The sequence below is a fragment of the Taudactylus pleione genome, unplaced genomic scaffold, assembly GCF_031769625.1.
Source record: "Taudactylus pleione unplaced genomic scaffold, aTauple2 ptg000122l, whole genome shotgun sequence".
NCBI classification, from domain to species: domain Eukaryota; kingdom Metazoa; phylum Chordata; class Amphibia; order Anura; family Myobatrachidae; genus Taudactylus; species Taudactylus pleione.
Window position 1 is genome coordinate 2,661,128 of NW_028284524.1, and position 458,811 is coordinate 3,119,938.

The 458,811-nt window shown below is 44.7% G+C and overlaps 1 protein-coding gene across 3 annotated transcripts; it reads left to right on the forward strand.

Annotated features, from left to right (window-relative positions):
• Window positions 1–38,189: 38,189 nt before the first annotated feature.
• On the forward strand, window positions 38,190–452,166 carry ZRANB3 (zinc finger RANBP2-type containing 3). 3 transcript variants are annotated; one of them, XM_088472267.1, is made up of 22 exons: window positions 38,190–38,442; window positions 79,508–79,532; window positions 116,885–117,032; window positions 192,153–192,171; window positions 293,726–293,904; window positions 299,538–299,769; window positions 299,920–300,005; window positions 300,748–300,919; window positions 309,959–310,093; window positions 325,398–325,517; window positions 326,729–326,848; window positions 327,533–327,712; window positions 335,717–335,869; window positions 378,650–379,136; window positions 407,037–407,252; window positions 409,759–409,850; window positions 415,769–415,870; window positions 438,419–438,561; window positions 441,472–441,615; window positions 446,973–447,360; window positions 448,752–448,883; window positions 451,644–452,166. In XM_088472267.1, the coding sequence occupies exons 3-22, from the start codon at window positions 116,896–116,898 to the stop codon at window positions 451,740–451,742; spliced, it is 3,336 nt and encodes a 1,111-aa protein (XP_088328393.1). In that variant the 5' UTR covers window positions 38,190–38,442; window positions 79,508–79,532; window positions 116,885–116,895; the 3' UTR covers window positions 451,743–452,166. The 3 variants fall into 3 exon arrangements, with proteins under 3 accessions (XP_088328393.1, XP_088328394.1, XP_088328395.1); XM_088472268.1 differs by lacking the exon at window positions 116,885–117,032 and having other exon boundaries at window positions 38,191–38,442; XM_088472269.1 differs by lacking the exons at window positions 116,885–117,032; window positions 192,153–192,171 and having other exon boundaries at window positions 38,191–38,442.
• The last annotated feature ends 6,645 nt before the right edge of the window (window positions 452,167–458,811 follow it).

Consider the following 458,811-nt stretch of genomic DNA (forward strand, 5'->3'; position numbering starts at 1 on the left):
GTGTTCCTGCAAGGATTTCAAGTTTTGGGCAATAAGAGTGTGTTTTGTATTTTTTTGTCAAACAGCCACAAGAAACACCTAACAGTACAAATCTAATTTCCCTTTTTTGGTGTAGTCACAATTAGATATTTTGACATTTTACAGGTTCCTAGTTGATGTGCAAGCAGCTTAGGGCAATATTACGAAGCAAAAGGATTGTACAGGCTTCCTTTTGGTGTTGGTTTGGACCCTGAAGAAAGAAAACATTTTTGCTCAAATGGCGTCAGTACTGGATTACCCCTTAGTCAAATGTAACGTGTGTGAACCTGGTTACACTTGGTGGTAACGTTCCAAAAAAGGGACAACATTTCACTCTCAAAACATTTATTAGCAACATAACTGAAAATTCTAAGTGGTCACTCACAAACAAAACACACAGTGATAATCTCAAATACAACACATACCAAAAAACCAACATCACAAAAAAAAAATCAAGAACTGGTTGACGAAGGACCATGCCAACATGATTCCACATATATGGCGTGGCAATAAGTGTTCCAGAATATAGCCACAAAATATCCACATACAGGTTTTGTAAGGGTAGCAGGAAGTAGTCATCGTTGGAGTGCCCAAGATTATGTAAAAAAACAGAAGAGGGAGAGAAAAATTAGCCAAAAATTAGATGTTCTCAAACAAACCCAACCACATTAGGTATCAACACTGTTTTATGGCAAATAATTACCTAAAAATCTGGCCACCACATCATCACATATGGCCCCCCACATACTGACCTCCGACCAACCTCGGGGGGGCCATCCTCAGGTAAGGCATCCTCTGGCTGCATTGGGACACCACTCCTTATGGCGATGTTGTGAAATATCCCACACAGGACCACAATTTTCGAAACCATATCCGGCAAATACATGAGTTCGCCACCAGAGCGGTGGAGGCATCTGAATCGGCCTTTTAAAAGGCCGATACAGCGCTCCACCACTTGCCTGGTGGCTGTAAGTGCGGAATTATACTCACTTTGTGGCCCTGGTGTGGGAGCCAAATAAGGAGTGAGCAGCCAGGGCGTGCAAGGGTACCCACTGTCTCCTGTGAAAATGAAAAGACAACATCAGGCTCACTCTGTATGTAGCTTAACATTGTTATGTACTAAAGGTCTCCACTTACCCAGAAGCCACGCATCACCAGCTTGTAGGTTGGTTAATTTGTGCCATATCCCTGATTGCCGGATGACGAAGGAATCATGTGCACTTCCTGGTAATTTTGCATTCAGGGACAGGATCTGGAGGGAGGCATCACATACCACCATTACATTGAGGGAGTGATAGTGTTTCCGGTTTCTAAATATTGCCTCCAGCCGTGCTGGAGGCTGAAGTGGTATGTGAGTACCATCCACAACCCCTATGATGTGTGGGAAGCCAGCTATTTGGTAAAAATTGGCCTTGGCCACACTAAGGGCACCCATATCCAAAGGCATTTGAATAAAATGATGGAGGTGCTTGAAAAGTGCCTCCATCACTGCCCTCAGGATCCGGGAAAAGGAGGATTGTGAGATGCCCGCCACTATTCCCACCGTTGTTTGGAACGATCCTGAGGCACAGAAATGTAACACCACCATTAATTGCGTAAGTGGTGGAATTGCTGTAGGACTGTCAATTTGCCGCTCAAGATCACTCTCTATTAATGAGAGAGTGTCTATGATGATTTTTGGAGGAAGACGGTATCGTCTTAAAACCTTATCATCTGGTATTCCAAAAAGGGTGACACGTGTTCGAAATATCTGGGGCCTTGCACGCCTACGATGCCTACGCCTGGGACGAGATTGAGGTTGGTCGGCTTCCGGGAGCAGGGCCAGAACAATCCGACCCATATCAACCTGAAATGACAACATTGGAATGTCAGCCTTTTTACCCCACCCAATAAAAATACATGTAACTTTGCTTGAAAATACCATCCATTGATGCTTACATGCCGAGGTATTGTCATGATTTGTTGTAACTGCAAATAATAACAACAAAAATATACATCATTTTATGCTGGCCATGTCATTATCACAAATTTAAGCAAGACAAAACATAAAAGGGGACACACACACATTTGGGCAAAGAGCAAAACGACGTTACGCACACTACGTCAAATAGAGGCCAAATGTAAGCAACCAATGCTCCAGGCAAAAAAAAACATTTTTAAGGGATGAAGACACATTTCACAAAGCGCTAATTATTTCGCAAATACATGGCACAATAGGAAGTAGTAAAAATGCGCTAATTAGTTCGCAAATACATGGCACAATAGGAAGTAGTAAAAATGCGCTAATTAGTTCGCAAATACATGGCACAATAGGAAGTAGTAAAAATGCGCTAATTAGTTCGCAAATACATGGCACAATAGGAAGTAGTAAAAATGCGCTAATTAGTTTGCAAATACATGGCACAATAGGAAGTAGTAAAAATGCGCTAATTAGTTCGCAAATACATGGCACAATAGGAAGTAGTAAAAATGCGCTAATTAGTTCGCAAATACATGGCACAATAGGAAGTAGTAAAAATGCGCTAATTAGTTCGCAAAAACAAGGCACAATAATGCCGCATAAATAATGTTCAAAAAACACAGAGTTCGATTTTGCCAAAAAACAACGTTACATGTGGAAGGCCAACCAAAGTTGCGTACAGACAAACAAGAACATTTCCTAAACAGTTTAACACATGAACTTACCAAGAGCTAATATATAAGAAACCGGACCAAAATGTCTTTGGGGCAGAGCCAAAAAAAAACCTAAGAGAGATGAAATGACGGGAAAAACTTATTAGAAAAATCAACACCAGAATGAGAGACAAATTGACCCAAAGTTATACTTCCCCAAACTTACCAAAACTGGAAACGATCAAAAAATTCACAATGGAAAAAAAAGGAAAGGAAAACAAAGAAAAAAATAAAAAATAAAATAAAACACCAAAAACGCAATATCCGAAACCAGCCAACAATCAACTCCAACCAACGTAACCTCCAACATTCAATAAACGCCACCTCGTGTCGAGACGGCCCAAGCCATAGATAGTGTTTCGTTTCCCGCACAAATTAAGGAAGGATCAGAGGAACGCACAATCAATGATGCGGCCGCAAAATAAGGACGCATGTATAAATACGTCATGAGACAAAAACACAATTCTGGTGTATTTCTAGTTTGAACATCACACATGGATACAGACCAGGGAAACAATGGACAACAGTCAGGCGGTAAGTATTTCATGCATTTTGACTCAATGATTAATTATAAACATAATATTGTGCAAGTTGTGAAGTTGAGAATTCTGCAAATTTACCCAAATAGGTGAGGAGGATGACATGGAAGAGGCTGCTGGGCCCAGTATTCCGGGCAAAGCTGCCAAAAAGAAAAGGCAGCCACAATTCACAAGAAAGGAGATGGAGGTTTTGATTCAGAAGTGTGTGGACATCCTGCCACAGGCAGACAGGAATATGACTGCAAGCCAGAAGTGGAGAATGTGGGAAGAGGTAGCCGTGGATGTCAATAGGGTGGGTGATTATGTCCGTCTAGCCCGGGATGTCAAACGGCGGTAAGTAAACACTTGACCACCCTAAAACCAAAAACCAAATCAAATAAAAAGTAATGGTTCCAATTTAACCCACAGATGGCAAGACTTCAAATATCGCCTGAAACAAAAAATGGCACACAGGGCTAGGCATGCAAGGGGGACAGGTGGAGGTCCCACCCCTGTGTCATTGGAGTTTACGGATTTAGAAGAGCTGGCACAGGGGTGTGTGCAGCCTGTGGAGGTGTTTGGCGTGTCCAACATGGATACGGACATGCCAGACTTTGCGGCTCCTCATGTTGTCCCAGGTAAATGTTGTGATGTCACCAATTGTGAAATGTTATTGTGCCAATATGTCGATTCTAATGTGAGTCTTTTCTCATTTTTCCAACAGAGACACAGGCGGATGAGTCTGCTCCAGAGGGGAGCCTTGGCCGCAGAATTTCTGCTGGCTCTGCAGGGGAGGAACCAGTACATCCGGCTGAGGACCCTGCAGAAGCCAGTCCAGGGCAATCCCCCTCGCAGGCAGTGTCCCTCCTCACAGAACTCAATTTAAAATTGGATTTCCATATGGAGATTCTGCAGAGGATGGACGCCAGTCTGGTACGGGTGGCTGAGGCCCTGGAGCAAAATGCTGCGGCCAACGTGACCATTGGTCAGGCCCTGGCGGAAAATACCAGGGCCAACATCCGCATCGCCACTGCCCTGGAGCAGCTCGTTCACCAGCACATGGTGGAGCCGACCTCCCTTCCTGCCGGAACGTCAGGATCCTCCACCTCTGGCACAACATCAGCCAATCCTCCAAATGTGCCGAGCCCTGTGCCTAGTCCAGAGGCCACAACATCTGCCTCTGGACAGGCCAGCCCGATGACATCCCGGACCCGGTCTGGCGCCCTCCCTCCCCCAGCCAAACGGACGAAAAAACGGTGACACCATTGGCTACTTTTCCCACACTCCTTCTGTGCTTGCCTCATATTCCTTTCTGGCCAAAACTTCCCTCTCCTTTCTTGTGAATTGTTTTTAATTTTTGCTTTTACGTTTACCCAAAAATTATTGTTTGCACAATTAATAAATATTGTGGAACACTGCCCCAAATGTTGGAGTTCAATATGTGTTTTTTTTTTTGGGTGGATACCAATAAATTTTCCAGAAATGTACGACTTTGTATTCTGACATTATTGAAAAAATGGATTACTTTTAATCCGGGCCCACAAGCCAACAACGTTAAAAAAAAAATTACACATTGTAACAGAAGTGCTCGTTAAGGAACGTTTAAAACATTACCTAAGGAGGAAAAAACACCTTGCAAACACAAAATGAGGGACCAAACCTAAACATGATGACATTATTGTTACAATAGTCCAAAAACGAACACATTGCGTCCAAAATACACCCCCACAAATGTACGCTAATTGATTGTGTAATCCTGACATTAGCAGCTATGATTTCCACCTGCGTTCGGTTTTGTGCTAACCAAAAAAACTGCTTTCCAAACACATACCAAGCCGGTTTGCAATCCAACACTAATTGAGTTTCTGACAAGCCGTGATTAATCGATGCAACATCGTGGAGTGCCGGGACGGAGGAGAAGGCCATCGCCACTGTGGTCGAGTTATCCAGCCCCTAAGCTGTGCGAGCATTTTGAAGGGAAAGAGGATCATCCAGTGACGTATGAGTTGGTACGAACACATTTGACGTTCGCATTTGTTAATGTATGTACGCCCCAAAAACGCCTCGCCACGCCTGCGTTTTTCCATCTCCACCCCCGTCAACGCCCAAAAACGGCCTGTTCTGTCAATCACATTTGACATGTCACTTCCTGTACGCTATTTGACGAACGACACAAAAAAACTCGCAATCTGCCGTACGCACATGCGCAGTGTAACACCGACGCATGCGCGGTTACTCAACATCGGAACGCAACGAGCGTACTGCCTCTAACGAACGGCTCTGAATCAGGGCCTCTATTTCTACGAAGTCCATAGGGTTCCACAGGATACCTTGGGGTATAGGCGATAGCGGCAGACATCGGGCACCTCAGAGTCTTTCAGCCTCCCAGGATGCACTGGGGTCCCTCACCTATACCCTGCCCCCGAGTCAAGGCAAATCAGTTAAGAAACAAGCCATAGGCCGGAGGAGGAGAAGAAAGAGAGAAGAAAGATCTGGAACACACAAGAATCACATTCTCACCAGAAGGAGACGAAAAAATCGGTGACCAGAGCAAAGCCCATCTGCAGTACTGGTGCGACAGGGCGGGAGTCCTGTGGAACCCTATGGACTTCACAGAAATAGAGATAACAAGAGTAAGTTCTTACCATATCTCATATCTTCTACTTCAGGGTCCATAGGGTATCCACAGGATACCTTGGGGATGTCCCAAAGCAGTATCCTTTAAGGGTGGGGACGCTCCTGTGCTGAAAGGAGAATCCGCCGCCTGAAGGAAGCATTCTGAGAGGCAAAGGTGTCAAATGCATAATACCTCACAAAGGTATGGACAGAAGACCAGGTGGCTGCCGTGCAAAGCTGAACAGCAGAGGCACCACATCGAGCTGCACATGAAGGACCCACAGTGGAATGAGCTTTAACAGAGGATGGAACAGGAAGGGCTTCATGAATGTAAGCCTCAGAAATTGAATCAGGGCCACAGTCTTAGATGTAAGCCATTTTAAATCAACTGAGCCAAGTGGTTCAAATGGTGGTCCTTGGAGAGCCCTCAGGACCACAGCCAAATCCCAAGGAGCCACTGGTGGAACAAAGGGAGGCTGAATACGAAGTACCCCTTTGCATAAAGGTGCGGACATCAGGAAGATTAGCAATCCTATGCTGAAACCGCACTGACAGTGCAGAAACTTGCAAGGTCAAGACCATGATCTAAGCCCGCCAGTAGGAAAGCCAACACCCTGGATATCCTGAACACCTGAGGATCACAGCCTCTAGGGCGACACCATTCAAAGAAAGTATGCCATACTCAGTGGTAAATTCTTGCAGACACAGGCTTCCGAGCTCTGAGCATGGTGTTAACTTCAAAGCTGGAAAAACCCCTGGACCTTAAGAGGGTTGTCTCAACAGCCATGCCGTCAAAGACAGACGACTCAGGTCCCGGTAATGGCAAGGACCCTGAGACAACAGGTACGGACGTTGAGGCAACAGCATCGGAGTATCTACGGAGAGACTCCGAAGATCTGAGTACCAGTGACGTCTGAGCCATGCTGGAGCTATCAACAGGAGCGTGCTGCTTTCTTGCTTGAATTTTCGAACCACTCGAGGAAGAAGGGAGAATGGAGGGAAGAGGTAAGAAAACTTGAAGGTCCACCGGACCGACAGAGCGTCCACCAGAAGAGCCTCTGTGTCACTTGTTCTTAACCCGTACACAGGCAGCTTGTTGTTGTGTCGGGAGGACATGAGGTCTATCTCTGGAAGGCCCCACTTGTCCTCCAGGAGTTGAAACACCTCCTGGTGAAGAGACCGTTCTCCTGGATGCACGTCTTGATGGCTGAGAAAGTCTGCTTCCCAGTTGAGGACTCCTGGTATGAACACCGCTGAGATGGCTGGGAGATTGCCCTCTGACCAAGTCAGGATGTGGGACACCTCTGTCAGTGCCGCCTGACTTTGGGTTCCTCCTTGGCGGTTTATGGAAGCCACAGTGGTGGCAATGTCTGATTATACCTGGATAGTTTTTCCGTGGAGAACATGTTTTGCTTGCTGGAGAGCTTTGAATACCGCCCGAAGTTCCAAGATGTTTATTGGAAGCGCAGATTCTGCTGGAGACCGCCTGCCCTGGAACAAGTGTGGACCTGTCACTGCTCCCCAGCCTCGGAGACTGGCATCCGTTGTCAGAAGGACCCAGTTTGCCACCCAAAAGGGGCGTCCCTTGTTCAGATGAGTCGTCTGCAGCCACCAGGCCAGAGACAGACATACCTCCAGAGAAAGCACCATGGTCTGTGTCTTTATCCAATGGGGCAACCCATTCCATCTGGAGAGGTTCAATTTCTGCAGAGGTCTGGAGTGAAACTGGGCATATTCCACCATGTTGAACATTGACACCATGGAGCCCAGTAACCTCATCACTGAGTGAACAGACACTTGGTGGCTCTGAAGGCAACTGCGTACCTTTGCCTGTAATGCAGAGATCTTTTCCTCCATCACAAAGATCCTCTGTTGTTGAGTGTCCAACAGGGCCCCGAGATGGAGCATCCTCTGCGAGGGAACAGGGTAGATTTCTTCCAGTTTATCAACCAGCCGTGACTCTGCAACACAGATATTGTCAGTTACAGATGGCGCTGGAGGATCTCTGGAGACCCTGCTAACAACAGAAGGTCATCCAGATAAGGCAACAAGTGGACTCCCTGCATCCGCAGGTGGGCTGCCATGACTTTACTTTGGTAAAGACTCGGGGCGCTGTGGCCAGACCAAAGTGCAGTGCCTGGAACTTGAAATGTTGGTCGAGCACTGCAAACCTGAGGAATTGCTGGTGTGCTAAGATAATAGGGACATGCAGGTAGGCATCCTGAATGTCCAATGACACCATGAAATCCCCAGGCTCCATTGCCAGAATAATGGAACGCAGGGTCTCCATCCTGAACCGAGGAACCCTCAAGGACTTGTTGAGGAATTTGAGATTGAGGATGAGTCGGTAAGACCCATTGGGTTTCTGCACCAGAAAGAGATTGGAATAGAAACCCGTGCCCCTCTGGGATAACGGAACAGGCACTATAACTCCAGCCTGGAGCATAGAGGGCAACACCTTTTGGAGTTCCAGGGCCTTGTCCTAAGCTGACAGAAGGCCTGTGGTGAAAACCGGCTGGGAGGCCTTCGCCGGAAGGAGAGGGCATACCCCTGAGAGACCACCTCGTGTACCCAAGTGTCCTTGGTAGTCAGGTACCAGCACTGGGCGAACTGAAGCAGACGGCCTCCCACTCTGGGGTCTCCCAAGGGGAGGCTCGTCCCATCAGGCTGAAGGCTTATCATCCGACTTGGGAGTAGGACGTCTTGTACTCCAAGCCTGCTTCTTTGGCTTGGCAAATTTCCTGTTACCCGACTGTCTGGGAAAGGACTGGATCTTGGACTTACCCTGGGCCCTATAAGGCTGAAAGGATGAAGTACAGACCCTGATGAGACTGTAGCCGATGGCATACATGCAGATTTAGCTGCTGCCAGCATGGCCACAATTTTGTCCAGGTCAGGACCAAACAGGACATGTCCATTAAAGGGCAAGCATTCCAATCCTTTCTTGGAATCTGCGTCCGCTTTCCAAGAGCGCAATCACAGGGAGCGGCGAGCTGCTACTGCTGCCGAGGAGATTCTGGAAGTGAGGAGACCTATATCTAAGGCTGCCTCATTGATGTACATGGCTGAGTCTCTGAGATTGCCCACTAACTCCACCTGTTCAGGGGAAGACTCAGTGTCCAGAGACGCTTCCAATGTATCCGCCCACCGCTCCATGGCTCTGGCCACCCAGCACACCGCCATAGCTGGTCTGGAAGCCGCTCCAGCAAGGGAATAAATGGATTTTAGGCATATTTCCACCTTGCGATCCATAACATCCTTTAAGGAGGACATGGAGGGCATGGGCAATGTAGCACTCCTCACTAGGCTTGTGACATGAGAATCCACCTGTGGAGGTGTTTCCCATTTTGAAAAATAATTATCCGCAAATGGGTATGCAAAGGCCAAGCATTTCTGAGGCTGGAACCGCTTACCCGGATTTTTCCACGCCTCCTCTAAATGATCCACTAACTGACCAGATAGAGGAAATACAGTGGCATCTCCCTTAACATCCTTAAAGGTCTATTTAGATTTGGCCACAGGGGGATCCTCATCCTCAATCACCAAGGCCGCATGGACTGCCCGTATAAGGCCGGGTATATAGACTTTAGATTTAGACTCCGCCTCCTTTGCACGAAGGGGCTCTTCAATAATTTCCCCGTCATCAGACGTCAAGTCATAATCAACATACTGAGCCATCTGAGACAATAAAGGCCGCTTAGAAGGCTGCAATGGTGACTCCCCCTGTAAAACGTCTGTCAGGTGCTGTACCACAGTGGACAATGAATTCCCACAAAAGCTCCTGCGAGACCTGGGGGGGCGAAACCAGGAGACCTGAGGTATCATCATCTGCCTGGGGAACCCCTGCATGGGTGATGAGACTACCGTCTGCTGTGATAACCCTATCTGGCGAAATTTACGCAGGGGGCATTTCCAACTGGCCCACAAGGGTTGTAAGTACCTTAGCAAAACAAGCCCAGGGCAGTTCCTGCACAGGCGCAGTGACAGTAATCGGGCGTGATATAAGATAACATGCCCTGCATAAACCCTCAGCATTCACATCTCCCTCCGCTAACAGTACATTACATGTGGTACATTTTAGCTGAAGAAGATATTCACGTTCACTCCCAGACATGATGAGTGTAAACGGAGCGTATGTGACTCTCCACACAAACACTTTGTTTACTGTGAGACAATGAACACCCTGCAACACCGCACCGCAAGGGCTTTAGCAGAGGAAGAACAGGGATAGTAAAATGGCTGACAGGCAATGCAGAAATAATGAAATAACCTGCACTACAAGCCAGGGCCGTAGCTAGGGTAGTGCGGCCGGTGCCATTGCACAGGGCACCACAGGTCATGGGGCGCTGTTTGGGCCTGACAAATTTCTGTTAATTATCATTCTTGCTTGTAACTTCCTTTTATTTCATCCCCACCATCTCCTGGCCTCTCCTATCTCTTCTCTGGCCCTTCCCCATGAAGCCATGACCCTTTTTTGGGTGCATTATGTCCCTTTGAAAAATGAGGTGGCGCCAATGCTCTTTCTGGCACAGGGCACCAAAAAGTCTAGTTACGGCTCTGCTACAAGCACAGTGATCAACCACACAGACCAGAGTCTGGTAGGAAACAGCACTGCACACTCTGACCTTATCAGAGGAGAGGTATGCGGGGGGACCTGGATCGCGATGCCACCTGTATCAAACTCCAACAGCATTTGCATACTTCCTAGAAAATGGCCACCGAGGAGCTGAGAGGATGCGTGCCCCGGGGGAGGAGCGCTGACACAGCTCACCAGACCTCTGTGGAAAGGCACTGTGCAGCGTGGGAGGCGCCAGCTGTGAGACAGGGTAGGCACGTTCCCCTGGCATGCTATTAACCCATGGGACATTGGAGCATATCCACACTGCTGCAGCCCGCTGTCTCTGGTGGTCTAGTGGAAAGCGCAGGTTCAGTACCTGGCTCCACGCGCAGCCTGTCCCCAGGGAGCCCCCTGACTGAGGACCAAATGACTGTGAATCAGCGAGTACCCTCCGCGGGACCCCACCGCTTACCTGACCCCCTTGAATCCAGTCACAGCCAGGAATATTCCGGGGTCAACACTAGCTGTGACCCCAGACACCCACTAGCATCCCCGGATCAGTACTGGTGTTCTGGTCCGGCGGGGTGAAGGAGCGACAGCATAGACAGCTGGTGGACTGTCCATGCTGTACAGCTCATCATGTGCAGCATAGCTGCTTGAAAATAAACTTCAGGGGCTGTAACAGCCCCCCTCTGAATATGGTGATCCGACTCCGAGCCAGGCACCTATGAAACTGATTTGCCTTGGCTCGGGGGCGGGGAATAGGAGAGGGACCCCAGTGCATCCTGGGAGGCTGAAAACTTTAACTCTGAGGTGCCCGATGTCTGCCGCCATCGCCTCTACCCCAAGGTATCCTGTGGATACCTTGTGGACCCTGAAGTAGAAACACAATGAAATTCCTCTAGGACCAAATAAGTAACAGTATAGTTGTCATCCCACTTCTAGGACTCTGCACTTTCTGATTAAACCTCCTTAAGCTCCAATAGCTTCTGTGCTCAATAATAACCACAGCCACACACCACTGTCACACTCAATATTTCAGCATAGAAATAAACGTACGATTTTCCGGGTAACCCCCCGCACCCCTGGAAGACTAGGCACTCCTTCCTTATCCCGACCACTTCCTAGAGAAGTGGCCAGAATTGGGAGAAACTTACCTGGAATCGGCGGGGCCTATCGCCTCATTTTGATAATCATGTAATTTGGCCTGCCCTAATTAAAAATGCATGAATCACAGCATTTTGTCTGAGGGACGGGGCCTAATGATGTGAAAAGCCCGCCCCCACCACCTCCCATCTACTTCTTTTCTCCAGGCTTCTCATGGAGAGGAAATCATCAAGTATAAATAAACAGTACAATTTAATATACTGAAATTAGAGTGGAGTGACATGATCTTTGTCCTCAGGAAAGGAATACTGGACAAAGATCATATCACTACAGGAAAAAGTCAAATACCTCCAAATTTGACAGGACCGAAATCCCTTATTGGCCCGGGATAAGACTTGGATTTGACAAAAACAAGTGACTTCATATCTGTTTGGAACGTTCTCCTGTCTCATATATATATATATAGATATATATATATATGTATATATATATATATATATATATATATATATATTAGGGATGTGCAGGCTCGGATAGGTTCGAGTTTGCACGTGGAGTTCGGATATTTCCCTCCAAAAAAACGGAACTCAGAAAGAGACAAAACGTCATCTTGCACGGACGAACATCATCATTCCTGGACTTTTGTCCAAAACCCGGCACTCCAAAGGTGGATCCAAATATTATCTTGCTATGGTGCCTTCCCAGAGTGTGGACCCTCACCATATATAAACAGAAGGGCGGCCCTCAATAGACTTGTGTATAAGGATTAAACCGGTCCTTTATTGCATGTTCAACATTTCGGGGTTTCCCCCGTCATCATAGGACAATCAGCATATGAAAAATAATACACATAACTGGCATATAAAACCACAATAATCAAAAGTAAATACACTCACCTGTCAGACACCGGTCTGTAACGGAGATGCGCATCCAACAAAGACGTTGCGAAACCCCGAAACCTTGAATATGCATTAAAGGAATGTTTTAATCCTTATAGTCTATTGATTGCCACCCTTCTGCATATATGTATATACACTGCTCAAAAAAATAAAGGGAAGACTAAAATAACATATTCTAGATCTGAATGAATGAAATATTCTTATTAAATACTTTGTTCTTTACATAGTTGAATGTGCTGACACCAAAATCACACAAAAATTATGATTGGAAATCAAATTTATTAACCCATGGAGGTCCGGTTTTGGAGCCACACTCAAAATTAAAGTGGAAAAACACACTACAGGCTGCTCCAACTTTGATGTAATGTCCTTAAAACAAGTCAAACTGAGGCTCAGTAGTGTGTGTGGCCTCCATGTGCCTGTATGACCTCCCTACAATGCCTGGGCATGAGGTGGCGGATGGACTCCTGAGGGATCTCCTCCCAGACCTGGACTAAAGCATCTGCCAACTCCTGGACAGTCTGTGGTGCAATGTGGCGTTGGTGGATGGAGCGAGACATGTCCCAGATGTGCTCAGTTGGATTCAGGTCTGGGGAACGGGCGGGCCAGTCCATAGCATCAATGCCTTCGTCTTGCAGGAACTGCTCACACACTCGAGCCACATGAGGTCTAGCATTGTCTTGCATTAGGAGGGACCCAGGGCCAACCGCACCAGCATATGGTCTCACAAGGGGTCTGAGGATCTCATCTCGGTACCTAATGGCAGTCAGGCTACCTCTCGCGAGCACATGGAGGGCTGTGCGGCCCCCCAAAGAAATGCCACCCCACACCATTACTGACCCACTGCCAAACCGGTCATGCTGGAGGATGTTGCAGGCAGCAGAATGTTCTCCTTGACGTCTCCAGACTCTGTCACGTCTGTCACATGTGCTCAGTGTGAACCTTCTTTCATCTGTGAAGAGCACAGGGCGCCAGTGGCGAATTTGCCAATCTTGGTGTTCTCTGTCAAATGCCAAACGTCCTGCACGGTGTTGGGCTGTAAGCACAACCCCCTCCTGTGAACGTTGGGCCCTCATACCACCCTCATGGAGTCTGTTCCTGACTGTTTGAGCAGACACATGCACATTTGTGGCCTGCTGGAGGTCATTTTGCAGGGCTCTGGCAGTGCTCCTTCTGTTCCTCCTTGCACAAAGGCGGAGGTAGCGGTCCTGCTGCTGGGTTGTTGCCCTCCTACGGCCTCCTCCACATCTCCTGATGTACTGGCCTGTCTCTTGGTAGCGCCTCCATGCTCTGGACACTATGCTGACAGACACAGCAAACCTTCTTGCCACAGCTCCCATTGATGTGCCATCCTGGATGGGTTGCACCACCTGAGCCACTTGTGTGGGTTGTAGACTCCGTCTCATGCTACCACTAGAGTGAAAGCACGGCCAGCATTCAAAAGTGACCAAAACATCAGCCAATAAGCATAGGAACTGAGAAGTGGTTTGTGGTCACCACCTGCAGAACCACTCCTTTATTGGGGGTGTCTTGCTAATTGCCTATAATTTCCACCTGTTGTCTATTCCATTTGCACAACAGCATGTGAAATTGATTGTCAATCGATGTTGCTTCCTAAGTGGACAGTTTGATTTCACAGAAGTGTGAATGACTTGGAGTTACATTGTGTTGTTTAAGTGTTCCCTGTATTTTTTTGAGCAGTGTATATATATATATATATATATATATATATATATGAGAGAGAGAGAGACAAAGAGATATATGCAGCACTTCAGGCTTAAATAAACTCACGGTATCATGACAGATTTGCGGTCAACGTTTCAGTGCTTTTAATGTTTAACACAGCACTTTCATCATCCTGAAAGCAGTGAAACGTTGCACTGAAAAAGCACTTTATTGCACAGGCACTTGATGCACTTTACATACTTGGCTTGCTTCTCACTAGCAGGCATTTATATCTTCATCAGCATTTTCAGATTGTAGACACCTTTCTAGCACTGACACTTTAAATATCTTGCAAATGATACCTTATTGAACATAAGGTTATTCTTATATTGATTTTAAGCACTGTTTGGCGCTAGTTATCGAAATCACTGATCACTATTCTTATGCAAATTGCAGATCACCACTGCTTTAAGGGCCTGATTCAGAGCCGGACGCAATTAGCGCTCGCTCGTCCAGAAAATAGGGGTGGCTATTCAAATGAACCGTTCGCTATTTGCGGTCTGTTCACGCCTCTAGGTCTGAACGAGCGAACCAAACTTGCGGTCGTTTTTTGGGAAACTATGCCCCCTGGCCGCTCGCATCCTACGTCATGTCCGCTATTTATTAGATTAATCGAGAACATCGACCAGGGTATGAACTGCTCGCTATTCTTGTGGTTGGTTTTTGCTACCACAATTTTGCGAGTTCAGGCTATAAAATAACCCAGTGACGTGGTCAATGACGCTGCTGTTTTAATGATGCACACCCATAAAACGCCCGTTTTGACCTTTAAGCACGCCTGCGATCGGATCTCCACTCCCCGTTTTCAAGTACCTTCCCCTGTTACCACCCTCATACGCCTCATTCTGTCACTCAATTTATCAGGCATTCGCTATTTTGCGAGCACATGAATTTCGGCTGCACTGACTGGTTCGCGCATGTGTATAACGATCCGTACGCATGCGCAGTTGGGCAAACATCGCTCGGAGCGAACGAGCGGCTGCTTACGAGTGGCTCTGAATCAGGCCCTAAATCTCTTGATTCAGTTGACAACCATAACCCTGGGGTACTGCACTTTTAAATGTTTTAGCTACTACGTTATTATTGTAAAACAGAGGTATAACTAGACTCAGGTGACGCTCCTAATCCTCTACTTACCACTAATTAATGAACATTTAGAAATAATAATTTCTGTTTTTATACATGTGGATACTTTTTGCACGTTTGCTAAATTATGTAACAGATTTTATGAGCTCCTTTAACGTCTTTTGTTTTCAGAAGTTTTTGTTATGCATGAGCTGCAGAAACCAGAGAGAATGAAAATTAGTAAAGCTGGGTACACACTGTACAATTGTCTGTCAGATCATAAAGTTTTTAGATGATCTGACAGACAATTGTACAGTGTGTACCCATCCTTACTCATTTCCATTCTCTCTGGTTTCTGCAGCTCATGCATAACAAAAACTTGGAGGATTGTATAATGTTCATGCACTGTGGCAAAGAGGGTACTTTGCAAAGTTCTGACTCGCTCCCTAGGACAAGGGGCAAACAGGGTTAAGGATCCTGCGTTCTCCTACAAGATAGGTTTTACACACAGCTGCATTACATGGGTGTGACTGCTCTGGCGTGTGTGATGGATAAAAGGATTGTGGGATCTGGTGGGCGGGCTTCTGATGCGGTCTAGCAGCCAGACGATAGCTAGGGCTGCTGGGGCATAGCAAGTGTCAGGAAATCATCTTATGTATAAAAGTGTGCTGTAACAACATTTGTGATGAGCAAAGAATCCATCTGACATAACCGACTAGTGTGAAGAGTAATTTGTTTTTATGCCAGTTTCTACAGCACGTACAATCTCCATTTTTCTCAGATACATCGATCAATCGTATCTAATAAGATTCAATAAATCTGGTCATAGCATAGTTAACAAAGCAAAATTATTGTGTCATCCAGTGGCGCTGGATATAAAATGTTGCAAAACACAAAGTATTGGGATAGTACTTAATCCTTATCAGAAATTTGAAATCCTGCTGGTCATCCTTTTGTATCTGGAGTTCTCAAAATCTTCATACTTTGTCCATATGATACATATAACAAAAATAGTAAAGGAATGTCTTAATAGTCTGATGTAATTTTCCTATTAATGTTCATATGCAGAATGACGTTGTTCTTATCAAATGGGCACGTATGGTTGATGCGTACCCCACTCACATTAGAAAGTGTGGTTTAACTCCTAAAAAGGTTTCTTTACTCTTTCTTCCTAATTGTTATTCCAAACAAGTCTTTTTATATCGTGACACACAAATGTTTATGAGGGGTGAAGTGATGCGTACCCTACTCACATGGTGTAAATGCTGTAACCTGCATATAATGGTTTCTTTTCGGATATCCTGCTGGAGTATCCTCGGGGTTAATTCCCATATGATGTTTCCTCATAAAGAAGGAAATGGTATATGTTTGCTAAAAGCTTTTAATAACATATAAAATAAACTCAAACATACATAAAAGTGAAAAATAAAAAATAAGTATATGTTGACCTGATAGTAGCAAAATAATCCTCCGTCTCGTCAGAGAGGAAACAGCCAAAGTTGTCCAATAGTTAAAAAATCCCTGTAGCCAATAACGTCAACGTCATTCTGCATATGAACATTAATTAGGAAAATTACATCAGACTATTAAGACATTCCTTTACTATTTTTTAATAGATAGCATAGTTAACAGTTTGCAGTGTGTACGTCCTGAAGACCGATATCTGTGCAGCTTGTACACGGACATGATTTTTCCATACAAGCATTTGTACAGATAAGTAGCAGGATTGGAAGAAACAACTGTATAGTGTGTATGCGTGAATATCGGAAGTTTTCCTTTGAAGGACAAATCGTGAGTTCATTGCATCATAAGTAAAAATTGTACAGTCATTCCAACTAGCAGGAGAAATCAAACATGTTTGAATCTTGTCAACTAGTTGGGTGATAATCGTTTCAGTATAGGACTGAACGATTTAGCAGAAGTAGAGAGACACTTTTCACGCCTACTTCTGCTCCCAGGGCTGGAAGTCAGCTGTGCACTTACCTGCTCTGTGCATCCACAGTCACAGCTGCTTCTCCTTACATCTCGGTCAGCTGCAAGCCTCTTTTTGAATTCAAGATGGCCAATGTAAAAATGCTCTATTTGCATAGAGCAGTTTCACACTGGCCATCTTGGATTCAAAACAAGCCCCATTCTCAGTGTTTGTTGCCCCAGAATCTCACATCAGTTTTTCCTAATTTTGCAGTAAGCAGCACTGGGCCATGCTGGGACTTGTAACTCACCGTAAAAACTGGAAATACCCCCATCCACCTGTTTTATTGAAGAAAGATTAAGTAATAAATACACGATGATAGATGTGGTTTTTTTTGTAATCCCAAATATTATTTTTAAACATGCAGAAGTAGGCACTGTCCACATACTTCTGTGACATTACAAGTTGGACAGAAGTTGGCTGGTTTGATAAAAAGTTGGTTAGGTGTTTGAAGTACCGTTTTAGTTGGATAGACAAGTTGGACAGCCAATGAAAGTTGGTTTAGTCAAGCAGGGGAATCCAGCTGTTGTGGAACTGCACTTCCCAGCATGACTTTCCACAGTTTTGCTATTTGGGCATGTTAACACTGTGGCAGGGCATGCTGGGATTGGTAGTTCCACAGCAGCTGAAGGGCCGCATGTTGAATGCCTCTAGTGTATGGCCAGCTTTACTCTTAAAATTTTGTTTAAAAGAATTTCCAGTGACAAGCTGCATGTTTATACACCACTGTATTGAGGTTTTAAATAAAGGACAGTAAAATCCACATTTTATAAATCAACGGTATATAATTTAAAAACATTCAGACAAAATACACCCATGCAGAATTTGTATATCAAAAGATAATCTTTTTTAAATGTCTGAACTAACAAAATTATGAGGCTCTCTCTAAACCAGTAACATTTCATCAGGGACACAATAGGTAGCAATCAAATTAAAACTTTTTTTTAGAATATAAAGTGAATGTCAGGAAGCTTTGTTCCTTGTGCACAAGTGATGTAAATGCTACATGACACTTTTATAAATGCTGCGCAATAAAGGCCTGATTTAAGATGAAACAAAAGTCCAACAATAAAAGTACTTTGTTTTACTTTTTTTTTTATATAACAATTTTTATTAAGGCATCATAGAACAAATGTTGACAAGTATCACATTATAACAAAATATGTATAGCAAATACAATATTCAATATAGCCTTAATAAATGTAGTCACATTGCAAATCATACATATACAAAAATTGGCAATATTGGTAGTGTGAGAACAACTTATGTGATGTGATATACACATTTCAACATACAGACTGTCAACATATGAATAAAATAAAAGATGAAAAGAAAAGAGCAAAATCAATCAATGATTATTAATAATTGTAGCTGCGATTCCAAAACACTGTAATAGGAGCCTTGGAAAGGAACCTAGTGAATTCCTTGTCAATCAATTTTACTTTTTTATTTTAAGCAAAGCTTCATCCCTTCCTTTTAAACTCACTTAACTAAGTTGATAAGTATATACATGTACAAGGTTAATCCAGTAAGTAAAAATACCTTTGACTATTTTTTTCTCATAATCACCTCCTTCATTTAAGCATTTATCATATCTATCCATCAGCTTTGGAATCCCCTTATTGTACTCTGCTGTCTCCAATCCACTGAAACAGTTGTTGACAGCCAGCTTCAAGTTATCATCACTTCCAAAACGTCTTCCGCAAAGGAACACTTTGAGCTTAGTGAAAAGGTGAAACTTGCTTGGCGTAAGGTCTGGACTATAAGGTGAAGGATCGAAAACCTATTACCCAAAACTGTGACAAGTGATGGGCGACCCAGTCAATCTTCATTATAAACATTTGTTCATCCATTATTTAACATTGTACATCACTTTTTCACATCACCATACACCTGTTTTAATCATTGATACATTTAGGCAGGTCTCGCTTTCTGCGCATTAAAGAATCGAATAACACTTCACAGACAGAGGGATTTTGTATTGTGTGTATTGCATTATAACACACAATATCGCTAAAAAACAACCATTACAGCAGGCCACTCACATAGCACTTAAAAAACAGATTAGGGAGACCGCCCAACCATGAATTGGGGACGGTGAATAACCTGTACGGCGGGAATGCGCAAACGGTCTTTACTTTCTGAATTACTCTTGTAATTATACTTACATATGTAATTATGTATATGAATGCAGGTCACCGTGTAATTTTGCTGCTTTGTTCACCCTATTTTGTATCAATGCTCTGTATGACGCTGCATAAATGTTAATAATAATAACTTGCAGTTTCTTATGGAGTGAATATTGTTAGAGAGCAGTGTGTCCTGGCACTGTCTCCTTCCACTGCTATACATTCCGAGTACAGGGACCCGCTGATTCACTTCCCGGGCCTTCGATCTGAAGAGCCATGTCACGAACTCCCCCCCCCCTCCGGGGTACGCCCGAAGCACCGCCCCATGTAAACCGAAGCTCTGCTTCCGGGTTGCGATAATCTCCGCCCCGTTTCATCCGCATGGCTGGTGACAAGGTACTGTTAGCTTACTGTCAGAGGGGAGCAGAACATCGGGACAGGTAAGAGATGGGGGAAGTATGACACTCTCTTTTACAAGTGATTCTCTATCGGGGTTACGTCCAGGATCCCGACAGTCGGTATTCTGGTGTTCACAATTCCGGCATAAGTACTTGGGTTAGGGGGAGGGTTAGGCACTAGGGGGAGGGTTAGAGTTAGGCACTAAGGGGGGAGTGTTACGTTTATGCAGCGGGGACGGGGAGATTAGGGTTAGGCACTAGGGGGAAGATGTTAGAGTTAGGCGCTGGGGATGTAGGATTAGGTCACCATACTAACCTCTACTCATCAGGATTCTAACCTGGTCGGAATGACGGCTTCAGGATTCTGACCGCTGGCATCCCATACCCAACCCCTCTATCGTTCAACACTTTTAGAGTGCATTGGAGTGTGCTCCTATTATAGGCACATCTAGGAAAAAGTTGTGTGTAGCTCATACACATTTCTTGGTATCTCATAAATTACCATAACACAGATAATATAGAGCGGGCTCTATGTGTCAGAGGTAACACTGATTTGCCTGCATGAGAAAGGCACCCACATTTGTAACAATGAAACAGAGATCAAAATAAACACCAAAAAAGACTTTGGGACTGATTCAGAGATGGACGAAGTTCACATCGCTGCAGCGTCTTTGGACTCGACAGCAATGTGATAATATGCTAATGCTGTAGGAAGCATCTGAGGTAAAAAGGTGTGTCCTGTCAGCATCACAGATCCAAGTTCTTCGTCCTAAATCTGGGTACACATTAGATGACATGTGTACCTAGCGATGCGACTGCCGACCCCCTCGCCGACAGGCCGACATATCGGGTGGCCATTACACATTAGGTGATCCGGTACCCGACCGCCCGATATGTTGGCCCTTGCCATATCCCGCAGCATGGGGTGATCAGCCGCATCGTCAGGTTGAGCTGCATTTAGGGACGACCTGACGATGCGGCTGACAACCAAATGGGAGCGCGCATTGGCCAACATAGTGGGTACACACTAGAGATGAGCGGGTTCGGATTTACTCGGTTTTACTCGGATCTTAAAACAGCATTTTATTGCTATCGGCTATCACGTGTTTTGGACAGCCAATAAAATAAATCCGAACTAATCCGAACTTGCGGTAAAATGGCGATAAGAACCGAGTAAATCCAAACCCGCACATCTCTAGTACACTAGACGATTTTGACGATATGTCGGTCTGATCCAACGGAATCGGGCATATCGTCGGAGAATCGTCTAATGTGTACCTAGCTTAAGATGCAATAGAGGATCATCAGCGAGACCATCGGCAACCTAAGTAACCCTGAGGTTACTCAGTTTGACCCTGGCAGCACTGTAGCTGGGGTTAGAAAGTCTGCGTCAGGACACAGACCCTGGCCATGGCACTCCCGAAAAACTCCCAACAGAGGGCACTGCGTGCAACGACGGGTCCTGCGCACCTGCACCACCATCGGAGATGTACGCAAACATCCAGGCTTGCGTACATCTCTGAATCAGGCCCTTTAATATGTGTGTGCAGCTCCCTCCAGAGCCAGGATGAAAGTACATTGATAAAGCGTTCTGAAACGTTGACAACTACTAGGGGCTTTCTGCATATGTGTACTGGACATCCAGAGTGCCGGCATCAGCTCATAGATAGGATAGACTGGTACAAATCTCCCTGTAATTAATGGCCCAGGTGCACAGCAAAAACACAACAAAGGATGTGTTTACAGAGACAAAAAAAAGATGCAGACACTCAAATGGCACTTAATGAAAACTTATCTTAAATATTCTGAAGGCTCGGCAGTGACGTTTCAGAGATTCCAACTCCTTTCTCAAGCTTGTTGATCCTTCACTATATTTAAGATTAATTTCATCAAGTCCCATTTGCAAATACAGTTTTCACTCTTTAACAAAAAAAACTTTTTCTTGTTATAGCTCCACTGTAAAGTGGTTGAAGGCAGGCGCTAGCTACGCCCTACATGGAGATAGACACACCCACAACCACTTGCCCCCCATCCCCCACATCACCGCTGCAGCCCTTGTCATACCCCCCTGCAGTGGCACACAATGGGACCTTCACAAATTTCAGCTCCAGGCCCATGTGGAGATTAATCTGGCACTGGTGGACAACTGCACCCACCCCCCACTTTGAGAGCCAAAATGTTGCTACTATTGCATATTGTAAACTAAAATGTTCCCAAAGTTAATGTGACATGTATGCCAATATTCATGTAAAATTTTATCACAATTGGAGATAGTCAGCTGAGGACTGTTGGTCTGCCTGACATGGCATGACATGACATGACACTGCAGGAAGGACAGAAAGCATGCGGTCCCCCTGCAAATAAGACACACAATAACAGTTTCAATTTAAAAATAGAGCAGTGTGAGGTCACAACATGTTTTCCAGCTCCAGCCTGGTCAGCATAGGGCAGAATTTCCTCCAGGAATAGGGCCTGCAAAAAAATAGAGAGCTCAGCCCCTCAAGAAAAAAACAGTCATCACCATCAAATTGATTGCAACACTATAATATATACAGTAGATTACAGACAACTGTGCATCTAGCTCAGAAACAAAGCTTAGTAACCTCTAAATCTTAGTACTCTCAGGCATTTCAATGGAGGTCTAAAAAAAACTGTGTCCAAATTGTCTTAGTTAAATGGAGACTCAATGGATGTACATCTTAAATAAGGAATGCTCAATACTTAAAAGCTACACATTAAAGTGGGCTGTATTAAATAGCTGAACAGTTTGGAAATTTGGAGGTAACATTGTTCACAAACCATTGTGTCCTGGCTGAAATGTGGACAGTATGTAATGATACTGTTACGATCTCCAGTGACCACTCCTAGTAGGTCCTCTTGAACTCAGGCTACGAGGTCTTCCGCCACTAACAACCATCCGTTGTTCCCTTAGAGATGTATTGCTTATCGGTATTAAAGCGGCCGCCTGGACTTGCTGTTCGGAGTAATAGCAGCTTAGAGGAGTGTTGTCTGGAATCCTGAGATGAAAGGAAAGAGTTTTGCACAGGAAGAGCAGATGATATAGTTGAAGTGTGTCAAAGGTGTGGCTACTGAGCCGATGGTGAGGCAAATGTGCCGATGATGCGGCAAAGGTGCCAATGATGTGGCAAAGGTGCTGATGGTGCGATAATAGCCGGTGAAAGACAGTTAATAGTAATTTTGCGGCTTTGGGGGCTGATGGTGTGGCAAATGTGCCGATGGTGCGGCTTGTGTGCTGACGGTGCGGCAATAGCCGGTGGTAGACAATCAACATTAATGCTGTGGCTTTGGGAGCCGATGGTGTGGCAAATGTGCCGATGAGTCACTGCCCCCCATCCTCTCAGACTGGCGTCTGTGGTGAGGAGAATCCATTCCCACAATGCAGACCTTTTGCCTGCCAATAGGTGAGAGGAATTCAGCCACCAAAGGAGAGATAAAGAACAAATAGCCTGAGCGTCAGTGATAGTGTATTGTTCTCACTCCCCCGCTCTTGTGTACTGCTGCATACCTCTAATAATGAGGAGAGAAAATGGGGTGTGGGTGGCCCTAAAAAACACAGCAAGGGGTGATTCTAATGTCACTTTAATAAAAATAAAAATTTGGACATGAATAATACAATGTAAACATATATAAAAAAAGTTCCCGGGAGTGGGGATGCAACAATTAGAAGACAATAAAACACAGAGTATTTATGTATCCACCAATATGAGCAAGCCTAAGCGGATTGCTGCCAACTATAATAGTTCCATGCATATGTATCAAACAGGGGCTTGAGGGTAAAATCCTGTATAAGTATAACGATAGTCCTTAAAATGTGTGTAAGCCACTGAGATGCAACAAATGTAGCACTGAGTGAAGGTGGTAGCATATTCACAAATAAACGCTGGGTAATCCCAAAGTACCAACTGCTTTTGGATATAGTTCAAGGCACTGGATAGTGTCAATAATGGGAAAAAAGTCAGATCAATGTTCCAAAGTGCTCATTGGCCTAAAGGTGCGACACCGCTCCAGCAAGTCTCACGCTATGATGATAGCAATGATGTGAAGATTCCTCCCGGCACAGAGTCCAGATGTCGCTCTCCACGAGTCTCCCCGGCCACAACTCCCTTGGTCTCTCACTCCCAAGGGCTGTGCGGGTCACGTGGATGGTCGGCTGCTGTTAATGGGTTTCACAGTGAGGATAAATATCAGAGGTAAGCTGGTGTTTGAGCGGTAGTCACAAGGTTGGTAGCTCTGTTTTCTCAATGCGTTTAATCGCACACCGGCGGCTTTTTCAAGAGGCGGGTATGCTAGTCAATGGACAATGTCCTGACTAAATAGGTGCAGTGATTAACAAAATCAATTAGTTTTAGATAATGGTATTCCCAACAGCTGTTTAGCACACCTGATGCACTCACACAGGTCAATCCAGAATGGTTATGCAAAGCTCTCAGAAAAATAAAAACAAATTTTTTTTCAAAACAGAAATCAAGTTACATACTTTAAATATAGGAAATTTATAAGGGATTTAAAAGATATTTATGAAAAACTTTTTACTTGACGTGCTATACCTACATTAATTATAGTTAAACCAGGGATTGTAAATCTTCCCTAACACACCAAAAAAAAAAAATGTATGGTCAGACATAATGAACGACACACACAGATTGATTATGTATCCCACAAATGTGGGAGGGTCATATTATATGTTTTGCAAAGAAGTATATATAGCCGATATGGCTATATAAAAGAGAGCAATGATCACAGTCAGATATCCATGATTCGTAATGTGTATCACACAAAGATTAATTATATGTCAAAATTAAGGGAGGATCTCATCATACTGTATGTCTTGCAATAAGGTATAAATAGCCCATATGGCCACAAAGAGGAGAGGGACAACCACAAACAAATACCCGTGGTTCATCTCCATGTATACCAGATGGAGAACTCTCATAGGGAGTACAGGAGAATCACGTCATATATCCTCTAAAGATAATAGATAAATATAATCTTCAAAGCTATACAATCAAACCAATTGACTACACTGGGTTAAATAAATTCAAGATCAATTGTTTCATTGAGCCCATGAGGCTTTAAAGATTGCATCTTCAGGATCCAAGCTGCTTCCTGGCGACATAATGTTCTAAACTGTCACCCCCCCTAGCTGTAACAGGGATATGTTCTAATTCTATAAACCGCAGACATGAAGGATCCCCCTCATGACATTCTAAAAAGTGTCTGGGGACACTATGATTGGTACATTTATTTTGAACATTTCTCCTATGCTCCATAAATCTGCATTTCAATTTTCTCATGGTGCGGCCCGCATAGTATATATTACACGGACAGTACAACAGATACAAAACAAAGTTCGTATTACAATTAATAAATGAGTCTATTTGAAATTCTTTCTTGGACCCACTTGAGAACACAGACTTAGTTTTGTTAGCTACATTAAAGCCAAAGGAGAGATGTCCGAGTCCTGGGTGACAGTTGAACTCGCTGGTGAAGGAAGAGGTGGGACCCCGACAACTGAGAGAGGAGGTCCAGTTGGAATGGATGGGCATGGAACCTCCCGTATTGGATGGACTTGAAGGACGCAACCATCTTTCCCAGAAGGCGAATACACAGGTGCACTGACACCCTGCAATGACGCAGTATCAGTCGCACCATGTGTTGGATGGAGGTGACTTTTTCCTGCGGAAGAAATACCTTTGCTCTACTGTGTCCAAAATCATCCCTAGGAAAGGCAGATGCTGAGTAGGCAGTAGATGAGATTTTTGGTAATTCAGGATCCATCCGTGTTGCAACAGCAGCCTCTGTGTTACCCGAATGTCCTGTGTAATTGAGAGACTGACGGAGCCTTGAGGAGTAGGTTGTCCAAGTAAGGGACGATAGTAACCCCTTGTATCCGAAGAAGGCTGAAGACCCCAGCGCGTGCTGCAAGCAGCGGCGGTGAGGTCTCTCTGCAGCTCCAATGAAGCAGACAGGCAGGGGCAGTGAGCTGCCTGTCTGATCCTCATGCTGATCGAGGATCCATTGATTTTTTAGCAGAGAGCTCTTGTATGTGACCAGCTCCCGTGGCACAAAATTAAGACTGACCTGTAGGGGGGTATAGAGGGGGAGGAGCTAGCTACTACTCAAATTTATTAAAGTGCCAGCTCCCGGTTATCCCACATCTATACCCTACTGTACTGAGACTCCAGTGTCCCCTAGTGGATGAAGGAGAAAAAACCCTGAAAACCAGGAGCTCTGGGCTAGTCAGCCATGATTACAAGAATGCAGTCTCCACTCATCACACAAGTTACCACCCAGTTTTCATTAATTCATAATTGCGAGCCAAAAAAAGTGTCCACTTTCAAATATACTTTTACACTTGCAGAAATAAACCGGGATAGTGCACGTAAACATGCAGCAACCCGGGTTACTGTGCAGTGTGAAAGGGCCAGGTTGAAATAAACTGGGTCAAGCATCTCAACCCTGGTCACGAGAAGGATTGAATGTGTGTTCGACCCTGCTCGTGATGCAGTGTGAAAGGTATGCGACCCGGGTCCCGTTCACAACATATGAAGAGCCGGCGCTTGGAGATAATCTCGTGATACCAATGGCATCATCGACCCGGCATTAGTGCCGGGTCAGGCCTTCTGTCTGTAAGGGGTCCCAGACGGGTCACATCCGGGATGGGATCGTGAACAAAATTCTGGTTAGGGTTGCCATCAGAAATTGTGGGGCCCGGGACTGACAAAATAGACAGGGCCCCCCTAGTCCCCCCCCTCGATGTCTTGCTGTGTCGGCTGACAAGAAAAACTTTATTGCAGCGTATGTAGGAGATTTAGCAGAAGGGCGGCCCAGTCACTTGACTCACTCTATTGTGCTGCAGGGGAGGGGGGGGGGGGGGGTTATAGTCAGGGGCTAGCTGGCAAATTTCAGACTGTGGCAAGCAAGTAGCCCTGGCACTTTTACATTTACTTGCCACAAAACAATAAGGCAACTATACCTAAAGATCCACAACCCCTCTTCCTAATTGAAAATCAGGTCCAGGAAGTAAGAACTCTACTGCTCTTTAAAAGACCTAATTGTGCTCATGGGCCTAGTGTCCATATTGCCCATTGGCTTAAGGTGCATACACACTAGACGATATGCTCCCTGAGCGATATCGTCTAGTGTGTCCCCGGCAGGCTGTGCTCAATGTCGTTCATGACATTGAGCACAGCCGCTGAACGATATCATTAGCGATATCGTTCAGCGCCGGGCTCTCTCACCCATTCCCTGACATGCAGCAACCTGACGAGGTCGTCAGGTTGGCCTGCATGTCAGCGCGATGAACGATGATGACGAACGACCCGCGGGAACGCGCGTCGTCGTCATCGTTCATCTTTTTTGTGTTAAAAATGGACGATAAAGTGGACGACTGAACGATAACGATATCGTTATCGTTCAGTCGTCCACTTTAATCGCCCAGTGTGTACGCACCATTAGTGTCTACCTAACCATAGGCCTGACACTCACTTACCATGCCCGTGAGTCTGTAAGGCCCGATTTACGGTTCTCATGAAGGGTTGTCCCACTGGGACCTTACCTGCTCTGCCGACCTTGGTGGGCACAGAGGGATACCCTCTGCACCAGCCCTTCTCTTCAGGGGACAGCGCCAGTCCATAGCTTGCCAAACGCTGGATCCTCACTTGTTTCTGGATGGTAGTTTGATATCGCTGGCTACTTGACTCCCGACGAACTTAACTTGAAAAGCAAAGAAGCCATTATAAGCTCTTTATATGTTCTGTATTGTGCCTACCTTCTCTGTATCCCACTGTGCATTGTGCTTCCCTTTCCCTATTCTGCACTGTGCTTCCTGTCTCACACTGTGTTTCCCTTTCCCTTATCCCATCCACACTGCACTCCCCCTTCCCTCATGTCACCCACACTGCACTCCCCCTTCCCTCATGTCACCCACACTGGACTCCCCCTTCCCTCATCTCACCCACACTGGACTCCCCCTTCCCTCATCTCACCCACACTGGACTCCCCCTTCCCTCATCTCACCCACACTGCACTCACCCTTCCCTCATCTCACCCACACTGCACTTCCCCTTCCCTCATCTCACCCACACTGCGCTCCCCCTTCCCTCATCTCACCCACACTGCACTCCCCCTTCCCTCATCTCACCCACACTGCACTCCCCCTTCCCTCATCTCACCCACACTGCGCTCCCCTTTCCCTCATCTCACCCACACTGCGCTCCCCTTTCCCTCATCTCGCCCACACTGCGCTCCCCCTTCCCTCATCTCACCCACACTGCGTCCCCCTTCCCTCATCTCACCCACACTGCGCTCCCCCTTCCCTCATCTCACCTACACTGCGCTCCCCCTTCCCTCATCTCACCCACACTGCACTCCTCCTTCCCTCATCTCACCCACACTGTGCCCCCCCTTCCCTCATCTCATCCACACTGTGCTCCTCCCTCCCTCATCTCACCCACACTGTGCCCCCCCTTCCCTCATCTCACCCACACTGTGCTCCACCTTCCCTCATCTCACCCACACTGTGCTCCCCTTCCCTTATCTCACACACACTGTGCACCTCCCCCAATACTTACCTATAACTTCTCTGAAAGGGAAATTCATCCAGGACCATCTTCATTCTTCGGTTTCTTCTCCCTGGCAGGTGGCTCCTCTGAGTCTACTGCTGTCATGCCTGATGCTGGCTGCCAGGGTCCCTGCCACTCCCTGGAGAAGCTGAACATCGCACTGACTGGGGTGGGGTTGGTGCTTCCAAATTACTCATCGGTTCTAGCCAGTGATCAGAGGAGACTGAAGCAGACAGCTCAGCTTACAGACTCCTCAGATCATTGGCTTAAATATCCGAGGAGGCAGCCAGGCCCCGCCTCCACCCCAGTGCTGTGCTGCACTGCTCAGCTTTTCCAGGCCACGTCGTGACGTAGACAGAAGATGCTGATGCTGGCCAGTCCTGGATGTGTATGCGGTGTTCGGCTGCAGAGTGCTGGCGGCTCCCCCCTCTCCCATAGCCCGGGGGGCAGATGGGGTAGGGCACGCTCTACTCCCAGCCAGGCAGCCTCTGGGGGTAGTGGTGGGCGACCGCAACGTTCTGATAGGAGCGGGCCCCGGCCGGGTCTATAAATCACTTTTTGTAACGGGATAGTAGTTGGGAGGCCCCTCGAGGGTCCAGCGGCAGCATACTGTAGGTAGGCTGTGTAAGTCAATAACTCACTTTTACTATGCGGTGGCAGGGGGGTAGGAGGGGGCGGGCCCCCCGAGTGCCCGGGCCCGGGACTCAAGTCCTGGCAGTCCCCCCCTGATGGCAGCCCTGCCCAGCACACAGATGTAAAGGCAGTAGAACTCACACTGAATGCAAGAGGATGTAGTCAGCATCCTGGGGTGCGGGATGGCGACGGTTTAAATACCGGCGCCGGAATCCCGACAGTGCCTAGGATCACAGCTCCAGGATACCGACCAATGGCATCCTGAAGAAAAGTATCGGGGGTTAGGCACTAGGGGGAGGGTTAGGTACTAAGGGGGGAGGGTTAGGTTTAGGGTGCGGGGAGGTTAGGTTTAGGTGCTAGAAGGGGAGGTTAGGTTTAGGCACCGGGGAGGGTGGTTTAGGGTGCGGGGAGGGGGAGGTTAGGTTTAGGCACTAGGGGGAGGTTAGGTTTAGGCACTGGGGAGGGAGGATTAGAATTAATGGTACTATACTTACCTATGGCTGTATCCTGACCAGCGGCATCCCGACCGCCAGGAACCCATACCCAACCTGAAAGCAACGACTGACACTGGTTCAGTGTGAACAGGGTCGACCAAGGTGTAGTTGTTAAAGGGGGTCCCTAGCTGAGACACTGTTTGGAGCAGTGTTCAAAAACCTGGGTTGAAGGCCTTGCTAATAACTAAAAAGGGTACATTGTCTCTGTAAACAGCCTTTTTCTATTTAAAATATTATGCCCTGACTTAAATTGTTCAACAACACAAGTACACGCATAATACATTATTATTAAAGTTATTTATATAGAGCCTACATATTACGCACTACAAAGCATTCTACATAGATTTTCATTCACAACTGATATTATAGATGATTCAGCCTTTAATAATTACATTTTTCTAGACCAAAATGTGTGAGAAATATAATGTATTCACAGAGGTTACCACCTACATAGTTACCATCATTATCAAATAATTTCCAGGGACATCGACACTGAGCTGGTGCAGACAAATATATGGTACTATCTATGTGGCAAGACAAAGCAACCCCCAGCATGATGTTTTCTAAGCATTGCTATATTACAATTTTATGTCATTTAGAATATTCTTCACATAATGATAACTTGCAAAACAAGACTACAGCATAAAAATAGCTACTGGGGTACGAGGCTGAAGTTAGCTTCTTATTCGGCCAGCCTCTTATTCGCTTCTTATTCATGCTCCAGCTTCTTATTCAGAACATGTTATATTGAAACAATTAAATCAAATTAGATCACTAAGTTAACATTGTATAAACAATAAATTGCATCTCTTACACAAATTTAAATCGTATTTTACCTGGCACAAAAAGGATTTGGGCATGAGATAGGGTGGTAAAACAGTCACAGACACCAGATTTTGTCATTTTGAATAAGTAGCTGTAGTTGTGCAAGGGTTAAATAGCCTTGGTCAAGAAATTTCCCACTTGGAACCCACAGAGTGTGTTTACATATGACCCACTTGCCATTTGCCTTGACCAACAAGGTTATGGGCATAAATAGGATGGTAAAGCTGGCACCAGATTTTGTTATTTTTAATAAGTAGCTGTAGTTGTGCAAGGGTTAAATAGCCTTGGTCAACGAATTTGACACTTGCCCCCCCAATCAGCAACCATCCTCAGACCTCTGAGCCTGGTCTAGTATTGGAAATTAGGGGGAAAATGGCATGGGGTACCCCCTATTTAACAATAACTACTACCAGTTTGAACCAGGTGGATGGGGGCAGGGGTAATTATTATCCTTTATTATATGGCGCCACATGTGTACAAAATACATAAAGAAATAAGTGAACAAAAAAACAGTTTCTTACAGTACAATTGTTATGCCACATACGTGACGCTTTAGGGCAGTGGTTCCCAAACTGCGCGCCGCGGCACCCTGGGGTGCCTCGGGACACTTGCAGGTGCCTCAAGTTGGTGGTCCAGCACCAAATCAAATTATTTATGGCCAATGTAATATAAATATGTGGACAAACAGAAGCGCAAACCTGTCACCCACCACATAACTGAGCCTAAGGATGACAGGTCAGCACAATTTACTTCACTGTACTACTTCACTACAATTTTTTTTCTGAATTTCTCATTAACAAACTTTTGGCTTAGGGGTGCCGTGAAAACAATGCTGACTAGATGCGGCCGTGAAGCAGCCTTGAGGGCTGGTATATTTTGGCTAGCTGTGGCCGGTGGGCCGTAGAATATGAAGTGGCCTTTGGGCCGTGCAGGAGCCTCGAGGGCTGGTATATCTTGGGCAGATGTGGCCGGTGGGCCGTAGAATATGAAGCGGCCTTAGGGCCGTGCAGAAGACTTGAGGGCTGGTATATCTTGGCTAGCTGTGGCCGGTGGGCCGTAGGATATGGTTCGGCCTTTGGGCCGTGCAGCAGCCTTGAGGGCTGAGTAAGCTTGGCAAGATGTGGCAGATGAAGATATGTACAATAATAAAGTCACTGACGTTGGTACACCGGATGGCGCACTGAACACACTGGAGTGTGGCCTGTGCCGCAGGGTTGACACAAGTAGCTGACGCTGTAGTGCGGCCTGGGCCGCCGGGTTGACACAAGTAGCTGATGCTATAGTGCGGCCTGTGCAGCCGGGTTGACACAGGCAGTTGATACTGTAATGCGGCCTGTACCGTCGGTTTGACACAAGCAGCGCACACTGGGCTGAGTACTCTGGACACAGAGTACTGTCCGTGCCGCCTGAATGACACGAACGGCAGAGGACAGGTATGCGAACCGTGCCGCCAAGATGACACTAACGGCAGGTAGATTATAAGCGGACTGTGCCGCCTGGATGACACAATCAGTAGAATAACACAATACAATAGACAGGAGAACTGGAGCTCGACTGGGTGACAGGAGACTAAGGCCCTGATTCAGAGCCGGACGCTCTGACCAGAGCGCTCGCTCTGAATCAGGGCCCACCTCCATAACTATGGAGCATCCTCCTAGACGCTCATATAGCTGTGGGTCACCACCCACAGCCTATACGAGCGTGCAGGATGATGGTCGCGATGGTCTTGACCATCGCCAGTGCGAGCAGAAGCCTGCGGTTGAGTTTCTCAACCGCAAGGCCAGGAGTGATTTTGGCTCTATCAGAGCCAAAATCACTCCCACTGACATCACTAGTGATGTCAGTGGGGCCGGCTTCTGACGGTAGGCGTTCCCTTGGGAACGCCTCCGTCTGGCAGGCACGCCCCCGGCATGCCCACCAAAGGGGGCGTGCTGTCAATCAACATCGACAGCACGCCCCCTTTGATCAGACACAACGAGCGAAGGAAAGTCCTTCGCTCGTCGCGTCTCGCACATGCGCACGACGGAGCTCCCTCTGTCGTGCGCATGCGCAGTGCACACCATCGACCCACTTGCGAGCGGACAGCAGCTCGCGAGTGGGTCTGAATCAGGCCCTAAGCTAGCACCGTAAGCATGAATACTCTATCAACAGCATGGAGTGAAGGGCTAGCTGTAATTTAAAAGATACAGGTCCAATCAGAGCAAGCTCTGCAAGCCTCCCTAATGACAGACTAGTGTGCACCAGGCCAGCACACAGACAGGACAATTAACTAGTGCGCAGCTGATACTGCACACAGACAGACAGTAATTAATGAACACATGAGATCAGCACACAGACAGACAGGAAAAAATGCAGTGTCCCAGTAGCACTAAGTCTAGCAACTGCAATCAAGATGATCGGCTAACTGCAGATCCTAACAACAATACAATGCAGGACCAGGACATAGTTTATACACATTGCTACATTAGCAGTCATAACTCTGAAATAAGCAGCGCAACAGCAACCAAGTGTTAGGAGCCCTTGTTGGGGACTAAGGATTAGATGAAAGTATAAGTAAGGACAAGCACAAGAGGGTGGTGGGCCATGCTCATGAAAGCTTACATTCTATAGGAGAGGGGCAGACAAACAGGAAACTGAAGGGGTAGACAGGAAGGAAGGATGATGTAGCAGCGGGTTAAGATGAGAGCTGAAAGGCTTTGATGAAGAAGCGGGTCTTGGGAGCCCTTTTGAATATTTACAGAGAGGTGGAAAGTATGAAGGGGTGAGGGAGAGTTCCAGACGTAGGCTTCACTATACTGACTTATTTCTTTAGCGTGTGCCACCCACAACCAGGGCTGCCACCAAAAATTGTGGGGCCCGGTACAAAGAAAATAGGCAGGCCCCCCTCATAACATTACTGTCATCACTCCCCCCTCTACATCCTAAGTGTGATGCCCCCTACTCTCCCCTTCAGTGTGACCCCTGTCTCACCCCCTCATTATGTGTGTGCTCCCCACCTCAGTGTTACCCCCCCCCAGTGTGGCCCACTCCTCACCATCTGGCCCGTCATATAGGGGCTGTTGAGCTTGAGCTGGAATTCCCTGAGCACCTGGCTGTCTCTGCTTCTGCAGATATGCACCGGCAACCGAGGGGAAACAAACAGCGCTATCGGCACTTCAGGTATATGATGCTGGCCACGAGCCAATCCCAGCTCACGGACCGGCAGCCAGTCAGAAGCGGCCGTTCCTAATTGGCTGCTGGTCCGCAAGTAGTGACTGCTTGCGGACAGCCCTGCGCCATGTATCTGAAGTGCCGGCGGCAGTGCTGTTTGTTTCTCCCTGGTTGCCGATGTATATTGGCAACCAGGGCTCTCCGGGCTCGGCACTCCCCCCATAATGACGGCCCAGCCCACAATATCCTGACTACTCATACAGGTACATACATCAGCACCCTGCCTCTAGATGATCCAGTGAACAGCAATATAGGCTGGATGTAGTGCACTCCATATCAACATGCTACGCCTATGCTCCCCAACAATGCATCTACATCAACAATGCAATAAAAGTTACAGGACAAGGTAATAATGCAGTTACAAATCATTACAATAATCACAAGCAGGTACCTTACTACAACCTACCTTTTTAATGGACACCGGAGCTCTTCTCTTTTGAGCCTGGTGTATTCTGGACTCTTCCACGGCCGCTGGGGCTCTTTGCCCGCTTCCGCCAAACTGATTCTTTCACCCACTGGTGTCTGACGTTAACCGCCACGGATATAGCCAGCCATGACGCAGCTTGCAGCTATTGGCTCACCATGGCCACTGTTTATTAGCTACCGGTCCGCGCCATAATTGGCTCAAATTGTCACCGCTGTGATTGTCTCAAATTTAAATTGTCACCGCTCTTCAATGGCCAGCGATCTGCATCCAGCTTGCAGCCGGTGCTATCACCTGACACTGATGTGTCCTGCTGGGGACACATCTCACCGAACTGCAGGACTCCAGCACTGGGATCAAACAATTGATCCCAGCGTTGGACATTGCCAAGGCCGGGGGCTACCCCCTCTGCCGGGCTTGTCAGATGGAGCCCGGGGCAAGGTGGCTCACTCACACGCCCCTCATTACGCCACTGCAGGGCTAACAACTTTATGATGGATTCCAGAACTGTGCTGAATAGTTTGGGGCTGGTTAATGTGATGGCAGAGAGACACTACTCTAAGTGTGTCTCCCTGCTATACCCATTCCAGGGCTGCCCATCAGGCAAATGTTAGAAGGGCCAATGGCCAGTCCGGCGTCAAACCCTGGCCGAGCAGCTCTGCCTCCTGGTGCTCTGCTCGGCCGGGGATACTGAAAGACAGGGGCGGGCCGCGAGGCCAGGCCCCCAAGACTTGTGGCACGTCCCTTAAGGCAAGGCCACACCCCTTTTGATGTAAGGCCTATTTAGCGTGCACCACCCACAACAACATGACTACTCATACATACATCAGCACGGTTGCTCGGTTCTTGAGGTGCTTTTGTGCGGATCTCGCCATCAATGTCAGCAGGTCATCAGGTTACCATCCACAGTCTAATGGGCAGAAGGAGCAGGCCAATCAGTCTCTGGAACAGTACCTCCGCTATTTCATTTCAAAGTGCCAAGACATGGGGCTTCACTGTTGCCCTTTGCAGAATTTTCCAATAACAACTCCTGCCATTCTGCTTCCTCTGTCTCTCCCTTCTACTGCAACTCTGAGACCCATCCTAGGAGCAATTCTTTTGAGCCTTTAATAACCAGAACGCCTTCTTCTTCATCCGTTTCTAGGCTGCGGTCAGTTTGGAGGAAGGTGCATCAGTCTATCCTTCAGGAATCAGGTCAGTCCAAAGCGTGGGCTGATAAGCATCGAAGGCCCTGTAATTTCAAAATAGGAGACTTAGGGCCTGATTCAGAGCCGGACGCTATTTGCGCTCGCTCAGAAAAAGGGGCCAGCTATTTAAATTGAACGCTCGCTCTTTGCGGTCTGTTGACGCCTCTATGTCTGAGCGAGCGAGCGAAATATGCGCTCGCTATTTTGTAAAGACGCCTCCTGGCCTCTTGCATCCTACGTCATCGCCGCTATTTATTTGATTAATTCAGTACATCGAAAGGCGTCTGAACTGCTCGCAGTGCTTGTGGTTGGATTTTCCTACCGCAATCATGCGAACAGTTCAGGCTAAGAAACAACCAAGTGACGTGGCCGATGACGCTGCTTTGTTAATTATGCACACCCTTAAAACGCCCGTTTTGACCGTTTGGCACGCCTGCGTTCGGATCTCCACTCCCCCATTTTCAAGCACCTTCCCCTGTTACCACCCACAAATGCCTCATTCTGTCACTCAAATTAGCAGGCATTCGCTATTTTGCGAGCACACAATTTCCGACCGCAATGACTGGTTTGCGCATGCGTATTACAACCCATACGCATGCGCAGATGTGCGAACATCGCTCGGAGCGAACGAGTGGCCGCTTACGAGCGGCTCTGAATCAGGCCCTTAGACTGGCTGTCAAGTACAAATATTAATCTACGTCAGAGGTCACAAAAATTGGGGCCCAAGTTCATTGTCCCATTTTGTACTATTGCTCAAGTGAATCGTGTGGCCTTTCAACTGAGATTACCGAGGACTATTAGGATTAATAATACCTTTCATTGCTCCCTCCTGAAACCAGTGTTTCTTTCCTCCACGTTTTCTCCTAGATGTCCGATCAGACCTCCACCTGTGCTCATCCAGGGGCGCCAGGAATTTGTCATGGAGAAGATCCTAGACTCAGTAGACTAAACTTCAGTTTCTGGTCCACTGGAAGGGGTATGGACCAGAGGAGCGTTCCTGGAACCCCGGAAAATTCTTTGCATGCTCCTGCCCTGAAGAGAAGATTCTTCCTGGACTTTCCAGACAAACCAGGGTTTAGGGGTTCCGTAACCCCTCGTCAAGGGGGGGGTACTGTCACAAGCCGCCGCAATGCTAATCCTGTGCGAGGTGAATGCCGGCCAACACTCGCTGAAGCTCCACCTACCTCCTGTCCATCATTCTGGGATCAGCCCGGATTGGCTCCTGCGTCCATGACCTTCTCCTGTGAACGCTGCTCCGATGCTGGTGATAGCGTTTCACGTGTTTCCGGTTCTAGCGTGGTCTCCTGTATTCAGTCGAGTTACCTGTATCCAGTCAGCTTCATTTTTCCTGTAATATGTAATCTAGGCGGCACAGTCCGCATTTGTACTACCTGCTGCTTGCGTCATCTTGGCAGCACGGTCTGCATTCCTGCCGTTTGTGTCATCCAGGCGGCATAAGCCGCACTCAAGTGTCCAGAGTGCACAACCCAGCGTCCTGTGGCTTGTCAACCTGGCGGCACAGGTTGCACGTCAGACTATGCGATCTTGTGTACTGACGCTAGTGTCATCCCGGCAGCACTAAGCGCACCTCAGCGTCCAGTGTACGCAACCTTGTTTACTACCGTTGGTGTCTACCCAGAGGCACTAAGCGAACCGCAGCGTCCCATGTACACAATCTTGTGTACTACCGCTAGTGTCATCCCGGGGGGCACAGAGCGCACCTCAGCATCTTCTTGCCAAGTCTTTCAGCCCTCAAGGCTGCTTCACAGCCCAAAGGCTGCTACTCCACTCAGTGACTGATATTTCGGCCCAGAGGCTGCATCAAGCCAAGGTTTTCCAGACCTTAAGGTTGCTACCAGCTCAAAGGTTGCATCTCAACTTATTGGCCCTCAGGCCACAACCAACCAGAGGTTGCATCTGAACTTATTGGCCCTCAGGCCACGACCAGCCAGGGCTGCTACCGGCCCAAAGGCCGCATCTCATCTTACTGGTCCACAGGACACAGCCAACCAAGTCACTTCCAGCCCTCAATGCTGCTACTGGCCCAAAGGCCGCATCTCGCCTTACTGGCCCACTGGCTACAGTCAGCAGTCACTTCCAGCCCTCAAGGCTGCTACACGGCCGCATTCAGCCAAGGTATACCAGCCCTCAAGGTTGTTGCGGGACTAATACCCAATTGTCTTACATGAGCCTTAACATCGTATCCGCTTTAACGTCCTATTCATGCCCAAATCCTTGTTGGTCAAGGAAAATGGCAAGTGGGTCATATGTAAGTGACCTCCCTCTGTAGGTTCCAAGTGTGAAATTTGCTGACCAAGGCTATGTAACCCTTGGACAACTACAGCTACTTATTCAAAATAACAAAATCTGGTACCTGTGCCAGCATTACTACCCTATTTATGTCCAAAACCTTGTTGGTTAAGGCAAATTGCAAGTGGGTCATATGTAAGTGACCTCCCTCTGTGGGTTCCAAGTGTGAAATTTGTTGACCAAGGCTATTTAACCCTTGCACAACTACTTATTTAAAATGACAAAATTTGGTGCCTGTGCCCGCTTTACTGCCCTATTTATGCCCAAAACCTTGTTGCCAGGTTTGTAAGAGACAGTATTGTTTTTACAATGTAAATTTAGGGTTGAGATTATTTCCCCTTCGCACTAGGGACCTGGAAGTGACGTGTAGTGAGGGTGGAAGTGCGGTTCCATGCCAATAAAGTCCACTTAAAAAAGAAACATGTCCATTCGCCATGCATTGGGCTCGGTTGGCTCGCCACAAGATTATATTGCCCCTCTGTATCCAGAGGAGGGCGGGACAATAGTGACGTCAGGGTCCTCTTCACGGAGGGAATCTAGGCATTACCGTAAACTTAGTGATCTAACTTGATTTAATTGTTTCAATATGACATGTTCTACATAAGAAGCTGGAGCACGAATAAGAATTAAATAAGTTGGCCGAATAAGAAGCTAACTTTAGCCTCGTTACTAAGGCTTGCATTTATTTTACAGAATAAGAGAAATTGTAGCAATCTGTCCCTTGTAATGAATGAGTGAGTGTAGCAGCTATATGACCTGTTGGTTTTACAGCGGCTGCAGCTCGAATATTTCTGTGGCGGAAAGTGCTGGACAGGAACCAGTGACTATTATCCCGGACCCGGGACGGGCGGGTATATGTGCGTGTCTGTACTGTAATGTGCATGTGCGTGTCTGTTTAGGAATATATACAGGAGCTTCGGATCCCAGCGCTGGTGCCAGAGACTGGGCGTGCAGATCAGACTGCAGCAGACCTAGTGACCCTTGTACGTCACTTCCCCCAACCCGAGCGCGAAGTTTGAATGACGTCACGTTGCTAGCTTTCTGACGTAGATCGGAGGGGCTGCTGTCGGCATTCTGAGAATAACGTAGAAACTGCGTGAGTGACATCATCATGTTATACAAATGCTGGGATTGCTGGGCTGGAGCGACGGGACCGCACGGCAGGGAGCGGGGATCGATAGGAAATTGTGGGAGCACGCCCAAGGAGTGAGGGGGTCTGGGGAAACTGGACACGGGAAAGGGATGCCTCTGGGGACACAAGGAAAGAGGATGCCTGGGGACTGGAAACGGGAACGGGATGCCTGGACACAGCGTAAAGGGATGTCTGTGGACTTGGCACAGGGGAAAGGGATCATCTTGGGACACAGGGAAAGGAGATGCCTGGGGACTGGACACAGGGGGATGTCTGGGGACTGGACACGGGGGAAGGGGATGTCTGGGGACTGGGCACAGGGGGAAGGGGGATGTCTGGGAACTGGGCACAGGGGGAAGGGTGATGTCTGGGGACTGGGCACATGGGGGAAGGGGATGTCTGGGGACTGGGCACATGGGGGAAGGGGATGTCTGGGGACTGGGCACATGGGGGAAGGGGATGTCTGGGGACTGGATACAGGGGGAAGGGGGATGTCTGGGGACTGGGCACAGGGGGAAGGGGGATGACTGGGGGAAGGGGGATGTCTGGGGACTAGACACAGGGGGAAGGGGATGTCTGGGGACTGGGCACAGGGGGAAGGTGGATGTCTGGGGACTGGGCACAGGGGGAAGGTTTATGTCTGGGGACTGGGCACAGGGGGAAGGTTGATGTCTGGGGACTGGGCACAGGGGGAAGGGGGATGACTGGGCACAGGGGGAAGGTTGATGTCTGGGGACTGGGCACAGGGGGAAGGGGGATGTCTGGGGAAGGGGGATGTCTGGGGACTGGGCACAGGGGGAAGGGGGATGTCTGGGGAAGGGGGATGTCTGGGGACTGGGCACAGGGGGAAGGGGGATGTCTGGGGACTGGGCACAGGGGGAAGGGGGATGTCTGGGGACTGGGCACAGGGGGAAGGGGGATGTCTGGGGACTGGGCACAGGGGGAAGGGGGATGTCTGGGGACTGGGCACAGGGGGAAGGGGGATGACTGGGCACAGGGGGAAGGGGGATGTCTGGGGACTGGGCACAGGGGGAAGGGGGATGTCTGGGGACTGGACACAGGGGGAAGGGGATGTCTGGGGACAGGACACAGGGGGAAGGGGATGTCTGGGGACAGGACACAGGGGGAAGGGGATGTCTGGGGACAGGACACAGGGGGAAGGGGATGTCTGGGGACAGGACACAGGGGGAAGGGGATGTCTGGGGACAGGACACAAGGGAAGGGGATGTCTGGGGACTGGACACAGGGGGAAGGGGATGTCTGGGGACTGGACACAGGGGGAAGGGGATGTCTGGGGACTGGACACAGGGGGAAGGGGATGTCTGGGGACTGGACACAGGGGGAAGGGGATGTCTGGGGACAGGACACAAGGGAAGGGGATGTCTGGGGACTGGACACAGGAGAAATGGGGTGTCTGGTGATTGTACTGCACACAAGGAAAAGTTGCATCTGGGGACTGGTCTGACCATAAGAGAAGTGGGGATGCATGGAACTAGACACATGGAAAAGGGGGTGTTTGGGGGTTGCATACAAGGGAAGGTGGGGTGTCTAGGGGCTTTATACAATGGAAATTAGGTATTGGGTCTGGAAACGTGAAGGAGGTATGTGTTTTGGTGACTGCACACAATGGAAGGGGGGTGTTTGGGAAAAGGACACTGGGGAAGGGTGGTGTAGTGGGTACTGCTCACAATGGAAGGTGGGTGTCTGGGAATAGGATGCTGGGGAAGGGGTCTGTCTGGGGACAGTACGCTGGGGAAGGGGTCTGTCTGGGGACAGTACGCTGGGGAAGGGGTCTGTCTGGGGACAGGAGGCTAGGGAAGGGGGCTGTCTGGGTACAGGAGGCTAGGGAAGGGGGCTGTCTGGGGACAGGAGGCTGGGGAAGGGGGCTGTCTGGGGACAGGAGGCTGGGGAAGGGGGTTGTCTGGGGACAGGAGGCTGGGGAAGGGGGTTGTCTGGGGACAGGAGGCTGGGGAAGGGGGTTGTCTGGGGACAGGATGCTGAGGATGGAGCCTCTCTGGGGACATGATTCTGGGGATGGGGAGTGTCTTGGGACAGGACACAGAGGAAGGGGGGTGCATTGGGAATGGACACAGTGTAAGAAGGTTATCTTGGGACTGGATACAGGGTAAAGAGGGTGACCAGCCATCAACTGGGACAGTACTTGGACAGCGCTGCGATTTGTGTCCTGATAGCAAGTGGGGAAGTCTCTGGGCTGGCTATCAGTCCAGATAACAAGTGGTGCAGTATCTGGGCATCGCTGCCATCTGTGTCTAGCCAGCGTGCTATTTGTTACTGGGCTTACTGTGTAGCCAGCAAGTGGGCCAGTATCTGGTCAGCACTGCTATCTGTCCAGATATTAAGTGGGTTAGTATCTGGTCAGCTATTAAAAAATGTATTTGTGTCCAAAAGCAAGTGTGCAGTTCTGTATCTGGTCAGCTCTAAGTTTTTTCTGCTCTAAAACAAATTAGAACCTGTTTAAGGAATGGCATGAAGCAGCTCACTAAATAATCTGAAACTGATTTCATTAGAGGTACTAGATCCTACAGATTATTGAAAAGCTGCAGATAACTGGTCCTCTAGAAAGGAGAAGAATGAATATATAAAATGTTAATATTGTGTTTAAATCAATATAAGGGAAGGATTTTATTATTGCACTCAACTACTTCTTGATGCCGCCTGGCTGGCAACATTTTCTGGGGAGAAGACTGCTTAGTATTGATCTGGCTTTTTCAGTAGACTTAAGCTGGGTACACACCATACGATGGTGCAACCCAGCGACGATGCAGTATAACCTTTTCATCGTGTGTCCTGTACACACTGCACGATCTGGTGTACGGCGGTGTTATGTATGGTTACATGCTGCATATAACTGAACGAATATAACTGCACTGCGTCGTTCATTGCATTGTCTCATCTGCAGTGCACAACAGCAGATGGGATGATGCAATGAACAACGCATCGGCCGTACACACTATTTGATGTGTGCGATATTTAATTTTGATCCGTGTCTGAATGTTATATCGTACAATACATTGTATAAGATGTACCCAGCTTCACTATGGACCAGCTTTTACCCACAACATTACAGGCTTTGCTGTTCACAGGGAAATCTGCAGCTTGGGCTTCCCCTGTCATAATGTCAGCCTGTTGAGCATGTTGCAGAATTGCCAGCGGTAAAAGAGAAAAAATGCAAGTGCAAACTCTAACCATGCTAAACCTAATAATAATACTGCTTACATCAAAGGGGTTCTTAGCATAATAATGGCCATAATTATGGGCCTGCCCACCGCATTCAGGTGACCTCTATTGCCAGTGGTATCAAGCCCGTAAAAGAAAAAAAATTGCATTATATCCTCAATGAAAGTAAAAAACAGCCTCATGTTGAAAGCATTGAGGCTCATTTCAGCATTGCTGCTTGTGGGTTAATAAAGTATTGTAAAGTATTTTTTGGATGCAACTCAACTGACTCCAGCAAGCCGTGGTAGCCCTAAACTGATTGTACATGTTGGTGCTAGTAGAGCTGATGTTTGTAGTACCACATAAAAATATACTGGAGAAAAAAAAAACACACAGACCACGATAAAATACATTAAAGACCTTCCCAACACTCTTTCGCCAATTTATTAATCACCTAAATCATGGGGAGTCTCTTTCTGATTTTTATGCATATATTTGAAGTGACATTAGAGGTTTATTCAACCCTGCTTTAATTGTCTGTTTTCGACGAGTGCCGCTGCTCCCTTTTGTGACTGCATAAAAAATAGTAGAAAGTTCACATGGACAATGAATGGGAGGAGGCCTGTAATTAACCCAGAACAGAGCAGCTTCACTCTGATTGGTCACATAGGGGGCGATTCAATTCAACACAAATTGAATAGCGCCGGGAGTGAGCTCCCAGAGCTATTCAATTTAGTGCGCTGTTTGGTCGGAGAATGCCGATTATCGAGCCTTAACAAGGGTGTTAAGGTGCCTTAAGCGGCATTCTCTGACCAAAGTGCCGGGCGCGTGGCTGTTAGTGCCGCGCTAAGCAGAAAATCAGCTGCGTGCCTGGCACTTTGGTCGGATTTCTTCTTGCATCCCCAGGGGGTGTAAGAAAAAAATCCTTAGCCCTTCCAAACAGCGCACTGATTTGAATAGGTCCGGGAGCTCGCTCTCAGCGCTATTCGATTCCCGTGGAATTGAGTCGCCCCTATAGTGAAAAAGCCACTCTGGTTACTAAGTTACAACTGGATTTCACATAGTTTCTAACCACAATTTATACATTTTTTCAAGCACCTGCATCAGATACATGGCTGTGTTATACATTATACATCCTATTATACTGCAATTACATGAAGATGTCTTTACTGAGCTTATCTGTTCGTGCCTGTCCCTTTCCTCCCATCTTGTCTCTAAGTAGAATTAGTTACGTGCAAGAGGTATCTGATTCTGTATATGAAAGTATGTGCATACAATTTTTTTGTGCAGTATAGAATATAGTTTTATTTTTTTTTTAATACAAGAATTTGGAACTGCCAAATCTGCATCAAACCCTTAGGGCAGAGCTTCCCAAAGTCCACCATTACAGTCCACGTTTTAAGGATATGCATACTTGAGCACATGTAACTTAATTAGTACCTCAGTCAATTTGATTTAAACCATCTGAACTCAAGCATGAATATTCTTAAAACCTGGACTGTAATGGTGGAGTTTCGGAACCTCTGCCTTAGAGCCCAATTCTGAGTTGCATGCAATGCTGATGTTCATGGGAGTTGTACCTAAGTCACACCGCGCATGCGTCCTGATTGTATGTACAGAGTCACACTTGGGATTTCAGACTCGTGCATGGAAATGTAGCTTGAAAATGTATAGGGCGTTCCTAGGCGGTGACTGGGAGGTGCCTATTCAGACGCACTGAAATAGTCCATCTTATTGGTGTATAATGGGAGTGTTGCTGAAGTGTTTTCGTACAGCGATGCAGATTCGTTCACATAGGAGGCCATACTCAGATGGATAATCTGCACCAGCCATAAGGCTGGTGCAAGTTTCAATGGTGCGACCGATGGTGGCGTCTAAAGATGCACCAAGTGGCATTCCACCATCTGCGGACTCTAAAAGTGAGTGTCTTAGTCCATGCACCCTTGGACCCATTATGTACACCAGGGAAGGGCTTTGCTCGTGGCATTTGCAGAAAGTCGCAGACATTAGATTGGCGAAACACCCAGACATGGACATGACTGCGTCCAACTCAGAATCGGGCCCTTAGGCTTTCTACAGGGCTAAATAGTAAAAAGTGTGTACATGTTCTTGTTTATATATCTGAATATATATCTCACAGAATGATTATCCTTTTGTTTGTTTTTTCGCACACTTACCATCCCAACTGTTGGATTTTATAATCCTGTCTCTTTCCATTTGATTTGTTGTCTTTTGTTTACAGAAGATACTTCATAAAATATATTTCATGTAACCTTGGCATGCTGGGTAAGTGACAGGTCTTCAGTTGGATGGGGAGTCGAGGAACACTGTCATTTAAATACATGTCATTCCAGTATACAATAGCAGTACATATTATTTCCCAAATGTCTCTTAGTTACATATGTGTTCAACTTTTCCATCAGGTACCAGCTTGCAGAATTTTTTTTTTTTTTCAATACCGATATGATTGACAAGCTCTATAGCTGAATGTGGTCTACAAAAATGGTCATCCTATGAGGATGAGCAATATAAAGTACAGTTTGGCAATAAGATACTAAGGCTGGTATCCAATTTGCCGCGATCAACGTAAAACAGGGATCTTTCGCCGATAATCCTCGTTTTTCAACAATTTTTCCCCTATATTCTATTTTTTCGGACAAAAAAAAAGGATATTTTGGCTAAAAGCACAAAGGATCGGTGATAAGTTCATGGACCTATTTGTCCACTTCCATGCCCCTCTCCTCTCCCCTGGCATTTCACCTAATCTCCTGGTTGTCGACTGGCTGAACACACCCATTAAACATAAAAAGGTCACATAACCCCTTCGAAACTGCGTCCTGATGTGTTTATTCAGGGACGCATTGGGAGGTTACAGACTATTCCGCTCTCAGAGACTTGTTTGTTGCTGAATGCACATCTGCCACGTACAAGGATAAATCCCATGGGGTAGCCATCTTACTACACTGCTCCATCTCTTACACTATTTTTGATACATTGCTTGACCACTTAGGTAGATATATTTTGTTGGATATTTAAATTTTGGATGCCTGTTATATTTTTTTTATCATATGTTCCCCTATTATTCTCCCTCACAATTTCTTGCAAACTCTTTCTCAACTGCTCTCTACGCATAACACTCCAAATTTAATTGTGGGGGCAATTTTAATGTGGTGGACGATCCAGAACTGGACCAATCTCCTTCCCCACGCCTTTTTATCTCCATTTACTAATTTTAGATTATTCATGGACTGACTGAACTGGAGGTCGCTGCTTTCCTCGGATCGTTCATAAACCTTTCTTTCTGGGGTTCATGGCTCCCTCTCTAGAGTTTATTTTTTTCTTCTACATGATAACCTTATTTTGAAGGTGCTAGAGGCAGATGTTGGAGAGATACTTATTATTAATGCTCATGCTCTGATTTCAATGTTTTTACATCTATCTTTTGTTTGTTGACGGAATTTGGGGACTCCCAGCTTATTTGTATGCTTCTGAATGCTTTCAGTTTTTCCACCATGCGTGGACAGACTTTATGGATAAAAACATTGAACACTGGAAGGATCGCATCCTGCTCTGGAAATCTTGAAGTCTGTCTTGTGCGGAAATATAATTTCTTGCCTAGCCTAGCTCCCGAGACGCCCCCTACTGCTCCTTCTTTCTCTACATGTGGCCTATTATGCCTATCCCTCGGATCATACTGAGACTTCCCTATCTACTTACAAACAAGCCAAATCTACTTTAGTGTTCTATAACAATGACAGACTAAATTGGACTATACACAAAATACATTTTATGACTGGGGTAACAAACGAATTATTGGCTTCCATGTCTAGAGCTACTACTCGTAGAAACCACATTGTTGCAATTAAACCAACTCCTCCTTTTCCCCCTCTCACTTCCACCCCCGCTATAGCTGACACTTTCAGTATTACATGAATCTTTATATGGCAACGACCCCTTGCTCTTGCCTCGTGACTAGACTGAATGATGAAGCACACCTGCCCACTCAGACGCTTTCCTAACGTGAACTACTTGACGCTGATGTCACTCTTGACAAAATATCATCTGTCATCTCCAACTAACAGTTACATAAATCTCACTGCCCAGACTGCTTCACCAGGGAATATTTTAAGCTTCTACAAACTGATATTCTCCTCATTCTTATTGACCTTTATAGGACCATTTATTGATGACACCCTTCCTACCTGACTTTTAATCAAGCCCATACCTCTCTTTTTCATGCCTAATAAAGACCTTTGCCCTCACTCCTACTTTCGCACTGTTCAATGTGGATTTCGAAATTTTTGCGAATATTATGGCCAATAGGTTGCAAAGTATCCTGCCCTTGCTACTCACTGATCATCAGTTTGGTTTTGTACATGCTCGTCATTCGATCAGAGGCATTCAGACGGCGATTGCTGTGGTTGCCGCTTCCTCTCCTACTTTCATTAATGTTCTTCTCAGCCTAGATGCCCAAAAAGCATTTGATATAATTTCCTGGCCCTTTCTACAAAAGTACTGAGCACCAGAGACTTTGCCCTCAACTTTATGACTCTTAATAATTATTTCTAAACTATTGCCCACACTGCTTTCCTTATTAATGGGTCCAGAGGTTTCCCAATTGTAATGTCTCTGGGTTCTAGACCAGATTGTCCCCTTTTACCCCTGTTGTTTAACCTTCTTCTAGATTCCATGCTACATATCTTACAAAATGGGACTTCCTTTCAGGGAATTTGCGTAGGGGATCAAAACTTTAAAGGTTTTTGCCATTGTGGATGATATTCTGCTGTGTGTGTCTAATCCTGCCTCATCTTTGTGTCCTTTCATGAAATTTCAGAATTCCAATTCGTTTCAGCCTTCCAGGTCAGTTTTGATAACTCGCCCATCTTGGGCAGCACACATTCCCTTAACCAGGGTAACTAGCTCTATTACTTATTTAGGCACACAAATCCCTTCTGAAGCAGATTGCTTACATTGTTTCTGGTCTTGCCGGGTTATCAACAGGTTTTGGGTCTGGGTTTGGAGGTTTGCTTCGGATGCTTTAATTATGTTCCTCTAACTCTGGAATAGGCTGTTTAAGGGATCCTTCCTTTGGGCACTAGAGTTTCCAAGGAGGGAAAGAAACTACTCATGGCCATATCGGCAGCAGCCAGAAAGAGTAGCCTCAAGGTGTGGATCCAAACTGTTCCTCCGTCTGAACATTTTTAAATAATATCTGTTTTTCTTCATGTATGGACTGGTTAGAAGCCTCTCTTCAGATAGAGAAATATACTCAACAGTTTTTTGAAGTCTGGAAAAGCTTTATTGACATTCAGCCAATATCTCTTATTCAACGCTGCTTTCAATTTAATCCCTCCAGGGCTTTATTTACAAAGCAGCGGCTTTGCAGGTAAAACTTAAAAACTGCATCCGCAGTCAGTGTAAAGCACGCGGGTGCCGTTTTAAATGTCGGGTCGGCCCTGCTGCACAGCCAATGCTGATATATCTGGCTGTGTGTATGGGTGATCCGCCAACACTGATAACTTGACTGGACGGGCAAATTTTAAGGCCCGCCCAGTTGTGATGTCAGCCCAGACACACAGAGCGTCTGATTGGTAAGTGTGTATAGCTTACCGATCGTCGGCTCTGATGAATTAGTCTGCTGACTGATCCGCTGTCAAAGTGTATACCCAGCATAATATTTGTGTCAACTTTTTGAGCAATTGATTGATTTTTTTTTTTTAAATGTTGTTTTATTGTAGCTTGTTAATAAAATAAACTGACAATGAATTAGTAACAACTAATCGGAGCAATGGTCAATCAAAATAACAAATCTAGTATTTGTGTGTTATGATTACTAATGCTGCAATGTATGTATATAAACCTTGTCCTGCATTGTATTGTACTGTAAGTCACTGGTTTCCTGACTTATTTTTGTTTTTGTAAGGTGCTGCAGAACACTTGTGGCGCTATATGATTAAAGGATATTAATAATAATAAAAACAGGTACTTGTGTACTTTACGGACTCATTGCAGAGTGAACCCAATGAAGTTTTAAATGGTACTTGTGTACTTTACGTACACAAGTACCTAAAGAAGAAAGTTGTCCCCTCGCGGGCTCGCTGCGCTCACCACGCTTCGGGCTCATTGGCTCGCTTCAAGGTTATATTCCTCCCTCTATGCCCACTTGGATGGTAGGGAATGATGCTGGACACTGGCTGATGACGTCAGGGTCCTCTCCCTGAAGGGGATTTAGACATTACCATGATTGCTAATAATAATGAGTGTAGGACACTTGGGTTCTCTCTGCAATGAGTCTGTAAAGTACACAAGTACCTAAAAACAAATATAGTATGTAAATATGAAAGGCATGTCACAAAATGTAAATGGATTTGAGAAAAAAAAAAACAATCAAAATAACAAATATAAGATGTAAATATGAAAGGTAAGACATAGTGTGAATAACCTTCAAAATGTATAAAGAACATACCAGTTTTACAGAAGGGATCTAAAAGGCAGGGCCAAGGAAAACCCTTAAAAAATAAATAAAGTGGTGGGTCCAGAGACCAATAGAGCAAGTAATAGTGTTTCTTCTAGGAGGGGACAGGAAGGCTATTAATGTAGGGCACTGCTGTGTGTGCGCCCAAAACAAGCATGTTTGCTAGAAAAGAGGAGTGTTCTTGAGTCATCCCCTTTTCATCACTGTAGGAGGCGTGCTTAGAACTCTCGGAGATGCTGGGCTGTCCCAAAGCTCTCCCCACAATGTGAATAGATGCGCACGGCATCTATTCACTTGCTCTTGTTGCCAGTGATTTATTCACCTGGACTTTTCTCCGCCGCTGGACAATGTGTTCCGCAGGTGGGGACTGCTGTTTCAGCAGGGCGCCGTCTATAGGGCAGGGTGCTTTTCAGCTACTTCAAATCGGGCAGGGAACAGCATAGTCAAGTTGACAGTACAAATGGGGGATTATTGAATCACATATGTTATTCATGCCAAGAAGTAGCGTGGAAGCAACTTCTAATGCGATGCTGGATTGGGTCTGAGAAAATGGCTATGTAAGTCTCCCACATCTCAATTAGTTTTTGATTGTGACTTTCTTTCTAGAGGAAGGCCTCCACACAATCCATGCAGTGGATGTAACTTAGCTGAAATATTGCCATGGACAGTGGGTTTGTTGAATCCACATCCGTAGTATAGTTTTCCTAGCAGACTCTGAGACCACTAAAAGCAATCTATGACTACCTAGAGAAAACATAGTACCTTTTGTAATATGCTAAAGATAACCCACTCCGCTGTTAGAGGAAAGATATTAATCAAGAACAGATTAGCAAAACAAAAAATGGGCATCCAAAATATTTAATACTGCAAGTGGACAATCCCATAAACAATTAAACCGATCCACCCTATGGAAACCACATTTGAGACCATTATAAGAGGATAAGAGGCCAATTTCAAATTGTTTAGACAGTCATAAATAAGCATTTCAACATAAGTTGAGATTGGTAGTAATTCAGGAGTGATGGTGAGGGCTTTGAGTAACGAATCTATGTACATGTGTGGGAAGTGGTCTCGCCATTTGCTTAGCTCAATGTTGAGACTACTATAGTCAAGTGGGGCCCGCAAAAATGCATAATGAGATATGACCTTATGAGTGAGTGGGCGGAAGAGGAGGTTGTAAAGGGTTGACCAGTCAGTATAACTAAAAGTATCAGTTACCATACTGGCATAGTGTTGGGCCTGAAGGAATGGCAGGGTAGACACAAATCTGACTATCGGTCATTGGCTTTTTAGCTGGTTTGTGCAAGAGCTGGCCAACAGTTTGAAGTCTATTGGGCTTATGTAATAGGGTGCGAGCTTGTGCCACTGCGTGAATTTATGCGAGTGTTCGTGTTTTTTTTTTTTTTTTTTAAAAGCGGCATTCATTTTAAAAGCAAAATCAGCTTGGTTTTGCCTTTAAAATGATTGCTGGTTTAAAAAAATGAGATATGGTAAGAACTTACCTTTGTTATCTCTGTTTCTACGAAGTCCATAGGGTTCCACAGGATACCTTGGGGGTATAGGTGATGACGTCAGGCATCGGGCACCATAGAGTTAAGTTTTCAGCCTCCCAGGAAGCACTAGGGTCCCCCTCCTATACCCCGCCCCCGAGCCAAGGCATCTCAGTTACTTTCCAAGCCATAGGCCGGAGGAGGAGATGGAAGAGAGAGAAAAAAGATCTGGACACACACAAGAATCACATTCTCCCCAGAGGGAGACGGAAAAAAACGGTGACCAGAGTAAAGCCCATCTGCAGCACAAGTGCGACAGGGCGGGAGTCCTGTGGAACCCTATGGACTTCGTAGAAATAGAGATAAGTTCTTACCATATCTCATATTTTCTACTTCAGGGTCCATAGGGTATCCACAGGATACCTTGGGGATGTCCCAAAGCAGTATCCTTCAAGGGTGGGGACGCTCCTGTGCTGAAAGGAGAATCCGCCGCCCGAAGGAAGCATCCTGATAGGCAAAGGTGTCAAACGCGTAATACCTCACAAAGGTATGGACAGAGGACCACGTGGCAGCCTTGCAGATCTGGACTGCAGAGGCACCACGTCGAGCTGCCTACGAAGGACCCACAGACCTAGTGGAATGAGCCCTCACAGAGGATGGAACCGGAAGGCCTTCATGAAGATAAGCTTCAGAAATTGCCATACGAATCCAACCTGCCAAAGTTTGCTTTGAAGCAGGCCAACCCTTTTTACGGAAGCCATAGAGGCCAAACAAGGCGTCCGACTTCCTAAACGAAGAAGTGCGATCAACATAAATCCTTAAGGCCCTCACAACGTCCAAAGTGGCCTCACCCACTGAAAGGTCAGGTGAGTTAAAAGCCGGCACAACGATTTCCTCGTTGATATGGAAACTTGAAACAACTTTGGGAAGAAATTCAGGACGAGTGCGCAGCACTGCCCTGTTCCCATGAAAAATCAGGAAAGGGGGTCTACAGGAGAGAGCCCCTAAGTCAGAAACACGTCTGGCCGAAGCAATGGCCAGAAGGAAAATTGTTTTAGCTGTCAGCCGTTTAAGGTCCACTGAGCCCAGTGGTTCAAACGGCGGTCCCTGGAGAGCCCTCAGGACCACAGCTAAATCCCAAGGCACCACCGGTGGAACAAAAGGCGGCTGAATTCGAAGAACACCTTGCATAAAGGTGCGTACATCAGGGATTGCAGCAATCCTACTATGGAACCAGACAGACAGGGCAGACACCTGCACCTTCAGAGAAGCAAGGCGAAGCCCATGGTCTAGTCCCGCCTGTAGGAAAGCTAACATTCTAGACAGACGGAACTCCCGAGGGGCATAACCTCTCGGTCGACACCATTGGAAGAACGTATGCCACACACGATGGTATATCCTTGCAGAAGATGGTTTCCGAGCTCTTAGCATAGTTTGTACCACAGAGCTGGAAAACCCCCTGGACCTTAACATGGCCGTCTCAACAGCCACGCCGTCAAAGACAGCCGAGTCAGGTCCGGGTGAAGACAAGGACCCTGTGACAGCAGGTGCGGTCGTAGCGGCAACCTCAGAGGAATGTCCACGGACAGACTCTGAAGGTCTGAGAACCAGTGCCGCCTGGGCCACGCGGGAGCTATCAACAGGAGCGTTCCTCCTTCCTGTTTGAATTTCCGGTTTACCCGTGGAAGAAGGGAAAACGGAGGAAAGAGATAAGCAAACCGGAACGTCCACTGGACGGACAGAGCATCCACCAGAGACGCCTTTTCGTCTCTTGTTCGAGACCCTTACACCGGCAACTTGTTTTTGTGCCGTGACGCCATGAGGTCTATCTCTGGAAGACCCCACCTGTCCACCAGAAGTTGAAAGACGTCCTGGTGCAGAGACCATTCCCCCGGTTGAACATCCTGGCGACTAAGAAAGTCCGCCTCCCAGTTTAGGACTACGGGATGAAGACTGGTGATATGGCCGGGAGATTGCGCTCTGCCCAGACCAGGATGCGGGACACCTCTACGAGTGCCGCCCGACTTCGGGCTCCTCCTTGCCGATTTATATAGGCCACGGTGGTGGCGTTGTCCGACTGGACCTGCACTGGGTGACCTTGGAGAACCCGATGTGCCTGCTGGAGAGCATTGAAAACCGTGCGGAGTTCCAAGATGTTTATTGGAAGCTCCTTTTCCGCCTGAGTCCACCTGCCTTGGAACAAGTGTGGACCCGTGACAGCTCCTCAGCCCCGAAGACTGGCGTCCGTTGTTAACAGGACCCAGTTCGCCACCCAAAATGGACGACCCTTGTTGAGGTGGGTCGTCTGCAACTACCAGGCTAGAGACAGGCGAACCTCCGGAGTGCGCACCATCGTCTGGGACTTTAGACTCTGAGGCAGTCCATTCCATTTGGACAGGATCAATTGCTGCAGAGTTCTGGAGTGAAACTGGGCATATTCCACCATGTCGAATACTGACACCATGGAGCCCAGTAACCTCATCACCGAGTGCAGAGACACTCGGCGACTCTGCAGACAACTGCGCACCCTCAACTGTAAGGCAGAGATCTTTTCCCCCGTCACCAGGAGCCTCTGCTGTCTGGAGTCCAATAAGGCTCCGAGGTGCATAATCCTCTGAGGCGGGATCAGGGTGGACTTTTGCCAGTTTACTAACCAGCCGTGACGTTGCAGTACTGGTGTAGAAGGAGCTGTGGAGATCCTGCCACCAACAGAAGGTCATCTAGGTACGGCAACATGCGGACTCCCTGCAGCCGCAGGTAAGCCGCCATGACCTTGGTGAACACTCGTGGTGCTGTCGCCAGGCCAAAAGGTAACGCCCGGAACTGGAAGTGATCGTTGCGGATTGCAAACCTGAGGAACTGTTGATGGCGTAAAAGAATAGGGACATGCAGGTAAGCGTCCTGTATGACCAATGACACCATGTAATCCCCAGGTTCCAGCGCCAGAATGATGGACTGTAGGGTCTCCATCCGAAACCGCGGCACCCGCAAGGACTTGTTGAGGGCCTTGAGGTTGAGAATTGGACGGTACGACCCATTGGGTTTCTGCACCAAAAATAGATTGGGATAGAAACGCTGGCCCCTCTGGGAGAATGGAACAAGCACTATAACTCCAGCCTGGAGCATAGTGCGCAAGACCTTCCGCAGTTCCAAGGCTTTGTTCCGGTCTAATGGAAGGCCCGTGGTGAAGAACCCGGGATGGGGGCCTGTGCCGAAAGGAGAGGGCATACCCGTGAGGAACCACTTTGTGAACCCAATTGTCGTGGTTATCGACCAACACTGGGCGAACAGCAGCAGGCGGCCTCCCACTTTGGGATCCCCCAAAGGAAGGCCTGGACCAGCAGGCCGAAGGTTTGTCATCTGACATAGGGGCCGGACGTCTGGTACTCCAGGCCTGTTTCCTGGGCTTGGCCGATTTTTTTGGGCCCAGCCTGTCGGGGAAAAGACTGTGCTTTAGGCCTACCCTGGGCCCTGTAAGGCCGAAAGGACAACGTATCTGAACTGGAAGGGACCGCAGCAGACGGGAGACATGCAGATTTGGCTGCCGCCAGCATGGCTATAATTTTGTCCAGATCCTGACCAAATAGGACTTCTCCATTAAAAGGTATGCTTCTAAGCCCTTTTTGGAATCAGCGTCCGCCTTCCAAGATCGCAACCATAAGGTGCGACGAGCAGCAACAGCTGCCGAAGAAATCCGAGATGTGAGGATACTGATATCCAAGGCCGCTTCATTGATGTAAGTGGCCGAATCCCATAGATTGCCTACCACCTTGGCCTGTTCAGCCAAACAGTCGGAAGCCAAGGACGCCTCCAAAATATCAGCCCAGCGCTCCATAGCTCTGGCTACCCAACATACGGCCATAGCCGGTCTGGATGCCCCCCCGCTAGGGAATAAATGGACTTTAGGCAGATCTCTACCTTGCGGTCAGTAGCATCCTTCAAGGAGGGCATGGGCAATGTGGCACTTCGGATAAGGATACTTTCTTTGAACCTCTATATACCCCTGCCTATACCTTCTAATAAACCTCTAAGGATGACGCTAATTTGCGTACGCAGTCATACAGTAAATAAAGACTCCAGACCTAGAATCTGTGGTTCCAAAGCACAAAGTATTATTCAAGTAAAAGTACAGCAGTTACACGCTATGATCCTCATATAATCTTAGCGCAAAGAGATTATACAGACCCACGTACAATTATACATACGCAGCGCTCTGTGGTCCAGATGTTAGGCATCAGCAAGAAACCCCTCGTCAATCATCATTCAGCACAAAGACTAGGAACCCAGGGTCAGAGCACACATATTTATACCCCCCAGAAATAAACAACACAATAGAGAAGTTTGTTGCTTATACCATTGGTCCTAAAGGAGAGGGCATATGTTACAAGGCATTTAACAGGTTGATTCAAATAGACACAACCCAACCTCTAACAACTGGGGGTCTCTGGTTTCCTGCCTCATGCAACATCCTAACAGTTGTTCATATAATGTACATTTTGTTGCTTGAAGTCTCTGCGGTCCATAAGTTGAGAATGCATGATGCTATCTCCACACCGATGGTACCGGAATACTGTTGAAAGAGTACTCATCAGTACAATACCAATCACGGCTTACTTATCAGGTATAAAACCTTAGTTAACAAATAATCTTTATTTCACAGCATTTATGCTAAATGAACAAACTTAAATCTTATACTTTAAAGCTTATTAAACCTTTTATGTGAATATGTAATGTGTGAGTATGCGGGGTGTGATGTAAAGACGCTAGTTAACTTGGGGCAGATGCGTGCGCATGAAGCTAATAAACAGCGTTTTCATACAGGATCTTATGCATTCGCTAATATGCGACTAGTTAACAGCGCAATTGTGCGTATTAATGTGTGTATGAGAAATGGTGCACTTAAATCTCACTTAAACTAAGTGAACACCTAGCAGTGTGGAATGCTGAGCCTTATAGTTCCATGACCCGCTCATGCCCCAGCAGCCCCCACCCTTTTCAGGCTCCAAGATACTGGTCTTTGTTCTCCCAGGGCCTGTGTGGATGCAAATTAGCACAGCTACAAGACCCAAACCTCAGATAACACTCTTGGCTTTGAAGGTATTTTATTGTAGGAAGCCTGCTAATGTAAGGTGCTACAAACGACCCTCTTGCTGTATTCGAGCAGGGCCACCTGGAGTGAGAGCAGACGTTATGTCTATGAAGCTTGTCTACACAGGCTAGTTGTCACATGGCCATTTGCTCTGTTTAGCTAATGCAATCCAATTTCGATATACTGTACAGCCATTTCTGAAATATATCCTTTAGGGGAATTATAATAATATAAACACTTTATCCAGAGCACCCAAACTACGTAAAGTCATGAAATTAGCTTTTGATGAATCGCCGTAACTTATGGCGATGGTCACAGATGCAATCGCATGATGCTAATAGTAATATTGCCACATGTACTAAAGTGTGAGTTTATCTAAAATGGTGCTTAGGCGGCCATTCGCAACATTCCAGCTTCGACACGGACTAGGCGTGTCACATGAGAATCCACTTGTGGAGGGGATTCCCACTTAGAAAAATAATTGTCCGCAAACGGATAAGCCACAGCTAAGCACCTCTGAGGCTGATACCTCTTCTAAATGGTCTACTAACTGACCCGAAAGAGGAAACACTGTGGCGTCACCCTTATTATCCTTAAAAAAGGCATATTTGGACTTGGACACCGGAGGAATCCTCAATAACTAAAGCTGTGCGGACTGCCCGAATAAGGCCAGGAGTATAAACCTTGGACCGACTCTTTAGTATGGAGAGGTTCTTGGTCAGATAGATCCAGAATCTCACCATCATCGGACGTCACGTCGTCATCCTCATAAGGAGCAGACAGACGCCACGGGCCGCTTATGTGGCCGCAACACAGACTCCCCTTGTAACACGTCCGACAAATGCTGTACCGAATTTGTCAGTGAATTAACCCACGCAGGTTCCTGTGAAACCTGGGGAGGGGAAATAGGGAGACTGTGGGGTACCATCAGTTGTCTCGGGAACCCCTGCATGGGTGACGACACCACTGACTGCTGGGACAATCCCATCTGGGAAAACGCAGGTGGCGGAGCTTTGGCCCACTAGGGTTGTAAGCGCTTCAGCGAAACAAGCCCAGGGAGGTTAAAGGTACCGGAGGCGTAGCAGTAATTGGCCGCGCCAATAAATAACACTGCCGACATAGCCCTTTCGCGTTACCCTCCCCCTCAGCTATTGGTACATTGCACTTAGTACACATAAGCTGGAGAGGAAATTCACTCTCAGACATGATGGTAAGTATGTGACCCCTCTCACTGATACTCGTTAGTATAGTGGGAGAACCACCCTGCAATCACCTCACCGCAAGGGCTTTAGCAGAAGAAGAGCAGGGACAGTAAAATGGCTGACAGTAGAAAGTGAAAGTACAGGCAGCAGACGCTAGCAAAAGTCACATACAATGCAGAAGAAATTAATCCCTGCACTGTCAGCGCTGTTCCTCAACTACGCAGACACAGAGCCTGGTAGGACACAGCGCTGCATACACAGACCTGTTTCAACGGAGGAGAGGTATGCCGGGGGAACCAGACCGCGATGCCACCGTCCGCAGCTCCAGCAGCGTTCACCATACAAAGATGGCCACCGAGGAGCAGAGAGGGCTGTGTGCAGCAGGGGAGGAGCCGGCTGTGTACAGGGAAGGCTCGCTCACCTGGCATGCAATCAACCCCTGGGATGCCGCAGCGCTACTGCTCAGCTGCGGTCCGCTGTCCCAGGGGGGTAGTGGAAGCGCAGGTTAGTTACCTGGCTCCATGCTGCAGCCAGTCCCCAGGCAGGGGGCTCGCTGCTTACCTGCTGCCCCTTGAATCCGGACATGGTCCCAAACATCTGGGGTCACCGCTAGCCGTGACCCCAGATGCTTACCAGCATCCCCGGATCAGTACTGGCGTTCTGGTACCGGCGGGGTGTAGGGGAAACAGCATGGACGTCAGTAGTGACTGTCCATGCTGTACTTCAAGGCAGCTGTGGCTGCACATCTGGAAGAAAACTTCAGGGGCTATCCTTAGCCCCCCTCTAAACAGGTGCTCCGACTCCGAGCCGGGCACCAACAAAACTGAGATGCCTTGGCTCGGGGGTGGGGTATAGGAGGGGGACCCTAGTGCATCCTGGGAGGCTGAAAACTTAACTCTATGGGGTCCCGATGCCTGACGTCATCACCTATACCCCATGGACCGAGATGTAGAAATCAGGAACAATTGCATGAATTTTAGCAGCGGCACAAGCCCCCACCCGATTACATAAGCCCCCAATAGTTTTCTAATAATCACAGGGGAATGCAGCTTTGTCTTTTGGAATTTTGAGGATTATTAAGGAAGTTCAGGTGTAGTGATAAGTATTGATTGAGCTTATATTTGTGACGTAATATGAGCCATACTTTTCTTGTGCTCATTAAAAGAGAGCTAGAGGCAACAGAGAGCAGGACTTCACATTCTTTAGAGTGTAGGAATTCAGGGAGACCCGTCCCAGACAAATAGGAGCGTTCACCCCTGTCGAGAAACCCTGGTCATGGTTACCAGACTGCTAATTAATAGGCAGATGGTCAGGAACATGTAAAGGAAACATATAGAATCTATAAATTCCGCTACCAAAACCTCTCAGTCTGAGAACCTCATATAAGCTGCAGTGTCCCATGGGTGGTATAAGTTTTGATGAAACAGTCACTGTCGGGTGAATAGACGCGCGCACGCCATCTTTTCACTCTGAAGGGGGAGCTTTGGGATTGCCCAGCATCTCCGTGAGTAACGAAAAAATGGGCACATGTTAAGAACACATACCCTTTTCGAGTGACCGTGCCCCTTTTTCGGACGTTTTTCGCACAATAGTTCCCGTTTTCACGCCAGGCGTCCTGCCCTTCACCGGATTTAGTGTGAACACTGGGTTAGCATTACTAAACTGCTTCAGAATATCAGTAAACTTGTCCAGAGTATTAAGTAAACTAATTTAACACTTAAATTGCTGCTTATTACTGATGGTTAATCTTTAGTAAACTGTTACTTACTAGTGGAACACTTTTCTGTATCTTCTCATTCCATCCTAATTAAACACTTTTCAGTTTCTGGAGGATAGAGTGTACTTCCATGATGCCTTCTCATTTGTTCACTGACTGCCTGACTCTGACTGACCTGAGAGACTGCCCCCAAGTGTTTTCCCGCCTTTTTTACACAGCTGTTGCTGTGCCAATGTGACAGCTGCTGAGCCGAATGGAACCTCCCACATAGTCCCCACCACCGCAGCTGGAAAAGAGACTTGTCTGCAGAGAACCTGCATAGTAAACATGCTCCCATGGTAATGTTATCATCTGGCGGCACCGCTGCCTCCCAGACACCCTGCTCCTGCTGATTAAAGATCAGACAATCACTCCTCCAGGGAGGTGAGACTGTGTGGAACGCAGTGGCACTGCCAACTGTTAGCATTACCATGGGAGCGTGTCTGCATTCCGGGGCCTCTGTAGACATATCTCCTCTACAGGGGCAGCGTGGTGTACTGTGTGGGAGGCTCTATTCGGCTCAGCAGCTGTCGCATTAGCGCAGCAGTAGCTGTGTAAAAACGGCAGGAAAAACACTTTGGGGCAGTCTCTCAGGTCAGTCAGAGTCAGCCAGTCAGGGAAGAAATGAGCAGGCATCATGGAAGTACACTCTATCCTCCAGACACTGAGGACATTGAAAAGTGTTAAATTAGGAAGAAATGAGAATATACAGAAAAGTGTTCTATTAGTAGCAGTTTTCTCAAGCATTATATTTCAAATAAGTAGCAGTTTAATTGTTAAATTAGTATACTTAATTTATTTAACAAATTTACTGATGTTCTGAAGCAGTTCAGTTATGCTAACCCAGGGGGCCCCACGTTCTGAATTTGAACCGGCCTGAAATAGTGTTTTTCGTCTGGTAAGAAAAATGAATGAGCATTAAAGACCCCTACACACTATAGACGACCTGCAAATGATGCAATGTCGTTAACCATTATTACCTTGAACTCCATGGAGCTCCTGGACAAACGGTATTGTGCATACACACTCTGCAATCTAACAAACGACATATCGTGCATAGTTTGGTGGTTATGATCGTTAACTATATAATGCAACCATATGGCCTGATCGTTCGGTAGTGTGTACACACTGAATGATCTGCGGCGAATCATTAACAAGATTGCCAGATCTTCCTGCATGCAGGGAAGATCTGAGGATGCGACCAATGACAACTGGGAATGCGCATCGTGCGTACACACTGCATTATTTGTCGTTCTTATGCATCGAAATCGACCAAATGATGCAAATAAATCAGACAGTTCATCATATTGCATCATATTTTTTGTATAGTTAGAAACGTAGGACTTAACATGGCCATGGAGGACCACCTTAGATGTCTCCCATAATAAAAATGGAATGTCCCTGTGCTCCAGATTATTGTCCTGATATTCAACCCACTTATGTTTGCGGAATTGATGAAAATCTTCAGAATGATATAGGTGAGCAGGAAATAATTATTTTCTTTTATTTAGATGACTCTATAAAACTGACAACATAACTACAGACTTAAGTTGGCAATAAATCTAGCATCCATCGGGGCAATTCCCAGTTCTGACGATGCCTGTGTCTGGTGGTTGGTAAAATCCGACATGTTAGACAATCTTGATTTACTGATTCCAACCTAAAAATTACCGGCGAGTCGGGGACTATTAACAAGTTGGATTTTGCAGATCATTGGCGGATCGTAATCAGAGATTGGCCCATTAGATGTATGGCCCGCATTATACAGACGGTATATAAATTCACATAGCTATATACTGTAATTACAGTGAGAAGTTAGCATAACTGTAAAAAAGGGGATAGTGCCCTGCTCATGTGATCTTATAATCTATAGGGAAAATGGATGGACACAATGGGAGAAGAGGGCAAACACAGAGTAAAGCTGGCCACACACTAGACCAACTTACATCCAACCAGCCAACTTGTTAATTGGTTGGAATGAAAATCTGGTAACGGATGGGAGTAACTGTTGATCAGCAGTTTGCTCCTAAATGCCATAAAACAGATGAAAATGGTCGTCAGACAAGTTTGTTAAATGTTTGATCTAAACAATTTGTTCAAACACCAGTTTTTGTCCATTTTCTGGTGTTTGGGAGCAAATTGCTGATTGTCATTTGCTTTCATCCTTACCACATTTTCCTTCCAAACCAATCAACAAGGTGGCTGGTTGAACAGATAATCTTTAGATGTGTGGCCAGCTTTAGGTGGACGGTTGATAAGCTGGAATGAAAATGGGGCAGGGGAGGGAATTCCAGAGGTTAGGAGAATTCTGGGAGAAATCCTGAATACTAGAATGAGAAGTGGTGACCAAGGAGGAGGTGATGTGGCAATCATAAGCAGAGAAAGAGAGTGGGAGGTAGTGTGTGACGAAATGAGATTAGAGATGTATGGTGGAGCAGTGAGATGAGAGCTTTGTCGGTGGGAGAGAGGAGTTTGAATTTAGGGCCTGATTCAGAGCTGTACGCAATCAGCAGTTCGCTCGTACGCATTCGATTGTTTTAAACCACGCATGCGTCCGGTTCTCATTGCGCATGTGCAGCCGGATCATTGCGGTCATTTTTCGTTCGCTCGTATACACAGCGAACAGGAAGTGACCTATGTAATTTGATTGACAGACTGTTCCGTTTATGGGTGGTAACGGGGGTGGAGATGAGAAAACGCAGGCGTGGCAAGCCGTTTTTTGGGCGTACATGTATTATCTTGCGCGAATCTCCAATATGGACGGTATTTTGGATACATCACTGTGTGATCCAGTTTCCATTATGACTGCTCGTTCAGCTTGTGGTAGGGTATCGGATCTCGCAAAGACGATGGTCTCTTCGTAGCTCCCTTAGCGAATCGATGTTTTGCTATTCTCCTTTACAAGGCACAAAACCAATCACCTAATAATTGGATCACTTGCGAGAAGGTGATTTTCAATGGCCATGATTTATTAGCTAAATTTGGAACGCATGTTGTGTTCCTATTTGATTGTGTTTTGTAATCACAGCAATCACAAAATAAATGTTTAAATAAAGTTTAAAATGCTTGATTTTTTTGCTACATTCCGTTCGCATGTCGTTGTCAGATTTATTTTGTTTTTAAAAAGCCCAACACATTTTTTTTTTTTTATGTATAATTTTTTTTTGCATTTTGGTTACAATACAGAAAGACAATCAGCTACTAATTGCTTTGCTTGTGTTATTGTTTACCTACCTGTTACCTTATGTTTTTTGGATTTAAACATTTTTTAAAGTATGACCTTTGTTATGTATTTAAGTATGTTTGGTCCAGTCCCTTTTAGCCATTTGCTAATGAATTTGACACATTTGTTTTTTTAGGGTTTTTTTTTTTCCAAAATTAAATGTTCACATTTTGATAGAAATGTTGCTTTTTTTTCCAGCCAAATGTTTTTTTTTTTACATCCCAAAAATAAAGTAAAATCAATTCACAAGAAAGGAGAGGGAGGTTTGGTGTAGCAAAAATATGGGGCAAACACAGAGATGGAATTTGGGGAAATTAGCCAGTGCTGTCAACGCCTTCTCCCCCGCTTGGCTTGATGTTGGAGGGAGCATGACTTTGTCTGGTTGTACGGCGTGCCTGGGCAGAGGTAGCTGGTGTTTCCTCTGGGCTAGGCATAGGGCTAGGCACATTTGGAGGGATGGCCGATGTTGCGCCAGAGGTGGATGGCCCTGATGTTCCAGCAGGAAGGGAGGCCGGCTCCAACATGCGCAGGCGGACAAGCTGCTCAAGGGCATTAGCTATTCTGACATTGGCCGCAGTGTTTGCCTCCAGGGCGTCTGCCACCCGTAGCAGATTGGCGTCCATCCTCATCAGAATCTCTGTGTTTTAATCAGTTTTATCATTGAGATCTGTGAGAAGGGCCACTGCCTGCGAGGGGGAAGGCCCTGGACTGTCCGCCACAGGGTCCCCAGCCGGAAATACTGCTTCCTCCCCTGCGGAGCCAGCAGATCTACTGCTGCCAAACCTCAGTTCTGGAGCAGACTCGTCCTCTTCTGTGCCTGTGTGAAAAAGAGAGATTATAAAAATATTAGTACATTTTGTATTTAAACAAGTTTTTCAATCATTTATAACTAAATTACCTGCAGCAACATGTGGAGCCGCAAAGTCTGGCATGTCTGTGTCCATGTTGGACATTCCAAACACCTCCTCTTCCTGCCCACACCCCTGTGCCAGCTCCTCCAAATCTGTTAACTCCAATGACACAGGGGTTGGCCCACCACCTGTCCCCCCTGCACGCCCAGCCCTATCAGCCATTTTTTGTTTTAGCCGATATTTGAAGTCGCTCCAACTGTTGTTTAAAAATGTATGGTTAGTTTTTTTACTAAGTTGTTTGAAATTTGGATATAGGTTACAGCATTTACGTACCGGCGTTTGACCTCTTTGGTTGAACGGACAAAATCACCAACCCCATTGACAGCACTGGCTATTTCCTCCAACAGTTTCCATCTCTGGGTTGCACCCATATTTCGGGGTGCCTGTGCCAGGTTATCAACGCACTTTTGCACCAAAGCCTCCATCTCCTTTCTTGTGAATTGTGGCTGCCTTTTTCGTTTGGCCCTGGCCTGGGTACTATAATAATTTTTTTTTTTTTTTTGTATTTGTGTGGTAACTTTAGTTTTGGAGCTTCTTACTGTGAGGTTCTGGATTTTGGCTTGCTGCTGTTCAGTGGACATGATTAAACCCTTGAATTCAGCAGACCCATTGTGAGCTCTTGTGACGTTTTTATAGATGCGTGTGCATTATACGGGCGCATCTATTGTGCGTCATTGATTTGAGCGGGAAAGTTCGGTCTATTTAAGGCTTTTTTGTGGCCTTGTTTCGGGGTGGGTTGATTGAAGTGGTTGGAGTTGGTGATTGTTGCGGAGTAGTGGTTGTTTAAGGAGTTGGTTGTATTTGGTGCGAGTTTTCGATTTTTATTTTTTTTTCTTTCGCATTTTTGTTTTTTTCCTAAGACACTTTTTTTTGTGTTGAGGTAAGTTTTGTGGGTCGCTTTTTGGGTCGATTTTAAACTTGCAATTTTTTTACATTTTTTTAATGTTAATACGTGTTTTCTTTTTTTTTTTTATTTATTTATTTTTCCTTCTGTCGTGTTGTGGATTGCGTTTTTTTTGTGATCGTCTTTGTGCGATAAGTGTTTCTTGACATACATTAGACCCTGTTAAATTAATAAAAATATCATGTTTTTTTAAGGGGTCACACTATGCAGATAGGTGTTTGGGTTTTTTTTTGCCATCAAAAATGCAAAATGTATTGCGTATATTTTGCTCATCTCTTTTCTGTGGCGTTAGCGTACCATTTAACGTTATTTTGTTACCTATATTGCGTATATTTTGCTCATCTCCTGTCTGTGGCGTTAGCGTACCATTTAGCGTTATTTTGTTACCTATATTGCGTATATTTTGCTCATCTCCTGTCTGTGGCGTTAGCGTTCATTTTAATTTTCTTTGAAAATCCTAGAATAACAACATCATCTGTGTAGTGCATGCATTCTTTATATTTTAGCCTTAGCCTGTCTTTATTTTGTGTTAATTTTTACATTATTTTTATGGTAAATCTAATTCGTAGGTATACTTCAAGATGTCACTGCCTAACCCTGTAAGATTCTTCTTAATGTGTAAAAAAGATAAGTATATTGTCTAACATTTCAGATTGATGTTGGGCGAATTATAGTGGCGATGGTCCACGACCCCGACCAACCTGAACATCCTCCTAGGTGTGCAAGGCCCCAGATATTTAGAACATGTATCACCCTTTTTGGAATGCCTGATGATGCGGTTTTACGGCGGTATCGCCTACCACCCCAAATCATCCTAGACACTCTTTCATTAATAGAGAGTGGTCTTGAAAGGCATATTAACAATCCAACAGCAATACCACCACTTACGCAGTTAATGTCGGTGTTACATTTTTGCGCCTCAGGATCCTTCCAGACCACAGTTGGGATCGTTTCTGGCATTTCCCAATCCTCCTTTTCAAGGATCCTGAGGGCAGTAATGGATGCACTCTTTCAGCACCTCCATCATTTTATTAATATGCCATTGGATATGGGGTCCCTTAATGTGGTGAAGCAGAAATTTTTCGAAATTGCTGGCTTCCCACACATCATAGGGGTTGTGGACGGCACTAACATACCACTTCAGCGTCCAGCAGCGCTGGAGGCAATATTTAGGAACCGCAAACATTTCCATTCAATGAATGTAATGGTGGTATGTGATACCTCCCTCCAGATCCTGTCCCTGAATGCCAAATTTCCAGGAAGTGCACATGATTCATTTGTCATCCGGCAATCAGGGCTTTGGCACAAATTAAGCAACCTCCAAGCTGGTGATGCGTGGCTTCTGTGTAAGTCAGGGGTTCCCAACCACGGTCCTCAAGGCACACTAACAGTCCAGGTTTTAGGGATAGCCATACTTGAGCACAAGTGACTTAATTAGTACCTCAGTTATTTTGATTTAACCATCTGTGCACAATCATGGATATAACTAAAACCAGGACTGTTAGTGTGCCTTGAGGACCGAGGTTGGGAATCACTGGTGTAAGTGGTACCCCTAATTTTTAAATCTAACACTGTTGACTTAGAAATGGTACTGAATGTTTTTGTATTTTCACAGGAGACAGTGGTTACCCTTGCACTCCTTATTTGGTTCCTACACCAGGACCACAAAGTCAATATAATTCCGCAATTCTGACACCAGGCAGGTGGTGGAGCATTGTATTGGCCTTTTAAAAGGCCGATTTCGATGCCTCCACCGCTCTGGTGGCGACCTCATGTATTTGCCGGCTATGGTTTCCAAAATTGTGGTCCTGTGTGGGATATTTCACAACATCACCATAAGGAGTGGTGTCCCAATGCAGCTAGAGGATGCCTTGCCTGAGGATGGCCCCCCCGAGGTTGGTTGGAGGAGAGTGTCAGGGGGGGGGGCCATACGTGATGCGGTAGTTACACGCTTTTTCAGGTATTTGATTTTCCTTTTTTTTTTCATTTGGCATTGGGAATAATGAAAATTATGTGTGTTTACTATCCTATGTTTTGAATTTTAACCTTTTTTTTACATTTTTTTTTTGCAATATCCAAACAACAACCTGCTTACTTCCTGAAATTGATCGCCTGTGACAATAATGACTCACAAATGACCTTTACACCTGGACAAATGTGTTTCTTACCTGATTTGGGACAACATGTTGGCATGCACCATCTTCAACCAGTTCTTGATATTTTTTTTCTACTATTTGTGTGTATTTTTTTTATATTGTGAGATAATGTGTAATAAACAAATTTTATATTTATTCGTTTTTTTTTTAACATGAAAAACCAGCAAATGGACAGTACCTTTTAAATTAATTTCCAAGCGTTTTTTTTTTTGTTTTTTTTTTTAAAACAAAATAACAATTAACAACATGTTTGCATAGTTTGCCCAAACTTTTTTCCTCTTTATTTTCCTATTTTGGGAGTTGCATTGATAATTTTTAATACATTAAATAACTACATAAGGGTATTTTAGCGAAACATTATGGAGTTAATGTCAATTGTCCCAATTAGTTGAATGACAAAATATGTATTTAAATTCTTGGAAACCACTCTTTGTTTTTTTTAATTAAAATTTTTAAAGAATAATTAATCAAAAAATTTAGTCTGGCACATTGTTTGCATTTTCATATGCAAATTCAAAAAACCCAAATGTTAAAAAAACAAACAAACACATTGACCTTGTGAGCTAATGTTTGAGTCAATAAATGAGATTTGTTTAAATTAGGGATGTGCAGGCTCGGTTCTACTCGGTTCCGTTCGGTTCTTTTTACCGAATCTTATTGGCTATCCAAAACTCGTGACAGCTGAAACCCAATAAGATCCGGTAAAAAGAACCGAACGGAACCGAGTAGAACCGAGCCTGCACATCCCTAGTTTAAATGAACACCTTTTATTAACAAAATTTGAAAAAAAAACATATGGCGCAAAAATACTATTAAATGGTCCATTGAGACCAGCAGCTGGACCAAATGCCCCCTCATCGCCATAATATGGGCCAAAAGCTGCTGTTCCCGCCTCTTTGGGTCTGTTGAAAGACAAATATGTGTTTTAATTAAATGTGAATTTTTTAAAGAAAGCAAAAGAAAAACAGTATGATTTACAATTAAAACTAGTTAACATACCATGCTCATTTTTGTGCAAAAATATAGTGGTAACATGAATTTGCCTAAACTACCAATTGCCACAAAAAACAACTTAACAAAACATGAACATGAGAATAGTGGGTTGAACAATCACTTTGACATCTGAAATAATCCTTACACAATTTGTATATTGATTTTAGACAACAAATTTTAAAAAGCACAATGAAACTTGCATTTGGCTCTGGCATATGTGGTTATTGTAAAGTTTATTTTGTTATGAAACATGAATAAATTTGGCCAAAATTTAGGTAAACAAACTTAAAAAAACAACAAAAAAAACATTTTAAACATTAAATTTGGGATGAAATTTTACATAAATTAGCACACACACACAAAAAAAAAAAGATGCCTTAACCCCCCCAAAAATAAAAAAAATTGGACTGCCCTTAGATTGTATGCAGGGATACCACAGTGTATGCATATAGGGCACATTTTAACAAAATAATTGCAAACATGAAACACAAAATACCTGCAGCTTCAGATCCTCTTCCTCGTAAGAAGTGGGCCAGTGGATGGCCGAACAAGGTGGGGAAATGTCCGGTGGGGATAAAGGAGAGGGAGTGGAATCAGGAGTGTGTGCATCAGGGGAGGGTGTTGGAATGTGGATGGGTAGGACAGGGGAGGGAGGGGTTATTTGGATTTGGGGAGCAGAAGAGGGAGGGGAAATAAGGATGTCCAGGTCAGGGGAGGGTGGAGAAATTTGGGAGGAGTGGGCAGGGGAGGAGATGGTGGGAGTTGGGGAGAGGGGTCGGGCAGGCCTCCGACTCCATCTATGGATCCGCTCCTGACCTAAATAATGTATAGTTTGTAATATTAGCAAATATGTATATAAAAAAACATTTAAAATGTAAAACATTAACCCAAAAGAAAATAATTTTTAAAAATCAACAACATTAACAAGGTCTCATTTAGCCCGAAAAAAATGCATACTGCACACATGCACACGCATTAATGCAAATTTACATTAGCAAAGACAAAAAGTAACAGATTGTCATAGATATATAAACATTCAAATATCCACTTACGCCGACGGATCCTCATCCGACGATGCGCAAGCAGGTGTGGGGACCGGCGGCGTAAATCCGACCACCGGCGCTCTAATTGGCCGATGGTCCGCCGAAAGCCCAATGCCCGCAGCCTGCACCGCACCTCCGCATACGCCCGTCGCTTGCGTTGGTTGGTGACGGGGTGGCATGTCTGTTATATGCCGATCCAGGACTTCAGTGAGCACCAGCAGCTCACGCCGTATAAAAGCACTGGCTCTCATGATGGCAATGGTTTTTTTTTTTTTTACTCAAATCAGTTTTATTACAGGGACCCTTAAATTTTGATTGGCTAATGTACTTTCATAAATAACATTAAGAATTCTATTGGTTAATGTGTGAGTCATGTGAACAACCCCTAAAAATATATTGTGACTTAGGATTGGCTTGCTGCATTTGGATGCGTTAGCAACAAGCCGGAAATAAAACAATTTCTAAATTATAAACCAAAATAAAAGCTATTAAAAAACCAAACAAACAGCCTTTGGATTGAAAAAAAAAACAAGTTTGCCTTTAAAAGCGGACAGATTCTACGTACCAAAATGAACACAAAACAAACAATAAAGTTTATTGACATTCAAAAAAGAAACAAGATTGAAAACATTCGACCAACAATTAAGTAAATTAAGGTAATGATTGGCACCAATCGATTCACGGATGTTTGACGAACAAAAAACAAGGCAATGGACAAATGACAGGCCTACTTCCGGTCGTACTTGTGCGAGTGAACACTTCATCAAAAACGAGTAGTGCGCTCGCTATTTCGGACGCTCGTTAGCTAGAGGAGTGGTTGTGGAAATATGGGGCGGAAGATTCGCTACGAGCGACCACACGTGCGAGCGCTTGGTTTGACATTTGGACGGTCGTACCTCCTGTGGGCGAATGGCCTGATTGCTTCCGGCTCTGAATCAGGCCCTTAATTCTGAATGGTATAGAGAGCCAGTGAAGTGACTGACAGGGAGGGTCAGCATTAGTAGAGCGATAAGAGAGGAAGATGAGGCAGGCAGAAGAGTTGAGGATAGATTGGGGAGATGCAAGTTACAGTAACAAAGGTGGGAAATGATGAGGGCACAAATGAGCGTTTTATTACCTTCCAGAATGAAGAAGGCCCTGTTTCGAAAAATATTGCAGAGCTGAAAATTACAGGATTGCGAAAGGTACTGGATGTGAGGAAAGAAGGAAATGGCAGAGTAATGAGTGTCCCCAAGACATTGAACTTAGGGAATGGAGGAGCTTGAGACATTGTCATCAGATTTCTCATATAACCGATGTCCATGACTCACTTAACTGGTTGTTTTAATTGTTGCTTGTAAGCATCTAATTTTCATGCTCCAGCCATAGACAAACAGAGGTGGAGGACTGGCATACACATGTACAACTATTTTCTTAGGCTGCGATTCAATTGGTTTAGACGCCCCCTGCTTGGTGCCTTTACGAATAGGTGCCAGATGGAGCAATTCAATTATTTCTCCGTTCCAGCCCATCAGTAGTAATTTATGGAGCTAAAAGCGGCGTATTTAGCTGCGAGAAGAAATGTCCCCCTGCAGCTTTAGGTGTCCGAAAGGAGTAACAATTGAATTGCTCTGTTAGAACCCTATTCGTGTAGACGCCCAGCGGGGGCATCTAAAACAATTGAATGGTCCCCTTAATGTTCTTTCCTTTGTAATGCATTTAAATTTAAACACATTCTATTGCAGTCTCACATATTCTGTCTACAGTACTGGCATAATGTTTTGATCCTATTCATTTAATTGGTGAAGGCCTGAAAATCCATTCAGATTGGCTGCCAACATCAGGAGTGCTGCATGATATTCATCGGCCCTAACAAGCTAATGTCCTGTAGCAAATGCACTGTGTAAAGACATTGCGCCTGATTCAGAGGCGCACACGATTTGTGTGCACTTGCTCTGAATCAGGGCGTCCCTATTTTTTTAAAATCCGGCCTCCTGGCCGCTCGCACATTATCGATTATCGCGACCATCGGCATTGCGAGGAGACCCTTGTGGTACGGTCTAAAGCACTCGCAATGTCAAGTGGACTTCCAGCTCTAATAGAGCCGAGAAGTCCACTACTGACATCACGAGTGATGTCAGTAGGGCTGCCCACAAACGGCAGGCATTCCTTCTGGAACGCCTCCGTTTCTTCAGCCACCCCGCCTACAAAACGGGGCGAGCTGTCGATCAACATCGACAGCCGCCCCGTTTTGCTGCGAGCTCCGGAGCGTGTGAAGGTCTCACTCGCTCCGGGGCTGGCGCAAGCGCGTTGCGCACGCCACATGTGCGCATTGGGCCACCATCGACCCGCTTGCGATCGCTATGCGCTCGTGAGCGGGTCCGAATCAGGCCCATTGTCTGACAAACTGTAAAAACATCGCAACAACGATCTTTAGGGAAATTTACCGTTCATATAGAAACAATAAATGTGTATTGTTTATACAGGAAATTCTATGTTCTCTTGATTGTTTCAGCTGTCAGCAAAAAGAATGGTGGATTGTCCCTCTTATCTTTCAGGTGTGTACCTAGCTTTAGATTTCAACTTCCTGCCTATTGTCTTTAGGGTTTTTGTATCCTATAGATACATTTTGTGCAAGTTGTCAAACACAAAAGCTGTAATGGTGTGTATATTATGATGATGTATCTCTGTGCTGCTGTTCATGATCTGATCACTAGTTTGTCACATTTCATCCACACTTGTGTTATCTGCCTACTCATTGATGGAAATAGGTGGCAGTGGCAGTTTTCTACTTTAAATTTATTGGCACCCCTGTATGCCTTGGATCATGTGATTTAGATTTGCCATTAAAAATCAGAACCTATTGTCATTTTAGTTGTTGAGGAATTGTTTAACATCCTCACCTGCAAATCAACTATTTTATCCTCTTGCAGGTGAGTCTTTTTGAGATATATATATATATATATATATATATATATATATATATATATAGCGCTAATGTTGCTCCTCACCTCTATGGGGGGAATTGAAGTGTGTTGCTCGCCGGCGGTCACTAGATGGCACCCAATTCAATTGTTGCTCTGTTAGGGTGCTGACAGATAATGCCGCTGACATCATAGCCTGCAACTGTAACGTTTTAGCCGGTACAGTACCGTTTTTTTTTGCGGCCTGCACCAGCAAACAGCACTGTAGCGGTTTGTACCAGATTCTGGATTTCTTAGCAGAGCTGCGGGGACACGGACTCCCACAGTGCTGCTCAGTGACACTGGCAGACGGCTCTTCCCCTCGTCCTCCTGTGGCTGTCTGTAGGCTATTTACTGTTAGTGTGCACTTTGGAGCTCATCTCTATATATCACTGGGGGCAGGGTGCCAGACGGTGCTGGCTGATTACTGTTGCTATGTAACTCTACAGTAACCATCCAGCGGCATGCTGGCCCCCAGTGATCTATAGAGATGAATATCAAAGTGCACACTAACAGTGTAACCTCCCCCTTTATCTGTGGCCACACCTCATGTACTGTTTTTTTTACTGTGAAATGTTGGAGAGTATGTAGACATTTCTACTCGCAGTCCAGCCGCTGACATGCTGATCGCAGCCCCCCTAGCTAGCGAGCAGAAATGACCGAAAAGTGACCAGTTTCAGCGCTCAAATGGGACTTTCTTCTTCATGGTCCATAGGCTCCACAGGGAGACCTTGGGGTGTAGGTGATGGGAACCAATCCAGGCACCACGCAGTTAAAGCTTTACAGCTCCCAGGATGCATGATTGGGTCCACTATCCCTATACCCCGCCCTTGAGCCAGAGGCACCTCAGTTTCATTGGTGCCCAGCCGGAGTCGGGTCACCATTTTGCAGGGGGGCTGTTCATCAGCCCCTAAAGCTTATTTCTTTATTTTAGTTAATTTACTTCTACAAGCGACTAGAGCGTACAGCAGCAGACTGTTCGTGGGACGTCTGCATTGCTGCTCCGTCACCCCTCCGGTGCCGCGATGCCAGTACTTATCTAGGGATCTCAGTGGGCGTTCCGGGGGTCAGCGTTAGCCAGGGCCCCTGGAGAAGGGCCCGGACATCAGGGGACAGGTAAGGCGGGTCGCCACCCGCGGTGACCAGCACGTAATGGCAGTCAATACCTCCGGTCTCGGGACAGGCCGGAGGTGCTGGGTGTGGACGCAGGCTCCGGCCATCGCGCTTCAACTTGACCACTAGGGACATATTTGTGCTGGAAACCAGTGTCCCAGGGGTTAATAACCGGCCAGAAGAGACAGCTTCCCTGTTTAAACGGCTCCTCCTCTCAGCTTGCCTTTCCACTGCGGTATGGCTTCCCTGAGCTGTTCTCCTTCTCCAGACACACCCCCTCTGAGTTCTCCGGTGGCCATTTTCTAAGGTGCAGTCGCAGTTCTCCCAGGACAGCGCATGGTCCCGTCCCCCTGCATACCTCTCCCCAAGGTCAGCGCACTCTCACCAGGGTCAGCGTATGTAGCTTTTTCTCAGATACTGTCCTCCATTGTAGACCACCTGGCGGTCCCAGCTGTTGTTCCTCCTATGGGTGTACCACAGCAGCCCGTCCCTCACTCACAGGGACTACCACTGAATATGCAGACCCCTCCTGTACCTCATCAGGCACTCATGCCCACAGTGGAATTACTACAGGGTCCTCCACCATTGGTGGATGATTTCTGTAACTCTGTAACATGGTCTGAAGAGCAGAAGAGGTTGCTGCCAGACTCTGTACTGAGTGAGAAGCATGTTAGACCAGCTAAGCGTCCTATGTTGTCATCCCAATCCACACAGCTATCAGTCTGAGATGTCTTCTGATGATGGAGAGGTGGCTGATGCCTCTAACCTTGACTCCCCTCGGCAAGAGACTGAGCCTATGTCCATGATTAATATTCCTGCCTTGGTTAGTGCGGTCAGATCCGCATTGGTTATTGACGATGATGAGCCAGCCCCTAAATACAAACACCCCCTGTTTAAACAGGTGAAGGTGACTTCGGCGGTATTCCCTCTGTCAGATCAGCTGGTGGATCACATGGCTGATGCCTGGCAATCGCCTGGTAAGAGGTATCAACCTCAGAAACGTTTGACCTCCTGTTACCTGTTTCCAGAGGCTCATTGTAAACAGTGGGAATCTTCCCCTGCAGTGGATTCACACGTTACATGACTAATAAGTGCAACGTTACCTATGCCTTCCATTTCTTCCTTAAAGGATCCTATGGATAGGAAGGTGGAAACTTGTCTGAAGTTTATATACTCTTTGTTAACTCTCTTTCTTCAAAGTCCATAGGGTCCACAGGACACACGCCCTGACGCACCTGGCTTCATATAGGCTATCTTACTGGTCACCGGTTTCCTCATTCCTTCTCTGTGAGAGTGAGTCTTGAGTGTTCCAGTCTTCCTTCTCTCTTATCCTCCTCTGGCCTTTGGCTTATTATACTTCTTTTCCACCAAAAACCTGGGTCCGACCTTGGCTTTCAGACATGGTTCAGACCCAGGTCAGACTCCGTTTACACAGCACCATCGATCTGAGTTATTCTCAGGTCAGCCTCTTTCACACTGAACCTGGGTCTGTCCTGCTAAACTTGTGAGGTCATAAAAAGTGGTTGGTGAATGCTCCACAACCACCAGTCAGCTAATTTTAGGCATGACCCAGGTCGGATAACCCGGGTTGCACTGTTTACACTGCACCATTACCCAGGTCCATCCTGCGTCCAACCCTGGTAGCTGCGTGGTGTCCGGATTGGTTCCCATCACCTACACCCCAAGGTCTCCCTGTGGACCCTATGGACTTAGACGAAAAAGAGTTATCAAAGGTAAGTTCTCACAGGCGCGACAATGTCTCGTCATGTGACATGCTGCTAACTAGTGTATTAAAAAGACGTGTCATAACTCAAATGTTAACCTAGTTCAGGTCCGTAATAGGTTAAAGAGGGCACAAGATGGTGAATATAACTGCACTGGATGTGCTTTTTTTAGTGACTGTACACTATCATTTCTTGTACTACTGTTGCTTGTACCATTTTAATACCATAGTGGGTGGTTGCGGAATAGGAAAGGTTAATGCAATCACTAACTTAAGTCATTTTATAGTTGCCATCATCTTTCAATATGATGTAAAAGGAATATATTCACTCAGGTTCAATGGTGAGGTTTAATGAAGTATTTTTAGCACTCAATGCAATAGGACAGGTCCCCATTAAATCCCACCGGGGGTTGTGAGCTATTAAATGTGTCTTCTGCCTATGATAATGAGGAGCAGTTGATTATAATGTCCATTATAGAATTCATCTTCCAATTCCTCCTTGAATTTCGTTTGGGGAGAGAAGAGTAGAAAGATAGATTCATCTTTCAGAAAACAATCCCTCAAGAGGCCAATTTATTTTCCTCAAGCGGAAATGTATTCACTTGTAATGTTGTGAATAAAAAGTGGTATGAACGCTGCGTTTTGGCAGAGCTTTTTTGAATGGATTTACAAAGAAGAGAAAGCCAATTGAACTTGTTAATGTGTGTCGGCCCCTGTCTTTACTGATTGTTCCGTTGTTGCTGCTCATGTAGTTGTCAGTCTGTCTGTAGAGGATCTGACCTATTCAATATTACCTCCAGTATAGATCACAAATCAGCTTAATGCGTCAGCGCCAATTATTTTCCTGTAATAAATTTGTTTTCGCCACATATGACTTTAGGAATTTATGTTAAGTAGTCAGTATCCAGAATGCACTTCACAAGACTATCATTCAGAGTGAAATTGTTGTGCAGTGACAGATTGTAACATCTGTTGAATAGACTGGCTGAAGTAGCAGTGACTTATTGGAGAGCATATCTTCAGGCCAAATATGGCGTGCTGAGAGATTACACAGATCATTCAGAGGATTCACTCTTTTCATGGCCCGCTTACAATTTTGGCTGATTTCTCTTTCTCATAATTATCCAGCTTCTGTCAGTGGCTAATAAATCCCAGTATTTCACATGATATCCTTGTTTTGAAGACATTTTTGTTAGTCAGAACCATTGCTTTTCCAATAAAAGGCCTATTATTTGTAAGCATGTTTAGATGTAATCATTTCTAGACATTGTTTTGCCATCAGTGAAATTTGTTTTGTCACAGAGCACTGTCAAAATGAGTCAAGTGACACAAATGGTGCTAAGGCTTATTTCCTGATTACATGTAAATAATGTACATTCACACATTGTAAACGCTGTTCTTAACCTTTAATAAAACCCAGCAATAAATCAAAAACAGAACAGTTTTTTCATTGTTGTGTTTCTGGACTAACTGTATGTGCAGCACTAGTGACAGGCAACCTGATAAACCTCGGGGGCTTTATTGGGGGGCCCTCTTGCAGTCAAAGGGGCTGCACATTACTTTTATTCTCAATAGTAGATTAAATAAATATATTTATTCAATGAAATAGACACCTACCTGTAAATAACATTTCAGCAGGCACTTTAAACAAGCATTCTAAGCTATAAACACAAAATATGACATCAAAGCAGATAGAAATTGGGGCTGCAAGTGAAGGCTAGGAGGAACACCTGTTGCCCATTACTGATCTCTACTCCCTTTGGAGCTAATAGATATAATATTGACAACAGTATTGTTATAGGTGGTTAAATTATGTAACATGACGAAGATCACTTTGTTCTCACTTTAATATACTGTATAATACTCCATGCTACTCTGTCAAATAAACTTCTTTTATTTCCAGTTGGTGAAACACATACAGACCTTGGTGTTTATGTATGTGCTGGCTGAATGACCAGATTGCACTCTGAATCTATGAGCATGTTCTTAACACTACGGCCCGTATTCAATTTGGAGCGAAAAGCCATTTTCGCGTGTTTTTGGCGAAAACTTTTCGCCTGTATTGTTTTTTCACCGTATTCGATTTGAAAGACTTTCCGCCTAGGTGGAAAGTCAATGCAATGTAATAGGCGAAAAAGTTTCGTCTATGAATAGCAGGCGGAAAAAAGTTCAGAATTGGGGTTTGGGGTGCAACGTTGCGGGAACCCCCATGCAGCCTTCAGACAGTCCCCCAAAGGTAAACTGTGTCAAATTTTTTTTTAAAAACACTTAGGGACACCTCAAAAAATCACTTTCAAGTTGGGGGCGAAAAAAAAATAATTTGGGACAAAGATAAATACTAGCAAACTTGACTCTGGGGGCGTCCCCAAGTATGCCCCAGGTGTTTTTATCATTGCAGGTGCTTGCGGCAGGTGGATTTATCACAATTTTTTCAACTTAACTTGAGCAACTTTAAAATATGCTGGCCCCCATTTTCAAGTACCCCAACTTTGCTGGGAAAAGTTATTTTCTGAAAAAAAATAACAAACTCCAGAATACAATTCTTCACCACTTATACAAAAACGCTATTTAGCAGCTATTGAGCCCATTTAAAAACACCAAATACCTTCAGCAAGCCAAATCGGGGGTAACCATAGCTAACCCCCATGTCAGTGCATCTTTTGGGGGGGTGTCAGGCTGATTTCCCCAAATCTGACAGTACTTTCCGCTTGTTTAAGTTTCGCCGGGTCCCTTTTTCGCCTACTTACAAATTGAATACGGAGATACGCGGGCACGTGCGCGATACTTTTCCGCCTGCAAAACAGGCAAAGTAGGCGAAAAGTCCGGGAGGCGAAAAAGTATCTCGGCTCAAATTGAATTCAGGCCTACATCTCAAATGAAGGTAATCCTCAATCTTGTGGTTTTCTTCCTACCGGAGGAAATATTATCTGGTTTAATAATTTTGGCAGTGCCATGCACAGGGAAGTGACCAATTTGGAGAAATCTTTTCAAAATTGTTCAACCAGATCTTCACTTGTATAGTCAGCAAAAAAAAATATGCTTTCAAAACACTGAGAGCAAACCCGTCAGATTGGCTGCTGGTGAAGAGGCAGCAAGCCACCAAACCATATGTAGTGTGATGCAGGCACAAAGAATTAATTGTGAATACACCTTGCATTTCATGGCGCCTACATTTCTTTATAGCACATCACATGTAAGTTTAACAATTTGGGGATAACAAGCTGTCCCTGTGTTGTGTTTTTGTTCCATTGCTTTTCAAACACCTAGAACTTTCTCCTACTAATTTTATGCAAAAAGACTAGGCTTCTGAAACTCCAATTATCGTCTCCACTGCTTAACATTTCATAAAGTGGCATATATTACTATACAAAAAAAAATATATATAAATTCCCAGCGCATGCCCCGTTGGGTGCTCACAGATGTATCATTAAACAGTTAATAAAATGCAAATAAATTGGTATTCCAAAAATTACGTATTTATTCATAAAAAGATAATAAAATAAATTTACACAATTCTCAAGCTGCATACACACACAACAATTTAGTTAATGAACGATTTTAGTAAACGATTTAATTTTTTCAAGGGAAAAATAAACTAAAATCGTTTACTAAAATCGTTCATTTACTAAATGTAATGAACAATTTTTTTGAACTACAAACGATTTTTGCATATTCCCTTACTGAAAATCGTTGAGTTGGTCAGTCTGACTGAACTACAAACTGGAACGCGCATGAACGACAATCGTTCATCGTTTTAACTCAGAAAGTGAACGATTTTTTCAACGATTGAACGATAAACGATATCGTCAACAATAATTGTTCAAAGAATCGTTGTCTGTGTGTGTATGCACCTTAAGAAATTCCTATAAACATTATGATTAAAATTGTAATACCGGTTTACAGGGACAAAGACAGACATACAGTATTCAAGTACCGTATATGAATAAAAGGATGTCCTTTTAATCATTGTATTATTTGTCCAGCTAATAGGTAGTTATTACCCCAGTGTGCATCAGATGTGTTGTGGTTGCTGAAGCTCAGCTTATACAAGGGGATACGCCTAAGTCTATTACTCCACTATGGGTGGCAGCCAGCTGGTTTTAAATAAGTAGTTTAAACAAAGATAGCAGAACACTGTGCATGGCCCATTTGTAGTATGACTTAGTCCTGTCTTGGTGTCTGTATCCCCAGTATGAGCAGCTGTCATTCCAATAGTGACAAGTATATATATTCCCAAACAGTATCAGTAGCGCACTGACTAATGCCATCTATGTACTGTATATACCATTCAATACCTCGTGAACAGGATGGCCACACTTGTCCCGGTGGGTCCATGCCAATCAAGGTGGTGTGGAACTACCAACTTGAGGTCATGGGTTCCATTCCCACCACGGCCCTACCTGTGCGGAGTTTGTATATTCTCCCTGTGCTTGCGTGGCTTTCCTCCGGGTGGTCCGGTTTTCTCCTGCACTCCAAAAATATACTGGTAGGTTAATTGGCTCCCAACACAAATTAACCCTAGTGTGTATGTGTGTGCGCATGTGATAGAGAATATAGAATGTAAGCTCCACTGGGGCAGGGACTGATATGAATGGCCAAATATTCTCTGTAAAGCGCAGCGGAGTGTGTGTGCGCTATATAAATAACTGGTAATAAATAAATAATAAACTTGTGAAGTTTTATATGTACTGTACTATCTACAATAAAGTTTTTCCAAGTATCCTTCCCTGCATATTTGAGAAACAAAGAAACATTATTTTGTATCAAATATAATCGTATAATAGGGGACTAGTAAGGTCGGCACAAGACTTTGTATTGTGGCAAGTGGACATCTCTTAATCAAGCTTTTATGATTTGCACATGCTTTTATCATTTGGCCTTGTCTTGCATAGGACTAGTGGAGATTAGGCTGTTATATTGGTAAACTTTCAATGTGTAATGGGCATGAGACTGTAATACTGGCCATTGGTCAGTGTTTGGTAAGCATGAGGCTGCTATACTGGCTGTTGTTCACTATATAGTGGTTATAGGGTTGATGACCATGATACTATCGTACTGGCTATAGGTCAATATACTACTAATGATCATGATACTGTTGCATTGGCCACTGGTCAGTTTATGGTGTGCATGAAGCTGCTAACACTAGCCACAGTTCTGTTTATGGTGAGGATGCCGCAGTTACACTGGTCATCGGTCAGCGTTGAACATGAGGCTACTTTACCAGTACAGGGGCATGCATAAATTAGCCACTGCGATGGCATACGCAGCTTGGGCTTTCACTGCGTGCGATGAGGTTAGCAAATTCTGAGTAAGGTCAGACCTGTTGTAATTGTGCGTGAGGCTCTGATGGTACTCGATGTTACCGATGGTTTCTCAGACTTGCAAGGTATTATGTATATGAGTAAGGGAAAGTGCGCGTTCTTATGTTGTGCTGCGATGTAATAGCGATTGCAACCATTAGCATATTTTCGCAGAGGGTCTGCGTGCATAATCGCAGCTGCGATCTCAATAGCGATCCGTAATGAATTCGGCCCAGTGTTTACAAGAAAAATAAGTAATTCTTATTGTATTGTCCCTTTTTACTCAGTGTCTGATTGTGACCTTTACTTCATATTCTCAGAAATGGAAATTGTAAGAAATTTCCACTTAAATTACATATGCACTGTTGAAATAAGAGTTTTATTGAAAGTTTAATTAGTAGCAATTATGAGCAGTGCAGATTGCATTTGAAAGAAAATAAGAATGACCCTTCTGAGAACACAGAAAGTTTCAGCCAATGAAATAAATTACTTTTGTTCTTAAATTTGTGCTGATACTGTACTTGCTGCTTTTCTCAGTTCATATTATTCTGATTGTGAAATACATAAATTGCAAACCAGTACATGATTCCAGAAGAATTCTTAATATTCTGAAAGATGGTCTGCATCTCCCAGACAATTCAGTATTTGTATATGAGTAGCATATCAAGAGTTCCATTCCAGCCTGGAGTTTGTATGTTCTCCTGTGTTTGCGTGGCTTTCCGCACAATGTTCCAGTTTCCTCCCACATACCAAAAACATACTGGTAATTGTGTGTGTTCCAGTGCATATGTTTGTGTGGTAGAGGGTTAGAATGTAACCTCCACTGGGGCAGAGTGATACATTCTCTGTAAGCTCTGAATTATGTGTTGGCACTATATAGATGACGAAAATAACAAGCTACAATGAGTGGTTTCTTTGATTAAAGGTGCATATTCACTTGCCGATAGAGTAACGACAGTATGATTACAACATTGTTATCGTACAGTCGTTCCTCATCCTGTATAGCGCCTACACTGAACGATATGTTTTTCAGTGCAGGCATCCTCCCTCATCCCCGAACATGCACAATCTGTCGTTATCGGCAGATTGACCGGCATGTTCAGGCAATGATTGATGTCGAAAACGACCAGCGGGAGCGCGCATCGCTGCTCGTTTTCGACATTAAACTGCACGATTACTGAACGATTAATGAGCGATTGAACAATTACAATGTCGTAATCGTTCAGTTGCTCACTTTAATCGTCAAGTGGATACGCACCTTAATCCTTCCAAAAATTCTTGCTGTGTTTCAAAATACCAAGTAAAATAGTTTGATCCCCCCCCCCCCCATTTATTTTAAATGAAGTGTAACATTACAAATAAATTGGACTCTGTACTTTATCATTATATAAATTTATTATTGGTAGCTTTTCCAGAAAATTTACTATTTGGGTTTCCTTAAGTTTTTATTTTCTGATTTAAAGTTTCAAGTTTTTCAATGTTACTCGTACAATGGTACTCTGGCCTCTTACCCATTATCTTATCTTTTACAGGCCCCATTAAACCTCAGGAATCTTGGTAAGTACAGCTGCTTATTCTCTGTACTGTCCTTGTCCTCTTCAGCCCTCCCTTGTTACAGTAGCTCTTGTTTTCTGATCCCCTATCTGTCACATTATTCGCCTTTATGTGGCGTCACTGCTTTTATACATCTAATGTCTTCCCCAGTAAATGGCACCAGCTGCCATTTTCATCACCATAGCAACTATCTGTGTCCCACACAGGCTAAACCTTGTTACTATATATTGTCTTCATGGATTATGGATAATACTTACCAGTGCTGTAGTTATTATAACCACCTTTATGCTCCCGTTTATATTTACAATTATTGTAGGTATTTATTATTTTTGTACAATGTATTTAAATAGTAATGTAATTGGACAATCATATATAAATAAACTCCAGTTTCTTATCCATTAATCTATTTTTTACAAACCGTAAACGGGATCTGTTAAATATTCCATCCTTACTCCAGGTGTTAAACACAGCATTATCCTTTCTCACCTTTCCATGCATGGTAATTAGTTATTCATTTTATTCATGGCTCACTGGATATACTGTATACATTTTTTTTACATACCACACATGCTATCTCATGTTATCTAGCCCTCCACCATGTAAGGCCAAAACATGTGGATGCCTCTTGTCTCAGTTAAAAACTTCACAAAAATAGAAAAAGTGTTTGTCAGTAGTGTCATAAAATATATCCTACTTTCAGGCTGCATAAATGATGGTGTCTGTGGTTCAACAAGATGGTAACATGACACACATCGTGCTAACATAACGGGAGGAGTACTATTTGTATTACTACATAACACAGGAACTATAGAGTACAAAACAAATAGCATGCTCTAAAATCTACTTTCCATATATCCTGCAAAGGAACTTGCATTAGAGATTCATTGTACATGTTTGTATTACTGTGCAAGCTGGTTAAGCGTGGGCACAACCAAGTCTCTAAACAGCCATGTGTTTCTTGGCAACTCCTGATCTATTAATAGCAATAAAATGAAAGTGGAGTATTCATTTGTATCTACACTGATACCGAATAGATGAGATATTGTGTTCTGTGCATGAAAAAATGGCATATTAGAGAACATGTATTTCTCTCATACATGGGGCAATGCAGGTGGCAATGGGCCAGAAGACCTTTGCCCAGGGCACCAGTACACTAGGCTGGCTGGGCTACCTCTCCCTGTATAAATAGATCTGATGTGTGCACAAACTTGGCATTTTTTTTTTATTAAAACAATCTAATCTAGCAATACTGAAACTATATTTCATGTAGGCAACACACTGCCTGGTGATTCCTTATGCAGTTTTACTAGAACTTTAGCTATTACTGTATAAATTCAAATGTGTGGAAATGAAACCTGTCATGTTCCAAAAAATGCTGCAGAAATGCACCTGAAGTCAGAGCAGAAATGGATGTGAACACACTCAGAACAATGTTTGGTATTGTCCCATCAGTTTCCATACATTTATTTAGTGTTAAAACGCATGTTAAGCACAAATACAGTATACTATGCTGGATTAAGATTGTAAACACTCTTCTGTGTCGAAATGGGATTGCTCAGGGCTTGGTGTAGTTCTATTCATAATTCCAGTCAACATATGTTAAAAGATCAACCGCAGACAACAAATTAATTTTTAATCACTTTTTTTTTTTTTTTTACTTATGCCATCCTTGTGAGTACATCTGTAGTCATCTCATGAAGTGGCTTCTCTGTAAATGAGAGTAGGGGCTTTTATTAGCCGATATCCATTTATTATGGATGTAAATCATTTAAAAATAATTTGGTTTGTTAATAAAAGAAAGTGAATTTTGCAGTCAGAAAAGATCCGTTTATTACTTTATTCAGACAAATGGGACGCTCCTCCTCAGTAGCCACTTTTTTGGCAGAACTGTCACAGTTCCTGCCCTTCAATGTGTTGTGACCTATCAGAGAGTGTGTTTGACTTGGCTTTATGTAGTTTGGGCACATCAGTGACGTGTTCTGCCACTTGTGCATATTAAAATGTTTGGATTATACTGTCATATTTCTGTGTATGTCTGTCACACAGCTCTGGACATTTATAGCAGCTACAAATATATTACAACTGCAGACTTAATCTTTAACCCCTCGTAGTAATGTATACCACTACACGGCAGACTTGTCTTTAACCCCCAGCAACAACGCATACCAGTGCTCAACAGACTTATATTTAACCCCAGCAGCAATATATTGTATCCCACTACCCTACAGACTTGTATTTAACCCCACCCAGCACTGTATACCTCTATACGGCAAATTATTCTCTAACCCCTGCAGCAATATATTGTATCCCACTACCCTACAGACTTGTATTTAACCACAACCAGTACTGTATACCTCTATACTGCAAATTATTCTCTAACCCCTGCAGCAATGTATCCCACTACCCTACAGACTTGTATTTAACCCCATTCAGCACCGTATACCTCTATACGGCAAATTATTCTCTAACCCCTGGTAGTAACGTATCCCACTACCCTACAGACTTGTATTTAACCACAACCAGTAATGTATAATTCTATTTTGCAGATAATTCTCTAAGCCCCAGCAGCAATGTATTCCACTACACTGCAGATCTATTTTTAACCACCACCCCAACTTCCCAGCGTCAACGTATACCACTGCACTGCAGACTTTATCTTTAACCCTAGTAGCATCGTATACCACTGCACTGCAATCTTGTCCTTAATATCCAGTAACATATTCCACTGCACTGCAATCTTGTCCTTAATATCCAGTAACAGCATATTCCACTGCACTGCAATCTTGTCCTTCGCATCCAGTAACAACGTATACCACTATGTGCAGACTTGTCCTTAACCCCAAGCAGAACACAACGTATACCACTATGCTGTGACTTGTCACAGCAGCAACATTTAGCACTGTGATCTTGTCTTTAACCACTAGCAACGTAAGTCACTGCACTAGACTAGTTTTTAACCCCACGGCAGCAACATGTGCCACTGCACTGTAGACTCACCTTTAACCCCCTGTAGTAAGTAACATACACACTATGCTGCAGGCTTATCCTTAGCATTAAGCACATTTGCCCCTTCAGCAGCAACATACCACTGCATTGCAATTTTATATTTGACCCCTTCTGTTAAACCTGCTGGCATCAACCACAATAGGCATTGTGTGGACAAATCTGTATGTGGTTTGTGTAGATTAGGGGACTTGTCCTATTATGTCCACTTTTTCCAATTGGTAACGTAGATATCTCACAGGGTACCAGTCAATTGGTCGACAGTAAAAAGGTTGACATTCAGAAGGTTGACATTCTGAATGTCAACAGTAAAAAGGTTGGCATGGTCATTTGGTTGACCATCATTTTGTGTACATGTATTTTGGTTGACAGGGTTAAATAATTAACACAGTCAAAAGGTCAACATGTAGCACGTCAACACGTGCTTTTCATGATTTTTAGGGTTAGGCTAAAATACAAAAATGTCTATTTTTTTTTTGACAGTGACAACCATTTAACCCTGTCGACCTATATAAATATTTACAAAATGATGGTCGACCTAATGACCATGTTGACCTTTTTTACTGTCATTCAGAACCGGTCGACCTTGGTGCCGTTGACCATTTATACCACGCCCATCTCACACAGGTATAAAATAATAAAATAAATGTTTAAAACATGCATCATATTCCTCACCTCTTCTGATCATTTACTTTTCATTATTTATCATTGTTGATATTTTGATTCACTTTATGCTATGCCCAGACACAATCTCATGGCTTAATCCATTGATCAGCTGTTAAATTATGATTGACTAATTTCAGATTTTTAACTATAATATGCTGAGCCCTAATGCCCTGTAAGACTCCTCTCAGATTAAAGAGAAAAATGTGATAATTATTTCTTATAGTGTATAATATTCCTCCGCTTTTCCACCTACAGTAAGCAGTCAGGTCAAATGAAAAGGCCATATGGAGAAAAATAAACTAGAATTTTATAGAATATTATATAGTTTATATAAGGAAATGATAAACAATTATGGTTACTTTGGGTTTATATTGCTATAGAGGAGCGCTCTACACAGCTTCTGCTCCTGGACCCAGAGTTGGTGGCACTAGGTCCCAGCGTTGCTCTCCGTGGAGGTTAGACTGCTTATGCACGGCAATGCCACGATTCTTTCTCCTGTGGCATCCTGCATGGATGGACATGCCTCCAAGTACTCCATGCTGTCTGAAGCCACGAGTCATCCAAACTCCACTGTCACCACTGCTTAGCATAGCAAGCACCCTGCTGGCACAACTGTATGCTACATGCGCTCCCAGTGCATCCTGCATCTGGCGCAGTACAACACCCAGCAAAACCCATACGCTCCAAGTCGCAACTGGCAATATCGCTGTAGTCTGAACCTGCTACTTAACCCTGTGTCATACCTTACCTGTTGCTACATGGTTAATAAACCGACTCCCTGGTTAAGCCAATCTGCACTGGGAGCTCCCCTCAATATGCACACCTGCTGCACACTTACCACACTCAAGGTCTGATTCAGAAATGTACGCAATGCAGATCGTGCAATTGTTTGCAATTGCGCATGCATGTAAGACGCACTCGCAGCTATTGTTTTGCGCCTGTGCTTGCACAGAGGATTCAATCGCAAAGTGACTGACGGGTAGTCAATGTTTGGGCTGGTAACGGGGGGGTGGTTAGGCAAACGCAGGCGTGTCTGACCGTTTAAATGCCATTTCATGGGCGTGCATAAATTAGCCCATTGCTATTTTCGCAGTATGAGAGCTTTCTGTGTGTCAGGAGGGATACAGCGTTTGAGACAGGTCAGACTTGGCTAAGCCAATCTGCATCAATATTACCGATGTTTATGCCGGTGCGTGACGTCGGAAGGATATGAGAAGGCAGCAGTAGGCGTTCCTATGCTCGGGTAAGCTTTGGAAACATTAGCATATTTTTGCTATTGTGAACCTTAGGAAATAGCAGCTGCAATTGCATTAGCGTACATCTCTGAATCGGGCTCTCATCACGTCAGTTAAACTCTGTCAATCTAAATATCTTAAAACAAACAAAAAGTCAAGTATTTTTCAAGTACTTTTTCAATAGCTTATGGAACTTTTACAAACGTTAATTATTGGATTTATTGTTGTGTATTCAGCTCCCCCTTCCCCCAAATTCCTTTAAACCTGTTCGTAGAATGGGAATTGTGTATTACACCTTCATTTTCACATTGTGTCCCCCAAATAGAGAGATGAGGAAATTTGAAAACAAAAATGTTTTAAATTTTGCAAGATGTAGTTTTTATCCTTCTTTTAATACTTGGTTAAACCATCTCTAGCAGTTATTAGAGCCAGTGGTATTTTGGAGAAGTCCATATTAAGTTTGCACACATAAATCAGCATTTGCCTATTTCTCCTAGTATAGATTGTTAAGCTGGACAAGGTCAGATGGGGAGTGATTAAGGGTAACATATTTTAGGTCTTGCGACAGATTTTCAATAGGATTAAGGTCTCTTGGCGACTCTTGGACATCTCTCTTTTAAGACATTCTAGTACTGGCCTTGCAGTGCTATGTGTCATTGTCTTGTTAAAAGACAAATCCCCCCCAAGCTTGAGCATTTTTGGCAGGCAGTATAAGGCTTTTGTCCAGGATTGTCTGTAATCTTCCCATTAATCCTGGCAAAACTTCACGGTAAGGATGCTGCTACCTAGCTGGTGTGCATAATTTGATTTGTGCATTACATACCACTTAGCTTCGACAATGGGGAAAAGGGGGAAGGGGAAATCACCGCACTGATCAAATATAAGATAGGCAAGTAGAAACAAAATTAGATGTCAAAATTGCAAATTGTAAGTACATTAATTATATGCCTGAACATCAAATTTGGTGGTGCTACCTAGAGTAAAATATGATTTAGAAAAAGAAGTGTCTGGTTTTAAGGCAACCAAACGAAAGTACTCTATAATGGTGCACTCCTATTTGTAATCTGAAGAAGACAGTTAAAACCTAACTTTCTACTTCAGGGTCCATAGGGGGTCCACAGGGTTGACCTTGGGGTATAGGTTGGGAACCAAATCCGGGCACCACGCAGTTAAAGCTTTTAGCTCCCAGGATGCACTTGGGTCCACTCTCCCTATAACCCCACCCCCCAAGCCAGAGGCACCTCAGTTTAAGTTGGTGCCCGGCTGGAGTCGGGTCACCGTTTAGTGTAGTGGGGAGCTGATTAACAGCCCCTAAACTTTATATTTTTTTATAAGAACAGAGTTTTTTATTTTTACTTTGGAATTTTAGAGCGGCAGCGTCGGACTGTCCATAGGACGTCTAAGCTGCCGCTCCGTCACCACTTGCGGTGATCTGTGTATTTAATATGCAGTCCTGTGCCTCCGGTCTCTGGGGACAGACCGGAGGCGCCGGCAGTGGCGGCGGGCCCCCCATACCCCGTGTGTCCACTAGACCACCAGGGACTTACTGATCGGTGCTCGGAGCCGGCGTCCCGGGAGGTTAATAGCCGCCCAGGGGAGGAAGCTTTCCCTGTTACAGCGGCTCCTCCCCTCAGCTCAGCGCACCTTTCAGTATGTATAGTCTGGCGTCGCTGAGCTGCTTCCTCCGTGGGCCACGCTTCTTCTGAGGTCTCCACCGGCCATTTTCATGTGGTGCAGCAGAAATCTCCGGAGATGGCAGTTGGTCCAGTCCCCCTGCGTACCTCACCATTAAGTCAGTGTACACAGCGCTGTAGCCTTCCCAGACACTGAATCTGGGTAAGTTGAATGCAGTGACATAATGCAGTATATTGTATGTCATGCTTATGTGTGTATATATCTATATATATATCTGCATTGTATGTGACTTATGCTAGTGCTGACTGTCTGTACTTAATTCTCTCACCTGTCAGTATGTATCTATCCCTTTTCTTTATCTGCCCTAATACAGCTGTACTTAGGGTGGTTCTGAGACCTCACATTTATATACTCGTTAATATTTGTGAGGTTTGTCACATACTGTTGCGTGCTGAACGTTGCCACATTTTAGATGTGTGTTGCATACGCTGAAAATGGGTCCCTGCGGCTAATTTTGGCACAGTCAGGACCAGTATAGCGCTGCTTGATATTTCCGCAAGATTGGTCAGATATGTCTGACCAGGAGATAGAGCGTTATACTACACCCATTTCTACTTCAGGGTCCATAGGGTATCCACAGGATACCTTGGGGTATAGGTGTGACTTCAGTCATCGGGCACCATAGAGTTAAGCTTTCAGCCTCCCAGGATGCACTAGGGTCCCCTCCTATACCCCGCCCCCGAGCCAAGGCACCTCAGTTTCGTTTGGTGCCCGGCCGGAGTCGGGTGCACCTGTTGGAGTGGGGGCTAGAAGAGCCCCTGAAGCTTTTCTTCATGCAGCTGTGGCTGCACATCTGGATGTACAGCATGGACAGTCAGTCCTGATGTCCATGCTGTCTTCCCTACACCCCCGCCGGTACCAGAACGCCGATACCGATCCGGGGATGCTGGTGAGCATCTGCTGTCACAGCTAGCGGTGACCCCAGATGTTCCGGACCATGGCCGGATTCAAGGGGGACAGCAAGGTAAGCAGCGGGGTCCCGCGGTGGGTCCCCGCTGTTACATGGTCTAGAGTCCCCAGGTAGGGGGCTCCCTGGGGACTGGCTGCAGCGTGGAGCCAGGTAAGAACCTGCGCTTCCACTACCCCCCTGGGACAGCGGACCACAGCAGAGCGGTAGCGCTGCGGCGTCCCGGGGGTTAAATGCATGCCAGGGGAGCGCGCCTTCCCTGTCTCACAGCCGGCGCCTCTCCCGCTGCACACAGCCCTCTCTGCACACTGCCGACTGGTCCTGTAGCAGCGCTCCTCCCCCAGGCCAGCCTCCTCTCTGCTCCTCAGCGGCCATCTTTCCAGAACGCATGGTGAACGCTGCTGGAAGCACTGGACGGAAGCATCGTGGTCTGGGTCCCCCCGCATACCTCTCCTCCGCTGTGGCAGGTCTGTGTATGCAGCGCTGTGTCCTACCAGGCCCTGTGTCTGCGTAGTTGAGTGATCAGCGCTGTTAGTGCAGGAATTGATTTTTCTTTGCATTGTATGTGACTGTGCTAGCGCTGCTGCCTGTAACTTTTCTTCTGTCAGCTTTATTACTGTCCCTGTCCTTTCTGCTAAGCCCTTGCGGTGCGGTGCTGCAGGGTGGTCTCTCGCCTATTTAATATATAATTGGTGAGAGGGGTCACATACTTGGTGCCATCATGTGTGAAAGTGATTTTCCTCTCCGGCTACAGTGTACTACGTGTAAAGTACCGTTAGCGGAGGGGGAGGGTAGCGCGGAGGCCTCTGCCGGCAGTGTTTGTCAATGGCGCGGCCTATTACGGTTACAGCATCGGTACAGGAGCCGCCCTGGGCTTGTTTCGCTCAGGCGCTTACGACCTTAGTGGGCCAGTTAGCTCCGCAGCCCGCGTTTACACAGATGGGTTTGTCCCAGCAGTCAGTGGTGTCGTCACCCATGCAGGGTTTCCCACGACAATTGGTGGTACCCCACAGTCTCCCTATTTCCCCGCTCCCGGTTTCTCAGGAGCCGGCGTGGGTTAACTCCCTGACGCGTTCTGTACAGCACTTGTCGGATGTGTTGCAGGGGGAGTCTGTGATGCGGCCACATAAACGGCCGGTGGCGTCTCTGTCGGCTCCTTATGAGGATGACGAAGGGACGTCTGATGATGGGGAGATTCTGGATCCTTACGATCAGGAACCTCTCCATACTAAGGACGCTGACGCTAAGTCCAAAGTATATATTCCTGGACTTATTCGGGCAGTCCGCACAGCCTTGGTGATTGAGGACGAAGTTCCCCCAGCGGCTAAATCCAAGTATGCCTTTTTTAAAGATGTGAAGGGTGATGCCACAGTCTTTCCTCTTTTGGGTCAGTTAGTGGACCATTTAGAGGAGGCGTGGAAACAGCCTGGCAAACGTTACCAGCCGCAAAGGCGCCTGGCGGTGGCTTATCTGTTCGCGGATAATTATTTTGCAAAGTGGGAATCCCCTCCACAGGTGGATTCTCACGTGACCCGTCTTGTCCGTAGTGCCACATTGCCGATGCCATCCATGTCCTCCCTAAAGGATGCTACGGACCGCAAGGTGGAGATCTGCCTGAAGTCCGCTTATTCCCTTGCGGGGGGGCAGCACGGCAATCTATGGCCATTTGCTGGGTTGCCAGAGCGATGGAGCGCTGGGCGGATTCATTAGAGGCGTCTTTTGATTCCGACTGTCCGGCAGATCAGGCGGAGTTGATTGGTAATCTCCGTGAGTCGGCCACTTATATCAACGAGGCGGCTTTAGACATTAGTACCCTGGTGTCTCGGATTTCTTCAGCAGCGGTGGCTGCTCGTCGCACCTTGTGGTTGCGATCCTGGAAGGCGGATGCTGATTCCAAAAAGGGTTTGGAGGCGTTGCCATTTACCGGAGAAGTTCTCTTCGGTCCGGATCTGGACAAGATTGTGGCCACGCTGGCGGCAGCCAAATCGGCATGTCTCCCGTCGGCCGCTGCTCCTTCTGGTTCGGGACCATCGTCCTTTCGGTCTTATAGGGCCCAGGGCAGGCCCAAACCACAGTCTTTTCCTCGACAGGCTGGTCCTAAGAAATCGGCCAAGCCCCGGAAGCAGGCATGGAGTACCAGACGTCCGGCCCCTAAGCCAGATGACAAGCCTGCGGCCTGATGGTCCGGGCCTCCATTTGGGGGATCCCAAAGTGGGAGGCCGTCTGCTGCAGTTCGCCCGGTGTTGGTCGGTTACCACGACAGACACTTGGGTTCTCGAGGTGGTCTCTCAAGGGTACGCCCTCTCTTTCCGGCACAGACCCCCGGCTCGATTCTTCACCACGGGTCTACCATCAGACCGGAATAAGGCCATGGAGCTGCGGAAGGTCTTGCACACTATGCTCCAGGCTGGAGTTATAGTGCCTGTTCCATTCTCCCAGAGGGGCCAGGGTTTCTATTCCAATCTTTTTTTGGTGCAGAAACCCAATGGGTCGTATCGTCTGATTCTAAACCTCAAAGCTCTCAACAAGTCTTTGCGGGTGCCGAAGTTTCGGATGGAGACCCTACGGTCCATCATTCTGGCGCTGGAACCTGGGGACTACATGGTGTCATTGGACATACAGGACGCTTACCTGCATGTCCCTATTCTTTCACGCCATCAACAGTTCCTCAGGTTTGCAATCCGCAGCGACCACTTTCAGTTTCGGGCGTTACCTTTTGGCCTGGCGACAGCACCACGTGTGTTCACCAAGGTGATGGCGGTCATGGCGGCTTCTCTGCGGCTGCAGGGAGTCCGTATGTTGCCGTACCTGGACGACCTTTTATTAGTGGCAGGATCTCCCGAGCTCCTTCTACGCCACTTGGACCTGACCATTGCACTACTGCAACGGCACGGCTGGTTAATCAACTGGCAGAAGTCCACTCTAATCCAGTCACGGCGGATTCTACACCTCGCAGCCTTATTGGACTCAGGACAGCAAAGGATCTTTGTGACGGGGGAAAAGAGCTCTGCTTTACAGTCGAGGGTGCGCAGTTGTCTCCACAGCCGCCGGGTGTCTCTACACTCAGCGATGAGGTTACTGGGCTCCATGGTGTCGGTGTTCGACATGGTGGAATATGCCCAGTTTCACTCCAGACCTCTGCAGCACCTGATCCTGTCCAAGTGGAACGGGCTGCCTCAGTCTCTGAAGTCCCAAAAGATTGTGCTCACCCCGGAGGTTCGCCTGTCCCTTGCCTGGTGGTTACAGACGACCCATCTCAGCAAGGGACGTCCGTTCTGGGTTCCAAATTGGGTCCTGTTGACAACGGACGCCAGTCTTCGGGGCTGGGGAGCAGTTTCGGGTCCACACTTGTTCCAGGGCAGGTGGACGCCGACAGAAGCGGAGCTTCCAATCAATATCTTGGAACTCCGTGCGGTCTTCAATGCTCTCCTGCAGGCACATTGGGTTCTCCAGGGTCGTCCGGTACAGGTCCAGTCGGACAATGCTACCACCGTGGCCTACATAAACAGGCAAGGAGGAACCCGAAGTCGTGTGGCTCTCGTGGAGGTCTCTCGGATCCTGGTATGGGCGGAGCGCAATCTTCCGGCCATATCAGCGGTCTTCATCCCGGGAGTGCTAAATTGGGAGGCGGACTTTCTAAGTCGCCAGGACGTTCATCCGGGGGAATGGTCCCTGCACCCGGACGTTTTTCAACTGCTGGTGGACAGATGGGGTCTTCCAGAGATCGACCTCATGGCTTCCCGGCACAACAACAAGTTGCTGGTGTACGGGTCTCGCACAAGAGACGAAGGGGCGTCTCTGGTGGATGCTCTGTCCGTCCGGTGGACGTTCCGGTTCGCATACCTGTTTCCTTCGATTTCCCTTCTTCCACGGGTAATCCGGAAATTCAAACAGGAAGGAGGGACGCTCCTGTTGATTGCTCCCGCGTGGCCCAGATGGCACTGGTTCTCAGACCTTCAAGGTCTGTCCGTGGACAGTCCTCTGCGGTTGCCGCTACGACCGGACCTTCTGTCGCAGGGTCCCTGTCTTCACCCGGACCTGACTCAACTGTCTATGACGGCGTGGCTGTTGAGACAGCCATGCTGAGGTCCAGGGGGTTTTCCAGCTCTGTGGTGCGTACCATGTTACGAGCTCGGAAGCCGTCTTCCGTGAGGATATACCATCGCGTGTGGCATACGTTCTTCCAGTGGTGTCGACCGAGAGGTTATGCACCGCGGGAATTTCGTCTGTCTCGGATACTCGCCTTCCTACAAGTGGGACTAGATCATGGGCTTTGCCTTGCTTCTTTGAAGGTACAGGTTTCGGCCCTGTCTGTCTGGTTTCACCGTAGGATTGCTACAATTCCGGATGTGCGCACCTTTATGCAAGGTGTTCTCTGCATTCAGCCGCCCTTTGTTCCACCTGTGGCACCTTGGGATTTGGCTGTGGTCCTGAGGGCTCTCCAGGGACCGCCGTTTGAACCACTGGGCTCAGTGGATCTTAAAAGGCTAACAGCTAAGACTGTTTTCCTTCTGGCCATAGCTTCGGCCAGACGTGTTTCTGATTTAGGGGCTCTCTCTTGTAGACCCCCTTTCTTGATTTTTCATGGGAACAGGGCAGTGCTCCGCACTCGGCCTGAATTTCTTCCCAAAGTTGTTTCCCAGTTTCATGTTAACGAGGAAATTGTTGTTCCGGCCTTTAACTCACCTGGTCTTTCAGTGGGTGAGGCCACTTTGGATGTTGTGCGGGCCTTAAGGACTTATGTTGACCGCACTTCTTCGTTTAGGAAGTCGGACGACTTGTTTGTCCTCTATGGCTTCCGTAAAAAGGGTTGGCCTGCTTCAAAGCAAACTTTGGCAGCCTGGACCTGTATGGCTATTTCTGAAGCTTATCTTCATCAAAGTCTGCCGGTTCCTCCTTCTTTGAAGGCTCATTCCACTAGGTCTGTGGGTCCTTCGTGGGCAGCTCGACGTGGTGCCTCTGCAGTCCAGATCTGCAAGGCTGCTACGTGGTCCTCTGTCCATACCTTCGTGAGGTATTACAGCTTTGACACCTTCGCCTCTCAGGATGCTTCCTTCGGGCGGCGGATTCTCCTTTCAGCACAGGAGCGTCCCCACCCTTAAAGGATACTGCTTTGGGACATCCCCAAGGTATCCTGTGGATACCCTATGGACCCTGAAGTAGAAAATATGAGATATGGTAAGAACTTACCTTTGTTATCTCTATTTCTACGAAGTCCATAGGGTTCCACAGGACTCCCGCCCTGTCGCACCTGTGCTGCAGATGGGCTTTGGTCTGGTCACCGGTTTTCCCGTCTCCCTCTGGTGAGAGTGTGATTCTTGTGTGTATACAGATCTTCTTTCTCTCTCTCTTCCTTCTCCTCCGGCCTATGGCTTGGTAACTAACTGAGGTGCCTTGGCTCGGGGGCGCGGTATAGGAGGGGACCCTAGTGCATCCTGGGAGGCTGAAAGCTTAACTCTATGGTGCCCGATGACTGACGTCACACCTATACCCCAAGGTATCCTGCGGAACCCTATGGACTTCGTAGAAATAGAGATAACAAAGGTAAGTTCTTACCATATCTCATATTTTTTTTACTATCCTGCAAGTCATGTGCTGCAGGTGTTAGTGCGGAGGATTTGTTTCATAAAGGGTTCTGTGTGTGGCGTCATCTGGTGCCGGCCCCTTTCACGACCCCCTTGGGCAGTTTGTGTCCTCGGGATCCTCTCAATTGCGGATTGCCCGGCGGGCCCCATTGTTGTACCTCAGTTGGGGTTACTTCACCATTTCATCTCAGGGTATCTTGCAGTTTCTTGCACTCTTCCCCTGTGACACAGACTACCGCTCCCGGCAGGGTTTTTTCGCAGTATATGAATTCCCCCTGGTGCCACCATAGTCTGTCATTCCCCTTACAGGGATTACCTCAGCCACCCTGGGTGGATGTCGTTTTCTACGACACGCAAAGTGGCGTGGTTGACGCCCTGTGGTTACTTCCCAGTTGGCTCTGCCGTGAACTGGATACTGTTTTGGGCTCTTTCCCTCTTACACGGGGGAAGCCTATTTCAGGTAGTATTATCCCTGCTTTGGGGCTGGTAGCAGGTCCATTCTGGTTAGAGTGAATGTTGACCTGCACCTGTATCATACACCCTCAGTCTTACGTGCCTTCGGGTTCTCTGTTGCTGACTAGCGGGTGGATCGCATGGCGGGACTCTGGCTGTTGCCAGATACGAGGTATTGCAAAGTGTTTGGCCTCCTGTCCCAATTTCCCTGAGGGTCATCACGAGTCCCTCCTGAGGTGGATGGGCGTGTTACTCGTCTGATTACAGACGTTGACACCTCCCATTCCTGCGTGGTCGGATTCTTCGGATCCGTAGGGGGTAACTCTGCCTGAAATCAGTATACTTGCTTTCAGGGCTTGTTACCCATCCTACCATGGTTATAGCATGGTTGGTTAATACTATTGCATACTGAGCTGATGCATTTGTAATGTTTTTCCCCTCCAACACGTCTGGGGTTCAAATGTATTTGGTCGCTCACGTAATATATGCAGTTGTCATAGGTGGAAATGCCTATATTGGATATCAGTCTCCTAACTTTCAGAGTTCCGGCTGCGACTGTATCCTCCGTAATACCCTATGGCTGCGCTCTGGGAATGCAGAGGTGCAGATACCATCTATAGGGTAGATCTTGTTCGGTCCTGACCTTGACAAGATTGTAGTAACATTGGCAGTACAAGTTTACCGCCTTCAGCCATGCCCATTACAAGGCCTCAGACCAAGTCTGTTAAGTCTTTTTGTCCTCTGGGTCAGCCTAGAGGTCTGTTTCTTCATAGACTGTCGGCCTCTACGAGGGCCGACATATCAGTACCAAGCAGGACTGGACTGCCAGCTGATCCTGCTTCTGAGCCTACGGATATATCTTCAGCCTGACGAGACAGGCCTACCACTGGGAGATGGCGATTTTCTCAGTTCGCCCGGTACTAGTGTCAAGTTGCCGCGGCTATGTGGGTTGGAGGGTACGCCCTCTCTTTGCTCAGGCGGCCTCTTTCCAGGTGATGGTACGCAGGCCCTTATTCAGACCCGAACAGGGCCAAACAAATCCAGAAAGCTATACAGTTGTTGCGGTAAGCGAAGCTCATTAGGCCATCCCCACTTTCTCAGCGAGGGACTGGTTGTTCTGCTTTCTTTCTGGTGCGGTGGCTGAATGGTCCTCTTTGGCCTATTCTCTGTCTCAATTCCCTGAACCAGTTCCTAAAGTTACCTGGGCTCAGGAGGCAATCCCTATGCTCCATCATACTATGTTTGAAACCTGGGGACTTGATGGTATCACTGGATATACAGGACGCGTGCCTACGGGTACTTACAGAGACCTTGCCTCAGCATGGACTGAGGTTTGCTGTATCACAGCACTTACAATTTTTCGGGCTCTGCCTGTTGGGACTGTCCTCAGCCCCGCAGGGGTTTACCAGCATTTTGGATTTTCTGACAGTTCTCCTGTTCAGTATATCCCAATGCTCCTGTACCTGGACGGCCTCCTGCTCTTAGCAGGATCGCCGGGGTACTTTACAGCCAGGTCAGGATGACCGTGGCTTCTTCAGGGTGCAGACGTTTAATCAACGGGGAAAAAGTCCTCCCTGCATCCCTCTCTGGGTATTCTTCACCTAGGAGACCTGCTGGATTCTCAGAATCTGAGTATTCTTCTGGCGTAAGACGGCATCTCCACTCTTCCATTAGGAGTACATGGATGTCTACGCAGTCGACATATGTCTTTACACTCTGGGATGCATGGTCCACTATTCAGTGTCTGCCTTTGGAAGGGAGGAATGGGCTCAGTACCATTCCAGGCCAGTCCATAATTGGCTTATCTCCAGATGGAACAAGTTTTTTCTGTCGGATCACTGTTCAAACGATGAAAGTCGGTCCCTTTCCGGGTGGCTATGGTCATCTCGTCCAGGGTATTCTTTGCTATGGACAGTGTCGGGTTCGCATCCATTTAAGTGCAGTTGGACGTCTGTCAATTCCACCCTGTCAATTAACTTGTTGGAACTTTAGCCTGTCTTGGGCCTTCACTCTGGCATAACTCTTGTTTCCCGGTGAACCTGAAAAAGTTCAGTCCAACAGGGTCAGGGCAGTGGCTTCCTTTTTGGCAACACTGTTCGTTGGGTGGCAATGACAGGTATGTCACACATTCGGACATATTCCGAGGGTCTCCTCCCGACCATCTCGGCAGCGTTCATTTCAAGTCCTCAGCCGTCACGACGTGCATCCCGGGGACTAGTCTCTTCCCCAAGAGAGGTTTCATCTCCTTGTGAGCAGGGAGGACCCCCTAAGGTGACCCTCCTGGCCTTCTGACTTTATCACACTATGGTGTTACAGTCCAACTCTGGGGATTCTGAAGCAACCTTCAGTGACTCTTTGTTGGTGAAGTGGTTCTTCCAATTTGAGTACCTGTGTTCTCCAGTCTCCATTCTTCCTCGAGGGAAGTGTTTAAATCGTGACGGAGATGCTTTCCTGCTGATGGCTCCTGATTGCCCCAGATGTCAGGGGTACTTGGATTTTCGGAATCTCTCCATCGATACTCCATTCCTGATGCTTCACTGCCCAGACCTGTTATCTCAGGGTCCTTGGTTTTGCCTTGGACCTGGGTCGTTTGTCTTTGACTGCATCCCTATAGTGGTCTTACGGCTTCACTGGCTTTGTCATCGTTGGAATGATTAGAGCACATGGATCAGCTTTTGCTGGGACCTACCACCAACTGTGGCAGCCATAATTTTTATGGTATTGTACCTGTCGATACAATCCTCCGGTGTCCAGGATTTCCTGATATTCTGGCATTCCTTCCGGCTGGCTTGGGTTGCACCCTCGGCCTGGCCTTCCTGTCAGTGCGGATCTCTAAACTGTCAGTATGATTAAGATATGGAATTGCTCCGCTCTGGTATCCAGTTCATCCTATGGAGTGTTTTCTGGATTATGCCTCCATTTGTCCTCCCTAGGGACTCCTTGGGAGTTAGTAGTGGTTCTTCGTTCCCTCCGGGGACAGTCCATGGAACCGCTGGTTGTGATAGCCATTACATGGTCTATTGCTTTGGCTCTCTTTCTTTCTCTCAGAGTGTCGGAATTGGGAGCGTTCTCATGTGGCTCCCTCTTCTGGAGGGCATCATGTCAGGGTGTGAGTTGCTCTCACCCTGTGTTTTTTCTTAGTGATTTTTAGGTTCCATGTTATTCTGAAACTTTTATGGTACGGCCATTCAGTCCCCAGTCCTCTCGACTGGTGTGGCCTCATTGATTATAGTCCGGCCTCTGTGGATTTATGTGATCCGCTCAGGTTCCTTACGGAAATCGGACTCCTTATTGGTGGTCTGAGATTTCTGGTTTTAACAGGAACGGATGGCCGGCCTATAGCCAGATTTTGGCTGGATGGCCTCGTATGTCTTCTTCAGGGGCCTACCCAGGGGTAGGCCTTTCTGTTGTTGATGCTTGTTTTTTCTCGGGCCATGTAACCCTCGTGGCCGGCTCGCTGTGGCGCCTTGGCTGTGTTGCCTTACTAGGCGGCCACGTGGTCTTCTGTCCACACCTTTTTAAGGTTCTAGGAATTGGTTTCCTTTGCCTCTCAGGATGCTTCCTTTTTGGCTACGGATTCTCCTCTCAGCACAGGAGCGTCCCCACCCTTGGTTGAACTGCTTTGGGACATCCCCAAGGTCAACCCTGTGGACCCCCTATGGACCCTGAAGTAGAAAACAAGAGATATGGTAAGAACTTACCTTTGTTATCTCTGTTTCTACGAAGTTCATAGGGTCCACAGGGCGCCTGCCCTGACGCACCTTGCTTCATATGGGCTGTGTGGCTGGTCACCGGTTTTCCGTCTCCCATTTCTGTGAGTATGGTTATTGAGTGTTCCAGTTTTCTCTCTCTTTTTCTCTCCTCCTCCGGCCTTTGGCTACTTACAAACTGAGGTGCCTCTGGCTTGGGGGGTGGGGTTATAGGGAGAGTGGACCCAAGTGCATCCTGGGAGCTAAAAGCTTTAACTGCGTGGTGCCCGGATTTGGTTCCCAACCTATACCCCAAGGTCAACCCTGTGGACCCTATGGACTTCGTAGAAACAGAGATAACAAAGGTAAGTTCTTACCATATCTCTTGTTTTTAATGAGTCAAATAATAAAATAAATTGTATATCAGACATTAATATAAAGTGGACACAAGAAACACGGCTTTGGGTATCAAGCCGTATGAGATGAATACACTAGTATTCAAAATTCGGGTTATATCCACCGTGGATTAAATCAGACGAAAATATTTACATACACAATAACAACATAGAACATGTAAAATATTAAAAGACACCAGGATAATATAGGCACTTATAGTACACTTAATGCAAACGTCCCTACCCAAGAGAAATGGGTGCAAAGAAAATGTCGGGAGTGATATTAAGTTGCTGACAGACTCTGCTTCTTATTCTCTTACGAATAGTATAGGAGAGAAAGTGAGAGATCTGACATGGCATTCATCCCTAGAAACAACAGTCAACTGAGGTTCCCTTCATAATCCCTAATCTCTGCTGTTATTTGTCTTGCCCTGTAGTTTGGGACAAAGTAATGAGAGGATTAATAGGCTGGTATGAAAACCTCAGGGAAAGTATAAAACAGATAAGGAAAGAAACAGGGTAATCTAAATGCACTAGAACTTGAGTATCACTCAGAAAAATGTGGATGTAAAGTGAAAGTTGGGAGTGGTAATAGTTGCTGTCAGACTCTGCTTCTTATTCTCTTACTAATAGTAGAGGAGAAAAAGTGAGATCTGGCGAGGCACTCATCCCTTGAAACAACAGTCAAATGGGGTTTCCTTCATAAGCCTTAATCTCTACTAATCTCTACTATCATTTGTCTTGCCTGATAGCATAGGACAAAAAAAATGAGAAAATTAATAGGCTGGTATGAAAACCACATGGAGAGTATAGATCAAGTGAAATAAACGGGAATAAACTGGGTGTATTGCTCAATACATCAGAAAACAACCTAATAGGTTCAGTATTTACTCAGACACATTGCATCCTCGGTATATAAATATTTAGTGTTCATACCTGAAGGCAAAATTATTATTGAAATAGTCAAAGTATTGTGGATATATAGCAACTGTGAAAGTAACAAAATAGGCAAAGAACAAAGTAGCAGAAAGATAAAAATAAAAAAATATCTCTAAGGTCAGAGCCAGATGTAGAAGCTATTAAGTGTACCCAATAAAATGTATAGGACTATCATATCCAGTATATAAAGCACCTTATTTCACATGCTGTATTCACATGCTGTATCAATAGACATTACAATCGTAAACCAGTGCCAAATGTCAGGATCTAATGCGTCTGCGCCCTAATGCAGAGCGGCTGACTGGTGCACCGTATGCGCGAAATGCACGTCGGATTCCCCGGGTGCCCCGTAATTGCGCATAGCGGGTCACCCCGACACCAGGTTTTTCAGACTGTTTGTACCTACTAGTGTCGTCTGTACGGAGGCGCATGCCTAGGATGTCAGCCGCTCTGCATTAGGGCGCGGACGCATTAGATCCTGACATTTGGCACTGGTTTACGATTGTAATGTCTATTGATACAGCATGTGAATAAGGTGCTTTATATACTGGATATGATAGTCCTATACATTTTATTGGGTACACTTAATAGCTTCTACATCTGGCTCTGACCTTAGAGATATTTTTTTATTTTTTTGTTATATATCTTTCTGCTACTTTGTTCTTTGCCTATTTTGTTACTTTCACAGTTGCTATATATCCACAATACTTTGACTATTTCAATAATAATTTTGCCTTCAGTTATTATTTTATGTCATGGTATGAACACTAAATATTTATATACCGAGGATGCAATGTGTCTGAGTAAATACTTAACCTATTAGGTTGTTTTCTGATGTATTGAGCAATACACCCAGTTTATTCCCGTTTATTTCACTTGATCTATACTCTCATGTGGTTTTCATACCAGCCTATTAATTTTCTAATTTTTTTGTCCTATGCTATCAGGCAAGACAAATGATAGTAGAGATTAAGGCTTATGAAGGAAACCCCATTTGACTGTTGTTTCAAGGGATGAGTGCCTCGCCAGATCTCACTTTTTCTCCTCTACTATTAGTAAGAGAATAAGAAGCAGAGTCTGACAGCAACTATTACCACTCCCGACTTTCACTTTACATCCACATTTTTCTGAGTGATACTCAAGTTCTAGTGCACTTAGATTACCCTGTTTCTTTCCTTATCTGTTCTATACTTTCCCTGAGGTTTTCATACCAGCCTATTAATCCTCTCATTACTTTGTCCCATACTACAGGGCAAGACAAATAACAGCAGAGATTAGGGCTTATGATGGGAACCTCAGTTGACTGTTGTTTCTAGGGATGAATGCCATGTCAGATCTCTCACTTTCTCTCCTATACTATTCGTAAGAGAATAAGAAGCAGAGTCTGTCAGCAACTTAATATCACTCCCGACATTTTCTTTGCACCCATTTCTCTTGGGTAGGGACGTTTGCATTAAGTGTACTATAAGTGCCTATATTATCCTGGTGTCTTTTAATATTTTACATGTTCTATGTTGTTATTGTGTATGTAAATATTTTCGTCTGATTTAATCCACGGTGGATATAACCCGAATTTTGAATACTAGTGTATTCATCTCATACGGCTTGATACCCAAAGCCGTGTTTCTTGTGTCCACTTTATATTAATATCTGATATACAATTTATTTTATTATTTGACTCATTAAAAGTTAAGGCCCCCATACATCAGAGATTGATTGCAGCAATCATGCAATTTGCAATCGATTGTGTATAAAAATCTTTCCCTTTTTCAATCGATTGTGGCAATTCTGCAATCTGCAATCGATTGAAAAAGGGAAAGATTTTTATACACAATCGATTGCAAATTGCACGATTGCTGCAATCAATCTCTGATGTATGGGGGCCTTTAGGTTTTAACTGTCTTCTTCAGATTACAAATAGGAGTGCACCATTATAGAGTACTTTCGTTTGGTTGCCTTACAACCAGACACTTCTTTTTCTATACCACTTACCTTGTCAGATAACAAGACTTTTTCTGCTACATCCGTTCAGTATTTTCTAAGCGCCCTTCTTTTCTGGAAAGTAAGCTTTTGTCTGTGTCCTTACTGGTGGCACTGTGGCTGTAGTTACACACTGTAATATTACTGTGTGCACTAAGGACCCTTTTCCCTCATGCTAACCAACAAAGACTGCCTGTAGTTAACCAATAATGGCTCTTGTGAGCTCCCAGTGCTGCCACGATGCTGGACCATTTCAACCCTTATTCACTTGTTTCTGCGGTGTTGCTTTTTTTTTATGCCTGGCTTGCTTCTTGCAGTGGTGTTGCTTGCGTGCTGAGTGGTTATTGGATTATAGTTTTTAACCCAATTGATAGCTCCTTCTAGGGTTGACAGATCATCCCTTCAATTAGGGACACATGAATTACACAGGTTCTGTGGTTGATAAAAACCAGGTGAAATTGAGTCAGCCAGCCACAGAATCTGTGTAATTTATGGGTGTCTCTTATTAAAGGGATGATGTGGCAACCCTAGCTCCTTCCTAGCTGAAATTAAGAGGTATCCTATCCATCATATCCCCACGATCCTCTGCTGTGACTAACTCTGAATAGTATCAAGTTAGGAGATCAGTTCAATTAGATGCAAGTTTGGAAAAAGCAAACTCGCATCACGAAAATCGCATACATTATGGCAATGTGTGTGCCCACAAAATGCAGGAGTCCATTAGACAGGGTAATTTGTGGTGTTTGTGGCAAGGTCGCACTAGTTTTCTACAAAAAAAAAAGTGACCTGGCAGAAGTGCATGGTAGTGCGGAAATCATCCTGGACCCCAAAATAGTGGCTACTGAGATAGCAAGGCCCATCTCTAGAAGCATGTTAGTGACCATAATGAAAGTACTGGAGGTTCTTAAAATGTGCAAAATGTCTAATTTAGCATTTTTTATGTATTAATGATGGAAAAAATAATAAGCAACACGTGTTTTTCAGCAAATTTAAGTCTTTACAATATTTTGGGGTACAAAAAAATCTGCTTAATGGGATTTGTCAGTGGTTTTAAAAAGTAGGGAAAAAAACACTTTTAGCTCCCATCTACAAGTTCTAAAAAGCCCTCTCCAATCAATACAACACCTCTATATATTTGTCCCACATAATAACACCCATTATTGAGCTTTTTAGATAAATTCTCCTGAAAAGTCACCTGTCTTTTTTTGGCCAAATTATACTATTTAAACCCCTCCAAGTGCCTGATTGTTTATACCCCTTTTCCACTGCCCAAATATCCCGGGTTATTGCCGGGTCTGCCCGGGTAGGGTCGCCGTGGAAACTGCTCCCAAAAAAAATTACCCGGGCCTCGATCAGGGTTGAACCCGGGTACCGCGGCAGTGGAAACGGACCCTACCCAGGTTAGGCGATCTGGGTAATGCTTCTACACGGTGATTGGATCTTCTGGGCCACTGGAAGATGATTTCATCTGTCAGTGCTCGTCAGAGCGGTATGAGAGAGGCTCACGGCAGATCAGAACAGAGCTGGTAAACACACACACACAGCCTGAACCACCAGCAGCTGATATTCCCACACCCTGTTCATCACCTGCAGTGCAGCTCAGGCAGAAAGGCAGCCACAGCCACAGGCTGACCCGCATTCCTACACTACAGCCTGACCCGCACCCTATACCATACTGCAGCCTGTCCTACCTGACCCGCAGGCTCTACTGCAGCCTGACCACAGCATCATGTCTTCCACCATCTGGACAGGGCAGAAATGAAAGAACTCCTACATATCAGGGGTGAGGAAGAAATAAAATGCCAAATGACAGGCACTGTAAAAGATGCTGTTGTGTATGCTGTTGTCCCGTGGGATAAACCGCTCACATCAGCAGGTGGTGAACAAGTTAAAGGCCTTGCATAAACAGTTCTCCAAAGTACATAACCGAAATTGTAAGAAACGTGGGGCAGCGCGGCAGGAATGGGTCTTTTACGATGTATGCTACATCGTTTTTGGTAATACAGCACTCACGAACCCCATAGACTGTCCTCCTCAATGTCATCATCCTGCTCAACCCAGATTGAGACAGTCAGGAGACACCAGCTACACCACCGAACTGTCAATGACCTACTCTGCTGCCATTTTGTGAAGCCGCCACCGATACCAGCATGATGGAGTTCGGCATATGTGACGATGGCGTGAATGCAACTATAGAGGGAGTCGTAGAGGCAAACTCCGAGACGGCGCAAAAACAGAACCCGGCACTGCGCTCTAATAGTAAGTAAGTAAAAAAACACATCACACTATATTCACTAAGATCAAAACAGTACTTGTTGCAGAGTGTTGCCAGCATGCAGGTATGGGAAGACCACAAACACATGTCCGCACACACAACTGCTATTTTTATATACGCTTACTGCTTAATGTCATTTTTTTTTCTTTTTCCGATTTCTCCTGGCAGTCTACATTGTACCACCAAGGCAGAAAAAAAATCACAAACATCAGAGCAAGCTGCAAGAGGCATGACAACTGTAATTGCCGAGCATCTCCGTCAACTGGACTCTGTCATGCAGGTGCAGGAGGATGCTTGAATGGAGAGATTTCTGGAATCTGAAAGGCAAATGTATCAGTCCTTTATGTCTCCGTTTATGGAAATGCAGGACAGACAAATCTTTTTCTTTGAACGCATGTTTGGTTGTGGTTTAGGGAACCAGACACTGCATATACCTCAGGCACAACATACACCTCAGGCCCCAGCCTACCCAGAACAACCATATGGCCAATATAGAGGGCCCAAGGGATGTAGTTATGAGACCGGCTGCCACAATGCCGCCCGTCTAAATCTTGACAGGGGAAGCCCGACAAGTGATTTAAGATAGGCGTCAAAATACCGACGCCTCTCTTAAGCCCGATGCCGGAATACAGAAGGACGCCAGCCTGAACAAGGTAAATTCAGGACGCCCTTACTGTTAGCCGTGTGGGGTTAGGGTTAGGTTTAGGCAGTGTAGCAGGGTTAGGGAAGGTGAGGCACCCCTAGGGGGAAGGGTTAGGGTTAGGCACCACTGGGGGGGGGTTAGGCACGAAGGGTGTAGACTTAGGTGTAGGCACTAATGGGGAGGGTTAGGGTGCGTGGTGGGGATGGTTAGCTACAAAAAGGGAGGGTTAGGGAGAGAAGGTAGGAGGGTAGTATACTTACCCGACCCCTGCCAGTATACCAACCATCGGGATGCCGCTGTCTGTATTGTGACAGGAGGCATCCCGATAGCCGGCATTACATACCGATTTCAGGGCCCAATTACTACAGCCCTAGCACTAGTAGTACCTCACCAACAAATCCAAACCAAGAAACACCCGATTATCCAGTGTATAGGCAATTGCCGTAAAAATGCCTAACCGAAATGTTCCACACTACTCTGGCAACTGGCAGTTTTAACCTGTATTTTGTATTTTTACACGTTTACAATTTTAAAATAGTGTTTGCATTAAGATGTGTGGTACTGGTTCCCAAACTGCGTCCCCAAGGCAGCCTAACAGACCAGGTTTATGGGTGTGAGGTGTTATGTAACCATGTCTGTTAGACCGCCTTTTGGGCCCAGTTTGGTTAACCCTTGGAATACACCTTTACTGTTACATGTGTTTTTTAAATGTTTACAAGCAGCAATTTCACTACAGAGGATGCACAAAGGATGCTACTTTGTTAATATGTGTACAAGTACTTTTATAATGTTTTTATTCTGTACAAACTATTGTATATTGTTATATAATGTTGTGTGATATGATTTTATAGTGCGTAATCTTGCTGCTTGTATTTGCCTACTGTGCATGTTAGTGATCCCTCTAGGTGCAGGATGCTGATTACTGAGGAGGGCATATTTTAATTTTGTTGGGCCTAATTATAGATGGTATGTGACACTACAGGTACCGTAGCTGTAAAATTTGGGGCTTAGAAATTAAATGATGTCCTCCTCACAATCAGCAACCTGCACTTACAGTGGACGCAACATGTTATCAGGCTATTATGTAAATATCTACTGTTAACTATTCTTAAAATAGACAACAATATTAGATTTGGGTAAACAAACATGTATATTAACCAAAAAGAAAATATATACATGTTTAAAGTTTAAAAAAAAAAATGTCAGCAAAATAAACTAAAACACATTTTTTTAAGGATAACTTTTGTACTGTCTTTTAAATCATTGAGAGAAGGTTGGCTGCTCCGCACTGGCTTCATGCTTCCCCTCGTAGCAGCAAGCTGCATCAATTGAAGTGCCCCCACCTCACTGTCCTGCATATTCCACTCCGGAAGGAAGTGGTCCTTTTGTATTTCACAAATATTGTGCAGAATGCAGTAGGCTGCAACTACATTGGGCATGATTTTTAAATCCACATTATTTCGTTTCATTAAACAGTGCCAGCGTCCTTTTAACCGTCTAAAAGCATTTTCTACAGCCATCCGGGCAGAACTTTGGGTGTGGGTGTAGGTGACCCTTTCCAGGGACAATTGAAGATGCTGGGTGTAACCTTTCATAAGCCAAGTCCGCAAAGGGTATGCCTCATCCCCTATTATGTGGACCGAGATCTCCATCCCATCTACGGTGACCGATTTCTGTCAAGGCCACCCTAGGAAGACATCTGTGAAACTAAAAAACAAATAAAAATTTGATTTTTATAGCACATGGGGAAATTTAATAAGCAATCAAAAGAGTGGAGAAGTGACCCATGGCAACCAATCATCTTTGAAGTAACATTTATCAAGTGCATTCTATAAAATTATACGTAGCAGCAGATTGGCTGCCATGGGCAACTTCTCCTCTGGCTCACATCCCCACTGTTTTCATTGCTTCATACATCTGCCCCTTGAAACAAACAAAAAAAAATAAATAAAAGTGGATATGAAACACTCAATAGTAAAAATATACTCGCCAGTATTTGTGGTCCACAACGGCCTGTAGCACAATCTAATGCTATCCTTGTGATTGTAGTAGTCTGCGGGGTTGTCACAGGGGGCGATGATGGGGATGTGGGTCCCATCTATGGCACTAGCACACTGCAGATACCCACGCTTCAGGAAGCCTTGGATGGTGTCATCTAGGTGCTGTCCTTCCGGCAAGGCTAGGAATCTCTGATACAGGTGATCCACAAAAGCCTGCGTGACCTGGTAGACGATCTTGCAAACTGTGCCAATCCCAACTCCAAACAAACAGGAGAGTGTGCGGTACTCTTTGGGGGTAGCATACCACCAGAGGGCAATCGCTAAAGTCTATTTTTTTTTACATTCATAGGCTTTTACGGGGCTTACCCGAGTTCAGTGTAAACGGGCCGACCCGGGAATATTATGGATCAAGGTGCAGTGGAAACTGGGTCTGATGCCGGGGCCGACCCAATTTTCTACCCCTGTACAAAATACCGGGTCTGATCCAGGATTTTGGTGGAAAAGGGGTATTAGAGGGGTGTGGCAGAGGTTCTGCCATATATCTGACATTTTTTCCTTAAAGATATTTACATTTTCACCTGCTCAGGGGAGTGCGTACAAAAAAACATTTGCTGGGAAATGTAATGCGAGTTTGGAGTTGAATTGTAAATGCAATTTGCATTGAGTCTAAGAGTCTAAGACAAAGAGCACCAATATAAACACAAAACGGCATAATCATCTGGATTTTATGGTTCACTACAGTTTTACCATTAGTAGTGTTTTTGGGCAAATGCATTCTCTGACTCAACAGATGGGTGTTAGTCGACAGCTAAAGCACATGGAGGAGATTTATCAAATCTTGGAAATAGATGAAGCGGAGAGAGATAAAGTACCAACCAATCAGCTGTCATTTTACAGGCTGTGCTAGAAAAATGATAGGTAGAAGCTGATTAGTTGCTATGATCAACTTTTACCTGTCTCCAAGATTTGAGAAATTATCCCCATATTCCTACTGCAGAGAGTTTTGGCTCTAATAGTTTGTGGAAGGATTTGAAGGCTTCATACTAGTCTAAAGTTGGGTACACCAGCCTAGGACGACAGATGGGCCGGACGGCCGATCCGCCATCCTATCTAATTGTCCGCCCGATTTATCGTACCTGATGCCACAACTGGGTGGGCATTTACATGTGCCTGCCCAGTTGTGATGTCTGTCACTGGCGGTCGGCTGACCGCCCCTATACACAGCACGATGTGCCGATATATCTGCTGATATATCGGCTGGGTTGCACAGCCGATGCGATATGTCTGTGAACGACGTTGTTCACAAACATGTCGCTGGTACACACCCTCCGAGGCACCCACAATATTTCGGCCAGTGTGCACCTGCTTTAAGGGTGGTGACCTGTCTGGGTAACTTTCAATCAAGTATTTTATTGAAAGTTTTCCAATAACAGAAACAATAAACAATATCAAACAAAAGAAAGATACACAAAGCATTGTAGATGAGATTATTGGCACCATAAGGGAAGAATACGAGCATAATAGTACAAATTAAAATAAGTAATACAGGGAGGAACATACAGGTATCTGTGCATACAGAAACAAGCAGAGTTATTCCAAAGCAGGAGGAATAAGAAAATCAATATTGAACATATCACAAACAATGTTATAGCAGTATAGAATTCCAGCATAGGAGTGTATGAAAGCAATTTCAATAAAGAGTAAGGAATTAGACTAGCAGGGGCACCCAATAGTTATAACCCAAGGGGACTATGGTTGGTCAGAAGAAGAATACTCAATAGCATACCTATATGATTGCCAGAGGGCTCAAACTCTGGCAAATTTAAGTTGACATATCCGCTTCTGATACATAATGATACATAAAACGGTCATGTGAAGTAGTGGCATTGATCAAGGCCACCCAAGAAGAAAAAGGGGAATGATCAGAAGCCATTCAGGTTCGTGCAATACATAAACTGAGTAAAACGAAAACATTATTAACATATGGTGGGGAATTCAATTAGCCGCGATAATGCGATAATTTATCGTGCGCTAAGTTTTCGCACCCTTCACGTGTGAATTTTGCTTGTTGCGTCTGCACACTACCGTCTTTTGTGTAGTCCTATTCCAAAAGTCATGATGTAGCATTCGCACAAAACTTCTTCCTGCTTTTACCTGCAATAAGTATAGGTGCAAATGGGGAAATCTGTCTGTACCCCCAAAAAAGGCAAACTGATCTAGGATCGCATTATAGAAGTGTATAACTGGCCCTAATAAAAGTATTTGGGGTTCTTAAATTATGTCAAATGGCTGTTTTCATGCATATTTCTAAAACAGGCAAATAATGATAGCAAATGTTTTTTTGGGGGAAATGTTCATTTTGAAATGGGGGATGCATACAAATGCATATAAGTATATATTTGTCTCATTTAAAGACCCTTTTAAAAACCATCCAACATGCCTCTAACACCCACCTGCAATTTTAAAAACACCTGTCCCATTCATATTGCACCCCATATACCTGTCCCACATCAATTAACCCATTTTCCTGCACTTTTTCAAACAAAAATTACATGTCATTATTGGCCAAAGTAAGATAATTAAAAACATATTTTTGCCTAATTAGTCATTAAGGTGGGTGTCCTAGATGGTTCTGAACCAATTACTGACAGTTTTACCTTGAAATATGGATTTTCCCCAACTTTTCACCTCCTCAGAAGGTGGTGAAAACTTTTGCATGACTTTATGCTATGGAGAATTCACACCCTCAAAACTGTGGCTAGTAGGATTGTGTGATAATTTAACATTTGTACGCTAAGCCGTTTTTTTGCAAAAAATTGTCTTATCGATGCTAGTTGAATTCCCCCCATAGTTGGAGGGATGAGTTCAGAGAATCTGTCAGGCCGAGATTAAGACAAATACAGGCATCAAGCAGGGGATCTGTATGGCACAACGCAAAACCAGAACGAGGCAACCTGAGAACAAGACTAGAGCAATTACCAGAAATCAGCAGGAGGCACATTTGAGACACGCATCTGAGGACAACCCTCCAAAATTGTGAACTTGAACAATAGTCCAATAGATCCTCTGTAAAATATAAAGTTGAATTTGTGGATATTATTATTATTATTATTATTATTATTATTATTATTATCATCCTTTATATGGCACCACAAGTGTTCCGCAGCGCCTTACATAGTACATAGAACTAATAAGTGAACAAGAAACAAGTAACTTACAGTACATTACAGTGCAGGACAAGGACACGATTTATATACATTGCTGCAATAGCGATTAAAGCACTCACAATAAGCAGCCGGGAGTTGGCAGTCACGTGTTAGGTGCCCTAATTGGGAGTAAAGAGTAGAAGAAAATGTAAAGAGAGGCACATGAGGGAAGAGGTCCCTGTTCGTGAGAGCTGACATTCTAAAGGATATCTGGCATATGATGTGGCAGCCCAATTGGGACTCAACAGGAAACCCCCAATGTTCGTCTGTCAAAATACCAAGATCCCAGGGGAAGAACTACTGTCTGTGCAGCCGGTGCGGTGCATCTGGGGCCTCATGTACCACCTTCCGAAATGTAATGGGGTGCTGGACGCTGCTGCGATCGTGAAGTCGCGATCAGTGCTCATGGCATCTTGACATCACAATGTTGCCAGGGGAACTTTTTAGTGGTACAAATATATTGTTGAAAATATACAACCAAGGCTACATAGTCCCACTTGGTAACATATCAGGACTCATACCATTGAGATGGTGTGCCAGACTAATACCCCTTTTCCACTGCTGCAATAACCCGAGTTATTGCCAGGTCTCAGCGGTAAAGGGTCCCTGAAAAATTATCCAGGTCAAGTGACCCGGGAATCCAACCCAGGTAGCTACCAGGGTCGGACCCAGGATGGACCCGGGTAATGGTGCCGTGTAAACGTCACGACCTGGGTTATCCGACCTGGGTCATGCCTAAAATTAGCTGTTTGGTGGTTGTAGAGCAGTCACCTCCCACTTTTTATGACCTCACAAGTTTGGCAGGGCAGACCTGGGTTCAATGTGAACAGAGCTGGCCTGGGAATAACCCAGATCGAAGGTGCAGTGTAAACTGGATCTGACCTGGGTTGGAACCATGTCCAAAAACCTTGGTCGGACCTGGGTTTTAAGGGATATTACTTAGCTTTTACTTTAAACTTTATTACATTAGCACTCAGTAGGACTGACCACCATGTGGATTTGCCTGTGTAGTTGTCTTGTATCCTTCCTCGGGTTTTTGCCTTTTATACTCCCTTGTATTTATGTTTTGGAACATCTCTACAATGCTTTAATACCCCAGGAATGTTTAATATAACATGTGATGTACTAATTTCTTATACAAGTGAAATCAATTAACATCTTATTTGACTTTCTTTAGTAATGCACTACACCTGAGCTTGCAAAAACAAAGGTTAATAATTATTTTTTTTCATTATTTGTTGGAAGGTTTTGAAATATGTATTTTAATTTGATGTGGTAATAATTTCTTACGATCTTTGGCACAAAATGCTACTTCAGTAAATTTCATATTCAGAATATATGCAGCAACAAAGTGTCTTCGGGGCTGAATTCTTTTTTCAAGTCTGTATATCCACAGTCTGTCAATTTTTCCAGCCAGCAATTTTGAGTTAACACTGTGAAGCCGCTGGATGTTTTAATTGAGGAGATATTTCCCTGTCACCGATGGATTCTATGGGGTTGATTCAATTTGAGGCCACTTACTTGGGTCCGTTGGTAAGTGCCCGTAGGTCTGTGTACAAAATCTATGAGGAATCGGTATGAAATATCGATGGACGGGGTACCTGCTGTCAGTATACGGACAGCAGCATCCCGATGGTTCAAATCCTGACAGGGGAACGATGAGTAATGTTCCCCTGTCCTATTTACCCCCAACCCTCATACTAACCTACCCCACACCCTAACCCTCCCGATAAGTGTCTAAACCTAACCTCCCTCCTCTCAAAGCCTAACGCTAAGTCCCCCGGGGCGCCTAAATCTATTGCTCTTCCCCACGGCTAATACTTACCTTTCCCTTGTGTCCTTACAATTGGGATACCGTCTGCCGGGATTCCGACATCTGTATCCCCAGTCAGATCGGGATTCCATTGCCGGTGTTCTCTCGGCAATCGGGATATCAGTTCCAGCAGATGGCATCCAGGTTGTCGGGATCTTAACCGCATCCCATTCACAAATACAGGACAAAATCAGGATCTGAGGGGTGCGAGGTCTGGAGCCGTTGCAGTTACAACAGCAACTCTCCCCCCTCGCGTCTAATTGAATCAACCCGTTTGTCACCAGGTCTCTCACCCCACCCTCCTGCCTCAGCCATCTCTACCTCGCCTACTTCTTGCCCTCAAGTCCCTATCCACATGCTCATGCCTCATGTTATCTGTCTGTCTCCCCTCTCCCCTAGATTGTAAGCTCCTAGAAGCAGGGTCCTCCTCCCTACTGTTCTCACAACCCTCTTCTCTAGCATTTCAATGACAGCCTTCACCTTCCCAGCTGTATTGTGTACTGAGAATTGTGGTGGTAATTGTTACTTGTGCTCTGTTTGTGTTGGTTACTGTATTGTAATGTTCTGTGTACCCTGTAATGTCCTACTGTTGACTTATGTATGGTGCTGCGGACCACTTGTGGTGCGTTATAAATGAAATGTCATAATAATAATAATTACTTGCAAGTAATACTATGGCCCTCATTCAGACCCACTCGCGAGCGGCTGTCCGCTCGCAAGTGGGTCGATGGTCCGCACTGCGCATGCGCACGACGGAGGGAGCTCCGTCGTGCGCATGCGCGAGACACGACGAGCGAAGGACTTTCCTTCGCTCGGAGTGTCTCATCAAAGGGGGCGTGCTGTCGATGTTGACTGACAGCACGCCCCCTTTGGTGGGCGTGTCGGGGCGTGCCTGCCAGACGGAGGCGTTCCCAAGGTAACGCCTACCGTCTCAAGCCGGCCCCACTGACATGACTAGTGATGTCAGTGGGAGTGATTTTGGCTCTGATAGAGCCAAAATCACTCCTGGCCTTGCGGTTGAAAAACTCAACCGCAGGCTTTTGCTCGCAGTTTCGATGGTCGCGATGGTCAAGACCATCGCGACCATCATCCTGCACGCTCGTATATGCTGTGGGTGGTGAGGAGGACGCTCCATATTAATGGAGGTGGGCCCTGATTCAGAGCGAGCGCTCTGGTCAGAGCGTCCGGCTCTGAATCAGGGCCTATATTTTTAAATAATTTTTTCTTAAGAGACGATCTAGATATATGTTTGGGTGGGGATACAATTAAGATCCCAGCTGTCGGTTTGCTGGTGCTCAGAATGCCGGTGCCAGAATTCCGACACCGGTCAGAATCCCGGCGCCGGCATCCCGACGGTAAGTATTGGGCTTAGGATTAGGGTTAGGTACTAGGGGCAGGGTTAGGTTTAGGCTGCGGGCAAGGTTAGGTATAGGGTTGGGATACTTTACCGACATTTGCTGATAACAGGGAAGAAGAGCCTGTATTCTTATTTCATATACAACTTCTTAGGACTCCTAATGAAGACTATTTCATGAAGATCTTCTAGTGTTGCATTTGGAATGAACATTCAAGTGTAGATGATCATCTTAATTGACTTTACTACAAAAGCGCGTGGTGGGAATACAACTCTCAGTGTTGGTGAAGTGATGTTGGAACGCCAGTACCTCGAGGCCAAACCTATAGAGGTGCAAAGGAAATATAGCAATCTTCACCTACCGTAAATTTTGGAAATGTGCGATTCCTGAGCAAAGGACAATATTTATGTGTGTGCACACAGCAGCCTTAATTAAAAAGATACCAGATGTGTTCCAGAACATTAAAGAGTATCTGCTCATGAAGACACTATTACAGTATCCCCCAGAAAGTTTTAAAGTGTGGCAAGCCACACCTTGTAATGGTTTGTCAAAGACTTCATCTATAGCTATATATGTTTGTATGATGTATACACTACCGTTCAAAAGTTTGGGGTCACCCAGACAATTTCGTGTTTTAGATAAAAACTGACTTTTATTTATCAAATTAGTTGTAAAATGAATAGAACATATAGTCAAGACATTGGCAAGGTTAGAAATAATGATTTTTATTTGAAATAATAATTTTGTCCTTCAAACTTTGCTTTTGTCAAAGAATGCTCCTTTTGCAGCAATTACAGCATTGAAGACATTTGGCATTCTAGCTATTAATTTGTTGAGGTAATCTGAAGAAATTTCATCCCACGCTTCCTGAAGCACCTCCTACAACTTGGATTGGCTTGATGGGCACTTCTTGCATACCATACGGTCAAGCTGCTCCCACAACAGCTCAATGCGGTTGAGATCTGGTGACTGCGCTGGCCACTCCATTACAGACAGAATACCAGCTGCCTGCTTCTTATCTAAATAGTTCTTGCATAATTTGGAGGTGTGCTTTGGGTAATTTTCCTGTTGGAGGTGGACATTGGCTCCAATCAAGCGTTGTCCACAGTGTATGGCATGGCGTTGCAAAATGGAGTGATAGCCTTCCTTATTCAAAATCCCTTTTACCTTGTACAAATCTCCCACTTTACTAGCACCAAAGCAGCCCCACACCATCACATTACCTCCACCATGCTTGACAGATGGCATCAGGCACTTTTCCAGCATCGTTTCACTTGTTCTGCAACTCACAAATGTTCTTCTGTGTGATCCAAACACCTCAAACTTCGATTCGTCTGTGCATACAGATCTCCTAAAGGAAGGCCAACAGTGGCCGAAATGCGTTGGAGCTTACCACCCACGATAACACTCATTACATACCTGAACAACTGCCTGAACAACCGTTGTATCCAGTCCACAACTGAGTTGTGTTCCCAGCAGCGGTCACGTGACCTGGAAGTATCACAGGGAGAGGAGAGGCCGTCTGCATCCACGAGCAGAGCTGACATACACAGATGGCAGAAGAGGGAGACGGCAGCAGCGCAGCAAGTGTCAGGTGAGATCCCGTTACAGAGAGGGGGTGTCAGGCAGAGATCGCAAGGTCAAAACTGGTATCATCCCCTCCCTAGGCAGAGCCAGACTATGACAAATTCGGGAACCAGAGCCGTGTTGCACCAAGCACGGCGATGGCACCACACACCGATAGTCACTAAGCCAGGGACCCCTACCACACTGCCGCGTGCTCCCACCCTGAAGATAACCCGGGCACCGATCTACCATCCATACACCCTGCTACACGGACTACCTTAGGGCACATAACGGGATGCCGTTATCAGCCCTCACCCCTAATACACTTGTTCACAGTACATTGGTACTTGCCCACACCAGAGTGTTACAGTACAGCAGTGCACATACTGCACGATTTGTTCACCAGTATTGTGCCCAAACATTTTCCCCTTCATCATCAGTGTGCCCCATTCCCCCCCCCTTTTTTTTTCATTGTCAGCTTGCTCAATCCCTCTGAGGACCATTGCATTTTCATTTATTTATTTCATTTTATTATATTTATATTATTTGACTTTAGTCCACTTACCAATGTATTAAGATTAACCTCATTAAATTGATGTTTTGAACATACATTAGTGCAATATTCTTTTTCCATCAAGCACCAATTGACTAATACTTAACTTACACACTGCCAAGGGTTGTGCGCTGTTACCCTTTAATGCATTATTGTATCTATAGAGAGTTAGACAATCTCTCATACAAGCGGCACACCCATTGCAGACACCTCCCCACCTTCGGTGCGCAATCTACAGAATACCTGTATTAATTACTAGCTGTTAATTTGTTGAGGTAATCTGAAGAAATTCACCCCACGCTTCCTGAAGCACCTCCCACAAGTTGGATTGGCTTGATGGGCACTTCTTGCGTACAGTACGGTCAAGCTGCTCCCACAACAGCTCAATGGGGTTGAGATCTGGTGACTACTCTGGCCACTCCATTACAGACAGAATACCAGCTGCCTGCTTCTTCCCTAAATAGTTCTTGCATAATTTGGAGGTGTGCTTTGGGTCATTTTCCTGTTGGAGGTGAAAATTGGCTCCAATCAAGCACTGTCCAAAGAGTATGGCATGGCGTTGCAAAATGGAGTGATAGCCTTCCTTATTCAAAATCCCTTTTACCTTGTACAAATCTCCCAATTTTCTAGCACCAAAGCAACCCCAGACCATCACATTACCACCACCATGCTTGACAACTGGCGTCAGGCACTCTTCCAGCATCTTTTCACTTGTTCTGCGTCTCACGAATGTTCTTCTGTGTGATCCAAACACCTCAAACTTTGATTTGTCTGTCCATAACACTTTTTGCCAATCTTCCTCTGTCCAATGTCGTTGTTCTTTTGCCCATATTAATCTTTTCCTTTTATTGGCCAGCTTCAGATACGGCTTTTTCTTTGCCACTCTGCCTAGAAGGCCAGCATCCCAGAGTCACGTCTTCACTGTAGACTTTGACACTGGCGTTTTGCGGGTACCATTTAATGAAGCTGCCAGTTGAGGACTTGTGAGGCGTCTATTTCTCAAACTAGAGACTATAATGTACTTGTCTTCTTGCACAGTTGTGTACTGGGGCCTCCCACTTCTCTTTCTACTTTGGTTAGAGCCTGTTTGTGTTGTTCTCTGAAGGGAGTAGTACACACCGTTGTAGGAAATGTTCAGTTTCTTGCCAACTTCTTGCATGGAATAGCCTTCATTTCTAAGAACAAGAATAGACTGTTGAGTTTCACATGAAAGTTCTCTTTTTCTGGCCATTTGGAGAGTATAATCGAACCCACAAATGTGATGCTCCAGATACTCAACTAGCTCAAAGGAAGGCCAGTTTTATCGCTTCTCTAAAGAGCAAACCCGTTTTCAGCTGTGCTAACATACAGTCAGGTCCATAAATATTGGGACATTGACAGAATTTTCATATTTTGGCCTCTATTCACCACCACAATGGCTTTGAAATGAAACAAACAAGATGTGATTTAACTGCAGACTTTAAGATTTATTTTGAGGGTAATTATATCCAAATCAGGTGAACGGTGTAGGAATTACAACAGTTTCTATATGTGCCTCCCACTTTTTAAGGGGCCAAAAGTAATGGGACAAACTAAACAATCCTAAATCTAACTTTCACTTTTTAATACTTTGTTGCAAATCCTTTGCAGGCAATTACAGCCTGAATTCTGGAACGCGTAGACATCACCAGACGTTGGGTTTCATCCCTTGTGATGCTCTGCCAGGCCTCTACTGCAAATGTCTTCAGTTCCTGCTTGTTCTTGGGGCATTTTCCCTTCAGTTTTGTCTTCATCAAGTGAAATGCATGCTCAGTTGGATTCAGGTCAGGGGATTGACTTGGCCATTGCATAACATTCCACTTTTTAGCCTTAAAAAACCCTTTGGTTGCTATTGCAGTATGCTTCGGGTCATTGTCCATCTGCACTGTGAAGCGCCGTCCAATGAGTTCTGAAGTATTTGACTGAATATGAGCATATAATATTGCCTGAAACACTTCAGAATTCATTCTGCTGCTTTTGTCAGCAGTCACATCAATCAATAAATACAAGGGAACCAGTTCCATTGGCAGCCATACATGCCCACGCCATGACACTACCACCACCATGCTTCACTGATGAGGTGGTATGTTTTGGATCATGAGCAGTTCCTTTCCTTCTCTTCTCTTCCCATCACTCTGGTACAAGTTGATCTTTGTCTCATCTGTCCATAGGATGTTGTTCCAGAACTGTAATGGCTTTTTTAGATGTTGTTTGGCAAACTCTAATCTGGTCTTCCTGTTTTTGTGGCTTACCAATGGTTTGCATCTTGTGGTGAACCCTCTATATTCACTCTTGTGAAGTCTTCTCTTGATTGTTGACTTTGACACATATACATCTACCTCCTGGAGAGTGTTCTTGATTTGGCCAACTGTTGTGAAGGGGTTTTTCTTCACCAGGGAAATAATTATTTTGTCATCCACCACAGTTGTTTTCCATTGTCTTCCGGGTCTTTTGGTGATGCTCAGCTCTCCAGTGCGTTCTTTCTTTTTAAGAATGTTCCAAACAGTTGATTTGGCCACACCTAATGTTTTTGCTATCTCTCTGATGGGTTTGTTTTGATTTTTCAGCCTAATGATGGCTTGCTTCACTGATAGTGACAGCTCTTTGGATCTCATATTGAGAGCTGATAGCAACTGATTCCAAATGCAAATGTCACATCTAGAATCAACTCCAGACCTTTTACCTGCTTAATTGATAATGAAATAATGAGGGAATAGCTCACACCTGTCCATGAAATAGCTTTTGAGTTGATAGTCCCATTACTTTTGGCCCCTTAAAAAGTGGAAGGCACATATTGAAACTGTTGTAATTCCTACACCGTTCACCTGATTTGGATGTAATTACCCTCAAATTAAATCTGAAAGTCTGCAGTTAAAGCACATCTTGTTTGTTTCATTTCAAAACCATTGTGGTGGTGAATAGAGGCCAAAATTTGAAAAATCTGTCAATGTCCCAATATTTATGGACCTGACTGTAATTGCACAAGGGTTTTCTAATCATCCGTTAGTCTTCTAACGCGCTTAGCAAACACAATGTACCATTAGAACACTGGAGTGATGGTTGCTGGAAATGGGCCTCTATACACCTATGTAGATATTCCTTTAAAAACCAGACATTTGCAGCTAGTATAGTCATTTACCACATTAACAATGTATAGAGTGTATTTCTGATTAGTTTAATGTTATGTTCATTGAAAAAAACAATGCTTTTCTTTCAAAAATAAGGACATTTCTAAGTGACCCCAAACTTTTGAATGGTAGTGTATATACACACACACAAATGTTTTCAAGTGTTTTCAATAAATGTTTTTTATTTTGTGAACATTTATTTTACATTTTGTGACTACTTAAGTGTAAAATATTTTTTTTTCCTCTTTTAGGAGCACAAAACATGGCTAATCCAAACTTAATAGAGGACTCGTCGCGAGATGTGCCTGATGAACTATCGTACCTTCCTGAAAAACTGAGACAGAGACTGTTGCCCTTTCAGAGGGACGGAATCATTTTTGCACTGCAGAGAGAAGGAAGGTAAGAAGACTTGTCTCTCCTTTGGTCCTCAAAGTAGGTCAATGTCGTGCAAATGATCTTATACTTGTGGTGCTGAGGGGCACAGGATAAAGTATGCTATTAGGATAGCAGCTTTTTCTGGCGTTGTAAAGGTTAAGCTTTCTGACAATCATAGCATTTTGTTTGAACGTGTGGTTTTATTTCACATAAAATAGATTTTCTGTTCTGTTCGCCTCAGTTCCTCCCTGATTGTTATGTAGGAGTGAAAGTTTCTCAGCATCTCTTAAAACCAGGATTCCAAGCTGACACCCGCCCCTCTGTAATGGGTCTGAAGAAAGTCTGGTTCCTCTCCACTGCCCATTTGTTTCATTTTTATTCATTCATTCACCAACACTCTAAGTACATCCCTTTGTTTGTCTTTTTCCATTCTTTCTTATCATGCTAAATACATGCATATCTCTGCTCCTGTAACCAAAACTGTTATCTCTTTACAAGACAATTTTCTTAAGTTAAATTCACACATTTCTTGTTTTTATTTGTAGAAATTGACATTCTTTCTGACTAGATACATATTTAAGACCATTCCTTCTGTGTTCTTAGCTTTATTGTGCTAATGTTATTGTCTATTTGCAGATCATTCATGATTTAGCTTATTAATTGTAGATATGCCTTCTTGTAAAATATCCTCCATTATAATTAATAATATCTAGTGGAAGAACATAAAGTCATTGTTTTTATTTTTACTTCTGTCCTTAGGGTTTTTTTGTGGTGTAATGTTCGTCTCTGACAGAATGAAAGGTTTTCTACACATTAGTACTAAAAACCGTGTGTCGGCGTGGATCAGAAGTCGTCTTGCGCTTAATTTATTTCATTATGATAAAGTAAACTGATAACTGCTGGAATCCACAGGCCAGTAATTTAGTATCAGTGTTGAGGCAAGAATTCAAATATATATATATATATATATATATATATATATATATATATATATATATACATACATACATACATACATATACACATACACACACACACACACACACACATATCTGCTCCAACCGGACCGGCACTCAGCACCTTAGTCTTAGTGGCTCCGGTGCCCTCTGGAACATATATATACAATATCAGATGGTGCGGCACTCAGAGCGTTTCCAATGCACAAGGGTGTAGTATTCAACGTTTCATTATATTGTGATATTGTGGTGAGGGGTTGTCTCTCATCTGAATTTGCCCGCATTCCTGATCAGCTCCCTCCAAGGAAGGCTAGAGTGAAACCTGTGCATTCTGAAGTAGCAGCGGAGGTGTGTGGCAGCGGAGGTGTGGAACTCTGGGTTTTCTGGCTTACACTGATCACCCATAACATTAATAGCATCTGCCTATATTATGTAGGTCCTCATTGTGCAGCCAAAAAAGCTCTGACTCCTTGAGTTAGGGATAGGCTGCGGGGGGGGGATTAGGTTTAGGCTTTGGGAAAGGTGGGTTAGTGGGACGGGTAGGGGTCAGGGATAGACAATCAGAGATACCACCAGCAATACTTCAGGCTTCTCTGGGCAAACACGTCATAGGATCGTCACTGCAACGTCACAACGTCAAGTCACGCTTGGAGCAGTGATAGATATGAGATGGATAGATAGGGGCCTATTCATCAACACTAAAATAACGTTTTTAAGGCCATTTTGCTTAATTAACGTTATTTTAGTATTCATGAAGATACTTAGCACAGGCTAAGTCCCCCAGCTTTAATTTCCACACTCCCCATACATTAGTATGGGGATATGGAAATTATGGTATTCATCAAATTCCGAAAATTATGTATTTTCGGAATGTGATTGAGTTACTATTCGCCACTGTGAGGTGGCGAATAGCAGGTGACACTTACCGGCTTTCAGCTGGTGAGGTCCTCCGGCGCTCTGGTTCGTCCTCTGGCTCCAGAGGCTGGTCTGACAAGTGTTTTCCCAGCAGAACACAATAAAGTTTAGAAAAAAAACAAACTTTTTTTTTTCTCTTTTCCTAAACTTCTGTGGTCAGCTGGGAGAACACGTGTCAGACCAGCCATCGTAGTCGGAGGCGCTGCAGCGAGCAGGTAAGTGCGGGGATGGGGAGGAGGTGAGCGGGGGAGGCACACAAAATGACCGCAGCTGTAGACAGTGCTGCACATGCGCTGGCTTTTATGAATGTAACAGCGCATGCGCAGCACGGATTCCAGCTGCGGTAAGTTAGTGTAGATAGAGATAACTATCTATTTCCTGAAAAGCGGTCATCGCAATAATGACAGCTTTTCGAAATAGATAGTTATTGGGAGGAGGAATGATGAATTCCTCCGGTAATTAGGTAGAACTCCATGCGAGTTCTAAACCTAGTTACCTCCAGAGAAAGTTTAGGTATGATGAATAGGCCCCATAGATAGATAGATATGAGATAGTCAGATAGATACACACACATTTTCTATAAATAGTATAATCACCACTAAATAACTAATTACTACATGTGCAACCTACATAAATGTCAGTGTGCATGAGATTGAAGTAACAAAGCACATACGACCCTTAAATATATTAATATATATATCTATACACACACAGGTTATTTATTTATATCTATATATATCTATCCATCTATATATAATATATAAAATATTTTTTTTATTTATTTTTTTTTTCTCACATGCCATCCCACAAGTTGTGATAGTTGTTTAGGTGATGCCTGAGATGTGATGTGATCATAATATTATAATCACATCACACCCTAGGCATCACCTAACTAACTATCACGACAAAACTTGCACAACTTAGGATGGGACTATATATATTGCTCTGCAATGCCCCATGGGAGGAGCTGCTGCAGCTCGGTATGCACAGCAGCCCTCCCTCTGCCATTTCACTTGTGAATGAGCTTCTGTGTTGGGCACTACAGAAACATTTTTAATAAATAGAATAAACTTAAGGAACTGCGGAGAGGTCTGATGCCATGTAAGATGATCACTTACATATTTTAGGAGCACATTGAGAGGTCTGAGGTGCATTTAAGGGGAGGTCAAAATGTTTGGTTGTACTAGGGTATTTTATTTATTTCTCTCAAACTGTTTCAGCTGTTTCACCAAGCCTTACATTATAATGGGACCCAGAAATAATGGTAGGACCCCAACTTTATTTAATTATGGATCCCTGGTACCCACATTTCTGCCTCACATTACTGATACAGAGCAACAAATCACATTAAAGGACCTTAATGGGGCTCCAAATTGACACCAATAACTATTGTGCAACACTTACATCAAATGAATATCAACCTACATGTATACATACTGCACTGACCCTGGTAGAATTGCCCCACATCTATACATACTGCATTGACTTATTATTTTTAATGCATGAATACTGTACGATATATGTGTATCTTCTCTTTATTTATACACTGCTGTTGTGTATGTTTAAAAAAATGGGGTACACTCAATAAAAAAAACATTATATATATATATATATATATATATATATATATATATAAAAATATTGCACTGACCCTGGTAGAAATGCCCGACATCTATACATAATGTCATACAAAGGGAAAGGGAAAAATGGGAAAGAACGTCGCACTGGCTGTTAAGATAAGGTATAAATATAATGCCACTATTCCCAGGTTCAACTATGTCAAATTCAATATATATGAGACGGGTAGTGGTGGTGCTCACTAGAGTTAAGGTACATCAACGGTTTGGAAAGGAGAAAGGAAAGAAAAACTCTGTTTGGTGAGCACTCTAAACGATCATAAATCTTATGTATAATAAAACATAACTTTTATTGTTTAATCATTAATATAAACTCACTGTTGTACACAACTTATGAAAAATATCAAGAGAATCAATGTTTGATCCAATACATATTGGTTTCTAAATGCCCTATACAATTAGTAAACATATACATACACGAACATACAGTATTAATAACATATATTGACATAAACATACAATAATAGTGAAATACAAACACCCTCCAATATATAAAAAAATTACGAAATATACAGATAATAAAATTCAATTAGAATCTGGCTTGATTCGCATGATTATATAAACATCGGTTTAACCCCTAATGCATACCATATATATGTCCTTTGTTATAAAATTAGAAAAGTCCGGGCATAGAAGCTGCCAAACCTCATTCTACTGCTTCTCACTTGGACCGAGGTCTATCTATGAGGAGTGAGAGATTACCGGAAAGGCAGGTTGCCCGTGGAAACAACAGTATAACCGCAGTGTTACTCAAGTTTTCATTTCTGCTGTTACGGGTCTTACTGTATAGAATTGGACCCCTAATGAGAGAACTACTGAGCTTGAGATAACCGTCGATTAATAGAGGGATAGAGAAATGACACTCAGAGTTAATTATAATGATATATGATAGCAAATGAATAGCTGATCATGCTCTTTGAAATGATTTCTCATAACAAGTCAATGGTTTGAGTAACAACCAATATAATTCACTGTCTAATCAATGATATTCGGTCGCTATATCTATCCTGATTATTGTTATCTTCTTTTTTTGACAGGACAGTCTTCAACGCAGTCTATTATATGAGGTTTACATTTTTACATGGATAACTTCTGATTTGTAAATTTATCACACTGTGACAGTTTGCATGCGTTGGAGTAAATTGACACAGTATTGGTATAAAATAGATAAATGTACTAATTGTGCTAAATTAGCCTTTTGTATATCCTTTGAAACGCTGTGGATCACAGTGCCAATTACACCAATAGATAGAACGTGTGTTATATTAAGACCAACCTGAAATACAGACAGGTAAAAAAAAACATAAAGGTCACTGGCGACTAGACTCTGACATAACTCAATTTGTATTATGCTGTACACTATATAATCATTTATTTGAACATTATTGCAGCTGTTCCCCTCTATTATGGCAGCATAGATATATTCAAGTATAAGCAGTCACTCCGCTTCTTGATAGATGGCTCTGTAACCAAATGTTACATCAGATGTAATTGTCTGTACGGAAATCATCTGGTTTACTACGCGGCAAACAGAGACTACTCAGATGCATCTAACTATTAACATACTATGCTATAAGAAAGTGACACAATCTATGCTTACTGCTTGTAGTTGATACTGAAAGTGTTACAATTGTATTTTACTGGGACAGAATTCATATGCTATTTTGTTACAAGTTGATTCAAAACATCTTTTTCTATACCGTGTACTTTATATTCATTCAGTGTTATACATTTTACTAGTCATAAAATAATCTAGTTTTTTGTATTTTTCTGCTATAAACAGCATTTAATGTGTATACCTGTCATAATATGGCTATCTGCTCAAGATGCTAACTAGACAATAGAAAATCGAATTACTTTTTCTGTTTGATAAATATCATTTTTTTGATAACAATAATCAGGATAGATATAGCGACCGAATATCATTGATTAGACAGTGACTTATATTGGTTGTTACTCAAACCATTGACTTGTTATGAGAAATCATTTCAAAGAGCATGATCAGCTATTCATTTGCTATCATATATCATTATAATTAACTCTGAGTGTCATTTCTCTATCCCTCTATTAACCGACGGTTATCTCAAGCTCAGTAGTTCTCTCATTAGGGGTCCAATTCTATACAGTAAGACCCGTAACAGCAGAAATGAAAACTTGAGTAACACTGCGGTTATACTGTTGTTTCCACGGGCAACCTGCCTTTCCGGTAATCTCTCACTCCTCATAGATAGACCTCGGTCCAAGTGAGGAGCAGTAGAATGAGGTTTGGCAGCTTCTATGCCCGGACTTTTCTAATTTTATAACAAAGGACATATATATGGTATGCATTAGGGGTTAAACCGATGTTTATATAATCATGCGAATCAAGCCAGATTCTAATTGAATTTTATTATCTGTATATTTCGTAATTTTTTTATATATTGGAGGGTGTTTGTATTTCACTATTATTGTATGTTTATGTCAATATATGTTATTAATACTGTATGTTCGTGTATGTATATGTTTACTAATTGTATAGGGCATTTAGAAACCAATATGTATTGGATCAAACATTGATTCTCTTGATATTTTTCATAAGTTGTGTACAACAGTGAGTTTATATTAATGATTAAACAATAAAAGTTATGTTTTATTATACATAAGATTTATGATCGTTTAGAGTGCTCACCAAACAGAGTTTTTCTTTCCTTTCTCCTTTCCAAACTATCTATACATAATGCCCTGACCCTGGTAGAAATGACCCACATTTATAAATACTGCACTGACTCTGTATAAATTACCCCTCCATAACACTTTGTCCTATGCAAATTACATACCCCACAAGTAGACCTCTGTATAGCGTGCAGAGCAGCTCCACATCTTTTCTAGTGATACTTATCATGCATCCCTATTTTGTAGCTTATTTCTTTTACGAAGTAATTTTATAAAGGCTCCTGTCCAATCAGAGAACTAATATTTTTATGTATATAATTTAATGATGAGCAGGCCTTTCACCGGTTGGCTGGCCTGTGATGTATTACATATATACAGATTAGATTATACATTGACAGTCGCCACCTAGTGCATCGCTGTCTAATGTGTAGGTTTGGGAGGATCAGTGTGTGTCTCATGTTGCTGCTGTCCCCTGTACAACGATACTTTCACTCTATTCTTTAGTAAGTAATGTGATTGGCTGACTGCTGTTATAATTGGTAAGTGGAGGAATCCGATGATATCAAAGGGACATGTACGAGCCAATCCAATTACATCACATGGTATTAAAGGGGAAAGTGGGCATGTGTAGAGGTAAATTATGATGGGACTCCAAAAAAGTGAGTTAGGACCCCAAATTGTTTTAACGATGGAACCCTTATGAATATGAACTGGGCGTGATCACTCCATATTTATTTTCATTGGTTTGGGATAAACTGTGCACTTTATCACATATGGCAGTGCACAATAAGCAACTCATTGTTTTCTGAATAAGGCAATTTAGGAGAGTGTGCGTTTTACCAATTTTTAAACCATGTTAAACTTTTTTCTTTCTTTTTAAAGGTTTTGTTCTGCTTTAAAAAGTAATTTGCCAGTGAGGGATATATACGTTTTTTAATTTATTTAAGTTTTTTGTGTAATGTGCCATCATGATTCTAGACCTCATTCTGTGATTCTAGGACAAATGACTTTCTTAGGGTCAGCAGAAGGCTGTGTTCCCCCAGTGACATTTGTAGTGAAGGCCCCAACATTACTCTGCCATGTAACGGGACGTGTCACTGCGAGAGCAGGTGACTCACTGAGCGACAACTCATTCGTTCTTACTGCCCCAGATGTGCTAAAACAGGGGACATTATTCAATCCAAGCTCATTAAGGCTCCCCCAGGATGAGTACTGAAAACCGTTGCAAAATGTCACTTCTACTGCATTACCTCCTACTAATTAATTGATTTACATATAAAACTGACAAATTTGTAGAGTTTCCTTGATATTTTTTCTGTGTTGCATTATATGAAGTCAGCACTGTAAGCCAGAACTGTCATGTTCTTAATCTTGTGGCCACTCATTAATAAGCCATGGTCTGGAGCCAAAACCTTGCTCAGCTTCTACATTCATAAGGATTCCGAAAGAGGAAAGCACGATTCAAATCTTTTCAAACAGCAAGAAATTCTTTTCTCTGCTTCTTTCTCTTGCTGGCGATTGGCACCACATTCTCTCTCTCCTGCTGCAGAGATGTTGAAATGCAAACATTGCAGAGTTTAGTAATGGGCTGTGACAGCGCTAATTTCCTCTGCTCCCCATATCACATTTGTTTGAGCTGTCTGTAGACTTGAAACTGAAATAAATATTGTCCACTGCACAATTGCTTTACAAAGACCGAGCAATTCTACAACAAAAGCTTAGTGCAGTCTGCAAATCAGCTGGTGCCAGTATATAAAAAGATGATTAATGTACGAAAAGATTTGCTGTAATGAAGCCAAGTCTTTCTGGAGTTTGTAGCCAAAATGGCTACATCCCATTTGAATAATTACCAGTTGAAGTGACACAGAGTACATTAATCATTGGCTGTCACATGGGAGTATTGCCCTATTTTCCAAAAATAATTTATGAAACCTGAACCCGTTTGGTTGGACCCCCTGAAATATGTGGAAATCACACAAAACACTTGTAATTGCAGTAGTCTGGAAAGCGGTTTGTATTTGTATCAGATTTGTTTTCAAAGTCTTCAATCCATACTAATTTTATAAGAACGCCAAGGTGGTGCAAGAAACAACTGAACCTATTTTCAAGAAAACTGCATCATTTCATAGTGGAAACGCCTAGAAATAACCTGCACTTTGTTTCATCTCCAACCGTCAAGGTAACACTGAGCAATAACAAAAACAAAATTTATTGACATCATCAATGCAAGACATAGATGTGGCACCATGTGTGCGGCCGGTAAGGTGTGGGGGAAGAGCTGCTTTGGGCCCACATTCACTTTAATAGGATAGGCTACATAGCATTCTGTGCACAGGGCACACGGTGACATTGGCGTGAGTCCTGGGTAAAGGTGCTGCTGCCACCAGTCTGTATAGCACTGCTGGTCACATGGGTCAGTCCCACGACAGGACCCCTGTGCAAAGCATTACAACTAGAACACCTCAAATAAAAAATGTTTGCAGAAGCGATTTCATTCTGGGTGAAGCCGCAGGCAACAGCTAGATTATTATATGTCTATGAGTATATATTTTATAAATAAAAAAACTGCTCCATCAAATTATAGTATTAACAGGTGTTCAGAAGGGAGGTTTACATACAAAAACTGTTTTTTGGCTTATATTACTCAGCGGTATGCAGTGATGACAGTGATCTTTAAAACCCCTATAACTAGTTCTGGAAACAAGAAAAAAATCTGTTATAATTTCAGAAAGTAATAAAAGCATCTGAACATTTATTATGGGTATTGCACCTTCTATAAATGTTATCTCTACTCGTAACTTTAGGTGAGTATCGGTATGATGTTTCATAGAAAAAAACAAAACACTGATAACAAGATCCACCAACATTTAATTTCTACCCAGCTATAAAGACTAAGGCCATCAGAACAACGTGTTCCCGGCTGATCCGCCAGCCGACGGGCCAACATTTTGCACCGTGCATAGCATACACCCTGCACAATGCAGTGGTACAATGGCGCGATTTACAATGACATGCTGCAGTTAGCAGCATGGCATTGTACACGATATCTTCTGATTGTGCAGCATGGCCAACCAGAAGATATCGTAAACAACCCGCTGGAGCGTGCAATTGCCGGTATACACTTAACGATCTTCTCGATTTGTCGTTCCGACTTGCCTGGAAACGACAAATCGGGAAGATATCGTTCTAGTGTTTACCCGGCCTAAGACTTGCTTAAAGAAGTAAGAAAGTACATATATCAGTTGCATGATCTACATTTGCAGTTAGAAGCCATCCAGCATTTCAAGGTGCTTTTGCTAAAAGGATTGTCCTTACTGTAGACAGGATGATTACAACATTTATGGGTGGGCTGCTGCTACTGTTCAATGTTTTTGTCCTTCCAGTGGGTTCTATAATTTTTTTTAGGTACTTATGGATAAGTTTAGAAATACATGAATGTTTTTGACCTAATATGGGTGCTCTTGCTATTTAGAGTTTTTGGAACTTGGACACTTTAAATTTGGCTCCAAAGTTAAAAGCATCAATAGCATCCCCTCCGTGGCTGCTGTGAGAAGCCTGTAGCAGACTGAGGAGGGTACAGTGAACATTAACCTTCCCCTGCCGTCTGCCACTGGGGACAGTGGCTTGGATCTCCATACTTCCAGCACTATTGGCCACAGGGACAGGCACCTTTCCACACACTGGAGGTGTGACCTACAGAAAAATGGCTCTGCTCTCCAGGAGGAGGTGATCTTCTGTCATGGTAAGCCTGCATTGGAGGAATGGGGCCTGCATGGCAGAAGTGGATAGAGGATCTCCAATGCCAGGAAGGTTGTGGTGGTAGCTTTGCACTAGGTACCTTGAAGTAGAGGGGGTCATCCTTCTGGACCACAGCCATCCCTTTGGTCCTGGGCTCTGTTCGGAACTGCTGTCCCTATCCTGCACCTCTTTTTTGGCAAATTTGCACCTCACAGTGGCAAGCTTGCCAAAAGGGACAGCAATAGCTTCCTCTACCCTCTCTGTCTGAAGTAGCATGTGAGAGGCTCTTCTACCCTATCTGTCTGGATTTTTCCTCTTTCCTAGCCTACAATATGTACGTCTTTGCAGTTCCTCCTCCACGTAGGGCATAGGTTCCCATACGCGGTCCTCAAGGCTCCCCAACAGTTCAGGTTTTAGAGATATCCATGGTTAAGCACAGGTGTTAAATCAAATTGACTGAGGTACTAATTATGTCACCTGTGCTCAACCATGGATATCTCCAAAACCTGAACTGTTGAGGAACCTTGAGGACCGCGTTTGGGAACCTCTGACTTAGGGCTTGTGCACTGCAGCTGTTCTCTTTTTCTGCTTATCTTTCTGTTATGTCTGGTAACTGGTGTATGTCCAGGGTGTATGTCCAGGGCAATAGGAGGGATAGTGGAAATCATTTTCCTGCTCTAAATACCATGACAGATTGCTTTGTGCTGTGTTTTGTGGCCTATGCATGGTATGTGTGGCAGAGGGGATGCAGTTATGAAACCTACAGACAGCATCCCAGCTGACGAAATCCCAGCAGTGGAATGCCACTACCCGGCTAGAAGACCGGTGCCGGAATATCGACAATAGTGGATATGCCTTTTAGCCGGGACACCTATCGTAAGTATAGCGGGGCTAGTTAGGACTTAGCCTTTGAGGCTTAGGTTTAGACGTCACGGGGGGCGGTTGGGGTTAGGGTTAGGCTAGGGAGGGAGGTTATCGGTATATTGACAGCAGGCATCCCGACTGCCGGGATTTCATACCGATTCCATGGCAGAGGACCACCATGAGCGCTTATCTGTGGGGAATCCCACAGAGATGTTCTATGGGATATGAGGCGCTCTAGGGTACTGATATATACATTTCCTAGTTTAATGCCCTATAGTGGGTCTTTGTATATAATTTCAACATATGAATTTGGTTTACCCAAACAAATATCAGTATTTTGTTAAGTGTCCAATATGTGGGTTGAATCTGACTTTGAAATCTGTTGGTAGGGTGTTCTTACATGTCTCAGATTCCACACATATCAAATGTCAATAATTTGCATGATGCAATCCAATATGTAGGTTAGATCAGACTTTAAAATCAAATTCGGACTCAATCCACATATTGGAGACTTTACAGAATACTGATATTAATCTGGGTGAATCAGATTCATATGTGGAAATCGTACACATAGACTCACTATAGGAAATGGAACTAGGAAATTTATGTCAGTACCCTAGAGTGCACCAAATCCCATAGAATAAATTCAAGTAGAGGTTGGGACACCTCTTAGTTGGAGCTGCTAAGGGATACATCTTTGATAATCTCCAGAGTGCTGTACACAGAGTATGGTATCCGTTTCATATAGATGGCAAGATCCTCGGCTCAGGCTATTGCATAGCTTAAGTAGCTTGTTGTGTTTCAGGGGGAACTGAATAGGTTTCTCCCTTCTTCCGTCCCTCCAACATATGAGCCATGGGGAGTGGCACTTCCTTCCCTTGGACTCTTGACCAGGAGACTTTGAAACCCTCCTCTGCAGCACCTGAAAAGTGGGCTTGGGCATAATGCTTAGTGAAGTTGGTGCATAGTTTACTTAAGCTTTCATCTACCTTGTAAGTCATCACAGAATCTGTTTTCCAGTCATGGGAGGGCTTAGACTGAATTTTCTCTGACCTTGGTGCCTCCTCATACCTTAATGAGGATTCAAATAGGAATCAGGGAGTAGGTGATTCAATGTGAGATATCTGGCAGGCACTAAATGTTCAGAATAGTGATGATCCAGGTATCCGGCAAATCACTCTTTAGGGTCAGTTCGATTGGGAGCAAGTTTTGCTAAGGTGAGTTTGTTTCATGAAACTTGCATACATGCAAGTTTGACTTTGTTTGAGTCTCCCATATCCAAAATACTTGGGACCACAAGTATTTTGGATATCTGATATTTTTGAATATTTGCATATCATAATGAGAAATCTTGGACATGAGACTCAAGTCTAAACAAAGAATGCATTTATGTTTCATATACACCTTATACACACAGCTTGAAGGTAATTTTATACAATATTTTTAATTTGTGCATCAAACAAAGTTTGTGTACATACACAAAAAACATTTATCTTTTATATACACCTTATACACATCGCCTGAAGATACTTTTATACAATATTTTTAATTTGTGCATCAAACCAAGTTTGTGTACATACACAGAATACATTTATCTTTTGTAAACACCTTATACACACAGCCTGAAGATACTTTTATACAATATCTATAAATTTGTGCATTAAACAAAGTTTGTGTACATCAAAGCATCAGAAAGCAAAGGTGTCACCATATCTGTCGCGCTTAAAAAAAAGTCTGTAATTCTGTAAATTTTTGATATGGGAGACTCCAATTGTGTGTGTGTGTATGTATGTGTGTATATATATATATATATATATATATATATATATATATATATATATATGTGTGTGTTTGTATGATGTGTGTGTATGTATGTGTGTGTATATATATATATATAATATATACAGTACAGTATACAGTACCGGTCAAATGTTTGGACACACCTTCTCATTCAATGGTTTTTGTTTATTTAAATTATTTTCAACATAGTAGATTAATACTGAAGACATCAAAACTGTGAAAGAACACATATGGAATTATGTTGTAAACAAAACAGTGTTAAACAAATCAAAATGTTTTATATTTTAGATTCATCAAAGTAGCCCCCTTTTGCATTGATGACAGCACACTCTTGGCATTCTCTCAATCAGCTTCATGAGGTTCTCTCCTGGAATGGTTTTCCAACAGTCTTGTTGGCTGCTTTTCCTTCACTCTGCGGTCCAACTCATCCCAAACTAACTCAATTGGGTTTAGGTCGGGTGATTGTGGAGGCTAGGTCATCTGACGCAGCACTCCATCCCTTTTCTTCTTGGTCCAGTAGCCCTGGAGGTGTGTTTGAGGTAATTGTCTTGTTGAAAAACAAATAATGGTCCCAGTAAGCGCTAACCAGATGGGATGGCATGGTGCTGCAGAATGCTGTGGTAGCCATGCTGGTTAAGTTTGCCTTGAATTTTGAATAAATCACCAACAGTATCACCAGCAAAGAACCCACACACCATCACACCTCCTCCTCCATGCTTCACAGTGGGAACCACACATGCAGAAATCATCCGCTCACCTTCTTTGTGTCTCACAAAGACACGGCGGTTGGAACCAAAAATCTCAAATTTGGACTCATCAGACCAAAGTACAGATTTCCACTGGTTTAATGTACATTCCTTGTGTTTCTTGGCCCAAACAATTCTCTTCTTCTTCTTGTTCATCCTCAGTACTGAGTTCTTCGCAGCAATACGACCATGAAGGCCTGATTCACGCAGTCTCCTCTGAACAGTTGATGTTGAGATTTGTCTTCTACCTGAACTCTGTGAAGACTTTATGTGGTCTCTAATCTGAGGTGCTGTTAAGTAGCGATTTCTGAGGCTGGTAACTCTAATGACCTTGTCCTTTGCAGCAGAGGTGACTCTTGGTCGTCCTTTCCTGGGGCGGTCCTCATGAGATCCAGTTTGTTTTTGCAACTGCACTTGAGGATACATTCAAAGTTCTTGAAATTTTCTGTATCGACTGACCTTCATGTCTTAAAGTAATGATAGACTGTCGTTTCTTTTTACTGAGTTGAGTGGTTGGTGCCATAATATGTATAACAACAATAGTCAAATAGTGGTGTCCACTGTGGACTAACCCTACCTCTGCACAACACAACTGATGGTCTCAAACACATTAAGAAGGCTAGTAATTCCACAGATAGACTCTTCACAAGGCAAACCTGTTAATTCAAAACCATTCCAGGAGACTACCTCATGAAGCTGATTGAGAGAATGCCAAGAGTGTGCAAAGCTGTCATCAAAGCAAAAGGGGGCTACTTTGAGGAATCTAAAATATAAAACATTTTGATTTGTTTAACACTTTTTTGTTTACAGCATAATTCCATATGTGTTCTTTCATAGTTTTGATGTCTTCAGTATTAATCTACTATGTTGAAAATAATTAAATAAACAAAACCATTGAATGAGAATGTGTGTCCAAACTTTTGACTGGTATTGTATACAGTATATATAATACACACACAGTACTATATATATAATACACACATGCTTGTGTCCTCATACACTTTTGCTGCAGTCGTGCCAAACAGCCCTTCTCTATGCGCCTGTGACTCTTTCAGGGGCATTCAATATGGGTGCGATAACATCGTTTTTGCGTTAATATCGGAGGTATGACGTCATTATCGCAGGTTTGACTTTTACACCGTATTCAATTTCAAAGACTTATCACAGTTTTGAAAAGTCTTTGATAAAAAACGGGGATAACTTTTAACCATTTGAATAGGTGTCGAAAAAAAGTGCAGAATTGGGGTTTAGGGGTGCAGGTTTAAAAAAAATAGCCTGCACCCCTGGGACTGACATTTAAAAAAGAACTGTGTCAAAAAAACTTTAAAAAAAAAATAGGGACACCCCAAAAAATTAATTTAAAAATTGGGGTGAAAAAAAAAATGGGAAAACATTGTTTAAAAATAGGGAAATAGGTTCAGGGCTATTTTTCTAGAATAGAATTATAGCGGCAGGTGCACAAATGCAGAATTTTTAAAAACTTACTTTAGGGACATAAAAATATGCTAGTACCCATTTTCATGTACCCCAAATTTGATGGGACCACTTAAAAAAACGAAAAAATAACCTAAGTGCTCTTCTGCATCACTTCTTCAATGTCGGAAAAAAAACACCTGCTGCGGCTTTTTAAATCCCCGACTTTCAATTAAAGGCTAAAACGGGGGTACCCATAGTGATCCCCCATGTTTTTACTACTTTAGGGGGGTCTTACAATTTTTTTAAGGAAAAATTCGTAACTTTACGCAAATCCAACTTCGGAGTTTCCCGTTTTTGTTCATTTTATATTGAATACGGGTATAAGCGGGAGCGCGCCCGATACTTTAACGCAGGTAAAAACTCCGATATGAAACGTTAACTTCGACAGTGAAGTTAATGTTTCATATTGAATACCCCTCCAAGTCTCCTGAAAATGCCTCTTAGTCACAATGCGATGCGACAAAGCTGCTTTACAAGACTGCACTAATTTGATATGCAACACTAGCATATCTGTGTGCGACTGAGTCTGAATTTGTATATGAAGTGTTTACGATACAGGGGCCGTGGCTTTTTTCCACTCCAAGTTCTGTTGTGCTTTGTATTCAGACTCCGTCGCACACAGTTATACAAATGTTGCATATCAAATTAATTAGTGCAGTCTCGTGAAGTGGTTTGTAGCATTCGATTGCGGCTAAGATGTATTTTTGGATGAAAAAGTTTCTACATTGCTTAGCATGGTTCACTTGCCCCAGATATTTCGCACCGCATGATGTATTGAGACTAGGTATATGAGGGCACATTTGTGTGTTTGTATATATAGATAGATAGATTAACAAAAGCACAGGGTATTCTTATCAAAGTGAGATATGTCTGCCTCAGGTTCCTAGCTTCTGTCTGGAAGACAGAAGCTAATTTAACAACCTTGATTGCCAGGCTGGCCTGGGAGAGGCTGATAAAAGGTGTCAGTTTCTCTAGTCAGTCTATCACTGCCTGGGGAGCAGGTTGAGCCTGCAGAGAGAGACTATTGCTTGTGATTGTAAGTGCTGTGCTAAATGCTGTTTTGTGAGTTGTACACTAAGGGTCTGATTCAGGCCCGGTCGCTAAGCTGCACTCGCTCGCTCTGAGCAATGGTCGCACAACTGCGCATGCGTACAAGTCGCAAGTGCGTGTGCGCAAACAAGCGTCTGCGATGTGAAATCGTCCGCTCGTAGTACACAGCCTGGCCGCTACTTTGAGTGACAGATAGTGCCGTTTGTGGGTGGTAACAGGGGAAGGTGCTTGTGAACGGGGGAGTGGATGTGCGAACGCAGGCGTGCCCGACCGTCAGGACAGAGTTTAATGGGTGTGCATAATTAGCAAAGTAGCATAATTGAACATGTGATTTGGATGATTTTTCCATGAACTGCTCGCACTGCTTGCGGGAGTCTAGGTCTACCTTAAGTGCTGCGAGCAGCTCCCAATGGTCCCGATTAATCCTACATTTCCCGGAGATGACGTTTGTTGCGAGTGGCAAGGGGGCATCTTTAAACACTTGCGAGCGCAATAAGCCCTGCGTCCTTACACCGCAAAGAGCGAGCGCATGTTTTGCATAGACTGCCCCTTTTTGAGAGCGAGCGGCTGCAAATAGCGTCCGGGTCTGAATCAGGCCCTAAGTTTTATCACATTAAGAGAGGGACTGGTGTGCTACTAATTGGCTGCTATGTAAAAAGGTGCTGCCATTTACCCTAGGAGATGGCAACTGTGTGTGTACTGTATATAGATAAATGGGTGTGTGTGTTTATTATTAAATGACAATCAATGGTATTTAGCAGTCATTATCCAGTAGCCTAAAACAGGACGCAGGTTTACTGTATTCAGTCAAAAATACACTGCGCTGTCATCTATTAAAATAGCAGTGAGGATGCACTGTCTTACCTTTCTCATTCTGCTTGGCTGTGTATAATTAATTCCATAAGGAATTGGCCTTCAGCGATCTGTCATGGAGTCATCACAGAGCGGAGTCTATAACTGCTTCTGCTAGAGTGCTGGAAACTCTCAGCAAATTGAAATTAAAATAAAGCGTTTCTGCAAATTGAAGTCTCTCTACATTGTTTTAAAGGGGCTCTCCAGTTAATAGGTAGAGTCAGGGGTAACAAGAGAGGCTGAAGCGCTGTCTTAGCGCGCCCCCCTGCTGAGGATAGTAGACAGTTCAGATGTACAGTGAAACATTCAGGCTTGTCTAATACTTAAAGAAAGAACAGAACTGTGCAAGTTCTTCTTGACTACATGTTATCATTTATTTTAGCATGGTGCATTTGTAGTGTAGTGCATTTGTCACTATCTGGATGCAGTTTCCAGGGACTCTCTCCTTTTGAATAGATGGATCTGTCTGACTTGACCACCAGACATGGACATAGTAAATGTCTTTACAGAATAGCTCGGCTATTGCTATGCAGTAAAGTGTGTTTATGTATAAGTGTGGTACCTCATGTGTGGATGTGGGCACTGATAAATTAGGTATGGATGGTACCGTCAGCTGAGATGGCAGCTCCAGGGGATCTTTCTTCTTCTCTGGCAACCACTCCATGAGCTTTATCCACCTCAGAGAGCTAGCCCCATACACACAATAAAATGACATAACATGACAGCCTTGTGAAATAGAATAATCAAGTAGATTTAGTAAATGGGGTAGGAGAACATAGGTCCAGGGATGGTCTCTGTGTGGGTAAAAGGTGAACCACCATACAGATGACAGGAGATTGCATCACCAAAGGAATTTAGCAATTTCAACACAGTATTTGCAATACAATAGTGAATACACAATGGGCAGTACCTCTTTTGGATAGTGAAATTGGTGTCTTTAATGTAACTGCTGCAGCATCTCTTTGGTTTTGTCTACAGAAAATGCAGTTTCTTGATTTGCAAAGATTATTGTGTTTTTATAGTATAGTAGCTTGAGCCAAACACAGATATACAATTATAGCAACACTCATTATTTCTCAGCAGAATGACTCTAAAGCAGACACGCAGTTCTGTCATAGGAGTACTCTGTTGCTGTATGATCACTGACCTATGACATGCATGTGTTTGTAATCGACAATAAGCAATAGTTATAGGCTAAAGGTGGATACACACTATACAGATATATCTGCAGATCGAATGATCTGCAGATATATCTGCAGATGATGGTCGTTCATACACACTGAATAGCCATCATCTGTGTCTGGCTGCAGGTCCCGGCGACCAGGGGGCGTGTCGGGGGTGTGTCTCAGCAGGCGGGGGCATGGCCCGCCCCCCTCCCCACGGCTGCCGCTGTGTGTGTGTGTACGGGCAGTCTGCAGACCGCCCATACACACATGCCAATGGACAGATATGTCTGCAGACATATCTCTTGCATCGGCTGTGCAGCACAGCCAATGCGATATGTCAGTGAACGACGACGTTCATCGACATATTGCGGGTACACACTGGCCGACGGGCAGCAGATATAGTGGCCGATCAATTGATCGGCCAATATATCTTTCAGTGTGTACCCAGCAATTAGCATCTAATGCTGTTTCTTCCTGATCCCAGGGAACAATAGCTTTGAATTTCCAATGATAAGGCACAATAAATACAGTTCCACTTCAATATGGCAATTATCTTCAGCACTTCTCAATAGCAATAACTCTGTCCCAAAGTGCTCTTCAATCATCTTATAATTCAAACAAAATGTCTGCACTCTTTTACACTGGTAAACTCAGACTGTGTTGGAGCTACAAGGTGTATATCACAATGTCTGCACAAACTCAGTCGCTTGCACAATCATAGTGCTGTACATATGCTTCTTAATAAACTTTCAGTATCTCTCAGCAGATCTCCTTATCTCAGAGAATTCTCAGTATATGTCAGTAGTTCTTAGTATCATATACTCTCTCATAGGCTCTCTAACAGTTCTCAGTAGCACTGTAGCTCAGTGGGGATGCCTCACTTCTACAGCTATTTTACTCACTCAAAGCCTCCATGGATCTTAGCCGCGGCTCCTAGTGCTGATACAATATCTCCGGCTATCAGTCTCACTTTTTTCTGGCGTTTCTGCAGCGGCCACTGAGCACACCATCAGCAGGTACTTAGTGGCTTCTGTCACCCAATCACTTCAGCAATAACGCTTCGCCCAGTCTCTTGTCTCTCTCAGCAGACCTGCGACACCTCATCCCGCTCTGCGTGTCTCAATTGCACATTTGCAACTACTGGTCTTGTTGCTGGTTTGTCTGTTTGGCAGCCAACCAACAACTGACGGGGAACTATGTTGTACTCGCATAGGGCATATTCAATTAACTGCAAAGTCCCGCTTGCACAGACATCCAAGTATTGCGGTGCAGAAAACATTACTTATTGCAAGCAAAAATAAATAATGTTGAATGAATGTGTAAAGAAAGAACCTCTATTTTACATAGATTGATTTTATGCCATGGCAGATGGCCACGTAATGAAGAGATGAGTGGCTTTAATTGTCCCACCGAGCTCGGATCTGAGAACAAAGACATGCAATCTTTCAGAGGCCTTTGTGTCATCTTTCCTAAATCGACTGTTTTCGAATGTGAGTAAATTATATGCAATCCAAAATACGCGAGAACCAAGGTTGTGTATATGAGGTCCGCTGCTTTCCTGGTATTATCGAATGTCTGTCTGTCAGGAATGAAGCCTGGCTGGTCATAGTGAAAAAGGTGGAATAAATCTGTGGCCTGATGTTCCTTTAAGATTTTTGCATAAATATTGACAAAGATAATTAATTTCTCCTTGAAACAAATCAAGCTAAATTAGGCTTAACTCAACTACATACTGTAGATGGGTCATCCATTTCATATCCGGATTGTAAAGCACAATGGAATATATATAAGTAAATAAATACATATCTAGCGTTCCCGCTAGGCTGTTTTAGCGGGGTGTCGGCGCCCTGCCCTCCTTCCGGAGGGCAAAAAGCACCCTGACCTCCAGAATGAGGACAGAAAGCGCCCTGCCCTCACAGCCTGCGGGTGCAGTCTTCACCAGCGCATCGCAGTGTCCCGTGGGGGGAGAAATGTGCGGTGACCCGGTCACCGCCGGAGAATAGACGCCGGGCGCATGCGCCCGGCACCTATTCTCCCTGTCTGCAGCGCTTGGGGGCTGCCCGGCGTGTCCGTAAGTGCCGGGCACGCCCCCAAGTATGACGAAAAGGGGACACGTCTTATAGACATACCCCCTTTTCAATGGCTACGCCCCCTTTTTGGGAGTGCGCACACAAGGGTGCCCTCTCTAGCTCCGGCACCCTGCCTGCCGCCAGAGCTTGAGTGAACACTACATATCCATAGAATTACATGTGTTCTGGCCAGCCAAAGACCTAACTAAGTAATACTATATACATTTGTTGATTTTTGCTGCCAGATATGTGATCGATAAAGGCCCCCATACATCTGTAACGGATTGCCACAATGTCCCATTCTGCCGACTTGGGGGCTGGGAGATCAGGAATATTCAACATGTAGAAAGATCTTGATTCCCCGATCCTAAAAATGTTTGGAATTGTCTCGTTGGGGATTTTTAACATGTTGAATGTTTCAGATCCTTCGATGGATCGCCAATCATCGGTTTTGTCCGCCATTCTGCGGATCGTGATGGTGTCGGCAGAACGGTATATGGGGCCCTTTAATTCTAAAGTCCCATTTCCCCCTTTCTTCTTATCTTAGTTTGGAACAAATTGCTATCCAGTTCCTGGTTTCGCATTGATATGCTAGAAGTATTTCAATGGTGGTGGAGATTTTGAAGGATGGAAATTGTGCTTCTTCGGAACTGCTACAACAAATGTTTGAGCACCATCTGGCAAGACTCTTGCTAGAGACTTGATAATTGAACGTAATGTGTTCGTATTAAGCTGGGTACACAATAGGTCAACGGGTCGGCCTCCCCGTTCAAATATCTGACGATTGGTAAGTGCATACACACTTTCCAATCTTCTGCCCGATGTGCTGGGCATAATGCCACAACTGGGAGGGCACTTCAAGCCGCCCCCCCAGAACGACTAATCAAGCAATGGAAAGTTTCCAATTAGCTTAATCAGTCCTTAATTACTCACCTTCCGAAGCAGCGTTTCTACATCCAGCGTCATGACCCAGTCTCCTGCAGTGGGGTGACTATGTCAGTGTGTATGAGTGTGTGTATGTCCCCTCCCTGTAACAGGTGCTGGGAGAACTACAGCAGCCCCCGGAGCCTCCCAGCAGCCCCCGGGACTCTCACCTGCCCCCTCCCAGTGACAAGGTGGAAGGGAGGCCATGTAAGGGTATTTATTCTTACGCGGTGCAGGGTTTTCAGCTCTGAAAACACAGCAATCACTTTTTTTTATATTGGATACCACGGGTATCGGGAGTGCGCAATACCCATGGTAATCCAAAATTGGGCGCAAGGTTTTTTTTTCTTCTTTATTAAAAGCCTATGCAGCATGCCTATGTTCTCTGCATGCAAAACGCTATGTTACAGTGTTACAGCCGCTGACACTGTAATGTAGCATTTCACATGCAGATACACCTACAGACGCACAGATAACAAATGCAGCATGCCTATCATTTTAATCAGCAGAAGCTGCTTGTGCTAGCTATTCGCATCACTGTGTTAATAAGACGCACGAAAGACGCTCAGCGCTACCGAGGCACATGGAGCTCCCGCGTTGTGTGGCGCGACATGTAGCGCATGGAGGATAGATGTATGTGGAAACATCTGTAGTATGTGAGTGACCCCCGTGTGCCCCCCCTCCCTGTAACTGGCGCTGGGAGAACCACATCTCCCAGCAGCCCCCTCCCAGTGACAAGATGGAGGGGAGGCCACCGGGAGCCGCAGTAACCCCCAAGCACATAGGCATCTTTATAATGGCTGCAAGGTGTGCGGTGCACACGGGCCCCTGGGACCAGGGAGGCCCACACCGCACACTCTGCATCCATAGTTAATTATACTTACCTCTCCGCCGATTCCTGAAGTGCCGCTCCACAGCACCGGATCAGCGCTGCTGAGCAGGAAACACTCACCGTCGTCATTTTCCCAGTGATCTGCGCATGCACAGAGAAGATGTCCCTGGGAAAGTAGGCGCGGACGCCATTTTCCCGTAGACCTGCACATGTGCAGTAGATTCTGGCATGAAGCCAGAATCTACAGCGCTTAGTGCCGCTGAGCCGCCGACAGAGAGGAGGGGGCCCAGATGGAGGCTGCACACTAGCCCCCTCCTCTCTTAAAACGCCCCTGTCCGAGCATCTAAGTATAATTTTTTTTTTCACGTGCCGCAGGTTTTTCAGCTCTGAAAACCCTGCAACCATCTTTTTTAAATTGGATACCGCGGGTACTGGCAGCGCGCATACCCGCGGTAATCCAAATTTGGGCGCAAGGTTTTTTACCTCGCTAAGTCTCCCGCCCAATTGAATATGCCTCTATGGGAGAGGTTCTGAAAGTCCGCCACTTCAACACTTTTCACGGAAAATCCTTATAAAATGTATTATAGGGTGTATATAATGGCGACTGGGCTGCATAGGATGTTTGGTAGAGCTTCCCGCTCGGTGTTAGAGAGGATATGGGGAGCTAGTTTCTTTCACCACAACTGATGGACCTGCCCCAAAGTTCTCACATTTTTGGATAATATACCTGCTCCCATTACGAATATCACAATATCACCCATCCCTAAAGGTCCTTGGTCTATTACTTTGGGCCTCCCAATTGAAAACCTTGATGAATTCTCAAATTAACTTGCTACCCAAATCTTAAACTGCCTTAGATGACTGGTTGCTAATCATTTGAAAAAACTGGACTCTCCCTCAATACAGCAGATGCATAATAAAGCATGGCGATTATAGGAAAAATTATCTGCTTAAGTAAATAATAAAACCCATGTCTAGTTTTGTGGCCTATGGTAAGACTATAACAAATCGACCCATCACCATCCCTATACTATGGACGTTCAGACCTACTTTGGTGATGATCATTTATGTTTACGTGTGCACTAGAATGCAACTGTTCATCAGTGTCCTCAAGTACTTTTTACTCTTGCTTCTGGCTGGCTGCTTATACTGACCTATTATTGCTTACATGCAAATATCTTTACCAGTTATACAACCAAATGATTCAAGTTTTCTTGCAATTATACTGCGCTGGTAGTTTTATCCGTATCTGCTATTTGGTGTTTGAATGTTGCCTCTTTTTACTGAATTCTTGACTATTATTTTATGTATGGTGGTAATTAAAAACTAAAGTAAATGCAATAAATAAAGAGCAATGTTGTGTTCCAACAATATCCAATGGAGACTCATTGCATAATGCTTTTGGTACTACATTGCTGTCCACGTAACCAGACAAGTGAGCAAACCCCTCGTAAAATAAATATTTACTGTACTTTGATCACTGCATTATGTCTCCTTCCCTGATTATCATATTGCTTTTATGTTTATATTTCTACTTCAGGGTCCATAGGGTATCCACAGGATACCTTGGGGTATAGGTGTGACGTCAGTCGCAGGGCACCAAAGAGTTAAGCTTTCAGCCTCCCAGGATGCACTAGGTCCCCCTCCTATACCCCGCCCCCGGGCCAAGGCACCTCAGTTTAGTTTGGTGCCCGGCCGGAGTCGGGTGCACCTGTTGGAGTGGGGGCTAGAAGAGCCCCTGAAGCTTATTCTTCATGCAGCTGTGGCTGCACATCTGGATGAACAGCATGGACAGTCAGTCCTGACGTCCATGCTGTCTTCCCTACACCCCGCCGGTACCAGAACGCCGGTACTGATCCGGGGATGCTGGTGGGCGTCTGGGGTCACAGCTAGCGGTGACCCCAGATGCTCCGGACCATGGCCGGATTCAAGGGGGACAGAGGTAAGCAGCGGGGTCCCGCGGTGGGTCCCCGCTGATCACATGGTCCTAAGTCCCCAGGCAGGGGGCTCCCTGGGGACTGGCTGCAGCGTGGAGCCAGGCGACCAACCTGCGCTTCCACTACCCCCTGGGACAGCGGACCGCAGCAGAGCGGTAGCGCTGCGGCGTCCCAGGGGTTAAATGCATGCCAGGGGAGCGCGCCTTCCCTGTCTCACAGCCGGCGCCTCCCCCGCTGCACACAGCCCTCTCTGCATGCTGCCGACTGGTCCTGTGGCAGCGCTCCTCCCCCAGGCCAGCCTCCTCTCTGCTCCTCGGCGGCCATCTTCTCCAGAACGCATGGTGAACGCTGCTGGAAGCGCTGGACGGAAGCATCGTGGTCTGGGTCCCCCCGCATACCTCTCCTCCGCTGTGGTCAGGTCTGTGTATGCAGCGCTGTGTCCTACCAGGCCCTGTGTCTGTGTAGTTGAGTGATCAGCGCTGTTAGTGCAGGAATTGTTATTTTTCTGCATTGTATGTGACTGTGCTAGCGCTGCTGCCTGTAATCTTTCCTTCTCTAAACTGTCAGCTTTATTACTGTCCCTGTTCTTTCTGCTAAAGCCCTTGCGGTGCGGTGCTGCAGGGTGGTCTCTCGCCTATTTAATACTTAATTGGTGAGAGAGGTCACATACGTGGTGCCATCATGTCTGAAAGTGATTTTCCCCTCCGGCTACAGTGTACCACGTGCAAAGTACCGTTAGCGGAGGGGGAGGGTAGCGCGGAGGGCCTTTGCCGGCAGTGTTTGTCCATGGCGCGGCCTATTACGGTTACAGCACCGGTACAGGAGCCGCCCTGGGCTTGTTTCGCTCAGGCGTTAACAGCTTTAGTGGGCCAGTTAGCTCCGCAGCCCGCGTTTACTCCGATGGGTTTGTCCCAGCAGTCTGTGGTGTCGTCACCCATGCAGGGGTTCCCACGACAATTGGTGGTACCCCACAGTCTCCCTATTTCCCCGCTCCCGGGTTCTCAGGAGCCAGCGTGGGTTAACTCCCTGACGAGTTCTGTACAGCACTTGTCGGATGTGTTGCAAGGGGAGTCTGTGATGCGGTCTCATAAAAGGCCGGTGGCGTCTCTGTCCGCTCCTTATGAGGATGACGAAGGGACGTCTGATGATGGGGAGATTCTAGATCCTTACGATCAGGAACCTCTCCATACTAAGGACGCTGATGCTAAGTCCAAAGTATATATTCCTGGACTTATTCGGGCGGTCCGCACAGCCTTGGTGATTGAGGACGAAGTTCCCCCAGCGGCTAAATCTAAGTATGCCTTTTTCAAAGATGTGAAGGGCGATGCCACAGTCTTTCCTCTTTCGGGTCAGTTGGTGGACCATTTAGAGGAGGCGTGGAAACAACCGGGCAAAAGATACCAGCCGCAGAGACGCCTGGCGGTGGCTTATCCGTTCGCGGATAATTATTTTGCGAAGTGGGAATCCCCTCCACAGGTGGATTCTCACGTGACCCGTCTTGTCCGTAGTGCCACATTGCCGATGCCATCCATGTCCTCCCTTAAGGATGCTACGGACCGCAAGGTAGAAATCTGCCTGAAGTCCGCTTATTCCCTTGCTGGGGGGGCAGCACGGCCGGCTATGGCCATTTGCTGGGTTGCCAGAGCGATGGAGCGCTGGGCGGATTCATTAGAGGCTTCTTTTGAATCCGACTGTCCGGCCGATCAGGCGGAGTTGATTGGCAATCTCCGTGATTCGGCCACCTACATCAACGAGGCGGCTCTAGACATTAGTACTCTGGTGTCTAGAATTTCTTCAGCAGCGGTAGCTGCTCGTCGCACCTTGTGGCTGCGATCCTGGAAGGCGGACGCAGATTCCAAGAAAGGTCTGGAAGCGTTGCCGTTTACCGGAGAAGTTCTCTTCGGTCCGGATCTGGATAAGATTGTGGCCACGCTGGCGGCAGCCAAATCTGCCTGTCTCCCGTCGGCCGCTGCTCCTTCTGGTTCGGGACCATCGTCCTTTCGGTCATCTAGGGCCCAGGGCAGGCCCAAACCACAGTCGTTTCCTCGACAGGCTGGCCCTAAGAAATCGGTCAAGCCCCGGAAGCAGGCATGGAGTACCAGACGTCCGGCCCCCAAGCCAGATGGCAAGCCTGCGGCCTGACGGTCCGGGCCTCCCTTTGGGGGATCCCAGGGTGGGAGGCCGCCTGCTACAGTTCGCCCAGTGTTGGTCGACCACTACGACAGACACTTGGGTTCTGGAGGTGGTTTCCCACGGATACGCCCTCTCCTTCCGGCACAGACCCCCGGCTCGCTTCTTCACCACGGGTCTCCCATCAGACCGGAACAAGGCTACGGAGCTGCGGAAGGTATTGCACACTATGCTCCAGGCTGGAGTTATAGTGGCGGTTCCATTCTCCCAGAGGGGCCAGGGTTTCTATTCAAATCTATTTTTGGTACAGAAACCCAATGGGTCATATCGTCCGATTCTCAACCTCAAAGCACTCAACAAGTCTTTGCGGGTCCCGAAGTTTCGGATGGAGACCCTACGGTCCATCATTCTGGCGCTGGAACCTGGGGACTACTTGGTGTCATTGGACATACAGGACGCTTACCTGCATGTCCCTATTCTTTGGCGCCATCAACAGTTCCTCAGGTTTGCAATCAGCAGCGACCACTTCCAGTTTCGGGCGTTACCTTTTGGCCTGGCAACAGCACCACGTGTTTTCACCAAGGTGATGGCGGTCATGGCGGCTTCTCTGCGGCTGCAGGGAGTCCGCATGTTGCCGTATTTGGACGACCTGTTATTGGTGGCAGGATCTCCAGAGCTCCTGTTACGCCACTTGGACCTGACCATTGCACTGCTGCAACGGCACGGCTGCCTAATCAACTGGCAGAAGTCCACTCTAATCCCGTCTCGGAGGATTCTGCATCTTGGAGCCTTATTGGACTCGGGACAGCAAAGGATCTTCGTGACGGAGGACAAGATCTCTGCTTTACAGTCAAGGGTGCGCAGTTGTCTGCACAGCCGCCGGGTGTCCTTACACTCGGCGATGAGGTTACTGGGCTCCATGGTGTCGGTGTTCGACATGGTGGAATACGCCCAGTTTCACTCCAGACCTCTGCAGCACCTGATCCTGTCCAAGTGGAACGGGCTGACTCAGTCTCTGAAGTCCCAGACGATTGTGCTCACCCAGGAGGTTCGCCTGTCCCTTACGTGGTGGTTACAGACGACCCACCTCAACAAGGGACGTCCGTTCTGGGTTCCAAATTGGGTCCTGTTGACAACGGACGCCAGTCTTCGGGGCTGGGGAGCAGTTTCGGGTCCACACTTGTTCCAGGGCAGGTGGACGCCGACAGAAGCGGAGCTTCCAATAAATATCTTGGAACTCCGTGCGGTCTTCAATGCTCTCCAGCAGGCACAGCGGTTTCTCCAGGGTCGCCCGGTGCAGGTCCAGTCGGACAACGCTACCACCGTGGCCTACATAAACAGGCAAGGAGGAACTCGCAGTCGGGCGGCTCTCGTAGAGGTCTCTCGGATCCTGGTTTGGGCGGAGCGCAATCTTCCGGCCATATCAGCGGTCTTCATCCCGGGAGTGCTCAATTGGGAGGCGGACTTTCTAAGTCGCCAGGACGTTCATCCGGGGGAATGGTCCCTGCACCCGGACGTTTTTCAACTACTGGTGGACAGGTGGGGTCTTCCAGAAATCGACCTCATGGCGTCCCGGCACAACAACAAGTTGCCGGTGTACGGGTCTCGCACAAGAGACGAAGGGGCGTCTCTGGTGGATGCTCTGTCCGTCCGGTGGACGTTCCGGTTCGCATACCTGTTCCCTCCGGTCTCCCTTCTTCCACGGGTAATCCGGAAATTCAAACAGGAAGGAGGGACGCTCCTGTTGATAGCTCCCGCGTGGCCCAGACGGCACTGGTTCTCAGACCTTCAGGGTCTGTCCGTGGACATTCCTCTGCGGTTGCCGCTACGACTGGACCTTCTGTCTCAGGGTCCTTGCCTTCACCCGGACCTGACTCGGCTGTCTTTGACGGCGTGGCTGTTGAGACGGCCATGCTGAGGTCCCGGGGGTTTTCCAGCTCTGTGGTGCGTACCATGTTACGAGCTCGGAAACCGTCTTCCGCGAGGATATACCATCGCGTGTGGCATACGTTCTTCCAGTGGTGTCGACCGAGAGGTTATGCACCGCGGGAGTTTCGTCTGTCTCGGATTCTCGCTTTCCTGCAAGCGGGACTAGATCATGGGCTTCGCCTTGCTTCTTTGAAGGTACAGGTTTCGGCCCTATCTGTCTGGTTTCACCGTAGGATTGCTACAATCCCGGATGTGCGCACCTTTATGCAGGGTGTTCTCCGCATTCAGCCGCCCTTTGTTCCACCTGTGGCGCCTTGGGATTTGGCTGTGGTCCTGAGGGCTCTCCAAGGACCGCCGTTTGAACCACTGGGCTCAGTGGATCTTAAATGGCTAACAGCTAAGACTGTTTTCCTTCTGGCCATTGCTTCGGCCAGACGTGTTTCTGAGTTAGGGGCTCTTTCTTGTAGACCCCCTTTCTTGGTTTTTTATGGGAACAGGGCAGTGCTCCGCACTCGGCCCGAGTTTCTTCCCAAAGTTATTTCCCAGTTTCATATTAACGAGGAAATAGTTGTTCCGGCCTTTAACTCACCGGGTCTTTCCGTGGGTGAGGCCTCTTTGGATGTTGTGCGGGCCTTAAGGACTTATGTTGACCGCACTTCTTCGTTTAGGAAGTCGGACGCTTTGTTTGTCCTCTTTGGCTTCCGTAAAAAGGGTTGGCCTGCTTCAAAGCAAACTTTGGCAGCCTGGATCCGTATGGCTATTTCTGAAGCTTATCTTCATGAAGGCCTACCGGTCCCTCCTTCTCTGAAGGCTCATTCCACTAGGTCTGTGGGTCCTTCGTGGGCAGCTCGACGTGGTGCCTCGGCAGTTCAGATCTGCAAGGCTGCTACGTGGTCTTCTGTCCATACCTTCGTGAGGTATTACAGGTTTGACACCTTCGCCTCTCAGGATGCTTCCTTCGGGCGGCGGATTCTCCTTTCTGCACAGGAGCGTCCCCACCCTTAAAGGATACTGCTTTGGGACATCCCCAAGGTATCCTGTGGATACCCTATGGACCCTGAAGTAGAAAATATGAGATATGGTAAGAACTTACCCTTGTTATCTCTATTTCTACGAAGTCCATAGGGTTCCACAGGACTCCCGCCCTGTCGCACCTGTGCTGCAGATGGGCTTTGCTCTGGTCACCGGTTTTCCGTCTCCCTCTGGTGAGAATGTGATTCTTGTATGTGTCCAGATCTTTGTTCTCTCTCTTCCTTCTCCTCCTCCGGCCTATGGCTTGGTAACTAACTGAGGTGCCTTGGCCCGGGGGCGGGGTATAGGAGGGGGACCTAGTGCATCCTGGGAGGCTGAAAGCTTAACTCTTTGGTGCCCTGCGACTGACGTCACACCTATACCCCAAGGTATCCTGTGGAACCCTATGGACTTCGTAGAAATAGAGATAACAAGGGTAAGTTCTTACCATATCTCATATTATTTTAGTGGTATATTATGTACAGATTTCATCCTAACAGCCCATTTCATTACCTAAAATCAAGAACCCTTTTCACCTGGCATCGTGAGGGGCATCAAGCATTGGGCATCGTGCCTCTAGTGACTGCTATTGTGTCATCTTGTACAGAGCACTGTCTTCAATTGGAGTTATTTCTTATTCTTCTGCTGGGTACAAATTAAACAATCTATCATATAATATATTGTTCCGACACTGATAATGCAGTGTGTACGTCAGACTGCGTGTACTCGATGGTCGTCCATCGCATCGTCCCATCTGCTCTGCTGCACTATAGATGGGACGATGCGCGGAACAATCAGGTGCTATTACATGCAGCATGTAAGGTCACATCATACATTGTATCATGCAGTGTACAGCGCGCATGATGCATCGTTACATCGCATTGCAAAGTCGGCTGGGTCACACATCATACAGTGTGTGTGTCCGGCTTTACTGTGCTAGCAAAAGGAAATTTTAGACTTCGTATAGTATTTAGCAAGATGGCATTTAGCCATAACAGTGGGTCATCAAGGCGGCAGTTGCTTGCAACACATTAAAAGTGCGTACACACTGGGCGATTAAAGTGGACGACTGAACGATAACGACGAACGATCAGGTCGTTCGTCATCGTTCATCTGGCAAACATGCAGGCCAACCTGACGATATTGTCAGGTTGCTGCATGTTGGGAAATGGGGGAGAGAGCCTGGCGCTGAACGATATAGTTAATGATATCGTTCAGCGGGTGTGCTCAATGTCATGAACGACATTGAGCACACCCTGCCAGGGACATACTAGACAATATCGCTCAGGGACATATCGTCTAGTGTGTATGCACCTTAACTGTGGTATCTTATTGAGAATTAACTCTTAATTTATATATAGTTATTTTGGTATTCAGTTTTTTTTAGCCCATTACCATTTTAATTTATAAAAGCATGCTCATTCAAAGTGTAATTATAGTTTATTTGCATAATTTCATAACTGCACTTAGTATAATACAAGTTGACCCAGACATCTGTAAGATTGCTCTCCCTATAGTATTCTTTTTATCTTACACCTGTCCTTTTTGTGAGCTGCTAGAACATTGTAGCGTGTTGTATTATTACATGTATAAAAGAAAAGACAAGCTGCTTATTTTGTTCATCTTTGGAAAGTGAGAAATTTTCCATTTTTCCACATTGACTGCGTTAAGTGCCTGACAGAGGGGTGAGATATAATAGTAAATGAAATATATTCTCAGAATGTGTGACAGTCTCTTGAAGATCTTTTGAATGGTGCTTGTTTCTGTGAATATTAGGTTTCCCGTCAGTATGCAGCAGAGGGAGATTTAACTCTTAGGTCCTAGCATTGCGCTTTGGGGATGGTCTTCCGATGGAACCTGTCTTCCGATGGAAGATTGGAAGCTTAGCAATATGGGTATGGGTAATCTTATTTCTTCACATTTTCTTCAATCAGGAGTTTTGGTTCTGAATCGTGAATTTAGCTTTCAGTAATAACTAGGCTACTAGTTTCAGCAGCAGCAGTTGGAGAGAGCAGATTGCCTGCCTACATCCTACTTTCCTCACTCTGGGGGAGATGCACTAAGCTCTGGAAAGTGATAAACGACCAGCCACTCTGATCCTAACTGTCATGTTACAGGCTGTGCTTGAAAAATGACAGATAAGCTGGGTACACAATAAATGACCGTGTGTACCCAGCGTTGCAACCCCCCCGCCAACGGGCCGACATCGGGCGTCCAGTACACACTGGACAATCCGGTGCTCGACTGCCCGATATGTCTGTCCCTGTCACATCTTGCTGCATGGGCTCGTCAGCCACATCGTCTGATTGGACTGCATATAGGGAATAAGGATACTGACGATATACCTTCCTACCTAAACCTTCTAAACCTGCCTATAACCTCTAAGATTTACGCTATTTGCGTACGCAGTCATACAGTAAAATAAAGACTTTAGACCTTCAACATGTGTTTCCAATGCACAAGGTATTATTCAACCAAAGTACAGATAATACACGCTGTGATCTAAGTACAATTTAGCGCAAAGAAATTATGCAGACCCAAGATACAGTTACACCTACGCAAGCGCTCTGGGACCAGATTCTGGCATCAGCAAAAGACCTCCGTCAATCAGCAATCAGCAGAATAGACTAAAAACCCAGGGTCAGAGCACACATATTTATATTCCCCCCCCCCCCCAGTAATAAGCTGGTCAAAAGAGAGGTCTTGTTGCGATTCCATTGGCACTCCTTCATGGTGCGTTTGTTACAAGGCACTTAACAGGTTGATTCAAATGGCCACAGTCCAGCCTCTAACAGCTGGTTGCCTTCGTTTTTCCGCCTCATGCAAATCTAGACTGTTGGTGTTACAAAGTACATTTTTGGTTCTTTATGTCTTTACGGTCCATAAGCTGCGAACGCCTGTTCCGATCTTCACACCGATGATACCGGAAAGCTGTGGATAAAGTGCGGATCAGTATAATCTCAAACACTGCTTACTTATCACGTATTAAACCTTGGATACCAAATAGTCTTTATTTCACAGCATTTGTAATAAATGAATAAAACTTGGATCTTTTACTTTATAGCTATGGAACCTTTTGTGTAAGTGTGCATTATGTAAGAATTAGGGATATGAGAAAATACGCTAGTTCGCTATGTGATTGCGCACGCATGCAGCTACTAAACAGTGTTCGCATGTAGGCTATTATGTATTCACTAATGTGCGACATATTAACAGCGCAACTGTGTGTATTAATGTGCGTATGAGGTATGGTAAAATATGCGATCGCATGATGCTAATTGTAGCATCGCCGTATGTACTTAAGTGTGAGTTTAGCTAAAATGGTGCTGGGCGGTCATTCACAAAATGGCGTCTTGCAGATTCTTGTTTCTAAAATGGAGTCTAGCTGCCATTCGCAAGATGGCGTCACGCACGCTAATTATTATGCTTTTCCGTCTCAGCCACTAATTCAGTTTCGACAGTCCACCCTTTGATAGCGAACAACATGCTATCACATCCTGATGTTTAAATAATATATGTATGCCTAAAATTTATTTTATGTTATTATGGCATGACATAAGGTGGTTCTTAATCCATCAATAATGTGTCTCTGGGAGGGGACATAAAACTACCATTATACGCACACCACGGATCTTGGAAGATCATGGGAATGATGTGGGGATGCATCAATCCTATAAAGGCAGTCTTGAGGGGGAATAGGGACTTACATTATTTGAGATGTTTGAAAATAACATTTTAAAAATTATACATTTCATGCATGTCTAAACATAATACATTATATGATGGTATTCCCAAGTTCAGGGTTGTAATGCAGTTCTATATTTACCTCAGTATTCATATTGTCATTACTGACCACCATCATGATTTTGTTCCTTCGTTTTACCTTATTCTTACATTTTCCACACTTCAACACAATAGGAGCACATCGGACACATATGCTAATTACTATGATGATGACCAGTATAAGGATCAGGAAGTTGCCTACGCTTGCAATCATTTCCTGGGACCATTTCCCTAGGCCTGAGAACCATTTTACGGGGTTCAACCATGACACCTATTCCTCTACTTTTTCCTCTACTTCAGCCACTGAAGCATTGTGGTTCTTCCGAAATTCCCATTTCAGCTGCAGAATTTCATCCATCTTTTGATCTATTACCTCTTTGGGATCGCTGGTATCATTGGTGACATAGGTGCAACACTTCACTCCAAATTGGGTGGCCATGGTTACGCAATATCCTCCAGTGACAGCTGTTAAATAATTTAACACTAATCTGTGTTGCACCAGTTCTTTCTTGTATGCTTGCAATTCTCTACCTGTATACCTGAAAGTGTCATCATACATGTCGGTGATATTATCTATCAATTTAGCAAGATCCTGTATCTAAAATTTTGTGTACCCCGAGCGATCCTGGTGGGATCCAATGCTACCAAAGCTTGAAAGCCAGTTGTCTCACTAATTAACTGAGTGGCTTTATGCAAGTCACCAGGTATTATATTTATTTTGCCTCTGTGTTCATACTGTGTGTGAAGATAAGGTTATGGTGTGTTTTTATAAATACCGAGCATTTCAACATGTGTGAGGGTCATAACCTCTGGGACTACTCTTCCCAAGTAAAACAAACCTTCGGAACTCGGGGAGAGCCATTTATACGCTTTTCTTCCACTTATAAAATATACATTATCGGGGAGAACATAAGGGATAGGATGCATCATTATCATTAAACACATTTCCCTTGCAAACAGTCCTAATTCAGGCTCTTCCATCTGGTACATGCAAGTTTCTGGTTGTATTATCTTAGCACAATATCCATCTGGTACCTTACCAATAATTTCTTTGGTGGAACTCAATGTATAACGATACCTAAAGCTTCTCCCATTAGATTTAATTGAGCGTAATAGATCATGATTCGTAGATTAATTATCAGCTCTCAGTGAGAAGGTCATCGTCTGATTATTTCCCGTCACTTCCCAATTCCCGGGTTTATTGGGGTTGGTTATGTTTAAACACAAAAGTGATTTATCTGCTTGGAATTGATATAGTTTGAAATGAGGTGGTTTGGATGAGTGTAATTTTCCATCCAAGGTTTTCCCTTTTTGCAATCCTAAAGTTTCCGTGATATTCAGCGGAAATGGCACCAACCCTACATTATGTTGACCCTGCGGCACATGTGAGCGCACCCAACAATCAGTGTGCCTACCATGCTATGATCCTTTAAAGGATACCCACCCCAGTACGTGTTATATTTAGGTTGGCACCTTTGGATACAGTTCTCATCAACTAGGGACCCACAAAACTCACAAATACAGGAATCTTCAGACGATAAACCTCCACACCGTTCCAGAGTATCCGAAATAACAGCTCTTTTAACAATTACAGTACTAAGATTGGTCAAACACTCCCCTGATTGGCATAGCACTGCTCCTGACTCCACTCCATCAGCGCTGCCATCAGCTCCCATCTCCTCTATCGGTCCCCCGACACAGAAAACGGACATTCCCGCACCAACCAGGATGGTGAACACTCTAGAAGAGAATATGAACACAGCAGGCCAGTCCATTGTCACAACAAAGACCTGCAAATTTCTTTTAGTTCAGGTATCTCACTACGACCTTTTCAATCCTCCCGGAACAAGCTTGCGATCGACAGGTCCATGTTATCAGCCTTGTCTCCGCCTTGTTTCTCCATCGGTTGGTTGACCTTTTTGCAGTGAGTGGAATGGACCCAGATATCTCTCTCAGCCACCTTTAAAAGATGTAGTAATTGTTAGCAGCACCTGGTACGGGCCTTCCCACCGATCAGTCAAACAACCTGAACGCAAGAATTTTCTGATCATAACATATTCTCCTGGTGCAACATCATGACAGTTAGTTTCAGGCATATCATGGGACAACAATTTCAGTTTCTGCTGTTGCTGTTTTAACTGTTTACTCATTGATATAAGATACTTTACAGTTACCTCGTTGTTACCCTTCAAGTCTTCCTGTGGACTTATAATCAAATGAGGTTGTCTACCAAACAGTGTTTCAAAGGGGGACAGATTTAGAGGATGTCTAGGAGTGGTCCTTATACTATGCAGGACCAACGGTAATGCTTTGGGCCATCCTAGTCCAGTCTCTGCCATGATTTTACTTAACTTATTTTTAATAGTCCCGTTCATCCTCTCTACCTTGGCGCTGGCCTGCGGTCGGTAGGGGGTGTGAAGGCGACTATTAATACCCATCAGTTTACACATATTTTGAAAAACATCACTTGTGAAATGGGTACCCCTGTCACTCTCAATAATTTTAGGGATACCGTATCTGCATACAAATTCCTGTACTTTTTTCCTGGCATTAAACGCAGCAGTATTAGTGGCCGCTGGGTAGGCCTCGACCCAGTTGGAAAATACGTCAGTACACACTAATACATACTTGAGATTCCTGCAGGGATGTAATTGGATGAAATCAATTTGCATTACCTGGAAAGGTCCATCAGTCGGTGGAATGTAGGATGGTTCGGTATGGATCGCTTTCCCTATGTTCTTCCTCAAGCAGGTCAGACAGGACATTGCTCTCTTTTCTGCTTGTGAAGAAAAACCCGGTGCGCACCAGTATGCTCTCACCAATTTGCACATACCTTGCTTTCCCAGATGAGTCAGACCGTGTGCTGCCTCAGCCAGGCTGGGGTAATAAGCTTTGGGGGCTACTGGCTTACCTTGTCCGTCCCTCCAGAGCCCGGAGGACTCTTGCCCACATCCCTTGGGCTTCCAGATGGACTTTTCCTGGATTGAACACAAATTTTGCATCTCAATTAGTTTCAGCATATCAATTGTTTGGAAAGACATAATTTGTTCTGTTGGTAAAACCATTTTTAACCCTGCTGCCCATTTTGCAGCTTCATCGGCTCTGTTGTTGCCTAGTGACACCGTGTCACTCTCACATGTATGGGCTTTGCACTTAATTACTGCCACCGTTTTGGGCAGTTGGATTGCTTTTAAAAAAGATGTTTTATGTGTCCGGAATGTGCCACTGGTGTTACCTGTTGCTGTCATAAAATTTCTCAGACGCCATAGAGCTCCAAAATCGCGCACGGCTCAGAACGCGTACCTCTAGTCAGTGTAAATCTTAGCAGATTTGCCTGCTGCCAATTCACACGCTCTTCTTAGTGCTACTAACTCTGCCACCTGGGCTGAGTGAGGAGGACCAAGAGGTTCAGCTTCTATGATGTCTGTGTCATGTACAACAGCATAACCTGTACATAAATTACCTGTGTCTGTTTGTCTATGACAACTCCCGTCAATGCAAAATGTCACATCCACATTCTTTAAAGGTGTGTCACGTATGTCAGGTATAGCAGTAAAGGTCTGATTCAGATATTCCATACAATCGTGTGTATCATTATGTCCGCTGAACTCACTTCCCGCCAGCAACCTGTCTCCTTCCACCCTTTGTACATCATGTTGTACATATGGTAAATACGTTGCTGGATTCAGCGTACTGCATCATTTAACAGTGATGTTTGCAGGTGCAATTAGAGCTAGTTCCCATTTGGTAAACCTAGCTGAAGAGACATGTCTGGTTTGGGCAGAGTTCAGCAGAGCAGATACAGCGTGGGGAGTGTAGACAAATCATATCATGGCCCTATACTACGTCCTCACTTTTACTCACCAATAGAGCTGTCGCTGCTACACTTCTTAAACACGTTGGGAGTGATCTTGCTACAGTGTCCTATTGGGCACTGTAGTATGCTACCGGCCTACTGGCATCACCATGTTTTTGTGTGAGGACACCTGCAGCACAACCATCGGCTTCCGTACAATATAAATCAAATGGTTTTTCATAATCAGGTATTCCCAATGCAGGTGCTTTTGTCAGACTATCCTTAAGATTAAGGAAAGCCTGCTCTGATTCCTCTGTGTGTATGACATGGTCGGGCTTTGAGGAAGAGAATAAGGGCCTGATTCAGAGTCGCTTGCGAGCGCTGAGCGCTCGCAAGCGGGTCGATGTTGCCCAAGTGCGCATGCGCACGAGGGACGGCTCCGTCGTGCGAATGCGCGAGACCCGAATAACGGCGGCTAAGCCGTCATTATGGGTCTCGCACCATAGGGGGCGTGCTGTCGATGGTGATTGACAGCGTGCCCCCTTTGGTGGGCGTACCGGGGGCGTGGCTGCCCAGACGGTGGCGTTCCCATGGGAACGCCTACCGTCTGGGGCCGGCCCCACTGACATCACTAGTGATGTCAGTGGGAGTGCTTTTGGCTCTACCGCAAGAGTCTCGTCGCAAGCCCGATGGTCGCGATGGTCTTGACCATCGCGACCATCATTTTGGCCGCTCGCTATAGCTGTGGGTGGTCACCCACAGCTATGCGAGCGGCCAGGAGGCCTCTCCAAAAGGTAGGAGGGACGGCCCTGATTCAGAGCGAGCGCTCTGTCAGAGCGTCCGGCTCTGAATCAGGGCCTAAGTCCTGTAAAGGCAAGACTAGAATAGAAAAACCTGGGATCCACATTCTACAATATCCACACATTCCCAAGAAGGTATGAATTTGCTGTTGGTTCTGTGGCAGTGTCATGTTCTGTATGGCCTGGATTCTGTCATTTGTGAGATGTCGTAACCCCTGGGTTAGGCAGTGTCCCAAATACTTTACTCTGGATTGGCACGGCTGTAGTTTGTCCTTAGCAACCTTATGTCCTGTGTGCGAGAGGTGAAGCAACTAAAGTTTAGTATCATTTAAACATGACATAAACGAATCAGAACATAGCAATAAATCCTCCACATATTGGATTAGAACAGACCCATTGGCAGGTTGAAAAGATTGTAAACAGTTGTGCAAGGCCTGGGAGAAGATACTGGGGCTGTCTATGAAACCCTGGGGCAATCGTGTCCATGTGTATTGTACACCCCTATATGTGAAAGCGAAAAGGTACTGACAGTCAGGATGAAGGGGTACAGAGTAGAAAGCAGAACAGAGGTCAATGACAGTGAAATGGGTTGCATTCGGTGGGATCTACATAAGAATGACAGCTGGATTTGGCACTACGGGATATTGGCTTTCTACTACCTTGTTAACACCTCTAAGGTCTTGTACCAGCCTGTAACCCCTCCAACCACTTTTTTTCACCGGGAAGATGGGACTGTTGGCTACACTAGCTGTACGAACTAAAATTCCCTGTTGTAATAATCGTTCAATTATTGGATAAACTCCTAGTTCTACCTCCTGTTTTAGTGGGTGCTGAGGAATTTTTGGAGCCTGCCTACCGCTTTTTAAGTTTACCATTACGGGGCTTATGTTTGCAAATAATCCAGTGTCCTGTCTGTCCTTGGTCCAAAGTGAATCTGGAATTTGGGACAACATTTGATCTACCTGAGATGGATTTCCATTTACACTGGTAGAGTGATACATTATCCTTTGGGGAGTGTCCAACATATCCCTCACCTCGTGCGCAACTCTCTCTGGGATATCTAGAAATACACCATCAGGGGTGCAATATATGACACATCCCATCTTACATAACAAATCTCTTCCCAGGAGGTTAGTAGGAGCCGCAGCAGCTAGAAGGAAAGAATGCCTGGTATGCAATGGCCCGATAGTAACCTCTGTGGATTTTGTTAAAGGATAATATTGCACTTTACCCTTTTACGCTCATTGCTGGTACTGTCTCATTGGTTACCTGTAAATTAACGGGAGATTTTATCACTGACCTGGTCGCCCCTGTGTCTACAAGAAAAGGATATTTAGTACCAGCTACATCAACCATCATAACTGGCTCTTCCCTTGTACCTCCCGTTAACCTGACTATCTGTAGGCTACAGGTATGACCTGACCCCTATCTGTGCATATCCCTTATGGGGATATCCAGGTTTTCCCTGACTTGGGGGTCCTACCCTTCTTGCCGTACAGTTTCTACTTACATGTCCTGGCTGGTTACAATTATAACATGTTCGTGGATTGGATGAAGAAAGGGGTTGTTGTGCGAGTTGTAAGGATATTGAGGGAAAGGATATGGTGGGGGATATGTAGTTTGTGGAAAGTATGGGACTTGAGGTTGTGCAGTGTAAGTGGGATATGGTTGTGTTTGCAGTGGTGTGGGACTAGTGAGGGCATATAACTGTTCAGGTGCAGGTATGTGTGTGGGTGCAGGTGTGTCTGCTGGCTGTGATGTTACCGTCATTCCTTCCAGAGCTTGGATACTGACAGCCATTAGTTTTTCGCTCTCTGGGTCTCTGTTCTTTGAGATGTTTTTATCATTTTCTATGGCGGATTCTATGAGGGTATCTATTGTGACTCCCCTCCAGCCACACTGTGAGGTCTGAACCCGGGTTTTTAGGTTCTCTTTAAGGCCATCCATGAGTATGGTGACAATCATTCCCCTGTGGTGAATGCTATCTTTAATATCCTCTAACCCAGTGTACTGGGTGATAGCCTGCAGAGCCCGGTCGCAATAATCTTCTGCAGATTCACTCACCTTTTGCTTTATGGTGAAAAATTTTGTTACAGTTAGCTACTACTGGAAAATATACACCCAATTGAGTTATAATACAGGTAATGTTACCTTGGTTTACTTGGTCTGTTAAGGGAACGTCACCATCCAATACACAATCCGTGATAAATTTTGTTACGTCGCTATTGCATGGTAGACAGGCCCTTAACACCACCCGCCAATCTTTATTGGTGGGCTCATGAGAACTACCCAAATTTCTCAAAAATCTTTGACATTTGGCTAATTCCTTTTTTTGATCGGGGAAATCATTTATAATGGAATTTAGTTCTGCTCTTGTCCAAGGACAATGCATTACCACATCCCTTGTAGGTACAACTCCGTTCGCGTACGCATTCCCATTCGGAACAGTGATTGTTCGAATGGGATGCAGACCGGCCCCAGTGCTACCTTTGACCTTATTACCTGGCTGGGGGTTTAGCCTGTTGCTGCAACGTATAGTATTAACAACTTCCTCCACGGGCGCAGAGAAGTTTAACACTTCCCGTGCTGTTACAGATGGAGATGGTGACACCACTTGAGCTTGTCGCGGTGTCGCATCTAACATGTGCACAGCACAGACATAACAATAGGCTCATCATCCACATCATAAACATTTATTTATGGTTACTTGAGAGGGTACAGGTTGCTTGTTTCATTTTTATGAGTTTTTTTCAATAACTGTATCTGCACCTCCATCCACATAAGGTGGCGGTGGCGCACGTGAACTAATGGTAATACCTTCCGCAACGCTACTTTGCCGCACGTGCGTGCCATTTTGCGGCTCGCACGCATTGCAATCCAGCGCTGCGGGTGTATTTACTGGCCATGCGCTAGCAATGCTAGTTTTGCGTAGCTTGCACATTTTTAAGCCACGCATCCCCTTCATGCTGCCACAATTTTAAACATTCATAGTATTTTACCTTTTTCTCTCGAGAGCGCATCAGACTGATGTGATCCCGGCCATTATCCAATACATCTTTATCAAAACTACCAATTCTGGGAAACGGTCTAACTCTTCATCATTATTTTAAACCATACGTCACAATACCTTATTGCATAAGTACCGTACTTAGTATGCATAATACGACGGGCCGACCCAAGCGGCGCTTCCATTAGCAGCACATGATTATCTAACATTTCTACTGTTTGCGTGGCTCCCATCTTGGGACAACTCCTACATTTTTCAATAAAAATTTAAACTAGTGAAAGACAATTAAGATACTTTCACTTTCCTGCGGACGCCTTGGAAAAAGGGTGTATCCGCAAACCCTTTGGAGGACTTCTAGACGCTTCCACTCAACTACGGAAGTAAAGGCTGCTTCCGCTCAGCAATCCCTTTTTGACTACCTTTCAACTGCTAGGGGGCAGCAGAGTACCCTTTGTGTTGCAGTTGATTTCGTCCACCCTCCCCTCACAATCATAATCTAACCAAAATTATGCGGTTCAATTATAGTGTTCAAATAAGCCTAACAGATCACACACATTGATTACTGAATGCTATAATCACGCTGGGGGCCGAACCCTAACAAAAATAACAACCCATACACCTGCTTTGTGTAAAGTAAACGGTAAGCTGCTACCGAGTCACTAGGCCAACTTCTGCGCCTAGCACTTAAGGGTCCTACGATACCCTTAACTTTTAGGTCCCGTGTTACACCCTAAACAAATACTCACTGATGCACACTTTTTTCCTGCGTAGAAAAATACACGTTAACCCAGATATTTGCAACAATTATAATGTAAACTCAATGGCTTTGTTTAAACATGTGACAGCACAAACGGAAATGCGTATACGCTATTGTGCGACTAGTCGCATACACAATGATGCTACCACCACACAACCGTATGACGTACCCTTAGCTGCGTACGCAAAAGTGTGTCCCTATTGCGCGCAAAAATGCGACTTAGCCGCGTGCACAATACTGCGACACCCCTTTTAAACGCAAAATACTATCAACAAAGGAAAACAAACTTTTTCCTCTCTTGTCCCTGGATTCTAGTCAGCGTCTCTTGGTCACACGATAATGGGTAGCGATTTCTCAGCATCGAATGGGTGGAGGTAAGACTGCTTGTGGCCACTATCCACCCTTTGCTGAGATATAGATATCCGTGTATATATCGTGTGATTAGGTACGTGACTACACTACGAGCCCCCAACTAAGGATACTGACGATATACCTTCCTACCTATACCTTCTAAACCTACCTATAACCTCTAAGATTTGCGCTATTTGCTTACGCAGTCATACAGTAAAATAAAGTCTTTAGACCTTGAACATGTGTTTCCAAAGCACAAAGTATTATTCAACCAAAGTACAGATAATACACACTGTGATCTAAGTACAATTTAGTGCAAAGAAATTATACAGACCCAAGATACAGTTACACCTACGCAAGCACTCTGGGGCCAGATTTCGGCATCAGCAAGAGACCTCTGTCAGTCAGCAATCAGCAGAATAGGCTAAAAACCCAGGGTCAGAGCACACATATTTATACCCCCCAGTAATAAGCTGGACAAAAGAGAGGTCTTGTTCCGATTCCATTGGCACTCCTTAACGGTGCGTTTGTTACAAGGCACTTAACAGGTTGATTCAAATGGCCACAGTCCAGCCTCTAACAGCTGGTTGCCTTCATTTTCCCGCCTCATGCAAATCTAGACTGTTGGTGTTACAAAGTACATTTTTGGTTCTTTATGTCTTTACGGTCCATACGTTGCGAACGCATGTTCCGATCTTCACACCGATGATACCGGAAAGCTGTGGATAAAGTGCGGATCAGTATAATATCAAACACTGCTTACTTATCACGTATTAAACCTTAGATACCAAAATAGTCTTTATTTCACAGCATTTGTAATAAATGAATAAAACTTGGATCTTTTACTTTATAGCTATGGAACCTTTTGTGTAAGTGTGCATTATGTAAGAATTAGGGATATGAGATAAGACGCTAGTTCGCTATGTGATTGCGCACGCATGCAGCTACTAAACAGTGTTCGCATGTAGGCTATTATGTATTCACTAATGTGCGACATATTAACAGCCCAACTGTGTGTATTAATGTGCGCCATATATACTTAAGTGTGAGTTTAGCTAAAATGGTGCTGGGCGGTCATTCGCAAAATGGCGTCTTGCAGATTCTTTTTTCTAAAATGGAGTCTAGGTGCCATTCGCAAGATGGCGTCACGCACGCTAATTTTTACGCTGATTCCATCTCAGCCACTAATCCAGCTTCGACAGGAAGATCAGACAATGTGACTGACGACCCCACGGGAGCGCACACTGCACGATATAGTACGTACACAATGGACGGTTTTAACGATTACTCGTTCCGATGTCGGAATCGGGCATATTGGTAAAAAAATATCATCTAGTGTGTAGAGGCCTTTAGGAACTGAGTGGCTGGTAGTTTATCACTCTCCAATTTATCACTTTCCAGGGCTTAGTACATCTGCCCCTCTCTCACTATACAAATAGCATTGACCTAGAAACTACCAAGCCATGTAATGTGTTCACTGGAAACTATTGTTTCTCATTATTGGTCTAACTAGAGCTGCAGTTCAATGAATACACTGGTGCTACATATTGTGCACTGAATAATAATAAAGCACAAACGTCACCTATACACAATAGAGACAGACATTTTTATTTGGCTGAATCTATATTCATAAGAATAATACAACCTATCCATTCTCAAAAAAACAAAACCAAAACCTATTTTCCTACAAATTGTTAGGCTGTATTCTCGCCAATATTGGTTCTGCCTCTACAAAGTGCCTCACTAATGTCCCTAGTTCTCATTACATGGATGGGCACATTAAAGCTGTTGGGGGACAGTGCGCCAAGTTTTCACCTACCTACTTTTTCTTGCAAATAATTCTGCACTTTTGTGTCTTAGAATACAGCGCAGTTCCACTTTGGATACAAAGACCAGCTATAGGTCCAGAGCCAGATTATTCATTAGGCCACCCAAGCCCCTGCCTTCGGCCCAATAGCGACTTAATGAAGCTTTGTTTATGTCATATCTCAGTGCAATAAAATTGAACGGCTCTCTGCAATATGATAATACTATCTGGCTAAAAGACATAAAGTGAAGCTAAACAAAGATAGAGCAGTGTATTTGTAACTAATTGGGATACCCGGCGTTGCCCGGGTTGAAGACTGGATCCTGAAGTACAGCTGCAGCCTTTATTTGTATACTTTGTCCTCTCCTATAACCTCACTCTATTGATCCTTAAAAGGACTCCTCTAGTTTGCGACCGGTGCCAGATATTGCTGTCTGTCCATGTCTGCTGGTGCGCCAGCTGTAATTAGCTGCTCGCCCAGCCCCAAATCCACACCTGCTGGCTGCTGATAGCACACAGGGGGAGGCAATCGGCTGCTGGAGGAACATGGGGAGGTCAGTTGCTGGGGGGGCATAATGTGTAAGGGGCACTACTATTGTGTGGAATAATGTAGGCACCACTGTGTGGCAAAATATATAAAGGGGCCTTAATACTGTGTAGCATCATTTGTAGAAGGGTAATACTGTGTGACATAATATGAATGGGCTCTGTGTGGGGGCATACAGATCTGCCCAGCTATTTTGTTGCTCATGGCGTGGCGTGAGTCGCGCCATGGACTTGTGGCGTGGCGTGCAGGCCTCTGAGTCGCGCTATGGACTTGTGGAATACCGTGGTATTCTTCAACGAAGGATATGCTACGGCATGTAATTCAGTGCTTAACCGCTGGGTGGCGAGTGCTCCACTGTTGTAATTTTGTACTGAATGCCTTGTACTGAATGCCATAAACTTACAGTAAATTGGATAGATATCACATTCACAGCATTTGCATGTACGCACAACCCATACTATATTTTTTATGTCACATAATATAAATATACAGTATATAGTACTGTTCCGTACAGTGAGATCTTATAACAGGATGCAAATCACTGCACATACTGTATTGTACATACGGTACGGTGCAGTAACTGAATAGTAGAGAAGTTGCCCGAGTTGTTGTCACGGTATAACCGATACTGTAGATTAATGAGATGCACGCACAGCTTTCACTGAGATGGGATGAATTACAGTATGACAATTTTTTTTATTTTTTTTATTAAAAACAGCAGCGGGAGGAGTGTACAAGGATGAGGCCGCTCTGTACTTCACTGTAGCTGTCGTGTGGGCTAGTGGTTAGGTGATCACTTTGGTAGAATTATGGTCCCGGGTTCGATCCCTGGAAAAGAATATACTGTACCGTATATTTTTTTTTTATTGTCACTGTCTGCTCTGGACACTATAGTGAAACTACTTTAGTAGTGTTGTACTGTACTGTAATACTGTAGTGTTGTTGTTTAAAAGGCTGCTTAAAAGTAAGACATTACAAACTGATTGTGTGTTTAAATAGTGCAAAACTTTCATCAATGTCTGCGCTGTGGTGGCTGTCTGCTTCGAGGGGTTGCAATGGGATTTCATGCGCATGCCCAGTGGAGGGTTTACAATGGGATCTGTAGTGCCAAGAGAGGGCTCTGTATCACAAACTGTGCGCGCAAAACACAAACGTGCGACAACGTAGATGCGGTCTCAGCCTTACGCACTATGGCTAAGTCCCTTGGACTGAGAGTGGTTTCCGACTGTGAGAGAGCGCTCTGTGTTCAAAGCTGACTGTGCGTTTGAAGCGCAAAATAGCGTTGCATCGCAAACTTATGACATTGGTGATGCTGCTCCAACCTTGCACACTAAGTACGGTAGTAGTGGGATCTGTATGAGAGAGAGCTCTCTATATTACACGGTTGGCGCTATGGTGGCTGTCAGCCATATGCGATGGATTAGAAATGGAGGGGGGTACAATGGGATCTGTGGCGCCAAGCCATACGCCATGTAGCGCTATGCCATCACTGAGCATGCGCATTTGGCTGTATTACTGCAGTCGGTACAGTACTGTATGCTGTTGAATTTCCATCTCTGGTGGGCGCATGCCCAGTAGGAGGGTTGCGATGGAATTTCTGGCGCATGCCCAGTGGGGCCAAGAGTCATACACAGTGCGCATCAGGTCCCTTCCCCCAAAGCAAGCAAGAGCCTCACCTTACCATAATAAAGGAAGCTTTGTTAATCCATTTACTGTAAGCAGTCAGCTCTGCCCTAGTGTACTGGAAAATGCTACGAATTGTGACCATTGCTAAGGACACCATCCCCCGTCTGCTAGGACAACTAGTGTGCCGCTATGAATGTGCCTGTATTGAATATAAAAAACTGACGGTGCCGTTGAATTTAGCACCACAGAATAGTGATTTTATAACTGCAGAAACTGCTAGTGAAGCTACTGTCTAGAATGAGAGACAGGGCTCTGTATCACAAACTGTGCGCCCAAACCGCAAACATGCGACAACGTAGATGCGTCTCAGCCTTACGCACTATGGCTACGTCCCTTGGACTGTGTCTGAGAGTGGTTTCCGACTGTGAGAGAGCGCTCTGTGTTCAAAGCTGACTGTGCGTTTGAAGCGCAAAATAGCGTAGCGCGCAACTAGCAATGCGGTATACTGTATGGCGTACCGTATGGAGCAACAAACTACAGTACTGTAGCTGGGCACATCTACAGTACAATATATTGATTTTTGTAAGGGTTGGATAACAAGACTAAACTACAGTACTATAGTGAACATTAAAAAAATAAATTAAATTATCAAGGTCTCGAACATAAGGAGAGAAGTGTAAGAAAGACGGATCACCAAAGCCTTTGCTCTCAAGTCTCTCCTAGTCCTCTACAGTACTTTCTGTGACATCTACAGTACCATACGATGAAGTACTCAGGCGTCTGTAGCGTAAAGGTAAGAAATCGAACTTCTACATTGCAGACGTCTGTACAACCCGGTTCCGGGTTCGAAACCTGGAAGCTTAAACTTTTTTTCATTATTATTAGACAGTCAAGGTTACACTTTTTTTATTTTTAATATTATTACACAGTCAGTGTAATAATAATATTAACACACTTTCACTGTGTGTGAATCATGACCCGCTACTGTACAGTATGATCTTCCATACTGTACGCCATGGCGTACATAGCCATAGCGCTACAAGGGTATGGCTATGGTGCAGCACCACTGGCAATGCATTGCAACCCCGCCACCTGGCACGCGCCAGAGATCCTATTTGTACCGTAACCCATCAGAACTGGCTATAAGTCACCACAACGCAAACTGTGCTGACATTGACGCAATTTTGCGGTTTAAACGCGGAGTCAGTTTGTACCATAGGGACTCCTCTCTTATACAGAGTCAACTATCAGTTACTGAACATATTAAATTACTAAAGTTTCCAAGTCTAGGACAGCATTGTCATTGACGCAAGTTTGCACTCTGCATCACAGTCAGTATGTAATAAACAGCCTTCCCTACAAACTACTGTTAGTCCACTACTGTAGCACTTTATGAAGTCATGAATTTACTATTGTGTATACTGTGTGGTAAGTCTCGGACAGTGCAGAATGGCACAAGTGTGAAAATTCAACAGTACTGTTAGCAATACAGACAACTGGGCATGCGCCATGGCATAGCGCTACTTAATGTATGGCTTGGCTCCACTGGACATGCGGCACACATTCCATTGTGATTGAAATCCGACCACTGGGCATGCGCAGACATTGACGCAATTTTGCGGTTTAAACGCGCAGTCAGTTTGTTATACAGAAACCAGTCTCTTTAACAGGGCCCATTGCCACTTGATGGTCATAATAAATCACTATAATGTCCACGTTTATGTCAGCGCCGGCATTGACGCAAGTTTGCGTTCTAAAGTACAGTACTGTATGTACAATAATAAAAATCTTATTTTCGCTGTTTGACTCCCGAAGCACTGGGCAGGCATGCGCTCCACATGTACTGTATTGAATACTGAATATTTTAAGTGAAGATTTTAAAAATAAATTAAAAAATCATACTGTATTTTCAAGGTCTCGAACCCACGGAACAAGAAGAGGGGAGAAGCAGTGAGACTAAGCATTAGACCGCTAGGCCACACGCTTCACCCATTACTAGAGTTCTGTAGTTTGTTAATTCTAATGTCTAAGTCTGGGACAGTGCCGACAGTATTTACATTTGCGCAAACACAGTATGATTTCAACCGCACAGTCAGTGGGTAATACAGAGCTTAATGATTTCAAACTGGATTAGACATTCTTCTACCGCTTTATTATACCGTACATTCCTGATTCCATGTGGAAAACGCTGTAATACTGTATAGTGTACCAAATCACCGCTTCTGTCAAACAATCATCGGGCGGTGATACAGAACATACCGTACGGTACATTGGAAATCACACGCATGCGCTATGTAGTTTAGGAAAAGTGACACCTGGTGGGCAAAATGTTGTATTACACGTAATGAAATCACACGCATGCGCTATGTAGTTTAGGAAAAGTGACACCTGGTGGGCAAAATGTTGTATTACACGTAATGAAATCAGACGCATGCGCTATGTAGTTTAGGAAAAGTGACATCTGGTGGGCACAGTGTTGTATTATACGTAATTACTTTTTTCATTACTAAACTTTCTTTGTGGCGCGACTCATGGCGTGCCATGTGTGGCGTGAGAGATAACGCTGTGATGCCACATTATACCTGGGCACATCAGTATGTATGTTGTTTTTTTTTACCTCGCGGGGGTTGGGGTGGCGGCTTTTAACATCTTGCTGTGCGGCCTACAAAGTTCGAGTTATGCTCAAGAGTGCTGAGAAGGGAGGGGGAGTGGGTACTAAATACCTAGGCCTGTTGGAGGGCCCCCTTCTTTTACCTGGGCTGCAATGAGAGACTGCTTACTGCAGTCGCCTCTTCCTGTGGGGGGGAGTGACACTGATCGTGCCCCCTCTGGGTTTTCGCCGGGCTTATGGAGCATACACACGGTCAGATTTTTCTTCAGATCTGAGCGATAACGATTTAAGACATCGTTCAATCGTTCATATCTGAAGGAAAATCTGACAGATTTGTCAGATGAACGATTTGAACTTTGCGCGTTCCCGATGGTCAGATAACGATATCTGACGTGATGTGTTTGCAGTTAGAATTGGACGATTCCATTCATTTTAATGCAGTCAAAAATCGTTCAAATCATTCAAATCTTTGGTAAAATCATTCAAATCGTTCATCTGACAGAGCTGATAAATCTTACCGTGTGTATTCTCCTTTAGGAGTTCACAGCGCCTCCCCAGTGCGCAGCACCGCTTCGCAGCTCTGCAAAAAAGCTTAGTGACCACACCTCCAGCAATTAGGTCACGCCTCCTTTCCCGGGATCAGGGTGGCTCTCTACGCCCCCCTGTTATGCCCTTACATTCAAACACAGAGGCTCTGGATTTACTTGCATGAGTCCTCAAGTATGCTCACAGGTGAAAAAGATACTTTTGTTGCAATCTTACTACAGGTTTTTGTCAGACTGCCAATCTACACTGGAGCCAGCCCTGGAACCTGTGTAATTCAAGTGTCCCTATTTTTAGTAATTGTGTGTTGCCCTAAGAAAGTTTAACTCTAAGAAAAAACCTACTCCTGGTCAAACTACACCACCATGACAAATTTGGTGGAGCTAGGTCCAAAACTCTGGCCTAGCATAAAGGACAAAAAGCCAGCCAGCCAGACAGACACTTTCTTGCTTATTATATAGATGCATTTGGTTCATTTCATAAAGGAAAACCTATTTTAAGACACTTATTAAAACTGTTTCAAAGCCCAGTAAGACCCAATGAGATACTAAAAAATGTGTTTTTTTTTCTTGGTGGTTTGTTTCTTCCAGTTTTATGTAGAAAAATAACTGACATAAGGCAAATCGAACATTGTCACCAGAAGGGGCCAAACTGCAAATGTGCATGAGCAGGAGACACCGTCTGGCAACTGTCAGGACAATATGAATGAAATCAGATGAATAAGATTTAGTATCCTCATATCAATAATTGTTCTAACAACAGTATTATAAGCACAGGATTGCAGATGATTAAAGTTCTGCAGAAATTAGACATTTATAGACTCTCCCTAAACAAGCACTTGAGACTCACCCTTGTAATTCCGAATTTACAGAAGTGGCAAATTACTGTTAACCAAAAAGCCAGTGCATTATTGCTTAATAATATAATGATCTATCCAAGAATGAAAACTGATCACTGAGGTAGGTTTTAGGTGGGCATAAAAGTAGAAACACAATTTAATAACCAAAGATTAAGAAAAGGATTTTGCCTGAATATAGGCAAACAGTCCAACCTGGAATATAGTTTAACCTTTCAGAAAGTAAAACATCTGCTCTCATAGACATCCATTGGTTCTCCTGTGATTAGGCTGCTGTCATAGGCAGTAAAATATAGGGGACCGCATAATACTGCAAATCAGTATATAGAATATAGATGTCCTTGCTACCATAAATTAGTGATGCCCACCTGCGTGATTGATAATGACATAAGTGGCAATATCTGTCATATGGAATACACAGAACACTAAAATAAATCTTCATTATAGTTTATGTAACAGAATGAACTATTCCAGATGCTGCCGCAGGCAACAGAGTTACTGTAGCCCTCCAGTGTTCCACAAACTATAGCCTTTATGTAATGTGCCTGGGGAAACATATGGATGCACCAACGAGAACATTTAGTTTGATATTTGGCAAGCAAGCTTGAAAATTTTTATGTCCTTACACCCAATTCAAAAAATGTCACAAATCATATTATTTCACTCATGCTCTGGTAGCTGCAGACTTTAATGCTGGGTACACACTGGACGATGTGTGTACCCAGCAATGTCGGATGCGGTGGACCCCTACACACTTGCCGATGCCGGCAACGACAAATGGCGGGGGGGAAGGCATACTGCATTCGGCAGCATGGCATCGTTAACAATATCCCCAGATTGGACTGCATGTTCAGACGACTGGGGATATAGTTAATGACCTGCGGGAGAGCGCATCGTTCATCGGTAGGTGCATACACACTGGACGATTTGAACGATATATTGTTATCTTTCATAAATATCGTCCAGTGGGCCTGATTCATTACGGATCGCTAATGATTGCAATCTCATTGTTGTCGCAGCCAAATATAAGGATGCCCACTTTACCTTACACACATCCGTAATACTTTGCAAGTCTGCAAAACCATCGGTAACACAGAGTACAATTGGAGCCTCACGCGCACTTGCACAAGGTCAGACCTTACTCAGGAATTGCTAACCTCATTGCACGCAGTGAAAGTCCAAGTTGCATATGGCATCGCAATGGCTAATTTATGCACACCCCTGTAACAGCATTCAAACGTGCTGGCACACCTACGTTACGCCGACCACTCCCCCATTACCACCCCGAAACGGTCACTTCATGTCACTCACTCTGCGATGGGTCTGCGTAGTCTTCGCGCATGGCGATGCATGCATAGAATGCAACAATCAGCCGATTGCGTGTGTAATCGCAGTTGCGATTGATAATGAATAAGGCCCTTAGTCTGATGGAGCGAAAGTGGATGCAGGGCCTATAAGTAATGAGGACGGTCTTGCTACAAAATGTGGGTTAATAATCTAATGCAGAGTTTCCCAAACGATGTCCTCAAGGCACCACAACAGTTCAGGTTTTAGAGATATCCATGGTTGAGCACAGGTGGTTAAATCAAATTGACTGATGTACTTATTATGTCACCTCTGTTCAAGCATGGACTTAAGTCACCTTAAAACCTGGACTGTTAGGGTGCCTTGAGGATTGAGTTTGGGTACCTCTGACCTAATAATATGTTTTTGTAGTTGATGGATTGTCGTCATTCTTCATATATTCTCAATATGTACTCAGTCTCCCCTTTATTTGGTACACCTCCTTAGCACTGGGTATCACAGGGGCCAACTAGCTCAATCACCCAATCAAACTACCTTCTCCCAAAATCACAGACATGGATAGTAGCAGCACTATATTGGGTGTGCTCAAGCACCCACAGAGCTGACTTTTATGCTGGGTTGGACCCTTCTTTGCCCTCAGAACAGCCTAAAGACCCGTACGCACTAAACAATATCCTCACTGAGCGATATCGTTTAGTGTTTTCCCGGCATTGGTGTACTCAATGTCGTTAACGACATTGAGCACACAAACTGAACGATATCGTTCAGTGCCGGCACCCTCCCTGCACACTAGCCGATGTTATGAGCGATTGAACTATATCGTTATCGTTCACAATATAGGCCAGTGTGTATGCAGTCAACGACCAGCGATGTGTGCACCCGCTGGTCGTTGACGACATTGTTCATCGCCCGAACCTGCAGCCCAACCTGACAATATTGTCAGGTTGTCCAGGTTCAGAGTGTACGCGGCTTAATCCTTTGTGCCATGGATGCTGAAAACATTTGGTATAGATTCTGGCTCCACACAATTGCATCAGATTTGTCAGCTGCATATTCATGTTCCACCACTTCCAAAATATGCTCTTTTGGATTGAGATTTGGTGACTGTAGAGACCATTGGAATGCACTGTAATTATTGTGGTAAAAAAAACCTCCTGCACTTGAATAACTATCAGAATTTATGTTGGCGAGGCCTTCGTCTGTAGCAACCCCCGTTCCTATTAAATGCTTTGTATTCATTGGTACTTGGTTGTCCACAGGACTTAGGGCCTGAATCAGTTTGGATCGTGGCTGCACTACACACGCAGTCTCACTGCGATGATTTGCTAATCCACTGCGATCGCTATGCCGTCGCAGCACAACATAAGGACGCCCACCTTACCTTACACACATCTGTAATACTTTGTAAGACTGCGAAACCGTCGGTAACATCGAGTACAATCGCAGCCTCATACACATTTGTACAATGTTAGACCTTACTCAGGAATTGCTAACCTCATTGCACGCATTGAAAGCCCAATCTGCGTATAACACCGCAGTGGATAATTTATGCATGCCCCTGCAACGGCGTTTAAAGACACTGGCACGCCTGCGTTTCCTCGACCCCCACCAAATCACCTCCCACAAATGGTACTCCTTGGCAATCACGCGATGAGTCTGCGTGGTCTCTGCGATCACAGTCCTGAATACAGTGGCTGGATCGCGCATTGCGATGCATGCGCAGAATGCAACAATCGTCCGATTGTGTGTGTGAATAATTGCAGCTGTGATCCTTGCTGATTCAGGTCCTAGACTCAAAGTAATGATAACTTGTGTGTATTTTCACTTTAGGCAAGAGACTATGTATTATTGGTGACTAGCCTCTGGTACTACACCATGTCACTAGATGATGATAGCAGGATATAGTATCAAAGATAGCAAGTGGGAATTGTTCAGCAGATGATAATTGCATTGACAGAGTAATCTATCAAGTCGACATTCAAATATCAGAGTCCGGGTCTACAAACCACAGTTCTTTCACGTGTCAAGCAAGTAGACCTGTGTGCTAAATGACAGTGCACATTATTTCTCTGGAAGTATCTAGAGATGGGTAGACTGTAGTCATAAAAGCCTGCACATGGTCAGCAACAATACTCAGGATGGGCCATTAAAACAATGCTCAGTTGATATTAAGGGGACTAATGGGCGCCAAAAAACCCAGTCCTCACACCAATACACAACCATCAGCCTCAACCATAACACAATTAAGTACAGATCAGGGATTCACACTTACGCCAAATTCTGACCTTACCATCTGCATGTGGCAGCAGAAATAGATTCATTAGACCAGGTGACATTTTTCCAGTCTTCAACTATACAGTTGTTGGTGAGCTTGTGCCCCACTGTCAGATTCCTGTTCTTAGTTGACAGGTGTGCTGCTTTTCTGCTGTAGACCACCCACGTCAAGGTTAGATGTATAGTGCATTCAGAAGTGCTTCTGCTTACCACTGTTATATGGGTATCCCGGCAGTCTGGATACCGACGCTTACCTTAACGACGCCAGAATACCGGCTCTGGCATCCCGACCGCCGGGATGCTGAAGGTAAGTAGCGGGGTGGGGGGGAGGTTTAAGTTTAGGAGTTAGGGTTAGGCACTAAGGGGGGAGGAGGAGGTTAGGTTTAGGCACTAGGGAGGGAGGGTTAGCATACTGACCACCAAGTGTCGGTATGTTAACCCTGTTGGGATTCTGACCGCCTGGATCCCGTCTATCGGTATTACATACATTTCCGTTATAAGGCATGATTATTTCAGTTACTGACATTTTCCTGTCAGCTGGAACCAGTCTGGTCATTCTCCTATGACTTTTCATTAACAAAATGTAGTTCGCCACAAAACTGACACTCATTTGATGTTTTTTGTTTTGCGCCCCATTTTTTGTAAACTCTACAGACTTTAGTGCGTGAAAATCCCAGGAGATCCGCAGTTTTTGAGATACTGAAACCACCCCCATCTGGCACCGACTATAATTTCATGGTCCTAAGTCACTTAGGGCATGATTCAGAGATGGTCTGAATTGCAAAGCAACACACAAGCGGCTGTGCAATTCAGTCCATTTAAAATGCAAATGCAGAAGGAGGTGTCACACACCACCTTACTGCATTTGCGTGATCCCAGCGCTGTGTGCGAGCTCACAGCCTGGGATCACCATCGGACAACATCGAGATGGTTGCGATTGCTATTGATGTTCCATTAGCCAGGCTGCCGGAGCTAAAGCTTCCCGCAGCCTGGCTGTGACCTGGCAGCTTGTGAGGCCTGGAAGTCTGCACGCACCCAAGCAGACCCTGGCCTCGTCCCTCCTGGAAAACAGGGGGGTGACACGTCCCGTTTCCGGCAACGCTGCCGGGGAACACCCCTGCTCCGCCTCCCAAATGCCGCCGCCTGTAAATCAGGCTGCGGCTGGGACACACTGTGTGCGGGCACGCAGTCGGAGGCCTGCACATGCGCAGTACACCTGCTGAACATGCTCAGTCATCCAAACATCGGAGATGTACGCGAACCAACGGGTTTGCGTACATCTCTGAATCAGGCCCTTAGATCACATTGTTTTTCCCCATTCTAATGTTTGGTCAGAACACCAACTGAACTTCTTCACCATGTCCTGCATACTTTTAGGCATTTATTTGCTGATTAGCATCTGTAACTAATAAAGTGGCAACAGCGGGCTTGATTTAAGCTCCGTACACACGGAGTGATCCGATATCGTTGTCTGATCGTCCTTCATGTGCTGGATGTTCAATATCGACCATCCAGCACATGCACCAACCCCAAAACAATTATAACGACGATCGCGGGAGTGATAAACGACCAACCAATCAGCTCCCAACTGTCATTCTTCATACCCAGCCTGTAACATGACCGTTAAGAGCTGGTTGGTTGTTTATCATTCTCCACTTTATCACTTTCCAGAGCTTCATACATCTGCCCCATTGTTCATTAGCAATGCACAATAAGTTGGACGAATATTTTTAATCTTTTTTTTCTTTTCTTTTTCTTTTCCCATTTTCTTACGTTAAATCTTTACCACTTGTCTTTATGTAATTAAAGGACAACGCCACTCAAAATGTAACATTTGATTTTAGGTAGAGTTGACCTAGTTCTGATGAAATATAGGGAACTACTTGTGGTGCTAATTTCTGGCCTAATGGCTGGGCCCCATCCATCCATCATACTCTGTGCTGCTATTATTTGTTTGTTTAAAACAGTGTTGATGATGCCAATCTTCCCTTAGTTTACCATTAATGCTAATGGTAAGTTCACTTAGGACAAACATCGTCAACAAAATAAGTTGTGTGACAAAAGCATATTATTGATATTTAATTGGTGTACATGGAAGGAATAAATGTTTATAGCTACAAATAATGTACTGCATATGTAGAATAGATTGAGATGATCAGACATAACTCATTGTAGCAGTACGTAGTGTCTACTCTACACGTTCCTTTCATACGGATTTAGACGCTGTTTATTCCGTAAGCCATATGACAGCCAAAAATCTCTGGCATGATACTTGTAGACTGGTGTCGTGTATCACACACAGCACTGGAATGGACTGCAGAATGCAGCTAAGGACATTGTTCTGTCTCGGGTGTCTGTCCCATAGTGACCGTGCGTACACTCTGTATTCCAGGATTTCTCATTTACTGCTATTAATGCTAATGGCTGTCACTGCCTCTGGCAGCTGAGGGGGCGGTGTTCTGCTTCCCGTATGTTTTATTTATGGTAAAGGGTCATTTTTGTGTATCCTCTGGTGCCTTTTCTAATGTAGATATGACATTTACAGGCCTTATACCTCTAAATTCATTATTTATAGACCAGCTTTAACCATATTATTAAAGTGTTTTTCTATTTTATTATTCCATGGTAAAGGACTTAAATAATTATAATGTACCATTGTCAAGATTTTTGTACAAACCAATGAAATATTTGCATAGCAACTTATATTATGCTGTTAGCGCTAAAGGGGTAATGGGAAGCATTATTTTAATTCTCTGTATGCTGGAAGAATTGATAGCAAAGTCTGTTTTTAAGGTGCATTTATTTTTAATGCAGTCAGAGGACCTTTTTCGTTATCAATTTAATCTCCTGAATTTCCACAGCAACACAGAGTGTTTAAGGCTATGTTTTGGTGATCTTGTGGGACGTAGCTGTGTCCAGTCCAGTCCATTAATTACTGTGAAGGGCAGTGTCGCAATGTGAGGAGGAGAATGAAAGCAAGGAGATTAAGGGGTCTATTTACTAAGCTCTGTAAGGAGATAAAGTGAACGGAGGTAAGGTACCAGCCATTCAGCTCCTAACTGCCTTGTCACAGGCTGTGTTTGAAAAATGGCAGTTAGGAGCTGATTGGCTGGTACCTTATCACCGTTTACTTTATCTCCTAACACAGCTTAGCAAATAGACCCCTAAGAGTTCTATATTAGAAGGGACAGGTTTTCAGTATTGCAGAGTAGTGATGGGGATGCTTGTTCTGTGAAATGCACCACTATATGAAGCAGTGTTTTATACAACAATACTTTTTCTTTCTTTTTTACTTGTCCCCTTAACAGTTAATTCCTTGAGAGCATTGAAAGAAATGTGTAACCTAAATCAAGCTTAGACTCCCAGAATAACTAGGGATGCACAACTGCCTGTCACCACACTTTCCTACACTCCCATCAATGTATCTCCAAAAGGGTGAGATCAGATTGCAGACTGGAAGGGAGTAGTTAGTTTGGAATCACAACCTTTCACCAACCTGTTGCACACTCTGGGGATTTCGTTGTTGGGTAATAGTTACAGAGGTATTGGCTGCACACGACCGCAAAGAGTCATACACCTGCGTTTAGTAGTCTGATTTCACAGTTAGCCCTACACATTTCTTTACATACACTGAGGGTAGAACATGTCGTTGTTATGGCAGAAGAGGGTCATAGTGTAGGCCTCATGTTGCCTCCTGCTTATAGGTCTCCTTATAAATCCTAAGAAGAGATAGGAGTGTTAGCCTCTTTCTAATTTTTCAAATTATTGGTTTTCTAGCATGAAAAGCCCAATAAGTGTACACTGAAAATATACTTTATGGGGGTTTTTTGTCACTGAATGTAGAATGTTTGCACCATTAGCTGGGTACGTTGAGCAGTTTTTCCACTTAAAGGTTAGTTATTCTTTTCCCATTTACAGGGACAGTGTTCCCACTTTGTATTTTTTTCTTCCCCTGAGTACAGAGAATTCTATTCTTTAAATCCCTGGAAATCTGTCCTACATTACTTTAAGTGCAAATTTTGACAAGGAAATTTGAAAATGGAGTTGTAGAGACAAGCGGTCTTACTGCAGCCAGGGCCAGCTTAACAATTGGGCAGGTGGAGCTGCAGATCCAGGCCCCCATTGACAATATGACCACAGGATACCGTGCAGTGTTGACAGGAAAAAAATGTTTTCCTGTCACCACAAACAACCCTTCCTATGTCAGTCCCCATTAACCTCCTGTAGGATCACCCATTCTCACACACTGCCTGGCCGGCCGGCCGGCCGGCCGAAGCCCCACCTGCCGTCTGAAAAGCTGCCTCCCCATGTTTCTAAGAGCTCCATCCCTCGGCCACCGAAGCTTTGCCCCCATGCATCTGCATTACAGCAAGATTTTGCACTAGTTCTACAATCACAGTAGATTGCTATTTAGGATCCCACATTGTTCTCATAGCCACTAGTGGCACTGTTATCATTGTGATCCCTATCAGTAATTGTACCCCAACAGGAACTGTAGCCTGGAGTTTCATAGATTCATATTTATCTGTACTGTGAAGTATCTCTAGTTTCCCACCATTCATCATTGAGAACCCTACCCATCTTAGAGCCTGTTTTGACTACAGTATTCCTGCTTTACTATCCACAGAATTACATTTTGTATCAGCATTGGCAAGTACAGTGACTGTCATATCTACCACTTTTGAGATCCCATTATGTGGAGCAACAACTATTCCCCTTTTATACAGTTTTTTAGATCATTCAGTTGTCAGTTATTTTTACATCTAGTTAATTATTTAATTCCAGTTGACTATTTTTTCTTTAAGCGCCACCTTATTTGTTTAATTCTGTTTGCTGATAGAGAAGTGGCATTCCTGTCAGGTTGGCAGCTGAGATCCTATAGAGCTTTTAGCGTCTTTGGGCTCATTATCTGTGTGGCGCCAGGAGATAATTTTTTTTATTCGCCACTATGCAGTCTGAAGCTCTACTCCCAAGTTATGATAAACGTCACCCCTGGGCCACCCGAAGCTCTACGATGGCGTCATATGAAACACAAATTGGATCCCACTGCAAGTTCAGCCCTGGAAAGAGTTTCCAGCTAGTTCCCAGCTAGTTCTCTTATGCTGGGTACACACTATGCAATATGTTGTTCAATCAGCCGACTAACAACATATTGCCTAGTGCACCGTTTGGTGTGTATAGACAATATGTCTGTGAACGACTTAATTCACAAACATATCTCATGGGCCCCGCAACACAGCCAATGCTGATATATTTGCAGATCTATCAGTACATATAGCTGTTTGTACGGCCGACCCGCCAACCAACCATATGCTGGCCCAAAAGCCTCCGACAGTGACGTCACTACTGGTTCCTGTGGTCAGACAGGTCAGGCGGCGAATCGGTAGGTGTTTTGCATTCCACTCACCAAATCATTGGATTGGTCAGCCCATCGGTCGACTGGCCGATCCATCTCTCAGGTGTGTGCCCAGCATAAGACAAAGGAAGCAGCAAGGGGCTTGCTGATAGGTTAGACTGTTACTCATGCCAGTTCCCTGATAACAAAAGGAAGCGTTTGTGGGGTTGGGGGAGCGCGAGTTTGTGTGTTTGCATTAGAAAAGATGTTGGTTGGGTCAGATGGGGTGTCTGGGAGAATCCTGAATTACGGGCAGTTCTCCTAAACTCCCTGGACAATAAGCCGTTCATAATGCAATTCGCATGCCCCTTGGACTTGCTCTTCAGTATCTCCAGTGATGTATTGCATTGTGGAATGACAGTGTAAGCAATTAGTTTTTTTGTGACACAGTTTTGTAAAGTTTAGTATTATTACTCACTCCCCTCCCACCAGTTCACTCTGCTACCACTAGTTTACACATTTATAGAAGCACCACCGTTGATGCAAATTGCGGTCTTCCATAAAGACCATTTCCTTGATCATTTTGCTAATTTCATGACATCACTGTGGAAATCTTTCTCACATTTTCAAACTGATTTGATCACTAACTGCATGTTTAGTTAGGTTGAAATTCTATGTTTTAACAATGTAAATAATTATCATTATTACAGTTTATAATGCTACCGTGTAATATTTATTTGCACAGGATAACATACTGTATGCTCAAGTACTGTAATCTATTTAGGGGGGAATTCACTTAGAGTTGTTAACTTCTCACAGGTGAAAAAGGGAGGTAGCCTCGGGCTTTATCACCTGAGGCTGTTCAATTAGTCTCCCTTATACACCCGAGCCCATTTTAATGGGTTAAAAAGGGGAGTTAAATGCAGTTAACGAGTGGGACTTATAGAGTCCGTGAAAAGTTCACGGACCTATGCGTTAACTGGGTGTTTTCAACCGTTAACTGCACAATTATTGTGAATTTCTCAGAAATCCCTGTTAACTCTGGATTGAATAGGTGCCGGCGATCAATTAGCACCCGCGAATTTAACAGCGCTAATTGAATCCTGCCCTAAGGGATTTATCCAATCTTCACCTCAAATGCGGTTGGGATGTGCTAAATTCGTCAGGATTCGCAATTCAACTTTGAAAAAAAAAAAAAGAGAGATTTGCCCCCCAGCACACTGCAGCAAAAACAATACTTAAATCCTACATGATAATAGCGATTTAGAGGTATTAGTTACATACATTTGCAAATATATGAATAAGCGCCAGGCCAATCGTCAAGGCTCCTCTATACTGGCGTCCCTAACATTAAGGGGTTCACGTCCAAGAAGCAAGGCACCCCAAAAAAATTCCATCCAAGGGCCATCCCCAGGGCATCACACGAAAAAGGGAAAAAGGTGATAGTGAAGTGTAAAGAAAAGATGTGTATGGATAAATCAATAAGTGTTAATGAAATGAGCGAGAATTAAAATGACACAAATAATATACAAACAAATAGAGACGTGATAAAAGTATTCTATGTGAATTAAGTGGTGATGCCATGAGAAAGGCCCAGTCAGAACACCCCCGGGGGCCCCACTCCCAAACGCTCACCCCAAAGTAATTATTGCTACATAATGGTAGCACCCACTCTGGGTCATATAATTACAATTGCTGTACTGCATGATAACAGTACATATATAAGCTGAGAGCTAACTTACCTTGGAGGTACCCCAAAAACCTCCACATGGCACTATAAGGATCAGCACATCCTCCTAATGCTGACTCCCTTCATGCCTCTCCAAACTGCAAAACAATATGGTAGTTGCTCAAATCAGCTAATTGCTATTTGTTTGTATATTATTTATGTCATTTTAATTATTTCTCATTTCATTAACACTTATTGATTTATCCTTACACATCTTTTCTTTACACTTCACTATCACCTTTTTCGTGTGATGCCCTGGGGATGGCCCTTGGATGGAATTTTTTTGGGGTGCCTTGCTTCTCGGACGTGAACCCCTTAATGTTTTTTTTTTTAAATCCAATAAATTTTTATTGTAATTTGTTCTTCTTGTACATGAAAAGTTACAACATTGAAGCAATTGTAAACATTACAAAATTGCTATTAAACAATTATAATACTTAACATACATGTGTGGTTTCTCTTCTGTCTGTATCAGTAGCATTACATACAACACATTCCTCCGCATATGAACAATAGAAGACACAAATTTAACTGACTCTAACACATATAATAATGTCAACACATACGTCACTGCATTTGAAGTAGTGACCGACTAATATAATTCTTGGAGCTAACCAAATCATGGGCAAAGAAAACTCACACCCGACCGACCAAAAGGAGAGTCCAACCATCTATCCCATACTTTATAATATTTCAGTATTATACCCCTAGCAGTGTAAACATATTTTTCATGTGCGGCAACAGCTCCAACCAAAGATATCCAGGATTCAAGGCTAGGCCCAGAGGATGCCATCCATGCTCTTGCTATACACACTTTAGCAAGCGTGCAAAGGTTATTAGTGTATCTCACAACAGGCTTGTCAATAATGTCTACATCTAAAGCAGCCAGAACGCATGCCGCAGGGGTAAAAATGTCCTGAGGCACACCTGTAGAGACAATAATTCTGATCACACTCTGCCAAAACTAATTCACTATAGGACAGAGCCATAACATATGCCAGAAGGTACCCTCTGAGGAATTGCATTTGGGACACTATGAGTCCGTTCTACCCCCAATTCTCAATAACCGGACAGGTGTCATATATACCCTATGTAATATAAAATATTGTATCTGCTGTTACCTCACAGACATAGTGGCAAGGCGAGGACTGGCAAGGGCTATGCTCCAATTATCTTCCGACAATACCCCAATGTCATTTTCCCATTGTTGTTTTATGGATACCAAATCAGACTTGTGATGCTTGCTCAATAAGTTATTATAAATCACAGATATCAAGCGACCAGAACTGACCGATAATAATAGAGTTTTAATAGGAGATTCCTGTATGGATAAAGGAACCTCAGAGAATTGGGCATTAATTGCATGCCGGAGCTGTAGATAACGAAAGAAAAAATGGTTAGGGACCCCGAACTCTAGCTGCAATTGGTAAAAAGATTTTAAGACACCCGCCTGAAATAGTTGTCCCAGAGATACTACCTTCCACTGACCCCAAGCCTCTCCAACCTGGATAGCATGAAGTTCCTTGAGGCACTTAGCATGAGCCAGCGGGGTATCTGGATCTATGCCTTCTGCTTGCATTATACGTGAAACAAGTCTCCAAATAGTGATGGTCTGCCTAACTATATGTATATTATCACTCAGTAGTAGGCTTAATGGCGTTAAACCTGTTTTGGACTGTGCCATTACAAGGGCAGGCAGGGATTCAGAACTTTTATCATTTAACCATTCCCATATATGAGATAGTTGTGCAGCGTAGTAGTATAATTTAAAAAGGGGTAATGCCAGGCCACCACTGTCACGGGATCTGGTCAGAGTGTCTAATTTAATCCTAACTCTCTTACTGACCCAAAGTAGTGAGAACAATAGACCATCAATCTGTTTGAAAAATTTCTGGGGAATATATACTGGAGAGTGATTCAAAATATACAGAATTTTAGGTTGGAGGACCATTTTGACTATGTTTACTCTACCCGTTAGAGTTAATGGCAATTTACCCCATACCGGGACGCGGGACCTAAGGTATTCAATCTGCGGTTGTACATTCAAAGATAAATATTTTTGCAGTGTATTGGAAATCCAAATACTCAAGTATTTAAACGAGTCCACCCACTTCAGGGGAAGATCTATAGTAGGGTTTTTGGGGCAGGTTCCCCTTAATGGAAGGATACAAGATTTGTCCCAATTAATTAGTAAACCTGAGTATTTCCCATATAAGTCGATAATTTCAAGGATCGTGGGCATAGAGATCTCATAGCGTGAAATAAATAGTAATATGTCATCAGCATACAATGCAATTTTATCTACCCTAGGACCCAGCTGAAACCCGGAAATGTTTGAGTGACCTCTAATCATACATGCCAAAGGCTCCATAGCCATAGCAAACAAGATGGGTGACAGAGGGCAACCCTGTCTTGTTCCCCTATACAATGGAAATGCCGTAGACGTGAAGCCGTTTACCGACACCCTTGCTACAGGGTTCATATATAAAAGTTTTACCCACTTAATATAGCCCGGGACAATACAAAAGCGTTCCATAGTTTCCCACAAAAACAACCACTCGACCGAATCGAACGCCTTAGCAGCATCCAATGAGACAATAACAGATGATTGTACGTCTGCCCTTTGTAATTGTAAATGTGTAAATAAACGACGTAAATTGACTGCCGTAGACTTACCAGGCATGAAGCCTGTCTGATCAGGATGAATCAGTTGAGTTATAACTTGATTAATCCTGGAGGCCAGTACTTTTGCTAAGATTTTTACATCTGTTGGAAGGAGTGATATAGGTCTGTAGGAATCGGGCTTGGTAGGATCCTTGTCTGGTTTGGGTAGGACAATTATTAAAGCCTCGGACATTGATTTAGGTAGTGTATTGTTTATATACATTTGATTAAAGATATCAAATAAATGGGGTACAAGTATTTTATTATGTTTTTTGTACACTTCGAGGGGGATCCCATCTAGACCTGGGGCTTTACCACTGGGAAATGAGTTTAATGCCACCTCAATTTCCTCCAGTGTCAAGGGAGCATCCAAAAAAACCCTCGCCTCTGGAGACAATGTCGGCAGTGGAATGTCAGATAGGAAACCATGCACTTCTGGTTGAGTATATGCTAACCTAGATTTGTTTAGTTGTTGATAGAACCTAACAAATTCCTCCGCAATTTCTGGGGTGCGCACAAAAGTAGCGTTATCTAAACCAACTAGTTCAGCCACAGCATTAGATGACTTCTGTTCTATTCGAGCCAAACTAGCCAAGTACGAACCAGGTCTATCTCCTGTTGCATATTGTACATGCGAGTTAAATAGAATTTTATATTGGGCCTTATCCAATAAGCAATCCTTCCATAGTTTTTGGGCCTCACACCATGCTTTTTTATTTGTGTCTGATTCATCAGATATATAGGCTAATTCTAATGATTTGCAGGAAGCTTCCAGATCCAATTCTGTTTTTTTATAAAAAGACTTTAAATTAGCAACTCTCTGAATTAAAGAACCCCTTAAAAATGACTTAAATGTATCCCAAAGGACATCAGCGGATACAGTGCCTCTATTTAATAGAAAAGATTCTGTCCAAGCGGCCTTCAACTCTGCTCCAGTGCCCATTCGTGACAGCCAGAACTGGTTAAATTGTTGACCCCGTAGACCCTCCATATCCAAACTGATTGTCAATGGGGAATGATCAGATATACCCCTAGTTTCATATAACCTTATGAACCCGTGGCAGCAAACCTATTGTAACCAAAGCCATATCTATCCTGGAGAACGAGGAGTGCGTACATGAGAAGCATGAGTACTGTTTCCCTTTAGGATATCTCTTCCTAAAGGCATCTACCAAGCCCATTCCCCGGACCATATTTGAAAACCCAGCGCACCTCCCCCGTATATCTGGAGCAGACCTGCTATGCCTATCTAACAATGGGTCAAGTATATTATTAAAATCTCCCAGGCACAGAGCAGGTGTGTCCGGGAATAAGGCCATAAATTCAGCCACCTTTTTTAGAACTTCATGCGAGTATGGTGGAGGGATATATATTGCCAACAGCAGTATAGACATAGAGTTAATTTTACATTTTAGGAACACATATCTACCCCAGGCATCACACTGCACCTGTTCCATGGAGAACTGGACAGTTTTACGCACTAACACGCCCCTTGATGCAGAAGTGTGTGTAGAATGATATGTCCAGCCTATCCACGGTTTTTTCAAAGACAACAATTTCCCCCCTACTAAGTGAGTTTCCAACAAACAAATTATATCTGAAGCATACTGTTTCAATTGTCGAAACACCAATTATCTCTTGACTTTGTCGTTTAAACCCCTCACGTTCCAAGTGAGAATATTAACCTTTTGCGAGTCCGTCATTTGACATGATCTTTAAAAGATTCAAACAGCCATGGCAACAGATGGAGAAGGTTTCTATGGTACCACACATAACAGAAGAAAACCATTACACACAAAAACATAGTAGAAATTCCCATACCAACTAATATGGGCCTAACCCCCAAACCGCCCCCCACCCTGTACACCAGACCCAACTTAGGCATACCTTATACCAGAACGCCCTATTCCACGCTATCAAATTAAACTAGGCAATACAATTTATATAAATAAATATATCACCGTACTAAAAAAAAAATATAAGAAACAAGAAGCAAAATATATAATGGCAATAGAGCAAGGCACATGGAGGCCTCCTTATACGGAGTCCTCCCCCGGGAACAAACACACATCTGAAAAATTACAGTATATAAATAGTCGACACCTAACTAGCTGAGCGACACATATTACTCCACCACTAAAAGATTGTATAAATTAGGCACACAAAAGACGGTCGAAATAGCTACCCCACCCGGACATTATATCTCACTGAATGTCGGATATAGGACCATAAGTATACAATACTGTTACCAGAATACCCGTCTATATACTTATTGTGTCTATACATATAAAACGGAACATTTTTTGACAAACCGTACAAAACACAACAAATATGCAATGGCCGTGCACAAACTAACACAGATTCATTCATTAGCCAATGCTTCTCTGGCGGTTCTGCGGCGATCCAGCCACAGCGCCGCCTCCTTCGGTGTCATAAAGAATTTGGTTTCCCCATCTGCCACCACACGGAGTTTAGAAGGGTATATCATGGCATAGGAAATGTTAAGGTCACGAAGACGTCTTTTAATTGGGATAAATTGGGCCCTATCCTTTTGTATTTCCATAGCAAAATCCGGGAACACAGAGACACGAGTCCCGTTCCATTGTAAGGGACCATTAGTGCGGGCCAGTCTAAGAACAGAGTCACGGTCACGATAATGCAGGAACTTTGCAATTAGAGTGCGCGGCGGCGCCCCAGGCGGCATGGGTCTAAAGGGTACCCTGTGAGCTCTCTCAACTGTGAAATATGATGAGAAGGAAGTAGGACCAAACGTGTCTGACAGCCATTTTTCCAAGAATTTTTCCGGATTGGGACCCTCCTACTTCTCTGGTAGCCCCACGAAGCGAATATTGTTTTGCCTTAGGCGTCCCTCCATGTCAGACATTTTCCTCTGCATAGAAAGGAGCTGTGAATCCATAGAATTGACTCGAACACTTAAAGGTGATATCTTATCTTCCAGGGTAGAAGTGCGAGTTTCCACCTCGCCAACTCTCTCACTCACGCACTGCAGGTCATGGTGAATAATTGAGAGGTCCGACTGCACTTTTCCAATTTTTTCTGACAGCCTAGTCTCGTAGGCAGTCACTGCCTCGAGAACATGTTGCAGCGCAGCGTCAGATGGCTCAGCCGACACTGTCGACTCTGCTGGAGATGTAGGTGGAGAGTTGTCACCCCGTGCAGTAGAAGTGGATTGAGCAGGGGGTACCCTGGAGAATTTTTCCAGCTTCGCCGCAGCCGCGGAATTCTTCCCCATCATGGGAATGTATACCAGGAGAGGGTCTGGGTGTATATTACTGTATAGCACAGATACTAGTGCTGTGAAAAAGAGTGTACAGACTGCTGTTCCTTAATAGTATGGGACACAGAGGAAAGTTGTGGCAGTAGCAGCAGTTGCCAGGTGGTATAGTGAAGGGTAGGCAACCATAGCCTGTGAAGCGCTGCGTGGGAGATAACAGCGCTGCACACTGACAGGGATCACAAATCCAATATGCAGGGTATGAAGGAAGCCACACACACACGCAGCCACAGCAGGAATACCTTCCTTTAATACGACTGCCCCGCTTGTTGCCGCCGATGAGAAGCGCCTCCGGGTCTCCAAGTCAGACAGTCGCCGGGACACCGCGCTCTGGGGGAAGATGGCGCCAGCGGGACACGTGACCAGGCCCCTCCGCACTCGGATTCGGATTGCCGGGTACAACAGCCGCCGGAGCCGCAGACAGGCAGTGAACCACACTCACTGCACCTTCAGCTAGCCAGGTAGGCAGTCGAAAATCCCGGGGGAGCTGGCAGGATAAGCGGACCGGATAGTTGATAGAGGAGAGCGCACCAAGCTGCGTGCACTCACATATTCCTCGTAGCCACGCCCCCCAACCCCTTAATGTTAGGGACGCCAGTAAAGAGGAGCCTTGACGATTGGCCTGGCGCTTATTCATATATTTGCAAATGTAACTAATACCTCTAAATCGCTATTATCATGTAGGGTTTAAGTATTGTTTTTGCTGCAGTGTGCTGGGGGGCAAATCTCTTTTTTTCTGTGTTCAGTGTAAACCCCGCCCTTTACAAGCACCTGTGTTATGCAATTAGCTGATTTGAGCAACTACCATATTTTTTTCAATTTTGAATACATCGCAAGGATGTATAAAACTTTGCATGCAGTGTCAGAGCTTTTGACAAAGCTCTTTCCCTGCGAATCTTCTTTGCACACTTTTCAAGGTATTATTTGAATAACATACCCTGACAGTGTTACTGTGCATGCGCTGCGACCCCCGGCTGATGCACTGCTAAACTTACACTTTTATTTTAAACTTCTAACTTTTATTTTTGACTAGTCAGCGCTGTGGTCTATCAGACACACAGGATGGTCACAGGCACCTACTGGGGCTCTGCTTTCCCTGCCAGCAGGCAGGAAAGACTTAGTATAGGTGGGTACACACTGCAAAGATATATCTGCAGATTGAGTGATCTGCAGATATTTCTGTGATGATGGTCGTTCATGTACACTGAACGACCATCATCTTCCAGACAGCCAAGGGTCGCGCCGCGACCCCCTCCTCGCGGCTGCTTCTGCATGTGTACGGGCGATCGACTGGTCCCCCATACACACTTGCTGATGGACAGATATATCTGTCCATCGACTGTGCAGCTCAGCCGACGCGATATGTCTGTGAACGACGTCGTTCACAGACATATCGCTGGTACACACTGGGCGACAAGCACCGGATATATTGGCCGATCAATAGATCGGCCGATATATCTGACAGTTTGTACCCAGCTTTAGAGTAGGGGAAATGGGGGGGAACCCTGCTTAACGCCATCTTCAGGTGGTGTTATTCCTCCCCATTATTGTTTCACAATTTACTTTGGTATTTTGGAAGCAGATTGCATTTCCCATTACAGGTATGTAGTGGCAGTATAAGTAAAGATTGTGCTGATGAGCAGGTGATCGATCCAGTGTGGGGCTGGAGGAATCTGCCCACACAATGAACAAAAGGGGTGTATGACCACACCTAGAGGCTGCTTTGTGGAGAAGGCAGACCAAATTAGGAATCAAAGAGAAAAGGACTTTATTTGGGGGGGGAGGCACTTAAACCTACTAAATTATAAAACTTAACATGTATTGTTAGTAATTAATATTCACAAAATTAAAATGCAGATTGAGTCTCCCATATCCAAATATTCCGAAATACTGAATTTTTTTATTTTAGCATGACTGAGATAGTGAAACCTTTGCTTCTTGATGGTTCAATGTGCACAAACTTTGTTTAAGGCACAAAATTATTAAAAATATTGTATAAAATTATCTTCAGGCTATGTGTATAATGTGTAATATGAAACATAAATGCATTCTGTGTTTAGATTATGTCCCAATCCCAAGATATTTAATTATGGTATGCACATAATCCAAAATACGGAATTTTTCCGATATCCTAAATAACCCTGGTCCCAAGCATTTTGGATATGGGATACCCAACCTGTACTGTGTGTGCTCAAAAGAGACCTAACACAGTAAAGGGGCCTATCCATTAGGCAACCTGAAAAACTGAACGACTAGCGTTCAGTCCTTCAGGTCGCCTAGGTGCGGTGCCCACACTGTACGGCGTTCACTGAACGTCATTCAGTGCAGGAGACCCACCGTCTTATCTGAGGACATGCCGAACCTGACGATCTTTGTCAGGTTGACGGGCATGTTCCACAGATAGTCGGCATCGGCAAGGATCTAGCGTGCACGCGCATCACGCTATCCATTAAACAACTTTCTGAACGATGTGACCAAAATCTCCTGAGTTTGGTCGCATCGTTCAGAAAGTCGTCTAATGGTTAGGCCCCTTAAATCACACAAAACCTTTGCAACCTGACACCAGTACCAGCACCAGTGCTTAGGACCTCCCCTTCCCTCACCGCAGCGTATTTATCGAGAAGGCAGACCAGTCAGGCTGCCCTGTGGATTCAGTCCAGGGAGGACTGGGCAGTCAGACCGTCCAGGTAAAGACTGCAGTGAGAGGCCAGTGTGTCTGAAGACTAGGAAGGCAGTGTTCAGACCTACAGGAGGTAGAGAGAACCCGAATACTCTAAAGACTGTACGTGTGATGTTGAAGCAGCTAAGCTGCAGGCTAAGGCAGCCGGACTGTTCACACCAGCAGGAGGAAGGGTGGACCCCAAACCTGTGAGGCTGTGCAAGATACTTTGTGAAAAGTATGCAGACTAGCTGCCCATTATAAAGAGGGGCCAAAAAGTGAGATAGTTGCCCTGAATGGGGGCTAGACTGTTTGTTAATTTCTATTTTCTACTTCAGGGTCCATAGGGTATCCACAGGATACCTTGGGGTATAGGTGTGACGTCAGTCGCAGGGCACCAAAGAGTTAAGCTTTCAGCCTCCCAGGATGCACTAGGTCCCCCTCCTATACCCCGCCCCCGGGCCAAGGCACCTCAGTTTAGTTTGGTGCCCGGCCGGAGTCGGGTGCACCTGTTGGAGTGGGGGCTAGAAGAGCCCCTGAAGCTTATTCTTCATGCAGCTGTGGCTGCACATCTGGATGAACAGCATGGACAGTCAGTCCTGACGTCCATGCTGTCTTCCCTACACCCCGCCGGTACCAGAACGCCGGTACTGATCCGGGGATGCTGGTGGGCGTCTGGGGTCACAGCTAGCGGTGACCCCAGATGCTCCGGACCATGGCCGGATTCAAGGGGGACAGAGGTAAGCAGCGGGGTCCCGCGGTGGGTCCCCGCTGATCACATGGTCCTAAGTCCCCAGGCAGGGGGCTCCCTGGGGACTGGCTGCAGCGTGGAGCCAGGCGACCAACCTGCGCTTCCACTACCCCCTGGGACAGCGGACCGCAGCAGAGCGGTAGCGCTGCGGCGTCCCAGGGGTTAAATGCATGCCAGGGGAGCGCGCCTTCCCTGTCTCACAGCCGGCGCCTCCCCCGCTGCACACAGCCCTCTCTGCATGCTGCCGACTGGTCCTGTGGCAGCGCTCCTCCCCCAGGCCAGCCTCCTCTCTGCTCCTCGGCGGCCATCTTCTCCAGAACGCATGGTGAACGCTGCTGGAAGCGCTGGACGGAAGCATCGTGGTCTGGGTCCCCCCGCATACCTCTCCTCCGCTGTGGTCAGGTCTGTGTATGCAGCGCTGTGTCCTACCAGGCCCTGTGTCTGTGTAGTTGAGTGATCAGCGCTGTTAGTGCAGGAATTGTTATTTCTCTGCATTGTATGTGACTGTGCTAGCGCTGCTGCCTGTAACTTTTCTTCTCTAAACTGTCAGCTTTATTACTGTCCCTGTTCTTTCTGCTAAAGCCCTTGCGGTGCGGTGCTGCAGGGTGGTCTCTCGCCTATTTAATACTTAATTGGTGAGAGAGGTCACATACGTGGTGCCATCATGTCTGAAAGTGATTTTCCCCTCCGGCTACAGTGTACCACGTGCAAAGTACCGTTAGCGGAGGGGGAGGGTAGCGCGGAGGGCCTTTGCCGGCAGTGTTTGTCCATGGCGCGGCCTATTACGGTTACAGCACCGGTACAGAAGCCGCCCTGGGCTTGTTTCGCTCAGGCGTTAACAGCTTTAGTGGGCCAGTTAGCTCCGCAGCCCGCGTTTACTCCGATGGGTTTGTCCCAGCAGTCTGTGGTGTCGTCACCCATGCAGGGGTTCCCACGACAATTGGTGGTACCCCATAGTCTCCCTATTTCCCCGCTCCCGGGTTCTCAGGAGCCAGCGTGGGTTAACTCCCTGACGAGTTCTGTACAGCACTTGTCGGATGTGTTGCAAGGGGAGTCTGTGATGCGGTCTCATAAAAGGCCGGTGGCGTCTCTGTCCGCTCCTTATGAGGATGACGAAGGGACGTCTGATGATGGGGAGATTCTAGATCCTTACGATCAGGAACCTCTCCATACTAAGGACGCTGATGCTAAGTCCAAAGTATATATTCCTGGACTTATTCGGGCGGTCCGCACAGCCTTGGTGATTGAGGACGAAGTTCCCCCAGCGGCTAAATCTAAGTATGCCTTTTTCAAAGATGTGAAGGGCGATGCCACAGTCTTTCCTCTTTCGGGTCAGTTGGTGGACCATTTAGAGGAGGCGTGGAAACAACCTGGCAAAAGATACCAGCCGCAGAGACGCCTGACGGTGGCTTATCCGTTCGCGGATAATTATTTTGCTAAGTGGGAATCCCCTCCACAGGTGGATTCTCACGTGACCCGTCTTGTCCGTAGTGCCACATTGCCGATGCCATCCATGTCCTCCCTTAAGGATGCTACGGACCGCAAGGTAGAAATCTGCCTGAAGTCCGCTTATTCCCTTGCAGGGGGGGCAGCACGGCCGGCTATGGCCATTTGCTGGGTTGCCAGAGCGATGGAGCGCTGGGCGGATTCATTAGAGGCTTCTTTTGAATCCGACTGTCCGGCCGATCAGGCGGAGTTGATTGGCAATCTCCGTGATTCGGCCACCTACATCAACGAGGCGGCTCTAGACATTAGTACTCTGGTGTCTAGAATTTCTTCAGCAGCGGTAGCTGCTCGTCGCACCTTGTGGCTGCGATCCTGGAAGGCGGACGCAGATTCCAAGAAAGGTCTGGAAGCGTTGCCGTTTACCGGAGAAGTTCTCTTCGGTCCGGATCTGGATAAGATTGTGGCCACGCTGGCGGCAGCCAAATCTGCCTGTCTCCCGTCGGCCGCTGCTCCTTCTGGTTCTGGACCATCGTCCTTTCGGTCATCTAGGGCCCAGGGCAGGCCCAAACCACAGTCGTTTCCTCGACAGGCTGGCCCTAAGAAATCGGTCAAGCCCCGGAAGCAGGCATGGAGTACCAGACGTCCGGCCCCCAAGCCAGATGACAAGCCTGCGGCCTGACGGTCCGGGCCTCCCTTTGGGGGATCCCAGGGTGGGAGGCCGCCTGCTACAGTTCGCCCAGTGTTGGTCGACCACTACGACAGACACTTGGGTTCTGGAGGTGGTTTCCCACGGATACGCCCTCTCCTTCCGGCACAGACCCCCGGCTCGCTTCTTCACCACGGGTCTCCCATCAGACCGGAACAAGGCTACGGAGCTGCGGAAGGTATTGCACACTATGCTCCAGGCTGGAGTTATAGTGGCGGTTCCATTCTCCCAGAGGGGCCAGGGTTTCTATTCAAATCTATTTTTGGTACAGAAACCCAATGGGTCATATCGTCCGATTCTCAACCTCAAAGCACTCAACAAGTCTTTGCGGGTCCCGAAGTTTCGGATGGAGACCCTACGGTCCATCATTCTGGCGCTGGAACCTGGGGACTACTTGGTGTCATTGGACATACAGGACGCTTACCTGCATGTCCCTATTCTTTGGCGCCATCAACAGTTCCTCAGGTTTGCAATCAGCAGCGACCACTTCCAGTTTCGGGCGTTACCTTTTGGCCTGGCAACAGCACCACGTGTTTTCACCAAGGTGATGGCGGTCATGGCGGCTTCTCTGCGGCTGCAGGGAGTCCGCATGTTGCCGTATTTGGACGACCTGTTATTGGTGGCAGGATCTCCAGAGCTCCTGTTACGCCACTTGGACCTGACCATTGCACTGCTGCAACGGCACGGCTGGCTAATCAACTGGCAGAAGTCCACTCTAATCCCGTCTCGGAGGATTCTGCATCTTGGAGCCTTATTGGACTCGGGACAGCAAAGGATCTTCGTGACGGAGGACAAGATCTCTGCTTTACAGTCAAGGGTGCGCAGTTGTCTGCACAGCCGCCGGGTGTCCTTACACTCGGCGATGAGGTTACTGGGCTCCATGGTGTCGGTGTTCGACATGGTGGAATACGCCCAGTTTCACTCCAGACCTCTGCAGCACCTGATCCTGTCCAAGTGGAACGGGCTGACTCAGTCTCTGAAGTCCCAGACGATTGTGCTCACCCAGGAGGTTCGCCTGTCCCTTACGTGGTGGTTACAGACGACCCACCTCAACAAGGGACGTCCGTTCTGGGTTCCAAATTGGGTCCTGTTGACAACGGACGCCAGTCTTCGGGGCTGGGGAGCAGTTTCGGGTCCACACTTGTTCCAGGGCAGGTGGACGCCGACAGAAGCGGAGCTTCCAATAAATATCTTGGAACTCCGTGCGGTCTTCAATGCTCTCCAGCAGGCACAGCGGTTTCTCCAGGGTCGCCCGGTGCAGGTCCAGTCGGACAACGCTACCACCGTGGCCTACATAAACAGGCAAGGAGGAACTCGCAGTCGGGCGGCTCTCGTAGAGGTCTCTCGGATCCTGGTTTGGGCGGAGCGCAATCTTCCGGCCATATCAGCGGTCTTCATCCCGGGAGTGCTCAATTGGGAGGCGGACTTTCTAAGTCGCCAGGACGTTCATCCGGGGGAATGGTCCCTGCACCCGGACGTTTTTCAACTACTGGTGGACAGGTGGGGTCTTCCAGAAATCGACCTCATGGCGTCCCGGCACAACAACAAGTTGCCGGTGTACGGGTCTCGCACAAGAGACGAAGGGGCGTCTCTGGTGGATGCTCTGTCCGTCCGGTGGACGTTCCGGTTCGCATACCTGTTCCCTCCGGTCTCCCTTCTTCCACGGGTAATCCGGAAATTCAAACAGGAAGGAGGGACGCTCCTGTTGATAGCTCCCGCGTGGCCCAGACGGCACTGGTTCTCAGACCTTCAGGGTCTGTCCGTGGACATTCCTCTGCGGTTGCCGCTACGACCGGACCTTCTGTCTCAGGGTCCTTGCCTTCACCCGGACCTGACTCGGCTGTCTTTGACGGCGTGGCTGTTGAGACGGCCATGCTGAGGTCCCGGGGGTTTTCCAGCTCTGTGGTGCGTACCATGTTACGAGCTCGGAAACCGTCTTCCGCGAGGATATACCATCGCGTGTGGCATACGTTCTTCCAGTGGTGTCGACCAAGAGGTTATGCACCGCGGGAGTTTCGTCTGTCTCGGATTCTCGCCTTCCTGCAAGCGGGACTAGATCATGGGCTTCGCCTTGCTTCTTTGAAGGTACAGGTTTCGGCCCTATCTGTCTGGTTTCACCGTAGGATTGCTACAATCCCGGATGTGCGCACCTTTATGCAGGGTGTTCTCCGCATTCAGCCGCCCTTTGTTCCACTTGTGGCGCCTTGGGATTTGGCTGTGGTCCTGAGGGCTCTCCAAGGACCGCCGTTTGAACCACTGGGCTCAGTGGATCTTAAATGGCTAACAGCTAAGACTGTTTTCCTTCTGGCCATTGCTTCGGCCAGAAGTGTTTCTGAGTTAGGGGCTCTTTCTTGTAGACCCCCTTTCTTGGTTTTTTATGGGAACAGGGCAGTGCTCCGCACTCGGCCCGAGTTTCTTCCCAAAGTTGTTTCCCAGTTTCATATTAACGAGGAAATAGTTGTTCCGGCCTTTAATTCACCGGGTCTTTCCGTGGGTGAGGCCTCTTTGGATGTTGTGCGGGCCTTAAGGACTTATGTTGACCGCACTTCTTCGTTTAGGAAGTCGGACGCTTTGTTTGTCCTCTTTGGCTTCCGTAAAAAGGGTTGGCCTGCTTCAAAGCAAACTTTGGCAGCCTGGATCCGTATGGCTATTTCTGAAGCTTATCTTCATGAAGGCCTACCGGTCCCTCCTTCTCTGAAGGCTCATTCCACTAGGTCTGTGGGTCCTTCGTGGGCAGCTCGACGTGGTGCCTCTGCAGTTCAGATCTGCAAGGCTGCTACGTGGTCTTCTGTCCATACCTTCGTGAGGTATTACAGGTTTGACACCTTCGCCTCTCAGGATGCTTCCTTCGGGCGGCGGATTCTCCTTTCTGCACAGGAGCGTCCCCACCCTTATAGGATACTGCTTTGGGACATCCCCAAGGTATCCTGTGGATACCCTATGGACCCTGAAGTAGAAAATATGAGATATGGTAAGAACTTACCCTTGTTATCTCTATTTCTACGAAGTCCATAGGGTTCCACAGGACTCCCGCCCTGTCGCACCTGTGCTGCAGATGGGCTTTGCTCTGGTCACCGGTTATCCGTCTCCCTCTGGTGAGAATGTGATTCTTGTATGTGTCCAGATCTTTGTTCTCTCTCTTCCTTCTCCTCCTCCGGCCTATGGCTTGGTAACTAACTGAGGTGCCTTGGCCCGGGGGCGGGGTATAGGAGGGGGACCTAGTGCATCCTGGGAGGCTGAAAGCTTAACTCTTTGGTGCCCTGCGACTGACGTCACACCTATACCCCAAGGTATCCTGTGGAACCCTATGGACTTCGTAGAAATAGAGATAACAAGGGTAAGTTCTTACCATATCTCATATTTTTTATTTATGCAGCCTGTAAAGTCACCATTTCATTTATTTAAACCTGAAAGCTGTGTTTCTAATTAGCACAGACATTGCACCAATACACCCATCTACTGAGCTAAATATATATATATGTGTGTGTGCGTGTGTGTGTGTGTGTGTGTATACATACATATATATATATATATATATATGATGAATCTTGCAATTATTTTTTCAAATGATTGTGTCTTAGTTTTCTTTAAATCTTTTCCATTATCAAAATCAAATACAGTAATTGCACAAATTAAATTCATTGGTTTGCACGCAAGACCTCAATTACTTCATTTATTTATAGATTATATTTTCTTCAGCGACTGTGTAACATGTGTTAGAGCAGATCTGCTAATTAACATATTGTTTTTCATGTGAGAATAGAAGATGCACGATTGATATTAACATATCATTTTTGTCTCTCCCTCTGTAGGTGTATGATTGCTGATGAGGCAAGTAATTCACCCTTTATTTATTCCTCTAAATGCTATATATTACTTTTTGTGCATATTAATGAGCACTTACTCTTTTTTTTTTAATTTTATTTCATTTGTTCATTAAACTTATAAGTGAAATTCTTGTTAAAGTTAATTGTTTATAACTTTCCTGTTTATATTTTTGACTGTGATGGGCTCTATATAATGCATTTGCTTTTGAATCAATGGTTTACTCTGTTATCAACCTGCCTCTTACTCTTACAGTCACTACTTTACCTGGGGCCAGAGTGCCAATTTTTTGAGCCCTCAGGGGCTGGAGTCAGCAGGTAGTTGGCGATAAAAGCAGCCAATTGCACAGGTGCCACAGCGGCCTCTCAGTATCACTCCCCTTTGACAACTAATGGACTTTACACTGATCTTCTCCTGTCTATGACTAGCAAACTCAGATCTGGTTGATAACAGAATGTGAAAATCATCATAAATTATTTTTCATTAGACTCATACTAGTCAAATTCTTTCTGGCTTTTCTTCTTGAAATGGCCATGAGAGCCCCAATTTTTATTCTTTTTTTGTAGACTTGGAGGCAGCATTTTGACAAATATTCAGTATAATTCAGCCTATCAACTCACTTGAAACCACTGCTTCATTAACACTGACTATGCTGCACGATTTTTTTATCATGATGTCACTGGTTCGTTCAGCCTCCATCATGTGTACTCATACGTTCATACTGTAACCAGTATGTTCAGACATAGTGCGTATTACATTGTGCTTGCTCAGAAAATTACTTTGTACTTGCCCAGAAAAGCAGCTGCGCATGTAGGTGAATATGCAGAATTGTGTGATTCTGGTACTTAAATCCACTTTCATATGGACATGTGGAAGGGACTGGGCAGGCTAACGTAGGCCAAGTACAGCGTGCTTACCAAATTACGAACGCATGCAGAGCGGCAAGCAGACGCATTTATGCATGTGAAAGCCTTAGCTTTTTCGGGTGGTCGAAGGCAGGTGCAATACACAAATGATGAGGACGAATGTCCGGTCGTCAGCATTAGGGAAACGCTGCTTATTGGCTGCTTGCAGATGTAAACCTATTAAATAAATGTAGAGAATAGCTTATTATTGAATGCTTGCGGATGCACTACTGATGCTGTTTGCTGCTTTATTCATTGCTGGGACCTGTACTGACCTGCACATGACGTGCAATAATGCCAGTTTTGCATATTCACACAGTTATTTTCATTAATGCATTTCACAAGTGCAATTTGAGGTTCAGTTGCGTCCAGCTCCGCATTAGGTCCAGTTTGTCCAATGAGCTTCATGTGCCAAGTCTGGCCAAGCTTGTAGGCTGGCAAAGATGCAGTCTACATTCAATGAGTAATTGCTGAGGTACATGTTAGAGTATGTCTGTTATAGACTATAGTGCAGGAGTGATCTGATTATGAATATAGAGTCTGCAAGTGCTGCATTTCAGTACTAAGTTGACAGAAAATCAATAATGATGATTTGCAGATCGTTGTATTATCAATGGGGAAAAATTAAATGAGAAAAAACTGTTTTGAGATCTCATTTATGGAACATAATGTATTTATGTAAACATATTAAATTAATTAAAAGTTCATTTTAAATAAAACCATTTTAGCTGATGTGTGAGTTTAGCGATACTGCTACCTAAACATTTTCATTCTTTCTAGCTGAGGCAGCTTTCTGGGGAACACAGGTGCTTATTAGTGATAATCATTGAAATGTGTCCGCCATTAATGCAAACATGCTAAGCGTGGCCTAGCTTACTTCTGAGCTCTCGTTGAAGGTTACTATTAGTTATAGGGACATCTTTGCTCCCTACGCTGCATCACACCCAGGTGTCTTAACAGCAGAAAGGTACCGTCTGGTTATATTCACTTAGTGATAGGATGCTTGGGCCATTTGGAACATAAATGATAACCTCCGAAAATTAGCTATTTTTAATAAATATTAGCTGGACTGTGTGTTACTGGAAAGACATTTTTAACATAAAAACACAGTTTAATGAAACACTCAAGTAATATTACTAGTAAGTATATTTTCCTGTGCACCATTCAAAAACAAATATTATATTTTAAACAGACATGACAGGTTCATTATTTCACTGATTCAATTATTGCAACGTATTCATTCTTGCTTGTGTCGTATCAACATTATCCAGCTTCATGCAGCAATTATCCAGTATTCAGTCAGCATATATCCACCCTTAGGATGAACAGCAGTCAGCAGGCGCAGTGTGTGTAAGCCTGAATATGATGCTTGGCACACTCGGGTATCTATGATACGATGGCAGGAATCCATTTCTTTTTGTTAATTGAAGATGATAATTGCCATGCAATTTAAAATGTTTTTTTGTTACGAGGAATTTGTAGTAATTGCTGCTATAATTGTGCGATTCGTACAGTGCAAAACTATATTACAAAGATAATATCAGACTGGCTTTTTTTTTTTGTAATACATTAAAACTCTCTTACAAGCAGGAGAGTTACATGGTAGTTCAGTATGTTACTCGTAATAACAGAACTTATTTTTTTTTTTTTAACATTTTCATTACCAAGTAAACCACATATCTTATTCATGAGATCAACATTTTAAAGACCATCAAAGCTCTGAGCTCTTACAAACTGATATTAGAAGATAGTCTGCAAAAAGTCAGTTGGAGAAAAGCAGAGTACAATAGAAAAAAAAAAATCTTTTGTCTCCCTATTTTTTTTTTTTTAAAATGACAAACCTTTTAAAGAAGATTATATTTTTGATCTTTGCACGGACGGTATAGCATGGTGCCTTGGATATGCTAATCTGAGTCCTGGCGTCAAACTTTACATTATGAGCTGAAATAAGAAATGAAGCTGTGCAAGAATACAGTTAGATTGCCGGTCGACTTAAATTTTTTCTGTCAGAGTTTATAGCATTTGTATAGTGAATATTTGTTTAGTGGATTCCAATTGCAGGTTTTTTTTTCTAAATGTAAATTTTTATTGAGATTTTTGTAACCGAAATAAGGAAAATATTATTAAACAATGCTAAAAGTGCTGACATAGTACAAATATTAAGATGTCAAAGAATAATGAACTTAAGCGCCGGTCCAAGTCACAATAACATAAAAGAAAAAGTCCTGATGTGTGGAGGCATCAAAACAAAATCAGGAGAGGGGAAGAAGTAAAACATGGGTTATTTATAAGGACGTTTCATAAGGGTGTCTCCGGATACCCTTGGGAGACTGAGACCACCTATCCCATAGCTAGTGAAAATTGGGAATAGCTTTGCGACTAGTGTAGACATAGCGATCATGGTCTATGGTGTCGTTAACAAGTGCCCACCATTTATAATTATCTGACGGACACCATGAGTGGGCAATAATATGCTTGGCAAGAGTGGAGAGTCACAAAATATATTAGTAAGTAGCAACATGAAAAAATTCTTCAACATCTAATACAAATAACCATAATTTGGCTACCGCAGGTGGCTGTCTTGTCATAGTGGATCGAATGTCATACCAAATCAATATCCCCACAAAATGCCCAAAAATGACAGTCAAGGGCTCAACATTTAGGACAATTAGAGGAGCCTTAGTATGCGGCAAGGAAGGCAACATCCACCTACTCCTCCGTATAGGGGTCATCTAGGAATTCCACAGCCTCAACTTTCAGACGGGCTAAACAAAGTGAATCTTAATAATCACAAAGTTAGGAAGGAGAATAAAACGCCTTAGTGGCATACAGGGAGGAGTAGTTATGCAGAAATACAGTGGCAGTATTCCCCACGGAGGAGTGCAAGACCTGAGAGCAGTCCAGGATAGCCAAGACCACTCTAGAAACACCATCCTCTTTTAACCAGAAACGCCAATAACTCCTCCCAACATCAGCCTAAGAATATTACAAGTGGTGGGAAAATAAGTCTACGTTTAGATTTATCAAACAGGTGAGCCCCAGCATTCTTTTCAGAACATTCCAGGGCAACCTTCTTTTTCCTGTTATACACTTTATTAGTAACAAGTTTATTAAATGTGCCTTGAAGAAAAGCCTTAAATGAGTCCCATAAAAAGGAAGCATTGTGACAAGAGATATTATCTGCGAAGTTCGAAACCCAAGCAGCCTTCAGTTCAGAACTTACAAGATTCGGTGAGTACACAGAACTTACGCTGCACATTGCATTATAGTGTCCTAAGGGCCTGATTCAGAGCTGAACGGTCTTTAAGAGCGCTCGCTCTGAATCAGGGTGTTTTTTTTTATTGCGGCCTCCCGGCCGCTCGCTAAGCTGTGGGTGACAACCTACAGCTTTTGCGAGCGGCCAGGTGATGGTCATGACCTTCGCGACAATTGGGGCTTGCGACGAGACCCTTGGGTAGGGTCTCGTCCGTCGCAAGCTCTCCACTGACATCACTGGTGATGTCAGTGGTGCTTCCCACAAACGGCAGGTGTTCCTTCGGCAATGCTTCCCTTTGTATAGCCTCCCCGCCTACAAAACGGGGCGAGCTGTCGATCAACATTGACAGCCGCCCCTTTTGTAGTGAGCCCCTGAGCGAGAGAAATTCTCTCTCGCTCCGGGGCTTGGGCATGCACGCCGCGCGCAGTACCCACCATCGACCCGCTTGCGAGCGCTATGCGCTCACGAGCGGGTCTGAGTCAGGCCCTAAGTTCCCTGATGCTGTGCTATCTGTAATTTTGAGGTGGAGAGAAGAAGCAGACGTGTACAGCATCATCCAACTGCAGGAAACAAGAGATTATATATATATATATATATATATATATATATATAAAATATATGTGGAACATCATTTGGACATTCCTGGGACATACTTAGAAGACTATCCATATTTCCATATTAGGATGAACACCCAGCCTACAGATATTGTACCCAGTGTTAGTGTATATATCTAAGAACACCCTTCCTACTGATTATTTTTTGGGACTGAACTTTCTGTTAGGTTATGCAACATTAATTGGGCAGAAATATTTAAACAACTGCACGTTTGAATATACAGAAACATAAATACTAACTCTTATTAGTACAATTCTCAATACTCTGGAGCGCTTGGACACATATTTTATTTAGTTCAGAACTGGAACCCATGAGGCCCAACCAGAAGCGATTGAGCTTCCAAAATTGTGCACCTTTGTAAAGGGAAGTGCCAATAGTTATTTACAATGGGAAGTGGTCAGATACACCCCTAGACAATAATCAATGGCAAAAACAAAGGTGTGGGGGAGGGAGATGAAAAAGTAATGGTCTCCCTCCAATGTGCCATCGTGCCATCCATTACATTATTAAAGTCACCCAAGCATATGACTGGGGTAGACGGAGAACATTTTATAAAGGAGGCTGGTTTCTTTAAAACCTCATTAGAATGCGGAGGGGGGAATATAAACCACAAAGTACAATGTACAAGTAAATAAATAATAAATGCTCGAAGAAATTGTCCGGAGGGGTCAATTTGAACAAAGTGTAGTCTAAAATGTAGGCTTTTATGAACCAGGATAGAAACACCTCTAGAATTCGGGGAGAAAGAGGAATAATACATCCAACCCAACCATGGTTTTTATAAAGCCATAATATGGCAACTAGAGAGATGGTTACCTGGAGACAAACTATATTCATAACACGAGTGCTCTTTTAACTTCATTATTGAGGCCATGTACTGTACATGCTTGTACATTTCAAAATCCCTACCACCTAGAAACCTAATGAATAATCTTAAATGGGGACCAAGGAGACAACAGGGGTAAAACAAGAAAAGTAAACTAAAATTTCACCCAGAAAAAGGAGTACACCACCACTTGCCAAGAGAAAAGAAAGAAATTCTACATAGGCCGACGCACACAGCAAGATACAATACCTAGCAAATAACAGCAACATGAAAAAAATGGGCAAACAAAAGACAATGTAAGAAAAATAACAAACCAATCCAAACCCACAACCCACCCTGCATATATACATCTTAAACACCAAGTTATACCTAATCCCAAAGATACCAACCAAACTAAAACCCAAACGTGCATTTGACCGCCAAAATAGTGCAGCATCAGCAGGAACAGCTGCAAAGCTACCACACCATCAAGAGACTGTCAGCAGCAAATGCAAACCATTTTACAAATTACAGGGGAACTACAGAACATGTGAAGGTGAAGATCCCAAAGACACAAGAATTATTAATGTAACATTTCAGTTAAAAAGAAAAACAAGGAACTGTGGGCCTGATTCAGAGCCGGACGCTATTTGCGTTCGCTCGTTCAGAAAAAGGGGCCGGCTATTTAAATTGAGCGCTCGCTCTTTGCAGTCTGTTGACGCCTCTATGTCTGAGCGAGCGAACAAAACATGCGCTCGCTATTTTGTAAAGACGCCCCCTGGCCACTCGCATCATACGTCATCTCCGCTATTTATTTGATTAATCGAGTACATCGAAAGGCGTCTGAACTGCTCGCAGTGCTTGTGGTTGGATTTTCCTACCGCAATCATGCGAACACTTCAGGCTAAGAAACAACCAAGTGACGTGGTCGATGACGCTGCTTTGTTAATTATGCACACCCTTAAAACGCCCGTTTTGACCGTTTGGCACGCCTGCGTTCGGATCTCCACTCCCCGTTTTCAAGCACCTTCCCCTGTTACCACCCACAAACTCCTCATCCTGTCACTCAAATTAGCAGGCACTCGCTATTTTGCGAGCGCTCTATTTCCGACCGCAATGACTGGTTGGCGCATGCGCATTACGACCCATACGCATGCGCAGATGTGCGAACATCGCTCGGAGCGAACGAGCGGCCGCTTATGAGCGGCTCTGAATCAGGCCCTGTATTCAAAGGAACATGACATTTGGAAGAAATAAATAATAACAAAGGAGGTCAGTATGAGACCTACAGGTCCCACATCCCCGGCTCAAAAGAAAAGAAAACGAGCAGCACCTCACATGTCAGCGATGATGCCTTTGGTGTCGTTTCAGCCATGCCTCTTGCGGAGAATTGAAGAAGTGAGTAGTGCCATCCACCACCATTTGAAGATGAGCTGGGAAAAGCATGGAATATTGGATTTGCTGATCAGAGTTTCCTTTCATCCTGAAGTAACAGAGTCTGAAGACAATGAGCTCATTCCACCGAGACGTGTGCAGAAAGGGCATAGCTGTCAAACAACTTCAATAACCAGTCCTCAATAAATTTTTCCAGATCAGATCCCTCATCCGACAAGGCCGACGATTCATAAATTATTTCTCTGGAGTCTGCCCTCCAGGTCAGACATTTTGGACTTGTAGGCAGCCATCTGAGAAGATAAATCTGCAATTTAACTACATAAGGGAAGTGAGATCCTCTAGAATGAATATACGATGTTCGGCCTCCCCAACTCTCTTCCTTATTTTTTTCATGCAGGAGCAAAATATATGCACTTGTATCTCATTGATCTTGTCCATGACCCTCCTGTCTGACGTAGTAATGGCTTGACGAATTTGGGTCCAAAAAGGCGGAGGGTCATCCTTCTAGGTAGGGAGGAGAGGCTGAGGGAGGTAATGCTGGGAGAGAAGTGGGTATAGCCAAATTTTTATAATCTTGAGGTAGCCTCTGAGGCATGGCTTGATTTCCCCAGTATTAATAAGACAGTCACCAGCACAACTCACTGTGGTTGGCATAACACAGGCAGGCACCCAGAAAACATCAGGAGGTAAAAGGAAATATGAAAAGCACTCCAGCAGGACAGTGGAAGACAGGCACCAACCTAAGGCAACAGTAACAGGGTGACCTTTTAGGTTAACCACTGGCCAGCACACGTCTACAATAATAGGCGCCCCTCCAGGTGGGGGGGACCAGTAACCCAGGCGTAAGCTACAGGTTACAGGAGTGGCAAGGACCAGTAGGATCCAGCAAAATACAACCCTGAAGGACCTGCACAAATCCAAAATTGTGCAGTGTTTCAGGACTATGAGAGGAGAGGACCAGGAGCCCCAGCCACAACTGGGAGTAAAGCAGTATAGTGGAAGTCCAGCAGGAGATACAAGTTGGCATACAGTGTTTATAGAAGTCATCGGAGCTGCCACACGAAAGAGCCAACAGGAGAAACAGCCGCAAAGGAGATAAAATATGGCGGCCAACACCATACTTTCCGGCCAGGAATACACAGCGGCACCCTGGGGAGGAGGATGAGCAGCCCGTCAGTGTGAGAGTACAGTCCTTTGCGGTGTGCAGTGGTCTGGGAGCACACTGACGGAGATACTGGGACCTGTCGATGACCGCATGAACCAGGAGAAGGTTAAGTACAGCCGGGGAGGGCACCAAGCAGGCCCAGGGGGAAGCAGGAGAGGGGGGTCAGCTTCACTTGACCACCGGCTACCGGAAGGGGATCTCAGCAGAGGATTTTTGTCAGGCTTTCTGTAGGAGAGCAGGAAAGATGCGACTTTATCCATGCTGTTCCAAGCCACACCATCCTGGCAGGAACAGTCTTTAGTGATAAAGTGTACTGTGTTTTTAAGTACAGAAGTGGAGTCTGGGGATGGGGGATAGTAAAGTCCAGAGCTAAAGGAGAGAAGGTAGTCAACCTGGAGCCAGTGGATCAAAGATGGAAAAGGCAGTTTTACAAAAGCCAGGGTTCAGGAACCAGATAGGTAGTCATCTGAAAGCCAGGGGTCAGGAGTCAGAGAAGGTAGTTGTCTGAAAACTGAGTGTATGGAGTCAAAAGTACACTAGTTGTGGGAAAACCAGCTGTCTGAGCCAGATTGGTAGTCCTTAGGAAGCTAGGGAGGTAGTGGTCAGAAAGCCAGGGGCCATAGCACGCAACAACAAGCCTGGCAGGGATCTCATACTTGTACAGTGCATTATTAGGCTTGTCTCAGAATATTATAAATGTAAGATTATCCCAGTGATTACCTCAAGTAAGGTAGGAGAACACATCCTATTAAAGAATCAAACATTAAAATTCACATAAACACATGTGAAAACCTGGATTTGTATGTCAAAAGTTTATCATGTAAAGCACATTAATTCCTTGGTCACACCTATCCAATATTAATGTGATTTTCAGGTGCTTACTGACTCCTGAAAACCACTTTAACAGGGGTATTCAATATAGGTGCGATAACATCGTTTTTGCGTTAATATCGGAGGTATGACGTCATTATCGCAGGTTTTACTTTTACATCGTATTCAATTTCAAAGACTTATCGCAGTTTTGACAAGTCTTTGATAAAAAAAACGGGGATAACTTTTCACCATTGAATAGGTGTCGAAAAAAAGTGCAGAATTGGGGTTTAGGGGTGCAGGCTTTAAAAAAAATAGCCTGAACCCCTGGGAATGACATTTAAAAAAGAACTGTGTCAAAAAAAGTTTTAAAAAAAAATAGGGACACCCCAAAAAATGTATTTAAAAATTGGGGTGAAAAAAAAAATGGGAAAAAATTGTTTAACAATAGGGAAATAGGTTCAGGGCTATTCTGCAAGTATGCGGCAGGTGTTTTCTAGAATAGGCTATTAGCGGCAGGTGCAAAAATGCAGAATTTTTAAAAACTTACTTTAGGGACATCAAACTATGCTAGTACCCATTTTCATGTACCCCAAATTTGATGGGACCACTTAAAAAAACGAAAAAAATAACCTAAGTGCTCTTCTGTATCACTTCTTCAATGTCGGGAAAAAAACACCTGCTGCGGCTATTTAAATCCCCGGCTTTCAATTAAAGGCTAAAACAGGGGTACCCATAGTGTTCCCCCATGTTTTTACAACTTTAGGGGGGTCTTATAATTATTGTAAGGAAAAATTCGTAACTTTACGCAAATCCAACTTCGGAGTTTCCCGTTTTCGTTAATTTTATATTGAATATGGAGATAAGCGGGAGCGCGCACCATACCTTAACGCAGAAAAAAACTCCGATATGAAACGTTAACTTCGACAGTGAAGTTAACGTTTCATATTGAATACCCCTCTTAGAGAAGGATGAATGGTAGTTCCCACCATTCCATCTTAAATTTTTTATGCCATATTTAAACTTTTCACATACTGCACTAATTGTTCCTCACTTGTTACTTAATACTATCAATATATTAGATTATATTGAATATCCTATTGGGCCTGCATTGAAAACCTGATAATATGCATAAAACCTGATAATACGCACCACTAAAAGGTGCCTAATGCGTTTTACCCAGTTTTTTTGGCCCATATATGTGAATGAGCAGTAAAATTGCTAAGGAACATGGTAACAATGAAAGATACTGTAACTGCTATATTTGATTAAGTACTAGAAATACAGTACGTTTTAAGGAAAAGTGAATAAGTGTCTGTGGTGTCTTTAATAGCCCAGAAATGTTGCTCAAATTTATATTTGACTATTTTGTGCTGGAACACTATTATGATTATCGATTTACTGCTTTGGCTTTTTTACATGATGTTTGTTGAGGAAAAATTATATTTCTATTTTCCTTTTGGCTATATAGTGCTTTATGGATCTTTTAGATGAATTTCAAGTATGAAGCAAAGCAATCTGATTGATTTACAAAAATCTGCTTTATATACACTGATAAGCCATAACATTAAAACCACCTACCCAATATATCAGGGTACCTCTCGTGTCATCAAAACAGCTCTGACCTGTCCGAGGCATGAACTCCCACAAGACCTCTGAAGTTGTCCTGTGGTATCTGGCACCAAGACGTTAGCTGCAGATCCTTTTAGTGCTGTAAGTTGCGAGGTGGGGCCTCCATGGCTCAGACTTGTTAGGAACTGCGGTTAGCAGATCATCTTGGTTGCAGTTCTAAGTCTTAGTTGCTACTGAGACACTGCATTTTAACCTGTCTTGTCTGTGATTAGCCTAGCCTTTCATTCCTGTCTGCCTGTGTGCAGGTCTCCTGTGTTCTAATTACTGTCTGTGTGCAGTATCAGCTGCACACGAGTTAATTGTCTTCACTGTGTGCACTAGTCTGTCATTAGGGAGGCTTGCAGTGCTTGGTCTGATTGGACCCTGTATCTCTTAAATTGCAACCAGCCCTTCATTCCTTGCCGGTGATAGCGTATTCACGTGTTTCCGGTTCTGACCAGTCTCCTGTTTGTTTCAGTCGAGTTCCAGTTCCCCTGTTTGCTTTATTTCTTCAGAGTAATAAATAATGTAGTGCGCCACTTATGGTTGAGGCTGCTCCGAAGAGAAATTGCCAATTCTCTTTTTTAGCTGAAACAGCTACAAACACAACATCTAATTTAATTGCAGCGCCAATACTAAAAAGCTAAATACAACTCATGGTTTTTATATAAATACATTTAATATCCATTAATAATTATATACAGTAACATGTAGAATATAAGTTAAAAAAGCCTTCAATCAAAAGGACCTAAATATGGACATGGTATTTTTCAGCAATAACTCTGCAAAATCAACTCACACGGATGAATATCCAATTCAATATGGTTAAGCTGACTTGATGTAAATGTATCACTAGAAAAAATATTCCAGCAAACCTACAAAAGTCACTGGTAGGTATGTACTTGCGTTGGCCCAGAACGTATAAATGGGAGCTTGGGAAGATGTATAGTGAGTTGCTGCTGTGCTCCTGGTCGTGTAGGACAGAAGAAATGACCTGATTGCAGCTCCACTTCCAGCTATTCTCCCCGTCCGTACTGTCCTTAGCTCACTGCAAACTTACATTCCCCGCACTCGTCAGTGCTAAAGGGTACTCACATAAGTCCAGAGACGTGCCACTTGGGGTTGGCCGCCGTAAGATCCAATTAGGGCGGCTGCTTCGTCACTGCTGTGTCTTGGTTGTGAGCAAAATAAGATGCAGTAGCCAGCAAAGTTCTCTTTCACCTGCTCCAAAGCAGATGCACAATGTGGCCACCTCAGCCTTTATGTGGAGTGCAAAGGTTGGCAAAATAATAAATCAGCTGCTCCAAATGCAAATGCACAGTATAGCCACCTCAGCCTTAACTAGTTTCTCTTTACAGCAAAGTTTCTTAATTTGGATTTTCATCCGTGTGAGTTGATTTTGCACAGTTATTGCTGAAAAATATAATGTCCATATTTATGTCCTTTTGATTGAAGGCTTTTTTAACTTTATATTCTACATGTTATGTAATTATTAATGGATATTCAATTTATTTGTATAAAAACCGTGAGTTGTATTTAGCTTTATAGTATTGGCTCTCCAATTAAATTAGATGTTGCTTTATTTCTTGTCTGCCGTTTGTACCATTCATGCGGCACGGTCCGCATAACATCTGCTGTTTGCTGCTTGTGTCATCTAGGCAGCACGGTGTGCATTCTACTCCCAGCCACTTGTGTCATCTTGGCGGCACAGAGTGCACTCGCAGTCCTGAGCGCGCAATCCAGTGTCTAGCGGCTTGTGCCAACTTGGCGGCACTGGCACACCTCAGCGTCCTAAGTGCGAAATCCAGTGCACCGACGCCTGTGTCAACCCGGCGACATAGGCTGCACCTCAGCGTCGTAAGTGCACAATCCAGTGCACCATCGCCTGTGTCAACCCGGCGACATAGGCCGCACCTCGGCGTCTTAAGTGCGCAATCTAGCGCGCCGATGCCAGCGTCTACTAGCCAAGGCCTACCAGCCCTCAAGGCTGCCACATAGCACCAAAGGCTGCATCTTGCCCACAGGCCGCTACCAGTCAAGACATACCAGCCCTCAAGGCTGCGACACAGCCCAAAGGCTGCATTTTGCTGAAGGCCCATTGGCCGCCACTAGCCAAGAATGACCAGCCCACAAGACTGCTACACGGCCCAAAGGCCACAACTTATTCCACGGCCCACAGGCCACTACCTGCCAAGAATAATCATCCCTCAATGCTGCTACACGGCCGCAGCAAGCCAAGTTATCCAACCCTAAAGGATGTTGCTGGTCTGAGTTAATGAGGTACCTCTATCCTTAACAGGAGGACAATAGAGAATACTGGGGTGTAGGTGGAGCTGGAGAAGTTTGGTCATTAAATAGTTAAAGCTTGAGAGCACTGGCTCCTCCTCCCCATACTCCAGCCCTGAACTGCAAGTTCTTTTTAGTAAAGAAAAAATGGATATAGCACCCTTTAAAGAACCTAACAATTATCCAATAAAATTTAATTTATCAAGTAACAATAGGTAAAAACCATTAGATGGAATGTATAAAATATTAATAATAATTCATGAAAAAGAAAAAAAAAAACATAATTTCAACGCATAAATATTACAGTTGTGGCACATGAAATTACACATGCAGAAATGGCAGTCTTGGTGCACAACCTAACATGTTCTAGCAGCTCAAGTCTTGCAGACTGCAGTGTGGAAGCCCAATCCTTAAGGCGCTTCCTTTTAAGCCACAAATCCAGGCAAATAGCAGTTTTAAAATGGCACCGGTCAGGTTCCCCTGTAGCAGGGCCCCTACCTGGGCCAACATAGGCTTCCACCCTGTCCCAAGCCATGCTTGAGCTGGAAAAACGGTTAGCCTGCTCCAGGACGTCACCCTCTTCTTTACCCGATGCTCACCAGTAGACTCTGGTTGAACCCCCCCAGGGTTCAGGACTTATTTCAATTAGTGCAGGGTCTGGTGCAGGTATCTAAATTATCTGCAACTGATGTTGGACCTGGCATTCCTCTAGCGTCTATCCATATGACTAGCTCCCTGCTGTCAGGTTATGAGTATGACTCAGTGGTCTCCTCTCAGGCTGAAGATGACTTTCCCCAGGTTTCGGACTTAGGGCCTGATTCAGTAAGAATCGCTATTGTGTACACAGCTGCAAGTTCGCACGGAACACGGCTGCTAAAGTATGCTAATGCCTGCCACAACTCAGCAGGCATAGAGATGCCCACTGCTGCTTTCGCACATCCGTACTACCTCGCACTCATGCGTATACATCGGTACAATCGACACACATCGGCCTGTCACGCAACATTTACACCAGGTCTGAGCAGCCACAGAAACTGCAAGTCTCGTCGCTTGCAGTGAGTACTCAAGCTGTGTATGCACTCGCAGTGGCTAATTTATGCACGCCCAGGAAATGGCATACAAACGGACAGACACGCCTGTGTTTCTGCAACCACTACCCAGTCACAACCCCCAAACGCTCACAGCCTGTCACTCTGCGATGGATTCATCGGGATGTCCGTAATCACAGTGTGATCGCAGCAAACGCGCAGTGCGGTGTATACGCATGCGTAGTAGTTAAGTCACCCGATCTGCATACGTAATTGCAATTGCGTACGCTGCTGAATCAGGCCCTTTGAGCTGTCCTGTTACAGGGAGAGGATCAACCTAGTCTGGTGAATATTGAGGCATTAATTACAAAGATTAAATCCATGCTGCTTATTAAGATGCTTCTTCTCAGAAGACTGCCTTATTCAAATGCAAAACAAAAGGAGACTGTAACCTTTCCTTCCTCCACTCATCTGGAGAACCTCTTTGCAGAAACCTATGGGAGACTCTCCTTGCAGTGGACATTTTTATCACTCAGCTAGCTAGGGCCACTTCGCTTTCTAATGTGGCCTCTCTTAAGGATGCCACGGACAACAAAATAATTTCTCTACAGCAGGAGCAGCGCTGCGTCCGGTTCTTGCTTCCGCTTGTGACCGTTGAGCAGTGGGCGGATTCCTTATATGAAGGACTTAGAACTGAGGTGCATCACTCAGAATAGTTTTCAGTGGTTGACAATATCAGGGATGCAGCCTCTTATTTAGGGAGGCTGCTATTGACTTGCACATCCTGACTGCTTAATGGTCACCTCTGTTGCTAGCAGGAGAACACACCAAAGAGGTCCTGGAATCTTGTCCCTTTATTGGTGAGTTACCTGGTGCCTGCCCGATATCTTGTTGCCGCTTATTGCGAGTATACACTAAGGGCTTCAAGAGTTTAAGAGCCAGTCACCCCAGTCTGCCGCAGAGAGACCGAGATACCGAGCTGACCAAAGGCTCCAGTCTGCCTTTATACATCGTTTTACTGCACGGCCTCAGGAGCCCCAAATTTGGCGGTCAGGCTACTACACACCGCACATTAAGAACATTGACCCTGGAGGATATATCAATTTATAACCGGGACTCTGCTATATGTGCTGGACTTTTGGCCGCCTGAGAGGTGAGATTACACTTTCTTTCTGGGATTACTTAGCACCTTGGACTGGTTTTCTGGGAGACTTTGCATCCTTAAACTGTGCAAAGAAGCATAAATAAACCATATATATCGCAATAAGTCAGGCTGGCAATTTTAACTTTATGTACTGTATTGCAACATTGTAATGTTTTTAGGTTTTGTGTGTATAATAAATTGCTACATTTAGTAATTGTTATTTCAGCGCTATCTATTCCTTCTCTGATTAGCATGTCAAAATAGACTCCCACCAGAGGGTTCCTACAGTGGGTGGCTATCTTCTCCTTTCTCCGAGGCATGGGTGCAGGGAATGTCCGACTCTTTTGTGCGAAGTATTGTAACTCAAGGTTATGCTTTAGACTTCAAGGAGGTCCCTCTAAGCCTGTTCCTCATGACAGGTTTTTCTCTCTACTGAGTCAAGGCCCAGGGCTTTGAAGGAGTCTGTCATGGCTCTTCTGGCCTCCTAAGTCATCGTCCTATTTACGCCTCCACAAAGAGGGACTGGTTTCTACACCCATCTTTTCCTAGTGCAGAAGCCAGGCGGCTCTTTCACCCCATCCTGATCATGAAGTTTTTCAATGTCTATGTCAGAGTTCCGACGTTCAGGATGGAATTTTTCTGGTCAATCATGCATGCCTTGGAACTAGGGGATTTCATGGAGTTTCTTTGTCATGGAGGCTTTTTTTTACATATATTTATCTGGGAGGACCATCAGCGCTTTCTGCACTTTGCAGTTATCTCAGATCAATACTAGTTTCGAGCCATGCCTTTTGGATCGTCAACTGTGCCTCTGTTGTTCATGAAGGTATTGTTCATAAAAGCAGTAGCCCTGCAGCTTCGGTGAGTCAGGATCATTCCTTACCTGAACAGCTCAGTACCCTCCTGACTGTTCAAGTTCTTCAGTCACACGGATGGGTTATAAATTGGCTCAAGTCGAGCCTGACCATGTCTCAATAAATGCTTTTCTTGGGAGCACTGTTGTTGGACTCCCAGTTCCAGTGAATTTTCCTCTACAGTTACAAGATCCTACCATTGCTGACAATATTAAGGTCTCTCTTACAGATGTGCTAGGTGTCGGTCCATGTCTGCATGAGAGTTCTAGGCAAATTAGTCTCCACGTTTGACATGGTTGAATTTGCTCAGTTTTGCTCCAGACCTCTCCAGATGGAGAACCTTTCCAAGTAAAACCGTTTTCACTTTCAGTTTTGGTCCGAACACCTCTCCATGTCACAGCAAGTGTGTCAGTCCTTGCTGTGGTGGCTTCTGACCTCCCACTTAGACAAGGGGCGTCCCTTTCTTATCCAGGACTTCCTCTTGACCGACATGAGCATGAGGGGATGAGGGATCTTAAGTCTTAATCTCATATTCCAGGGTCAAAGGAATCACTTCTTTTTGATCAACATCCTGGAACTCAGGGCAATCTACAAAGGTCTCTGCCAGATGATGCCTCTTCTTTAGGGCAAGGTTGTAAATGTCCAGTCGGACAACGCAACCACTTTCGCGTATATTAAGCATCAGGGCTGGCAAAGCGGATTTCAGATGGATGTCTGTGGTTTCCCTTTTGGTGTTTTCTTCTCAAACAAAAACCTTCTCTCTAAGGGTTGATTACTGTACCTGGATCTCCCTCGACTGGCTTTGACAGGGTGGCAGTTGAGACAGTCCTCTTGAAGGCCAGAGGTTTTTCCGACTCTGTTGTGCGTACTATGCTTTGCGCAAAGGCCTGTCACCTTGTGAGGCAAAAATATTGTGCCTGGTGTTTCCTCAGAAAGCTCTCCAGACTCCTGTCCTTTCTACAGGAAAGGTCGGATTTAGGTCTTCATCGCTTTTCCCACAAGGTTCAGGTTACGTCCCTCTTTGTCTATTTCCAGCATAAGATGGCTCGAATTCCTGTGGTGCAGACTTTCCTTCAGGGTGATTCACATCCAAACTCCTTTTAATCCCCCGATTGCCCCTCGGGATCTGGTCCTGCGGTGGACCTCTGCTGGCTTACATGGTTTACGTGTTCCTTCTCGCTACCTCCTCTGCCCGTAGAGCTTTTGACTTGCGTGCCTTGTCTCATAAATCTCTGCTTCTGATCTTTCACCCTGACTGAGAGATCCTACGCACCAGGATGGACTTTCTCCCGAAGGTGGTTCCACATCAACCAAAAAATTGTGGTACATTCTCTTCCAGTGGACGATCAGCAGGATCCGCTCTTGTCTTACCTCATGTGGGCCCTCCATGTGGACAGGACCAAAGCCTTTCGATGCTCTGATTCTCTGTTTGTACTCTATGATGCCAACAAGCGGGGTAGGCCTGCTTCCAAGTAGACTATTGCTCGGTGCATTAAAATAGTCATTCATCGGGCCTACTCCTTGACAAATAAGCTGGTTCCAGCCTTGTTGATGGCCCACCCAACCTGGTCCGTTGGCTCTTCTTAGGTGGCTCGGCATGATGCTTCAGTGGTGCAGCAATGCAGGACAGCTACGTGGTCCTCTGCATACACTTTCTACAGATTTGACACCTTCGTCTTTGGGGTCGCTAGCTTTAGGTGAATGGTCTTATACACAGGAGCGTTCCCTTCCTAAGGGACAGCGTTCTCTAGTGTCCCCCATTGATGAAAGCGAAAATCCTTTTCTCTGAATTCCATGGGGAATGCTGGACGCACGCCCTTTCACCCCTGGCCTTTTCTTGGGGTGGTCCTTGGGTTTTGAAAATCCAGGTCCGTTGCTTTGTTCTGTGTGCATGTTCTCCTCCTACTGAGGTTAGGGGTTTCAAGATGGTCAACACTTGAGAAACTAGAGGAATAAGGGTTCATCACTAGAGGGACTAGAGGATTGAAGTGCATTTTTCACAATCCTTTAGTCAAGATGCCAGAATTCAGAACTTAAAGCCATGGGCTACCGACTGATTAGTTTCCTGTAATAAGTTTTCGGAACAATTTTGCTCAGAACTTCACCTATAGTAGTCACTTTTCTCATAGAACTGAAGAGATACCCAGATGCCCCCAGAACAACTTTGAATAGTAAAGACTTACTAGGAGATGAGATTGGAGACTACAGAATCACTATAATATTTGTACTGGAAGTAAATAACGGAACTGAACTGTCCACACATTATAATGGATAGTGTGATAATGCAGAAGCAGTGTGGAGTGAAGTAACAAAGGAAATTTGGGTAATGGACTGAAGGTGTGTGGTGATGAAGTGGGTACAGAGGCCAGCATTCTTTGTACAATATAAAGTAAGATATTTATGTGCTGATCGAGGCACTGCACAAGTCACGAATACAGGCAGAGGGTATAATATCAGTTGAGAGTATATCAGTTCACAAAGTAAATGTGCAGAAGCCTCGTCTTTACAAGTATATCAGTATGAGAATGGTGAGAGCAGGCCAGGGTCAAAGCCAGTTTATTAGTCCAATAATGTTGAGAGCAAGTGAGGGTAAAAGCCAGCAAGCCGGAGTCAGAACCGATACACACACAGGAGTAGAAGCTGCACAGGTGCAAACTGTGCCGAACACACAGCAACCAGAAAGCAGGAGCAATGGTATCGCCCTCACCTGTACCTAAATATCTAAAGGCTACATAAATGACCAGTGTGTTTTATCAAACAAGTGCAATCCCAGACATGTGATCAGAGTTGAAGGACTCAGAGCAGCAACCTCATGCGAGTGGTCAGGTTGTCTCCGGCTGATGTGTGTGTTCTTTAACCACTTAACTGGCTAATATTTTCTCCAAAAATCGTTCAGAAATTTTAATTTTTTTTAATGGTTGAATTAGGTCAAGAACATCGTTTTAAAACTTATCTAACCCAATTTTATAAAACAAATAATCTATATATATTTAAACACAATATACCATAAAAATAGCAACTTTAATGGTATACTGTAGTGATGACCATAGCTGTACCATCGATGGCTAATGGATTCAACAACCGTTACAAAACATCAATTGTCCAAGGCTGCAGCCACCGATGTTTCCTTAACATCAGTTGAGGGGTGCTACCATCGATGGTGCAGCATCGGTATCTGTCAGTGATGGTAAAACCACTTGTTATTGGTCATAGATCATCGATGGATGGTGTCCTTCCCTAGTATACTTTATAGTAAACCATACCTAATCAGAGGCCCCGCACTGAGGGGCTGATTCAGAGCTACTCGCGTGCGCGAGCCCCGACGAGCGACTGAGCTTCAGTCGCTGCGGGGCTCGCTACATGACGGGGCGGCTGTCGATGGTGAGTGACAGCTCGCCCTGTTTTGTAGGCGGGGAGAGGGGGTGGTTGGCCAAACGCAGGCGTTCCCAAAGGAATGCCATGCATTTGTGGGCGGTCCTACTGACATCACTTGTGATGTCAGTAGTGGACTTTCTGCTCTATTAGAGCAGGTACTCCACTCTGGCTTGCGGGAGCCAGAACCCTACCACAGGGTCACGTCGCAAGCCCGATGGTCGCGATAATCGCGACGGACTCCAGGCCGCACGCACAAGATGTGGGTGGTCACCCACAGCTTTGCGAGCGGGCTGGAGAGAAAAAAAAAACACGCCCTGATTCAGGGCGCTCGCCAGCAGCTCGCCTGAGTGTTGATCAATATAGGATTACACTTCCCATATTTACATAGGAGAACAGCACACTGTCCAATTTACATGCATACATGGGTGGGTGGTGGAGCAGCGCGATGCTTGCTTCCATTTCTGCGGCGGCTGCTCAGTCCTCTCTGCAGCAACCGGTGCCCGGCTGCCTCCAGCAGCAGGGAGGGGGGGGGAAGTAGGGCAGCGCTGCTTGTTTCTATTTGCCTTGCGGCCTCTCCGTCCTCTCTGCAGCCACTGGCCTCTAGCAGTAGGGCCACAAGTGTTCTGCAGCGCCTCATAAAGTACATAAACAAATAGGTGACCAGCAACTTACAATACAATACAATACAATGCAGAACAAGGACATGTAGCAGTAATTTAGGATACAAGCTGGAAGGCTTTGATGAAATAGTAGGTCTTGAGAGCCCATTTGAAGGATTGTTGAGAGGTGGAGAGTCTGATGGGGAGAGGGAGAGCATACCAAAGGTGGGCAGCAGCACAGGCAAACTCTTGGAGGTAGGAGTGGGAGGAAGTAATCAATTGGCATAAGAGGCAGCGTGTATTTGTTGAACGAAGAGGGCAGACAGGAGAGTGAAGGGTGATGAGGGAATGCAAAGAATACAAGGACGCAGAGGGACCGGGAGGACTCTCTGAGATTGGCAGCTGCTGGAAGATTTTTGACTGGTTGCATCAAATGCGACCACGTCAGGGAAAGCCCAGCCTGGTGTGGTCGCATCTGATGAGACCACGACAGGCAACTGATTAAAGCACCAGTACCACATAGGTTTCCAGAAATTGCTCTTACTATATTGCATGTTTTACATGCTATAGCCAGTTAGGGATCGCAGCCAATGGCATTTACATGTCTCCACATCCAGTCGCAGTCACAGCAGTTGCTAGCTTGTCAAATCAGGAATTCAGTATACTGTATGGAGGAGAAGACAGGCTTTGATTGTGGTTCATATTGGCACTGAGCACATTGCGCTTGCTAGTGTGACATTGCGCTTGCTAGTGTGACATTGCGCTTGCTAGTGTGAAGAAGGCAAGTTGGCCCAGATCTTCCCTTATCATGAGAAGCTGGCTTGAGCAGGTCAGGATGATTTTTATACTGTGCAAGTTACATGTACTTTTGTGAGTTCAGCCCAATATCTGCATGATTAACTCTAAATTGGACCCTGACCCTGATGTTAGATGCTAGTGCCAAGCCGCAGATATGGCCTGTGTGTGACTAGTGGCTCTTCTTTTATGTTTTTTCTGACTATCAGTGGTTCAAACTGTGGAATCTTGACAGAGGGAAGTAATCAGCCGGTGGGTTTGGCCTGTGTGGTGTGTTGTTGTCAGAGCGTGAGGCTGTTCTGTGTTTTTTTTTTATGCTTAAGGGGTATATTGTATTTTGACAATTTAATGATGTCGGTGTCCAATAAACCCTATGAAAGATATAAACCTGAATTTGCTGGAATATGTCATACGTAGTGGTCACCTGAGGGAGAGTCCAAGACTCCATTCCTAGTCAGACATAGGACCCAGATCAACTTCCCACTTGGCCCGTAACGCCTGCAACTCCCCGGAATCAATAGCTGACCAAAGGGGAGAATATAGGCTAAAAATAAATTTCTTAAAGGTTAGAGTACAAATGAGAGCTCATACAGTAACTGCTAAGATGTGTATCTACTCCTCCCATACTGCACCGAGTGAATGTCGAAGCTGCAAGAACCTATAAACCATAGTCTTGGTGAGATCAAACTCAGAACTATGTTGTCCAAAGGAGTTCAAAACTCCTGCCCTAAATGCCATAAATATGTACTAAGGTGGACACATCGGGTTCTTTGCCCCAGTTACCTGATCTGGTGGTGTCACCTCACTGCCCTCCATGGTCACTACTGGTATTTCAATGACCTGTGCTGGCGCTACTACTGTGTACCTGTTTACCCTCCTGCCATTTCCCACAGAGCATAGATGTGGCCATCTTGCATTTGTCCACATGGCCACAATCTGGCAACTGGCTTCCAGCAGCTGCGCTCACATGACCTGCTTGGCCAATATGCGCTTGGAACACCCTATTTAAACCATCTCCTGTGTCCAGCTCATTGCCAGAACAACTCTCTTCTCCCTGTGAACAGTCTCCTGGCTGCAGTGTCAACCAGCTCTGTTCCAGAATCTGCATTTGACTCAGCTTCCAGTGTCCTGCGCTTACAAGGTGTATTTGCATATGATTAAGCCTACAGTATCATTCCCTTACAAATTGCATCTGCATCTGTCGCTTCCAGTGCCCGGCGCTTACAAAGTGCATCTGACTCAGCTTCCAGTGTCCTGCGTATAAGTGCTTCCAGCATCCATTCAGTCTGTATTCATCCCAAAACATCTGCCATCTATTCTGTACATCACACCCATTCCAGCAGGTATTCCACTACACGCTGGTGCTTCCATCTATAAGTACTTGCAGATATCATCATCGCCTGCAGGCTGACACTGATATTACAGGCACTTTGCTGTGGTCATCTTCTACCTGTCTCTGCTTACTACAGCTGTGAGTGCAGTATCATCAAGAGACTATATAGTACCTGTCGTGCTTCTGGCGCTCTATCCAGTATTTTCCTAAAGACTGTATTATATCTGCTTGTTCAGGCACCCATTCATTTTCTTCTAGTAGGGGGAGTAGGAGTACTTTCAAGACCTCAAGCTTCCACTACTCTCTCAAATACAAATCTAACTCCAATGGTCCTGATACGCATTTACAAATTCCAGTGTCGTGACAGATACACCATAAGACAACCACAGAGAACTACCATCTAATGCATTCAATTCCAAAAAAGTGACATTACTCCAAACTGGAGAACAGGGATCCATTCCATCAGCTCCCAAAAGCCTATGAGCTGCGCCAAACCTTGCGTGTCTGTACCAGAATGGGGGGACAAAGCACAAGAGAGGACTCTGCAAATAAAAACTGCAGAGTGTTAAAAGTCAGACCAGAGTGCTATAGTAGTGCCCATTGAGCATCCCCACACTCTGGGACAGCCACCCAGTCATGAATTTGCATCACTTGTGCAGCCAAATAACAGCATATCTCTAGCAATGCTAAACCACTATCACCTTGGGGTCTAGAGAGTTAGAATAGCAATATCGGAAAGCTTAGATCCCCAAACAAAAGAGTATTTATATCTAACTATAGTGGAAAAGAAAGTCATGTTGTTTTAGCGTGGCGCCGCCAAAAGAGCAAGGTACATTCTACCCTTTTAAAATCAGGCACAGTGTGGCACCCTGCTAAAACAGCCTAGTGGGAATGCTACCAAAATACTCAAATTTAAAGCATAAGCGTAAGGGGAGACTATAATCAGCTGGCTGGGTCGAAGAATGAAGTATAGGAAAAAGTACAGATTTGTTTCGATTGATACCAATACCCGAGTAAGTACCAACACATCCTCTATTGCCAGGAGAAGTGAAGTGAAGTGCTAACCTGGGACAAAAACAATAACATGTCGTCCACGTACAGGACAATTTTCTCTTCAGAATCTGGAACCATAAAGCCAGGGATAGGTGGGGAGGCATGAATCGCAGAAGCCATTGGCTCCATGGTAACAGCGAACAAGGATGGGGACAGCAGACAGCCCTGTCGGGTACCTTGGCGTAATGCAAAGGAGTCAGTAACGAACCTGTTAAAACGGACTTGTGCCCTGGGGAGGTATACAGAAGTTTAAGCCAACCAATAAAGTCATGATCTACCCAAAATCGTGAGAGCACAACCCATAAGAAAGATCATACAAAAGTATCAAACATCTTTGGGACATCCAGAGACACCACCAAGGCATCTTCGCTGTTCATATGCTATAGCTGAAAATAGGAGTAGAGACGACTGACATTAATAATAGTGGAATTACCCAGGCATAAATCCAGTTTGGCCAGGATGAACAATCACCAATATATCCTTATCAAAACAAATAGCCAGAATGTTAACCAGTATTTTGACTTCAGTGGACAGCGAGGAAATAAAGTCCAGATAAGCCAGATACCTACCAAGCTTTGGAAGGACCACTATCAAAGCCTTTGATATAGAAGGAGGCAGCTAGTCCACAGCAGATTAGATTATTAAACATCTCAAGCAACCTAGGAACAAAAAACCTAAGTGTCTTTTAAAGCTCAATGGGGAGGCCACCAACTCCAGGAGCCTTACCACCAGGGAAAGAATTAATGGTGTTCTCAATCTCTTCTGAGGAGACGGGGGAGTCCAAACATTCTCGACTGGCAGGTTACAATGATGGGAGGAATATCTGATCCAAATAGGAGGTAAATTCATCTTGAGAGTATTGAACCCGAGAAGCATAGACATCAACAAAACAATCATAAAACACTCCAGCTGTAGTTTGAGTAGTAGTATAAGTAAAAGCATCCGCACCATCAATTTGTGCACAGTAGTGCTAGTAGTCCCATCTCAAGCCATATAGGCCAAAAACATACTAGTCCTATCAGCCTGTGTTTAATGATTATGGCCTTAAAAGAGAAGTAAAAAATGATTCCATTCTCTATGAACTATAAGCCATTCAGTTCTATCAGCAGTGTATCGGCTCAAGATATTTGTGCTCCAAGTCCCAGCTTCACTGCTTCCAACTTCAGCTCCCACTTCTTATGAAAGATCTCAATCTGTGCTACCCAAGAAATTAAAGTGCCCTGGAGAAAGGCCTTACACCCTTAGGCCCTCATTCAGAGCCGTACGCTCTGAGCAGAGCGCACGCTCTGAATGAGGGCCACCCTCCTTAAAAATGGAGCGTCCTCCTGGACGCTCGTATAGCTGTGGGTCACCACCCACAGCCTATACGAGCGTGCAGTTTGATGGCCGCGATGGTCTTGACCATCGCAACCATCGAAACTGCGAGCCGGAGCCTGCGGTTGAGGTTTTCAACCGCAAGCTCCGGAGTGATTTTGGCTCTATCAGAGCCAAAATCACTCCCACTGACATCACTGATGTCAGTGGGCCGGCTTCTGACGGGACGCGTTCCCGTGGGAACGCCCCCGTCAGGGAGACACGCCCCCGGCACGCCCACCAAAGGGGGCGTGCTGTCAATCAACATCGACAGCACGCCCCCTTTGATCAGACACAACGAGCGAAGGACTTTCCTTCGCTCGTCGCGTCTGGCACATGCGCACGACGGAGCTCCATCGTGCGCATGCTCAGTGCAGAACATCGACCCACTTGCGAGCGGACAGCCGCTCGCGAGTGGGTCTGAATCAGGGCCTTAATCCGAGCTGTGACGTTTATGCACAGCCGGTTGCAACGAAAAACCATTTTCCAAATCAATTTTCTTTAATGGTACATTAGCAGAGAATGCTAGATCTCCAAAGCACCTAAGGGCTAACTACAACAGAATTATTAAAAAAAAAAACCCTCTTAAGCAACTAGTAATTCAGAAGCTGCTCCAATCTGCGTCCGCCAAAATGGAGTAAACCTACCAGAGGAAACTCAAATCAAGGACTAGCAACAGTAAGGAATGGTCCGAAACAACGAGAGACAAACAAAAAGACAACAGAAACAGCTGGGAGTAAAGAATAGGAGATCAAACCCATTTCAATATGAAAAAAGGTATGGTGAGATGGAGAGAAGCAGGAATAACAATGCAGCCTAAGAGTTTGAGTATCACGCATGCAGCAATCCCATCTTAGTTACAAGACAGCAGAAGGTGGAGGAACCAGCATGTAGGGAGGGATGTGGGATCTCCTGCCACCTATCCAAATCATCATCCAATACAGTATTGAAGTCTCCAACGCATGACACCGAGACTAAGAGAAGATCAGGCAAAATTTTTCTAGGCTTTAGCAAGAACTCTAGAACTATAAGGTGGAGGAATATACACCGCTAGCAGGATAAAAAAAAGGGGACATGAATAGAGCCATGAAGGAAAATAAATCGCCCCAAGGGGTCTACCTGAACCTTATGACGGACAAAACTCCTTGATTAGTGGATATGAAAAGTGTAGTAGAAAGACCAACCCACCCAAGGTCATTTAAGGGACAGAATAAGACTACCCATTAAATGTGTTTCTAAGAGACACACTATACCATGATTTTGGGCATTGACAGAGCGCAGAACCAAAGACCTCTTAATCTTTTCATTAAACCGATGTACATTGCACGATAAGACTCTTAAAATAGATGACACAACAAAATATATAATAAAGCAGTAGAACAAGTGTCCACCCAGTGTCGGCACAACAATCAGAGGAAACCCCTAATTTCCACCTCACAACAGACAAAGAACGTGTGCTGAAATCATAAGTAGAAAACAAAAGTAAGAATAAAGAATAACAATAACATGATAAACAAAAAACAACTATTTCCCAAAGCTCCCACACCCTGCATACCCACCCAAATAGGTACACCTAAACTAAAAAAAAAACAACAACTTCTCAACTCACTAACTATAGGTTAAGTCTCCTATATCCAAAATGCTTGGGACCAAAAGTATTTTGGATATCGGATTATTCCATATTTTGGAATAATTGCATACCATGATGAAATGTCTTGGGAATGGGACCCAAATATAAACACATAATGTATTTATGTTTTATATACACCTTATACACACAGCCTGCAGGTCATTTTGTACAATATTTTCAATAATTATGTGGCTCAAACAAAGTTTGTGTACATACATGAAATTCATTTATGTTTCATATACACCTTTTACACAGAGCCTGAAGGTAATTTTATATAATATGTTTAATAATTTTGTGCCTTAAACGAAGTTTGTGTACATTGAACCATCAAAAAGCAAAGATTTCACTATCTCCGTCATGCTATAAAAATAAATAAATCAGTATTTCGGAATGTTCTGTATTTCGGAATATTTGGATATGGGAGACTCAACCAGTAATTGTAAATAACTGATGAGAGGAGGAGCAACTGATTCAGTATGCCCTAAAGACATGGTGAGATAGCACAGGAGTACCAGAGCAGCCGCAGTGACCTAGCTTGAACAGGATAAAAAACAAAATGAGACATTGGATAAACAGAGGATATAACCAGTAATGGGCCACCACAATGAAAAATATTAAAATACAGAAGGTGAAGTCCAGGACAACAACTGAAACAAAAGGCGGTACATGAAAGGTCACTCCATGAGGATATCAACAAATGCTATCAGAGTCTGGAAGAACAAATAATGGAGCTGCAATGGAGGATTAAGAATGTGTGTGGGATGGACCAAGATCCTGTGAGGATGCAGATCTAGCAAACTTTTCCAATTTAACAGCAGCTGAAGCTTGGAAATATCTACTTATTATAGCAGAGGAATGAAGAGACGGCCAGCCCAGAAAGCATATAAACAATGAAATCACCAGCACCCAAAGCAAAACTAGCAGGCTGTGTAGTATAAAATGGTGGCCAATGAAAGCTCACTTTTGGTTGAATAGAAGACACTGCACCGCTGCAGAGAACCCCAAATATCCTTAACAGCATTAGAAGAGTCAAAGTGAAATATACTAGCTGGCGAATCAGGTAAATATGAGGGTGGTTCAATAAATAAGGTAACAAGACTTCTCATTGCGTAAATGTAATCAACTCGTACATATACGTATAATCAATAGTATGACCTTGGTACAGATTATTTTTTCAAGGTATCTATCCCGGCATAGAATAAATCCGTGTCAAGCGCTTGAAGACAGACTTGGCGGCATGCTGAACTTCACCATCGGTTGCGAACCGCCTTTCACCCAAGTGGTTCTTCAATGGTCCTAAGAGATGGAAGTCACTCAGTGTCAGATCAGGGCTTTAGGGAGGATGCTCCAGTACCTCCTAATGGTAGCACCGTAACAACTCACGTGTGTGATTGACTGAGTGTGGCTTGACGTTATCATGCAGTATTATGATAACTGTTCGCAGCAACCCAGGTCATTTTCGATGAATTGCCCTCCAAAACCTGCTCAATGTGTCACAGTAGTGGACAGCATTCACAGTATATCCCTTGGTCCCAAAACACGGTCGCCATGACCTTCTTTGCTGGTGGAGTTGTTTTGAAGGTGGGGACGATGCGTGTTTCCATGTCATGGATTCTTGGATCGTCTCCGGTGTCACATGATGCACCCAAGTTTAATTGCCTGTAGCAATACACTGCAGGAGCTGCACTCCCTCCTCATGGTACCATGTCAAGTGCACGAGAGACAATCCCATCCTATTGGATTTGTGAACTTCTGTGAATTACTTCGGTACCCAGCGTGAACACATTTTCCTGTACCCAAGTTGCTCATGAACAATGTTGTGCACGATACCCACTGAGTTATTCAGTTTGTCAGCAATATCACTAACTTAAATGCGTCTGTACTACTGAATGAAACCTTTAAATGTAGCACAAATTGTCATCTGTGGTGGACATGCTTGGCCAGCCAGATCGCTGCTCATCTCAAACATCTGTCCTGCCATTCTCAAAGGCAGTGCACCAAACACAAACCTGTTTCCGTGAAATGATGTTATCACTGTACAGCCATGGCCAAAAGTATTGAGAAATACACAAGTATTGGTTTTCACAAAGTTTGCTGCTTCAGTGTTTTTAGACCTTTTTGTCAGATGTTACTATGGTATACTGAAGTAAATTACAAGCATTTGATAGGTGTCAAAGGCTTTTATTGATAATTACATTAAGTTTATGCAAAGAGTCAATATTTGCAGTGTTACCCTTCTTTTTCAAGACCTCTGCAATTTGCCCTGGCCTGCTGTCAATCAACTTCTGGGACACATACTGACTGGCCGCCCATTCTTGCCTAATCAATGCTTGGAGTTTGTCAGAATTTGTGGGTTTTTGTTTGTCCGCCCACCTCTTGAGGATTGACAACAAGTTCTCAATGGGATTAAGGTCTGGGTAGTTTCCTGGCCACGAACCCAAAATTTCAATGTTTTGTTCCCCCGAGCCACTTAGTTATAATTTTTGCCTTATGGCAAGGTGCTTCATCATGCTGGAAAAGGCATTGTTTGTCACTTAACTGTTTTTAGATGGTTGGGAGAAGTTGCTCTTGGAGATGTTTTGGTATCATTCTTTATTCATGGCTGTGTTCTTAGGCAAAACTGTGAGTGAGCCCACTCCCTTGGCTGAGAAGCAACCCCACACATGAATGGTCTGGTCTCAGGATGCTTTACCGTTGGCATGACACAGGACTGATGGTAGCACTCGCCTTTCCTTCTCCGGACAAGCATTTTTCCAGATGCCCCAAACAATCTGAAAGGGGATTCATCAGAGAAAATAACTTTACCCCAGTCCTCAGCAGTCCAATCCCTGTATCTTTTGCAGAATATCAGTCTGTCCCTGATGTTTATCCTGGAGGGAAGTGGCTTCTTTGCTGCCCTTCTTGACACCAGGCCATCCTCCAAAAGCATCCTTAGACCATTCATAAGGCAAAAGTGATAACTAAGTGGCTCGGGGAACAAAACATCGAAATTTTGAGTCCATGGGCAGGAAACTACACAGACCTTAATCCCATTGAGAACTTGTGGTCAATCCTCAAGAGGCGAGTGGACAAACAAAAACCCACAAATTCTGACAAACTCCAAGCATTGATCAGTCAGTTTGTGGCCCAGAATTTGATTGACAGCATGCCAGGCCGAATTGCAGAGGTCTTGAAAAAGGAGGATCAAAACTGCAAATATTGACTCTTTGCATAAACTTAATGTAATTGTTAATAAAAGCCTTTGACTCTTATGAAATGTTTGTAATTTTACTTAAGTATATCATAGTAACATCTGACAAAAAGGTCTAAAAACACTGAAGTAGCAAACGTTGTGAAAACCAATTCTTGTGTCATTCTCAAAAGTTTTGGCCATGGCTGTTCATCTCCACAACTTGGCAATGACTTCCAGCTGCTGATGTGCCCCTTAGACTCAGAAATCTGATCACACTACACATCTCAATGTTTGACTATGTTTCCACCAGCTCCACAATCTTACAACTGATTTTGGGGCAATATAACTGTTATAAGGTGCAGTCTAATGGCCGTGAGAGGAAGCAGTGGTCTACCTGCTCAGACCTGGTAGAAAGGTAAAATGAAATAGAGAACATTTCACATGTGAGATGTCTTGTTACCTTACTTAAAGTGCAAATAATTTATTGAACCACGCTCAGGCACCACCTGATATGAAGCCCAGGGCAACAAACACCCGGACACAGCTGGAGGAGAGCACAGGCCCACATTGGTGAGCATTGGGGACCCCGCGGTGCTGACACTGCAGCGGAGGAGACCAGTGGGATACGGGAGGCACCACTAGGCACAGGAGACCCCCAGCAAGTCTGATCAGCTGTGCAGGGAGAGAGGAGGGCACTGGAAAAGGTACAGGAAAGAGTGGTTACAACACGCATCCTACTTCAAGCTGGTCAAGGCCACGCCCCCCACGTTAAGCATGCATCTGACACAGCATGTCATTTGATGGCAAAGGAGGGAGATGGAGGGTGAGCATTTTACAGTGCAGAGTGCGTTCAAGGCGTTTCAAAGCCTCTCTGCTTACTACACCATGGGCCATATTCAATTAGAGACGAAAAGCTTTTTTCGCCTGTGTTTTTGTGAAAATTTTGCTTAAAATTTTTTCGGCAAATTCAACTCTAGGACAATTTCACCTAAGCGGAAACTCGATGCATTGAATTCCCCAAAAAAGATTCTCCAATCAATAGCGAGTGAAAAGCAGTGCAAAATCTTTATTTTGGGGTGCAAACGTGGGGAAACGACTCAGAACCGTTGGGACGGCCCCCCAAATGACAAGTCTGCAAAAAAACAAACAAAACCTAAGTACATCCAAAAAAAAAAGACATGTCATTTTTAGGGTAAAAATGTAAAAAGTGGGGGGATAGGCATAAAAACTAGCAAAATAGGCTTCTTTGGGGGCTGCAAGGATGGGTCAGGGGTTTTTGGGATTGCAGGTGCATGCAGTAGGTGGATTTTTCAAATTTTTTAGAATTTCACTTTAGATCGATAATAATATGCTAGCACCCATTTTCAAGTACCCCAAATTTGACTGGAGTACTTGTTTTCACCAAAAAATACTGCTTAATGCCATTCGTCAACACTTTTACAAAGACGCTAATAGCAAGCAATTTATACAACTTAAGTACGCAAAATTGTTTTATTAGGGCTATTAGTACACATCTATATTGATTTCCTATGTTAGTGCATCATGTTTTCCCCAATTCTTTCAGTACTTATCGCCTGTTCTGCATTCGCCTAATTCCGTTTTCGCCTGTTTTGCAATTGAATTAGGCGAAAAGCGGGGGACGCACATGGAATGATTTCGCCTCTGAATTAGGCGAAAAGTCGGACAGGCGAAAATTTTCCGACTTTTCTTATCTAATTGAATACCCTTCCATGTGCCATGTGACTTTGGTTGCGAGACACTGAAAATTTGCAGAATTATAAATTATTAATAGCATGCTGAAGACACAAACCATGGAAAAATGGTAATTAATGAGCTGATTCTTATAGCTTGCCACAGTGATTTATGTTTAATAAAATAACACATCTCATTTTTTATAGGATTGCTGCTAGAACTACATTGATTAGGCTACATTTAGACTACATTCTCAGTATATTAAACAGTGCAGATATTTTAGCTACTTCAGATTTCCCAGTTCCCTGCTTTGAATGAAATATTTTCAGTGAAAATAATTTAAGTTGAAATCAATGCGTGTATCAAAGATCCTGGCCATGCCTAATAAACATAAATACTGCTTTTCTGAGCTATTTATTGACTGACGTTTTACAATTTAGAAATCCCTGCCTACATTTCTTATCTTTCAAATGCTGTCCTTGTCTAATAGTCAGGTTACTGTCAGCGAATAAAATAAATTGCATTTGGTTTGATTAGAACAGAATGTGAAATAAATGTTATAGTACTTTTTATTTCAGAAATAAAACTAATAAAGGAAAATATACTGGTTTTATAATTAAAGGCATAAGTAAGCTACATGTTGACATGCGCTATACCCACAGTTTTATACAGGGAGATCGGAAAGTCCTTTCACAGTGACTGTGTGCTAAGTGTGTGACAGTCCAAAATTCAAATAGGGGAGCCACACCAACTGCCAGTGAGTCCCGTGTGGCAATGTTTGGCAGAGTTTGGGGTGGCAGTTGGTGTGGCTCCTCTATTTGGACTGCGCTGCAGCACCACCACTGGAGCTGCCACTGTCTGTCACAGACTTCGGACACAGCCACCGCGGAAGGCCTTTCACCGAACTTCCTGTATTTATATGGATCATCAGGTAGATCAGTACAAACAATCCAACATATCATTTAGAAGTTAGTACAATGCTCTATCCAGTTCTTCCAAACTTTTAGATGTTTGCTGGGCCATGGTCAAGACATGTCTTTATAACTTCAGACCATTAAAAAATGTATAGCTAAAAACATTAATTGAAGACAATAAATGATAATTAGACAGCACTGCAAGGAGCTGATGCAGAGAGCACACAGGTCCATTTTGCAGACTGTGTTAGTGACTTTTTGCACTGTGCATGCTCTGTAGCCACAGGTACGGCTCTATTGGTGATTAAGTCATACGCATCTTAAGCTGGGTACACACTAAATGATTTGTGTACCCAGCGATGTGACTGATGACCCCCCCCGCCGACGGGTCGACATATCGGGCAAGCGTTACACATTAGACAATCCGGTGCTCGCCCGACACGTATGTCGGCCCCTAACGCATCCTGCTGCATGGTGTCGTTAATTGCAATGTCAGGTTTAGCTGCATGTAGAGCCGGCCGAACGATGCGACTGACAACCCCACGGGAGCGTGCAACAGTCGACATAGTGGGTACACACTGGACAATTTTGCCTATATGTCGGCCCATCTGTTATATCGGGCAAAAATCTTCTGTGTACCCATCTTAAGTCACAACTTGACTTGTCCTCAACCAGCGTAACTGGTTGATAAAAGGGCTTTTGCTCATAGGTTAAGTTGAGTGAGGGCATGAAGGTGGAATTGCAGGCTATTCAGAGTTGTGTGTATGCAGAAATCTATTATACTAGGTACAGGACTGGTGCAAATGTGTTCTGATAGTGATGATGGATATTTCAGCAAGCATGTGGATCAGGGTGGTGCGGCCGCATCGATGCATAGCTCATAAGGAGTGAATATCTGCATTTAGTTCCATGCACGAAGTGCAAGTACAAATGCAGCCAACTTGTGTGTGTATGCCTGAATATCCCCCGAGGGTTTAGTAGAAGAGTGCCCTTTTAGACTAGGGTCACAATTCGGCAATTCCAGAAGTACTGTACAGTGAGGCGCTAAATAGCACTTATATAAGCCAAGCCCCAACATTTGATTTCAGCTGTTGTATGGTTAAGTGGGAACTTAATTTTGCATGACTATAGTCATGGGTGATGGTGCTAGTCATTTTAAGTCTCACTCTCACCAGATGCGCATGGCAAATCATTTTGAGTTTTTCACCAGTATGTCTACAGTATATGATCAGACATGCAAATTTTAAGGTGCAAATCTAATTTGGAGCTGCGTTTATAGTCCACAAACTAGAGGTGAGCATATAAATATGTCCTCATACACTATTGCTGCAGGGGTGCCAAACAGCCTATCTTGGCAGTCTAACTTCTGCGCGACTTGATTTGCGCCAAGCACCTTTTTGCTGTAATATGTGTCTTAGGGGCCTATTCATCAACACTAAAATAACGTTTTTAAGGACATTTTCCTTAAATAATGTTATTTTGGTATTCATGAACAGACTTAACACAGGAGATATCACAGATATCTCCTTGCTAAGTTCCCCTGCGTTAATTTCCACACTCCCCATACATTAGTATGGGGATGTGGAAATTATGGTATTCATCAAATTCCGAAAATTATCAATTTTCGGAATTTGATGCAGTTACTATTCACCACTGTGAGGTGGCGAATAGCAGAATCCACTTACCTGTATCAGCGTGTCCCTCCGGCGCTCTGCTCCTTCCTCAGGCTCCGGAGGCTGGTCTGTCATGTGTGCTCCCCAGCAGAGCACAAGAAAGTTTAGAAAAAGAAAAAGAAAATATATATATTTTCTAATCTGTCATGTGGTCTGCTGGGAAACCACATGACAGACCAGCAGGACGGAGCCGGAGGCTGCTGCGCGGACAGGTAAGTCGGGGGGGGGGTGGGGGAGGGGGGGGGGGGGGGTACGAAACTTACCGCATCTGTAGGCAGTGCTGCGCATGCGCTGGTTTTGCAGATGTAACAGCGCATGCGCAGCACTGTTTCCAGACGCGATAAGTTAGTGTAGGCAGGGAAAAGTATCTATTTCCCGAAAAGCTGTCATTGCAAAAATGACAGCTTTTCGGAATAGATACTTATGGAGAGGTGGAATGATGAATTCCACCTATAATTAGCTAGAACTCCATGAGAGTTCTAAAGCTAATTATCTCCATTGAATTTTTACGTATAATGAATAGGCCCCTTAGTCTTAAAGCTCAATTCTAGAGACTGCACTGATTAATTCGATATGTGACACTTGTAAATCTGTGTGCGACTGAGTCTGAATCTGTATGCGGAATGCTACAGAGTGCTACCATGCCAATTTCCTTTGTACAGATTCAGGCTCAGTCACAGACCAATATACAGGTATTGTATATGAAATTGATGAGTGCAATCTCATGAAACAGTTTTGTCACATCACATTACTACTTAAATGCACATTCTAGTGAAAAAGAAGTAAAATAGCCGCTACACCACTTGGTGCAGCTCACTCGGGCCAAGTGTCTGTCACCGCATGAAGCATTAAGGCTAGGAGCTTTAATTACGAAGCAGCGGCTTCCGTCGGGTTGCAGGTGAAAAACCTGGCGTGCTTTACACTGACTGATGGTGCCGTTTTACATTTTTACCTGCAACTTGCTCGGAAGGAGCTGATTTGCAAAAGCCTCTGCTTTGTAAATAAAGCCCTAGGTATATGAGAACACATCTGTAGGTACACGTGGAGGAAGGAAACTCTGAAAAAGCGCACAGTGCAAAAGTGTACATAAATCAATGTTAATCATCACTTTAGAACCATCCATGTCATTAAATTAAACTTTAAAGGTTTTCCCCTTCAAAACTGCTTGGCTTAGCCTAACTTATGGCTCACGTTCATCTTTAGAGTAAGGGGATATCATCACTGTTTTTGCAGCAGCTTTAATTGAGGATTTTTTTAATTGAGCAAATTGACTTTGCCGCTGCGGTGCCAGTGAAATGCTTATTTCATACATAGTAACACCCTTGCTCCTCTCAGTTCTTTCCATGGACCTATGCAGACTTCTGAGTCTCCTCTTCAATCACAGGAAAATGAATTGTTACATTACGAAATAGATTTTATGCCCATTTTCTGGTGCATAAGTCTTACTTTTTCATTTTACACGCAGATAATTTGCGACTCTGCTTGCGCTGAGAGTCTGTTTTTGCGTCTTTTTTGGTCGAAAATGCATCTTATTAGCAATATGATGTGACTAAGATGCACCAGGAGCCTGGACGTGCTGGACTTTTCGCTCCACATCGGAGGTTTGACGGGATAAAATATCGGGCGCGTGCCCACTTTATCCCCGTATTCAATTAGAAATCAGCGAAAACAGGAGCTGGCGAAAAGGTAAGTATCGCAAAAAATCGGGAATTGTTCCTGGGACCCCCTAAAGATGTCTAGACATGGGGGGATCACTATGGGTACCCCCTATTTGGCCTGCTGAAGGAAGTCGGAGTTTGTAATAGCCGCGGCAGGTGCATAAATGCGGCTTAAGAAGAAGGGATGTAGAATAGCACTTAGTTTAAAAAAAATAAATAAATAATCTATTTACATCAAATTTGGGATACATGAAAATGGTTACAAGCATATTTTTAAGTCCCTAAAGTTATTTTTAAAAATTCTTCAAAAATGCACCTGCCGCTACTACCCTCAATGAAGAAAACACCTGCCGCATACATGGGGACCCCTGTGGAATCTATTTTGCTACTTTAGGATTTTGTCCCCATATTTATTTATTTTTACCCCAAAATTCAAATAAATTTTTTGGGGTGTCCCGATTTATTTTACTTTGTTTTTACTTTTTTTTGACACCCATTTATTGTAGGGGCCATTCCCAGGGGTGCAGGCTATTTTTTTTTTATGCCTGCACCCCTAAACCCCAATTCTGCACTTTTTTTTGCCATGTAAAACCTGGTGAAAAGTTATACCCGTTTTTTTAACAAAGACTTTTCGCACCGGCGAAAAGTCTTTGAAATTGTTTATGGGGATAATTAAAATAGTCGAAAATGACATCATCGGCGATAAATTAGATAACGGCTTTTCACAGCCAAATTGAATACTGCCTGGAGTCTGTAAATGAAGCACAACCGAACTTGGCGTAAAAAAGAGCCGTGGCTGCTGCATCATAACACTTTGTATACAGACTCAGTCTAACACGGATAAGTGTCACATATCAATTTAATCAGTGCAGTATCCTGGGGCATCCTAGTCGCGTGGCAACGAAGACACATTTTTGGCCAAAAAAGACACAAAGAAGATACCTGGCGCAAGCAGAGTCGCACGGGACCTGGCGCTCCAAGAGGGGCTTTTTGCCGCGACTTAAGCAATATTGTATGAGGATATCTGTATATTTTAGACCTGTTAAAAAGGCTATTCATTGAGGAAAACAACATAATGACTTAATTGGGCTTTCGCTAATCATGGTGATTGATTGAACAGTATGACAGAATCCTAGCTTTCGCCCAATTCTCACCATCTCCTCTCTTTTGCTGAGTTATATAGGCTTTCCACACCTGCTAACTGTGTATATGCGGATAGATTAGCAGAGCACAGTAGGTGTCTTATAAATTACACATAAATGGTAAAATGTCTCTGTGACAGCTGAAGACCTTTCTTCAGATTGATGAAAGCAAGAGATGGTTGTCTTGTTTCTGCAGAGAGTTAAATATCAAAGCACTGAGGTAATAATTTTGTTTCTTCGGAGTTCTCATTGATTTCATTTATTAAAAATGTGGTGTAATTTAGTGGCATTAAAGAAGATGGTTGTTTCTCTGTTTTAAAGCCAAATTTACACAGACTTTGATCTAAGTCGTCTTTTCTTGGTTCTGTCACTATGAGCACTGCACACTTGGTATTGATCGCCAATGTATGAACCTGCTGTTTGTTAGATTATTTGTTTTTTGTTCAACAAATTAAAACGTTAAAACACACAGATTGGAAGAATGGCTGGCAGAACCGTGTGTCTGCTGCCTGAGCTGTCAACTGAAATGGGGCCTTACCATTCCTTAATGAACTGCCATAAACAATTGTATATGAGTTTTGTGTAGAAATTAATGATACTGGATCAGAACCTCTATATACCCCTGCCTATACCTTCTAATATCCTACCTATAAACCTCTAAGGATGACGCTAATTTGTGTGTACGCAGTCATTCAGTAAATAAAGACTTAAGACCTGGAATCTGTGGTTCCAAAGCACAAGTATTATTCAGGTAAAAGTACAGTCAGTTACACGCTATTGATCCAGACACAATTTGGCGCAAAGGAATTATACAGACCCAAGTACAGTATACATACGCTGCGCTTCCGGACCAGATGGTAGGCATCAGCAAGAAACCCCTCGTCTATCAACATTCAGCACGAAGACTAAAGACCCAGTGTTGGAGCACACATATTTATACCCCCCAGGAATAGACAAAACAATAGAGACGTTTGTTGCTGATGCTATTGGTTCCCAAGGGGGATCCATCTGTTACAGAGCATTTAACAGGCTGATTCAAATAGACACAACCCAGCCTCTGACAACTGAGGGTCCCTAGATTCCCGCCACATGCAACATCCTAACAGTTATTCATATCATATACATTTTGTTGCTTGAAGTCTCTACGGTCCATAAGTCGAGAATGCATGATGCGATCTCCCCACCGATAATACCGGAATACTGTGGAAAGAGTACGCATCAGTACAAAACCAAACACGGCTTACTTATCATGTATAAAACCTTAGTTACCAAACAATCTTTATTTCATAGCATCTATACTAAATGAACAAACTTAAATCTTATACCTTAAAGCTTATGAAACCTTGTATGTGAATATGTAATATGTGAGTATGCGGGGTTTGATATAAAGACACTACTTAACTTGGTGCAGGTGCGTGCGCATTTAGCTACTAAACAGTGTTTTCATATTTTATGCATTAGCTAATATGCGACTAGTCAACAGCGCAATTGTGCGTATTAAGGTGTATATGAGAAACGGTGAAAGATGTAATCACATGATGCTATTAGTAATATCGCCATATGTACTTAAATGTGAGTTTATCTAAAATGGAGCTTGAGCGGCCATTCGCAAAATGGCGTCTTGTGATCTCATTTCCAAGATGGTGTCTTGCGGCCAGTTGCAAGATGGCGTCGCCGCGATTCAATTTTAAACTGTCTCAGCCAATTATCCAGCTTTGACAGTCCACCCTTTGATAGCAAACAACATGCTATCACAATCTACTCTTTGAATTTAATTTAGGCTTACATTTACATATTATTTAGTATTATTGTGGGATGGCACAAGGTGGTTCTTAATCCATCAATAATGTGTATCTGGGTGGGGACATAAAACTACTATTATACGCACACCGCAGATCTTGGAAGATCATGTGAAAGGTGTGGGAATGCACCAGTCTTATAAAAGCAGTCTTGAAGGGGAATTGAAACTTGATATTATCTGAGGTGTTCTAAAAATAACATTTAAATAATACATTCTATGCACGTCTAAATAATACATCACATGATGGTATTTCCTAGTTCAGGGTTGTAATGCAGTTCTATATTTACCTCAGTATTCATATTGTCATTACTGACCACCATCATAGTTTCGTTCTTGCGTTTTACTCTATTTTTACATTTTCCACACTTCAATACAATAGGAACACACCGGACGCATATGCCAATTATTATGATGATAATTAGTATAAGGATCAAGAATTTGCCTATGCTAGCAATCACTTCCTGGACCCATTCCCCTGGACCTGAGAACCATTTTACTGGGTTCAGCCATGAAACCCATCCTTCTATCTCTTCCCCTACTTCAGCCACTGAAGCGTTATGGTTCTTACGAAACTCCCATTTTAGCTGCAGAATTTCATCCATCTTTCGGTCTATCACCTCCTTGGGGTCGCTGGTATCATTGGTGACATAGGTGCAACATTTTACTCCGAACTGGGTGGCTAACGTTACGCAATACCCTCCAGTAACAGCAGTTAAATAATTCAACATTAGCCTGTGTTGCACCAGTTCTTTCTTGTACGCTTGCAATTCTCTCCCTGTATACCTGAATGTGTCATCGTACATCTCGGTGATATTATCTATCAATTTAGCAAGTTCCTGAATATACCTAAAATTTTATTTACCCCGAGCAATCCTGGTGGGATCCAGTGCAACTAAAACTTGAAAGCCAGTTGTCTCACTGATTAACTGAGTGGCTTTATGCACGTCGCCAGGTATCATATTTCTTTTGGCTCTGTGTTCATATTGTGTGTGAAGATATGGTGACGGTGTGTTTTTATGTATACAAAGCATTTCAACATGTGTGAGGGTCATAACTTCTGGGACTACTCTTCCCAGGTAACACAAACCTTCGGAACTCGGTGAGACCCATTTATACGCTTTTCTTCCACATATGAAATATACATTATCAGGGAGAACATAAGGAATGGTATGCATCATTATCATTAAGCACATTTCCCTTGCAAACAATCCTATTTCTGGGTCTTCCATCTGGTACATGCAAGTTTCTGGCTGTATTATTTTAGCACAATAACCATTTGGCACCTTACCAATAATTTCTTTGGTGGAACTCAATTTATACCAGTACTTAAAATGTTTCCCACCAGATTTAATTGAGCGTAACAGATCATGGTTTATGGACTCATTATCGGCTCTTTGTGAGAAAGTCATCGTCTGATTATTCCCCGTCACTTCCCAACTCCCGGGTTTATTGGGGTTGGTTATGTTTAAACACAAAAGTGATCTATCTACTTGGAATTGATAGAGCTTGAAATGAGGTGGTTTGGATGACAGGAATTTTCCATCCAATGTTTTCCCTTTCTGTAATTCTAAAATTTCTGTGATATTCAGTGGAAATGGCACCAACCCTACATTATGCTGTCCCTGTGGCACATGTGAACACACCCAGCAATCAGTTTGATTTAACACTTTGCCTACCATGCTATGATAATCCTCTAAAGGATACCCACCCCAGTACGGGTTATATTTAGGTTGGCACCGTTGGATACAGTTCTCATCAACTAGGGACCCACATAGCTCACAAATACAGGAATCTTCAGATAAACCTCCACACCGTCCCCGAGTATCCGGAATGACAGCCCTTTTAACAATAACAGTACTAAGATTGGTCAGACACTCCCCTGATTGGCCTTGCACTCCTCCTGACTCTACTCCATAAGCACTGCCATTAGCTCCCATTTCCTCGATCGGTCTCCCATCACAGAATCTGGATATCCCCGAACCGACCGAGATGGTGAACATTCTAAAAGAAAATATGAAAATGAACACAGCAGGCCCGTCCATTGTCACAACAAAACCTGCAAGTTTCTTTTAGTTCAGGTATCTCACTACAACCTTTTCAATCCTCCTGGAACAAGCTTGCGAGCGACAGGTCCACACTATCAGTCTTGTCTCCGACTTGTTTCTCCACCGGTTGATTGACCTTTTTGCAGTGAGTGGAATGGACCCAGGTATCTCTCTCGGCCACCTTCAAAGATGTAGTACTTGTCAGCAGCACCTGGTACGGACCTTCCCACCGATCAGTCAAACAACCTGAACGCAAGAAATTTCTGATCATTACATATTCTCCTGGTTCAACATCATGACAGTTAGTTTCAGGCATATCATGGGACAGCAATTTCAGTTTCTGCTGTTGCTGTTTTAACTGCTTACTCATTGATATAAGATACTTTACAGTTACCTCGTTGTTACCCTTCAAGTCTTCCTGGGGACTTATAATCAAATGAGGTTGTCTACCGAACAATATTTCAAATGGAGACAGATTCAGAGGATGTCTAGGAGTGGTCCTTATGCTATGTAGGACCAAAGGTAACGCTTCTGGCCATCCTAGTCCAGTCTCTGCCATTATTTTACTTAACTTATTTTTAATAGTCCCTTTCATCCTCTCTACCTTGGCACTGGCTTGCGGTCGGTAGGGGGTATGAAGTCGGCTATTAATACCCATCAGCTTACACATATTTTCAAAAACATCTGTGAAATGAGTACCTGTATCACTCTCGATGATTTTAGGGATACCGTACCTGCATACAAATTCCTGTACTGTTTTCTTCGCAGTAAACGCAGCAGTATTTGTGGGTAGGCCTCAACCCAGTTAGAAAATACGTCTGTGCACACTAATACATACTTAAGGTTCCTGCAGGGTGGTATTTGGATGAAATCAATTTGTATCACCTGGAGAGGTCCATGAGTCGGTGGAATGTGGGACGGTTCGGTAGGGATCGCTTTCCCTATGTTCTTTCTCAAGCAGGTCAGACAGGACATTGCTATTTTCTGCTTGTGAAGAAAAACCTGGTGCACACCAATATGCCCTCACTAACTTGCACATACCTTGTTTACCCAGATGAGTCAGACCGCGTGCTGTCTCAGCCAGGCTGGGGTAATATGCCTTGGGGGCTACTGGCTCACCTTGTCATTGTGTAAGGACACCTGCAGCACAACCATCGGCTTCCGTACAATACAAATCAAAAGGTTTTCCATAATCAGGTATACCCAATGCAGGAGCTTTTGTCAGACTATCCTTAAGATTAAGGAAAGCCTGCTCTGATTCCTCTGTGTATATGACACGATCGGGCTTTGAGGAGGAGACTAATTCCTGTAAAGGTAAGGCCAAAATAGAAAAACCTGGGATCCACATTCTACAGTATCCACACATTCCCAAGAAGGTACGAATTTGCTGTTGATTCTGCGGCAGTGTCATGTTTTGTATGGCCTGGATTCTATCCGTTGTAAGATGTCGTAAACCCTGGGTTAGGCAGTGTCCCAATATTTTACTCTGGATTGGCACGGCTGTAGTTTGTCCATAGCCACCTTGCGTCCTGTATGTGAGAGATGAAGTAACAAAAGTTTAGTATCATTTAAACATGACATAAACGAGTCAGAACATAGCAATAAATCGTCCACATATTGAATTAGAACAGATCCATTGGCAGGTTGGTAAGATTGTAAACAGTTGTGCAAGGCCTGGGAGAAGATACTGGGGCTGTTTATGAAACCTTGGGGTAACCGTGTTCATGTGTATTGTAAACCTCTGTATGTAAATGCGAATAGATAATGACAGTCAGGGTGGAGAGGCACAGAGAAGAAAGCAGAACAGAGGTCAATGACAGTGAAATGGGTTGCGTTTGGTGGGATCTGCATCAGAATGACAGCTGGATTTGGCACTACAGGGAATTGGCTCTCTACCACCTTATTAACACCTCTAAGGTCTTGTACCAGCCTATAACCCCTCCCACCACTCTTTTTCACTGGAAAAATGGGACTGTTGGCTATACTAGCTGTACGAACTAAAATTCCCTGTTGCAATAATCGCTCAATTATTGGAAAAACCCCTAATTCTACCTCCTGTTTTAGTGGGTACTGGGGAATTTTTGGAGCTTGTCTACCGCCTTTTAAATTTACCATTACAGGGCTACGTTTGCCATTAATCCAGTGTCCTGTCCATCCTTAGTCCAAAGGGAATCTGGAATTTGGGACAACATTTCATCTACCTTGGATGGATTTTCATTTAAACTTGTAGAGTGATACATTATCCTTTGGGGAGTGTTCAATATATCCCGCACCTCTTGTTCAACTCTCTCTGGAATATCTAAAAATACACCATCAGGGGTGCAATATATAACACATCCCATCTTACATAACAAGTTTCTACTCAGCAGGTTAATAGGAGCCGCAGCAGCCAGGAGGAAAGAATGCCTGGTATGCAACGGCCCAATAGTAACCTCTGTGGACTTTGTTAAAGGATAATGTTCCTCTTTACCTGTTACACCCATTGTTGGTACTGTCTCGTTGGTCACCTGTAAATTAACGGGAGATTTTATCACTGACCTGGTCGCCCCTGTGTCTACAAGTTAAGGATATTCAGTACCAGCTACATCAACGATCATGACCGGTTCTTTCCTAGTACTTCACGTTAACCTTACTATCTGTAGACCACATGTATGACCTGACCCCTAGCGTTGGCTACCATTCTCCAATAAAGCATTTACGGCCACAATTGAAGCTGGTGCCTGTTGGACATTTGCTGGTCTCTGTGCATATCCCTTATGAGGATATCCAGGTCTTCCCTGACTTGGGGTTCCTACTCTTTTAACTGTACAGTTTCTACTTAAGTGTCCTGTTTGTTTACTTTTAAAACATGTTCGTGGATCGGGTGAAGATGTGTTGTTGTGAGGTATGAGCACTGGGTAAAGGTGGTGGATATGGGTAAGGATAGGGAGGGTAAGGGTATTGTGAGGGATAAGAAGTTTGTGAGTAGTATAAGACCTGTGTTTGTGTGGGATAGAGTTGTGTTTGTTGTTGCGTGGGGTTAGTGAGGGCACATACTTCTTCAGATGTTAGTGTGTGTGCAAGTGCAAGTGTGTCTGTTGGCTGTGATGTTACCGTCATTCCCTCCAGAGCTTGGATACTGACAGCCATTAGTTTTTCGCTCTGGGCTTCTCTCTTCTTTGAGATGTTTTTATAATGTTCGATGGCGGTTTCTATGAGGGTATCTATTGTGAGTCCCCGCCAGCCTGGCTGTGAGGTCTGAACCCGGGTTTTTAAACTCTTTCAGTCCGTCCACGAGTACCGTCACTATCATTCCCCTATGGTGAGTGCTATCTTTAATATCCTCTATCCCAGTGTACTGGGTGATAGCCTGCAGTGCTCGGTTGCAATAATCTTCTGCAGATTCACTCTCCTTTTGCTTAATGGTGAAAATTTTGTTCCAGTTAACTACTACTGGAAAATATATACCCAATTGAGTTACAATGCGGGAAATGTTACCTTGGTTTACTTGGTCGGTTAAGGGAACGTCACCATCCAATACACAATCCGTGATAAATTTTGTCATGTCGGTATTGCGTGGTAGGAGGCACTTAACACCACACGCCAATCTTTATTAGTGGGCTCATGTGAACTACCCAAATTTCTAAAAAATCTTTGACATTTGGCTAGTTCCTTTTTGGGATCGGGGAAATCATTTATGATGGAATTTAGTTTTGCTCTTGTCCAAGGACAATGCATTACCACTTCCCTCGTGGGCACTATACCGTTCGCATCTGCATTTCCATTTGGAACGGTTATTGTCCGAATGGGATTCAGACCGGTAGCGCTGCTACCTTTGACCTGGTTACCTGGCTGGGGGTTTAGTCTGCTGCTGCTACGTATGGTATGAACAACTTCCTCTACGGGTGCAGAGGGTGTTAACACTTCCCTTGCTGTTACCGATGGAGATGGTGGCACCACTCGTGATTGTGGTGATGCAGCATCAATCATCTGCACAGCATGGGAAATGGCAGACATTACAATAGGCTCATCATCCACATCATAAACATTTTCTTTATGGTTGCTTAAGAGAGGGTACAAATTGCTTGATATATTTTTATGAGTATTTTTGGTAACTGTACTTGCACCTCCATCCACATAAGGCGGGGGAGATGAGCGTCAACTGCTGGCAATACTCTCCACAACGCTACCTTGCCGCACGTGCGCGCCATTTTGCGGCTCGCTTGTTTTGCAATTTAGCGTCACGGATGTATTCTCTGGCAATGTGCTTGCTATACTAGTTTGCGTCGTTTGCACATTTTTAAGCCACGCATCCCCTTCATGCTGCCACAGTTTTAAACATTCATAATATTTAACCTTTTTCTCTCGGGAGCGCATCAGACTGATGTGATCCCGGACATTATCTAATACATTTTTATCAAAACTACCAATTCTGGGAAACGGTTTAACTCTCTTCATCGTCATTTTAAACCATACATCACAATACCTTATCGCATAAGTACCGTACTTAGTATGCATAATACGACGAGCCGATCCGATCGGCGTCTCCATTAGCAGCACATCATTGTCTAACATCTCTACTGTTTGCGCGGCTCCCATTCTGAGACAAAATCCTACGCTTTTCAATGAAGATTTAAACTGGTGAAAGACAATCAAGATACTTTCACTTACCTGTGGATGATTTAAGTCGGCGGCGCCCACACACCTGGATAAGATTTGAAAAAGGCAACTTCCACACCCGGATTAGATTTAGTAAGGCAACTTCCACACCTATGGAAGTTTGTATGTCGGCCACTTCCACACACCTCTCTACAACAAAGACAACATGTACACCTGCTACTGTGTATAGAACGGTAAAGCTGCTTACCGAGCGACTAGCACTTAGCCCATAAAGGTCATATGGTACCTTTAACTGTAGGGAACAACTTACCCCTACCAACGAACACTCACTGTTATGCACTTTTTTCCTGCGCAGAAATATACACGTTAACCCAGATATTGATAATAATTGAAAAATGTAAACCTCATCGGCTTTATTTAAACACGTGGCAGCACAACCGGAAGTACATATACGCTATTGTGCGACCAGTCGCATACACAATAATGCGACTACCACACAACCGTATGACAACCTTTAGCTGCGTAGACAAAAGTGCGTCTTTGCTGTGCGCAAACTTGCGGCTAGACCGCGTACTCAGTACTGCGGCACCCCTTTAAACGTAATGTTCTATCAACAGAGGAAAACAAACTTTTTCCTCTCTTGTCCCTGGATTCTAGTCAGCTTCCTTGATTCACACGGAGATGGATAGTGATCTTTCAGTACAAAGCGGTTGCAGGAAAACCCTACATGTGGCCACTCCACACTTTGCTGAAATATCGATAGACGTATGTACCGTGTGAGCAGGTAAGTGACTTGACTACGAGCCCCCAACTAAAGATACTGGATCAGAACCTCTATATACCCCTACCTATACCTTCTAATATCCTACCTATAAACCTCTAAGGATAATGCTAATTTGCGTACGCAGTCATTCAGTAAATAAAGACTATTAAACTGACTTTGGCAAAGCCTGGGATAAATAGGCAACAAGGATTATGTTACCTGACCAAATATACTAGTGTTATACCTTTAGCAGCTGCAATTTCCCATTCAAAGATTTTAGCAGATTTTTAAATGATCATTCTTCATAATTTTCCTTTATATGAAAAGTAGTAATGACACGACATGCTTTGCTTCAATTAGTTAATCAAGTTACAATGTCCTGAGTGTTTCCATAAAACAGAATTGATATCGTGTGTACTTAACATTTAAATCAAATTTTTTTCTTAAATACTGTATTTTGTGTGCTTATGGGTTGAGGTAATAAAAAAAAAAAACATCCTTGCTGCTTTTAGCTATTATTTTATTTGTAATTACCAAAATAAAAAAAACACTGTTCACTTCTCCCTGTGACATTTGTGTTTGCATGTTTACACAGTGACGCCAGCAGTCTATGGATTCCCAACTGCCGCCATTCCCATCCTCACACCTAGACACTACTCTAGTCACATGCAGCCTTGTCCCTCGCTAGCACATCACTTATGTTACGATAAACTGTGTGCCACTGGTGGGTCTCTGCTCCTTCCAATATATTATTTACAGTCTGTGGATTCTTGCTGTCTACACCACCCTCCTCACATCAATAAACTTTGTCACATGCAGCATGGTCCTCTCTAATGGTGCATACACACGGTCAGATATGTCAGATGAACGATTTACCAATGATTTGAACAATTTTTGCCTGTATTAAAATGAATGGAATCGTCCAAATCTGACTGCAAACACATCAGATGTCAGATATCGTTATCTGACAAACGGGAACACGCATTGTTCATCTGACAAACATGTCAGATATGTCAGATTTTCCTTCTGATGTGAACGATTAAACGATTTTTGAAATCGTTATTGTACAGATCTGAAGGAAAGTGTGACCGTGTGTTTGCACCAAAAAGGGGCCTATCCATTAGCAGATGTATTTCTACTTCAGGGTCCATAGGGTATCCACAGGATACCTTGGGGTATAGGTGTGACTTCAGTCATCGGGCACCATAGAGTTAAGCTTTCAGCCTCCCAGGATGCACTAGGGTCCCCCTCCTATACTCCGCCCCCGAGCCAAGGCACCTCAGTTTAGTTTGGTGCCCGGCCGGAGTCGGGTGCACCTGTTGGAGTGGGGGCTGGAAGAGCCCCTGAAGCTTTTTCTTCATGCAGCTGTGGCTGCACATCTGGATGAACAGCATGGACAGTCAGTGCTGACGTCCATGCTGTCTTCCCTACACCCCCGCCGGTACCAGAACGCCGGTACCGATCCGGGGATGCTGGTGAGCATCTGGGGTCACAGCTAGCGGTGACCCCAGATGTTCCGGACCATGGCCGGATTCAAGGGGGACAGCAGGTAAGCAGCGGGGTCCCGCGGTGGGTCCCCGCTGTCACATGGTCCAGAGTCCCCAGGCAGGGGGCTCCCTGGGGACTGGCTGCAGCGTGGAGCCAGGTATTGAACCTGCGCTTCCACTATCCCCTGGGACAGCGGACCGCAGCAGAGCGGTAGCGCTGCGGCGTCCCGGGGGTTAAATGCATGCCAGGGGAGCGCGCCTTCCCTGTCTCACAGCCGGCGCCTCCCCCGCTGCACACAGCCCTCTCTGCACACTGCCGACTGGTCCTGTAGCAGCGCTCCTCCCTCAGGCCAGCCTCCTCTCTGCTCCTCGGCGGCCATCTTTCCAACGCATGGTGAACGCTGCTGGAAGCGCTGGACGGAAGCATCGTGGTCTGGGTCCCCCCGCATACCTCTCCTCCGATTTGTGTCAGGTCTGTGTATGCTGCGCTGTGTCCTACCAGGCCCTGTGTCTGCGTAGTTGAGTGATCAGCGCTGTTAGTGCAGGAATTGATTTTTCTTTGCATTGTATGTGACTGCTAGCGCTGCTGCCTGTAACTTTTCTTCTACCTGTCAGCTTTATTACTGTCCCTGTCCTTTCTGCTAAGCCCTTGCGGTGCGGTGCTGCAGGGTGGTCTCTCGCATATTTAATATATAATTGGTGAGAGGGGTCACATACTTGGTGCCATTTATGTCTGAAAGTGATTTTCCTTTCCGACTACAGTGTGCTACGTGTAAAGTACCGTTAGCGGAGGGGGAGGGTAGCGCGGAGGGCCTCTGCCGGCAATGTTTGTCTATGGCGCGGCCTATTACGGTTACAGCACCGGTACAGGAGCCGCCCTAGGCTTGTTTTGCTCAGGCGCTTACAACCTTAGTGGGCCAGTTAGCTCCGCAGCCCGCGTTTCCGCCGATGGGTTTGTCCCAGCAGTCAGTGGTGTCGTCACCCATGCAGGGTTTCCCACGACAATTGGTGGTACCCCACAGTCTCCCTATTTCCCCGCTCCCGGTTTCTCAGGAGCCAGCGTGGGTTAACTCCCTGACGAGTTCTGTACAGCACTTGTCGGATGTGTTGCTAGGGGAGTCTGTGATGCGGCCACATAAACGGCCGGTGGCGTCTCTGTTGGCTCCTTATGAGGATGACGAGGGGACGTCTGATGATGGGGAGATTCTGGATCCTTACCATCAGGAACCTCTCCATACTAAGGATGCTGACGCTAAGTCCAAGGTATATATTCCTGGACTTATTCGGGCAGTCCGCACAGCCTTGGTGATTGAGGACGAAGTTCCCCCAGCGGCTAAATCCAAGTATGCCTTTTTTAAAGATGTGAAGGGCGATGCCACAGTCTTTCCTCTTTCGGGTCAGTTAGTGGACCATTTAGAGGAGGCGTGGAAGCAGCCTGGCAAAAGATACCAGCCGCAGAGGCGCCTGCCAGTGGCTTATCCATTCGCGGATAATTATTTTGCAAAGTGGGAATCCCCTCCACAGGTGGATTCTCACGTGACCCGTCTTGTCCGTAGTGTCACATTGCCGATGCCATCCATGTCCTCCCTTAAGGATGCTACGGACCGCAAGGTGGAGATCTGCCTGAAGTCCGCTTATTCCCTTGCGGGGGGTCAGCACGGCCGGCTATGGCCATTTGCTGGGTTGCCAGAGCGATGGAGCGCTGGGCGGATTCATTAGAGGCGTCTTTTGATTCCGACTGTCCGGCCGAACAGGCGGAGTTGATTGGTAATCTCCGTGATTCGGCCACTTATATCAACGAGGCGGCCTTAGACATTAGTACTCTGGTGTCTAGAATTTCTTCAGCAACGGTGGCTGCTCGTCGCACCTTGTGGCTGCGATCCTGGAAAGCGGACGCAGATTCCAAAAAGGGTTTGGAGGCGTTGCCATTTACCGGAGAAGTTCTCTTCGGTCCGGATCTGGACAAGATTGTGGCCACGCTAGCGGCAGCCAATTGGGCTTGTCTCCCGTCGGCCGCTGCTCCTTCTGGTTCTGGACCATCGTCCTTTCGGTCTCATAGGGCCTAGGGCAGGCCCAAACCACAGTCTTTTCCTCGACAGGCTGGCCCTAAGAAATCGGCCAAGCCCCGGAAGCAGGCATGGAGTACCAGACGTCCGGCCCCTAAGCCAGATGACAAGCCGGCGGCCTGACGGTCCGGGCCTCCCTTTGGGGGATCCCAAAGTGGGAGGCCGCCTGCTGCAGTTCGCTCAGTGTTGGTCGGTCACTACGACAGACACTTGGGTTCTCGAGGTGGTCTCCCACGGGTATGCCCTCTCTTTCCGGCACAGACCCCCGGCTCGATTCTTCACCACGGGTCTACCATCAGACCGGAACAAGGCTACGAAGCTGCGGAAGGTATTGCACACTATGCTCCAGGCTGGAGTTATAGTGCCTGTTCCATTCTCCCAGAGGGGCCAGGGTTTCTATTCAAATCTTTTTTTGGTACAGAAACCCAATGGGTCGTATCGTCCGATTCTCAACCTCAAAGCTCTCAACAGGTGTTTGCGGGTACCGAAGTTTCGGATGGAGACCCTACGGTCCATCATTCTGGCGCTGGAACCTGGGGACTACATGGTGTCATTGGACATACAGGACGCTTACCTGCATGTCCCTATTCTTTTGCGCCATCAACAGTTCCTCAGGTTTGCAATCCGCAGCGACCACTTCCAGTTTCGGGCGTTACCTTTTGGCCTGGCGACAGCACCACGTGTGTTCACCAAGGTGATGGCGGTCATAGCAGCTTCTCTGCGGCTGCAGGGAGTCCGCATGTTGCCATACTTGGACGACCTTTTATTGGTGGCAGGATCTCCAGAGCTCCTTCTACGCCACTTGGACCTGACCATTCCGCTACTGCAACGGCACGGCTGGCTAATCAACTGGCAGAAGTCCACTCTCATCCCGTCTCGGCGGATTCTGCACCTCGGAGCCTTATTGGACTCGGAACAGCAAAGGATCTTCGTGACGGGGGAAAAGATCTCTGCTTTACAGTCGAGGGTGCGCAGTTGTCTGCACAGCCGCCGGGCGTCTCTACACTCGGCGATGAGGTTACTGGGCTCCATGGTGTCGGTGTTCGACATGGTGGAATATGCCCAGTTTCACTCCAGACCTCTGCAGCACCTGATCCTGTCCAAGTGGAACGGGCTGCCGCAGTCTCTGAAGTCCCAGATGATTGTGCTCACCGCGGAGGTTCGCCTGTCCCTTGCCTGGTGGTTACAGATGACCCATCTCAGCAAGGGACGTCCGTTCTGGGTTCCAAATTGGGTCCTGTTGACAACGGACGCCAGTCTTCGGGGCTGGGGAGCAATTTCGGGTCCACACTTGTTCCAGGGCAGGTGGACGCCGACAGAAGCGGAGCTTCCAATCAATATCTTGGAACTCCGTGCGGTCTTCAATGCTCTCCAGCAGGCACATCGGGTTCTCCAGGGTCGTCCGGTACAGGTCCAGTCGGACAACGCTACCACCGTGGCCTACATAAACAGGCAAGGAGGAACCCGAAGTCGTGTGGCTCTCGTGGAGGTCTCTCGGATCCTGGTATGGGCGGAGCGCAATCTTCCGGCCATATCAGCGGTCTTCATCCCTGGAGTGCTAAATTGGGAGGCGGACTTTCAAAGTCGCCAGGACGTTCATCCGGGGGAATGGTCCCTGCACCCGGACGTTTTTCAACTGCTGGTGGACAGATGGGGTCTTCCAGAGATCGACCTCATGGCGTCCCAGCACAACAACAAGTTGCCGGTGTACGGGTCTCACACAAGAGACGAAGGGGCATCTCTGGTGGATGCTCTGTCCGTCCGGTGGACGTTCCGGTTCGCATACCTGTTCCCTCCGGTCTCCCTTTTTCCACGGGTAATCCGGAAATTCAAACAGGAAGGAGGGACGCTCCTGTTGATAGCTCCCGCGTGGCCCAGACGGCACTGGTTCTCAGACCTTCAGGGTCTGTCCGTGGACAGTCCTCTGCGGTCGCCGCTACGACCGGACCTTCTGTCACAGGGTCCTTGTCTTCTCCCGGACCTGACTCGGCTGTCTTTGACGGCGTGGCTGTTGAGACGGCCATGCTGAGGTCCCGCGGGTTTTCCAGCTCTGTGGTGCGTACCATGTTACGAGCTCGGAAGCCGTCTTCCGCGAGGATATACCATCGCGTGTGGCATACGTTCTACCAGTGGTGTCGACCGAGAGGTTATGCACCGCGGGAATTTCGTCTGTCTCGGATACTCGCCTTCCTACAAGCGGGACTAGATCATGGGCTTCGCCTTGCTTCTTTGACAGGTTTCGGCCCTGTCTGTCTGGTTTCACCGTAGGATTGCTACAATCCCGGATGTGCGCACCTTTATGCAAGGTGTTCTCCGCATTCAGCCGCCCTTTGTTCCACCTGTGGCGCCTTGGGATTTGGCTGTGGTCCTGAGGGCTCTCCAGGGACCGCCGTTTGAACCACTTGGCTCAGTGGATCTTAAATGGCTAAAGGCTAAGACTATTTTCCTTCTGGCTATTGCTTCGGCCAGACGTGTTTCTGATTTAGGGGCTCTTTCTTGTAAACCCCCTTTCTTGGTTTTTCATGGGAACAGGGCAGTGCTCCGCACTCGGCCCGAGTTTCTTCCCAAAGTCGTTTCCCAGTTTCATGTTAACGAGGAAATCGTTGTTCTGGTCTTTAACTCACCTGGTCTTTCAGTGGGTGAGGCCTCTTTGGATGTTGTGCGGGCCTTAAGGACTTATGTTGACCGCACTTCTTCGTTTAGGAAGTCGGACGCCTTGTTTGTCCTCTATGGCTTCCGTAAAAATGGTAGGCCTGCTTCAAAGCAAACTTTGGCGGCCTGGATCCGTATGGCTATTTCTGAAGCTTATCTTCATGAAGGCCTGCCGGTTCCTCCTTCTGTGAAGGCTCATTCCACTAGGTCTGTGGGTCCTTCGTGGGCAGCTCGACGTGGTGCCTCTGCAGTCCAGATCTGCAAGGCTGCTACGTGGTCCTCTGTCCATACCTTCGTGAGGTATTACAGGTTTGACACCTTCGCCTCTCAGGATGCTTCCTTCGGGCGGCGGATTCTCCTTTCTGCACAGGAGCGTCCCCACCCTTAAAGGATACTGCTTTGGGACATCCCCAAGGTATCCTGTGGATACCCTATGGACCCTGAAGTAGAAAATATGAGATATGGTAAGAACTTACCCTTGTTATCTCTATTTCTACGAAGTCCATAGGGTTCCACAGGACTCCCGCCCTGTCGCACCTGTGCTGCAGATGGGCTTTGCTCTGGTCACCGGTTTTTCCGTCTCCCTCTAGTGAGAATGTGATTCTTGTGTGTGTCCAGATCTTTTTTCTCTCTCTTCCTTCTCCTCCTCCGGCCTATGGCTTGGTAACTAACTGAGGTGCCTTGGCTCGGGGGCGGGGTATAGGAGGGGGACCCTAGTGCATCCTGGGAGGCTGAAAGCTTAACTCTATGGTGCCCGATGACTGACGTCACACCTATACCCAAGGTATCCTGTGGAACCCTATGGACTTAGTAGAAATAGAGATAACAAGGGTAAGTTCTTACCATGGCCCTCATTCAGAGCCGCACGTTAACAACAGTACGCTCGTTGCGTTCCGATGTTGACTAACCGCGCATGCGTCGGTGTTACACTGCGCATGTGCGTACAGCAGATTGCGATTTTTTTTTCTCTCGTTCCTAAAATAGCGTACAGGAAGTGACATGTCAAATGTGATTGACAGAACAGGGCGTTTTTGGGTGTTGACGGGGGTGGAGATGAAAAAACGCAGGCGTGGCGAGGCGTTTTTGGGGCGTACATACATTAGCAGATGCGAACGTCAAATGTGTTCGGACCGTCTCATACGTCACTGGAACATCCGCTTTCCCTTCAAAATGCTCGCACAGCTTAGGGTCAGGATTACTCGACCACATTGGCGATGGCCTTCTCCTCCGTCCCGGGACTCAAGGATGGTGCTGCGATTAATCGCGGCTGGTCAGTAAAGTAATTAGTGTTGGATTGAAAACCGGCTTGGTATGTGTTTGGAAAGCAGTTTATTGGGATAGCACAAAAGCGTACGCAGGTGGAAATCAGAGCTGCTAATGTCATGATTACACAATCAATTAGCGTACATTTTTGGTGTTTTATTTTGGCCACAATTTGTTGGTTATGGCCTATTGTAACAATGATGTCATCATGTTTTAATTAGCTCCCCTTTTTTTTGGTTTACTGTGGAATTTGCATCGCTATGTGATTTTTTAAACGTTCCTTAAAGAGGCCTTTTTTTTTTTTTTTTAAGAGGGTCAGTTTTTGCCTTTAGGGCCAGGATTAAATGTAACCCATTTGTACAATAATGTCACAATACAATGTCAGTTTTTTGTTTTAAATTTATTGTTTAAACACAAACAAATTGGCCTAATATTTTGTTGCCTTTTTTTTGTGGCAAAGATATTTGTTAAAAAAAAAAAAAAAAGCCATAACTGGTAACATAAACGTAAATACCAAATTTTAAAAAATTTCACAAGAAAGGAGAGGGAAGTTTTGACCAGAAAGGAATATGAGCCAAGCACAGAAGGAGTGTGGGAAAAGTCGCCATTGCTGTCACCGTTTTCTCGCCCGTTTGGCTGGGTGAGGGTGGGCGCCAGACCGGGTCCGGGATGCCATCGGGCTGGCCTGTCCAGAGGCAGATGTTGTGGCCTCTGGACTAGGCACAGGGCTAGGCACATTTGGAGGATTGGCTGATGTTGTGCCAGAGGTGGAGGATCCGGATGTTCCGGCAGGAAGGGAGGTCGGCTCCACCATGTGCTGGCGAACGAGCTGCTCCAGGGCATCGGCGATGCGAATGTTGGCCCTGGTATTTTCCGCCAGGGCCTGAGCAATGGTCACGTTGGCCGCAGCATTTTGCTCCAGGGCCTCAGCCACCCGTATCAGACTGGCGTCCATCCTCTGCAGAATCTCCGTATGGAAATCCGATTTAAAATTGAGTTCTGTGAGGAGGCCCACTGCCTGCGAGGGGGCACGCCCTGGACTGGCTTCTGCAGGGTCCTCAGCCGGATGTACTGGTTCCTCCCCTGCAGAGCCAGCAGAAATTCTGCGGCCAAGGCTCCCCTCTGGAGCAGACTCATCCGCCTCTGTCTCTGTTAGGAAAAATGCAAAAAGACTCACATTAGAATCTACATATTGGCACAATAGCATTTCAGAGTTGGTGACATCATAAGACTTACCTTGGCCAACATGAGGAGCCGCAAAGTCTGGCATGTCCGTATCCATGTTGGACACGCCAAACACCTCCACAGCCTGCACACACCCCTGTGCCAGCTCTTCTAAGTCTGTCAACTCCAATGACACAGGGGTGGGACCCCCACCTGTCCCCCTTGCATGCCTAGCCCTGTCGGCAAGTTTTTGCTTGAGACGATATTTGAAGTCTGCCCATCTGTGGAATGAAATTGGAACCATTATCCTTTTTTTTACAATGGGGTTTGTTTATAGGATGGGAAAGTGTTTACTTACCGCCGTTTGACATCCCGGGCTAGACGGACATAATCACCCACCCTATTGACAGCAACGGCGACCTCCTCCCACATTCTCCACTTCTGGCTTTGGCTCATATTCCTGGCTGCCTGGGGCAGGATATCAACGCACTTCTGGATCAAAACCTCCATCTCCTTGCTTGTGAAATGTGGCTGCCTTTTCTTTTTGGCAGCTTTGGCGGGTTGACTGGGGCCAGCAGTCTCTTCCATGTCATCCTCCTCACCTATTTGGGTAAATATGCAGATTTAGCCACTTCACAACTTGCACAATATTATGTTTTAAAAGAATCATTGAGACAAAATGCATGAAGGCCTTACCGCCGGATTTTTGGCCGTTGTTTCCCTGGTCTGAAGCCATGTCTCTGCTTCCAGAATGAAATCAACCAGAAATTAAATGTGATTTCGTGACGTATTTATACATGCGTCCTTAGTTTGCGGCCGCATCATTGATTGTGCGTCCCTATGTTTCATCCTTAATTTGTGCGGGAAAATAAACACTATTTATGGCTTGGTGTGTGTGGAGTCGAGGTTGCGTTGTTGGATTGTTGGCGGTTAAGTTGGTTGGATTTGGTTGTTTGCGGTTGGAGGATTTGGCGGTGTTTGTATTTTTTTTGTTTTGCTACAGTTGTTTTGGTTTCCGTTCGCATTTTTTTGGTTTATTTTTTGCCATCGTTTCCTGATTTGGTAAGTTTTGTGCAGTCTAATTTGTGGCCAATTGGTGTCTACTTCTGGTTTTTTGTTTTATATATTTTTTTTTACACTAATTTCATCTATTTTAGTTTGTTTTGGCTTTCGGACCCAAAGACCTTTTTGTTGGAAATCTTATATATTCGATTTTGGTAAGTCCATTATTTTTCTTGCATTTGCGAACTAATTAACGCATTTTTGACTGTTGGTGTAGTGACTTGCATTTGCGAACTAATTAACGCATTTTTGACTGTTGGTGTAGTGACTTGCATTTGCGAACTAATTAACGCATTTTTGACTGTTGGTGTAGTGACTTGCATTTGCGAACTAATTAACGCATTTTTGACTGTTGGTGTAGTGACTTGCATTTGCGAACTAATTAACGCATTTTTGACTGTTGGTGTAGTGACTTGCATTTGCGAACTAATTAACGCATTTTTGACTGTTGGTGTAGTGACTTGCATTTGCGAACTAATTAACGCATTTTTGACTGTTGGTGTAGTGACTTGCATTTGCGAACTAATTAACGCATTTTTCGAGGCTTATTCATCATGTAAACCAGTTTTGCTTTTCCCTTTTCCATTTTTGGGGTCCATTTGACCCCTATTTGACGTACGGTGTGCAATGTCGTTTTCATCGATGGCCAAATGTGTGTTACGCCTATTTTATGTGTTGGCTTGCACCAATTTGACAAACATAAAATCACCCTCTAAATTTTTGATGTCTCATTTTTGGCTTTTTTACAGTTTATACGTATCATGACAATACCCCGGCATGTAAGCAGCTATGGATGGTATCATAAAGCTAAGTTGTTTTATGTTACTTTTGGGGTGGCTCAAAAGCCTTACATTGTAAACTTTGAATTTCAGGTAGATCTGGGGCGAATTGTTCTGGCCCTGCTCCCGGAAGACGACCAACCTCAAACTCGTCCCAGGCGTAGGCATCGTAGGCATGCAAGGCCCCAGATATTTCGAACACGTGTCACCCTTTTTGGAATGCCCGATGATGAGGTTTTAAGACGCTACCGTCTACCTCCCAAAATCATCATAGACACTCTCTCATTAATAGAAAGTGATCTTGAGCGGCAAATTGACAGTCCAACAGCAATACCACCACTGACGCAATTTATGGCGGTGTTACATTTCTGTGCCTCAGGATCGTTTCAAACAACGGTGGGAATAGTGGCGGGCATCTCCCAATCCTCCTTTTCCCGGATCCTGAGGGCAGTGTTGGAGGCACTTTTCAAGCACCTCCATCATTTTATTAAAATGCCTTTGGATATGGGTGCCCTTAATGTGGCCAAGGCCAATTTTTACCAAATAGCTGGCTTCCCACACATCATAGGGGTTGTGGATGGTACTCACATACCACTTCAGCCTCCAGCACGGCTGGAGGCAATATTTAGAAACAGGGAACACTATCACTCCCTGAATGTAATGGTGGTATGTGATGCCTCCCTCCAGATCCTGTCCCTGAATGCTAAATTACCAGGAAGTGCTCATGACTCCTTCGTCATCCGGCAATCAGGGATATGGCAGAAATTAACCAACCTACAAGCTGGTGATGCGTGGCTTCTGGGTAAGTGGAGACCTTTAGTACATAACAATGTTAAGCTTGATACACAGTGTTCCTGATGTTGTCTATTTTTTTTCACAGGAGACAGTGGATACCCTTGCATGTCCTGGCTGCTCACTCCTTATTTGGCTCCCACACCAGGGCCACAAAGTGCGTATAATTCCGCACTTACAGCCACCAGGCAAGTGGTGGAGCGCTGTATCGGCCTTTTAAAAGGCCGATTCAGATGCCTCCACCGCTCTGGTGGCGAGCTCATGTATGTGCCGGATATGGTGTCTAAAATTGTGGTCCTGTGTGGGATATTTCACAACATTGCCATAAGGAGTGGTGTCCCAATGCAGCCAGAGGATGCCTTACCTGAGGATGGCACCCCCGAGGTTGGTCGGAGGTCAGTATGTGGGGGGGCCATACGCGATGATGTGGTGGCCAGATTTTTTAGGTAAGTTGTAACAAAACTACAGTGTTTATACCTAATGTGTTTGTGTTTGTTTGCGAACATCTAATTTTGTGTTTTTTTTCTCACCATCTTCTGTTTGTTCACATAATCTTTGGCACTCCAACGCTCACTACTTCCTGCTACCCTTACCAAACCTGGATCTGGTCCTTTTGGGCATATATTCTGGAACCCATATTGCAACGCCATGTTTGTGGAATCATGTTGGCATGGTCCTTCGTCAACCAGTTCTTGATTTTTTGTTTTTATTTAATTATTTCTTGGTATGTGTTGTATTTGAATTTATCACTGTGTTCTTTTTTTGGGAGTGACCACTTTGTTTTCTCTGTTATGTTGTGAATAAATGTTTGGAGAGTGAAATGGTCTTCCTTTTTTGGGACGTTAACAGCAAGTGTAACCAGGTTAACACAAGTTACATTTGACTAAGGGGTAATCCAGTACTGACGCCAGTTGAGCTAAACTGAAATATGTTTTCAGCTTCCCAACCCACACCAAAAGGAAGCCTGGCCCAACCTTGGGATTTGTAAGATTGGCCTAAGCAGCTTGCGCACCAACTAGGAACCTGTAAAATGTAGAAATATGTAATTGACACTACACCCAAAAAGGGAAATGACATTGTTACTGTTATGTGTTTCTTGTGTCTGTTTGACATACAAAGACAAAACACAATCTAACTTTTAAAAAAGGGAAATCCTTGCAGGAACAGTCTACTTATGTCATGCTAAACTATCTTGGTTTTGGATTTAAAAAATGAGCCAGAACGTATATTTGTCTGAATAAATTTATTTTGAAACGTTAACAAAAATAAAAAAACTACTGGCGAAGGAGGCCAGACAGCCGGTCGAGGGCCACCAGAATGCCAATTACATGTTGCCGCATCTGGCCAACACAATCCGCCACCTCTTGCCGACGCCTCTGTTCCTCTGTGGGTGAGAAAAGTGTGTGGGTTAATACAACAATAGGGAATCCACATTAAAAAAACAAAAACACAACGAAATCACTCCTAAACCTAAAAAAAAAAAAAAAAGGGGGTGCTGCCAAAAATACAAGGCCTATGTACAAATTCCCACAGGTGTGATATGTGTATGTTGAAATCACCAGGAAGAGGTAAAGGCAAACTGCAAAATCACCAAAAGTCAAGCCACAAAAACACGAAGAAAGGCACGACACATGATTACATACAAACAGTTTGTGCTTTAAAAAAAAACAAAATAAAAACATACTGGGAGCCAAAACGGGAGCTCCGGAAATGCCTCCATGATCCTCCTCGGAGGATCCGTCATTCCCCAAAGAATGGGGAGGAGTTATGATGGACTCCGGGGAGGGGGTAATTGGAAGAGGGGTGGGTGGAGGAGAGGGGGAAGTGGGACGGAGGGGAAGGAGGCCCGACATTTCCGGGAGAGGGTCTGGGAAGGATGGGGAGGAGTGGGGAATAGGGGAAAGATTTGGGGTGGAGTGTTGGCTGGGGGTTGGGGATAGTGGCCGGGAACGCCGTCTGGACGGACGGTGACGGCGGAGTCTTGGCTGTCCCCCTAAAATATGTCAAAGAAATTGCGGTTAGTTTATGGACAAATCCGGGGACCAAAACTAAAAAAAAAAAACAACCCAAAAAATAAGCCAAATAGGAGTAGAATGAATAAATCAGAAATCTGCACACGCAGATATGAGTACAAATAAGAAATAGGACAGACAGGAAAACATGCACACGCAGATATGAGTACAAATAAGAAATAGGACAGACAGGAAAACATGCACACGCAGATATGAGTACAAATAAGAAATAGGACAGACAGGAAAACATGCACACGCAGATATGAGTACAAATAAGAAATAGGACAGACAGGAAAACATGCACACGCAGATATGAGTACAAATAAGAAATAGGACAGACAGGAAAACATGCACACGCAGATATGAGTACAAATAAGAAATAGGACAGACAGGAAAACATGCACACGCAGATATGAGTACAAATAAGAAATAGGACAGACAGGAAAACATGCACACGCAGATATGAGTACAAATAAGAAATAGGACAGCCAGGAAAACATGCACACGCAGATATGAGTACAAATAAGAAATAGGACAGACAGGAAAACATGCACACGCAGTTTGCCCCACAAACACAAACATTAAAACCACAATACATAACACTTACTTTCCAGGATCTGCATGCGAAAGCATGCCAGCAAGCGGGGCGTTCGCCGTTGCAGGTCGGACCACCTGCGCTCCAGCTGGCCGATGTTGCGGCGTGAGCCGAAGGACCGCAGGCGGGACCGTGCCTCCGCATACGCGGAGCGCTTCTGCCGGTTGGTCATGGGTTGAGGTTGGCAGGTGATCCGGCGATCCATGACCTCCGTAAGCACCAGCAGCTCGCGCCTGGTGAATGCGGAGGCTCTCATGATGGCAATGGTGTTTTTCTTAAAAATCATTTTTGATAAAGTGTGTAAAAATTTTCTGATTGGCTAATGTATTTTGGAAATTAACAGGAGCAATTTTATTGGTTAGTGTATGAGTCATGTGTTCGACAGGGCCAGAAATCTCTGGAGAGTTATGATAGGCTTGATGCAGTGACATGCGTAAGCAAATTTAAATAAAGAAATGAACCCAGGGAAATATGCGGGGATCCACAGCAATAGAACAATTGTTTAATTGTGGTTCACATGTTTTTTGAACTATAAAAGCGAATGTTTCATCCGTACGTATTCTGCGGGTAAACACAAACACGGACAAGAGTAAAGTTTCTTGCATTGTGTTGAAAAAAAACAAACAATTAAGCTAATTGATACATTGATTGGCATGATACGATTGATGGAGGTAGGCAGAATAAAGGAGCAGGTAATCGACATCTGACAAGGCCACTTCCTGTTTATACTTGTGCGTGCGTTCCTTTCAAGCCATTTCGGGGATGTACGCTCGCTATTTCGTACGCTCGTTAGTTAGAGGAGGGGTCGTCAGAGTTTAGGGAGGAATTTTAGATGCGAACGAAAATACGAGCAAGCCATTGAATTTAAATATTTTTGTACGTACGCCTAACGTACGTGCGCCCGCTTGCGAGTGGGTCTGAATGAGGGCCCATATCTCTTATTTTCTGAGCAATGAAAGACAAAAGATATCCTTTGAAAAATCCGGTGGCTGTGATGAACGATATCTGTCATGTACATGACAGATTTTGGCAAACGATGAACGATATCGCATGACATCATTCAGGGAGTGGATTTTTTTCTCTGCAGCGCTCTGTAGCTGCTGCTAATATATTTAGTTGTTCGCCGTTTACCGCATATAAACTGCACGATATTGCTAATATCGTACAGCTATATGCGATAATTGACCAACATGTTGGAGAGATGGTAAATGCGATATATCGGCCGCGGGGGTGATCATCTGTCATCGTTCAGGGCCTATCCATTAGCATATATAATGAACTATTGAACGATATATCGGTCAATCGTTCATTTTATCTGCTAATAGATAGGCCCCTTAACACATCACTTGTCTCCTGATGTACCATGCTTCTTCCACTATATAACTGTCAATGGCTTCTAGCTGCCTCCATTTCCTTCCCCAAATCATGGCAGTGCCCTGTCCTCACTAACTTAATCATATGATTGAAGAAGTCCCTGCCTCCCAAAATATCAAATCATCCCCTTCTTATTGGCTACAAATTGTTCTATCTCTGTCCACTTACAAAATGAGGGCACACAGATACAAAAACAATACAATATTATTCAAACAGTCCTTTTTATACTTTTTATAAAAATAAATAAATGAAAAAAGACTAGCATGAAATACGAGCTACATTTTGCTGAATAGTTTCTCTTAATATTTTCAAACATTTATATAATTAGTAAAGGGACCGCGCATATGCTGGGTCACCTCAGTCTGCTGCTCATTCCAACCACTCTCTAGCCCTTGCTCCGCCCCCCCCCCCCCCCCGACTGCTGCTTAGTTTTGCTCTGCCTCATTTCTGTTGCTCTTTCCTGCCCCTCATCCCCCTCTCCGTCCAATCCCCTTCCCATTCCCAAACTAAAGCTGGGTGCACACTTATCGATGTGTGTACCCAGCGGTGCGATGGCCAACATATTGGGCGGCCAGGACACATTACATGATCCGCCCGATATGTCCGGCACCGGCTCCATTCACCTACCTGTCTTCGTTCATCACATTGAGAGAGTGAGCAGCATGTACTGCAAATCTGTCGATGTGATGAATGTCCCTGTGGGAGCACGCAAGGGCCGACATAGGCCCTGATTCAGAGCCGGACGCTCTGACCAGAGCGCTCGCTCTGAATCAGGGCCCACCTCCATTAATATGGAGCGTCCTCCTGGTCGCTCGTATAGCTGTGGGTCACCACCCACAACACATACGAGCGCACAGGATGATGGTCGCGATGGTCTTGATCATCGCCACTGCGAGCAGAAGCCTGCGGTTGAGTTTCTCAACCGCAAGGCCCGGAGTGATTTTGGCTCTATCAGAGCCAAAATCACTCCCACTGACATCACTAGTGATGTCAGTGGGGCCGGCTTCTGACGGTAGGCGTTCCCTTGGGAACGCCTCCGTCTGGGAGGCACGCCCCCGGCACGCCCACCAAAGGGGGCGTGCTGTCAATCAACATCGACAGCACGCCCCCTTTGATCAGACACTACGAGCGAAGGAAAGTCCTTCGCTCGTCGCGTCTGGCGCATGCGCACGACGGAGCTCCCTCCGTCGTGCGCATGCGCAGTGCAGACCATCGACCCACTTGCAAGCGGACAGCCGCTCGCGAGTGGGTCTGAATCAGGCCCATAGTGGGTACACACTTACTGATGTAGACGATATGTCTGCCCAATCTGCCGGATCGGGCTACATATTGTCTAATGTGTAGCCACCTTTACCCTGTACAGGGTAGCCGGCCAGGTCGTCTACTAGGCTAGGTCTGTCCCGTCTATCTAGCAGTAGGAGCTGTAGGCATGCGCACCCTGGCTCTTACTGCACATGCATGTTGGAGACCCGACAGAGCTCAGAGAATTCTTATATAGATTCTGACCAGATCTAATGATGTTTGTATTTATGGGCCCCATTTATAAACTAAGCATAACCCCTTAAATTCTCGCTAAAGGGGTTATGACATCCTTTCTGTATTTAGCAAACAGCAATAATCTAAGATTATGCTGTTTGTCACAGCATAATTTCTTCTTCGGGTTCCATAGGGTCCACAGGAATTACCTTGGGATATATAGTTGGATGGCGTCCATTGCACCAAACCGCAAAGCTTTGGAGCTCCCAGCATGCACTGGTACTCCTCCCTATATCCCCTAGCCACAGGCATTCAGTTCTTTTGTTTGGTGCTCGGCAAGACGCACCTGTTATATAGTGGGGCTGCTAGGCAGTCCTTGGCTTTTTTATTTTTTCTTACCTTAAAAGTTATGAAACTACATGAGTTTAGCGGTACCGGCGCCAGGATGGATGCTCTACTGCGACTCCATCTTACTCCACCGACGGCCGTTACACCAAATCGCTGTGTGCCCTGAGTGTTTTCGGCCAGCCTCAGCATCTGGTGGCCGGAAGACGCTGAGGTCCGGGACTGTGGTCGGGGAAACTAAGATGTCATGTAAGGATTCCCTACGGGGAATCATGCACGAGCAGTCCCCAGCCTCTGGTGTGAAAGACGTTCTAAAAAAACGATTCCTCACTATGGCTGTTGGGGCCTTATTGTCTGTTGCCGGGGATGGGTGGCAAGATGCACTGGTAGGCGTCTTGCCACTTTGTAGTGCAGCGTACCCGGCCATCAATAGACACAGCTTAGGGGAGATTGCCGCTCCCCCGGCCATTCCTTCCCTCAGATGATAATGCCCTAATAGGATTCCAGCGTCTGGTATAAAGGACCTCCTCGTCCATGAGAAGCGCGCAGTTTAGCGTTTGCCCGGCGGCTGCAGCAGAGTTCTCAGAGGTTTGGGTCTGTCTCTCTGTATACCTCTCACTTGGATTTGGTATATAGCATACTCTATATCCTACTGTCCTCCTTCGTGGGTTGGTTTAGTTGATTGAGTACACATTGCGGACGCAGTTGCGCGTCTTTATACATTGATTGTGACTGTGTGCCAACTGCTGTATGTACAAACTGTCAGGTATTACTATTCCTGTGTTTCCCCTTGTCCTTTTGAAGGTAGGGTGTGTCACTGAAGTAAAAAGTCACATTACTTTGTATTGCAATTATGTCAGTTGATAAAGAACTAAGGACCTCATTCAGAGGCGGTCGTTAGTTGCAAGCGGTCGCACTGAATCAGGGCAGCCGCTTGCATCCTGAACGACCGCCTCCTTGTTGATCGCTAAGCTGTGGGTTAACACCCACAGCTCTTGCGACTGACATGGGTGATGGTCGCGATGGTTCAGACCATCGCGACCATCAGGGCTTATGACCAGACCCTAAAGTTGGGTCTGGGCACTCGTAAGCCCCAGGGAGCTTCTTGCTCTGATCAAGCAGGAAGCTCCCCACTGACATCAGCAATGATGTCAGTGGGGCCGCCCCCAAATGGCAAGCATTCCGGCGGGAATGCCTCCGTTTGGGCAGGCACGCCCCCTGCCCGCCTCCCAAACGGGGCGAGCTGTCACTCACCATCGACAGCTCATCCTATCTGCTGCGTGACCCCTAGCGAGGAGCATCCATCGCTAGCCGGGTCTCGCACATGCGCACGATGGAGCCGGCTCCGTCGTGCGCATGCCCAGTGGGGCAACATCGAGTCGGTTGCGAGCGCTCAGCGCTTGTGACCGACTCTGAATGACCCCCTAAGTTCTTCAGTACTGGTGTTTTGTAAGTCCTGTGCTACAGGCTTTCTCAGAACAGGATGTGAATCTGGAAGGGTTCTGTAAAAGTTGCAGTAAACAGGTGCCTGGTGGGTCTGTTAATACTGCGAATCCTGTATCAGCTACGGAACCTTCTTGGGTGGCTGTCACTCCAGAGGTACTGTCTTTCCTAATAAAGAAGGCTCCTGTTAGGATCTGCAGTTAAGCAGATCATATTGCTTGGAGTTCCAGCCTTTGTTGCTACTGAGGCACTGCACTATTTACTGCCTGTCTGTGTGCAGTGTCAGGTGCACTAATTGATTCTCCTGTCTGGACACAGCCCAGGTGCACAGTAGTCTGTCCCTGAATCAGGGCCCTCCTACCTAAAAATGGAGCGGCCTCCTGGCCGCTCGCATAGCTGTGGGTGACCACCCACAGCTTATGCGAGTGGCCAAAAAGATGGTCGCGATGGTCAAGACCATCGTGACCATCGGGCTTCTGATGAGACCCTGCGGTAGGGTCTCGCTGCCGCAAGCCCAGGAGTGCTTTTGGCTCTATCAGAGCCAAAAGCACTCCCACTGACATCACTAGTGATGTCAGTGGGGCCGGACCCAGACGGTAGGCGTTCCCATGGGAACGCCTCCGTCTGGGCGGCAACGTCCCCGGCACGCCCTCCAAAGGGGGCATGCTGTCAGTCACCATCGACAGCACGCCCCCTTTGGTGCGAGACCCATAGCGACAGCTTGGCTGTCGCTATGCGGGTCTCGCGCATGCGCACGACGGAGCTCCCTCTGTTGTGCGCATGCACATTAGGGCACCATCGACCCGCTTGCGAGCGCTCAGCGCTCGCGAGCTGGTCTGAATTAGGCCCTCTGTCTTTGTTAAATTCCAGCCAGCCCAGCACTCCATGCCGGTGATAGAAGTTTTTTCGTACTTCCGGTTCCTGTCATCTGCATGTCAGTCGAGTTCCTGAATCAGTCTAGCTGTGTTTCGTGTGTGCCATTTATTCCATACAGATGGCTCCGCCTGCATCTCGTCCACACGTGCTGCTTGTACCATCTGGGCAGCACGGTGCGCTTTCTATGGAGTTACCTCAGGCTATGGCATTCCCACAACAGGCTCTCCCTTTGGGGGTACCCCTATGAATGTTGGTTGTCCTGGGATGGGCGGCCCCAGTCAAGGGGTTTGGTCCTCTCCTCAGGGGGTAGCAATAGAAGGCATAAGAGTCGTCATATGTCTTTTCCAGAGTCAGACCCGGTTGATTCATCAGAAGAGGGGTCTCAGGTTTATGAGTCAGGCTCGTTGAATGGTAATTACCAATCCCTGGTGGATGTTCCTGCCTTGGTGAGGGCAGTGAGGTCTGTCCTCAATATACAGGAGGAGGAGGTCCTACTGACCTCTAAAGAAGTGGTCTTTAGACGTCAGGCTGTGGCGAAAGATTATTTTCCACACTCGGGGCAATTAACAAATCTTTTTTCTGAGGCATGGGAGACCCCTTGCAAGTCTTTTTCCTCTACTAAAAAGTTTGCAGCTAGGTACCCGTTTGTGCTGGGAGCGTGTAGCAAATGGAAGGTTTCCCCCACAATAGACGCTCATATTACTAGAGTGGTTAGGTGCGCTACATTGCCTATCCCAACGGCATCTTCCTTAAAGTACGGTGTGGATAGAAGGCTGGACAGTTATCTGAAGACATTTTTTTCCTAATCAGAGGTGATTACCATACCAGTCACGGCAATAGCCTGGGTGGCTAAGGCAACGGAAGATTGGACCAAATCTTTGGCTGAAACGATTGTAGACCCAACAAGAGAAGTTTTTGCTGGGTCAGATACAGGTGGCTTCTGTATACTCGGGTGAAGCAGGCATCGATGCAGGTATAATTGCATCAAGAGTGTCTGCTAATTTAGTGGCTGCCCGTAGGGCTATATTATTGAAACCCTGGAGAGCGGATAAAACTCTAGAATCCTTGCTATTCACAGGTAAGGTGCTCTTTGGTCCAGGATTAGATGAGATTATGACATAACTGGCTACACCAAGTTCGGCAGAATTACCGACTACCTCTACGTCCAGAAGACTGTGGCCGTCCTGGTCCTTTCGGTTGCAAGAGACAAATAAACAGTCCTCAGCTAAGAGACAGCAGTCTCAGAGAAAGGGACCGCCCAGAAAGTCCTGGGCAAGCAAGCGTCCAACGTCTAAATCAGACGGTAAGCCTGCCTGGGTTGGAGGCCGACTGCTACAGTTCTCCCAGGCACGGCATCAGACGACTACGGATGTCTGGGTACGGGAGTTGGTAGTTCGTGGCTATGCCATATCATTCAAAAGCCGCCCCCCTCGGAAGTTCATGGTTACAGATTTATCGGGGGACCCAGTCAGAGTTCGGGCCTACCAGGATTTGGTGGAGGCCCTTCTGAAGGCAGGGGTTGTTGTTCCAGTCCCTGTGACGGAACTGGGAATGGGTTACTATTCAACCTTATTTTTGATCCAAAAGCCCAATGGGTCGTACAGACCTATTCTAAATCTGAAAACGTTCAACAAGTTTGTCAGGTCACCAAAATTTTGCATGGAGATCTTACAGTCAATCATGCTGGCAATGGAACTAGGGGACTTCATGGTTTCACTGGATATTCAGGATGCATACCTGCATGTACCAATCACAAAACCCCACCAGAAGTTTCTCAGGTTTGCAGTAAATAAACAGCATTTGCAGTTCCAGGTTCTACCTTTCGGCTGGCCACAGCTCCAAGGGTGTTTACAAAAGTAATGGCGGTCATGATGGCCTGTCATAGGCATCAGGGAATCAGAATCCTGCCATACCTGGACAACCTTCTGATACTTGCTCAGTCGCAGGAGACATTACTGTGTCATCTACGAATGACGGTAGCTTGCCTACAGGAGCACGGGTGGGTGATCAACTGGAAGAAATCTTCTCTATCACCAATCCAGCGGATGATGCACCTGAGGGCGATACTAGACTCTCGGCAACAAAGGGTCTTTCTGCCGGAAGACAAATTTGTGATGCTGCAGGTAGGAGTCTACTGAGCAACGAGGTAGTATCTGTCCACCTGGCCATGCAGTTACTGGGCTCCATAGTAACCACGTTCGATCTGGTGGCTTATGCACAGTTCCACTCCAACGGTGGATCTTGGTGCAGTGGGATGGTCAGCATCATCAGCTAAAACGACAGATCATTCTGATCTTGCCAGTGGTTCGTCTTTCCTTAGCCTGGTGGCTGGAGGTGACTAATTTAAACATGGGTCGTCCGTTGTGGATCCCGGAATGTACTCCTCCCCACAGACGCAAGTCTCTGAGGGTGGGGAGCAGTCATAGGTCAGCACACTTTCCAGGGAAGGTGGACAGACCTAGAAAGCCATCTGCCAATAAATGTATTAGAGCTCCGGGCGGTGCACAGGGCACTGCTTCAGGCGCAGGACCTTCTTCAGGGCAGACATGTCCAGATTCAGTCCGACAATGTAACGACAGTGGCCTATATAAACCATCAGGGATGCACAAGAAGTCCAGTGGCTATGAGAGAGGTGGCAGGGATTCTGCTGTGGGCAGAGAGCCATCTTCCAGCGATAACAGCTGTATTCATCCCAGGCGTGCTCAACTGGGAAGCAGACTTCCTAAATCGCCAGGATATACACGCCGGAGAATGGGCTCTTAATCCGGAGGTGTTTCAAACCCTGGTGGACATATGGTATCTACCAGAGGTGACATGACACCATCAGGTCTACAATTACAAGGACCCCAGGTATGGGTCCAGGACAAGAGACCCCTCAGCAGCCTTTGTGGATGCTCTATCAGTAAGATGGAACTTCAAACTGGCATACTTGTTTCCTCCAATCTCCCTCCTCGCAAGGGTGGTCAGGAAGTTCAAGAAGGAAGGTGGCAGGGTGGTGTTAATAGCTCCTGCCTTGCCCAGGAGGCATTGGTTTGCGGACCTGAAGGGTCTATCAGTAGACAGTCCATTTCCACTGCCTCTGCGACAAGACCTGCTAATGCAGGGTCCATGTCGTTACCAGGATTTACCCCGACTGGCTTTGACAGCTTGGCTCTTGAGTCTTCCGTGTTAAAAGCCAGGGGGTTTTCTTCGTCTGTAGTACAGACAATGCTTAGGGCACGGAAGCCGGCCTCTGCGCACATATATCACAGGGTTTAGCGGTAATTTTTTCTGTGGTGTCATAACAGGAAATAAAGGTTAAAATATTTAAGGTGGCAGAGTGCTGGCTTCTCCAGGCCAGATTGAACTTAGGTCTCCGCCTGGCCACCTTGAGAGCTCCAGTGTCAGCTTTGACAGTGTGGTTTCAGTGTAAAATTGCTTCTCTGCCGGATGTCAGAACATTCAAGCAGGAAGTACTGCGACTGCAACCTCCATTTCTCCCCCAACGGTAGTACCGTGGGATTTGTCTCTGGTTCTCAAGGCACTTCAAACACATCGCTTTGAACCTTTGGACAAAGTAGATTTGAGATGGCTGAGGGCGAAAACACTGTTTCTCCTCGCCATCTCGTCTGGTCTGGCAGCTTTGTCACGTCGCCCCCCGAACTTGGTATTTCAACCGAATAGAGCTGTCCTCCGTACCAAGGCTGGCTATCTCCCAAAGGTAGTTTCCCGTTCCCATATTAATGAGGAAATTGTGGTTCTGGCCTTCCAGATTTCAGGCCTGTCTACAGGTGAAGCTTTACTTGATGTGGTCCGAGCTCTGAGGATCTTTGTGGACAGAACGAAGGCCGTCAGGAGAAGAGACTCATTGTTTGTATTATATGGATTCCACAAGAGAGGCTGGCCAGCCAACAAGCAGACGTTTCGCTGGCTTCGTATGACCATCTTGCAGGTCTATGCGCAGATTGGTTTGCCTGTACCTAACAGGGTGACAGCCCATTCTACTCGGTCTGTAGGACCGTCATGGGTGGTAAGACAGGGTGCCTCTGCTGAACAACTGTGCAAGGCGGCCACCTGGTCTGCTGTGAGTACGTTTGTTCTACTCTTTTGATATGTATGCCTCCCAGGATGCTTCCTTTGGGCAGCGGATTCTCCTATCTTCTCAGTAGCATCCACACCCCTAAGGACTGCTTTAGGAGGTCTCAAGGTAATTCCTGTGGACCCTATGGAACCCGAAGAAGAAATACAGAATTATGGTATGAACATACCTGTTGATAATTATTTTTCTTTGAGGTCCACAGGGCACCCACCCTGACGCACCTGGCCTCAGAGGGACCCTATTCTTAAAACTATATATCATAAGATTCCCTCTTCGTATGTAGAGTGTTTCTGGTGAAATGCTTCTTCCTTCTCAATTCTCTGTCTCCTTGCAGCGAGGCTTAGTCACAAACTAAATGGCTGGGGGCGGGGGTTATAGGGAGGAGGACCAGTGCATGCTGGGAGCTCTAAAGCTTTGCTGTTTGGTCCAGTGGACGCCGTCCAACTATATATCCCAAGTTAATTCCTGTGGACCCTATGGACCTCGAAGAAAAATAATTATCAACAGGTATGTTCATACCATAATTCTGTATTTTCGCCAGCTTTAGATGGCGAGAGTGATGGGGACCCGGCGCTGCCTTTCCTGCTTCAGCAAAGCCCTCCCGGCACTGCTGGGTGTCCATGTCATGCACATGCGCAGAAGGACCGTCGCACATGTGCATTACACAGGAGACCGTCGCTGCCAGCGTTAGGCTGCCAGCAGCCGAGTGGAGGACCTCGCAGATGAGGAGGACTTCCCTGGACCTCACCGGAGGAGTAATTTATTAATAAATAATAGTAGCATTTTAATTTGTATCACAGTGATACTAAATGAAAAATGTCGCTGGTATTTACATTCATTTATAAATGGGGCCCTACATTTGCTGTTTAGTGAAAGATTTTCTTTGCCATTCTGACTGATAGATTGTATGTGTACATTAAAACAAAGGAAGTTTAGGATGCATAAGAGAAGAATTTTCTCACTAATTACAACTTTATATCAGAATTTCACATACATGTGTGAGATGTCTTATCCTGAGGCCGATTATACAGTAAGTTCTAAAAATCAGAAGGGAAACAAAAAGTATATATTCAATTTTGACGTAAAATGCTTGCTAAACTTGCCACTATTTGTTTAAACCACCCCAGTAGGTTTTGTCCAGGACCAATAAGCCACTTGGGTTCTATGATAAAATGGAGTTAGTATCAGAAAATCAAAAATAATACATTCTACAGTACCTTCCCATGATTCCGAAAAAGCCTTTGACAAGCTACATTGGCAATATATGCATCAAGTATTACTTAAATGGGGTCTTCAGGGTAAGAAACCAAAACTATGTATGTCCAGCTGGCTCTCTAAAGGTATTAACTCCGTACTAAATATGTATTGCCTAATTCTTTTTTTTTTCTAATTTAAACAGCTCCAAGAGCAAATTTGTTAGCTCCCTCTGATACTTGTAGATATTTCAAAATCCAGCAATCAATATGTGATGTAAGCAGGATTAATAATCTCCTCCACCTTCCCTTAGCTTTACAAAGGGCACGTCTAAAGTTCCATACTTTCAGGTATAGGTTACTGCACTCTTCGAAGCATCTAACTAAATGTCTACTTACTGAATGCTTGAACCATACCGAAATGCATACAAAGTTAATTCAGTGACTTTATCTCACCCCTACTAAGCCTCATAAAATGTATTCTGTGCGTTTGAATTATTTCTGGCGTAATCGTGATCAGGAAGGAAATATTATACATGTGTTCTGGGAATGCTCCATTACTTAGTTACTGTGGCAAGATGTCTTTAATCTTACCTCTAAAGTTATTAACCTTTTATACCCCTCTCATGTTCACAAAGATCACTTTTATGTGTTGGGTCACATCTTGATAGCTGCTATGGTAAATTACATACACCACCTTATACTTAAAGTTATAGATAAACTACAATATAACTTTGAGATGGAATATTAGGCATGCCCTACCCCATGGCTGTCTCCTCTCCTTATTCCAAATCGTTTGCATGGCGCAAATATGCCACAAATTGGATAGGTCATCATGTATGGTTGTGTTTAATAAGCTACCATTGATTGAGTGAATTTTTAATTGGGCATTAATGTAATTTTTATGTCAGCTATATTGAATAGTATGATATGTACACGTATATATATGATATATAAATATATTAGTAAATAATCATATATGCAGTGTATCCCTCCCTTCTATCTATTCTGCAAGTGAAACTGGTGTTGGATAGAATATAGCAGAGAAAAAATGCTGAAATTGGGAATAATGTTTAGTTGGCATATTTTAGTCAAAATGCAGATATATACACTGAAGTGCCAAAAGTCATGAGGTAGATGCCTAGAATCGTGTAAGACCCCCTCTAGCCCGGTGAAGTACAGCAACTCGACGAGCCATCAATTCCACAAGTGGACAGAAGACCTCTGGAGTGATGTTGACTGATGCCATCTGGATATCTTTCCACAACTCCCTGATATTTGTAGGTGCAAGATCTTGGGTGCGAATGGACCTCTCCACTACGTCCCAAAAATGCTTGATTGGATTCATGTGGGGTGAACATGGTGGCCACACACCATTCATCAGAACTCTCCAGAATGCTCCTCAAACCAATTTTGGACAACTTGGGACCGATGACAGGGTGCATGTTCCTGCTGGAATATTCCATCATTGTGGGGGTACATGAAGTCCATAAAGGGCTGCAAATGGTCATCAAGCAATACAATGTAGCGGTTCCTGATCAATGACATGTTTAGGCGGACCCAAACCCACACCATTATGGAACCATTACTAGCCTGCATGGTGCCTTGTTGACAACTGGGGTCTGCACCACACCTGTACCAACAGCCTGAAACAACTGGAACTATAACTCATTGGACCATGCCACTTGTTGCCAATTCTCCAGGGACCAATTAAAGACGTCACAAACCCAGGTGAGGAGCTGTGTTGTAGTGTTAACAAGGGAAATCAGGTGGGTCTTCTACTCCCACATCCCATGGAAGCTAAATAATGCTGCTCTGTCCTGCTGGATATGCGCCTGGTACTTACTGCATTGAATGTCAATGTGATTTGATCCAGTGTTGCTTGTATGTTACCACTGATAATTCTGGCCAGACACAGCTGGTCACAATCATTAAGCACCCGTGGTTGGCCACTGCGCCTTCCGTGAGGGATTCCTAATACACACGTGACACCGTAGATCAAGATATGTTGAATGTCCGCACAACTTCGAAGTCCGATAATTCACGACGGCTTCCCATGAGCAGCCTAGCCGGTGTTCGAACTGACTCACGAGATGTCAGATTACAACTGATGCAGATCTGAGTTTCTCCAAGACGTCACAGTACGGTGATGCCACCTACCATTACTTTTTACATAATGCTATCCCATTACTTTTGGCACTTTAGTGTCAATGTAATAGATATACCACTATTGGGTGTACGGTCGTGCTCTGATACAGCAGATCTGTGCATTGCCATCCTCTCCTTATACTAGCGTTCAGTCTTCCCTATTTAGTACTTGCCAGAAGGGTACCAGGCCATAGATGAGAAATTTACTTGTACAACTAAAGTGATGTTGAATCTTAAACTTGTGCAGCACCATGGCAACAAAATACTACTCTCAGACCGTAAGGTATGATGTCAAAGACCTAACTGCTGTTTAGGTGGTATCCTGGGAACATTTTTCGTCGTACTGCATATACAATAAATATAGGGGTAGAATTCAGTTAGACGCGGGATATGTCCTGCAGCTAATCGATCACGCCATGCGGGGAAATGCTATTCAATGAAATAGCATTTTCTAACACGGTAACCAGGGGTTAACATGCGCTAACCAATTCTGCGTAAAGTGCAGAATGAATGGGTTAATCCTGTGCATTAAACCCTAGATGGTGCATTTTCTCGACGCTCCAGAAGCTGAAAATAAAAGTGCACCTCTGTGGTTTAACATGATGGGCGGGTCCCACTAATTGAATTGGCCGTCAAAACCGCGCTAATTGGATTGACCTGTGTGCTTAATTAGCCACGGGGTAAACCCTGCAGCTTATTGAATTCCCCCCTTAGGCTTTATCTCTTTTCATCTTCCCATGTCTGTGTACCCATCCCGTCTGTCTCTCTACAGCAGGGATGGGGAACCTCCGGCCCGGTGGCCGTATCCCAGAATCATTTTGTCTGGCCCTCTGAGCTTTTTTCTGCTAGCCTTATCTGGCTTACAGGGTGCCTAGAATGTCACCCTGCAGCCAGAATCTATGCAACAGTGCCGCCTGGAGCGTCCTTAGGACGCTTTAGATGGTCACACTGCTGCCCTTACAGCTCCCCAGAGCATCCTCAGGATGCTCCGGACATTGCTGTAATCACTGGTGAGTATGACCCCGCCCCCCGTGTGACAAAACATTGAGGGGGCGCCGCCTGCACTGGGCCCGCGAATAATGTTCTATATATCAAAATGGCCCTCGAAAGAAAAAAGGTTCCCACCCCTGCTTTACAGTATCTCCCTCATCTCTGCCTGTCCTGTCGCATTCCCCAAACTCTCTCTCATCTGTCCCCACCTATTGGTTTCTCTCTCATCTCTGTCTCTCTCAAGTTCGGAGAGGAGCTTCAAGTGGGTGGAAGCCATTACTAGTGAGGGGAATGCAGTTGGGGATGTTTGGGGGATACAGGGCTTGCTCGGGGGAAGCCTCTGGATACCGGCGTCAGATAGGGCGGAGGGAGGCGGCTCAGAGAGTTGACAGGAAGGAGGGTCTTCCTTTTTCCTTCGTCAATTTCTCATCTCTACCCCCCTTTCTCTCACCTCTGCCCCCCCCCCTTGCATGTCTCTCTCTCTCATCTCTATCCCTTCTGTCTTTCTCTTCTCTGTTTCCTCTCTGCCATTAGGGGGATTGCAGGTGGCAGCTGCTGGTGCGAGGGAGCAGCAGGGGCGAAGTGGGATCGGGCGTGCTCAGGGAGGGAGGGTGCTGGCTCTGGGTGCAGACAGGCGGGTACAGTCTCTCTAACAGCTGTACAGCCTGTGAAGAAGAGGGTCTGTGTCTGAACAAAACAGTTGGGGAAAATCCCTATTTTAAGGTAAAATGTTGAGACTTGGTTCATTATTGCAGCTAACTGATTCCCCTCTTCTTAGGTGACTGGTGTGCTGGTATCCACAACAAAATTGGGCAGTAAGCTCCATTTGACCATGCACATACAGCTATTCACTGTGACATATACTGCACATCTGAACATTTGGATGCATAACGAGGACATGACTCAGTGACTAGTCGAGCTGGCCACCCTAGGTCAGTAGTGGTCAACACTCTGTTTTAGCTGGGTAATCTGGAATCAGGGGCCGTCCTTGCTCCTTTTTGGAGTGGCCTCCTGGCCGCTCGCATAGCTGTGGGTGACCACCCACAGCTATAGCGAGTGGCCAAAATGATGGTCGCGATGGTCCAGACCATCGCGACCATCGGGCTTGCGACGAGACCCTGCGGTAGGGTCTCGCTGCCGAAAGCCCAGGAGTGATTTTGGCTCTTTCAGAGCCAAAAGCACTCACACTGACATCACTAGTGATGTCAGTGGGGCCGGACCCAGACGGTAGGCGTTCCCATGGGAACGCCTCCGTCTGGGCAGCCACGCCCCCAGCACGCCCACCAAAGGGGGCATACTGTCAATCACCATCGACAGCACGCCCCCTTTGCTGTGAGACCCTTAACGACTGCTTGGCCATCGTTATTCGGGTCTCGCGCATGCGCACGACGGAGCCGCATCCGTCGTGCGCATGCGCACTTGGGCACCATCGACCCGCTTGCGAGCGCTCGCGAGCGGGTCTGAATCAGGCCCTCAGTGTGATATTTTTCTGTCACTCAAAACGATGTGAATCCCATAGAGTGTATTGTATACCTCCCATATAACTCATGGACTTCTAAGTGATTCCTCACTTGTGTAATGTGAATATACCAGAAGAGGTTAATAAACCTGTTAATCTATCAGCTTCTGATTGTGATTGGCCAAAGATTTTGTGTATGGAGCAGAGTGCCCTGGGTTTTGTTAGAAAAGGAGAGCAGCACTACACTTTTCCCCAGGTATTTAGATAATATGCCCATTTGGAAATTCTTTGCTTTTATTCAGATTTGCTACTCAGTGTGAGAATTGTCTTTTGGTTGATTTGTTGTCAGTTAGATGCACATAAAACAGAACTGCACCTTTTGTGGTGTGAGAAAACTGCCCGTTTTAGTGGCAGACACAGGTGCATCCTCTTTCAGCTCTCCGTAAACCCCTCCTGAATGCCATGATATGTGTTCTGATTTTTGTTTTTTAATTAGCATTATGGAAAAAAAAGCTTTAAATGTCACAATGATTCAATGACTGTAACATTCAAGTATCTAGTTCTGTAGGTTTTAATTAAAATTCCAGTTATATTAGGTATCATTGTAGACCGGTATGCCAAATTGCAGGGAAAAAAACAAAATATTATGTAGGTTACCCATATTGTAATCCAAGGTTCTTGCTCTCTTTAAGGGAAATCAATGAGGTGGCATATTGCGAGAGGTGAAGTGCCGCTGTGTTACTCGCCGCCTTTTCTTTTATCACTCCCTCCCTGCGTCGCATCCCTCTCATGCTGATTTTAAATGTGTTTCTATCCCAGACTAGCGTACCGCGCTTCTGCAGTGACCCATTTAACCCCCCTTGGGGTCTCTTTCAAGTCATAACACAAGCAAAAGATGGCACCTCTGTAGTCTCTCCTTACACTGCAGACAATCACTGAAACACAAGCTCTTGGTGTGCATCCAAAATGAAGGTCAAGGCCGGATAAGAAGTAATAAAGGAAGACTTAAATAAATCATAGCTCTTCCACGACTATCATATCCTGGGTGATAAAATGCTTTACCAAAAAACGTGACAAAAGGATTCTCTGACTGAGCATTTATTAAAGTCAGAGAAAAAATGGCTGACTACTGGCACCCAGGCTTGCAGCCACCACAATATACAGTGCATTCCTGAGGTGTGCAGATGTTTATCGTCCTCTGTACAGATGCATGGTATTCAGCACACAGCTGTCCCTGTCTCCCCCTGATCTGACACTGTACTTCTGTTACGCAGGGCTTTGTGGGTCCCTCGTGGGCAGCTTGCCATGGCGCCTCAGCTAAACAGCTTTGTAAGGAGGCCACGTAGTCTTCTGTTCACACCTTTGGATACATTTGCCTGTCAGGATGCTTCATTTGGATTCCGGATTCTCCTCTCAGCTCAGGAGCGTCCCCCCCCTTGAATAACTGTTTTGGGACATCCCCAAGGTCTCCCTGTGAAGCACTATGGACCCTGAAGATTATGAGAGTTATGGTAAAACTTACCTTTGCTAACGCTCTCTCTTTCATCGAAGACAACAGGGTCCACAGGGCACCGCACCCTGACACACCTGGCTTCATTGTTTCTTGGTCACCTGTTTCCCTTCTCCTTCTGTGTGAGAATGTGATTCTTGTGTGTAGCAGTTTTCCTTCTCTCCTCCTCCGGCCTTAGGCTTGTCACAAACTGAAGTTCCTCTGGCTCAGGGGCGGTGGTATAGGGGGAAGGACCGAGAGCAAAGCTTTAACTGTTCGGTACCGGGTCCTCAACTACCACCTACACCCCAAGGTCACCCTGTGGACCCTATGGACTTCGAAGAAAGAGAGTTAACCGAAGGTGAGTTTTACCATAACTCTCATTATATCTATTAACAAAGGCCCTCATTCAGAGCCGTACGCTCTGAGCAGAGCGCACGCTCTGAATGAGGGCCGCCCTCCATACAAATGGAGCGTCCTCCTGGACGCTCGTATAGCTGTGGGTCACCACCCACAGCCTATACGAGCGTACAGTTTGATGGCCGCGATGGTCTTGACCATCGCGACCATCGAAACTGCGAGCCGGAGCCTGCGGTTGAGGTTTTCAACCGCAAGGCCCGGAGTGATTTTGGCTCTATCAGAACCAAAATCACTCCCACTGACATCACTAGTGATGTCAGTGGGCCGGCTTCTGACGGGAGGCGTTCCCTTAGGAACGCCCCCGTCAGGGAGGCACGCCCCCGGCACGCCCACCAAAGGGGGCGTGCTGTCAATCAACATCGACAGCACGCCCCCTTAGATCAGACACAGCGAGCGAAGGAAAGTCCTTCGCTCGTCGCGTCTGGCGCATGCGCACGACGGAGCTCCCTCCGCCGTGCGCATGCTCAGTGCAGAACATCGACCCACTTGCGAGCGGACAGCCGCTCGCGAATGGGTCTGAATCAGGGCCAAAGTCCGATGTACTCAACGATATATACTCTAGAAAAAAGTATTTGGCCACACCTGTTTTTTTTTTTTTTTTTTAATTAAGGTGTTTCAGACCCTTTGCCACAGGTATATATAATCAAGCACCTACTCATGCAGTCTCCACTTGCAAACATTTGTGATTCAAAATGGGTCGTTTTGAAGAGCTCGGGGACTTCAAGCGTGGTACTGTGATAGGATGCCACCTTCGCAATAAGACAGTTCGTGAAATTTCATCCCTGCTGTATATTCCACGGTCAACTGTGATATTATAAGTGATATGTTTAGAAAGTGGAAGCATTTAGGAAAAATAGCAACTCAACCTCGAAGCGGAAGACCTCATAAAATCACAGAGCAACGTCAACGACTGCTAAGGCGCATGGTGCGTAAAAGTCACCAACGCTCTGTTGATTCCATGGGTGAAATTCAATTGTGTCAAGCCCCTTCACGCCCGATGGAGCTATTCAATTGTTGCTTCTATCGGGCGTGATTAGCTTCCGGCGTTGGCATTTCATCTCGCATCCCCCGGGGTAGTGCGAGCTCAAATGTGCGAAAAGTGACTCTTTTGGGCACGCAAACGGCAGTTTTCGCAATCGCGCCGGCATTTTGGTTGTAGCCATTTTACGCGGCTAAACCCGACCTCTTTGGGAGCATTCGACGCGAATATCGGCATCAATTGAATAGCGCCCCGCAATCTCGCGTCACTTTAGACGCAAGATCGGGCGCGTTAAAATAAATGATTACCGCCCCTTAGCTAAAGAGTTCCAAACTTCCACTGGCATTATATGTAAGCACAAAAATTGTGCGATGGGTGCTTAATGGAATGGGTTTCCATGGCTGAGCAGCTGCATGCAAGCCTTACATCACCAAGTTCAATGCCAAGCGTCGGATGGAGTGGTGTAAAGCACACTGACACAGGACTGTGGAACAGTGGAAACGTGTTCTGTGGAGTGACGAATCACGCTTCTCTGTTTAGCAGTCAGATGGGCGAGTCTGGGTTTGGCGGATGCCGGGAGAACGTTACCTGCCTGACTGCAATGTGCCAACTGTGAAGTTTGGTGGAGGAGGGATATTGGTATGGGGCTGGTTTTCAGGGTTTGGGCTAGGTCCCTTATCTCCAGTGAAAGGCAATCTTAATGCTTCAGCATAGCAAGACATTTGGACAATGCTATGCATCCAACTTTGTGGCAACAGTTTGGGGAAGGCCCTTCTCTATTCCAACATGACTGTGCCCCAGTGCACAAAGCAAGGACTATAAAGACATGGTTTGATGAGTTTGGTGTGGAAGAACTTGACTGGCCTGCACAGAGGCCCTGATTCAGAGCCGGATGCTCTGAAAGAGCGCTCGCTCTGAATCAGGGCATTTTTTTTTTTTTGGAGCGGCCTCCTGGCCGGCTGCATAGCTGTGGGTGACCACTCACAGCTATAGCGAGCGGCCATGATGAAGGTCGCGATGGTCAAGACCATCGCGACCATCGGGCTTGCGACGAGACCCTTGTGGTAGGGTCTTGTGGCCGCAAGCCCCAGAGAGATTTCGGCTCTAATAGAGCCGGAATCTCTCCACTGACATCACTCGTTATGTCAATGGGGCCGCTCCCAGATGGTAGGCGTTCTCATGGGAACGCCTCCGTCTGGGCAGCCACCCCCCCCCGGCCCGCCCACCAAAGGAGGCGTGCTGTCACTCAACATCGACAGCACGCCCCCTTTGGTGCGAGACCCGGAGCGACGGATTACCCGTTGCTTTCCAGGTGTCGCGCATGCGCACGACGGAGCCGGCTCCGTCGTGCGCATGCGCTCTGGGCCACCATCGACCGGGTCTGAATCCGGGTCTGAATCAGGCCCAGAGCCCTGACCTCAACCCCATCGAACACCTTTGGGATGAACTGGAACAGAGATTGCGAGCCAGGGCTTATCGTCCAACATCAGTGCCTGACCTCATACATGCTCTACAGAATGAATGGGCACAAAGTCCCACAGAAACACTCAAAAATCTTGTGGAAAGCCTTCCAAGATGAGTGGAAGCTGTTATAGCTGCAAAAGGGGGACCAACTCCATATTAAAGCATATGCATTTGAATACAATGTCATTACAGTTGGTGTAATGGTCAGTCATGTGAATACTTTTGTCCATATAGTGTATCATTCAATGTGTACCCAGCATAAGAGTAACTGATCTAAGACTCAGGGCCTGATTCAGCTTGGATCACTATTGTGATTGCGCATTCATTTCAACTGCGATAGTATACTAATTCATTGTGATCGCTATTCCATCGCCGCACTACACAGGGATGCCCACTTTGGGCAGCTACAATTACGCACACATTTCAACTGCGATAGTATGCTAATTCATTGCGATCGCTATGCCATCACCGCATTACACAGGGATGCCCACTTTGGGCAGCTACAATTACGCACACATTTCAACTGTGATAGTATGCTAATTCATTGCGATCGCTATGCCGTCGCAGCACTAAACAGGGATGCCCACTTTGGGCAGCTGCGATTACGCACACGCATTTCAACTGCGATAGTATACTAATTGGTCTATTTAATTGCAATGTTATACATTTCTTTTAAAAAGAAGCGAAATATAAATTTTTAATATTCACAAAATTTTTAACTTTTAACATAATAGCTTCTTTACCTGTTTGATTCAGCTCTAAGGGTTGCAGGAAGTTTTTAGATTGGGTTAACAAAGAGGATACATTAAGATTATGGTGTCTATTTACTAAGCCTTGGATAGAGATAAAATATAAACCAACCAGTTCCTAACTGTCATTTTTCAAACACAGCCTGTGATATGGCATTTAGGAGCTGATTGGCTGGTACTTTATCTCCGTTCATTTTATCTCCATCTAAGTCTTAGTAAATAGACCCCTATGACTGTTGTTACTTTAAGAACATTTGTGAGAGAAACTGCTGCTGTGTTGCTTCCCCGAGGGTTCCCTCGCTATTTGAAATGCACACAGTGGGCCTGATTCAGACCCGCTCGCGAGCGCTGTGCGCTCGCAAGCGGGGTGATGGTGCCCAAGTGTGCATGCACACGACGGAGACACCTCCCTCGTGCTCTTCCGCGAGACCCGAATAACAACGGCCACGCCGTCGTTAAGGGTCTCGCACCAAAGGGGGCGTGCTGTCGATGGTGATTGACAGCACACCCCGTCTGGTGGGCGTGCCGGGGGCGTGGCTGCCCAGACGGAGGCGTTCCCATGGGAACGCCTACCGTCTGGGTCCTGCCCCACTGACATCACTAGTGATGTCAGTGGGAGTGCTTTTGGCTCTGATAGAGCCAAAAGCTCTCCTGGGCTTGCGGCAGCGAGACCCTACCGCAGGGTCTCGTCGCAAGCCCGATGGCTGCGATGGTCTTGACCATCATTTTGGCCGCTCGCTATAGCTGTGGGTAGTCACCCACAGCTATGCGAGCGGCCAGGAGGCCGCTCCAAAAAGGAGCAGGGACGGCCCTGATTCAGAGGGAGAGCTCGTCAGAGCGTCCGGCTCTGAATCAGGGCCAGTGTTCGGTCCCACTACCCTGGAATAGAATGTTATTACTACAAACAATTTGATTGAGAAATAGGAAATAAAGACATGTTCCAGTGAATTGTTTTAACTTTTTCCTATCACTCATTTTTGCACCTGCATTAAATAGATCAAGAAATGCTACATGCATTACATATTCTTCTAGCCCGTTTTCGTTTGCACTTAACCTCTGTTCTGCTACATACAGTAGCTATATGATTCTGGGGCAGACTGTGATGATTTAGTTGCTGTGGAACTACAAAGCCCAGCATATCTTGCCCATCTGTGGCCGGCAACAGCAACCTGGGATTTGCAGAACCACTTGTTGCCTACCTCTGATCTAGAATATCCCCCTGGTGTACCAAGTGATAGCTGGGTGAATTGTATAATGTGATATGCTATGCATCCAATTTTTTCTCCATTATATAGCTAAATATAGCACTGAGGTCATGTGAATACACAAGAGAAATAATTGATCCAGCAGGGAAGACTGTTCATGCTTGTATTCAATCTGAGCCCGTTAAAGGGTTAAATAACTAATTGGATCCTCATTTTGCACAAGATACCGGGTTGTAAGTTATGTGTTAGTTGAGGTCTCCTGCACATTTGGTGCCCTTTTTCCAGAGTTGTTGTAAGGTCAGAAAATAACAGCTGGGTCTGTAGCACAGTACCTGGGAAAATAGATTTATACTTGGAAAATGACATAAAGCATAGCGCTAATTGCCCCATTAAGCGGTGACTTTACCAAAGACAGCCCACATTTATGCTTTGCTAGAAATAAAAAGGGAACGCAAATGCCAAATGCAAACGTAAATTGACATTTTATTTTTTTTTGTCAGAGCTGCTGCAGAAAGCTAATACATCATTTTGTATAGCTTATTGGTGAGAACTGAACTAGATTTCACAATCTTGCAATCTTGTGTGAATAAAATATTCTTTTACTTCTCCACTATAAATGCCATCATGCTGAATTGACATATTCCTATGAAATCTCATTTGTAACATTAAAATATTTTGACATGTATTTCGCAAAGTGTTATTGTCACAGAATCAGCAAAGTTATCTATTTTGTGGACTTATTTAATATCCATGCAAATTCTAACTAGTGATATCACTGAAAATGCAACCTATCAATTCATTAGGAACCAATGACATCACAGAGAAAGCATTGTGTCATTTCATTAGGAACCAGCGACATCACTGTGAATGTTGCCTATCAGTTCACTAGAAATCAGTGACATCACTGAAAAATGCAGCCTATTTATGTACTAGGAACCAATGAACTCACTGAAAATGTAGCCTATCCATTAACTAGGAGCAGTGACATTATTGAGAATGCAGCTTTATCCATTTACTAGAAACCAGTGACATCACTGAGAATGCAGCTTTATCTGTGATATCACTGAGATTGCAGCCTATTTATTCACAAGGAAACAGTGACATCACTGAGAATGCAGCATGTTCATTCACAACTAACCAGTGACATCACTGAGTATGCCTACTGTTAATTCAGAAAGATCCATTGACATCACTGAGAATGCAGGCTATTCATTTATTAGGAATCAGTGACGTCACTTAGAAAGCATATTATCCACTCACTAGGAACCTATGACATCACTAAGAATGCAGTCTATCCAATCAATAGTAACCATGGACATCATTTATAAAGCAGTCCAGCCATTCACTGGAGACTAGTGACATTACTAGGAAGTTATTTTAACCATTCACTATGAACCACTGACATCACTGAGAATGCAGCCTATTCATTTACTAGAAGCCAGTGACATTACTTAGAATGAAGCCTATCCATTTACTAGGAACCAGGTACCTCACTGAGGGGTATATTTGCTAAAGTGCAGGTTTTTAGAAGTGTAAACGTTGCCCATAGCAACCAATCAGATTCTACTTAACATTTATCTAGCACCATAGAAGATGATAGCTAGAACCTGATTGGTTGCTATGGGCAACATCTACACTTCTAAAATCCAGCTTTTTAGTAAATATACGGAAAGATATTAGGTGCGCTGTTAATTAGCAGCCAGTCGGAGGTAGTCAGCCTCCAAATATGTACACAAATATGGATAAAGTAACTGGCACTTTGAAAACCGTTAAAAGCAATATAATGAAATGTATGAATATACTGTAAGTATAAGAGAAGCGGATGTCTAAAATGTCACAAAACACATTTATTACTAATATAATGGTACATTGAATAAAAGACTCTAATTGGGAGCAAAAATAAGAGTCATATAATTCATTCAGCTGTTATGGGAATCCTTAGTGGAAAGATGGTGGAATAGTTATTGTATCCTGGTAGGAGATACAACACAGCAGATATTTACAAAGTGGAAATCCGTTAGGATGGCAGTCCAATTAGCAGATCACTGCAACAGCAACAGCACTGCTACAGCAACTAAAGATGATATGGTCCACTTGTAGCTGTGTTTCCGATCAAATGGAAATTAAATGAAATCCAATGATGTGGGTGTATAGTTCAAAGTCCTCCGGATCCACAAATAAAGGAAATCCCAAAGTCCATACAGCAACAAAGAATGAGTGGTTTCTTAACGCGTTTCGCTGGATATTTGAGCTCCAGTTTATGATGAAGCTGGAGCTCTAATATCCATCGAAACACGATAACCACCACTCATTCTTTGTTGCTGTATGGACTTGATCCCACAAATGAAGATGAAGTACACTCTACTCATCTGTCTACTCTACTACAGTACCTTTTCCTCTTGATCCTATGCCCTCACAAATCAGCAGAGCTCTGTCTCCTCTGCTCATTCCAACCTAAACTAAAATATGTAATCTCTTTCTCTCTATACTGGTATCATTATTCAAGCATGCAGTGATTGCTCCAATTGTAAAAAAAAACAAAAAACAGAATTGTGACCCTATCTCTCTTGCCTACACCCGCCTAGCACACTTTCTTCACTCGCACAACTTATTCTACCCTCTTCAGTCAAGTTTTCATTCAGCAACACTTCACAGAGACAGCAATGACTAAGGTGAATGATCTGATCATTGCTAAATCTAAAGACCATTGCTCGCTTCTTATCCTTCTGGATCTTCAGGACACCGTCCTATCCTGGTTCTCATCCTACTTATCAAATCTCTCTTTTACTATTCGTTTCTCTGTGCTACTCTATCAGTTGGCTTACCACAAGGCCCGGGCTTAGGTCCCCTGCTTTTCTCAATCTATACCATGTCTATTGGCAAAATTTTCAGCTCTTTCAGATTTCAGATTCATCTGTATGCGGATAATACTCATATCTACCTGTCCTCCCCAGATTTGTCACCCTCAAGACCCACTACTTCATCAAGGCCTTGCAACTCTCATCCTAACCCACTTCATGCTCTTTCCTCCCTATCTACCCCTTCTGTGTCACGCCTGTCTGTCTGCCTTTCCCCTTTAAAATGTAAGCTCTCACAAGCAGGGACCTCTTCCCTTGTATGCTTCTCTTTACACTTTCTTCTACACGTTACTCCCCACAAAGACACCTAACACTTGACTGCCAACTCCCTGAGTCTTTTAATCGCTATTGCAGCAATGTATATAAACCATGTTCTTGTCCTGAACTATAATGTACTGTAAGTTACTCATTTCTTGTTCACTTATTAGTTTATGTACTGTGTAAGGTGCTGCGGAACACTTGTGGCGCCATATAAATAAAGGTTAATAATAATAATCTGTATTGGTCTGCGTTACTGAATATCATTTTGGATGTCATCTCGACACCTCAAACTTATTCTTTCCAAAACAGAAATAATAATATTACCTTCGGACAATAGTAGTTACCAACCTGATATCTTTATCACTGTTGATAACTCGACAAACATCAATATATCACAAGCTCACTGCCTAGGTGTCATGCTTGACTCTGAACTGTCCTTTGTTCCCCATGTTCAATCTGTTTTCAAATCATGTTACATACATCTAAAAACTATATCCAGAATATGCCCATATCTTATACAACACACTGCAAAAACTCTAATTCATGCACTCGTTATCTCCCGCATTGATTACTGCAATAGTCTCCTTACTGGTCTTCCCCAAAACAAACTCTCACCACTACAATCCATTTTGGTTAACACAGCATCACTGATCTTCCTTACTAAATGTTCATCATCTGCTGCTCTGCTCGGTCAGTCCCTCCATTGGTTACCTGTAGTTTACCGAGTTCAATATAAAATAATTTTACATAAGGCAATTGACCAAACTACACCAACATACATCTCTTAACTCATGTCAAAATGTCTCCAACTTGATCTCTCTGCTCTTTGCAAGATCTGTGTTTCTCATAGTTCCTGCTCCCATTCCTGGTTACAGGACTCTGTGGAATGCCCTCCCATGCACAATAAGACTTTCCTTTAATCTCATCTCTTCAGGCAAGCTCATCAAATCCCAGAACCACCCACATAACCTCCATGAGCAGCCCTGCCCAATTACATCCCCTCTATACAGTCCAAACATGACTTAACATATTTTCTCTTTCCTCACTTTCTCATCCCCCTGACCCTAGGCCAACATTCCTGTGTGTTTTGGTCATACAGTCCACCAAGAACCCCTATAAACTGCCTGGATAAAATATTCAATATCTAGCACTTATCCTTGTGTATCAATGCCTTTTTCCCTGTAGGTTGTAAGCTTGCGCGCAGGGCCCTCTTACCTCTTTGTCTATTATTATACAGTCTTTGTCACCATCTCTCGGGCGGATTGTGGACGCAACCCGTTTTCAGGGAATTGGTTAGACCTATTCCTGAGGCGTGGAGTCTAATGTTCCGGTGGTATTTTCCAGGGAACCTCGAAAGAAGATATGGACTTGGCTGTGTCCAACACACAGGTTGCGTCCCTCTAGGTTAGGTTTCCCTATACAGGCCGGATCAGAACCAAACAGACAAAACGGTACCAGGGAGGAGGCGTAAAACGGGTCACATGGATTAGCCGAGGTCAGAACCAGATAATCAACGCAGAACTAGGGATCAGGCAGAATCAAGAGTCACGAACAAGCCAAGGTCAGAACCAATAGTCAGGATATACACAGGAACGCTGGAGTATGGTAATGGAGCCTATACTCCGGCACTGAGGTGCTCCCAGGAACTGCCCTATATAGGTCAGGGTTCAAGCCAGCCCTAATCAGCGACTCCCTAACCCTGCCTGTTTCTTTAATCTACTTGCAGTACGGCACGCGCGCCCCTAGGGGAGCCGCGACTGTCTGCACATTTGACAGAGGAAGCCCGCGGCAACAGGCGCCAGGGTCTCCCTGCTTGCCGCTCGCCGGAAGACAAGACAGGCAGCCCGGGAGGACGTCATCGGCAGCGGGCGCCCGGATCTCCCCGCCCACAGGCCGTCAGGGAGCCAGTGCTGCCGGACCCGGTAAGTGATGACCGGTGTCCGGCACACTGTGACAGTCTTGTTTTATTTATGTTTGTTTACAATTGTAATGTAGATGAACTGCATGGGTTGTGACAGGTGCAGGGTGCTAGAATGAAAACTATAATGTGCAAGTTTGCAATGGAATATGCTGGCACTATATATGTAACTCTTAATAAGTAAATAATCAACATCACTTAGAATGCAGCCTGTCTGTTCACTAAGGACCAGGGACATCGCTTGGCATCAGGCTATCCAATCACTAGCATCCAGTGACATCATTGAGAATGCAGCCTAACCATTCACTAGAAACCAATAAATTCACAGGGGCATATGAGGCATGTGTGTATAGACAAACAGGTACACTATAACTACAATTTCAGGGGTTGTTTTTCTTAACAAAGGTAATCAGATTTGAGGCTTTCCAACTTATTTTTATTTTCCATCCCCTCCCCTCTTTGCTGTTAGTATGGAGGTGACTGTTAAGCCCCCAGACATGAATATGAAATTACTGAGAAACGTCTGATTGGCCATTTTGCAGGAGTATTTTGTGCTGCGCTAGCTATATTTGGATTCATCCTGTCACCTCAGATGGAAAGATAATTATTGGCATCCAGTTGTTGCTGACACAATTTCCGCTAGGTTTAGGTGCTAAATGTAGGTATTTGAGTGACATAAGGAGGTTTTCAGTGCAGATTCTCAGAGGAAAAAAAAACATGCATGTAGATTGCAGAAGTATAATTTAGCTGAATTATGCTAAATAGCAGAATATATTTGAAGCACTTTTTACAATTCGTACATTTTTATATGGCATTCCTTCCGTAATAAGGTTCTTACCAAACATTCAATGATATTGACATATTAAAAATATATGCAGGAATGGACCTTTCTCATACACTATATTATAGTGTGGTATTAGCTAAACAAATGTCAGCGAGGTGACCCAAGCTGTACAATACTATATTTAATCTGAGAAAAGACTTTTCATTTATTTTGAAATTTATTTCCCAGCAATTCAGAAAATTATAGACATGCATGATACCTTATTCACTGTGTCCCCATGATTTCATCCAGCTTATTGCTCTCCAACAGTCCAAGGCTATATATGTTAATTTACCCATAAATGAAGCCATGAAAAGACTTCTTAAATTATGGGTGAAAATAGCACATATGGTCTCCCCTAACAAGCACTCACTTTGTGAATAGATAAATTCACAGGGAAAAAATTATTCTAGTTAGGGTCCGATGTAAGGACCACCTTTAGCTATAGCCGTCATTGTAGAAGAGCAATTCCATGAAAATATGGACATATAGCCTAAATCATAAGTCAACAGGTACAAGATATTGGCATTAATAAACAGTTTAAAGGGGCCTAACCATTAACAGATAAATTTGAACGATGAACGATATATCGTTCAGTCATTCAATTTATCTGTCATGGATTGGCCCAGAACGATGACAGATGCGCAGTCCCGCGGCCGACAAATTGTGTCTTTCGTCTCTCCAACATATTGGTCAATTATCGCTTATTGCTGACAGATATTAGAAATATCTGTCAGTTTATAAGCGGTAAACGACGAATGATATTTTTAATGAAAATTAATAGAAACATAAAAAAAAAATCCACTACCTGAATGATATCTGTCACCGCAGCCCCAGGAATTTTCAAGGGATAAATCTTTTGTCTTTCATCGTAGAGAAAGATCTGCTAATGGATAGGCCCCTTTAGTGCTCTATTTTGCTAACAGAGGAAAATAATTTTGATTTGTGATCTAATACTTAATATTAGGCCTCTTTAAACATATTGGTGTTCACTGAATTAAAACTATATTGTAGAAAACCATATTATGGACAGGTTTTCGTTCATTTGCATATAAAGCAATGAAAATATGTGTTTGATTCAATTATCACATAATATCTCAATATCAGGGTTAATAAAATGGAAATAAGGCAATTTAACAGCCATAAATAATTCTCTCTCCAAAAGTACAACAGTGAAGATGATTTTATTACCGAAAATGGTAAAAAAAAGTTTGATTATTTATTAAAATTTCGAGATATTACCTCAAAATTCAGATTTATATTAGTTTCTAAATGCAAGCTCATTTTTAAAAGGAGATGGTCTTTTTCTAGGCTGTAATTTGAAGTAACAGGATCAACATATTATTGGTAACTGAATCACATTCAGTTGCGCCTTTGATCAGGAGGTAGGTCTAAAGAGGAAGTGCCACCATTTACACAACTGATCACAGTCATTGATTATACAGGGATGTAGTCGCATCATATTTTTTGAGAGTATATAGCATATAATTTTAAGTCTACCTACATTTTTCAATTTGTAAAGCGGCATATTCAATATTCTCTGTAAATCCCTGCAGAATATGTGCGAGCTATACAAATAACTGGTAATAAAAAATTAATATATATATATAAATAATAGTTCAGAAGTTAAAATTGTTGCAACAACCCAATACTGATAACAGGGGACATTATTATATTTTGATCATGAATGTATTGTAGTACTTGGTTAGTCTTGATTGTGTTTTGAATGTACCTATTTGTAGCATACTTGCCTATTCTCCCGAAAGGTGCGGGAGTCTGCCCATTTTCAGGTAGTCCCCTGCACCCCCAAGGGAGTGTCTGGAGCTCCCGCCCACACTCTAGTGAAGTGGACCTAGCTGAAGAGATAATTGCCGGGAATCGTGGGTCCCTAGAAAGGGGGCAGGGCTAAATTGCTGTGAATTACGTCATTTTGCTCCGTCCCGTCCCCACAGACCCCCTTTAACCAGCATTTTACTGTGACGGGGTCAGGGCCTAAGGACATGAAAGTCCGGGCCCCTCCCCCTAAAGTGGTCACATCCCGGAGAGGAGAGATCAAAAGTAAGCAAATATAATTTGTAGTTCATATTTTTAATTGGCACTTCTATGTATCTGAATCTACGTTTGTATTCTTTTGTAAACTTTTAATCAGAAGTATTCCAAGTATTGAGTCATGTTGTTACGTTCCAAATTGTGAAAATATTTTGTAAAACAGTAGGTTATATAAGTAGTAGTAGTTGCATTAATTGTTAACGAACATATTGTAATCAGTACACTTTACCATGGTCATTACCCACTTTTTGATGTTATACAAATTGTCATACTTAGTCTTTTTTTTAATTAAGGTCTTATAAGATTGCCTTGTAGACGACATTAGTCGTTTTTGCTCCTGACGTCAACACAAAAAGATTGTTACATAGAAACATAATATTTGACGGCAGAAAATAACCATTTGGTCTATCTAGTCTGCCCCTTTTTTGACGTGATATGCAAAAGGCTCACGTAAAGTTATCCATGAGAAAAAGAGTCTCCACCTAGGTCAACTCCAGCAACGTAAAGTGTCTGTCCCTGTGCTTATTTGTTGTCATGCCAAAGCAGACTTTTATCGAGAATTGAACTCGTTTGAAATTAAAGATTCGTTTTTCACATAAATGAAATATGAGATGTAAAATAAGGGAAAAACTGAAATTTTCTACCAGTAAACAGGGCTTACATCAATTTTCCTGGAGAAACCAGTTAATATGTATCATTCTCTACAAGGTATAAATAAAGTCCATTGTTGCAACATGTCTTTAACGATTTAGGCACCATAGGCCAAGAAAGCGCACAGATGTCAGTTTTATTTATTGACTTGCTTCACTAAAATCATCACTACTCGGCTCCATTTTGTCATACATTAATGTTCATACACCTAAACCTTCCTCGACAAATGTTCTATAGAATAGGGAAAACCGCATCAAAATCCATCCAGTGCTTCTCGAGATTAGCCCTAACAAACAGACAGATGCCTACCAGGGACTTCATTTTATCTATGTAGATAACTTACACGAGATAGCACTTAAGCTATTTTGATAGTATTTTATATGGGGCTTATTGTGGGCTGTTGGGTTATGATGATTTGTTCACATTAGTGGTGGCTGTTGTACAATGAATAAAGTTATCACTGTAAAAAGGTGATTCCATTACCGGTGGAATTGCCCATGACCCACATCCGTCCTCTCATATCTCAAAAAGGAGATGCGTGTTTCATTGGTGTGACATACAAGACCAAGTTTTCATACATGACCAGGCCTTTAGTCATACAACCTTTGGCACACAAGTCTCCAGCACATCTATTTTCTCAATTCTTATACAGAGAAGTCCAATATTGGTGTTCAGAGCAGTATATAATGTCCCTTCCCACATAGCTGCAGTGCAGGGATACAACTGCCTCTCAGCCACTGCAGCCTTTAGGCAGAAACCTACTGTTCCTAATTTAGATCTGGTCCTTGTGACATTTTAAACATTTTAATCCAGAAAAAATTAAGCATTCACATTGTAATTCATCTCTGCATTTGCTTGATTAAAAAAGGTACTAGCTATGTTGGCGGGAAGCTATTAGGCTGTATGATGTATGTGTATTTCTATACTAAAGTTTTGACAGAACTTTTTCTATTTAGGCCACCTTTAGGTATTGCACTACAAATGTAAGAACACATCTTTCACCTTAACCTTAGTTCTTACAAGCTTGAAGTCTCCATATATTAAAATACTCCAGAATCACTGAAAATCTTTAACAATGACTTAAGCCACTAGGTGACATTTTAAATGAATTTGCTGATAACCACCATTCGTTACAACAGATTCTTTAAGTCGTCCAGTGTGTACGCACTATATCACTGATGATGTGCGCTCCTGCGCGTCATCAGTGATCACGTGCGTCAATATCGTCAGCAGGAGCCATGCCGCCGAATGCAGCACGGCCCCCGCCACGTTCCGTCACTTCTGACCGGCAAGTGTGTATACACTTGCCGATGCCAGCACCCCCGTCATTAGCGACGCCAGTACCCGGCATTACTGTAGGTCACTTGTTTTTAGGGAGATGGAATGTGGTGTACAACCCCTCCCAGTTATCCGGAAACATAAGCTTTTGAGAGCTTTAATATACATGGTTGATTCAAGAAGAATATAACAAACACTATCCTTTTTGTTCCCATCTTGAAAAAGCGCATTGCCCAAATTAAAACTGTGTTGCTTTTAGGGTACATGTCAAGTTCTGTGTTCATTGTTTCAATGTATACATACATACACACACAGAGACATGTAGAGTGGTGCTTGAAAGTTTGTGAACCCTTCAGAGTTTTCAATAGTTTCGTCCTCGATATTTTAAGTGCTAAAAGTAGATAAAGAGCACCAAATCAAACAAATGAGACAAAAAAAATTAGACCTGGTCATCTTTTCCAATATCACATATCTGAACCTTTGCTTTCACTATCTGGTATTACCCCCTCGTGCAGCAATAACTGCTTCTAAACATTTCTGGTATCTGTTGATTAGTCCTAAACATCAGCTTGTAGAAATTTTTTTCCCATTCCTCCATACAAAACAGCTTAAATTCTATTATATTGGTGGGTTTCCTCCCATGAACTGCTCATTTCAGGTCCTTCCACAATATTTCGATTGACTTAAAGTCAGGACTTTGACTTGGCTATTCCAAAACTTTTAAATATATTCTTCTTTTAACTATTCTTTGGTCAAATTACTTGTGTGCTTTTGGTCATTGTCTTGCTGCATGACCCACGTTCTCTTGAGATGCAGCTCATGGACAGATGTCCTGACATTTTCCTTTAGAATATTCTGGTATAATTCAGAATTCATTGTCCCATCAATGATGGCAAGTAATCCTGGGCCAGATGCAGCAAAACAGGCCCAAACCATGATACCACCACCATGTTTCACAGATGTTATGAGGTTTTTATGCTGGAATGCAATGTCCTTATTTCTCCAAACATAACACTACTTATTTAAATCATAAAGATCTATTTTGGACTCATCTGTCCACAAAACATTGTTACAATAGTCTTCTGGCTTGTCCAGGTGATTTTTAGCAACCTGCAGACGGGCAGCTCTTTTTGGAGAGCAGTGGCTTTCTCCTTGCAATCTTGCCATACATACCATTGTTGTTCATTGTCCTCCTGATGGTGGAGTCTTGAACATTAACATTAGCTAATGTGAGAAGGCCTTCAGTTGCTTAGAGGTTACCTTGGGTTCCTTTGTGACCTTGCAAACTATTAGACGCCTTGGTCTTGGCGTGATCCTTGTTGGTCGACCACTCCTGGGGAGGGTAATAATGGTCTGGAATTTCTTCCATTTGTACACAATCTGTCTGACTGTTGATTGGTGAAGTCCAACCACTTTAGAGAAGGTTTTGTTACCTTTTCCAGCCTGATGAGCATCAACAACTCTTCTTCTGAGGTCCTCAGAAATCTCTTTTGTTTGTGGCATTATACACTTCCATAAATAAGTGTGGTGAACATCCCTGTTATTTTAAAAAAGACATGTTGTCCACTTACACCTGATTGTCATCCCATATATTGAAAATACCTGACTCTAAATTCCCCTTCCAAATATCTGCTAAGCCTAAAGGTTCACATATTTTTGACACTCAGATACAGTTATGTGATATTAGATAATTTTCCTAAAAAAAAAAAGAACATGTCTTTTTTTTTGTTTCATTTGGTTATCTATCTGCTTTTAGGACTTGTGTGAAAATCTGAGGTAGTTTTAGGCCAAATTTCAGCAGAAATATAGAGAATTCTGAAGGGTTCACAAACTTTCAAGCACCATTGTGCAGTGTTCGCAAATACGCGCTATAGCGCGTATTTTACCCGATATTGAGCACTGGGGACTCACTTTTATAAAGTAGCTGGGTCCCTGGGGATGCGCTGTACTGTGGCCAATCCCTGACAGCTGACTGCAGCACAGCGCGTCCCCCTGAGAAAGACACAACGCTGTCTGTTATAGCAGCCAATGAGAGTCAGATAGACTCTCATTGGCTGCTGCTGTCAAAAGCCGTGCTGGGATCAAGTGTCTGATCCCAGCATCGGCACAGCATCCGTGGCCGGCGCTGGGACAGTGTGTTTGTTCCCAGCGCCGGGTAAGCCACAGCGGCGGGTACCTGGTAAAGGGACCGCCTGGACCCTTCCACCAACGTTGATGGTAAAGTGGCGGTGGGAGAAGCTTTGCTCCGGGAGCAAGCTAAGTGGTGCTCACTGCTTGGAAGCCAAGTAGCGGCGGCGTTTTTTTGGCACTGGCCGCGAGCCAATAGGAGGCAGACGGAACGAGCCCATCGCAGCTCGCCGCGTCATAGCCCCGCCCACTCGTGGCATCTTGAATTAGACGCCGCTGAGCGGGAAACTTCAGTACCGGCGACAGAGGGGAGGAGTGAAGACCTCCCGAAGAGAAGAGCGTCGCGGCAACAGTTCCGGAGGCCGCGCAAGAGGCCAGAAGACAGCGTGATCAAGAAGGAAGAAAGGAAGAGGCGGCGCCGCTGGCCAGGATGGGCTAGCGGCAGAAGAATGAAGCTGAGGACCGGAGAGGACTGCGGGGGTGGAAAGAAAAAGAGCTAACGAAGCTCCCCCCCCCCCGCACCGTCTTCCACCGTACCGGTAGGCAGCCTTGGGCCCGTTTTTTAACTCCTCACTAGACTGCCAGGGTTGTCGAGCACTAGGCCCGTGGCATAAATTCAGGCAATAGGCCTGTGGGTATATAGGCGGGCACAAGGCCCGGGCTATATAGGGGACATTAGACCCAATTGAATGTATCTTCCCCACAAATAGGTGTGCCAATACTGGCAAAAAGGGCAAATAGCTGGCCCAATACTGGGGGCAATGCATAGGGGGTCAACTACTGGGGGCACTGCATAGGGGGGATTACTACTGGCGGCAATGCATAATGGGACTACTAGGGGTAATGCATAGGGGATTAATACTAGGGGTAATGCGTAGGGGGATTACTACTGGGGGCAATGCATGGAGGGGGGACTACTACTGGGGCCAATGCATAGGGGGACTAAAGGGCATTAATGTGCAGTATAATGTGTAAAGGCCGGGCATGGCTGTGTGGCACCATTTGTAAGGAGCATTACTGCATGGCATAATGTGTAAAGACCGGGCATTAATGTGCGGCATAATGTTTAAAGGCCGGGCATGGCTGTGTGGCAAAATGTGTAAAGACTGGGCATTACTGCGTGCGTGGCATAATGTGTAAAGGGCATTAATGTGTGGCATAATGTGTAAAGGCCGGGCATGGCTGTGTGGCATCATTTGTAAGGGGTTAGGGGAGGTCTGAGAGTTATATGGGGAGCTCTAAAGCATAAATTATGATGGGACCCAGAAACGGTGAGGATGGACCCCATTTTTTTTAAAGTGCAGTGTCCCTGGGACCCACATATTTTGTCACTCACCGCGATCACTGATTGTGTATATATAAAATGTATGTATGTGTGTGTGCGAGTAACGTGTAATAGCAGTTGAGTGCACTACAGTAACCTTACGCTGCAGTGACAGCACTGTGAGTCATCATGTAACTGCCTGCCTGGCTTCAGGTATTACTCTGCCGCAACTCACATTCTCCTGTAATGGAACACCACACAAAGGAAACCTGTAGCATGTAACACTATCTAGAAACTGCATAGGATAATTATACATGCAAAACGACGTGACTTTTTCATTGTGCTCACTGCTGGATAATTAAAACCTGAATATCATGTCTGTAGCAGCCTCACAAAACAATTTCTGAGAAGTATCAGTAAGTAATGGAAATTTAGGAGGTAAAAGGGAATATATAGGACATTTACATTGCTTAAAAATTGTTAAAAAGGAGTATTTAAGCTTTAATATTCTCCCTGTCTGTGTGGGGTTCCTTATGAAAGAGCACATATATTGAAATAAAAGTCCTGAGTCCAAAAGATCTAACGCTTACTACTGGACGTACTGTATACTACTAGGGCGCAATTTCGTCCTTATTAGGGAAATGCACTATGATATTAAGGGTTGTTAATGAAGCTTTCATTTTACTGTATGTTATTAAAAAATTTAATTTACTTGATTACCACTAATGAATAATGCTGCAATATTTTTATAAATTAACATTTAGGGAGAAATGCAATAGCCTGTGACTTGCAGCGAGTCTGCCCAATGTGTTAAAATGGAAATCATTTAAAATGTAAAAGCAACCTGGTTTTGCCTTATAAACGATTGCCACTTTAAAACATGGGGCTGGATCGCTGGAAACTGGCCGATGCCTGCAAGTAGTAGGCTATTAGAGTTTCCCTGTGGTGTTTATACTTTTTTAGTGATCCTTTTATTTGGTTACATAATATGAAGCTGTTCTATTTTTTGTTCTGTTTGCTTTTTGTAGGGTGGTTTGGCAGCCCCTCAGTCCAGCTGCTGCTGACTTATCAATGTATTGAATTCATTGTTTAGTACACTAGTGGGATTTTTCTCCTCCTTTTTGTTTGATAAAATGAGGAGTTGAGAACTGGAAACATTTTTGCTACTAGGAATCCTTGGTTTCCATCATTCTCAGATGTAATTCAGAGAGTGAACCTTGGAGCTGTGTCTGGGAACCTATATCTGGTATTTCTTTCCCAGCAGCAAGTTCATTTTGGGGTTTTGACGCAACAGTGCTCTTTACTTTGATCACTTGGACTAACTATTATTTAAGGATTGTTAATTTTATGTTAGGAGCCCCAAATACTAAGTATGAATCCACTGAAGTGAAAATACCAAAAATGCCTCGTTATTTGAAATGATTACTTATTGGATAGGTGTCTTACCTTCCTGACATCCTAATCTCCACAGAAAAAACATATACCATCGTTTTACACTTCTTCAGTGATCGTCTGCTGTAAATGTAATTTAATACGACATTAAACATGTGTCAGTCTGTTCTCTGGTAGCAATTTTCTCTCTTCTCTCTGGGCTTGAACCTATTAGATGCGAGTTGGTCCTGCGAGCCATTCTCACTGCGAATTAGGGGCCTGATACCAAGACTTACACTAATGAAATTGCAATTGCATTCTCTCACGGATCGCAGTTGCTAAAATATGCTAATGCCTTCCAAAGCACAGCCAATCATAGTGACACTCACTGCTGCCTTCTCATATCTGTACGACGCCGTGTGACACCATAAACATCGGTACCATCGATACACATCAGATAGTCACACAGTATGCAAGTTAAGTCTGACCAGCAACAAACACTGTAGCTCTCCTGACACACATAATGACAATATGACTAAATATTGAAACATAGAAAGCATCTCCGCTTCTGTGACTCCATTACTACATATGCCTAGATTGGCGCACCTCCTTGGTCAATATATATATATATATATATATATATATATACACATAGTACTATTTTTGAGCAGGAACTCAGTTCCTGAACCTCTCATTAACTATTATGTAGTTGCTTATGGCGTAACCATAGCTTGTGCATTTTTCGTTTTGCTAGGGGGACCTACTAGTACCAGGACCCCTGTACCAGAGAACAAAATGTGTCTTAAAGTAGAAACTTAATGTGGCATCGTAATAAAATTATTCAGCAGTTACAGGATTTGTATAATAATGATAAAATGACTGGGAAATACAATGAAGCCTAAAGTATATGTTGTTTTATTTTGTTTAATAGCTAATTACTTTATCCATTGAGCAGCATAATGTTTTATCGATCACAGTACAGTGATCGCATTGAGTGACAAAATATGTGGGTCCCAGGGACCCTCCACTTTAAAAAAAAAATGGGGTCCTTCCTGACTGTTTCTGGGTCCCATCATAATTTATGCTTTAAAGCTCCGCATAACCCTTACAAATGATGCCACACAGCCATGCCCGGCCTTTACACATTATGCCACACATTAATGTCCTTTACACATTATTCCACGCATTAATGCCCAGTCTTTACACATTTTGCCACACAGCTATGCCCGGCCTTTAAACATTGTGCCGCACATTAATGCCCGGTCTTTACACATTATGCCACGCAGTAATGCCCCTTACAAATGATGCCACACAGCCATGCCCAGCCTTTACACATTATTCTGCACAGTAATGCCCTTTAGTCCCCCAATGCATTGCCCCCAGTAGTTGACCCCCTATGCATTGCCACTACTAGTAATTCCCCTATGCATTAGCTCTAGTAGTCCCCCTATGCATTGCCCCCAGTAGTCCGCCTATGCATTGCCCCCAGTAGTAATCCCCCTATGCATTACTCCGAGTAGTAATCCCCCTATGCATTACCCCTAGTAGTAATCCCCTTATGCATTACCCCTAGTAGTCCCCCTATGCATTGCCCCCTGTGGTAATCCCCCTTATGCAGTGCCCCCAGTATTGACCCACCTATTTGCCCTTTTTGCCAGTATTGGCACACCTATTTGTGCGGAAGATACCTTCAATTGGGCCTAAAGCCCCCTATATAGCCCTGGCCTTGTGCCCACCTATATACCCACAGGCCTATTGCTTTAATGTATGCCACTGGCCTAGTGCCAGACAACCATGGTGGTCTAGGGAGGGGTTAAATAACGGTGGCCCAAGGCTGCCTACCGGTACGGTGGAAGAGGCTGCTGGGGGAACTTCGTTAGTACTTTATCTTTCCACCCCCGCAGTCCTCTCCGGTCCTCAGCTTCATTCTTCTGCCGCTGGCCCGTCCTGGCCAGCGGCGCCGCCTCTTCCTTTCTTCCTTCTTGATCACGCCGTCTTCTGGCCTCTTGTGCGGCCGCCAGAACTGTTGCCGCGACGCTCTTCTCTTCGGGAGGTCTTCACTCCTCCCCTCCGCTGCCGGTACTGCAGCCAGCTGTCAGGGATTGGCCACAGCACAGCGCGTTCCACGGGGACCCGGCTACTTTATAAAACTGAGTCCCCAGTGCTCAATATCGGGCAAAATACGTGCTGTAGCGCGTATTTGCGAACACTGCAGTGAATATCGGCAGAGGGGTCTAATCTCTTCACTCTATTACTATTAGACATATTGCAGCAGTTACTGTATGAATTATTAATTAATATATTTATAGTTTGTGTAGGAGGGAAAGCAATGTGAGTGCCATGTTCTGCACATTTATTAGCTATTGTCTTTTCATTTTATTTTCTGATGTTCCTCAATGCAGTAGGGCTGAAGAGTTACTGTGCTTAAAATATATACGATTGATGTAACAGCAAAAAGCATCTTGTAACATACACAATAGAGTTTTCCTACCTTGGCAGGTGCTATGGTGTCTGACATTGTTCATAATTGTGTTATTTATATACTAGCATTGATTTTCACCTGTTAACATCTGTGCTAGTGCTAACACGCACACACAAAATATGTTTATGGTTCTTCAAAGAATTACAGCTGAAAGTTTGATATTTTGGCTAGAGTACAGGCAGTTGAATATGCGGCCTATGTTTTACAGCATTAATTTGGGGCTAAGACTGCACATTGCTTTTAGGTATAGTTCCATGTTTGTAAAAGGTCTTAAAAAGATCAGTTTTTTTATATTTCTGTCTAGCATTGATCATAGTACATTTTGCAGGTTTAGGTCTTAGGACATTGAATATACATAATTCTCACATTTTGTCCTCTTTTGTTAAATTGGTTTATAGATATTCCTTACTAGCTGAAGTACCTGGCATTGCCCGGGTTTACATTTTCAAGATATTAAGTTTTATTATACGATGTCGTTCAAATCGATCCAGTGGCTCCCTGGGTCAAAATTCTGCCCGGCGCACTCTGCTGTGAGGTCTGACCGGGACCCCAACCACTCTATTCGGCATCCCAGACCAATTGCCACCCCTCTGTGAAGTTTTCATACAAATCCATCCAGTGGAATGTCCAGAAGAGACTCCCCGGATCAAAGTTCTGCCCAGCATCCTCGGGTCAATGTATACCAACGGGAGGTCCGACTGGGACCTAAACCCCTTAGTATGTCTTCTGGGATCCAATGTTACCACTCTGTGAAGGTTCACCCAAATCCATCCAGTGGAAGGCTCAGAACAGGCTCCCCAGGTCAAAGTTCTAGCCAGCGTCACTGGGTCAAAGTTCTGGCCTGCATCCACCAACGGGAGGTCCGACTGGTACCCTAACCCCCCCTAAAACCTGGCCAGGATCCAACTGGACCACCTCGCGTTGCTTTCATCCCAATCGGTGTAGGGGTGTCCGAATGCATATCTGGAGAGACAAACAAATAAACAAACATACCAATGAATTTTATATATAAGATGTCAACTTCATTAAATATTTGTGTAAGTTGTATTCTGTTTTATGTCACTTATTTATTTTTAGTTTATAAATATAATTTAAAAAATTCTTTGTAGTTCAAACTATGTAAAATTTCATAAAATAATTAAGATTTTAGAAGGCTCTTTGATGTTACCTATTACAGTATTTAGCTTCATCTGAAATGGGCAAATTGGTTAGAAATCAGTGCCTACGGAGCCCAAAGAAAGCCTAGTGTGCATTTATTCTTGGACAGCACTAACAGTTGTCCAAGAATATTCCCATTCAAATTGAATCCTGATCATGCTGCTCAGTACTCACACGAGTTGCAGGATCAGCCTGTGGGTGGCCAGCATGGCAGAAAAGACGCCTGATATATCTTCTGTAGGAACAAATGCCTTAACTATATGAAGTCTTACCTCTGATAAGCTCCTGCAGCCTCAACATATTCATCCTTCCTCTTTATCCTGGTCCCCCTCTATAACACTACCCTCTCTTACCGTTAGGTATTTTCTCTTAACACTTATTTTTGTGTTGCTTTTTACTTGTGTGTCAGTATGTATATTTTTGTTACTACCTTTTTCAAAAAAATATTCATGAATCTTTGGAATATCTGTGACATGGAAGGGTTAATATATAGATTAAAGGTTTCAGGAGTTCTCCTCTTAGTTAAATTCATTAACTCATGGAGGGAGTGGGGAGGGGGGGATGCTGTTTCCATCTTTACCTTAATGTGGTTAGAGCAATTTTCTTTCAATTTAATTCTTGTTATCTCATCTAATTCAAATGCGCAAATCCTGCTCTAGTTCACCTTACACCATACTCTTTTTCATATAGCAAATGGAGGACATCTTAATACACCTCTTATCTGTGCTCTGGTGAATTGATCAGCCATTGATAGAAATATGACATTTTTTTTTTAGAAATTAATTTAAATTCAGAGGTAAATAGTGACACATGCCTCTGTAGTAGTAGAATGAATGATTATTAGGTGTGATTAGCCAGTGGGAAATAACTATTTTTTTTCTGTAGCTCGCAATCAGTTTAGACTCAAAAAATTGGCTTCCTCTATTTGTGCCGCATTTTGACTTATGAAATGTCAAGCAGTTTGTGAAACATCAATGTCCAGATGTGTCAACATAATCTATCCTCCATGCCCCACTTCATATATGGTGGTCCTGCTCGATTTTGCGAACTTTCTGGGATGATGTAATATCGGTTGCAAGCAAAGTCCTAGGCTCAGGGGTGCCAGGTGGGACTGAATTCTGGCTGTTAAATTGACATGTATCGCCCTTATCGGTTTACAAAAAATCGCTGTTGAAATATTTCTACAGTACAGCTAAGGCTGTTATACCTGTGCACTGGAAATCTACTACCCCACCGACCCCTACTGACTGGTTTCATAGATTAGAAATGTATAGATCAGTGGATGACCTCATAATGTCCTCTCCTGATAAATTTCAGAATTATTCGCTGATCTGGGCCCATGGCTGGAATTCTGTGAATCCGACAGATACAAACCCCTTGCTGGCACACCTTAATCCTTCCTTTCAAATAAGTTGATTGAGTATCACCCAGTACTTTATTGGAGACCTGGTGGTCCTCTCCCATCCCAATTCCTCCCATATCCCCTTTATCTTTGTTCTCTATTTTATTTTCTTTCCTTTCATGGTCTATTTTACCTTTTCTACCTTCTCATTCGATAACTTAGAGCATAGTTTTCACCCTAAGTTAGACACTCTGTGTAATTTTGACCTTGTTGATACACTGTGACTATTTTTATGATATGTATCCATTTCAGTATTTGGATGTTCACATGTGTAGTATTATGAAGTTTTTGTTCATTGTTTGCCTTGTTACGCAGATATTTTCTTTGTCCATATGCAAAAATATTAATAAATACTACTTGCATAAAATAAAATCTATCCTCCATGCACTACAAATCACGTTACACATAACAGGTGAGCACCGTGCAACATTTTTGAAAGTTTTTTACTTAAAATGCGCCTTATTTGCAAGGTGATGCAAATTGGACTCACAAGCAGCTTATGCTGATTCAAATCATATGCGGCATGCTTATATTCTGTGTGCGACTGCGGTTATATATACATGCAAAATGCTATGTTACAGTGTCAGTGGATGTGACACTCTAATGTAGCATTTTGCATGCAGATACAGCTGCAGTCGCACATAAACTATAGGCATGCCGCATATCATTTTAATCAGCAGAAGCTGCTTATGCATCCAATTCACATCACTTTGCGAATAAGATGTATTTTAAGGGAAAAAGTTGCACAAAAAGACGCTCGGCGCTACGGAGGTTGATGTATGTTAAAGATTACCTCAGATCACAGAAACGTTTTGCTTTCATATTATAATCTATACTGAATTCTTGATCTTTTTCCTCTTCTTGTGATTTTTAATTTATTTTCACAGATGGGCCTCGGGAAAACTATACAAGCGATTGCGGTGTCTTATTTCTACCGCGATGAGTGGCCTCTTCTGATTGTAGTTCCCTCCTCACTGAAGTACCCATGGATCGAGGAAATGGAGAAGTGGATTCCAGAGCTAGGACCTGAGGACATAACAGTCATTGAGAACAAGACAGATGTTGGGTATGTAGGGACTGTGGTAGATATGGTTTTAAACCATGAAAAAGATGCCCAACCAAACGTGGTGTTACAGCTTGCCTCCTTTCCCTCAACAAATGTCACTCACTCATAATAGACGCAGTGGAGTTGTTTCCATGCAATTTGCTTATAAAGCTTTATTGCCACATTGCCCAGTGTGGTATTTATTCACTCTCTTCCATGGTGTCCACTTTGGACACATGATGGTTAACGTCAGAAGAGTTGAGCTTCTCTGTATACACGTACATGGGTCTCAGATTTTCTGAAGAATGTTTTCCTTATTCTGTCCTTTTCAAATTGTTCCAAGGTCCCTGGAGTTTTTGGCACCATTCGTAAGATAACGGCACATGGAAACTAAAAGTGGGCAACGTTCAGTGGTGTAGTTTGTTGTGCTGTGCAGTTGCATTGCATTTACGCAGGGCTGTTAGTTAATCTAATAAATCAATTTGTTCATCATGGGGCTTCTGAGTTGGGAGCAAAGCAAAAAAAAAAAAAACGTAACTTTGCACCTGGAACGGGATGGGTACGGGATACCGTCAATCAGGATCCTGACACTCAGAATCCCGATGCCAGCATCTCGACTGGGTTACAATGCCGACACCAACCGGTAAGTAGGCTAACCCTACCCCTAACTCTCCCTCCCCGCAGCCTAACAGCCTAAACCTAACATTCCCCCCCCTCCCCCCCGCAGCCTACACCTAACTCTGTCCTAACCCTCCCCCTAGTGTCTAACCCTAACTCAACCCCTAACCCCAATACTTACCACCGGGATGCCAGCAGTCCGGATGCTGTTGCCTGGATTCTGGCTGGTGTTCTGATTCTGGTCCAGCATTCTAAGCGCAGGCATGTAACCTGCCAGAATCATCCCCCTGGAACAAACCATGTTGCATTGCTTAGGGTGCAAATATTTATTTATTTAGTTTTTTGCATGCAGAGTGAATACGGGCTGCTTTTCCGTGTACAGCCATGGCCAAAACTTTTGAGAATGACACAAGTATTGGTTTTCACAAAGTTTGCTGCTTTGGTGTTTTTAGACCTTTTTGTCAGATGTTACTATGGTATACTGAAGTAAAATTACAAGCATTTCATAAGTGTCGAAGGCTAGTATTGACAATTACATTAAGTTTATGCAAAGAGTCAATATTTGCAGTGTTGACCCTTCTTTTTCAAGACGTCTGCAATTCGCCCTGGCATGCTGTCAATCAACTTCTGGGCCACATACTAACTGATGGCCGCCCATTCTTGCCTAATCAATGCTTGGAGTTTGTCAGAATGTGTGGGTTTTTGTTTGTCCACCCGGCTCTTGAGGATTGACCACAAGTTCTCAATGGGATTTTCCTGGCCATGGACCCAAAACTTTGATGTTTCAGGGGCGTGTCTGTACCTGCGACTGCAAATTCTTACGCAGTGGTTAAGACTCCAGGCGACATTCTGAGTGACCATAGAGTTGCTCAGAACATCGATGCTGCAACCGATGGTGTGTCTTTGTACACAAGTGGCGGACTTGAGACACCACTAGTGGGCATCTCAGTACAGATCCCAGTGGATTTGTTGTGTGCATATTTTCGTACAATCACTGCGTACAGATCGCAGTCGTGGCAGGATTTGTGTCCACCTCTGAATCGGGCCCATTGAGAGCAACTTTAAATGCTCTGCTGACATTGGTTAGTGAATGCCTTTGTATTTTCTGATTTTTTTTTTAAAAGTTTTAAACAGTGGAATAATTGCTCAGAAACAGGATCGGTATGAAATACCGGCTCCTGTTTAGCCGCTGGTTCAAATCCTGACAGGAGAAGCCCGACAGGAGGAGATCCCGATGCCGGCTGGTAAGTACCCTACCGCTTCACTCCCCCCCAACCCTACCTTAGCGGTGCCTAAAACTACCAGGGTGGTGCCTAACCCTAAGTCCCCCCTCGGGGTGCCTAAACCTAACTCTCCCCCCTAGGGGTGCCTAACCCTAATCTCCCCCCTCCAAAACCTGACCCTGCTACACTCCCTAAACCTAACCCTCCCACAGATCCCCCCTACGGCTAACGCTAAGACGCCCCAGACTTGCCTCATTCGGGCTGGCGTCAGGATTAAGATAGGCAACTGTATTTTGACGCATATCTTAAGTCCCCTGTCGGACTTCTCCTGTCGGGATAGAGACCGCTGGCATTTAGTCCGCTGATCTATAAACTGCATCCCCTCAGAAACACTGAATAGAAACACTATATAGTGCATTGTGTGTGGTGAATAAAACATTGTGCAGGCATTTATTATTTGTAAGCTCGGTCAGTATTTGTGAAAATGCAACTTTTCCATTCACCAACAACCAGCGGTGTTACTGAGGTGTTTTGGGCCTGATTCAGAGACGGACGGTAATGCAGACGCAGCTGTATACTCTCACTGATCGCAGTAGCTAAAATATGCTAATACAACAGGCGGCAGATTTTGAGACACCCACCAGAGCCCTCGTAGTTGCTTGCAACTGAATACACAAACACAGCATTGTATGCAGATCTTCAAAACATTGACACCTCGAGTAAGTCTACGGTCACTCAGAATAGCTGTGGTAATTAAGACACAGGAGGTTAATTCATGTGCGTGCGCTATCGCAGACGCTGGCTAGTACGCTCCCAGGCAGGGCCGGATTAATAATGGGGCTGATGGAGCTACAGCTCCAGGCCCACCACCAGATTAGGCCCACAGCAGCATATGACAGGATAAAAAAAAACATTCTGCTTCATCCTTCATTAGCCTGCCAGTTCGATGCCCCGCCCCCACAACCCCCCTGGCGGAGACCAACCCTCCTCCTCAGACTCGGACTGAGCTGCCCGGGAGGTAATTCACTGGTAAGCCCCACTGCATTGTGGCCACGCCCCATTCTGTGAGGGGGCGGGGCTTAGCGGGCTGCGAAAGGGACGGCTCGCTGCCATCAGGGCTGGATTAACAGCTGCGGTAAGATCCAGCCCCCTGCCCATACAGCCCCCTGCCGTCCGAAGCCCCGCCCATGGTCAATGTAGCTCCGCCCACCGGCACCATCCAAAGCTCCGCCCACTCGCGGGTAGGCAACCCAAAGTTTCATCCATTTACCTCAGCAAACGAGTCAGTTGGACTGGAGACTGTACTGTAGTGAGCACTGATGTTATGAAAGTGAAGCCGAAGAGGCTGAGCTGTCTTCAGAAGTAGGTCAAGGGGAATACCGACCATCCCCACAGGTCAGTGTAATAGTATCTGGTGCTGCTCTGTGTTCTAGAGCGTGATCTTTCCTGGGGCCGTGTGTACTGTATGTTTTAGTGTGTGTGTGTGTGTATATATATATATATATATATATATATATATATATATATTATGCATGTGTAACTGCAATCTAAAATTAAGTGGATTTCCAGGAACAGAGGGCCTGATTCAGAGACGGACGCTCTGAACGAACGCTCACTCTGAATCTTTTTTTTTTTTTTGTGTTCGGCCTCCTGGCCGCTCGCATAGCTGTGGGTGACCACCCACAGCTATTGCGAGTGGCCAGGTTGATGCTCCGATTCGGTCACAGTGCTGGAATCACGCAGATGCAGCAAGGAGGTGACTGACACCTCCTTCTGCATTTGCATTTTAGATAGATGGAATTACACAGCCACTTTTTCTTTAATCTAAACTTTTCTAGCACTCAAGGACAGGCAGACTATACAGTACATATCCTTTCACAAAAACAACAAATTATTTTTGTTGTAGCTTCAGTATTGGGCAGATACAATTAGCTGCAATCCTGCAGCTAATTGTATCTGCCCAATACTGAAGCTATAACAAAAAAAACCCTTTGACTAAAGCTCCATCCTGCTATTCATTGAAGGGTCACTACCCTGCAGGTTAAGCCCAGAGGGTGCACTTAATGTAGAAAACTCTGGGGCTCAACGCTCAGGATAACCATAGATTCCAGATACCTAATGCGGAATCTATCTACTTTAGCCACAGGTTTACCGCGCAGGTAAAATGCATAATAATTGAATAGTGCCGGCCATTATATCCGGACCTTTACCTGCACTGTAAACACTGTGGCTGATTGAATCTACCCCTATAAATTAAGGTAGTTGAAGGTAGCCGCTAGCTATGCCCCATGAAACTAGCCACACCCCATAGCAGAAACTACACACCCTGTACTGACCATACCCACACAGCTCTGATCACGCTCCCACATCACTAGTCACATCCCCTGTAGTGGCACACAATAGGCCCTTAATAAATTTCAGCTCCAGGCATAAGTGGACCTTAATCTGGCACTGCGCCCAGGAAAGCCCCAATATGCCTGCGTTTTGGCCGTAACTCCCCGTAACCATCCACATAACGGTCTCTTCCTGTCAATCAATTGCAAATTGAATCCTCGCAATTCATTCACAGTGCATGCGCAATGTGGCTTTAGATGCATGCGCAGACCACCGGTAATTGCTCAACTGCGTGAACATCGGGATAGCATTCAGCTCTGAATCAGGCCCTTTCTTCACATGTTCCCTGTACACATAGCAGGCATAGCTCGGATGGACATTGTGCCATGTAACTGTGGTTGCCATGGGAGTCCATGGGGCATATTCAATAGGCTGCGAGAATAGCAAAAAACCCGCACCTGCAAGGTTTTTCCTACAGAGCAAGCGTGATTTTTCTTAAAATCGATGATTTTAGGTAAAATCACCGGGACTTGCTCTGACACACCCGTGGCACCACCCTTAGGACTAATTAAGCAATTGGAAGTATCCAATTAGCTTAATTAGTCCTTAATTACTTACCTTCTGCAGCGCTGTCTTCTTCATCTTGCGTCGGGAGCCGGCTCTTCTGCAGCAGCAGTGAGTATGTTAGTGTGTGTGGTGTATGTAAGTGTGTATGAGTGTGTATGAGTGTGTGTGTGTGTGTGTGTGTCCCACTGTCAGTGTGTCCCGTGCAGTGTTTGTGTGGCCCCCCCGGAATAGGCGCTTGGAGAACTACATCTCCCAGCAGCCCTTGCCCCTCCCAGCACCCCCTCTCCAGTAAGAAGAGAGAGGGGACGCGACCGGGAGCCGCGGAGACCACTGGAGACCCTCGGACAGGTAAGTGAAGTTTGTTTGTTTTTTTTTTAAATTACGCAGCGCTGGGTTTACAGAATTCAAAAGACTGCGACCAGTATTTTTGGAGTTGAATCCTACGGGTATCAGGAGCGCACATACCCGCAGTATTTCTAAATTGGGCGCGAGGGGTGCAAGGTTTTAATCTCGCTAAACCTCGTGCCCAATTGTATATGCCCCCATGACTCTACACAAATATAAAGTATTGCTAGCAGTCTGATGAAGCAAACCATGGGAAAATGGTAGATACCAACATTCCGCTTATAACCTGCCACGATGACTTATTTGTTGTCTTGAAATGGTTTCTTCATTTATCTTTTTGGAGACAAATATGGGCAGAAATTAAGCTCTCTGTGTTTTACCACTTGTTCCCTGATATCTTACTTTGATTGAAAATGGATGACACTTATAGAAAGGGGATGTTATTTTTATAACGTTTATGTCTTCTTATCACTTAGGCCGCTCTGTTGTGATCCCCATTCGCCTCACAGCAGTGACCATAATAATAAAAGTCTGGAAAGTGAAACATGCACTCTGTTCTTTCTCCAGGAGGATTTCAGCTTGTAAAGTGACAGTTTTGGGGTATGGCCTGTTAACTTCCGATGCCAAGATGCTGATGAATGCTCTGTACAAACAGCACTTTAGAGTGGTTTTAGTAGACGAGTCTCACTACATGAAATCTAGAAATGCGTCTCGGAGCCAACTTCTGCTGCCAATCGTTCAGAAAGCGACAAGAGCCCTTCTACTCACCGGGACGCCAGCTCTTGGAAGACCCGAGGAGGTAATTGAATTTGTAGCAGACTGTGTGGGTTTTTTTCAGCATGCATCGGAATTTATTTTCCTAAGCGACACAAATTGACACTATTCTTTTACTGCAGTATTAAGGAATATAACCGTTTTTAAATAAGCTGTTTTTTCCCCCTGTCTCCAGCTTTACATGCAGATCGAAGCTCTGTTCCCCAGGCGATTTGGAACTTGGACAGAATATGCCAAGAAGTACTGTAACGCACATGTCAGGTATTCATTAATTTTCTAACTTCTACTAATCACCTACATAGGTTATTATTGAATATAGGAAACTGTGGAAAGGGCTGTTTCATAAATTAATTGCGTACATCTGAGCTTGCTGTATTATGTGCATATTATTAGGCATGCACCTTTCTTTCCTTAACTCTTTCAGTTCCCAATTATTTCAGACCATTAGCATATTTAGATTCCCAGGTGTTTATTGTAAAGGAGAAAAAAAACTATTTAGTTTCAGAGTTTATAGCTTCTAGTTTGTTTAGATTTATGGATCTCTCCCCTGCACATATGTAGAACAATGAAAAAGCTGCCTAAGGACATGTCTCTGCAGCTCCTATTAATGTATGTAACTGGGTCTCTGCGTTAAATAGAAATGCATTGTGTGGAGTATTCAATACACTTGCCCTAACTTTTCTAAAAGCGCTACAAAAATGTAATTGAATTCCACAGACTGCTGTTGATAGTGGTCTGTACTGAGCTTTACAGCAGGAGATCAAAGTGGCCTATAGGAACTTAATATTATGTTGAAAAACACAGATATGGATGGTGTTTATGCAATGTATTATAACAACAGGTGTTCTGACTCTCTAAGATCATTAATGCTGCTAAGTCCTCAGACGACAATGAGAGCGGCATCATTCCCACTGTAATACATTTCAGGGCCCTACAGCAGCCAAAGTGTTTAACGTGTTTTGAGAGTGACACTGTTTTCAAGTGTTTAAAACTTGTCCCCAAGGTATTTTGGGAAAAGGACCCAGTGGGATTACAGAGGAGCCTCCAATTTAGATGACTTACACCAGCGATTAAGCAGCATCATGATCAGACGTTTAAAGAATGAGGTTTTAACTGAACTCCCACCTAAAATCAGACAGCGCATCCCGTTTGATCTGCCGAAAGATGTGGCTAAGGTAGGCTATCCATGCCAGCTGTCTTCTTTGTTGAACCCTCAGCTTACAGATATATGAAGCCAACCTAATAAACCATAGGACTACAAAAACTACAATTCAGTTTGCTTTATATAAAAGGTGCACTGGTGGTAGATTGAGTTAGAGATATGTCACACAGATCCACAATTTCCATGATTATCTGTGCCTGGCTTATAATTAAACTTACTGACTGTGAGTGCTGTTGGATGTCTAATGGGGCCCATGTACATCTGCTATATATTACCCCAATTCCCTGTTCTGCCGATGTAGGGGTCTGAGAATCGGGGAAATCCCACCACGGCCCTACCTGTGTGGAGTTTGTATATTCTCCCTGTGCTTGCGTGGGTTTCCCTCGAGTACTCCGGTTTCCTACCACATTCCAAAAATATACTGGTAGGTTAATTGGGTCTCAACAAAAATTAACGTGTGTGTGTACACGTGTGTGTGTGTGTGTGTTAGGGAATATAGAGTGTAAGCTCCACTGGGGCAGGGACTGATGTGAATGGACAAATATTCTCTGTGAAGCGCTGCGGAATAACTGGTAATAAATAATAATAATAGATAAATCCAACATGTTGGAAACCCTTGAATCACTGGTTCCAACAAGAAAATTATCAGGATCGGCGAATCAGGGATTTTAACATGCTAGTTTTCCCCGATCTGCAGACGGATCGCTGATCATCAATGGCCGCCAGTCTGGCTAATTGGATGGCGATCATTGGATCAGCAGAATGAGGATTTGGGATCGTAGATGTATGGTCTGCATTAAGGGGCCCATACGCCTGCAGCTGATTGCCGCAATTCCCCATTTTGCCGATGGCTGGCTCGAGGGTTGAGAGAAATGCAACATGTTGGATTTCCCGACTCGCTGATTCCAACCACAAAATTGTTGGGATTGGTGAGATGGGAATTTTTAACATGCTTTTTTCCCGGTCTGCCAATGGTTCGCTGGTCATTGCTGACTTTCAGTGTATTTGTTGTATCAATACTGGAGTGTACTGTATGTCTGTTTCATTGTACTGGTTACTTAAATATTATAGTATGTGTCTTGCCTGTCAGAGTATTTGTTACATCAATGCTGTAGTGCGTGTCTGACTGTTGGGGTATCGATTTCATCAATACTGGAGTACGTGCCTGAATATAGTTGTTGTGTGTGTCTAGCTGTCAGTGTGTATTTTGCATTAATACTGGAATGTTTCTCTGACTGTCAGAGTACTGATTACATCAGTCCTGGAGTCTGGTGTGTGTGTCAGTGTATCTGTAAGATACACTAGAATATAAGCTCTTACGAGCAGGGCCTCTACCCTCTTGTGCTTCTCCTTACTTTACTTTCACCTACTTCTTACCCCCCACCATGGCACCTAACACTTGGTTGCTAACGCTCTGTTGCATATCTAGGTGTTATGGTCACTTATGTATCAATGTATATTATCCATTTCCTTGTCCTATTTTTTACTGCAAGTCCGTTGTCAAATTATTTGTTTATGTACTTTGTAAGGCGCTGCGGAACACTTGTGGCGCCATATAAATAAAGGATAATAATAATAATAATAATCTGTTATTTCTACTTCAGGGTCCATAGGGTATCCACAGGATACCTTGGGGTATAGGTGTGACGTCAGTCGCTGGGCACCATAGAGTTAAGCTTTTCAGCCTCCCAGGATGCACTAGGGTCCCCCTCCTATACCCCGCCCCCGAGCCAAGGCACCTTAGTTTAGTTTGGTGCCCGGCCGGCGTCGGGTGCACCTATCGGAGTGGGGGCTAGAAGAGCCCCTGAAGCTTTCTTCAGTGCAGCTGTGGCTGCACATCTGGATGTACAGCATGGACAGTCAGTCCTGACGTCCATGCTGTCTTCCCTACACCCCCGCCGGTACCAGAACGCCGGTACCGATCCGGGGATGCTGGTGAGCATCTGGGGTCACAGCTAGCGGTGACCCCAGATGTTCCGGACCATGGCCGGATCCAAGGGGGACAAAGGTAAGCGGCGGGGTCCCGCGGTGGGTCCCCGCTGGTCACATGGTCCTAAGTCCCCAGGCAGGGGGCTCCCTGGGGACTGGCTGCAGCGTGGAGCCAGGCGACCAACCTGCGCTTTCCACTACCCCCTGGGACAGCGGACCGCAGCAGAGGGGTAGCGCTGCGGCGTCCCAGGGGTTAAATGCATGCCAGGGGAGCGCGCCTTCCCTGTCTCACAGCCGGCGCCTCCCCCGCTGCACACAGCCCTCTCTGCATGCTGCCGACTGGTCCTGTGGCAGCGCTCCTCCCCCACGCCAGCCTCCTCTCTGCTCCTCGGCGGCCATCTTCTCCAGAACGCATGGTGAACGCTGCTGGAAGCGCTGGACGGAAGCATCGTGGTCTGGGTCCCCCCGCATACCTCTCCTCCGCTGTGGCTCAGGTCTGTGTATGCAGCGCTGTGTCCTACCAGGCCCTGTGTCTGTGTAGTTGAGTGATCAGCGCTGTTAGTGCAGGAATGGTTATTTCTCTGCATTGTATGTGACTGTGCTAGTGCTGCCTGTAACTTTTCTTCTCTAAACTGTCAGCTTTATTACTGTCCCTGTTTTTTCTGCTAAAGCCCTTGCGGTGCGGTGCTGCAGGGTGGTCTCTCGCCTATTTAATACTTAATTGGTGAGAGAGGTCACATACGTGGTGCCATCATGTCTGAAAGTGATTTTCCCCTCCGGCTACAGTGTACCACGTGCAAAGTACCGTTAGCGGAGGGGGAGGGTAGCGCGGAGGGCCTTTGCCGGCAGTGTTTGTCCATGGCGCGGCCTATTACGGTTACAGCACCGGTACAGGAGCCGCCCTGGGCTTGTTTCGCTCAGGCGTTAACAGCTTTAGTGGGCCAGTTAGCTCCGCAGCCCGCGTTTACTCCGATGGGTTTGTCCCAGCAGTCTGTGGTGTCGTCACCCATGCAGGGGTTCCCATGACAATTGGTGGTACCCCACAGTCTCCCTATTTCCCCGCTCCCGGGTTCTCAGGAGCCAGCGTGGGTTAACTCCCTGACGAGTTCTGTACAGCACTTGTCGGATGTGTTGCAAGGGGAGTCTGTGATGCGGCCTCATAAAAGGCCGGTGGCGTCTCTGTCCGCTCCTTATGAGGATGACGAAGGGACGTCTGATGATGGGGAGATTCTGGATCCTTACGATCAGGAACCTCTCCATACTAAGGACGCTGATGCTAAGTCCAAAGTATATATTCCTGGACTTATTCGGGCGGTCCGCACAGCCTTGGTGATTGAGGACGAAGTTCCCCCAGCGGCTAAATCTAAGTATGCCTTTTTCAAAGATGTGAAGGGCGATGCCACAGTCTTTCCTCTTTCGGGTCAGTTGGTGGACCATTTAGAGGAGGCGTGGAAACAACCTGGCAAAAGATACCAGCCGCAGAGACGCCTGGCGGTGGCTTATCCGTTCGCGGATAATTATTTTGCTAAGTGGGAATCCCCTCCACAGGTGGATTCTCACGTGACCCGTCTTGTCCGTAGTGCCACATTGCCGATGCCATCCATGTCCTCCCTTAAGGATGCTACGGACCGCAAGGTAGAAATCTGCCTGAAGTCCGCTTATTCCCTTGCAGGGGGGGCAGCACGGCCGGCTATGGCCATTTGCTGGGTTGCCAGAGCGATGGAGCGCTGGGCGGATTCATTAGAGGCTTCTTTTGAATCCGACTGTCCGGCCGAACAGGCGGAGTTGATTGGCAATCTCCGTGATTCGGCCACCTACATCAACGAGGCGGCTCTAGACATTAGTACTCTGGTGTCTAGAATTTCTTCAGCAGCGGTAGCTGCTCGTCGCACCTTGTGGCTGCGATCCTGGAAGGCGGACGCAGATTCCAAGAAAGGTCTGGAAGCGTTGCCGTTTACCGGAGAAGTTCTCTTCGGTCCGGATCTGGATAAGATTGTGGCCACGCTGGCGGCAGCCAAATCTGCTTGTCTCCCGTCGGCCGCTGCTCCTTCTGGTTCTGGACCATCGTCCTTTCGGTCATCTAGGGCCCAGGGCAGGCCCAAACCACAGTCGTTTCCTCGACAGGCTGGCCCTAAGAAATCGGTCAAGCCCCGGAAGCAGGCATGGAGTACCAGACGTCCGGCCCCCAAGCCAGATGACAAGCCTGCGGCCTGACGGTCCGGGCCTCCCTTTGGGGGATCCCAGGGTGGGAGGCCGCCTGCTACAGTTCGCCCAGTGTTGGTCGACCACTACGACAGACACTTGGGTTCTGGAGGTGGTTTCCCACGGATACGCCCTCTCCTTCCGGCACAGACCCCCGGCTCGATTCTTCACCACGGGTCTACCATCAGACCGGAACAAGGCTACGGAGCTGCGGAAGGTATTGCACACTATGCTCCAGGCTGGAGTTATAGTGCCTGTTCCATTCTCCCAGAGGGGCCAGGGTTTCTATTCAAATCTATTTTTGGTACAGAAACCCAATGGGTCATATCGTCCGATTCTCAACCTCAAAGCACTCAACAAGTCTTTGCGGGTCCCGAAGTTTCGGATGGAGACCCTACGGTCCATCATTCTGGCGCTGGAACCTGGGGACTACATGGTGTCATTGGACATACAGGACGCTTACCTGCATGTCCCTATTCTTTTGCGCCATCAACAGTTCCTCAGGTTTGCAATCCGCAGCGACCACTTCCAGTTTCGGGCGTTACCTTTTGGCCTGGCAACAGCACCACGTGTTTTCACCAAGGTGATGGCGGTCATGGCGGCTTCTCTGTGGCTGCAGGGAGTCCGCATGTTGCCGTATTTGGACGACCTGTTATTGGTGGCAGGATCTCAAGAGCTCCTGTTACGCCACTTGGACCTGACCATTGCACTGCTGCAACGGCACGGCTGGCTAATCAACTGGCAGAAGTCCACTCTAATCCCGTCTCGGAGGATCCACTCTAATCCCGTCTCGGAGGATTCTGCATCTTGGAGCCTTATTGGACTCGGGACAGCAAAGGATCTTAGTGACGGAGGACAAGATCTCTGCTTTACAGTCAAGGGTGCGCAGTTGTCTGCACAGCCGCCGGGTGTCCTTACACTCGGCGATGAGGTTACTGGGCTCCATGGTGTCGGTGTTCGACATGGTGGAATACGCCCAGTTTCACTCCAGACCTCTGCAGCACCTGATCCTGTCCAAGTGGGACGGGCTGCCTCAGTCTCTGAAGTCCCAGACGATTGTGCTCACCCCGGAGGTTCGCCTGTCCCTTGCGTGGTGGTTACAGACGACCCACCTCAACAAGGGACGTCCGTTCTGGGTTCCAAATTGGGTCCTGTTGACAACGGACGCCAGTCTTCGGGGCTGGGGAGCAGTTTCGGGTCCACACTTGTTCCAGGGCAGGTGGACGCCGACAGAAGCGGAGCTTCCAATAAATATCTTGGAACTCCGTGCGGTCTTCAATGCTCTCCAGCAGGCACAGCGGTTTCTCCAGGGTCGCCCGGTGCAGGTCCAGTCGGACAACGCTACCACCGTGGCCTACATAAACAGGCAAGGAGGAACTCGCAGTCGGGCGGCTCTCGTAGAGGTCTCTCGGATCCTGGTTTGGGCGGAGCGCAATCTTCCGGCCATATCAGCGGTCTTCATCCCGGGAGTGCTAAATTGGGAGGCGGACTTTCTAATTCGCCAGGACGTTCATCCGGGGGAATGGTCCCTGCACCCGGACGTTTTTCAACTACTGGTGGACAGGTGGGGTCTTCCAGAAATCGACCTCATGGCGTCCCGGCACAACAACAAGTTGCCGGTGTACGGGTCTCGCACAAGAGACGAAGGGGCGTCTCTGGTGGATGCTCTGTCCGTCCGGTGGACGTTCCGGTTCGCTTACCTGTTCCCTCCGGTCTCCCTTCTTCCACGGGTAATCCGGAAATTCAAACAGGAACGAGGGACGCTCCTGTTGATAGCTCCCGCATGGCCCAGACGGCACTGGTTCTCAGACCTTCAGGGTCTGTCCGTGGACAGTCCTCTGCGGTTGCCGCTACGACCGGACCTTCTGTCTCAGGGTCCTTGCCTTCACCCGGACCTGACTCGGCTGTCTTTGACGGCGTGGCTGTTGAGACGGCCATGCTGAGGTCCCGGGGGTTTTCCAGCTCTGTGGTGCGTACCATGTTACGAGCTCGGAAACCGTCTTCCGCGAGGATATACCATCGCGTGTGGCATACGTTCTTCCAGTGGTGTCGACCGAGAGGTTATGCACCGCGGGAGTTTCGTCTGTCTCGGATTCTCGCCTTCCTGCAAGCGGGACTAGATCATGGGCTTCGCCTTGCTTCTTTGAAGGTACAGGTTTCGGCCCTATCTGTCTGGTTTCACCGTAGGATTGCTACAATCCCGGATGTGCGCACCTTTATGCAGGGTGTTCTCCGCATTCAGCCGCCCTTTGTTCCACCTGTGGCGCCTTGGGATTTGGCTGTGGTCCTGAGGGCTCTCCAAGGACCGCCGTTTGAACCACTGGGCTCAGTGGATCTTAAATGGCTAACAGCTAAGACTGTTTTCCTTCTGGCCATTGCTTCGGCCAGACGTGTTTCTGAGTTAGGGGCTCTTTCTTGTAGACCCCCTTTCTTGGTTTTTCATGGGAACAGGGCAGTGCTCCGCACTCGGCCCGAGTTTCTTCCCAAAGTTGTTTCCCAGTTTCATGTTAACGAGGAAATAGTTGTTCCGGCCTTTAACTCACCGGGTCTTTCCGTGGGTGAGGCCTCTTTGGATGTTGTGCGGGCCTTAAGGACTTATGTTGACCGCACTTCTTCGTTTAGGAAGTCGGACGCTTTGTTTGTCCTCTATGGCTTCCGTAAAAAGGGTTGGCCTGCTTCAAAGCAAACTTTGGCAGCCTGGATCCGTATGGCTATTTCTGAAGCTTATCTTCATGAAGGCCTACCGGTCCCTCCTTCTCTGAAGGCTCATTCCACTAGGTCTGTGGGTCCTTCGTGGGCAGCTCGACGTGGTGCCTCGGCAGTTCAGATCTGCAAGGCTGCTACGTGATCCTCTGTCCATACCTTCGTGAGGTATTACAGGTTTGACACCTTCGCCTCTCAGGATGCTTCCTTCGGGCGGCGGATTCTCCTTTCTGCACAGGAGCGTCCCCACCCTTAAAGGATACTGCTTTGGGACATCCCCAAGGTATCCTGTGGATACCCTATGGACCCTGAAGTAGAAAATATGAGATATGGTAAGAACTTACCCTTGTTATCTCTATTTCTACGAAGTCCATAGGGTTCCACAGGACTCCCACCCTGTCGCACCTGTGCTGCAGATGGGCTTTGCTCTGGTCACCGGTTTTCCGTCTCCCTCTGGTGAGAATGTGATTCTTGTATGTGTCCAGATCTTTTTTCTCTCTCTTCCTTCTCCTCCTCCGGCCTATGGCTTGATAACTAACTGAGGTGCCTTGGCTCGGGGGCGGGGTATAGGAGGGGGACCCTAGTGCATCCTGGGAGGCTGAAAAGCTTAACTCTATGGTGCCCAGCGACTGACGTCACACCTATACCCCAAGGTATCCTGTGGAACCCTATGGACTTCGTAGAAATAGAGATAACAAGGGTAAGTTCTTACCATATCTCATATTATCAGTGCAGTAGTGTATGGTTAAATGTCAGTATATCTGATGCATCAATACATTTTTATGTGTCTGACTGTCAGTGTATCTGTTAAATTATTACTCTAGAGTGTTTTTGTGTATCTGGACTGTAGGTCTGACTTCCTAGGAGTATGTCTGCTGTGTCAGTACTTGAGTCTCACTGCTGGGACTATGAATGTACAGTATCCACTATAAGAATACTGTATTGTGTGTCTAATTGTGTGTGTATCTGATTAATACATCAACAGTATACATGCATATGTGTGTGTGACTGTGTCTAGACCATACATTCTATCAGGATCTGTGACGTGTGAGGATCTATGTTTGATGTAAGTGTACAGTAGCCTAAGTATTTACATCTGTCACTTTTGCATTCTGCCATTTTGTTGTGTAGAGCTTAGTCGTACAGCATTACAGGAACAAATTGATCCTTTATGTTGGTGGGTGTTATTACTCACGTGTAAGTTCTGCTTCATTCAAACCTCGGACAGTGGAGAGCATGAACAAGGACTACTGATAGCACAAAACATGAGTATATTATATGCAGCATTCACGCTCAGTCTCTCTAAATCTATGTATAGGTTATGCGTTTAGCATAGTAATAAACACCCACTTCTGCTCCATTATCTTTGCAGAATACTAACCATAAGATATAATGCTTACCTAAGTAAATGGGTGTTCCTCCGCAGCGTAGTGTTTTGTTGCAAGTTGCTATCATTCTTTTAATCAAAATTTATAGCCAGATTGCGTGTTCATCAGGGTCACGTTGACATATCTCTCACCTGTGGTTTTTATGCTGATTAATTTTTTACCACCACCATATATGGACCTAAGCATTTATCAATTCTTCCATCTCTTCTGTTTTATTGATAAAAAAAAGAATATCTGAAATTAAAGGGGTCTCAGTTTGTCTGTACTAAGGACCCAGAAATTGTGATACTTTGCTTTGCAAAAAGTGGAGATCTTCATATTGTCAGATAATATAGAAAAATGAATTACTGTAGAAATGATAAAAAGGGCTGTCAGAATGATACATGGGTGTGTTTTTACCAGCTCTTTGCCCCTTGGGTACAGAGCAAGTTAAATAGAGAATCACAGCTTGTATCCCTATTTAGATTAAATTAAAATTCCCAGAAAACCCTGTGCAGACATTTAAAAATGAGCCTGTTTTAAATTTACTCTATGCTGTATAATCCCTTTAAGTAATAAAATTTGCACTGAGACTCATTTTCTCCCTATTGATTTATTAGGTTGGCAAGAAAGCATCCTATTTCTTCCTTTATTCCCTGTTGTCAGTCATCTATATTTGGAGAGATCATGTGACTGGCCCACCTCAGCGTCCCACATGCAGTCACATGGACCTAGGGAATTTTCTTTGCCTGTGCAATTGCTGTTTGAGTTTACTGCAGAGTAAATATGGGCACTCTGCATCAATTATCTTTTCTGTATTCCTCTAAACCTAGGTCTTTCCTGTCATATAGGAAATGAATGCCAGCTTTGAAGAGTGGGAAAAATTGATGAGATATCCAGATTCTGTGCCTTCGGAAACCAGCAGTCCATTTATTCAGGTCATGGGACTGATTACTCGCATGTATAAGCAAACTGCCCTGGCTAAGGTATATTTAATGTATTTATTGATTTGCATTGGCTTGAACTGTGCTCTAACTTTTTATTTATCTTATTTTTTGACCATAACAAATCTTGCATTACTTTCCAAAAATGTTGATTCGAGTACATCTGACACAATTGGTTAAGTTTTTCTCATTCTGTATCGAGTGTGAATAACTTCTATACATAACCTCCAACATTGAGCTACGTGTAATCGGGACAAAATGAGCCGTCCCCGATCCAACCAAACACTGCCATGTTCCATTCAAAATGTATTTACCTAGAAATAGCCACATTTGGCCAAACGCGGCCTCTTAAGATCCGCAAACAGGGATTGTGCCACTAAAATTGTGATTTGTGGGAACTATGGGCCTGGTTCAGACCTGGACGTAACGCTGCGCTCGCACGCTATGGCCCATTGTCGCCCGAATGCGCATGCGCGAGCCAGTCACAGCGATCGGGAAGCGATCGCTTGGATAACACAGAAGGCCCTCTAGTTTGACTGATAGAATGTGCCGTTTGTGGGTGGTGACAGGGGAAGGTCCTGGAAAATGGGGAGTGGTGTGAACACAGGCGTGCCTGAGCGGCAAAACAGTGTTTTATGGGCGTCCATAATTACAAGGCTGCGTCCATTGTACACATCACCTGTTTTTTTTTTTTTTTGACTGAAGCACTTGATGGTTCCCGATGTTACCGATTGTTATATACACTTCCTGGAGATGACGTGCGTAACGAAGGGCAAGTGGGCGTCATTACACTGGCTTATTCAGGTCATGGGACTGATTACTCGCATTGTCTTTGATTTAATCAGGCTTTGTCTGAGCAAAGACACATCTTCTTCTACTCAATAAAACCTCCATTAACACATGACCAATCCCACAATCTGTGAACCTTCACCTGACAGCTGTGAATTGTGATTTTCCCTTGACAAGACAGCAGGAAGAATGGTTATGAGCCAGCTTCTGGTTTTTGTTATCAACTTTGTTCCAGTTCTTGGACTAATCTGGAGCCTCCTTGCCGGAGTAGATATGAATTGGAATAGAGAAGCACTCTTGAAGCTTGTATCTGGAGCTCAGCTTCTGTCATTTAGCCTGTTTTAGTTAACTTAAAATGTTGATATAAAATATGTTATTTATGTCCAATAGACATTGGTTAGATGTTTCCATTAAATAAGCTACATTGACGGATATTAGACAATTAACCTAAAATCCAAATTTTTTTTTTACTGGCTGCTGTGCTGGAACGTGTGAGCTGGAGCTGGAGCTGCAGCAGCAGAGTACAGCATTGTTTCCTTGGCAGCCTGGAATTGGAGTTTTTTTTTGTCTATCTTGGCCTATAGCTGGAATACCTGAACAGTGCTAACACTAGTGGAGAGGTATACGGATGCCAGCGGCTTCAATGTGCAAAGGAAAGTAGATTCGGTAGTATAGAGACTAGAGGGAGCTACCACTCACTGTTCAGTATAGGAAGTGTAAATAGAACAGTTCCTTTTTGATTGACAAATCCCTATGCAGTTTTCTTTGGGTGTAATGTGCCCATATTTAACAATGAGCACAGTATGGACTCTGTATGATCACTGTTGGACAGATGATGTTCTTGCATAACCAGTATTGTATACATGGTGTAACCCTTCCTATAAGGGGACAGAGAGCATTCATGGAAATAGTGGAGTAGGAAGGGAGTACTGAAATCTTCTTTCTCCGTGGCCTCATACACACATCATCACCACCAACAACTCCAAATTAAGCACCATGCTAATAGAATGCATACCACGTGACAGTTACTCATTAACCATGGTGTGACTTACCAGTGTAATACATTTTACTAGTATAGAAATTAATATACAATTCCATATCATTGCTTGTATCTTATTTGACCATTTTTTATTTCTACTTCAGGGTCCTTAGGGTCCACAGGGAAGTTACCTTGGGGTATAGGTAGGCTGGGAACCAGACCGGGCACCACGCAGTTAAAACTTCTGAGCCTCCCAGGATGCACCAGGCTCCCTTCCTATACCCCGCCCCCTGGCCAAGGCACCTCAGCTTCGTCGGTGTCCGGCCAGAGTTGGGTGGTCCACGCAAAGGGGGGCTGTTAGATATATTGTGCATAGATTGGGTTTGTGCTTAAGTGTCACATACGCTGATTTTTTTATTGTTATCATGTCTGGTGAGGATGACTCCGTGCAGCTTGCTGCACCTACCCTACTTTCCTGCATCAGATGTTAGGCAGGCATGGGGAGGAAGAGGCTGATAGGGGGGCCTATGTACTACTTACACGCTCCCAAGCCCTTCTCAGGTCGCCTGCATGCCTCAGGAGCCTCCTTGGGCAAGTCCTGTCAGGATGGCTATCGGCCCACTTGTGTACCCTCCTATAGGGTTCACACAGCAACCGGTGGTACCAGGCCCTTCTCAGGGGTGTCCAGGGCAGATGGTGGTGGCACAGGGCCAGCCGCAGCCTGCTCCTCAGGTGTTCCCAGGCCCCTAGCAGGGTGGACACTTTTCCTAAAACTGTTAATTTCCTCACGGATTCTCAGGAATCCCTGCTCAGGCCCGCAAAAAGGCCATTGTTATCATACCAGTCTACACATTACGACGATGATGACATGACGTCAGATGATGGGGAACTTCTAGATTTATCTGATACTGGCCCTTCTACAAAGGAGACGGAGACTAAGTCCTCTGTATACAGTCAGGTGCATAAATATTGGGACATTGACAGAATTTTCATATTTTGGCCTCTATTCACCACCACAATGGCTTTGAAATGAAACAAACAAGATGTGCTTTAACTGCAGACTTTCAGATTTAATTTGAGGGTAATTACATCCAAATCGGGTGAACGGTGTAGGAATTACAACGGTTTCTATATGTGCCTCCCACTTTTTAAGGGACCAAAAGTAACGGGACAAACTAAACAATCCTAAATCTAACTTTCACTTTTTAATACTTTGTTGCAAATCCTTTGCAGGCAATTACAACTCCTTGGTTGCTTATGCAGTATGCTTCGGGTCATGAAGTCTGGAACGCATAGCATCACCAGACGCTGGGTTTCATCCCTGGTGATGCTCTGCCAGGCCTCTACTGCAAATGTCTTGAGTTCCTGCTTGTTCTTGGGGCATTTTCCCTTCAGTTTTGTCTTCATCAAGTGAAATGCATGCTCAATCGGATTCAGGTCAGGGGATTGACTTGGCCATTGCATAACATTCCACTTTTTAGCCTTAAAAAACTCCTTGGTTGCTTATGCAGTATGCTTCGGGTCATGAAGTCTGGAACGCATAGACATCACCAGACGCTGGGTTTCATCCCTGGTGATGCTCTGCCAGGCTCTGTGACGCTAATAGTAACGCATCTCAGCTAGATCACATCAGAACAGGTCCACCTGCTCTTCCTGCATTGCCAGGGAGAATGATGACAGGATGATAGGCAGCAAATGGAATCAGTTTACAGTGGAGAAGAGAGAAGAATGAGATGATAGGATTAAGATTAACAACTGTTTACAGTGGAGAATAGAGGAAATTAGTTTACATTTGTAAGAGAATAATGAGGAGAGAGGACCGAGATATATAATGGAGGAGAAAGGACACAGGACAGTTGATAAAGTTGATGGGAGAGGACATAGAACAATGGTTTACATTTGATGGAAGAGAACATAGGACAGTTGCTTACAGTCGAGGAGAAAGGACAGTGGTTTACAGTGTAGGAGAGTGGGCAGTGGTTAACAGTGGAGGTGAGAGGACAGTGGTTTAGAGTGTAGGAGAGAGGTCAGTGGTTTAGAGTGTAGGAGAAAGGACAGTTGCTTACAGTGTAGGAGAGGGGGCATTGGTTTACAGTGTAGGAGAGAGGCAGTGGTTTACAGTGGAGGTGAGAGGGCAGTGGTTAACAGTGGAGGAGATAGGACAGTGGTTTAGAGTGTAGGAGAGAGGTCAGTGGTTTAGAGTGTAGGAGAAAGGACAGTTGCTTACAGTGTAGGAGAGAGGGCATTGGTTTACAGTGTAGGAGAGAGGCAGTGGTTTACAGTAGAGGAGAGAGGGCATAGGACAGTGTGGAGTGAGGGCATAGGATAGTGGTTTACAGTGGAGGAGAGTGGGCAGTGGTTTACAATGGAGGAGAGAGGGCAGTGGTTTAGAATGGAGGATAGAGTGCATAGGACAGTGGTTTACAGTGGATAGAGTGCGTAGGACAGTGGATTACAGTGGAGGATAGACTGCATAGGACAGCGTAGGACAGTGGATTACAGTGAAGGATAGACTGCATAGGACAGTGGATTACAGTGGAAGAGAGAGGGCATAGGACAGTGGTTTACAGTGGAGGAGAGAGGCAGTGGTTTACAGTAGAGGAGAGAGGGTATAGGACAGTGGTTTACAGTGGAGGAGAGAAGGCATAGGACAGTGTATTACAGTGGAGGAGAGAGGGCATAGGACAGTATTACAGTGGAGGAGAGAGGGCATAGGACAGTGTATTACAGTGGAGGAGAGAGGGCATAGGACAGTGGATTACAGTGGAGGAGAGAGGGCATAGGACAGTGTATTACAGTGGATGAGAGAGGGCATAGGACTGAGTATTACAGTGGAGGAGAGAGGGCAGTGGTTTACAGTTAGAAAATAGAAAAGATGTGCAGTATAGTGGATGAGAGAGGACATGAGATGCTGGTTTGTTAGCTGACAGGAAGGGACAGAGGTGTACAGAGAAGGAGAGAGAACATAGAACAGTGGCAGAGAAATTACATATAACAGTGGTTTACAATGGTGGATAGAAAGTAAGAGTGATGCAGTTAAGAGAGATGACATAGGACAGTGGTTTACAGTGGAGGAGAGAGAATATTGATGAGTAAAGACAGGTGCACGATGAGGAGACAAAACAGAATAGCGACATTGTGTAAAGAGGGATGACAGGACAGAGAATTAAGCGAGGTACTCGCTGGCAAATATATTGGCCGATCAATTGATCGGCCAATATATATCGTGTGCCCGTCGGCCAGTGTGTACCAGCGATATGTCAGTGAACTACGTTGTTCACAGACATATCGCATCGGTTGTGCTGCACAGCCGATGCCCAATATATCTGTCCATCGTGCTGTCTGTACTGGTGATCGGCAGACCAACCTTAACGCTTCCAGCAGAGGCTGCTGGGAGGGGGTCGCACCAGCGCGACCCGTGGCCAGATGACAAATGATGGTTGTTCAGTGTGCATGAACAACCATCATCTGCAGATACATGTTAGGTGTGTACCCAGCTTTACAGTGGAGAAGAAGACTATAGGACAGTTGTGTAAAATGGTGATAGATAGAAGTGGTTGAGAATTCACAAGGTAATAAAGATCATGCTATAATACTGAGGAGATCAGATGGGGCTGTTTAACTAAGAAAGCCACATGGTTATGAGGAGAAAAGAGGTTGGCATAATGAGGATGAAAAATAATGTACGAGTTTTGCATGTTGAGGAAAAACCATTAGGAGGCCGCTAAGTGGTGAAGAATGGAGGAAAGTTTTTAAGGACTTATTTTTTCCATTTTACTAGTTATATGAGCCTATTGAAATTTTCTTGCTGAATACTGTGTATGCTAATTAATTTAAATAAGGGGGGGGGGGAAATCACCCAGTGATCTGTACCATAGCTCTATTAGTTCCATTCACTTTAACGGTAACACCTTTACAAATACATTACATTTTAAATACAAGAAACTTTGAAATATATATTTTTTTACATACTGAGGCAAAATATATAGCATATTGCATGTGTTCTACACTTGCTCCTGTGTGTTTTTTTTTTCTCAAAACAACAGCTTTTTGCCAAGCCAGATGCTGTTTCTTGAGGCAAAAAGACCCAAACACCCACCAAAGGTTTATGACTCACTGTTGCCATGGAAACTGTGCTGCTTCTAATAACAGCGAGTTTTAGATTAGCAGACAACAATGTATCTATATGAGAAGATGTCACCGTGCTGGCACCATAGGGAGTTACCTCTCCACATTACCTGCAGACAAATCATTCTTAACGATCACATTTACTATTAATACACTTAGTACTGTAGAACATAAGTGTAAATTGATTATATCAGTATCTGTAGCTGGATATTATTGGCAGTCTACATTAATGCGACTTCATACAGAGTATTAAAATTGAGCAAATTAGAAAATATATATTGTCAGTGCATTTTTGTTATTTGTACGATCCAGCAATGTTTGTGTAGCTGCTTCTGTGAAATTAATATTGGTGTTAAGCCTTTTCTTTCTTTCTTTTTTTTTTTTTCTCTTGTATTAGTTTTTCTTCTTTAGCTTAAAGTAGACTCTTCACTTAAGTACGGTAGATACTATTTCTGAAGTGCAAAAGTTCCTCTCTGCAGTGCAAGCCAGCTTTGTTTCCTGTGCGCACCAAGGCACTGGGACTTGTCGTAGCATATAAGGAGGAGTTGGGCACTTTAGGGCATTAAACCTGTTGGAGTTTACAAACTCTGTTTTGTGCGATTGCTTTTATCGGGTGAATTGGCTAATGTTAATTGTAAGTAAAGCTGTATAAAAATTGGAGTGTCAAAGAAAAGTTCACGTTTTATTTTCAGAGTACTAATGTCTGTTTTTAGGAGACAAACACTTGTGAGAAACTCATTTTCACAATCATAGACAAACTTACTTGACTGAACTGCAGATATATCTGCAGTCTGTGCAGAACATATGTTCTGCATACAGACTGCCCAATTTGTTGTGACTGACGTCACAACGTGGTGGGCATTTACATGTGCCCGTCCAGTTGAGCTGTCAAGCAATGCCAACCTGTGCAGCTGACCGCCCGTACACACAGCACGATGTACAGCTAGATCTACAGATATATTGGGCATCGGCTGTGCTGCACAGCCGACGCGATATATCTGTAAACTACGTAGTTTATAGACATATCGCTGGTACACACTGGCTGATGCACACACGATATATCAGCCTTTCAATTGAACAGCCGATATGTCGGCTAGTGTGTACGCAGCATTAGCCACATAGGAAAGCCAAAGGATCAGTGATGGCAAATCTAGGAACCATTCTGTATTCTTTCATTTGCAACAAGGAAAAGGACGAGCTTAGATTATCCCTGTCCTTTTTTACATTTAAGTGAATGTTAACTTCCTGACTGAATAAGAAGGGAGAGTGGGGGAATGTGTTGCATATGGGCTGCAGGCCTCCCCTCTGTGGAGTCCCATCTACCATCCTTTATCATCCTTTAGACCCACAATCGGCCTTCTGTCTCCTTCATAAGCAAACTCTGGGTTTCCAGTTACAGTGCATCCGGAAAGTATTCACAACGCTTCACTTTTTCCACATTTTGTTATGTTACTGCCTTATTCCAAAATGGAATAAATTCATTTTTGTCCTCAAACTTCTACACACAATACCCATAATGACAATGTGTAAAGTTTTTTTGAGATTTTTGCAAATTTAATTAAAAAAACAAAAAACACTAAGAAATGACATGTACATAAGTATTCATGGCCTTTGCCATGAAGCTCAAAATAGAGCTCAGGTGCATCCTGTTTCCACTGATCATCCTTGAGATGTTCCTACAGCTTAATTGGAGTCTACCTGTGGTAAATTCAGTTGATTGGACATGATTTTGAAAGGCTTACACCTGTCTATATAAGGTCCCACACTTGACAGTGCATGTCAGAGTACAAACCAATTCTGTCCAAGGAATTGTCTGTAGACCTCCGAGTCAGGATTCTCTCGAGGTACAAATCTGGGAAAGCGTACAGAAAAATATCTGCGGCTTTCAAGGTCCCAGTGAGCACAGTGGCCTCCATCATCTGTAAATGGAAGAAGTTCAGAACCACCAAGACTCCTACTAGAGTTGGCCGGCCACCTAAACTGAGCGATCGAGGGAGAAGGGCCCTAGTCAGGGAGGTGACCTAGAACCCGATGGTCACTCTGTCAGAGCTACTCTGTGGAGAGAGGAGAACCTTGCAGAAAGAGAGCAATCTCTGCAGCAATCCACCAATCAGGCCTGTATGGTAGAGTGGCCAGACGGAAGCCACTCCTTAGTAAAAAAAAGCACATGGCAGCCCGTCTGGAGTTTGCCAAAATGCACTTGAAGGACTCTCAGACCATGAGAGACAAAGATTGAACTCTTTGGCATGAATGCCAGGCGTTAAGTTTGGAGGAAACCAGGCACCACTCATCACCAGGCCAATACCATCCCTACAGTGAAGCATGGTGGTGGCAGCATCATGCTGTGGGGATATTTTCCTGCGGCAGAAACTGGGAGACTAGTCAGGATAGAGGGAAAGATGAATGCAGCAATGTACAGAAACATCCTGGGTGAAAACCTGCTCCAGAGTGCTCTTAACCTCAGACTGGGGCGACGGTTCATCTTTCAGCAGGACAACGACCCTAAGCACACAGCCAAGATATCAAAGGAGTGGCTTCAGGACAACTCTGTGAATGTCCTTGGGTGGCCCAGCCAGAGCCCAGACTTGAATCCGATTGAACATCTCTGGAGAGATCTGAAAATGGGTGTGCACCGACGCTTCCCATCCAACCTGATGGAGCTTGAGAGGTTCTGCAAAGAGGAATGGGCTAAACTGCCAAAGACAGGTGTGCCAAGCTTATGGCATCATATTCGAAAAGACTTGAGGCTATAATTGCTGCCAAAGGTTCATTAATAAAGTATTGTGCTAAGGCTGTGAATACTTATGTATATGTGATTTCTCAAGTTTTTTTTTTAGTGTTTTAATTAAATTAGCAAAAATTGCAAAAAACTTTTTACACGTGGTCATTATGGGGTATTGTGTGTAGAATTTTGAGGACAAAAATGAATTTATTCCATTTTGGAATAAGGCTGTAACATAACAAAATGTGGAAAAAGTGAAGCGTTGTGAATACTTTCCGGATGCACTGTACCTGGAAACCTCCCACCCCCAACCATTGGCTCAATTCATGCACAATAGCAATAGTATACAATACAATTTTACAAGAGCTGTGGCTACAGCATGCAGTATAATGGATGGAATGAAGCTGCTGTGCATGTCTAGTTGCAGCAGCTTTTCCTACCAAGTCTGCTGAAGTATTACATACACAGCACTATGTATGAGGCAGCCTATGGTTTTTACTTGCTATTTATGCCCTCTTCATGGGCTGACCACACTCGCTCTAAAATCAAGCATTTGGAAACCCCCTCCTCTAGAAATCCTGAGTTTGCTTCTGCTTTAGTAGTGTCACAGCGCGCCAGACTTCAGCTCCCACTTACCAGGTCCGGAAGCGCTGGTGTCAAGCAATCCGTGCGGGGCAACGGGCGGGAGGTCCCTGGCGCCCGCTGCTGTGATGTTCGGTCTCTTCTTCCTCTTCTGCTGTGTGTTCCCTTTGCAGCTGTTCCCTGGCGGTGCGTTGCAGCTTCCAGGTTGCAGCTGTTGCTCACATAGGGCCATGCAGCCCACTCACTATCTGTGTGAAAGGCCCAGGTGACGTCATATGGGCGCCAAATTCAAGTCTCCTCCTATAAAAGCAGGTTCCTGAGTACACTCCTGTGCCAAGCCTTGCGGGGGTCCCTGGTGAATACCACCGGCATGTTAGACTCTGCACCTCTTTATCGGATCTATCCCTAAGTACAGGCAAGCATCCACTATCCATCCATAAGTTTGCGACAAGTAAACAGTTAGTGAAGTCATGCACTGTCCTTTTTTAATTATATATCCATTATATGTAACGATCAATTCCTTATGTTCTGACTTCGGAATTATGTAATGTGACCTTTCTGTGAAGTCAAATTGAAATAATTTTCTTGCACATACATTGAAGATAAAAATGTAAATCATGCTTTTTACATAGTGCTTTAATAATACAATTTTATTATTATTTACACTACACAAAAGAAAATAGGGAAGGGGATGGACTAACAATAGACTACATAATGCTAGGTTGGTGATAAGTCTGTCCTAGACCACAGATGTGCAACCTGGGTGTTGTGGGCTGGACTTCACAAAGCTGACCACATGATTAATCTAGACAGGTGATGGTAACTAGCTACTGTATTTGAAATGTTTACATTCAATACCTCATTCATAATACACCATGGAGTATAAGAACAGATACTGAGATTACTTATAGAGCAAGTGAAGTGGTATTGATTGGTTGTCCATACATGCAGAATGCGACCAGCATGTCGTTGGTCACAATGTCATTGTTGAAATGTCGACAGTTAACAAGTCAACATGTTCACTTTGTCATCACCGTAAATGTTGACAAGTGAAATGCTATAATTTTAGCAAAATGACAAAATTAGAGTTAGGACTAGGGACATATTGCCTCAACCGTGGTTTTGTGTCATTTGCGGCAGCATGCGAAATGTGCAGAAACTGACAGAACAGCAGCCGCCATGTTAGATGTAGGATTAGACTACTTACCTCCGCAACTACCGGAACAGCCGTATCGGCGCACTGTCAATTGTCGACATTGTCAGCTTGTCGACATTTCATCACTGTTGACATGCTGAACAAGTTGACCGTGTAGAAATGTCAACATTCTAACCATCGACAAAATATACTATACAGAATAAGTATAGCAACTGATATGTGCATCACAGAATAGGAGAAGTTGGTGCTGTGCTAATAGATACATTTACTACACTTGAGGGGTACCGAAATGCTACTGAAAGGAACAAACTGTGTCTTATTAAAACTATTATATAAGACCTGTAAAGTACTTTTGCTGTGGATATGCCCACATACACAGTAGTTAACACCCCCTAAACATGCACCCCCTCCACTTCATTTCAGTCATTTGCTCTGCAGAACTATTCATGCTGGTACTTTACAAGAAATGTCCTCACTCTGCCCATGCCAACTACAGCCCCTTCACATATTGCTCAGCAAACCCGTGCGCTCTGGTGGCAATCGGGGCGCTCTCATGTAAATGCACACGGCAAGACACAATGTTTTATCTCCTGTGTTGTACTTCGCTTGTTTTTTACTTCATAAATAACCTCTAGTGCAGGAAACTATTTTATACACTATTTAGCCTGGCAAAGTATTTGAAACAAATGACATCACTGAGGCATGAGGCACTACCTGTACGGTCTGCTAATGTATGTATTTGGAGCTTGTTAAACGTAAAGTTGAAATTAAATAATTTCAAAGCTGCATACGCACGTAAAGATTTTCTGTCCAACCATCCAACTCGTTGATTGGTTGGAATGAAAATCTGGTAAGGAATGAAAGTAAATGACAATCAGCAATTTGCTCCCAAACGCCGGAAAATGAACAAAAACTGTTGTTTGAACAAATTGTTTAGATCAAACATTTAACAAACTTGTCTGACGACCATTTTCATCTGGTTTCTGGCATTTAGGAGCAAATTGCTGATCATCAGTTACTCCCATACGTTACCAGATTTTCATTCCAACCAATCAAGTAGTTGGATGGTTGGACAGAAAATCTTTACGTGTGTATGCAGCTTTGGAATGTTTATTTATTGGCAAGTAGTATTGAATATCAATCAGATTTGGTAAAAGGAGTTATAAATGAATGCGTGTACAGTGAACTACAATATACAGATGTGTCCTCATACACTAATACTGCAGTCCCACCAAACACCCCCACTCTGCATGTGCCGAGCGACTTTTATGTTTCTTTTTTTTTGCCTGACAAAGGGGAAAAAGACGTAATGCAATGCTACTAGGATGCACCAGTAGACTACACTGATTAATTTGATGTGCGACACTTGTACATCTGTGTGCAATGAGTCTGAATATGAAGTGCTTCGGTGGTGTGGCTGCGGATTTTTTTCCACACCAAATCCATTGTGCTTTATTTAGAGATTCAGGGGGTCTACAGTATATTCTAAGTCTTGGAGAGAGATAAAATGGATGGAGATAAAGTACCAACCAATCAGCTCCTAACTCATTTTTTAAACAGTCTGTAAAGTGACAGGTGCTGATTGGCTGCTACTTTATCTCCATCCACTTTCTTGCTCTCTAAGGCTTAGTACATAGATTCCGCAGTCACACACAGATATACAAGTGTTGCATATCAAATTAATCAGTACAGTCTGCTGGTGCATCTTCGCTGCATTGCATTGTGACTAAGAAGCAGTTTCTGGCAAAAAAAAAAAAAGACACTTGACGCAAGGGACCTTGCGGATAAAGGTGGGTACACACTGAACAGATATATCTGCAGATCGAGTGCAGATGATGTTTATTCATACACACTGAACAACCATCATCTGTCTTCTGCCGTGGGTCCCGCTGCCGGGGGGCATGTCGCGTCCCCCTCCACGCAGCCTCTGCCGCAAGTATATGAGCTGTCGGCAGACTGTCTGTACACACTGCATTAAGCCCCAATACAGATATGTCCACATATATCTAGCCTCGTTGCGCGTTAAACAGCCCTTCTAATCGTGCCATGCCATGGCGTGACTTTGTAGCGCCGAGCTTCTTTTTGTGCGACTTTTTACCTTCAAATGTGTCTTATTCACACAGTGATGTGAATAGGACGCGTAAGCAGCTTCTGCTGATTAAAATGATGTGCAGCATGCTTATGCTCTCTGGGCGTATGCGGGTGTATCTGCATGCGAAACGCTGCGTTAGTGCTACAGCCACTTAAACTGTGACGTAACATTTCACATGCAGATACACCCGCAGATGCACACAGACTATAGACAAGCTGCATATCATTTTAATCAGCAGAAGCTGCTTGTGCTATCGCATCACTGTGTGAATAAGATGCATTTGAAGGTAAAACGTTGCACGGAAGACGCTCTGTGCTACTGAGGCACACGGAGCTCCTGCGTTATGTATGGCGTGACTTGTAGCAGAGCTGACGCGATATGTCTGTGAACTACGTTATTCACAGACATATCTCTGGTACACACTGGCCGACGGACACCCAATATATTGGCCGATCAATTGATTGGCCAATATATTTGCCAGTGTGTATGTACCCAACATTTCTCATTTGAGTTTAGGGCAGGAGTTCCCAACCACGGTCCTCAAGGCAGACTAACAGTCCTGGTTTTAAGGATAGCCATACTTGAGCACAGGTGTCTTAATTAGTACCACAGTTATTTTGATTTAACCATCTGTGCTCAAGCATGGATATCACTAAAACCTGGACTGTTAGTGTGTCTTGAGGACAGAGGTTGGGAAACACTGGTCTAGGGGATATATTTACTAAAGTTCAGGTTTTTAGAAGTGGAGATGTTGCCCATAGCAACCAATCAGATTCTACTTATAATTTATCTAGCACCTTCTAGAAGATAATAGCTAGAATCTGATTGGTTACTATGGGCAACAACTCTACTTTTACAAACCCTCACTTTAGTAAATATACCCCTAGGTGTATGAGGACACATCTGTAGATTAGATACATTAAAATGTTGAATGTTTGCAAAGTTGCTGATACAGACCATTTTATTTAATTTGGTTGTTGTCAGTATCTCCATCTTATAAAATAGCTGATAACTACTGCAGGAGATTTGGTTGGCACAAGTCTAAAAGTTAAAAGTAAACACATCGGAACTGCTGATTCTATTAAAAAAAACATATTGTGAGTAATTAAGCTAAATTGATGTCATGAGGTGACTGTAACAAACCTTGTGTTATCATAGATGTGTATCAGAAAATACAGAGTACCACAATCCATAAATAACATGCACTGACACTCCATGGCTAGTATGTTACAATAATAACCATATATAAAAAAAAAAATAATAATAATGATTTTATTATTTTTATTTTCATGCAGCCCATACAAAATTCAGATGTTTAGCTGATTTACAGGAGAACAGAGATTTGTAGGATTACATAAGCGTGATGAATTAATGAATATATGATCAGGCAAATTTTACCTCTTTAAAGAGCAGAGCAGTGAGACTCTAAAAGCTTGACGCCGTGTTATCATATTAAAGCCATTGCCATCAATGAAATAATTCTAAAAAAAAGTTATGTAAATGAGAACGTTATATAAACATTTCTCTTATAAGCGCCATGTTAAGCAAGAATCCCAATTGCCCGATGTGACCCAGTTCATGTGAAATTCTCCCTAAACTGTTATTTGATTGTTTCAAATGCCCATCTTATAGACTTTAACAACATGAATAATTGATGAAAACACCAATTTCTTTTTTTTTGTTACTGTTCTGTATTATTTATAAGTGGCACATTGTTATTGCCAGATAAAATTATCATTAGGAACAGGCAGAATTCATAAATAGTCTGAAGAGTTAGAGAAGGGACAGGGGCTGAAGTATGGTATATTTCAAGTACGCGGTTTAATGAGCGCATTATACTGAATATTTTATTAATGCATTTGTTCATCCAATCTCCTTCATGGAGATTCTCATAGACTGCAGCCTTAACCTCTTACCAGCCGCAGGGGAATGCAGTACTTTGCCTGTGCATTGCTGCACATGCCCGTTAGCAAGCAGAAAAGGGGTTAATGCACAATAATAGCTTATCCCATCAATTTAGAGCTTAGGCCGTCTCCAGGGTTGCGTGGGTTACAGTGGTAAGCAGTAAATTATTCATTACTAATTAAAATCCATGACACCATTGATACCTGTATTACACTGGCGTATATGAGGACATATATACCTTAGAACAGACAGAACAAAAAAAGTATTATATTCCTTTCCATTACCAATGCACTAAAATGAAGAGAAAGACCATCCTTATTTTCTTAAGGCTTCACCAGTTTACATTCTTTTATTCTTTAATTTATATTTTGTGTGCATCACAGCTAAACACAGTATACTTTCATTATTTACTTGTGGACACAAAGTTATTGTTTTTAGGTAGCTTGTTTTGTTTTGTCTATGTACGACAAAGTGAGTACTTGCCGCCTGCTGTGCAGCTGGACGCTTCCTGCCTTGCTGTGTTGTTTCCCCCCACAAATCATACACTGCTGTATATTCGCTACGTACCTGCGAAGAAGATGGGGACAAAGCTTGGTAATGGTTATTAACTTTATAGGAGGAACAACACAAGAAAGTTATGCAGTGGAAACATCACCTGCTAATATTATCTTAATGTCCGTATTTACGCAGGTTACTAGGAAATAAACCAAACAAACTTTGAATATCTCAATAGTCATCATACAGTACCATGCAGTACAACAGGCTCCGCAATATATTAAGTCTGTTTCTTACACCCATTTGATGTGTAGGTTGGCGTCTGGCTATATATAAAATTTGTGTTTTAATTACGCAAACTAGTCAAACTTGTAAGAAACTGCAGCACTCAAGTTTTAGCACCCAATTGTAATTTCTGCTCCAAGTTCCTTCTTGAGCAATCAGCTTCTCTCAGGTTTATTGTACTGTGTCAGAATGATAAACACTTGTTTTTCTCAGGCCGGAGCTGTGAAAGACTACATTAAAATGATGTTAGAAAATGACAAGCTGAAGTTCTTGGTGTTCGCACACCATCTATCTATGCTGCAGGCGTGCACCGAGGCTGCCATTGAAAGCAAGGTAAGTTGAGCGATCACTCCATACAGGTGTGCTTGTGACTATAAAATGTATTTATAGAATATGAGTCTGTCTGATATAAAAGGGTAACAGCGTTTCATCATCAGCATGATTGATCCAACCACATATAAGATTTGGAGTACCCTTGCAGATTTTAGCCAGAAAGGGTTAAATGTTAGAAAACAAAAACGTGTTTAGTCTACTGCTGATATGTATGTGAGAATTATACTTTTCCCCTCCATCACAGTGGGGGCAGCCATTTTCTTGACTGAACCATTTTGGCTGCTGTTGGCTCAGCCCACAAAATGGCTGCCCCAGCTGTGTATAGGGGCAGAGTGGGGCAGCCTTTTGTGGGCCAAGCCCATAACAGCCAAAATGGTTCAGCCTAGAAAATTACTGAGACCGCTCAGTTCAGTGTCACTGGTTTGTATCGAACAAGTGGGCTTTATTTTTTGGAATACTGGTTCAACCCACACAGAGGTGAGCACAGAATTATGACTTGGGATTACAACTTTGCTTTGACCAAAATATATTCCCTGTATATGTGTGTGTATGTGTATATATAATTTATTTATTTTTTCTAGAAAATCCTACATAAAGGTATCAGAGCTATAGATTGTCTTCTTTTTTTGTATTTTAATTCTTGCGATTAATATGGCTGCATTCTCATGTACACTGGTTAGCACAAAAGATGGCCGATGCTAATGTGTGTAGGGGCACTTTAATTATGCAGGGCAGCTTTCTCTGCATTTATATTTACTAAAACTGAGAGAGGCCCTCAGGGGAGATGCTGAAGCCTTAATTGGAGGTGATTTTGGCCCATTAATAGCTCGGCGCTGCACAGTGTCAGAGAGCGACAGTCAATAAAATACTAGTGACAGTTTAATTAATAACCACCTTAAATTGTAAGCTCTGCATGACAGGTACCTCTTTATTTTTCTTTACCGTGTCTTCAGTGTGTAACTTCTTTGTGTTTAACCTTATTAAATGTATTGATCTGCTTCCTCTGCAAAAAGCTGCATACATTGCATGGTACTGTATAAAAATAGTATAATTCATACAGATAATAGCACTGCACAATCCAATAAAACATTTCTGTAACATTTCTTTTATCTTTTTATCCTTTGCTATACTACTACATATGCAAATTATGTGCACAGAGTATGCTATGAATAGTTTTATATGTCCTGAAGAGGATCACAATCTGGTTACAGGCCCGTTACATCCGGATAGATGGGAGCGTTCCATCTGCAGAGCGAATTCACCTTGTCCATCAGTTTCAGAGTGACCCCGACACCCGTGTGGCTGTTCTTAGCATCCAAGCTGCTGGCCAGGTAAGGAAAAATTCCAAAAATATATAATTTTTTACTTTTCCAAATGTGTTTCTTTTTATCGGTGATGATGTCTCTGGTTGCACCCTTTTCAAAATGGTGTAGGCTGCAAATGTTGGTGAATTCAAACAGAATGTAATTGTTGGTAATACAAGATACAACAATACTATTTCTCACCTTAAAAAAACCCAAAAACTGTAAACCATGAAGGTAAAATGCATAGTGCATGCCATTCCATTACAGTGAAATGCCTCCCACATCTTTAGGACAATATGCTAAATGTATCACATGAAGGTCAAAAAAGCCAATACTGCATCATTTGACTTTGACATCCCTGATCTTGCCACTGTTTACATCCACCAATCCACAAAGTGCATTTTTGCAAAGCAAGTCAGTCAAGCTGTCAGTCAGTCTGTGTCTGCCCTGTTAGAGAAGTATCTACCTCCTCACATGATAGCCTGCTGCAGAGGAGTGCAAGAAAACATGATGGAAGACCGAGCAAAAGCCATTCAAATATTTCATGTATATTATTAAGCTCAGTAATACACAACCTTTGATGTATATTAATGTCACATAATGGCATTACTTACTCATTAAATTAAAGCATGTATCTATCCACAAAGTTTTACTCATTAGCCCCGTTTAGTCTACCTGAGATTACGCTATTTGTTTGTTTCCTTGGTTTAGGGGCTGACTCTCACAGCTGCCACACATGTTGTGTTTGCTGAGCTGTACTGGGACCCTGGACATATAAAACAAGCAGAGGACCGAGCCCACCGTATTGGACAAAGCGATTCTGTGCACATTCATTACTTGATCGCCAAAGGGACCCTGGATACGCTGATGTGGGGGATGCTGAACAGAAAGGTAGGAGACGTGTGATATTGTGTGTATTTTCATTACCTTCCTACAGAATAAAACTGCTTAGGCTCAGCTTTTTTTTTTCTTTCCCTTTTGCAAGGTCAAAATCTAAAAAAAAAAAATCTTCATCTTCCATACTCCCCTTAGATTGACTAATCTTAAAAATAAAAAAAAAACATTCTGAAAATACCTCAGTTTTAATGAAGACTGAGTCACACACAAGATGTCATCTTCTCCTAGCTTCACACCCACTCCGGCTTCTCTGGCTGCTTCAATTAATTTGGTGGCTCTGTCATTCAACAATGGGGCGGAGAAGGAGGGGCACTTGCAGAATGAATATACCAGAGTCACATTCTTGCACATGTTAAAAAAGCAAAACACACTACCAGGTGTCAGGTGATTTTTTTTCCTCTGGAAGCTAGAAATCTCCCACCATTTGTTATCTAACATTGATGACATGAATGTAGCAATAACTGGGTTTGCTCTCTGTACAAATGGAAAATCTCTCTATTCTCTCAGCTCTCTTCCAATACATTAAATTCTTATATATCACACATTTCTGTACTAGTCTGTGCTCTGCCTTTCTTAAAGGGTTTTGATCTCTACTCTTTTAGCTTTCATTGAATATCAGAGAAATCTAGTTCTTCAAAATGAATTCTGTTTTTTTTCTGTGAAAGTCCATTTCCCACCCCAGGTCACTGACTAGGATCAATAATAAATGGATTGCTCTGATAGTAGCAACATAAGCAATAGCACAGCGTTTAGCGATTTGTGTATAACGCTTTATTGCGATCACGGCAAGTACTATCTTGCTGTCTGTGTATAAAGGATGCTGATGTCAGATGAAACAAATGTCAGATTATTATCATTATATAGCACCACCATAATCTGCAGTGCACTTGTTTGAAGAGATGCTCCTATATTGAGTTTATTTCCATTTTACAGGGAGAGCATTAAGACAAAACCCATTCTTCAGTCAACCTTAATTATTTCTATCTTTTTATTTTATAATATAACTGGTAGTTCTTTTTTTTGCCAAGTGAAGAAGGAAGACAGGGCAACATTCCACCTTCTGGTTACTTTAATTTAGTGGTTCATACATACCCCCTTGCACCCTTTACATCATTCCAATTCCAATCTGCGATTGTGGGCCATGTCCTTATATAGCCAGGTACAGTTGTTCTGCAGGGATCAGTATGGAACACCGCCAGACGCATGTTCTAATCCCGACGGCAGAAGACCAGTAATGAAGATCCCTACAGGTAAGTATATTAACTATTACTAACCTAACCCCCCCCTAACGCTCCCTTAGGGGTGCCTAACCCTAACCCCCCTGTAAGTGCCTAAACCTAACCCCCCCCCCCCCCCCTTCCCCGCAGCCTAAACCTAAGTCTCCCGGGGCGGGTGACTAACCCTAACCTCCCCCTGGGACAAAAGTCCAGGAATGATGATGTTCGTCCATGCAAGATGACGTTTTGCCTCTTTCTGAGTTCCGTTTTTTTGGAGGGAAAAATCCGAACTCAACGTGCAAACTCGAACCTATCCGAGCCTGCACATCCCTAAAAAACCCCCCCCAATATTTATTCAAAGTTGCAGAGGGCATATACACGAGAATGACTTCACCTTATTTAACTATGGAAGAGACCACTATAAAAATAATTGTCAACTATTAGCTTCAGAGTATCAGCCCCTAGTGGAGGAATAATGACAGAGCACAATACTTCTATACTACTGAGTGGTTTTTGAGCAAACCAGAGATATGGCCATACACATTTTTATTTAGATGAGCTCTATTGACTTTACAGTAGTAATGTTTCTACTTCAGGGTCCATAGGGGGTCCACAGGGTTGACCTTGGGGTATAGGTTGGGAACCAAATCCGGGTACCACGCAGTTAAAGCTTTTAGCTCCCAGGATGCACTGGGTCCACTCTCCCTATAACCCCACTCCCAAGCCAGAGGCACCTCAGTTTAAGTTGGTGCCCGGTCGGAGTCGGGTCACTGTTAGCGCAGGGGGAGCTGATTAGCAGCCCCTAAGCTTATTTTATTTTTTTAGGGACAAAGTTTTTTCCATGGACTTTGGACTCTTCAGAGCGGCAGCGTTGGACTGTCCATAGGACGTCTAAGCTGGCGCTCCGTCACTCCGCTGGCGCTGAGACGCCAGTACAGATCTGGGGATCTCAGCGGGACCCCAGAGTCTGTACTAGCCGGACTCTGTGGGCGCCCAGGACTGCTGCCGGATCCACGGGGAGCAGGTAAGGTCGCGGATCACCGCTTGAGACAGACCGGAGGCGCCGGCAGTGGCGGCGGGCCCCCCATACCCCGTGTGTCCACCAGGGACTTAGCGATCGGCGCAGGGAGCCGGCGTCTCGGGGGTTAATAGCCGGCCAGGGGAGCAAGCGTTCCCTGTTACAGCGGCTCCTCCCCTCAGCTCAGCGCGCCTTTCAGTGTCAAAAGTCTGGCGTCGCTGAGCTGCTTCCTCCGCGGGCCACGCTTCTTCTGAGGTCTCCAGGCGGCCATTTTCTATGCAGCAGTAGAGCTCCGGAGATGGCAGTGAGTCCAGTCCCTCACCATCAGGTCAGTGTACACAGCGCTGTAGCCTTCCCATACACTGAATCTGGGTAGTTGAATGCAGTGACATAGTGCAGTATATTATATGACATGTTTTTGTATATATGTATATATCTGCATTGTATGTGACTTCTGCTAGTGCTGACTGTCTGTACTTTATTCTCTCACCTGTCAGTGTATATCCCTTTTCTTTATCTGCCCTAATACAGCTGTACATTTATATACTTGTTAATATTTGTGAGGTTTGTCACATACTGTTGCGTGCTGCACGTTGCCATATTTTAGATGGAACTGTGTGTTGCATACGCTGAAAATGGGTCCCTGCAGCTAATTTTTGGCATCAGTCAGGATCAGTATAGCGTGCTTGATATTTCCGCCAAGAGGGTTGGTTAGATATGTCTGACCAGGAGATAGAGCGTTATACTACACCCATTTTTACTATCCTACAAGCCATGTGCTGCAGGCGTTAGTGCGGAGGATTTAACTCATAAAGGGTTCTGTATGTGGCGTCATCTGGTGCCGGCTCCTTTCACGACCCCTTTGGGCGGTTTGTTTTCTCGGGATCCTCTCAATTGCGGATCGCCGGGCGGGCCCCATTGTTGTACCTCACTTGGGGTTACTTCACCATACTGCCCTTTTCATCTCAGGGTATCTTGCAGTTTCTTGCTCTCTTCCCCTGTGACAGACTACTGCTCCCTGCAGGGGTTTTTCGGTATATGAATTCCCCCTGGTGCCACAATAGTCTGTCATTCCCCTTGCAGGGATTACCACAACAGCCACCCTGGGTGGATGTCGTTTTCTACGAAACGCAAATTGGCGTGGTTGACGCCCTGTGGTTACTTCCCAGTTGGCTCTGCCGTGAACTGGATACTGTTTTGGGCTCTTTCCCTCTTACACGGGGGGAAGCCTATTTCAGGTATTATTATCCCTGCTTTAGGGCTGGTAACAGGTCCATTATGGTTAGAGTGAATGTTGACCTGCACCTGTATCATACACCCTCAGTCTTACATGCCTTCGGGTTCCCTGTTGCTGACTAGCAGGTGGATCGCATGGCGGGACTCTGGCTGTTGCCAGATACAAGGTATTACAACAGCGTTTGGCCTCCTGTCCCAAATTCCCTGAGGGTCATCACGAGCCCCTCCTGGAGTGGATGGGCGTGTTACTCGTCTGATTACAGATGTTACTACACCTCCCATTCCTGCGTGGTCGGATTCTTCGGATCCGTAGGTGGTGAAATCAGTATACTCGCTTTCAGGGGTTGTTACCCATCCTACCATGGCTATAGCATGGTTGGTTAATACTATTGCATAATGGGCTGATGCATTTGTAACGTTTTTTTCCCCTCCAACACGTCTGGGGTTCAAATGTATTTGGTCGCTCACGTAATATATGTAGTTGTCATAGGTGGAAATACCTATATTGGATACCAGTCTCCTAACTTTCAGAGTTCCGGCTGCGACTGTATCCTCCGTAATACCCTATGGCTGCGCTCTGGGAATGCAGAGGTGCAGATACCATCTATAGGGTAGATCTTGTTTGGTCCTGACCTTGACAAGATTGTAGTAACATTGGCAGTAGTACTAACGACAAGTTTACCGCCTTCAGCTATGCTCACTACAAGGCCTCAGACTAAGTCTGTTAAGTCTTTTTGTCCTCTGGGTCAGCCTAAAGGTCTGTTTCTTCGTAGACTGTCGGCCTCTACAAGGGCCGACAAATCCAGTACCGAGCAGGCCTGGACTGCCAGCCGATCCTGCTTCTGAACCTACGGATATATCTTCAGCCTGACGGGACAGGCCTACAACTGGGAGACATCGGTAGGAGGGTACGCCCTCTCTTTGCTCAGGCGACCTCTTTACATGTGAGGGTACGCGGGCCCTTATTCAGACCCGATCAGGGCCTTACAAATCCAGACAGCTATACAGTTGTTGCGGTAAGCAGAGCTAATTAGGCCATCCCCACTATCTCAGCGAGGGACTGGTTGTTCTGCTTTCTTTCTGGTGCGGTGGCTGAATGGTCCTCTTTGGCCTATTCTCTGTCTCAATTCCCTGAACCAGTTCCTAAAGCTACCTGGGCTCAGGAGGCAATCCCTATGCTCCATCATACGATGTGTGGAACCTGGGGACTTTATGGTATCACTGGATATACAGGACGCGTGCCTACGGGTACTTACAGAGACCTTTCATCAGCATGGACTGAGGTTTGCTGTATCACAGCAACACTTACAATTTTTCGGGCTCTGCCTGTTGGGACTGTCCTCAGTCCCACAGGGGTTTACCAGCGTTTTGGATTTTCTGACAGTTCTCCTGTTCAGTATATCCCAATGCTCCTGTACCTGGATGGCCTCCTGCTTTTAGCGGGATCACCGGGGTACTTTACAGCCAGGTCAGGATGACCGTGGCTTCTTCAGGGTGCAGACGTTTAATCAATCTCCCTGCATCCCTCTCTGGGTATTCTTCATCTAGGAGCCCTGCTGGATTCTCAGAATCTGAGAATTCTTCTGGCGTAAGACGGAATCTCCACTCTTCCATTAGGAGTACATGGTTGTCTACGCAGTCGACATATGTCTTTACACTCTGGGATGCATGGTCAAATATTCAGTGTCTGCCTTTGGAAGGGTGGAATGGGCTCAGTTCCATTCCAGGCCTTTCCATAATTGGCTCATCTCCGGATGGAACAAGTTTTTTCTGTCGGATCACTGATCAAACGAGGATGCTCTCTCCGGAGGCAAGTCGGTCCCTGTCCGGGTGGCTATGGCCATCTCGTCCAGGGTATTCTTTGCTATGGACAGTGTCTGGTTCGCATCCATTTCAGTGCAGTTGGACGTCTGTCGATTCCACCCTGTCAATTAACTTGTTGGAACTTTAGCCTATCTTGGGCCTTCACTCTGGCATAACTCGTTTCCCGGTGAACCTGAAAAGGTTCAGTCCGACAGGGTCAGGACAGTGGCTTCCTTTTTAGCAACACTGTTCGTTTGGTGGCAATGACAGGTATGTCACACATTCGGACATAGTCCGAGGGTCTCCTCCCGACCATCTCGGCAGCATTCATTTCAGGAGCTCTCCATTAGGAAGCGGGAGTCCTCAGCTGTCACGACATGCATCCCAGGGACTAGTCTCTTCCCCAAGAGAGGTTTCATCTCCTGGTGAGCAGGGGGGTCCCCCCTGAGGTGACCCTCATGGCCTTCTGACTTTATCACACTATGGTGTTACAGTCCAGCTCTGGGGATTCTGAAGCAACCTTCAGTGACTCTTTGTCGGTGAAGTGGTCCTTCCACTTTGTGTACCTGTGTTCTCCTGTCTCCCTTCTTCCTCGAGGTCTTTGGAAGTGTTTCAATCGAAACGGAGATGCTTTCCTGCTGGTGGCTCCTGATTGCCCCAGATGTCAGGGGTACTTGGATTTTCGGAGTCTCTCCATCGATACTCCATTCCTGATGCTTCACTGCCCGGACCTGTTGTCTCAGGGTCCTTGGTTTTGGCTTGGATCTGGGTCGTTTGTCTTTGACTGCGTCCCTACAGTGGTCTTACGGCTTCCCTGGCTTTGTCATCGTTGGAATGATTAGAGCACATAGATCAGCTTTTGCTGGGACCTACCACAAACTGTGGAAGCAATAATTCGTATGGTATTGTACCTGTCGCTACGATCCTCCGGTGTCCAGGATTTCCAGATATTCTGGCATTCCTTCGGGCTGGCTTGGGTTTCTCCCTCGGCCTGGCCTTCCTGACAGTGCTGTTCTCTACACTGTCAGTATGGTTAAGATATGGAATTGCTCCACTCTGGTATCCAGTTCATTCTTTGGAGTGTTTTCTGGATTATGCCTCCGTTTGTCCTCCCTAGGGACTCCTTGGGAGTTAGTAGTGGTTCTTCGTTCCCTCCGGGGACAGTCAATGGAACCGCTGGTTGTGATAGCCATTACATGGTCCATTGCTTAGGCTCTCTCTTTCTCTCAGGGTGTTTCTATCAACCAGGAGAGTGTCTGAATTGGGAGCGTTCTCATGTGGCTCCCTCTTCTGGAGGGCATCATGTCAGGGTGGGAGTTGCTCTCGCCCTGTGTTTCTTCTTAAAGTGGTTTTTAGGTTCCATATTATTCTGGAACTTATGGTACGGCCATTCAGTCCCCAGTCCTCTCGGCTGGTGTGGCCTCACTGACTGGCGTCCGGCCTCTTTGGTTTTATGTGATCCGTTCAAGTTCCTTACGGAAATCGGACTCCTTATTGGTGGTCTGAGATTTCTGGTTTTCACAGGAAAGGATGGCCGGCCTATAACCAAATGTTGGCTGGATGGCCTCGTATATCTTCCTCAGGGGCCTACCCATGGGTAGGCCTTTCTGTTGTTGAGGCTTGTTTTTTCTCGGGCCATGTAACCCTCATGGGCGGCTCGCTGTGGCGCCTCGGCTGTTTTGCCTTACTAGGTGGCCAAGTGGTCTTCTGTCCACACCTTTTTAAGGTTCTAGGCATTGGTTTCCTTTGCCTCTCAGGATGCTTCCTTTTTGGCGACGGATTCTCCTCTCAGCACAGGAGCGTCCCCACCCTTGGTTGAACTGCTTTGGGACATCCCCAAGGTCAACCCTGTGGACCCCCTATAGACCCTGAAGTAGAAAACAAGAGATATGGTAAGAACTTGCCTTTGTTATCTCTGTTTCTACGAAGTCCGTAGGGTCCACAGGGCGCCCGCCCTGACGCACCTGGCTTCATATGGGCTGTGTGGCTGGTCACCGGTTTTCCGTCTCCCGTTTCTGTGAGTATGGTTATTGAGTGTTCCAGTTTTCTCTCTCTTTTTCTCTCCTCCTCCGGCCTTTGGCTACTTACAAACTGAGGTGCCTCTGGCTTGGGGATGGGGTTATAGGGAGAGTGGACCCAAGTGCATCCTGGGAGCTAAAAGCTTTAACTGCGTGGTGCCCGGATTTGGTTCCCAACCTATACCCCAAGGTCAACCCTGTGGACCCTATGGACTTCGTAGAAACAGAGATAAGAAAGGTAAGTTCTTACCATATCTCTTGTTTTCTGTATTATTTTTAGCGTGCTTCATAAATGTATAGTATAGAATATAGTGATCGATACATGTATGCGTGAAACATTTGTTGTAGTACAGGTTGAGTCTCCCATATTTAAAATGCTTGGGACCAGGGGTATTTTGGATAACGGAATATTCTGTATTTTGGAATATTTGCATATCATAATGAAATATCTTGGGAATGGGACCCCAGTATACATGCAGAATGCATTTATGTGTTCTATACACCTTATACACACAGCCTGCAGGTAATTTTATAAAATATTTTCAATAATTTTGTGCCTCAAACAAAGTTTGGGTACATACATGAAATTAATTTGTTTCATATACACCTTATACACAAAACCTGAAGGAAATTTTATACAATATGTTTAATAATTTGTGCCTTAGACAATGTTTGTGTTTTCTCTTATCTGTTTCTCTGCCATCAGGCTAATGTAACAGGCAGCACGCTCAATGGCAAGAAGGAAAAAATCCAGGCTGAAGAAGATGACAAGGAAAAATGGGATTTCTTGAGCTTTGCTAAATCCTGGACCCCTAATGAAGATCTCGATGACATGAAAGACCACCTGTTATTTACTCATGTAAGAAACCAGAATTCTATATTATTATCTATTACTCCAGAAGTAATTTTTCTCCTAAGATTCGACACATAAATCTGGGCTAATTCTAGCCTCCTCTTTGGCTGTTTGCTCTAGAATTAGACTGAAAGCTCTAGAGAATAGTGCCAAGTTGCTTTTAATGTGTGACGAACCAACATATTCCCGGCAAATCTGTCATAGAAATAATTCAGTTGAAAACCGTAAGTCTGCATAATTATGATTATGGACCTCTTTCAGAGTTGCGCTCACATTGGGTCTGTGCTGCGCATGTGCAGACCGGTATAGTAGTGCCCCCTAAGCCGCAGCATGGTTGACATGCTGGGGCGATTTGGGGGGAGTGACGGGCTGCGTTCTTGAAAACAGGAGCATGACGGCCATGGTTCCAAGACATGCTGAGGCCAGGGCCTTCATCTTCCAATGTAGATTTCTTGGTCGCTACAGTGTGATCACACCGGACATCTGAGTAACCTGAGGGTTACCCAGATGTCCGATGATAATGCAAGTACCGCGTCTCCAGATGCAGCAGCAGCGGATCACAGAAGCCAGCAAGAAGCGTCTATTTACATAAGACGCAGACGCCTCCTGATATTGTAGCACTGCCGCTGCGCACAAAGACCCAGCTGCTGTAGCTACTGAGTACAACTCTGAATCAGGCCCTATGTTCGGACAAGAGATACAGTCTAAATAACTACTTGTAACTATAAGCAGCAACATAAGGGATAGTGTAGTATGTTAGTGCTGTTAAGTTCTAGACCTACTACTATATGACATGCATGGTCTAGGGCTAGGCTAATATTTATAGGTACAGAACAGCCTGTTTCTCATACTTTGTATTCTGAACTCATGCATCTAAGTCAAAGAATATTCGCTATGGTCCACAATTTCCGCAAATGGGTAATGTCTACCACCAGACTTTATTATTCTATATATAGTATGCCAATTACGGAGCGTTGTACATAAATTATTTGTCATTCACTTAATTTCCTGCACCATTGGAGCTTTTAAACTGCACATGGTTTTGAATTGAACTTAATCCACAGTGGAAACTATGGGCAACCAGAATACATCTGATCTACAGTAACTGCTTCACCAGACACACGCTGCACAGTTTCCGGGTCTACAGAGACTCCTCCCCTTCTTCATTGTGACCACCTTATGGCGCAGCTATGGCGACCTAACTGATCTGTTGGTGTTCTGGAATTAGAGCTAGAAATAGATTGTGTCTTCTCTCCATGGTCTCACGGTGAATGGGATTGGTTAGTGAAATTTGTGCGTTTACAAATGAGAGAATGACTCAGAGTCAGGACTATTATTTTATTTAGCTAGACGCAGAGCAGAACTGGGGTAAAGAAAACGTATCCAGTATCACCATTGGACTTCCTTCATCAGTGGTGGAGAAACATTGGATCTCTGCCAGAGGGAATTTATCAAACCTTCGAAAGAGGACAAGTGTCTTTTGCCCATAGCAAGCAATCAGATTATAGCTATCAATTATCTACTACATTCTATAAAAAGATAGTTAGAAACTGCTTGGTTGCCATGGGCAACATCTTCATTTGTCCTTTGTAGAAGGTTAAATAAATCTGTGGAATAGAGACAATGTAGATAAGTAACACTGATTATACTTATTCTTTGTTCTGATGGAAGAAGACCTTGTCATAATAGTGAAGATCTTGGGGATATAGGAGATGTGTGTGTGTGTGTTTGTGTGTGTCATTATTAGCATGACTGCATGCCGTGTTCAATCTAACTGTGTCTCCGTTCTCGTTGTCTAGATTTTAAATAACACACTGGTAGCCCTCCTAAGTGCAGATTGCATTCAGATTGCACTGTTTGCTCAGCATTGTCCTAGAAGGGTGAAATTATTGTAAAGGAAATATCTCAGCAATCACACATGAGAATTTTAAGTATTGCTAGCATTGACATTTGGACTTATTGGGAAAGTGCAAGCATGCATCTATAGGAGTGACAGATCCAGAAAGCTCCATTACAGACTAATGTTAATGTATAGGCTGAATAAGTGTTATGCTGTGTGAATGGGTGTTTAATGCATATAGAATATTGGCCCTGATTCAGAGCCGGACGCTCTGACCAGAGCGCTCGCTCTGAATCAGGGCCCACCTCCATAATTATGGAGCGTCCTCCTGGAGGCTCGTATAGCTGTGGGTCACCACCCACAGCCTATATGAGCGTGCAGGTTGATGGCCGCGATGGTCTTGACCATCGCCACTGCGAGCCAGAGCCTGCGGTTGAGTTTCTCAACCGCAAGGCCCGGAGTGATTTTGGCTCTATCAGAGCCAAAATCACTCCCACTGACATCACTAGTGATGTCAGTGGGCCGGCTTCTGACGGTAGGCGTTCCCCTGGGAACGCCCCCGTCTGGGAGGCAAGTCCCCGGCACGCCCACCAAAGGGGGCGTGCTGTCAATCAACATCGACAGCACACCCCCATTGATCAGACACAACGAGCGAAGGAAAGTCCTTCGCTCGTCGCGTCTGGCGCATGCGCACGACGGAGCTCCCTCCGTCGTGCGCATGCGCAGTGCACACCATCGACCCACTTGCGAGCGGACAGCCGCTTGCGAGTGGGTCTGAATGAGGCCCATTGTTCTTAAATTTGGTTTCTACTTCAGGGTCCATAGGGGGTCCACAGGGTTGACCTTGGGGTATAGGTTGGGAACCAAATCCGGGCACCACGCAGTTAAAGCTTTTAGCTCCCAGGATGCACTGGGTCCACTCTCCCTATAACCCCACCCCCAAGCCAGAGGCACCTCAGTTTAAGTTGGTGCCCGGCCGGAGTCGGGTCACCGTTAGCGCAGGGGGAGCTGATTAGCAGCCCCTAAGCTTATTTTATTTTTTTAGGGACAAAGTTTTTTCATGGACTTTGGACTCTTCAGAGCGGCAGCGTCGGACTGTCCATAGGACGTCTAAGCTGCCGCTCCGTCACCCCGCTGGCGCTGAGACGCCAGTACAGATCTGGGGATCTCAGCGGGACCCCAGAGTCTGTACTAGCCGGACTCTGCGGGCGCCCAGGACTGCTGCCGGATCCACGGGGAGCAGGTAAGGTCGCGGATCACCGCTTGCTGTGATCCGCGCATTTCAAATGCAGTCCTGTGCCTCCGGTCTCAGGGGACAGACCGGAGGCGCCGGCAGTGGCGGCGGGCCCCCCATACCCCGTGTGTCCACTAGACCACCAGGGACTTAACGATCGGTGCAGGGAGCCGGCGTCCCGGGGGTTAATAGCCGGCCAGGGGAGGCAGCCTTCCCTGTTACAGCGGCTCCTCCCCTCAGCTCAGCGCGCCTTTCAGTATCCATAGTCTGGCGTCGCTGAGCTGCTTCCTCCGCGGGCCACGCTTCCTCTGAGGTCTCCAGCGGCCATTTTATCTCTGTGGTGCAGCAGAAATCTCTCAGGATGGCAGTGAGTCCAGTCCCCCTGCGTACCTCACCATCAGGTCAGTGTACACAGCGCTGTAGCCTTCCCAGACACTGAATCTGGGCAGTTGAATGCAGTGTAATAGTGCAGTATATTATATGACATGTTTATGTATATATGTATATATCTGCATTGTATGTGACTTATGCTAGTGCTGACTGTACTTTATTCTCTCACCTGTCAGTGTATATCTATCCCTTTTCTTTATCTGCCCTAATACAGCTGTACTTAGGGTGGTTCTGAGACCTCACATTTATATACTTGTTAATATTTGTGTGGTTTGTCACATACTGTTGCGTGCTGCACGTTGCCTTATTTTAGATGGAACTGTGTGTTGCATACGCTGAAAATGGGTCCCTGCAGCTAATTTTTGGCATCAGTCAGGACCAGTATAGTGCTGCTTAATATTTCCGCCAAGATTGGTCAGATATGTCTGACCAGGAGATAGAGCGTTATACTGCACCCATTTTTACTATCCTGCAAGTCATGTGCTGCAGGTCTTAGTGCGGAGGATTTGACTCATAAAGGGTTCTGTATGTGGCGTCATCTGGTGCCGGCCTCTTTCACGACCCCCTTGGGCGGTTTGTTTTCTCGGGATCCTCTCAATTGCGGATCGCCGGGCGGGCCCCATTGTTGTACCTCACTTGGGGTTACTTCACCATACTGCCCTTTTCATCTCAGGGTATCTCGCAGCTTCTTGCACTCTTCCCCTGTGACACAGACTACCGCTCCCTGCAGGGGTTTTTCGCAGTATATGAATTCCCCCTGGTGCCACAATAGTCTGTCATTCCCCTTGCAGGGATTACCACAACAGCCACCCTGGGTGGATGTCGTTTTCTACGAAACGCTAATTGGCGTGGTTGACGCCCTGTGGTTACTTCCCAGTTGGCTCTGCCGTGAACTGGGTACTGTTCGGGGCTCTTTCCCTCTTACACGGGGGGAAGCCTATTTCAGGTATTATTATCCCTGCTTTAGGGCTGGTAGCAGGTCCATTCTGGTTAGAGTGAATGTTGACCTGCACCTGTATCATACACCCTCAGTATTGCGTGCCTTCGGGTTACCTGTTGCTGACTAGCGGGTGGATCGCATGGCGGGACTCTGGCTGTTGCCAGATAGGAGGTGTTACAACAGTGTTTGGCCTCCTGTCCCAAATTCCCTGAGGGTCATCACGAGCCCCTCCTGGGGGGGATGGGCGTGTTACTCGTCTGATTACAGACGTTACTACGCCTCCCATTCCTGCGTGGTCGGATTCTTCGGATCCGTAGGTGGTAACTCTGCCTGAAATCAGTATACTTGCTTTCAGGAGTTGTTACCCATCCTACCATGGCTATAGCATGGTTGGTTAATACTATTGCATATTGGGTTGATGCATTTGTAACGTTTTTTCCCCTCCAACACGTCGGGAGTTCAAATGTATTTGGTCGCTCACGTAATATATGCTGTTGTCATAGGTGGAAATGCCTATATTGGATACCAGTCTCCTAACTTTCAGAGTTCCGGCTGCGACTGTATCCTCCGTAATACCCTATGGCTGCGCTCTGGGAATGCAGAGGTGCAGATACCATCTTTAGGTTTGATATTGTTTGGTCCTGACCTTGACAAGATTGTAGTAACATTGGCAGTATTACTAACGACAAGTTTACCGCTTTCAGCTATGCCCACTACAAGGCCTCAGACTAAGTCTGTTAAGTCTTTTTTGTCCTCTGGGTCAGCCTAAAGGTCTGTTTCTTCGTAGACTGTCGGCATCTACAAGGGCCGACATATCCAGTACCGAGCAGGCCTGGACTGCCAGCCGATCCTGCTTCTGAACCTACGGATATCTCTTCAGTCTGACGGGACAGGCCTACAACTGGGAGATACCGATTTTCTCAGTTCGCCCGGTATTAGTGTCAAGTTGCCGCGGCTACGTGGGTAGGAGGGTACGCCCTCTTTACAAGGGCCTTACAGATCCAGAAAGCTATGCAGTTGTTGCGGTAAGCGGAGCTAATTAGGCCATCCCCACTATCTCAGTGAGGGACTGGTTGTTCTGTTTTCTTTCTGGTGCGGTGGCTGAATGGTCCTCTTTGGCCTATTCTCTGTCTCAATTCCCTGAACCAGTTCCTAAAGCTACCTGGGCTCAGGAGGAAATCCCTATGCTCCATCATACGATGTTTGGAACCTGGGGACTTTAGGGTATCACTGGATATACAGGACGCGTGCCTACGGGTACTTACAGAGACCTTTCCTCAGCATGGGCTGAGGTTTGCTGTATCACAGCAACACTTACAATTTTTCGGGCTCTGCCTGTTGGGACTGTCCTCAGCCCCACAGGGGTTTACCAGCGTTTTGGATTTTCTGACAGTTCTTCTGTTCAGTATATCCCAATGCTCCTGTACCTGGACGGCCTCCTGCTCTTAGCGGGATCACCGGGGTACTTTACGGCCAGGTCAGGATGACTGTGGCTTCTTCAGGGTGCAGACGTTTAATCAACGGGGAAAAAGTCCTCCCTGCATCCCTCTCTGGGTATTCTTCATCTAGGATCCCTGCTGGATTCTCAGAATCTGAGAATTCTTCTGGCGTAAGACGGAATCTCCTCTCTTCCATTAGGAGTACATGGTTGTCTGCGCAGTCGACAGATGTCTTTACACTCTGGGATGCATGGTGGAATGGGCTCAGTTCCATTCCAGGCCTTTCCATAATTGGCTCATCTCCAGATGGAATGAGTTTTTTCTGTCGGATAACTGTTCAAACGATGATGCTCTCTCCGGAGGCAAGTCGGTCCCTGTCCGGGTGGCTATGGCCATCTCGTCCAGGGTTTTCTTTGCTAGGGACAGTGTCTGGATCGAATCCTTTTCAGTGCAGTTGGACGTCTGTCGATTCCACCCTGTCAATTAACTTACTCTGGCATAACTCTTGTTTCCCGGTGAACCTGAAAAGGTTCAGTCCGACAGGGTCAGGACAGTGGCTTCCTTTTTAGCAACACTGTTCGTTGGGTGGCAATGACAGGTATGTCACATATTCGGACATAGTCCGAGGGTCTCCTCCCGACCATCTCGGCAGCGTTCATTTCAGGAGCTCTCCATTGGGAAGCGGGAGTCCTCAGCCGTCACGACGTGCATCCCGGGGACTAGTCTCTTCCCCAAGAGAGGTTTCATCTCCTGGTGAGCAGGGGGGGCCCCCCTGAGGTGACCCTCATGGCCTTCTGACTTTATCACACTATGGTGTTACAGTTCAGCTCTGGGATTCTGAAGCAAACTTCAGCGACTCTTTGTCGGTGAAGTGGTACTTCCACTTTGTGTACCTGTGTTCTCCGGTCTCCCTTCTTCCTCGAGGTCTTTGGAAGTGTTTTCAATCGAGACGGAGACGCTTTCCTGCTGGTGGCTCCTGATTGCCCCAGATGTCAGGGGTACTTGGATCTTCGGAGTCTCTACATCGATACTCCATCCCTGATGCTTCACTGCCCGGACCTGTTGTCTCTTGTCCTTGGTTTTGCCTTGGACCTGGGTCGTTTGTCTTTGACTGTGTCCTTACAGTGGTCTTACGGCTTCCCTGGCTTTGTCATCGTTGGAATGATTAGAGCACATGGATCAGCTTTTGCTGGGACCTACCACAAACTGTGGCAGCCATAAATCTTATGGTATTGTACCTGTCGATACAATCCTCCGGTGTCCAGGATTTCCAGATATTCTGGCATTCCTTCCGGCTGGCTTGGGTTTTACACTTGGCCTGGTCTTCCTGACAGTGCGGATCTCTACACTGTCAGTATGGTTAAGATATGGAATTGCTTCACTCTGGTATCCAGTTCATCCTTTGGAGTGTTTTCTTGATTATGCCTCCATTTGTCCTCCCTAGGGACTCCTTGGGAGTAAGTAGTGGTTCTTCGTTACCTCCGGGGACAGTCAATGGAACCGCTGGTTGTGATAGCCATTACATGGTCTATTGCTTAGGCTCTCTCTTTCTCTCAGGGTGTTTCTATCAACCAGGAGAGTGTCTGAATTGGGAGCGTTCTCATGTGGCTCCCTCTTCTGGAGGGCATCATGTCAGGGTGGGAGTTGCTCTCGCCCTGTGTTTCTTCTTAGTGGTTTTCAGGTTCCATATTATTCTGGAACTTATGGTACGGCCATTCTGTCCCCAGTCCTCTCGGCTGGTGTGGCCTCATTGACTGTGGTCTGGCCTCTTTGGATTTATGTGATCCGTTCAGGTTCCTTACGGAAATCGGACTCCTTATTGGTGGTCTGAGATTTCTGGTTTTCACAGGAAAGGATGGCCGGCCTATAACCAAATGTTGGCTTGGATGGCCTCGTAGGTCTTCCTCAGGGGCCTACCCATGGGTAGGCCTTCCTGTTGTTGATGCTTGTTTTTTCTCGGGCCATGTGACCCTCGTGTGCGGCTCGCTGTGGCGCCTCGGCTGTTTTGCCTTACTAGGTGGCCACGTGGTCTTCTGTCCACACCTTTTTAAGGTTCTAGGCATTGGTTTCCTTTGCCTCTCAGGATGCTTCCTTTTTGGCGACGGATTCTCCTCTCAGCACAGGAGCGTCCCCACCCTTGGTTGAACTGCTTTGGGACATCCCCAAGGTCAACCCTGTGGACCCCCTATGGACCCTGAAGTAGAAAACAAGAGATATGGTAAGAACTTACCTTTGTTATCTCTGTTTCTACAAAGTCCATAGGGTCCACAGGGCGCCCGCCCTGACGCACCTGGCTTCATATGGGCTGTGTGGCTGGTCACCGGTTTTCCGTCTCCCATTTCGGTGAGTATGGTTATTGAGTGTTCCAGTTTTCTCTCTCTTTTTCTCTCCTCCTCCGGCCTTTGGCTACTTACAAACTGAGGTGCCTCTGGCTTGGGGGTGGGGTTATAGGGAGAGTGGACCCAGTGCATCCTGGGAGCTAAAAGCTTTAACTGCGTGGTGCCCGGATTTGGTTCCCAACCTATACCCCAAGGTCAACCCTGTGGACCCTATGGACTTCGTAGAAACAGAGATAACAAAGGTAAGTTCTTACCATATCTCTTGTTTTAGATCTGAGGTACTCCCACAACTAGGTATCAGTGTTAGGTGATTACCAAGAAAGATAAATCTTTGTTGATTGCTGTTATTCCTGCATTTCTGGTGGAAAAAAAGTATTGACTCTCTATTATTGAGAGATCAGCTATTTATGTTTATTATTGTGGCATTTCATTGTGAATGTGTATGAACAGTCAGTGGCACTAACTGTTCCGACATCAGCAGCTACCGATTTCGACAGCTGCAGCTGTCTTTGCCTTATACTTAGCACTGTCCCTGGCTGTTACTGTTTTTGTTTTTTCAATTAACTGCGTGTGTCACTGGGTAGGTTTCTGACCGGCGCAAGCGCAGATCGACGGTCAGAAGCCGAAAGAGGGAGAATGCCATTCGGCGGTGAGGTGAGTTGACACTCTCTCTCTTCGGCAACTAAGGTTATAACACATGCCACCGATGAAGGGACCTGCTTCGCCACACTAAATGGGCGGAGCAGGTCCTGACAAAAAAGCCCGTTGCCTGCCCCTTCATACTTCTCCCACATTGGTTCTAATGTTTTCACCTGTAGGTAGGAATATGGAGATATTTCTTAATTCAGTTGTTTCACACATCGGGGTACAAATCTCCGTTAACAGGTCTGGCAGTGTCACTTTACTGCCAACTGTGTCCCCGTTGGCCGCCTGTGGCATTCCTGAGACTTCTGGTCACTCATCTGTAAGTTGCAGGTCCTGCCGCCTTCTTGGACAGTATCACATGATCCACTCTGATAAACCAGTGTCAAGCCACTCCAGTCACATGATTCATCCAGCCTATCAGTGATAAGGGCACCCTCTTTTAACCCTGAACTACTGTTTGTTCATTGCTTCCCTCCCTAAAGATCAGTACTCAAGCTGCTGACTCCGTTTGCCTTCTGCGCTTTGTTCCAGTTACCAGATTTCAGTATTTGCTTCATAAGCATTCTGCCTTGGTCTGTTCCAGCACACCTGCTCCAGTATTTACTTCACAAGCAATCTGCTTTATGCTGGGTGCACAGTGGCCGATATATCACCGTTCAATTGAACAGCCGATATGTCATGTGTTTGTCGGCCAGTGTGTACAGACGATATGTCTGTGAATGATGTCGTTAGCAGATATATCTCGTCAGCTGTGCAGCACAGCTAATGCCCAAAATATATACAGCTATATTGGTGCATCGTGCTGTGTGTACAAGAGGCCACCGGTAACTGACAGCTCAACTGGAGGGGCACATGTAAATGCCCACCCAGTTGTGACTTCAGTCACGCCACATCAGGCTGACAATTGGTAAGTGTGTATGCGTTTACCAATTGTCAGACAGGACAGCTCATTGGCCGAAGGGCCGATCCGTCATACTGGTTGTGTACCCAGCTTTAGTCTGTTCCAGCACACCTGCTCCATTGATGACTTCACAAGCATTTTGCCTTAGTGTGTTCCAGCACACCTGCTCCATTAATGGCTTCTCAGCATCCTGTTCAGTGCTATTCAGAAAACCTGTACCAGAATTGCTTCTCAGTAGTTCAGTGCTGTCTGGAAAACCTGCTCCATTAATGCATCATAGCATATTTCTTTGCAGCCTGCTTCTATTGTGCACAGCCAGCATTTACATCATCACCTGCAGTCTGCTTCCATTGTGCATAGCACTCTGTTCCAATATCTCCTGCAGCCTGACTCTGCTGCATCATAGCATCCAAGTCCAGCATTTATCACAGCCTGACTTCAGTGTATCCACAGACTGTTGCAGTGTACTCTAGGCCTGATTCAGCGATGGACATAATGCCAATATCACTTGAGCTCTGCGCATTTGTCTGTGTTGCCTGTGCATGCATCAAGTTTCATTATCATTGTCGCTTGCAGTGAGGATTTATTTACATTGTGATCGACATGCAGGGACCGTTTGTGGGCGACAGTGGAGGGTGGCAGCTCAATCCCAGGCGCGCCAAGAGCGTTTTAGGAGCGTGTCAGTCTGTAATCCCGTATGCGGTAAAATTGGCTCTGGCGTCTCCGTTCCAGAGGCCTTTCTGAGTAACAATTGGGTAACTCAAAACTCCGATAATCGACTGATCTGCAACCAATGCTGCGTCTTTGTACACAGTTGTGTGGATTTGCAAAGTCGTACAAATTCGCAGCAGTGTTGGCAATAGAGTACATCTTCTCTATCGCTATCTCAGGGTATCCAGATACCCATATCTGTCCTGTATCCAGCCGTCCCAAATTCCAACTAGTAGCATTGGTCAGCATGAGGAGAAGCATTATTATGGCCTCAAGCTTTGTCTACTCTCCTACAAGTGTAGCTAGCCCCAGGGGCCCCAATCCGAATCTACAAAACCTCAGTGATGTGACAAGTTGTTCTCTAAAAGGTGGAAAAGGAACTGTTTGTTTGTTAATGCCCATTTTTGTTTTATTACTGTGTATGTCCTCCATTGTAAAGTACTGCAAGGAATAAATAGTGTACCTGATACCAAAATAACAAGTGCATTTTGTTTTCTGACAGATCATTTTCTGATTTTGCATTTATATTAGAGTTGAGCAGAGCCCTGCAGTTTTCTGTTATGCTAAGTGGTCACTTTACGAAAAGGGTACATTTGCTGATTCTGGAAACCTTTGAGGAAGAGGGTCAGTGGATTTGGTTTGTACATACTTCTTGTGTGACCTGAGAAGATGTAGTGTGATGGTTGAAGAGTGCGGAGAGAGGGCCTGATTCAGACCCGCTCGCGAGCGCTATGCGCTCGCAAGCGGGTCGATGGTGGCCCAAGTGCGCATGCGCATGATGGAGCCGGCTCCGTCGTGCGAATGCGCGAGACCCGGATAGCAACGGGCAATCAGTTGCTCCGGGTCTCGTACCAAAGGGGGCATGCTGTCGATGTTGAGTGACGGCACGCCCCCTTTGGTGGGCGGGCCGGGGGCGTGGCTGCCCAGACGGAGGCGTTCCCATGGGAACGCCTACCGTCTGGGGCCGGGCCCCACTGACATCACAAGTCTAAATGTACTAAAATAAGGAATATTATTATTGAAACAAATACACGGTTTTTGAGGTTGTGGTTGGAGTTTTATACTGATAATACCTAGTGGGAGCTATCTTTAGAGCCACTAGAATTTGTATATTAATTTTTGTGATACAGAACCGACAAGTGGTGTCTAAGGCTGGGTGCACACCTAAACGACCGGCAATCGTGCCGATGTTCAGGGTGATTTGTCTTCACCCTAGACATCGCATGATTGTCGGTACACACTTGAAAGATTTAATGAAAGACGGAACAATCACTGGGCCTGATTCAGGGCCAGACGCTCTGACCAGAGCGCTCGCTCTGAATCAGGGCCCTCCTACCTAAACTTGGAGCGGCCTCCTGGCCGCTCGCATAGCTATGAGTTGCCACCCACAGCATATGCGAGCGGCCAAAAAGATGGTCGCGATGGTCAAGACCATCGCGACCATCGGGCTTGCGATGAGACCCTGCGGTAGGGTCTCGGTGACCGCAAGCCCTGGAATGATTTTGGCTCTATCAGGGCCAAAATCACTCCCACTGACATCACTAGTGATGTCAGTGGGGCCGGACCCATGGGAACGCCTCCGTCTGGCAGCCACGCCCCCAGCACGCCCACCAAAGGGGGCGTGCTGTTAATCAATATCGACAGCACGCCCCCTTTGGTGCGAGACCCGGAGCGACGGCTTCCCCGTCGCTAGCCAGATCTCGCGCATGTGCATGACGGAGCAGCCTCCGTCATGCGCACTAGGGCACCATCGACCCGCTTGCGAGCGCGTCTGAATCAGGCCCTCTGTTCCGTCCTTCATTAACTTTTACAGGCTCACATACGATATCGCATGATTGACTGTGCAGCACAGCCAATCGCACGATATCGCATGCGACCGCGGGTACGCGCAAATTGGGCATACACACTGCATTATATGCCCGATTTGTCATTCCGATTTGGCTCAATCGGCTAAATCGGGCCGATATCGTACAGGTGTGTATGCACCCTTAGTCAGGGCAAGCTTGCAGAAGCATGAGTCTGACTTCCGAGTCTCACTTTGCGGTATATTTCACATTTCCAAACAAACGCAGCTGATGCCCAACTCAGTGCTTAGTTATTCATGTCAAATGAATAAATGTATAGATTGGTATTTCACACGTTGAGCTACAATAATCCTTTTTTTGGGCAGCACATGTATAACAAAGGCTGTATGCGAATTGGGGATGCAATCGGGAATCCAGCTGAGGTGATCCCGACAGCCGGCTTCCCGATTGCTTTATCGCGGCGTGGGTTAAATGACAGGCGTCTATTCCACAAATTGTTGTACCTTGTAACTGTTGTGGCAAAGCACATTTCCTGGACAGTGAAAATAGACTATTGTAAAAACTGAATATCTTGTAATCGTTCGGCTCTGGCTCACGCCAGACTTCACTTTTTCAAATAGAGAAAATGCCTTTGTTTTTGAGGGTAATTTTTTTTCTTCCTCAACATCCAGCATTGATTCATTCATTCTTATTCTCTCAGGCTTAAAAGTTTTCTGCAGATCCACTTTGGTATGCAACCCAACTATTTATGTATCCTATTTGAAATGAATTTATTTAGAACTGTCTGTTTGCTGATACACGGTGATAACCAGACGTCTAGCAGATGCATCAGTTTTGACATGGAAGGATGAGACCAGGTCATAACCCTTCAAGATTCATCTCTCTCTACTTTGTATTTGCTTTTTTCCTAATTGGACAGCCCTACATATTTGTATTTGACAATTTGACGCCAAATTTTCACATTATACATAAAAAGGTCACACATGACATTTACATTGCTAGGAGCATGCAGTGCATATAATGTACAGATGTGGAATTACTAGACAAAGGGGTTTATAAAATAAACCAATTAAAGGAAAACCTTGAATTTGCAGTTTCTATAAAAGGAAGATTGGACTTTTTTTTATATGTCCTTCCCAAGCTGTGAATGGAAAGGGAAATCTGCTGTAGATTATGTGATAAATTTACCAGGACTGCAGTCCATGCGACTTGTAATGAATGCATTACTTACTTAGGAAAAACTTGTGGATATGAAGTTCTCCGGCAAACAAGTCTGTAAGGGACTGCTGTGAAACATTAAAGGTGATGTCTAGTCAAAGTTGCTTGTTTGAAATTACATATTTCCCAATAAATGGAATTTGTAATGTTTTACTTTTTGTTTAAAAGTCAACATTTAGAGTTTGACCCTACTTTTTCAAGACCTCTGCAATTCGCCCTGGCATGCTATCAATCAACCTGGGCTACATACTGACTGATGGCCGCCCATTCTTGCCTAATCAATGCTTGGAGTTTGTCAGAATTTTTGGTTTTTTGCCTGTCCACCCGCCTCTTCAGGATTGACCACAAGTTCTCAATGGGATTAAGGTCTGGGGAGTTTCCTGGCCATGGACTCAAAATTTTGATGTTTCGTTCCCCCGAGCCACTTAGTTATCACTTTTGCCTTATGGCAAGGTGCTCCATCATGCTGGAAGAAGCATTGTTCATCAACAAATTATTCTTGGATGGTAGAGAGAAGTTGCTCTTGGAGGATGTTTACCCCATTCAGATAAGGAGGATGTCCTTTAAATTTACTGAGTGCAGCAACATAGTTTCAATTAAGTAATAAAATAGCAATAGTCCTGGCTGCTGGCCAAATTCTATTATAGTGAGTAAAGGAGGGTGAGGGAGAATAAGAACACAGACTTATTATATTTTTAAATTGTATTGATGTGTGGTACCTGAAATCTGCAGTGTAAAAATAAGACTGGAAACAAATTCAGTGATTAGTTTGCAGCTATAAAGCAGCTGCAAAGTTAGCAATAAATTGCTGACTGGATTTAGGACTATTCCGCTTCCCCAGAAATAATCTTTATTACATGTTGGGAGATATTGTTTATTTTTAAGGAAATTATTTATTTTGAAGGAAAATATTGTTTCAAAAACTACTAATTGGCTTCATTAAATGCTAAAAATGTCCTACATATACAAAGTGTTAAATAATCTGGTGCAACGAGAAGAGGGCATCTGTCATACATTGATACAATAAGCACATGCACATAAAGGCTTAGGGCTGGCGAGAACATTTCTATTAAGATGAATTATAATGTATTTGCTCAACCTCCCATGGAGTGCCATATAATTGTACTGTTATTTCCCTTACAGAAAGTAATAATTCACCCTACATCTTTCCATTAGACACACAAATTGTACAGTGCTTGTTACAGTATAAAAGTAGTATTCATTATTTCCTGATTGATTTTAGTGAAGCTCTACGATATGTGGTAATATAATACCTTTACTTCCATAGATGTCCCCATAGGCTTCCTGTGGGACCTAACATCATAGCACTGTGTAGGCTGGCCTAGTATAACTCGCCCCCGTATATGCATCAACATTAAAGTGAACCTGTCACAAGCTAAACGAAGAACATGTTTTTGTTATCAAATTCATCTGAACATGTGTCTGGCCACTTTGGCTCAAATCCTGGTGTGCAGGCAGCACAAGGGATAGTGGGCCTGATTCAGATCCGCTCGTAAGCGGCCGCTCGTTTGCTCCGAGCGATGTTCGCACAACTGCACATGCGTATGGGTCGTAATGCGCATGCGCCAACCAGTCATTGCGGTCGGAAATCGAGCGCTCACAAAACAGCGAGTGCCTGCTAATTTGAGTGACAGGATGAGGAGTTTGTGGGTGGTAACAGGGGAAGGTGCTGAAAACGGGGAGTGGTGATCCAAACGCAGGCGTGCCAAACGGTCAAAACGGGCGTTTTAAGGGTGTGCATAATTAACAAAGCAGCGTCATCGACCACGTCACTTGGTTGTTTCTTAGCCTGAACTGTTCGCATGATTGCGGTAGGAAAATCCAACCACAAGCACTGCGAGCAGTTCAGACGCCTTTCGATGTACTCGATTAATCTAATAAATAGCGGAGATGACGTAGGATGAGAGCGGCCAGGGGGCGTCTTTACAAAATAGCGAGCGCATGTTTCGTTTGCTCGCTCAGACATAGAGGCGTCAACAGACCACAAAGAGCGAGCGCTCACTTTAAATATCCGGCCCCTTTTTCTGAACGTGGGAGCGCAAATAGCGTCCGGCTCTGAATCAGGCCCAGTGTCCTGTGCCCAGCTCTTGGCGAGGCATCTCACTATGTGATCTCTTCTGATTATAGTACTGCAGTTTGTTTTCACCATGCACCTCTAGTGGAATATCCATAGATGATATATCTTTACATACATGCTTTGGTCTGACACTACTTTCAGATCCTCCTACTTAAAGATACTGAGGTGTCACAATATCTGAGAACCCACAAGCTATTTAACTGCACCAACAGGCCGAATTTGTGCCTGGAGTTAACCGACAAATACTATCGCACTCTATGAGGTTACCAGTATCGCCCATCTGATTGTCAAAATAAACTATTCTTAAGTGTATTTAATGTAAATCACCAACAGACTCATACAGACACATTTTAAGAAAGGGGTTAGTTAAATCAATTACACTATTTATTTATTACGAGTTCTTTATATAGTGCACACATATACCAGAGCGATTTTCCAGCGAATATTTGACCATTCACATCAGTCCCTGCCCCAGTAAAGCTTACGATCTATGGCCCTCATTCAGAGCCGTACGCTCTGAGCAGAGCACACGCTCTGAATGAGGGCCGCCCTCCATAAAAATGGAGCGTCCTCCTGGACGCTCGTATAGCTGTGGGTCACCACCCACAGCCTATACGAGCGTGCAGTTTGATGGCCGCGATGGTCGTGACCATCGCGACCATCAAAACTGCGAGCCGGAGCCTGCGGTTGAGGTTTTCAACCGCAAGCTCCGGAGTGATTTTGGCTCTATCAGAGCCAAAATCACTCCCACTGACATCACTAGTGATGTCAGTGGGCCGGCTTCTGATGGGAGGCGTTCCCGTGGGAACGCCCCCGTCAGGGAGGCACGCCCACCAAAGGGGGCGTGCTGTCAATCAACATCGACAGCACGCCCCCTTTGATCAGACACAACGAGCGAAGGACTTTCCTTCGCTCGTCGCGTCTGGCGCATGCGCACGACGGAGCTCCCTCCGTCGTGCGCATGCTCAGTGCAGAACATCGACCCACTTGCGAGCGGACAGCCGCTCGCGAGTGGGTCTGAATCAGGGCCTATATTCACTATCAAGTACATGCAAGTACTTACACACTAGGGTTAATTTGTGTTGGGAGAAAATTAACCTACCATTATGTTATTAGAGTGTGGGAGAAAACCCACGCCAGCACAGAGAGAATATACAAACTTCATATAGCTAGGGCAATGGTGGGAATCAAACCCAAGACCTTAGTACTGTTAGGCAGAAACGCTAATCATTACATCATTTGTGCTGCCCATGAAAACATTTGTATGATGGCACACAAGGGAACACAATTACAGTAATGTGAAAAAGCTGCCTATAGCTGCCCTGGGTATCCATTTTGACACTCTTCGCATTGCTGCCAGTATGGTAGCAGTCCAGCTTTGCAGGCTGGACAGGACTCAAAGCTGCCTTGCTTAGGCTCATACTGGCGATGGTCTTTTATGTATTGTTGTTTGGATTTGGCTTGTGACCTCTTTATTATGAGAACGCTAATTTTTTTTTTTTCTTTAAAATTACCTGGCTTTGTTATAGCCTTTCCTTGGATACACACATAAGAAAAGACTATAAAAATGTATCTTTATTTGGAAAAAAAATAGCACATCTAAACCCATATATGTAATTTTACCTGTTTGTTATACTAATAGTCTGTTTTTTAGTCATTTTACTGTCGTATTTTTGACTTTTAACAGTAATCTCGCGCACACTTTTGGCGAGTTGACAAGATATTATTTGCAGATAATCACTAGTGGTTATACACTAAGAAAACAACCCAAATCACACATTTACATTAGGCCAATCAAAGCTAATTGTTTGCAATTTTCTAATTGCACTGTTATAATCATTGTTAATAAATAATCCAGTGTGTCTTCTAACATATAAAATAATAATTCCTGTACTGTGATAGCATAGGAATGGCTGAAAAAAAAATAGCTTAAAAAAAATGTCAAAATTGTCTTCACTAAAAGACTTGTTTAACCAAGGGTACAGATGTATTTTAATACTGCAGTATCTTTTTGTTCATCAATCTCATAAAATTTTAGAACCTATTCAAATCCCAATCTGTAAACTGAGTTTGCAAGTTGAGCATCTGTTATCATAAGGGATAAAGTGCATGTTGTCAACACACTAAACTATATGCAGCCATTTACTGTACCTACCACCCTGCTCAGTGCTTGCAGTAGTCACTGACACCCCCCCTCACCACCCCTTCGGTGCTAGCAGGACATTGTATGATAGCTGGCTATAATTAGCAGCTCAGCTGAAATGCCCCAGGCTACTCTGGGTGTGAATGACTTTGTAGAAGACCCAATTAAAATAGGTAGCTATTTCTGTTTCCGAGAATTGTATTATTTAAAGAGCATAGTATAGCCCTACAACAGAGCAAATGCTTGCCATGTGTACAGAATGACTCCAGTTGAAGCACATTTAAGTTGTGACACATTTAGATGCTGGGCACCTATTCTGTACCCCTAGCAGTGTGCATTATAAAAAAAAAAAAAAGAGTCTGTTGTTCTCTGCAGGAACTGAGTGCTCTGTGCAGTACAAGACTGCTTACTGTTGAGTGTGATTTGCTGTCCATGGTTCTGTAGCCAAGACACACAGCAGCAGTGTTGCTTGTAGCAAAGATAGAAAATGCAATGCCAGCAACTGCCACCAGCGTGCTCCTGTAGAGTCCTTTAATAGCCAGCTCACTGGTGATTAAGAAAGTCTATGCTACATATTTTATTCAGGGTGATGTTAATTGACTGAAACAACAAACACAGCAACTGTACGTGCCAAGTGTTACAGCAATAAAATAAGTGCTGCAGATACACACTATGCCACATTGTGTACAAAGGCTCAGTGTCTAATTGTATATCTTCCTGCAGTTCCTGCTGGAGGCAGCCTCTATGGTTACAGAATAGCACAAAGACTAGAAATGCTTATCTAGTAGTGAATAGACTGGTAATGGAAAAATCTCACGTCAAACAGCTGATATCAATCTGGGATAGCTGTAAATATTTCATGTTCTGTCAACTAGTCATTCGTGTGATCTACTGCCGATATGACTCCATTAAAATGAACCTGTCATCCATACATAAAACCGTATTGGCTTCCTTATGCAGCAAATAAAGCAATTGTCATGTCTGCAAATGTTAAATAGCATCTCTCATATATTTCTTTTGCTTACTTTTAATATACATAAAGTATTTTTTGGGCTCAGTTTAACAGACTGTGGTACCCTCAGGAGCACACATAACTTAGTGTGAGAGATCCTGCTGACTGATTTAAACACAAGTTTTGTTTTTTTTTCATTTTGTGTCTCATCCTTTTAAAAAAAGCTAAAGCTACCTGAGTCATTCTGAAATAGAATGCGATTTCTCTCTGATTTAACACTGGGGTGTCTAATAATGAAGTAAATATACTAATGACCATTTAATTATTGTTTCTAACTATTATTTTCATTTAACCACTCACAAAGGTAAAATGCAGTTTATCACAAGAAATAGGATTATTCTTCTGCTACAAACGTGATATTCATGTAATTAGAGACTTGTAAAACAGATTGCATACAGATATAGGGCCTGATTCAGAGCCGGACGCTATTTGCGCTCGCTCGTTCTGGAAAAAGGGGTGGCTATTCAAATGAACCGTTCGCTCTTTGCGGTCTGTTCACGCCTCTAGGTGTGAACGAGCAAACAAAACTTGCGGTCGTTTTTTGAAAAAATACGCCCCCTGGCCGCTCGCATCCTACGTCATGTCCGCTATTTATTAGATTAATCGAGTACATCGACCAGCGTATGAACTGCTCGCTATTCTTGTGGTTGATTTTTGCTACCACAATCTTGCGAGCAGTTCTGGCTATAAAATAACCCAGTGACGTGGTCAATGACGCTGCTGTATTAATTGTGCACACCCTTAAAACGCCCATTTTGACCTTTAAGCACGCCTGCGTTCGGATCTCCACTCCCCGTTTTCAAGCACCTTCCCCTGTTACCACCCACATACGCCTCATTCTGTCACTCAAAATAGCAGGCATTCGCTATTTAGCAAACAAACGATTTTCGGCCGCACTGACTGGTTCACGCATGCGTATTACGATCCGTACGCATGCGCAGTTGGGCAAACATCGCTCGGAGCGAACGAGCGGCCGCTTACGAGCGGCTCTGAATCAGGCCCATAGTTTAGTTTAAGATGTTTGGATTCTCATTACCATTGATATCGATCACTATCCTATACATACAATAGTAACACAAATTGTTCAGTACAAATAGATATATCATACTGTGTGTGTGTTTGTGATATGTACTAGCCATAGTATTGTGCAGGAGTGTCATCTGCTTGTTTGTCTGTGTGTGCTGTCCAGCATGTGAGTTCTTTGTTCATACTATTGCTTATGGTGTAGTGTGTTGGTATGTTCCAGTATAGAGTGTGTCTCTCAGGCCATGTTTATTGTATGGGGGTACAGTATGTGTGTACTATTGTGCTGCAAACATAATGTGATGAGAAGCATGGCTACCACCATTTTGGTTCACAAACACGCCATCTTGACTACAGTATGTCACAAATGTGCTTATATCTATTATTATAAAATTCTACCCTGATATAATTGAGGTCATCACGCACGATTGCATGATGACCTAAATGTGGAGGTAGCCCATGTACATCACACCTAACCTGCACAATGTGTGCCACAGCTCCTACTGCGCCCGTCGCACCCATTATGTTTGATGTGCATGTGTGTGCGCAGCACCGACCAGAATAAAGAGGACCAGGAACAAGAGGTTTAAGTATAAAGGAACAGGAGGGGCAGAGGGGGTGGACTAGCTGAGGTGACCCAGTCCATTTATTTACTAGTTAAAACAAACACCATTAGTATAGCATCAGTTATTTTAATCATATGTTAGTTGAAACTCATACCTCGTCTACACATTAAAACTACATAGTACTATAATAACTAATGACATTCTTGTTATTTCACTGTTAATCGTTACACACTGTATAGCCCCTGGATGTAGCATGTCTGTCCCATTATACACATTCAAAAAGCTTTATGGAACATGTACAAAGTCTAAATCTAATTCCGTTGTAGGCATAGTTAATATAAGCACAGAAATGTCCATAAGGGCATTCACAGTGTCTCTCTATTGCAGGGTTCCCAACTATGGTCCTCAAGGCACACTAGTGGCCATACAATGCACGATATACGTGCCGATCCGACAGATCGTCATGATATAGATGCTATATCGTGTCGTGTATGTGCACAATATCGTACCTCATATCGTGCTGCGTGCTCCCGCGGGGTCATACATCGCATCCCCAGGTCTTCCTGCAAAACCATCTGACCTGGGATGCGATGTACGATCCCATTCAAATGGTGGAGGGGGGAGCTGGCATATCGTGCGGTCTGCGGGGACCGCACGAATGCCGGCAGTGACAGCACGATCCGTCTGCTGACGAATCGGCAGTCGCACTACATGGTGCATCACACCGTGTATGACCAGCATAACAGTCCAGGTTTTAGGGATAGCCGTACTTGAGCACAAGTGACTTAATTTGTACCTCAGTTATTTTTATTTAACCATCTGTGCACAATCATGGATATAGCTAAAACCAGGACTGTTAGTGTGCCTTGAGGAACGAGGTTGGGAATCACTGCTCTATTGCATTATTCCACAGGAAAAATATTTCACAAATGCAGTAACTCCTAATACAGAGAAGTATTTAATCCTTTGCAGATGTAGATATTGAGCTCATTTGTATAACACCAAATTGTATCACAAGCACAGCCACATTCTAACCCTTGTGCAGCTCAAAGAGTACTACAGAAACATAAACTCCATTTTGTCTCACAAACACGCAGTCATCCATTCACACTGTCTTCCAGTACTTAGAGGTTTCTGTTTGACTCTGGACTCCATTATCCATTATGTAATCCTTGTGGTCTGTGGGGAAAAGGATGAGACATTGTTTTAGGTTCGGGTGTGTGTGATATGTTTACACTCTTTACTTCGGGCAGGACTAAACCACAGGAAGTAGTCACATGTGATGTTTCTGTAGGCCATGCAAGTGAGTGAGATAACATATTTCCTTGTCTGTGTTGTGCAAGAGGCAAATATAATCTTCAGACTAAGAACTGGTTTAGCCACTATAGATGGCTGTCACCCATTTTGCTGTATGTAAGGCTGGGTACACACGTAAAGATTTTCTGTCCAACCATCCAACTATTGGATTGGTTGTAATGAAAACCTGGTAAGGTATGAAAGTAAATGACAATCAGCAATTTGCTCCCAAACGCCGGAAAATGGACAAAAACTGTTGTTTGAATAAATTGTTTAGATCAAACATTTAACAAACTTGTCTGACGACCTTTTCATCTGTTTTCTGGCATTTAGGAGCAAATTGCTGATCATCATTTACTCCCATACGTTACCAGATTTTCATTCCAACCAATCAACTAGTTGGATGGATGGACAGAAAATCTTTGCGTGTGCATCAGCCTTTAGAATGGACATACTTCATCTGTTATCTTAGTTATTAAAGTGAAGTTATGTCCATACCTGAACAGTAAGATGGCTAAAATGCACTTTCCTTACTTGTACTTTGGCATTACCCTCATTTAGTGTCTCCCCATGTCTGTAACTCTACAGCTCAGGCGATCCTCTCTACTGCTATTGTACGTCTTGCCTAAATTAGTCAATGCCCCTCCTCATGCAGCATTCTATCATAATTCCACTCAAAACATATTTTTTAATGAAATGATCTTTTATTTAAAAAAAAAAAAACATCTGAAAAGATATACGAATCTGTCTTCTCCTTCTCATTTGAATAGAATTTCATTAAGACTGGAATAATGGCTGCCAGTAATGGATCTAGGACTGAATGATACATAAATAACAGAAAAACTAAATTCCTGCAACAGATGACTTGGCCTGGTAAATAGCCAAGTTTTATTTATTGTGAATTCAGAACACACTAATATAAATTAAATTGTTTTAAACACCAGTTAAAGTTCTTCATGGGGGGTGGGGCTCAGTGTTATTTACTTTGACATGTGAGCGCTGACCTCCTGACCTGACCTTCCAAAAATCTTACAACCTGACCTTGCATCAGCAATTAAAGTGAAGCCAGAAAGGTCCCAATCAGAACCCTAAACCCCATGTGTATCTTTGAGACTGAATTTTATTTTCTCCCAACAGCCTTTCACATGCAGTGAGCCTCCTGAGATTACTTCTAGAGAAGCGTCTCTACATAGATGCAAGCAAAGGAGATTGCCTCTAGCTAGCACCCCAGCAACCTGACATCATTTAAATTCAACACACAAGTGGCACATATAAAATACTATAATGGATACAGTGGCAGACACCGATAAAGCTTTGTGGGTACTAAAAAATCTAGAAAATTCCTTAAGATACAGACTGACTAACATACCTACAAAAGGAGTCTTGGCCATAAATGCAAATACTTGAAAGATTCTGAGGGCTAGTGTGTATCCTCTAATTTATCCCATGATTAATTTACAGTGATCATACAGCCAAGGCCTCCATTCTTCTGTGAACAGATGGCCATCCAGGATGTGGCCGTTTATAGATTTAAGGTGCCCACACACATAGCAATATTTTACACGTTCTGGTCGATTCCGACGAATCGTGACGACAGATCGTGTAAAATATGGCCAAATTGTGAGGAAATCGTGAGTCCTAACTCACGATCACGATGCGATGCGCGTCCCCGCTGGTCGAACATCGCATCGTCAGATCTGCCGTGCAGTAGGGCAGATCTGACAATCTGGGACAAAATGCACTGGGGAAAAAAAAAAAAAGTTAAGATGCACGATAGATCTTAATGCTTTTTACTCCAAATCTTGTGTAGGAACTGCCGGGGGAGAGTTCAGGGGAAATCGCACACATCGAGGCATCGTCTGCAGATCGGTATGTGTGTGGGCACCTTTAGCAGTGACCTTTATTTACAGATTTACATTTTAGGGCTTAAAAGTGAATAGGAAAGGGTGCTACAGTAAATCCAATCCCTTATGAAGTCTCGGATGCAACAGAGGGCCTGATTCAGCAAGGAACGCAAGTGTGAGAACGCATGCTTTCGGCTGATGTTTTTGCACTGCGCATGTATCGCACTGCGCGTGCGCGAACTAGCCAGAGTGATCGGGTAAGGGTATGCAGACTACACACAGTGTGTACGCAGACCCTTCCGATATTGATTGACAGAAAGTCTGTTTGTGGATGGTGCCAGGGGTGGTCATGCCAATGCAGGCGTGCCTGTGCGTTGGGACGCCGTTATAGGGGCGTGCATAATTAAGGCAATGCAGCGGCATACGTAGGCAGACGACTCGATGCACGCAGGAAGTTGCCAATATCCTACATGACATCAGGTGAACCTCTATTGTGCGTATGGTTCCGATGGTTATTGATGTTTCCGCTGTCTTACGGACTATGCAGGCTTTGAGTAAAGGGAAATGGGCAGCATTGTGTATGCTGGGCATCTGCATCTTATGCTGCGGTTGTTGTGCTTATGCATTAATTAGCATATACATGCAGCGGCCGAGTGCGTGCGCACACTTGCGTTCCTTGCTGAATCAGGCCCACATTGCTAACAACACACTTGAGCCTCTACAATGTCTGCATCCAGTTCTTTATGACAGAAGGTCCTTTACTTGCAATTACAATTACAAAATGAAGCAGAAAGTCAGATACTCATTATGGGTACTCAAACACAGGGCCGTAACTAGGGTGGTGCGCCATGTGCCATGGCACAGGGCACCGCAGGACAAGGGGCGCTGTTCTGGCCTGTCAATTTTCTGTTTATTATCATTCTCACTTGTAGCTTCCTCTTCTTTTATCCCCAGCATCTCCTGGCCTCCCCTATCTCTTCCCTGGCCCTTCCCCATGAGGCCTTGGCCCTTTTTCGGGTGCGTTTCTCATATCACTATTTGAAAAATAGGGAGGGGGGCGCCAATGCTCTTTCTGGCACAGGGCATCAAAAAGTCTAGTTACGGCTCTGCTCACTCATGATCATCCTATCCAGGGTAGATTGCTAGAGGTTACCCGTAACCTCTTTGAATATATGACCGAAAACGGTTAAGCTTTCAGCTCCCAGGATGCCTCAGGTCCTCCTCCACATATACCCTGGCCACAGGCACCCAGTTTTGAGTTTGGTGAGGCAGGATTCAGACGCACCTTTTATAACAGGGGACTTCTGAGGCAGTCCCAAGCTTTTAGTTTATGATTTATTTTATTTTTATTTTTTTCAAATGGTACTTCACATTTATTTTGTTATTTGTGATGTAAGTCACATTTGCACTTACTTATTATGTCTAAGAATAAGGGTAAACCGGAAACTGAGGACCCGGTGCTGGTTGCATGTAAAACTTGTTTGGCGGGACTTTATACAGGATGCTTTTTGTTCTGTTTGTTATAAACAACCACCTCACCAGTCCAGTTTACCAGCCCCTGTACAGGAGCCATATTGGGTGTCCTCCTGGTCTCCGGTTATGACGGAGCTAGTGGACTGTTGGGCTACTCACACGCTACCTCCCTTAATGGGATACCCACAGCAGTTCCAGCCTGCTATGTTTGTTCCCCCTGTACATCCTTCCTGGATGGATGTTTATGCCCACTCAAGTCACAGTACGGCTCAGTCAGCTGCTGCATTTCAACAAATGTTGCAGGCGAACAGACCAACAGACCGATAGTCGCTAAAGTGCCTAAGCGGACGATATCATTTTTTCAGTCTGCTCAGATTGTAAATTCAGATGCATCATCGGAAGAATCAGATGATGCTTCGGGTTCTTTTCCAGGGTCTATCTCAGAGGAGGACCATCCTTCTACAGTGCATGTTGTTTCTTTGGTTAGGGCGGTCAAATCAATCCTAAATATACAGGATGATGAGCCAGCTCCTTACCTAAGGCTCCAGTGTTTAAACACCAGAAGGTGGTAAAAGCTGAGTTTCTGAAGTCTGAGCAGCTCACTGAACTTATGGAAGAAGCATGGAGTAACCCGGATAAACGGTTCCATGTAACAACAACATTAGCATCTTTGTAACCTTTCCCACCTACTGTATGTACTAAGTGGGAAGTCCCTCCTACTGTGGATGCTCATGTGACTCATTTAGTCAGGAGTGCTACGTTACCTATACCCTCAGCATCTTCCCTTAAAGATCCTACAGATAGAAAACATGAAACATGTCTTGAATCAGTGTTTTCATTGTCTGGAGCGCTTACTCGACGTCGGCTTGGGCGTCCAAGGCTGTTGAAGAATGGACGAAGGCATTAGAAGATACTCTACCGAATGCTACCAGAGAACAGCTGACATATATCTCCCACATACGGGAAGCACCCTCTAATTTGGGAGAAGCTGCAATAGATGCTGGACTCCTGGCTTCTAAAGCATCGGCAGCTTTAGTTGTTGCTCGTATAGCCCTTTGGTTAAGGTCCTGGAAAGCAGATACTGGGTCCAAGAAGGCTCTGGAATCCTTACCTTTTTATGGAAACATACTTTATGGAGCAGAATTGGATAAGATAGTGGCTACTCTGGCAGCCTCAAAATCTGCAGGTCTGCCATCAACAGCTACATCAAAGTCTAGGCAATCTTCTTTTCGGTCCTTTCGCCCTTAGGGACGAGCAAAAGGACAGTCTTCCTCCAGACCGTCTAATTATCGCAGGACCACTGAGCAGCAATCTAAGAGATCCTGGCTGGTCAGACGTCCAGCTTCTAAGATGGACGATAAACTCTCTGTCTGATGAGGCGGGCCTTCTCCTGAGGGATCCCAGGGTGGGAGGCTGACTTCTTCAATTTGCGTACTACTGGCATCAAACAACAAAAGACGCCTTGGTCCGAGAAGTGGTCTCTCAGGGGTATTCTCTCCCTTAATGAAAGCATCCTCCCCAGAAGATATTTTGTACATCTCCCCAATCAGATTCTATCAAGGCCTTGACCCTCCAGTAGGCCATTTACTCCCTGCTGTGGGCAGGGGTGATAATCCCGGTTCCTGTGGTTCAACAAGGAAGGGCTTATTACTCCAATCTATTTTTGGTTCAGAAACCAAATGGGTCTCATCGCCCTATTCTAAATATGAAAACCCTCAACAAGTTTATCCATGTACCCAAGTTCCGTATGGAGACTCTTCGGTCAATTATTTTGGTAATGGAACCTGGGGATTTTATGGCTTTTCTGGACATTCAGGATGTATATCTGCATGTGTCTATCACGTCATCCCACCAACAATTCTTACGGTTTGCTGTCCTACAACAACATTACCAATTTCAGGCACTGCCCTTTGGTCTATCAACGGCCCCTCGGGTCTTCACCAAAATAATGGCGGTTATGACGGCTTACCTCAGGGAATCAGAATACTCCCTTTCCCGGACGACCTTCTGATATTGGCACAGTCTCCAGCTGTTCTACAACACCATCTTCAACTGACCATTGCCTGCGTACAGACACACGGCTGGATCATCAATTGGAAGAAATCCTCTCTTTCTCCAATACAGTGGATGGTACATCTGGGGGAAATTCTGGATTCTCAGGCACAAAAGGTATTTCTGCCAGAGGACAAGATTTTGACCCTAATATTGTGAGTACGCAAGCGAGGGGTATCCATTCTATCAGCGATACAGGTCCTGGGGTGAATGGTATCCACCTTCAACATGATGGAATATGCTCAATTCCATTCCAGGCCTCTGCAACAATTGATTCTCTCCCGGTGGAACAGGCAGTATCATCTAATACGGTCCCAAATGATCTTCCTCACTCCTAAGGTTTGTCTCTCTCTCTCTTGTTGTGGCTACAGAAGGCTCATCTGGAGAAGGGTCGCCTATTCTGGATTCCAAAATCGGGTGCTCCTCACCTCGGACGTCAGTCTTCGTGGATGGGGGCGGTGACATGTCATCATACCTTTCAGGGAAGTTGGACAAATCAAGAAAGTCACCTGCCCATAAATATCCTGGAGTTGTGCGCAGTATACCACGCGCTCATCCTGGCACAGGACCTACTCCAAGGCAGGCCAGTCCAGATCCAGTCCGACAATGTGACCACAGTAGCGTATCTCAATTGTCATGGAGGCACGCAAAGTCATTTAGCCATGAGGGAAGTGACAAACACTGTGATCTGGGCAGAACGTCATCTTCCCGGCTGACTTCCTAAGTCGTCAGGAAATACATGCCGGAGAGTGGGATCTCCATCCAGGGGTTTTTCAACTTCTGGTAAACAAATGGGGCCTACCAGACATGGACCTCATGGCCTCAAGTCACAACCACATGGTTCCAAGGTCCAGGACCAGAGACCCCTCAACAGCCTTTGTGGACACGCTGGCAGTGAAGTGGAACTTTAAGCTGGCATCTTTTTCTTCAGATTGCCCTCCTTCCAAGGGTCCTCAGGAAATTCAAGCAGGAAGGCGGCACAGTAATACTGGTAGCTCCTGCTTGGCCCAGGCGCCATTGGTTCACAGACATACGGAATCTATCCATAGCCACTCCGTTTCCTCTTCCTCTATGGCCGGATCTGTTAGCGCAAGGTCCCGTGCTGCATCTGGACCTACCTCGTCTGTCTTGTTGCAAGAAAATAGGGTAAGTGGGAGAAGGCGGGAGGGTTGGTATACTTATCCGACTCCTGTCGAGATTCCGAGCATCGCGATGCCGCTGTCGGCATTTTGACAGTAGGCATCCCGACTGCCGGTATTTCATGCCCAACCCGTATCAGAGACCCATTCTTTGTATAACACATGTGAGCTCAATTATGACAGCAGCCAATTATAGCGTAGAATTGTATCTATTTGAATCCCAAAACCAATTCTAAAAGATGTTAAAATCTACTGGCTAACCCAATCCACCACTCCCAGGAAAACATAGAAATGCATGAGAGCTTCCCTAAGCTATAACTATGATACTATTGACTTTCTACTTCCTCTGAAGTCCATCATCATCCATGATTATTACCTGAAACCTCCTCAACACATAGGAAGTGTTTTACACAGATCTAAATATATTGTTTAAAATGTGTCGTTACTAATACAACAGCACTGGGACTGCTGCAGTTTGTTTATGTTTAGTTTCAAGGGATGCTGGGTTGGGTGTTTCATTTCCCCTCGTTCCTGCTATGATATCTTGCAATACATTACATGGGGTACACTTAACTAACAATAGTTAATGATGCCTAAGGTGCCTCATGTCTACGTCTCTTGCTTACTTCTCCCCCCTTGTACCTGCCTCCCCTGTGTATTTAATTTGTAAACTAGAGAGTTTTAAGGTGCCCATCCACTAGATGATTTAATTGAATGATAACGTTATCGTTCAAATAATTTGCAAATCATTTGCAAAAATGTCTAAAACGACCAGCGATGCGCGCTCCCGCGGGTCGTTTAGACATCTATCATCGGGTAAACATGCTGTACAACCTGACGATAACGTCAGGATCAGCATCTTTGCAGATGATTGATGACCCTGCACTGAACGACTGCTCGTTCAGTGTAGACACATCACAGACTGACAAACGACTGCACGATTACAATGTCGTAATCGTGCAGTCGTTTTCATGTCTTCTAGTGGATGGGCAACTTTAGGCAGGTGTTCCTAGAGCTTATTCCATTTAGTTAGATGTCTTTAACTACCTTAAGTACCTCTAAACTAACACTTGGTCAGTATCCAGACAGTGGTAAATAGTTGCTTGAACTTCATTATACATAGTCCAGAACCAGAACTCTTTATGGTTTTAGACTCCCTATAACCTGACCAGGGATTTTACCTCTTTTTTTTTTTTTTATTCTTTTTCAATTTTTTTTTCCCATCTTTTTTCTTTTTCTTTTTTTCTTTTCACAAAAAGTTTCTGCTTGTGCAGAATAAATCAAACTCTAATCTGTATGCAACATTCTATTTTTACTGATATGCCTACACTTATTTGGTAGTTACTCAACACGAAAGGCCATTCCACAAAGACATGCTTCAAAGTTGAACACTTTCCACCTTGATTTTTTTTATATCGGTACTGAAAACTTTCCTCAACTTATAAGGCAACTCAGGAGATACATGCAGAATAAGAATAGGACATGAAAAAGTTGCTGCATTAGTAGATAACTTGTTTTTCAGTACCCGACCTCTTGTGTTTATTCTTGGCTGTTGAAGGACTTTATGGAGATTGGATACTCTCTAACATAAAAATCTAATTCTCTGTCAGCAGTTCTCAATATCGGAGTTTCACAGTCACAGGTTTCCCATTGGACTACTAACTATCCTTTTCAGTGGCACCAATCCTACTTAATGTACCTGGGGATACTTATTTCTTACCAGCTTAATGGATGTTATCTATATCCCCCAGTCAAGGAAAGATATTGGAAAAACCAAACTTCAAGTTGTTTGGCAGAATGCATGTATATATACAGATCTTAAATGCATGTCCATCAATACTAATTACATGATATATTTTATCATGACATTTCTAGACAACCTTTTAAATATTAATTTCAGTTTACAAAATCCCTGGGTTAAAAACAACATGTCTTGTCACATGGTATTAGCTGGCATGTTAGCTAAACAGATTAGCTGACTGGTACCTTAACAAAATCACCAAGCTTTGGTATAAACAGAAGCAGCCTTATACCTATAGCCCTGGAAACAATGTGTTGCCATTAGTGTAGACAACTCAAGCTATTAGCTCACACACCTCCTTTTTGCCGTGATCAAAATAAATGCTGAAACATTTTGCAATGGGAAAGTATCTTCATATCCTTACCTACTGTACTACTTCTTCTTAGAAGAATTTGAATTGTTCACATGACCAATCAAAACTCTGTATAAACCTTTTGCAACCTATTGACCTTTTTTAATTTTTATTGCAAAGGCTACTATTTTTATTCTGGAGTGTGATTACGACACTTCAGAAGTCATTTTGTTCAATTAGTTTAATAAAGTTATTAGATGTTGAAAAAGAGTATTGTATAATTGGATAATCTTTCTTGGATAATAGAGTTGAGCGGTTCGGTTTTGGCTCGGATGTTCCCGCCAAGTTTGGATCTCAGAATGAGGCAAAACATCATCGTTCACAGACAAAACTGAATCTTTGTCCATGAAAGATGACGTTTTGCCTCGTTCAAGTGCCAGAAATAATAAATTGTTTCATATGCTTTCTGAAATGTATTGGGAAGTTCTGTTCTCCTAGGCTGCGGTATGCATTTATACTTATTAAATTATTGGAATCCATTTGGCGCTGGCCAGTCAAACACTGTTCCTATAGTTTATAATATTTATCCATATGGATATTTTATTGCACGCATGAGTTCTAATTATACACAGAAAGACAACAGCATCACCTGGACTGTTCTTCACAGATATTTTTATTTCCTCCAAAACAAATCTCTTTTTTTTTCTAATCTCATTACACTATTTTTTTTTAAATGATTTTGAATGGTACCTAACTACCATCCTGTTGAGACATTGGGTAGGGTGGGAGAAGACAAAGGAAAGGAGGGGTGTAATAAGTTGCCAGTTTTTGTCAAGTGATGACCCTTTGAACATATGATTACTTTGTCACTAATAAATGCTCTATTAGGACTCCCCAAAATTATAAATATATTGATGTGCCATCATGATTTAATTAATTTTTTTATTGAGGGTAATAATGTTTTAAAATAATATTTTCATGTCTGAATATAATATTTTGTGTTAAATGGAGCAATAATAATGAATTAATGATAGAGGCACCAATCATATAAACTTGTGGCACTACAAATGCCAGCATGGATGTGCTTCCATCATTAATGAATTTATATGCTCCCGTGTTTGCTTGGTTTTCTTCCGCGTACTCCAGCTTCCTCCCACACTCCAAAAATATCCTGGTAGGTTAATTGGCTCCAGACAAAATTAACCCTAGTATATATGTGTGTGCGTATATATGTGATAGGGAATATAGATTGTAAGCTTCACTGGGGCAGGGATTGATGTCAATGGCCAAATATTCTCTTTAAAGTGCTGCGGAAAATGTGTATGCTATATAAATAACTGGTAATAAATAAATAACTAGATGGTTTTAAAGACAGTCTAATCTAGTGTATGGCCTAGGTGTTGGATGTGTGGAAGGGCTCAAGCTGCATACACACACAACGATTTAGTACATGAATGATTTTAATAAACGATTTTCGTTCATTTTTTCAAGGGAAAAATGAACGAAAATCGTTTACTAAAATCGTTCATTTACTAAATGTAATGAACGATTTTTTTTTGAACTACAAACAATTTTTGCATATTCCCTTACTGAAAATCGTTGAGTTGGTCAGTCTGACAGAACAACAAACTACAAACGTGAACACGCATGAATGATAATCGTTCATCGTTTTAACTCAGAAAGTGAACGATTTTTGCAACGATTGAACGATAAACAATATCGTTAACGATAGTTGTTCAAAAACTCGTTGTGTGTGTGTATGCACCTTTAGAAGCACAATCCTTCAACTCTGGTAGTCCTGCCCATTTTATTAAACCTTACTGGAAGTCCATTTAAGAATCACTGGGGTAGAAGTATTAACTGTCAAAGCGGCATCAGCGCACATAACTGATACCGTTTCTCCCCATGTATGATTTGGGGTCTGGGTGGTAAATGACAGGGGCGCTATGCGCCCTGACGTTATCAGCACTGTCAGTTCGCCTGACCGTTCTGCCAGTTGTCGCTTTAGACAGCAACAGCCTGGCAATGCCCTATCGCCACAGCAGGGACAGCGCTGTCCCTGCTGCAGGGTCTGCCGGCTCCAGGGCTGCATGCGGGATCTCGCGACACTTGCGAGATCCCACGCCTGCTCAGTGGGACACTCTAATGGGGGTCGACGGAGGGGGGGTTATCACTCCTCCGCTTCGGCTGATGAGATGTTAATACATCTCATCACTACTGCTTCCTGCTTTGCCTCGGTAAAGAGGCGAAGCAGGAAGCGTTATAGCGGCATGTTAAGTGTCGCTATAATGCATCTCCCCCTACGTGACTGGTTACAGGTTGCGCATTCTTTCTCTGTAATGTGTATAGAGGCTTCCTTCTTCATCACCTTTAAAACATAACAAATTATTTATATGAAAGATAACAGAGCTCGCAGCAATGGAGATAATGTTTCTGTCACACCACTAACTTGCACAAATACCCAGCTCCCACAGCAAGAGTTTAAATCATCCTTCAGGGCCGGATTCAATTAGAGGCAAAAAATGCCGTTTGGAGAAAAGTTTCCGCGGATTTGTACTTTCCTCCTGTTTTCAAAGAATCTCCATATTCAATTCCAGGATGATTTTGCCTAAGCGGAAAGTCAATGCATTGTAATAGACTGAAAAGTATCTCCTATGAATAACAGGTGAAAAAAAGTGCCAAAGTGGGGGAACTATAATAACTAGCGAAATAGACTTCTAGGGGTGCTGTAAGGAGGGGCCAAGTGTTTTTGGGATTGCAGGTGCATGTATGAGGGTGGTTTTACACGGGTTTTTTAAAAGTTTTGGGTGAAAATATGCTACAGTTGCACCCATTTTCAAATACCCCAAATTTGACTGGATTACTTATTTTCACCCAAAAATACTGCTTTATGCCATTCTTCACCACTGTTGCAAAGATGCTAATAAGAAGCAATGTAAATTACTTAAGTACCAAAAACACTTTTATTAGGGCTATTAGTACACATCTACATTGATTCCCTATGTTAGTGCATCTTTTTTTGGGGTAAAGACTAATTTCTCCACTTCTGACAGTACTTTCCGCCTGTTCGGCATTCGCCGCTTTCCGTTGCCGCATGTTTAGGAATTGAATATGGAGAAAAGCGGGGACGCGCACGTTAAGTTTCCGCCTCTCAAACAGGCGATGGAGGTGGAAAGACGGACAGGCAAAACTTTTCCGACTTTTCGCTTCTAATTGAATAAGGGCCTAAGGGTCTGATTCAGAGCCGCTCGTAAGCGGCCACGCGTTCGTTCCGAGCGATGTTTGCACAACTGCGCATGCGTACGGATCGTAATACGCATGCGCGAACCAGTCAGTGCGGCCGAAAATCGTTTGTTCGCTAAATAGCGAATGCCTGCTATTTTGAGTGACAGGATGAGGCGTTTGTGGGTGGTAACAGGGGAAGGTGCTTGAAAACGGGGAGTGGAGATCCGAACGCAGGCGTGCTTAAAGGTCAAAACGGGCGTTTTATGGGTGTGCATAATTAATACAGCAGCGTCATTGACCACGTCACTGGGTTATTTTATAGTCAGAACTGCTCGCAAGATTGCGGTAGGAAAAACCAATCACAAGAATAGCGAGCAGTTCATACGCTGGTCGATGTACTCGATTAATCTAATAAATATCGGACATGACGTAGGATGCGAGCGGCCAGGGGGCGTAGTTTTCCAAAAAACGACCGCATGTTTGGTTCGCGCGTTCAGACCTAGAGGCGTGAACAGACCGCAAAGAGCGAACGGTTCATTTGAATAGCCACCCCTTTTTTCTGAACGAGCGAGTGCAAATAGCATCCGGCTCTGAATTAGACCCTAAATGTTGACTCATATATTTTTCTTGGATCCAGCAGATATGATTCCCATCCTGTTAGAATAAAGAAAGGGAACCATTGAGCAGGGTGTTATTCCTGATTATGTTGACTGTGGCCCTGATTCAGAGGCGGACGCTCACAGCTATAGCGAGCGGCCATGATGATGGTCGCGATGGTCTAGACCATCGCGACCACCGGGCTTGCGACGAGACCCTTGTGGTAGGGTCTCGTTCATCGCAAGCCCTGGAGAGCTTTCGGCTGTAGCAGAGTGATGTCAGTGGGGCCGCCCCCAAACGGCAAGCGTTCCGTTGGGAACGCCTCCGTTTGGCCAGCCACCCCCCCGGCCCGCTCACCAAACGGGGTGAGCTGTCACCCACCATCGACAGCTCGCCCCCTTTGATGCGAGACCAGGAGCACCCGTCGCTAGCCGGGTCACGCGCATGCGCACGATGGAGCCGGCTCCGTCGTGCGCATGCCCTGGCCAAACATCGACCCGGTTGCGAGCACTCAGCGCTTGTGACTGGGTCTGAATCAGGCCCTGTGTACGTGACCTTGTGTTTGCAGTCATATCAGAGATAGAATGACACTGACTGCTAGGCAGTGTATGGCTGCTATAATCTAGAACTGTGGAGGTAGCAATCCCTTTTCCCTGATTAATAATAAGTGGGTAAGGTAGAGGGAAGCAAAGAGTGAAGTACAATGCATTCTTGCAACGTCTTAAATTTGTCTACCGTGACACACTGGCCTATGTGTATAAAAAATAAATTGTATTTTCTAATTATTGTGCATATGGTAATTGCAAAATTATATTGAACTCTGTCCTAAGAAAATAAAATAGGTTTTCTACTTCAGGGTCCATAGGATATCCACAGGGTACCTTGGGTATAGGCGATGGCAGCAGACATCTAGGCATCACAGAGTTAAATTTTCAGCCTCCCAGGATGCACTGGGGTCCCTCTCCTATACCCCGCCCCCGAGCCTCAGGCCACTCAGTTTTCGTCGGTGCCTGGCCGGACCAGTCGCACCATACAGAGGGGGGTCTTTTCAAGGCCCCTGAAGATTTCTTCGCAGCTGTGGCTGCACAACTAGAGTGCTCCAGCATAGGACAGTCAGCATTGACGTCCATGCTGTCACTCCTACACCCCGCCGGTACCAGAACGCCGGTACCGATCCGGGGATGCTAGTAGGTAGCTGGGGTCCCGGGCCCGCCTCCTCTCTGCTCCTCGGTGGCCATTTTCTCACTACATGTGCTGGGAATGACAAACGCTGCTGGAAGCTGTTACAGGTGCCATTGCGGTCCGGGTCCCCCGCATACCTCTCCTTCAATTAAGGTCAGTGTATGCAGCACTGTTTCCTACCTGGCTCTGGTCTCTGTAGTTGATCGCAGTGCTTGTAATGCAGGATGTTATCTGTGCATTGTATGTGACTTAAATGCTAGCGCTGTTTGCCTGTACTTTCATTTCTGACTGTCAGCCATTTTCATATCCCTGTTATTCTTCTGCTACAGCCCTTGCGGTGCGGTGTTGCAGGGTGTTTATTACCTCACAGTAAACGTGTTTTTTCTGTGTGGGAGGTCACATACGCTCCGTTCACACTCCTCATGTCTGAAAGTGAACGAGGATATCCTCTTCCAGCTATAATGTACTGATATCATGTGCAGTTAGCGGAGGGATATGTAGACGCTGAGGGTTTATGGAGAGCATGTTGTATTATATATCACGCCCCATTTCTGTCACTGTGCCTGCACAAAAAGATGACCGGCCTCGGCTGGCTAAGATGCTTACAGCCCTTGTGGGCAACGCCCCCTGCGTTTCCCCATAGGGGTTATAGCAGCGAGTGGTGGTCTCATCACATGCAGGGGTGCCTGGGCAGTTGATGGTACCCCAGTGTATCCTGTTTTTTGCCCACCAGGTCTCGCAGGAGCCTGTGTGGGTGAATTTATTGTCCAAATGGTATAGCGCCTGATGGACGTTTTACAGGGGGAGTCACCATTTCGGCCTTCTAAACGGCCTTTCGGGTCTCAGACGGGTAAGGACATGACGTCTGGTGACGGTGACATTATTGACTTTTTCAGACACGAGCCCCTTAGTGCAAAGGAGGCGTAGTCTGGGTCTAAAGTCTATATACCTGGGCTTATACGGGCAGTCCGTACATCTTTGGTTATTACATATCCCCCGTGGCTAAATCCAAATATGCCTTCTTTAAGGATAAGGGTGTTGCCACAGTAATTCCTCTATCTGGTCAGGTGGATCATTTAGAGGAGGCGTGGAAAATCCGGGTAAGCGGTTCCAGCCTCAAAAACGGTTGACCTTTTGCATACCCCTTTACGGATAATTATTTTGGGAATGGGAGTTACCTTTACGGGTAGATTCTCATGTTACACGCCTAGTGAAGGGTGCTACGTTGCCCATGCCCTGCAGGTCCTCCTTGAAGGAGGTTACACATTGCAAGGTGCAAATATATCTAAAATCCAATTATTCCCTTGCTGGAGGGGCTTCCAGGCCGGCTATGGCCATGTGCTGGGGGGCCAGAGCCATGGAGCGCTGGGTAGGTAACAGGATCTCTGCACACTGACTCTCCAGCAGAGCAGGTGGATAGTGGCAAGTTCTCAGAGACTTAGCCACGTTCATAATGAGACAGTCTTACATATAGCCTACTCCTTTCCAGAATCTCCTCGGCAGCAGTAGCGGCTCACCGCTCCCTGTGGTTGCGCTCTTGGAAATCGGACGCAGATTCCATTTGGAATGCTTTGCCTTTTACGGGACAGGTCCTGTTTGGCCCTCATCTGGACACAATTGTGGCCCCGCAGGCAGCAGCTACGTCTGCGTGTCTGCCATCGGCTACAGTCCCATCGTGGTCTAGGGCTTCGTTTTTTCGGCCCTGTGAGGCCAGGGTAAGTCTAAAATATAGCTTTCCAAGACAGTCAGTAGCCAGGAAATCTGCTCAACCATAAAAACAGGCTTGGAGTACAAGACGTCCTACTCCTCTCGGGGGACCCCAGAGTTGGAGGCCGGAATCTCCAGTTCGCCCAGTGCTGGTGTCTGACCACCACGGACACTGGGGTAAGGGAAGTATTTTCTTGAAGGTATGTCCTCTCCTCCCGGTAAAAGCCTCCCAGACGTTTTTTAGTTACAGGTCTTCTGTCAATTCAAGACAAGGCCCTGTAATTTTTGAGGGTGTTACACTCTATGCTCCAGGCAGGAGTTATAGTACCTATTCCGTTGCCCCAAAGGGGAACGAGGTATTACTCCATCCACTTTCTGGTACAGAAACTCAATGGGTCTTACCTGGACATCCTCAACCTTGAATCCTTCAACAAATTCTTAAGGGTTCCTCGGTTCAGGAGGGGAACCCTGCATTCCATCATTCAATGGAGCCTGGGAATTTTGTGGTGTCGTTGTATATATTCAGGGTGACTACCTGAATGTCCCTATTTTGTTAGCACACCAGTGTTTTTCCTCAGGTTTGCAGTGGTCGATAAGCATTTCCAGTTTTACCACGGTCATGGCAGTTATGGCAGCCCACCTGCGGATGCAGGGGGTCCGCTTGTTACCCAATCCGGGCGACCTCCTGTTGTTACCAGGGTCTCCAGAGATACTTCAGTGCCATCTGCAACAGACAATATCTGTTGCTACGTTAGGGCTGACTGATACACTGGAAATGGTCCTCTCTGATTCTTCACAGAGGATGCTCCATATCCCAACATCTGAGGATCTTTGTGATTGAGGAAAAGATCTCTGCATTACAGGCAAAGGTACCTGCAGAATCGCCGAGTGTCAATTCACTCGGCAATGTGGTTCCTGGGTTCCAGGGTGTCGCTGTTCGACATGGTGGAGAGTACCCAGTTTCACTCTGAACCTCTAGAAAAATTGATCCTCTCTGGATGGGATGGGTTGCCCCATAGGATAAAGTCAATAGTGCTTTTCCCGGAGGTTTGTCTCTCTCTGGCCTGGTGGCTGTGGAAAGCTCACCTAAACAAGGGGCACCCCCTTTGGGATTGCGGACAGGGTCCTTCTGACGACGGACGCCAGTATCCGTGGCTGGGAAGCAGTGACGGGTCTACACTTGTTCCAGGGCAGGTGGACACCAGTAGTTTTTGCGCTTCCCATAAACATCTGAGAACTCTGAGCAGTATTCAAGGTTCTCCAGCATGCAGGACAGGTCCTCCACGGAAATACCATGCAGGTACAGTCTGACAACGCCATCATGATGGCTTATGTAAACCACCTAGGAGGTTCCCGAAGTCGGGCGACACTAACAGTGGTATCCCGAATTCTGGCTTGGGTGGAAGGCTATATCTCTGCCGTCATCGACAGTGTTCATTCAGGAATCCTCAGATGGAAAGCAGGCTTTCCCAGCCGTCGGGACGTGCATTCAGGGAAATGTCCTCTTCATCAAGAGGTGTTCAATCTTCTGGTAAACAAATGGAGCCTTTCAGAGATGAGACTCTTATGGTAGACATATGTAGGTCCAGTGGACCTTCCAAGTTGTGTACCTCATCCCTCCGTTATCCCTTCCTCCTCCAGTAATAGCAAGAAGGAGGCGCGCTCTTGCTGATAGCTCGTGCGTGGGCCAGACGGCACTATTACTCAGATCTTTGGAGCCTTTCAGTTAACACTCCGAAGCTGTTGCCTCTACGACCGAACCTGTTGTCTCAGGATCCTGGCTGATACCCAAACCTTGGTTGTCTGTTCTTGACGGTGTGGCGGTGGAGACTGCCCTCTTAAGGTCTAGGAGTTTTTCCAGCTCTATAGTTAACAGGGCCTCTGTCCATGCTAAGAGCTCGGAAGCTTTTATCTGCAGGAATTTACCATCAGGTATGGCATACTTTCTTTCAGTTGTGTCGCCCTAGAGGCTATGCTCCTCGGGTATTCCGGATATCCAGAGTGTTGGCTTTCCTACAGGTGGACTTAGATAACGGTCTTCGCATTGCTTACCTGAAGGTGCAGGTTTTTGCCCTGTTGGTTTCATCGTAGGATTGATACTCTTCCTGATGTCCGCACCTTTGTGCAGGGTGTACATTATATTCAGCATCCCTTTGTTCCACCTGTGGATCCTTGGAATTTGGCTGTGGTCCTTAGGGCTTTCTGAGGACCGCCATTTGATCCACTGGGCTCAGTGGATTTCAAATGGCTTACGGCTAGGACTGTATTCCTTCTGGCCATTGATTCGGCCGGTAGGATCTCAGAATGGGGGGCTCGGTCATGTAGACCTCCCTTTTTCTCATCTTTCCTAGGAACAGGGCAGTGCTTCGCACTTGCCCTGGTTTTTTACCTACGGTGGTGTCTAGTTTCCACATCAATGAGGAGATTATAGTACCTGCCTTTACTTCCCCAGTCCTTTCTTGGTGAGGCCTCTTTGGATGTGGTACGGGCTCTAAGAATTTAAGTTGACCGTACCAGTCCATTTAGGAAATCAGACTCTCGGTTTTGTCCTTTCTGGTTTCCAGAAAATTGGTTGGCCTGCCACTACGCTAACTTTGGCAGGATGGATTCACAGGTCTTCCTGTTCCATCCTCTATTAAAGCTCTTCCACTAGGTCTGTGGGTCCTTTGTGGGCAGCTCGACGTGGTGCCTCAGCGGTGATTGGCAGCCACGTGGTCACCTGTCCATATTTTTGTAAGGTATTATGCTTTTGATACATTCGACCTCTCAGGATGCTTCCTTCGGGCGGCGGATTCTCCTTACAGCACAGGAGCGTCCCCACCCTTAAAGGATACTGCTTTGGGACATCCCCAAGGTATCCTGTGGATACCGTATGGACTCTGATGTAGAAAATATGAGATATGGTAAGAACTTACCCTTGTTATCTCTATTTCTACGAAGTCCATAGGGTTCCACAGGACTCCCGCCCTGTCGCACCTGTACTGCAGATGGGCTTTGATCTGGTCACCGGTTTCTCCGTCTCCTTCTGGTGAGAATGTGATTCTTGTGTGTTCCAGACTGTCTTCTCTCTCTTTTTTGCTCCTGCTCCGGCCTATGGCTTGTTACGAAACTGAGTGGCCTGAGGCTCGGGGGCGGGGTATAGGAGAGGGACCCCAGTGCATCCTTGGAGGCTGAAAATTTAACTCTGTGGTGCCTGGATGTCTGCCGCCATCGCCTATACCCAACGTATCCTGTGGAACCCTATGGACTTCGTAGAAATAGAGATAACAAGGGTAAGTTCTTACCATATCTCATATTATCATAAGCTTTTATTAATCTCACAATACTTCTGACAGCCTTTCTTTGCTGACTGACTACTGTCCATGCTCTTGTGATCAGCATGCAAAGTGATTAAGATTTGGACTTCTGTTAGTGCAGCGTTGTACTCATAACAGGTTTTGTAATTGGGAGCAGTGGCTTGTACACCTTAAGGCACACATCCACTTAGCGATAATACTGAGTGATTGCACGATTACGACATCATCGTGCACTTTTATGTTCGGTAACGACCAGCGATGCGCGCTCCCACTGGTCGTTTCCGACATCGATCATCGCCCGAAAATACTGTACAACCTGACGATATCATCAAGTTGAGCATGTTAGGGGATGATTGATGTGCCTACACTGAACAAACTGAACGCTCAGTGTAGGCACAGCACAGACTGACAAACGACTGCACGATTACAATGTCGTAATCATGCAGTCATTTTGAGGTCTTTTAGTGGATGTGTGCCTTTAGGATCCAATAGTAGGGATTTTATATTTACATTGTTTAGTAGCGGAGAGTTTGATTGTATATCTAAAAACTTCAGTATCCTGTATACTTAGGAGCTTCATTAGTGATGCATGTGATATTCTACATTTAGGACAGTGTTTTCTAACTCAAGTCCTCAGGGACCCCCATAACAGTGCATGTTTTACAGACCTCCTAGGTGTATTCATTACTGGCTGACACAGTTTAAAACAATGGCACATCATTTGAGTTTTGTAGATTTGGATCACAGTGATGTCACAAGGGATGTGTGGGGGGTTTGGACAGCACCCAGGTGTAACCCGCCGAGAGATGACACCTGTCACTGAGGAGGACCAGGTGCTGCACTGTAGCATTACGTGCAGCACTCTGCTCCCCACACAGTGAGCAAGCTGGCACTGCACACAGAGTTGTACCCGGAGGCAGTCCGCACCTCCTGGACCCCCGGAGTGGCTAAAACGGGGGTTCGGCCCGCGAGGCCAAGGCCCATTATTGGCGGCGCACGGCTACTCCACTGTGCACTACAACCCTCCCCGCACCGGGTTTCTCCACGGGGAGGGATGCCATGGTCGGATTGGAATCCTTGGGATTATCTTTAACAGTAGGAGAGTAGATGAAGCTTGAGGCCTTTATTAAGCTCCTTCTCATGTGGACCAGTATTATAGATTGGTGTTTGGACGACTGAACGGATGTGGGTATGGGAATACTTGCAGCAGTGATATAGTCTGAAGCTAAACTGAAAAAAGTACCGGTAACATGATAAATACAGTCTTAAAGGGAAAGCTGATTTTCGCAGTGTAGTATAGTGGAAGCTGGCTCCAGGTGTTATAGGAACGGAGTGCTTGTAGTACTTATGACAGACTTCAAAAGGTATAGATACTGGCTAATTGTGATATTGAGGAGATCTGTAAAATATGCACTGTTAGGGATACCTGAGGTCTGGAGTTCTGAAAACCTGACCTAGGAGGTTTATGAGTTGTGCATAGAAGCAGGTGGCAGGTGATATTGAACCTGCATGCTTAGAACACCCACTGGGATAGGTGTGACATGTAGGAACAGTACAGATGGTAGATAACTGGAACGATAGCTGAATGCTTGGAGACTGGAGACTGAGGACCTGATTCAGCCCCGCTCGCTAGGAAGCGGCCGCTCGTTGCAGACGATGTTCGCTAATGTGCGCATGCGTGTACTTCGCAGTGCTCGTGTGCAAACAAGTACGAGCGATCGGGAATGTGCTCGCTCGCCCTGCAAAGACAGCCCAGTGGTTTGAGCGACAGGAGAGGCGGTTTGTGGGTGGTAACAGGGGCAGGCAGTAGTAACAGGGGAGTGGAGTTGCAGACGCAGGCGTGCCAGAGTGTTTTCATGCCGTTTCTGGGGCGTGCATAATTAACAGGCAGCGTCATATTACACGTCACCTGCTTGAATAATACACTGAAGTGCTCGCAGTGCTTGCGGTAGGGTACAGTCAACCCCAAGGGCAGCGGTCAGATCCGATGGAACCCGATGTACCGATGGTTGTATATACTTCCTGGAGATGACGTACGCTAGTGGCCGGCTAAAGACAGGCTGATGGGCGTCTGTAAACACAAAGAGAGAGCTCGCCAAAACATAGTGGGCATGCTTATGCCTTGCCGTGCGAGCAGCTTCCTTGACGTCCCTTAGCTGAATTTCCATACGCTGGGAGCGAGCGGCCGCATCTAGCGAGTGGGTCTGAATCAGGTCCTAAATCAAACGCAAATTGCACTATTTAATACAATTAGCTGGAGACCTAGTAGACATCCCTTTAAATTTAAGTTAGTTTAAAAACTATGTTAAATTTCGCTATACATTTTGCACAATTTTAACATGGTGTCACTACATTGCTTGCTATTGGTGATCTAAAATATACTGTCCTAAATCATTATTATAAATGTGTACAAATACATTTTAATAATAATATAATATTGATTTGCAAGGTAACTGTAAAGAACAGAAAATAATCAAGATAAAGATAAATTCTACAATGCCATTAACACAACTGAATTTTTTTCATAATGTTGGAGTACAATAATATTTAAAATAATTGATCTTTTTCTCCCTCTTAGTTTGAGAAGGACAAGCAGCATGACATCAGGTCATTCTTCTTAACCAAACCCGATACAGAGAAAAAGCGCAAGAGAATTGATGGGGAACCAGAGCATATGGAGTTAAGCGGGGGACAAGTAGATGACTCTGTACAGGAGGTGTTTGGGTCAGAAACCAAAGTATCCGTGGACAGCAGTGACATTGTAGATGTTGATGCACTTTTTCCAGAGAATGATTTTGAGCAACAAGCCAAACGATTTTGCCTCTCGGGCACCCAGACCCCCAAGTCTTCCTCCAAAATTGCCAGTGGTAAAAGAAAGTCTTGGAGTGGTAAACCCTCTGCCTTGTCTTCCTCACCAAAAACTCGAGGCTTCTCCGAAGGCACCTTACTTACACCTCCGAGGCCTACACTTATTGAGAAGTGCTGGAGCTGCCCAGCTTGTACTTACACCAATAATTCTTTGCTGCCTTACTGCGAAATTTGTGAGAGTCCGAGGAACAGAAAAAGTAAGTACAGGATAAGGAACCTTAACCACTATGAGTTTTGAAATATAATCTCTATCTGCAGCAATCATTATCAATCTGTGATGTTTTTCCAGTAGGAAGTTTCCTGGTCACAATCACGATTTACGCGTTAAGCCTGACTGATAATATCATGGGCATCTAATGGGCATTTTGGTAAAAGCTTTTCTGTCATTTCTTCTTTACAAACTCTGAGACCCAGTTATCTTCTCTACTTGTCTAAAAACAAAAACAAAAAAACTAATTTACAGCCATGGCCAAAAGTTTTGAGAATGACACAAGCATTGGTTTTTACAAAGTTTGCTGCTTCAGTGTTTTTAGACCTTTATGTCAGATGTTACTATGGTTTACTGAAGTAAAATTACAAGCATTTCATAAGTGTCAAAAGCTTTTATTGACAATTATATTAAGTTTATGCAAAGAGTCAATATTTGCAGTGTTGACCCTTCTTTTTCAAGACCTCTGCAATTCGCCCTGGCATGCTGTCAATCAACTTCTGGGCCACATACTGACTGATGGTCACTCATTCTTGCCTAATCAATGCTTGGAGTTTGTCGGATTTTATGGGTTTTTGTTTGTCCACCCACCTCTTGAGGATTGACCACAAGTTCTCAATGGGATTAAGGTCTGGGGAGTTTTCTGGCCATGAACCCAAAATTTCTATGTTTTGTTCCCTGTGCCACTTAGTTATCACTTTTGCCTTATGACAAGGTGCTCTATCATGCTGGAAAAGGCATTGTTCGTCATCAAACAGTTGGGAAAAGTTGCTCTAGGAGGATGTTTGGTACCATTCTTTATTCATGGCTGTGGGCCTGATTCAGAGCTGAACGCTCTGACCAGAGCGCTTGCTCTGAATCAGGGCCCTCCTCCATGAAAATGGAGTGTCCTCCTGGACGCTCGCATAGCTGTGGGTGACCACCCACAGCTTATGCGAGCGTCCATGATGATGGTCAAGACCATCGCGACCATCGGGCTTGCGACGGAGATCCTGCGGTAGGGTCTCGCTGCCGCAAGCCCTGGAGTGATTTTGGCTCTATCAGAGCCAAAATCACTCCCACTGACATCACTAGTGATGTCAGTGGGGCCGGCTTCAGACGGTACGCCTCCGTCTGGCAGCCACGCCCCTGGCACGCCCACCAAAGGGGGCGTGCTGTCAATCAACATCGACAGCACGCCCCCTTTGGTGCGAGACCCGGAGCGATGGAGAGCCCGTCGCTATCCGGGTCTCGCACATGCGCACGACGGAGCTCCCTCCGACATGCGCAGTGGGGCAACATCGACCCGCTTGCGAGCGTTCTGCACTCGCGAGCGGGTCTGAATGACCCCCTGTGTTCTTAGGCAAAATTGTGAGTGATCCCACTCTCTTGGCTGAGAAGCAACCCCACACATGAATGGTCTCAGGATGCTTTACTCTTGGTATGACACAGGACTGATGGTAGCGCTCACCTTTCCTTTTCCGGACAAGCGTTTTTCCAGATGCCCCAAACAATCTGAAAAGGGATTCAGCAGATAAAATAACTTTACCCCAGTCCTCAGCAGTCCAATTCCTGTACCTTTTGCAGAATATCAGTCTGTCCCTGATGTTTTTCCTTGAGAGAAGTGGCTTCTTTGCTGTCCTTCTTGACATTAGGCCATCCTCCAAAAGTCTTCGTCCTGTGTCATGCCAACAGTAAAGCATCCACTCAGAATTTTGCCTAAGAACACAGCCATGACTATGTGGCAAGTTAGAAACCGGTTCCAAAGGTGTTTAATATACTGAATTGTAAAGTTAAAATGCAGCTAGTTTCTGCATGAATCATAGTTCGCAGTTTACAAAGAGATATATATGTAAATGTTAGATTCCCAGCATAATAACTATTGTACAGCACAATTGGAAAACAGTTGACTTGAAAGTACCTCATTCCTTAATGTTGTCACTAGATTATAATGAGTGCATAGGTTGCATTCACATGAATTCTGATGATTCCCCCCCCCCCCCCAAAAAAAAAAAATATATATAATAATTAAATTAAATACATCAAAGTAAAATAAATATGGCTGCCTCTTCAATGTGGATGTGGGGGCAACAGGGATATTACTTTACGGGCATTTTCAGTTTTGCTTGGCCTAACTTTGTGTGCATTACGTCCTCTAATAAAACTGACTCAGTTGGCAATACAATTACCACTGTACATTGATCAGCAGTTTGTATATAATATTATAGCTGCTATAATATAATATTCTTAATGACAACTTCATCTTTAGAACTAGGATAATGAAGGAGGCAAATGAGGTTATGCATATTTCAGATGTCTGCACAGGGGACACAATTCCCACCTGAGCATCAATCTGTGAATGTGTCTCCTCGAAAAGTGAAAGGTGCCAATTTCTGTCAAGAACGTATGTTGAGAACTGCTATGGCATGGCATTAAGCTGGCACAAATGGACATTTCTGATTAATGTCAGCGGGATGTGAATTCAATGGGCAGGAGCGGAGGTCCCGTTTCCATGGCAGCAAATAAGCCTAACATTCATCGCCCTGCTGTTTTCTTTCCCCGTCTGGAGATTTATGATCAAAAGGGCAATGAAATTATAGATTTTTAGTTCTTTCACAGACTAATGATGCTGCGTTTGCATTACATTGTAACGCTCTGCAATGTGCCAGAGACCACGAGATAAAGTTTTCTGAATTCCACGAAAAGTTTGAATGTTTTTTGAAGTTAGAATGCAAGAATGCATCCCATGGTACCCCTTATAGTTAAATGACCCTGGAATAGGTTTTATTTAGCTCAACCTGTTTTCCCACAATGAGGAGCCTCTCATAAGTTAGCCATAGTGATAACTACTGTATATCAGTCAAATATTAGGCGATATTGCTTTATTCCGTGAAATGCCGGTGTATGACACTAAAACAGAGAATACCAGTAGTGCCCGCAGTATGTATGGTAGTTAGCAATAAAAATAGTGCATATGTGCTCATCTATAATTGATGAAAATTAGAGATGTGCGAGTTTGGTTTTACTCTGTTAAGTTCGGATCTCAAAAATGGCATCATATTGACCATCTGGCTCTCGTGTTTTGAGAAGCCAATAACATACGGTAAATCCGAAATTGTGCTAATTTGGCGAAAAGAACCAGGTCAAAATTGAACCGCTCATCTCTAATGAAAAAAAGTTTTGGTCAATCAATGACACTAGTGGTTTCTTGGCAGGCAGGCATCACACCAATTAGCCTTTACACATTGGCTTTTTTCTGAATCGACTGTCCTCATTTTTCAGAAATGATTATCCTTTATTTATAGTGCGACGCATGGGGTCCACAGCAAGAGTTCAAACAAAAGTAAAGTGGAAACATGCCCGAACATAAAGTCCATACAAAAGTACTGCAGGATATTAGGTCATAAAAAGTACCATGCAAACATTACAGGATAACATTCATATATACATGGTAGTCACTATAAGTAGGCAACTAGCACTGGGTGATCTTTTTCCCCACTTGATGGCCACAGCAGGCAGGGTCAGAGCCACTGGATGCGAAATGACCAGTAAGGAAAACAGAACCACCATAGTGACCACTGTATGTCAAACAAAATGAGTGACCACAATCAGTGATAATGCGCACTCCTGGTGGTGATTGCACTCTGGACAATTATCTCATCTGATGTCAGTTGGTGCTTACTATATACGATATATGATGTGTTTAGCTGTGAGTTCATAGTTGTCCCCTTGGTTGATGTATAATGTAATTTCCTGGTGTTAAATCTAAGTGCATCTTTTAAAGGCATAAAAGAAGACCACATTATTTTGGTGTAGTAAAAGAAAGTATTTTATTTAAAAAGAAAAAAGTAAATTTATGGGATCATGTCTGATTCTCCATCCTTTTGGCGCTAATCACCCCTTACTGGAATAGGTTTTATTGTGCATACACACAGGACGATCTGTACCACCAACGACATGAAAGATATCTTTCAGTGATGTCATCCTGCCACATCTCTGAACATGCAAAGTTGACGATATCGTCCAGATTGGCCTGCATGTACGGACGATCTTAGATTTCTACATCAGGGTCCATAGGGTATCCACAGGATACCTTGGAGTATAGGCGATGGTGGCAGACATCCAGGCACCACAGAGTTAAAAACTTCTCCATCCTCCCAGGATGCACTGGGGTCCCTCTCCTATACCCCGCCCCCGAGCCTCAGGCACTCAGTTTTCATCAGTGCCTGGCCGAAGTCAGATGCACCGTACAGAGTGGGGGTCTGCGTGCCCCTGAAGTTCTTCAATGCAGCTGTGGCTGCACATCTAACGAGCAGACAACATGGACAGTCTGTACTGACGTCCATGTCGTCGCTCCTATACCCCGCTGGTACCAGAACGCCGGTACTGATCCGGGGATGCGGGTGGGTGACTGGGGTCACAGCTAGCGGTGGCCCCGGTTGCCTGGACTGTGGCCGGATTTACGTGGGTTCAGATAAGCGGCAAGGTCCCGTGGTGGGTCCCAGCCGAATAGCACAGTCCTTAGTCCCCAGGCAGAGGGCTCTCTGGGGCCTGGCTGCAGTGTGGAACCAGGCTACTGATCCCTGCGCTTTCCGCTTACCCCTGGGACTGAGGACTGGACAGAAACAGTAAATGTCCAGCATCCCAGGGGTTAAATGCATGCCAGGGGAGCGCGCTTTCCCTGCTAAGCAGCCTGCGCCTCCCCCGCTGCACACGGCCTCTCCACAAGGTGGTTAGGCATCTGCATGCGCTCCGCCCCCGGACCAGCCCTCCCTCTGCTCCTCGGTGGCCATTTTAATACATGTGGCAAACACTGCTGGAAGCTGTTAACGCGGGCATCGTGGTCTGGGTCCCCCTGCATACCTCTCCTCCGGTGCAAGGTCAGTGTATGCAGCGCTGTTTCCTACCAGGCTGAGGTCTGGTTAGTTGATGAAGCGCAGATACTGCAGGGTTTTCAATATTCTGCATTGTATGTGACTTTGGGCTAGCGCTGCTGTCTGTTACTTTCACTTTCACATACTGTCAGCTATTTTCCCTATCCCTGGGCTACCATGGGCTTGTTTTGCTACGGCACTTACTATCCTGGTGGGCCAGTTAACGACAACCCCTGCATGTCCCCAGATGAGGGTCTCACAGTAGTCTATGGTGTCGTCCCCTATGCAGGGGTTTCCTAAACAGTTAATCGTACCTCAGAGTTTCCCGTTGTCGCCCCCTCAGGTCATCCATGAACCTGCGTGGGCTAATTCACTGTCTACCTCAGTACAACAGCTGTCAGAGGTGTTACAGGGCTAGTCGTCTGTGCGGGCGCAGAAGCGTCTGCTGCAACCTCATCAAGATCCGGATGCTGTGACGACAGATGATGGCTCATACGTGCGGTGCGCACGGCCTTGGTTGTTGAGCATGGCGCTCCTCCTGTAGCTATTATTAAAAGTGATACTACAGTTTCCCCTATCTGATCAGCTAGTGGATCATTTAGAGGAGGCGTGGAAAACGCCGGGTAAGCGTTACCAGACGGTTTGCGGTGGCATACCCTTTTGCAGATAATAATTTAGCAAAATGTAATAACCCGCCACAAGTGGATTTACACGTCTAGTAAAGAGTGCTATGTTGCCTATGCCCTCTATGTCCTCCTTAAAGGATCCAACGGATCGCAGGGTAGCAATATTCCTTTGCAGGAGGCGTGTCCAAACCGGCTTTGGCCGTGTGCTGGGTGGCAAGAGCTATGGAACACTGGACTGATACCTTGGAGGCATCCCTGGACCCAGACTCGTCACCTGAACAGGTGGAGTTGGTGGGTAATTTAAGGGACTCAGCTTACTTCATTAATCAGGCAGCTTTAGATATGGGCCTCATGGCGTCCAAGATCTCCTCGGCAGCAGTGGCGGCTCGTCGTATCCTGTGGCTGCGTTCTTGGAAGGCGGATGCTGATTCCAAAAAGGGTTTGGAGAGGTTACCCTTCACTGGAAAAGTGCTGTTTGGCCCTGATCTAGACAAAATTGTGGCTACTTCGGCAGCAGCTAAATCGGCGTGTCTGTCTTCCACTACTGTCCCATCAGGAGCGGGTTCTTCGTCCTTTCGGCCCTATAGAACGCAGAACAGACCCAGGGTACAGTCCTTTCCTAGGAGGACTGCCACCAAGAAACCTGCAAAGCCCAGGACGCAGGCCTGGAGTACCAGAGGTCCCACTCCCAAGTCCGATGACAAACCTTCGGCCAGACGGGACGGGCCTCTCTTTGGGGGACCTCAAAGTGGGAGGCAGACTTCTGAAATTCGCCCAAAAAGCTGGTGTCTGACCACTTCAGACACATTGGTCGGAGAAGTGGTCTCTCAGGGGTACGCCCTCTCCTTCCGCAGGAGGCCTCCCAGACGGTTTTTCACCACGGGCCTTCCGTCCAATCAGGACAAGGCCCAGGAACTCAAAAAGGTAATGCTCTCGATGCTCCAGAATGGAGTTATAGTGCCAGTTCCTTTGTCTCAGAAGGGATTGGGGTATTACTCCAATCTTTTTCTGGTGCAGAAACCCAATGGGTCCTACCGGCCAATACTCAACCTCAAATCCCTCAACAAATTTCTGAGGGTTCCTCGGTTCAGGATGGAGACCCTGCGTTCCATTATTTTAGCAGTGGAATCTGGGGATTTCATGGTGTCGCTGGATATTCAGGATGCTTACCTACATATCCCTATTGTCCCAGCACACCAGTGCTTCCTCAGATTTGCAGTGGTCGAGGACCACTTCCAGTTTCAGGCTCTGCCCTTCGGTTTGGCTACAGCACCTCGGGTGTTCACCAAAGTTATGGCCGTTATGGCAGCTCACCTGCGGTTGCAGGGAGTCCGCCTGTTACCTTATCTGGACGATCTCCTGTTACTGGCGGAGTCCTCAGAGAAACTTCAGCGCCATCTGCAACTAACAGTCTCTGTAAAGTCCTCCCTGGTACCATCTCAGAGGATGCTCCATCTAGGAGCTCTGTTGGATTCCCAACATCAGAGATCTTTTCTCCCGTCACCACGATCCTCTGTGTTACAGGCAAAGGTCCGTCTTTGCCTGCAGAGTTGCCGGGTTTCTATTCACTCGGCAATGAGGTTACTGGGATCAATGGTATCCATCTTCGACATGGTGGAGGTTGCCCAGTTTTACTCGAGACCTCTGCAGAAGCTGATCCTCTCCAGATGGAATGGGTCGCCCCAAAGGATAAAGACACAGACTATGGTGCTTTCCCCGGAGGTGCGATTATCTCTGGCCTGGTGGCTACAGACGGTTCACCTGAACAAGGGGCGCCCCTTTTGGATCGCAGACTGGGCCCTTCTGACGACGAATGCCAGTCTCCGGGGCTGGGGAGCGGTGATGGGTCCACACTTCTTTCAGGGAAGGTGGACATCGGCAGAAGCTGCTCTTCCAATAAAAATATTGGAACTGCGGGCAGTATTCAAGGCTCTCCAGCAAGCAAGACAGGTCTTGCAGGGAAAATCTTTGCAGGTACAGTCGGACAACGCCACCACGGTGGCATACATAAACCGCCAAGGAGGGACTTGTCAGGCGGCTCTGACAGAGGTGTCCCGCATTCTAGTATGGGCGGAAAAGCATCTCACCGCAATATCAGCAGTGTTCATACCAGGAGTTCTCCACTGGTAAGCAGACTTTCTCAGCAGTCAAGACGTGCATCCAGGAGATTGGTCTCTTCACCAGGAAGTGTGTCAGCTACTGGTGAACAAGTGAGGCCTTCCAGAGATAGATCTCCATGGCCTCACGACACGACAACAAACTGCCGATGTTCGGGTCAAGAACAAGAGACGCAAAGGCTTGTCTAGTGGACGCTCTGGCGGTCAAGTGGACCTTCCAGTATGCGTACCTCTTCCCTCCGTTCTCCCTTCTTCCTCGAGTGATACGCAAATTCATGCAAGAAGGCGGCATGCTACTGCTGATTGATCCAGCGTGGCCCAGGCGGCACTGGTACACGGATCTTCAGGGTCTCTCAGTGGACACTCCGCTGTTGTTGCCTCAACATCAGGACCTGCTGTCTCAGGGTCCTTGCTTTCATCCAGACCTGAGTCGGCTGTCTTTGACGGCGGGGCTATTGAGACTGCCCTCTTGAGGTCCAAAAGTTTCTCCAGCTCTGTGGTCAACACCATGCTGAGAGCTTGGAAGCCTTCATCTGCCAACATCTACCATAGAGTAGTGGTGTCGCACTAGAGGTTATACTCCTCAGGTGTTCAGATTGTCCAGGGTTCTGGCCTTCATACAGGCGGGTTTAGACCAGGGTCTACGCCTAGCTTCCCTGAAGGTACAGGTGTCTGCACTTTCAGTGTGGTTTCATCGTAGGATTGTTATGCTCTCTGATGTCCGCACCTTTATGCAAGGGGTGCTTCTTATTCAGCCTCCCTTTGTTCCACCTGTGGCACCATGGGATCTGGCTGTGGTCTTGAAGACTCTTCAAGGATCGCCATTTGAACCACTGTGCTCAGTGGATTTGAAATGGCTACCCATTCAGACTGTATTCCTTCTGCCTATTGCTTTGCCCAGAAGGGTTTCAGAATTGGGAGCTCTCTCATGCAGACCTCCATTTCTAATTGCACACTCGTCCTGGGTTTCTTCCAAAGGTGGTATCTAGTTTCCATATCAACGAGGAAATTATTGTACCGTAGTTTACTTCACTGGACCTTTCGGTTGGTGAGGCCACCTTGGCTGTGGTGCGGGCTTTGAAAATCTATGTGGACCGCACTTCTGTCTATTGGAAGTCAGACTCTTTGTTTGTCCTTTATGGCTTCCATAAAAGAGGTTGGCCTGCCACTAAACAAACATTGGAAGGATGGATTCGTCTGGCTATCTCTGAAGCTTTTGCTCACGAGGGCCTTCCTGTTCCATCTTCTGTTATGGCTCATTCCACTAGGTCTGTGGGTCCTTCGTGGGCAGCTCGATGTGGCGCCTCAGCTGTTCAGCTTTGCAAGGCGGCCACGTGGTCATCTGTCCATACTTTCGTACGGTATTATGCTTTTGATACCTACGCCTCTCAGGATGCTTCCTTCGGGCGACGGATTCTCCGCTCAGCACAGGAGCGTCCCCACCCTTGAAGGATACTGCTTTGGGACATCCCCAAGGTATCCTGTGGATACCCTATGGACCCTGGTGTAGAAAAGATGAGATATGGTAAGAACTTACCTTTGTTATCTCTATTTCTACGAAGTCCATAGGGTTCCATAAGGACTCCCGCCCTGTCGCACCTGTACTGCAGATGGGCTGTGGTTCTGGTCACCGGTTTTTCCGTCTCCCTCTGGTGAGAATGTGATTCTTGTGTGTTCCAGACTTTCTTCTCTCTCTTTATCCTCCTCCGGCCTATGGCTTGTGACGAAACTGAGTGCCTGAGGCTCGGGGCTGGGTATAGGAGAGGGACCTCAGTGCATCCTGGGAGGATGGAGAAGTTTTTAACTCTGTGGTGCCTGGATGTCTGCCGCCATCGCCTATACCCCAAGGTATCCTGTGGAACCCTATGGACTTCGTAGAAATAGAGATAACAAAGGTAAGTTCTTACCATATCTCATATTATCGTTATCGTTCATGCGGGAACACGCATCGTTGGTCGTTCACTGAGTAAAAATTACCGATATGAACAATATATCGTTGAACAATATCGTTATCGTTCATACCGTAACAATATATCTGTGCGTGTGTACGCCCCTTTAAAATAGCTATTTTCAACTACTAAAAAGTTCTGCTGCAGAGGCCAGATGGATAAAAAGTTTAAATGACCTTGGAGATTTCAAAACAACTAAATTATAATGTACTCAAAACATTATAGAATGCTATTTCAGTGGTATCAGAGATGCGCAGAATCAGTGGGTTTGGGCATTGGTCTGCCCAGCAAATATAGTGACAGTGTTATATAATATACTGTAGATTCCGACCCGGGCTATATATGTTTGGAGTGTGTATGTTCTCTCTTTCCTTGTATGGTTTTCTCTGGGTGCTCTAGATTCCTCACACATTCCAAAGAAACAGATGTTGGGTGTGTGGTGGGTTCAATGATGTGAATGATTAGATATTCTCTGCACAGCACTGGCACAATTATCTTCAATACCATCAATAAGTGAAAGAACAATGTGTATAAATATATTTATAAACACATATATACAGTACACAGAGCATAAGTACATTAAAGTTTGTGTGGACCCCCCTACCTACACCCAAATGGGTGGGGGCCACAGGGCTACTGCCCAGTTAGTAGTCCGACACTTGAGTGCATGCATAAAAATATTTTATCTCATTAGTCTTTAAAAATGGTGTCATTCTAAAAATAGCTGCCAAGATCCCTTAATATTGGCGTTTTCATAAAACTGGAACTATTATAGTTTCTTGTGAGCTGCGTGATATGGATTAACATAATTTTTATGCAAGAGAACCAAGCTGATGTAAACGAGCAATGATTAGTTATATTGATTATGAGATTACTTACAGTCATTTATATTATAATTAACAGTAAGTAGTGATGTCACCAGTTACAAATGATGAGTGCTGGCGTAGAAACTATTATTTAGTGACAACCAGACAGAGTTGTAAACTATTAGCTTTGTGGTATTAATAACACACTAACAGCTCATATATTATAAAGAATAAGAAACCCCCTACTAAAACTAACAAGGATACAAGGCAGTTGAGAAGAATACTGTTTGATTTTCCCTTGTACAGGTTGAGTCTCCCATATCCAAAATGCTTGGGACCAGGTGTATTTTGGATATCGGAATATTCCGTATTTTGGAATATGTGCATATCATAATTACATTTTCTTGGGACTGGGACCAAAATATACACACAGAATGCATTTATGTGTTATATACACCTTATACACACAGCCTGCAGGTAATTTTATACAATATTTTCAATAATATTGTGGCTCAAACAAAGTTTGTCTACATACATGAAATTCGTTTACAGTATGTTTCATATCACCTTATACACACAGCCTGAAGGTAATTTTATACAATATTTTTAATAAATTGTGTCTTAGACAAAGTTTGTGTGCATTGAACCATGAAAAATCAAAGGTTTCATTATCTGAGTCCTGCCAAAATAATTCCGTATTTCGGAATATTTGGATATGTACACCTTATACACACAGCCTGAAGGTAATTTTATACAATTTTTTTAATCATTTTGTGTGTTTTAAACAAAGTTTGTGTACATTGAACCACCAAAAAGCAAAGGTTTTACTATCTCAGTCATGCTCAAAAAATTCTGTATTTCGGAATATTCCGTATTTTCGGAATATATGGATATGGGAGACTCAACCTGTACATAATATTCTTATGATGTTTTACCTGCATCCAGTAACACACACTTATATTCTCAGACATTTGTTATTATATATTTCTGTATATCCCAGGAGTGTGAAGGACCTCACACTATTTCTATTAGGATGTCTTGCTGAAGGGGATGAGGCATGTCACTACTTCAGTATGTTGGTTTGGGTAGGCTGACTTCATTTTCCATATTTGTGTCTGTTAGGCAAACATAGGAGGGTAGAAGTACTATCTGTCCTCCTATAGCTCTAAAAATTGGGGTATTCTATTAAAAAGGCAGAATACAAATGTTGCCTTAACTTGTCTTTAGGAATATCCTTCTTTGTAAGTGTCCATCACTCTAAAGCCCTATTTAAATATACATATTGTGTATTGATTTATTTAAAGTTGTGCAGAGTTGTTAGAACCACTGATTTGTGATGTAAAGCTTTTTGGTGTCAATCCTATTAAGTGCGAGAAGGGTTCTATGAGCTGTTCTCATTGTGAATTCGCCCTGCAAATTTCAAAACTGCTATCCAATTGCAAACACGCATTGCTGCTTCAGAGTAATTTCATGTTTTTTGTGCACAGCCCCCTGAGCATGGGACAAAGTGGGAATAATGTGGGAATAATGTGGAATTGTAAATGATGTAGGACAGGTACGTGGAGGTATAAACGATGTGGGGCAGGTACGTGGAGGTATAAACGATGTGGGACAGGTATGTGGAGGTGTAAATGATGTGGGACAGGTATGTAGAGGTGTAAATGATCTGGAACAGATATGTGGAGGTGTAAATGATGTGGGGCAGGTATGTGGAGGTGTAAATGATGTGGGGCAGGTATGTGGAGGTGTAAATGATGTGGGACAGGTATGTGGAGGTGTAAATGATGTGGGACAGGTATGTGGAGGTGTAAATGATGTGGGACAGGTATGTGGAGGTGTAAATGATGTGGGACAGGTATGTGGAGGAGTAAATTATGTGGGACAGGTGTGTGGAGGTGTAAATGATGTGGGACAGGTATGTGGAGGAGTAAATGATGTGGGACAGGTATGTAGAGGTGTAAATGATCTGGAACAGATATGTGGAGGTGTAAATGATGTGGGACAGATATGTGGAGGTGTAAATGATGTAGGACAGGTATGTAGAGGTGTAAATGATCTGGAATAGATATGGGGAGGTGTACATGATGTGGGACAGGTATGTAGAGGTGTAAATGATGTGGGACAGGTATGTGGGGATGTAAATGATCTGGAACAGATATGTGGAGGTGTAAATGATGTGGGACAGATATGTGGAGGTGTAAATGATGTGGGACAGGTATGTGGGGATGTAAATGATGTGGGACAGGTATGTGGGGATGTAAATGATGTGGGACAGGTATGTGGAGGTGTAAATGATGTGGGACAGGTATGTAGAGGTGTAAATGATCTGGAATAGATATGGGGAGGTGTACATGATGTGGGACAGGTATGTAGAGGTGTAAATGATGTGGGACAGGTATGTAGAGGTGTAAATGATGTGGGACAGGTATGTGGGGATGTAAATGATCTTGAACAGATATGTGGAGGTGTAAATGATGTGGGACAGGTATGTGGAGGTGTAAATGATATAGGGCAGGTATGTGGAAGTGTAAATTATGTAGGACAGGTACATGGAGGTATAAATGATGTGGGACAAGTATGTGGAGGTGTAAATGATGTGGGACAGGTATGTGACAGTGTAAATAATGTAGGGCAGGTATGTGGAATTGTAAATTATGTAGGACAGGTACGTGGAGGTGTAAACAATGTGGGGCAGGTATGTGGAGGTGTAAATGATGTGGGGATGTAAATGATCTTGAACAGATACAGTATGTGGAGGTGTAAATTATGTGGGGCAGGTATGTGGAGGTGTAAATGATGTATGACAGATATGTGGAGGTGTAAATGATGTGGGACAGGTATGTAGAGGTGTAAATGATGTGGGACAGGTATATGGGGATGTAAATGATCTTGAACAGATACAGTATGTGGAGGTGTAAATTATGTGGGGCAGGTATGTGGAGGTGTAAATGATGTATGACAGATATGTGGAGGTGTAAATGATGTGGGACAGGTATGTAGAGGTGTAAATGATGTGGGACAGGTATATGGGGATGTAAATGATCTTGAACAGATACAGTATGTGGAGGTCTAAATTATGTGGGACAGGTATGTGGGGATGTAAATGATCTGGAACAGATATGTGGAGGTGTAAATGATGTGGGACAGATATGTGGAGGTGTAAATGATGTGGGACAGGTATGTAGAGGTGTATATGATCTGGAATAGATATGTGGAGGTGTATATGATGTGGGACAGGTATGTAGAGGTGTAAATGATGTGTGACAGGTATGTGGGGATGTAAATGAATGGGACTGGTATGTAGAGGTGTAAATGATGTGGAACAGATATGTGGAGGTGTAAATGATCTGGAACAGATATGTGGAGGTATAAATGATGTGGGACAGGTATGTGGAGGTGTAAATGATGTGGGACAGGTATGTGACAGTGTAAATAATGTAGGGCAGGTATGTAGAATTGTAAATGATGTAGGACAGGCACTTGGAGGTGTAAACGATGTGGGGCAGGTATGTGGAGGTGTAAATTATGTGGGACAGGTATGTAGAGGTGTGAATGATGTGGGACTGGTATATGGGGATGTAAATGATCTTGAACAGATACAGTATGTGGAGGTGTAAATTATGTGGGACAGGTATGTGGGGATGTAAATGATCTGGAACAGATATGTGGAGGTGTAAATTATGTGGGACAGGTATGTGGAGGTGTAAATGATGTGGGACAGGTATGTGGAGGTGTAAATGATGTGGGACAGGTATGTAGAGGTGTAAATGATATGGGACAGGTATGTGGGGATGCAAATGACCTGGAACAGATATGTGGAGGTGTAAATGATGTGGGACAGGTATGTGGAGGTGTAAATGATGTGGGACAGGTATGTGGGGATGTAAATGAATGGGACTGGTATGTAGAGGTGTAAATGATGTGGAACAGATATGTGGAGGTGTAAATGATGTGGGACAGATATGTGGAGGTGTAAATGATGTGGGACAGGTATGTAGAAGTGTAAATTATATCGGACAGGTAAGTGGGGATGTAAATGATCTGGAACAGATATGTGGAGGTGTAAATGATGTGGGACAGGTATGTGGAGGTGTAAATGATATAGGGCAGGTATGTGGAAGTGTAAATTATGTAGGACAGGTACATGGAGGTATAAATGATGTGGGACAGGTATGTGGAGGTGTAAATGATGTGGGACAGGTATGTGACAGTGTAAATAATGTAGGGCAGGTATGTAGAATTGTAAATGATGTAGGACAGGTACGTGGAGGTGTAAACGATGTGGGGCAGGTATGTGGAGGTGTAAATGATGTGGGACAGGTATGTAGAGGTGTGAATGATGTGGGACTGGTATATGGGGATGTAAATGATCTTGAACAGATACAGTATGTGGAGGTGTAAATTATGTGGGACAGGTATGTGGGGATGTAAATGATCTGGAACAGAGATGTGGAGGTGTAAATTATGTGGGACAGATATGTGGAATTGTAAATAATGTGGGACAGGTATGTAGAGGTGTAAATGATCTGGAATAGATATGTGGAGGTGTAAATGATGTGGGACAGGTATGTCTGGATGTAAATGATCTGGAACAGATATGTGGAGGTGTAAATGATGTGGGACAGGTATGTGGGGATGTAAATGATCTGGAACAGATATGTGGAGGTGTAAATGATGTGGGACAGATATGTGGAGGTGTAAATGATGTGGGACAGGTATGTAGAGGTGTAAATGATGTGGGACAGGTATGTAGAGGTGTAAATGATGTGGGACAGATATGTGGAGGTGTAAATGATGTGGGACAGGTACGTGGAGGTGTAAATGATCTGGAATAGATATATGGAGGTGTAGATGATGTGGGACAGGTATGTGGGGATGTAAATGATGTGGGACAGGTATGTGGAAGTGTAAATGATATAGGGCAGGTATGTGGAATTGTAAATGATGTGGGACAGGTATGTAGAGGTGTAAATGATCTGGAATAGATATGTGGAAGGGTAAATGATGTGGGACAGGTATGTCTGGATGTAAATGATCTGGAACAGATATGTGGAGGTGTAAATGATGTGGGGCAGGTATGTGGGGATGTAAATGATCTGGAATAGATATCTGGAGGTGTAAATGATGTTGGACAGATATGTGGAGGTGTAAATGATGTGGGACAGGTATGTAGAGGTGTAAATGATGTGGGACAGGTATGTAGAGGTGCAAATGACCTGGAACAGATATGTGGAGGTGTAAATGATGTGGGACAGGTATGTGAAGGTGTAAATGATGTGGGACAGGTATGTGGGGATGTAAATGAATGGGACTGGTATGTAGAGGTGTAAATGATGTGGGACAGATATGTGGAGGTGTAAATTATATCGGACACGTTTCTAGAGGTGTAAATTATATCGGACAGGTAAGTGGGGATGTAAATGATCTGGAACAGATATGTGGAGGTGTAAATGATATGGGACAGGTATGTGGAGGTGTAAATGATATAGGGCAGGTATGTGGAAGTGTAAATTATGTAGGACAGGTCCGTGGAGGTGTAAATGATGTGGGACAGGTATGTGGTGGTGTAAATGATGTGGAACAGGTATGTGACAGTGTAAATAATGTAGGGCAGGTATGTAGAATTGTAAATGATGTAGGACAGGTACGTGGAGGTGTAAACGCTGTGGGGCAGGTATGTGGAGGTGTAAATGATGTGGGACAGGTATGTAGAGGTGTGAATGATGTGGGACTGGTATATGGGGATGTAAATGATCTTGAACAGATACAGTATGTGGAGGTGTAAATTATGTGGGACAGGTATGTGGGGATGTAAATGATCTGGAACAGAGATGTGGAGGTGTAAATTATGTGGGACAGATATGTGGAGGTGTAAATGATGTGGGACAGGTATGTAGAGGTGTAAATTATCTGGAATAGATATATGGAGGTGTAAATGATGTGGGACAGGTATGTAGAGGTGTAAATGATCTGGAACAGATATGTGGAGGTGTAAATGATGTGGGACAGGTATGTAGAGGTGTAAATGATATGGGACAGGTATGTGGGGATGCAAATGACCTGGAACAGATATGTGGAAGTGTAAATTATGTAGGACAGGTACGTGGAGGTATAAATGATGTGGGACAGGTATGTGGAGGTGTAAATGATGTGGGACAGGTATGTAGAGGTGTAAATGATCTGGAATAGATATGTGGAGGTGTAAATGATGTGGGACAGGTATGTCTGGATGTAAATGATCTGGAACAGATATGTGGAGGTGTAAATGATGTGGGACAGGTATGTGGGGAGGTAAATGATCTGGAACAGATATGTGGAGGTGTAAATGATGTGGGACAGATATGTGGAGGTGTAAATGATGTGGGAAAGGTATGTAGAGGTGTAAATTATGTGGGACAGATATGTGGAGGTGTAAATGATGTGGGACAGGTATGTAGAGGTGTAAATGATCTGGAATAGATATATGGAGGTGTAGATGATGTGGGACAGGTATGTGGGGATGTAAATGATGTGGGACAGGCATGTGGAGGTGTAAATGATCTGGAATATATATGTGGAAGGGTAAATGATGTGGGACAGGTATGTCTGGATGTAAATGATCTGGAACAGATATGTGGAGGTGTAAGTGATGTGGGACAGGTATGTGGGGATGTAAATGATCTGGAACAGATATGTGGAGGTGTAAATGATGTGGGACAGGTATGTAGAGGTGTAAATGATGTGGGACAGGCATGTGGAGGTGTAAATGATCTGGAATATATATGTGGAGGTGTAAATTATGTGGGACAGGTATGTGGAGGTGTAAATGATGTGGGACAGGTATGTAGAGGTGTAAATGATCTGGAACAGATATGTGGAGGTGTAAATGATGTGGGACAGGTATGTAGAGGTGTAAATTATATGGGACAGGTATGTGGGGATGCAAATGACCTGGAACAGATATGTGGAGGTGTAAGTGATGTGGGACAGGTATGTGTAGGTGTAAATGATATAGGGCTGGTATGTGGAAGTGTAAATTATGTAGGACAGGTACATGGAGGTATAAATGATGTGGGACAGGTATGTGGAGGTGTAAATGATGTGGGACAGGTATGTGACAGTGTAAATAATGTAGGGCAGGTATGTAGAATTGTAAATGATGTAGGACAGGTACGTGGAGGTGTAAACGATGTGGGGCAGGTATGTGGAGGTGTAAATGATGTGGGACAGGTATGTAGAGGTGTGAATGATGTGGGACTGGTATATGGGGATGTAAATGATCTTGAACAGATACAGTATGTGGAGGTGTAAATTATGTGGGACAGGTATGTGGGGATGTAAATGATCTGGAACAGAGATGTGGAGGTGTAAATTATGTGGGACAGATATGTGGAATTGTAAATAATGTGGGACAGGTATGTAGAGGTGTAAATGATCTGGAATAGATATGTGGAGGTGTAAATGATGTGGGACAGGTATGTCTGGATGTAAATGATCTGGAACAGATATGTGGAGGTGTAAATGATGTGGGACAGGTATGTGGGGATGTAAATGATCTGGAACAGATATGTGGAGGTGTAAATGATGTGGGACAGATATGTGGAGGTGTAAATGATGTGGGACAGGTATGTAGAGGTGTAAATGATGTGGGACAGGTATGTAGAGGTGTAAATGATGTGGGACAGATATGTGGAGGTGTAAATGATGTGGGACAGGTACGTGGAGGTGTAAATGATCTGGAATAGATATATGGAGGTGTAGATGATGTGGGACAGGTATGTGGGGATGTAAATGATGTGGGACAGGTATGTGGAAGTGTAAATGATATAGGGCAGGTATGTGGAATTGTAAATGATGTGGGACAGGTATGTAGAGGTGTAAATGATCTGGAATAGATATGTGGAAGGGTAAATGATGTGGGACAGGTATGTCTGGATGTAAATGATCTGGAACAGATATATGGAGGTGTAAATGATGTGGGGCAGGTATGTGGGGATGTAAATGATCTGGAATAGATATCTGGAGGTGTAAATGATGTTGGACAGATATGTGGAGGTGTAAATGATGTGGGACAGGTATGTAGAGGTGTAAATGATGTGGGACAGGTATGTAGAGGTGCAAATGACCTGGAACAGATATGTGGAGGTGTAAATGATGTGGGACAGGTATGTGAAGGTGTAAATGATGTGGGACAGGTATGTGGGGATGTAAATGAATGGGACTGGTATGTAGAGGTGTAAATGATGTGGGACAGATATGTGGAGGTGTAAATTATATCGGACACGTTTCTAGAGGTGTAAATTATATCGGACAGGTAAGTGGGGATGTAAATGATCTGGAACAGATATGTGGAGGTGTAAATGATGTGGGACAGGTATGTGGAGGTGTAAATGATGTAGGGCAGGTATGTGGAAGTGTAAATTATGTAGGACAGGTCCGTGGAGGTGTAAATGATGTGGGACAGGTATGTGGTGGTGTAAATGATGTGGAACAGGTATGTGACAGTGTAAATAATGTAGGGCAGGTATGTAGAATTGTAAATGATGTAGGACAGGTACGTGGAGGTGTAAACGCTGTGGGGCAGGTATGTGGAGGTGTAAATGATGTGGGACAGGTATGTAGAGGTGTGAATGATGTGGGACTGGTATATGGGGATGTAAATGATCTTGAACAGATACAGTATGTGGAGGTGTAAATTATGTGGGACAGGTATGTGGGGATGTAAATGATCTGGAACAGAGATGTGGAGGTGTAAATTATGTGGGACAGATATGTGGAGGTGTAAATGATGTGGGACAGGTATGTAGAGGTGTAAATTATCTGGAATAGATATATGGAGGTGTAAATGATGTGGGACAGGTATGTAGAGGTGTAAATGATCTGGAACAGATATGTGGAGGTGTAAATGATGTGGGACAGGTATGTAGAGGTGTAAATGATATGGGACAGGTATGTGGGGATGCAAATGACCTGGAACAGATATGTGGAAGTGTAAATTATGTAGGACAGGTACGTGGAGGTATAAATGATGTGGGACAGGTATGTGGAGGTGTAAATGATGTGGGACAGGTATGTAGAGGTGTAAATGATCTGGAATAGATATGTGGAGGTGTAAATGATGTGGGACAGGTATGTCTGGATGTAAATGATCTGGAACAGATATGTGGAGGTGTAAATGATGTGGGACAGGTATGTGGGGATGTAAATGATCTGGAACAGATATGTGGAGGTGTAAATGATGTGGGACAGATATGTGGAGGTGTAAATGATGTGGGACAGGTATGTAGAGGTGTAAATTATGTGGGACAGATATGTGGAGGTGTAAATGATGTGGGACAGGTATGTAGAGGTGTAAATGATCTGGAATAGATATATGGAGGTGTAGATGATGTGGGACAGGTATGTGGGGATGTAAATGATGTGGGACAGGCATGTGGAGGTGTAAATGATCTGGAATATATATGTGGAAGGGTAAATGATGTGGGACAGGTATGTCTGGATGTAAATGATCTGGAACAGATATGTGGAGGTGTAAGTGATGTGGGACAGGTATGTGGGGATGTAAATGATCTGGAACAGATATGTGGAGGTGTAAATGATGTGGGACAGGTATGTAGAGGTGTAAATGATGTGGGACAGGCATGTGGAGGTGTAAATGATCTGGAATATATATGTGGAGGTGTAAATTATGTGGGACAGGTATGTGGAGGTGTAAATGATGTGGGACAGGTATGTAGAGGTGTAAATGATCTGGAACAGATATGTGGAGGTGTAAATGATGTGGGACAGGTATGTAGAGGTGTAAATTATATGGGACAGGTATGTGGGGATGCAAATGACCTGGAACAGATATGTGGAGGTGTAAATGATGTGGGACAGGTATGTGGAGGTGTAAATGATATAGGGCTGGTATGTGGAAGTGTAAATTATGTAGGACAGGTACGTGGAGGTATAAATGATGTGGGACAGGTATGTGGAAGGGTAAATGATGTGGGACAGGTATGTCTGGATGTAAATGATCTGGAACAGATATGTGGAGGTGTAAATGATGTGGGGCAGGTATGTGGGGATGTAAATGATCTGGAATAGATATCTGGAGGTGTAAATGATGTTGGACAGATATGTGGAGGTGTAAATGATGTGGGACAGGTATGTAGAGGTGTAAATGATGTGGGACAGGTATGTAGAGGTGCAAATGACCTGGAACAGATATGTGGAGGTGTAAATGATGTGGGACAGGTATGTGAAGGTGTAAATGATGTGGGACAGGTATGTGGGGATGTAAATGAATGGGACTGGTATGTAGAGGTGTAAATGATGTGGGACAGATATGTGGAGGTGTAAATTATATCGGACACGTTTCTAGAGGTATAAATTATATCGGACAGGTAAGTGGGGATGTAAATGATCTGGAACAGATATGTGGAGGTGTAAATGATGTGGGACAGGTATGTGGAGGTGTAAATGATATAGGGCAGGTATGTGGAAGTGTAAATTATGTAGGACAGGTCCGTGGAGGTGTAAATGATGTGGGACAGGTATGTGGTGGTGTAAATGATGTGGAACAGGTATGTGACAGTGTAAATAATGTAGGGCAGGTATGTAGAATTGTAAATGATGTAGGACAGGTACGTGGAGGTGTAAACGCTGTGGGGCAGGTATGTGGAGGTGTAAATGATGTGGGACAGGTATGTAGAGGTGTGAATGATGTGGGACTGGTATATGGGGATGTAAATGATCTTGAACAGATACAGTATGTGGAGGTGTAAATTATGTGGGACAGGTATGTGGGGATGTAAATGATCTGGAACAGAGATGTGGAGGTGTAAATTATGTGGGACAGATATGTGGAGGTGTAAATGATGTGGGACAGGTATGTAGAGGTGTAAATTATCTGGAATAGATATATGGAGGTGTAAATGATGTGGGACAGGTATGTAGAGGTGTAAATGATCTGGAACAGATATGTGGAGGTGTAAATGATGTGGGACAGGTATGTAGAGGTGTAAATGATATGGGACAGGTATGTGGGGATGCAAATGACCTGGAACAGATATGTGGAAGTGTAAATTATGTAGGACAGGTACGTGGAGGTATAAATGATGTGGGACAGGTATGTGGAGGTGTAAATGATGTGGGACAGGTATGTAGAGGTGTAAATGATCTGGAATAGATATGTGGAGGTGTAAATGATGTGGGACAGGTATGTCTGGATGTAAATGATCTGGAACAGATATGTGGAGGTGTAAATGATGTGGGACAGGTATGTGGGGATGTAAATGATCTGGAACAGATATGTGGAGGTGTAAATGATGTGGGACAGATATGTGGAGGTGTAAATGATGTGGGACAGGTATGTAGAGGTGTAAATTATGTGGGACAGATATGTGGAGGTGTAAATGATGTGGGACAGGTATGTAGAGGTGTAAATGATCTGGAATAGATATATGGAGGTGTAGATGATGTGGGACAGGTATGTGGGGATGTAAATGATGTGGGACAGGCATGTGGAGGTGTAAATGATCTGGAATATATATGTGGAAGGGTAAATGATGTGGGACAGGTATGTCTGGATGTAAATGATCTGGAACAGATATGTGGAGGTGTAAGTGATGTGGGACAGGTATGTGGGGATGTAAATGATCTGGAACAGATATGTGGAGGTGTAAATGATGTGGGACAGGTATGTAGAGGTGTAAATGATGTGGGACAGGCATGTGGAGGTGTAAATGATCTGGAATATATATGTGGAGGTGTAAATTATGTGGGACAGGTATGTGGAGGTGTAAATGATGTGGGACAGGTATGTAGAGGTGTAAATGATCTGGAACAGATATGTGGAGGTGTAAATGATGTGGGACAGGTATGTAGAGGTGTAAATTATATGGGACAGGTATGTGGGGATGCAAATGACCTGGAACAGATATGTGGAGGTGTAAATGATGTGGGACAGGTATGTGGAGGTGTAAATGATATAGGGCTGGTATGTGGAAGTGTAAATTATGTAGGACAGGTACGTGGAGGTATAAATGATGTGGGACAGGTATGTGGAGGTGTAAATGATGTGGGGCAGGTATGTGGAGGTTTAAATGATGTGGGACAGGTATGTGACAGTGTAAATAATGTAGGGCAGGTATGTGGAATTGTAAATGATGTGGGACAGGTATGTAGAGGTGTAAATGATCTGGAATAGATATGTGGAGGTGTAAATGATGTGGGACAGGTATGTCTGGATGTAAATGATCTGGAACAGATATGTGGAGGTGTAAATGATGTGGGACAGGTATGTAGAGGTGTAAATTATATGGGACAGGTATGTGGGGATGCAAATGACCTGGAACAGATATGTGGAGGTGTAAATGATGTGGGACAGGTATGTGGAGGTGTAAATGATATAGGGCTGGTATGTGGAAGTGTAAATTATGTAGGACAGGTACGTGGAGGTATAAATGATGTGGGACAGGTATGTGGAGGTGTAAATGATGTGGGGCAGGTATGTGGAGGTTTAAATGATGTGGGACAGGTATGTGACAGTGTAAATAATGTAGGGCAGGTATGTGGAATTGTAAATGATGTGGGACAGGTATGTAGAGGTGTAAATGATCTGGAATAGATATGTGGAGGTGTAAATGATGTGGGACAGGTATGTCTGGATGTAAATGATCTGGAACAGATATGTGGAGGTGTAAATGATGTGGGACAGGTATGTGGGGATGTAAATGATCTGGAACAGATATGTGCAGGTGTAAATGATGTGGGACAGATATGTGGAGGTGTAAATGATGTGGGACAGGTATGTAGAGGTGTAAATGATGTGGGACAGGTATGTAGAGGTGTAAATGATGTGGGACAGATATGTGGAGGTGTAAATGATGTGGGACAGGTATGTGGGGATGTAAATGATCTGGAACAGATATGTGCAGGTGTAAATGATGTGGGACAGATATGTGGAGGTGTAAATGATGTGGGACAGGTATGTAGAGGTGTAAATGATGTGGGACAGGTATGTAGAGGTGTAAATGATGTGGGACAGATATGTGGAGGTGTAAATGATGTGGGACAGGTATGTAGAGGTGTAAATGATATGGGACTGGTATGTGGGGATGCAAATGACCTGGAACAGATATGTGGAGGTGTAAATGATGTGGGACAGGTATGTGGAGGTGTAAATGATGTGGGACAGGTATGTGGGGATGTAAATGAATGGGACTGGTATGTAGAGGTGTAAATGATGTGGGACAGATATGTGGAGGTGTAAATGATGTGGGACAGGTATGTAGAGGTGTAAATTATATCGGACAGGTAAGTGGGGATGTAAATGACCTGGAACAGATATGTGGAGGTGTAAATGATGTGGGACAGGTATGTGGAGGTGTAAATGATATAGGGCAGGTATGTGGAAGTGTAAATTATGTAGGACAGGTACGTGGAGGTATAAATGATGTGGGACAGGTATGTGGAGGTGTAAATGATGTGGAACAGGTATGTGACAGTGTAAATAATGTAGGGCAGGTATGTAGAATTGTAAATGATGTAGGACAGGTACGTGGAGGTGTAAACGCTGTGGGGCAGGTATGTGGAGGTGTAAATGATGTGGGACAGGTATGTAGAGGTGTGAATGATGTGGGACTGGTATATGGGGATGTAAATGATCTTGAACAGATACAGTATGTGGAGGTGTAAATTATGTGGGACAGGTATGTGGGGATGTATATGATCTGGAACAGAGATGTGGAGGTGTAAATTATGTGGGACAGAGATGTGGAGGTGTAAATGATGTGGGACAGGTATGTGGAGGTGTAAATGATGTGGAACAGGTATGTAGAGGTGTAAATGATCTGGAACAGATATGTGGAGGTGTAAATGATGTGGGACAGGTATGTAGAGGTGTAAATGATATGGGACAGGTATGTGGGGATGCAAATGACCTGGAACAGATATGTGGAGGTGTAAATGATGTGGGACAGGTATGTGGAGGTGTAAATGATATAGGGCTGGTATGTGGAAGTGTAAATTATGTAGGACAGGTACGTGGAGGTATAAATGATGTGGGACAGGTATGTGGAGGTGTAAATGATGTGGGGCAGGTATGTGGAGGTTTAAATGATGTGGGACAGGTATGTGACAGTGTAAATAATGTAGGGCAGGTATGTGGAATTGTAAATGATGTGGGACAGGTATGTAGAGGTGTAAATGATCTGGAATAGATATGTGGAGGTGTAAATGATGTGGGACAGGTATGTCTGGATGTAAATGATCTGGAACAGATATGTGGAGGTGTAAATGATGTGGGACAGGTATGTAGAGGTGTAAATTATATGGGACAGGTATGTGGGGATGCAAATGACCTGGAACAGATATGTGGAGGTGTAAATGATGTGGGACAGGTATGTGGAGGTGTAAATGATATAGGGCTGGTATGTGGAAGTGTAAATTATGTAGGACAGGTACGTGGAGGTATAAATGATGTGGGACAGGTATGTGGAGGTGTAAATGATGTGGGGCAGGTATGTGGAGGTTTAAATGATGTGGGACAGGTATGTGACAGTGTAAATAATGTAGGGCAGGTATGTGGAATTGTAAATGATGTGGGACAGGTATGTAGAGGTGTAAATGATCTGGAATAGATATGTGGAGGTGTAAATGATGTGGGACAGGTATGTCTGGATGTAAATGATCTGGAACAGATATGTGGAGGTGTAAATGATGTGGGACAGGTATGTGGGGATGTAAATGATCTGGAACAGATATGTGCAGGTGTAAATGATGTGGGACAGATATGTGGAGGTGTAAATTATGTGGGACAGGTATGTAGAGGTGTAAATGATGTGGGACAGGTATGTAGAGGTGTAAATGATGTGGGACAGATATGTGGAGGTGTAAATGATGTGGGACAGGTATGTGGGGATGTAAATGATCTGGAACAGATATGTGCAGGTGTAAATGATGTGGGACAGATATGTGGAGGTGTAAATGATGTGGGACAGGTATGTAGAGGTGTAAATGATGTGGGACAGGTATGTAGAGGTGTAAATGATGTGGGACAGATATGTGGAGGTGTAAATGATGTGGGACAGGTATGTAGAGGTGTAAATGATATGGGACTGGTATGTGGGGATGCAAATGACCTGGAACAGATATGTGGAGGTGTAAATGATGTGGGACAGGTATGTGGAGGTGTAAATGATGTGGGACAGGTATGTGGGGATGTAAATGAATGGGACTGGTATGTAGAGGTGTAAATGATGTGGGACAGGTATGTGGGGATGCAAATGACCTGGAACAGATATGTGGAGGTGTAAATGATGTGGGACAGGTATGTGGAGGTGTAAATGATGTGGGACAGGTATGTGGGGATGTAAATGAATGGGACTGGTATGTAGAGGTGTAAATGATATGGGACAGGTATGTGGGGATGCAAATGACCTGGAACAGATATGTGGAGGTGTAAATGATGTGGGACAGGTATGTGGAGGTGTAAATGATATAGGGCTGGTATGTGGAAGTGTAAATTATGTAGGACAGGTACGTGGAGGTATAAATGATGTGGGACAGGTATGTGGTGGTGTAAATGATGTGGGACAGGTATGTAGAGGTGTAAATGATCTGGAATAGATATGTGGAGGTGTAAATGATGTGGGACAGGTATGTGGGGATGTAAATGATCTGGAACAGATATGTGGAAGTGTAAATGATGTGGGACAGATATGTGGAGGTGTAAATGTTGTGGGACAGGTATGTAGAGGTGTAAATGATGTGGGACAGGTATGTAGAGGTGTAAATGATGTGGGACAGATATGTGGAGGTGTAAATGATGTGGGACAGATATGTGGAGGTGTAAATGATGTGAGACAGGTATGTAGAGGTGTAAATGATCTGGAATAGATATATGGAGGTGTAGATGATGTGGGACAGGTATGTGGGGATGTAAATGATGTGGGACAGGTATGTGGAAGTGTAAATGATATAGGGCAGGTATGTGTAATTGTAAATGATGTGGGACAGGTATGTAGAGGTGTAAATGATCTGGAATAGATATGGGAAAGGGTAAATGATGTGGGACAGGTATGTCTGGATGTAAATGATCTGGAACAGATATGTGGAGGTGTAAATGATGTGGGACAGGTATGTGGGGATGTAAATGATCTGGAACAGATATGTGGAGGTGTAAATGATGTGGGACAGGTATGTAGAGGTGTAAATGATGTGGGACAGGCATGTGGAGGTGTAAATGATCTGGAACAGATATGTGGAGGTGTAAATGATGTGGGACAGATATGTGGAGGTGTAAATGATGTGGGACAGGTATGTGACAGTGTAAATATTGTGCATAGGCTCTGGAACAGCAGTGTAAATATTGTGCATTGCCCCCTCACCCCTAAAAACAGAGGTGCCGGTGGAGCAGCACACGGTCAGTGGCTGTGCATTATAGCCCTATGCACTGCATGGAGGAGGAGGCATTGTAATGTGCAGTCTTTCAAGTTAAAAGACTGCACATTACACCTCCTACTCCGTGCAGTGCAGGGGCTGTGCAGCCTATTGCTATAATGCGCAGCCCCTGCTTCAAGCTCCACTGTGGTACCGCTTACTCCTCCCTGGTGGTACCGCCCTCCTCTTCTTCCGTGGTGCTGGCCCCCTCCTCCCCTGTGTTACCACCCCACCTCCACCCAGCAACAGGTAAGTTGGACAGGGGAGGCAGGCCAAAATAAATGATATCTTTGCGACCACCCAACATAAAAACCTTCTCACTCCCCTGATAATGTGGGACAGATATGTGGAGGTGTTGTATTGATGGGAGAAGGGTTTTTGAACTTGCAGATGTGGGGTGAAAGTGTTTATTCCAAATTTTTACAAACTCGCATAAGAACACTGAAAAATTACTTTCCAGACATTTGTAGAAAAGTTGAACAACCTCGCAGCAATTAGCGCTTATTGGCATTTCTAATTGTATCTCACATTTCTCTGTTGTGCGCAAGCGCAAACTGGCACCTAAACTTGCACCCTATGGGCTCAATCCAATTAGGTGCGTGTTTGCGAATGCAGTTTTGTGTCATGAAACTCGTATACTTAGCACGAATGCACGTACCCAAGAAATGCGTGATATGCACCTCAATGGATGTATCTTTTGTAAATTTCCTCCAAATGAGTGTTTACAGTGTAATACTGGTTTTTAAGTAGTGTAAGTGATCTTTCACGCATATATACTGAAATTGGATGAAAATGCACAAGAAATCTTCAGGTATATTTTAGTGATACACTTGTAATGCGTTTTTTATGTGCTACGGTTTTCTCAGTGGAATCTGTAAATGCCTGAGAATTGGCATGTGACGTGTTCTGACATTTTAAGCGCACTGTTAAGATTGTTTAGATTGCGATGGTAGAAACCGTGACACTTTTTAATTTTTTGTTTGTATGTGCTCTTTTAATGCATTTATTAGCAGCATGTGAAAAGAGTTAATAAAACAAATGTGTGAATGACCAGCGGCATCATCACTGTTCATAGTTTGGCTTTCCGTATTACTTTATACTCAGGCTGACAGCTTATTTTTCTGTGGACAGGTTCTGTGAGACAGACCCCAGCAGCAAGCGTATCCTGCATTCAGGAGGAGAAAGAAAATCACAGTCAGAGTGATGGGGATAATGAGCTTGTCGACTGCACTCAGCAGGAGGTGCCCCCCTCTCCTCAGAGTGACTTACAGGGGGATCATATACTAAGCATCCAAAACGAAAACTCAAAAGCCCACCCCAGGGAGAAATCAGCAGCCACTGAACCAGGTAATGTGCAATGAACGCTCTCTCCTTGGCCAATGTGACTAACTGTTTAATCTATACAACAACTTACTATTGGATAGCGATGGATTCTCTCAGGGGGGGGAATTGTGTTGCAGTTTTCTTCTGTTAGTTTAATGATCCTTTTTATAACATGTTTTTGTATCCACATGAGGCCATGGCATTCCTTCCCATCAAGTAATTGATTCTAGAATGACACTTGGTATTAGTAAAGTGCGAGGGGAGATTTGGATAATCCATCCCTGGGTCTAAGCAGGAATACAGAAACAGTTATTGTCTTTATAGCAGTCAATTTCTTACCATGTGATCTTGTTAGTACCTGTTCTCCCTGTTACCCCTATGCTCTCGCCTCTCCTGCCAGCCCCCAGAACCCTAGTCTCGCTTAGGAGCCCTCACACTCTAATCCCTCCTACCAGACCTCACACTTTCGTCTCTCCTACCAGACCTCACACTTTCGTCTCTCCTACCAGACCTCACACTCTCGTCTCTCCTACCAGACCTCACACTTTCGTCTCTCCTACCAGACCTCACACTTTCGTCTCTCCTACCAGACCTCACACTCTCGTCTCTCCTACCAGACCTCACACTCTCGTCTCTCCTACCAGACCTCACACTCTCGTCTCTCAAACCAGACCTCACACTCTCGTCTCTCCTACCAGACCTTACACTCGAATCTCTCCTTTCACACTCTACTCTCTTGTCTCTTCTACCAGACCCCGCACTCTGGCATCTCCAACCAGACCCCACTTTTTCTTCTACCAGATCCTACGTGCTTATCTCTCTTACCAGACCCAAATCTCTTGCTTCTTCTGCCAGCCCCTACGCTTTAGTCTACTCTTTCACCCCGTGCTCTCGCCTCTCCTACCAGACCACACTCTCGCCTCTCCTACCAGACCCTGTGCTCTTGCCTCTCCTACCAGACCCCGCGCTCTTGCCTCTCCTACCACACCCGCGCTCTCTCCTTTCCTATCGGACCCCGTACTCTCGCCTTTCCTACCAGACCCTGTACTCTCGCCTCTCCTACCAGACTCCACGCTCTCGCCTTTCCTACCAGACCCGCTCTCTCACTTCTCCTACCAGACCCCGTACTCTCGCCTCTCCTACCAGACTCCACGCTCTCGCCTCTCCTACCAGACCCCCTACTCTCGCCTCTCCTACCAGACTCCACACTCTCGCCTCTCCTACCAGACTCCACACTCTCGCCTCTCCTACCAGACCCCGTGCTCTCACCTCTCTAACCAGACCCCGTGCTCTCGCCTCTCCTACCAGACCCCGCACTCTCGCTTCTCCTACCAGTCTCCACGCTATCGCCTTTCCTACCAGACCCCGTGCTCTCGCCTCTCCTACCAGAGCCGTTCTCTCGCCTCTCCTACCAGACCCCGCACTCTTGCCTCTCCTACCAGACCCCGTACTCTTGCCTCTCCTACCAGACTCCACGCTCTCGCCTCTCCTACCAGACCCCATACTCTCTCCTCTCCTACCAGACTCCGTGCTCTCGCCTCTCCTACCAGAGCCCGTGCTCTCGCCTCTCCTACCAGACCCAATGCTCTCGCTTCTCCTACCAGACCCCGCACTCTCGCTTCTCCTACCAGACCCCGTGCTCTTGCCTCTCCTACCAGACCCCGTGCTCTTGCCTCTCCTACCAGACCCCGTGCTCTCGCCTCTCCTACCAGACCCCGTGCTCTCGCCTCTCCTACCAGACCCCGCACTCTCGCTTCTCCTACCAGACTCCACGCTCTCGCCTCTCCTACCAGACCCCGTGCTCTCGCCTCTCCTACCAGACCCCGCACTCTCGCTTCTCCTACCAGACTCCACGCTATCGCCTTTCCTACCAGACCCCGTGCTCACGCCTCTCCTACCAGAGCCGCTCTCTCGTCTCTCCTATCAGACCCCACGCTCCCATCTCTCCTACCTACTTTGCGCTTGTCTCCCATAACCTGCGCTGTTCTCACATTTCTTCTAATCAGCCTACACTCAGTTCTCTCTGCTGCTGTTCCTCACACGCTCTTGTGTCTAGCTCCATGGTTCATTCCCCAGTCTCTTTCCTGCAGTCATGTGTTTTTCCTCTGCACTCTCATGTTTGTCCTCTGTCTTTTTCGTTATTCACATTGTTCTTTCTATTTTTCCCCTTACTCCTTTTTCTCACTTTCTTTCCCTCTCCTTATTTTATTACTCCTCTTTTCAGTCCTCTCTTATCTCACACTCTTTTCCTGCTCTTTTCCCGCGCTCTCATAGGGCATCCTCCTTTTGCTGCACTGTCTTCTTTCTTTGCACTCTTTCCCATCTCACATCACCCCCCACGCTATAATTTCATCTTCCTCTCTCCACACACTCACATTTTTTGAGCTCTCTTTCCAACCTCCCCCACATTCTCCTCTAACTCCCCACCTCTTGCATCCCCCCAGTAAACGGTTTTCCCTGGTGGAAACTCACTCTATATACAGCATCCTGCATCTATACTCACTGCCCTACATATTGTGCTTCATTGCAGAGCTTTGTCACAACTCCACTTGTTTTCCAGTGTATGATGGATTAATGTTCTGTGCCAGCAGGCATACGGATCGCATCTATTTATATAGCAAGGTATGTACACAGCCTGGTGTAAAAGACTAGCAGATTATAAGGAAATAAGACATTGAGAGGAGAGCTGCTTATTATCTCACTGATATTTGAACATCTCCACTGCCAGCTGGGATTGCAGTTTATTGAATTAAAAAGCCGTATTGTCTCCTCTGCCAGAGAGGAGATTAATGGGCGAGCTGTGAGAATCTCTCAGCCATCTTTCCACAACACTTTAGACCAAGTTCACAATTCCACAAAGATCTCACAAGCGCATCTGGGTCTCTGCATACCATTTATTCTCAGGCAGTCATTGAAAGTCTCTCATTATAGCAAGGTATTTTTAAATGAAAGCTTGCTCTTTTTCTCCTATATATCACCCCAATTTCTTATAGAGACATTCTAATGATATATTACTCTTTACCAAGCAAGTGCTTCCCCACTGGGGGCACTGTTTCATTAATATAGTCTATTGATAGCATTTCATTTCATTTTGGCCAAAGAAACTACATGACAGCTCCAAATATAATCAAGAAATGAAGATGCTCTTCAAAGCTGGGATGTCTTATGGAAAACTACTCCTGACTGAAAATGACGAAGGTTGTACACATGGACATAGTGTAAATCAGTTCATTGAAAGTGCATGCTTAATGTCTATTAATTGCACTTTAACACTGAAAACAAGTGCTTGCTGCTCATTACTTCGTAATATCACTCTGTACAATATATTGGAGTGCTCTTAAGTTTAGAGCACATTATTCTGCATTGAAGATCTTGCAGACGCCTGTTAAAAACTGAAGATAAGTTTTCTCCATCCCAGACCAGGCGAAAAAAATGCCAAATCCCTATTTCTGGCTAAAAATGTGGGGATTTCTTTCAGAACCCTTTGGACACCAACTGCCCCCAAGGATAAATGACCCAAAACATTTTTCGTAAGTTGCGCACTTTGGCGAAAAATCAACCCCGCACTTTTGGGTGAAAAAAATTAAAAAACATTGAAAATGATAGGAAGCAATTTTTTTTTCCAGGAAATTACTGTTCCACGTAAATTGGGGTACGTTACAATGGGTGCAAGTATATTTTCTTGTTGTACAAACGCAATAAAAAAAAAACGTAAAAAAACGCCTGCTGCGACTGCGTGCGATGTTTAAAATACTTCACACATCCATACCGTCCCCCGAAAAATCAGCCCCTATCCATTAAAACCATTTTCAACATTTCTTTTTTTTACCCAAAATTTGCGTGGTCGTTCGTCGCCAAAGTGCGCAACTTACGAAAAAAAATTTGGGTCATTTATCATTACTGAGGGGTGTCCAAAGGGTTCTGAAAGAAATCCCCAAATTTTTAGCCAAAAATAGGGATTTTGCATTTTTTTCACCTGGTCTGGGATGGAGAAAACTTTTGCATTTTCATATGTTTTTTGGCAAAAATATCGCCGTTTTTTTGGGCGAAAAACGTCCGTTTTCGCCTATGGAGAAAAAAAACTTCAGTTTTCACCGCTAATTGAATACAGCCCTAAGACGCATTTCTGGCAGGACCAGGCGCGCCGAGAGAAGCTGTTTGCTGTGACTGCAGCAAAGACGAGTGAGGAGACATCTGTATATGGTATTATATACCCAGATTCTATTCCTTCAGATTTAGCTACAAATACATTTGTGAGCTATTACATAATTTTTGATCCCACAATTGCCCTGTGCTTCTTCCACTATCTCAGATTTTCAGTTACAGGTTGAGTCTCCCATATCCAAATATTCCGAAATACGGAATTTTTTTGGCATGACTGAGATAATGAAACCTTTGATTTTTGATGGTTCAATGTACACAAACTTTGTCTAAGGCACAAATTATTAAACATATTGTATAAAATTACCTTCAGGCTGTGTATATAAGGTGTATATAAAACATAAATTAATTTCATGTATGTACACAAACTTTGTTTGAACCACAAAATTATTGAATATATTATATAAAATTACCTTCAGGCTGTGTGTATAAGGTGTATATAACACAAATTAATTTCATGTATGTACACAAACTTTGGGCCTGATTCAGAGCCGTTCGCTATTTGCGGTCGTTCGTTCAAAAACAAGGGGTGGCTATTCAAATGATCCCTTCGCAAATTGCAGTCTGTTCCCACCTCTAAGTCTGAACGAGCGCGCAAAACATACGCTCTATTATTTCTTAAAAACGCCCCCTGGCCGCTCGCACCATACGTCATGTCCGCTATTTATTAGATTAATCGAGTACATCGAACAGGATATGAACTGCTCGCTATTCTTGTGGTTGGTTTTTTCAACCGCTATTTTGCGAGCAGTTCTGAGTAAAAAAAAACCAAGTGACGTGGTCATTGACGCTGCTATATTAATTATGCACACCCATAAAACGCCCGTTTTGACCTTTAAGCACGCCTGCGAACGGATCTCCACTCCCCGTTTTCAAGCACCTTCCCCTGTTACCACCCACATACGCCTCATTCTGTCACTCAAAATAGCAGGCACTCGCTATATTGCGTACAAATGATTTTCGGCCGCACTGACTGGTTCGCGCATGCGTACTAAAAACCGTACGCATGCGCAGATGTGCGAACATCGCTCGGAACGAGTGTACTGCCGCTAGCGAGTGGCTCTGAATGAGGGCCTTTGTTTGAACCACAAAATATGTATATAACACATAAATGCATTCTGTGTGTATATTTAGGTCCTATTCCCAAGATATTTCATTATGAAATGCAATTATTCCAAAATACGGAATATTCAGTTATCCAAAGTACCCCTGGTCCCAAGCATTTTAGATATGGGAGACTCAACCTGTAATACCATTCCCCACCATTTATCATAGCTCCGCCCCAGTCACATGAAGTCCTGCAATCATTATTCACTGACACTGACTATCCCTCCTCACACCATGATACCTCCCCTGTCCCATGTAGCCCTGTCCTTACTGATACAGCCACAGAGGTGGACAGTTCCCTGCCTCACAGAACAGGTCACTCATCTCCTGCTGCTGGGAACATTCCGGTGATCTAATTGACTACAGGTTATTCTGATTGCAACCGCTTTAATCGTGGAAACATACAGAGTAACTGACATTGAAGATTGAATACTATAGATGGCCAGACCATAGTCAAACATGAAAAACTGCTCGTATTTTCATGCATTGTTTTTAAAGTGCAATCATCTCCAGCAGTGCTGTACAGAGTAATTGTGTAGTCTAAAGGGCCCCATACGCGGTAAGATTTTACACATGATATGCACGATTTTGATCGATCACAACGATCAATCGTGCATATCGTGTATGTTTTGGCATGCTGTACGACGCCGATGCGCGTCCCCGCCGTCGTACATCGGCATCGTAGATCTTATGGAAAAACCATAAGATCTGCGATCCGTCATGCTGTTAAATAGGTAAACGAAGTATCTTGTAAAATGCATCGTTTACCATTCACAGCAGCATGTGATGCATCGAGATTAATTTGAAAACGTACCGAGGTGTTGTACGTTTTCAAATCGCCCTGTTTATGTTCGGCATAACATTTACATAAATACTGGCCTTACTTTATAATGGAGACACAATAGGATGAGATCCTGCGCAGAAAAGCTTGCAGTCTAAAAGTTAATTGTTCAAGTATTTCATAATGATCAGTCCATAAGTTTGTAGTGATTCAAATTAGTTTTGCATTGTTTAATAACCCCTGCCACCATCATCATATTGTGGGCTGAACCAATACCCATAAGAATGCAGCCTATGAAATCAATACTAATAAATAATAACGTGGCAGCTAAAGCAGGAATTCAATAAACATGAGAATACAGCTTATCAATTTATACGGCATAATTGCTCCACCCACAAAACAGCTGTGTCTGATTTTTTCTTTCATGTTTGCAAAATGACATATTGTATCTAGCAGATCATTTTTGCTTACTCAAAGGACTGATTTGGAGAGTTGCATGGGTTTTCTCAGAAATATGGCAATATCCATTACTCTATTTATGAACTGAACTTTCCAGAAAACCAAGGAAAAAATACACTCTGCAACCCACTATTTACTACAGCTTACTGGGATAAAAATATAACTCGCAAAGCTTGGTTGGACATTAAAGAATAAAAATATATATATAGTTAAAAAAATAAATAAACAGGAAGAGCTGAAAACCTACCTACCTTACAGAAACCATTCATAGAAACTTATTCTTCATTGATGGCTGTAACGGTCCCATGCCTCACTCCACGCTATGCTTACCATGACAGAGTGTCCATACTTGTCTTCTGTGAACGTCTCATTCACATGTAAGCATGGAGAGAACTGCCATGTCGGCATAAGCGATCCTATTGGATCCAGTAAATGGTGCCTGCAAAGTAGAGATGTACAGGTCCGGATTTCTGAAATCCAAACACACCTGAATTTAGGGGTTCAGAGTTTCGGTTCGGATCTGTTTCCGGTTCAGAACTCCGATTTAAAAACCGAACTCGAGTTTTGGATTCTGACATGCTAGCTGTTTTTATTGATTTTTAAACCAAAACACTTGAAGGGTGGTTTTGCAAAACCAAAATACGAAGATAAATCTAGATGCCAAACCAAAACACAGGGGTCCGCGCACATCTCTACTGCAAGCAAGAAAGCTTTGTTTCCTGTTTAGAAAGAATAAAATAGTTTTAGATGAAGCACTAAAGGTGCGTACACACGTAACTAATTTTTGAACTATAACGACGCCGGTATCGTTCAATCGTTCAAAAATTTGTTCAGTTTCTGAGCTATAACAATGAACGAAAATCGTTCAAGCGCGCTCCCGTTTGTAGTTCATTTCAGACTGTCCAACATAACGATTTTCATTAAGGGAAGGAACATTTTTCGTTCATCGTTGTAAAAATCGTTCATTACACTTCAAAAAATTGTTCACTTTTCAAGGGAAAATCTGACAGATAATCGTTGGTTACAAAATCGTTACGTGTGTATACAGTCGGGAAGCCGGCGGACCTAATCCCGACAAACGGCTTCTCGACTGCTTAATCCCGGCAAGGGTTAAGTGACAGGCATCCAAATCTAGACACCTGTCATTTTACCGATGCCGGAAAACCGACGCCCGGCATCCCGATCGAAGTGATGCCGAGCGTGGACAGCCGCGGGGGGGAGGGTTAGGTATAGGGCTCCCGGGGGGATTTAGGGTTAGGCATCCCCCAGGGAGGTTAGGGTTAGGCTAGGGGGAGGGAGGCTTAGGGTTAGGCACCCCCGGGGGGGGACTTAGGGTAGGCGCCCCCGTGGGAGACTTAGGTTTAGGCACTTAGAGGGTGGGTTAGGGTTAGGCACTGGGGGGGGAGGTTAGGTTTAGGCACCCTAAAGGGAGGTTAGGGTTAGGGGGTAGAATTAGGTTAGTGAATACTAACCTAGGGACGATCGGGATTTTCATCCTTGTCGGGCTGCCGCTGTCGGGATTTGAACCACCGGCCAGGGGTCCGGCGGTAAATCATACTGATTCCGTGTATGCAACTTTAGTGTTTATTATAGGATTCAGGCAAATACCGAATAGTTAGTTTGAAGGTATCTGCCAAATACAGCCCTGATTTGCATATTACAATTAAGTATGGGGGGCGGTTAATAGACTCATATCAGCAATGATAGCTTCTGGAAGTGATTGCTGTACATTCTGCTGACTAACACCGCAGGCAAAAAGAAGAATGGTCCTAAGCCAGATCTTAGTCTTCAGGTGAAATCTGTATTCAGGATCAGGACATGCTTACTCAGAATTTTCTATTTCTTTTTATTAACATTCATAAGTTCTAGACTAAATTCTGATTGTGTGAATAGAACAGAAATTTCTAGATATAATTGTCATCTTGCTCTCTACTGTAGTATTTTGAGATGTACTGGCACACATCTTAATTATCAAGAAATCGCATCTCCGTACTGCTTTATTAAACCCGTAAACCTGTGTTTATCTCATTAGGATGGAGAACCATTGAACTATAATTTCATTCCTTTGGATATTAAATTGGAAAACTGGGATGATTTACCCGAAGCAATGCAGCAAAGACCTAACAAATCTTTGGTAAGATAACTCATTTGTAAATTTGCTTAATTAGTGATACTTTCATCTACTATGTTGGAATGAGTCTTAAGTTCTGTGCAAGAAGACAGGCAGGTTATTTCAATGGGGTTGGAAATTCTCAGAAGTTGTGTGCACCAATTGTGTATTTTTATTACGTTTTATTAAACCTTTGAATCTGATCTCTGCGCTATATATATATCATGCCAAAATACATTCTGCAAGTTCTAGGGCAGATTATAAATAAGATGTACTAGACAGTATTTCCACTACAGTAGAATAGGGCTAAAAGAGGCCCCACTCGAGGAGGTTTCCTGCCCAGCTCAATCAACAATGTAAAACAATCGCATGTCTACTTTTTTGTAACCACCTTTCAAACCACATTCACCATTAGCTTAATATTCATTAGACACCTGGTGCTCGCTTATCTGGACTCTCACACTTGCTCGCAGCCCAAGAATCTACAGTTCTGACAGTGGACATGCTGACTCATTATGGAACAAAACAGATGCCAAAAAAGATGTAGCATAAGAAAAGGAATTTTTACCCCTGATATATTGTACTGTCAAGGAAAAAAAATAATCAAAAGCTTTTTTCTTAATTCAATGTAAATAATTGAAAATTTTCTCCCCACAGTTCTAATTCGCCCCAATCATTATGCACTCCCACCGATTGACTCGCTAAGTAGGCACACATGGTCAGATTTGGGTCCTGGCACTCTGCTCCAGGACAGTTTGTCAACTCCCTCTGCCTCTTCCTGCTCTCTCCTCTTGAATATTTTGCCCCTTCACTCTGCCTCCGTCTGATGCTCCCCACCAGAACAGATTGTCACCATCCCTTGGCCTCTATCTGACACTTTTTTTCCAGGGACACTCCTCTAGTAGTGTGTGTATGTGTGTTGAAGATCTGGATCATTTTGTTTAGGGCAGGTTTTATTGTATGCCCTAATTTGTTCTAGATTTGGCATTGTATCTGTCCCAGGGAAGATGTGTCCTGGAAAAAGGACTCAACCTGCTCCCATGAAGTCTAGCCTTCTCTAGGATAGAAGTAGCCACTCTATGTTGCCTTCTGCTTGCTCTCATATGATTTCTACCAGATTTGCTGTCTTTTCAAGCAGTGTTATTCACTTAACAGTGTTGGATCACTTGTCAGCAGGAGCTTCCTTTTGTCAGTGGGCCCTCATTTCACCCATAGGAGACATTCTTCTTTTCCTTACAGGCTTAGAATTAGACTCCGAGGAGGAACCTCCTTCATAGTTGGGTCCAGACTTTGATCAAAACCCTTGAGACCTATTAAGATACAGTGGGCCTGATTCAGACCCGTTCGCAAGCACTGAGCGCTCGCAACCGTGTCGATGGTGGCCCAGAGCGCATGCGCACGATGGAGCCGGCTCCGTTGTGCGCATGCGCGAGACCCGGATTGCGACGGGCAATCCGTCGCTCCGGGTCTTGTACCAAAGGGGGTGTGCTGTCGATGTTGAGTGACAGCACGCCCCCTTTGGTGGGCGGGCCGGGGTGTGGCTGCCCAGACGGAGGCGTTCCCATGAGAACACCTACCGTCTGGGGGCGGCCAGTGGGGAGAGCTTTCGGCTCTGTTTGAGCCGAAAGCTCTCTGGGGCTTGCGGCCACGAGACCAAACCACAAAGCTCTCGTCGCAAGCCCGATGGTCGCGATGGTCTTGAACATCGCGACCATCATCATGGCCGCTCACTATAGCTGTGGGTGGTCACCCACAGCTATGCGAGCGGCCAGGAGGCCGTTCTAAAAAAATAAAAAGCCCGGTCCTGATTCAGAGCGAGATCTCTTTCAGAGCGTCCGGCTCTGAGTCAGTGCCAGTGTCAGTCCAGGTCAAAGATAGCTTTTTCAATGTGACTGTGGGGTATAGACGGTGCTGAGTGGAGCTGGCATTTAGACATTTTTTTAAGTGTGACTAGCTCCTCCCCCTCTATACCCCGTACAAGCCCAGTCTAAGTCTGTGCCCGAGGGTAGATGGACGTATTATTTTACTCCTCCTCAGGGTTTAGTTAATTTCTACAAGTAAAGCATTGAAGACAGACAGGCAGCTTCACGGCCTGTCTGCACCGTGGGAGCTGCCAGGGGACCCGCTCGCAAGTGCATGCACTTCGCTTGGGGTCCCCGACTTCAGAGACCTCTGTCTCTATATAGGGGGTTCCGCATGCCGCTGCTTGCAGCGCGCATGTTAGACCCCCACCAGTCACTAGCCGCCGCCGGCAGCATGGCATCTTCCGTGAGTATTGCCTGGCTCCCCGACTAGCGGGGTAGCCAGGTTAACCATTACAGAGGCGGTGTATGTGTATGTATATATATATGTATAGGACTCATCTCCGGGTGTCCTAAACAGCCCTTAACGGCAGCAGCACAAGTGGAAAGGTGGCCATACACGGTGAGATTCAAAAGTTGGTCAGATCAGTTGTACGATTTCCCTTGAAATTGTTCCCTTAAGATCCTGGACGATTTGTTTTGAAAATGCAACGATTTCACATAAGACTTCACATAGGATTGCAAAACATACACGATAGGTTGAGGTCTCTCTGCAAAAACATCTGATCTGCGATCCAACTAGACGATGGCGGGGACGCGCATCGGGGTCGCAGAAGACTCAAAATACAACTATTTTCATAAGATTGGTCTGTCCAACCTGTAAAAACTGCCCAAATCGTGTGATCAATCGTCCCGTCTATGGCCAGCATTAGACTGCCCCGATTAGCGGGGCAGCTGGCACAAGCAGTATGACAGGCTGGGAGACGCGAGTACATAGTGCGCCGAGCAGGGGGGCGGAGCTTAGCTCCGGAGCCCTGCTCCTTCCTCCAAGCAGCCCCAGTGCTTCCTGAAAGCACGCTGGCGGCCATTACAGAGAGCAGAGTCTACTGCATCACAGCTGCTGCACAAAACTGAAGCCTGATCCCGGTCTGTAAGTACAGTGGGGTTTAGGCTGGTCAGGAGAGCATCTAAGGCAGGTTAGTAGCTGCTTATTTGTCAGTGGTTATTCCTCCTATGCCTAGCGTTTTCTGGCACTGTTAGGGGTTCTGTTAGGGCTGGTGTGGCTCCCTCCTGCCTCTCTGTATCCCAGTTTATTCTTCTTCTGACCTATTTCACTACACTTAATGTGGTTTGTACGTAGCATCTGGCAAATCAAAAGCATCTCAAAAGTTATTTACCTGCAAAAAGTGTGCAGTTAAATATACTCAGGGGCCCTCATCTAGCTCCTGATTGTGTGACAATTGCAATACTGAACAACAGTCTGCAGGGATATTAGAACTCACGTCTTGGACACAGGTTGCATCCGTTATGTCCTCTCTCTCTCTGCTGAGCTGGAGGCTTCTCGCAAAGAAAGAGAGGCTTCCAGGTCAGCGGCTCTAGAGGAACCAGCATGGGCAAGGATTTCAAAAGCCGTACCATTACGGGATCCTCTGCTCAGGTCTCAAGAAAGAGACTGTTACTCTCGGTCCTCCAATCAGATGACTCGGAGGAAGAGGATATGCCAGATTTAGAAGAAGGTGAATATGCTCCAGATTCGCCTAAGGAACTTCAAGAGAAGTCTGAACCGGTATCCGAAGGGATAGAGGCTTTAATTTCTGCAATACGACAGGTATTGCAAATATAAGAGGAGGACACAGGTCCTGCACGACAGTCTTTCTTTCTAAAGAAACAAAGACAGGCTATTGCTTTTCCGGTATCAGAAGAGCTAGATTCTTTTCTAACGTCAGCTTGGGAACTTTCGGATAAAAAATTTCACATATCCCGGCGGTTATTATCTTTTTATCCTATTCCGGCGGTTAACAGAAAATCTTGTGAGACTCCCCCTACAGTAAATCCATCAGTTTCACGGCTGTCTAAAAAGACTACGCTTCCAGTTCCTGGGGCCACGTCTTTGAAAGACACATCTGACAGGAGACAATATATAGAGGTATCTGGCGCTCACTTCCCTATAGTACGGATATTGCAATATGTAAGAGGCTGCGCATCCTAATTACTAGAATCCCCCAAAACTAGATACACTTTAGTGAATAGGTAGTAGGCATGTATGTGTTATCACATATATGTCTGGAGGACTGCGCCTCAAATAAATGATTGATTGATGGTAATTATGGTAATGCAGTCTGGTTTTATAAGTAGTAATAATAGACAGTGGTATGCTAAAAATAGTGTTATATCTTTATTGAGGATACACTAAATGAGTAGTAAATGACCACAGTAAGAAATAAGTGGACGTGACCACACGGGGTCTGTTGTGTCAGTGGAAAGGGGGGGAGAGAGAAGTATGGGGGGGAAGGCTGACAGAGATTGGAAAACACTCTCAAGTCCATTTACACAGCTGCAGGGGTGACTCTGCGTCCTGCAATTGTAAGCTGCCGCACTAACAAAGCTATTGAGCTTTGGGCAAAACAATTGGCTGACGGAATGAGAGACCAGCTGCCGGTGGAGGTCTTTGGCCCTCATTCAGAGCCGCACGTTAACAACAGTACGCTCGTTGCGTTCCGATGTTGACTAACCGCGCATGCGTCGGTGTTACACTGCGCATGTGCGTACGGCAGATTGCAAGCTTTTTTTCTCTCGTTCCTAAAATAGCGTACAGGAAGTGACATGTCAAATGTGATTGACAGAACAGGGCGTTTTTGGGTGTTGACGGGGGTGGAGATGAAAAAACGCAGGCGTGGCGAGGCGTTTTTGGGGCGTACATACATTAGCAGATGCGAACGTCAAATGTGTTCGGACCGTCTCATACGTCACTGGAACATCCGCTTTCCCTTCAAAATGCTCGCACAGCTTAGGGTCAGGATTACTCGACCACATTGGCGATGGCCTTCTCCTCCGTCCCGGGACTCAACGATGGTGCTGCGATTAATCGCGGCTGGTCAATAAAGTAATTAGTGTTGGATTGAAAACCGGCTTGGTATGTGTTTGGAAAGCAGTTTATTGGGATAGCACAAAAGCGTACGCAGGTGGAAATCAGAGCTGCTAATGTCATGATTACACAATCAATTAGCGTACATTTTTGGTGTTTTATTTTGGCCACAATTTGTTGGTTATGGCCTATTGTAACAATAATGTCATCATGTTTTAATTAGCTCCCCTTTTTTTTGGTTTACTGTGGAATTTGCATCGCTATGTGATTTTTTAAACGTTCCTTAAAGAGGCCTTTTTTTTTTTTTAAGAGGGTCAGTTTTTGCCTTTAGGGCCAGGATTAAATGTAACCCATTTGTACAATAATGTCACAATACAATGTCAGTTTTTTGTTTTAAATTTATTGTTTAAACACAAACAAATTGGCCTAATATTTTGTTGCCTTTTTTTTGTGGCAAAGATATTTGTAAAAAAAAAAAAAAAGCCATAACTGGTAACATAAGCGTAAATACCAAAATTAAAAACATTTCACAAGAAAGGAGAGGGAAGTTTTGACCAGAAAGGAATATGAGCCAAGCACAGAAGGAGTGTGGGAAAAGTCGCCATTGCTGTCACCGTTTTCTCGCCCGTTTGGCTGGGTTAGGGTGGGCGCTAGACCGGGTCCGGGATGCCATCGGGCTGGACTGTCCAGAGGCAGATGTTGTGGCCTCTGGACTAGGCACAGGGCTAGGCACATTTGGAGGATTGGCTGATGTTGTGCCAGAGGTGGAGGATCCGGATGTTCCGGCAGGAAGGGAGGTCGGCTCCACCATGTGCTGGCGAACGAGCTGCTCCAGGGCATCGGCGATGCGGATGTTGGCCCTGGTATTTTCCGCCAGGGCCTGAGCAATGGTCACGTTGGCCGCAGCATTTTGCTCCAGGGCCTCAGCCACCCGTATCAGACTGGCGTCCATCCTCTGCAGAATCTCCGTATGGAAATCCGATTTAAAATTGAGTTCTGTGAGGAGGCCCACTGCCTGCGAGGGGGCACGCCCTGGACTGGCTTCTGCAGGGTCCTCAGCCGGATGTACTGGTTCCTCCCCTGCAGAGCCAGCAGAAATTCTGCGGCCAAGGCTCCCCTCTGGAGCAGACTCATCCGCCTCTGTCTCTGTTAGGAAAAATGCGAAAAGACTCACATTAGAATCTACATATTGGCACAATAGCATTTCAGAGTTGGTGACATCACAAGACTTACCTTGGCCAACATGAGGAGCCGCAAAGTCTGGCATGTCCGTATCCATGTTGGACACGCCAAACACCTCCACAGCCTGCACACACCCCTGTGCCAGCTCTTCTAAGTCTGTCAACTCCAATGACACAGGGGTGGGACCCCCACCTGTCCCCCTTGCATGCCTAGCCCTGTCGGCAAGTTTTTGCTTGAGACAATATTTGAAGTCTGCCCATCTGTGGAATGAAATTGGAACCATCATCCTTTTTTTTACAATGGGGTTTGTTTATAGGATGGGAAAGTGTTTACTTACCGCCGTTTGACATCCCGGGCTAGACGGACATAATCACCCACCCTATTGACAGCAACGGCGACCTCCTCCCACATTCTCCACTTCTGGCTTTGGCTCATATTCCTGGCTGCCTGGGGCAGGATGTCAACGCACTTCTGGATCAAAACCTCCATCTCCTTGCTTGTGAAATGTGGCTGCCTTTTTTTTTTGGCAGCTTTGGCGGGTTGACTGGGGCCAGCAGTCTCTTCCATGTCATCCTCCTCACCTATTTGGGTAAATATGCAGATTTAGCCACTTCACAACTTGCACAATATTATGTTTTAAAAGAATCATTGAGACAAAATGCATGAAGGCCTTACCGCCGGAATTTTGGCCATTGTTTCCCTGGTCTGAAGCCATGTCTCTGCTTCCAGAATGAAATCAACCAGAAATTAAATGTGATTTCGTGACGTATTTATACATGCGTCCTTAGTTTGCGGCCGCATCATTGATTGTGCGTCCCTATGATTCATCCTTAATTTGTGCGGGAAAATAAACACTATTTATGGCTTGGTGTGTGTGGAGTCGAGGTTGCGTTGTTGGATTGTTGGCGGTTAAGTTGGTTGGATTTGGTTGTTTGCGGTTGGAGGATTTGGCGGTGTTTGTATTTTTTTTGGTTTGCTACAGTTGTTTTGGTTTTCCGTTCGCATTTTTTTGGTTTATTTTTTGCCATCGTTTCCTGATTTGGTAAGTTTTGTGCAGTCTAATTTGTGGCCAATTGGTGTCTACTTCTGGTTTTTTGTTTGATATTTTTTTTTTAACACTAATTTCATCTATTTTAGTTTGTTTTGGCTTTCGGACCCAAAGACCTTTTTGAGGGAAATCTTATATATTCGATTTTGGTAAGTCCATTATTTTTCTTGCATTTGCGAACTAATTAACGCATTTTTGACTGTTGGTGTAGTGACTTGCATTTGCGAACTAATTAACGCATTTTTGACTGTTGGTGTAGTGACTTGCATTTGCGAACTAATTAACGCATTTTTGACTGTTGGTGTAGTGACTTGCATTTGCGAAATAATTAACGCATTTTTGACTGTTGGTGTAGTGACTTGCATTTGCGAAATAATTAACGCATTTTTGACTGTTGGTGTAGTGACTTGCATTTGCGAAATAATTAACGCATTTTTGACTGTTGGTGTAGTGACTTGCATTTGCGAACTAATTAACGCATTTTTGACTGTTGGTGTAGTGACTTGCATTTGCGAAATAATTAACGCATTTTTGACTGTTGGTGTAGTGACTTGCATTTGCGAAATAATTAACGCATTTTTGACTGTTGGTGTAGTGACTTGCATTTGCGAACTAATTAACGCATTTTTGACTGTTGGTGTAGTGACTTGCATTTGCGAACTAATTAACGCATTTTTGACTGTTGGTGTAGTGACTTGCATTTGCGAAATAATTAACGCATTTTTGACTGTTGGTGTAGTGACTTGCATTTGCGAACTAATTAACGCATTTTTGACTGTTGGTGTAGTGACTTGCATTTGCGAAATAATTAACGCATTTTTGACTGTTGGTGTAGTGACTTGCATTTGCGAAATAATTAACGCATTTTTGACTGTTGGTGTAGTGACTTGCATTTGCGAAATAATTAACGGATTTTTGACTGTTGGTGTAGTGACTTGCATTTGCAAAATAATTAACGCATTTTTCGAGGCTTATTCATCATGTAAACCAGTTTTGCTTTTCCCTTTTCCATTTTTGGGGTCCATTTGACCCCTATTTGACGTACGGTGTGCAATGTCGTTTTCATCGATGGCCAAATGTGTGTTTCGCCTATTTTATGTGTTGGCTTGCACCAATTTGACAAACATAAAATCACCCTCTAAATTTTTGATGTCTCATTTTTGGCTTTTTTACAGTTTATACGTATCATGACAATACCCCGGCATGTAAGCAGCTATGGATGGTATCATAAAGCTAAGTTGTTTTATGTTACTTTTGGGGTGGCTCAAAAGCCTTACATTGTAAACTTTGAATTTCAGGTAGATCTGGGGCGAATTGTTCTGGCCCTGCTCCCGGAAGACGACCAACCTCAAACTCGTCCCAGGCGTAGGCATCGTAGGCATGCAAGGCCCCAGATATTTCGAACACGTGTCACCCTTTTTGGAATGCCCGATGATGAGGTTTTAAGACGCTACCGTCTACCTCCCAAAATCATCATAGACACTCTCTCATTAATAGAAAGTGATCTTGAGCGGCAAATTGACAGTCCAACAGCAATACCACCACTGACGCAATTTATGGCGGTGTTACATTTCTGTGCCTCAGGATCGTTTCAAACAACGGTGGGAATAGTGGCGGGCATCTCCCAATCCTCCTTTTCCCGGATCCTGAGGGCAGTGATGGAGGCACTTTTCAAGCACCTCCATCATTTTATTAAAATGCCTTTGGATATGGGTGCCCTTAGTGTGGCCAAGGCCAATTTTTACCAAATAGCTGGCTTCCCACACATCATAGGGGTTGTGGATGGTACTCACATACCACTTCAGCCTCCAGCACGGCTGGAGGCAATATTTAGAAACCGTAAACACTATCACTCCCTGAATGTAATGGTGGTATGTGATGCCTCCCTCCAGATCCTGTCCCTGAATGCTAAATTACCAGGAAGTGCTCATGACTCCTTCGTCATCCGGCAATCAGGGATATGGCAGAAATTAACCAACCTACAAGCTGGTGATGCGTGGCTTCTGGGTAAGTGGAGACCTTTAGTACATAACAATGTTAAGCTTGATACACAGTGTTCCTGATGTTGTCTATTTTTTTTCACAGGAGACAGTGGATACCCTTGCATGTCCTGGCTGCTCACTCCTTATTTGGCTCCCACACCAGGGCCACAAAGTGCGTATAATTCCGCACTTACAGCCACCAGGCAAGTGGTGGAGCGCTGTATCGGCCTTTTAAAAGGCCGATTCAGATGCCTCCACCGCTCTGGTGGCGAGCTCATGTATGTGCCGGATATGGTGTCTAAAATTGTGGTCCTGTGTGGGATATTTCACAACATTGCCATAAGGAGTGGTGTCCCAATGCAGCCAGAGGATGCCTTACCTGAGGATGGCCCCCCCGAGGTTGGTCGGAGGTCAGTATGTGGGGGGGCCATACGCGGTGATGTGGTGGCCAGATTTTTTAGGTAAGTTGTAACAAAACTACAGTGTTTATACCTAATGTGTTTGTGTTTGTTTGCGAACATCTAATTTTGTGTTTTTTTTCTCACCATCTTCTGTTTGTTCACATAATCTTTGGCACTCCAACGCTCACTACTTCCTGCTACCCTTACCAAACCTGGATCTGGTCCTTTTGGGCATATATTCTGGAACCCATATCGCAACGCCATGTTTGTGGAATCATGTTGGCATGGTCCTTCGTCAACCAGTTCTTGATTTTTTGTTTTTATTTAATTATTTCTTGGTATGTGTTGTATTTGAATTTATCACTGTGTTCTTTTTTTGGGAGTGACCACTTTGTTTTCTCTGTTATGTTGTGAATAAATGTTTGGAGAGTGAAATGGTCTTCCTTTTTTGGGACGTTAACAGCAAGTGTAACCAGGTTAACACAAGTTACATTTGACTAAGGGGTAATCCAGTACTGACGCCAGTTGAGCTAAACTGAAATATGTTTTCAGCTTCCCAACCCACACCAAAAGGAAGCCTGGCCCAACCTTGGGATTTGTAAGATTGGCCTAAGCAGCTTGCGCACCAACTAGGAACCTGTAAAATGTAGAAATATGTAATTGACACTACACCCAAAAAGGGAAATGACATTGTTACTGTTATGTGTTTCTTGTGTCTGTTTGACATACAAAGACAAAACACAATCTAACTTTTAAAAAAGGGAAATCCTTGCAGGAACAGTCTACTTATGTCATGCTAAACTATCTTGGTTTTGGATTTAAAAAATGAGCCAGAACGTATATTTGTCTGAATAAATTTATTTTGAAAAGTTAACAAAAATAAAAAAACTACTGGCGAAGGAGGCCAGACAGCCGGTCGAGGGCCACAAGAATGCCAATTACATGTTGGTGCATCTGGCCAACACAATCCGCCACCTCTTGCCGACGCCTCTGTTCCTCTGTGGGTGAGAAAAGTGTGTGGGTTAATACAACAATAGGGAATCCACATTAAAAAAACAAAAACACAACGAAATCACTCCTAAACCTAAAAAAAAAAAAAAAAGGGGGTGCTGCCAAAAATACAAGGCCTATGTACAAATTCCCACAGGTGTGATATGTGTATGTTGAAATCACCAGGAAGAGGTAAAGGCAAACTGCAAAATCACCAAAAGTCAAGCCACAAAAACATGAAGAAAGGCACGACACATGATTACATACAAACAGTTTGTGCTTTAAAAAAAAACAAAATAAAAACATACCGGGAGCCAAAACGGGAGCTCCGGAAATGCCTCCATGATCCTCCTCGGAGGATCCGTCATTCCCCAAAGAATGGGGAGGAGTTATGATGGACTCCGGGGAGGGGGTAATTGGAAGAGGGGTGGGTGGAGGAGAGGGGGAAGTGGGACGGAGGGGAAGGAGGCCCGACATTTCCGGGAGAGGGTCTGGGAAGGATGGGGAGGAGTGGGGAATAGGGGAAAGATTTGGGGTGGAGTGTTGGCTGGGGGTTGGGGATAGTGGCCGGGAACGCCGTCTGGACGGACGGTGATGGCGGAGTCTTGGCTGTCCCCCTAAAATATGTCAAAGAAATTGCGGTTAGTTTATGGACAAATCCGGGGACCAAAACTAAAAAAAAAAAACAACCCAAAAAATAAGCCAAATAGGAGTAGAATGAATAAATCAGAAATCTGCACACGCAGATATGAGTACAAATAATAAATAGGACAGACAGGAAAACATGCACACGCAGATATGAGTACATATAATAAATAGGACAGACAGGAAAACATGCACACGCAGATATGAGTACAAATAATAAATAGGACAGACAGGAAAACATGCACACGCAGATATGAGTACAAATAATAAATAGGACAGACAGGAAAACATGCACACGCAGATATGAGTACAAATAAGAAATAGGACAGACAGGAAAACATGCACACGCAGATATGAGTACAAATAATAAATAGGACAGACAGGAAAACATGCACACGCAGTTTGCCCCACAAACACAAACATTAAAACCACAATACATAACACTTACTTTCCAGGATCTGCATGCGAAAGCATGCCAGCAAGCGGGGCGTTCGCCGTTGCAGGTCGGACCACCTGCGCTCCAGCTGCCCGATGTTGCGGCGTGAGCCGAAGGACCGCAGGCGGGACCATGCCTCCGCATACGCGGAGCGCTTCTGCCGGTTGGTGATGGGTTGAGGTTGGCTGGTGATCCGGCGATCCATGACCTCCGTAAGCACCAGCAGCTCGCGCCTGGTGAATGCGGAGGCTCTCATGATGGCAATGGTGTTTTTCTTAAAATTCATTTTTGATAAAGTGTGTAAAAATTTTCTGATTGGCTAATGTATTTTGGAAATTAACAGGAGCAATTTTATTGGTTAGTGTATGAGTCATGTGTTCGACAGGGCCAGAAATCTCTGGAGAGTTATGATAGGCTTGATGCAGTGACATGCGTAAGCAAATTTAAATAAAGAAATGAACCCAGGGAAATATGCGGGGATCCACAGCAATAGAACAATTGTTTAATTGTGGTTCACATGTTTTTTGAACAATAAAAGCGAATGTTTCATCCGTACGTATTCTGCGGGTAAACACAAACACGGACAAGAGTAAAGTTTCTTGCATTGTGTTGAAAAAAAACAAACAATTAAGCTAATTGATACATTGATTGGCATGATACGATTGATGGAGGTAGGCAGAATAAAGGAGCAGGTAATCGACATCTGACAAGGCCACTTCCTGTTTATACTTGTGCGTGCGTTCCTTTCAAGCCATTTCGGGGATGTACGCTCGCTATTTCGTACGCTCGTTAGTTAGAGGAGGGGTCGTCAGAGTTTAGGGAGGAATTTTAGATGCGAACGAAAATACGAGCGAGCCATTGAATTTAAATATTTTTGTACGTACGCCTAACGTACGTGCGCCCGCTTGCGAGTGGGTCTGAATGAGGGCCTTTATTCCTTTGGCAGAACATATAGGTGAAGCTGCAGCTTAACTCGGAGAAGTGTTCAAAGACATTTGCAATATCACCTCCAGAACCTCAGCTCTGGTGATGTCAGCACGAAGGGCGCTGTGGCTTAAACATTGGCAAGCGGACGCAGAATCAAAGAGAGCTGTGGAAGCACTTCCATTCACGGGAAGTGTACTATTTGGATCGGAACTAGATAAGTGGATTTCTCAGGCTACAGGAGGTAAATCCACTTATCTGCCTTCTGCGGCTCCTCCCCCTAGAAGATCTTACTCGGGACACTCGTTTTGGTCCTTTCGCGCCCTGCGTTCTTCACGTGGTCCCTTCAAAACAGGACCATCATCTTCCCGTGGTTTCAGACGTCGGGGCGAAGCCACAGCAACAACAACCCCTGCTCTGCAGGAGGTTAAGTCCACTACCAAGCCCAGTGCATGACGGGCTTCCCTCTCACCTGGGGGACCCCAGAGTGGGAGTACGTTTCCGGGACTTCAAAAAAGTATGGACGGAAACTTCTACGGACGCTTGGGTCCAGGATCTCATCATTCGAAGATACAAGTTTGACTTTCAGTTTTAGCCTCCAACTCGATTTTTTAACCACAGGTTTACCAGTTTCCAATGACAGAAGTAATAGACAAGGTACTATCCATGAGAGTGGTGGTCCCAGTTCCCGTACATTAGACTGGAAGGGGTTTTTACTCCAGTCTCTTCGTGGTTCCGAAGCCGGCCGGCTCGGTCAGACCTATTCTGAACTTAAAGGATCTCAATCCATACCTAAAGATTTTCAAGCTCAAGATGGAGTCCCTTCAGTCGGTGATTGCGGGATTGGAGAAAGGCGAATTCATGGTATCTCTAGATATCAAGGACGTCTACCTTCACATGCCGATCTGGCCTCCTCACCAGGCGTTTCTGAGATTTGCAGTTCGGAATTCACATTTCCAGTTTCAGGCCTTACTCTTCGTGGTGTTATCAACCCCCAGGGAATTCACAAAGGTCATAGCTGTGATGATGAGTCTTCTTCGGAAACAAGGGATCACTATTATCCCTTAACTAGACGATCTACTGCTGAAGGCACATTCCAGGGACCAATTACTGCTGAACATCACAGTGACACACAACCTTCTCATTCGTCATGGATGGATCCTGAATTTACCCAAATCTCATCTCAACGCAGAGGTTGCATTTTCTGGGAATGATCATGGACATTGTCTCAGTGTGTGTTCCTCCCTCAGGAAAAGGTAACTTCCATTCAGGAGATGGTGATGACGGTCCTTCTATGTCAGGTTTCGGTGCATGTGTGCATCCGACTCCTGGGGAAGATGGTGGCGGCCTTCGAGGCCATTCCTTACGGTCGTTTTCACTCCAGGACTTTTCAGCTACTTCAGGTAGTTTCGGCTTTCCACTTCAACCAACCTATTGTGGTACCGGTTCTTCCACAGGATTCACCTTCGTCAAAATCCTTAGATGATATTAGGGCTCTTCGGAATTATGTGGAGAGGACTGCAGCCATACGTAAAACGGACACTCTGTTTTGTATGATGCTGCTCGTCCTGGTTGGCCAGCTTCCATACAGTCGCTGGCTCGCTGGATTTGCATGACCATCAGACAGGCATACAGTCAGGTGCATAAATATTGGGACATTGACAGAATTTTCATATTTTGGCCTCTATTCACCACCACAATGGCTTTGAAATGAAACAAACAAGATGTGCTTTAACTACAGACTTTCAGATTTAATTTGAGGGTAATTACATCCAAATCAGGTGAACTGTGTAGGAATTACAACGGTTTCACACAAGCACCTCAATGTTTGACCATGTTTACACCAGCCCCGCCATCTTACATCTGATGTTGGGACAGTATGACTTATATGAGGCTTAGGGCCAAATGTAGAAAATGCAGTAGCAGTAAACTCTCACACTTTTTAAACTCTGCCAATGTAATAGTTGCATGTTTTTAGACTCAAAAAACTGTCACGACTTAAACTCTCATCCAGATGTTTTCCCATTTTGAAGATAAAACTCATTCAATGTGAGAGTTTACTGCTAAACGCTCGCATTTTCTAAACTACCACCCTATTACATTTGGCCCTTAATGTCTTAACTATTGTGGAATAAATCCTTTTTATTGTGACCATATTATAGCTGCATTTTGGTTATGTATCCCCCCTTCACCATTCTTTATATCCCACAACCCCCCTTCCCTCTCTGGATAGGTAAGCGCAGAGAGCATCACCTACACGTTATCTAGGATGTAACCTTTGCTTGTGGCCTTCCCTTGCATATTGCTATTTCATGTTTCTACTCAATCTTGACTGAGCGACAGCTGGTTACCGAATTTCTTACCATCTGAATGAGGTCCATAGACCTTCTGTCACACCCTTAGGAAATACAAGCTAAACTCAAGCCTTACCTGTTGGCAATTTCTACAAAAACTGCCTTCCTTACTACCTTTTCTCCAGTACCTTGTGAAGGCACTCTTTGTTGAAACTAATTTTGCCCAAACGATGTGTACCATGGTTTCTAATTCAAAGTTCTTTAGAAAATCTGTACAAGATGTTCAGGTGCTACAGGCCACAGAGTCTAAGTGGCTTCTGGTTCTGATTCCTACACCTTTGGAATCTTTTTGGGAGGTCCCAACTTTGTGTTCCCCAATGTCCAGTAACTTAACATGATATTAACATTTATGAATATAGCGCCAGCATATTCCGTTGCGCTCTACAAATGGGAACAAAATAGTACTAAAACAAAACTGGTTAATGAGACAGACATAGGGAAGAGGGCCCAATCTATAGGTAGTATTTTTTTTTGACTCTTTGTGTACTTCATTTGGGAACAAAGGGCTTTTCTGCCCACTTTTGTCCTTTGGATGTTTCAGATGTTAACTTTTTCCTGTGGTTATTAACTTTCTCCTCATGGGTCTGCTGGCTGAGTATTGCCTGCATGAGAAGGAGTCAACTTGTTCTGATTCAGTGCTGATTCAATTCAATTAGCCACAGTGCTGGTCTTACGGTAGCCCTGAGATGACAGCTTTTTGTTTGCAGCCCCATACAAATAATCTGTGGTTTTGTGGTGTGATGGGGGCGAGTTGATGTGCCAGTGCTTGCATTTCCACGCTGTTGCAACAGCAATTTGCAGGGCTTGCAGCTAATTGAATCAACCCCCTGGTGTCCATCCTCATAAAGGCAGCAGAATCTAAACCCGCCATTCTTGTGTTCCAACTACCCAGTTAAATGGATTAATGGTAAGTAGAAAAAGACTGTTTTTGCTGAAAGGATAGTAGCCACTATAGCTGAAAACTAATAATAAGTGAAATATGCAGACTAGATGGATCAATTGACTCTGCAGTCAATTTTCTGTTTCCATGGAACCTGTATATGAAAAGCTCAGCTTGGGTGAGCCACACATGCTTAATAAATCACTAGTATGTGTATTCATGGCCGAAGAGAAGCTAGCAATGTCTTAAACTGCCCACACACCCTGCCTTTCACACAATAACCTGAGCTTAATTGGCTGAGTCTAGGTGTTCAAGTCTCGATGTGAGGAGCTGGAACCTTTCCATAGTCATTAAGGTCACATACACAGGATGAAAGCTGTCATCTTCTGACCACATTTACCAACATGTCTGATAATGATCCGATCGTATTAATATCGACCATGGGGTTTGTTTTTAGACCATGCTGCAACCTCACAGGACTATGTGAACAGCATTTCACATTTTTTTTTTCAATACTAATACTTTTAATTACACTGTGGGTGCAATGAGTTATAATTGAGAACATCAACATTTCTACAGTTTGTAATGTAAATACGCCGAAGTGCCAAATGTATGTAAAGGTAATGGTAGGTGGCGTCACTGTACTGTGACATCTTCGAAATGCCCAGACCTGCATCAGTTGTAATCTGACATCTTGTGAGTCAGTTTGATCACTGACAAGGCTGCTCATGGCAAGGTGACATGCATGGAGTTCGAACGGGGCATGATAGTGGGTGCCCAACGGATGGGACATTCCATTTCCAAAGCTGTGCGGACAGTCAACATTTTGTCACGTGTGTACCAGGAATACCTCATGGAAGGTATTCCCACCCACCGTGGACAGCGCAGTGGTCAACCACACATGCTTAATGATCGTGACTAGTGGCATCTGGCCAGAATTGTCTGTGGTAACAGACAAGCGACACTGGCTCAAATCACATCCACATTCAATGCAGGAGGTACCAGACGCATATCCAGCAGGCCAGTGCAGCGTTCTTTAGCTTCCATGGGATATGGGAGCAGAAGACCCACCAGAGTGCCACTGTTAACACTACGACACCGGACACAGCACCGCTCCTGGGCTTGTAATGTTGCTAATTGGACCCTGGAGGACTGGCAACATGTGGCATGGTCCAATGAGTCACGATTCCATGTGTTTCGGGCTGATGGTAGTGTTCAGGTGTGGCGCATACCCCATGAGGCCATGGACCCCAGTTATCAACAAGGCCCCGTGCAGGATAGTGGTGGTTCTATAATGGCATGGGTTGGGTCCGCTGGTCCGCCTGAACACGTCATGGCCCGGTAATCGCTACGTTGCATTGCTTGATGACCATTTGCAGCCCTTCATGGACTTCATGTGCCAACACAACAATGGAATATTCCAGCAGGATAATGCACCATCATCGGTCCCAGGTTGTCCAGGAGAGTTCCAACAAATGATGTGGCCACCACTTTCGCCCGACATGAACCCAATTAAGCATTTATGAGACATAGTGGAGAGGTCCATTCGCACCCAAGATCTTGCACCTACAAATATCAGGGAGCTGTGGGAAGCTATCCAAGCGGCATGGGTCAGCATCTCTCCAGAGGTCTTCCGTCCACTTGTGGAATCGATGCCACATTGAGTAGCTACACTTTGCTGGACTAGAGGGGCTCCTTTACGATACAAGTCATCTATCCCATGACTTTGGCACTTCAGTGTTTATAAAGTAAAACATGTAATGCACTATGACTCTCTTAGGGACCATTGCTAACAAATGTTTCAGAGGTGTGTACTGCTTCATGATAGCACGTTAGCTGTCCTATAACACAGGACGTATAGAGGCTCCTACCTATATGTGCTTGCAGTCAAATGGGAAAGACCATAGTAGAGCTTTGTCAATATCATGATGCTACATTGAAATGTGCAATAAATCATACCAGGAACTTTAAATGTGTACAGTATGCCATGTTTGAAATATACCTCTATCATCTGGTTACTATGATTTAAGGAACAGTTCAGGACATTACACTATGTTATTTACTAAGCCCCACAAGAGGACAGGAGGAGATTCTGTAAAGGGTAAATCAGGTGAGATGCTTACATCTGTGTAAGTAATGCTGTGAAGAAATGGGAAAATCATCTGGATTGGATGTGGTCATGGTGAAATTGGAAGGAAGGCGGTTGACAAATAGTCCTATTTTGTCAAATGTTGGTGGTAACCCAGGATAGTGCTGCTGTTCTACTGCACAAAATAATTAGTGATGTGCCCCTCCCTCTAGCCATGCTTAAATTTTTCCCCCCGACTCTGTCATTGTTGTAATACTGAACTGGCAAATCATATCATTTATCAAATGCTGTTGGAGGGGATGTGGACGGAAGATACATCAACAATCTTCAATCTTTGGTGTCACTGTCCCCCTCCCCCTCCTACCCCCTCCCCTTGGTTTGCGGCTGGGCCTATAAGAGGAATGGAGGAGCATTGGGAAAGACTGCTTCATATAGTAGGCCCTAGTACTGGGGGGAGGAAATAAAATAGGTAAATCCTGAAGGTGCTAGTTCAGATACATACTTGCCAACTCTCCCTGAATGTCAGGGAGACTCCCTAAAATAGTAGCACTCTTCCTGACTCCCTGAAGAGTCTAGTAATCTCCCTGATTCGTGCCTTACCCTCATTTTGTACTTGTTCTATACTTGGGAAAATAAATAAATCAGAGGTATATACATTCAAATGGGTGCCATTTTCCTGCATTTGATTTTAAGGCACAATGATCCCTATGGCTACAGGCATTTTCAAATAAGATTTCTAGTGGCCACTTATATGGAGCCACTTGTAAAATATAATACATGAACCAGCCCTGAAAAGTATGTGTTTTTTAATCAACAAGTAGATCTGGCACGTCACGCTGAAAAGTGTTGCTTTTCACTGAAAATGCTTTTTCAAAAGTAGGCAAGTACTGTATGCTTTAAACTGGCCACACTTTGTGTTATCAAAGAGATGGACTGAAGGAAACTCAAATAATAATTATCAGGGAGGGTGGAAAAGATAGGCTGACCACTTTCAGCCTAGGTGGTCGTCTTCCAGCAACACTCTTTGCCTCATTGAAGCTAGAATTTATCCAGTAGCTCATTCCAAGAGACAACCTGCCAGATCTCATTCTATATAGTCAAAGTGAATGATTTCCTGCAGCAATACGCACACCTGTAAAATGCGAGATTTAATTAGAAATGCCAACTGACTGGTTTCGCAGCAAAGTTGTGCGACTTTTCAACAAAAATGTACCTGGCACAAAAGCATGAAAAAGTGGGGGAAATCACCCTGGACCCCAAAAAAGTGGTGACTGAGATAGCAGAACAGTATACAAGGCTGTAACTTACCATAAGGAGAGTATTGGAGATTCCTAAAAGGTGTCAAATGGCTGATTCTTGCTTTTTTTTTTTTATTAATGGTGGAAAAACGATATGTAGCAATTGTTTTACTAAATTAAAGTCTTCACAGTATTTCGGGGTATAGAAAAATGTCTGTAAAGTAATTTTTCATTGTTTCTAAACAATTTGATAAAAAGTTGGAAGAAAATACTTTTTAGCTCCCATCTGCAAGTTCTAAAACCCCTCTCCCATCAATACAGCACCTCACTATACATGTCCCACATCGTTTAACCCATTATTGAGCTTTTTAGAGAAATTCACATGAACCCTTACATGTCTTTATTAGCCACATAATACTATTTAAACCCCTCCAAGTGCAAGATCATTCATTGGGAAGAGTGTACCAGAGGCTCTGCTTTGTCCTCCAAAATTTTTAACTGAAAATAAATATTTTACCCACTTTTTCACCTGCTCAAAGGTGTGCACACAAAAAAGGTTAATATTCTGAGAAAATACAACGTGAGCTTGGAATTGAATTACAAATGCACATTTTATTGAGGTTTTTGCAATATTCAACAGAGGTAGGGGAGGAGAACAGAAAAAAGAGCAGATGAGGGGGAACAGATTCAGGTACAAATAAAAATCTCCAACAGTAGTCATTGTATCTGATCAAGGGGATCTATTGAAAACATTTTGACCAATAATCACTGCATTGCGCCAGAGTACCTAGCTAGGGAGGTTAGTATGGGAAAGAGAGGAGAAGAATAGAGGCAGAAAGAGTAAAGGACGGCAGAGAGGAATCTTTGGGCCAAGGTATAGTCATGTGTATAAAAGAGTGGACTTATTACGCCTCAAAATAGGGGAAGGGAAAAATATTCATGTAGTACAGGAAATTCAGGGAAAGAACCCAGGTGTAGTATTAGGAAGGAACTTAATATGAGAGTACATCTAGCTAGAGAAAGCTTTGGGGTTCAGTACACAGAGCTCAGAGAGGCGTTCCAAAGCGTCTGCGCACTAAATCACGTGCCATGTGACTGTGGTTGCCATGGTAGACCATGACACTGACTAATTATAAATCATTGTTAGCAGCCTGAAGAAACAAAGCAACAAAAAATGGTAGTTTTCTAAATACTTTATAATAGTTTATTTTTTCCACAGACTTGCTACTTGAATAATGTATTCATGCACACTTTTTTTCTCTCTTTTTTTGGTACAATCAAACTATCATTGTGATCATTTTGAAGTAGTAAATAGCAATGAGCAGGAGTCAAACCAGACTTCTATGTAAAAGGTAGTGCCTCAGACATTTCCTTTATAAATGAAGCCTTTCCCAACGGACCTTGCCATGAACAATGGTTCAGAGATCCAGCATTTGTGGCGGAGACATACAATTGCTGCTTTTATTGAATGGTGAAGAAAACAAAATAATAAACTAAAGGCTGCCTCTTCTACTTGGAGCTTCTCTTTGCTAAAGCAAATAATATCCACCTTTATTAGTCATACACACACATATATACTGTATATATATGTGTGTGGAGTTTTTTTTATGCAGCAAATTCAGACAAGTGGTGTTAACGTCTGCTGATGCTGAAAATAAACTTGTGTTCTGCTCCTTTTGCAAATTCTAACACCTACATGTTTCTGTGGATGCAAATGCCAAGGAAACTAATTTTTTTTTCTTCTCATTTGCAGAATTACCAACTGTGATAATTCATCAATATTCATGTCCTTGTGCTTTAACACTTTTGCTTCCAGAGAGAAAGACACAGTTCTGAAAGTTTTACTCCAGTGCCCCCTCCCTATAAAGCAATGCAGGAAAATGCTTTTAGTGCTAACTACCCCATGTACTGCTATAGTATGATAATGATTTAACTGTCTAGCAGAGCAGGTAATGTCTTACACTTTGCTGCCCCGCATTCTTTTTTTTCAGAGAAAGAGTTAATATCATAGACTCCTCAATTTCAGCCTAAGGCTCAGATTTGAAAAAGAAAACGATCATCTTCTAATAATGACTTCAAATTGTCTATACCACTGTTCTCTGGTTCCACTGTTCTATTATATATTAGGATATAAATGTCGCTGTATTCCCCTGATGCCAGTATTCTGTGCAGGCTGGGAGCAGCCCCGCAAAGTCATCTGTCTTGCAGCAATTGCCCCATGACCCAGGATCATATGACTAGAACCATGATCTTATCCCCTTAAAATAAGCAGTATACAAACTCTGCTTATGGTGTGGTCACGGTAAAGCCTTTCCAATACTGATACATTTGCTTAATATCGCCACATGTGCTATCCCACAATGATCGTCATGTCCACTAAGTGTGGATAGCTGTGAATGATTTTATGCCTGCGGGTCTTTGTCACCACTTTTATTCCAGTTTGTAGCTGGGTCTTTACCTAATATCCACCCCCCATTTTCCATTTAAAACCCTCCTCAAACACCACTTGCTGAGTGAAGCAATCAAGAGTGTACGATCTCTGCTCTGCTCTCTGACCCTCACGCTCCAGATCAATATATGCACATATAAGTTGTCAACTGCAGATTTTTTTTTGTTTCGCTATAAACCTAATTAAACTGCAAGCTCTTTGGTGCAAGCTGTCAATGCAGTTTTTTTATGACCCTATAAAATATATCACTGCTTGTGCTTTGAATGTTTGTAAAGTGCAGTACACCCAGTGGTGCTTTATAATTAAACTCCACAGCTTTATGCGGAGAACGTCAGACACATCAGTCCCTGCCCCATTGGAGCTTACAGTCTAATTTTCCTACCACAGAGACACACACACCCCAGGGTCAGTTTAGTTAGAAGCTAATTAACCTACCAGCAAGTCTTTTGACTGTGAAACCCACATGAGGGTTCAGGCTCCAGACCGTTTTCACCCTGGTTGTTGTATCTCCTGCCTGGCAGCCACTACACCACTATATCTCACTCCTATCTTACACAATTTGTATGTACTGCAATTTCAGGGATGGGATCAAAGACTAGTTTGCTAAACACAACTTTGTGACCGTATGTCAGCCTTTTCACCTTTACTATCCTTAAAATGCAGCAGTCTGAGCAGGGTCAGATTTATCTCTATCGACGGAAAATCCGTGTCCAGGAACCGCTGAGGGAAAGGCGGCTCTTTACTTGCGCAGCACATATGTCAGTTATGTTTTCTTTCCATGCAGTAGAAAAATTAATTTCAGAAATAAGAAAAACAAGGTTGGCAGATGATTTATTTGTGGATGATTTGAATTGTAGACAGTACCGTCATTACATTTTAATTTCCGACATGACTGACAAAGCTAAAGAGGCATAAAAAAAAAGGCATGGCTAGTGGATGGGCTTGGCCAGTGCTTATGGTGCCGCAGGCTTTGTGCCTATAGGTTTCAGTGTTTACAGTCTGGCTTTGATGTATATGGTGCTGTGTACAAAATGTCCACAATGTCTCTTCTCACTTCCCTTCCACAGATTGTGAGATTCCTCAGAGAATGGAATAGCTTGACAGCCATGAAGCAGAAGATAATCCGTAAGAGTGGTCTGGCCTTCAGCAGCCCTGTACAGGCTATGGTAAACCTCTCCAAGCAACAGTCAATGCACAGTAGCACCAAGAGGTATGAACATGGTTTCCCAGTGCCACGTGGCCAGCAGATGGGAGTATGCACTATGAACATGGTTTCCCAGTGCCAGGTGGCCAGTAGATGGGAGTATGCACTTTCTAAGACCCTCAGAGATTAATCTAACCCTATTGTTTGGGCAGGATTGCAGATGTGCACTCATACAATATTGCCGCAGTCACGCCAAACAGTACCAGTCCTGTGCAACTCAACTTGCACAGAGCGTCTTTTTTGTGTCTTCATAGCCGTAACACTTCACGAGACTGCACTGATTAATTTAATGTGTAACACTTGTATATCTGTGTGCGACCGAGTCTCAATCTGTATATGAAGTGCTACCATGAAGCAGCCGCAGCTTTTTTCCACGCCAAGTTCCGTTGTACAGATTCAGACTCAGTCGCACATAGTTATGTAAATGTTTCATTTCAAAATAATCAGTGCAGTTTCGTGAAGCGGTTTTGTCACATGTGAAAAAGATGCTGCACCACTCTGCACAGCTCACTCTCGCCAAACTTATCGGGGCTAAGTGCATGAGGACATATACATAATCAGTTGGTGTAGAACTAATTACATAGGCAAAGACAGATCATTTTATCGTGTTATGGATGGACGTCTGTGGTTTCCTGCCTTAATTCGGCTGTATGCTGAGTGAGACCTGCAGACTGGCATTACAGGGTACATGTCTTTAATAAATGTACTTTGTGTTACCAACACTTAAACTTTCAAATCTCCAACACAAGTTTTTAAACAGATATGATGGTGAAACATTAAGCTCTCTTGTTGATTTTAGCAAGTACTAGCACATGTCTTACAAATGCTGTTTTGAGCGTTATGTCTTCATAAAAAGCAGTAAGATATGTTACACAAACATCTAACCGCTGGGGGGAACTCTTTCATTGGAGTGGATAGAGTTTTCCTTTCTAATGACTGAAGAAACACTTTGACAGTTGAAGATTTCTAGAAAAGAAAGTGATGCACACTAATGTAGCTTCTTCTAAGGAAGGGAAGTAAGAGGTTTGGTCCCTGTTTAACAGAATAATGTAGTTTTGTTGTATAGAGTGAGAATTGTGGAGAATACAAGTGTTACTTTTCAGTCGGGGCTGTGTGTCACATTCTTTTCACTTTGATTAAATCTACATGTTGCCAAGCAACCAGAGACTTGTGATGGAGGGAAAAATACTAAAAATAAAATATCAGTGAGAAAAAAAAAACCCACATGGTTACATCCTAACCCACTACACACACATGGTTATAACTGGGAATTTTGCAAAACGTCCATTATATAGCATTTGGGTATACAGTACTGTATGTAGTTTCTTAGTAGCAAAAAGTTTAACTCTTCCTCTGCCACATATGTAAGTTATGTGAGTTACTGCATGTATGTGGCCTACTTATCACTAATTACGAGTGAGGTGATGGGCTTACAGGCATTCATACACCAGGGCAATTGTCACATGCCATATAACCTATCAGTAGTCCTTGGGACCATGCTCTGGTTTTCTCCACTTAAACACAAAGAAAACATACAAACTCCACACACAAAATGTGTGGCTCCAGCGCTGTGAGGCAGCATTAACAACCACCATTCCACACACATCTACTTACTGGTGTCTTGGATATAAGCAGATGATCAAACAATCGTAGTTCCCATTGATCACCTGACCAAAATCAGCCATGTTAGTAAATCCTGTTGGAGGATAATTGCCATCTGCCTGTGTGAGTGTTCAGATTCTGATCGCTTACACCAGGCGCCATTTGAGGCTGCGCTGTTGACAATTTGGCCACAAATGTGAAGTTGATCCAGGCGATCAGCATTCCACTGCCTTTACATTAGGACGTTAGGAACGGCCTACTCTCATTCTCTACATACAGTTTTACTTCCAATATCTTCCCATCTTTAGTCTGGCCCTTTAGTGTGCAATCTCTTCAGTTGTATAGTGCACACAAATCAGAGATATAGGTCCTCCTAATTGCCCAATAAACTGCTTTATACTTTGTAAATATGGTAAGTTTGGAGGTGCCTACACAGCTGCAAATAAGGTGAGCAGCTGAGTCGGTTACTAAAATGAGTATGTGTACAGTCAGTGTCTCAGGATAAGATATGGCATCCAATATTCCGTGACAAGAAGTGGTCATTACAGAGGTGCTTGTGGGGAGTATTCTCTGAGCGCTATACTGCTCCTATTGTGTGAGGAAATGCGGGGATTTAATATTAAACATTTATTTTGAAAGTACATCTCCTTTAAAATTTAGTTGGATGCTATAATATGATAAACGCTTTACAATTTATTGATTCAACACAACTTATCCCTCCGGCTTGTTCAAATGAGTGCTGCATTATGTATTGAAAAATGCAGATTTCATAATTGTTTCTGGGATAATTCTGCTTTCTATGTGCACCAAAATGCTGCAATTGTTCCTGTTTTCATGCAGGCAGTTCATATGTAATCTGGATGGAAAAAAAATTATTGTGAATTTTAGGATTTTCTTTATATGTAATTCAACTAAAATTCTATAGTGATGACCTCAATCTACTACTCCGATTAGACTCGTTCAGTTAATACATAGTATACCCTTTGGAAGGTGGACAATTCACCTTATTAGGAGATCAAACTTCTTATCACGTTAGTTTTGTGATAAACTAATGCTTAGGCCCCGGTTTGGGAGAATCTCTCCTATCCCTTTTCTCTCCCTAGTTAAAAATGTAAGATGACATTTTGCAAACCAAGACTAGATACATTTCTGAAAGGCAAAATTAATATTTAAATATAGAAATACCTCTACACATACACAGCCTCTATAATGCAACAATGATAAAGTGCAAGTATGGTATCACACACAAAACATTACTCAGTTTAATGGTGTGTCAGACACACATTTTTTTGTTTGATCGTGTTTGCTTCTTAGGTACCTGACCAAAGAAGATGTTGCAGCTGCCTCATTAAGCAGAGTTCAGACCAGCGGGGGGAGAGTGAGGCTTGTCAGCAGGGAATGCACATCGTCAGTCAAAGAAAAGGTGTCCATAGGTTCAGCCGCAGGACCCCCCACACCGTAAGTGCTCTATACGTTGACAGCTGCAGTAAAAACTGAAACTATGTTATATTATTTTATTCTACTTCTTGTTTTCAGTTGCCAAAACTTTATAAAGGTTGAAAACAAGTTTTTCACAGGAAGAGACCCAACAAAACTCACATTGCTTTTTATAAGCACAACTACTCTATTTGAATTGTTAAATTTTAGGTTGATGAGTTTCATTATCTGTCTTTTTGCTTTAAAAGCACTTCTAGAATCATATTTTTGTTTATGTGCCTTCATGTACACAGTATTTCTCCAAACTTATATAGTGTGTACCTGTCACTCAGGTGCAAATACTTTATTGACTCCGCTCATTTTAATGCAGCCTCTCAATTCACTAGGAAATAGTGACATGAGGAAGAATGCCGCTCCCTTATGCCTCAGTGATGTCACTAGTTCCTAGTTAATTTATTATTGAACGTTTATACAGTATACTAGTAATCTAAAGAAATATCTACTTTCGTCATCTGTCCGATCTCTTTGCTCACAATTAACATGTTAAAAAAAAAAAAAACAACAACTTCTTAAATGGTTTAAACTTCTCTTGATAGTGCAGAACCTGTTACAGTGTCAGCCTTTGCAGCCTGTTAGGTAACAGACTATTCTGTGCAGAGTAGTGTATTTACACACAGACCCATAATCAGGAATGGTATATTTCAAAGCAAATAACGGACCAGCTATCATTTTATTTATTTCATTAAACTTTTGGACTTATGTGAACCATTTGAAGCCTGAGCCCAAAGTGTAACGGCCTGTATAACCCATGGAGCCCTCACCCTGGAGCTGCCACCGTCAAGCAAGAGCTGTAACAGAGAATGACCCCTAGGGGTATATTTACTAAAGTGAGAGTTTTTAGAAGTGGAGATGTTGCCCATAGCAACCAATCAGATTCTAGCTATTATCTTCTAGAATGTGCTAGTTAAATGTTAAGTAGAATCTTATTGGTTGCTATGGGCAACATCTCCAATTCTAAAAATTCTCATTTTAGTAAATATACCCCCTAGAGTCACGTTGCACTAGTAATGCATGTAGATCCTGACCCTCACCATCCAGAATCCCTCCGGGAGTGCAAGGCTGCCTAAAGCTCTGCCTGCAGAAATCTTTACATGGCCTTTTGTCCACCCAGTTTAAAAAGGAGAGATAAATATTGATTAAATGAAAGAGTTGTGGAGAAATATAAATAGAGGCCTGCTGGAAAACATAAAGGAATTTAGGCAGGACCACCAATTTAATCAAGTTGACCCGACCAGTGACGGTCAAGGACAGATTATTCCAGACATGTAATTTAGATTTAAGGTAATCAAGTTGCTTAAGCAAAACACGATCAGACATTGACATCATAATTCAGATTCCCAGATACTTAACTCCATATCATAGGCATCGCCATAGCCCCATCAGGGGGGCAGAGACCACAGATTGGAAGAATGCTAGATTTGTTCCAATTAATGTGCAGTCCTGAAAGAGTACCAAAGGAATCCACCGCAGAGAGTAGTATAGCAAGGGAGTCCGACACATCAGATAAATATAAAAGCATATCATCTGCGTAAAGGGCCACCATGTCAAACCGCTACTGAAACTGGACCCCACGTATACCCGGATGCTTCCGAATAATACAAACCAGAGGCTCAATAGCAAGGGCAAATAAGCTTTGAGAAAGAGGGCAGCCCTGTCTGCCCCGAGAGAGGTGAAAAGGGAGAGAAACATAGTCATTAATGTAAACGCATCCCAGGGGACTACTACAAAAATTTTACTCAGGCTACATATTTGGGGCCTATCCCAAATGTAAATAGAACGAACCCCATAAGGCCATTCCAAGGAATAAAAGGCCCTGGCTGCATCCTAAGGCACCATGACTGCCATCTCATCCACAAGGTCAGCCAACTGCAGCACCATATACAATCTCCTAAGATTTTGAGAGGTGGACGCACCTTGCATAAAGCCAGTCTGATCAATTATTTTATTAAACCTAAGGGCAGGAATCTTAGCCATGATTTTAATCTCAGTGGTGAGGAGGGAAACTGAACAATAGAAACCAGGATCGAGAGGGTCCTTCTCAGGTTTAGGAATCATAACGATAAGTGCCTCCAATATTGAGCAATGGAGAGAACCCAGGGTCACACAGCTCATTGGAAAGGTCCAATTTGTAGTCTAGAAAAAATGAAAAGAGAATGCTTTTTGTAAAGCTCAATGGGAATCACATTCCACCCCTGGCTTATATGAACCATGGACAGGGTACTTTGTAATTCATATGACGAGGCAGTATTTCTTTGTAGCTCTAGTTTTTATTGTGGATGTATCGTACTGTGGGGATAATATATTGAATATTGAATTGTGTTAGGGAATAATGGGACCATAAATCAAGGGTAAAATCCATTAAACTTTATAATGGAGATTTGGCTCTATACTATTACATACTGATTATAATTCCTCACCAATTGTATTAGTGTAGACTACAATATTTTATTACATTATTATCATCACGCATATATTATATGAACCTCAGGTAGCCACTTGGTGACGATGAATGTGGCACCTCAGCCCTGCTGGGGACTCTGCTTAGTTTGTGGAGGTAGCATATCATTGTTAGTTAACTGTATGGTCCAACCCATTTACACCTGAATAAATAATAGATAACAGATTTTAAAAAATAGAAAACTCATTTTATATATAGACTATTAAACCAGTAAATTGTAATTCATTATGATCAGAGGTCCTCATTCAGAGCCGCTCGTTAGCGGCAGTACGCTCGTTCCGAGCGATGTTTGCACATCTGCGCATGCGTACGCTTTTTAGTACGCATGCGCGAACCAGTCAGTGCGGTCGAAAATCCTTTGTACGCAATATAGCGAGTGCCTGCTATTTTGAGTGACAGAATGAGGCGTATGTGGGTGGTAACAGGGGAAGGTGCTTGAAAATGGGGAGTGGAGATCCGAACGCAGGCGTGCTTAAAGGTCAAAACGGGCGTTTTATGGGTGTGTATATTTAAAACAGCAGCGTCATTGACCACGTCACTGGGTTATTTTATAGCCAGAACTGCACGCAAATTTGTGGTAGCAAACACCAACCACAAGAATAGCGAGCAATTCATACGCTGGTCGATGTACTCGATTAATCTAATAAATAGCGGACATGACGTAGGATGCGTGCGGCCAGGGGGCGTTTTTAACAAATAAACGAGCGTATGTTTTGCTCGTTCGTTCAGACTTAGAGGTGTGAACAGACTGCAATGTGCGTACGGATCATTTGAATAGCCACCCCTTGTTTTTAAACGAACGACCGCAAATAGCGTCCGGCTCTGAATGAGGGCCAGAGAGTCCTATGAATTACTGCCATTGCTTTGTTACAGGGTGTGTATGAATGTTTCACATACATAATCAGAGCCCTGGTTGTTTTTTTCTTTGGTGCCCATAAGTTGCATTCTAGCCATTCAATGAACATACAAGACAGATGAGTGACCAAAATGGGCAGATATGATCGTTCGTGGGGCCAAATACGCAGATTACATATGGCTTAATCAGAGTAATCTGCCAATCACGGCATGCTGTACGTTTATAAGCCAACCACGTGTTTGGCTATCAGCAATTATACAAATTTAATTTGTATTACTTTTAATGTATGTGTGCATTTATATATATCTATATATATATATGTGTGTGTGTGTGTGTTTGTGTTTGGTCTACATTGGCCAGGGATGAAATCGCAGTGTGTATGGTGAGTGTTACTTTGAGATGTGTAAAACACTCACACACTGCATGTAAGATAGATCACACGGGCTCCTCCACAAGGAGTGAATGAATTAGCATACATTAGCGAGAATGATCCCAGAGCCAGGAAGAACTAAAGTGTGAACTTGTTATGTTCGTGTCTCTGGAGAAAACTGATCTATTTAGTGTTGCTATGGTGTGTTGTGGGAACAGGTTGCGACTATGCAGGTATTGTTTTAATTGTTCAGTCCTCCGTGTAATGAAGTTTGCTCTTCATATTATTAACAATTGGGCAGGCAGAGGACAGACCTGAAAGTGCTCTGAAATTTAGGTGTAATATCCGGGTCTGGGCAAGATAATGTAAAAATACACCTATCTGGAATCGGCAGCTGGCTGCAAAATACTGTGCGGACGTTTGTAGGGATGGCTTCATAGGAAGCACCTGTATGTAACCTGACTGCATAGTTATAGCAACTGGATTTTATCATATCTGCTATAAGAAGAAGAAATGTTCCTTAATAACAGCCATTTAAAAGGTGCTTTCTAAACACGATTGAAAAAAATATTTCCTATACTTATTCCTAAAACTTCCCATTGTTGTCTTTTTTTAAGAGTGGTTCAAAATGTAAATGAGGAGAGAGTCAAAACAAAAATGTTCATTAACATCTATTGTATTTTATTCGGCGATCTAAGCTAGTAACTTGGGATAGGGGGTAGACTTTCACGCCGATATAGCAGCATGCGATGAGTAACCTTTCAAAGAAAAAAAAATGCTTCCAATTAACACTCTTCTAAGTGTGCTTATATCTCAGTGATGCTACTGAATGGATAGGCTATAAAAGATATTCACAAACTCTGCCATTACAGACCACATTTTAAGGATATCCATGCTTGAGCACACTTGACTGAAATTGTACCTCAGTCAATTTGATTTAACCATCTGGCACGGATATCCTTAAAACCTAGACTGTAATGACAGAGTTTGGGAACCTCTGGGCTGCAGGCTGAATAATATTAATTCTGTCCACAGAATGGCTGCCTTCATTGTGTCTCTATGCGATGCACAATTCTGCCCTGCGCTTTACCCATAGTTATTACTCGCAGGTATGTACAGAAAAAACAGGTTTTGCATAGAATATGCTAATTCTCTGCATTTTGCGGTTTAATAAATGTAAAAGTATGGCCAGTATCTATTTGTTATTGGTTTGCCAGTGAAGGAAAGATACTGGTAATGGCTGAAAAATTCATGCCTGTCCGTCTCGTTTTATGGTTTACAATGTGTGAATAAATAATTCAGAAGCTTTCTTGTTTTATGAGTGTAAATATAGCTTACAAACTATGCAATATGTGCACATTAAGCAGGGGAGCGGGGGACTCTCAGTGAGACTGCGTTTAAAATAAAATAGATGTCTACTTTTAATGGAAGGAGCTCAATGGGCGATATCCACAATATTAGAAAATGAACAGTTCATGTCTAATCTCACTTCCTGGATGACTTTATGCCTCTTATTAGTTTCACAGCTTGACGTGGTAATAAGACAGTGATTATTATGCAGGCCGTTTTCAGGCACGTCGCTTACATCTTTCCTGTGATCACTTATTTTACTACAATAATGTTTCCAATATTAGATTTGAAAATGGGAATGTTCAGAGATCTGCTGGGATCCCATCTGAACCGGAGGCTGATGGTTCTGCATACAAAGGGTATTTGCAAGCAGTGGACAGTGCAGGGAATCCTCTGTGCGTTTACTGTCAAGAGCCATGTTCCCAGCCTATAGCACAGTGTCACACAGTGGCCTGGGATACCCGATTCTGCTCCCGGAAATGCCAAGATGACTTCCTGATTCGCTCTAATCAAAGTTACATGAGGGAAAAAGTGTTTGAAGCAGAGCTTGGCGTTTGCCAGCAGTGCTGTTTAAATGCACATGAACTGTACCTGAGTGTGCGTGATGCCCCCAAAACTCAGAGGAAGACTCTACTGGAGAGTACATGGATGGCACAACTTCCACTAGACCAGGTAAGACAACAGCCTCAAGGGATGGAACATAAAAGCTTTAAACAATGTGACAAACTCTTGTTTTCAGTCTTGAAGCCCCTATTTTACTTTGATTGGCTGTATTTGTGGGGTTGCGCAACAACATTGTCAATCACAGGACTTTCGTCAATATAACTGGTAGACATTGGCGGAGAGGGTCTTCCATACAAACTACAAGATATAAGATATGAAAAGACACAAGTTTATTTTAGGGGAATCAAATGTAAATGAACTTAAAGTGATTGAAAATGGTCTAATATCTGCAGATTTTTGATAAATCAAGAGCCAAAATATTCTCAATTTCCGACTTCCTCTACTTGTAACGGAACGCCATGAGAATGGGGCCTTGCATGTGTATTTGTTCAGTGCATGAAATTGCTTGGTAAATAAAATGTGGGGCCTATGTGTTTCATACAGTTTGTAAAAGACATGTTGGTATATATTATTCATCCTGTGCATGTGCTATGGGAAGTAAGTCCTTTCTCTCTGCGCTAATTACTGTTCTAGCGCAATCATTTAATGGTTGTAAAGTACCTAAAGGAATATGCACCCAAGTACTTTTGGATTCACTCATTTCAAGGCAAATATTCATGCCTTGAAATGTAATGTTCATCCATGGAGGTGAGTGTAAGCTGCCAATAGAGTCTGTGTAATGTAGTTGCCATTGTAGTGAGAGCAAAGCTGTTTCTAAGTCAGTAAAGGATATATAGGTCGGTAAAGGATATATAAGTCAGTAAAGGATATATAGGTCAGTAAAGGATAAATGAGCTCAGTTTGCTGCAGTTTTTGTACTGGGACAGTGTCCTGGGCAGTTATGAGAGACGATGATGGCAGCATACAGTGGGGTCAGCAAGGTGGACTATAGATACCGCTCATAAAAAAAAACCTCATTTGTGACCACCAAAGCATATAGCAGTACACTTCCTCTTTGCTATAGCATGTCACTGATATTCCTGGCTTTCAACCAAAAAGTGCATGTTTAAAATATAGTTGAAATATAGAAACCTGTCATATTTATTTATCTATTTGATAAAGGGGCACTTTGTATTGCCCCCTTGGAAGTCTGGCTATTTTGTTACTTATTATCGAGTTAATTGAAAGCAGTAGGAATGTACAATGTTCCTGTGTGATAACATGTATTCTCACATTCTCATGACAATAGCTGTCAGACACTGGTTTTAATGGTGTCCACGCAGCTATAGTCTCATGTTGCTGTGCTGCGGGCACCATTAAAACCAGAGTCTGACAGCTATTCATCTAGGATGAGGCGAATAAGGGAGTGTGGTATACTCCTGTCCCTGTTACTGTGTGTTCAATGCCTTCAGTTGTGTAACAAGACAGATCAGCCAAGCATGTGTTATCCTTTCTCACAGCTAAATGAGCTTATACGGAACCCCACAGAAGGCCAGTTCTGGCAAGTGGACCACATCCGCCCAGTGTACGGAGGAGGAGGCCAATGCTTATTGGATAATCTCCAGACTCTGTGTACCGTGTGTCATAAAGAGGTATGATTCTTATAAGTGTATCTTCACTGTTGCTTGCAGACATGTGAATCTACAGCATTCTATTGTTGTTTTATACAGTATATATATGCAAATTACATTACAGATAGTTGCAACTATCAAATTACCTTTAAATAGCATATAAAAATGTTCTATTCTTTACTCTTTTTTTTTTCCCTCATACAACACCCCCTCAAAATGTAGGTTTTGGGTGGAGTTCTTCTTGGTAAGGGAAAAACTTTTATGTAACTTCAGGCTGGCAAGTGGGTCCCCCTAAAGCTGGGGTTGGCAATAAGCATCCCTCCAACTGCTGTTGAACTTCCCAGCATGCTCTGCCCCAGTTTTAGCATGCCCTGATAGCAAAACTGTGGCAGGGCATGCAGGGATATGTAGTCCCTCAGCAGCTGAAGGGGCGGTTATTGTCCATCCCTGTCCTAAAAACTCTCTCCTGACAGAATGAGCTGTTATTAAATTGTTGTGTTGTATGTACACCTCTCCCATGAGGTAGCAGCGAATCATAGCAGCGGACCATTGGAGCCTTTGTAGGGGTGGGCAATTAGCAGCCTCCCAGCTGTTGTAGAACTACACATCCCAGCATGCCTTGCAACAGTTTTGAAATATGGCAATGCTAAAACTGTTGCAAGGCATATTGGGATTGGTAGTTCAACAACTGCTGGAGGGCTATTGCCCACCCCTGCAAGTTTAGCGGAACCTGTTGTATCAGGGAATGTAGAACCAAGGTTGAGAAAAACTGTCTCTCCCCCCCTTATCTTGGTGAATTCTACTTTAAATCGTCTTCTCTAGTACTGTATCTTACAAATGCAGGAGCATTTGCTTCAGAAAACCCTTTCAGTCCCCAAATAAGGTGAAACAGTCTCTACCCAGTGGGTAAAGTATGTAATGATTGTCACCCTATTATAACTGCTCATGAAACTGTTAAGTGGCATTGACACAATTAAAAGGATTTAAACACTGTAATAAGGCTTCCACAAGCTCTGGGATGCACTGCACACTACGTGGCTTATGTAATAGGATGCGATCTGCAGCCGTGCGGGAACTTCTGCTAGTCATCCTGTATTTTTAAAGCGGCAATCATTTTAAAGACAAAACCAGGCTGGTTTTGCCTATAAAATGATAGCCGATTTAAAATAATACTGGCCGACTAGCAGGAGTTCTTGCAGCGGCTGCAGATCGCATCCTATTACATAAGTCCCCACGTGTAGCTGACTTACTACAGTAACAGATCAATTTCTGTCCTTAATGTTATAATATTTTCTTACTATATGTATGTCACTAACTTAAATTAGCATTACTTTAAGAAAGAAAACAAGATTAATTTTACTGCATCAAGTTGCACATATCTTTACTAATCATGAGGCAAAACCAAGCACAGAGAAAATGATCAGCTACCCAGTAATTAGTGATAATTATTGCCAAGCATTACAGAGGAAGAGAAAGCTTCAGTCAGGACATAAACAACAAAGTGCTTTTTCCAATCATATTACAACTGGCTATCCCATATAGTCAGTGTTTTGATTTCCTCCTGAGAAGTGGAAGGTGACTTTCTCGCCCAGATCTGTGCTGGAGTGGAGTCTCTGCTTGTTAATTGGGGCAATTTTTATGGCCTGTGTTTCTAAAGTGCAGACGAGATAAAATGGAACTGCTTCGTTATCTGCATGTTCTAATTTCTGCAAATTCTCTGCCACTAATGAGGCGGTTTGACTGAGCGGGAGCAGACTGTCCGATAAGATAACTGCCTGGTGACAACTCCAGCTCTCATCTACAGCTCCAAGTGGCTGTAGATGAGACACTCAACGGGTGTTGTTGCCAAAAGCTATTGGGTCATCCTTATTTATAGTAAAAGCAATTACTGGATTCTGCCTTACCCAAAGTCACTTATAGTCTCTAAAACATTACTGTACTCGATATTTATGTTTTGGCATTTGTTTAATTTTAGAGGAGATAGATTTTATGAAGACAATACATTGCATTGGGAGTGTATTATTTTGTGTTAGTTCACTATTATTATTATTATTATTATTATCAGTAGCAGTTACTTGTATAGCGCTAGCATATTCTATTGCACTTTTCAATTGGGAACAACCAGTAATAGAACAAGACTGGGCAATTACAGACATACAAAGAGGTAAGAGGGACTGCTTGCAAACTAACAATCTATAGGGAAATAGGCATTGATGGGTAAGGCTACAAATTGCATATTGGTCCAGTCAGAGTGTAGTGGTTCTTGGTGGGCTGTATGATCCAGTCACACAGGAATGTTGGAATAGGGTTAGCAGGATGTGAAAGTGAGGAAAGAGAACACATGTAAAGTTATGTGTGGACTGTATAGAGGGGATGTAATTGGGTAGGATATCTTATAGAGGTTATGTGGGTGGTTCTGGAATGTGATACATTTCAGCAACTTCAAACTGGGCAGCTCGTAACGCCACGCTCAAACAGCCTGACAGGATCACTAGTCATCCTTTTTCTACAGCTGATTGCAACACTGAGCGCTATCTTGTAAACTCCAATCATTGTTTGTGGACTTGTTCACAAAGGGGGCAACTATTCTGTGGGCAGAGCCGATATTCATCTCGTCACATCACTAAGAGCTAGAAACATCATTGAGGCACGAGGCTTCTTCACTGACATCACAGCCTTAATGCCCCCAAATATCAGTTCAGCCTACAAAATGGCTGTCTCCACGCTATGTGAGTGACGGGGTAGATTTAACAATCTGTGTGTATTTTTCCCACTTTCCAGAGAACTGCTCAGCAGGCGAAAGAGAGGAGTCGGACAAAGAAATTCTCTGCGGCCTCCAAGTACGTCTCAGATATCACCAGGTTCTTTTCCAAGTTCTGACATTTCATCGTCCTCTGTATATCAGTTACAATGTAATGTCTTGTGAGTATTGATGTTTTAGCACACTGTGATTTTTGAAGAAAATAAAGGATTTAGTTTTGTGAGTACCATCTGCTTACAGGCGCCTTATTAGTCTGAACACTAATCAGTGATAGGCCTGGAGAGGAGTATAATGTGCAATATGATTCCATCAGACATCCTGCATCTCTGCTCTGAACTCTTCATAAGTGTCTGATAGATAAGACAGTTATTGTACAGTACATAGTATAGTTCTAATATATCTTTATAGTAGGTATGCAATGATGATTTGGGCCAATCCCCATCCAAGACATGTCATTTCTCAGATATTGTATACAGCATCACTTTATTCCTACTAAATGAGAACAACCACTGCCTGTGAGCACTTATACATGGTCGTAAGTATCAAGAAACATATTCTGTCTAAATTAAAACAAATGTGAAACACCGCCTACAATAGTCTATAAAATATATTCTGCCATATATACATGTGTGCCTGTATACATTGCCATTACCACAATCCTTCATGTAAGGTGGGACCACAAAAGCCTGCAGTGCATCTGTTGGTCTGACACACACAGCAGAATGGCGTTGTGATAGAGGAAAAGCATTCTCCATTCTCACCCATGTATGCTGGCTGAGCAAACTAACACTTTAAAATGCCTGTGTCAAGGTAGAGAAAATCATGGTGGTCTAAAACGCTTATCTGACACTGTAATATTGTGTATGGTGAGAAGGCAGGGCTGCCTAGGACATAGGCTTTTATAAATATATATATATATATGTGTATATAGTAAATACTGCAAGTGCATGCATGATAATGTACCAGATTAATAACAGTAATGCATTGTACAAAATACACCATAGTCCTGTGTATATACAGCATAATGTAACATATGTATAATGTATAATTCAAGTGCATATTCTGGAACCTGATGCCTAGAGGAGGGGGATGGGCCCTCAGGTAGTGGGGCACTCCGGTGGTATCACCTGTACCCCTATGGGCCAGTCCATCCGTGTGTGTGTGTGTTATGTGGAGGTTGGACTGTAAGGTAAGAAGCTAGCACTACTGTACTAACAAAGGGTCGGAGAATGCAGAATCTGGTGCGGGGTACCAGTTGCCAGCTATTCCATACATACATATACAGCAGGTAACTGCCTCCCTTGCGGTCCAGCATGGTAACTCTGCTGTTTAAAAAAGTATCAAATTAATTCACTAGTCCTCGACTTGGTAGTGTAGACAAAATGACCTGTTACCTGAAAGTAATCTTAATGTCACAGTGATTTACTTGTGTAACATAGTCTAATTCAGTATGTGTGGAGCTGGGCTAACTGTTCTCCAATTAGTATCATCAAAAATCATTACTGAATAACAAATGTAAAGTCAGTTTTCATAAAAGCACAATGTCACATTAATAAGGAAAAGTGGGCATCTGTATTATGCTATTAGAAATAAAAGTGACATTAAAAACCTATTGTAAAACTATTTACCGTAAATCTGAAAGCAATTTTAAATGATTTTTACATTTGTTTTTTCTACCAGTAGTTTCATTTTTATTGCGCACTATTTTATCCTGGCGTTTATAGAAAAGTGCAGAAGGTAGAGATGATTATGATGAGAGCGCTAGGGCCAGGTGATGCAGTGTCAGGGCTCATTCAGTCAGGCACTATTTACAGGTTATACAATGCACACACTGCATTGTATGGGATGGGAACACGCTGTTGTATGGGATGGGAAGCTTTGGTCCCTATGCTGAGTAATACATTGCAGCTCTCACAGTAGCCACAGCACAAAGTACAGCACTGTGCAAAACGCAAGACTATGGGAAACTTGGATTTATAGAACATTGATTTGTGTTGCTTTTATTGGCAGTGGTTTTGGAAATGAAATGTGTTTATTTGCCTTGAATTTCCGATCACATATCTTTAAATAGCGCTGCAGCAGCTGCTTTGTGCTGTCATAAAGAAATGTACCTGCAACACATTTTCTGCCTCCTCTTCTATGGGTAGGGACTGACACCGATAGCTCACATTCTATACAATGGGGTAAATAGCCTATATCAGTTTGAAAAAAAACATTAAATGCTGTTAATGATTAGTATTAATTAAGATCTTTATGTGTACACGTTAGATGAGATGAGAACGGCCTTTTGTTCACAATCAATTAGAGAAAAGTGTGTCTAAATGAAGAATATTCTATAAAAGCAATATATAATAACTAATATTTAATACACTTTGTTGAATATGGTTCACCCCTCAATAGTATCACAAACGAGGCAATCAGTTGTGCTGGGCATGCTGCAACTTCTAGTTCCACAGCAGATGGAGCGACACATGGGGGACCCTGACCCTCATATATCATATAATTTATGATAATGAAAAAATAATAATTTCCTGGGCTTTAGGGACCTTTGTCTGTAGCTGAAACATGAACAGTACAGCTAGTGGTACGTAACAGGAAGAATTAGGAATTAACCTCATAATAACATCAACAGAAATGCCCCAAAGTTTGTGTTTGGTGCTTGTAGGATAATTAATTGCATGAATTGGGGCACGCTTCCTTGCCAAGATAAAGTAGAACTCCCAATTAAAGCTGACAACTCTGTATAAATTGCTCGCAACACTTAACACCCCTGGAAAGCAATGGTCTATTTCTGTCTTTTCTTTCCTCCTTCTCAAGATTTCAAATTCCATGTACAAGGTGTTAAAGGTTCCTGAACCGGAACCCGACTTGACACCATTTTATCAGTTTATCTTGATATATTTACCACTTTTTCTAACAGCATTTAAAAGTTCATTAACACCCTCTTGCTAATGCTATATATATTCTTATATGTTATACCAAAAAAAATAATAAAAATAATTCTAGGCATCATGAAGCAGATGGAAAGATTACTGGTCCATGTGGAAGCTAGGGGGTTAAAGAGTAAATTATTTCAGCTGCGTGATTCTCGGTACCAATTCAAGCCTTAAAATAGATATTTCCACTAGTTTCCATGGCAGCATACACTGTACAGTTAAATCTATCAATAGCCATAAGCGGAGCCGGGAAAATATCACCAGTCAGGGGGAAAAAAAAAGTTCATTGCAAAACTGAAAAATACCACTGGTTCCCTTACTGCAGGAATTCATAATGCATGGCCCAATACCCCCTATACTGTCTCATCAATACAGGGGAAACGGCGGGTCGTTCAATCGTCTGCAAGAACCACAGACGTCACCTGGCAACTGGCTCTTTATTGTTTTGGATGCTGGTTCAAATAGGGGAACCCTAGACCTGATTTTCCCCCAATGTCGTTAACGGCTTACTAAGGGTCTGACGCAGTGTTTAACGTACACCCATGTGCGTGGCAAATCTTGTATCAATTTGCACTGCGTATGCTCAGAAAACAAACACACACACATGCAAGAATGCAGAGTGGAAAGCATAGCATTCCGACCTTGGCTACACTTATGACGGAACAGGGCAGCTAAGGGGCATTCTCATATTGGTAAAAGTCAGTATGGGCATGTTCACACACAGCCCATGCAGACCAGCACATACGGGCCAGATTAACAATGGAGCAGATGGAGCTCCAAGTCTTATGATTTCATGATAATGATCAACCGCCCACATAGTCTGCCATACATATGTTTTAAAATTGTATTTCTAATTTCCTCACAAAATGATGCAATTTTTCTAATTTTAAGTAATTAGGGAGACATTGGGCAGCACTGGTCACAGCTCCTCTGCTCCTCATAATAGGCCCATGTTGCTCTTAATCCAGCCGTGGCGGGAGCATATATATATGCCTGGTAGGAGGCGTATATTTCTCTTACATCCAATCTGGGGGACACTGCTCATCATGGGGTGTAGAGGCCGATGTAAGGTGACGGCACAACAAACTACACTTGTTTGTAAGCTAACCCCTCCTCTCTACATCCCATTATCCTACCAGGGCAAACAGGAATCTGTCCGTTGTATGTGCCTGTGGGGTAGGCACCACCTTCGGCGTACTACAGGTGCAGCTATGTGAGTTTTATTTTCATGCTTACAGTAAGTGATGCCCTTTTTTCGTTTTTGTCGGAGCTGGCAAATTTTTCTACTGGTCTCCATATTTAATTTTCACAAGGAAAGGGCTGTACTGAGGCCTATGCTGTCTTTCCAGCCCAAGTTGTTAACTCATTTTAATTTAACTCAGGAAATTGTTATTCCTGCCTTGTCTCAGGATTTGTGGTCAGGTGAAGATGACGACTTGTCCTTGCTGGATGTTGTGAGAGCCTTACGGGTCTATGTTAATCACTCGGCTCTTGTACGAAAAATATTGTTTTCGTTCTTATGTGGCACACAAGAGTGGTTGGCTTGCGTCCAAGATGTCTGTAGCACGATGGATAATAGCGGCAATACATCAGGCATATGTTTCTGAACATTTTCCTGTTCCAGAGTGAATTGCGGCTCATTCCGTCAGGTCAGTGAGCACCTCTTGGGCGTGGTTATGTAAGGTGGCCATCTGTTCATACATTTGTTACATTTTGTAAATTCAATGTGTTTGTGGTGAAGGACACCAGCTTCAGGCGCAAAGGCGTACCCTTCCATAGGGACAGCTTTGGAACGTCCCCATGGTGAACTGTGTCCCCCAAATTGGATGTAAGAGAAAATGGGATTTTTTTCGTTATCACTGTTATATCTGTTTCTCTTGAACCATCTTGGGAACTCTGTGTTCCCTCCTCTTGTTGTTGTCTTCTACAGGTTTCGTCACTCTTCGGTTATGTGCAGTATACTTCACTGTTTAGTAGGCTCTCTTTTAGGGCTTTATAAAGTTTGACTGATTCCTGTTAGCTCCTGTGGGGACTATGGGATGGTTGTGCATAGATCGCCTTTAGTGAATGTACCAGACGTGACGTGACATGAAGGTGGAAGTGCGGTTCCATGCCCTGACAACGCCGTTAATTTGTCTCCACTGTAGTATCTGCCCACCAATAGTAGAAATTTGTTCGCTCGCCATGCTCCAGGCACGGTGGCTTGCTTCGCTCGCCACAGGCTACTGTTCCCACTCTATGTCCATGTGGATAGTAACTGATGACGTCAGGGTACATCTACTGAGGGGGATCTACCCGTAACCATTATGGGATGTAGATGGGATCAGCTTACAAACAAGTGTAGTTTGATGTGCTGTTTCCTCACAGGGCCCTCTACACCTCATGGTGAGCAGTGTCCCCTAGCTGGATCAGAAGAAATGGATTTAATGGTGATTACCACACACATATCTTATTTTTGCATCTAGTATAAGGCTGGTGCAAGTACATGATGATGATTAGTAGTAAACCAGATGCATATGCTGCCAAAGCAGATCATCTCAAGATATGTACAGCTCTGCATGTGTGTGACAGGTCACTATTTTTGTACACTCCTTTTCAGTGATGTACGCCCATTTTACTGCAATCTCTGCATCAGCCCCTAAGAGAAATAATTAGAGGTTAGATTTGTTCCACAGCATTGCTACACATCCTCCTCTCTAAGCCCTCAGGTCCCATAACGTGCCTGAAACTCAATTTGCTTAAATGAAATTATCTTATATATAGAGAGTATTTTCTATTATTCAGGAGTGAGGGTGCGTTGCTGATGTTAAGGACTACATTCTGTCACAATGCGGTGTCATTTTCCCATAATAACATTACGTTAAGTGTTTGGCTTTGAGAAGGAATGTTACACAATGTTATACTAGATCTCCCTTTATGTAAAATCTTCCCCAGCTCCGGCTTCCCATACTGTATTTTTTAAAAAACATTTTTGCTTCAGCCATAATATATATTTTTTTAAATATTTTAATATCTTTTTCAAGTGTCACCCCAAAGTAAAGCTGTCTCCGTATGTTACAATCTCTGAATGACCAGATCGGCTGCATTCATCCATTGGATTGGTTGGCCAGTGTTGGCGCGCATGGCAGAAATGGTCACTGGGCAGCTATGACTTGGGCAGTTACTCACTTAAACCCAAATTTCAATTGTTGCACATCTTTTATGGCAATTTCAAGTGACTTTCTGGTCAAATGTTCAACTCGACTGAATATCTTGGGGGGGGGGGGGGGGGGAGGAGATGTGATCAGCATGTCGACATCTGCATAATGTCGATATGTTAACTATGTCAACATCCTAAATGTCGACAAGTGAAATGCTGACATCTTACAAAATGCTGACACTAGGATTAGAGATATACAGTACTTATTGCAGCAACTGCAGTTTTGAGACATTAGCCACAGCCACCAGGTAAGGCTTAGGATACTTATCTCTGGAACAGCTGCATCACTGATTGTCGACATTGTTAACATGTCAACATTTCATTGGTGTCAACATAACGACCATATCGACAATTTAATGTCGAAATTCAGATTTTCAAAATTCTAACCATTGACAAAATATACCGAACCCTTTTTGGTTTATCTGGTCCTGGGAAAGCTTGTTATAAAGGGCACTGTAAAAGGGACCAGACACGATATGATTGACCAACATAGGGCTCCAGTAGTGCGGTCAACACATGACCACACACATTTACGCACAAGTTGACTAAAATTAACAGCTGTGTTAATTTTTATTGCCCATTGTAGGACGCCAATGAAGCCAGTCATCCTCCTCCACAGCATCTTGTGAGAGGATGATAAAAGACTGCAAGGGAAATATTTCAGGGATTGAAATAAGAGGTCCACATTCTTGCCATAATTGTGGAAGGGAAGGTCTTAGCAAAATGGCATTTAGATCAGAGCAGTTGTGGATTGTTTTATTGAGGTGCAATCTTTGTCAGTGTGGATCCTTCTGGTCCCTACTTGGCGTGGTCAGTTATGCCATAGATAAAGGCATTTATAGCACCATCAAATAGTTAGTGTTTCCCAAACTGGTATCTGCAATAATGGATGTGTCACAAGAATTTAGTTGTGGGAGGTGAAGAGTCTTAAAGAGGACCTGTCTATCTGTGGGCTGAGGCAGTACTCAGACCACTCACTAAGAGCCTCAGGGATGCACGAGACACAATGAGGTCACTAATGATAGTGTGTATGCTTATAGATATACAGTATGT

Coding starts and splice junctions, on each gene's coding strand:
- ZRANB3 (XM_088472267.1), top strand. CDS start 116,896: ATGGCTAATCCAAACTTAATAGAGGACTCGTCGCGAGATGTGCCTGAT. Junction 300,006..300,747: donor TACTGTAACGCACATGTCAG/GTATTCATTAAT, acceptor CTTGTCCCCAAG/GTATTTTGGGAAAAGGACCC. Junction 379,137..407,036: donor GAGTCCGAGGAACAGAAAAA/GTAAGTACAGGA, acceptor TTCTGTGGACAG/GTTCTGTGAGACAGACCCCA.